The sequence below is a fragment of the Lissotriton helveticus genome, chromosome 8 (assembly GCF_964261635.1).
Source record: "Lissotriton helveticus chromosome 8, aLisHel1.1, whole genome shotgun sequence".
In the NCBI taxonomy this organism is placed as follows: domain Eukaryota; kingdom Metazoa; phylum Chordata; class Amphibia; order Caudata; family Salamandridae; genus Lissotriton; species Lissotriton helveticus.
Window position 1 is genome coordinate 1,185,078,847 of NC_136069.1, and position 576,716 is coordinate 1,185,655,562.

The 576,716-nt window shown below is 45.1% G+C and overlaps 1 protein-coding gene across 2 annotated transcripts; it reads left to right on the plus strand.

Moving 5' to 3' along the window:
- The first annotated feature begins 38,929 nt into the window (after window positions 1-38,929).
- Window positions 38,930-418,558, plus strand: SEPTIN10 (septin 10). 2 transcript variants are annotated; one of them, XM_078658118.1, is made up of 11 exons: window positions 38,930-39,227; window positions 104,063-104,131; window positions 151,619-151,736; window positions 192,670-192,865; window positions 215,798-215,984; window positions 262,557-262,718; window positions 265,821-265,917; window positions 314,332-314,500; window positions 358,235-358,367; window positions 398,938-399,122; window positions 417,617-418,558. In XM_078658118.1, exons 1-11 carry the CDS (start codon window positions 39,018-39,020, stop codon window positions 417,630-417,632), a joined length of 1,542 nt encoding a protein of 513 aa, XP_078514244.1. In that variant the 5' UTR covers window positions 38,930-39,017; the 3' UTR covers window positions 417,633-418,558. The 2 variants fall into 2 exon arrangements, with proteins under 2 accessions (XP_078514244.1, XP_078514245.1); XM_078658119.1 differs by lacking the exon at window positions 104,063-104,131 and having other exon boundaries at window positions 417,617-417,767.
- The last annotated feature ends 158,158 nt before the right edge of the window (window positions 418,559-576,716 follow it).

Consider the following 576,716-nt stretch of genomic DNA (forward strand, 5'->3'; position numbering starts at 1 on the left):
ACCTAAAGCAGGCCATGTGCACAGCACCTATCCTAAAGAGTCCAGACTACTCCAAGACCTTCATTGTCCAAACAGATGCTTCTGAGTTGGGTGTGGGAGCTGTTCTATCTCAGCTGAATTTTGATGGTAACGACCAGCCTATTGCTTTTATTAGCAGAAGGCTGACCCCCAGAGAGAAAAATTGGTCAGCTATTGAGAGGGAGGCCTTTGCTGTGGTGTGGGCCCTGAAAAAGTTGAGGTCATACTTGTTTGGCACTCACTTTAAGATTCAGACCGACCATAAGCCCCTCTTATGGCTAAATCAGATGAAGGGTGAAAACCCCAAACTACTTAGGTGGTCCATTTCCCTACAGGGGATGGATTTTACAGTGGAGCATAGACCTGGTACTGATCATGGCAATGCTGATGGGCTCTCCAGGTATTTCCACTTAGAGCAAGAAGACTCACCTGGTCAAGGTTAGCTTATTGTCCCATAGTTTGGGGGGGGGGTCATGTAGGAGAGTAGGGTCTGCAATCCTATGATCACCCAGATTTTAGCTTTTTGCTTCACTGGTTTACGACTTTCCCTGGCTGTGGGCCTGCTAATCAGACCCACAGCCTAGCTGTTCTCTCTACTCCAAATTGTACCCAGGTACTGAATTGGCACTGGGCCCTCTCTTGTGTCCCTGTAACCAGGGCAGAGGTGTACCCAGAAGTCTCCCAGGGGCTGCAGCATGTATTATGCCACCCCTGGGTTATCAGGCCAACTTCTCACACCAAACTCATCTGCTATTGATTGTGGATCGCATAGTTTTCCTCCACTCTCAGTGATAATTTCTGTTACAAGTCGATTCGCTTGACCAAGCTTGTCAAGCCATGCCAGTAGTTTCCCTACCTTGTCCCCAACCTCATATGTTCTATATATATATATATATATTGCCCTGTTTAATGCTTTTGCTGCATTCGTAACCAGATCCTTATATGCCTTCTTTTTTATCTCTAAGTGGTGCTTGACATCTTCGGCACTGTCACTCCTCATCTCTCCCTCCAATGGCAAGATTTTTTCCTCCAACTCAGCGATCTCTGCGTTTTTCTCTTTTTTGGCCCCTCTATTGCTGAGATAGCTTGGCCCCTTACCAATGTTTTAAAAGACTCCCAGAGCGTCTGAGCCGACCCTACAGAGCCTACGTTTTCTTGGAAGTAAAGTTCTACACTTTCTGGGACTTTATCCTTTACTAAAGGTATTTTGAGGCTCCACAAGCTAATCAGTGCCAATCTACCCGCCTGCTGCTCTCCCACTACAACCCTCGGCCCCACTGGGAGTGATATGATATGCCCCTTGCCAGATTTGGCACCTCTTTAATTTTTCCCACCTGATCAGCCGGAGTGAGCATATAATCTATCCTGGAGAGACTGTTGTGGGAACCCGAGTGGAACGTAAATTGCACCTCGCTAGTGTGGAGGGTACGCCACACGTACACCAAGTCTATTGCGCCCAGGAATTCCTGAAGATGCAACTTGGTGAGTCGCATGTCCCGAGGAAGGTGGCGGTCAAACCAACCCGAAACTACAGCTTTGAAGTCCCCTCTTATCAGGAGTTGCCCCTCCAATTAATTTAATAATGTTTCCCAGGTCTATAAACGTTAAAGTGTGAAGACCAGGGAGGGACATATATCGTCAATATGGGGAGCGCCCGTCCCTCCCAGCTCTCTGACAATGCAGAATACCTACCCTGCGTGTCCACCCAGGTGCCGTCAATCGACATGGAGAAGGCCTTTCTCATCAGGATGCCTACCCCTCTAGATCTGGAGGAGAATCCAGAATGTACTGCAAGTATGTATCCCCATCGATTCAGCACCTTACAGGTGTTGCCCATTAAATGTGTCTCTTGTAAGAGAACTACGTCAGGGAAGTGTTGCTTTATAAATTGGAGTACAACCCCTCTCTTAAGCCTGTTTCCCATGCCATTTACATTCCAGGATAATAGTCTATGTCCTTTATCTGCCAGTGTGGTCATCATGTCTAGTACTGGCCCTCCCCTGCCCTCCCTGCCCCCCACAGTTCTCATGTATCCCAGTTTGTGTGGTGACATCTCAAAAAAGGTTTAGGACATGTGGGAAATCCGCTATTACACACTGTGCTACTTCTCTTACCTAGTTTAACTATCAATTGTTTGTCATCTAAACCATAGTCTGAATGTATAAACAACCAACTGCCTCCTCTGACATCTCCCGAGAGCAAAATTGGTAAAATACACAAAGGGTAAAGAAGCAGAAAGAGAAGGATGGATAAAACATCCCAAAAGGAGTAACCAGAAACCTACAGGAGTGTGAGCTCGATGAATTCTGAGGATCGGAACGGTGCTCAGAATGGTCCACCTCTTGATAGCCCCAAATCTGAATGCTGTAATATCGCAGACTGTTGAAGTGATCAAGCGAGGGAAGGATAGGAAGGGATCAGCAGGGAAGGAGACCTAAAGACAAGAATATACAAAATCAGCACTTCTTTCATATATATTATTCTATACCTGTCATGTCTAATCTAGATATGTACCTGTAAAAAAACAAAATGTATTCCATCATCCAATATCTTGTGTGGATCACCAGAACATAAGAGGGTTAATTCCAAGATCCATACTTTGGTATGCTGGAATTAAAACATGAAAGAATGTTATTTTTTTTTTTAGGTCTTCGTCTTGCTATACTTACCACAAAGAATGGCAGATATATATGGTTCAACACCTACCCGTACAAATCACCCACCTTACGCCATGGGGGACGGGGGAACTCTTAAGTAAACCTCTGTTGATGTAGCAAAACAAAGCAAGCAGAGATTACAACTCCTTCCTTGACACCAACTCCAGACGGGCAGAGAGGGGTAGGTCTCACACGCGACATCCCGTCTGATCATTATCTGAACATATCCGTGATGTGGTCCTCTGCCACGATCCGTGGTGCTTTGAGATACACAATCAGAGGGTTGGATTTCATTCACTCATTTAGGGGCCACTGCACCAGTTACAGTTTATTAATGAATGTCCCATGAAATATTCATAAGAAAATTATTGTCAGAGTTTCTCCCCTCTCCTTTCTTCCATACGCAAATGAGCCATGGTGCTGGGTAGAAGGTAGTTCTACACACAACACTTTTGGTCCTGAAGAAACGTCCCAGATCCCTCCTGGACCAAAACATATGAAACATGTCGACCTTTTAAATCACATTCCACGTGTGGAAACTGTCACTATTCATCACACACCAGTGACACTTTTTCTCTTTTTTGTTTTTAACCTGAATAGGTCAGATCATTAAATAAACCTTGTTTTAAGACACTTTAGCTAGTTTAACCGCAGTTCCTTTCAGGTACACTCTTCTCTAGATTCACGCACCCATACGGCTTAGAGAGAAGATCTCCGCCAAAGAGCCCTCTAGCAGGGCACATAGGACATTGCAGTGCCAGCCTCACCAGGAGCTAAACCATATGATGAAGCATGATATCCATCTGGGTGTGTGAGGACTCTATCTTCCATGCCTCCTTTGTGTTTGCGCATATTTATGATCATAGCACAATGAAATGAGCGAGTAGATTATACCACATCACAAAGTCCCACAATATGTAAACACTTATAGGATCTTTGCATTCCTTTCTTCTAAGAAATTTAATTTGCAATATGAGTGCCTCAATTGTTACAACAGAAATCCAGTTTGAGCTGTTTGATTCACTGTACACAGTCTTCTTTAACTTTGCCAAGCAAATGCTTAAAATAAATATTCCTCACCATCTGTCAAATAGCACAGCGGCACAACGGGAATTCCCTCATAGTACAAATTACACCAGCAGTGCTTATGTTGTGTTTCTATCTAGGACCCTAATTCGATATTCCCGATGTATGCCCTTGTATGGCTATAATAAATAATATCCTTATAAGCGCATAAGAATCATATCCATATTTAGTAATAGCCCATGCAGTCCAAATACGGCATGGCTACTCCCCTAGACTCCTAGAAAGTACAACGCGTTCTTTAAACAAACCAAGCCTCCAGCAGCCCAGGAACTCCCCCTGCTCTTGTTTTGATTTGCACAAAAACTCCTAGAGACAGAGAGAACTGTTAGTTCTTGGTGACGTCTTATGTCCAACCTTACATCAAACCCGGCACCTTTCAGGTATAAATATACCAACGTTGCCTTAAGCAAACACACGGTGGTTTGGAGCAGAGCGGCTATCTACTTGCCCGAGAGCCAAGCTGATGCGAGAGCCCACGGACGCCGCCCCTCCCTTTTGACGCACTAAGAAAGACGCTGTCTTTTTCTCCAGCCGAGATAATCCAGCTCCGGTGTTTCCAGCCGCCCTTGTGGGTTGCTGGGATATCGAGTCCTGAGAGAGAGATACCAGACCTCCTACATTCTATTACCCAGGTACGGAGCCGACTAAACCCTTGAGAGAATTCTTGATTCAGATCCTTGGCAAAACCAACTTAACTTAAACTGCAACTTACTTACTCCTTCCCACGTATTAGGCTTAGGTCAGGTACACCGGGGTAGGCGTAGATTAGAAGCACCAGTTGAGGACGTTAGTCAATGTATTTATGTATATATATATTTTATCCATTTTAAAGTATCATATGGCTAAGAAACCATATCGATGCTTTTACAGTATTATTTTATAATACTCCTTTTACTGTACGCACTTTACTTTATACTAAGTATTGCAATTGTGGCACTTCATTTCTCTTGCATGAGAAAGAAGACTGCTCAATAAATAACACCTTTTATTGAAAACGCCCGTCTCTCTATTTCTCTGCACTCTGGTGAAACTAAGTACGCACGATTGACTGTGTGAAATAATTGTCTTTTGTTTTCACACGACTCTAGAGATACACTCTTTATTCTGAGGGAGCAAAGTTGTCATGTTTATGGTTGTCAGAAGCTAATCCCTTCTTGTCTATCCAGGGAAGTTAAACTCCTCCTTGTTTACTCGATAAAGTTTCTAGTGACCTCTGAGCTAGCTGGCAAAACAAATTAAGTCTAATATAGTCAGTAGAGACCTAGTCGACCTCAGTCCTACGTCTACACTGCTGTTTATATTATTCCAATGCGCAGAGCCTATTGGGAATATAGAAACTACACTACATGGCGCCCAACGTTTGGTAAGGCGATAATCTAACGCAAGACATTAGAGTAACTCAGTCGTGCTTTTTCCACACAGACCCTTTTTCCCGTAAAAACTCCAAAAGACGTCTGGAGTGGGTAAAAGGTTCAAATCCGCCGGAACTTAGTAGGAAGAGATTCCTATGTATTAGTTTTTGGTTTAGTCAACGTTGAAGGATACAGTGTTCCAAAATATTGTGCACCTAATCTTTGTTTCCCTTGAAACTTGATCTGCAACAAAAAACTTTCTGTCAGTAAAAATGGTAGAAAGTGAAGACGAAAGGGAGGCAGCTAGAATAGCAGCTCAACTCCAAGCAGATGACACAAGTCTCCAAGAAAATGACCCGAATGCTATAATCATTACGGTAAATGTAAGGAAAACTATAACTCTTAAACTTATAGAAAATGGACTAACACCAAGAGGTGGTATGGTCATATTCGTGGTAGAGGCCCATGAATATCGGCAGACAGAGGTATTCTATTCATGGATAAACTTTCCAGCAGCAAACGCTGTAACACACGAATTCCACTATTACAAAATAGAGGAACCTCCGGATGAATACGCTCCTTTCGAGGACGTTGAAATCCCACTAACTTACCAAGAGCACTTGCGCCCTAAAACATCAAAATCAGATCACCAGGCTCGGTCCACTAGGTAGACCAGGAGCCACGTGACCGGTCTAGCCAGCTACACACCACATCCAGACATTGAAAAAATTTCAGACCGAAAGCTCTTAGCTCAACTAAAACTGTTAATTAAAATACACAGACAATTGGTCCAATATGTCATGAGGACTTCAACAGTCCAACCGGCAATAAAAATTCCAGAGACCACCCCTCACCAGGGGAACACAAATAAAATCACACCACAAAATATACAATCAGCCATTGGCAAAGTACCTACAAAACGGGAACAAATTCCATTCTGGTTAGCTCAGAAAATCACTCAAATAGAGGCAGTATTTCCTGATACTACGCCTACTGAGAAACACAGAATTCTGACTATCTGTCTTCCAATGGGGATCGCACCACATGTGGAGGACTGTGACACTTGGGGCACAGTCTTTGCTTCGATTTACACAAAAACACATGGTGTTCCGTCCATGGCGGTTATACCAGACGTACTAGGACAGATTCAAAATGAATACGGTCCAGAACCTGCTTTAACTCTGGGTATGAAATTACTGAAAGACTTCAAACAGGTCTCGGCTATATTATTAGCCAACATAAAAGGGGAAGCAGCATCTGTGGCGATCCGCCAGAGATTGAAAGAAACAGATATAGCAGACCAACCATTTGAACATGCCAGAATCATAGAAAAATCCTATGAAGAACTAGGTAGAGATAGTTTGGGAGGGAAACCAGTAAAACCCCAACTACTTGAAAATCCTGGAAAAACATTTATTAAAAATAATCTAAATACTCCAAAAAAGAGTTGGGATGGAAATAAACAATCCACTCCCAAAGAAAAACGATTCCAGTCCAGAGGAAGGTCTCCTCAACGGAGAGATAGATCTCCAGAACGAGGTGGCAAGTCTCCCCAGAGGGAGCCCTCTGAGAAAAGATACAACCTTAGAGATAGGGATAAATTGAGAAAACCTGATAGATATCAAGATATTGATACACTTCCCTCTCGATCTTTTCAGACTTCCTCACAGTAATCGGAAAGAAGAGGGTCCGAACAAAAGGAAGAGCACGTCAAGTCCAAAGACAAGGAACCTGCTCATCAAAGTAAAAAATTACAATTTCCAAGAAAGAAGGTAACCAGTGTTAAGATAATAAAAAATGCCGAGGATACTGAGGACACAACTGAAAAACGGAGAATGGGCCCAGACAATGCTAGACAGCGCAGCAGAAGTGACAATAGCTCGTAAGATCTTGATGAATCTTCTGGAGACAGTGGACACGAATGAATACATTCAAGTGGAAACTGCAGACAGCAGAGTTAGCAAACCCCATAAATTATACGAAATAACATTACGTATAGAGGGGGACAAGACTAGGAAAGTAAGGTGTCTCTTTTGGGATAACCTTTCGAAAGGCTATGACATCCTGTTAGCTGAGAAAGACTGGCCACCAGAGTTTGTCAGGGAGTGCCCTCATGGCGAAGAAATGATTATGCCTGCCTTCTCAAATCATATTTCAACTCATAAAAAATCCATATATGCAAGAAAATGGGCAGTGGCCCAAGCTCCTGCATTATATAAAAATCATGTAGGATGGGATGAGGACTCTCCTCACCATAAAATCCAGTTAAAAAATCAACCGACTGCACAAAGGCAGTACCCAGTTAAACAAGAAGCTAAAAAGCAAGTCAGGGAGATCTTAGATCAACTTGAATATCAAGGGGTGATTGAAACATGCACCTCACAAATGAACAATCCTTTGTTTCCTGTCTCCAAGCCAGACGATTCATATCGTCTAGTTTTGGACTACAGACACCTTAACTCATGTTGCAAAACATTTGCAGTACAAAACTCACACAGTGCAGCACTAATGAATAACATCGTGCGCAAAAATTATAAAATGACTTTAGATATCTCTAATGGATTCTTTTGTCAAAACATTGCTCCTGAAAGCAGGTATTTGACCGCTTTCTCAATAATGGGGTCGTAAAAACACTTCTGTCGACTCCCACAGGGATTCAAGAATAGCCCAGGATTATTCTCAGCAAGAGTAACAGATTTACTACAAATATATGATGATGAGGCATTATCTTATGTCGATGACATCTATCTCACAGATGATGACCTGGAGACACACTTGAAAAGAGTGAACACCATAATACTTGGGTTTGCAGCTGAGGGTTATAAATTCAACTTTAAAAAGTCACGAATTGCCCATCTAACTGTCCTGTTTTTAGGATATGAATTATCAAGTGAAGGCAAAAGCCTAGCAGACAACTTCTTAGAGAGGTGTGCTGTACTCCAAGCACCTAAAACGCTGAAGAACTTACAATCAACACTAGGTTTCCTGAATTTCGGAAGAACATACATTCTAAATTATGTAGAGAGAGTTAAACCTCTCTATGAATTAATAAAACCTGATTTCAAACCAATAAATTGGACTCCGAAACACACAGAAATTTTAAGATCATTGCAAACAGACATGTTAGCTAAAACTAAATTGCAAACACGCGAAAACATACGCAACCTTGTAATCCGAGTCATCCCAGGAAGATGCGGATTCACGTACCTAACCTCTAATGAGGGAGAAACTGTACCAATAGCTTACAAATCACACTTGTACACACAAGCTGAAATTAAATTCAGTTCTACTGAAAAAATTCTAACTGCGGTTCAAACTGCTGTAGCAAAAGAAAGAGCCTTAGCACAAGGTAAACGAATAATAATCGTTACACCAGTACCTGCCCTAAAAGCAGTAACAAAAGCAAGCATTCCAAATGCTAAAGCACTACATCCGAGATGGATACAATGGGTTAATTCTCTTGCTGCAACAGACTTAATATACGAATTTGATCCTAATTTAAAAACACAAGAATTTCTCCAATACGAATATGAATGTCCTCTGCCGACCGAAATCCTTCCTCTGGAACATTACGGTTGTATAATATATACAGACGGATCAGCACAACCCGCAGTATAATATATACAGACGGATCAGCACAACCCGCAGTTGGGGGTAAACAAGCTTACAGTGCTGCGTGCGCGATTGTTAAAGGTCGTTGGCACGAAGGAAAATTTAGACCACTGGTCACTAAAACCCAATCTCTAGGAGATTGTACAGCTCAGCGAGCTGAACTACTAGCATTTAAGATGGCGCTTGAAAATACCGATCGCGAATTCCCCACACTAAAAGTGTGCGATTCATATTATTGCGTCCAGTTTTATAATGAATACTTGCAGAACTGGGTTCAAAACGGCTTCAAATATGCAAAAGGTGGCACAATCAAGCATAAAACGCTTTTGGAACAAGTAGTTCTTTTACAGAAAGAACTACAAAAGACTCACGTGATACATACACTGAGTCATCAAAGTGATGGCGTTCACGTTGCAGGGAATTCATTGGCTGATGAGGCCACGAAGGCAGCTGTGCAAACGGCTTCCGTAGGTGCTATCACATGGTCAAAAACAAAAATAGACAATGATGTAATGCAAGCTGTCAGTGCTCCAGTAAAAGATGATAGAAAATCACTCCCGAAAGGCTTTCCAGTACAGTACTCATACATAACTGATGTGAATAATGTTCCTTTTGCTCGAATCCCTGGAGTGGGGGATAGAGCAATTCCAAACATGGAACACAGGTTAGGACTAATTACAGCGGCACACGAAGGGCTGGCTTCTGCACACGCTGGTGTTTCTGCCACAATATCGTTATTAAAACAGAGATATTGGTGGCCGCGCATGAGAAAACTAACTAGGAACTATGTTCTAGAATGTGAAATATGCCAAAGAATGAAAGTATCAACAGTGAAACGACCAGCACAGACGCCCCTTCTAATCTCAGATAAACCATTAGCATGTGTTCACCTGGACCACTGTGGTCCCTTACAAAGGGATGGCAACTATAAATATATCATGGTCGCAGTGGATTCCTGCACGAGATTCATTTGGGTGTGGCCCCAGCGCTCGGCTGACGCCAGAACTGTTATAAAAGATTTGTGAGTCTTTATCGGCATATACGCAATTGGCATGCTACATTCTGACCAGGGTCCTGCGTTTAGCTCTCGAGCTTACAAAGAGGCCATGACCAGCATGGGCATTGCATTGCGGTACTCTTCTCCATTCCATCCTGAGGGAAATGCGGTAGTGGAAAGAAAAAACCGTGACATAAAGCAATCTATAAAGGCGAGTGTATTAGGTTCGGGTGATGGGTGGGTCAAACATTTAACAAGTGTCCAACGTAGTCTTAATAATCTGCCAAGAAATTCTCTAAAAGGTCTCACTCCATACGAACTATTGTTCGGTACTAGAATGTACATTCAGGATCTTGATAGTCACACTTCAGTGGTAGAAGAAAAATTATTTGATATCAAAGACCGTTTGGCTGTTTTACAGGAATTAAACGAAACAAGAAGAAACCTGAGTAACAAAGTTAAAACAACAACCAACAGCCACTGAAGAAAAACCACCTGTCCCAGCAAGACCTGTCTGGATTCCAAAGATTGGGGATCTGGTCAGAGAGAAGATCGCGGTTAAGAAGGAATTTGGGCCTTCTCACAGAAAAGCAGTACCTGTCTTAGCTGTCAGGGGAACAAGATCAGTTGTACTACCGCCCCTTGCTGGTAAAAAGGAGAACCGAGTTGTATCCATCGACCTGGTAAAACCACAGTCATGTGGCCAATAATAAGTAGTAGGCCCAGTGGACTCCCAAGAAATAGCAGAATACCAACATTTGCTACAATGGAAGAGGTTCAAACCGAGAGACTAATCACATTTGATAAACCTACAGTGAATAGAAAAGGACTATGCAACAAAGCCATGGAACTTGTGCCTCTTGAAACCCAAATTGCAACAGTTCGTCAAGGAACACCAGTCTACAACGATTTAGCCTCAGGCTATGCTAGTGAAACAAAGAAAAATCCAAAAGCAAATGAAAATCCGGAAGCAAATCCAACAATTGACAGAACTGCATCTGGCTACTTCATCAATTTCGATGACTTTTCCGAAGATCCAAGCGAGCATGAAGAAACGCCAGCAACAAAAACTTTCAAAGACAAAGTAACTGAACTCTTTCATCAACTCAAAGAAACCTATCTGATTTCTCCATGGACTGAATTTTGGATCGTGTTAGGTGTACTTTTCCTCCTGCTTTGGCTCATCATGGTTCTTTGTTTGGGAAAATTCATTGAAGGAAAATACAATACAATGGACACAGCAAGGCAGAACATCAACTTGGTCCTAAAGCCTCACAAGTCATCTCACATCGAGAAAAGAGAACTATCATCAGTGAACATCACAGCCAATCCAATACCCGGTGGGGTAGCATGGGACAAAACGGATTATGAAATATATGGCCCGGTTGAACTCTTAAAATATCCACACCAGTTCAAGGTTTCATTAAGTGACTTTGTAAAACCAAGTACTTTCTCTGATGATTGGGACTTTGAAAATATTAATAATATGATGTCAGATTTAGTAATGTCAGCAAAATATACAGAACATGATTATTTACAGGGTTCATCAAATTATGAAGAAATGTACTGCTACAATCACTTTGGTCATCACTATTTGCATAAATCTGCACAGCCTAGAAATGTTTTTAATTATAACCAATGGGAACATTGTGCAACACCGCCTAAAGGCAGCTCGAAAACATTTTATGAGAAATTCACATACTTCTCAGGGTTTAACACAAGTGATGCAGAAACGTTTTATTTTAAAATGTTAAATAAGACAGGAATGAAAACAATGTTGACAAATACTAAATTGATTTATTCTGAAACATTTTATGAAAAAATTACTACATTTGGTTTTGAATTCTGGAAAAACAACATTGAAACAAAAACCATCTGGGGTACAAAAGAATGGCAGGTCCAAGGCCTAGAAGCATTATTTAGAGCCTGCATGATCCCAGAACAAATAATATTCTTGAATGACACCATACAACAAACAACCTGTCTTGGCCTAGCCAAAATTAAAGACTTAAACAAACCGTCTATTCCGAAGCCCATACCTGATAATAATAGCACTACAGATGTGGAAATAGACGTATCCCATATTTTACACCAAAACAGAACAAATCCTGATTGGAAAAAATGGTTGATCTGGCCCACAGACACAAATAACTGTCAAGATAGATTCCTGAACAAAACACAGGGGTTTAAACAGACCAGGTCAGACCCTAGATACTCCCAGAGACAACATCCAGGGATAGTTACAACATACAGTGTAGGGAAACTCTGCCTTGAATGGCTACAGAAATCCACACTGGCTGAAATTAAGCAACACTTGACTTTACTTAAAGACGGTGCTGACTTGCGTGATTTCATACTGGGACCACGCAAACAGCGTCAAAAACGTTTCATAGCGGCCGGTATATACGCTGCATACGAGGCTTGGAAAGAAACACAAATTGAAACAGCAGAAAAAATACGAGAAATTGATCGTATAAATTTGGAAAAATCACTTTCTGTTGTGGACAATGGGTTAACGACTCTGTCCTCCAGAATATATTCACTGGACAGTATCGTATCATCTGCTATTGATATAATAGAGTAGGACCTACTAATGTTACAACATGGTCAGTCCCAATTACGTTCTATTGTACAGCTTGGCTGGACGTTGCAAAATCTGCGTTCGGGCTACGTGCCATGGCGTTTAATCAACATAACGTCATTATTCTCTATCTTTAACCTTACTGATAAACAAATCAGTTTGGCACAAGAAGGAGCAGACTATACGATTCTGAGCATTGAAAAACCTGAGAGATTACCATTGACAATGTCAGAAAGACCTGTCATTGAATGGATAATACACGGAATTATTACAATCCCGATAACAACTTTCCAGTTTAAATATTGCCAAGAGTATATACCAGCGGGCCAGTATGAAAGGTTGGGTAAAGGATACATCAAGTCCACATGGAAACTACCTTATACACACAAATGTTATAGTGAAAAGTAAAAAGAGGTATTCCTTAGTGGTAACAATTGTAAAAAATCACTAAGTGGTACACTCCTGTGTCAAGGTATTAACTTGCATGGAGCCTGCAAAGGGTCTTCAAATACCCTTTCATGTCACCTGCACGGCACTCCTACCAAACAGATAGAGCCATTTTTCAGACAGCTTTCCAACGGTAGTTACGTTCTAATAAGTGACCACAGTTGTTGTGGCATGGAGCCAGGAAAAGCCTATCTCGTGAGCGTTAGTTCCATGGTCACTTGCTGTATGCAAGTATTGTATCCAAACAGCAATCCAGACATGGAGGCGGCAATATGGCCTCGTTTGAATATCTCTTCTATTCGAATTGATACTTTAAGCAGAATGAAGTCTATTCTTTTACAGACAACTGTGCCTTTAACCTCGTCCAAAGAGACGTATGATCTGCAAGTTGCGAAGACAGCAGCAGATATACATTCCCTATTATCAACAAATTGCCCCGTACATTTTGTAGAAATGTTAAGCCAAATTTTAAACATGTCTGATACCAGTGGCATCGCACACGTATTTAAGACAATTTTTCGGGACTTTTAACACCCTTTAAAACAGTTCTGGGCATCTTTCCAAATTTTGTCCATTCTGTCTTCGGCGGTCTGCCTCTACTTTTGGGACTCGTAGCAGGAATTTTATTTTTGATCCTTATGCTCCGATATGGCAAGCCAAGCCACAGACAAAACTCCAGCAACGATGGGAGAAACGATCCTAGCTATACGCTACCGGGACCGCATCACTAAAGTCCTTGGATTAGCCCGGCTAAGAGATCTAAGCGCAACCTGGTTTCTTTCATTCAGACCTATCTGGCAAGATTGCATCTTACCTGTGCTTCGATGTCTGCTATGCGGAGAAGAATGCATGTTGGACATCTGTCTTACACTACCATCAGCAGTACCAATGGATATAGATACCTTGCTAGGTCCGGTAACGACTCATGCATCGTGTTGTCCCCAGCGGTTACCGATTCTGATGACGGCATTCGTTGAGACTTCACCACTATGAGTAGGTGGCGGTGAAGTACGAGAGGAAAGCAGCACTAAACAGGTACAACCTTCTGTGAGCATTGCTGATCCTGACATCGATGATAGCAATCATTCTCACATATGCACAATTTCAGCATTTTCGAACTTGGTCGAACTTTCACCTGATGTTGTAGACCAATTTTTTGCAAGCCTGTCTGAAATGATGTTCTCCCCTGAACAAATAGAATAACTTTTTAAAACAAAGAGCACACAGCATTCCCTGAACTCTGAATTCGGCCTTCAGTTTTGATAAACACAGCTACTGAAAACAATTGGAACTATTTTTTCCCTTGAGAGCGAAATTATTTTTTTTCCACTTCCAAAATATTTACCCTTTTCTGGCACAAAGTACTCTGCTTAAAGTAGAACTATTCTTAGAGAACAGAGCTTCTATTTTAGGAACTCTAGAGACAATATTTTACCTCAGCCTCTAGCACATGTACAGCATTTGTATAAATATGTGATGGAATGGTCTCGACCTTCTTTTCTGTATTCCGAGCCATTTCATGTGTAATTTTCGCAATTCATTCAGCTGAGATATATATGCATTTACCTGAATGATACCACTGCTTAAAAAGCGTACAGTACCAATACTCATTTTCGTGTATTTACCATATACCATTTCGAATGCGAAATTTTGTATTTTGGGGTGGGTTGTTAAACACACATGCATCGTTATGTTTAATATTGCTTAGTTTTTAGTAATGATGGACATTAATTCGTGGAGTGCGTTTTGTGTTTCTATCTAGGACCCTAATTCGATATTCCCGATTTATGCCCTTGTATGGCTATAATAAATAATATCCTTATAAGCGCATAAGAATCATATCCATATTTAGTAATAGCCCATGCAGTCCAAATACGGCATGGCTACTCCCCTAGACTCCTAGAAAGTACAACGCGTTCTTTAAACAGACCAAGCCTCCAGCAGCCCGGGAAATCCCCCTGCTCTTGTTTTGATTTGCACAAGAACTCCTAGAGACAGAAAGAACTGTTAGTTCTTGGTGACGTCTTATGTCCAACCTTACGTCAAACCCGGCACCTTCCAGGTATAAATATACCAACGTTGCCTTAAGCAAACACACGGTGGTTTGGAGCAGAGCGGCTATCTACTTGCCCGAGAGCCCAGCTGATGCGAGAGCCCACGGACGCCGCCCCTCCCTTTTGACGCACTGAGAAAGACGCTGTCTTTTTCTCCAGGCGAGAAAATCCAGCTCCGGTGTTTCCATCCGCCCTTTTGGGTTGCTGGGATATCGAGTCCTGAGAGAGAGATACCAGACCTCCTACATTCTATTACCCAGGTACGGAGCTGACTAAACCCTTGAGAGAATTCTTGATTCAGATCCTTGGCAAAACCAACTTAACTTAAACTGCAACTTACTTACTCCTTCCCACGTATTAGGCTTAGGTCAGGTACACCGGGGTAAGCGTAGATTAGAAGCACCAGTTGAGGACGTTAGTCAATGTATTTATGTATGTATATATTTTATCCATTTTAAAGTATCATATGGCTAAGAAACCATATCAATGCTTTTACAGTATTATTTTATAATACTCCTTTTACTGTACGCACTTTACTTTATACTCAGTATTGCAATTGTGGCAATTCATTTCTCTTGCATGAGAAAGAAGACTGCTCAATAAATAACATCTTTTATTGAAAACGCCAGTCTCTCTATTTCTCTGAACTCTGGTGAAACTAAGTACGAACGATTGACTGAGTGAAATAATTGTCTATTGTTTTCTCAAGACTCTAGAGATACACTCTTTATTCTGAGGGAGCAAAGTTGTCATGTTTATGGTTGTCAGAAGCTAATCCCTTCTTGTCTATCCAGGGAAGTTAAACTCCTCCTTGTTTACTCGAGAAAGTTTCTAGTGACCTCTGAGCTAGCTGGCAAAACTAATTAAGTCTAATATAGTCAGTAGAGACCTAGTCGACCTCAGTCCTACGTCTACACTGCTGTTTATATTATTCCAATGCGCAGAGCCTATTGGGAATATAGGAACTACACTACACTTAGAATTCCTTATTTCACTCTTCATTTATTCCGCATGAGTTCACAAGATGGTAGACTCCTTCAACAGAAGAAATACACATGGGGATGTATATAACACAAATGACTAAATACAAGTCTTGAGAGAAAGACTGTACACAGGAATCTGCAACCAAATGATTACTGCAGAAATGCAGCCAAAAACGAAATATCAGTGCATGGCACCCTTCCTCGACCGCACACAATGTCGGAACTTTACAAGACCGCTGCTCAAATGAATAATCAGCAGCCTATTGGAATACGTAAAAGCCATTATGGGCCAATTCAGCCCAGACACACATACGGTATACTCGCCAGTAACAGTGTGAGCTCATGGGACCTGTAGTTCTCTGTCCCATATCTCACACCACTTTGTTGGACTACGCGGATCGGAAATCCAAGGTACATGGCAGTGTTCATGGCCCCAAAGGAGGTCCTTTTTTGTGGGCTGTGACAAGGAGTGAGATAAAGGGAACAGGAGTGTCTGGTAGTTGGTTAAACGGGCACCAGGTGGATTCCAGACTACACAGCCTCACGCAATAAAAAGACCACGCTGGTGTCTTAAGCGTAAAAGGCCATTTATTAGGACCAGGCTGCACAACAATAAACAATAACCAAATAACATCAACATCAATAACCAAACCCCCACATCAACTCTTCACTCTCTTCAACTACTCCGAACTCACATCTTGTACCACTCCATGACCCATTCCGTTCCTCATCCATTGCCACAGATCTCCTAGCATCCTCCCCAGTATCACCTGGCATTCCACTCATGCCTCTAGCTCCCCACATCATTCACTCTCCCCCCCCCCCGAGGGCTAGGTGCGCCCGCTATTGACTTCCCCACCCCTCTAAAGTATCGCCAACCCTGCAGCCCGTCCTAAACAGGCACGCTTCACCAACCCTACCTCCAAGACCTAGTAACTGCATCCTTTTCAACTGAACCCTCCCAATGGTGCAGAGAGTGCAGGAAGTGGAAGTTGCCTTCCTCCCCTGCGCTCTCATACCCACCCCCTAACTCCACCCCTTGACCCTGCCTGGTCCTTCCCTGTGCGAAAGATCCCGGGGGAAGACTGGTCTGCGACTGTGTTTCCCCGGGGCCCAGCATCACGCAATAAACAGACCACGCTGGTGTCTTAAGCGTAAAAGGCCATTTATTAAGACCAGGCTGCACAACAATAAACAATAACCAAATAACATCAATAACCAAATGCTCACATCAACTCTTCATCCCTTCATGCTCTTCACCCACTCCGAACTCACATCTCGTACCACTCCATGACCCATTCCATTCCTCATCCATTTCCACAGATCTCCTAGCATCCTCCCCGGTATCACCTGGCATTCCACTCATGCCTCCAGCTCCCCATATCATTCACTCTCCCCGCCCCCCTGAGGGATGGGTGCATCCGCTATTGACTCCCCCACCCCTCCAAAGTATCGTCAACCAGGGAACCCCCTTTAAGGCGGTTACCTGCCCCCCCGGGGTACAGACAGTGCATCTTCCATCCCCCACCTATTCAAGCATTCCTGTGACACTAAATCGCCCCATTCCATAACTTGCTAACCACATCTCTCATCTCCATCATGTTGTAAGCATTCCCCAATCTCAAAAGATCCACTCCATCTTCCCTTAACAGTAGTGGTTCCAGTCGCAGTCCAGCGTGAGCAATGACCTGAATGTCCTTTTCCCCACAGAAAACTCGCATCGCTCTGTTGAGCTTCCGTCGTGCTTTTTCCACAGCCCCGTGTTTGATTGCACCCCTCCATACTTTCCTAGGAACAAATTCAGTCCAGGGAATGCAAGTCCCTGCCAGCCTATGTTTCAGAACCTCCAAGTCTCTCTACATCAGCTGTAAGAGCGAAAAACCCGACAGCCGAACCAAATCGTTCTCACCCAAATGTCTGATCAACAAATCAGGGCATCCTTTCTGGGGAACCATCTTCGCGAGCCAGGGCAATAGTGCCCCCATCACATGCCCCCTTTTCCCCACCAATGCACCTCATGATGTTGTCCTTTGAGTCCAGGTTACGGCCGTACACCTGTTGCTCTGCATACTTGGAGGCCCAATGCACGAATGAATGCCCCATGATCCAAGTGACCGTCTTGGCCCCCGGTCCCCCCACGCAACCTACGGGAGAAAAATAAGTTAGTAACACAGCTTAAAACCAGCCACCATTTCCCCCACGCCTAGCATTGTGCCCCGCACAGACTCTCACTTATGAACATACTGCTCACAGCACCGGGACTTCCACCTCCCAATCTGCCTAATTCTGTCCCAGGACCAACCCAGCCGAGCAGCCGCTGTCACCGCCCCAATACGGAAAGAGTGTGTTCCAAAATCTGCCTGCTCCATACCCATTTTCAAAAATGGGGTAACCCAAATAGTCAAGGACCTGGGTGTTGAATGAGATGAAGCAGCCCTCTAGTACAAGGTTGAAACGCTTTTTTAAAGAGAGACAGAAAGTGGAATTTTCGGGATATACTACCAGCGATGGCCATTAATTGCATCACTTGAATACGTGGGATTCGCTTCGAGATAAGAGACATTGCGGTGACCCAAGTTCACCCCCATTGGCACAGAAGTTTAGCTACGATTTGGAACTACTTTACATATCCACTAAGTACAATTGGATAGTACAAGGTAAAATTATAGACCTTTTTCCCGGTATAAGAGAGTCCACACATGGTTGAACAATCATCTCGCTCTTCGTTTGCGGGGATTACCAAGCTTTGGTGGTTTTGCCCTACTATTGTCCTGATGAAGACTCACACGGCCGAGGTGTAATCTACCCATTGAGCCATTAGACGAGTGCCCTTTTCTTGAGTTCACCTGGACCTTGATAGACCCCATAATTGACGTGCTTAATTTGGAATTGATGTCCGATTTTTTGCATTTTGAAATCTTATTTATGAAAAATACAATGGCCGGGTGACCTTTTGGACGGTGATTTCAAACCGATCCTTCTTTTGCTAAAATTGTTATTAATTGTTGGTCACAACTTTCTGATTTCTTTCGCTACTTTCTTCTGAACACTTACATCATCCCTGATCACCTCTATCTTCGCACGCTCCCTCTTGGGGCACAATCACCTTAAAAATCTTTTTGTTATATTGTGATCTATTGACAGTATTGAATCATTATCCATAATCTGCCTTTGTGAATAATAAGAAAAGAATTCTCTGCATGAGCAATGAAGTAAAATTACTTGGTAACAAATAAGTCTGTTGCGCTTTGTTTTTTGTGTTTTGTATGTACTTTGTTTCGTATTTATTACGTAGAGCTGTTGATTTATTACATGCTCAAAACTGCTTGCCTGAGTAACTAAGTTTTGACTATTGCATTTCTTCATTAATGTTTAGGACTACTGTTTTTCTTTGCTCCAAACCCAGGCGCCTCAAAGCCATACGCAGCACCACCAACAACTGCCCGCCGTCACCCTGGCCCCAGACAAGTGACAAAAAATGTCACCACTCGCAGCCAGCGTGGAAAGCAGAAACGACCCAGCCACCGGACACACACCCCCACAACCATTCTCACACAACCAAACCCACTTACCCCACCCCAACTGATCCGTTTTGGACTGACCCAACCAAATCTTCAATCGCCCCGCATCCAGCCTGATCTCCTCATACCGTCTGCCACACACTGACTGCGTACCAAGCTACTCAGAGACCCGAAAAGCCCCAAAGAACATCCATATCATGCACAAATGGAAAACTCGAACCTCAAAACTTTGATAACAACAAAGCGGCAAAACCTCAACCGACCTGACCAACAGTTCAAACCTGATCGCTTCCCGCAACACCCCTCCCCTCCTTCTTTCCCTGCCCCAACCTCTCAGTACCCTACTTATTGTCACATCTTTTGTAGGGTCAAAACCAAAGAACAAGCAACAATAGAATGACACTCCTGCCAATTTTCCTGATATAGTCGCAGACGTCAGCCCTTTGTCAATGCAATGCAATACAAAGTGCAACACTCCTTGCTCCACCGCTGAGCGATGTCCGAAAGCAGAATCCCCGCCCCATCCCATAAAGGATCCAAACTCTGCCCATGTCAGTCTGTAGGTTCGCCTTGTGGTCTCAGCAAAAGAGTTTTCAACCAGGCCTATTGCCCTCATTTCCCCAGGGCCCAGATGCCGTCCAGCAGCTCGGTCTTGTACAGATCCGCTCCCGGTGCCAATCGCCGGAACTGCTGCCACTGCGAACGAGACAGAGCATCCGCAATGTCGTTATTCGCTCCAGGGACATGCTTGGCTCTAAAAACCACATTAAATCTTAAACACTTCAGCATGAAACTTCTTAGCAGATGCAGCACTCTCAGGTCCCTCGCCCTCTGCTGGTTGACCAAATCGACCACAGTCATGTTGTCCACGTGGAACAGAACTGATCTGCTTCGAAACTCAGGTCCCCCCACCTCCAGTCCAACCAACAAGGGAAAAAATTCCAGAAACGCAATGCTCCTCACCTGCTTCACCCAGTGAGCCGGCCAGTCTTCAGCGCACCACCTGCCATCCCAGAAAATCCCAAAACCAGCTGCCCCGGCTGCATCAGAGTAGTCTTCAAAGTCCAGGGACACCCCATTGAAATCAGTCAAGAAAGTCAACCATGTCCTCAAATCCGCCCGTACCCCCATAGAGATCCGGACCCTGTGGTGCGGTAGAACTGCCCCCGACATGACCATGCCGAGCCGCCTGTAGAACGTCCGTCCAGCCCTCACCAGTCTGCACGCAAAGTTCAAGAAACCCAGCAGTTGTTGCACCGCCCTCAACGCGATCCTCTTATCCCCGATCTTCCACAAGAGGCACGCCTGTATCTCTGTCACTTTAGCAGCAGGGAGCCGAGCTATCCAATGAATGGAGTCCAGCTCAATGCCCAAGAATGTTAGATTGCAGCAAGGCCCAGCTATCTTTTCTGGAGCCAAGGGGACTCTGAAATTTTGTGACATCTCCTGGAACTGTGACAGGGCCCTGCCACAATCCCCAGAGTGTGCCTTCCCTAGAAAAAGGAAATCGTCCAGATAGTGAGTAACGTCCCAATGCCCGCTAATCTGTGTAAAAGCCCACTCCAAGAATGTGCTAAACAGTTTGAAAAGCATGCAGGAAATCGCGTATCCCATGGGCAAAACTTTGTCCACGTAGATGGCCCCTGCAAACTGCATCGCTAGCAGAGAGAAATCAGCGGGGTGTATAGGCAGCAGGCCGAAAGCAGACTTCACGTCACATTTCGCCAGTTCCACCCCCGGCCCACATACCCTCAATAGGCAGATCACATCATCAACCGACACGTAGAGCACCCTTGAGTCCGCCTCTGCGATGAAATCATTCACAGACTGCCCTACCGGCCACAAGAGGTGATGTATCATGTGAAATTCACCCTCCTCTTTCTTAGGCACCACCCCTAAAGGGAAGATGATCAAGTCATCAGCTGGCCAGTCGTGAAACAGGCCTGCTATCCTCCCTTCGTCCACCTCCTTCTGCAATTTGTCCGCTACCACTCCTGGCAATTTCCTGGCTGATTTCAGATTGTCCGGCCATCTCCTCACACTAGGACCTGGTAGCCTACCCGAAAGCCCTCCGTGAAACCCCACTGAATCCTCAAAGCCACCTCCCTGTCCAGGTAACATGAGAGCCACGGGGCCATTGCCTCCACCTTAACCGGTGTAGTCGCCCTTTTGTCCAGCCTGTCCCCTTCCTTTCGCCTTTCGCCACTACTCAGAGGGCGTGACCAGGGTAAGATATTGGATAAGGGCGTGCCTCCCCCCACATTTGGAGCATTCATGTTTGAATTTGCACAGGTGCCGTGAGCAGTAGCCCCTGTTATAGCTCCAACATGCCCCGGTGTTGTAACTACCTGGCTTAGCAGGCTAACCTGCGCTACCTGTACTGGCGGTATTCCCCCCGCCCCGCTTTGGGCGGGACGCGGCGGAAAAGACCGATAAGTGACCGGCAAACCACTGGCCATGTGAGTAGACGCATCCACAATTCTTGGTCCACCTCCCCCCAATGCTTGTCCTGGTTTGCACTAACCCTGGCCCTGAACTCCTCGTCGTAGCTCAGCCAGGCAAACCCACCGAATTGCATCTGGGCCGTCCTAATAATATCCCTATACTTTAGTAGCGCTATGGCCCTATCCAGGTGCTTCGCACAGTAAATACGAGCATAAATGAGAAACGCCGAAGTCCAGTTTTCCATGTTCACCGGAACCCTGGGCCGTCTAGTCAACTCCCATTCCTCCTACTTGGAACCCTCTTTTGCCTGCACCTCCCTGTGCAATAACTTAAACACGTCCACATACTCGTGTTTCCAGATTGTATTCTTAATCTTGTCCAACAGATGTGACCCCAGGAGCATGGTCAACCCCATGTAGGGCAACTTTGTCCTCTGACTTCTCCCCCGTGTCGTCCTTCCCATCCACCATATCAGTCTGAACCCCCGCCGTAGATACAGACCTACCTACCACTGGCTTGTCCACCAGTTTAGGCCCGTCCTTCATCAACCCTTTGACATCCCACACAGACCCCTCCCCCACACCCACTGACCGGCAAGCCTTCTTCCTACCCCCTTTTGGCCCACCGTCCCAAGCTGCCCACCATGCCCCCTCACCTGACAATGATGAGTGCGCCTCTCCGGACTGCCCTCTCGAGCTGGTGGCCTTGGTCGCCTCCACCTTCGCCTTGCCCCTCGTTGGTTTAAGATCCTGAAAAATACCAACTCCACTGTTGCTCCTTACTCCCCCGTCCTGTCATCTCACCATAATCCAACTCCAACTCATGCTCCACATCCACAGGAGCCCACAGCATCTCTCTCACAGCTCTCTTCACACCCTTACTCTTCGTGACACTCAACACACCCTCGCTCACCACACACTATGCCATTGCCCGCTCCCACGCCAGAAGGATGGCCGCCGCCGACCTCCCTGCTGCTTCAAGGCGGCATCCTGGTGCCATCTTGTGCCCCACCGTGCCTATCCGCACTCCACCGACCTCCGCCGGCTTAGATCCCCTCCTACCCCCCAGGTCGCTCCAACCTAAGTGGGCCTGTCACCATCGAGCCTCAAAGCAGTCCTGGCTGTCCATACCTTGGGCTGTGGCCCCTTACTGCTGCTCCCCCCCTTCCTGGCCCTGTCCACCTTCTCTCTCTCCTCCTGTTCAGCCCACCACTCCGCATTCAGCTCTGCCCGGCACGCCCCCACATGCTGCACCAACAGCCTCTGTTCCCTGACCCTGTCCTCCCATGCCATCACCCCCCACTGGGGGAGGAGGGGTGGGCAGTAGCCCAGAGCCCCCCTGTCCGGCTGCAACCCCCAAATCCCCAGTGCCACAAACTTACTGGGGCCCCCTAACCCTCCACCATGCCAGCTACCATCTGGGGCTCCCCCACCGCCTCCACAGGGGCTGGGGTCCCCATCTGAGACCCCCTAGACAGGTCAATGTGAGCATCCTCCCATTGCCCAGCGTGCACCTCTTCTGCAGTGCTGGCCCCCTTGATATGCACAGCCTCCAAACAGGGTCCCTGAGCCCCACCTCCCCCCAAACAGACCTTGCCCACTCCCTGTGCCCTCCGCCTTCCAACAGGCCTGACTGAGGTTCCTCAGACACGCCCCCACTCTGCAAACCCGCCGCGCTCCCTCCAGGCACAGTCAGCAGCTCCCCCACGGGCACTGGAACTAGCAGAGGCCCCCGCCCCCTGCGCTCAAAACTCGAGCTGGGGGAATTCAAGCCGCGGAGGCAGGCTCTTACGCCGACCTCCGCGCCTGGGCTCCTTCTTCCCAAGGCCCCTACTCCGCCCCAACGCGCCTCTCTCCAGTGGCAGTGGCTCATCGAGACAAGCCACCCCCGCTGCAGCAACGCCCGCGGAGCGCGAGACATGCCTACCCAGGCCTCCCCCAGCACACCAGGCCGGAGGAGGACCTCCCGGCCCGCGTGGCCCAGCAGCCACAAGGCGTCTCTCACCTCCTCATTAGTGACCGCCGCCATGCCGCAAATTCCTCCGCAACGCTCCCGGGCTACAAACACCCGTAACTACCGGCCAGTGGCTCCGCGATCCCTTCTCGTCGGATCCTGCACCGCCAGACAAGGTAGGCCTACACCTAACTCTTTTCTCCCTTTTCAACTGAACACTCCCAATGGTGCCGAGAGTGCAGGAAGAGGAAGTTGCCTTCCTCCCCTGCGCTCTTATACCGACCCCCTAACTCCACCCCTTGACCCTGCCTGGTCCTCCCCTGCGCGAAAGACCCAGAGGGAAGACTAGTCTGCGACTGTGCTTCCCCCGGGGCCCCGCATTGGACTTCGGCATGCCAACATGTAATTGTAAACTGCTACTACCTGCTGAGCAGAGCTATGGGCACTGGCACTCATACTATTACAAATTAAATAATGTGTGTGACCCTATATCAGCCCTGGCCATGCCTCCAACCCCATTCCTTTTCCGACATCAATCTCTGGTGTTTAGTAGGCATTCATCCCCACGTCCCCCCAAATCCTGGTCCCCACCTACTGGGACGAGAAAGAATGTCTGGTGCCCCGATGTGGAGATGCATAGCCTGATGCCTGAACGTGTAGGTCCCCCATCCCATTCAGGTTTTTACATTAATTCCTCGTGACTAGAGGGCCTTCAAACTCCTGTGGCAGGCCAATTGGAGGTAAACACCCAATCTGGCACCTCTGAGAACCGGGGCCAGAAAGGTTCTCCGGGCCTGCAGGTGAACGAGTGCAACCTGATCCCAGTACAGGCTAGCCCCTATCACATATATATTTTTGATTTACAATATATCGGGATGGTCTGTTGAGCTTTCTGCCCTCCTGGGGTGGGCAGATTGCGGGTAAACTATGGGGTGGGCAGATTGGAGGTGAACCCCAATCTGACTGCCGGGGGAGCAGAGAGAGAATGCAGACCCCAGGATGAGTACTAGCCCATGGCAGATGGAAGGAGCCCTCCCATGTAAAAATGTCCCTGGTGATCTAGATGAGAGGATTCCTGCTCAAGGATTGCCTTGCTTTGGAAACCCCAAAGCAGGAATCCTCTCAGAAAAGGTACCATTACAAAGGAAATAATCTCCCCTTTCCAAAGGTACCCATTAACGTTGGTGATGGGACAAACTGAGCTGTGCTGTTAAGCACAGATCACAGTGAAAGCAGCTAAAGTTTGAGTTTCACATTCAATGATGTCAATGTGTAAGGCATGCTAATTGTCATTTTTTTTTTAAACAAATCTTGTGTTGCAAGGGAAGCTCTTCTCTTGTAGTCTGAGGTAAGGCCTGACAGAGACCCATCAGGTATGTGGGCGTAATGACATGATATGGGGTCCTCTGCATTTCAGAGCTAGTGCAGAGGACATGGAAGTCAAGTTCTCGACACTAAAGGGGATAAGCACCTGTTTAAAAAATAATCATAGTTGAATGGATTGCAAAAAATGTATACTGGTGTTTGGTTTGAAACCCAGTAATGTACATTACATTTGCTCTTTGAATAAAGGTAATCTTTTGTAGGTATGCTGTTTTCACCTCACTCCTTGACAGATCATCAGGTTACAGAAGCACCTATGTCCACCAGAATAGAGCAGTAGATCTCAGCACCAAGTGCCAGACTCTAGCTCAGGAGGCTACTTGAATCTATTAGGTTTGATGCAGTCTTAAAGGCAATTGATCCCACGTTGACAAATCTGAAGACTATAGGAAAGTTTAATGTTAGACTCTGCACAATGATTGACATGCCAACCACTTTTTGTTGAAACCCTGCTCAGAGGACCCTGCTTACCCTACACAACAATCCATAAATAAATCCAGCATTTCCACACACAGCTTGCAAATAAAACTGGCAGATAACAGATGGGAGGACGCATAGCTGCAGAAACTGTCCCCTGGTAAACTGAGAAGAGATATTTTTGGATAGGGGAGGAAAGGTCCTAAGACCCAAGCCTGAGACGGATATCATGATAGAGTTCATTATAGACCACTGTGAGAAGCAGAACCTCAACGGAATGTGAGAGAAGACTCTACAGGACTCTGGAGAGGGATCTATGGGAGAGATCTCAGAAGAAAGCAATATATTCAGACTCTTAAAGCCCCTTAGTGCAGACTGCCCCTTAGGGTATCCCCTATGTTATGCCCAGGATTATCCCCAAAATCTTTTCAACCCACTATTTCTTGGGTCTCCTGTGTCCATTATCTCTGGGGTCATCACCACAGGAGGGTTAGACACAGCAGAAAAAGGAAATGCAGGCTGAGAAAGAAGAGAAGGCAGAGATTATTAAAAAGTGAAGCTGATATTACCTCACCAGGAAAAAGAGTGGAGGGATAGGCAGGAAGAGTAAACCCAGGATGAAAAAAAAAGAAGCAGAGAAAAAGAAAGCAAGAGATAGGGAACTGGAGAAGGAAAGGCTAGCTCTCAAAGGAAGACAGCTGCTGCACTAGAGAATCGGAAGCTCAGAAATGAAGCAGCTAGGGAATCTAATAAGGGTAAAAGTGACTCACCCTTCAAACCCAAGAAATCCACAACCAAGGTACACAAACAGAAGATATGTATGCGTGTGGAAAGTTCTAATATCATGGGTTAGTTAACTGGTATGAGATTGCGCGCATGGTTCAAGAGTTCAAAGGCAAGTCAAAGGTGACAACTTCATGGAGTCACCTCCCTTTTGAAGGGACTGAGGTCATTGGAAGAATGCCTGAAAGTGACAGCTTGGCTAACGAATAAATGAAGGAAACTCTGATTAGGTGATCTGGACAGATGCCAGCTCAGTACATTTAGAGATTCCACCAGAATAAAAAGGTGCATGTGGTTCCGTTTGAGAACTGGATCCAGCAGATCCTGCATTAGTGGAGTGAATGGGTGAGAGGGATAGAAGCTAAGGATTACAAGTCCCTTAACCAGTTGATGGTGGTGGAGGGTCCCAGACATGATTGCTACAGTATTTACAGGACCGTATTTGTTGGACTTAACAGAAAAGATCAAGAGACATGTGGGTCCTCACTATCAAGTTGTAAATATCATTACATCATTATTATTGCCGTAATATTAAGGTAAAAAATATTGACATGCAACACTTAAATTTTCTATATATAACTTCACATATATGTTCTGTGACAACATATATTATCTTCAAGGTACTTAGATGTGAATTGAAGAATAGTTAATCTGTACCTCCCTATATGGACTTAAATCTTTCGATAGTTTTGTTTTCGGAATTTTGGCCACAATATTAAGGTAAAATGATATTCCCTGCTCAATATTCCAGACTACAACCTGCTCTGCTAACAGACAAGCAATTTGTAAACCGGGTGAACAGGGCTTGAGTAAGAATGTTCCAAGCCTAAACGGAAGAATTCCACACAGAATACTCTCAATCTCGAATGGAAGGTCCGTAATGTTTCTCGAGGCTCTCGGCCAGGATGAAAGCCTATGGGGAACCGGGTTCCTAGTCAGAATAACAAGAAGAGTGAGGAAGTAGGCCCCCCCCCCCTTCACCCAAGGTGTAGATTCCACCCGGGGAAGGCCCTAACAAGACCATCCAGTTAGGTACCCAGCGCCAGCTGCACTCATGATAGGCAGCATAGCATGCTATCAGTGGGGGTGGGAGCGGGTGCCAGCGAGGACCAAGTAGCAGTCAATCTACATTGTAGTTATGGGCATCTGGGAGCGAGACACATATGCCCTCAAGTACATTCACCCAAACACCATGGGGTTTGTCAATAGGAGAAAGGTTCCTGTCCTGAGTGGTTCTATTGCCTATATGACTGGTTGAGAGCAAGTATCTCAAACCTGAGGAGATTCTCTCTGGTATTATTGGCAATGACGTGGTAGCCAGTAGAGAAGACACGGAGAGCAGAGGTTCCAGTGAATGGTAAGATGGCCATGCTCAAAGCAGGGGTGAGAGAGAAGCAGCACGCTGGGTTCCTGCAAGGCAATTGGCTGATTAATCACAAATCCCTCAAAGTGCTCCGATGGTGAATCGCTTTGCAAGGATTGAACCTCACAGTGGAGTAGAAGATGGGTTTAATGGAGAGAAATGAAGATGGACCTTCCCATCGGTTTTCCCAATCATGTGACTGAGCTACTTCAATGATGAAGTAAGTCACAGGCAGTCGGATCTGTGGGGGGAGGTGTCTGTTGGAGCAGAAATGTTCTCTTCTTGGCTCTGGAGAGTGTGCACATGTGCCTAAAATTTCCCATATAGAGTCTTCTGATATATTTTTTTTTTTGGCTCAAAGGTGTATGCTGAGGACCTGTATAACAATAAACTGACCCAAAGATGATCTCTGGGTTCTTGTCAGACACACCATGTGCACAACTCCTTTCATAGAATGACTACCATAAGCATACTGGGCTGTAGATGACGGACAGTGGTTGCAGAAGTACAAAATACCTTATCACCTATTGCCTGCATAGGCAGAGTTACCCACTGGGCTCTACTGCTTAAAGTGGTCTCACAATCCTTTGGAAAAGGATTCTTCACTTTGTCAGTGTAAGCCATGGATGTCACACTTATGTTTACACTATTATGGCCCTGAGTACGAGTCATGTGGTAAGCCATTACCTCATGAATCGTAATTTAACAAGGGTATCAGAAACTTCCCTTCAATTACAAGGCCCTTCAATGCGTAAATAAGTCATGATTTATTTACTGCAAGTGTTATTTACCGGATAGGGTAAATAACGAGTCATTTAGCGTATGTGTTATTTAGCACATGTGATAAATAACGTAAGTTATTTACCACCTTCTTTAAATAACGCATGCAAATAAATACAATCCAATTATGAGCTGCAACTGCACTGCTGAATACGTGGTATTTACCACGTAAAAATAACACCTGCAGAAAGTAGGTGATAAATGTGCGCATGGGTCATAGTAAGTAGTGAAGGTTTTGAAAAAAAGGTTTTGAATGTGTGTGTATGTGTAATGCGTAAATGTAAGAAAGGAAGAAAAAAATGAAAATTGGACATCATGAACACCTGCAAGAAAACGTACTTGCATAAATAAAGGCTATGGTGCGTGTCTTTCTTATTTGCAACTTTTGACACACTGCTGAAGGCTGCCCTGGATGCAGCTCTGCTTGGCCACTACATTCAACTACTCAAGATACCTGTTCTACTGCACCAAGCCGTGCAAGAACATGCATGTAATCAAGCTCAACTGCAAGTTAGGCAAAGGATAGACACAAGGTGCCAGAGAAGGGCAATAATTAGAAGAATCAGGTTAGATCCACTGAACATGAAAGCAAATCTTTAAAACATATAGATTAGACATGCATACTATTCAGGATATTCCGTAATCATTCAGTGATATGTCAGCCCAGTGTAGCCATATGTACTACCATACCACCTCTTCTCAAAATCCTAGCTGTGGTAGAATTTTTAGCAACTGGTTCAACTCAGCACACAGCGGGTATGGTTCATGGTAAGACACAACCAACATTCTGTAAAATATTAAACCAAGTAACTGATGATTTGATCAATATTCAGGAGAAACACATATATTTCCAAACAGACAATCAAACAACAAATTCAATCAAGCCCATTTGTATGCATTAGCGAGTTTCCCAAATGTGATATGTGCCACAGACTGCACACACTTATGCAGCTTTAGTTGCTGCCGGAGACAAGACTAAGTTACAGAAATCGGATGAGGCAGCATACAATAAATGTTCAGTTAGTGTGTGATGCAAATCTGTGTTTTACAGGACTCAATGATACTCCGGATAAGTAACATACCAAATAGGATGGAAACACATCATCCACAGAGAACATGTCTACTTGGTAAGTAGGAACAACCACTCCTAATTTTAAAAGATATGCTAAATATAAGTGTACTACTGGTCTGTATAATACATTGTGGGCATTGTAGTGAAAATTTATTTTTTGCATGGAGGTGACGCTTTCAACCCTTGGCTCATGCATGACTCCACTGTATAACCCTGGAACCTGCCAGGAGTATGCATACAATAGGGCCACACATTAGCACTGGTAACACCATCGAAAGGGCATTTGGACAACTGAAGGCCAAATTCAGATGTCTGCATTTTAGTGGTGGTGTCTTGGAATACCAACCTGACAAAGTGTGTTCTATTATTATTGTTTGTACCATTCTGCCCAACAAAGCAGTTAGACGAAGTGTACCAATGCCTGATGATGTGAAGAATGGAGAAGAAATGAAAGATGAGGATAATCCATTAGCACCAAACCAGGGAGTAGAACAAGATGTGAATGGTAGTGCCATTAGAAAGTGTATCGTGATAATAATTTTTGAAATATCTAAGTTTTGCTACAAATACATACCATTGTAAGACAATACGAATTAACAAAGACTTCTATTGCTTTCAATTTTATTGAAACCAAAAGTGAAAGACGCAGCACTATTTGTCTACATTAACTTCTGCTTATCTAATTACGGATTTAAGCAAAATTATATATTTTTCTTTCTTTAATCAGATTCTGATTGGAAATTAGCAGCTCTTGCTGATCTTCTAGTTAGTCTTTTAGGAGAGGACTGTGTATCTACAGATGGTGATGAAGTTAAAGGGATTGAAGAGGATGGTGTGCTGTCTCATAGTGTATAACGCACCGTCTAGGAAATGGTCATTTCTTGATGCTTCAGGATTTTCCCCAGGGTATCCAATGAATTATCAATTGCCCTTTGGCCTTCTGCATGTTGTCGGCTGACAGTCAGAATTGAGACAGCGAGCCTATTGAGAGCACACCTATGTGACTGTCGCTATCGTTTTTTTATCTTCATGTAGTGTATGAGCAGCATTTGTCTCCTTAATTCACTGCACCTGTAGTTGTATAATGTCCTTGATGGCAGAGAGAACGGTATTGCCTCTGCTGTTTCTGTGTATTTAGCTAGGGGAGGCTGCTGGCCTGCCTTCATGGTGGATATTCTCTATTTCAATGTTTTCAGTACATCAGAATTTTCACCCAACCTGTTTACATTAGGCTCAGAGGCAACATCGTTCATCATCATCAGTTAAATGTGGGGGGCTGCATTATCCTTCATCGGGTTCATGTCATGTCTCTCTGGGGTGCCAACTTCAAGAGAGTGTAAATAAATAGGGTAATCAATTATTGTGGCTCTATGTGAGATAGTAATTGTTCACAGGCATCCATTACTACCATGGATGGTGACTGAACTCCTACATTGGCCTCTGATGTACTTAATTGACCAGTGTCCTCAGAACGCGTTACTACATCATCAGCAGTAACACCTTGCTACATTGTTGAAACTGTATTACTCTCCACCACAGCTATTGGGGTGCCTACAGAGATGTGTCAGAAGCATGAGCATTTGTATGTCATGCACACACTGCATTGACATACTTGAAGTCGGCAGTGGTTCTTTTGACATTGTTGGTGTCTCTCTGCGTATATGACTTCCTTGTGGTATTGTCTTCTTAGTTTGTGCTGCAGTAATATTTGCAGTTATGGTGGTTGTAGTGGCCTTACTGGTTTTAGGAATATGGTCTTTATTAGCCAACATCGATGAACGCTTATTGAGAGGGCAGCAGATTATTCACCACATATGCTTCTTGGTGGCTTACTTAGCATGCATTCACGTTGTTAGGGCTCGGCTGAACGCGCGGAAGCGCGTCTCCGCCGAGAACTTATTGTGGCCGTGTCTCCTTTCCAGGAGACATTCCTGGCCGCGCGCATCGCCTTGGAGGCGATTTGAAACGATCACGCGCACGCGAACGCGCTCGTTTCACTCTGTCTCTGTATGCATTTAATGTTCATTTATTTACGCGCTCGTTTCACTCTGTCTCTGTATGCATTTAATATTCATTTATTTACGCGCTCGTTTCACTCTGTCTCTGTATGCATTTAATGTTCATTTATTTAACATTTCCGTTCGTTGAACTACTTGCGATGTGCTTCCTGTCTCTTCTCGTGCAGTGAAACTTCAGGTAATTTGTAGTGTGAAGTCTGTTTGTTATTTGCCTCTCGCCCATGTGTAGGGTTGACTCGCATACGGGTTTGGATTAGGCTGACAACCTATGGGCGGTTGTGCCAATTAGACGTTTTCTTATCTATCAAAGCCAGACCATGTGCAGCCTGGCACAGTAACAGCGTGTACTATGCAAAGGAGGTGAGCGCTTTTTGTTTGGGCAGCGCTTTGAAATAGAACTTTATGAGAGTCTCGCCTCAGGAAGAATGGATTGCTCTTTCCTTAAGACCGATGTGACGCAGCTGCGAAAGAAATCGGAGTGCGGAGGGGGGCCCCGGGCTCTGCATAAATCAACATTTTTCCGGGTGTCGGTAGAGATCTGTCTGAGAGCTGGCAGTGAGGCTGTGAATATTCCATGGTATTATTCAGCCGTGCCCTGTCTTAATTTCGGGGGTATCGAGCACCGTGCGCTGTTATACTGGGAACACCCCAACAAGGCTTTGATACTAGTATAGAGTCCAAGGGCATTTCATAATATTAGGAAGTGAGTGGTACAACGCCAGAGAGAAGATAAATGGCTGGTGGCAGTTCATTTTTTCCCACCTTGACTGGCCTTACAGTTTACTTAACTTAGTTATACTCGTAGTGTGGATAGCACAACAGTCTGTTTACTCGTGATGGGCAGAGCCAGCACTTCTCAGCAGAACTGCTTTAATAGAGGACAATACCATCATTTCTGCATAGGCTTTGCTCTGTGTGTTAGACAGTACTATAATGTCTATATTGCGCTGCAATGCATTTATTAGGGCTGTGCCAGTCCGAGTGTATAGGAAACGAGGTCTGATGACGCAGTGAACAGTGCACAGTGGGTGCAAGGCTCCGCACGTGCGATCATTTGGAAGAACATAGGGACATACGCTGGGTTATTATAGCAAGGGGACCCCTCAGAAATGCTTGTTTTTTTTTTTTTTTAACATTGTTGAAGGCATCATTACCTAAGTGTGGCTTACCTGCACAGCCCATTTAGCGCAGCTAGAACATTTCCCTGCACTTTAACCCTCATTACGAGGCGCTTTATCATTACGTTTGTGTGATAATTTATTAACATGGCAGCACATCTTTGTGTTGTCACAGGTGCAGTTTTCCAATCAAGTTTGGGTAATTTTAAATGTGCATCCGACGTTTAAAGGTGGTTTGATTCGTCATTTTCTGTCACAGTGCCATAAATCATGCTGGCAATGGTACTCGCTCTAGCATGTCGACCTTTAGGTGGCTCGCATTTTGGATTATCTTACTGGCCAATACTGCTGATTAGTGGGCACCTACGTGTACACTGAGCCTCTCTCCCCTTATACCATAGGTTACTTATCAACCGTTGTGCCTACCAAGCATTTCCAGCCACGAGAAGCACTATGCTTCAAAGTTTCCTAGTAGGTTTGTCACATCAAATGACCATGCCATTTATTTATGATTTAAAGAAATGTAATGAGCAATGCCAATAACTCTACCTTTAATGATGCCGAGCCCATTGCATTGTAAATGCTTGTTTTTTTTAGCTACAGATGCTGTTGACACTAACATTCTCTTCCCTTGTCTTGGTTTGCCATCCACAGGTGCTGGACGTTTAGGCATTTGTGACCCAAAAGTGGCGTCTCTTTCTTCTGTACATATGTGTGCAGCATAAGCCTTTGAGGCACTTGCTGCTACCTTTCCAGATGTACTTGGAGCATCCTCTTTGTCAGAGTGCTCAGGTAGTGTTACTGTTGAAATAAAAGAAAAATCATGATTAGTGTTATTTACATTAAAGCCCTAATACATAATACATTGTGTTGAGTTTCCAACCTATTAGTGAGATATACACATACGTCACGTATGAAGGGTAAATAACCTTTTCTCTACATACCCTTTTAATGTGCTCCCACAAATAAATGTTTATTTTAATTGTCAAAGTACATAGCTGTGACGTTAACACTGGACAAATCATGTGAAGTATAATACATACCTTGATGTATGCATGCTGGTGTTTTGATAGTTCCAGTAAAGCCAATTTTGTGAGACATATTGGAATCATAAACATTGTGATCCTTGCCACTGTAGGGGAGTACCTTGTATGTGAATGAGCTCCACATAAACAACCGTTTTGTCATCATGGACAATAACATTACAGAATGGGTGTACTAGCCTTACATAACGGCCCATGCTATGTCCTGTAGGTAGTGATTACACATCATTATACATGATATTGTTTAGGACATATGCATCAAGAAGTTTGTTTAATAAGCAATGTAAGGCATGACGTTGTATAGAAGGCTAGCTAGTACCTAATGGCAGGCATAATTTGTAAAAGATATGTAAGCGACAATGGGCCTGATTAATATTATCTTGGTGTATTTCGACCCATGTGTAAGCCATAATTTATGGACGGGTCAGAATTAAGAGTTTGGCCATGATCATGAGTTTAGATGTTATGTATTCCACCCCATAAATCACGTTACACTTTGTGTTGTGATTTATCTGGTGCTATATTGAACATCTATACTCTTTATAAGGGGCTAATTGGTTTATGTTGAGACATCGTACATCTTTTGCCATATTAGTGTGCATTTAATATTTAGGTGTATAGACACTTACAGGATTTCCCCTGGGCCCTCCCGCATTCCAATCCTCCAGATAGCCCCTTAATTACTGATAGGTCTAAGATTCCATATATATTCTCCTCCTATAGTTTCAAATACCATTGTGATGCAGGCCCACCCATAGTTGTTAGGGATTCTTTGTGATGCTTCACTATTAATTCGCACATCATCCACTTCAAATCATTATTATCTTTCCCAACATCCTCTACATCTCTGGGTACGCAGATACAGTGTTCACTTTCATTGTTATCTGCTCCCACGGTTGAATTCTGTTCTTGGGAGGTATTTTCATCATTAAATGTCCAATTAATCTATCATGGTGATTTACGACCTCCTCTGCTAACACCTCAAGTTCTGGGTCAGTAAACTTGTATTTCCTGAGTCTACTCGCAGCCGTTATACTATGCATGTCTTTGTTTGGCACAACACTGTCAGGAAGAGTAAGGAAGGCAGTGGATTCAATCCGATTCTAATCAGCACGAAATGCGCAAAATCAAAAATGGCTGCCTCCATAGGAATACCTAAGTTGACATCACTTCCTGTTTTGAGGGCCACTTCGGACATGGCAACATAGATGACCAATTTACTTATTATATTTAATATGATGTGTGGTGAAATTAAGTGAAATATTTCCAATGTAATTTTATGAAGGCACTTTTTCAGGGTGTCTCGTGTTTTCCGATCATTATTTATAACTCATGCACTAATTACTGCATTCTTTAAGCAATGCATGAGCTATATAACGTAAGTGCTATTTAATGCATACGTTACTTATTGACCTTCATTTTATAATGATTCTGCGGGAGTGTGATAAAAACTAGTTATTCGCTATTCACCCCATGCAATCGTTAAATAACTATGCTGAGTATGGTGCACTATTTAGCATCATCCTCAAAATCAGGGCCCATGTATGTGTAGCGATATTAGGAGAGAAGCATGTAGGCTGTGTTTAACTGTTACAGCCCATGAATACAGTTTGGATCGCCTGTGTTGATGGTGCACACTACATGATCGATTGGAGCTTGTAATGTAGAAATATGAATTGTAAACCTCCTCCAAAGCATTCCTGAGGTTCTTTCAAGGGACAAGACTCTAGAGTGCAGCCTATAAGACAAAGGACATCTCAAGTACTGGACAATCCTGACCCCATTCCTGCTCCTTTCCTCCAAAAGGTGTTATTCCCAATTGGTTGTGAGACAGCTGAGTGAGCCAGCCTCTCTCTCTTTTGTGTCTGACTGACAGGGAGCTACCAGCATCACCCCTATTTATTGCGGACAACTAGAGAACAAAGAAGTGCCAGGGCTCCCACAACAGTGGAGAAAGATTCAGGAAGTTGGTTCAGGGACCTGGAAGTTCTGCAAGCTGTTGGAAGGTGCACACTGACTACAGAGGAAAAGTGTGGGGGGTGCACCCAGACTTCAAGTAAAGGCTGCCTGGAACAGGAAGACTTTGAGGACTAGTGCAGAAAGAAATTAAGTTGATCATCTACAGCCTAGGAAAGGACCTACATTGATAAGCCACACAGTGAGGCCTTGTGTGTCTGGTCTCCCTGCGGTGCTCTCCAGTAAGAGGTAACTTGTTCCTGGAGGCAGTGTCTGCCTGTCGGCACAGTCATCTCCCCCTGATTGAAAGGTGACGAAAAAGACGAGGTGACCATAAACTACAGACTAGTAAAAGTAGTGCCTGTGACAGCCTGGTGCTAAAGAAAATTGAAACCAAATTGGTGCTTTTACCCGAACTGGAAGCACCTTGACAGCTTGGTGCTGAAAAACATTACAGTACCATTCAGCAGTTCTACGTCAAATCTTTGACCCAGATGTGTGCTATCTTCAGGGATAGGTGCTTCCTTTGTTTGCAAAGTGGGCTTAAGATCTGTGCCAAGTAAAATTTAATGAAGGTTTTTATCTCCAAGACAAGCATGTGTGAGTTTAACCATGCATCGTCTGAGATCGGAGGTGAAAGCCATCATCGATACCGGAGCCTCAGTCAACGTGATGGGGGTACAATAGTACAACCGCCTTCGGCCCAAACCCCAGCTGGTACGTCACATACCAAACTCTTCGCATACGGGAGCCACACCCCTTTGCCTCTCCGAGGACAGATGTCAGTACCCATACAATCTGATGACCAAGAAGTCACAACAACATGTTGATGGGCAGGCACGCAGCAGAAGACCTTGGCCTGGTGTCCTCTGCCAAGAGCGTACGAACGCACCAAATCGACGATCTGATAAGCCAAATTCCCTGACCTATTCCAAGGCCTGGGCTGTCTGAAATACCCCCATCCGCCGTGAGACTTCAAATCGACCTCTCAGTCACACCAGTGGTTCTCTGATACCGCTGCATCCCATTCCATCTTCGCTCGCTAGTGTAGAAGGAACTCAAGAGGCTTCAACAAGAAGGTGTAATAGAAAAAGTTTCAGGGCCAACCCCCTGGGGCTCACCGATGGTGATTGCAGAAAAACCCAACCTACCTGTGAAAATCCATCTATACATTGCCATGAGACTCCCCAACTGCGCCATCAAGCGTAAGCGGCACATCATACCAACCAAGGATAATATCATAGTGGACGTCGACGGCTCCCACTGGTTTTCGAACCTGGACATCAACGCCGGATTTTACCAGTTGCTACTAGCGGAGCCAAGCCGGTATATCACTGCCTTCAGCACCCGCCTGGAGTTGCGGTTTTCCCGGGCTAGAAGAAATGGCCGAAGACTTTGTACGAAAGTGCCCAGCATGCCAGTTAACGAGTACGTCAGAAAGGCTGGTGATTACTGAAGAGCCATGCACAGATCCATAGTCCAAACTAAGCCTGGATTTCGGAAGTTTCCCCGACAGAAGAACCTCTCTCATCCTGGTAGATGCCTACTCGAAGTATCCCGTTGCGGAAGTAATCAACTTTGCAGTCTTTGTCCATGAGGCTCCAGTCCTTGACAAGATGTTTGCAACCTTTGGCCTACCCGCTGAAGCACAAGAGACAACGGACCACCGATCCACGGTGCAGAAGATCTAAAACAAAGAGGAATATGCCACCGCTGCATCACCCCGCAGTAGCCAAAAGCTAACGGCGAGGTCAAAAGGTTCATGTGCACACTGAATAAAACACTTTGCATCTCCACGACCGAACAGAATGAACCCGAATGCCACCTGCAAACATTTCTGAAGAGAATATTTGGGCACACCTCAATGCACGACTGAACAAGCCCCGTGGCCCTTGATGTTCAGCAGACCCTGGATAGACTTTATCCCCACATGCCCAGGGTGGATGCCCCCACCACGTAACATCTGCAAGACCCAAGCATGCCGTGACTGGCGCAACATTCTAGCCAGTCAACGCCGAAGGGCAAAGACAAGATCACTTCTACGCGGTGATTCCATTGTTATCAAAGATCACGAACCCGGTGGAAGTTCAAAACACCATAAGAGCCCGGGATTTGGACCGTTGTCAAAAGTGATGGAACTATGGTGACAGCCAGGAAAGATCGACAAGTAGTAGCCAGAAACATCTCACGGTTCAAGAAGGTAGTAACCTCCGATTCAGGCAACAACAAAAATAATGCTGACCGGCCGGAGGGCGAAGAATGCGGCACAGCAGGGAGTGACCCTCCAAGTCAAGGTCCAGTGAGTGCTGGAGGAAACTGTCAAGATGACACGCCTGCTGACTCTCCTGCCTGTGATCTGCCCACTCGCAGTCAATCCCATCGGTACAGCCTCCGGCACAATCCTCAATCCAGCCAGCGACTCTAAGACATCGTATGTCAAGTAGCTACATGACATCCTCTGGCCAGGGGGTAAAATAAAAGGGAGGAAACCGCTGAGGGTCTCACTCAGATACTGAGACCTAGTGTGTGAGTGTCATTTGTGTCAGGTATCTAGGCAGGGGCATACCACGGTGTAGGCCCCACACAGGGGCTGCACCTTACCAGCAACAATATCCTCTTAAACCGGATGCCCAGTGTAATAAAGGTGACTTCATACAAATGTAGATTAGAAACAGGAGGTCTTTATTGAACAATCTAAGAACATCACACCCAGTGCCCTTGAAAATGCCAATATTGCACAAACTTCTAAATCATCAGGTGGATACTCTCAAAACAATGAGGCTTCGCCTTGAATTCCCAGGCAGATTATATCACTTCTCTGCAGCTTCAGATGTTGTTTTCAGTTTAGGCTTTTTGTTCCTCAATGTGTATATCATACCGCGTTAAATCAAACAAGTAAATAAACAAATGAAAATAATCCCATCCGTCACATAGAATGGATTTCTAAACAGGACCAAATTTGGTGAAGAATCCCAAAAGGTTAATTATGGAAAACGAGACCCGCTTTATTAAAAACACTGATGATTTAGACAACAGTGTAAAAGGGGAAAAATATCAGCTCCGTTAGGATTACTCTGTGAATTGGATGCTTGTAGCAAAAACATACAATAATTGTGATTACGAGTTCTAATCCAGACATAGCCACAAAATAGTTTCAAATTCGATAAATTGAGTATCATTAAATCGTATGGTTAAAAGCAGACCAATTAGGAATTCTGATTGGGCGCCATTACATTTTTTTCTAAATTCGAGTCTGCCGCTGGCCGGAGAGGTGCGTGGTCGAGGTCGGTTGGGTTCCGCACCCGCGGCTGATGTACGTTCCGAGACATTTGAAAATCCCCCCCGAGCGGCGACCTGGTTCGAAGGGAGGAAGGGGGCATGATGCATCAGGAGGAGGAGGGAGAGGAAAGGGGCGTTAGGGGCGGCATGTCAGACTCAGGGCTCGGCCGACCGGGAGAAGACAGCGAAGACGATTTACCCCATCCCTTCTACCATCTAGCCCTCCCGCCGTCGGCGCAGCTGAGCCCGCTGCCCCACCCGTTGGCCCAGAGCTCCCCCATGGCTTCCGCAAACATCGCCCGGCAGTTGGTGAGTTAACTGAACCGGGTGGGGGGGGTGTCAGACGTGAGGGTGGCTCCGACTACTGAGATTGGTCGCTGGGCACTTTTTTGTTCGGTTACTTGCGGACACTTTCTTTCGAGTTTTCGATACTCCGGGGACTTGGGCCCTTCCTCGAAGCTGGGAATTTTCGGTATCCCGTGGGAGTCCGGGGTGGGGCTGGGGTGCCGCCTCCGCAGTCAGCCGCAGACCGGGCTGCGCGCGCGTGCGTGACCCGTCCTCAGCTCTGTGGTCACCGCCACTTCATTCAGCCGAAAAGTAAAACTACTTCAGAAGGTGTGGCTCTTCTGAAAGGCGTTACTAGCTTGGAAAGCTTTACTTTTACAATATGTTGAGGGCGAAAAAACCCACAAACTTTGCCTCTCACTTTTTTTTTTTTAGGAATTGAAATAATCATAACAGTGATTCTAACTGATAGAAAATAATTAAAGACATATACGCTGGTAAAAACCATAGAGGAGAATGGCTACCACTCTAAATAAACAGGATGTTTCATTGGGAAGCTTGCATGTTGATGGAGTGTGCGTGCAGGACCTCCAAGCCAACCTTTGGGCAGCCCAAAATCAAACCCTTTTAAGACCCAGGAAACATTTATATTGTTTGCCAATTGACTGAGTGATATTTTGGGACAATAATAGTATTTTTACTCTGGGCACACATATTTAGGATTTACCCGTGTACATGCAAATACAATTGAAAGACTGTTAATCACGGAAAGGAAGTACAAAACGTTTTCTGTAATGACATTGGATATATCTTTCTATCTTTTTAACTATCTATCTCTAATGGACTTGTAATAATATTTACTTACACCAGATGAAGGCAGATTGTTAAATTATCATAATTCTGCAATGTATATATAATTCTGGAGCTGTCCACAGTTGTGGGTGCCTTTCTGCATGTCCTGGGTCATCTTATCATTGACCATAGTAACTGTGAAGATATGTTTTTGTTTTTATGGGATGCATAATGCTCATTCTGTTCAATTACATATTTAGCGATGATTCTTGAGGAACAGATACTTGTAAATCGCCCTGACAGTGGTGTTGGGATACGCAGTACTTGGGAAGTGGAGGTAAAAGCATGTATGTTTTGAGTTTATATAATTGTTGGATGTTATGATGTTGCCAGTTAAGTGACAATGGTACTGTATTGATTGTAAGAATGTAGAATACGCAAAAGTAAGTGTATACACCATGCATTGGAATGTTCACATATGCAAAGGTTCGTGAGGAATGCAGAAAGAGAATCCATCAGTACAACGTGTTTTGTTGGTCCTTTCTCAGGAGGTTCAGGGTGAGCTGTCTCTTTGCCACCTAGCCGGGTCTGGTGGCTTAGTGGACTAATGCATCCACTGCAGGGGCCTGTGTTCGACCTCATGGTTACATGTTCAAATCTCGGCGGGGGCACTCAGCCTTTTATCCATTTGAGGTCAATAAAGTGAGTACCGTTGGGTAACAATAAACATCTGTTATTCAGCGCCTTGAGACTCACGGGTGATAAGTGTGGTTTACAAACACGTGTTATGTTACTTAGCATTGCTACCCTGCTGTGCACAAGGTGGGTGCAGGCAGGTTGTCTGACATGTTTTATTATTGTGGGTGCTGGTACGTGTGTGGAATGTGTTGTACTATTGGATTTGGGTTGTACTAATCTGACAAACATATGGTTTGGTGTTGCTTTATGAGTGTACAGGAATGTCTGTTTTAATCATCTCAAATGAGATTGAGTTGTGCACGTGCAACCAGACTGATGCAGCATGCTCACGAGGTTCATTACATTAATAATAGGTGTATTACTTTACAATTAACAGCAACTAATTCTTGGAATGAAGCACAGAGATGGAAATCTGAAAAGTTGCAAAAAACGTTAACTGTGTCTATGGAGACACTTCTAAATTTGCAGAGCTTAGCAAAATATGAAGTTGAAATGTGACAAAGTTATACATTCCCTTGCAATCTGTATTTTTATCGAATTGCATTGCCACACGCCGTCCTGCAGCTGGTGGGAAGTCCTCCTGCGCGAGCTGGAGGAAAACAAACATAAGCATGCCTGCCAACTTTCAATCACCAGACATACAGCCAGCGTCATGCTCCCCATCCCCCTTTGGAATGCAAGCTCAGCAAATGTGGTCATTTCGTAAAAACATGGTCAGATATGCCTCCCAAATGACAATATTGGGATTCTCATCTTCTGTTGTGAAAGAAGTGTGGATACTTGTGTTTTTGTCCTCACGAGAGAGCGGAGGATCGTGTATTTCTATCAAAATTAAACATGTGGTGAAAATTATTTTATCTACCCAATGATAGCGTGTAGTCTATTGTGCTTTTGCCCAGATGAAGTGCGGGGCTGATTTTCTTTTACGTCCACACAAAATGAGTGAGGGCAGATGTTCCGCTGTTTTTTTTCCACATTTATAGATCGGGAAGCGACAGGATGTGCAACTCTCCCCTCTGGGCCTCGTCCGGCATCCGCAAGGGATGTGCATTGCGGGGTCAGATGTGACTGACCATTTGGCAAGCTACAGAGAGTTCAGCGCTGCTGGCAGCTCGTTCAAGCGACTCTTGTTGGCTCGTGATAAGTGACTTGCACAGTTAAAGCACAGCACTGGAAAGCAATGGACATCTTGTAAAGGATCACAAGAGCGTCTTCTCAGCCTAAACGAGGTTATCACTCTAGAAAGACTTAGCACTGACAACTTTGCCAACAACTTATCTTTGGGAATCTTGTAGTCAGTTAGTCAAAAATCTTTATTCGACCATATTCGGCATAAAAGCACATAAATAAATACAAAAATCAAATTACAGATAACACAACAGCTACACAGAAGATACTAAAATCACAATAAAAATCTTTTTCTTTACATACAATTTCCTGCGTTTCATAGCAGCAATGATCTAATTAGGAGTGAGTATCCCTACAGATTACTTGGCAGGCTAAAGATTCAATATAATATAAGCCCTCTTTATATAAGGTAGAGGTCTTTGCGCAATGGGCAAGCTGTAAAAAAACAAAAACGTTTCATGAGCGATACAAGATGCAAAATAGAAAATAGCATAAAGTGCACAGTTTGATAGGGTTGAGACAATGTCATACAAAATATGTTATTCATTAAAAATGCTAAAATCACAATAAAAATATTTTACATTGCATAAAGTTTCATAGCACCCATAATTTAATTAAATGTGGGCGTACAGATTTCTGGTGAGCTAAAGATTGAATATATTCTAGGCCCTCTTTACGTGAGGTAAAGTGCTTTTCAAAGGATAGGACTTAAAAATCGAACCCATAACAAATTATACAAGGTTCAAAATAGCATAAAGTGCACAGGTGATTGGGTTGAGACAGTTTCACCCGGACATTTCGAAAAGGAAGTGACCCAAGAGCCCTCCGACGGCAAAGCAACTAAATGGTGGATTACATTTAGTCTCAACCTTGACACATAAAACCTATGCTGTGGATTAACAATCCATGTAAAGTACGGTTCAATACTAGAAACATTTAAAATTTGCATATTATTAATAATGAGACAGGAGCCCAGAGACTTTTCAATGTTAGCCTCTTCACAAAGTGAGGCAAAACTCTTTTTCACCCTCTCCTTGGTCTGAGATCCTATATTTATGTGGGTTGAAAAGATCAATCAAACCTGGGGGGGGGCGAAGGCATTTTAAACATAAGCCAACCACGGAATGGCGTTCACGTTGTCGAGATTTAAACAATAAAAACTTCCCTAGATAGACTAGCTCTAGGGGTGCTCCTGAGTTTTACCCACAATAGCAAAGGAGCTAAATTAATAAAATCTTCCAGAACCCCAACCCCCGTTTCCAAATGCAGTTTTTTTTTTTTTTAAGCATCGTTTTTATCTTCGCTGAATTAGGGAGTTGTCTTAACTTCAGCCTCTTTTTAGAAATCTTCATTAATTCCACAACTGTCTTTCGAACTGAAGTACATAATGACAGTACGAGCGAGGGATTATCAATGGTTAATAATACAATTTCTATCTTTTTGCTAGACCAGAATCTCTTTTATTGACAAGTTTAAAGCATGTTAATCACATTTTCACATACATGATCAATCAATCAATCACGGCATTTGTATAGCGCGCTACTCACCCGGGAGGGTCTCAAGGCGCTGGGGGAGAGGGGTATGTTACTGCTCGAACAGCCAGGTCTTGAGCTGCTTCCTGAAGGAGAGATGGTCTTGGGTTCGCCGAAGATGGGTGGGGAGGGAGTTCCAAGTCTTGGCTGCCAGGTAGGAGAAGGATCTTCCTCCGGCGGTGGCTCTGCGGATGCGTAGTACGGTGGCGAGGGCGTGGCTGGTCGATCGTAGCTGGCGGGTGGGCGTGTAGAAGGTCATGCTGTCGTTGAGGTACTTGGGGCCCAGGTCGTGGAGAGCCTTGTGTGCGTGGGTGAGGAGTCTGAATGTGATTCTCTTGCTGACTGGGAGCCAGTGCAGGTTTCTCAGGTGTCCGGTGATGTGGCTGTGTCGCGGGATGTCCAGGATGAGTCGTGCGGAGGCGTTCTGGATGCGTTGGAGTCTTTTTTGAAGTTTGGCTGTGGTTCCGGCGTAGAGGGTGTTCCCGTAGTCCAGTCGGCTGGTGACGAGTGCCTGGGTGACGTTCTTCCTGGTTTCAGTGGGGATCCATCTGAAGATTTTGCGGAGCATGCGCAGGGTGTTGAAGCATGAAGATGAGACGGCGTTGACTTGTCTGGTCATCGACAGGGAGGATTCCAGGATGAAGCCCAGGTTGCGTGCGTGGTCCGTTGGTTTGGGAGTGGTGCCCAGGGCCGGGGGCCACCAGGTGTCGTCCCAGGCGGAGGGTGATGATCCCAGGATGAGGACTTCCGTCTTGTCTGAGTTTGGTTTAAGGCGGCTGTTCCTCATCCAGTCGGCGACGTCTTTCATCCCTTCGTGTAGGTTGGCTCTGGCGGTGGTGGGGTCGTTGGTGAGGGAGAGGATCAGCTGGGTGTCGTCGGCGTAGGAGATGATGTTGAGGTTGTGTTGGCGTGCGATGGCTGCGAGGGGGCTCATGTAGATGTTGAAGAGGGTTGGACTGAGTGAGGATCCTTGTGGTACTCCGCAGATGACTTCGGTGGCCTCGGATCTGAACGGAGGGAGGCGTACTCTCTGGGTTCTTCCGTCGAGGAACGAGATGATCCACTCCAGTGCTTTCTCTCGGATTCCGATGTTGCTGAGGCGCTTCACTAGGGTGCGGTGGCAGACAGTGTCGAACGCCGCAGAGAGGTCCTGGAGGATGAGGGCCGCTGTTTCCCCGTTGTCGATCAGGGTTCTGATGTCGTCGGTGGCTGCGATTAGGGCGGTCTCGGTGCTGTGGTTGGCCCGGAACCCGGACTGCGAGGGGTCGAGGGATCCGTTCGTCTCGAGGAAGGCGGCAAGCTGTCTGACGGTCTTCTCTATGACTTTGGCCGGGAAAGGAAGGAGCGAGTTGGGACTGTAGTTCTTGAGGTCAGTGGGGTCCGCCGTTGGTTTCTTCAGGAGGGCGGTCAGCTCTGCGTGCTTCCAGCTCTCCGGGAAGGTGGCGGTGTGGAAGGAGGAGTTGATGATGTCTCGGAGATGGGGTGCGATGATGGCGTCGGCTTTGTTGAAGATGTGGTGTGGGCATGGGTCGGTTGGTGATCTGGAGTGGATGGAGTTCATCGTGCGGGTGGTGTCTTCGGTGCTGATCGGGGTCCAGTTGCGGAGGGTGGTGGTGGTGGGCGTTGGTACGGTGGTAGGGTGCGTGGTCTGTGCGTCGAAGCTGTTGTGTATGTCGGCGATCTTCCGGTGGAAGAACGAGGCGAGTGAGTTGCAGAGGTCTTGCGAGGGAGTGATGTCGTTGTTTCCGGCGCTGGGGTTGGAGAACTCTTTGACGATGCTGAAGAGTTCCTTGCTGTCGTGGGCGTTGTTGTCCAGTCGTTCTTTGAGTGCCGTCTTCTTGGTGGCGCGGATCAGCTGATGGTGTTTGCGGGTGGCGTGCTTGAGGGCGGTCCTGTTGTCGGAGGTCTGGTCGAGCCGCCAGGCTTTCTCGAGGGTGCGGCAGTTCTTCTTGGATTCCTTGAGTTCGTCGGTGAACCAGGTTTTTTTTTTTTGCTGCCGGGTCTGCTGGGAGGGTTCTTTAGTGGTGCGAGGTCATCGGCGCAGGCGGTCAGCCACTTAGTGAGGTTGCTGGCTGCTTCGTTGGAGTCCGTTGTGCTTGTGGGAGTGTTCTGGTTGAGGGAGGCGGTGAGCTGCTCGGCGGTGATCTTGCTCCAGCTTCGGCGGGGAACCTGTTGCGGGTGGTGGTGGGTCGTAGTTCTTCTGAAGCTGATGAGCTTTAGGTTTATGATAACAAGTCCTAAATATGTTCTCAATACCATAGTGCCACTTTTAAAATATGTCCCAGTGTTCCAGAAGTCAAACCCATCTTGAGTGCCATCAGCGCTTTGATAAAAGAGCCCTACAGGCTGGTGCATAGCCACTTGCTTCAGTTAAAATTCGCCTTGTCTATCTTGTCAGAGTGGCTAGAATCATAAACGACAGGTGTAAAGCAGAAGTTGGTCTGAAAAATGGCAGTCTGTGCTTCATAACATTTGAGACATTTGTGCATGCACATTTGTGCATTACTAGGAAAACTGGAAAAAGTAGCACGGGTAGCTATTTTTTGAATCTAGTAACATAAAACAAGACCCCACCAAAAGAGAAAGCTCAATTATTCACATCAAGTCCTTTACATCTGATGTTTTTATGAAAGCGAAGCAGGCACAAGAGAATAGTCGTAGTTCTTCATTATTTGGCTACTGTAAATTGAAAACAAAAATTCAAAGAGATCTTTCAACTAAAAATACTTACCAGCCTGTCCCTTTTTTATCAAGATCTGATCAGCAGATATAGTTGTTGTATGTATTTACTATATGGTCATCTTTAACATCAGAATATAAAGACATCAAAAAAAATTCCCTACCGCCATTGGTAGGGCACAAACGGGATCTGTTTGTTTACTAAACACCAACTAAACTCGGATTGACAAGCTTCATTTTCAGTTTGGAGCCCAAGATTCTCTTATGATTGACAGATTCCAGCGAAAGCACATGGACATTGTAAGAATTCCTGAAATCTTAGAAAGGTGTCAATTGACAATGACCCTGATGTGCCAGCTTGTGGGGATTCCATGATGGTTCCAGCAGTAATCAAGAAACGAATTACATTTTTTGGGGAAGCTCCACGGACAACTTCGGAAGATGAAGGTTCCACACCTTGGACACAGCTTATACACTGACACCGACTGCTGCACTGCTTTGTACTTTGGCCCAACTCACATGGCCCACTTACACTATCCTATAGTGCTTTTCCTCAAACTTTCCTCATGCTCTTAGATCTAAGGGACTTGCTCACTGGAAACTATGTGACCGACTTCAACACCTTTTGAAATTAGCCCTCAAAAGCTTCTTTTTGCTTTTACTCAATATTTGTTGCCTGACGATGACTATGAAAGTGATTTGGTAGGGTTAACCTATCATGAACCTCAGCGACTTAAGGATGAAAGTTGTTGACTAAGAAATTCGTGTGATTCTGTTCCTTCACTATATACATGATTGTTCCTACAGTCTTTTTGTTGGATAATGCACCTTGTTAACTACATGAACTTAACTCTGTGATCCCTAGAGCACCCAGGATCTGCACTAATATGTATTGCATCTTACTGTATTATAATGCATTATTATCTAGTGCTTTACTCAGAATTACTCTTCTGGGCTTAGTTAGGAGTCCCTCCCATTGTTTTACTTTTTCTAAAATAAGTCTTTGAGACATTGCTTTTTGTATTTAGTGGCTTAGCTTCTGTTTGGGTTAATAGGGCTACTCCATGTGTTACATTTTAAGATTAATTCAAGCTTTCCTATAATCACATTGTTGTTTGTTGTATCTTTATCAGTATAGTACATAATAAAAATGTTGGTTCAGTTAATCTCGGCCTCAGGCAAGAGCAAACCGTTCTTGGCCCTGCTCTAGTAGAAATAGTCCAATGCAAACTGCCAGGTCAAGTCCCCTCCAGAGCGGAACACAAGCAAACCCAGACCTGTTTGTCTACACGGGCCTCCTCACTGAGGTGCAGCTGAATTTTGTTGCACAGTGAGAATGTGCTGTAGAAATAATAGTAAAGGTATTTCATTGATAACAGAACTACTAGTCTTGTAACAAATTCTGTAATCCTCCTGTATATTTTTGGGGGAATTGATTAGGTTTTGGCAGTTTCCTGAAAAACTCGGTGTGGACTAGAACATCATACCGCTGGGTTGTATAGCTAGGTTTAGTAAGGAGGATCTGTGTTATTGACAACTTGGCTATTTTAAGTATGCTACATCATTTGACACATCCATGCCATTTGCGATCTAGTAATGGCCACTGGATCCCGTATGTAGTATCTCCCTCACTAACACGAGAAGAAGTTTGGACTCTGTTAAAGACACATGGGTACATTTTAACACTGTATCCTGTCTACTGTATTCTCTAGCAGGAACATAAGAACAGTGTTACAAATAGGGTGTTTCTACACTCAACAATTGACTCACAAAGGGTGTGAAAAGTGGGATATAAAGACCAATACAACACAAAAATCCATTTAAATTGGAGGACAAAAAACCCCATAAAACATGTATATGATTTGCATTTCTATCCCTAATAGCCAGAATTTAATTTCAATGTGGACAGTTTTTGGCAGACCATTTAAAAGAAACGTGCATGCTGTAACTATGTTCTCCTTTGTGGTCGTTCCTTAAAGAGCGTCCAAATTAAGTATTTGAACAGCAGAAATTAAAAATGTGAGTCCAAAGGTAAAAAGAGCACTTCGAGATCTTAGGCACTTAAGACCTCCCAACCTAAAATCAGACTAAAAGAAAAAACATTAAGGGAGGTTTTTACAAGGAATTATATTTGCCTCCAGGTCTCAAATGGAATCTAAACCTCCACTTGAGCTGCACTTAATATTTTCTGTCAAGATCTTTTATGACCAGTTTAAGCTCTGTCAATCACATTTTGAAATACGAGGCATGTTTGTAATAGAATTTCCAGAGCGTGAAATCCCAAAACAAACTAATCTCAAGCACCAACAACCCCTGTGATGACATTGCAGCTCTAGTTGAAAGAGCCCCAAAAGCTGATGTCTGCGACCACTTTAGCCATAATCCATGTTTCTACAGTGGGAGAAGAAACTATAATAAAAGGTTTGTTGAAGAAAATGAAACCTGAATGTTGAGGTGGTCTGAAGGCAACACCCATTGCTTCATAACATGCTAAACAACAGTTTGTTTTTCCTTGTGACATAAACAAAACTCCCTCTGGAGCGAATGGTGAGAGGTTGTATTATCTAGGTCCTAAAGCTTTCACAACTGATAGACTTCTAAAAGAAATTAGGCATCACACATTAGTAGGTCAAGGATGGATCCTCCTCATCCAGCAATTTTTAAATCAAATTTAACACTACTCTGACATCCCACACTACTGAAAACTGAGCCTTAAGATTGTCTTCAGGCACATAGAACAGAAGGCCTTTTTAATCGAGAAACACTTCCCAACATGGACACCTTTAATCAAAATATGACATGAAGATATTGATCTCCATTAATTTATGATATATAACACTTTGCCATTGGCAAACGAGGGCACCTAAAATTTGATCTTCGCCAGTGAAGGAGCACAAATGGGATTAAGCTCCTGTTCTAATCATCAGCAAACCCAGATTTACCAGGTTTGCTAAGAATTTTCGAAGATTGATGTAGCCCAAGGCTTTTTGATGATTGACGGAGATTCATGAGAAAGTTCGAGGAACTATTTATGAACTGCGAAGCCAGCACATACAAATGGTACCAACTAGATTCAGAAGCAATTGAGCAGATAAAGGCAGTTACTTGCTAAAGACTGAAGACCATGGTAGTGGTTAAGAATACCGTTTGAGCCTTCTGAAAGATAGTTTACTAACAGTAACCATGCCTTGTCTATTCTAACATTCACTGTCACTTTCAGGGTCCTGGAGAATGGATATTATTGTATTACCTTGGAGTATGGGTGAAGGCAGGAGATAGGCTTGTGAGTCTCTGCCTCTAGATATGGCTTCAAACTGAAAATCCTTGGAAGTTTCCAATTGAGCTCTGAAGCAAATACATCTAACTGACAGATATCCCAGAGCCCATAGATATGTGAGAGCACTATGGCATCAAAGCATAGTCACTCATGACCCTAAAGAACATGAAAGCACGTGATTCTTTGGTTTGACCCAAAATGGTATTCAACCTTAATCCTAACTCTGTTGTCCATGCAAAAAAGCCAAACCATCTTTGGCCCGACCCGCTAGCCCTTTTAACCAGTCATGGCCTTATTTGCAAATGTTCCTGACTGCAGAAATGTTGTCCACGTGAAGGGCACACTTGGCTATCTCCTACAAGAAACTGCTAATTAGCCAGCAAGTGGCTCCTAGTAATTTATGTGCCACATTCCCTCCTGTAACACAGTCTCCTCACCTTGCCCAATCAAGATAGCTGATGGTCTGTCTCTAGCGTGATATTGGATTTTTGCCCAAAAATCGATCTTCCATTCCTGGCTTCCATGTGGAATGGCTTTATTCCAAACTGCTTCCTTGAATTTGGAGAAAGGGAAATTTAAAACCAAATAAGGATTTCCTTTCTTGGTATTGTGCAACATAAAGGTGCAAGAAAATTGCTTGGAAAGGCAATGATAGAAAGCCCACAATGTAGTCCAGTCTTGTCAAGGAAAGATGAAAGGAAGATCCAGTTTCAAACACAGCTCGAATCTCTTACTTTATCAATTTGATCTTTGAATTTGGAAGAAAATAGAGACACTTTCACTAATGACATTTGGAAACCCAGTCCTTGTGAAGGAATAAACCATCACTTTTGAAATTCTGGTTGTTGACTAAGAGTGTAAAGGACAGCATGTTCATTGGCCTATCTACATGCTGTGACGTATTCGCACTTCTACTTGGGGGGACGTCAGTCTTATAGATTGTGTGATGCCCATGTTGTGTCATACTACATCTTGTCTGCTAAACACAGTGCATAGCAATGAGCTAATTTATAGTGCTGTATTGGTACAGGTGTGACTTGTCTTTTGGTAATTATCTACTCCATTACACAAATGCAGAACGAAACAAGCATTTGCACTGCAATAGGTCTCGCAGTTGTTAAAGGTAGAGAGCTGTTGGCGTTAAAAATAACAATGTTTTTTACTTTTGTTTTTTTTCATCTGCAGTGGACTTATTATATTTGGATAGCACTATTGCCAATGGGATAAAAAAGGAAAAGTAAAAAAATTGTCATTTTCAACGCCAACAGCTGTAACTTTAACAACTGCGAGACCTATTGCATTGGAAATGCAATCGGTCTCACTTTTGTTGGAGTTGGGTATTGGCATTATAAATGCCAGCGCGCACGAGCTGCTTAAGAGGGGACCTTTTGGAATCAATCAGCTTTTTGGACAAAAACGTGCACGATTTGCATTGCTTTGTATAGCAAGGTGTGCATGTTTGGTGTTTCCCTTGCGGGAGTGAGCTTTGGCTGTTTGTAATTATCTTGCAAACAGATGGTGCCCCTGCTCGCTCCCGCAAGGGAAACGCAGTGTATCTCTACAGTCTGAGGGAAATTCGTGCTTGCTAGTGTCCATTCCTTATGTGTTCGCTGTGATTTGTGTAGACTTGCACCTCTGTTTCCAGTGCAGTGAGAGTGTATGTGTGTGGCCTATGCATTGACTTTCTGCCTTTGGTTTTGCGTGTCGGTATTCAAGCTTGCTACACTGCTGGCACTGTAGTGCGTGTGTGTCTGTTGCTGCGTCTTTGTGGGCGCGTGTGTGCCCGTACAATGGGACCGGGTCAGTCATTGTATCGCTAGTAAAACCTGACTGGGCCAGACTCTCACTGTCTGTGTCAGAACCAGGGTATTGCGGTTCGGCCTCCTAGTGTTTTACACACTCCTCAGTGTGTTATTAAACTGTTCTGACATGGACTAGAATTACGTATTTTATTCTTTTGCCAAACACCTGCAGCGTACCTCAACATCCAAGTTGATATCGAGGTAATATAGCGTATACACACTTCATGAGTGGCTGGCCAGTCCTAGTGAAGATCGATGTATAGATACTGTTTATGTTGTCGCTGCTTTATCTATTGATTTGTGCGAGGGACGCTTGCACTGAAATTCCATTCAGTACCTCTTCTGTGTATGTGGGACGCTTGTACGTCTGCTTGCCATACTCCATCTGTTCTGTGAGTTAGCGAAGTTTGTGTCCGCTCGCTGTGCTTTACCTGAGGGAAGCTTGCATTGCAGTTGGAAGTGCTCTGCTACTACCCAACCTGCACTTGCTATATTGCTATATATATAGTACAAATGGACTGTTGAGAGCGATAACTGTTCTGTACAGCTGTACATGTTTGTACTATATGTGCTGTACCGCCTTTTATGAGTCAAGCTTGCGTCACCCGTTGCTGTGTACATTGGAGCGTGGCCACAGCTCTCCGAGACGGGTGCTTTTTTAGTTTTAGCATATGAAGTCATCTTGCCCTGAGGGACAGGGGCTCTTAGGGCTTGGCTGAGCGCAGGGCGGGCAGACATTTGCCATGAGGTGTCTGTGGGGTGCTGGCGGCGAGCCTTCATGACGCTGTGTAATTACCCAAGGAAAAGACTACGGGGAGAGGGGTATAATGTCAGCTTCACCACGAGGGTGACATATTTACGTGCCACATAATTACACTCTACTCAATACAACATACATACAATACACATAATATCACTCAGTGCCACGTAATAACACACCACATAAATACACTCTACTCAATGCAATATAAATACACACCACATAACACTCAAAACCACATAATTACACCACGTAATTACACTCTACTAAATGCAACAAGCACTCCACATAATACCACTCGGTGCCACATCATTACACTCCACATAAATACTCTCCTCAATACTACACAAAAACACTCCGCATAATACAACTCAGTGCAACATAATTATATGCTACATAATTATACTGCACTCAATGCAACATACACTCCAAATAATACCAGTCACTGCCACATAATTACATGCCACATAATTACAATCTACTAAATGCAACATACACCCCACATAATACCACTCAGTGCCACGTAATAACACGCCACATAATTACACTATACTCCATGCAATATAAATACACTCCACATAACACTCAGTACCACATAATTACACACCACATAATTACACTATATGCAATGCACCATAAATACACTCCACATAATACCACTAAGTACCACATAATCACACATCACAATTACACTCTATTAAATGCAACATAAATACACTCCACATAATACCACCCAGTGCCACATAATTACACACCACATAATTATACTCTACTCAATGCAACATAAATACACTCCACATAATACCACTAAGTAACACATAATTACACACCACATAATTATACTCTATTCAATGCAACATAAATATACTACACATACCACTTAGGGCCACATAATTACACGCCACATAATTACACTCTACTCAATGCAATATAAATACACTCCACATAACACTCAGTACCACATAATTACACACCACATAATGACACTATTTGCAATGCACCATAAATACACTCCACATAATACCACTAAGTACCACATAATCACACATCACAATTACACTCTACTCAATGCAACATAAATACACGCAATATAATAACATTTAGTGCCACATAAGTACACGTCACATAATTAAATTTTATTCAATGCAACAAATCCACTCCACATATTACCACTGTACCACATAAGTACGAAAAAAAGAAAAACATTTTTTATGTTAAAATCTGTTTTTAATCAGGTTGTTCAGTTGTATATAATGTCATCTTGATTTTTATAAAAGTAACAAAAATGCTTAACACTTTTCAGTATAACTTTTCAACATAATGCACATCAGCCACAATGCTCTACAACATAGCCAAAATTTCAGGATAAACACATAAGGTCCCAAAAGTGAGACCTATTGGCTACGCCAATGCTTGTTTTACGTAGCCATGTTGCAGGGTGCAGTACTCTGTGGGCCCTCTTTTGGTCACATATGGTACTTCACCCTGCAGAAGAAATGGTAAATCCACCCTACCCATAATGCATTGCATGTAAGACAGTACCACGAGTACATTCAAATAGCTATGTCCATATATACAATTAGAAGCTTTGAAATGTGACAAAGGAATTAGTATATTAATTCTGGATTAGGTAGTGGTCTGTGTGCAGCTGATGAAGGGAAATTTATAGAAGGTCTCATATAAATGTGAGTTGTGCTAGTGAGTAAAGTAACCACTGTCAGCTTTGTTTAGAACCAAGCCTGTGTCCTACCTGAAGACCTTTAATAGTACTCTGATGCTGAGAATCAAACCTAGGGAGTAACGCATGTAACAGGTGGTGTCCTCATGGGAGGTTACAAGAAGAGACAAAGCTGTACTAAGGAGGGACTACTAAGCCTATTGACCAATCAAAAGCCAGCATTTAAAAAGGACAGGGACAGGAACCTATTAAAAAGGTGGGAGGAAAGTGGATGGAGCTTTATACCCCTATCCTGAATACAGCATCTAAGAGACAGCACAAGCACTGCCTATGCAAGACCTAAAAATGAGGATGAATCTCACTGAGCATTATCATTGGTCATCTATCGGTCATTAACAACATCATATCTTTGTCTTGCTTCTGTTTTATTTTTATTGATCTTTTCAAGAAAGTTATGGGGCACCATTCCCACTGCACACAACTTTCAATTGTGTGGGGAGGAGGGAGCATGGGTAAAACAGCAACAACTGTTAATTACCTAAGACATTCCCATTGGCGTTGCCTGCATATGGACACCATATGTATATTCTGCATTGTCGTACAGTTTACACCACTTCACTTGCGCCTCTTAGGTCTTTGAAGATCCTGGAGTTCATTTATTCCTTTATTTATCCAAACTTTGTTTATTGTTTTACTATTTAACAGTGACCAAGACGCATGTAAGAAATTTGTGTGATACTTGTGGTATTATTACAGTACAGTAGCAAACTTTACATAATGTGCACCTACAGGGCAGTGAGAAGGACTGTCCTAACATGAACACTTTTTTTTATCATACAAAGCATTCATCATCGACCCTTAACACACTAGGTATCAAATCTGTTTTCCATCTCTGTTGAAGCCTCTTAAAGGAGGAGTCTTCCTCTCTGGACATAATCTAAGCTGAAACTGGTTTCTGCCAATCCTTGTCCTAGCACATCCAGTAAGCATGATGTACCCTTCCAGATCATAGCGATTTTGCCAATGCCAGTAGTGGATGTAAACAGTGGAGATGGGCCTTTTTATTATTTTCTTTATCAGAAGAATTATGATTACAAAATCAGCCAGCCGAGCACTTTTGACAGAAAATGGATGTTTGCTACCCATCTCAATGAGAGCAACAATACATGCAGCAGCATACTTCGTGTTAGATCTCAGGAAATGTGACTACATTTCCCCTGCCTTGCTAACTCTCCAACGGTGTCCCATTGAGGTGCGGGCCCAATTCAAAACTGCTTGCATTACCCACAAGGTACTGCACTCCTCTTTACCCTCCTATCTAAACGAGAAACTGAACATCTCTGGAGCAAATAGGGGTTCCAGAAATGCTCAATCCCTGCTCCTGGAACACCTCCACTTTCAGCCGAGAATGCTACATGAGCCACTCATTCTCTAGTAGTGCTACAAGAATTTGGAACTCCCTGCATCACTCCCTCTGCCTAACCACCTGCCCAGTCACCTTCAAAAAGCTCCTTCTATTTGACCGACGCCTTGGTTAATCACCCTCAACCATTCTTAAGTACTCTCACCACCAGGATCAGATTTACCTTTGTAATGTGATCCCCCCCCCCATCTAAATGAATAGTTTAACTGTGTATGACCTTTGACCAACTGCTGTAATTCTCATGTGGTAACTCCTGCACCCATCTTCCGTTGTAAACGTCCTAGTTTAATTACTGTAACTGGAACCCGCTGTACCCATGTATCCTGCTACTGTTGTGAAGCGCTCTGAGACCTTCGGGCCATGTCTGCAAGAGATATACAATTGCAAAAATACAAAATCCAAATGTTACTCAAGTCCTCAGAAGGGTGACAGAGTGAGCGACTCTGAACATGTGGCCATTCAGTCAGACACCAATCCCTTAAGTGGATGCATTCGTCCTTTAGATTACCAACATTACTAGCTTGAAGTTACTCATTCACTGTGGGTTCTGTGGGAACACTGACTTTCCTGAAAGGCTTTTCACTACAGAGAAGTATTCATTTCTAGCAGAATTGACCCTCATGACCAAAGAAACATAAATCCCAGGTTAGACTTTCACATAGGAAAAACCCTGGTTTCTATATGTATTTCACATGCTTCATTATATTCATCTGGTAACTGATGCTCGCTACAGTTGTCTCTTTCACAGTTATGTAATTCTCTGATTCAGGTGCAGCATACTGATACCCCTTCATTGCATCCTCCAGTACATGTACAACACTACAACCACTGGTCTCTGACAACATGCCCCCTTGATGCAAAAATGTAACATTTATGTTTCCAACATGTATTTTCACCACCATGTGTATTAAATGAATAAAACTGCCCAATGCTCTCCTGTCACTAGGTCGGCCACCCTTGTAAACCAAAATACTCACCCAAAATGATATCTGTGGCACTTTCAAACTTTTAAGTACGCTCTTCAACCCAACCTTATTGATTGTGAACTTAGTTGTGCATTTTGTGTGGAGAATGCCATTTGGAATGTTTGTGAATACTCACAATGTCCATACAATATGTTTGTTGTCAACATGTCCTATAGCCACTCCAACCCACTCCTCTCCGAACACTCCATTTTCTCCACTTCTTTTTCAGACCTACGATTGCAAAAAAGTTGAATCTGCTGTCTCAGATATCAGCAGAGCTTGAATCTTTTATTCAAGATCTTCTAGTTCTGGTGTCAAATTACTTTCTTTGCACCTATATGAAACGTAAGTATTCATGTAGTTGGAAATCTGGCTTGGTGTGAGGCAGAGCTTGAATTTTATTGTACAGATACTGAGTGGGCATAAAAAATAAACCACTGCCAGGCTTGGGTGAGAGATTTTCCTGTTTGAGGAGCGGGCAGGCTATACAGTGGTCAAGTTTGAAAAGTGAATGTGGTTACTTGCGTTACTTTCTAGTAAAAACAAGCATTGGCATAGCCAATACGTCTCGCCTTTGGGACCTTATATGTATTTAGTTATGCGGCACAATATTCTTACTGCAACAACATTAACTGTAGCATGACTAAACACTTATAAGGTCCCAACGGCGAGACCTTTTGGCAATGCCAATGCTTGTTTTCTTTTTGTAACTTAACCATGCTGCTGCTCTACAACATGGCTGAAAGTCATTGGCAAAGCCAAGAGCGCTAACATAGACGAGACCTGTTGGCTTTGCCAGTGCTTTTCTTTTTAAACTTTATCCAATTTCAAAACACGGGCCTATGTGTTTTCTCCCCGTGGCCGCATTGCTCAATAAACACAACGTCAACAGCTCAGTGTCCCCCAAGCCTCTGCCGCTCTCATCTAATGGTCAACACAAGAATCTTACAACGAGGAAGAGTTTGTCTTCCCACCACCACAGTACCACGGAACTTACTGCGTGTACTGTCCAGCAGGCAGACACCTACTCTACCCGTGCGACCTCCAGACTGCTGACTGCGCTGCTCAGAAGTCCTAACATGCTATGATGCTATCAGTCTGTGGTGATCTGTTTCTCTGTTACGGCAGCAACATCTTCCTGTTCTCAGACTTGTCTACTTGCGAGACAAATGAGTTTGGATCTCCTGCCGCCTTGATCATCTCTTCAAATCTCAGGCGCTTTATCGTACACATCTGTAAGGTGCGACATCCAGTGTTACCTGTTTAAAATACATGTCAGCAGCGTGGTCGCTGTCTCTTTAAGGAGAGAGCTCTAGAAGGAAGCACAAAGGGGAGGGGAAGCAGGGATCAGGGAGGGAATGAAAACAATGCCATGCTGCCTGCTGCCCACTTGTGAGAAAGTGGCTCTATATATACTGGACTAGAAGGAAGTACAGTGTGTATAGTCCACCAACCCCAGAGGTTTAACAGAGGTTAAAGTCCGAACTGGCCTTACTCTCCAAAGTGGTAGCTTGGTCGAGTAGTAAGGCAGTACCAGAGGACAGTGTAAAGCACTTGTTGTACACACTCAGTCAGCAAAAGGTTTCACACACTCAAAGACTGAACTCCAGGCCAATTGTTTTTATATCCACAGATATAGTTGTTTTATTTTTAGAACCAACAGTTATCAAAAGATAATTTTCAAGGTACGAGTACTCTCATGTAAATACTTTGCAGAGGAGCAATACGTTTGTACACACAATAATTACAGGGTAGCTAATCAGCAATACAGTTCTGAAACACACTCTAGCATTGGGCTCAATGGGTTTTTCATAGGAAAGTACAGTTGATTACTTTATGGATTACTTTGGTAGTTGCAGGACTAGATCTTAGATTCAGTCCTGGGGTCTAAGCTGACCCCAGATTAGCAAAAATGTTTTCGTTACTGTGATGAATTTTCCTGAATATAAAGCTGTTTTAAAAGTTCACACTTAGAAACTTTTCAAGATGATTCTGACAATGTTATCCAATGGGAGGAAATTTAGGTTACAGGTAAAGTACGATCGTGTTACTTTTGAACCCATCACTGGTCTCCTTGGGCCAGCACTGGGGGCTTAACTCAAACAGGTAGGTAATTGCGTTTCAGTATTTCGTACGATTTTTAAATAATATTTGCAGTTTTCAAAAGTAGACACTTAGAAGAAATTTCATAGAAAAGCAGACAATTGATTCCTTTTTTTTTTAAACAAATATTTGAGATTTTTCACTTTTTTTTTTTTTACATCATGGTTACCCCCCCCCCCCCCCCCCCCTGTAACCCCTCCTCCCGGTACAGGTAACATTTTGAAATTTGAAAATTAGTAGTACAAGAATAGAAAATTATAAAGAAAAATAGGAAAATACAGGCTTCGAAGAATAAAGAGAATAAACAAATGGAAATGCATTGTTACATTCCTAAAGCACTCGATATATCTCAACCAAATTGAGCTATGCTGGGCTCAATAGCCATAATCTAACAGGGTCCCAAATTTTTAATCCCTTTATTTTTTTCTTGATACCTTTCCGGCTATAAATGGCAATTTCAAGATTATATGTAGCTAAGAAGCGCATCCGCCACTGTTGAAATGTGGGTGGATATTGATCCAGCCATGCGGAAGTTAAACAGATTCTTAAGACTGCCATAGCAATATATATGAGTCCCTGCATGGCAATAGGTCTAGTAACTTTATCTACCCCTAACATGATTTCTGCTGAGCTGATCTCTATATTGACTGAGTATTTCCGATAGGAAGTTAGAGACTTCTCGTTTAACATTATCTAAAGTATGACATGTAGCCAACATATGTATCAGATCGGCTTTAGGTCTATTGCATCTGGGGCAGAGAGTCCCCTTCCCCTCCCCCCATTTTGAAATCTTTTCGGGTGTATAATAAAGATCGAAAAGTTTTGTAGAACTGAGCTTGTAGCTTGGTGGACATTAGAATAGAGCTGGATAATTCGAGTGCTTTGTGTGCTAGGTCCTCTGTGATATTAATCCTATTTTGCCAAATATTTGCATGTTTATCAATATCGTCTGGTAGTACAGCGATTAGGTCTTTATAAATGTCTCCAATTTTTACCCTGGCCGAACTGACCACAGTGTTAATAGTGGGGATTTTCTTAAAGCAACCATTGGGTCCCCCCTTTTTGAGAATAAAATCTCTTGATTGTAAAAACTTAAAGAAATCATGCGAATTCATCCCATATTTATTTTTTAGCGATTCAAATGAACAAAAACCAGTTGAATCGTAAAATGAGCCGAGTTGTGAGATTCCTAAACTAACCCATCGCCGCATACAGGAATCCAAAAAAAAATCAGGCAGATTGGTATTGTTTCCTATCGCCAGATGTTTCCGAACCATGTTCCAAACTGTATAGATTCCCTTAAGTGTTTTAAATCTTTCTTTTTTTAGATGGCATTCCTAGGGTAGTTTCCAAAGGTGGTTATTGGCATTATTACCCAAAATTAGTTCCTGTGGAGTTGGAGTCGAACAAATGGACGTTGAGTCTTGTTTGGGGATTAACAGTAAACAACTGTATTTGATGGTTATAGCCCACCAATAGAATTTGAAATTAGGGAGGGCTAGGCCACCTCTATCCCTTGAGTGTGTGATATGTTTATAGGCTCTTCGTGTTTTTCCATAGCCCCAAACGAAGCGAGATAGCATATTGTCTATTTCCTTAAAGACTGATAGATCAAAGTTAAGACAGATTGCCCGGAAGAGGTACAAAAATTTGGGCAGAAAAACCATTTTAATGAGATTGCATCTTCCGATTATTGTTAAATGCAGGTTGTGAAGTCTCAATAAGGTTTTATTTGTCTGTTTCACTAAAGGGTCTAGGTTCAGGGCCACTAGTTTATTCAGATCGGAAGTGATATTAATGCCGAGATATAATGCATTATCAGTAACTGTTGCATCATCAACACTGATGTTGTTATTTATTACAATCTGGGTTTTAGTTTGATTTAATTTGTATCCCGAAATCTCCCCGAACTTTTTAGCTTCTTCCTCCATTATCCTTGCTGTTGTAATTGGATCAGATGTAACAATCACAATATCATCCGCGAAGGCTAGAGTTTTAGTTTCATCATTTAATGTCTTAATGGGTAGTATGGACGGATTCTTTTCTAGCCTTGCGATAAAGGGATCGATGTAGATGGCGAAGAGTAGGGGAGAACAAGGACACCCTTGTCTTGTACCTCTAGTCACTTTGATGCTGTCCGATGTGACCCCATTGATCATAACGACCGCTTCGGGGGCAATATACATTTTCTGTACTGCTTGAATAAAATGTTCCCCGATCGCACACTTTGCCATGACCGACCATAGATATTGCCAGGAGACCCTGTCAAATGCTTTTTCAGCATCTAATAAAATTAGCCCCATAGGGTCTCCTGCTACCTCGGCAATATCAAGGAGAGTTATCACCCTCTGGACGTGATCTGTGGTTGATCTTCCAGGGACGAACCCGTGTTTTCTGATAGATACATCTGCCGTGTGGATTCCTCACCTTGTGAATATCCCCCTTGCGCCAGCAACGTTCGGAAATTGTCTTCGTAGTACGCCGACGTGGGCGACGTCACAGGAGCACGGCATCGCGCGCGACTCAGTCTGACGTCACCGACCCCATATCAGGCCCACGCCGGCGTGATGACGTCAGTTCCCTTTTTTCCGCGTCTTCGACGCTAACGGTTTTCGGGATCTTCTGCGATACTTAGTATCTATATTTTATTTAATTGTCACTGTTTCTCTTTTACGACTTAATTCTTCACCGAAGATGTCGTTGAGGAAAACAGGCTTTAAGCAGTGTAGGTCTTTTGCCCGCATGATGTCTAACACTGACCTACATAAGGATTGTTTGTGGTGTCTTGGTTCGGATCACGACGTTAAAAACTGCAGTTCCTGTTTTAAAATGAACCCAAAGGCGCTTCGGGAGCGTGAAGCTAAACTACTTTTGGCGAAGGTAAAACAGGATACTGGGAGATATTCGAGATCGACGTCGAGACGATCGAAGTCGAAGCAAAGGTCTCGATCGAAGTCGAGATCGGCGTCGAGATCTGGAGAGGAGTCGAGATCTAAAGCGAAGTCAAGATCCAGAGAAAGATCTAGGTCTAGATCTAAGTCGGCTTCAGGTCATGCTTCGAGCTCCTCGAAGAGAAAGCATAAGAGGAGGAAGCACAGTTCAAGACATCATTCAGGGAAGGAATCCTCTGACTCGAAGAAAAAGTCTCACAAACACCGTAAGGACTTTGTCTCTCCTTCGCCTGTCTTGTCAATCGAAGGTTCTCCGACTCCGGAACCAGAACCGAATCCGGTATCCTCACATCCTTCGGAACATGAAGAGGAAGAGGAGGTGATTCCTCAGACTCCGGCTCCAATGGAGACTCCTGCAGACCCAGAAGGTCAGAGTGAGAATGTGTCGGAACGACCTCCGTTGGAACATCCGGTAGGTCCATACCCTCCATTTCCTGGTCCTGGTCAGGATCCCTCGCATTTTCTCAATGCAATGTTTGGAGTATATTCCAGGGCGATGTACCCCGCTGGAGCGCCTGTTGGTCCCATGGGTCCATTATCGTACAATCTGGGCATTCCTCAGTCGTACGCCCCAGCTCCATTTATGCCTTTTATGCCGGCGCCTCTTCCACCTTGGCTCGGTACGGCTCCACCGAGGTCTTCGACTCCGCATACGGCTTCGCCGACTCCGGATCGACCTCGTAGTCGAGATCGAGGTACCACGCCTGTCCATGATTCTCATCCTACTGCTCCGGCTCCTCGATCGACGTCGGAACCGGCTCCGTCGGAGTCGTTACCGAATCCGTCGACTTCGATTGGAGTGGTCGAGACGAAGAGCTCAGCGTCTTCTCGAACAAAGGGATGATGAAAGTTCTGATGTGGAGGAAGGCGAACTTCCTGATCATGATGATGATTTCGATGAACTTCGGGATGCTAGTGGTCTGGAACTCTCTCCCGAGTGGGGTCTACCTTCGGCTTCGGATGCTCTGTCTAGGGATGTGGCTCCCTATCACGTGGTTATTAGGAAGGCTGCTGATCTTCTCAACTTGAAGCTGCCCACAGTTGAGTACAAGCCCAACATCCTTACTGAAGTCTTGCACTCTCCCTCTTCAATTGTGGAACCTACACTGCCATTTACTGATGCCTTGACGGATCCAATTAAAGAGGTTTGGAAGAGGCCATTATCTGCTCCTGCAGTTTCGAGAGCTATTGCAGGACGCTATAGGGTGGCTCCTGATGACCCTGCATTCCTTTCTTCACATCCATCTCCAGAAAGTCTTGTGGTACAGGCGGCTTGCTCTAATAGGGCTGCAGGCTCTTTCCCTCAAGTGCCAGCTGACAAAGAATCAAAGAAATTAGATCAGTCTGCGAAGAAGACTTTCTCTTCTGGGAGTATGGCTCTTAAGTCAACAAATGCTACTTGCCTTTTAGGAAGGTATGTGCATGCACTAATGGACTCAGTGAAGCAATTGTCACCTAAACTTCCTGAGGAGGATAGGAAAAACTTTAATGAGGTGATCTCTGACACTCAAGCTGCTGCGCGCATGGTCATTCAGAGCGGCATGGACACTGTGGATTCTGTTGCCAGAATTATGGGTTCCTCTATTGCGACCAGGAGGGCCGCATGGTTAAAGTCCTCGGATTTCTCTGCGGATGTGCAGTCTACATTGCTGGACTTACCTTTTGAAGGAACTGGCCTTTTTGGTAAAAAGGCTGATGTAGCCTTGGAAAGGTTTAAGGACAGCCGTGCCACTGCAAGATCTTTGGGTCTCCAGATGAGAGGGTCGACGACTAGAAAATTCAGAGGATTTGGTAGATCTTCTTTTTGTCCCTTCAAGCAAGGTCAACAGCAGCAGCAGCAGAACCCTCTATATAAGTCCTATAGAGGTAGACAGAAGGGACGTGGACGTCAAGTCTCCTCTTCCTCCACTTCCTCCAATAATGCCCAACCCCCACCCGCATCAGCAAAGCAGCCCTAGATCCACCATTCTGGATCATGTAGGGCCAGTAGGGGGTCGGCTTACTCATTTTCTACGAGATTGGGAATCGGTTACATCAGATCTTTGGGTTCTCAATCTCGTAGAGAATGGGTATGCTCTTCCTTTTCAGGAGTTCCCTCCCAATTACCCTCCTTGCCAAGGTTATTGTTCGGAGGACCACCTGCTTCTCCTGCAGGAGGAAGTCCTGGCACTGTTTCGAAAGGGTGCAATAGAGGTGGTTCCAGAGCAGGAGAGGGGTCAAGGGTGCTACTCCCGGTATTTCTTGATTCCCAAGAAGGATGGCAGGCTTCGGCCGATCCTGGATCTCAGGATTTTGAACCTCTATCTCAAACAGGAGAAGTTCAAAATGCTCACCCTTGCTCAGGTTCTTCTTGCGCTGATGGAAGAAGACTGGATGGTGTCGATCGACTTGCAGGATGCGTATTTTCACATCCCAATCCTGAAGTCGCACAGGAAGTATCTCCGTTTTACGGTGGGATCGCAGCACTACCAGTTTGCGGTCCTTCCCTTTGGACTTACTACTGCGCCTCGAGTTTTCACCAAGGTGATGGCGGTGGTGGCTGCGCATCTCAGAAGGTCAGGGATTCCTGTGTTCCCTTATCTAGACGACTGGCTGATCAAAGCAGAGCCGCCGGAGAAGGTGCTCCATCATCTGCAAGAGACAACTCAGTTGTTGCACAGTTTGGGTTTTTCGATAAACATACCCAAATCTCACCTGGTGCCCTCCCAGCGCAACCTGTTCATAGGTGCGGTACTGGACACTACTGTATGTCGTGCATTCCCTCCACCTCAAAGGATTCACGACATTCAGGAGATGATTCCTTTATTCTACAATGGAGCGGTTGTTCCGGTCCTGAAGGTCCTTCGTCTGCTCGGTCTGATGGCTTCTTGCATTCTGTTGGTCAGTCATGCACGCTGGCATATGAGGGCACTCCAGTGGTGCCTCCGCAGGCAGTGGTATCAGCACAACGGAGATCTCAGGGAGTCAGTGAAGATCTCCAGAGAAGCTGCAGCGGATCTGTCTTGGTGGGGCGTGGAAGGCAATCTGTCGCAAGGAAAGCCCTTTCAACTGCCTCCATCAGTGGCCACAGTGATAACGGATGCATCCACTCTCGGGTGGGGTGCTCATCTGGGAGACCTGGAGGTCAAGGGTTTTTGGTCTCCGGAAGAGAGGTTGTTTCACATCAACCTTCTGGAATTGAGGGCGATACGTTTGGCGCTCAAGGCCTTCCTCCCTTCCCTTCGCGGTCGTTCGGTTCAAGTCCTGACGGACAACACGACTGCGATGTGGTACATCAACAAGCAGGGAGGAGTAGGGTCGCAGTGTCTCTGCAGAGAGGCTCTGCGTCTCTGGTCCTGGGTTCAGGACCATCAGATTGGTCTGGTGGCAAATCATCTGGCCGGAGTTCTGAACGTTCGTGCAGACAGTCTCAGTCGGCAGTTCTCTGCCGACCACGAGTGGAGGCTTCACCCGGAGGTTGTTCACGACATCTTTCAGATGTGGGGGACTCCTCGGGTGGATCTATTCGCCACTCGCGAGAATGCGCACTGCCTGTCTTTCTGCAGTCTCCAGTATCCGATGCAAGGAGCATTGGGAGACGCGTTTCAGTTGAGTTGGGGAGATCAACTCCTTTACGCGTTTCCTCCCATACCTTTGATTCCTCGGGTTCTGAGGAAGATTCGTCAAGACCGGGCCCAAGTCGTATTGGTCGCTCTGGATTGGCCAAGAAGGGTGTGGTATTCGGACCTACTCCACCTCTCCTCTCACCCGCCGCTCCGTCTCCCTCACAGGGCAGACCTCCTCTCTCAGATGGAGGGGCAGGTTCTACACCCCCACCTCCAGACATTACACCTTCATGCCTGGAGATTGAACGGGGCAACTTGAGTTCTTTTTCTCTCCCTCACGAGGTGGTGGATGTCATTCTCTCTGCCAGGCGTGACACCACTAAGTCCATTTACTCCTATAGGTGGTCAAAATTTGTTTCTTGGTGCAGGGAGAGAGATGTTGACCCTTTGAAGGCTCATTTATCTAATATTTTACAATTTGCTCTTTATCTGGCGCAGCAAGGTTTGGCTGTGGCCACGGTGAAGGGGTATCTTTCAGCCTTATCGGCGTTTCTATGTTTGCCGGATCAGCCATCTCTCTTTAAATCTCCGGTGGTTTTAAGGTTCTTGAGGGGTCTCATAAATATGTTCCCTCCTACTCCTTTTGTTGTTCCTCATTGAGATTTGAATCTTGTGCTGACCTTCTTAATGGGTTCTCCCTTCGAACCTTTGCACAAGTGTCCATTGAGGCTTCTCTCTTTTAAAACGATCTTCCTCGTTGCAATCACCTCGGCAAGGAGGGTAAGTGAGCTTCAAGCTCTAAGTTCCAAACCCCCATTCCTGACCATTCATGCTGAAAGGATGGTTCTTAGGACCAGGGCTGCTTTTCTGCCTAAGGTGGTGACTCCCTTCCATCTTGGGCAGTCCATTACCCTTCCTACCTTCTATCCTCCCCCACACCCTTCCAAGGAGGAAGAGAGACTGCATCGCCTGGACCCTAAGAGGGCAGCGTCTTTCTATCTGGACAGGACCAAAGACTTCCGGATGGACGACCAGCTGTTTGTTGGTTTTGCTGGCTGCAAGAAGGGCAGAGCGGTGCACAAGCGCACTCTTTCCAGGTGGATAATCCTGTGCATCAAGATCTGCTACTCCCTTGCGGGTAAGGACCCTCCTGAGGGTATTAGAGCACATTCAACTAGGGCAAAGTCTGCAACATCTGCTTTGTCTAGGGGTGTACCTGTTGAGGATATTTGCAGGGCCGCGACTTGGGCCTCCCTCCACACTTTCGCGAAGCATTACTGCTTGGATACCGAGGTGAGGAGGGATGGCCACTTCGCGCGCTCTGTCCTCCAAGATTTCCTGGTGTAGCAGAGTGGACACCCTCCTCCGGGAGTGGGGACTGCTGTGGGAATCTATTCACAAGGTGAGGAACCCACACGGCAGATGTATCTATCAGAAGAACAAGTTACTTACCTTCGGTAACGCTTTTTCTGGTAGATACTATATCTGCCTGTGGATTCCTCACTGACCCACCCGCCTCCCCGTTGTCCACTCTGCTATACCTGGTCTTTCTGTATATATAGTTTATACTATTGTATTGATTTTGTTTTATATGTACTGTGTACATTGTATATTTGCTATCGTTGGTCCGTCCGTGTGCCTCGAAGGCACGGAAAAAAGGGCGGAACTGACGTCATCACGCCGGCGTGGGCCTGATATGGGGTCGGTGACGTCAGACGGAGTCGCGCGCGATGCCGTGCTCCTGTGACGTCGCCCACGTCGGCGTACTACGAAGAAAATTTCCGAACGTTGCTGGCGCAAGGGGGATATTCACAAGGTGAGGAATCCACAGGCAGATATAGTATCTACCAGAAAAAGCGTTACCGAAGGTAAGTAACTTGTTCATCTAGCAGATACAGTTTTATGAATTAAAGGTGCCAATCTACTTGGTAACAGTTTGGAATATATTTTGGAATCGTTGTTTATTAGGGTAATAGGACGGTATGTGCCTAGTTCTGTCGGATCTTTATTTTTTTTGGGGAACACTATAATTTTTGCACATGCCCAAGAAGCAGGAGGATTTCCATTCATGAAGACCTGGGTAAACAATTGGGTTAGGATGTCTTTGAGTGAGCTACTAAATCTGACATAAAATTCCATGGGAATACCATCTAGACCTGATGCCTTGCCAGATGGAAGACTATGTATGGATAGTAAAATTTCTATCCAGTCTGGTGTGTCAGCTAGAATTCTCTCATCTGCTTTGGATAATCAGGGCCTTATATCCGAAATTAGATGCTCATCGATTTTATCTTGTTTAATATCTGTTTCAGAATATAGCTCTGCATAATACCTCCTAAATGCATCCCTAATGTCGTTTGTATCATGAGTTAGGCTGAGAACAGGGTCTCTTATGGCTTTAATCGTATTTTTAGAGTTTTGTTCTCTTACACTAATGGCTAATTGGTGCCCTACCTGTTGGCTCCATTCATAGATTTTTTCCCTATTCGCTGTAGCTTTGAGGATTGCTTTACGAGTGAATATTTCAGATATTAAGTTTTTTGCTATCGCTACATCTCTGATTGCCTCTTCAATGGTGCTCCCCCCTTGAAGTAATCTGATTAGATCTTCTTCTTCTTTCCTGGCCAAATTCTCCTCTAGATCTTAAGTTTTGTTTAGCTTTTTTGTTATTTTGGATCGAAAATCTGAGGGTTTCTCCCCTTATCCCTGCCTTTAAAGAGTCCCATACCACCTCTAGCGGGGCGCTACCCATGTTGAAACTTAAAAATTCTGGGATCCATTGATCCATATGGGTACAAAATTTATCGTTGGTTAGCGGGGCTCTTTCAAAGGTCCAATTACTACGATCAGATTTAATGATGTCAATATCAAAACTCAAAAGCAGAGGATTATGGTCGGCAGCCTATTTATAGAGCATTTGGATAGAATTACATTGGAGATGAACATATAATCCAATCTAGCCAGTTTGCGATGGGGGTGGGAAAAAAAAGTATATCCATGGTTTTGCGGTGTTTTCATCTCCCAACAATCTACCAGCCCATGAACAAGACAGAGTTCCACCAAGGCTTTGTATGTTCTTGGTTTCTGGCCTTGATATTTAAATGTTAGATCCGAAAGCCAAATTGGTGGGATATTGATGTTAATATCCCCACACATGATCATAGGAATAGGCCAGTGTACTAATTCGTTAGACAGGAACTGTAATAATGTTGTATCGTCTGTGACGTTGCCATAGATTGAAGAGACAGTACATTTTGTCCCACTTATACATTGACACTCTGTAATAGCCCATCTACCAGATGGGTCTGAAGCTGATCTTAAACTCAAACCCCCACCACGCGCTAAAATAGCTACCCCACGAGTTTTATTTGGTTGGGTGGTGGCGACAACAACTCTATATTCTATTCCTGAATATAAAGCTTTTTTAAAAGTTCACACTTAGAAACTTTTTAAGATGATTCTGACAATGTTATCCAATGGGAGGAAATTCAGGTTACAGGTAAAGTACGATTGTGTTACTTTTGTAACCCAGCACTGGTCTCCTTGGGCCAGCACTGGGGGCTTAACTCAAACAGGTAGGTAATTGCGTTTCAGTATTTCGTACGATTTTTAAAGAATATTTGCAGTTTTCAAAAGTAGACACTTAGAAGAAATTTCATAGAAAAGCAGACAATGGATTCCTATTGAGAAAATACAGGTTACTAATAAACCCGCTAGGGATTACTTTTGCGGTTCAGTACTGGGCTGAAAGGTACAGTACTGGCTTCTCTCCTGATCACATGTGAATATTTTCGAATTCGGACTTTGCCTGATATTATAGGAATATTTTTCGTTTTCAAAACTTCACACTTTGAAAATTTTCGAGTCAAAATGGGTCAATGTTATCCAATGGCAGGTAAGTGATTTACCGGTTTCCAGGTGAGTACTTGGTTGGTGAAGTTAGGGTTCTGGGGGTAGACTCAGGTGTTCCCCTGGGTAAGGTGAGTACAGTTAGTTCAGTCCCAGTGGCACAGGGGCGGCTGGGTGCAGAGGTAGGTAGGCCCAATGTTATCCAATGAGGGAAAGGGGGCCTTCAGTTGGTGGCTGCTGGCTAGCAGGCCACGCTGCTCTGGGAGCTGGGCTCCTGGTCACTTGCTCTGGGCAAGAGGGGGAAGTAGGATAGGGCAAAGAGGTCACAGCCAGCGGTACTCGGGCGGCTGGGTGCAGGGTGCTTTTGAGCCGTCGTGCGCTCAATGTTATCCAATGAGGATCTTGAAAGAGGAACAAAGGCTGCAGGCTCGGGGACGGTGACTCTCCGGGGCGACCAGCACTTCGAGAGGTAAGTTGGGATGATGGAGCACAGGTAGGTACCCCAAAGGGAGGCACAGGAGGCCGTGGGCGCCGGGTGCAGGGGTGTCTTTGGGGGTCGGAAAAGCTTACCCTCGGCTGGTCGCGGTTGGGGTGGCCCCTGGTTCTGAGTCTGCAGGCGTCGGCTGGTTCGTCGAGGAGGGTCTTTGGGCACTGGACTTCGGGTCCCAGTCGCCGGGGGGACGTCCTCATGGTCTTGGTTCGGGTTGTCCCTGCCCTGGCTCGACTGGTGCAGAGTGGGCTGGTCCTGAGCTTCCTGGTGAGCACCAGGTGGGGTGTTGCAGCAGAGCCTCTGCTGATGGGAGTCCCAATCTTCGAGAGGGTCAAGGCAGGCAGGTCCTCTGGGTGTCCCAAGGTTGCGTCCACGGAGGTCGCCGGGATTAGGCAGGAGCAGGTTCCAGGATCAACAGGCCGGTAGGGGTGGGGCCAAGTCAGTTGTTGTCCTGTTGTTAGCAGCTACACGGCGGGTCTTCTTCTTCTTGATCTTCTTTCTTCTTTTGATATCGGGATCTGATGAAGGAAGGTTCAGGGAGCCCCTAAATACTAAATTTAGTTGCGTTACAGGTAGGGCAAGGGCAGGGACCAATGGGTCCCTGTCCTGGGGTGAGGACACCCCCTAGCCTGCTCCTCTCCTGTGGGAGGGGGGCAGGTGCCTGGCTGGGATTGGGCAGGGCTCCCCATCTACAAGATGGCCGGAGCCCGGGGTCGCGCTTCACCTCGCCTTCTCCAGCTGAGGAGTGGAGTTGGCAAAGGTTGGCACACCCACCTTCCTGACGTAGTTTTTCCCGCCAGTCTTCCCGCCAGAGTGGGGGTAGAACGGGTGGGGGGCCAGTTGCTGAGTACAGCAAATGGTCTGGAGAAGCTCTCAGAGGCGGTATGCCTTTGAAGGTTCCCCCTGTCCATCCTGGGGGAGGAGACATATATCCTCGCCCAGGATGTGCATTGTTGCAGGCCCAGGAGAGCGGGGGGCTCTCCACCCAGGGGTCCAGCAACATGTCTGCTGTGTTGCAGCACTCTGCCCAGACGTGGATTGTCGGTTCGGGTTTTGGAGGGCATCTTGTACATTTTACATTAAATCCCACACTGGGCATCAGTGCAGGTTTAATGTGCTGAGAAGTTTGGTACCAAACTTGTCAGTCTTCAGTGTAGCCATTATGGTGATGTGGAGTTCGTAATGGCGAACTCCCAGCACCATATACTCTTAAATGGCATCACTGCACTTACAGTGCCCAGGAATGGCCCTGGGTACTGTAGGGGCACAGCGCTCATGCCCCTGTGCCCTCACCTCTGGCATAGGGCACCCAGCTAGAGGGGTGACTGAAGTATGCCAGGGCAGTGGGTTCTGTGGGCATGGCACACAGGGATGTGTGCCATGTCGACTCATTTTTTAGTTCTGTACTTAGGCACTCAGCCTGCAAAGGCAGTGTGTGGGTGCCAGGGTACAGGGCCCCTGAGGGTAGCACAATAAGTGCTGCAGCCCTCAGGGGTCTCCTCTGGTCACCATGCCCTGGGTACCTGGGGTACCATGTACTAGGGGCTGACGGGTGGCCAGAGGTGCCAATTGGGTATTTTGTTTCAGCATAGCTTCTCTCTTTAGGGAAGGAACACAGGCCTTGGGTACCTGATTGGCAGGGACCCAGGGCACACTCAGTCAAGCACATCAGCAGTTCAGAAAAAATGGGGGCATACCAAGGCAAGTCAGATGGCACTTTCTCACACCACTCCCCCGATCCTCCCACTGCTAAAAGCCTCGCCAGGGGTGGGCAAGGGGTGGCTCTTTGGGGACAAGCCCTCGAACACCGGGCGAGACAAGGGGAACACCCATTTGTTGGGTGGGGTTGAGGGTTTGCCCCTTTCTGAACCTGCCCTCACACGGACTGCCCCTTTGCCAGATCACCGTCTGCTGAGTGGTGATTGTAAATGCTGACACACAAAATGACCCAAATCCTCCCTCAGACTGGAGGACAGCCAGTGCCTGTGACGTCAGACATGTATTTCTCCCTCAGCACCAATATCCTTGTGTAATTAACTGATGCTCATATAAAGCGCTCCAATACCTTTGTGTTGACTATGCACTATTAAAACTTCAAAGAAAAGAAACACGCTGCAAACCTTGGCAGATGCGTGACAGTTATTGTAATAGCAAAGGTGTGCATGTAAACTTCGTAGTGTTTTGTGCTGCAGATCCTCCCCGAGTCCTTCCTGTAGCATTTATTGATGAATCAATTAGGACATTACTATTGCTCTTCAGCAAAGCAACATAAATATCATCTCCTTAATCCCCCCCTTAACTTCAGACTCCGCTTCGATTTTATAAGGTGCCCAGGTTAGTCGAAGGGACATTAAAAGCTCTTTGACCGTGATAACATCCTGGAGTGACTTAATGATATCAAGGAAAGTATATGTTTTTGCCGATTTATACAGCGCGAATTCGACCCAAAGGTATCGGAGTGCTTTACACGAGCACCATTTCCGATGGCACATTCATTTTTGGTAGGCGCGAAGAGATTAAGGGGTTTGCCCAGAATCACAGGATGTTGAGCCAAGACACAAACCCGGCTCATCAGCTCCAAAGTTAGTAGCTCTGGCCGTAAGGCTACATCCCCTCCTGTGTACTCTAACTGGAACGTGTTCTTTAACGCTGGCTTTATCGTGGAAGGTATTATTATTGTAAAGACTTCATGCAAGATTACGAAGCTGAAATCATGCCTTGCTGCCTCTATATCTATTAGGAAGCCCCCATTTCGTGCCAGGCCTCCAGTCGTGGCCATTCGAGGAGCCATGGCATTATTGCAGAGCTCATCCACTGCATACTTCTGTGCGTTCACCATCGGAAGAACAAGCTCATGTGCGCCAAGGAAGCCTCACATCCAAAGGCACAACATTCAAACCCAGGTATCGCTTTGAATGGGTAGGCACGGTGTCGGGAGTCAGGCGCCTCTTCACACGGCCATCACCATATGCCAAATGAAAACATCAAATGCCCTAACATTCTGTTCTGAAAAAGCGTTACTCCTATAAATTGGGGGTCAGGGTATGGGGACAAGAAGGGTTTAAAGTCTCGAGGGGTGGAGTCATGGAAAGTAGCCTGTCAGTCAACTTAAAAAAAAAACATGCGCTGAAACACAAACGCGGCCCTGAAAGTGAAGCAGTAAACAGTACTGGGCTAACAAGTGGGAGGGGTAGGGGGAGTGTGAGAAAACACACAGCGATTCCCTTGCGGGAGCGAGCAAACATATGTTCCAAAGCTTGCTCCCACAAGGAAATGGCCAGGGAATCACCAAAATTGCATGCATTGCCATTGAAAGCACTGCAATGCGGGCACGTTTTTGGCTGAAAAGCCAAAGCGATTTCTATAGGTCTTTTTCCTATGTAGCGCATGCGCGATGCATAGGCGAGACCTAAAAAAGGACCTCTTAATAGAATGCAGGGCTATTTTGGTCCTTAAAATAGCAAAGACGTGGGTGTAAGAAATAAAAATGGCATTAGATTTTTCCTGCAGTTACACCAGGCGAAATAAAGGTGTTCTGTAGATCTTTAGGATGCAGATTTCCATATAAATTGCCATGAAACTCAGACAATTGCTGAGATTTGTAGAAAACCATGATCACTTTCAGTTCAAGAACCTTCTGCTCTTTGGAGGCATTCTCCCTGTGCCTGAGCAGTAGTGGCATTATTCCAAAGTAGACAAATAATCTTTATTTACTCTTATGTAGGTGACTGGCTGCTAAAAACTAGCTACTTAAGTGGTTGTTTCAAACCTTTCAGTTGACAATGAAAATCTTATTCAACATGCTAATTACAAGTCTCCTCCATCTTAAATACTCTGGAACCAGTGTCTGGGGCATTGAAACAAACTTATTTATTTTTATTTTACTCATTTGTATGGCACAGCGAATCATCCCAGAGGGATCTCTTGGCACCTGAGAGAGGGACACCAAATGGGCAGTAGAGTCTAAAACAGCCAGGTTTTGAGTAGCTTCTTGAACAGTGTGAAAGTAGAGCAGGCACGACTCTCCTCCGGGAGCATATTCCTATGCTCTGGGACAAGATGAGAAAAAGCCTGGCCACCTATCCTGACCTTTCTGATTCTCTGAGTACAGAGTAGAGAGCGATTACTAGATCTTAACTGCCGCTTTGGTCAGTACAATTCAAGTTTTTTTCTTCAAGTAAGCAGGGCTGATCCCCTGTAGAGACTTAAAGACAGTACATAACAATTTAAAGATGGCCCGCTTCCTGATGGGGGAGCCAGTGCAGTTGATGTAGGAGAGGAGCAGAGGGCGTATGTGCTGGCTTATTCAGGGCTAAAGACCAGAAAAAGTTCTACTAAAACTGCTGGTGGGACCGGGTCCAGTGGGGAACCTGATTTTACGTGCATGATTAAATAACCCACTTTTTAGGTTTCGCCTGCGAACAGCTGCGCAAGCAGCGTTTCGCGCAGGCAAAAAACTTTTGTTTACAAATATGTGGCTTATTCCCGCCTCTGTCTTCCATTGGCTAGCTCCATAAATGGAGGCTAGCCATTGGAAGAGAGAGGCGTCTGTCATTCACCGAGGCGATTCGTGGGCGTTCCTGCGATGTTTTTCTCATCCAGCCCCTTTTAGGACGTCAGTGCGGCGGTGGGCGGGGTTTATTTTTTAGGTCGTCCATCTTTCTTTTGGTCATTCCGTGGCCGACCGCCGCCGGAGGAAGTCCAGGTCCAGGTGAGCACCCCCCTCCCGCTGTCCGTGCCTTTCCCGCCCCCCCCCCCCGGTGCCCAGTGGAGTCAACCTGCCTCCCCCCCCCGTCACTTACCTGCCCGGGCAGGCTGCAGCCAGAGCCCCCCCAGGAGCAGGGGGCACCCCAGGCCATGATGAGGGGGCAGCAGTGGCGTCACCGAGGGGGCAATAACCACAGCCTTAAGTGAGTCCGAGCTCCGGTGAGAACTTCAGAAGATCTGAGCCCAGCCCCCCCCCCCCCCCCCCCCCCCCCAGGGCTCGGAGAGAGAGGGGAACTCACCAATCAGAAGGCAGAGAGGAGCTAAAGATGAGGCAAGTGACAGTTAAAGTAAAGTCCGAAGTTTCGTTTTCTTCCCTTCATTTGAGTTCCTTTTTATAGTGCTTGGAAGCCCCCCTGCCTATCCTTCTTGCAGACCACAGTGAAGTCTGCACAGTGCTATAACCCCCCCCCCCACACACACACAAACTTTACCCTTCTGTTTTTTCCTCCCTCCAGTGTTGACCCCCCCTTCTCTCTCTCTGCATTTGTTTCGCTCCCTTTGTTTCTGTTGCTGTGATGGGCGCTGCCTGGGCTCAGACTCTATTAAAGTGCCTCGATGTCATCATTGGATGGGGAGGATGTGCCGTTGCGACCAGAGCTGCCGACTTTGGACCGAGGTCGGAGTCCCAGCGTCGGCTCCGCACTCTGTGACCCTGGGCAGATCACTCAATGTCCCGGTATGAATGTGACTGGTGCCAGCGTCAAGCGCCCTCGGGTCGGGTTGGCGCTATGACTGATGTGCCGCCTCTCTTTTATCACACCTGTAGACGAAGTGAAAGTGAAAGCAAAGAGGAGCCCGCAGTGTCGTTTCCTGTCCTGATCCACAGTCCACAGTGCTTCAAAGCCCTCGGTGCCCGTCCTGGTGCAGACCAGTGAAGCGTCTGTCCAGGGGTGTCACCCCCTCTTTATTTGTTTGTTTCGCTCCCTGTGTTTCTGTTGCTTTGATGGGCGCTGCCTCTAGTCTGACTTTAAAAGCGCTTAGAAGCCCTCGCTTTATTATTGGTTGAGGAGAGGATGTGTCGTTATGGCCAGAGCTGCCGACCTTGGAACTGGGGGCCAGGTTCGAGTCCCAGTGTCCGCTCCGCACCCTGTGATTCTGCGCAGATCACTTCACCTCCCCGTGTCCGATATATGCTTGTGTCCTCGTGGCTTGTGTAATGTGACCGGTGCTCGTGGAAAGCGCTTCCTGGGGTCGATTTTGCGCCCAATAAAACTGCAAACAAAACTGATTTTCCGCCTTCTCTTGTGGCAGCTCTGTTAGTGCGTAGAAGCCTCTGAGGTGACTGACTTAAGGATCTGGAAACCCCCTGCTGCTCTGGGAGGATGAATGCTTTGGCTTCCCCTGCAGTGCTCTAGCGCCTCCAGCGGACGGATAGCGCCTCGATGACAGGAGAGGAGCTGATTTCCCAGAAACGGAAGATTTGATGCAGAGCGGGGGGGGGGGAGGAGGAACCTCTGATGTGAACTGAACAAGTCTGAGCTCAGCCCATCCCCAGAACTTTAAGGCTGAGAGAAAACCCACCAATCAGAAGGTAGATCAGCAGCGCGTCATCACTCCGCAGGTACAGCCAGGCCTTTGAGTTCCCTTTTGATCCTTTTCTCAGCGCTTAGAAGCCCCCCTTAACTGTTTTTAGGTTTCGCCTTTTTTGTAGGTGGCTGTGTGTGTGGGTGGCTCTGTGTGTGGGTGGTTCTTTGTGTGTGTGTGGGTGGCTCTTTGTGTGTGTGTGTGTGTGTGTGTGCGTGTGGGTGCAAATGCAATAGGTCTCGCATTTGCGAGAGATTAAGCTATTGGCATTGTAAATGACCATGCCATTTATTTATCTGTTTTCAAAACCAACACATAAATAAAAAAATTGTCATTTACAATGCCAATAGCTCTAACTTTTACAAAGGCGAAACCGTTGCATTGTAAATGCTTGTTCACTCATTATGTCAGGAAAAGATCCTAGGCTAGGGGTAGGGGCTCCTGTGTAGGATCTACCTTGTCCTGTGTCTCTTCAGACTCAAAGGAACGATGAATTGAATCGATCTTGTTGGTGAGGTGGCTGGCTAAATCTTCACATAGTTCCTGGGTGGATGGCAGTGATAGGTTGTTGGCACTGGGGTTTGTAAATTCCTTCAGAATCTTAAAGAGCTCCCTCGAGGAGGTCTTAGCTTCCGTGATTCGAGAGCTCTGGTGTGCCCTTCTGGCTGTGTTGCAGCTAGTTAGGTAGGCTCTATGTGGCGTTCGATGCAGCACTTCGCCTGGCTCAGATTTCGATTTCATTCATTTCCTTTCTTTGGCCCTGCAAAGGGTCTTTTCTCTCTTCAGAGTATCTGTAAAGTGAATACTTTCGCAGAGACTCTTATTCTCATCCACAAGAAACTCTTTTTTTAAATTTTTTTTATTCAAAGCCCAATTTGCTGTCTCATCAAATTTTAATATCTCCTCAGTTGAATGGCTTCTTGCTTCTTCATTGTACCTCATGTGGTACATATCAAGCTTCTGCAAGAGGCGCTACTGAAGTCAGCATGGACAGGTTTCCAATCCTGTGCCATGTAAAGCAATTCTCTTTTTAGCCAGAGATGCAGTCTATGCTCATAGTTCAAGATGCTTCCAAATCAAACCAAGAAGTGCTGTTCAATCACCTACATATAGAAGGACTATTCCTCATAGGAAGCATAGCATTGTATCACATGGATATGTTGGAGATGAGAACTGCACACTTGACCTTTGCATCCACATCCCAAGGGTGGCTCTAATGATTTCGAATTTGAGTGAGGACTCGAAACGTTCAGTAACAGCTTTCCATATTTCCATCTTCAAGCAATGCAAAATGTTTAAGCTGATGTATTAAACCAGTCCTTTGCAGAAATTCTCAAGTATGGCAACTGCAACAAAGACCTTAGGCACATTTTCCAACAGTGGGAGAATAACTGTATATACCTGTGACTGCTTTATTGTTGGTATCTTGTTGACTTTGACTTTTCTAAAAATGTATTTTATTAATTGCTCACTTTATAGGCAGCAGTTTGTATCTGGTTGGGTATAAGAAGCAGCAATTGCCTCCGGTCTGGTTGCTCCTGTTTTCAAACAGCATTTTTGGCACCATTTTCCTGCCTCTGGTACTCTTACCAACTGTTTTGAAGCAGCATGTCTGCTCAAAGGTAACCCTGTCTATGTCTGCTTGTGACTGCCATGAACAGATACTCTGTTGGTAACAGGCAAACGTATACCAGGTATGGTTTGTAAGAACTCTGAGGTAACGGAACCTCTTTTCCATTTTTAGGTGAATCTCTGACTTTACTATTAATAAATAATCTTTCCCCTTTTGATGACCTGCAGTATCCTTTTGCTCTCTCAGATGATATCATTGCCGTTGTTGTGGCAAAACTGCAATAAAGAGAGACAAGACCTCCTTGGCAAGGCAAGAGTATGTTTAATCACAACAGCCGGGATATCAGTCAACTCATTAGAGCTGAAAAGCTGACCTCAAAATACTGCTTGCAGGCAGCCCTTTTATATAAATGCTGATTAGCTTAAAAGGAAATAACAAGTCATGAAAAATACGAGTTTATAATATACTTTCACTCAAACATCAATCACCTGTGTCCTTATCTTGTGTCCTCTCCTCTTAGTTCCCCTTATCGTAATCCTAACAGACCTTTGAAACATTAAACCTTCTTTTTCTTAGTGTGCAAGTTTTTATTTGTGTTCTCAAGACTTCTCATTTGACAAAATATACTTTTGACTAAAGATACCTTTTAAGTCACATCTCCGTTAACAACCAGAATGGAATACGTGCTTGTGTGCTGTGATTGTAAACTCTTCAGGGCTTTTTAAACATGTTTTCCCATTTAACTAAAACTTGCTGATCTTATGTTCTGCTGTTTGGTGTACTCTCACCTACTTAGCGTTTTTGTAAAGCTTAGGTTTGTACTGCTCTTTAACTACCTATAGTTCTGCACCGCTCTCTACTGATGTCTGTGGTGGTGAGATTTCTTTGCTGTTTATACTTTCCTTAACATTTCCCCCCTATAGTTGATATTCCACCTGCTTTCTATAACCCTGGATCCGTGTTTGGTATCAAATGATATGTATTACCTGGAGCATCTACTGCTTGTGTAGGTGGCCTGACTATGAACATACCTCCCACCTTTGCGCTCATCCTCGTACAACAAGCTGTAGCTAATTGAAAAACACAACATATCAAAAGCAATATCACAAAAAGATGTAAGCAAGCCTTAAACAGTCCCGACATGCAGGATGGTAGCCATTCGAACCAACCCATAAACCATTTATCTGGGGCGCCTCCTTTATCCACCATTTTCTTTTGTAAGTTGTGCAAAGTTTGTATGGCCTCTGATGATGATCCATTGTCCGCATTATATGCAGGGACATAAGTACAACAACCAGTCCCTATCTCAACACCTACTCCTCCTTCCTTGGCCGTCATAAGATCAAGTACATATTGGTGCTGCATTATCATCATTCTCATGGCACGCAGCTCTTCCTTTGTCATTGAATCCAGTTTTTTTGGCATTGATCGCATTAATTAGTTCCCATCTATTAATTTGCAACCATTGATAAATGGAAGGACACTTCCAGAAAACAGCTGGGCGTCATTGAACAACCTGTACTCTTGGGCAACATGTTTCCAGGTGGTTGTGCCATAATATGTTGCAGCTCTTCTCCTCTGGTGATGGTGCAACAAGGTAGTTGGACTTCTCATGGGGTGGTCATGTAATTTGGAAATGTGTATTCCCGGAATATCCAAACCTGGGGTGTGCAAAGTAACCAAAGAAAAGAGGCCGTTCCAGTTAGGTGACAACTGAGTGTATACCAGTTCTCCGCACTGCCAATAATAGTCTATGTGATTTGAGGTTCCCCGCTGCATGCCGGCGTTATCTATTGTGGTAGTACAGTTGATATTTTCCCCTACATTCATGGTACCATTCCCCATGAAATATAAAGAAACCAATAATAATCTCATGACTGTCCCGGGGCTTACTGCACCATCCAAGTGTATCACACAATATATTTTCCCATATATGTGTACACTGACCTATTACATCCTGGCTAATGTCAGTGTCATTCCATAGTGACCTAGTCCTACAGGAAAACTCAATATTGAAATGCCTTTGGACATGGGTAAAAACTGATCCAGTAACTTTGAGTCCTGACCTAAGGGCACAATCCAGGGACAAGGGGTTTATTAAGTAATTGTTGCACTCGTGGGGGTCGGGGGGAGGGGCTACTCCTAAAAAGTCCAAAGTATAGAACTGTTTCTGTCGATTCTGTAGTCTTGCGAGGACCTACTTTCTGCATTTGTGCTATTTCATCTTTATTATCCTGCATATCTGTGAGGATTTGTATAATAATCTGGCTCTTTATGTGCTATATCAATAATCTGCTATATCGTGTAAAGAGTCCAGTGGCTTCCCTTACTATTGGGAAGGGCTTGCTATGCAATCCCAAGGTGGTCTGTTAGGGGGTGGTGCAGTCCAGTACCCTTAGGCTTAACACAGAGAAGTGTAAGACATTTCCAAATACACACTATGATTAATAAATGACAACACTACTCCAGAAGGAGAGCATCGCCAATTTATACCAAGCATTTGCAATGCAATAGGTCTCGCATTAGGAAAGTGTGAGCTATTGGTATTGTAAATGACAATTTTGTGTAATATGTGTTGGCTTTGGAAATATATAAATTAATAGCATTGTTATTCACAAAGCCAATAGCTTACACTTTCCTAACGCTATGGCAATGCTTGTTAGTAGCAAGCAAGGACAGTGCTGTTGTGGTGCTGAGTGATGCTGTTGTGGTGCTGAGTGATGCTGTTGTGGTGCTGAGTGATGCTGTTGTGGTGCTGAGTGATGCTGTTGTGGGGCTGAGTGATGCTGTTGTGGGGCTGAGTGATGCTGTTGTGGGGCTGAGTGATGCTGTTGTGGGGCTGAGTGATGCTGTTGTGGTGCTGAGTGATGCTGTTGTGGGGCTGAGTGATGCTGTTGTGGGGCTGAGTGATGCTGTTGTGGGGCTGAGTGATGCTGTTGTGGGGCTGAGTGATGATGTGGTTGGGCTGAGTGATGATGTGGTTGGGCTGAGTGATGATGTGGTTGGGCTGAGTGATGATGTGGTTGGGCTGAGTGATGATGTGGTTGGGCTGAGTGATGATGTGGTTGGGCTGAGTGATGATGTGGTTGGGCTGAGTGATGATGTGGTTGGGCTGAGTGATGATGTGGTTGGGCTGAGTGATGATGTGGTTGGGCTGAGTGATGATGTGGTTGGGCTGAGTGATGATGTGGTTGGGCTGAGTGATGATGTGGTTGGGCTGAGTGATGATGTGGTTGGGCTGAGTGATGATGTGGTTGGGCTGAGTGATGATGTGGTTGGGCTGAGTGATGATGTGGTTGGGCTGAGTGATGATGTGGTGGTGTATTAGAGTGATGTGGTGGTGTATTAGAGTGATGTGGTGGTGTATTAGAGTGATGTGGTGGTGTATTAGAGTGATGTGGTGGTGTATTAGAGTGATGTGGTGGTGTATTAGAGTGATGTGGTGGTGTATTAGAGTGATGTGGCGGTGTATTAGAGTGATGTGGCGGTGTATTAGAGTGATGTGGCGGTGTATTAGAGTGATGTGGCGGTGTATTAGAGTGATGTGGCGGTGTATTAGAGTGATGTGGCGGTGTCCCAGAGAGATGTGGCGGTGTCCCAGAGAGATGTGGCGGTGTCCCAGAGAGATGTGGCGGTGTCCCAGAGAGATGTGGCGGTGTCCCAGAGAGATGTGGTGGTGTCCCAGAGAGATGTGGTGGTGTCCCAGAGAGATGTGGTGGTGTCCCAGAGAGATGTGGTGGTGTCCCAGAGAGATGTGGTGGTGTCCCAGAGAGATGTGGTGGTGTCCCAGAGTGATGTGGTGGTGTCCCAGAGTGATGTGGTGGTGTCTCAGAGTGATGTGGTGGTGTCTCAGAGTGATGTGGTGGTGTCTCAGAGTGATGTGGTGGTGTCTCAGAGTGATGTGGTGGCGTCTCAGAGTGATGTGGTGGCGTCCCTGAGTGATGTGGTGGCGTCCCTGAGTGATGTGGTGGCGTCCCTGAGTGATGTGGTGGCGTCCCTGAGTGATGTGGTGGTGTCCCTGAGTGATGTGGTGGTGTCCCCGAGAGATGTGGTGGTGTCCCCGAGAAATGTGGTGGTGTCCCCGAGAGATGTGGTGGTGTCCCCGAGAGATGTGGTGGTGTCCCAGAGAGATGTGGTGGTGTTGTGTGGCGTGCAGCAGTGTGTGGCGTGCAGCAGTGTGTGGCGTGCAGCAGTGTGTGGCGTGCAGCAGTGTGTGGCGTGCAGCAGTGTGGCGTGCAGCAGTGTGTAGCGTGCAGCAGTGTGAGTAATGCAGCAGCGTGCAGCAGTGTGAGGCGTGCAGCAGTGTGAGGCGTGCAGCAGTGTGAGGCGCGCAGCAGTGTGTGGCGCGCAGCAGTGTGTGGCGCGCAGCAGTGTGTGGCGCGCAGCAGTGTGTCGTGCAGCAGTGTGCAGCATGCAGGAGAGAGGTGTGCAGCAATGTGCAGCGTGCAGGAGAGTGAGGCGTGCAGCAGTGTGAGGCGTGCAGCAGTGTGAGGCATGCAGCAGTGTGTGGCGTGCAGGAAAAAAATGCACTGAGAGAGTAGGAGGAGCATGAGCCAACGAAAGAGTGGGGGAGGGGATACTCGAGCCGACAAAAGAGTGGGGGGGAAAAAGCTCAAGCCGACAAGAGTAGGGGAAAAAAGCACTAGCAGACGAAAGAGTGGGGAACGAAATGCACGATCCCACGAAAAAAGCATGAGTCAGAGAAGAAAGTAAAATGTGAGCCAGAGAAAGACAGGAAATAAGTAAGGAGCCATGTAGAAAAAAAAAAGCTCTCGGCATTGCTGTGGTGGGGCGGGGGAGTGCATTCCTTTCAAGTCTGATCCGGGGGAGCGGCAGCCTTTGAAGTCTGATGCCGAGGCACAGACAAATGGTGGTGTGTGATGTGGCTGGCGATGATGTGCACGCGCATAGCTCACATCAACTGTACGCGATCCGCAGCTAGGTAGACTTTTCTTTTCCGCTTACTATAATCTTGCCTATTTTATCCCTGCGGGATAGAATAGGCGAGACCTAAAAATAGCAAGTATCTTTAATTAAATTTGTTTAGGCATCAAAGAAAAATCGTCCAGGTCAGTGCGTTTTTTATATATAAATTCTTTTCACTTTCAAAAGTGGACCCAGTGCAATTTCCGAGTTCTGCAGTGTTTTCCTATAGAAGAAAGAACAAGTTCTGCAAACAGCTACAGTACATGGACTTACATGACCAATCTCCAGGAGTTAAGGTGAGTGGTGGGCTAGGTCCAAGGGAGCACCAACAGTACACTACGGGCGGCTGGGTGCAAATCAGCAGCAGTAGTAGGTAGCACAATGTGTTTCAATGGGCATTGGTCTCTGTAAAAACAGGCTGCAGGCTCTGGCTAGGAAGCCAGTCTGGCTGAACCAGCAAGTGGTCTCAGTCTTGCGATGCTCCGGGACGGTGGGGACACGTTTGGTCCTCTTCTCCAAGCCCCAGGGGCGACGGGTGCAAAGGTGTCTTTAGGCATCAGGTTTTTCCTTACCAAAGCAGTCGTGGTAGAGGGGGTGTGCGTGCAGAGGCTGCAGGCAATGTTGGGTAGTCCAGGAGGGGTGAAACCATGATGGACTCGAGCCCTGGAGGGCTGGCAAACATTGTTGGCACAGTTGCCATACTTCTACTTGGTCCAGAGACAATGGGTGTAGTGGCTGCTTCAGGTGTCGGGTTTTGTCAGTTCCAGAGGCCTCAGTCTTCATTTTGGAGTTCCTGCTGAACAGGTCTGCTGTTCACGGGAAGTCTTGAGTCTTTTTTACAGGCAGTCTTCCTAAGTTTCTGGAATCCGTGTTCTCTTCCTTTGCTGCTCTTTGGTGCTCTCGCTTTTCTTATGTCCTCAGGATCTCCTTTGGTGCCAGGGACTCCCCTAAATACTGAATTGAGAGGAGTGTAAGTTAGTAGTAAATGGGATACTGACCCTTGGAGTCACTACGTCCCTTATAAGACCACTTCCTGTGGGAAGTGGGCATAACCCTGTCCCAGAATTTCTAGGACTGCCATCACAAAGATGGCTACCTATGAAAATGTGTGTCCACGTTGAAGTTAGCCGATCCTTACGGGTGGTACTAGCCTGGGGTGGCATGCCTACCTGACTAGCTAATTTTCCCACCTGTCCAGGTGCCAAGTGGGCTCTAGATGGGGGGGGGGGTGGCTTCCTTTCCTGTGAGGGGAGCCAGATTTGCATTCCAAAGGTAGTGGCTTCTTTAAAGCTTGCAAGCCAAAGGAGGCTAATCAGCAGGTAATCCTGTGGGAGAGGGTTTTATACCCTCTTCCTGGACATGCTTTTGTTCCTGACCTTCTGAGAGCAAATGGCTCTCACTCTAGGAGGTCAAACTTTTTTTGTTTGCATGCTGGCAGAATTCAGTCAACAAGCATGCCAGAGGCTGGTAGGTTTTCAGGGGGGCGGGGTCATATTTTCCCCTCTTTTCCCTTTTATGTCACTGGGGTGCTTGGTGTAAGGCGATGTTCATCTGGACATCCGATAGATGGATCTGTGGCTTCCTGCCATCAACTCGTATTGCTGTAGAGTAGCTCATTGTTACTAAAATAGGGCTGTCGAACTTGGGATCCTTCCATCTCTGGGCAAAGTTTTTTATGAACACTCCATCTCCTATTTGCATGCCTGAGAGGTCGACCTCAGCAGTGGTGCACTTCTCCATTCCTCTGGTTGCCTGTTTGGAAATTAACTTTGTAGTCTTCGTTAAGTCAGAGAGAAAAACATGCATTTCATCATTCAGAATTTTAGCTGTGCCGTCTGCCTGCACCTTACATGTAGTGGCAGGTATTTGCGTGTTCATGAACCTTCTTGTCACTTTCTGATGGTGAATTAGGTGGTGATCGAAACTGGGCGTGTTCCTAAGAGAAAATAGTGAGAGTGGTAAACAATACAACCATTTTTGTGTGCAATGTGGCACATCATTTGCTTATCTTGTTCTTAGGCAAGCCAATAATGTGCTCAACTACACCTTACTCTGGGGGTGGTAAACCGAAGAACGTTTGTTTTATCTATCCTCCGCATTGCTGTGAGATGTGTGAAGTTAGAATTGACAAAGTGTGTGCCGTTATCATATTTTATCCCTTTTGGAATTCTCCAGTGGGGAATCTCCTCATGGATCAGTAAAGGAGCAGCTGACCAGGTTTGACAGTTGCCACAGGGTCCTGCTTCAACCCATCAGGTAAAAAGGACAAACCACAACTTGTGGGTGTGGTATGGTGGAGGTTTTTACCTTCAATATGGAGTTTGAGGAGAAATGTTAGCAAATTGTACAATTATGAATGTACATAGTAAGTATATCATGCAGATTCGGAACAAACAATCTTGTTGCATCCGCATAGACAAATGATCTCTCGAGATGTGATCCGGTAAGTGCAATTATTTAAGGGCTATCGTGAGTAAGGCCTGAGGCATCTCTGGTTTCTGTGGATATTTGTCTACAGTTCAAATTGTCCCCTGACTGAGAGCACCCTCTAGCCTCCCATAATTGTTTCTCATACAGTGGAACAGCTTCCTGTAGTTCTCGAAGATGTGCTGTCTCAGCGTAATGAGCTGTAATAATATCTATGGGTAGTGTTGACTGGGCCACAAAGAATAGAATATATTGTGAACCTGATGGTGTGGACAGGATGTGCGCCTGGCTGCGTCTTTAGCTACCCAATCTGCTAATGCATTCCCCGGTGACACAAAGTCCAGGCCTTTTGTGTATGCCACACACTTCACAACTGCCACAGCTTGTGGTAGGGAAAGTGCCTCTAAGAGATTCCTATGCAAGACAGAGCGGCAGTCTGGTTTAAAGAAGCCCCTTTTGCTAAATCTCATGATACTTGAATTCACTGTAGAAGTTACATAGGCCCGAATATGAATAGATCATGATAAATTTTCCTGTTCCTTTCTTGAGGGCTGCTATCAGGGCTATCAGCTCTGCTGCTTGTGCAGAATAATATGCTGGCAGTCTTAGCTGCTCAACTATGTGAAGTGCGTCTGAGGAATCATACTGCTGTGCTCTAACCACCGTTGCACCTGTTTGTGCTGCGTCCTGGTCGTTGGTGAAGGATACATCATTGAAATATACATTACTGCCGGGAATGGGATCATCTGTTGCTTGACTGGATTCTTTGGGGACATATGTGGCACAGTCGTGTGCATCATCCTCGGAGTCCAATACAGGATGGGCAAAAAACGTTGCAGTTCATCATATGGTACTTTACAACTTTCAAAGATGGGAGTGACCGTATTACCTTGTATACTGATACTCAGTGTGGTTAGGGTAGTTTTAGCTTTTTGAATGATGGCAAACTCGCATAGAGCGTTAGAGGTGCCCCATCACGATGGGTGTGCTTTTTTGGCTGCAGGGGCGAGAGCTTGTTCACGGGTAATGTCCCTTCATTACTGAGACCAACAGACCACTGAAGTACGCCATGGGTTTGTGTCCCACATGATATTTTTGTGTGAGGACAGCTGTCATCACTTGACCATTGCAGTGGCAGAAGAGGTAAAACCCTTTGGCGTAATCAGGGGTCCCCAAAACTGGGGCATTTGTTATCTTCATTTTCAGTCTTTGGAAGTCTTCCCTCATTTCTTATGTCCTTGTTATTTTGTCATTACTGTCATTTGCTTGATTAATAGAGGTCAGCAGGGGTGCCATTAAAGTGCTGTAGTGAAAGACCCACTGCCTCACAAAGTTGCAGAGCCCAAGAAACTTCTGCATTCCTATACCAGTCTCTGGTTCGGTCATTTGGCGTATAGATGCTGCTTTCTCAGAGAGTCACTCGCCGACTAGAAGCTGACAGTAGTTGCCCTAGATAGTGGCCCTCCTCCAGACAGTACTGAACTTTGTCTTTCTCCACTTTATATTCTCTCTTTGTGAGTGACGAAAAGGGACACAGTATCTTTCCCACACTGTTTTTCTTTTGAGCTGCAGACTAGTATATCAACAACATATTGCAACAGAGTACTGTCACACTGTAAGTTTGACTGATCATTTTTCACCACCCTGTTGAAAATACTAAGTGATTCACAATAACCTTGAGGCAAATGAGAATACATATACAGAGTCCCAACGTAGGAGAACGCTGTCAAATAATGATTGTCTCAATGAAGAGGGAATGCTAAAGAAGGCATTCTTAAGATCTATGACATTCTGAGGAGTGTTTGTTAAAATAATGGATGGGTCTGGAACAATTTGGATTCCGGGCACCACTACATCATTCAGGGGGCACAGGTCTTGAACCAACCATACGCCAAGATTTCTTAGCTATGTAAATCAGGGTATTTCAGGGGGACACTCTGGGGGCAAATCACTTCTTGCTCTAGAAACGCCTATATGGCAGTGGCGCTAAGGCGGAGGTGCGTCGCCCCACTGCCTTTAATCAGGAAAAGAAAGGCAAACATAAAATAACAATGTTAGTTTCAATGTATTTTATATTCTCCTTCTGCTGCGGCAGCTTGCGTGAGGGGTGGGATGGGGCTGAAGAGCAGGGGAGGAGGGTACAACCCTCCTAAGTGCGTAATGACAGTTTGTTTGGCGCTCTCGGGCCAGCCAAAACAGTCATGCACACTTTCCCTGTTCTCCCTGCAGGCTGCATTACAGCCTGCATGAAGAAGATGCCCACCCCTATAGCCACTGGCTGAGCGCTGTGTCATGACTCGCCCACTTGTATTGTCGAGCAAGATTTGGTGAGTTGAAAATCCTCTAACATCAGGGAAGACAAACTGACTTTTGACCTCTATCTCTCAAAGCAGATCAAGTGTGACTAGATAACACGATTTAAAGGCATCTTTATTGCTTACAAAGTAAAAGAGCAATAAAAATTCTATTAAGTCTTGTTATCTTGTCACAGTTGCTGGTTTTCAGAGACCGAGGTCAAAAGTCACTTGTATTACATTTATTTTTCTTTCTGTGACTTAAGTTTGAGGATTTTGTAAAGTGAACTGTGTGACAATTGAACTGTGGCTTGTTAAATGAAAGGCTGTAAGATGTCAGGATTTTTTCTATCACAGCACTGAAATAGCTAAGTGAACTGTTCAAACATTTCAAATATATTTCACTAGTTATAAAGACCCATTTTTGTAATTCCGTGGTGAGAACAATATTTCTATAGGATCAAAACAAATTAGAAAACACTTCACTTGGTGATGCGCAAATTTTAAATATATTTGCTGAAACTCAATTTTCAAAAATTGTTTATGCACAGTTATCAATAAAACTACGTTAGTGGGAACGTTTTGTAGCAATTTCAATGGAAAATATGCTGTCTGTAAATGACCATGCACTACCACATCATGCTTTGGAAATAATATATATATGAACACCGAGCTTTTAAACATGAACTGGGAATTATTACTGCTCCTGCCCAGATGATAATGCTATTAGTGAACTAAGAGGCAAGCCAGGAATCGTGTGTACCCTATATAAGGGCTCGATTTCTTGTTATGCATTGAGCAAACATGTAGTTTAGACAATAAAACGTTTTTTTGTACAGCAGAAATAATGAACTTGCATATTTGAAAGTGCTCTCTTATGTGATGATAAAAAAAAAAGGCAGCTCTATAAGAAAAAATATTTGCCGAGGACCACACAATTTGAGACTAGTTCACGGGTCAAGTACATTACAGTTCGGTCGAGTAGATTATTAAAGTTACAAGACCTGCAGACCTAGTCAAATTTTTATGATTTTTCGATCCCTGGACCAATCACAACTCTGCATTGCAGCATTGTGATTGGTCAGGCCAGGGAGCCTGGCTGCCTGCTTCCTGTTCTTGGAGACAAGAGCAGGAGCAGAGACACGCGGGCTTCAGGGGGGAAGGTAAGAGTTTTTTTCTTTTTTAATTGTGACTCACAACCCCCCCACCCCGAGCCGTGCCAGCTGCCACTGCTATATGGTGGGGGCAATGCCTTCATCCGCTTCTTTGGAAAGGGTATTCTGCCTTACCCTAGATAGGATAGCACCCTTCTTTAATGTTATTCTGAATGGGGACTGAGCTGTCTCTAACCCAAGCTGGTTGGAGACAGCCGGCAGAGGCTCCCAGTTTCAGGATTGGCGCTCAGGCCAATCCTGTAGCTGCTCTCGTGCATGAGAGCAGCTTCAGGATTGGCCAGAGGGGGGACTGGGAGCCTCTGCCTGCAGTGGAGTCATGAGACGAGCAGATGCGGCAGGTAAGTTCTTTTTTTTCCCCTTTTTTCTTTCTCTGCCACCCCAACCCCTGCTCATAACCCCAACCACTCTGCCCTAATGCCAGCTGCTACGGACTATTACAAGTCTAATAATAATAGTAGCTTGTGATGACTTTTATTGACCAGAAGTATGTCTAATAGGAGACCCCTGATTTAGGGTATTCAATGTGTAGGGGTAGTACACACTCCCTGTCCTGTAGCCCTAAGTTTAGCCTCATATACAGAGGTCAGTGATCACAGTCTCTGATCTTCAAGAGCTGGAAGTTCTCACTCCGGTCAAAATACCATAGTTGCATGAATATATAATCAATTGGTCCTTTCATAATAATTACCTAAGGGGAAAGTTTGGCTAAAGTTTGGCTAGCAGGACTATCTGACTTATACCATCAATTTAAACAAACAGTTCCGGCTTCCGCTGTTGCATCTCAGAAGCCGTTTTATGTGGGGCACATTTGGGGGGGAAATTGACAATAGGAATATTATAGACTTCCAACAAATATGCCTTATCACCATACATCTATATCCTGTTTAATCACATATTGAAATCTCCCATGATTAAAACAGGTGAATAATTATTATTTGCAGCACACACATCATATATGTCCTTGTGGAATCTTACTATCTGCTTCATGCTTTGTGGCCTATCCACAGAGTTACATATTCATTATCTAGAGTAATTGTTTCACAGTTGACATTTGGCAATAGATACACAAGTCTGAACCCATCACATTTTGTTTTCATTTGTATTTTATGTCTATCAGTTTTCGTTGAAACGAGCGTCAGTAAGCCCCCTGTCAGCAGCTCTACTACCGTGTGTTTAATGATCTTACAATTTTGTATGAAACCATTGAAGGTAGGTGAATCACCTGGTAGCCAAAATTCTTGTAGACAGATTATCACATTTTCAAAAATTATTTTCTGTAAACATTCATTATGTATAAACATCCTAAACCCATGAACATTCCAAGAAAGGATCCATAGGCTATCTGGTAAACATATTACCTAATCAATTTTTTCGTAAATTTGAAATCTCTTCAATCTGAATATTACCTTAACACAGAAAACTGTTGCTAATTCTTAAACCTAGACCTTGCCGTTTATTGCTTTTTTATGGGACAGTGACTGTTAGGCTTACTCTACAGAAAACTCACAAACCTCCTTTGTGCCTCCTTGGGTTCATCTGGCAATGATGGATTTAAGTGTCTGCCACACAGCCCTGTATGATTGTTTAAGACTACCTTATCTATACCTTGTATTATTTCCTCATTTTCCACTATTCTAAGACCCTGGAGGTTGAGTTCCCTATCTGATTCCTGTATCCGATTTGGGATCATATTTGAGTGGAAAATTACTTTAGAAACCTCCTTCCCTAACTTGGTATTGACAAACACTACCTTTTTTTAATCTTTGGCAGCTTTTGATCTTAGGGAGGCACAGTTTTTAAAAGCTTCAAGGAGGTGAGATCCATTCACAGGGTTCCCCTTCTTACTTTTCTTCCCCTTCCTAATGTTGTCAAAATACAAAAGCAGATCTATTTTACCCATATTGGTTTTCTGTTAGTACTCATTTATAGATGTGGATACAGCCTTCAAAGATACTGTCTGATCTTCACACTCAAAGTGATTGCACCCTCTTTTACCACCTACCATCAGTATCTTCACTTTGGAGGTAACTAGACGAATTACTGTGACACATTTTAATATTTTTATTGACATTTTATAAGTCCAATATTAAAGAAGCAGTACAGAAAGAAAAGTAGTAATCGTATAATGGGGTATGATTGATGGGAGAGGGTACCAACACAATTTGCTATAGAGTTATAGTGTCATGGTGCCATAGTGTTGTAACATGACATCAATGAATCATACTATCATAATGTCGTAGGTGCTAGAGTCAAATGAAGTGCTATGAGAGTATTGGCAGAATATTATGTGGTGGATTACTCCAGAGCAGTATCAAGATATGGCAGAGGAGAAAGAGAGATGAATACATAGAAAGAAGAGACAGAATAAGCAATGTAGGAAAGGGGGTGGAGGTTGAGGGGGAGAAGGTGTGGGGGAGGTGGTGGGAGGGAAGCTTGGGAGGGGTGGTTAGGGAGGGGATTAGGGGAGGGGATGGGTTGGCATCTAAGGTAATACGTAGATAGTGATGTATGAGTCTGGTTTTGACCAGATTTTTTGTTTTTTCTTCGATGGAGTTTTCAGATTAATGCGTAGTTATTCCTCCCCCCCCCCCCCCCCTCCGCACCCCCGGTAAACTGGACCCATTCCCACCAAGCATTAACTGATTTGGAGAGGTCTTTTCAGTCACACAGAATAGCTTTAAGACCGATTGAAACTTGTATGTCCCATAAAATATGTCCTTCACTGTCCAGATGATGGTATGTTTCTGGGGGGAGGGTACCTACTGCAACAGTAGCAAGATCAGGGTTACAGCGTAGCTGTAGGAGCTGCAAAATGGTAGTTCCAAGTTCAGACCAGATTTTCTCAGAAAAAGTGCATTTGAGGAGCATATGCTGTAAGTCTCCTGTCTCTTTACCTCAGCTCCAGCATTTGTCAGTCTCGGAAACCAAGTTTGGAGAGTATGGAAGAGATCCATGTGGGCCATGTATGCAGTTCGAAGTCTACATTGTGCTAAGGAGGGTGTGGTCTTATTAGTCTGGCTGTTCCTGGGGGGTTATGGCTGGCGATAATGGCTTAGATCCTTACAAAGTGACAAAAGTCTATTTCCTCAAACTATGTACGAGTATGAGAAGGATATAGGTTCTGTGAAAGAGCACAGATCCCTTACTAATAGGATGCCTTTCTGTGCTCATTTCTCCAGGAATAGTGTTTTGCCCTCTGATTTGATGTTATTGTTGGGCCATATCGAGGTTAGGGTAGAGTATCGTATTTTTTCTGATAGATACATCTGCCGTGTGGATTCCTCACCTTGTGAATATCCCCTTGCGTCAGCAACATTCGGAAATTCTTTTTTTCGTAGCCTCGCGCCGACGTGGAGTCCTGACGTCATAGAGACACGTCCTCGCTCGCGACTCCGCTGACGTCACCGACGCCTACAATAGGCCCACGCCGGCGTGATGACAACAGTTCCCTTTTTTCCGCGTCGTCGACACTAACGGTTTCGGGATACTCTGTAGCCTTAGTACATTGTTACTTTGTTTCTTCGATTCTCCATTCTCAAATAACTTTGTTCTATCGTCATGTCGACAAAGAAGACCGGTTTTAAACCTTGTAGAGAATGTGGGAAGATGATGTCCGTTACGGACCCTCACCAAGACTGTATCTGGTGTTTAAGTTCGGATCATGACGTTGATGGGTATTCTTCATGTCAGAAGATGAATCCGAAGGCTCTTCGTGAAAGAGAATCCAAGCTTCTTGTGGCCAAATTTAAAGCAAGTAAGGTTAAAAGATCCTCGAAGCATTCGAAGAAGTCTAAGTCGAGATCGAGGTCGAGGTCACGGGAGGCGTCGGTCTCGAAGTCTTCATCCGATCACGCTTCCGGTTCTCACAAGAAGCATAAGAAAAGGAGACATGGATCCCGTCATCGTTCTAGATCGAAGTCTCCCAAGAGGATGAGGTCAAAGGTGATTCCTCCTCAGGTGTCGGATCAGGAGGGTGTGGCTTCACCTTCGGACTCCGTCTCCGGCTCCATCTCCAGCTCCAGATGACAATGATGGAGTTCCTGTTGAGGAAGAGGTTTCGAATCCTGTTGAGGAAACAGATTCAAACGTACCTCGATCGGCCTGAGCATCCACCATTCCCGACTCCAGGTCAGGACCCCTCTGCGTTTTTAAACGCGATGTATTGGGTTTTCTCGAGGTCATGGTACCCCTCTGGAGCGCCTTCGGGCCCCATGGGTCCTATGTCTTTTAATTTGGGTGTTCCTCACTCATACGCTCCGGCACCCTTCATGCCGTTTATGCCAGCTCCGACTCCGTTGTGGCAATTCCAGGCTCCTCCGAGGTCGACACCGGTATCGACGCCGGCTCGACCGAAGTCGACGACTCCGGTTCCGGCGTCACCGGCTCCTTTGTATTCTATGGGACAGCCTGTCAAGCCCTCGGATTCGATTCCGAAGTCTGCTCCGTCGGATTCGACGTTGAATTCGGCTGCACTTCGAGTTAAGATGAGATCTCGTAGAGAAGCTCAACGTCTTCTGGATGAACAGAGGGTTGATGAATCTTCTTCTGAAGTAGAGGAAGGTGAGCTAGAAGGGAATTGTTTTGAAGACCTGGCGGACGCTAGTGGTCTCGAGTTTTCTCCGGAGTGGTCTTTGCCTTCAGGGTCTGATACTCCTTCCAGAGACATTCAACCTTATCACGTCGTCATGAAGAAGGCAGCTGGACTTTTGGGTTTAATTTTACCCTCTGTTGAATTCAAGTCGAATTTATTGACAGAGGTCCTCCATTCTCCGAGTTCATCTGTGGAACCTTTGCTACCTTTTAATGATGCTCTAAAGGACCCCATAATGGAGGTTTGGAAGAAGCCTTTTGCTGCCCCTGCGGTTTCAAAAAGTGTGGCTAGGAGGTATAGAGTGGCTCCTGAAGACCCTGCTTTCTTATCTTCTCATCCTTCCCCTGAGAGTTTGGTAATTCAAGCAGCTTGCTCTAAGAAGTCAGTTGGGGCTTTTCCACAGGTGCCTGGCGACAAAGAGGCCAAGAAACAAGATCAAGTCGCGAAGAAGGTATTTTCTTCGGCTAGTATGGCTTTGAAATCCTCTAACGCCACTTGCCTTATGGGGAGATATATTCATGCTCTCATGGATTCTATGCGATCATTGGTCCCTAAGGTTCCTGAGGATTGTAGAAAGGACTTTGAAGAGGCTTTATCTGACTCTCAGGCGGCGGCTCGTCAAGTCATCCAAAGTGGACTTGATACTACTGATTCTGTGGCAAGGATCATGGGTACGGCGGTGGCCACGAGACGTTCAGCCTGGTTGAAGTCTTCTGATTTTTCCGCTGACGTGCAGTCTGCCTTATTGGATTTGCCTTTCGATGGTGAGGGGCTTTTTGGAAAGAAAGCTGACACGGCCTTGGAGAGATTCAAGGACAGCAGGGCAACTGCTAGATCTCTTGGCCTTCAGATCAGAGGTTCTACGACCAGAAAATTCAGAGGATTTGGCTGCTCTTCCTTTCGATCATATAGACAAGGTCAGCAGCAGCAACAGCAGCAGCAGAATACCTTGTATAGGTCTTACAGAGGGAAACCGAGGGCACGTCCTCTAGGTCGTCAAGCCTCTTCCTCCTCCGCCTCCTCCAACCCCCCCAGCTACGGAAAAGCAGCCCTAGATCCGCCATTCAGGATCATGTAGGCCCAGTGGGGGGTCAGCTTACCCACTTTCTACGAGATTGGGAATCGGTTACATCAGATCTTTGGGTTCTCAATCTCGTAGAAAATGGGTATGCCCTTCCCTTTCGGGAATTCCCTCCCAATTACCCTCCTTGTCAGGGATATTGCTCAGAGGAACATCTGTTACTCCTCCAGGAGGAAGTCCAGACCCTATTGAGAAAAGGTGCGATAGAGGTGGTTCCAGAGCAGGAAAGGGGTCAGGGATGCTACTCCCGGTATTTCCTGATCCCCAAAAAAGATGGCAGGCTTCGGCCTATCCTGGATCTCAGGATCTTGAATTTTTATCTGAAGCAGGAGAAATTCAAGATGCTCACCCTTGCTCCGGTTCTTCAGGCTCTGCTGGAAGAAGACTGGATGGTGTCGCTCGACTTGCAGGATGCGTATTTTCATATCCCTATCCTGAAGTCGCACAGGAGGTATCTCCGTTTTACGGTGGGATCGCAGCACTACCAGTTTGCGGTTCTTCGGTTTGGACTTACTACTGCACCTCGGGTCTTCACCAAGGTGATGGCAGTGGTGGCGGCGCATCTCAGAAGATTAGGGATTCCTGTATTCCCGTATCTAGACGACTGGTTGATCAAAGCCGAATCGTCAGAGATTGTGCTTCATCATCTGCAAGAGACAACCCAGTTGTTGTACAGGTTGGGTTTTTCGATAAACGTACCCAAATCTCACCTGGTGCCCTCCCAGCGCAACCTGTTCATAGGTGCTGTTCTGGATACAACTGTATGTCGAGCATTCCCTCCCCCTCAAAGGATTCGCGACATACAGGAAATGATTCCTTTATTTTACAATGGAGCGGTCGTTCCAGTCCTGAAGGTTCTTCGCCTGCTCGGTCTGATGGCTTCTTGCATTCTGTTGGTCAACCATGCACGCTGGCACATGAGGGCACTCCAGTGGTGCCTCCGCAGGCAGTGGTATCAACACAACGGAGATCTCAGGGAGTCAGTGAGGATCTCCAGAGAAGCTGCGGCGGATCTGTCTTGGTGGGGCGTGGAAAGCAATCTGTCTCAAGGGAAGCCTTTTCAGTTGCCTCCTCCGGTGGCCACAGTGATAACGGATGCATCCACTCTCGGGTGGGGTGCTCATCTGGGGAATCTGGAGGTCAAGGGTCTTTGGTCTCCAGAGGAAAGGTTGCTTCATATCAACCTTCTAGAATTGCGGGCGATACGTTTGGCGCTCAAGGCCTTCCTCCCTTCCCTTCGCGGTCAGTCGGTTCAAGTCCTAACGGACAACACGACTGCGATGTGGTACGTCAACAAGCAGGGAGGAGTGGGGTCGCAGTGTCTCTGCAGAGAGGCTCTGCGTCTCTGGTCCTGGATTCAGGACCATCGGATTTGTCTGATGGCAAATCATCTGGCCGGAGTGTTGAACGTTCGTGCAGACAGTCTCAGTCGGCAGTTCTCTGCCGACCACGAGTGGAGGCTTCACCCGGAGGTGGTTCTCGACATCTTTCGGTTGTGGTGGACTCCTCAGGTGGACCTGTTCACCACTCACGAGAATGCTCACTGCCTGTCATTCTGCAGTCTCCAGTATCCGATGCAAGGAGCCTTGGGGGATGCGTTTCAGTTGAGTTGGAGAGGTAGACTCCTTTACGCATTTCCCCCCATACCCTTGATTCCTCGGGTTCTGAGGAAGATTCGTCAAGACCGGGCCCAAGTCATATTGGTCGCCCCGGACTGGCCGAGAAGGGTGTGGTATACAGATCTTCTCCACCTCTCCTCTCACCCGCCGCTCCGTCTCCCTCTCAGGGCAGACCTCCTCTCTCAGATGGAGGGGCAGGTTCTACACCCCCACCTCCAGACATTGCACCTTCATGCCTGGAGATTGAACGGGGCAACCTGATTTCCTTTTCCCTCCCGCCTGACGTTGTGGATGTCATCTTGTCAGCCAGGCGTGACTCCACTAAGTCCATCTATTCTTAAAGATGGGCAAAATTTGTCTCGTGGTGTGGGGAAAAGTCTATTGACCCTTTGAAAGCCCATCTGTCTGACGTTCTCCAGTTTGCCCTTTCTCTGGCGCAACAGGGGCTTGCTGTTGCCACGGTGAAAGGTTATCTTTCAGCGCTGTCGGCATTTCTCTGTTTGCCTGACCAGCCCTCTCTTTTTAAATCTCTTGTGGTTTTAAGGTTTTTGAAGGGCCTCACGAATAAGTTCCCTCCTACTCCTTTTATTGTGCCTCAGTGGGACTTGAATCTTGTTTTGACCTTTTTGATGGGTGCTCCCTTTGAGCCTCTCCACAAATGTCCCATGAGGCTTCTTACCCTTAAAACAGTCTTCCTCGTTGCAATAACCTCGGCAAGGAGGGTAAGTGAGCTTCAAGCTCTTAGTCACAAGCCCCCTTTCTTGACCATTCATGCTGATCGAAGGGTTCTTAGGACCAGGGCTGCTTTTCTGCCTAAGGTGGTAACTCCCTTCCATCTAGGACAGTCCATTACCCTACCTTCCTTTTATCCTCCCCCTCACCCTTCTAAGGAGGAAGAGAGACTGCACCGTCTGGACCCTAAGAGGGTGGTGTCCTTTTACTTGGACAGATCCAAGGACTTTCGTTTGGAAGACCAGCTCTTCATTGGGTTTGCTGGCTGCAAGAAAGGAAGAGCGGTCCATAAAAGAACCTTGTCGAGATGGATCGTCCTCTGCATAAAGATCTGCTACTCTTTGGCCGGTAAGGAACCACCAGAGGGTATAAGGGCTCATTCTACAAGGGCTAAGTCTTCTACCTCAGCATTGGCTAGAGGTGTTCCTGTTGAGGATATTTGTAGAGCGGCAACTTGGTCTTCCCTCCACACTTTCGCGAAGCATTACTGCTTGGATTCCGAAGTGAGGAGGGACGGTCACTTTCCACGCTCGGTCCTTCAGGATTTCCTGGTCTAGAAGAGTGGACACCCTCCTCCGGGAGTGGGGACTGCTGTGGGACTCTATTCACAAGGTGAGGAATCCACACGGCAGATGTATCTATCAGAAGAACAAGTTACTTACCTTCGGTAACGCTTTTTCTGGTAGATACAATATCTGCCTGTGGATTCCTCACTGACCCACCCGCCTCCGCGTTGTCCACTCTTCTATACCAGAGTTACTGTATTGTAATGTGTATATATATATTTTGTTGTCAGGGTAATGTTTCAATTGCTTTCCTGCATTTGCTTAACACTGTGTGTTTTGCCTTGACTATTGTGTACTGTGTATACTTTGTATATTTCTACTGTCATTGGTCCGTCCGTGTGCCTCGATGGCACGGAAAAAAGGGCGGAACTGTTGTCATCACGCCGGCATGGGCCTATTGTAGGCGTCGGTGACGTCAGCGGAGTCGCGAGCGAGGTCGTGTCTCTATGACGTCAGGACTCCACATCGGCGCGAGGCTACGAAAAAAAGAATTTCCGAATGTTGCTGATGCAAGGGGATATTCACAAAGTGAGGAATCCACAGGCAGATATTGTATCTACCAGAAAAAGCGTTTCCGAAGGTAAGTAACTTGTTCATTAGGAAGTTTGTCTGCGGTTTTCCGTAAGGCCTGTGCTGGCAAGAGTGATTGAGGAGTCTTCCATCCTTTTTTTGGTAGTAATGAAGGAAATGGGAGCATGGTAGGGCAAGATTGCTTTCATTCGTGAGCCAGATTGAAGGCGTGGTATTGGGCATGGCGAACCAGAAGAGTCCTTGTCTCGCTAGGTATACTGTACTGTCTTAGATCTTTTAGAGCAATTTTCAGTTTTTGGGATTGTCAAAGAAAATAGTTGAGTAGGAGATCTATCTTAGTAAAAAGGGTGCCCAACCGGTGGAGCGGTGACATGCAAATTAAGAAATTGATGAGAGATCATCATTTTGATGGTTTCAATGCACCACCACCATGTGTTGAATCTGGGTTACCATTTATCTGGTATATCTTTAATTATGGCAAGAGTTTTTTTTGTTGTGGTCAAAGGATTCTTAAAGGTTTTGGCTGAACCAAATGCCTAGGTCATTTATTTTGTCTGGAGCCCATTTGAGACAGTGACCCCCCAATAACTGAGCTATTGCAGTGGACATTCAAGGGCAGGACCTCCGTTTTGTCCTTATTACGAGAGTAACCTGAGGCTTCTGCATAATCTTTGATAGTTGACATGATGTTGGATATGGCAAAGTCAGCTTGTGTTGTGAAAAGAAGGATGTCGCTTGCATATGCTGAAACTTTTTGTGGGCCTGCAGAAAATTCGATACTGGTAATAGAGGCGTTCTCTCTAATTTTTATAATGAGTGGTTCTGTGGTGGGCAGTAAAAGTAGGAGGGAAAGGGGGCACCACGGTCTAGTGCCTTGTAGTTTGAAGCTGTTTGCCAAACGGTGACACATTTTCTAACCTACTTATTGCGACTGTCTTCTTTGAAGTTACCCAACATCTACCTGCCTCGGAATTGTGTGTTCTTTTTCTGTTTACCTCATTCTTCATTTTTACCCTTCCATTTTCTACCCTTCCAGTGCCTCCTCTACAACCCTTAATTTAATGTTTAGATACCCGCTTCCTATCCTTCTGAGCTTCAGGGACTCTACTACCATATAAAGTTCATCTGGTAAAACTTTGGATTACTCCTTTTCTTAACTAACATTGGTATTCTTGAGATGTACATCGAAGGTGGACTATGAATAGGTGCTACCGTTGCTTCCCCATCCTCCTCAGTGGGAGACATTGGTCTTACCAAAGCTGACGTACAAGCATTTATTGCACACACATCATTTGCTTTAGATTTTAAAAGCTCAGTCTAAGTTTTCATTACTTATTTATTATGTATAATTGTTTCAGGCATACCATGCAGAATTTTTTGCATTCGGAGCATTAGTTCTAACAGGGGTGAAAAGGAAACTTATGCAGGTTTGGTCATTTGTGACTGATGTTGGTTTTCTAAGCCTTTTGCGCCATACTCTAACAGTCTAGTCGTCTGGTCAGAAAATCTTCACTCTCTTTAGATTTGCATCCACAAGAGGAATATTATCCCACAGGTCAAACAAATCCACTTACAATAGCATTGTCTATCTGAGTTACAAATCCACTTACAATAGCATTGTCTATCTGAGTTATTAACTGCGACTGGTATAGTAAAGATAACAAATGGTGGTCTGGGTGAGAGTAATGCAGCAAACAAGGGAATGAGGATAAGCGCGGTTCTAGATACTACATAGGAAGACCTGGTGAAAGCACTAAATCACACAGCACTTCATTTGCAAATAAATCACCATGTTCTAATATTTCCCCCTGATTTTGGATACTGCAGGGAATTGGAGTATCCACATGCTTTCTATGTTTCAAGTGCATTCACACAAATACCTTTATTGAATTTGCCAGGCTTAATCTTGGTGAGCGATCTTGAGGAGCAACACAGCCACTTGCTGAACCATTCCTTATACCATCTCCTAGTTGGTTATTCAATTTGTCCTTTTACCCTTTCTTCTGTTACTTGATTTATCTTCTTCCCCACATTGCTTCTCTCTGAGCATGTTGCGCTCTGAAGATACGGCAGAGTATTTTAGTTCCCTTACCTAAGGGTGCAAAAAAAAATTGGAAAACCAGCGTTCCACTGACCCCTCCTTCCTGAAGATTCTGCTGCCAGCGCCTCCACCCTAAGCACATGACATATTCCACACCCTCTGATGAAGGTGGTGCAGCCAAATATTTATGTGTGCAATAAATTGAAGTATGTGACTCCAACTTACTTTGATCCAACAGGGACAAAAAACACTTACCCGAGGACTCACCAGCCTGTTTCCTCTAAGTCCACCACCATGTTGCACACCCACCCTGTCATCTCCCCACGTGAGGAGGTGAGTTGAGTATTGCAAGCCACGGAACCTCAAATGGGGCAAACATGCATAAGTTCCAGCGTTCAAGTCATCAAATGGCTGGAGGCTGGTACAAAAGTCCAGCTAAGCTATAGTATCATGCGTCATAAATGTACTCACGCAGGAACACCCCATGGCTGGAGTAAAAATTGCAAACCAAGCAAACGTTTTTTGAGAGGTGGTTGAGAAGTAGTTAAAGTTCAAACCTGAGGCTTCAAGCATCTTATAAGCTGATAGTGAAACTCTGAAGTGTTGCTCGGCAATGCAGCCGAAGGTACTATTATTTTCTTTTAAAAAGTAGTCTTCAATGCTTCATGTTTCAAAATAAAGAAGCAGACCAGAAAACCACTGGTGGCCGCCACAAACAAAGGGTGGTGGGGTGTGGGGAGGAAACCCGGGAGGGGAAGTGTGTGGTGGGGTGTTAGTAATAATATCTATAAAAAAAAGAACTTACCTGAAGCTGCCTGCCGCCTCCTGCGTCGTGTCTCCTGTCCTCTTCCTGGTCCCAACAGCCCCTAAGACAGACTCCCATCCAATCCCCTTGCTGCTCTCATGCTATGAGGGAAGCATGTGGATTGGCCCGTGAGGGCTGAAAATGCGCTCCGCTCAGGACAAGGAGTCTGTGTGGTTTCTCCCGCCTGGCTGATCAATGCAGCCGGGCTGGAGAAACCTAAGTGCGCATTTGTGTTTGGCCGGCCTGAGACTGCCGGCCAAGCACATATGTGCACTTAGGGAATACACATAGCGCTCCTCCTCCCATGCTCCGCCCACCCATCCCTGCACAAGCTGGCTTAGAGCCTGCACATGAAAAATAAAACGTTTCTAGAACATCGCTTTATTTGTCATTTGTTGGCTCTGAGCCAGGCAGTGGGGCGACGCTCCTCCGCCATTGAGGAGGAGCCACTGCTGCAAAATGGTGAGCACTGCTGCTTCTGGAACAAGCAGGCAGTGCGTGCACAGACACCAGAACAGCAGCAGTAGCAGATGATGGTCTTTAACCGAGGGAGGAGGTACAGCAGTGTCTGCAGTGAAAAGTATTTGAAAAACAGCACATGCCATTTATACAGATTGAGCATCTTGAATTTAGTGTTCAGTTTTGAGATACCGTAAGATGTGTTTGCTAATCCTTTACTAAATTGAAATATTTACAAACCAGCACTGGCAAAAAATCAATAGCTCTCCACTCACATTTTGAAAGCGAGACCTTTTGAATTTGCCACGGTTTGTTAGTAGTGGTGAAACAGACTGACAGCTGCTTAAGTGAGAGGCATGAATTAGAATCATCAGTAGGAGGTGACAGTGTGGCTGATATCTTGAATGGGTTCCAAGAAATTCGAGGAATGTTGCAGCTTGACAATAAAGGTGAGTAATTCTTCAGGCGTTGCTTCTCTTAATGATGACCAAGGAAACATTGATTCCCAAATTAAGTCAGTTTTGGCTTAAACTCCCTAAGTGAGCAGGAAGGACAGCTCAATCATTTGTACCTTTTTGTACAAAGCGGCTGTAGACTTCTTGGCCACTGTCGTTTTTTTTGTTGTTTTTTTTTAACATTCCTCACTACTGTGGGGAATGGGGATGTGAGCTAATTTGATGTTTTTACAATTTCAAATAAAGTTTTAGTGGTTCTGTGACCCATCTCCTCCTTTGAATTTCGATTTAGCTTTAAAAATATTTTTCTATTTGTGCCTTTTTATTCACAGTTGACCCATATTCTTGGAGGAGACATTTCGAAGACCTAATCACTCACTAGCTAGAAGAACTTTCCTTTCCCCTGTCATATAGATATTCACATTTACTTTCTGAGATTTGAAGTAATTTTCTCCCCCTTCATATTGTACCCCAGGCATGTTATGCACTTCAAAATCTTCATTTACATTTCTACAATAAAGCCTAATTAAATGATCGTTTCCACTCACTTTCACCCCTAAATTATATTATTTATGATTATGATCCTTTTTGTCTCAAAGCAATAGAAGAAAGGAGATGTCTCTTGATAGTTGAGCAACTAGCCTAGCCCTGCACTGCAGGCAGTGGCGGCTGGTAGGGAACGGCAGCAGGGGGATGTGTGGGGAGTAATGGGGTAGAGAATAAAAAAGTAACAAAAAATAATAAAACTTACCTGCTGCTCGCGCCGGCAGCCGCTGCCTCTCTGCAGCCTCTCCAGTCTCCTCGTCGCAGGGCAAGCACTCGGATTCCCAGGGTCCCTAAGCCAATCAAAGTGCTGTATTGCAGCATTCTGATTGGACTGAGCACCGTGGTTCTGCGCTCCGACAGGAACAGGGAGCATGTTCCCCACCAGGTTGCATTACACAGCCTGGTTGGGAACATGCAAAGTGCGCATGAATGTTTGGCCGGCCCAAGAGGGACGGTCAAATTCATGCGCACTTTGAGTGGGCAAAGCACTCCTCCGCTGGCCCCTGCTCTGGCCAGCCCCGCCAGCACCTAGGAAGGGAAAAAGAAAAGGATAATAACGAAACTCGTTATTATCATTTTCTTTTTCCTCTGCACTGCCTTATGGCAGTGAGGTGAGGCTCCTTCGCTAACCGCCCCTGACTACAGAGTTCATTCTACTTCTCAAAGTGACTGTGGACCCCTTTCAGATTTTCCCAATGCCCCCTGCACCTCTGCACCAGTCTAGACATGCCTCAGCCCCTAAAGCACACAGTGCTCCCTCTACCTCGGCGTGCATGCAGTGCTATCCCAGCGCTGCACACTGTGCTATCTCCAGCCCAAATCGAACTATAATGTTCTCTTTGCACCTCAGACAGCAAACCTTGGGGTGTCCCTTAAAGCTTTATTCTGGGTCTCCCGCACCACTCCCTCCACTCTCCTACAGCTCCTCCTTGGACTACACCCAGCCTGATCCCCATGCCCATTTTTAGGTATTGCCTGGCGTCGCAGCGCGTGCGCTGCTTGCTCTGCAAGATCTCTTGTCGTCGGGTTGCTTTCGGAAGTGGGGTGGAAGCTTCACCCATGCTTTTGATTAGCGCGCATCACGATTTATGCTGAACGCTTCCTTTTCATTGCAAGTGAGGCTTGTTTGTTCCCTTCATGTCTCCTTTTCGGCTCACCCACCTGGACTGGATATTTTGCTCGCGCACGGCATCTCTTCCACCTTGTTGTGTTTGTACTTCAGGGCAGCCGCCGCTGCCTCAGAGCCCCGCCAGTGCTGCAGAAGCATGGGCATAGTATGCCATGCCCACTAGGCCTGCCATACTGTTTGTTGTGTTTGTATGTGCTGCTCCTCCTCTACTTCTGGGTAAGCCGCCGCAACCTCAGAGCCCTGCCAGTACCGCAGCGGCGTGGGCACAGCGTGCCTTACACACTCGACCCGATTTGTTCAGGGTTCTCCTTCACAATCAGGGACAGACCCTGCTAACATGGTGCGCCATGACTTTGGGTGCATAAAAGCCTCTGCTGACCCTGTTAACGCGGCACACCGCAACTTCCTGTGCACTTCATGGGCCGCTAGCACATAGGTTCTATTTACATAGTTGCCGCACTTTGTTTTATCACGGCGCATGCTTGTTCTTTACTGCTTCCTAATTAATTAATACAGGCAGGGCGTCAATTCCGGGTTCTTCTCCTGCACATGGACCAAACACCGATTCATTGAGCTTCGTTAGTGTATCTCCTCTGCATACGCTGTGTTTCAGGTACTTTTTTTTGTTCAACCGTGTTCCTTCTTTCACCTCCCTCTCACCACTTCCCCGTGCTGCTGACACCCCTTTCCCCACCCTCCCAGTCATGTGCGCTTATTTACCGGGTAGGCAGCTTTCCTGGGCCATCGTTTTGCAGTGTTTACAGCGTCCATCTCCGTGTCAGGGAGCCAAATGCAAGTCCCTTCACTGTACACCTTCTGTAAGTGGACAGTACTTTTCAACCATAATTTTCCTTCTATGGCTGGCTCCTTCATGTTTCCGCTTGCTTATTTTGTTGGCTTGCCATTTATAAGCCTTGAAACCACGCCCCCCCCAGTATTTCTTATCACACTCCAAATTCATGTCTCAACTCCGTTCGAAAATAAACAATCTCACCCCCAAATACACATGAACCATCTCTTTTCCGTCACGATGAGCAATCTCTGCAGTTTTTTTGTTTTCCATAATACTGCAGACATCATGTTTTGTCAAAATAACGTGGTTTGTGAGCATCTACCCTAGGTTTTTATCTATCAGTGCGTTCTGTTTACTTTGGCCTTTTCGTCCCTTTCACTATTCCTATCCCACATCTCTTCCTCTACCTCTCCCTATATTCCTCTTCCACTCTCTCCCATAATCTTGCTCCCTCCCTTGCTCGCTATTAATCTGTCCACTTTTTAAGTAGGAAATTAACATTCCGGTTGAAAGGCAGCATTTGCAATGCAATAGGTCTCGCATTACTGAAAATTAGAGCTATTGGTGTTGCATTAGTGTTTGCAACGCCAAAAGCTCAAACTTTTACTAATGCGAGATCTATTGCATTGCAAATGCTTGTTCCTTTCAGTCTGTGAGAGTCAGTGGAGACAGAGACGAAGAGACACACAAAAACCCTTCTGTGTGCACTGTTCACTTCCCAAGGCAACCATGGAACAAGGATAATCTAGACGCCCATAACAGCAGAATACATTCACCACATGCATATGTGGACAGGCCTTTTGATCTTCATCAGTGCTTATCTATATTCAGTTGATTTTCTAGCTGCACAATTATTTTTGCACATCAGCAACCTACCATTTGCTATGTCACGTTACAGCTGATTCTAGAAAGCCTACATTAATTTTATGTATTAAAGTGATGCATCATTAAATTGGTTTTCAAACTCCAACACCGAAAGCAACAGATACTTGCTATGTGTGTCAATTTAGATAGGTCCTGCCATATGTAATGGGCAAATACACGTTGTTCAGTTCTTGTTATCAGTTTACTCCCAGACGTGGCGTTTTGTGTAACAGTGGCAACTTGCATCATGTAATATCACTTAATGAGTTGTTTTCTCTTTGTTTCCAGCACTATCAGTGTAGTTTGGGCTTAAGAACTCCGCAGAGCTTCCCTCCTGAAAATGGCCATGAAAGGGAGGTAAGTTCTGACGAGGAATTGTGTACAGTGCTGGGATGATTTATAGTATGAATACTAGTCAGTGGATTCAGTTCAATACAATTTAAGATTACTGAATGAGCGAGTGCAGCAACTGACCATAATCCCTTCAGCAAGTGGATGTGGAGGAAGGACTTCCCTTCTAAGACCTTTTTTGATAAACGTGGGACCATTTGCTTATGTATAAAAACCTAGTTCTAAATGTCAGGGCAAATGTGATCTGGTCAGTCATAATCAGCACATGGTTAATCAAAATGACCTATTAGCACATACATCACAAAGAAGTAGTTGATGTATATTTTCAAGTTTTATTTTGGACTGGAACGATTTTAATCCCTTTCCTAACTTAAGTGAGAATATTCGATGTAATCGTTATCTCCAGAAATAGTCTCTGCAGCTTTAAAACCCTTGGTGCTGGTGCGCTTTGAAAGCGGTGTAGCATAGTCACCAAACACCAAATATAATCCAGTGCTTAATTTGTGCCGGTGGTTTCCAGTGCTTAGCACCAGCACATTTTTTTTTCCTGTGCTCTGTACCTGCACTTAATTGTCAACACCATGCTAGGACAGTCTGCCACATGGTGGCACTGCTCATGTAATTTAGAGATGAGCAGAACAACCGTTGTGTATAAATACCATATACATAAAAAATTACTAATAACTGCCTCCGCAACCGTTCCTTTAACTTTGGGGACCTGGAATCATCTGAACTGTCGCACTTGCAAGTGAGAGAGATGGTTAGTAGTTGTTTTGGCAGCAATAACCGGAGCGATGGGTGGTGCAAGCTGGAGTGGCCCCCTAGTCAGGGCCCTAGCACTTATCATTTTACAAATTAAGCACGGATAGAATCTGGGACATTAACATGAGTGGCAGGCAAAGTGTGTGTGTGGGGGTGGGGGGTTCCCCTGGAGAAAATATCGGAGTGCATTTTATTAGTGAACACGTTTGGCCCCTAAACACCAGCTTGTCACTTTCACCAACAACGCATATGCCCTCATGTCTCAAATGGACAGTCGACCTTCAATGTCCATTTATCAGCATCTTTAAATACCATGGATCCCCTTGATATGGCAGATAGTTTTACCTTTGTTATGGGAGTTTGGCCAGCATTATGTTTAGAATGGCAAACAGTAGGAAAGGAATGGGTATCATTATCCTAAAGTAACCACTATGTAGTCGAGAGCCAAAAGTGTGTAAGTGACATCCACGGAAGTCCAGGCTGGGTACCATTATGCCATGGATAGTCAGGATGTGACCTAAAAATCCAGGTTACATCATGACTAACTCTGGGCGTAGTTTGCGTAGTAGCGCAACGCGAAGTGCACTACGCACGCTACGCGAACTGTAGTGAGGTAGGGAAATGCTGTTCGCACTGATTGCACAGTGCGGACAAGCATCCAGCACTGTGCAATCATTGCAAATTGCATCTTGCACAGTGCAAGCAGTAGTTTTCAGCTGCTCAAGTAGATTTGTACTTGAGCAGCAGCTTTCTCAATGCGGGACTAGTAGTTTCTCTTCGCGAGCGGTCGCGTTCCTACGCGACCACTCGCAATGAGAAACCTGACCTCCCCGTGTTGAGAATCTCACCGGGAGGTTTATTTTCCACGCTTGCGATCGACAACTTGATGTTGCTGATTGCGAATGAGGAAAAAGTCTTGCCGGGATGTTGATTTTGCTCGCTCGCGGTCGCCAACTTGACGTTGAGGACCGTGAGCAAGCAAAAAATGCCCGCTATGCGTTTTTGCACTGTTCTACGTGCAGTTCGTGTAGTGCATAGTAGCGCAAACAGCGAACGATCCGCGAGCATAGCGTAGTACTACACCCAGGGTTAGTCTTGACTAAAGAAAGCCAGATGTTGGCGAAAAATGCTTTGTTTTGCGTGTCCATCATTAATGTCAAGGCTGGTCAGAGTTTTATCAAAATTTCCCACATTAAGTCATGGCGTGGACAATATTATGACAGGGAAAGTGTCATAGGGCCATATGTATCAAGCCTTTTGTGATTCGTAAAGGCCGAAATTCGCAGAATTTCGGCCTTTGCGAATCGCAAACGGCCTTTTTGCATGTTTTGGGATGTATGAAACATTCCCAAAATAAGGAATTGCAAAGTTGTGCGATTCCTTATTTTGCCATAGCATTTAGGGTATCGCAATTTTGCGATTCCTTATATGCTATGTATGTAGCATTTTTGGCTAGCGAATTGTGGTTAAGAATTCGCAAATTACCACCAACTTGTAGTTGATGGTAACTTGCGAATTCTTCCAAAAATGCACAATGAGGCATTTTTAGGTTTCGCCCTGCAATCGATCGCGAAGCGATCGTCGCAGCGAAACCTATGGTGATCGTTTCTGCTTTCAAGGAGTCAAGGGAGACAGGAGACAAATGATGTGCACGCGCAACCTTCCGAACTGGGATCAGGTCGCGCACGCTTCCTGTCTCCCATGGCTCCTTGGAAGCAGGCACACACATGCACTCACATACAGACCCCCCCACCGCCGCGCATATACACAGTCACACACACACACACACACACATAGAGATCCACCCAACCCCCCCCGCCGCCGCGCATACACACATAGAGAACCGCCACCGCGCATACACACAGACACACACACACTCACTCATAGAGAACCCCCCGCAGCCCGCATGCACACACACATACATACAGAACCCCCCCCGGCCCTTCGGCGCTCACACACACACATCCCGTACCTCGGCTCGGCGTGTCTTCCGGCGTGTCTTCTCATCACAGCTAGCGCAGGGACAGCCAACGTGCACGAGCACGGCGACGGCGTCTCCTGCGCTACAACCGTGGTTTCGGTTTCGCGGCCGAACCTTGTTCTTCATTGCAGCTGGAGAAAAATCAAAAGGCAAATCAACTTCCACCTTATTTTAAACGCGACATGGAGCATTGCGGCAATTACCGCTCCTGCTGGATTTTTCTTACATTATTTTCGCCAGGTACATAAAACACGGCGGAATTTGCGTGGTGAAAGGCGCTGCTCATTTGAAATTTCCACAGAGGAACGTGGAAAATAGGGCGGTCTCCTGTGTAGTTGCTTCAAGGTGAATTACCAGGGGCATTCGACTCCAGGAAGCTCTGCGTGGTCTGGTATTTCTGGACCCGAAATTTCTGTTAGGCTTTTCTGGGTGTGGATTCGCACCGGTTAGGTTTTACTAGGTGTGGATTCGCTCCCGGTAACACCACGGGTGGGGTGGCGGGGCAGCAGAGGCACGGCCCAGCCAGCCCCGGTCTGCGTCCTCCAGCTCTAGGCAGGGAGCGGTCGTTGTTCTCCTCAGAGGGTCCACAGCCTCCTCACCCCCATCACTGGTTGTTGTTCTCCTGAGGCGGAAGCCGGGAGCGAGTTCTATTTTTAAAATATTTCTGTGTCACTCCTATTTGTGTTTTTAAAATACTCACTCTTCTGGGAACGAGGGTCCTAAGCAGCCGACTTTACGCTGTGGCAGACCGCTATTCTCAACACTTCTTGGCGCCACCTCTCCAAAGACCGGAGGCCACGCCCACTTTCGAGGCCACGCCCCCACCTGAGGCTGTATAAAATATGTGCATTTTCCGGAAGCGCAGCGGACGAGCGCAGCGTGCGCGACGTTTGCGGGCCGAAGGCGTGCCAGAGGTAAGCCCGTCTGCGCCCGTCCGCGACCGCACGAGGCCAGGGGCCACTCCCCCTGCCCAGCCACCGAGCCAGCCCATCACCTATAGCTCGCACTCCCTTCGGCAACTGAACCAACGCGAGCCACCCTGCCTCCATGCATGGGATCCTACAATAAAACATTCTGCATGCAGCAGTTGTGGCTTTCATCTCACCCCTCACCCCCCTATGAAACCCACAACGTACTCCATGCTTCTGCTCAATTGCCGTTCACTTCCCAAACACTCCACAGAATTACATCTATTATTAGAGGAAATTAACCCAGACATCCTCTTTGCCACAGAGACGTGGCTGCAGGAGCACTCAGGACCTGATCTGGTGCAAGCTCTTACGCCTGGATACCAAATACTCCGCCTCGACCGGAAAAAAGGAATTGGAGGTGGCCTTGCTGTAATTCATAAAGCAGACTATGATGTAACTAGTACCCCGGTGCATCTCCCAGACAGTGAATGTCTCCCCTTTTCTATAAAATGTAGCCCCACTCATACTTTTTCCGGTATGCCCATATACCGCCCACCAGGATCCCAAGGCCTATTTCTCTCAAATCTTGCGCCGACAGTCGCAAATCTGGCACTTAGCTCAGCCAACTATACAATTTTGGGCGACATTAACATCCACTTGGATGATCAGACCGACCCCTCCGCTAGAGAACTTATATCGGGCCTACAAGCCCTGGACTTACACCAACTTGTCCTCGGGCCCACACACCAAAAAGGACATCTCCTAGACCCCATTTTCAGTAACTGCCCCAACCTTCTCACCAAAAACCCCTCCCCACTGCCCTGGTCTGAGCATTTTCTTATCCCATTTACCTGGACCCTTCCCAATTACTCCTACCCGAAACCCCCGGCGACTCAGCAGTCACGGAACTGGCAAAAAATTCCCCTACCGGAATGGCAAACCTCCCTACAGTGCACAATACCTCCCAACTCATCCAACCCTATTCAGGGCAACGATAATTACAACAGATGGATCACCAATTCCTTGGACCTCGTACTCCCTCTGAGTAGCATCCATCCCAAGCGGGGCAATCCAACAGCCCCATGGTACACAAACGATCTTCGGGAGAAAAAACGTGCCTGCAAACGTTTGGAGAGAAAATGGCGCATGGAATACCGCCTAGCAGACAAAGTTAGTTACAGAGCAGCTATTAAAAATGACAAAGTAGATATCCAACGAGCTCAAGCCACATACTTTGAACTAAAGATAAGTAACGCAGCGTCTAAATCCAAAGAGATTTACCGCATAGCTAAATCTCTCCTGCAACTTCCGGAGACTCCCAAAGCTCACAATAACACTCAGACTCATTGTGAGGACATAGCGAAGTTTTTCCATCAAAAAATAGAATTCATTTACTCCTCCTTCCCCCCCCTGCCATCTCGTCCAGTGACCTCACCATCACAGACCCTACGACAGTCCCACTTAGTATCCTCAATAACTTTCCGGCTCTTGACAAAACTACTCTAAAAAAGCTAATGAGACTAGTCAAATCAGGATCACCTGTTGACCCAGCTCCCCCTAGGGCTCTCACTCAAATAATCAGCCAGATATCACCCACCATTCGAGACTTGCTCAATTCCTCCCTTGATACTGGCATTGTCCCGCCCATATGGAAGAGAGCTATGGTCAAAGCTCTATTAAAAAAAAACAACCTCGACCAGTCCAACCCTTCCAATTACCATCCCATCTCCCTCCTGCCTTGGCTCAGCAAACTTCTTGAGAAGCACGTCAACTCCGTTTTAACAGACTTCCTAGAAACTAGCAATATACTGGACCCTACCCAGACGGGCTTTAGGCCTCGCCATGGAACTGAGACTTTCTTGATTGCAGTGACGGAGGAGGCAAGAAGGATCCTGGACGGTGGCGGCTCCACGGCCATCATCCTACTTGACCTGAGTGCCGCCTTCGACACTATAAATCACAGCATCCTACTCCACCGGCTTGCTATGATAGGGGTGTCGGGGACAGCGCTTACCTGGATAGAATCATTCCTCACAGATAGATCCTTCCGGGTATTCGAAAAGGAGTTCACCTCCTCGAGTAAACCGCTTAATTGTGGAGTGCCTCAGGGCTCCTCCCTGAGTCCAACCCTTTTTAATGTTTACCTCTGTCCTCTAGCTGATGTCGTCCGCCCCTTCGGGGTGAAAATTGTCACCTACACGGACGACACCCAGCTGGTGGTGGCGCTGGACCCCCCTCTCAACTCTCACCACAGCCTACATAAATGCCTAAAAGCTGTCGCGACCTGGATGTCAGACTCCTGTCTAAAACTTAACGGGGATAAAACAGAGGTAATGCTCCTTGGAAATAACATCACGAAATCCATTGATACCATCTGGCCCCTCTGTCTAGGCAGCCCCCCACAACCCAAAGACCAAATTAAGAGCCTAGGCATCTGGCTCGACCAAAACCTCACCTTCAACCATCAAGCCACCAAACTTGCCGCCACCTGCTTTGGGCTGTTGAGATTACTTCGAAAGATTCTCCCCCTTCTCCCGTTTCATTCCAGACGGATCATGGTCCAAGGACTAATCTTGTCACGTCTCGACTGCGGTAACGCCCTATATCTTGGCGCCCCACAGTCCAACCTCACCAAACTACAAGTTGTTCAAAACTGCGCGGCAAGAGTCCTGCTGAACCTCCCCCGCCGCTCCTCAGTCAAAGCCAGATTGAAGGACCTTCATTGGCTCCCTGTGCGAGCTAGGATAGAATTCAAGAGCATGTGCGTTGCACACCGCTCTTACTGGGGAACGGGCCTACCATCCTTCTCGGCCCCTCAGATCCGCGACCTCTTACCTCACCTTTGTACCACACATAAGAAGAGCTAGATGCGGAGGCCGCTCGCTCTCCTACAACCTTGCTAAGATCTGAAACTCCCTCCCCCTTTCAATCAGATCAGAACCCAACTTGCTTACCTTTCGAAAACTGTTAAAAACTTGGCTCTTCAATAAAACTCCCACCTAATCCTTTCTGTTCCCTACGCTCCCCACACTCCCTCCTCCTCTGCTCAACTATCCAGTTTTCTATAGCGCTGGGACGCCCCTGGGTAGCCATCGCGCTCTACAAATTCTCATTCCATTCCATTCCATTCCCCCGGACCGTCCATTGGGAGCACCCTATAAACTCCACCCCCCGCCCCCCCTTCACACACACACACACACATATTAATCACCTGCTCAGAGTAGGTGGTAAATATTTATGTTAAACTCCTTAGAATTGGTGAAAACCTGTGCAAAGAAACCGGTAATCCTGGGCCCGGAAGGTTATTCCATATTGTGGGAAGTTTAACTCATGATTCTGTTAAATCATGTGAAGAGACGGGCCAGTGCTGTTTATTTCTACTGATGAGTTAACGGGGAGCTCATAATGGGAACCAGTTATTACTTGGTGAAACATGAATTCCGAGGTTCAGAACTCAGAATGGTGCGTTAGTCTGGGCCTGTCAGATTCCGTGCCCTGTTATCTGCATTTCTAGCAAAAAATTAAAAACCCCACTTTGAAAATTACCACTAATGTCATCGAGCGAGTGAGAAGACAGCAGAAGTAGAACACAGCTCAGCCTTCCATCAATCCATCCAAACATCCATCCAGCCTTTTACTGTTGTATCACTTAATTCTTTCATCCACCCTTTCTTTCGTCAGTTAATCCATCCATCTTTTTGCCCCGATTTTATAATTTCTTTTTCTCCGTGACATTTTCTGAACTTGACGCATTTGGCAGTCCTCTGCCTACAACCCATGAACTGTCACTAGGGCTGTTTATGAGCTTCTATTGTAGGACAAAAAGTCCAATAATAGGCGCACTACCAAACCCAACTGGAGCTGCTAAACTGAGGGACTTATAATGCAACTAGACATGTCCAAAGTCCATGGTGCCATTGGAATGGGCAGCTGTAGGTCAAATGGGTACCACTCCGTGTCATAAAATCCAGCTCCAGGTTCATAGAGGTGTATTGCACATACCAACCTGAACCACGGACCAAACACATCACCAATCTGTATTTATGTATACATGGGTTGTTTTAATTTAAACGTTGCCCCATGCGTCCACGCCCGAACCGCGCACCTCCATTTGCCATGTACAGCCTGGAGATGTTGCAACCAAATATGCTCCTTTTGAAGTGAACGGTATGACACGTAGTAGGGATATGTGAAATTGGAGGACTAAACATATGCAAACTTTGAAAGCATTTACACAAAATTTCAGAAGCTTCAGATTTCTGCCCCTGTAAAATACGAGGCAAATCAGGTATTTTGTGAGTAAAACAAGGAGTTAAATGGAAAAAACAAAGCAACGAAAGATTATGAAATATACAATTCTTTGTGCCTGGCGTTAGCCAGGGCCTTTTGTTTTTAATAAAGTTAAATCAATTATCTATACTACTATTATAAAGAGAGAACTTGCACCTTTTGGCCAGGTAAACTCGGGAACCACAGCGCCAATCTACACACCCGATACAGCTATGAAAATGTCAGGGTGTGTAGATGGACATAGGCTATATAAATAAAAAAAAAATAAGTAAATTAAAATAATTACGTTTGAAAACAAAGTAGTCCCCTGAAAGTAGCGCCGGCCGGGACCTAGCGATGGCCGCGCCGCGACGTGCGTGATGACTGCGACGCGACGTGCGTGATGACGAAGGAGGAGTGGCGGTGCAGTGACGAGCGGCTGTGCACTGAGGAGCGGCGGCACAGGTAAGGAAAGGGAAAGTTCAGTGCGAGACTGTGTGATGCAGGGGGAGGCAAGAAAGACCTTCGCAGCGCTATCAGCTGGAAGAGGCAGCAGTAAACAAAAATGTCGAAGCGCGAGTGAGTCCGGGCGGGAGTGAGTCCGGGAGGGGGGCGGGAGTGAGTCGGGGCGGGAGGAGGGGGGGGGCCTGTTCAGTGCGAGACTGTGTGATGCAGGGGGAGGCAAGAAGGACCTTCGCAGTGCTATCAGCTGGAAGAGGCAGCAGTAAAGGAAAATGTCGAAGCGCGAGTGAGTCGGGGCGGGAGGGGGGCGCGAGGGAGGGAGGGGGGGCGGGAGTGAGTGGGGGCGGGAGGAGGGGGGGCCTGTTCAGTGCGAGACTGTGTGATGCAGGGGGAGGCAAGAAGGACCTTCGCAGTGCTATCACCTGGAAGAGGCAGCAGTAAAGGAAAATGTCAAAGCGCGAGTGAGTCGGGGCGGGAGGGGGGAGGGAGTGAGTCGGGCGGGAGGGGGGCCTGGTCCGTGCATGGGCATGCACGGACAATGTCGGGGCGGGCGGGGGCCTGGGCGGGCAGTTGGTCCTGAAGCCTCATTGCCCCCAGGCAACGCTGGGGCGGGCTTCTAGTACATATCTAAATGGGGCTTTCAGTCAGCCCTCTTCATCCAGTGGTCTGCTGTTGTCATTCACATTTTGCTTCTGTCCCACTACATCATACAGTAAGCCTTACTGGGGTAAGGGGTAAAATGTCAGAGCGCTTCAGTCATTGCAACAAATTTGGCAGAAAGCTAGATCTTTCCCCAGAAAGCATACATCTGTTTAGTAGTTTTTTGAGATATGATGGTTCAAACTTTTTTTATATCTTGATGGTTGGATTCACAGGACTCTTGCGCGAGACCCACAAGACTGCAACTTTAAATAATAAAGCAATCTTATTTTCCCATTGGCTGTCTCACTCCCAGGGGAGTCTGAGGAGGTCGAGGGGGGGTCCCAGAGATATTCCCCCGAGACCATTTAAACAAAAAAGTAGTCAAACCGATACACCAGCGATGCTCCCGCGCGAGTCAAGCAGGATCGAAAAACCATTTAAAACAAGCATTGGCATAGCCAATAGGTCTCGCTTTTGGGACCTTATAAGTATTTAGTTATGCAGCACAATATCCTTGGTGCAACAACAACTGTTGCATGGCTAAACACTTATAAGGTCCCAAAGGCGAGACCTAGTGGCAATGCCAATGCTTGTTGACAGTGGCATGTGATGCACACACATGCCCATAGGGCATGTATGTGCGCCATATGCACACATGTGCATTTCAGGGGTGCAGCAGGGTGTCTTTGAGACACCCCTGCACCCTTGAAATAATTCTCAAATTGCGATTAGCAAATTGTGAATTCGCAATTTGAGAATTATTTTGCAATCATTCCTATGGGCCTCCTGGCCCATAGGAATGCATTGGAAATTATTCCTTAATTGCGAATTCGCAAAATGCAAATTCGCAAATAAGGAAGGGTAAGGAATCGCTAAAAAAAGCGATATTTATTTATTTTTTCCATACATACCATTTGGCAATTCCTAAATAGCGATTCCTTAAAAATCGCTATTTAGGAATCGCAAAATAGTTTCTTGATACATATGGCCCAAAGTCACCAAAAAGGTCCATATTATGTCATGAGGTGGCCGAACAAAGCCATAATGTTACCAAGGAAACTCGCGTTCTATGAAAGAGTGCCACTACAGATGTGTCCTTTTGTTCTTTCCTTCCTTCTTTCCTTCTTTCACTTCTTTCCTTCCTTCTTGGTCTCTCCACGCTTGATAGGACAGAGACCTTGTTTGGAAAACAACATTAGTCACCGAAGAAGGGTCTATATGTGAGATATTGCATTCCTGGATGAATGGACAACATGGGTATTGCCATATGCCATGATTAGGAAATTGTGTGCAGTTCTCCTCTGTCCTGTCATGAGGGGGCCGTGTTGAGAGGTGCCACATCCCCTGAATATGTGCATTCTCGGGTCGGTTGTGGGGGCCAGGGACTCCCTAGCAGTGCCTTGTGTCAAATTTCACCCAGAACCAGCAGCAGTGGCGTAGCAAAAGTACTTACTCCAGTATTGGAACTTTCATAGAATCACATGCTTGAATCATTCCCAGTTATCGAGATGGGAGAACCAGGTATATAAAAATAGCTATACTTCAGGTCTGTTCCTCTCACGTGACAGGGCAGGGGGACAAGAGAGGAATTAAATGCAAATATCCTTTTGTTTCAAGTCATTATTAATAACTTTAGGTGGTAGCCGAGCATCGCGTGGGAGAATATTCCTGTAAGGTACACAAATGGGTTTATCTGATTGTACTTAGACATAAAGTTATCAAACGGCCGACCACAGAGAAGGTTTGTGATTATATCTCAGCTCTGCACCTGGCTTACGGATGTCACTGGGAGGGCGTTAGACATTCTGAAAAGTAACCATTCAAGCCCATCAAAATAACGTTTCATGTTGTGTTAAGGTCCATTGTTTAAAGCAGTTTGTAAATTGAGCATGTCACAAAAACTGTGTCATCTGCATGTTATGTACTAATTCCAATGAGATAGCTCAGGAGGTTGAGTATCTGCTGCAATTGTATGCTTGCGACCTGCAGTCCACAGGTTTCAGTGCTCATTGGAGAGCTTGGTTCGTAATTGCATCCGTCGTACGTGTTTGTGTACGTATGTTTGTGGTTACTTCAATTAAATGCTACCTACATATTTTGTAAAGCAGTAACACAACTTCAAGGACTAGAAGGGTTTGTAGGAATTTCAGGCAAAACTCTCAGTTTTCCTAGTTTCATACAGAAGTACCTCATCTAGTCAGATTTGTTTGTTTGGATTTTGGTACTTTTTTTTAAATAACACATTTTATTAGGTTAGTTCGCAATATATAGGGGTCGCAGCCCACATTTGCCACAGCGATGTCGATTTAATTTGTATCTATAACCATATTTCTAGCATATAACACCCACCAAACACGCAGTCGTCATAAACAATAAACTTACTGACAGGTTACGGTCTCCAAACTCGTACAAGCGGTGCAATCATCATAGTGTGCTACAGTAATATACTACTTACATATATTTTAAATATAGAAAAAGCTCTCATTGGGGATATACCGATACAGAACAACATAGTGGGACAATTTTCAGGGGTCCGACTCAAGCAGGGGGGGGGAAGGTTAATACTGCGATAATTCGCCCATCTAGTCCATATTTTGCGTTGTTTAGCGGGACATCCACGGGCCTCAAACAGCAATCTCAGTTGGTACTTTTAATCCTGAATTTATAATGGGTTGTACTGAACAGCAGGTTACACAACACAAGTAGAAAACCTGGACCAAAAGAGATCTACATGCTTGGAACTGGGAAACCAAAGGGCTTTGCTTTATATCAGCAGGGCATCTCAGAAAAGTACTGTGCACTTTTTGGGTGGAATAAACTACCTTACAAAGAACAGGATATGATGAAGGCCTGGATTGCAAACCAATGTAAGTATGGCATTTTTAACTTCTAATGATGGAACTCCTCCACATGCAGAGCAGGATCCCATCTCCTATACAATGTACAGCCTCTGCGATCACACACCACAAAATGTCATCAGCATAGACGAGGGTAACCTCCATAGTAGACCAATTGCATCCACCTTCCTCTTAAACGGACTTTCAAATGTTTAACACACAGATTCACATACCCTAGTCTCAGTCATTGTATAGCAACCATAATATCCTTAGGCACAAACATAACATGCTGAGACATAGCCTCAACAACCACAATTCAGCCTCAAAAACCAAGGCAGAAAAGTGCAGGCAAAACCAGTAGATGCCCAGACATTACACGATATGCCTTTGCTGACACATAATAGCATAGTCCTTAATCTAAGACTAACCCTGGGTGGTACATATGGGCAAGTTCTTCTTACAGGATAGATCTACCTTTAAAATCTCACAAAGATGGTTCTAAACATGTGCCACCTTATTCACACTGAATCCAGGTCCTCACATATAGAGATAACGTTACCTACGACTAACCTCACTCATTTTAGCTCCCTCTGAATGTTCCATTAGGTGAAGTATGGGGTGCTATTTGTTCTATTAAAAACCTACTATTTCCATTTTTAGGTCGAGCCTAGACAGCACATATGCTGTCTCTTCAAAACATGCTGTATTTACTCTGTGGGCTTACAGCTCGCTTATTGTCTTTGTATTCGTCCTTTCGATTGTTGTTCGAAAATACTTCCTTGCTCACGGTTAATCCTTCCTCTTTGTCCCTCCTTTTTAGGTCTCGCTGAGCTAGCGCATGCGCTGCACTGAGACATTTAGTATCGGGGGTTCTAAAGTGCTGCCTGGTGGCCTAGCGCTTGAGTTCACGCGAGCGTGCACATGTGCAGCCGCCATCTACCTCTCTAGCCGACATCTGTCTTTTCTCTGTCGGGAAATTAATGTTTCCGCTGCGCGCTTGTTGTAAACTTAGTAAAAGGCTGCATTTTGTTCATGTTTTGTATTTTCACCTTCATGCGTCCGTTTTGCATGACCCTTCAGTCACCAGTACATTTTCTGAAACGAAACGGTCGAGGCTACACATCTTGGCGCTTTCACTTTCGTTCGCAGCCCTCACACTACCACGACCACAGCGCTTCAGTGAATGCCAGATCCAGCCATTACAAAATGCTTCCCCTCCTGCAGCGCATGGTGTGTGTTGAAACCTAAGCCTGCTGCTGCGGAGTGAGAGGTGGGAAACCATTGGCTTCATAAGGAAAGATTGCTGTGTTCCTTGGGCGATCGTAATGCGTGCAATTTAGACTGGAAACATTCCTAAACGGCCTCCGGACCTGCCACATCTAAAAGGTTTACTACATAAAACCCGATAACTTTGCCATGTTTCTTTTCTTTTTTTTAATTGCCGGGCCGTTTCGTTTTGCCTGCCTGCCTCTGCCCAGTGCTTGCACGCAGCCCCGCTGCAGCTTGTACCTACATTCAGAATGGTAACACGTATGCTGGCGGGGGGCTGTGCATACCAGCGCACCAACATATGGCACACATATCTAAAGGCACACAGATGAATGTGCGCGCCTTCTACCACTTTTTTTAACTGCTTTTCAATGCCCCTTTCAGGCACCCTATCCCCTCCCTTCTCCCCCTCCCTCTTCGTCAGCTTCAGTGTCACGGCCGTGCGGGATATTAGTTTCACTTTCACAGCCGCGCAGTCGTGTCAGTTTCACGGCTGCACGGCCAATGCTTGTTTAAACAGATGCTTAATCAGAGCGCCCCTCTGCTGTCAATATCACCCCCCAGGAGATGCGCTGAGGTAGGTTCCCTTCCTCCCTCACTCGCCCACCCCTCGGATGGGAGGTCTGCGTCTCCAGCTTCAGATCACTAGACTGGCTAGGGCTATACACAAGGGTCCGCGTTCACGTCCTCCTCAAAGCCGCCCCTCCTGTTGCAAACTCTTCCATTTCACGCTTCTAAGCACAGCCTGCTCTCCAGAGACCGTCGTCTAATGGCTTGGATGCAGTCACCAGTTTTCTCAGCTCACACAGCCCTCCCAAGCGTCCGACAGCAGAGCTGTCCCTCAGTTTACAAATCACCATCAGGCCTGCCACAGCAGAGGTATCTGTCAGTTCACACGAACAGCTGGGCTATCCCAAAGCTCACACAGACCCCACAAGTATGGGACTCCAGATTTGTTCTACAGCTCACACAGAGCTCATATGGTGAGCCTCAGAAAGCAAGATTGTGCCTCAGTTCAAGCATCCCTCTGAGGCCTGAGACAGCAGACCTGTCCCCTCACTCCCCCAAATCTTACAGACCAGAGACAGCAGAGCTATCTCTCAGCTCACTCTTAACAATAGAGCTATCTAGTAACTAACACCGACCTCTCATGCCCGAGACAGAAAATCTGTCCCTCAACTCACACACCACTCTCAGGCCTGAGCTATTTCCACCGCTCACACAGATCTCACAGACCAGAGACAGCAGAGCTATCTCCCACCTCACAGTTTACAGCACAGCTACCCATGACCTCACAAGCCAGAGATGTTTCATGGCTCATTCAGACCTCACACGCCTTACGAAAGCACAACCACCACCGTCAGGTTACACAGTACATGCGTAGACAGATGGCCTGTCCCCATCATCACATAAATTACCCAGACCACAGGTGGGATAGTCGTCCCTCAGGTTACATACACTGTACAGTCTCCGGAATCAGCAACCCACACTATCCCAACTGGCACAGATCCCGGGGTTTCAGGTATTGGACGGCAGAGCCCACATAACCCTCCCAGGCCTTAGAAAGCGGAGCCGCACTTCAGGTTATAAAGATTGCATGCTTTAGACAGTTGGTCAATTTGTATGAACCTCAATTCATCAAAATGCCAAGAGAAGCAGAAGTGACATCACATGCTTCTTTACTCCAGATGACATCACAAGGGTCAACCTGTGTTCCATCCTTAGCCGCTCAACAGCTGTTGCTGAGGGCCTTGTAAAGCCCTGTTCACTTTCTGTCCTATTGCTCTCTTCATGATCCCTAATGCCAGTGGTAGAATGAGCAGTAGCAGGGGCATTAAAGAGCAAGCCTGGGGTAGCAGCTGTACTTAAGAAAATAAGTGCAGGTGCCCAAGGTTTTCATCCAGGGCCGGCCACCCAATGCCAGGTTTGCAGTTACCTTGGCTATTTAGTCATCCCACTCCAGAACTCTTTTTGTTTCACTACCTTGCACTTCCTCTCTCTTTGCCTACCTCTAGCAGTTTCTTTCTCATCCCAGACGTCACTGCATTCTTATGTTTCTCTTCCTCCTTATTTCTCCCTTTTCTCAGTTTCTCGTTTGCTCAAAGTACAATAATACTACAAAATAAGTACTGGGACTGCCACTGTCAATGCCACATTGTTGTCTGTCCTCTGTGCTACACAGCACCTCCTGTGAAGTACAGCTAGTACTGGTCCACTACCAGAAACAACAGTATTTTTACGTCCTACCTTACCATACCCACTCAATATGGAAGCCTTTAGTATCCATGGACGTCCGCGTGCGTGCACCATAGATTCTGTGAAGGGAGATTGGGTGGCTATGTCTTGACAGAGCTTATGGCTACCAGCAAATTGCTGCAAAGTTTTGGAAAGCGGGGTGCTGTATTGTGGGGGTGGTGGTGGGGGGGGGGTTCCCAAATCTATGTGCGCCTAGCAGATCCAGTCGATTTTTTTCTTTACATTCTGGCACTTGTAATGCTGAATATATGGAAGAATAAACTTATTACAATTAGGAGAATGCAAAAAAAACGGAACTGGATGGATGAGTTACTCATACGTGGACCTTGGAAAGTATGGCGGTCTGGGGGGAAGCTGGTGTAGAGCTCAGTCTAATGCCTGCTACCAATTATCTAGTTGTCTTCAGGGCTCAATAACATAATGAACGAGCTTCCAATCACACAGACAGCTGAGCTTTTGTAATCATCAAATCGCAAAGCATTTCACTGTAACTGGAAAAGCAACATTGGCTGAACTGAAAAAGGAAAATGAAAATTGACTGAAAGGTAGACGTGGCTGAACATTCCTTTCTTTTGAAACACATAAACAATATTAAATTACAAATAAAACAAGCATTGGCATAGCCAATAGGTCTCGCCTTTGGGACCTTATAAATGGTTAGCCAAGCAACAGTTGATGTTGCACCTAGGCTATTGTGATGCATACCTAAATACTTATAAGGTCCCAAAAACTAGACCTATTGGCTATGCCAATGTTATGTTATATTATCAGGACTTGTATAGCGCACAGCTGCCCCAGCAAAGGGGTGTCCCGGCGCTTCCAGTATCAGAAAAGCAGGCCAAACACCATAACAGAACAACACAGAGAAAAAACCACGGAGACTAAGTTAAGGCAAAGAGAAAGGTTTTAATGGCTTTCCTAAAGCCCAACAGACACGCCATACTGCGAATCTGCACAGGCAGGGAGTTCCATAACTTAGATGCCAAACAGCTAAAGGAACTCCCCCCTGCCCGACAGCGTTTCACCCGGGCAACACTAACCAAGTGCTGCCCCGCGGAGCGCAACTGGCGGGGGGAACATAGGAGTTAAGTAAATTACCCAGCAGGCTAGGCAAGGCGAGCTTCAGAATCTTAAAAGAAAGAAACTACGTCTTAACCCCTTCGCTGCTAGGCATGCTTGTTGTGTTTGATTTCCTCCCACAGAACACCGCCCTATTACTGTTAACAATACGCTATGTTTGTGTTCACTTGGGGAACCATTTTTAGGTCGAGCCTGCGTAGGCAGCCCATGCGCAGTCTCGCTGACGAGATTTAATGATATTGAGGAGCTTTCACTAGCGGGCTTTAAGCCCCGTCCCTCTTTCCCATTGGCCGGCGTCACCGTTTATGCTAAATGGTGGCCAGCCATTGGGAAAGAGGTGTTGATTACGTATACTTTTCTCTTTTTCGGCCGTCCCACTTGGACAGCCTGGCCTGACTTCCTTCTGGCGTAAAAGGTTTCTTATCTTTATGGAGCCAAACATATGGCCCCATAAAACCTGTTACGCCAGAAGGAAAGCAGGCCGAGCCGTCCTAGTGGGACGGCAGAAAAAGAGAAAACTATACATCACGGCCAGCGCTTGTTGGGGAAGGTAGCGGGAATACCAAGGGCGGCAAGTTTTCATAACTTCCAGGGTACGATTAGTTAGCAGCCCTGATTAGAAAGCAGTTCAGTTGCTACAGAGATGCTGCCGAGTGAAAGTTGCGTGTCATTAACCGGTGCTAGCTTGTGTGTGCTTTTCCTGGTTATGAGCGCCGCCATCTGTTCCTCTGACTTCTGCTTTATTGTGGAACGGCCCTGATTTTCGTTCTAAAAATCTGTTTACGCCTAGAGGAGCGGGAAGGCGTGGGCGGTGTCGTTTAGCTGGGAGAGCTTATCTTCAAGTCCTGGCTAGAGGAGTCATTAAGGAGACGTAACGGCAGGTGTTGGGGACTGGAGGCAGACATCAGAGTTCTGCTTTCACAAACCTTGGTATGGGGTTCTTTTACCCGTGATTGTTGTTGCGCGCCATTGTCGTTGTGGAGGCAGAAGGGGGCTGGGAACCCAAGGGCCTATTACAGCACCTTATGCATGTGCTGAAGTATATCAGGGTGGTGATGTGCTTTCTGGAGCAGTGGCTGTTATAAACTGATGGGGTGTTCTCGGCTCCCTGGGTGATGTGCAGGGAAAATGACCCCACGCATAGCTGCTTTTCACTCTTACTTACAAGTGCCCAGGTTAGTATTTTACACAAGTAGGTGTCTGTGCATTGGTGAGAAGACCAAGTCAAAGTGAATTTTGGTTATCTGTCGCCCATCGCGACAGTGTTTCACACTGGGTACGTTGTACTGAGATTGATTGGTTACGTGCTGCCATCTTCTGGCCAGCTGTAGCCTAGCATTTTTTAATTTGATTTCGCCAAAGCCCGACGTCTTTTTAGGTTTTGCCTAGCGAAAGCTGCGCTCTGCGCAGCTTTTCGCGCAGGCGAAATCCTGTTGAGAACTGTAGGGTGCTTTGGGTCGGCCCTCGTCATTGATTGGCTGGCTCCGTAAACGGAGCCTTGCCATTGGACGAGGGGCCTGTCCGTCAATGCCGGACCAGACACGGGGGCGTTCCTGACATTCTTTGCCTTTTGCCGACGTCACGCGACGCCGGGAACGCCCCCGAGTCTGGTCCGGCATTGCCGGCACCTCCCTTGCTCTACTGTCATCACCACAACACTGCGCCCATTTTATCCCAAGCTAAACACTCGGAGAGGCGCAGTGACCGGGTCTTTGAAGGCCGCTCTCCCAATGAAAACAAGTTTTCTCTCCGAGTCAGCACGAGCAGGAAGACGAGCAGCGCGCCTCCCAGCTGGCCTCTCGCATCAGCATCCAGAGCTGCCCTGCGCGGTGTGTAGCTTCAGTGGAGCTTCAGAGTGCAGAGTGGAGCTTCAGAGTGGAGCTTCAGAGTGGAGCTTCAGAGTGGAGCTTCAGAGTGGAGCTTCAGAGTGGAGCTTCAGAGTGGAGCTTCAGAGTGCAGAGTGCAGATTCAGAGTGGAGCTTCAGAGTGCAGAGTGGAGCTTCAGAGTGCAGATTCAGAGTGGAGCTTCAGAGTGCAGAGTGGAGCTTCAGAGTGCAGATTCAGAGTGGAGCTTCAGAGTGCAGAGTGGAGCTTCAGAGTGGAGCTTCAGAGTGCAGATTCAGAGTGGAGCTTCAGAGTGCAGAGTGGAGCTTCAGAGTGCAGATTCAGAGTGGAGCTTCAGAGTGGAGCTTCAGAGTGGAGCTTCAGAGTGGAGCTTCAGAGTGGAGCTTCAGAGTGGAGCTTCAGAGTGGAGCTTCAGAGTGGAGCTTCAGAGTGGAGCTTCAGAGTGCAGCTTCAGAGTGGAGCTTCAGAGTGCAGCTTCAGAGTGCAGCTTCAGAGTGCAGCTTCAGAGTGCAGCTTCAGAGTGGAGCTTCAGAGTGGAGCTTCAGAGTGGAGCTTCAGAGTGCAGAGTGGAGCTTCAGAGTGCAGATTCAGAGTGGAGCTTCAGAGTGCAGAGTGGAGCTTCAGAGTGCAGATTCAGAGTGGAGCTTCAGAGTGCAGAGTGGAGCTTCAGAGTGGAGCTTCAGAGTGCAGAGTGGAGCTTCAGAGTGCAGAGTGGAGCTTCAGAGTGGAGCTTCAGAGTGCAGAGTGGAGCTTCAGAGTGGAGCTTCAGAGTGCAGAGTGGAGCTTCAGAGTGGAGCTTCAGAGTGGAGCTTCAGAGTGGAGCTTCAGAGTGGAGCTTCAGAGTGGAGCTTCAGAGTGCAGAGTGGAGCTTCAGAGTGGAGCTTGCGCAGCTTTTCGCGCAGGCGAAATCCTGTTGAGAACTGTAGGGTGCTTTGGGTCGGCCCTCGTCATTGATTGGCTGGCTCCGTAAACGGAGCCTTGCCATTGGACGAGGGGCCTGTCCGTCAATGCCGGACCAGACACGGGGGCGTTCCTGACATTCTTTGCCTTTTGCCGACGTCACGCGACGCCGGGAACGCCCCCGAGTCTGGTCCGGCATTGCCGGCACCTCCCTTGCTCTACTGTCATCACCACAACACTGCGCCCATTTTATCCCAAGCTAAACACTCGGAGAGGCGCAGTGACCGGGTCTTTGAAGGCCGCTCTCCCAATGAAAACAAGTTTTCTCTCCGAGTCAGCACGAGCAGGAAGACGAGCAGCGCGCCTCCCAGCTGGCCTCTCGCATCAGCATCCAGAGCTGCCCTGCGCGGTGTGTAGCTTCAGTGGAGCTTCAGAGTGCAGAGTGGAGCTTCAGAGTGGAGCTTCAGAGTGGAGCTTCAGAGTGGAGCTTCAGAGTGGAGCTTCAGAGTGGAGCTTCAGAGTGGAGCTTCAGAGTGCAGAGTGGAGCTTCAGAGTGGAGCTTCAGAGTGCAGAGTGGAGCTTCAGAGTGCAGATTCAGAGTGGAGCTTCAGAGTGCAGAGTGGAGCTTCAGAGTGCAGATTCAGAGTGGAGCTTCAGAGTGCAGAGTGGAGCTTCAGAGTGCAGATTCAGAGTGGAGCTTCAGAGTGCAGAGTGGAGCTTCAGAGTGGAGCTTCAGAGTGCAGATTCAGAGTGGAGCTTCAGAGTGCAGAGTGGAGCTTCAGAGTGCAGATTCAGAGTGGAGCTTCAGAGTGCAGAGTGGAGCTTCAGAGTGGAGCTTCAGAGTGGAGCTTCAGAGTGGAGCTTCAGAGTGGAGCTTCAGAGTGGAGCTTCAGAGTGGAGCTTCAGAGTGGAGCTTCAGAGTGGAGCTTCAGAGTGGAGCTTCAGAGTGGAGCTTCAGAGTGGAGCTTCAGAGTGGAGCTTCAGAGTGGAGCTTCAGAGTGGAGCTTCAGAGTGCAGCTTCAGAGTTGCGCTTCAGAGTGCAGAGTGGAGCTTCAGAGTGCAGATTCAGAGTGGAGCTTCAGAGTGCAGAGTGGAGCTTCAGAGTGCAGAGTGGAGCTTCAGAGTGGAGCTTCAGAGTGCAGAGTGGAGCTTCAGAGTGCAGAGTGGAGCTTCAGAGTGCAGAGTGGAGCTTCAGAGTGGAGCTTCAGAGTGCAGAGTGGAGCTTCAGAGTGGAGCTTCAGAGTGGAGCTTCAGAGTGGAGCTTCAGAGTGGAGCTTCAGAGTGGAGCTTCAGAGTGGAGCTTCAGAGTGGAGCTTCAGAGTGCAGAGTGGAGCTTCAGAGTGCAGAGTGGAGCTTCAGAGTGCAGAGTGGAGCTTCAGAGTGCAGAGTGGAGCTTCAGAGTGCAGAGTGGAGCTTCAGAGTGCAGAGTGGAGCTTCAGAGTGGAGCTTCAGAGTGGAGCTTCAGAGTGGAGCTTCAGAGTGGAGCTTCAGAGTGGAGCTTCAGAGTGGAGCTTCAGAGTGGAGCTTCAGAGTGGAGCTTCAGAGTGGAGCTTCAGAGTGGAGCTTCAGAGTGCAGATTCAGAGTGCAGAGTGGAGCTTCAGAGTGCAGATTCAGAGTGGAGCTTCAGAGTGCAGAGTGGAGCTTCAGAGTGCAGATTCAGAGTGGAGCTTCAGAGTGCAGAGTGGAGCTTCAGAGTGCAGATTCAGAGTGGAGCTTCAGAGTGCAGAGTGGAGCTTCAGAGTGGAGCTTCAGAGTGGAGCTTCAGAGTGGAGCTTCAGAGTGGAGCTTCAGAGTGGAGCTTCAGAGTGCAGAGTGGAGCTTCAGAGTGGAGCTTCAGAGTGGAGCTTCAGAGTGGAGCTTCAGAGTGGAGCTTCAGAGTGGAGCTTCAGAGTGGAGCTTCAGAGTGCAGAGTGGAGCTTCAGAGTGCAGAGTGGAGCTTCAGAGTGCAGAGTGGAGCTTCAGAGTGCAGAGTGGAGCTTCAGAGTGCAGAGTGGAGCTTCAGAGTGCAGAGTGGAGCTTCAGAGTGGAGCTTCAGAGTGGAGCTTCAGAGTGGAGCTTCAGAGTGGAGCTTCAGAGTGGAGCTTCAGAGTGGAGCTTCAGAGTGGAGCTTCAGAGTGGAGCTTCAGAGTGGAGCTTCAGAGTGGAGCTTCAGAGTGGAGCTTCAGAGTGGAGCTTCAGAGTGCAGCTTCAGAGTGGAGCTTCAGAGTGGAGCTTCAGAGTGGAGCTTCAGAGTGGAGCTTCAGAGTGGAGCTTCAGAGTGGAGCTTCAGAGTGGAGCTTCAGAGTGGAGCTTCAGAGTGGAGCTTCAGAGTGGAGCTTCAGAGTGGAGCTTCAGAGTGCAGAGTGGAGCTTCAGAGTGGAGCTTCAGAGTGCAGAGTGGAGCTTCAGAGTGGAGCTTCAGAGTGCAGAGTGGAGCTTCAGAGTGGAGCTTCAGAGTGCAGAGTGGAGCTTCAGAGTGGAGCTTCAGAGTGCAGAGTGGAGCTTCAGAGTGGAGCTTCAGAGTGCAGAGTGGAGCTTCAGAGTGCAGAGTGGAGCTTCAGAGTGCAGATTCAGAGTGGAGCTTCAGAGTGCAGAGTGGAGCTTCAGAGTGGAGCTTCAGAGTGCAGAGTGGAGCTTCAGAGTGGAGCTTCAGAGTGCAGAGTGGAGCTTCAGAGTGGAGCTTCAGAGTGCAGAGTGGAGCTTCAGAGTGGAGCTTCAGAGTGCAGAGTGGAGCTTCAGAGTGGAGCTTCAGAGTGCAGAGTGGAGCTTCAGAGTGCAGAGTGGAGCTTCAGAGTGCAGATTCAGAGTGGAGCTTCAGAGTGCAGAGTGGAGCTTCAGAGTGGAGCTTCAGAGTGCAGAGTGGAGCTTCAGAGTGGAGCTTCAGAGTGGAGCTTCAGAGTGGAGCTTCAGAGTGGAGCTTCAGAGTGGAGCTTCAGAGTGGAGCTTCAGAGTGGAGCTTCAGAGTGGAGCTTCAGAGTGGAGCTTCAGAGTGGAGCTTCAGAGTGGAGCTTCAGAGTGGAGCTTCAGAGTGGAGCTTCAGAGTGGAGCTTCAGAGTGCAGATTCAGAGTGGAGATTCAGAGTGCAGATTCAGAGTGGAGATTCAGAGTGGAGCTTCAGAGTGCAGAGTGGAGCTTCAGAGTGCAGAGTGGAGCTGCAGATTCAGAGTGGAGCTGCAGATTCAGAGTGGAGCTGCAGAGTGCAGATTCAGAGTGGAGAGTGGAGCTTCAGAGTGCAGATTCAGAGTGGAGCATCAGAGTGCAGATTCAGAGTGGAGCATCAGAGTGCAGATTCAGAGTGGAGCTTCAGAGTGCAGAGTGGAGCTTCAGAGTGGAGCTTCAGAGTGGAGCTTCAGAGTGGAGCTTCAGAGTGGAGCTTCAGAGTGGAGCTTCAGAGTGGAGCTTCAGAGTGGAGCTTCAGAGTGGAGCTTCAGAGTGGAGCTTCAGAGTGGAGCTTCAGAGTGCAGAGTGGAGCTTCAGAGTGCAGATTCAGAGTGGAGCTTCAGAGTGCAGAGTGGAGCTTCAGAGTGCAGATTCAGAGTGGAGCTTCAGAGTGCAGAGTGGAGCTTCAGAGTGGAGATTCAGAGTGCAGAGTGGAGCTTCAGAGTGGAGATTCAGAGTGCAGAGTGGAGCTTCAGAGTGGAGATTCAGAGTGCAGAGTGGAGCTTCAGAGTGCAGAGTGGAGCTTCAGAGTGGAGCTTCAGAGTGCAGAGTGGAGCTTCAGAGTGGAGCTTCAGAGTGGAGCTTCAGAGTGGAGCTTCAGAGTGCAGAGTGGAGCTTCAGAGTGGAGCTTCAGAGTGGAGCATCAGAGTGGAGCTTCAGAGTGGAGCTTCAGAGTGGAGCTTCAGAGTGGAGCTTCAGAGTGGAGCTTCAGAGTGGAGCTTCAGAGTGGAGCTTCAGAGTGGAGCTTCAGAGTGGAGCTTCAGAGTGGAGCTTCAGAGTGGAGCTTCAGAGTGGAGCTTCAGAGTGGAGCTTCAGAGTGGAGCTTCAGAGTGGAGCATCAGAGTGGAGCATCAGAGTGCAGAGTGGAGCTTCAGAGTGCAGATTCAGAGTGGAGCTTCAGAGTGCAGAGTGGAGCTTCAGAGTGCAGATTCAGAGTGGAGCTTCAGAGTGCAGAGTGGAGCTTCAGAGTGCAGAGTGGAGCTTCAGAGTGCAGATTCAGAGTGCAGAGTGGAGCTTCAGAGTGGAGCTTCAGAGTGGAGCTTCAGAGTGGAGCTTCAGAGTGGAGCTTCAGAGTGGAGCTTCAGAGTGGAGCTTCAGAGTGGAGCTTCAGAGTGGAGCTTCAGAGTGGAGCTTCAGAGTGGAGCTTCAGAGTGGAGCTTCAGAGTGGAGCTTCAGAGTGCAGAGTGGAGCTTCAGAGTGGAGCTTCAGAGTGGAGCTTCAGAGTGGAGCTTCAGAGTGGAGCTTCAGAGTGGAGCTTCAGAGTGCAGATTCAGAGTGCAGAGTGGAGCTTCAGAGTGCAGATTCAGAGTGCAGAGTGGAGCTTCAGAGTGCAGATTCAGAGTGGAGCATCAGAGTGCAGATTCAGAGTGGAGCTTCAGAGTGGAGCTTCAGAGTGGAGCATCAGAGTGGAGCTTCAGAGTGGAGCTTCAGAGTGCAGATTCAGAGTGGAGCTTCAGAGTGCAGAGTGGAGCTTCAGAGTGGAGCTTCAGAGTGGAGCTTCAGAGTGGAGCTTCAGAGTGGAGCTTCAGAGTGGAGCTTCAGAGTGCAGAGTGGAGCTTCAGAGTGCAGAGTGGAGCTTCAGAGTGCAGATTCAGAGTGGAGCTTCAGAGTGCAGAGTGGAGCTTCAGAGTGCAGATTCAGAGTGGAGCTTCAGAGTGCAGAGTGGAGCTTCAGAGTGGAGCTTCAGAGTGCAGAGTGGAGCTTCAGAGTGGAGCTTCAGAGTGCAGCTTCAGAGTGGAGCTTCAGAGTGCAGCTTCAGAGTGCAGATTCAGAGTGCAGATTCAGAGTGGAGCTTCAGAGTGCAGAGTGGAGCTTCAGAGTGGAGCTTCAGAGTGGAGCTTCAGAGTGGAGCTTCAGAGTGGAGCTTCAGAGTGGAGCTTCAGAGTGGAGCTTCAGAGTGCAGAGTGGAGCTTCAGAGTGCAGAGTGGAGCTTCAGAGTGCAGATTCAGAGTGCAGAGTGGAGCTTCAGAGTGCAGATTCAGAGTGGAGCTTCAGAGTGCAGAGTGGAGCTTCAGAGTGGAGCTTCAGAGTGCAGAGTGGAGCTTCAGAGTGGAGCTTCAGAGTGCAGATTCAGAGTGGAGCTTCAGAGTGCAGATTCAGAGTGCAGATTCAGAGTGGAGCTTCAGAGTGGAGCTTCAGAGTGCAGATTCAGAGTGCAGCTTCAGAGTGGAGCTTCAGAGTGGAGCTTCAGAGTGGAGCTTCAGAGTGGAGCTTCAGAGTGGAGCTTCAGAGTGGAGCTTCAGAGTGGAGCTTCAGAGTGGAGCTTCAGAGTGGAGCTTCAGAGTGGAGCTTCAGAGTGGAGCTTCAGAGTGGAGCTTCAGAGTGCAGATTCAGAGTGGAGCTTCAGAGTGCAGATTCAGAGTGGAGCATCAGAGTGCAGATTCAGAGTGGAGCTTCAGAGTGCAGAGTGGAGCTTCAGAGTGCAGATTCAGAGTGGAGCTTCAGAGTGCAGAGTGGAGCTTCAGAGTGCAGATTCAGAGTGGAGCTTCAGAGTGCAGAGTGGAGCTTCAGAGTGCAGAGTGGAGCTTCAGAGTGCAGATTCAGAGTGGAGCTTCAGAGTGCAGAGTGGAGCTTCAGAGTGCAGATTCAGAGTGGAGCTTCAGAGTGCAGAGTGGAGCTTCAGAGTGGAGCTTCAGAGTGCAGAGTGGAGCTTCAGAGTGGAGCTTCAGAGTGCAGATTCAGAGTGGAGCTTCAGAGTGGAGCTTCAGAGTGGAGCTTCAGAGTGGAGCTTCAGAGTGGAGCTTCAGAGTGGAGCTTCAGAGTGGAGCTTCAGAGTGGAGCTTCAGAGTGGAGCTTCAGAGTGGAGCTTCAGAGTGGAGCTTCAGAGTGGAGCTTCAGAGTGGAGCTTCAGAGTGGAGCTTCAGAGTGGAGCTTCAGAGTGCAGCTTCAGAGTGCAGATTCAGAGTGGAGCTTCAGAGTGGAGCTTCAGAGTGGAGCTTCAGAGTGGAGCTTCAGAGTGGAGCTTCAGAGTGCAGATTCAGAGTGGAGCTTCAGAGTGGAGCTTCAGAGTGGAGCTTCAGAGTGGAGCTTCAGAGTGGAGCTTCAGAGTGGAGCTTCAGAGTGGAGCTTCAGAGTGGAGCTTCAGAGTGCAGAGTGGAGCTTCAGAGTGCAGAGTGGAGCTTCAGAGTGCAGAGTGGAGCTTCAGAGTGCAGATTCAGAGTGGAGCTTCAGAGTGCAGAGTGGAGCTGCAGAGTGGAGCTTCAGAGTGCAGAGTGGAGCTTCAGAGTGCAGAGTGGAGCTTCAGAGTGCAGAGTGGAGCTTCAGAGTGCAGAGTGGAGCTTCAGAGTGGAGCTTCAGAGTGCAGAGTGGAGCTTCAGAGTGCAGAGTGGAGCTTCAGAGTGGAGCTTCAGAGTGCAGCTTCAGAGTGCAGCTTCAGAGTGGAGCTTCAGAGTGGAGCTTCAGAGTGGAGCTTCAGAGTGGAGCTTCAGAGTGGAGCTTCAGAGTGGAGCTTCAGAGTGGAGCTTCAGAGTGGAGCTTCAGAGTGCAGCTTCAGAGTGCAGAGTGGAGCTTCAGAGTGCAGAGTGGAGCTTCAGAGTGCAGAGTGGAGCTTCAGAGTGCAGAGTGGAGCTTCAGAGTGCAGAGTGGAGCTTCAGAGTGGAGCTTCAGAGTGTCAAGAGCAATGCCAATAGCTCTAACTTTAACAAAGGCAAAACCATTGCATTGTAAATGCTTGTTTCAGCTGTAGTCGAAGGTCACAGACAGTGGACTTTCACTGGAAGGACACAAGACTGTTCTTATTGTTGGATGCGGTGGTAAATGGTTGGTAGCGTGTCCGTCCCCATAAGCGGTATCTTTTGCTGCAGGTGTACGGTGCGACTTGGAGTACTTCTGTTATGGCAGCTGCCAGTGCTTTAAATGGAAACATAGAAGTGCAGGCACCCTGTACCAGAGTACCTGCTTGTTTCTCAGAAGTGCTGGTACTCTCAAATTAAAAGTATTATGTCACCCTTGAGAAATGCAGGTACTCCCCCTCGCAAAATAGTAAAGTGCCGGTACTCAGTACCGAACAGTACCGGCCCATTTAAAGCACTGGCAGCTGCTAATGTATGCTGGGCAGATAAAGACGCTTGTGTGCAGCATCATGATCCTCTTGAGCCTATGGACTTTCACATGGTTGTATGATACAGATGGTCCTGCTCCCAGATAGGAGGTATCCCACCTAGTGTTACTAATTACCAGAAGAATATGTCTCTCACCTCATGGAATTGTCTCATGATTTATCATTCCGCCGCCTGTAATGTATTGTAGGGTGGACAGTATTATCGCTTAAACATATCCTGAATCATCACACGTTACATTATTTAACTCGGAGATGCATTGTATACAGAAAAGAACCTTGTTTTGTTGTCTTTTTTCACAGCAGCAGACTGTTTTATCCTTTAGTTAGGGCTGAAAATACAAGCCAGATCTATTGGCTTTACCAATATTGGTTGGTGTCTTTGAATAAGTAGGATTGCAAACATTAAAGGTTTGTGAATTGTAACAATGTTTTTCGGATAAGAATATTTGCAACCCCTTATTTAACACAAATGGCACGTTCATGAACCTTGCTTCACCGCTTTATTATCTACATTATTGCTGTGTGCTTTTTCTCCTTCAGTGGTGTTCCTGAGTTTGCGATCGCTTGTTTGTGACCGTCATACGGCTGTGGCTGCATCACTGTCATGTACTGCACTACTTGCTTCATTGTGTTTTATTTGCTTTTTATCATGTGGACTCCTTTTCTACTGTAAATAATTTATGATATAAATGCAAAGTTTGTGGATTTATGAAAGTCACAACTCTGGTTCAGCCTTCACTTTATTTGAGTTGTGATAGTTGTGTGTTACTGCCCATATATTGAAGGTTACACCACCTCCTTTGAGCTAGGCCTTCCCTGCTCTTCAACCTCCATGCAGGGAACTAGGAATGCTTGGGAGGCCAGCTTTCTATTGCAGATCACTTAATGCCCTGGTTAATTGGAAACATCAGCTCTGTAACCTTTGATAGTGCTTTGTTGTCACTACGAAGACAAGGGTTGGGGGAAAAACCAGACCCCAACTTTACACTTTAACAGAGAAACAAAACAAGCATTAAAAATGCAATAGGTCCCACCTTTTATTAAGTTAAAGACATTTGCTTTGCTATACAATACCATTAGCAAAGCTAATAGCTTTAACTTAACCAAAGGCGAGACCTGTTGCATTTTCAATGCCTGTTTTCTTTGATTCCTGCTCGTGTCACTGTTTGTCCGACTTCAGTGGTTCAGCTTTTGCGTCCGTCACTTAATCTCCCCATCCTGTTCAAATACAGAGATGAAATTTCAGACACTGTTTTCTAAGGCACCTCTTTCATTTCTCTGATATCAAAGTGCGAGGAGTTCCCCCCCCCCAATCCCCTCCCGCATCGCTGCTTGTTGTTTAGGAGCCTCGGTCACCTAACCTTTAGTAGCCCAACCTTGCAGCACAGTTAATAGTAATGCTTGGGCAATTCTTGTCGCATTTTCTCTGATGCTTTTGTATATAATTTGAACTCGAGCTACTCGAAGGTGTTGGAGCACTTTACTTAAGCACTAGTTACATTACACGTCAGGTTCATTTTTTGAGCATTTTTATAGGCTGGGCCGGGGGCCTGCTGGTAAATGGATGGTGCAAGCAGGGTTTTGAATGGAAAACTCTAGAGAAGGGTGCCTGGCGAATAGAGGTCTGTGGGAGGAGGGATGTGACGTCTGTCATTGGAAAGTAATTCAATGCTTTTTAGGTCTCGCCTTGCGTTGCTGCACACATGCGTAGCTCGCTCGACGAGATTTATTGCTAATGAAGAGTTTCAATAGAGGGCTTAAAGCCCCGCCCCTCATTTCCATTGGCCGGTGTCACCGTTTATGCTAAACTGTGGCCTGTCATTGGAAATTGGGGTTCTTGGTTGCCGCCCTTTGGCCTGCGATCCGGACTGGGTTGCCTGCTTCACGGCTGTCGGGAAGAACTTTCTTATCTTTATCAACCCTGAGCGTGGTTCGCATAGTAGCGCTACGTGTAGCTACGCAAATTGCTCTTCGCACTACGCAAGCTACGCGAACTGCGTAGTGCACTGTGCAAAATGCTGTTTGCACTGATTGCACAGAGCCGGATGCTTGTCCGCACTGTGCAATCAGTGCAAACCGCATCTTGCACAGATCAAGCGGTCGTTTTATACTCGAGCGGCAGCTTTCTCAACGCGGACTGGTAGTTTCTCATCGCGAGCATACACGAACACTCGCAATGAGAAACATGACCTCCCCGCGTTGAGAATCTCGCCGGGAGGTTTATTTTCCACGCTCGCGATCGGCAACTTGATGTTGTTGATCGTGAATGAGGAAAAAGTCTCGCCAGGATGTTATTTTGCTCGCTCGCCAACTTGGCGTTGAGGACCGCGAGCAAGCAAAAAATGCCCGCTATGTGTTTTTGCACTGTGCTACATGCAATTTGTGTAGTTGCGCAAACTACGCGAGCATAGCGTAATCCTACGCCCAGGCCTAATCTTTATGGGGCCATGTGTTTAAACACCTGGCCCCATGAAGACAAGAGATCCCCAAGCTCCTGCTGCAGCGCGGTCCTGCCCTCCCTTTCACTTGTCAAGACTCCGAGAGGTAAGAGGGGGGTCATTATCCTGTGCGGCAGTCTAGGTGTACCCTCCGGCGTTCCTTTCACCCACGGGGGTTTCTTTTGGACGGAAGTATTTCAGCAGCGGGACTCAGTCAGTCCAGAGCTTCGTGTTCTTGCACTGGGCGTGTTTAGTTCCGAATCGATGTCTGCTTGCCAGGGTCTGCCCGATACCTGCTTTGCTTTCTCTCTGCATGTTATTCGTATTCTTTTACATTGTTGTTCCTCCTCCTGCCCCTGGTCGCCAGTGCCCCTTCTCCATGGTGCAAATGTCCTGCCCCTGCTCTCAAGCCCCCGTCCTCCCGTGCTGCTGCTCCGTGCTCCTGGTGATGCTCACTTTGCCCCTCTGGAATCAACCAGAGTAAAACAAGCTGTATTTCCCTTTTCCCGCCTGCTCTCCATGGCAGGCCTATTCTTCTTCTTGTGTTTACGAATTTGTTCTTAATGTGCCATCATCTAGCCAAGTCCTTTCCAAAGCGCAGTAGGTGGGGACGGGGGCATCATCTTGTGCAGTGGCGCGCGCGCGGGGGGGGGTTGTGTGAGGGTGAGGGGGGCGCGGGGGGGGGGTTTCATTTCTCTGTTTGCAAATATGCTTCATTATAGAAAATGACTGGAATTGATGTTGGTACATGGATGAGGGCAATTGACTCTGGATGGCAGAGCTTTGCCTAATATTTACTTTTTACAGTCGATAAAATCTGTTTTAAAAAAAAAAAAAATCCTACACCAAACCTAACGCAAACTGTGATAAAGCTGCCTCAGAATTTAATACAGTGTATTCCCTTAACATGTGGAGCTTTGACATTAATAGAGCACATTACGGCACTGCACCGAGAAGTAGGGTGACCAACTGGCATTGGTGCAAATTCAGGACGGTGAGTGTAAAAATTCAGGACGAAGGGTCAAAATTCAGGACACAAATTCAGGACAGGAGGTCAAAATTCAGGACAAAACTTCAGGACAATAGGTACGTTTTACAGACACATCAGAGGTTGCGCAATAGTATATAAGTAAGCCCAGCCATTTCCAAACATATTCAACCATTTGCAAACCTATCCATCATGTACCCTTCCATCTATCCTTTCACTCATCCATCTCTTCATCCATCCCCTCATCCAGCCTTCCTTTCATCCATCATCCATCCTTCCCCTCACCCATCCATCCATCCATCCCATCCATCCATCCTTCCCCTCCATCCATCCATCCTTCCCCTCATCCATCCTTCCTTTCATCCATCATCCATCCTTCCCCTCACCCATCCATCCCATCCATTTATCCTTCCCCTTATCCATCCATCCTTCTCCTCATCCATCATCCTTCCCCTCATCCATCTTTCCCCTCATCCATCATCCAGCGACCCTTCCACCCATACATCCAGCTATTTACATTTTCTCTCCATCCTTCCCCACTCTCATCAATCCTTCCATCCTCTCTCATTATCCATTTATTCAATCTTTCATTCATCCATTCACCCTTTCACTAATTCATCCAGCCATTCACCCATCCCTTCACTTACTTACTCACCCACCTTTCCATATTAATTTTGAGCTAAGCCTTTCTGAGAAGAGGCCCATCAAGAACTTCACCCTCGCTGCAGGGGCCGTTCCAGGACTGGGACAGAAGCCACCCAGGGCGGAGACAGGATCCACCACAGGGGGGGACAAGAGCCATCACAGGCAGGGGTGGACTGGAGCCCCAACATGGGGGGACAGGAGCCATCACAGGCGGGGGGTGGACTGGAGCCACCACATGGGGGGGGACAGGAGCATCACAGGAGAGGGAACAGGATCCACCAGGGTGGGCACAGGGGTGGGCATGCAGTATTATAGTATCATCTTGGGCTCCTCGCCCCCTCCTGCACAAGACAACGAGAAGACAGGCTCTCTGTCCAAAATGCCATCCCCCACTGTGATGTACAGTACTTACAGGAGACACTCTAAGAGAACTGATTGAACTGATTTTCCTCCATACTTTGTTAATCAGTGTGGGTGTGATTGTGCCATTTCTTTATTGTATTACATTATAGACTGCATGTTTGAAGAACCAAGGTTTGCTTACAATTTAGTGACAGTAATTAAGCTCGGTGAAGAGAAACACGTGCTGCCTCGGTGTAATCAGGGGTTTAATCTGGCCCAGTCTAGGATGTTTGGGGCCCTGGGTAGAAATGGAATGTGTGAGCCCCCCTCTAAATAGCAGAGACATGATGCATTCAGGGCTGTTTGCATGTGAATAGATGTCGCTGCTCCTGAACCTGCAGCCCCTCCCTCTGTCACCTTCGAAGCACCTCTTAACAGCTCATCAAGGGCTGGAGGTGTGAGGGTTACTATCCCGCTGTGCCTCTCCATTGCTGCGGAGTATCTGAGGAGCTTTGGTGCAGCATCAGAGTGAAGAGGTGGGTGCAAGCTGTGCCGGCTTTAGGGTGGGGCAACCGGTGCCCTGTTAAAATGACGGACAAATGGCGTCCGTTAAAGAATCCTTCACGGACAACGGACAGACGGCCGAAATTACGGACTGTCCGTGAAATTTACGGACGGTTGGTCACCCTACCGAGAAGGGCTTAGTGTACCTTTAGTGATTTGCCCAGAAACCCGGGATGTTGAGCCGACTCCGAGACTCAGATCGGCAGCTCTTTCTGTAACGCTGCGTCCTGGGTAGAGCGAGTGGGGCAGGCAGACGCCACGTGAAAGCGTGGCTCGTTATGGGTTCGAGGTTCCAACAGGAACTCGAGCTGAGCAACGCTTCAAACTCCAGCTTTCAGAGGCTCGCCTGCCTCTAATCCACTACGCCCAGCTCTCTGGTCTGTCTCGGTTTCTTTACCTCCCTGGACCCCTGGTGAAGTGAACTCTCCTATATCTGACTCACATATGTAGAGCTCCACGTGGGCACTTTCACCGTCCCTTGCCGAGTGCTGTAAGGTACCTTTGTCTCTCCCAGCGAGCCCTGCCTTTGGCCTGCTTCTGTCACGGCACTCATTTCTTTGGCCCGAACCCACTGCAGGGCGGATGTCACTCACCGGGACGGGCACAGACGGGCACCTCCAGTCTTCTTTCTTCCAGTGCAGCGCTCTTGCATCCCTCACTATTTCTCAGTCACTATCTCTCTCTTTCTTTCTCTCTGTCACTCTCTCTCTCTCTCTCTCTTGCCTTTCCGGTCTCTATTTTTCTCTTGTAGGTTTACTGTTAGGACGCCCGGCAGTCGTGGAGTTTACCCTCTGACCTCCGCATCTCTCCATCACCCTTTTCGTTGGTATAGATGGGGAGTAGAGTGCTTTAGTGATAGATACTTGGATAGCCGCGCCGCACCCCGCCCCAGCAGGCCTCCCCAAAAGAAGCAGTGTCCCATACAAGCAACCACACTCACTGTTCAATGTGTAGGATTCTCTTCAGAGCTCTAATCCTGGAGTGCACGTAATGATGTGTGGTAGGAAAGTATGCGTGGTAGAAAAGTATGCGTGGTGATGTGTAGTGCAAAACTGCACCCAATATGCAGTAGTAATATACACTGTGTCGAGTGTACACGGACCCATCAATGTGCAACACACACCGGTGTGCAATAGGAAACTGTCCCGTGCCAAAGGGCACACTGTGTTGTACATTAGGACACACACTCACCAGTATGCAACACGCACACACAGAAGGGCAGTAGGAAGGCGTGCCATGTCAAGAGTGCACACTGGCGTGTGCATTGGAACACAAATACTCCAATGTTCAACACGCACACCAAAGTGCGGTCGGAAGGTGCAGTGTCAAGAGTGCACACTGCTGTGCATTAGAACACGCACTCACCAGTGTGCAAAATGCATATACCAACGTGAAGTAGAAAGGTGCACCCTGGGAAGAGTGCACACTAATACGTGCATCAGAAAAGGCACACACCAGTATGCCCTCTGTAAAGAATGTGCACTAAGGCACAATTGAACAAGCATTTGCAATGCATTGGTTCTCGCATTTACGCGGTTTGAGCTATTGACATTGCAAATAACTATGCCTTTTATTTTTGTTTTTGTTTCGAAAACAAAGAAAAGGCATTGTCATTTATAATGCCAATAGCTTAAACTCGCGAGACCTATTACATTGCAAGTGCTTGTTTTCATATGCTGTTCGATACTCTAGTGATGCAGTTCCACACAGAATGTTATAGTGCTGCTGACTTGGATGGAGGCTTTTCTTCTCCAGTATTAGGGGTGTCTTTCATAGATTCACATGCCTGAATCATTCCCCGTCGTGGGAGTAGGAGTCCCACGGTATATAAAAAAGCAATAAAATGCCATAAAATATATAGCAAATATCAGAAATACCAAACCAGGAAGTAAGTAGCACCAGCTACAGCAGAAAAAACTTCCATACTCGTGACTATCCAAGTCATTATGTGTTAGCCCAAACTGCAGCCAATCAGGCGACAGCACCCACCAGAATGTTCTCCCCAGAGGCTCAGGCTCTCAAATTTTCTACCGCACGTCGTGTGAAGGGAGTCTCCCTGAGCTCTGCTCAGTTTTTTCTTCTACATCATTGTTTCTTCAAGTTTTTTCAGATGTCTACTTTAGCTTTACTAAATCCCTGTTCAGGGCCTGTGATTCTTGTGGGAAGCCAAGACTTTTCAAGGAAGATCCCCACAAGAAATGTCTATATTGCCTTTATCCTGACCATAAGGTCAAGGAGTGCAAGATCTGCCGGACCTTCCCCCCCCCCTAAAACCATCAAGGATAGAGAAGGACGACTGCTATTGTGGCTCAACAGACTCAAGGACAAGGATGACCCCGTGTCGGAGGTAGGAAGCTGTGCCTCTGGCTCTTCATTTCTTTCTACTAAGAGGAAGGCTGAAACTGAAGTTTCATCTCTAAGGGCTAAGGTGGCTAAGAAGTCTAAATCCTCTCAGGATGCTCCTGGGCCTAGTACTTCGAGTAAAACTCTCCCACCTACTAAAGGGGATTCAACGCCCTCTAAGAAGTCTGGGACAAAATCAGTTCCCAAGAAATCTTCAAAAACAACGCCTCCTCAGGTGCCACTATTGACAATTTCAACGTCAAAAAAGGACTGTGTTTCCTCTCAGGTGATCATGGTTCAAACGTTTATTTTCATCATTCAAATAATGGGTATGTTCAACTTATTATTCCATTGGATTCATTTCCCAATCTTCAAAATAACACCCAATGCATTTCGGGTCAAAGAAAAACAAGGACCCTTCTTCAGGGGTCTGTAACAAAAACATACAGGACCAGGTTAATGACCTACTCGTTATCATGGCAAAACATCATATTGTACATCGGCATCAAGTAACAATACGTGCTCTGAAAATTGAAAACCCAACATTGTAACGTGGCATTTACACATCAGACATTAGCTCAAAGTGACTTAGAGATAATCTATCATTAGCTCAACGGATCAAAACGCAAGCAGTCATATACATTGAATTACTTCCAACATCATCGTTTACGGCCGACATTAAACATTGCCTTGGTGGATTTCAGCGTAAACACTAAACTGGAGGTGAATTCAATTCTAACGCGCTCTCGCACTTACTTGAAGATGCGGGACAGAATGCCTCTGCAAACATTACAAACGCCGTCAGCGGGCAACTTCATTATCAGTTTGGGCCATGGCGGGAAGGAAATTAGTTATGTGGATATGGTCACGTGACGGAAGACTGTCCGCGTCACCAGACTCCTAAACCAATCGACTCCAAGGCCCTTTGCATGTGACGTAGTCACATGACGTGAGTGTCCTCGCTTCACGCTGCCATATTGGGTTCAATGTAAACATTGCGTCAAGTACATACGGACGTTTTCCAAAAAAGCCACATTGTTAAAGCATACAAAATAAACTGTGGAGAGAAGGTCACAATTATAAATATTTCACCGCATGATTCAAATGGTAATAACTGACATCGTAAAACAATTTATCAAAAAATATTAATAAATTCAGCAGATGGTTGGAACGGACACCAGGGGAAAAGGGCAGACACTGTCCCCAATGCTCGGGTAAATGTTATAAAAAGCACAAATGTTCAATCCTGTCATTCATCCCCACAGGATGTAGGGTATTTAGTTTTTTGATCCAAAAGAATTCTCTTTGCAGTCTCTGTTTGTTTATTGGGATCCATGTCAAGGCGTTGTTTTACCACCTCAAGAATCGTGCATCTTAATTGTGAGATTTGGTGCCGTGCTTGTGTCCAATGTTGAGCCACCGTAGATTTGGTGTTGGACAGTCTAATATTGCTTTTGTGTTCTGTAATGCGGACTTTTAGTTTGCGTTCTGTTTGGCCTACGTATACTTTGCCGCAAGGACACTTAATTGCGTAAATGATGTTCTTAGTGTCGCATGTAGATGAGTGCTGTAAAGCAATTTGATATCCTTTGGTTGGATGTGTAAATTGATTGCCAATCATCATGTTGCCACAATGAACACAGTTCTGACATCTGGACATTCCTTTGTGTGATATTCTGGGTTTGCTGGATTTATTTAGCATTTCTTTGAGATTGTTTGATCTTTGGTATGCAAATGTGATTCTGTCATTGTAAAGCTCACTCAAATCCGGTTCTCTCACAATCAATGACCAATGTTGGTTCAAGATCCGCTTAATGCGTGTTGCGTCTGTGGAATATTTCAGTACACATACCGTTTTACTCATACTGCGTAGAACATTGGTCTCAAGTAGAGACTCTCTAGATCTTGCTTTTACTCTGTTCAAAGATTCGTTTAGAACTGTTTCCGGATACCCTCTATTACGATATTTTTGAGTTTGAGTCTCCAGTGATGTTAGTAAATCTGTTTCATTGCTAGTTATACGCTTCAATCTTGTGTATTGAGACGTTGGCAAATGTTTTTTTAATGTCTCAGGGTGGAAGCTCTGAAATAGTAAACAGGAGTTCCGATCAGTTTGTTTTGTGTGTACCTTGGTGCTCAATTTATTGTTGTGTATTGAAACTTTGACATCAAGGAAAGCGATCAATGTGTCTTCCACAGTGTATGTGAATTTAATCCTTTCATTATGTGTATTCAACTGCTCTATGTTGTTTATCAGGTCCGCTTTTTCACCTTTCCAAATCACGAATATATCGTCAATATAGCGCTTGAATACTACTAAATCTTTGGTCCAACACGGATTTTCCAGAATATGATTTTGTTCATGTAGATATTGGCATATGAGGGAGCCCCCCCAAAGCCCATGGATGTTCCGTTGCACTGATTGAAGAACTTTCCTTGCCATTCAAAGTAACTATAGAACAAAGCAAATTGCATTAATTCCAAAATAAAGACTTGTTGTGATTCATCCAAATCGCTTTGTAACAAGCTCCATTCCAATGCTTCAATCCCCTCGCTGTGCGGGATCGAAGTACACAATAGATAAACTGAACCTTCTTGAAATTCAATTGACTGTAAAAGTTTCAAAAATGCCGTTGTATCCTTAATGTATGTGGCACATTTCTGCACAATGGGCTGTAAGAATTGGTCAACAAATCTCCCTATCGGTTCTGAGATGGAGCCGCAAGCCGAGACAATCGGTCTAAATGGAGGATTTGCAGGATCCTTATGTATTTTCGGCAACATGTATAGTCGCGGTCTTCTCGGATATTTGACTTCAAAGAATCTTTTAGTTTTATCACTAATCCAATTCATTTCTCTCGCATGCTCAATTATTTTCTGTAAAATAGTTTGATATTCTTGTGTGGGATCTTGATCAAGGGGTAAATAGATGTCTTGATTGGCAACGTGAGTATATTACACTGATATAAAAGTCGGTGTCCATCACGATAAGGGCACTTCCCTTGTCAGCTTTTTGGAATGTTAACTTCTTGTTGTTACTCAAATTTTTTAATGTGTTCCATTCTTTGGTCGTTAAATTGGTTTTGGCAGGTTTCGCAAAAGGGATTTTTTGTACATCCGCAAGCACAGACCTCGCAAAAGCCTCAATCGTTTTGTGAGATGTAGGAGCACAGAATGTGCTCTTGGGTTTGAAGTCCTTATCCCAGCTATCTTCAACCATTGTTCTTGGTGTATCTTTGAAAAAATATTTTCAATTTCAGGGAGCGAAAAAATCTAAATAAATCTATTTCCGTTTCAGCCAATGATGATCTATAGGTCGGAACGAATGTTGTACCCTTGTTTAGTAATTTTTCTTCTGATACAGTTAGTTGTTTCGATGATATATTAATGATTAGGTTGTTTTCGCCATTTGGCTCCTCGTTCTTTTTGCGACTTCTTCCTCTGTTTCCTTTTCCCCGTCTATTACATGAGGGGGAGCGTTTGCTGCTGGGCTTGTCTCTAAAAAAGAAACCTGTTTTGTGGCGCTCTGTTGTTGTTTTTGAACTTGTTGCGCCGGTCTTCTAGATTGTGACATCTCAGAATCTGAAACGATACTCTCCTGTGAGGATGTTGACGTGGTTTTCTGTGGTTGAGATGAGGGTTGCCATTTCTTTTGATTATAAATTTCGGCCCACGTGTAAACTTCCTCTAACTTGTAGTCTATGGTGTCACGGCGGTACTTGCGTACTTTTCGTTAGTTTTCTTCTTTTGCGTATCGATTAAGTTTTGCGTTGATGTCTTCAAGTGTTTTGTCTAAATCCGGAATTTTATTAATTTCTGATTTCAAGTTTTTGATCTCGTCTTCTAATTCAGTTAGGACCTTTGATAATTCTTCGACAATTAATAGGATCAAGTCTAATGAGCATTTATTAAGGATTTGGTACCATTTTTCGAAAAACCACGTCCACATCCTCACAGGAGAGTATCGTTTCAGATTCTCAGATGTCACAATCTAGAAGACCGGCGCAACAAGTTCAAAAACAACAACAGAGCGCCACAAAACAGGTTTCTTTTTTAGAGACAAGCCCAGCAGCAAACGCTCCCCCTCATGTAATAGACGGGGAAAAGGAAACAGAGGAAGAAGTCGCAAAAAGAACGAGGAGCCAAATGGCGAAAACAACCTAATCATTAATATATCATCGAAACAACTAACTGTATCAGAAGAAAAATTACTAAACAAGGGTACAACATTCGTTCCGACCTATAGATCATCATTGGCTGAAACGGAAATAGCTTTATTTAGATTTTTTCGCTCCCTGAAATTGAGATATTTTTTCAAAGATACACCAAGAACAATGGTTGAAGATAGCTGGGATAAGGACTTCAAACCCAAGAGCACATTCTGTGCTCCTACATCTCACAAAACGATTGAGGCTTTTGAGAGGTCTGTGCTTGCGGATGTACAAAAAATCCCTTTTGCGAAACCTGCCAAAACCAATTTAACGACCAAAGAAGGGAACACATTAAACAATTTGAGTAACAACAAGAAGTTAACATTCCAAAAAGCTGACAAGGGAGGTGCCCTTATCGTGATGGACACCGACTTTTATATCAACAGTGTAAATACTCACGTTGCCAATCAAGACATCTATTTACCCCTTGATCAAGATCCCACACAAGAATATCAAACTATTTTACAGAAAATAATTGAGCATGCGAGAGAAATGAATTGGATTAGTGATAAAACTAAAAGATTCTTTGAAGTCAAATATCCGAGAAGACCGCGACTATACATGTTGCCGAAAATACATAAGGATCCTGTAAATCCTCCATTTAGACCGATTGTCTCGGCTTGCGGCTCCATCTCAGAACCGATAGGGAGATTTGTTGACCAATTCTTACAGCCCATTGTGCAGAAATGTGCCACATACATTAAGGATACAACGGCATTTTTGAAACTTTTACAGTCAATTGAATTTCAAGAAGGTTCAGTTTATCTATTGTGTACTATAGATGTTGAATCTCTTTACACTTCGATCCCGCACAGCGAGGGGATTGAAGCATTGGAATGGAGCTTGTTACAAAGCGATTTGGATGAATCACAACAAGTCTTTATTTTGGAATTAATGCAATTTGCTTTGTTCTATAGTTACTTTGAATGGCAAGGAAAGTTCTTCAATCAGTGCAACGGAACATCCATGGGCTTTGGGGGGGCTCCCTCATATGCCAATATCTACATGAACAAATTTGAACAAGATCATATTCTGGAAAATCCGTGTTGGACCAAAGATTTAGTAGTATTCAAGCGCTATATTGACGATATATTCGTGATTTGGAAAGGTGAAAAAGCGGACCTGATAAACAACATAGAGCAGTTGAATACACATAATGAAAGGATTAAATTCACATACACTGTGGAAGACACATCGATCGCTTTCCTTGATGTCAAAGTTTCAATACACAACAATAAATTGAGCACCAAGGTACACACAAAACAAACTGATCGGAACTCCTGTTTACTATTTCAGAGCTTCCACCCTGAGACATTAAAAAAACATTTGCCAACGTCTCAATACACAAGATTGAAGCGTATAACTAGCAATGAAACAGATTTACTAACATCACTGGAGACTCAAACTCACAAATATCGTAATAGAGGGTATCCGGAAACAGTTCTAAACGAATCTTTGAACAGATTAAAAGCAAGATCTAGAGAGTCTCTACTTGAGACCAATGTTCTACGCAGTATGAGTAAAACGGTATGTGTACTGAAATATTCCACAGACGCAACACGCATTAAGCGGATCTTGAACCAACATTGGTCATTGATTGTGAGAGAACCGGATTTGAGTGAGCTTTACAATGACAGAATCACATTTGCATACCAAAGATCAAACAATCTCAAAGAAATGCTAAATAAATCCAGCAAACCCAGAATATCACACAAAGGAATGTCCAGATGTCAGAACTGTGTTCATTGTGGCAACATGATGATTGGCAATCAATTTACACAGCCAACCAAAGGATATCAAATTGCTTTACAGCACTCATCTACATGCGACACTAAGAACATCATTTACGCAATTAAGTGTCCTTGCGGCAAAGTATACGTAGGCCAAACAGAACGCAAACTAAAAGTCCGCATTACAGAACACAAAAGCAATATTAGACTGTCCAACACCACATCTACGGTGGCTCAACATTGGACACAAGCACGGCACCAAATCTCACAATTAAGATGCACGATTCTTGAGGTGGTAAAACAACGCCTTGACATGGATCCCAATAAACAAACAGAGACTGCAAAGAGAATTCTTTTGGATCAAAAAACTAAATACCCTACATCCTGTGGGGATGAATGACAGGATTGAACATTTGTGCTTTTTATAACATTTACCCGAGCATTGGGGACAGTGTCTGCCCTTTTCCCCTGGTGTCCGTTCCAACCATCTGCTGAATTTATTAATATTTTTTGATAAATTGTTTTACGATGTCAGTTATTACCATTTGAATCATGCGGTGAAATATTTATAATTGTGACCTTCTCTCCACAGTTTATTTTGTATGCTTTAACAATGTGGCTTTTTTGGAAAACGTCCGTATGTACTTGACGCAATGTTTACATTGAACCCAATATGGCAGCGTGAAGCGAGGACACTCACGTCATGTGACTACGTCACATGCAAAATGCCTTTGAGTCGATTGGTTTAGGAGTCTGGTGACGCGGACAGTCTTCCGTCACGTGACCATATCCACATAACTAATTTCCTTCCCGCCATGGCCCAAACTGATCATGAAGTCGCCCGCTGACGGCGTTTGTAATGTTTGCAGAGGCATTCTGTCCCGCATCTTCAAGTAAGTGCGAGAGCGCGTTAGAATTGAATTCACCTCCAGTTTAGTGTTTACGCTGAAATCCACCAAGGCAATGTTTAATGTCGGCCGTAAACGATGATGTTGGAAGTAATTCAATGTATATGACTGCTTGCGTTTTGATCCGTTGAGCTAATGATAGATTATCTCTAAGTCACTTTGAGCTAATGTCTGATGTGTAAATGCCACGTTACAATGTTGGGTTTTCAATTTTCAGAGCACGTATTGTTACTTGATGCCGATGTACAATATGATGTTTTGCCATGATAACGAGTAGGTCATTAACCTGGTCCTGTATGTTTTTGTTACAGACCCCTGAAGAAGGGTCCTTGTTTTTCTTTGACCCGAAATGCATTGGGTGTTATTTTGAAGATTGGGAAATGAATCCAATGGAATAATAAGTTGAACATACCCATTATTTGAATGATGAAAATAAACGTTTGAACCATGGACATAATGAAATGAGTCATGTGAATTTCAATTAGTTTTGAGATATTGAAAGGGAACAAACCGTTCCACATGCAATTGAGCGCACTTTCTTTGTGAGAAGGTCTATTCTCACTCCATTGTTTCGTTTTACCAAGGCACGGTTTTGACGACGTGCAACAGGAGTAGCGCTGACCAGAACGTGAAAATTTGCAATAAAAATTAAGTGACAAGTGTGCACAGGGATAACATAATTTGTTTCCTCTCAGGTGGCCACTTCGACTACCTGCACCATGACTTTCTCCTCGCCAAAGCCTACTCTTGTCATGTCTTCAGCTTCATCGCCTACACTGGTTCATGTCCAGATCAGGCCTATCTCGTCGTCGACAATTGTCCCGTCGACGACGGCCAAGATACCGTCGACGAGTTTCTCGTCGACGTCTATGATGTCGACGGTTGGATCCCCGTCGACGATGAAAATGGTACCGTCGACTAAGCCCTCGGCGTCGACGGCCCTCCCGTCGACGATCAAATCTCCGTCGACGGCGAAGTCCACGTCGACGAAGCCACCATCGACGACCTCGACGACGACCCCGTCGACGATGCTACCGTCGACGACCTCGTTGACGAAGAGATCCTCGTCCACGACGAAGCCACCGTCGACGAAGCTACCGTCGTCGACCCCGTCGACGACCCCGTCGACGACGATACCGTCGACGAGAAAACAGATTCAACTGCATACAGATGTCCCGTCGACGCCGCCTCTATCAAGCTGCACCACTTTACAAGTTTGGTCAGCGCATACAGCAGGGATTACATTACCATCACCTGCAACTACAGCTACGCTCTTAAAGAAGAGAGCTACTACGGAAACTATTTCTTCAACGCTTGTGGTACCAGACAAACTCTTGGATTCCGATGAGGAAGGGTCCTATGAGGATGAGAATTTCGGGGCAGCTAGAAGTCCATCTGACCTCCGGATTAAGGTACAGGAGGATGTAGAGGAGGAGATGGAGGACACTGAGCCCACTTCACATGCTGACAGGCCTGCTCCGGATAGGCAGTTGCCTGACGATTTGTTTCGTAATCTGCAGTACATGCTCAGTGACTACTACAGACGTTTCCCACCTTCAGAGTCTGGTGAATCTGCAGTATCTACACCAAGACCTCAGACAGTGCCTCCGCTTTCTAAGCGGACGCAACCATTGACTGCTGTGCCGTTGGTGGAGGGACGTCCAGCGTTACCTGCGTCGGAAGATTCAGCTCCTCAGCCACGGGAGGAAGAGTCCTCCGAACATGAAGAACAAGAGGAAGGAGAACTGGATAATGAGTCAGAATCGTCGGAGTATGAGGATTATAATGCAAACACGCCCTCTCCGGCAGAACCTACTACATCTGAGTCGCCACCTGTGGACATTGCCTCATTCCATAAGATCATGGATAGAGCAACAAGAAGGTTTATGATAACCATGGAGTCAAAGCAAGAAGATTGCTTCTTGTACGATTTCAAGACTACACCACAGAAACAAAGTTGGACCATTCCAATTATAGAATTTATCTGGAAGGAAGGACTAAGGATCATGTCCAAGCCAAATTCTTTACCGGCAGTGCTCCCAAGAGTAGATAAGAAGTATAGGGCGCCAAATACTTCTCCAGTGAGCCTGATCGAACTGAAGCAAAGAAAATCCTTCAAGAAGGAGAGTGTGTCTCCTCGGAAATGATTGACGCTGCAGTGGACGTTGCTGCCACTGGATTTCGACAGCTAGCGGGTGCAGCTGTTCTCAGGAGGCAAGGATGGCTAAAGGCAACATCCTTCCGACAGGAGGTCCAATCCAGAATTATGGACATGCCATTTGATGGAGAATTCTTATTTGGAAAGCATGTTGATGAGTCGCTGGAGGCCATCAAAAAAGATACCGAAACGGCACGTTCGCTGGGTACTCTGCAATACCGGAAGTCTTCCTTTCGTGGAGCAAAAGGAAGAGGGAATTTCTCTAATAGAGGAGGGGACAATCAACAGCACTCCTACTCTTCCGCCCAGGGAAACCAAAGATTCCAGCCATATCGGCAGCAAACTTATGGGCAGAGAAGAGGCAACTTCTCTCAACCTCGAGGAAAATCTAACTATCGAGGGAGAGACAATAAGAAATGAGGTACGCTTCCTGCCACCACTTTTTGCCAACCCGAACCAAATTGGAGGACGAATATCCCAAAATTACTTAAATTGGTCCAAAATTACTACAGACAAATGGGTCCTGGATGTAGTAGCCAGAGGTCACATTTTGGAATTTGTAAAACCTCCCCCAAATTGCCCCCCAAAAGGACCCCCACCAGCCCACCTCATGGAGCTATTCACCCAGATCAACACAATGATCAGGAAAGGAGCAATCGAAAGGGTACCTCCTCATCAGAAAGGAAAAGGCTTCTACTTTTTCCTTATTCGCAAGAAGTCTGGAGAATGGCGCCCCATCCTCGACCTGCGAGCCTTAAACAAATACCTAAAGAAACTTACATTCAGGATGCTCACACTTCAGGAAATCCTCCAATTTCTTTCGGCGGGAGAGTTTATGGCAACACTCGACCTTCAGGATGCATACTTCCACATACCGATTTTTCCACGACATCGAAAGTTTCTGAGGTTCAGAGTGGCTGGCAGGGACTTCCAGTTCAAAGTCCTTCCATTCGGACTGCGGTCAGCTCCCAGAGTGTTTACGAAGATGTTGGCTCCAGTAGCGGCCCATCTTCGGTTGCAATCGATTCAAATATATCCATACCTGGACGATTGCCTTATCAAGGCCAGTTCTTTCGGCATGGCACAAGATCACATTCAAAGAACTCTGTCGCTGATGCAGAACCTAGGTTTCTCAATAAACTTCGAAAAGTTTCACCTCACGCCAGCAGCAAGAAAGAATTTCTTGGGAGCGACACTAGACACCAACCTCGCCCAAGTATTCATCTCAGAGGACAGGCAGGACAAGATCCACCGACTCGCTGCGGCACTGTTACTAAAAAAGTGCGTTTCAGTACGCATGTTCAAGTCCTTCCTCGGGATGCTTTCTTCCTGCATTCTTCTCACCCCCAACTGTCGTCTTCGGATGAGGCCCTTACAAGAAGAGCTCAGTCGCCAGTGGATCCAAATATCAGGATCCTTCGAGGATATCATTCAGATTACCCCACGAATGCGACGAGCGATACAATGGTGGACCCACCGATCCAACTTACAAGTGGGATGCTCCTTCCTCGCGGAAGTGCCCAGGTTCATAGTAACGACCGATGCATCAATGACAGGCTGGGGTGCACACCTCCAAGGCATGACGGTCAGCGGGAAATGGAACCAGATCCAAATGAGATGGCACATAAACAGGCTAGTTACAGGCCATATTTCTAGCCCTGAGGTCCTTTCGAGCAACTCTACAAGGGGCCTCAGTCTTAATACGGACAGACAACACCACCTGCATGCATTATCTGAACAAGCAGGGCGGCACAAAATCAGCCCGGTTGTCGCAACAAGCACAAGAGATATGGAGTTGGGCCCTGACTCACAATATCCATCTGTCAGCGGTCCATGTTCCGGGAATCGCCAATGTGTTGGCGGACTCTCTCAGCAGGTCCGGGGGCTGCACTCACGAGTGGGAACTACATCTACCATCTCTACGTCGCATCTTTCAGAGGTGGGGGCATCCGGACTTGGACTTGTTTGCGACCTACCAGAACCGGAAATGCCCATACTTTGCAAGTTGGGTTCCCCACAAGGACTCGCGTGGGGATGCCCTTTCTCTGAATTGGAATCAAATATTCGCGTACGCCTTTCCACCGATACCTCTGATCCCGAAAGTAATCAGGAAGATGAAGAAGCAGCCATGCCGGTTGATCCTGATCGCTCCTCGATGGCCCAGGCAATACTGGTTCACCGAACTACTCCTGCTCTCGGAATGCAACCCAATCCAACTTCCACGCATCCCGAATCTTCTGTCCACCCAGCAGGGCAGGGTTTACCATCCGGACCCGAACTCGCTCAAATTGTCAGCTTGGCTCCTCAGCACATGGAGTTTGCACATCTAAATATTCCACAAGATTGCCAGGAGGTGCTGGCGAAAGCCAGGGCTCCATCCACAATCAAAACTTACCAACTTAAATGGAAACGTTTCTGTACATGGTGCCAATCTAATGATCTGCATCCCATTCATGCAAAACCAGAGCAAATCCTTCCTTTCTTTCTACATCTGGCCAGATTAGGTTTGGCACATTCTACGCTTAAAGTCTTCTTAGCAGCCATCTCTAGGTTTCGCCAAGATGGATCAAACTCTTTATTCTCTAAGGATCATACAACAATTTTTCAAGGGGTTATTTCGCATGTTTCCGCCGGTCCGGAAACCTCCTCCGGCATGGCATCTGAATATCGTACTATCTCAGCTAATGCGTCACCCTTTTGAACCAATCCATAAGGTGGACCTAAAATTTCTGACATGGAAAGTATCGTTGTTACTAGCCTTAACATCGGCTAGGAGGGTCAGCGATATTCAAGCTTTTACATCTAAAGCACCTTTCATTCAGTTCACCACGGACTCAGTGGTATTGAGAACTAATCCAACATACATGCCTAAAGTGCCTCTGGACTTTCATCTGAATGAACCGGTTGTCCTAAAAACATTCTTTCCAGACCCACAGTCTGCGGCTGAAAGGGCGCTACATTCTTTAGACATTAGAAGATGTCTTAAATTCTATCTCTCCAGAACTTCTGCCATCCGCAAGACAGACCAACTGTTCGTGGCTTATGGGCGGCAACGCCGGGGTTGTGCAGTTTCAAATCAGACCATTGCTAGATGGGTCTCCTCTACGATTGGACTTTGTGTCATCAACAGGCTGGTAGACCCTTACAAGCATTGCCAAGAGCACATTCAACTAGGGCAGTTAGCTCTTCCACTGCCCTTGTTGCTGGTGTGCCACTTCGACAGATCTGCAGAGCTGCCACGTGGTCTAGCAGGCACACCTTTACTAGACACTACTGTCTAGAGTCAGCAGACGATGCAGATGCTTCGGTTGGAAGAGCAGTGCTTCGCAATCTTTTCAAATAAGGTGAGCCTCTGTTTCCACCTCCTCATTTATGCTCTTTAGACGTTTGCTCAGAAATTGAGGATTACTGTTATGCATGTCTACTGTATATATTTATATACATATATGATATTCTGACGTCTACGAGCGTTATGATGTGAGTACTGCTTACTATTCTGATTCAGGCATGTGAATCTATGAAAGACACCCCTAATACTGGAGAAGAACAATAGTTACTTACCTGTAAACAGGTGGTTCTCCAGTATTGGTGTCTTTCATATATTCACATGCAACCCGCCCGCCTTCCCCCAGAGACTCTCTCGGATAGCATGGGACTTCACTCCTGTGCGATAAAATCTGAGAGCCTGAGCCTCTGGGGAGAACATTCTGGTGGGTGCTGTCGCCTGATTGGCTGCAGTTTGGACTAACACATAATGACTTGGATAGTCACGAGTATGGAAGTTTTTTCTGCTGTAGCTGGTGCTACTTACTTCCTGGTTTGGTATTTCTGATATTTGCTATATATTTTATGGCATTTTATTGCTTTTTTATATACCGTGGGACTCCTACTCCGACGACGGGGAATGATTCAGGCATGTGAATCTATGAAAGACACCAATACTGGAGAACCACCTGTTTACAGGTAAGTAACTATTGTTCTTTCTGTCTGTCCATAAATATTTCCTGAGGCAAGCATGTATTCCTTAATCAGACTGCATGACCCAGTGTGTAGTAATTGTATAGCTCTTCAATCCCTGGTGGCACAGCACCCAGGATAATGTGCTGCATGGCTAAACACTTTACTTATAAGGTCTCAAAGGCGAGACCTATTGGCTATGCCAATGCTTGTTATAATCTTGGCTTCAGTACTTGACTCCCTGTTCTGCGATTCTAGGTAATCCCATTTGTGTCCCTGTGCCTCGGCTTAATTTAACATATTAACATTTCTTATATGTACAGTTTAACTGTTTTCTGTAATGTGGTGTCAATGTATTGTCCCATTAGCTGCCAATCACCTCCCATATGTTACTATACATTGATTCTGCTAGAAATTAGGAAATACATACTAAATAAAGACCTATTTTAAAAACTAATCGTGCAGTTTTCTCTTTGTCGATATTAGTAGAAGCAATATGGATCTGTGTTCAGTCCACCAGTGTTTACCTCAGAAAGCAGCTACAACATACGGTTTTACTATTTATTTGTCCGATTTGATTGTTTTTTGCCATCTGATTTAATTCTCATTAAAAAAAACCTGAAAATTGCGGTACCTTATTCAAATACTACATGTAAGAGTAGTTGTACTTTTGGCTGTTAAACTATACAATGTTTAGCGGTGTAGTATCTTATTTGCTATCTTCTTGAAATAAACATTGTAGATAAGTATTCTTTTGCTAATAAAATGTTACTGATGTATTTTATTTTTTCCCGCAGCACGGTGACAATATTCGTACATTGCCTCTTGCTGGTCACGTTGGCTTTGACAGTTTGCCAGATCAGTTAGTGAACAAATCCATCAACCAAGGCTTCTGCTTTAATATTCTATGTATTGGTAAGTACTCAGGCATGTAGCACAAATCATTGATTGGATGTGTTATTTTCAATACAAAGACGTGGTAACAGCACACACACCAATTTATTTGTAATATGGAACCAAAAGTACATCACACAGCCTCTGGTATCTCTAAAATAAATCCAACCAAACAAGTTACTTAGTTTGTGTCCAGTTTATCTCCATTGATTTGGGACAATTGGAAGGCAGTATCAGTTGACTTTAAACTAGTTATTTGTTTAGTGCATGTTTTTGTTCCTTTATTTGTGAGACCTACATCTCATAAGTATTTTAGGAATTCTTGTCTGTCTTTTCTTCCCTGTGGAACAACGCGTCCATCTTTCATAAAGATACTTCTTTCAAAATGTACAGTTTTAAATGGACGGTTCTATCGTATGTTCATCGGCTAAACAGATGAGTGCAGACTGTAGGGCTTGGACAGCAACATTTATCAGCGAAATCAAGATCTGTCATCTGGCAATCAGTGTGGTCTCTTCAAGACCCAGTGTTCATATATAACTTGGAGGCAGTCATCTGTTGAAGGAACAGACGGGTTCATTTGTCACAAGACCAAGTCGGGCTGAGGCAGATGGACTTCTAATTCTGTGCCTCAAATCCACCTTTAAAAATGCAGAGGCTGGGTCTGTTGTCCCGTAGTGAGAGCAGGTGAAGATACTCTCAGGTTGCGAGCTACACCCCCCCCCCCTCCTCCCCCAACGCACACATACACCCAATAGGTATAACTGACTTTTAACTGGTTTCAGGGAGGTGGGACTTGCATGTCTAAAAAGTCAATACAAGTAGGCCATCATTTGGTGCAGCATGCTTATGTGGAATCAAGTAGACCCCAACACCCAGAAGTCCAAGTGCAAAACAAACGAACACACATACTGTCTATAGCTCTCCCTCGTCCTTCCCCGCTCAAACAAGCATACCGATTGGGGTAGTTTTCGGCTTGAAGAAGTTTCTGGTTTCACAAGCAACTCACCCACCTCCACCAGTAGATCTGTATTTCTGAGCTCAAATCAAGAGAATACTGCATCCAGAGGAAGAAAAAAGAATCTGAAAATGGCGGCGGTGTTGAGGGATTTCCAGGACATACGTCTGGCATCACACGAGGAGGGGTTTAAAACCAAATGGCTGACACCCATGAGAAGAAGAAAAAAAAAGACTTCAAGGAGACTTTTCCATACCCAACCACTAAAAGACTGAATAATGCACAGTGAATCCCGAAAATTCTTCATGCTGCAAACTATTCCTACTGGTAAGGAACCATTTTGTTTCACTTCCTGGTCGGCATATTACAATTGAGCTGTGAGTTATTACATAAAATAAGGGTAAGAGTTACTTGTTAGCAAGCTCCTGATTAGCTACGGGTGAAAGGTTGAAGGAGATATTGGCAATTCGTTACAGGGGAATCTGGCAGCAAATGTTAAGTTTTTTAGAAGTCCGTCTTGCACAGTTTGAAAGATTGTCTGCCTTGGCAAATCAAGTTCTAGTAGCAGAAAATGATTCCCAGAGGACAAAGTTCTAAGCAGACACCAACTAAACTAAGTATCGCTAAGCTCAATATCCCTTACAGCAGTTAGTACTCAAGTCGTAACTTCAGATCCAGAACTCGCCCAAAAGAATCCACTTTGAAGGGGTCCCCGTGGGAAGAAAAGAATACGCAAAAGGACAAAATTTTGCAGATGTACTTGCTCTGTAGCTTGTGAGGCTTCCTTATATGGAGCATTGCGTCTCAAAGTAGCTGGGGTGAATGTGTTGTTTGCTAATCGTCAACGGGACCATCGACTATTTTGGCATCGGAAAAGAGAATCACTATCTCTATGACTAGAATTACACCTGACATGACCTCTCCTAGGAGGGTAACCCCCTTGCCACCAGCTTTGCTATTGGATGAGGATGAGTCAGATGAGGATGATCAGGACTCCTATGGCTATGCGGACAGTCCCTCTCAACTTCTGGTCAAGTGTCAGGATACGGACTCTGAAGGAGGTTACGACCAAGAGGGTGGTTACTATCATCACGCTGCCCAACCACAGCAATATTCAAGTCAAGACATGGGTTCGGTACCATCTTCTTTCCTACAAGACCTGCATAAGATGCTGCAGGATTACAAATCTAAAGCTGCAGAGCCTGCTCCGGCTCCAGTTGTGCAAGCCAAGCCTGTCTCTGTGCCTGCCTCCACGGCTGTTCCTGTATTACCAGCTCAGGTGTCCCCTCAGCCACAGGCATCAATTCCACAAGAGCCTTCCAGACCAGCAGACACCCATGATTATTCCTCAGATGAGGATCATGATTCAGATAATGGAGCTGATCAAGCTTCTGAATGGGATGAATACATCATTACGGACCCTCCATCTCCATGTCCGGATCCGGTGGATTCCCCACCAGCGGATGTAGGGGGTTTTCATCAGCTGATGGAAAGAGCGACGGGCAGATTCAAGTTGGCAATGCCTGCGGTGGCCTCCGAATGTTTCTTGTATGATTTCAAGGAACCTTATAGGAAAAGGACAAGGTCCATACCAATAGTGCAACATCTGTGGGAGGAAGGCCTTAAGGCAATGAAGAATCCAGCGACGGTGGTCCCTGTACTACCGCGTCTAGATAAGAAGTACAAGGCGCCGAAGGATGATCCAGCTGCCTTGACTGGCCACCCAAGACCGGACTCGGTAATTTCTCAAGCGGCACAGAGAAAATCCCGCAACCCCTCTGCTCCTTTAACAACTCCTCCAGACAAGGAAGGAGGAAGATTGGACAATGACGGGAAGAGATTCTCTTCAATGGCGAGTCTTCTGGTGTGGGCAGCTAATGCCCTAGCAATATTGGGCTGATACGACCGCCAACTTTGGTGTGATGTCGCACCGTTCCTGGATCAGCTTCCTCCAGAATCGAAAGCAGAAGCAAAAAAGGTCTTGCAGGAAGGAGAGGCAACATCAATGGAGGTCAATGACTGCGCCATGGATATTGCCACGACGGCTTTTCGTTCGTTGGCTGGAGCTGCGGTCCTTCGTCGCCAGGGGTGGCTGAAGACAACCTGGTTTCGACCCGAGATTCAAAATAAGGTCCTAGATCTTCCTTTTGATGGAGAAGCTCTATTCGGGAAATTGATTGATGACACTCTCCAAGACATCAAAATAGACATTGAGACCGCCAGATCTTTGGGTACGCTTGAGTACCGCAAAACTCTTTTTAGAGGGTCCAGAGGCAAAAGTACAAGCTACAGAGGATCTTACCAACAACAGAGATACTCATCCTACGGTTCAAGTTCCCAACAATACCGCCAGCCTTATCAACAAAGGCAGGGCCAATCCTCCAATTACTCCAGGCCTAACAGGGGAAAGCAAGCTCGCCAGGGACGTGATACGTCCAAGCGACAATAGCGGCCTCCTGGCTCTTCCTACTATACCTTCCTCCAGGAAGTCATCAGTTGGAGGCAGGGTGTCCCAATACCTTCAAAATTGGTCCAAGATAACATCGGACCGTTGGGTGCTCAACATCATTCGAAAGGGCCATACCTTGGAATTCACTCAGATGCCGCCAACCAAGCCCCCTGCAGCCATTCCATCAAAACACCTGCGTCTTCTGAGGCTCGAAGTTCATCAAATGCTCCTGAAGGGGGCTATAGAGCCGGTTCCCTCCGATCAAAAAGGACATGGATTCTATTCCAGGTTCCTCCTGGTAAAGAAGACGCTAAAGAAATGGCGCCCCATTTTAGATCTCAGGGAGCTCATCACCTATCTCATCTCCCTGTCTTTCCGGATGGTCTCTCTTCAAGACATCCTGATCAATCCGGGGGATTTCATGGCCACACTCGATCTCGAGGATGCGTTCTGTAAGCCTTTCTCCCTCGCCTAGGAGGATCACAAGTTCTCATCATGACGGACAACATCACGGCCATGCATTAAGTGAACAAGGAAGGAGGAACCAGGTCTCTTCCGTTGTCACAGGAAGCTCAAGAGATCTGGGAATGGGCGATCCTTCACGGGATGTCGCTAAAAGCAGAACACTTGCCAGGAGTTCTAAACGAGAATGCCGACAGCCTGAGCAGGTTATCCTCAGTCAGTCACGAGTGGGACTTGAACCAGCGAGTTTTAGAAGAGGTCTTCCGCCTGTGGGGCAGTCCAGCAATAGATCTCTTTGCCACGCCAACCAAAAAAAATGCCGGTCTTATGCAAGCAGGCTTCACCACCGAGGATCATTGGGGAATGCGCTTTCGATAGCCTGGTCAAGGACATTTGTCTACGCCTTCCCCCTCCCATCCCACTGATCCCGAGGCTTATCAGGAAGATCAAAGTGGAACCATGCAGAATGATCTTAATAACCCCTGCTTGGCTGAGACAGTTCTGGTACACGGAGCTCCATCTGTTGTTGCTAGCTCCTCCTCTCCCCTTGAGGACTATTCCAGATCTCTTCACAATGCCCGAAGGACAGGTTTGGCATCCAGATCCACAGTCATTACACCTGACCGCATGGCTCCTGAGCAGCGAGAATTTATGAATCTCCCCATCTCAAACGAAATTAAGGAAGTCCTCTCCCAGGCGAGAGCTCCTTCCATGAACAGAACTTACCGCCTCAAATGGAAGAGGTTTTGCATTTGGTACAGGAGAGAGAAAGTTGACCCCTTTGTAGGAGAGTAGGGTCTGCAATCCTATGGTCACCCCAGATGTTTGCTTTTTGCTTCACTGGTTTACGACTTTCCCTGGCTGTGGCCCTGCTAATGAGACCCACAGCCTAGCTGTTCTCTCTCTAAATTGACATCCATGTACTTTAGGTGCATTTACCAATTGGTATTGGGACACCTTATCAGCCCCTGTACAGTGTACCTTAGGTACCCAGAGCATAGGTGAACCCAAGGCCTACCAGGGGCTGAAACATGTATTATGCCACCCCTGGCTGGCCATCTGAACAGACACAACTGGCTGGTAAGACAGCTGGGGCAAGGTGGTGTAATCACCCTTTGCTGTAGATATAGTATACCTATATCTAACCCCAAAACGGACACATGTATTCCTATCAGTCACTCCTATGGCAGGCCTTATCAATCCTGAAGGCAGAGTGCTTGGAATTATGTGAGATGGTGCTCTAGCACGAGCTGAGCCTGTCGGCAGCTTGCGGAACCAAGTACTTATAGCTGTTCCATGATAACTCTATACCATATACTCTTAAGTGCATTATAATCCTCGCGGTTATTGCTAACTTTGGTATAGCATTATCAAAACATGTCGAGTAAGGTGTCATACGAATTGGAATACTACCCCCTCGCCAGTTCTGGCGACGGGGGTAGCATTCCACCCTTTTAGAGGGACACGACATGTATGTAACTGTGAACCCCGGTTAAAGTTAAACGAAGCCTCAGCATCACAAAATGGATGCTGCAACCACAGACACAAGTCTGACCTCCTGCTGCTGGGAGTCCTTCCAGTGAGGGAGGCCTGAACAAAGGGTTTCCTGCCTTGGGAGGTGCTAGCACCACCCTAGACAGGATTTTGTGTATTGAGGTAGGGAGGGCTGAAAGGAATGAGACCTGCCTGGGGCACACAAGGTGTCCCCTGTGCATGCCCCGGTTCAAACCAGTTGCTGGGGCACTCCAGCCCCAGCTCTGGCGCGAAAACGGACAAAGGATAGCGGGTGTAACCACCCCCTTCCTGGTCCCACCCATGGGAGGGACCTAGTCACCAGAACAGCCCACTTTAGCAGGATAAAGGTAGGAGCTGGTCCCATTCCAAGTTAGATTATCCTGAACAACTCTACAAAGAAGAAACTCTGGACTTCGACGTTCTGCTCCCCAGAAGACTGAAGAATCTCCCTTGTGGGCAAGGAGTGTCCACCCTGCAACTGCAGGCACCATCAAGCGTCCTAGCGGTTCACTTTGTCGTCCTTCCTGCCGGAACCAGACTTCGGAGCCCGACGAGATCCGGACTTCCAGACCTCTCCGACCTCAACCTACATCTGCAGCACAGCTGAGATCCGTGGGTGCGACGAGACACGTGGGACCGGCCATCTTGAAGCAACTGCACTTCGCTTCCAGCACGACTTCAGAGGCATCCTCGAGTAAGTGCTTTGGGGACTGAGAAAGCCCCAGCCCTGAGCAGCTCCTGCACCGAAGACCAGCCCTCCAGCATCCACGAGATTTGCGTGGGGCCCTTTTGCTTGGTTGCTGCTCGACGCGTTGTCTGGTCACTGCCGGCTGGCTAGTGGCCTCCTAGATGACGATCCACAAAATCCCCACCGCTGGTCTGGTTGCTCCAGACTGGCCCTTGCTCCCTTCCAAAAGAGGAGCACCCCGGACCTTCCTGGTCCGCACCAGACGCCGTTTCCACTCACCGCGTGGGTTGCCTTTGCCAAGGCCTGTTGATTCCAAGTCCGGATCCGACACCGCCGACAGCAAGAGCCTGCGTGGGACAGCTCGTGCCTCCATCCTGGTCATCGAAGACACCTCCTGGTCCATGTGGCTGCAGAGACGAGCGTCCACTCTTCACGTGATCGCGACGACAGCATCTGGTTCCTTCCTGGTTCCACACCGGTCACTGGCTAGTGACTTTGAACACTGTCCCCTCTGCTTTCAGGTTCTCTTCTTCCTCGATCCACCCGTGGGTCGCACCGGACATCTTCCTCCTGGTCGCCTGCAGAATCTTTCTTCAAGGCTCCATAGACTTCGATGCAGAAACCCGACACACTTTGATACCTATGCACCCGCAGCCCGTGGGTGAGGTAACAAGAGCATTTCGGTGCTCAAGGGTAGATTGACTCTCCTAGTGTCCAGATATCCAGTCGTTTTAGTCCTAACTAGTCGGAACTGTCTGTTACTTACCTTTTCGTAATTTGTTCTGCCCACTGACTTTGTTCCGCATCTCACGTGTAAGTTCACACTCTGCACACGCGTCCCGTGGGCCTCCTGCTACTTACCTAAGGTTAGGGTAGTGTAGTCCCAGCGATCCTACAGCCTCTGGGCATCTTCGTTTCCTCTATCGATTTCCTTATACCATTTACTTGGTATATGGTTTGTCGTGCCCCTAGGGCACCATTGTAATTTGTGCGACTTATTGTATTTTTCTTAAAGAGTATTGTCATGTGCTTAGCCCTCTGATCTCATAAAGAATTCAGAGGTGTTTGTTAGTAATAAATATATTGTTTATTTTCATAACAACCTGTGTGGTGTCCTTTCATCTGGTATTCAAGGGGTTATATGTGGTAAAACAGCTGGCTTCACATGCCATAAGAGTTTAGCCTAAGACTGCTTTGTCCATGCTACCATTAGGATAGCTGGTCTATAAGGTTGACTTACAACCAATCACCATAAGGGTTGTTTGGACTGATACAAGGTGATCACTAGAACTAGTGAGCATCATATATCAGGCCAACTTCTCACATTGGTGTGCAGTGTTTGGGGTTTGAGCTTGCTGTTGTTTTTACCAAATATAATCTTGAGATATCATTTGAAAGATCACATAAGGTACCATAGGTACATATAACAAGCTTAGAAATACTCTGAGTTCTACTGAACCAGCTGTTGTAGTAGAAAGGGCCTAGCACACCCTGACTACAACTTCTAGCAAGGGATCAGTAGGAAAACCCATAGTGTAGGTAAGTGCACCACTTACACCTCACTAGAAAGCATGTCTATCACAGGAGAGGCCTCAGCGATTCCCCTTGTGGTTAGTGACCATCCACAGGTCCTTTCCAGATATGCAGCCCTCAGCTTCCAGGAGATGAGACAATTGTGTACCTCCAGGAAACTGAAACGGGGTTCTAACCCTACCACTCCTTTTCTGTTAGGTCTCTTAGAGACATATGATGCTAGAAGGGCTTCTAATCCAGGCCCCTCTGATCCAGCAGATGGGAGCATACCCCCCTTAGAAGGTGACCCTAACTCTAACCTCCCTGAAACAGAAGATGTAGATGGTGAGGAAGAGGAGGACTTATCTGAGGAAGAGGTAGACAATGGCCAGGCTGTAGTCCGCAGACTCACAAGGGCCAACTTAGGCATACATGGAGATGGAGCTGGGGGAGCCCCAGTCCCATCCACAAGCAGGCCTAACCTTGGGATTAGAAGAGATAGGTCTCTCTCCAGAGACTCAAATAGATCAGTTCACTCCCATGGCTCTCATGCATCTGCTCAGAGGAGGATGACTTCCCCTCAGAGGAGAGAGCATCAGGCGAAGATGAAGGAAGTTAATCTGAGGATCCAAAGGGAAGAACTTGCCCTTGCCAAGGAAAAACTTGCTTTTGCCAGGGAGCAACAATTGAGTGGGTTAGGACCCACTGGTGGCAGCATTATCCCTAGAGATAAAGACAGGAGTTTTGATAATAGACACCTGAGTAAAATAGTGCCCTCCTATAAGTCAGGAGATGACATCCACAAATGGATGACTGATCTGGAGAGGGCCTGCAAAGTAAGGCAGGTACCCCAGAGTCAGTGGGCAGCTATATTGTGGCTGTCCTTTGAAGGTAAAGTCAGAGATAAGCTCCTCACTGTTCGAGATGAGGATGCTAATGACTGCCAAGTCCTGAAAAATACACTGGTTGATGGGTTTGGCTTAACCACTGAACAGTACAGGTTGATGTTCAGAGACACCCAGAAAACTCAGGCTCAGGATTGGACTGACTTTGTTGATTGTGCCACTAAGGCTTTGGAAGGCTGGTTACTGGGAAGTAAAGTTACTGATTGCACAGGATTGTACAATCATATTATGAGAGAACAAATCTTAAATAATTGACAGAACCAGTTGTTGCATCAGCACCTGATTGACTCAGATCTGACCTCTCCCCAAGAATTGGGAAAGAAGGCAGACAGATGGGTCAGAACCAGCGTTAAGCAGCAGAACCAGAACCAGGGTGGTGGCCAAAAGAAAGCAGACCAAAAGGGTAGTAACCAGAATCAACAAAATGACCAGAAGTCTTCAACAGGGCCCCAACAACCTAAGGAAGGTGGGCCCCATAATTCCCAAAAGAAGAAGAATGATGGCCAAAAAAAACCATGGTGCCCGTACTGTAAGAGTAAGAACCACTGGTTTAGTGATTGCACCAAGAAAGGCTCAGCTCCTGCCACTACTGCCCCTAAGGCACCTGTACCCCCTAGTCCAGTTAGTAGTGGTAGTGTACCCCCCAAGGCTATAGTTGGGTTAACCCGGGGAACTGAGGTGGGTTCTGACTTAGTCAGAATGCCTACTCAGGCTGTTCTTGTTAGTAGGGATCATATCCATGTACCCACTGCAATCAGTCCCAGTACTCTGGGCAAATACAGGCAAACGCCTTTAATCAATGGAAAAATGGCTCAGGCCTACAGGGACACATGTGCCAGTGTCACTATGGTGACACCAGCCTTTGTGGACCCTGATCAGATTATACTAGGTTCAGACTACCTAGTGACCAATGCTAGCAACGTCACTACCAATCACAGTATGGCAGTTGTTAACTTCTCCTGGGGAGGGGAAATGGCCTCAAAAGGGTTGTAGTTAGTTCAGACCTCCAAGTGGAATGTCTTTTGGGCAATGATTTGTAATCTTCATTATGGTCAGATGTGGAGTACAGGACTCATGTAGAAATGTTAGGTCTCTCCTCACATGTCCTTGCTGTGACCAGGTCACAGGCCAAGAAATGCCCAGCTGAACAAGTGCTGGATCCTGGAAAAATGGACCAGACACTACCCAAGAGGAAGAGCAGTAGGGTAAAGGCAGTGCCTTCCCCCCCTGCCTCAGGTTCAAGATCAGCCCTCTCAGGAGGCTGACCCAGAGACCCCAGAGGGAATTGTCCTAGAAGAGCTTTAACCTGAACAGGTTGAGTTTCTTGGGACAGGGGGACCTTCCAGGGCAGACTTGAGGCAGGCACAGTTAGACTGTTCCTCCCTTGAAACCCTCAGACAGCAGGCTGCTGCTGAGGCTGCAGGGAATGCTACATGTGCCCATAAGGTATACTGGGAGGAAGGACTCCTACTCTGAGGCAAGAGACCCCAAGCCTCGTGCTACCAGGAGGCTGGTCATCCCCTTGTCTCTCAGAGGTTTCCTTCTCACCTTAGCCCATGAAATTCCCCTTGCAGGACACTTAGGCCAGAACAAGACTTGGGACAGGCTTGCCCCTCACTTTCACTGGCCTCATATGTCTGAAGACACCAAATAGTTTTGTCTCTCATGTGTCGCCTGTCAAGCCAGTGGCAAACCAGGTGGCACAACAAAGGCCCCCCCCCCCTGATACCACTACCTGTGGTAGGAGTGCCCTTTGAAAGAGTGGTGATAGACATTGTTGGACCAATGGACCCCCCCAACAGCATCTGGGCACAGATTTATACTGGTGGTAGTGGATCATGCCACCAGGTATCCAGAAGCTATTCCCCTTAGGACCACTACAGCTCCTGTTGTGGCCAGGGCCCTACTTGGAGTATTCTCCAGAGTGAGGTTTCCTAAGGAGGTTGTCTCTGACAGAGGTGCAAACTTCATGTCAGGATACATGACTGCAATGTGGAAGGAGTGTGGTGTAAATTACAAATTTACCACACCCTATCACCCACAGTGCAATGGGCTTGTGGAGAGATTCAACAAGACCCTAAAAGGGATGATAAAAGGGTTACCTGAAAAGCTTAGGCGAAGATGGGATATCCTTTTACCCTGCCTCCTGTTTGCTTACTGAGAGGTCCCACAGAAGGGGGTTGGCTACAGCCCTTTTGAGCTTCTGTTTGGGCATCCTATAAGAGGACCCCTATGTCTTGTGAAGGAAGGATGGGAGTTACCTCTCAAAAAGCCTAAACTTGACATAGTGGACTATGTACTTGGTATCCGCTCCTGGATGGCAGAGTACATGGAGAAGGCATCCAAAAACCTTGAGGCCAGCCAAGAACTTCAAAAAGCTTGGCATGACCAAAAGGCTGCCCTGACTGTTTATCACCCAGGACAGAAGGTGTGGGTGCTGGAGCCAGTGGCCCCAGCAGCTCTCCTAGACAAATGGTCTGGACCCCATACCATCATTGAGCAAAAGGGAGAGGTCACCTACCTGGTGGACCTTGGAACTCCCAGGAGCCCCCACAGGGTGCTTCATGTTAACAGGCTCAAGGCATTTGTCGACAGGGAGGACATGGGCTTGCTGATGGCCACAGATGAGGGACAGGAGGAAGAGAGTGACCCTCTCCCAGACCTGCTCACTCAGAACCCTGATGATGGGTCAGTAGATGGTGTGGTCTTTTTTGACAGCCTCTCTGAGCATCAACAAAAGGATTGCAAACAGGTTCTTCAATCCTTTAGACAAATGTTCTCACTGACACCCAGTCAGACAAACTAGTGCACCCATGAGGTGGACACTGGTGACAGTCTGCCTGTCAAGAGTAAAGTCTACAGGCAACCTGACCATGTCAGGGACTGCATAAAGAAAGAAGTACAGAAGATGTTGGAATTGGGAGACATTGAACCCTCAGAGAGCCCTTGGGCTAGTCATGTAGATCTAGTGCCAAACCCTCACACCCAGGATGGTAAGAGAGACGAGGTTTTGTGTAGACTACAGGGGTCTCAATGCTGTCACTAAGACCGATGCCCATCCAATACCTAGGGCAGATGAACTCATAGATAAATTGGCTTCTGCCACATTCTTGAGTACATTTGACCTAACAGCTGGTTATTGGCAAATCAGGTTAGCTGAGGATGCCAAGGCCAAAACAGCATTTTCTACCCCAGGAGGTCATTACCAATTAGTGGTAATGCCCTTTGGTTTGAAAAATGCACATGCCACTTTTCAAAGGTTGGTGAACCAAGTTCTCACTGGGTTGGATGACTTTTGTGCAGCATATCTAGATGGCCATTCAATTATGGACACTGCCCACTATTTGTTCTTTTGTACTCACTTCAAACCTATTAGGGAAAAATTTATTATTCCCCTGCTAAAAGGAAGAGGGTTTAGGCAGGTCAAACCAGCTTTATTGTACCTTCAGATGCTAAATGATATATGGGAAATCTATAATGTGGCCAAATTTTTAACAATCGCAGTCAGACTGGGTAAAAAGATCAATTGGGTGTAGAATATCCTACCAATAATTATGCTTACTGTAAAATTGAATCTAGTTTTTTAAACAAAATTCTGTAATGTTTTTATTTGATTGTTAATCGTAACTTTTTTTAATGATGTATCGTGATTCTTGGACCATCGTTTATGTGTGTCTTGTACTTTTATGGTTTTGAAAATTCGAACCGAATAAAGTATTTCTTGACTTGACTTGACTTGATATTGCTGTCTTCAGCTCCACCAGGGAGGATCACCTGATCAACCTGAGGAAAGTTTTGGAGGCCCTGCAGAAGGCAGGCCTCACTATCAAGGCCACCACGTGCCAGATAGGGCAGAGTCAGGTTGTTTACCTGGGCCACCTTGTAGGTGGAGGCCAGGTTCAACCATTGGAGAGCAAGATACAGGCCATAAAGGACTGGGCTCCTCCAACCACCCAGACACAGGTGAGAGCTTTCTTGGGCCTGTCTGGTTACTATAGGAAGTTTATCAAAAAGTATGGGTCCATTGTGACCCCACTTAATGACTTTACAACCAAGAAAATGCCAAAGAAAGTTGAGTGGACAGTTAGCTGTCAGAAGGCATTCGATGACCTGAAGCAGGCCATGTGTACAGCACCTATTCTCAAGAGTCCTGACTACTCCAAAACCTTCATTGTCCAAACAGATGCTTCTGAGTAGGGTGTGGGAGCTGTTCTATCTCAACTGAATATTGATGGTCATGACCAGCCCATTGCTTTTATAAGCAGAAGGCTGACCCCTAGAGAGAAACGTTGGTCAGCTATTGAGAGGGAGGCCTTTGCTGTGGTTTGGGCCCTGAAGAAGTTGAGGCCATACTTGTTTGAAACTCACTTCAACATTCAGACCGACCATAAGCACCTCTTATGGCTAAATCAAATGAAGGTTGAAAACCCCAAACTTCTTAGGTGTGTATTTCCCTACAGGGGATGGACTTTACAGTGGAGCACAGACCAGGGACTGACCATGGCAATGCAGATGGTCTCTCTAATAAAAGAGAGGGACCCAAAAACCAAAGGGAGTGGGTACCAAAAGACTAACGTCAAGAAATAAATTCCCCTTGGGCACATGAATCGGAGTAAAAATACTCACAACAAATTACAGAACAAACTTCACAGGGTATATGTGTAGCATTCACAGAGGGCAATGAAACAAGTAAATTATAGTCAATGTATATCACAATTTTATTCCAAAAGGCAGATTAAAAATGACCAATATGGTCCATACTCAAAACACATGTATCATAATAAATAAAATAACATACAAAACAATCATAAAAACACATTATGACGGGATGGAAATATAAGGGAAGTTTGGGTTCCTATTAGTAAGAAAGAAGAAAACACAGGAAAGTGATGAGCACAGTTCAGCTTTACATCAGAAACTGATGTCTCTCAAAATATCATGTGTCTTTCTTAATCGTCGACGCGTTTCGGTGAACCACACAGATAATGTCACCTTCTTCAGGAAAATATATTATCATCCCATTAAAATCTCCAATATGGTATCATGTTCCAAATTAGGCGTTCCAAAGATTAATGTCTCAATTCTATCGTGTAGTTACTTTAAAGACATCTCTATCTGCAAGCAGGAGCACATTTCTTTACGTCCGACCTTCAATTACCGCTTGTTTATACGGGGAACTCTTCTCCCGATGTTGCGATATAGATTCCGCCTGACCACGAAGAGCACTATTCACGAACCCTATCTTGTTAAGTCCAATTCTTTGAATGACATAGAGCCGTGTATGAGGTCGCAGTGGGCCAAAATGAATGCCTCAGCGTGCTGACTAATTTAAGTCGAAACCACAGCCGTTACTATAAAAACCAGCCGCAACATGGTCCAAGTGCCTCATTCGTATTTGGAACGCCTAATTTGGAACATGATACCATATTGGAGATTTTAATGGGATGATTATGTATTTTCTTGAAGAAGGTGACATTATCTGTGTGGTTCACCGAAACGCGTCGACGATTAAGAAAGACACATGATATTTTGAGACATCAGTTTCTGATGTAAAGCTGAACTGTGCTCATCACTTTCCTGTGTTTTTTTCTTTCTTACTAATAGGAACCCAAACTTTCCTTATATTTCCATCCCGTCATAATGTGTTTTTATGATTGTTTTGTATGTTATTTTATTTATTATGATACATGTGTTTTGAGTATGGACCATATTGGTCATTTTTTTAATCTGCCTTTTGGAATAAAATTGTGATATACATTGACTATAATTTACTTGTTTCATTGCCCTTTGTGAATGCTACACATATACCCTGTGAAGTTTGTTCTGTAATTTGTTGTGAGTATTTTTACTCAGATTCATGTGCCCAAGGGGAATTTATTTCTTGACATTCATGCAGATGGTCTCTCCAGGTATTTCCACTTAGAACAGGAAGACTCACCTGGTCACGGTTAGTTTAATGTCCCTAAATTGGGGGGGGGGGTTTATGTAGGAGAGTAGGATCTGCAATCCTATGGTCACCCCAGATTTTTGTTTTTTGCTTCACTGGTTTACGACTTTCCCTGGCTGTGGGCCTGCTAATCAGACCCACAGCCTAGCTGTTCTCTCTCTAAATTGACATCCATGTACTTTAGGTGCATTTACCAATTGGTATTGGGACACCGTATCAGCCCCTGTACAGTGTATCTTGGGTACCCAGGGCATAGGTGAACCCAAGGCCTACCAGGGGCTGAAACATGTATTATGCCACCCCTGGCTGGCCATCTAAACAGACACAACTGGCTGGTAAGACAGCTGGGGCAAAGTGGTGTAATCACCCTTTGCTGTAGATATAGTATACCTATACCTAACCCCAAAATGGAAACATATATTCCTATCAGTCACTCCTATGGCAGGCCTTATCAATCCTGAAGGCAGAGTTCTTGGAATTATGTGAGATGGTGCTCTAGCATGAGCTGAGCCTGTCTGCAGCTTGCGGAACCAAGTCCTTATATCTGTTCCATGATGACGCTATACCATATACTCTTAAGTGCATTATAATCCTCGCGGTTATTGCTAACTTTGGTATAGCATTATCAAAACATGTCGAGTAAGGTGTCATACGAATTGGAATACTACCCCCTTGCCAGTTCTGGCGACGGGGGTAGCATTCCACCCTTTTAGAGGGACACGACATGTATGTAACTGTGAACCCCGGTTAAAGTTAAACGAAGCCTCAGCATCACAAAATGGATGCTGCCACCACAGACACAAGTCTGACCTCCTGCTGCTGGGAGTCCTTCCAGCGAGGGAGGCCTGGACAAAGGGTTTCCTGCCTTGGGAGGTGCTAGCACCACCCCAGACAGGATTTTGTGTATTGAGGTAGGGAGGGCTGAAAGGAATGAGACATGCCTGGGGCACACAAGGTGTCCCTGTGCATACCCCGGTTCAAACCAGTTGCTGGGGCACTCCAGCCCCAGCTCTGGCGCGAAACCGGACAAAGGATAGGGGGTGTAACCACCCCCCTTCCTGGTCCCACCCATGGGAGGGACCTAGTCACCAGTACAGCCCCCTTCAGCAGGATAAAGGTAGGAGCTGGTCCCATTCCAAGTTAGATTATCCTGAAGAACTCTACAAAGAAGAAACTCTGGACTTCGACGTTCTGTACCCCAGAAGACTGAAGAATCTCCCTTGTGGGCAAGGAGTGTCCACCCTGCAACTGCAGGCATCATCAAGCGTCCTAGCGGTTCACTTTGTCGTCCTTCCTGCCGGAACCAGACTTCAGAGCCCGACGAGATCCGGACTTCCAGACCTCTCCTACCTCAACCTACATCTGCAGCACAGCTGAGATCCGTGGGTGCGATGAGACACGTGGGACCGGCCATCTTGAAGCAACTGCACTTCGCTTCCAGCACGACTTCAGAGGCATCCTTGAGTAAGAACTTTGGGGACTGAGAAGCCCCAGCCCCGAGCAGCTCCTGCACCGAAGACCAGCACTCCAGCATCCACGAGATCTGCGTGGGGCCCTTTTGCTTGGTTGCTGCTCGACGCGTTGTCTGGTCACTTGCCGACTGGCTAGTGGCCTCCTAGACGACGATCCACGAAATCCCCACCTCTGGTCTGGTTGCTCCAGACTGGCCCTTGCTCCCTTCCAAAAGATGAGCACCCTGGACCATCCTGGTCCGCACCAGAAGCCGTTTCCACTCACCGCGTGGGTTGACTTTGCCAAGACCTGTTGATTCCAAGTCTGGATCCGACACCGCCGACAGCGAGAGCCTGCGTGGGACAGCTCGTGCCTCCATCCTGGTCGTCGAAGACACCTCCTGGTCCACGTGGCTGCAGAGACAAGCGTCCACTCTTCACCTGATCGCGACAACAGCATCTGGTTCCTCCCTGGTTCCACACCGGTCACCGGCTAGTGACTTTGAACACTGTCCCCTCTGCTTTCAGGTCTTCTTCCTCGATCCACCCGTGGTTGGCACTGGACATCTTCCTCCTGGTCGCCTGCAGCATCTTTCTTCAAGGCTCCATAGACTTCGACGCAGAAACCCGACACACTTTGACACCTATGCACCCGCAGCCCGTGGGTGAAGTAACAAGAGCATTTCGGTGCTCAAGGGTGGATTGACTCTCCTAGTGTCCAGATATCCAGTCGTTTTAGTCCTAACTAGTCGGAACTGTCTGTTACTTACCTTTTCGTGATTTGTTCTGCCCATTGACTTTGTTCCGCATCTCGCGTGTGAGTTCACACTCTGCACACGCGTCCCGTGGGCCTCCTGCTACTTACCTAAGGTTAGGGTAGTGTAGTCCCAGCGATCCTACAGCCTCTGGGCATCTTCATTTCCTCTATCGATTTCCTTATACCATTTACTTAGTATATGGTTTGACGTGCCCCTAGGGCACCATTGTAATTTGTGCGACTTATTGTATTTTTCTTAAAGAGTATTGTTATGTGCTTAGCCCTCTGATCTCATAAAGAATTCAGAGGTGTTTGTTAGTAATAAATATATTTTTTATTTTCATAACAACCTGTGTGGTGTCTTTTCATCTGGTATTCAAGGGGTTATATGTGGTAAAACAGCTGGCTTCACATGCCATAAGAGTTTAGCCTAAGACTGCTTTGTCCATGCTACCATTAAGATAGCTGGTCTATAAGGTTGACTTACAACCAATCACCATAAGGGTTGTTTGGACTGATACAAGGTGATCACTAGAACTAGTGAGCATCATATATCAGGCCAACTTCTCACACCCTTTTCATCAGAACCTCATCAGCTTCTGCCTTATCTCTTATCCTTGGCTAAGTCGGGGCTGGCCCATTCATCTATAAAGGTTAATTTGGCAGCAATTTCAAGGTACAGAAGGTCTGAGTCTTGACCTTCGTTATGGTCTTCCAGGGTTGTTAAACAATTTCTAAAAGGCTTGTTACGGTTCTATCTACCAATGAGGCCTCCGCCTCCTACTTGGCACCTGAATCTAGTCCTCACTCAACTCATGAAAAGCCCGTTTGAACCAATTCATCGTTCAGACATGAAGTTCCTTTCATGGAAATTGGCTCTCCTTCTTGCCCTCTCATCGGCAAGATGTATTGGGGAATTGCAGGCTCTCACAATCCAGGAGCCTTATCTACAATTCAAAAGGAACACCGTTATCTTGAGAACTAACCCAAAGTTCATACCCAAGGTTCCCTCGGACGCCCACTTGACCGAGCCGGTGATTCTTAAAGCGTTCTTTCCTCACCCGGCTACACCAGCGGAGAGGTCACTACATTCTCTGGATGTACAACGATGTTTAAAATTCTATTTGGATCGCACCAAAGGATTTCGGAAATCCTCCCAATTGTTCGTTGCTTTTGGTGGTCCGAGCAAAGGTCTCCCGCTGTCAAAGCAGGGGATTGCAAGATGGATTACAAGTGCCATTCTACCTTGCCATACTGCAGCGGGTAAACCACTGACTGGCAGGGTTCGGGCACATTCCGCAAGATCAGTGGCTTCTTCAACAGCCCTCTTCGCGAGGGTGCAGATTAAGGACGTTTGCAGAGCTGCTACCTGGAGCATCGTCCACACCTTTACTAAGCATTACTGCTTGGAATCCTTATAACAAGATTCGGCAGTGGGCCAGGCTGTCCTGAGGAACCTCTTCCACTAATGGGTGAGCTTTCCTTTCTATCCCACCGTCCGTTATTTTGCACATTTTGTATCTTTATGTCATGTTGGCTATTTCAATGTATTTATGACGCAAAATGTGTTTTTTATGGCTAACTGCTTGCTACTCTGATACAAAAGCATGGGAATCTATGAAAGTTCCAATACTGGGGCAAGTTACTTACCTGTAACTGTAGTTCCCCAGTATTGGTAACTTTCATAGATTCCCATGCGCCCACCCACCTCCCCGGGGAAAGCTCAGCCTTCAGCAGATATGGTGACTGTAACACAACGGCTACGAAAATCTGAGGCTCCGAGGTTCCTTCAGGAGGGTTCTAAGGGGTGAGGCTCTTCTGATTGGCTGATGCCTAGTTTGGTCTCTTTTACACAAAGAGGGTGATATGCTACAAAAGGAAATGAGGCCTAGGCTTTTTTCTTTCTCTTTTGTACCTACTGCTATGTTATTTTTGTTACCGAGGCTCCCATTCCGACAACGGGGAATGATACAAAAGCATGGGAATCTATGAAAGTTACCAATACTGGGCAACTAAAGTTACAGGTAAGTAACTTGTTTTCTTACTTTCACTAAATATGTATTCTGGTTTTTTAAGCAATTATCAGGTGCTTCTCTGTACCTGTTTAACTCTCTTTACTGCCTAGAAATGAACATTGTGTCTCTTTTGTTGTGAATTCATTTCCCCACGGTGCAAATTTCACTAGTGTAAATGAATCTGCAAATTTTAAGACCGAGGAAAGAAAATAATTCAAACCCTTAGTCAGCTTATCACATTTATAGAAAATATCAAATATGATTAACGGAACATGGGGATTTCATGCTTGTGAGATTAATGGACAATATTTCCCACTTTTTTATCCCATTAAAGCCCCCTGAACCCATTTCAAATGCAAATAACTCAAAAACTACTCAATTGATTTAACCAAATCACAAAAAGAGCAGTTTGAAGTTCTACTTTCATGCCATGTTTGGTGTAATCCGCTTTTGTTGTCACATACAGCACAAATTTGATATGAAAGCTAAAATGGAAAATGCATCTATATGAAACTTGACATGCCGAAACTTAGCCAGTTATGATTAAGTGAGTTACACATTTCGTGCAGGTTTGTAAAATATTGGCTAGTCTGTAAGCAAGCCAAAAAATTTATTTTTAAAGGAAAGCTCAGCATATAGAATTACTACTGCAGCCTTTGCATTTCTTGTGTGTGTTTAATCTGTATGATGGGAGTGTATGATTTTAGGGGTTTATAATACAAAATAAAAAGTTTTTCTAAATGGTCTGTATTGTTTGTCTTAGTTTCTGTCTATATTTTCCATTATATTTTTTTTAAATACACTATGGGAAGTGGGGCTGTCTCTTTATAATGTACAGGTACGCAGAGCGACCCCCTTCTTTGTTGTGGTTATGTTTTGTTTCCCATTCTATACATAGCCACATTCTCAAAAGGATAGTTATGTCAGTAGGGTAGTCAAGATGGTTGCACACCCCAGATATGTGAATGTCTGTTAATGTGTGACACCAAATATTGTATGTTATGTCACCAATGTTAAAGTTTCTCATAGAGAATTTAAGGACTCATATAAACTATACCACCGTCTTTTCATAGCTGTTGATGTTCTACTGGATGAATACTGCATTACCATGGCATTTTTACACAAGCAAGATGAGGTTATGTGGTGATATTAGCCTGTATCCAGTACTGAACTTGCAGCAAAGGGCCCAGTTATTGAGAGCCAAGCATTTTATTCCCCATTCCGGGGCCAAAACTTGTAATTGTTCTTTGAATGGATGGGAAAACCAGCAGGAAATGGTCATTCGGACCCGGGTTTTCTACAACTTGTAATTAGGACATAACTGGTTAACTCTAAAACTTAAAGAGGGCTGTGATTACAAGGTGGTGTTCCTTTGCTTTCCATGAACAACCGCATTATTAATTCTGATAAAGAACATCTGCTTAGTGTAGTTTCCCTCTTGTGAAACCTCTGACATAAAGCACTAAACAACTGTGTATATTTGTATGTGCTAAAATGACAAATCACCCAATTAATATTAGCTAAAAGTTTCCAGCATTTGAGCTTTCATTGGTTAACGTGCATCAAGCTCTCTGTCAAAGGCTCGAAATCCCTGATACTTTTAAAATAGCTTTAAATGGTATTAACATTGCTATACGCCCAACAGCAGTGTTTGTTTAGTAGCACATCCACCTCATTTGAAGTAGCCCAAACTTCAACCAATGAGGTGGAAATGATGAGCTCTCTACTCCCACTAGATGCTATTTTAGCTTAGATTTCTCCTGCAAGTTCTGTGTGAGATGGTCCCTAAAAAAGCTCTGCTCTTTATGATTTCAAACCTTACTTTGACCAGATTTTGCATTTTTATTGGTCTTCACTGGACCTCAGCCAAACCTATATTCAGATCTAGCCAACCAAGAGTTCGTTTTAGGGCTTTTATTCTCCAATTGTGCGGATGGTCAGCACAATCAATGCATTTATTTGTATTTACCCTCTCCGTAAATATCTTGCCATGACATTTGCAAAACCGTTCCGGCAAGACCCTAAAGAATAGGGAGAGGAGGTTGGCCTTACTTGTTCCAGAAAAATTTAAAATGCTTACCTCTAAATGGGATAACCTTGTGTCTGGGGATAAATCCATGCAAAGAGTTTCTCCAGACTTCCAAGAAGTCATCTCAAAAACAAAAGCATGAGGTGCTCGCTCAGCTGGAGTTTGCCAGTGATGCGCATGCATCCACATCTAAAAAAGGTAAAACCAAACCTTCCCCAGACAAAGGCATTGAAAAAGTCTGAGGACCATCCTGGCTACAAAATAGCAGAGCAATTTAGCTCTGCTGACACACAGACAGTGCTCCTGCAGAGTCTTTGTCAACGAGGACCGTATCGCCCATGACGAAGAAGTAATCAGCAACCGGATATCATGAAGAGCTCCGGCATCTTTACAGAGAACCTTCGGTGATGTAGGTAGCTGCTACGTTTATGATTACTCTGCAACACATGATGGGAGGCTTTCCAAGACTGGATCCAGAGTTACTGCCAAGTAGCCTGCCTCCACAATCTATTCTGCACCAACTCAGTCAAAGTTTCCAGGACCTCAGGTACACCCTCAAAGACCCACTGACTCCACTGCTGTTGTCTCGACCAGTACTTGTGACACCAAGAGAGATGGGATAAGTAGTAGATTCACCAGATAGTGATTAGGATTCAGACTCCGATGAGGAGTAAGATTAGGTTGTGAATGAAGAGCAAGAAAAGAAGAGTGAAGGGATTTTATTTTACAGAAAGAAATTAGACACCTCCTCATCCAGACTTTTCACCAGATAACTTTCTAGCTTCCATGCATTGCTGGAGATAGTAGCTAAGACGCTTCACCTCCCAATATTGTCAGTGAAGCTGTACTTTTTCTATAACTTCAAGGAGCAACCCAGGAGGACGATAAAATCAATTTCTGATAGATACATCTGCCGTGTGGATTCCTCACCTTGTGAATATCCCCCTTGCGCCAGCAATATTTGGAAATTCTTTTCGTAGCTTCGCGCTGACGTGGACTTGGACGTCAGAGGCACCGCTCGCGACTCCGCTGACGTCACCGACGCCTATAATAGGCCCACGCCGGCGTGATGACATCAGTTCACTTTTTTCCGCGCCGTAGACGCTAACGGTTTTCTGGGATCGTATTGTAGCTTTCCAGTAACTTAGTTACTCTTGTTGTTTTATTACTGTTTCTATTTTCTTCGAGATGTCGTCGAAGAAGACTGGCTTTAAGGCTTGCGGTGAATGTGGCAAGACAATGTCTATTACTGACCCGCATGAATGCTGCGTCTGGTGCCTGAGTTCCGACCATGACGTCGAGGATTGCCCTTGTTGCAAGAAGATGACCCCAAAGGCCCTGCAGGAAAGGGAGACGAAACTCCTCGTGGCGAAACTGAAGAGTAAGAAAGTTAAAAAGACTTCGAAGTCTCGATCTTGACGTTCGAGGTCGAGATCGAAGTCGCGTTCGGAGTCGTCTTCAGCTCATGTTTCAAGATCCTCAAGGAAAAAACATAAGAAGAGGAGCTATGAGTCACGTCATCACTCAGGGAAGGACTCTGGTTCGAGACCGAAGTCGCAGGTCAAACTTCTTAATAAGGAAGTGGAGATTTCGGCGTCGGAGGATCAGGACTCTGTTGGTGAAGCTTCACACCCGAATTCGCCCGAGTCACCGAAGCAGGCCCCTTCTCCAGATCCATCCAATCCTTCTGGTCAGGAGGAGGAAGGTGAGGTGCAGGGGGCTGGGGAGGTCGAGGTTCCGGTACCTGCGGGTTCGTCGACCCCGGTTCCGGGACTCGATGAAGAGGTCGACGTTGTGTCGACTCCGCCTCCTCGGGAACAGCCCGGAGGACCGTATCCAGATTTCCCGGCTCCAGGTCAGGATCCATCCCATTTCCTGAACGCCATGTTTGGTGTTTATTCCAGGGCGATGTACCCGTCTGGTGCACCTGTTGGTCCCACGGGTCCTATGTCTTTTAACTTGGGTATTCCCCAAGCTTATGCTCCTGCGCCCTTCATGCCTTTTATGCCGGCTCTACCACCGCATTGGCATTTTCCGACACCGCCTGTGTCGTCGACGCCGAAGCGAACGACGCCGACTCAGTCGACGCCGGCTCCATCGACGCCGGTGCCTACGACTCCGAAGCAGGATTCTGTTCGACCTCGTGTGAAACTACCTCATCCGACTTCGGGTTCGACGCCGGCCCCGACCCCGTCGGAGTCGGTTCCGGATCCTTCGACTTCTATCGTGAAGGAAAGGTCACAGAGAGAAGCCCAGAGACTTCTGGAGGAAGAACAATATCGGTATGCAGATATGGAGGAAGGAGAGTTACAGGATTCTGAAGATCCTTTTGAGGACCTGGGTGAGGCCAGTGGGCTTGAACTGTCGCCTGAGTGGGATTTGTCTTCAGTGTCGAATGTGCCTTCAAAGGATGTGGTACCTTATCACACTGTTATCAAAAAGGCGGCAAGTTTGTTGAACATTACTCTGCCCACTGCTGATTATAAGCCAAATCTTCTGACTGAAGTTCTTCATTCACCCTCCTCTATTATTGAGCCAATGTTGCCCTTTAATGATGCGTTATCTGAACCCATCTATGAGGTTTGGAAGAAGCCTTTGTCTGCTCCTGCAGTTTCTAGGACAGTGGCGAGGAGGTACAGGGTTGCACCTGGTGACCCTGAATTTTTGTCAACACACCCCCTGCCTGAGAGTTTAGTTGTGCAGGCTGCCTGCTCGAAGAAGTCTGCTGGTGCTTTTCCGCAGGTTCCTGGGGATAAAGAATCCAGAAAACAGGATCAATCTGCCAAGAAGGTCTTCTCCTCAGCCAGTATGGCGCTAAAGTCAACCAACGCAACTTGTCTGATGGGAAGGTATGTCCATTCCTTGATGGATTCTGTCAAACAGTTGGTTCCGAAAATCCCTGAGGAGGATAGAAAGGATTTTCAGGAGGTAATATCAGACACTCAGGCGGCTGCGAGGCAGGTGATTCAGAGTGGACTGGACACTGCTGATTCAGTGGCGAGGGTCATGGGCTCTTCCGTGGCCACTAGGAGGGCTGCATGGCTTAAAACGTCGGAGTTCTCTACAGATGTTCAGTCTGTTTTGATGGACTTGCCTTTTGATGGCTCAGGATTGTTTGGCAAGAAGGCTGATGCTGCCTTGGAACGTTTTAAACACAGTAGGGCCACTGCGAAATCTTTGGGCCTTCAGTCCAGGGGTACTACTGGAAGGCGCTTCAGGGGATTTGGCAGATCTTCCTTTCGTTCTTACAGACCATCTCAGCAGCAGCCACAGCAACAGCAAAATACGCTGTACAAATCGTACAGGGGCAGGCAAAGAGCCCGTCCTAGAGGCCGTCAAGCCTCCTCCTCCTCCTCCTCCTCCTCCTCCTCCTCCTCCTCCTCTTCCTCCCCTTCCCAGCCCCCTGCCAACGCAGCAAAGCAGCCCTAGATCCGCCATTCCGGATCATGTGGTCCCAGTGGGGGGTCGGCTTACCCATTTTCTACAAGATTGGGAATTAATAACATCGGATCTTTGGGTTCTCAATCTTGTGGAGAATGGGTATGCTCTTCCTTTTCAGGAGTTTCCCCCAAATTACCCTCCTTGTCAGGGTTATTATTCGGAGGACCACCTGCTTCTCCTGCAGGAAGAAGTCCTGGCACTGTTCAGAATAGGTGCGATAGAGGTGGTTCCAGAGCAGGAAAGGGGTCGGGGTGCTACTCCCGGTATTTCCCGATCCTCAAGAAGGATGGCAGGTTACGTCCAATCCTGGACCTAAGGATTTTGAACCTCTATCTCAAACAGGAGAAGTTCAAAATGCTCACGCTTGCACAGGTTCTTCAGGCGCTGATGGAAGAAGACTGGATGGTGTCAATCGACTGGCAGGATGCGTATTTTCATATTCCCATCTTGAAGTCGCACAGAAAGTATCTCTGTTTTACGGTTGGGTCGCAACACTACCAGTTTGCGGTCCTTCCGTTTGGCCTTACTCCTGCGCCTTGAGTCTTCACCAAGGTGATGGCAGTGGTGGCAGCTCATCTCAGGAGGTCGGGGATACCTGTATTCCCGTATCTGGACGACTGGCTGATCAAAGCGGTGTCGCCGGAGAAGGTGCTCCATCATCTGCAAGAGACAACTCAGTTGTTGCACAGGTTAGGTTTTTCGATAAATGTACCCAAGTCTCACCTGGTGCCCTCACAGCGCAACCTGTTCTTAGGTGCGGTACTGGACACTACTGTGTGTCGTGCATTCCCTCCTCCTCAAAGGATTTGCGACATACAGGAAATTATTCCTTTGTTCTACAATGGAGCGGTCGTTCCAGTCCTGAAGGTTCTTCGACTGCTCGGTCTGATGGCTTCTTGCATCCTGTTGGTCAATCATGCACGCTGGCACATGAGGGCACTCCAGTGGTGCCTCCGCAGGCAGTGGTATCAGCACAACGGAGATCTCAGGGAGTCGGTGAAGATCTCCAGAGAAGCTGCAGCGGATCTGTCTTGGTGGAGCGTGGAAGGCAATCTGTCACAAGGAAAGCCTTTTCAACTTCCTCCATCGGTGGCCACAGTGATAACGGATGCATCCACTCTCGGGTGGGGTGATCATCTGGGAGACCTGGAGGTCAAGGGTCTTTGGTCTCCAGAGGAAAGGTTGCTTCACATCAACCTTCTAGAGTTAAGGGCGATGCGTCTGGCGCTCAAGGCCTTCCTCCCTTCTCTTCGCGGTGTATCAGTGCAGGTCCTGACGGACAACACGACCGCGATGTGGTACATCAACAAGCAGGGAGGAGTGGGGTCGCAGTGTCTCTGCAGAGAGGCTCTGCGCCTCTGGTCCTGGGTTCAGGACCATCAGATTTGTCTGATGGCAAATCATCTGGCCGGAGTTCAGAACGTTCGTGCAGACAGTCTCATTCGGCAGTTCTCTGCCGATCACGAGTGGAGGCTTCACCCGGAGGTGGTTCGCGACATCTTTCTGATGTGGGGGACTCCTCGGGTGGACCTGTTCGCCACTCGCGAGAATGCTCACTGCCTGTCATTCTGCAGTCTCCAGTATCCGATGCAAGGAGCCTTGGGGAACGCGTTTCAGTTGAGTTGGAACTCGCAACTCCTTTACGCGTTTCCTCCCATACCTTTGATTCCTCGGGTTCTGAGGAAGATTCGCCAAGACAGGGCCCAAGTTATATTGATCGCCCCGGATTGGCCAAGAAGGGTGTGGTACTCAGACCTTCTCCACCTCTCCTCTCACCCTCCGCTCCGTCTCCCTCACAGGGCAGATCTCCTCTTCCAGATGGAGGGGCAGGTTCTACACCCCCACCTCCAGACCTTACACCTTCATGCCTGGAGATTGAACGGGGCAACCTGAGTTCTTTTTCCTCTCCTGCCTGATGTAGTGGATGTCATTGTCAGCGAGGCGTGACTCCACTAAGTCCATCTATTCTTATAGGTGGTCAAAATTTGTTACTTGGTGCAGGGAGAAGTCTATAGACCCTTTGAGGGCCCATTTATCTGATGTTCTCCAGTTTGCCCTTTCTCTGGCACAGCAGGGCCTTGCTGTTGCCACGGTGAAGGGCTATCTTTCAGCGCTGTCGGCTTTTATCTGTTTGCCTGACCAGCCCTCTCTTTTTAAATCTCCTGTAGTTTAAGATTTTTGAAGGGCCTCACAAATAAGTTCCCTCCTTCTCCTTTTATTGTGCCTCAGTGGGACTTAAATCTTGTATTGACATTTTTGATGGGTGCTCCCTTTGAGCCTCTTCACAAATGTCCTATGAGGCTTCTGACTCTCAAAGCAGTCTTCCTCGTTGCTATAACCTCGGCAAGGAGGGTAAGTGAGCTTCAAGCTCTTAGTCACAAACCCCCTTTCTTGGCCATTCATGCTGATCGAATGGTTCTTAGGACCAGGGCTGCTTTTCTGCCTAAGTTGGCGACTCCTTCCCACCTTGGTCAATCCATTACCCTCCCTACCTTTTATCCTCCCCCACACCCTTCCAAGGAGGAGGAGAGATTACACCGTCTGGACCCCAATAGGGCGGTGTCTTTTTACCTGGACAGAACTAAGGACTGTCGATTGGATGACCAGCTCTTCATTGGCTTTGCTGGCTGCAAGAGAGGAAGAGCTGTCCATAAGAGGACTTTATCAAGATGGATCGTCCTCTGTATTAAAATCTGCTACTCTTTGGCCGGTATAAGGGCTCATTCTACTAGAGCGAAGTCTTCTACCTCAGCATTGGCTAGAGGTGTGCCTGTAGAGGATATATGTAGAGCGGCAACTTGGTCTTCCCTCCACACATTCGCGAAGCATTACTGCTTGGATACCGAGGTGAGGAGGGACGGCCACTTTGCGCGCTCTGTCCTTCAGGATTTCCTGGTCTAGAAGAGTGGACACCCTCCTCCGGGAGTGGGGACTGCTGTGGGACTCTATTCACAAGGTGAGGAATCCACACGGCAGATGTATCTATCAGAAGAACAAGTTACTTACCTTCGGTAACGCTTTTTCTGGTAGATACAATATCTGCCTGGATCATGTCTGTAAGGAGCGGTCAAAACTTATGACTACACCTGCCACAATTTAAGCAGGAATGCTCCTCCTAAAGCACCTTACTCCCTTCTAGCTACTTCACTGGCTATCCTAAACTGCACTCCTTCATAGTAGCAGTGCAAACGCGTTCAAAGAATACAAATAGCTCCGCTCCCTTTCAAAGAGGATGACCAGTGTAATGACAACTATGGAGTAGGGTCAACTTCATAGCGACAACTTCCATAAAGACAGCAAATGCACTGGCTATCTTCAGCCATTATAAAATCCAAATGTGGCACTACTTATCACCTTTGATGGACTTGATCCCCGAAGGTAGAAAAGAGCAGCATGGAGCCTTAGTCAACAAAGAGGCTAACACTGAGGCCGCCATACTGATGAAGTAATGGAAATCTTCAATATAGTATTTTGATAGCTAGCAGGTACTGCAGTCCTGGGAGCTCAAGTCCACTTGGTTCTGTCCAGGCATACCCTGTTCGGCAAAGATGTGCTGCAATGTATAAAAATAAACACCAATCTAGTTGGTTGTGGGTCTTACAATATAAAAATACTACTTCCATGTATTTTATAGCATCGGACATTCACAGGCCTATAAGCTTGCTTACAACAAATATGGTGGACAACGCAAAATAAACTGTTTAGGCAATCTTACTATGGGCAGGGTTTTCTTCTGACAGAAGCCAAGGCTGTCAATGTTACCACAAGTCCACAGAAAAGAAGAGGAATGCCATCTAAGCATGCTCCCAGGACACCACCTAGCGTACCTGACTTCTTCATGGGAGCCCCCGCACACCCTTTCAGCCCCAACTCAGTCCATAGTTTGGAGTCTTCTGCTATGCTCCCACATTAACATATATCTCTGATCACTTTCTACTCCAGATATTGCAGCAAAGGCACACACTGGGGTTCATGCTGAAACTACTAATCGCCCACCCAGGAAGGAACCCTGTATACATTTGTGGAATCCTCTGGTGTGAATATTCTCAAATGAGCAATCGAAAAGATACCAAAGTCTCTTAGTTCCTGATCATGAAGAAAAGTAGAGAATGGGAACCTATTCCGGACCTTCAAGAACTCAACAAGTTTCTAGAAAATTAGTCCTTTAGAATTATCATCTTGCAAGAGGTCTTTGTGTTGCTGCAGGAAGAATTACTTACCTGCCTGTATATTCAAGACACTTAGCTTAATATTGTCATACTCCCAGTCCACAGACAGGATAGATGAATCTGATCGAGACGTCTAGCCACAGATTTCTTGAGTTTTGAATTCTCTCCAGGTGCCGGACTTTTTTCAGCAGTACCTCTGCGTGCCGGAGGACGGCTTCATATGACATCGTATTGACGTTAGTTGTGACATCAGCGGAGTGCTATAAATCCCCTCCGGCATGCAGATGTCAAGTTTGTTCTTTTCCGTGCTGCAACACGAATTCGGAAAAGCTCGGCTCGTCACGCTGCACTGTGGCGCTGTGCTCATGACGAGCTGAGCTAGTCATGACCACGCCCGTTTACATGGAACGCTCAGCACAGCAGGGAAATTATCCCCGCGTGGGAGCGCTACGGCGGTCATGACTAGCTCAGCGCGTCATGAGCACAGCGCCACTGCCTCATGACGAGCTGAGCTAGTCATGAGCACCCAAGGTGTTAAAACATGAAGTGGAAATTCTTTGTGAGGTGGCAAAGGAATACCTTTCATTTCATTGCAATCTTACAAAGAGTTCATCTGGTTTCAATATTAACTTTGATGAGAACAGGGGATACCATCATCATTTTCCCTTTGAATAGTCAAGCAGTTTGGGAAGGCCTATTTTTCGGCTTTTTCTTCTGTTCGATATCGTCGGCAGCAGTGAGAGTGAAAAACGATTCTCAGCCAGCTGATCCTGCCACTGTTTAAGTGATCCATCATGAAACTCCTCTCATGGTAAATTATGTTGCTAATGGAGCGTAGGAGAATGCCAATTCTTCGTGATAAAGAATACTACGTTCATTTCACAAAGTATAAAGTCACAATATACACCAACCTTATTATATCCCCAAACTTCCTTTGGCCATCATGTGAACAAGCCAGCCACTCTTTGCTCTTTCTATTCAAACCCAACTTCATCAGTGGTAAGAGTTTTACATTCATTGGATGTACGCAGGTGCATCAACTTTTAGATGGACAAAACAAAGGACATAGGGCCAGATGGATCACAGAGTTTTACCCATTCTGTGTCTATGGGAAAATGTGTTCATACATTTGGACCATAATTTGTTTGATCAGTTTGGTTTTTCTGCCATCCTGGTAGGGTTTGCCCTCTTACGAAGCAGGGCATTGCCCACTGGCTGTTGGCATGCCTCACTTTCTACAAGAGTAAAGCTAGACACCTGCTTCAAAACAGTATGGGTGCAGTCCACAAGAGCATGTTGGAAACAGCTGCACTCCATGCAGGAGCACCACCCTATTAAACACTTTCACCAAACTCTACTGACTTGATTTGCATTTAGCAGCAGAGTCTTCAGTGGGGCAAGAGTCCGCCTTTTTTTTTTAAATTAAAGGCGATCCTGCTTCCTTTTTGCTATTCTGTTTCAAGCATGTGAAACTATGCAAGATCCAATGCTGAAGCAGCAATGAGCTCCTTACCAGTAACTTAATGTTCGAGGCATGTGGGCTGCTGAATTCATATCTATAGCATAGATCGCCGCCTAGTGTTGGGTCCGGATGATTGCACATTGTTGTCCTGGAAGAGTCTTCAAAGTATCACGAGGTAGGTGGCTCCTCCCCTGGACTACTGTGCGCATGGGCATCGACTCCATCCTCAGATTGTTTTTTTCCGCCATTGGGTTCGGATGTAATTTCGTTATCTCCAGTTCGGAATCGACAAACTTTTCGAGGCCCGAAGGCCTTTTTCATAGCGTCGGTATTGTTTGCGTTCGGTGCCCGGTTCTATTCCGACTCAGTTCCCGAGTTGGATATCCAGGGAGTCGCGTGACTCTTCGGTGATCGAGGCCCAGTCGACGCAGCAAGACCCTCGACGACACAACATGGAACGGAGCCCTTGCAAGAATTGTCCCGTGTGTGGATCCAAGTATCCCCACATCGACGTCCACCCGGTGTGCAACAAGTGCCTGTTGCCGGACCATGATGAAGCCAACTGTATGGCTTGTTCCAGGTTTCGTTCGAAGAAGACGATTCGGCTTCGGCGCGCATGGAGGCCCGGCAGTCGGCCCCGGCACTGGTGGACATCTTCGACAGCGAAGAAGCAGACGAACACGAAGTTCAGATGCAGATTTCACCTCCAGCGGAGGAAATCGACTATGAAGCGGATGTCGAAGGCCTAGACGTAGAAGAAGTCGTCGACGAGGTAGGAGACGACAATGAGGCCTATGGGGCCATGGAAGATAGCTCAGAGGAAGAGCTATGCCCCGTTCGAACACTTACAAAGGCTCAGGTCGAGGGATCGCCACACGGCCTTACCCAAGATCTTCTAACAGGATCCACGGCCCCGCCTCCAGGCCCGGCTACGGACACTTCGGCGGAGCCGCCATTGTCGAAACCGAAAGTGAAAGCTTCGGTGTCGACAAAACCGAAAATGGTTGAAACGCCATCGAAACCGAAGACGTCAGCTCCCCTGTCGGCACCCTCGTCTTACGAGGTGTCAGGGCAACGCAAGCCGAAGAAAGCTGTCGACCCGGTGAAGTCGGGCAAAGGCGTCGAGCCGAAGTTGGTCAAGGGCGTCGAGCCGAAGTCCAAGAAGGGCTTTGAGCCAGAGTCAAACAAGGGCGTCGAGCCGAAGTCCAAGAAGGGTGTCGAGCCGAAGTCCAGCAAGGGCATCGAGCCGAAGACTGGGGCCCCGAACCGGTTACTCAGGCCGCCGATCCGAAACAGTCGGCGTCGACGTCTGCTGTCATGGAAGGAGGGCGTAGCGCCCCTAAGAAGGATGCTCCTACGCCTCGGCTGGAAAAGATCAAGCCATCGACGCTCGAGTCTTCACACGCTGGTGGACCGAGGTCGTCTGTCGGGTCGACGAAACCGTCCGCTTCCTTTACGAAGCAGGTCTCGGACTCCCTCAAACGTATCAGGGACAAGGCTTCGACGGAAGAACCAAAGACACCTTCCGCCCCGAAGAAATCAGTCCCAACGTCGAAGTCTTCGACGCCAATCCTCTTCACGCTGCCGCCGAAGGTGGCACCGAAGGCCTTCACACCACGGTCGGTGCCCGAAGCGCACTTGCAGGGTTCTACGGGGGCGAAGCCTACTCACCCGGCTGGGGGCTTGAAGCATCGACCACCATTGGTAGAGGAGCAGTCGGAGCGTTTCATCGATACCGACACCGGGAAGCTTACGCTTTACAAGAGGAAGATTACGGCGACCCAGCCTTTGGAGTCGTACACTATTCCTCTAAAGCGCAAAAAGCCTGCTTCAGAGTCACCAGTCTTGGTCGAGCCACTGGTTCCTCGGACTCCAAGAATTGCCACACCCTCACCAACTTATTCAGATGTGGAGGATGCTGGGGATGAGGACAAGGAGTACAACTTTCCTGCCAACACGGATCCAGATGAACAACAGGACTCATGGGCAGAGCCAGGAGACCAGCGGGATCAGCAACCCGTCCATGACCCTCAGGTCTACAACGTCAAGACCTCTCCCACTGAGGATTCTGCGGCATTTAATGCCTTAATTGAGAGGGCAGCAAAGAACCACGACGTTGAGCTGCATGCTGACCCTGTTGAGGTGGACTTCCTCTTTGACACTTTTTCAACAGCTGAAAAGACTGTAAAGACTCTCCCAATGTTAAATGGGGTCCTGAAACATGCTGCGGACATTTTTAAGGAACCCACGCGGTCAAGGGTTGTCAACCCTAGAATTGAGAAAAAGTACAGACCGGCACCTGGCGACCCTACCTACATCAAGGGCCAGTTGCCATTGGACTCTTTGGTCGTTTCTAATGCCCGCAAAAAGGGCGAATTCGCAGACCACTGGTGAAGCTCCTCCCCCGGACAAAGAATCCAAAGTGCTGGAGGCATCAGGAAAGAGAGTAGCATCTCAGGCGGCCAATATCTGGCGTATCTCTAACACGCAGGCACTCTTGGCTAGATACGACAGGGCACACTACGACACACTAGAGACCCTGTTGCAGCATCCACCAGACCAATATAAAGAGGCAGCGGAGATGCTTATCCAGGAAGGGAAGCTCATCTCCAACGCTTCCATTAAGTGTGCACTAGACGTTGCGGGCACTGCAGCCAGGGCAATTAACACGAGTGTGATGTTGAAACGTCAGGCATGGCTCAGAATCTCCGGGTTTAAGCCGGAGATACAAACTACAATCCTCAACCAGCCGGTAAACTCTGACAGATTATTTGGTCCTGAGGTGGATACCACCCTGGAAAAAATAAAGAAGGATACCTCGACTGCTAAGTCCATGGGAGCTCTACAGTCCAAACAGTTTCGAGGGAGCACTTTTCGTCGCTCAGGCAATAGGGGTGTTACCAGAGGCCAGATGTCCCAGCAAACTCAATTCAATAAAGGTGGGGCGCAATCCTCTTACTCGAAGCAGAATAGAGGAGGTTACCGGGGCAACAGCACCAAGGGCAGAGGCAGGGGCAACAACAACTCCCGTTCCTCCGCCTCCAAAAAACAGTGACGCCCTGTCACTGCCCCCCGACCATTCCACGCCTGTCGGGGGGAGACTCCAGCAGTTCTTGCCAGTCTGGAAATCCATCACCACAGACAGGTGGGTCAGGAAACGTATCCAGTTCGGTTATTGTTTGGAGCTCACATCCACTCCACCCAACATACCACCAAAACACCGTCCTATGTCCACAGAGCATTTGCACTTATTGCAGCAGGAGGTTCTTGTCATGCTGCAAAAAGGCGCAATAGAGCTCGTGCCAGTGGAGGAAGAAGGCACAGGAGTGTACTCCCTGTACTTCTTAATCACAAAGAAGGACGGGTCCCTCAGACCTATTCTGGACCTCAGGCCCCTGAACCAGTATATTCTCTCCGAACACTTCCACATGCTAACGCTGCAGCAAGTTCTTCCGTTGCTCAATCAGGGAGACTTCCTCCCAACCTTGGACCTCAAGGATGCTTACTTCCACATTCCACTCCATCCATCACACAGGAAATACCTCAGATTCACCATTCAAAATCGGCATTATCAATTCAAGGTCCTTCCTATCGGAGTGACCACGGCACCCAGAGTGTTCATGAAGTGTCTGGCGACAGTGGCTGCGCACCTCAGAAGACAGAACGTACATGTCTACCCTTACCTGGACGACTGGCTGGTTCAAGCAAAGTCAGCCCAGCAGTGCGCCGCCGACATGTCCCACACCATTCACCTTCTTCATGGTCTGGGCTTCTCACTGAACTATCCGAAGTCGCACCTTCAGCCGGCCCATGTGCGGCAGTATCTGGGCGCGACGATAGATACTCTGGCGGCCACGGCTCAGCCAAATTCAGTGAGGATCGACAACATCCAGTCGCTAATCCAAAAGTTCAGACCGCAATACTCCCTTCCATGGAGAGTGTTCATGCAGTTGATAGGCATGATGGCCTCCTGCATCTTCATAGTCCCGCACGCGAGGTTACATATGCGTCCGCTCCAAGAATGCTTGGCGCATCAGTGGACTCAAGCTCAAGGACAGTTGAACGACCTAGTGTTGGTGACCGGTCGGGCATACAACTCTCTGCATTGGTGGAATCCACACAACCTTTGCAAGGGCCGACCGTTCCAGGAGCCTGTGCCACAGATTATCCTGACGACGGAAGCATCTCTCCAGGGATGGGAAACTCATGTACTCCACTACACGGTGCAGGGACTATGGACGACGCAGCAAAGAAAGATGCACATCAACTATCTAGAACTGATGGCAATCTTCATGGCGCTGAAGGCATTCAAAGTACATCTGTGCAACAAGGTCGTATTGATCCGGACGGACAACATGACAGCCATGTACTACATCCAAAAGCAGGGAGGTACACACTCTCCACAGTTGTCTCATCTGGCTCTGAGCATGTGGAAGTGGGCCATTCAGAGGAACATCTTCCTCATGGCGGAACACCTCCCGGGCAAGGACAATCAGATGGCGGACCTGCTCAGCAGGTACAGCCACCAAATGCACGAGTGGGAGATACATCCATCAGTACTCCGCCCGTACTTCCAGCAGTGGGGGTCATCCAGAGAAAGACCTGTTTGCCACAAGGGAAAACGCAAAATGCCAAAGCTTTGCCGCCAGGTTCCCTCACCCACAATCGCAGGGCAATGCGATATGGATGAACTGGTCAGGCAGATTTGCGTACGCTTTTCCCCCAGCACCTCTCATACCGCTGGTGGCAAGAAAGCTAAAGCAACACTCGGTGACACTCATCCTGGTTGCTCCAACGTGGGCACGCCAACCATGGTACACCACGTTTCTAGAGCTCTCCGTGGTACCGCATCAACGGCTGCACATCACACCCAGGCTTTTGACGCAGAACCATGCCGACCTTCAGCATCCAGATCCGCAACAGCTCAATCTGGCGATCTGGCTCCTGAGGTCTTAGAGTTTGGCTACCTTGACTTGCCTCCAGAATGCATAGATATCATTCGGGAGGCGAGAAAGCCCACCACTAGAGCCTGCTATGCAGCGAAATGGAAGCTGTTTGTCGTTTACTGTAATGAACACCACATCAACCCGCTAGATGCGTCCATTCCCAATATCATATGTTTTATGTTACATCTTTACAAATGCCATCTTGCATATGCTTCCATTCGGATACACTTATCCGCCATAGCGGCTTATCTCCAGAACAGGCAGCATCTCTCCGTTTTCAGAGTGCCTGCCATTAAAGCCTTCCTAGAAGGACTAAAGCGGGTCATCCCTCCAAGGACCCCGCCAGCTCCTGTATGGAACCTCAATGTGGTCCTCACTAGGTTGATGGGCCCACCTTTTGAGCCTCTTCATTCATGTGAGATTCAGTTCTTAACGTGGAAAGTGGCTTTTCTCATTGCCATTACGTCTCTACGACGTGTTAGTGAGCTGCAAGCGCTCACTGTACAAGAGCCATTCATTCAGATTCACTCTAACAGGGTGGTGCTGCGCACTAACCCTAAATTTCTTCCTAAAGTGGTTTCGCAGTTCCATGTCAATCAGACCATTGAACTGCCCACGTTCTTTCAAAACCCAGAGACAGTAGCCGAAAGAATGCTCCACACTCTGGATGTCAAACGAGCTTTGATGTACTACATCGATAGGACCAAAGCATTTAGGAAGACACAACAACTCTTTGTTGCCTTTTCAGCCCAGCACAAAGGCAACCCCATTTCCAAAGCAGGTATAGCCAGGTGGATCGTTAAGTGTATTCAGATTTGCTATCACAAGGCTAAGCGCACTTTAACGGTCCCTCCCAGAGCCCACTCCACCCGCAAGTTGGGGGCCTCTATGGCTTTCCTTGGTAATATCCCTTTGGAAGATATTTGTAGAGCAGCCACATGGTCTACACCACATACCTTTACTAAACATTACTGTGTAGATGTGCACTCCAAGCAGCAGGCAGCTGTATGGCAGGCTGTTCTTAAGACACTATTTCAGACTTCTGCAGCTGGCACAGGCGGCCGCCGTTAATGGAGGGACTGCTATGTATTCTATGCTATAGATATGAATTCAGCAGCCCACATGCCTCGAACTGAATATGCTACTTACCAGTATGCATCTCTTCTTGGCATGTAGGGCTGCTGACATTCATATCGCCCGCCCTCCTCCCCGGCGCCTGTAGCGGCTGCAGACTTTTTTACACTTACTATTAGCATGGCCATCGCTTACACTGTTACACCCCATCTTTGCCACAATGGCTAAAAACAATCTGAGGATGGAGTCGATGCCCATGCCCACTGTAGTCCAGGGGAGGAGCCACCTATCTCGTGATACTTCGAAGTCTCTTCCAGGACAACAATGTGCAATCATCCGGACCCAATACTAGGCGGCGATCTATGCTATAGATATGAATGTCAGCAGCCCTACATGCCAAGAACAGATGCATACTGGTAAGTAGCATATTCATTCTTGAGCTTTTTAAGCTTCATCGATTCACACACTACCGTCCCTTTTCCCTGGTCTGAGATCCACTAAATGCTCGCTATCTTCACATATGTGCTGTGAAGTTTGAGCTGTGGTGGAAGTAGGGAGCTCAGCACTTCCATCCCATTAACTGAACTTTGGGTTATTTCAAATGAGTTGATACTGCTTAGTGCAACTTTACAAGTGCCAGTGATTCCCAGTCGATGGGGAATAACTCAACCATTTAAATTTATGAAAGATACCAACGCTCATTTCATATGCTGCGTATTGGCCTATAATTGCATAATATGCTGCATAACCATCTAAACCTTGTCACATAAATTGGTTTGACATGGACCATAATTCCAAACACCTAGTTAATAACCAGCTCAGGATTTTAAGAACACATAAGACTTGGGCTGACACTTTAAAGCCACAAAGGTTGTTGCTATAGCACAGAGCACCTCCAAAATATTCCAAGTTATTAAGTCTATCAGATGCTTACTTACTTTTTCCTACTACCCCTCCTGAAGTACGGGGCACCAGAGGGAACTCTTAGCCAGCCTTGAGACCTCGGTGCCAGGTGCCTCTTTTCATTTTCTCGTAAGAGTTCCAGGTCAGGGCTTGCTTGGCAGTGTTTGATGTGGGCTTGCCGAGGGGGGAGACCTATCCAGCCCCAGCGTCTTCATGAGAAGCGAGTTGGAAAGTCAGCTGCCATAGGTTGTTGTTGCTGATGGTGTTTGGGCAGTGGTTTTGGAGGATTTTCCTCAGATGGGTGTTGATGAAGGTCTGGAATTTGTTGATGGTGGTCACTGTTGTCTCTCCAGGGTTCTCCTCCATACATGTTCATGTTAAAAAATCCTGATCTTGGTTTGCTGCATTAGGTCATTGGAGCTCCACATCTTCTTTAGCTGAATGAAGGCAACCATTGCTTTGCTGATTCTTGCCTTAACGTTGGCGTCTGTGCGTCCGTGCTCGTCTGTGACACTGCCCATGTAGCTGAAGGCCTCAACCTCTTCCAGCGTATCTCCTGCAAGAGTGACTGCAGTTATGCTGGCCATGTTAGCCTTTACGGTCTTGGTGTCTCCCCTGTGTACGTTAGGGCCATCTTGTGCTGATGTGGCTGCCACATTGTCAGTCTTATCTTGCATCTGCAGTCAGTATGGGAGAGTAGGGCCAGGTCTTCTGCACAGTCCAGGTCTTAGAGCTGCGTCAAAGCTGTCCACTGGATCCCATTTCTTCTTGCTATGGATGTCTTAATGATCCAGTCTATGGCAGGAAGAGAAAATGCAAGAACAAGCAACCCTGGTAGACTGCTCCTCACTTGGAAGTTAGAGGTCCTCCATGGACTCTCTTGCAGGTCATTCCCTTGTAAGAGTTCCTGAAGATTATTAATAGTTTAACTGGCATACCGTAGCGGCAGAGGTGTTTTCAAAGGGTCTCTCAATCCACGCTGTTGAATGCCTACCCTAGTCAATGAAGTGGACATAGAGAAAGGAATCCATTCCATCGACTCCTCAATGATGACGCTCAGTGTTGCAGTCTGGTCTGGTTTGGTTATACATCTAATAATATTTCTCTGTTAGTCCTGCCACAGTTGTTATGGTCAACTCTGGTTGAATTAACATTCATTGCATCCCACTGGACATGACAACTGCTCTTAGTAGCTGTACCATTTCTCCTTATACCCAAGTAATTCTGACATGTTGACTTTATTATGACAAATTTAGAATTAAGCTTACTGTTGGGCTTGGCCCTTTTGGCGGGTTAACACCTAAACGTTTTGCCTGTCTCCTAGCCTTTTCCCTGTATAGTGTTGGTGGTTTTAGGCCTCTAGGCACTTTATCACTGCTGTCCAGTGTAAGTTGCGTGCACTTTGGGTTACATGTAGTGAGATTGGCCTGCCCTCCCATAGGAATGCATGGGGGATTACCTGATGCATGTGGGTCAGTGGTAAATACTGATATGAGAGGCGCAGCGTTGTCAAGTCTAATATGTGTGAAATGGTATTAATAAATGCTGCGCAATGGTGTGCGCTGATTTATTGTGGTTATTTTAGAAATGCCAGTTGGCATTTCTGTGTGCTATGTGTCTGCCTGCCTGAAGTGAATTGTATGTCTGGCTTTTGAGTGACAGGGGCTGGTGAGGTGTGGGTGGCTTCAAGGGGGCCGGATGAGTCCGTGCTAGGCTAAATGAAACATCTACATTTTGAGTAGTGGGAGGAGAAGTCCCTGGCCCTTGAATAGGAGTGTGCCGGCCCTAGTGAATGCTGGCTCTGCCCCCTCCTGTGGTGTGTCTGATGATGAGCCCCCACCTCACAATAGGGAAGAGGAGCCTGGTAAACAGAGTGCTCCAAAACCAGTTGCATCTGGTTTCCCAAGCCCTGTGCTGTAACACAAAGGAGATTGTCCTATAAATGTAGGGGCTGTGACCCCATGTAAAGGTTGTGCTTGTTCTTACTATGGGAGGACACACTGCCAGGCGGAACCGCCGCGGGACCCAGCTGCTGTTTCCTGGGGGTCCCTGCCTGCTGGCCTGCCTGGCTAGGCTTTGCTGGGGTCCCCAGCACTAAGGACTCTTTTATTTCTGCCCCTTTTAAGGACTCTTTTACTTCTGCCCCTTTTAAGGACTTTAGAGATTCCTAGCGGCTATTGAGCTCTGTATGGTAATTGCCTGAGGAGAGAGGAGCTGGCCTTGCTGCAGCACGAGGCTGCGAGGGAATCCCGGCGTGTGGCATTCCCCCCTGAGCTCCTTATTGAAGCGGGAGCCCACCGCGTATTTGTGTGCGCCAAGTGGATGCCCCCCGCGTTTATGCTACATTTTGCCTCTTTCAATTCTGCATTTTCGTCACCTTTAGCGGGTGCCGCATCTTTGACTTTATGGTTTAAAATGCACATAGCGGGTGCCCACCCCGCAAGTGTCTTCACTTAAAATGGGAGCCTACCCCGTATAGTCCCGCAGACGAAGAAAAAGAAACCGCCGAGACTGCTGAGGGCCGCTGCGCTGCCCGCGGCGACACAGAAGCCAGGCACGAGCTGCCTGTTTGGGGGTGGAGCCTCACGCCCTGGGCAGAAGTTGCAGCGCGGTCGTAGAGGAAACCTGGGCTGAGGAAGGCGGGGGCCCTCGTGTTCCGGAGGGAGCCCCGTGTGCGGTCCCAAGCACCTGAGCCTGGCGGGCTCCACCCCGCGGCAGGAGAGAGAGAGCGGGCGAAGTAAGGAGACTCCGTGCTCCCCCAGCGAAGGAAGCAGAGTGGCGGGCAGTGTCCCGGCCACGAGGAGAGCGCCCCTTCCCAGGTGAGAGGCCATGGGAGAGGTGGGGGTTGCGCAGCTCTATTCTCCTGCAGTAGCAGCTGCCCCGGATGGTAGTGGGCAGCTGCCTTGAGTAATTCCACAGCACCGTGGTGCAGAGTTGGTGCCATTGCTTCAGCTGCCCTGCAGGATAGCAAACAGTTACAACAGGGGCATCTTCCTGTTGGCAGTTAAGAGTCCCAGAGTGGGGCTCCAAAGGTACGGTGGTGCGCGGGCTAATATCGCCACAGCTGCTCCGCGAGAGAGCGGGCATCTGCAACGTTTGGGGGCAAGTTTATTTTTGGAGTCCCAGAGTGGGACGGAGAGGCACATTGGTGCCTGTGTCTGTTAGTTAATGCTTCCAACTGCCCCACGAAGGAGGGGGCAGCTGCAACATCTTTGCCACATATGTTAGAAAGCCCCAGTGGAGGTCCAGAGGGTACCGAGGTGCCGCTGCCTCCAAGTTTTGTCCACAGCTGCCCAGCAAGTAGTGGGCAGCTGCTATGCTTAGGCTGGTGCGACTGAACACTGTTGATTGCTGCATTGGCAGCCAGAGGGCTAATGGGATAGCCCTGGAGAAGCCCTAACATTTCTAGACGTAGGGCATTGACGCCCCATGTGAAAAGCCCGGTGGTCAGTCCTGGCCTAATATGTTTATTCCTGGTGTGGTACCTGCCTAATGATGATGCCTAATATCATGCTGTGATGTTCTAGGTTCATGTCTGATTACTTTTTTAGGCCTCATGCTAAGGTGTTGCATGCCTAAGGTCATGGTATGATATGCTATGGCTATGCCGGCGCTAACATGTTAATGGTAATGGGATTTATGTTAAGGTGATGATATTCAGTTCATTTCTTCTACCAGTAGCGACTGGCTGTTATTACTAATTTACTGGTTATGTTTGTGATGGTTCTGGCAGCGACCCGATTGGCGCTGCCGGGTATATAGTCCCCTGTAAATTGTGACCTGGTGCCAGTTGGCATAGTGTATGTATGTCTGTGATTATATTCTAATGTGTTTTTATAATACAAAGGCTATTTTTTATATAACCTTGGGGGGGGGGGGGGTTCTTTTTGTGGTGTACCTAGTGTGTTGCTGCTGTGTGAGTGTGTTGCGCAAACGCTTTACACATTGCCTCCGGGATAAGCCTGACTGCTCGTGCCAAGCTACAAAGGGGGAGAGCAGGGGTTATCTTTGGCGTGTAACTCCCTTGCCCTGACTGGAGTGGTGGTTTCTGCCTTGCTTTGGTGCAAGTCTTAGCCTACCAGAAATCCTATTTCTAACAATTACTTTCCTGAAAGGTGCTGTAGAGTTGTGTTATTGAAAGGAGGTTTATGCTTGGCCACAAAAGAAAGGTACCCTTCATTCAGCAGCCTACTACAAGTTGAGTTCTTTTTTACAGTTTTTGTTTCATGTTCTATTTGTTTTTTAATTCATTCATTTGTTTGTAATTACAGGAGAGACGGGCATTGGAAAGTCAACGCTCATAGACACTTTATTTAATACAAACTTTGAGGATGACGAGTCATCTCATTGCGAACCTTCTGTAAAGCTTAAAGGGCAGACTTATGAGCTCCAGGAAAGTAGTGTGCGTTTGAAATTAACCATTGTGAGTACAGTAGGATTTGGCGACCAGATAAACAAGGAAGACAGGTTAGTACCTCTCTTGTTAAAGCCTGTGATACAAGTGGTATCAAAATGTTTGAAATAAAAATAATTACTTAAGATAGTATGCTTTTTTACTTGTGTGTTCATTGCTCAATTCCTGCAATTGTTTCCTGAATTAATTTTGCAGTAGTACCTCCCATTCACTATTGGGCATTTCTATAGTTTTATTTCTTAAATGGCATTATATGGAACCCATGAAGAATTGTATACCCGCTCCTATGCCCTATTCTTCGCAGATGATTTTTCATGTCTCTGTTTTGCATTACTTATTTCCAATAGCATGATTTGTCTTGGTGGTAGAATTGATATGAAGGCCAGATAATAGAAGCTAAGCAACTGGAACATATCAGTCACCCTCAGTCATCCCTCCCTGCCTCTTGAAGAAATTCTAAGCTCTCAGTGACTTTGGCACACTGTTTTACCATGGTGCAAAGTTCAGCGCTCTTATAGGTTTCTGGTTCATTAGTAATAGGTGTTATACTAGTATCAGGGCTAATGGTACGAACTGAGCATGTGACACTCATTTTGTTTGTGCATCTAAGTTGCATTATGCTGTAGAAATTAAATAGGTATTCAGGGACCTAATGAGGATGCTAAGTGCTCTGCTTCATAATGCCTCCCCGGCTCTCTTTTGATGTGCTCGGGTGGTAGGATGAGTTATTTGCGCTACATGGCAGGTGTTGAGTTTGGTGTGTGAGAATTGGAGATGTGGTCTAAATGTAGTGTGACAAACTGATAGTTCTGCATAAGAATTTTATTTTTCAGAAGAGTTTGAGATTAGATAGATACATTTCGTTATTTGCATGCTTAACCATAACATATATACAACTTGACATTCGTACAAAACCAATATATTAATCATAAAATCTTAATTAATTATATAAAAAACATAAAATCGTCCAACTGCCATTTTACAATAAATAATAAATAAAAAGCTTCATCTAACCACATACAAACTAGGGCATAGTTCTTAACAAGCATTTACAATGCAACGGTTTTGCCTTTGTAAAAGTTTGAGCTATTGGCATTGTAAATGACAAATTTTGTATTTGTGTTGGTTTTGAAAACAGATAAATAAATGGCATTGTCATTTACAATGCCAATAGCTTAATCTCTCACAAATGCGAGACCTATTGCATTTGCACACACACACAGAGCACAAACACACACACAGAGCCACACAGACAGAGCTACACACACAGAGCCACACAGACAGAGCTACACACAGACAGAGCAACACACACAGACAGACATTTTATGTGCCCAGACACCAACTGGTGGATAATATATTGTAAATAGAAGCTTTGTCGTTTCTCACAGTTTTTTCACGTGATCATCACACATTTCGAAAAATGGTGCAGTGTCAGTGTATGTTTGCGCACTGTGGGCGGCCTCAGATCCACGTTGTGTTTCCAATAAAGTGACACCCAAATTATTCCCCCCCCCTTCCATACAAAGTGAAGGAGCCCTCCGTGGACCCCTGGCTGTAAAACACAAAGACCCCCACTCGTAACCCCAGGCTGCAATCATCAGATCCCCTCAACTGTCCTCCTGCAGGGACCGACCCACTCTCGCACAGTGCCCGCCACGGAGGGCACCTCACGCACCACACACCCACCCCGCGGTCTTACCTTGTGCGGGGCTTTCAGCAGCCGGTGCACCCCTGCCACCTGGTTGACGAGCGCGATGTCCTCCCGGAAGGTGTAGAGCGGTGGCCGGGTGGGCTCGGGAAAGTTGGTGCTGTTGAAAGGATCGGTGTCATCTAAGAACTGGACCCGGCACACAAGCGTAGCCATGATTCATCCATGCAAGAAGGAGAAGGTGGGAAAACCAGCAGCACAAAAACCCCAGTCTCAAAAACAAAAGGCGAACAAAAGCGACGAGAACAGAACTTGGATGGGGCAGCAGAGACGATGACCGGCAACGATTAGCGAGAAAAAATCTACAAAACACAACCAGCTGCAGGGATTCCGGGCAGCTGCAGATGATGCGGAGCCTGCCCGGGCGCTCAAACAGGTCGTAGTTTTGATTTGGTAGTGAAAAGGCGTCACTCCAAGAGTCACACATTTGAAAGCAGAATGTCACTAATACGCCATCTGAAACTATAGAAATGACACGCAATCAATCTGAAAACTTGGCCGCTATGGTAATTATAGGATTGGGGCGCTCGGCACTTCTGCATGACATGCACGAATGTACTTTCCACAAACCATGAATGCTGACGCGTAAACGCCCCCTAGCTAGTACTAACGCATCCATTCTATGAACATTCTTTTATCCGCATGGCATAACGGTTAGAATTGCAGATATGCCCCTTTTTCCTGTCACAAGTTATCGCACAGGGCAGAGGAAGGGAACAAAACAACTGAAACGCAACACACTGCATTCGAAGTACGGAGCGGATGACTCATACGACTGTCAGGGCTCTAGAGGCCACTGAGGGCCTAAATCAGAGTAGAGACATACTGATTTGGCATTACTGATGAGCCTAACTACCACCACCATCAGTCTCGGAGTACCTGCTGGCCTGAGTGCAGAATCCCTCAGAAGGGCATGCTCGTGGGGCCCAGGCTGCCTTTCAGTACAAACAGGACAGCACGCAGAAAAAAAACTTAAAAACGTATCTTAAACATGCATGTCTCCCAACACCGCCCACTGACGGGAAATGTAGTGCACTGAACTACACTACAATGAGTCTGCTTAATGGGCCTCACAGCCAATAATCAACTGGCAAGAGCTCTCTCAACCAATCCAACGCGAGGACGTATTTTTTTGCATTCTCACCGCCAATTAACATCTGAGAGGATATTCCCAACAACCAATCCTATGATAAGAGGTGCGTCAATTTATGACGCGACATCAGACTTCCCAACCAGTGATCGTCACGGGACTAAACGACATCCGTAAACAGTAACAACGGACAACTAGTTTCAGGCTCTTCAATGAAGTACTCAGTAGACAATTACAGTAACCAGGAATGGAAGTAGGTCGGCATGTGACAGCTTATCGCTCCTGTTCTGGATAGCCACCGAGCCAGTGTGGAGTTCAGGGTGGGGCAGAGAAGAAAAATGTTTCTGAGCCCAGTGTCACTGCTGCTCTGGACCTTGTATGGTAGGAGACTGTTCACTAGTACACACACGAACAAGCTGTCATCACAGCTGCGTACCGTAACATGATAACCCCCACCTCGGTGCGCATTACGCAGAATAAGACAACACGGACAACAACGGGATGGCGAGAGGGAGGGTGTGGGGGGAGGGACTCATCGAACACAGACAGTGGGCGGGCGGGAGGGAGGAGGCACGGACAGTGGGCGGGCGGGAGGGAGAAGGCACGGACAACGGGACGGCGAGAGGGAGGGTGTGGGGGGGGCGGGACTTAAAAAAAGACACGGAAACGCCCCCGAATCGCGTTCGGACGGGGAAATATTGATTAACAGCGAATCTCTTCCAATGGCTAGCCTCCATTTATGGAGCTAGCCAATGGAAGACAGAGGCGGGACAAAGCCCCATACTGTAGGATCATAAGATTTCGCCTGGGCGGGGCACTGCTTCGCAGTGCTACGGCCAGGGCGAAACCTAAAAAGGGCCCTGTCTCATTGCCGAGCACCTCATATCTTTACCACACAGCTTAAGAAGTGCCCTATACAAACATGTGTAAATATCTTCCATAGCCCGCCTCACTTTGCGAAATTTACCCTTCTTCAGACTGGGGGTCGGGTATTTTTTTCCTCTGTACATTTTAATGACCACAAAACATGACAACATGAAGCATAGTCTGCTCAGAAGAGCCATCCCATCTGCACGGCCATAGACTGTCGACTGCAACCCAACCTTTAGGGAAACAAACCATTGGCAAAAATGCATTGATCTGGAGTCTGGAGAGCAGGTGATGATGATAGATGTTGTTCACCCAGATTAAATATGGAGCAATGGAACAGATTGTCTTTGTCCATAAATAGGCCCGCACTGATGTTTTGCAAGATTCTAGTTCCTCACAATTGACAGATAGCTGCATAAGGAAGTGATGTTTAACCCATTGATAATCTTGTTTGGTGTTACCTTTTGAGTGCTTGAACAAACTAGTGCGACCCAAAGAAATAAAAGCAGACTTTATATAATTCAGACAAGGAATTGTTTTATGATTATCAACATAAAGACAATCCTGAATAGTCAGCCTATTTAAAATAGGTTCTTTCTTAAGCCAATTGAAAAGCCAGCACAGTAGAGTTCTAAGTTTGAGCAGGTAAGAGATCTAGCAAATGCCCAGCTTCTCATGTACCGCAAATGTGGAAGAGCCTCTTGAGGAATTTGTTCTCCTCCTGCTGAAATGGGTCACAGTCCTGATCGGCTCAAAGGTCAATACCGTAACTAGCCGCTGACACACGCATGGTCTTTTAAACCTTAATCCAGGCTTTCACAGGTTTCTTACCTACTCGCGGATTGAAATCCATCACAGCCCCAGGCAACCTAGCCAGAGTTAACGTCTTTGAATTTACAGAGGGGGCCCAGTAGGATTTGTTATCAAATAAAACACCCACGTAATTAAAGGAACCCACCTGGGCAATTTTGGCTTTCTACCAAACATGACTCCTCACTTTAACAGGCTTGACCCCCAACCTCATCGTAAGTGATTTGGCACAATTAACCGACAAATCCAAACCCTCGATGGAGGGAGATACAAGCATGCAAAAGACATTGGAGGCTTAAAGCGATCCTCGACATGAGGACAGCATTATCTGCATATAAAAGTACTGGAATTGCCCTCAAACCCACCTTGGCAGGATCACCCTGGACCTCCATCAAAACCAATTCCAAGCCATTTATGTAAATGGTAAACGAAAATGGAGCTAAAATACAACTCTGCTATACACCACGTGAAATAAGAAAACTCTTCATGCAAGCGCCCTCACTCAAGTATCTAATGGAGCCTGACCTGTCCCTGTGAAGATCAGCCAAAAAAGAGACCGAAGCTGGCTCCACCTCATAACTAATAAGAGGGCCCACAGTTTTGATTGGTTCACCTGATCGAAACTGTTGAAAGATCCATAAAACCCTGTTACACTGTCCCCTTTTTGGCCACATTCTTGAATTCTTGGACTAATATGGATTGTGACCAAGATGAAAAAGACCATGGACAGCTGCCACATAAAAAAAATGACAATAAAGGAGCCCAAATAGTGATGTCTTCCTTGAATAGGTCTGCAGGAATACTGTCTGGCCTTATCCCTCGACCCTCTAAGCCCCAGATCCCGGATCGGGTTCAGAAAGTTAAAGATCTAAAAGCTCTTGTTAGTAGTCCCTCTGACTCTTTGTCTATGGCACTCTTTTAGATCCATCTTATGAAAAAAAAAGAGTAGTTTACATGCCAGCTTAGTGGGGGAACATGGTGTTGTGAATTGCCCGGGACAGTCAGGTGTGAACTTGGAGGGAAGACCAGTGGGAAACATTGGACCTGGTAAAGAGGGTGGGGGCGCACTTCGCTTGGCCCCATGCAATAAACACGGCCCCCAGTTATCGGCTCTCACGAGTAGGCCTGTAAATAAGGGAGCCGGCCCAAGACATCGCCCTAACTTTGACATCGTCATCTCACCCCTGATTGATCCCACTGTTCCTGCAGAAAAACCGCCCAATATCACACAAAGTACAGCTAGGATTCTCAATAATGGAAAGGTAATTTTCCTAACTGGTGTTCCCAAAACTCCCACCTAACACAACTAGCGAGAGTGAGACCTCTTTAATTAACAAGAGCATCCAATGGTTCCGACAAGTAAGAGGCCGTCAGTCATCAGGGACGATATCAAAGGGGCTAATAGGTGTCCTATAAGGGGGGCCTCTATGGATGCGATGGCACTTACATTTTATCGCCATGACATAGTTGAGAACTTGGTTTCATTTGACCTACGCACCCATCATCTAACTAAATCTAACATTCGCATAAAACACACGCTACCCGAGGCAACCCCATTGGTTAAACCCTCAGCCCCCCAACCTTCTGTTATTAGGTTATCACCGCTAAGGGAAATAGATTGACAGCTTCACTCTCCCTCTTACATTATAAAGCAGGCCTCATTACAGACAGACAACCACATTCTCCAGTCAGTTAGTGGAATTCTTGGTCCAGAGCAAATGCGCAATATTACAAGGTGGAGCCCTATTAGACCTTACACAGGGATCTCATACATCAGGGTTGGTACTCCACCAACAGTACATCGCTTACAACAACAAACATCCATATTGTCATGGAACAAGGCAGGGCTCAGGTCCAAGACTGCTTCTGATAACTTTAACACCTTCATAGAACAACATGACGTTTTTCTATTCCAGGAAACCTGGTCGACAGCTCCAGTCTTCTGTCCAGGTTACTTAAATGTTTATGCCCGGCCATCCCTGGAGGTAAGGGTCGTCTTTCAGGGGGTGCTGACTGCCTGGATTCACCACGGAATTGGCCTCACGGTTTCGGAGCTGCCGACGGGGAGCTCTGACATTATAGCCATTCAACTGATGAACACCCCACATGGCAATATTGACATTTACAACATATATGCAAGAGGGGTTAGAGGCGGGACGAAATCAGACACCGTAGCGGCTGTTGATAAGCTTTTGGACAAAAGGTCATGTGAATCCTTAGTTATATTAGCTGGTGATTTTAACGTAACCTTAGAGCCATTGGATAGTGAGGATTGTGACCTCACAGCGGAAGAGGATGCCGCCTGGAATATTCCCAAACTGTAGCTATATCCGATAAAACAATGGTCAGAAGCTGGAATACAATTGAAAGCACTTTGACTAGAAAGATGCATTAGGGCGGCGACAAATGGTAGAACCACTTCTGATAGAAAATGGGCTATCACTTTTAATAATGGCCACCACTCTAGTCGTATCGATTTACCTCTTTATTGATTTAATGCTATGGCACACCTTTATGGACATGGCTGTGATATAGCGAGTGGAGCGCGGCCATAACCACCTAACATCAAACATCTGCCTCCTGCACTTGGAAGACTCATCAAACCCCCCTTACATAAAATTAACTAGAGATATACTGGTTAGTAATGACACAAGGAGACTCAAATGGTCCAAAATAATTGATAATCCTGACACACTGTCCTCTATTAACAGGGACGTGGACGACGCGGTTGCCGCAGTTGAGGCTCTCGGTGCTAGTAATCTCCTAGTAGGTTTAACAACCACAATTCATGAATCTCTATTTGATAAAATGCGATTGTACTTTCAGAGAACATATAGCGGTAGAGGCAAGCATCCCCAAACCCAACAAAACTAGTTTAAAATAGAGTGTAGGCAAGGTTGTAAATTCCTTGGGGGAGCTATTGGAACAAAAAAAATCCTAATGCGATAAGGAATACCAGGAAGGCCTATACAATTGCCCAGGTTAAAGCAAAAAAAAGAGTGGGACGAAGGAAGGTGGCAGGAACTGAAATCTGCATGTACAGGGAGCAATCTGCAACATTTCTGGGCTCCTGTAAAATAGGGCAGGGGTGCACATCCCCCTCCCCCTGATAATTATGCTGCCCCAGGGTCATGGGTAGAACACTTCTCCCTCCAGTATCGTATTAACGCTAATGAGGAATGTGAACCCTTAGTATTGGTTCCTAGTTATTCAGCAGGCCTGGCTTTTGAGTTAGCAGATGTAACAGCGGCCCTCAATGCAATCCCTGCTGACGCCTTTTTATATGATAGGGAGAAGTGGAGCATGTACATTATGCTGTTGGCAAATGCCATTTCTCTGGGCGCACCGATTCCAGATTCATGTAAGGGGGCGGAGATTATACCGGTTTACAAGAAGGGGGATAGATCTCTGCCTGGGAACTATGGGCCCATCAGTATTATTGACTCTGTTCAAAAGGTGGCGGCACGCCTTGCCCTAGGAAAGCTACAAGAGTGGATAGATGACAATGATATTTTAACTCCCCTTCAGACAGGGTTTCGTGCACACATAAGCACTATTGACCAGGTTTTTAGATTTGTTCTGTTATATTGGGGAACATTGGTACTCGGCGTAGAATATGGAGTACCCCCAAGCTGACCACCTAAGCAAGCAGTCTTATGGACGCTATAGAGGCAGATCGCTTTTATAAACTTGGCTGGCTCAGGGATATCAAAGGGGCACTGTTGGCAATGGGTCTGTCCAATTTGTGAGACAAACCATCTGCTATGCAGTCTGTCTAAAGAAGCGGTTAAGGAAAGGTACTGGGACATGGTGGGGCAAAATATCATTAGATCAAGTGACAGCACTGCATTGACCAAGAGGTTCGTATCAGTAAAACACTGCCCCGTCTTGAACTTTACTGGAGCATTATATCTAAGCCTCTTGACCGCAAACTTTATTTTCAATTTAGAGTGGATACCTTGCCTCTAAAATCTTTTACCGCAAAATGGTCACTATCGGGTGACAATAAGTGCCCACCCTGTATTGATCATGAAGGAACTTATTCCCATATTCTCTTTGTTTTCCCTGCCTATGCAGTTCCTCGTAATATCTAGCTTGCTCCAACATGTAAGAATTTGGGCACTAGACAAAGTAGAGAAGCCCTGAGAATCTTGACGATGGATCCTTGTAGGAAGTTAGCTCTGTATATACTATACCAAAGTGAGGTATAGTGTGTACTGAGCCCAGTGGAACCCAAAAGGTAGGCAGAGGTAAAAGTAGATAGAACCTTACTCTCTATTTGGGGTAGTGTGGTCGAGCAGTAAGGCAGTAACAGAGGACAGTGTTAAGCATTTGTTATACACACTCAGCAAATGAATTCACACACTCAAAGAGTGAACTTCAGACTAATTATTTTTGTATAAAATATTCTTTTAGTTATTTTATTTCCTAGAAACAAGCAAGCCTGGCACAGGTAAGTGCTAAGTACTTTGCATTAAACATACAGTTGAAATCCAGTATGGGTTGTAATGGTGTATGCACTTACAGTATTGTTGCAGAGAAATGCAATGCTTTGTAAATACAGTACATCGACTTGAATGGGCTTTTCAGTAAAATACCAGGTAAGTTAATTTTTAGAGTACTTTTCTTACTCAGTGTAGTGTACCTGGATACTGCACTGGGACATTTCCTGTTAACAGGTAAGTAAAAGTGTTTTAGTTAAATAGTACAATTTTAAAGAATTTCTTTAGGTTTTCAAGAAAAACAGCCAATGTTATCCTATTGAGGAAAATAGTGTTATCGGTTTTAGGGTAAGTATTGGGTAGAGGGAGATGATGTTCAGGGGGTAGACTCAGGGGTCACCCAGGGTCACTAATGCACTCTTTTTTTTTTAAAACTTTTTATTAAGTATAAATTATAAAAACAAATACAAAAACAACAAAAAACAAGGCAGTACTGTACATCATGGTATTGCATCGTGCGGGGGGACGGGAGGTGTACTTCAATACAAAAGTGCAAGACCTATCTTAAGAATGGGGGGGGTAGAGGGACCAAAAGCAGCAAAATATCTAATTCTTCGTGGAGGAAACAGTGGGTTGGGGAGATAATAGTTCAGTGTCCAGTTCTGGGAGGGGGGGGGGGGAGTACATATCTCACCACGATATACATTCCATTGAGTCCATATCTTCCCCCATTTACGGGGCGTACCCCAGGAAACATACACTGGTTTTTCCCTGAACATACACCAATCCAAGTTCTGGGTCCATAACAGAACTGTCGGCGGTCTCTGGGCACCCCATAGTTGGGCAATATCTCTCTTGGCAATCATATTTCCTAAGGTCACCCAACAAAGCTGCGCCACACTATAATCATTCGGCTCCCAAACGTTCAGCAAACATCTTCTAGCCTCAGGCATCGACCGCACACCCGTGACCTCACTCATAACTTCATGCACACGAGACCAATATCGCATCACTACAGGACACTCCCAGATGATATGGAGAAACGTTCCCACAAGACCACAGCCACGCCTACACAGTCCATCCACAGAAAACCCGATGCGTACAAGACGAGGACCGGTCACATATATCCTGTGAAGAATTTTAAGCTGGACAAACCGGAGGCGCGCCGGGATCGCCACTTCCTTAGGGGAGGAGATCGCAGCCTGCCAGTCTTCATCATCAAGTTCCAGCCCATCACTAGTCCACACCTCTCGAAGGTGGCCCAATAGGTCAGTCCTGGAGTTGATCAATTTTTTGTATATGAGCGAGATCATGCTGTCTGGGACGTACCCGTCCAATAACCTATCTTCGAGCGGGGACGCATCCGGTATATCCGTGCCCAAGGGGAAGACAGACAGTACCGCGTGTCGAACTTGCGCATACCTGAAGAATTCTCTATCATTCAATTCACATTCAGTTCTCAGCTCATCGAACGTCTTGACTCTACCCTTAATCAACACATCATTCACCTTGCTGATACCGATCACATCCCACCTATCAAAACCCTTCGACCGCCAAAGGGATCCAAGTCTGTCCGATGCGTATAACGGAGTCGTACGGGTCAACCTATCCGCCCAGCCCAGAGCCACCGTAGCACGATGCCAAACCTGGACTGCCGTCCTAGTTGGGCCCGTGAGAGTCTTACTAGCAGATCTAGCATAGAGACCTATTGTAGTCCCCACCGGGCAGCAGCCACTTATCCATCTCAAAGGCTGGATTCGGCGAAGGACCGTACGTGCAGTGATTAATAGCCCCTAGCTGAGACGCCCAGTAGTAGCGGCGGATATCAGGGAGTGCGATACCACCGTCGTACCACGGTAGCGTCATCTTCGCAATAGCAATACGAGAGCGGCCCCCCCACACCAATTGCCTCTGTAAGCTTTCAATCTCTCGGAAATAACTAGCAGGTACAGCGTCAAGTGTGTTTTGCAACGTGTAGAGGAACCGGGGTAGCGACATCTTGAACAACGCCGCCCTACCCAGGGGAGAAAGAGGGAGCCTACCCCAAGCAAGGACATCAGTTCGGAGGCGCTGGAGAGGAGGCAACAAATTACGTTCATATCGAAGCCCTGGGTTCAGGGTAATAAAGATCCCCAGGTATTTAAATCCCTCCCGCACTACCGCAATAGGACAGCCACGGGGCAAAAGAGGAGCGTCTCCCGAAAGAACATAAACACAAGATTTCGACCAATTAATGACGAGGCCAGAATTCTTACGAAACGAGGTCAACACATCAAAAAGGACGATCAGCGATTTTCGCGGCGATGTAAGGTATAACAGGATATCATCCACATATAAGGATACGCGGTCCTCAAACTCCGGAGTCCATCTAATGCCCTTCAAGGACGGCTCCCACCTTAGCCAAGCCGCCAGTGGCTCCAAGGCGAGGGCAAACAAAAGAGGAGACCAAGGACAACCCTGGCGCGTACCCCTTCCAAGCACAAAGGAAGCAGAGACTCGACCATTCACAACCACTTGAGCCAGAGGGTCGGTGTAAAGCAGTTTCACCCAGTCAATGAAGACCGGACCAAAGCCAAATTTAGCAAGGACCGCCCATAGGTATGGCCACTCTAACGTATCAAACGCCATGGTGGCGTCCAAGGACGCCAAGATGGCCGGTTCACGCAACGTCGCCGCCCGCGCGAGGACGCCATGCAATCGCCGGAGGTTAAGCGCAGTATTGCGGTGTGGTATAAAACCAGATTGGTCCGGGTGAACCAGGTCGCCTATGACAGTGACCAAGCGATTGGCAAGCAATTTGGCCAGGATCTTCGGTTCAGCATTAATCAGTGATATAGGCCTAAAGGAGGCGCAGCGATCGCGAGGCTTACCTTCCTTAGGAATCACTTCTATGGAGGCCAGTCTTTGGTCAGGGGGGAGGGAACCCATCTCCAGCGATTCTAGGAACATCGATCGTAAATACGGGGCTATCTTGTCCGGACGGAGTTTATAGAGCTCAATAGGAAGCCCGTTGGGACCCGTAGCCTTCCCGGAACGAACCGAACGAATAGCAGTCGCAACCTCCTCCACCGTGGGCGGCGCGTCGAGGAGTTCCCTCTCGGGATCAGACAAACAGAGCAGCGCAATGTCACGCAAAAGCAAGCGGGAGTCCTACTCAGGTCTGTCAGACACAGGGGAATACACTTCCTGGACATAATCAGCAAAACATTCAACTATTTCAACAGGATCAGTATGACGCACTTCATTCCCATCCACAATCACAGGAACCACCCGACTCCCACTCTCCCTTTTATCCAGCCAGACAAGCAGCTTCCCTGCTTTATCACCCACATCATACAGGCGTCCCTGCTGTTCCCTGCTCATCACTTTCGCAGCATCCGTGACCAACGCTCTATATTCAAATTGCTTTAGACCCAACCAGTGTAACCCATCTGGGGTGACCCCGGACTCCAGTTCCCCCTCCAGGGCAGTAATATCGCCCTCAATACGGACAATTTCCTCTCGGTTACTCCTCTTAATGTTACTAATCAGGGAGAGGGCCTGGCCACGATTAACGGTTTTATACGCTTCCCACAACGAAACCGAGGAGGATACGGAGCCAACATTCTCAGTAAAATATTGGTCAAGCGTCTTGATCAACTCAACTCTAACTTTGGGGTCACGGAGGTACCAGGGGTTAATCGGGGCCACACGACCCTCCGTCCCCAGCTGCGCATCCACCACCAACCATAACGGGGAGTGATCCGATATACCTCTAGCAAGGTGCTTTACCTCCCGTATAACGGAGGCCTGAGAAGAGGGCATCAGAACATAGTCCAGTCTGGAGAGACTGCCGTGCGCCCCAGAATGAAAGGTATACTGCGATTTCCCCGGGTGTAGCAAGCGCCAACAATCGGTGAGCCCCAGAATCTCCAGGAATTCACCCAACCAGGACTGAGCCTTCGTAAGTTCCCGGGGCGGATAACGATCACACATCCCCGAAACTACGGAGTTAAAATCCCCGCCCACCACAAGCAGACCCTCCGGGACTCCCAGGATTACCCTTCCCAGATCAGCAGAGGTAGTAGTCTGGAGGCCAAGCGGTATGTAGACACAGAGCAGGGTTATAACCTTCCCCTCCCAGCGCCCAACAATGGCGGCATACCGTCCCCTGTCATCAAGGATGATCTCGTCAATAGCAAGAGGGAGGGAGTTCCGAACCAATATGCCCACCCACCTGGATCCAGAAGTGAAACCAGAGTGTGCCAGGAGACGATAGCCACGCCTATTCAACGCATGGCACGTATTGCCGAGCAAATGCGTCTCCTGGAGCAAAACAACATCAGGGGATAAACGTCGCAACAGCTGCAACACCACACCCCATTTAATCCTATCCCCCAACCCGTTGACGTTCCAACACAACAGTCGAAGTCCCCTACCCCCCATCCCAATAATCAACCCCGCCCCCACTCCACACCAGGTGCAACGTCATACAACAGAAGCTCGTCATTACTGTGCCTTGTAAAGAACCATGAAACCTAAACTTCAACCCCCCTTCCCCCCAAAAAACCCCACACATCTCACCCCCCTCCCCGCACCCCTGCGTGAGACTAAAAAGCCACCCCAACTTGCAGTGTGCCCGTCGCCCTAGTACCCAACTAATCTACGAAAAGAACCCCGGAGGAGGAAGAGTCACCCACCCCCAAAAAGGACCAAATGTCTGCAAGCAATAGTATCATAGCATCAAACCACAGCGGAGAGTCAATTCGATGGACAAGGGGCCGACCAAGATCCCTATTCTTGTTCCACCGGGCCGCCTTCCGCTCCTCCGGAATGTCCAAAGTTCTCAGAATGTTCCTGCCCCGTAGGCAGCGAGTCAAGCCAGTCACTTACGGCCCCAGGATGGTCGAAGAAAAATGCCCGTTCGTTGTAAACCACGCGTAGACGGGCCGGAAAAAGCATAGCATATTTCATGTCTCTGTCTCTCAGCCTCTTTTTCACTCCTTGGAATCCAAGTCGCTGTTTCTGGACCTGCTGGGTCAAGTCCGGGTAGAAACTGACTGTAGTATTCTCGAAGGCGGTCGGACCAGACTGGCGTGACGCCTGCAGAATCGCATCCCTGTCCCGAAAGTGGAAGATCCTAGCAATGATGGGACGCGGAGCGGCACCCGGTTTCGGCACGCCCCCAGGGATCCTGTGTGCACGTTCCACAGCAAAGAACTTACTAAGGCCCTTGGGTGCTACATGATTCAATACGAGATCCTCCACCAGTAAATCCACCGAAGAGGCCCCCGATGTTTCCGGGACACCAATCAGGCGGACGTTATTCCGCCGGGCCCGGCTCTCGAAATCTTCCAGGCGTCTAGAGAAGTAGTCCTGGGCGGTTCGTAGGTTACCGACCTCGGCCTGTAAGTCGGAGACATCGGTCACGAGGCTAGATGTCTTAGGATCAAGGGACTTGACCTTTTCATTGGTCTTCGCAAGATCTGCCCTGATCAAGTTAACATCTGTAGCAACAGTGTCTAGTTTGTGAGACAGGGCCTCATATTGTTGTCCCAAGGTGGTCTTCATTGCAAAAATTATTTACAACAAGGGGTGGTGATGGACAGAGTCTCTGAATTAAGCAGAGTACTCTCACCCAGTCAAGAGATCAGGGCTAGATCCAACACCGTTTTTTAGCTCATTGCACCATCCCAGTTTCAGAACCTGGCTGTATGCAAATTAGTCTGTCCCTGGCCCAGTGCATCATGGGAACAGGGCAGACCAGACTACAAAAGCCAATTCTTTCACTGGGAAGGAAACAAGCTTCCGGGGACCGGTTTCTGGCATTACAGCCGTCTTCGGCCCGGCTTGCTTGAATCCTGATGGTGCAATGAGCAAGGGACTCACATCTGAGTATACCCTTCCACGCTTAGGGTGGACAAAATTATTTACAACAAGGGGTGGTGATGGACAGAGTCTCTGAATTAAGCAGAGTACTCTCACCCAGTCAAGAGATCAGGGCTAGATCCAACACCGTTTTTTAGCTCATTGCACCATCCCAGTTTCAGAACCTGGCTGTATGCAAATTAGTCTGTCCCTGGCCCAGTGCATCATGGGAACAGGGCAGACCAGACTACAAAAGCCAATTCTTTCACTGGGAAGGAAACAAGCTTCCGGGGACCGGTTTCTGGCATTACAGCCGTCTTCGGCCCGGCTTGCTTGAATCCTGATGGTGCAATGAGCAAGGGACTCACATCTGAGTATACCCTTCCACGCTTAGGGTGGACAACATTATTTACAACAAGGGGTGGTGATGGACAGAGTCTCTGAATTAAGCAGAGTACTCTCACCCAGTCAAGAGATCAGGGCTAGATCCAACACCGTTTTTAGCTCATTGCACCATCCCAGTTTCAGAACCTGGCTGTATGCAAATTAGTCTGTCCCTGGCCCAGTGCATCATGGGAACAGGGCAGACCAGACTACAAAAGCCAATTCTTTCACTGGGAAGGAAACAAGCTTCCGGGGACCGGTTTCTGGCATTACATCCGTCTTCGGCCCGGCTTGCCAGGGACAGACTAATTTGCATATAGCCAGGTTCTGAGCTGAGATGGGGCAGTGAGATAAATAACGGTGATGGATCAAGCCCTGATCTTTGGACTGGGTAAGAGTGGTCTGCTTAATCCAGACACTCTGTTCATCACCACCCCCTTTTCTGAATCGTTTTTGGCCACTATAGGTGTGGCAGGGTATACTCAGACATGAGTCCGTTTCTCACTGCTCCATCAGGATTCAAGCAAGCCGGGCCGAAGAGGCTGAAATGCCAGAAACCGGTCCCCGGTAGCTTGTCTCCTTTCTGGTGAAGAATTGGCTTGGTAGTTTGGTCTGCCCTGTTCCCATGATGCACTGGGCCAGGGACAGACTAATTTGCATATAGCCAGGTTCTGAGCTGGGATGGGGCAGTGAGATAAATAACGGTGATGGATCAAGCCCTGATCTTTGGACTGGGTAAGAGTGGTCTGCTTAATTCAGACACACTGTTCATCACCACCCCCTTTTCTGAATCGTTCATTGCAAAAATGGCGCCCATGACGTCCCGTAGCGACAGGTCCTCACCAGTCGAGGAGTCTTCTGCAGCTGTAGTCGGGGACTTAGTCGATCCTCCCGGAGAGCCCTTAGTGAGGGTATATCTATCCATGACATTAGATTGCACGGGATTCCCTCGGACACCCGGCTTGGTCTTGCGTTTTTCACCCTCAGGCTTGGTGGCCATTTTAGATCTGGAGCCCCGGAGGGAAGCCTGGTACCGGGTATAAATGGCTACGACCAAGTCACCCGCATCAGTGAGAAGGATGAAATAAGGGCCTCTCGCAGGCAATGAACCAAAGTAATCCAAAGTCACTTTTCTGAGAAGTAGCAGGGTGGAAAGCAATCGGGACAGGCCACTCAGGCAGAGTCAACGAGGTCCCTGGGCGAGAAACGAAACCGGAAGTAGACAACCGAGCCGAGGTGACTCGGGTGGTCCGTTGTTGTTCAATTACTGTCCGGCTGGCAGGGCAAGGAAACAGAGCCCGGGGCAATGCCATGGAGCAGGCCTGAAAAATCAGAGATCTGTAACTTCGGCTCCCAAAGTCCAAATCAAAGTCTGTAAACTGATAATTTATCATCAGGGCTGTGCCAGTAACAACCCGTCGTCCAAATCAGGATAAAAGTCAGGATAGCCGGTGGAGGTGGCGAGGGTCCGGGAGCCCTGTGCTCACGCGACCATCTTGGTTGCGCGCGAAGCTCCTCCCCCCAGTAATGCACTCTTGTTACACCCTCACCAGCACTAGGGCGGCCGGGTGTAGAGTGCTGAGGCCCAATGTTATCCAATGGGGGATAGGGGACCAAGTGGCTGCTGACGAGCAGGCCACTTGGTTGGTGGAGCAAAGCTCCTGGACTTTAGCTCAGGGCAAATGGGGAAGAACAAAAAAAGTAGTGCCAAAGGTGCACCCTCAGCGGCACTAGGGCGGCCGGGTGCAGGGTGCTGTTTCAACGTTGGGCACCCTGTTGTTTGCAATGGGCAACCTCTGGTTTGCAAAGGCACTGCAGGCTTGGGGACAAAGTTCTTCTGGGTGCGACAACCACTTCGAGAGGTAAGTTAGGGGTTGGTTTGCCACTCAAGGCCGTGGGGCATCGGGTGCAGGGTGCCTTTGAGGGTCGGATCTTCTTACCAGCTACTGGTCGCGGGGGCCTTCTGGATTTAGGCTTCAGGCGTCGGCTGGAGGGTTGAGGCAGGTCAGGGATTAACGGATCTCAGGGTAGGATAACTGGGGAGACCTCCTTGTGTTTGCCTCCTCGAGCCCGGGCCGTGGACAACTGGTGCAAAGTGGGGCGGATTTGCAGTGTCCGGCCGGAGCCAGAGGTTGGAGATGAACAATTCCGGTGTTCACAGGAGACACCGTCTTTGTGGTTTAAGGCAGGCAGGTCCTTCGAGGTTTTTGACGCTGCTGGACACACCTGGATTTCGCAGGTTTGAGGTGGAGACAGGCCAGTAGGGCTGGGGCGAGGTCAAATGGCGTCTTCCTCTTATTAGCTTGGGCATGGCTTTTCGGTCTTTCTTCTTCTTTTCTTATAGTTTATTCTGGTTTGAGGAAGCTAGGTTCAGGGTTGCCCCTAAATACTAGATTAAGGGGTGTTACAGGTAGGTAAAAAGGTTGGGATTAATGGGTCCCTTCCCTGAGGTGGGTACACCCCATATTATGCCAGCCTCCCGTGGGAGGGGGTCATAAGCCTTTCTCTCATTGGCTGAGTCCCCCCATCTGCAAGATGGCAGGGACCGAGAGTTGTGCTTCACCTCACCTCCCCCACCTGAGGGGTGGAGTTGGCAGAGGTGGGCACACCGCTCTTCCTCACTGGTTTTTCCCGCCGGTTCTCCCTCCCAAAGTGGGGGTCAGAACCAGAGGGGACCAGTTGCAGAAAGCAGCAAGTGGCCTGGGGAAACTCAGAAAGGTGGCAAGCCTTTGAAACTTCCCCCTCGTGAACCCTGCCCATCCTGGGGGAGGGGCTTGGCATCTCGTCTCAGGATGTGCATTGTTTCAGGCCCCCAAGAGCAGCAGGCTCTCGACCCAGGGGTCTAGAAACCTGGCTGGTGGTGGTAGCTGAAAGCAGCCACTCAGCCTTGACACTAGTGGTAGGTTCGTTTTCAGGGGGTATCTCTAAGATGCCTTCTGTGTGCATTTTTCATTCAATCTCACACTGGCATCAGTGTGGGTTTAATGTGCTGAGATGTTTGATACCAAACTTCTCAGTTTTCTGTGTAGCCATTATGGTGCTGTAGAGTTCAAAATGACAAGCTCCCAGCACCATATACTCTTAATAGCTGCACTGCACCTACAATGTCTAAGAATGGACTTAGACACTGTAGTGGTACAGGGCTCATGCACCTGTACCCTCACCACTGGTATCGTGCACCCAGCTAGAGGGGAGACTGACCTATGCCAGGGCAGTGGGTTGTCGGTTTGGCACTCAGGGATGTATCATAGAATTGTGACACGCAGAGTTTTGTGTCATAGATGAGTTGCACAGCCTGTGTGCACATTTGTGATATATTTACACGTACTCATTAATGTTGTCAAGGTTCATCCAAATTTTATTCAGTTAATTTAGACAATTTTATCCGTCACGTCAAGGAAGTGAAATGAAGAACATCTGTTTCACTCATTTTAAATGACACTGGAATTGCCCATCCGGGCCTATTCACAGGCACGTAATCTGTCTCCATTCCTCCTACATATTTTTCACCCAATGCATTTCGGTCTGAATTAAGACCTTCTTCAGGGGTATCTACAAATATTAAAAGAAACACATCAGCCCCATACTTTTCAAAATCAAACACTTCAAAAAAATGAATATCAAACACAAACTTAGTTTTGCACTATGTGACACTGTTATAAATCAACCTTTCAAACAAAACGTGCCCGTCCATTAATGTGTACCCCCTAATTTGCCTGCCTTAAAAAAATGTTTTTACTCAATTCGTGCTAACCCAGTCCCCTCTGTGTGCATATTCAAATAACCATTGTTACAATCCCTACTACCTGCAGTTTTCGACCTCCTAATTGTACTTCCCATGTCACTTCTCAGCTTCCCAGTTTGTGCTTTACTTGATTATATTATTAATGCAGCCAGTATAACCGAAAATCTCAAACCCTGTTTAAAGCCTCGTGTGCTCACTAGTACCTGTTTCAACTTGCAGTTCCCATGTCGTATTCACATCTACACCAGACTTTCCTTACTCCACCCCTCACCAGTTCGTGAACACTTCCTTTTCATTTACAAAATACCGTGATTTTTAATCTAATCCCCACTGTTGCCAGCGTTCACCCCCTCAATTCTGCCACCAAACCTGCTCATACCCTGAAAACCCTGAGTGTACCTGCAATGTTTTCTCTGTCATTTCAATCGATCTGAACCTCCCAGCTAAACCGCCGTTTGTAAAGTCACATCTTCTCACTGGTTCCCGCTTTTTGATGTAACCTTTTCAGACCCACCTGTGCTCACTCATTGGACGTGGTTTTCCAACTCCACCCTTCGTGCAATCTGATTAAACCTCCCGTGTTACTCCAACCCAATAAACTAAACCAAAAACTGAATTCACTGCTATGTAATTCTTGTGTAAACATACTTCAATCCCTTGTAAGTAAAAAGCCCACTTTCATTAACAAAACGTCCATTACTCGTATGGTTTGAAATGTCTTTCTTTTAAATGTATTCTTTCAAGTTGACATTTGTTCGGAAGATTCCTTAACGTGACCTTGTATCTTCTTAAATTCTGTAAACCTCACGGGTGCTTTCAGGAGTGAAACGGCATTTAATATGATCCATTAGAAAGGGTCTGAAGCACACTGTCTGTGATGTCTTAAATAAATACGCTTTTGGAGCGGAGCGAATATGAGTGCATGCACGCCAAACGTGAACAAAAAGTGGATGAATAGCAATCAGAGGACAAAAAAGAGGTGTGCTTCAGACCCTTTCTGGGTCTGAAGCACACCTCATAGGGACAAACTCATAGGGTCAGTTCCAGGCTTTTTCAGGAGAGGGACCACGATGGCCTCTTTGAAGGCTGTTGGGACGCGACCTGAGGAAAAGGACTCATTCAGGAAGGCGAGGGCAGGGCCCGGGAATTTTGAGAGGGAGTCTTTTAGTTTGTGAGGTGGGAGGCAGTTAGGAGGGGATCCTGATTTGACCTTAGCCAGGAGGTCCTGAAAGGTCTCGGTGCTGATGGTTGGGAAACAGCTTAACATGCCGTTGTTGCTGCGTGTAACAGAGGAGGTCGAGTTGGGGGGGTGTTTAGGAATGCTAGCTTTAAAGGTAGAATTTTTTTCTATAAAGTAGTTGTTCAGTGAGTCGCACAGTACTTCGGTGGGGATAGCCTTAGGGAGGATTCTGTCTGAGTTGGACAGCTTGTTCATGATTAAAAATTTCTTTGGAACTTTTGTTAGAGTTAAGAATATGTGAGGAGAAGTGGGCAGCTTTGACCACGAGAATGGCCTTCATATATTCTTTCCATGCTGTAGTGTATAATGGTTTCTTGTCAGAGGAAGAATTCTGTCGCCACTGCCTCTCTAGTTGGCGCAGGGCCACTTTTTTGGATTTAAGTTCAAGAGTGAACCATCTCTGGGCGTCGGCGCGGCGGGCCAGGTTAACTTTTTGGAAGGGTGCGTGCATATCGCTAGCCGCGAGTAGCCAGCCTGACAGACTTGCTTCCGCAATGTTGATATCGGGTTCAGTTAGCGAGGCTGTGTTGACCAAAGTGTCAAGAAAATCCTTTTTGTTGATTGAGTTACATTTCCTGGCCAACCCGGGTTTCTCGGTGGTGATCTATTCTAACATGAATTTTAATAAATGGTGGTCAGACCATATGCAGGGGAGAATTGTGGGTGCCGATGTTAACCGGCAGTTCGTCCAGACTTGGCCCAGAATGTGCCCTTTGAGATGAGTGGGTGAGGAGACCTGTTGGGTAAAATTCAGGTTGGTGAGGAGATCGGTTTGCTCGGTGGACTGAGGTCTTTCGTGAGGGTCATTATACCAATAGTTGAAATCGCTTACGAGGAGGATTTTGGCATGATCGATGACAAGGTTAGCGATCTGTTCGCTTAGTCATAAGGGAAATAGGGGCATCTGGTGCGTGGGCCTATAAACTAGCACACAGACTAATGAGTCAGAGGCGGATTCCAATTTGATTACTATGTTCTCCTCCTCTGGAAGACAAAGCATCCCTTTAGCTAAGTTTCTAAGCTGGATGTGGTGCATAAGATCAAAAATGGCTGTAAATGAGAATAATCTTGCACCTGCATAGGTTGGCATTTTTCTTTCAGTGGGACATTATTTTGATTTTGTTATGGGGTGTTATCTAAACTCTATCACTCATGCTGAACACTTCTGCCATTCGCACTCATGTTACGATGATATTTTTAACTCTTGTTGGTGTTTAAACTCCATGTTTTGATTTTGATCCGTCGTCTTTTGATAATATTTTTCTTGCAAGGATTATGGTCTACCCTCTTTTTGAGTTGTGCCTCCAAATCTATTTGAATATATCTTATTGTTTTAACCTGTGACCTCGTTTTATTTCAGTGTTTTTATTAATGAATTTGACCTTGGTCTTTTACTCTTATTATTGATGAACTGACAATTTTAAATGTGGTCGATTCTGCCTGAAGAACACATTTTTTTAATGGGTATTTTATATCATATGCTGTAACGCTTTTATGACATTCTGTAGAAATAAAGCTTTTTGAATCGAGATATATAATACATATACAAATAAATTAATTTGTACGTACAGCAACACCTGGAAGTCTGAATTTTTAACTCTCTCTCTGTACTTGCACATATGGAGATGTATGCATTGCGATTTTATATAGCTGTATTAATTTCCTTTTAAATGTGTACTCTTCCTACGTATGTATGTATACATTTATTGCTTTACTCCTACCATAAAATGAAAAATAACTTTCAACTCCCTCTAATGTACTACTCTGTCTCATCTATACCTCTTAATATATCTTCTACCTCTTCTCTCCGACTCAACTCACTCCTCCCAAGCCTCATTCTACTTCTATGATCTCTCTAAGATCCCTTCTTGACTCTTCCGTTCTCTATCCCTCATTGCCTCACCACAAACCTCTTTCTACTACTGTGATATCACATATAATCCTTTCTAAACTCTTCCCTCCTCAATCCCCCTTGATTCGCCCCAAACCTCATTTTACTACTATGAGGCCCAAGTGAAGCGGGTTGAAACACAACAGTCTAATGATAACAGCTTTGATTCATAGAAACAAAGAATTAGGAGAATCCACTGTATAAAAAGAAAATACTATATTGGTCTTTAGAATACTTTCGGGAGGCTCTCAGGGTGCATCTTGGACATTCAATACAATTAGATACCGATTTTTGTATCGGGAATACAAGTATTGCTTAGTAGCATAAACACAATATGATTGTTCAGTGTGGTAGACTTTTGTAAATAAATCGACTAGATTAATTTCTCTTGGATCTTTCCCATGGACATGTGTTATGTACATGAATGCAAAGACAATACCTATGAAGATATATTAAATATGCAGACTGATCTGCAATATTGACTAATTCTACTTTTGCACTTTATTATAATATGGAGTGAATCTATCCCTAAAGGGGACCTTTTCTCCCAACACATGGCATATACCGACGGTCCAGTTGAGTTTTTGGGAGATTTCCATATGATTGCTTACTACTTAAGCAGATTTGGGTTAAAACATTGACCTTTCTTTGTGCCAATCTCTGAATTATGTTTAAACTCAGGCTTGCTGGTTCATAGGAATTGTAGTTTCTTTAAAATGTTACTACATTCATAGTCGCATCCTAAAGGAAAATAGACCCTTTAGTAAAAGTGTGCAACTAAGTTTCATTTGTCCAAAGCAATCTCATATGTATGTTTTGTTAATACTGTATATACGTTTAAGCATTCATGAACTAGCCATATTTTAGGTTTTCTGACATCCTAGTTTACTATTGGCAAAATAATGATGTATATCCCAAAATATTCTCTTGAACGTTTCTGTTTTCCATTTTATTTCAGCTACACGCCCATTATAGACTACATAGACAAACAATTTGAGTTCTACCTCCAAGAAGAATTGAAAATCCAACGTTCCTTACATAACTACCATGATACACGTGTACATGTCTGCCTTTACTTCCTTGCCCCTACTGGCCATTCCCTGAAAACCCTTGATTTATTGACGATGAAGAAGCTAGACAGCAAGGTAGGCCTAAAACAATAAGTTTCATAGGTTTATATAAACCTAAATGTATATATTGTCCTGTGTTTATTCATACTGTCTATCAGAATAGGATTGTTGTTGCCACGTTTGGCAGAAAGAATACTTTACATATAGTGTGCCGTGTGAGCTGATTGACTTTGAAGTGGCTGTATAGTGAATGTGAAAGGAAGTGGATTGCTGGCACTCTTGGTCATCCATGTGTGGCTCCTGTTTTATGCTTAGTACGTCTTAAGACTGCTCCCTTGACTTTCTTCAAGTGTTGCTACTACAATACTTTTTCTTACAGGCTGTGTGTTAGAGGCTACATTTTTGCTTTTATGTTTAAAAAATAAAAGATAACATGGTGGTTTCAGTCAAACGTACTGTAGGACTGATTTGGTTTATTGGCTATATTTAAAAAATAAAGATAGAAAATGTTGCCTTCTAGATGCATTTGTCCTCTGTTTTAATGCTTTTCATATGAAAAAATAGTTTCTAAAAAGTGTTCTGATGATCCTGCACGGAGATTGTCTATGGTTTATCAATTCAGAGAGAATAACCAAGGCGGGGAACTAGGATTAGAGGTAAGTAACATTTCTTTCTGCATTGTAGGATCTTTATTGATGGGTGTATAACAGTATAATAAATGTGTGTGTGTGTGTGTGTGTGTGTATACACACATTTGAAAACTTTACATTCATATTTATCCACATAATAGTATACACAGGTGCCAGTGTCCATCTGAAGTGAATCATCCTTCAGAAGCCTATCCAGAACAAAGTTTTATCCGAAATGTAGGCGGTAACGGTCTCAAAAATACTACCTTCAAAAGTACTTTGCAACATATGAAATGTGAAATCATGTAAAGGCTGTCTATCATGGAGGGAAAATGCAGTCTGGTAGACTTACATTGTAAAGCTGTAAAAAAAGACTGCTGTGCCTTTAAGAATCCTGGAGCTAAGGACGATGGACCTCTCTGGCTGTTGCATCCTTCAGTCAGTTCTTTTTCTGGATTGTGAGACATGCATCGTAGAAACCCCTGGAATTTTTCACAACTCTGTATTTTCTGATTTTTTTCTCAAAAAACAGGTTTTTTTCTCATTTACTCAGTCTTCACATAACATCTACTCAGGCAAACGATTTTTCTAAACATTTGAGTTATTTTTCTTTCAAAATGTCTTCACTCTTGGTTAAGTGCTCTCCTGTGGCAGTAGAAAAGGCAGCTTTAGACCGGCACGAAGTCTAAATAGTGTGTTTACAATCCTCCCATTCAACCAAGGAATGCAATATCTGCTTAAAAATGTCCAAAAGGACATTAAAAGACATACAAGGCATCCACTCCAAAGGGAAGCTTGAAGAAATTATGGCGATGGAACAGAGAAATATGCAAAGGGCTCCGAGGTCCTCCTTCCAGGCCCCTATACACCCCTACTCCTCAAATAGACTTCCCAAGAGGAAGGTTTAAAGAGAGAGGGAACAAAGATGTCAGAAAACACCACTGGTGCCGGAATAATTTTCAGAGTGGGGGTGCTGTCATCAGTGTTGCATCACTGAAGAAGGCATAGTGATTTTGAAAAATTCAGGTGTTGCACAAAAAATAAGTATCAAATGTGCCATGCCCATTCAGGAGGAGAAATGTAAAGGTGTGCTATGTAGCCGGTAGTGCATTGTTATGCGCTGGAGTCTTAGTTTATTGTCGTTTATAGATACTGCATTTTCCATTAAAATGGTAACTGAATTTCACAGACGTGCAGTTTTACTGATAAAACTGTATAGCACAGAAATGATCAATGTAGAAATTGGGTTTCAGCGTCTATTTATCATTAGCCGATTACCTAGTAAAGTTTCTAGATTTGTTTTGATCCTAATAAAATCTTTATTTCCATCACGCTCCAGAATTACAACATATGAGCTTCATTTGTGCTTTCGAGTTGCTGATATATTTTGAAATATTTGTGCAGTTCATTTAAAGATATTTAAATGTTTTTGTGTGTCAGAAACAAAAATGGGCGTCCTACAGCCTTTCCTTAAATTCCTGTACACCAAAAAGATGGTCACCTTGGTCACTTTTACAAAACCTTCTCACTTTGCAGCCAGAGAAAGAAAGGTAACCCCCCAGTTTCCTAGTTAAAATAAGAAGCAGTTTGGCAGAACACATAGCCTGACATATGTTCTTTGTCTTTGAACACATAGCAAATGTGATCACATAAACATAAAATTCAAAGGCATTTTATTGCTTATTCACTTTCTGAATTCCAGCATGGGTGCTTTTTGGTGGGTGCTGCAGCACTTCCTTTACCACTACTTCCATTACTATGGGAAACACCATCAACACCACAATTCTAGGCAACACTCCAGTTTGGTGTCCAAGATGTTGATGCCAGAAGTCTCAGCGCGAACATGTTCACCGTTGACTAGGCTTTACAGGTCAGTTACCCCATCAGCGTCAGGGCTCTTGAAACTAACAGACAAGGATTCAACGACAAAGTCACCACCTTTGAGATCGAAATTATAGAGGCACCGCTCGCCATCAGAACTTTGATCAACGATAAAGAAACACGGGTCGATGACTGGGCACCCCATGATTTTTTTCTGTCTCGCCTAAACCATTCAGACATTCAATTCAGACCTTGCATTCAATAAATCTGGCTTCTTCTTCATTTGCACACAGATTTTTACCATCTCCATTCTCAACCACTCCTTAAAAAAGCCTGACACTCTCTGAAGGGTGCGCATCAGATTTCCTAGGAGTCTCACATTACATGATTTCATTAGAGGTCTCTCTACAAACCCTGTTTGCTCCTCTTGACTTTCCCACTCCACATTCAGGCACAACAACATCGTCAGAATTGCCACCAATTTCGAAATGACCCTGAACATCCTGTGATTTTGGACAAATCACTTAATCTCCCCTTGCCAAACAAAAACTAATGTGTCCTCCTGTAACGCGCAACGGGTGCTATGTAAAGTGCTCTGCTACCCGATACCAGGTGCAGTTTGCGCTATACAAAACTCTGTTAAAAAAAAAACACAAGAGGATTGCAGAGCGCCACTGATTATCCCAGGCGGTGTAGCACAGTGACTATGAGAGCTACAGGATCCATCTTCATTGCTGGTTTGTCAAAATTCTGGGATAATTGTCGGAAAAGGAAAAAAAGGGTCTTCTTAGAGCCTGTGCTACCTGCTCGAAGAAATGGCTTTATACAGATGACCCTGATGAAGACTGTATTTATTGCCTATATCCCAACCATAAGGGAAAGGAATGCGAGGAGGCCAGTATTGGTTGATAGTAGTTGAGGTCTGAGAGGTATGCCATAGAGATTATTCAGGATAGATGTTACCTGTCACACTTTCCAACTCTTTTGGAATTCTCGATTCTTCCATATGTGATTTGTTTGAGCCAACATATCTCAAGCTTTGGAATGCTGCCTTTAACGAAGGAGATGAAATGTATTTAGGATGAAATCTAGACCATGTTTTTGGCTCTGGGTTTCTGGCACATTGCAGTCCATTTATCGGTGTGTAAGTTGTGGTAAATAAATAAATAATACCCTATTTTTGAATGTATAAATGAATAACAGATAGCTCAATAAATAAGAGTCAAGATTCGAGGTAGTAGGAGTTTCTTGCAGGTTTAATACAGCATAAGGACAGGAACAGGACAACCTGCACAGAAATAGAATGACAGGATTGGACTAGCGTGGCCCGGCAGCTGCCGGGGCTGGATCTAGGATGAGCGCGTGCTGCTCTTTAATAACAATACATGAGCATATATACATAACGCAACCACATAGCATTACATTGCAGTAGGCGTAACAGTGGGTGGAGCAATAGGTGTGACGCGTAGCAGTCGCGAAAGATAAGGGTGAAAGTGGGTGTAACAGGGCGTATACATAGACATGTGATGCAAACGTAACAGAATATGTCATGAATAGGGCGGAAACATTGGAGGGGGCTACCTAAGGAGCCGGGACCTCTAACCTGGTGGTGCGCGCAAACTGGCAATGACGTGTTACGAGGAGAAGCTGGGGGCTATGAACTCTGTGCTAGGAGCAGAGACTAAAGTCTGGAGAGTCAGAGCGACATGTACCTAAGCAGTATCTAGTATCTGATGTTTAGAGAACATGTTGATATGGACTAAGAGTCAGGAGGGGAGAGGCTAACGGACTCTAAGACTGAAGCATGCATTATTCTACATGTAGTGCGTGATGAAGAATACGAAATGACCATTAAATGCAGTATTTCTCTTACATGGAGACGTGAAGGCTAGACAATGACGGAAACTATTGATGCGGTTCAGTAGCTTAGGAATGCAGAGAAGGAGGACTGAACTGATAACTGTAACCAAAACATACTCTTGGCAGGCTCAGAGGCAGAGCCAGGCTGGACCGGGCACTGCGAGGCAGGAAGTAAGTGAAGGGTCGAGGATACAGGTGGGGGCTGGATGGCTCCTCAGCGAGGGTTCAGGAGACAGGAGCTGAATCTGATGTCCGGGCCCTTTTGAGGCCTAGAAACGGGGACTTTATAATGAAATAACGTGCACACTGGGAAACGTGGCAACGTAGCTTTACATAGGCCTGATATTCGTAGTATTCACGAAGACTGGAAACTGGCATACTAGAGGTGGACACAACTATAATTGCGTCTTTAATCAAACATAGGGAATACATATGCATATTAATCATGCACACATAACATATGATGGAGGAGGCGTAGGGACACAGAACATGGCAGAATTTTACTTTTCCACATTCCCTCCTTGTCACTACGTTTCCATCAGGAAACATCAATATTCATGATACCATCTATCATTTCATACAGTATCATTTGCTCATCTCGAATTGTCCTGGAACGGGATTTAGAACGGGGCTTGGGACTAGGAATACAAGAGGTAGCACAAATGCCGCAAATCGCAGGGCCACATTGTATACAGAGGCAGCAGCTGAATATGATCGCTACTGCAATACCTAGAAAGGACAATATTTTCCATCCCCATGCGGAAATTATATTCCAGAACCAACCGGACCATGTCCAGGTGCCTGGATCCTGGTGTAACAGATGGGCAATTTTATGAAGTCTGGTTATAGCTGAATAAACAGACGGCGCGTTATTTGGAATGAAAATGCAGCAACTAGATCCGATGACTCTACAGGCCCCGCCCCTATCGGCCAGTATGACGTCAAGGACGAGACGATTTTGCAAAACGACAAATCTCATAGCAGATTGCTCTTCGGTTAAGTTACCTAGAGCAGAGGCAGTCTCATTTACTACAGCTTCAAGGGTTCTTGTTAACCTACGGATCAGTTTACTATTCTGGATAGGTCCTATAAAGAAGAAGAAACCTCTATTGAAATCTGTATACTGTTCTAGAGCAGTTTCAGTATAATCGACAATTGGGGACTCCCTTCTATGTCTAATGTGTACTAGATGTGTGTTTCTGTGATAATCAGATGGGGCTAGGAAAACAGGTGGCAGTAGGAAGGCAATGTAACAGGTTCCCTCCCAATCGAGGGGCAGACGGACATATGCAGTTTGACCACAAATAAAATAAGAATGACGTGAAGCTTTGAAAATAGATTTCCCACTGTCACTATACTTGACAATAGTAGTACAATCACTATGTCCTACATGTACAGAACCATAATTTCGGACACATAATTCACCTTTAGCTGGTAATACTGAAATAGCAGGTAAGTCTGGAGTGGTATCAGACTGAACATTCAGGACCATGAAATTCGACGAATAGTTACCTAAATTATACACTTCATTTTCTAGATCTAAACCTGTTCTGTGGGGGAGACCTTGCTTGTCTGGGAAACATGTACTGTTAAGAAAAGACATATCTGTTGAGGATGACGTTAACGTGGACCATGCTCCACACGAACCATTATGTGAAAAAGGATAAGGAAAGAGTGGCAGAACTCCCTTCGACGTCTGGAAAGGGGGGAGTCGACCACACACCCAACAATTAGTGGCATTGCTGGTCTGGTGTGAGTAATGTAACATGCGGATGAAGGAATTATTTCGCATAGCGAGGCGGTAAGAGAGTTCATGAGGAGGCAGATCACTAAACGTGTGCTCTATAGTAGTATTAGAAGACATATTTACATGAGGAACTGGGAGATACAAGTAAAACGCATAACTGGTGCAGGAAATCATAATGCTGAGAAATAATATGAAACTTAGAAAAACGATACATCGGATTGAGTTTTGACTAACTCTCTCACTATGGGGGTCTATTTTATACATGTCAGAAACAGTCTAACCGTTTCACCTAGGGGAGGACTTAGACAATCAAACTGACTGACTTATTTTACTAGACCGGAGTTTCGACTTATACTCCTGTTGCGGAGTTTTCTCTAACAGGGGGGGTGTAGTAACATTGTCATTTGCGGGACAGTCCTTGAGAACAATACTTTGGCAATCCTTCAAATCCTGGGAAATGTTCTTTGAGACGGGTTTCAGTCCATCAAACTGTTTTACATGAGAAAGGTGCACCCAGCCTTTGCGACCTTCCAACTTCACGGCTGTACGGGTGGTGAGGAGGACTTGTCGGGGCTCCTTCCAGCGAGGCTCCAGCGGACTTGATCTGTCAAAATTCCTCACCATCACCATGGATCCTGGAACGATTTCATGCGGTGCCACCTCGGTATTGTCTGGAAATGCGGCGGCAACCTGTGAACGACATGAGTTGAGGGCAGACATCAAGGAAGCTAGGTAATCTGTCAGCATATTACTTGAAACATCGGTAATACTTCGGGGTCTAGGAGTACCCCACATATTTGGGGGGCGGCCGAAAACGACCTCGTACGGGGACAGACCTGATCTGGAATGTGCGACCATGCGCATATAAAACAAAGCAACTGGCAGAGCTACTAGCCAGTCCACACCTTTTTCTTTGCATACTTTGGCGATGCGGATTTTCAGAGTCTGATTATGTCTCTCTACGAGACCGGCTGCTTCAGGATGGCGTACACAATGAAACTTCCACTGGTACCCTAACAACAGGGAAACGTGCTTCATCAACTCAGATGGGAATGGCTGGCCGTTATCAGAATATACGACTCTAGGGAGTCCATAACGAGGGAAGAACTCACGAACCAACTGCTTGGCAGTGGTCGCGGCTGTGTAATCTGGGACTGGATATGCCTCTGTCCACCTGGACAAAGCGCATACAACTACAAGGACATACTTGAAACCTCGACATCGCTCCATCTGAATATAATCCATCTGGAGGACTTCAAAAGGGTGGTCAGGAGGCTGGAATCCACCTTGTTCCACCGGGACACTTTTACCTGGATTAAACTGACAACATATCATACAGGTACGGACTTTCTGCTTGGCTGCAGCTCGTAAATGCTTGTTGAACCATATGTTCTGGATACTGTCTAACATTGCTTTCTCACCTAAATGTGCAGGACTATGTGCGGTATTAATAATGACTTGAACCATAGAGTCGGGGAGAAACCATGTGGCTCTACCCTTCGTTAACCATCCTTGATCTGTCTGGACCCCTCCTTGTTCGGACCATTTCTTAATTTCTTCAGGAGTAGCATGTAACTGTATGTCTATGACGTCTTGTGTAGGGTCCTTAACTGTCATACATGTAGTCGGATCTGGAGTATGTGTCTGTGTCGGATTAACTTGAATGTCTGGAGTCTGTGCTGTAAGCTTGGCTGTGCGATCTGCTAAATCATTACCTTGGGAAATAATGTCAGTAACTTTCGTATGTGCTTTGCATTTCATGATAGCAATGGATGTCGGTAAATGTATTGCATCTAACAGAGCTTGAATAAGGAGACCATGCTGAATCTTGGTTCCATGAGAGGTCATGAAACCTCTCTCCTGCCAGAGCACTCCGAAGTCGTGGACGACTCCAAATGCGTAGCGTGAATCTGTGTAAACATTAACTTTCTGGTTCTTGGCGTATATGCAGGCTTGTGTCAGAGCAACTAGCTCTGCTGCTTGAGCGGACAGAGTGTCAATGCGGTGTGTCTCTATAACTTCAGTGTCAGTAGTCACTGCATACGCGGCGACTAGTTCTCCTGTACTAGTTCTCATGCATGAACCATCCACATAAAGTGTCAGGTCGGGATCTGGTAACGGAATATCTGTCAGATCTTGTCTTGGTTTAGTCGTAATGTTAACTACTTCCACACAGTCGTGTGCGGCAGAATTTGAATTAACTGATGGTAACAGTGTAGCAGGATTAAGGACGTTGCAGCGTCTGATTTCTATGTGTGGCTGGAATAGTGTCAGTTCATAACCTGTTAAACGTGCAATTGTCAAGTGCTGAGTTTGTGTTCGGTTTAAAAGAACTTCCACGGAGTGTGGAACCTGTACTGTCAAGGAATGTCCTAAGACTATGGAATCACTTTGTCTGATAGCTAGTGCTGTGGCTGCAACTGACTTGAGGCACGCAGGCAGAGCCTGGGCTACAGGATCTAATGTGCTCGAAAAATAAGCACATGGCTTGTATTGTCCTGCTTGATCTTGTGTGAGAACAGATAATGCTGTACCTTCGCGTTCAGTGACGAAAAGTGTAAAAGGCTTACTGTAGTTCGGTGTAGCTAGAACTGGAGCTTGACATAGAGCTTTCTTTAACTCATTGAAACTAAGTGTATGTTCAGATGTCCAAGGGAGAACAGTCAATACGGCTGCCTCCTGTGCCGTTAACTGTATCAGTGGTTTGGCTAGAAATGCATACTGAGGAATCCATTGTCTGCAATAAGAAGTAAGGCCAATAAAAGCACGTACCTCCTTCTGGGTCTTGGGCTGAGGAAGACTCGCTATTAACTGGATACGGTCAGGTGTCAACTGCCTACCCCTCTTGGACAGTAAGTGTCCTAAGTATACCACTTGCTGGACACAGAATTGAAGCTTAGAAGGGGACACCTTGTGCCCCATCTCGGCTAGGAAATACAAGACTGTAAGGGATGCTTGCTCGCAAGCACGTTCAGAACGGGCTGTGATCAGTAGGTCATCGACATACTGGAGCAGGGCAGTGTCAGTTGGCATATGAATGTTGTCTAGTTGTCTCTTAAGTGCTTGACTGTAAATACTAGGACTTTCTGTGAAACCTTGAGGAGCTCGTGTAAACATATAGCTTCTTCCGTTTAAACAGAATCCGAAAAGAAACTGGCTGTCTGGATGAATGGGAACACTAAAAAATGCATTCTTAAGGTCGATTACAGTAAAGAACCTGGCTTCGGAGTCAATGGCTGTTAATAGGGAAGAGATATCTGGGACAACTGGATACTGAGGAATAATACATTTATTAAGTTCTCGTAGGTCAATCACTAATCGATATACCGGGGGTGCATTTGGATCAGTACGTTTCATGACTGGAATGATCGGAGAATTGCATACATTGGAGTCAGTTTCTACAACTACTCCTTGAGCCATGAGCTCGTCAATGATTTTGGATAAGGCTGTTACAGCCTCAGGTGGCAATCTATACTGTCTGATTCGTGGTAAAACCACACCTGACTTGAGAGTCACACGATGGGGTGTGATTTGCATATAACCTACATCAGTTGGACCTTGTGCCCATAGATGCTGCGGAACATTAGACAATCTCGGATCAAAATCTCGTAATACATAGTGACCCTTGAAGTCACGTAGGAACAATCGTATTCCCTCTGGGGAACAGCATATAACTGCACCTAATTCTTTCAGTGTCTTAATGCCTAGTAGATTTTCTGGACAGGACTTAGTAAGTAACAGATCAGTAGTGCGGGACAATGGACCTACTTCTAGAGTAACTGGCTTTGAAATCTCATTTACGATAGGTTTTCCTGAAAATCCAAGGGAAACATTTCTTGAGCCTGAGAGCGGAGCCCCTGGAACTTCGGCGTGACTAATTGTGGTCCTACTTGCCCCTGTATCAATCAAAAACTTTCTGTCTTTCCCTAATACTTGACTATGAACATAGGGACCTTCTTGATCTACAGGTATCTCGATGAGAGGCAAGCCTACCTCCCTCTCTAGGCTGTTTCATGAATACTGCTGGTACTCTGGATACTCAGACTGTGCATACTGGTACATCTGCGATGTAACATGCTGTGTTGCAGCAATAGGCTGCGGTGCTGTAACTGTCTGTTGTGCATTCTGTGGCTGAGGAGTCTGTGAAACTTGTTCCTGTCTAGGCGGACGTGGTCTTTCTTTAGTCTTACCAGTAGCTATGTTATGTTTCAGAACTGCACACTCGTTTATAAAATGACCTGGTTGTTTACAATAATTGCAGTTCCCTTTAACGGGAGCTGCAGGATGACTGACTTGATTCGGACCCCTCTTCTGACTGTCTTGAGGAACAGATTGTGCAACTAGTACTTTCATTTTCGTGTCTTTCATACGTTTTCTTTCGTGTTCTTGCTCTTCTCTGATTCTGTTCTGGTGGTATTGGAGCATCTGCAACATCTGGGACGGGGTATTAGCTTGCCAGGTACTTTCGACTTTCAGAACTCGATTTTTAATTGGTGGACTTGAATTCTCGACTAATTTAGTAACAAAAAGGTGAGGGTATGACTCACTACTCGTCTTGAGGCCACTGTTAATGCTAAAACATTTCTCAAATCTTGAATAAAAATCACTAATATCCTCATCTTGTTTCTGTTTACAGGCTGAGATTGCATCCCAGTCTTCCTTTTTAGTTGTTAATAATCTGGGTAAAACTTGAATCAATAATTCAGGTAATTCTTTACATTTATCTCCGAGACCGGTACCTGGTACTCGTATCTTATCTTCAGCTTCTAGGACTGCCCAATCGATCTTTTTCTCTCCCACCTCCCAGTCTTTTTCCTTGAGCTTTTCATACACCCCTGCGGGCAACAGAACTTTTAACATTTTAATTATATCTGGATACGTGTATTCTCCCATACGGAGCATGTCTTTTAATTCTCTATGGAACCCTGCTGGATCTTTGTCATGACAGGGAATTAATTTCTTCATCTCTAGAAGTTCCATCTTTGTGATCGGAGTGTATACAAACACTCGCTGCATTTCGCCACCCGTTCCTCTAACTGGGTGGACTTCTCGTAACGGATTCTATCTGTCTATGTAAAATGGTTTACTTTCTGGGGGTGAGACATGAACAAAATGCGGGTTCAGAAATGTTCTATATTTGTGACGCTGTTCTAGAATGACACTAATTAAATCAGTACCTAGACCTCTCCATCTATACTGGAGTAACTCGTTCAGGATATCATGTAACGGACCTGGATCAGAATGTTGACCCTCATACAGAGTAATGAGGTGCTGAATCATATACATACCCACCAGTCGCTGCTCGGCTGGGGGCAATTTCAGAAACATCTGTGCCACTATTTCGTCTGGAAAAGTGGTAGAATCAGTAATCCATCGGACTGCTGATCGGGCTAGTTCTTGTTCATGCATAGTACTTAACTCACTATAACCGATTCGTGATTTCAGAATGTGATCGGTAGCTTGAAATACTTGTTCTAGAGAACCTTGATCTGGTACTGGATGGTGGAAAGTAGACTTGGGTTCTAGACGTAAATGGCGATCTGGAAATCTAGGTTTTCCTACATACACTATTCTGGCGGAATTCTCGTCGTCTATCTCTTCAGTATCAGAGTTACTTTCTTTCTCGTTTACTTGTGCTGCTTTACGTTGTTCGTGTATCTTTATTATTTCTTTACGGATTTTCTTGTACATACTCTCCATAGCACCGATAGTCTTATGCTTACCCTCGGCTATACTATTACTCCACTTCATCAGGGCTTTCATTTCGGCCTGATTTTTGGACGGGTAATCTTGTTCTCTTATTAGACAATTAATCAGAAACTTTAATATCATGAGCTGGGACTCAGCTTTCCTTTGGGACATGACATCACTAATACTTTCTGGATCTTCCCCTGTACGGATGAAACGATATATTCTGTCTAGATCTTCCTTCATATCTGGTAGGGTGACTAGATACTCGGCCACATTTCTTACGCGTAATGAATATAAAACCATATCATCTTCGCCTGGGACTGGGTCATAACAGCATTCGGCAAGGGATTTTCTTATTTCCGCAACAGACAGTCTGGGCGTACGTTGTGACGCTTGCATATGTAATGCGGCTGCATCTAAACGCTTATGTGGCGGCGGGGTTCGAGGAGGACCTCCTCCTGCGGCCCCTAGACTAGAATCATCAACTGATGCTTTTCGTCCTGGCAGGGTGGGAAATTGAAATGCGGGCTGGACTGGTATGGCGGACTGAACCGGGGGGACTGCAAAGGGTACCCCGGTGTCTGGAGGAGCAGGAATTACCTGATTTACAGGGACTGGCGGAGCAGGAACAGGATTTGCATATTCCGGGACTGTGTCGTCCAAATAGGACGAGATGAAAATATCAGCTGCGGTCTGTTTGTGACGTAACTTGATCGGAACTAATGGTGGCGGAAAGTTGCTGGATGTCTCCGGGGTCGCTTTTGGCAAGCCCTCGGCAAGAAGAGGATACATACCCTTAATGAGGGCATTCCTCTGTCTGTCTGATTGCTCAGTTCTAACTCGTTCACCTATCTCGATTAATTCTTTTTCTTGTGCTCGTTCTGAAGATTCTCTACTTAATTCTGACTTTCTGATTTCTTTTTCGGTTCTTTTATGAGCTTCTTTACGCCATAGCTCGATGGCATCTTTCTGTGATTGTCTGGCTTTCTTTTTCCATAATGCCTCTTCTACTCTCATGATGCACTCGGCATCCCACGTACCTGATACGGGCCATCTATACTTTTCTTCTAGCTCCTTGGTATACTCTACCCATAAATCTAGATATAATATGGCGCTTATGCCATGCTTCTGATACATAAAGTGACCTGGACTGTCCCTAGGCGGGACAGGAACTGCTGCTTCCAGCAGACCTTTTCTGGTTTTTAACTGACGTAATTTCGAAAAGAGCGGCATGACTGAACTATAATCTGGACACAATACAATACACAATAAACACGAGAATCACTTCTCACTCATACCACAACATCAAGATACATGAAGAACATTATAAATAACAGTTCGAACAGAATACCACCTGGAATACGGACTACAGGAAAACAGAATGCATGAATTTTTTCTCGAGAACTGAACTGACTAGAACAGAAACTAGATGCACTGCTGAAACAGTACGAAACTTTACCGGTCTCATAAAGAGACACGTCAGGACCCGTATCCACCGAAGTGGACACTTCGTTTGTGTGTCTGGGTACCACCAACCCACGGACCAGAGTCAATTAGATTGACCCTGTCTAGATACTACCCCAGTAATGGTACTCACCGGGCAGCAAGGACGGAAGGCCTCGGACTGGACTGGACTGCTTCGACGACGACGGACTTCGGACTTCAGTTACGGGTGGACCTCCGGATACCTCGGACCTTGGACTCTTGGCTTGGGCTCTGGTCGGGACTCGCCGCGTTCCTCCACCGCCTCGTCTGGATGCTGGACCGCCTCCTCCGTTTCCTCCGTGGGCCTGAGGGATACTTGAAGCAGAAATATCTGCATGTGCACGGTATGGTTCCGTCACGGCTGCAGAGGGTCAGGGGGCCGGCGTGGCTTCACCGGCGCGTGGGGAAAGGGCAAGTCCCTGTTCGGGCGCCATTATGTGGTAAATAAATAAATAATACCCTATTTTTGAATGTATAAATGAATAACCGATAGCTCAATAAATAAGAGTCAAGATTCGAGGTAGTAGGAGTTTCTTGCAGGTTTAATACAGCATAAGGACAGGAACAGGACAACCTGCACAGAAATAGAATGACAGGATTGGACTAGCGTGGCCCGGCAGCTGCCGGGGCTGGATCTAGGATGAGCGCGTGCTGCTCTTTAATAACAATACATGAGCATATATACATAACGCAAACACATAGCATTACATTGCAGTAGGCGTAACAGTGGGTGGAGCAATAGGTGTGACGCGTAGCAGTCGCGAAAGATAAGGGTGAAAGTGGGTGTAACAGGGCGTATACATAGACATGTGATGCAAACGTAACAGAATATGTCATGAATAGGGCGGAAACATTGGAGGGGGCTACCTAAGGAGCCGGGACCTCTAACCTGGTGGTGCGCGCAAACTGGCAATGACGTGTTACGAGGAGAAGCTGGGGGCTATGAACTCTGTGCTAGGAGCAGAGACTAAAGTCTGGAGAGTCAGAGCGACATGTACCTAAGCAGTATCTAGTATCTGATGTTTAGAGAACATGTTGATATGGACTAAGAGTCAGGAGGGGAGAGGCTAACGGACTCTAAGACTGAAGCATGCATTATTCTACATGTAGTGCGTGATGAAGAATACGAAATGACCATTAAATGCAGTATTTCTCTTACATGGAGACGTGAAGGCTAGACAATGACGGAAACTATTGATGCGGTTCAGTAGCTTAGGAATGCAGAGAAGGAGGACTGAACTGATAACTGTAACCAAAACATACTCTTGGCAGGCTCAGAGGCAGAGCCAGGCTGGACCGGGCACTGCGAGGCAGGAAGTAAGTGAAGGGTCGAGGATACAGGTGGGGGCTGGATGGCTCCTCAGCGAGGGTTCAGGAGACAGGAGCTGAATCTGATGTCCGGGCCCTTTTGAGGCCTAGAAACGGGGACTTTATAATGAAATAACGTGCACACTGGGAAACGTGGCAACGTAGCTTTACATAGGCCTGATATTCGTAGTATTCACGAAGACTGGAAACTGGCATACTAGAGGTGGACACAACTATAATTGCGTCTTTAATCAAACATAGGGAATACATATGCATATTAATCATGCACACATAACATATGATGGAGGAGGCGTAGGGACACAGAACATGGCAGAATTTTACTTTTCCACAAAGTCTTTGAGCAAACTGGAGTTAAATACCTAACAGTGGCAGTATTTTAGATTGGAGCCTTCTGATAAACCTTTCCTGATGTATCTTCTGTTGTGGTATTCCAATGTTTCTGGCATTTCAGACGCACTATTGCAACACTACTCCTCCTCATACTTTGGTACTGGAATCACCAGGGAAATACAGAGACAAGATGTGCAGAGTCTTCTCTGATATTCACAAAAGATTAAGTTCGAGGCATGTGGGCTGCTAAATTCATATCTATTGCAGATCGCCGCCTAGTGTTGGGTCCGGATGATTGCACATTGTTGTCCTGGAAGAGTCTTCGAAGTATCACGAGATAGGTGGCTCCTCCCCTGGACTACAGTGCGCATGGGCATCGACTCCATCCCCAGATTGTTTTTTTCCGCCATTGGGTTCGGATGTGATTTCCACGTCTCCTGTTCGGAATCGATAAAAACAACTTCTTTAAGGCCAAAAGGCCTTCGTTACCTCGTCGGTATTGTTAGCGTTCGGTCTCGTGTTTCTTCCAACTCTTCGAGTCGGATTCTGACGAGTCGAGTAACTCTTCGGACATCGAGGCCCTGTCGTCGCAGCAAGACCCCGACGATTCTACGATGGAACGGAGTCCGTTCAAATTCTGCCCCGTGTGCGGTTCTAAGTACCCACACATGGACGTGCATCCTGTATGCAACAAGTGCCTCTCGCCGGACCACAACGAGGACAACTGTATGGCCTGTTCAAAATTCAGGTCCAAGAAGACGCTCAAGCTTCGGCGCGCGGCGCGCCTCGAGGCCCGGCGAGCGGCTCCAGCTCCTGTCGACATCTTCGACGACCCCGAAGCAGAGGACAGAGAAACTCATCTGCAGATTTCACCACCATTGACAGAGGTCGAGGCCGATTACGGGGAACCCGTCGAGGGCCAGGACCTTGAAGAAAACGTCGAGGAGGTAGGGGACGACTAGGAAGTTTATGGGGCCGCGGAAGATAGCTCAGGGGAAGAGCTATACCCCGAACGTTCAATTACTCAGGCTCAGGTCACGGGATTGCCACACGGCCTTACCCACGACCCTACACCTCAATCCTCGGCCCCGCCTTCGGGCCCGGCCACGGACACACCAACGGAGCCTCCATTAAGCAAACCGAAACTGAAACCTTCGGAATCGAAAACAACAAAGATGGCCGACACGCCATCGAAACCGAAGACGTCTGCTACGCCATCGACGCCGTCGTCTTCGGAGGCTTCGAAGCCGAAAAAGGCTGTCGACCAGGCGAAGGTACCGAAGTTGGTCAAGGAGCCAAGCTCGAAGAAGGCCATCAAGCACGTGTCGAGCAAGGTGGCAGAATCTAAGTCGAGGAAGACTGTCGAACCGTCTTCGGGCAAGTCTACCGCGCCAACAGGCAAACGCCCAACCGAAGCGCAGTCGGCGAAGGCCCCCGAGCCGAAGTCTGGAGCCCCGATGCAGAAACAAACGCCTGCCAATCCAAAGACAGCGGCGTCGACGCCTAAGGCCGTGGCGGGGGCCCAGACCATAGCTGTCGAGGGTGCGTCTGCGACTCTGGCGCCCAAGGAAAAATAGTCGACGCTCGTATCTTCCCCTGGTGGCGGACCGAGGTCATCGGTCGGATCGACGAAGCCCTCCGCTTCTTTTACTAAGCAAGTCTCGGACTCCCTCAAGAGAATACGGGAGAAGGGTTTGACGTCGACGACTCAAACCCCCTCGGTTCAACAGTCAACAGCGCCATCGAAAAAGACTTCGACGCCGATCCTCTACACTCTGCCGCCGAACGTGGCGCCAAAGGCCTTTGCACCTCTGTCGGTGCCAAAGGACTCAGGAGGTTCGCAGCAGTCACTGCTCAGTGGACGTTTTGGTCGACAACATGCTTCGGAGGAGCAGTCAGAACAGTATATCGACGCCGACACAGGAAAATTAACTCTCTACAAGCGGAAAATTACTTCCCAGCCCTTGGAGTCGTTTGTGATACCTCTCAAGAAGAAGAGGCCGGCACCAGAAACTCCTGAACTCGTTGAACCTATTCCTCCACACCATAGGAGGAGTCCAACACCTTCACCCAATGACTCACATGGAGATGAAGGTGAACAGGATGCAGAGTACAACTTTCCTGATAACACTGACCCTGATGAGCAACAGGACTCATGGGTTGACTCTGGTGACCAGGGGGACCAACAGGTGGTACATGACCCACAGGTTTATGGTGTAAAGACGTCTCCAACTGAAGACTCTGCGGCATTTAATGCCTTAATTGAAAGAGCGGCTGCAAACCATAAGGTGGAAATGCATGCCGACCCTGTGGAAGAGGTCTTTTTGTTTGACACATTCTCTGCAGCAGAAAAGACTGTTAAAACACTTCCAATGCTTAAAGGGGTTCTAAAGCATGCCACAGACATGTTCAAGGAACCCACAAGAGCAAGGGTGGTGAACCCGAGAATAGAGAAGAAATACAGACCGGCACCTGGGGACCCAACTTATATACGGGGCCAGTTGCCTCTGGACTCTTTGGTGGTCTCCAATGCCCGCAAAAGGGCGAACTCGCAGACGACGGGTGAAGCTCCTCCCCCAGACAAAGAGTCAAAAGTGCTGGAGGCATCAGGGAAAAGAGTGGCAGCACAGGCAGCCAACATCTGGCGCATATCTAATACACAGGCCCTGCTGGCAAGATATGATAGGGCGCATCACGACACCCTAGAGCAGCTCCTACAACACCTTCCAGACCAGTTTAAGGAAGGGGCAGAGATGCTAATACAGGAGGGCAAGCTTATTTCCAACGCTGCAATCAAATGTGCGCTTGATGTTGCAGATACAGCGGCTAGAGCGATAAACACTAGTGTGATGCTGAGGCGTCAAGCATGGCTCCGCATCTCAGGGTTCAAGCCAGACATGCAGACAACCATCCTCAACCAGCCAGTTAATCCAGACACTGTTTGGCCCAGAGGTTGACACCACCCTCGAGAAGATCAAAAAAGATAATGAGACAGCTAAATCCATGGGGGCACTTCAGTCTCAGCAATTCAGAGGGAGCACTTTTCGTCGCTCGAGTACACGTGGTGTTAGCAGAGGACACTAGGCACAGCAGACGCAATTCAATAGAGGTGGCGCACAATCCTCGTACCCCAAACAGGGTAGAGGGGGTTACAGAGGAAACGGTGCCAAGGGCAGAGGCAGAGGCAACAACAGTTCCCGTTCCTCTGCTGCCAACAAACAGTGACTCTCTGTCACTGCCCCCCGACCATCCAACACCTGTAGGGGGGGAGACTCCAGCAGTTCCTGCCAGTCTGGACGTCCATCGCCACAGACAGGTGGGTAAGGAAACTTATCCAGTTCGGTTATTGTTTGGAGTTGACATCCACTCCACCCAACATACCCCCAAGACAACGTCCTATGTCAGCAGAGCACTTGCACTTATTGCAGCAAGAGGTTCTTGTGATGCTACAAAAAGGCGCAATAGAGCTCGTGCCGGTGGAGGAAGAAGGCACAGGGGTTTATTCCCTGTACTTCTTAATCCCGAAAAAGGACGGTTCACTCAGACCCATTCTGGACCTACGCCCCCTCAACATGTACATCCTCTCAGAACATTTTCATATGTTAACACTGCAGCAGGTTCTTCCATTGTTAAAACAGGGAGACTTCCTAACAACCTTGGACCTCAAGGATGCTTATTTTCACATACCACTCCACCCATCCCACAGAAAGTACCTCCGGTTCACCGTACAAAACGGGCATTACCAGTTCAAGGTCCTACCCTTCGGGGTGACCACTGCCCCCAGAGTGTTCACGAAGTGTCTGGCGACAGTGGCGGCGCACCTCAGGAGACAGAACATACATGTCTACCCTTACTTAGACGACTGGCTCGTTCAAGCAAAGTCGGAACAGCAGTGCGCCGCAGACATGTTCCACACCATTCACCTCCTTCACAGTCTGGGGTTCTCACTGAACTATCCAAAGTCGCACCTTCAGCCAGCCCATGTGCGGCAGTACCTGGACGCGACGGTAAATACGCTGACTGCTACAGCTCAGCCGAGCCCGGTGAGGATCGACAACATCCAGTCGCTCATCCAAAGGTTCAGACCGCAACACTCCCTACCAGCGAAAGTGTTCATGCAGTTGATAGGCATGATGGCCTCCTGCATCTTCATAGTCCCGCACGCAAAGTTGCATATGCGTCCGCTCCAAGAATGCTTGGCGCATCAGTGGACACAGGCTCAAGGACAACTGACAGACCTAGTGTTGGGGACTGGTCGGGCATACAACTCTCTGCATTGGTGGACTCCACACAACCTTTGCAAGGGCCGACCGTTCCAAGAGCCTGTGCCGCAGATCATCATGACGACGGATGCTTCTCTCCAGGGATGGGGAGCTCATGTGCTCCACTATGCGGTGCAGGGACTATGGACGACACAGCAAAAGAAGATGCACATCAACTACCTGGAGTTGATGGCAATCTTCATGGCACTCAAGTCCTTCAAGGTACATTTGTGCAACAAAGCCGTGTTGATCCGGACGGACAACATGACTGCCATGTACTACATCCAGAAACAGGGAGAGACGCACTCTCCACAGCGGTCTCATCTGGCTCAGAGCATGTGGAAGTGGGCCATTTGAAGGAACATTTCCTCATGGCGGAACACCTCCCGGGCAAGGACAATCAGATGGCGGATCTGCTCAGCAGGTACAGCCATCAAATGCACGAGTGGGAGATACATCCATCAGTACTCCGCCCGTACTTCCAGCAGTGGGGTCATCCAGAGATAGACCTGTTTGCCACAAGGGAAAACGCAAAATGCCAACACTTTGCCGCCAGGTTCCCTCACCCACAATCGCAGGGCAATGCGATATGGATGAACTGGTCAGGCAGATTTGCGTACGCTTTTCCCCCAGCACCTCTCATACCGCTGGTGGCAAGAAAGCTAAAGCAACACTCGTTGACGCTCATCCTGGTTGCTCCAACGTGGGCACGCCAACCATGGTACACCACGTTTCTAGAACTCTCCGTGGTACCACATCAAAGGCTGCATCTCACGCCCAGGCTCTTGACGCAGAACCATGGCGACATCCAGATCCGCAACAGCTCAACCTGGCGATCTGGCTCCTGAAGTCTTAGAGTTTGGCTACCTTAACCTGCCTCCAGAATGCATGGACATCATCAGGGAGGCAAGGAAGCCCACTACCAGAGCTTGCTATGCTGCGAAATGGAAGCGTTTTGTCATTTACTGTACAGACCATAACATAAACCCGCTAGATGCATCCATTCCTAACATTATCTGCTATTTGTTACACCTCTACAAATGCAATCTAGCGTACGCTTCCATTCGGATACACTTATCCGCCATAGCGGCTTATCTACAAAACAGGCAGCATCTCTCTGTTTTCAGGGTGCCTGCCATTAAAGCCTTCCTGGAGGGACTGAAACGAGTCATCCCTCCTAGAACCCCGCCAGCTCCTGTGTGGAACCTCAATGTGGTACTCACTAGACTGATGGGCCCACGCTTTGAGCCTCTACATTCATGTGAACTTCAGTTCTTAACATGGAAGGTGGCTTTTCTCATTGCCATTACGTCTCTCAGACGTGTTAGTGAGCTACAGGCGCTCACAATACAAGAGCCATTTATACAAATTCATTCAAACAGAGTAGTGCTCCGCACTAACCCCAAGTTCCTTCCAAAGGTGGTGTCACACTTTCATGTCAATCAAACAATTGAACTGCCTGCATTCTTTCCAAAACCGGAAACAGTAGCGGAAAGAATGCTCCATACGTTAGACGTCAAAAGGGCGTTAATGTACTACATTGACAGAACACAACAATTTCGAAAGACACAACAACTTTTTGTTGCCTTTTCAGCCCAGCACAAAGGCAAGCCAATTTCCAAAGCAGGAATAGCCAGGTGGATCGTTAAATGTATTCAGATATGCTATCAGAAAGCTAAACGCACTTTAATGGTCCCCCCCAGGGCACACTCCACACGCAAGTTGGGAGCCTCCATGGCTTTCCTGGGGAACATTCCTTTGGAAGACATTTGCAGAGCAGCCACGTGGTCTACACCACACACGTTTACCAAACATTACTGCGTAGATGTGCATTCCAAGCAGCAGGCAGCTGTAGGACAGGCTGTTCTCAAAACTTTTTTTCAGACTTCTGCAGCTGGCACGGGCGGCCGCCATTAATGGAGGGACTGCTATGTATTCTATGCAATAGATATGAATTTAGCAGCCCACATGCCTCGAACTGAATATGCTACTTACCAGTATGCATCTGTTCTTGGCATGTAGGGCTGCTAACATTCATATCGCCCGGCCTCCTCCCCGGTGCCCGTAGCGCCTGCAGATTATTTCTTGCATTCAATCATTAGCATGGACATCATTTACACTATTTCACTCCATCTCTGACACAATGGCTAAAAACAATCTGGGGATGGAGTCGATGCCCATGCGCACTGTAGTCCAGGGGAGGAGCCACCTATCTCGTGATACTTCGAAGACTCTTCCAGGACAACAATGTGCACTCATCCGGACCCAACACTAGGCGGCGATCAATGCGCAAGATATGAATGTTAGCAGCCCTACATGCCAAGAACAGATGCATACTGGTAAGTAGCATATTCAATATATCTGTACATGTGCATGGTCCCAGAACTCAATTTCTAAATAAGTTCACAGTTTCCATTCGAATCACCTAATTAGGAAACATGCTCTAGGCGGCAAAATGTATTGATTTCTTCCCTTTAAAAAAAAAATCAATAATCCAACATACAAGACAAACAGTACCTTTGGCTGAATCGCATTATAACATTTTATACAGTGTAAACTAAAAGCAGGAAATGGTATCCCAATATAAGACTAGACTATCAGTTCATGTCCAGCGAGGAGTCAGTCAGACATGTATTTTTTCTGTCCTGTGAGGAAGATCCTGAACACAATGCCCTTTATTTCAAGCTAATTTTGGATAATAACACAATCTTTGAGATGAGAGGGATTGCTTTCATTCAATGCCTTAGGATGCAAACTTTTTTTATTTTTATTTTTTGAACAGTTTGTGAGGGAAACGTGTGTATTTCCCTGATATTCTTTGGTGGTGTGTTACCTCCCTATTGCTTTTAGTGACTATGCTGAAGCTGTTTGAATAATGCCGAGCCTATGAGGCACACAATGTCCAGGAATGATCAACACCGTTATTTAGTAGATTGTATATTTTCTGTCGAACGCCTCACAGCTGGAGTGGTGTTAATGCAACCTGCAAAGAGCAGTTAACTAAATTGAAAGGTTTTGTATGTGTATGAATTCCTGTTTTCCAGATTCATATAAAACATCTTTGTGAAACACTAGGACATGCACGTAGGCATGTGTTACTGCCTTCGTAGGTCAGTAAATTCCTTTCTTGGGCTCCTGTGATTATTTTTTTTTAATCTTAAATGAGCGGTTTATATACTTAATTCTACATGTTGGATTATTGCAAAGATATGTTTCCTTGGTAATCGAGTAATTCCTTCCGTTGTTTGAAATTCAGGCACTGCCTACACTGCATTAACTCACTGAAAGCATATTTAGTGACCAACGTTTATTTTAGGACTGTGCAGTAAAATGAAGATGCTTTGTTCATGACTATGCATTAATTCCAGCTAAATGTATCGTGCCAGCATCATGCATTGTTGTGTTTGACTGTAGATTAATAATAATTGGATTGAAGGCTGCAAAATAATTCCGTCTTTGCACAAACTCTTTTGGCAACAATGTCCTCGGACTGTGCAGGATGTTGTGTCATCCTACCTTGATTGACATTTTCTGACTCACACTTTGCTTTCCCTGAGAGGATCTCCACGAGCCCACCTGAAGAATCTCCATGTGCTTAGACTTGCTCCCTGGCAAAGCACAAGGATCTGCTCTACTGATGTGCAATCAGAGTTTATCTCCACCCATTGTGTAGTGCCCCTTACCAGACGTTGGGTAGTTCGATGGTTAGTGGAAATTATTTGATTGTGCCTGGGGATACTCCTTTTTTACCTGTAACCCGAAGCATGATCTTTAAACCCCCTTTAAAAATATGCTGTCACACTTTTTTTTAAAAAATATTTTTATTCGACTTTTCATTGCATAACCAAGAAACAAGCAAGTCATCATTACTCCGGACATCCCATCCCGGAGCCCTCCCACCACCCTCCAACATCCTGGGACCCTTAACATACATATCCGACACTAGCAGTACTAGCACTGTATTCATTCTGCAGCCAAATAGGAGGAAGGAACAGCCAACAACCCACATCCCTTCCACCCTCAAAGCCCCAGCTACCACCTTCAAATCAAAGACCTCCATCCAGCCCATGATACCGGCGCCCTTTCCCCCACACTCTACCGAACTTTTTGGGGCACCCTCTTGCCTTGTATGTGACCCATGTGCGGTCACTCTTAACAAGGTTCTTTCACTTTCCTGTATGTGAATGCTGTATGACTGTACTCCCATGCAGTAGCCATGGAGACTACGTGCTGATTGAATGGTGTCCTTTGCAAACTAGGAAGATCTACAACTTAACTAACTTGGGATGAATCTGAAGCATATCTGAAACCTCTGCATCAGGAGAGAGACATGTATGTGCTGAAAACACCGCTGGAGATTGCCTCTTGGTGAGCCTGCACTGCCCCTTGACTTGCCCAATGGGCACCCACCTTTTCAGCATGTGGTGTGCATCTATATTTGTGACCAAGTGATGGACAGTTGTGCACCCTTAAAAAGATTGCGTCCCACTCCTGATTCTCAAAAAGCCTTTAATTGTCCTTCTCTAAGCCTGAGAAAATCATTAGGTGTGTCAGTGGCTGTGTTATGGTCAGTACCATTCCATCCAGCGTCCTTTAACTTAGTTTATATGAAAGTACGGCTGCACACTAACTGGAAACAAGGTTGCCATTTTGTCACTGGTAGGGGCTCATGACTGCAATCAGATGCTTTGAAGATACAGCCGGCAGAGCCTAAAAGCAAAGCTAAGGCAGGAACTCTTAGAAGCTTAGTGTGTCTCAACCAGACACCCAAAACAGAGCTTGACTCTCCTGAGCTGCCTTCCAGTCTCTGCCCCTCCTGTGCATCCCACATCATCTGGTCAGAGGGAGAATCTCCCTTTACACCCCCACTAGAGAATCCATAGCATCGGACTGCTTGTTCTGGGTGCTGCGGATTGCACATTCGAGATGCACACTTGAGTACAGAAAACATGAGTCATTCACCCAGCGAGGGCAAAATCTACACCTGCATTAGCTACAACAGGAAATTTCCCTCCTACTTTTAATGAGAGCAATATAGAAAGTCCTGAAACTCCATAGAAATCATGGATTCTATTCAAAATTCTTCTTAATAATAATAATTTAAAAAAAGACAACGTGACAATGGAGGCCTACTCTGGACCTCGGAGAATTGAACAAGTCCTAGAAGAAACCATCTTTTCAGTTGACCCTCCAGTAAGGCCACTCGATGCTCCAGAAAGAGGAATTCCTTACCTCCCTGGATCTTCAGCATGCAAATTTCCCCATCCACATTCACCAGAACCACATGAAATACCTCTGCTTTTCAGTGGTGTGTCAGAACTTCCAATTAAAGAGGCTCCCTTTCTAACTCCAAACAGCATCTTGCATTTTTACAAAGTGTCTAGCACTGGTTACTACCGTTTAGCAGCAACAAGTTCACCAGGTAAACCCATACCTGGATGATTAACCCATCAATGCTCCATCAAGGGAAGAGACAAATGCCTCTACAACTGCTCACATCAACCATTCAGCAACTGGAGTCTAATGCTAAAAATATGCCATTGACTCAGTCATTAGACTAGACACCCAAATGGGGCACTATAGAGGAAAAATAGAGGATTGTGCCCTCACGATTTGTCAGTAGTAGTCCGAAAATGAAATGCAAACGTTCTTTGAAAGTTTTACGTGCATAGTTTTTATTTCATGTTACATCTGTGGATAAAGGACAGCTGACACGTGTTTCGCCCTAGTGGCCTATAGGCCGTGAGCTTTTTCAAGGCAAGAGTCAGGTGTTGGTGCAGGTTGGAATCATGATTCTCTACAAAGTCTCTAAAAAGCCGGTATCTCGTCTCTGCGGTCCTGGAACAAGCCAAATGGGAAACACCTTTTCATCAGCAGAGAGAATAGTGTAATTACAGATGAATGCAACAGTATGCTCCAAACAAACCATTTCTGTCGGAATGGACAAGGCCCTTGTAGGCTTCGTGCCATCCTGCATAGGACTGATTCCCTTTTGTATACCCAGGATGAGGCCCTTACAGAAGGACCTGGGTCATCAAACGAGTCAAATGGATTGGCTCATGGGACAGTACAGTCCAAGTGACAAGAAGATACAAACAGATGCTGCTGTGGTGGAGGTTCCCATCAAACATCAATGCGCTCCACCCATTCCAACCATCTAAGAACAGAAATATGCATCAATGTAGGACTGAGGAGCCCACTGCAGGAACTTACCATCAGGGGCCTCTGGTCAGGCATGGACACGAAGCTCCCTATCAACATCCTGAAACTTTGAGCAAAATGGCTGTGCAGTGTTCATTACAACGGATAGCACAGCAAGGAAGAACCAGTTCAAGGCCCCGTTCTATAGAAGAAAAGGCACAGTTGCTCTGGAATTAGGCTAGCTCTAATAATATGGATATTACTTTGGAACATCTCCCAGGATGCTGGAAGGATTCGGAGATGCGCTCAGCTGCACTTTTCCCCCACTGCCTCAGATGGGAGATGCATTAAGTCTAACTTGGACTACATCATCCATTTGTGGGGTCACCCCTCCAATTGGTCATTTGCCAAAACAAGAAATGCCATTACAACACCAGGAGGTTCTGGCAGCCAAATCCAGGAGCAATGCCTTTTCAATGATGGTTGAATCGCTTTGCATATGCCTTTCCTCATTTCCCCTGGTCAATAAAGTGCTGTGGAAGATGAAGGCAAATAACTGATACCTGATCGTGTTTGCTAGGGCATGGCCCTACCAATACTGGTAAGTCATTCATCTGAGAATATCCTCACGTCCAGCAGTTGGCTGAAAAGACACATCTCATGCTCTTCTCCAGACCTAAAGAAGAAATTCGTCATTACGATCACCTAGAGTCTGGCCATTTAAATATTCTAACAGAGTTCACAAACATGCTGGTACATGCACACACACCAGCAACTACAAAGACCTATAATGCCAAATGGAAACAAATTGTGCAAAGGTACAGTTATTTATCCAATTTACATGCAGCCCCATCAAGCGCTTACCTACTTGCTGGAACTGGTCAAACATATACTGAAATATTCATCAGAGAGAGTCAATTTCACAGAAATCTCAAAATACAGGGGGAAAAGAAGATGCTACAAAATCTTTGTTTTCACAGAAGATCGTAGCGCGGTTCATGAAAGGGCTTTTTTAGGTTTTCTCCCCTGTATGATCCCCTCCAGTGCCATGGGAGCAGAGTACGATTCTGAGCTAGTTCATTCTGCTTTCCACTAAACCGAAGCCTCTGGAAATTTATTTCATGAACACAGCGCTATTTTTGCCCTCACTTTAGCAAAGAGAGTAGGTCAGCTGCTGACATTTACTATAAAAGAGCCCTTTCTACTGTTTACTAAGGACGGAGTCATCTTAGGGATGAAAAACAACATTAATGAAGAAATCTTTGCACCCTCTGGATGTCTGCAGGTGGTTCTGAATTTATACAGACAAGGCAAAAAAGAACTTGCACACATCAGACCAGGTGTTTGTGTCCTTTGGCTATCCAGGAGCACGCTGGCCCCTGTTCATACAGGGAATTACACATTGACTGTTATCCTGCATCTATGCCACAGTGATTTTGCAAGACATCGATTGTGCGACCACGGGGAAGAGAAGTCACACTTACACCAAGCACAACTGTTTGGCCCGGATGTGATTGCAGCAGCTGACTCAGCTGTAGAACAGACAGTCCTCTACAACCTGTTTCAGTATTGTATGTATTGCTTGCTATTCTGATTCAAGTATGCGAATATATGAAACATCCAATGTTGGAGAAGAACTTTTATGCTTACCAGTAGCTCTAGTTCTCCAGCTTTCATATACTCCGATGCGACCCTCCCTCCTTCCCGTCAGACATGTAATATCCTATGTACTTCTCATACTTGTGCTATGAAATCTGAAGTACAGTGACCTTTAGGAGCGTAGAAAAGCTCAGCATTTCCACCTTAGTGGCTGAAGTTTACATTGGTTCAGATGAGTACGATGTGTTGTCTTGGTATTCCTTTACCTCTCAAGTTCTCAGGGCCCCTAAATTCTATTGCGACTACCTGCGTAAGGACCTGTAGTTGGGCTGCTATATAGTAAAGTTCCAGGTCAGGAACCGCTAGCCCGCCCTCTGCTTTTGTTCTCTTCGCCTCCCAGATACCCAGAGGAATCCTAATATCATGGAATTCAGCAACTTAAACATGGTACTCGGTATCCATATGGGTAATGTTCTAAAAAAAAATACAGCAGCCTAGGTAGTGCCACCATCTTTAATAAGGTAGAAAAACCACTACTGGGTCTGGGCTCCCAACAGCACAGCTTGCCACAAGCTAATAATGAACAAAAAGGGATGCAAATGCTGCCACTTAGTTAACCTGAGATTATTTTCTCAAACATATGAGTGAAACGCTATGCTTTGTGTTTTATTTATTTTAGATTATTTTGTTTGATTCAATGTTACGCTGATGACACTCAACTGGTCGTCTCTCTATCCCAACTAGTCGACCACCCGGAGAAACTGGCGAACTGCCTTACCCAAATACACAGCTGGATGAGTGATTCATCACTAAAATTAAATGGGTCTAAGACCGAAGTGATGCTCCTGGGAAAACAATGGGCAACTATCCCCCCAACAGTCTGGCCCGACGTATTCGGAGAAATCCCCTCCCCGAAGCGTGAAATCAAAACCCTTGGAGTATGGCTCGAACCGGAGCTCACCATGAAGACGCAAGCGGCCAAAACTGCTGGCACCTGTTTTGGGCTCATGCGCACCACCCGTAAGATCCTCCCGTTACTACCACCTGCCTCTAGGAAACTTCTTATCCAGGGGCTAGTGTTGTCCCGTCTTGACTACAGCAATATGGTCTACCTGGGCGCTCCAGAGGCCACCCTGACTAGACTACAGCGGACACAGAACGCTGCGGCCCGTCTGCTCACGAACCTTCCTTCGAGAGTGTCAGCAAAACCAGCCCTCAAGGCCTTGCACTGGCTCCCTGTTCGCCAAAGGGTGGAATTCAAAGCCATGTGTACAACACACAAACTTATCAACGGATTTGGCCCTACTATCCTCAGCAGCCTGGTCACCCCCTACAAAGCATCCATATCCCTCCGTTCAGACAGTGAGCACCTGGCCAACGTCCCCAAATTCAAAAGGACCCGCACCGGAGGCCGACGATTCTCGGTGCAAGCGGCCGTGAGATGGAATTCCCTCCCAGGTACCCTCAGACTGGAAGCCAGCTACCTGACCTTTCGCAAAAAACTGAAAACGCACCTGTTCCCGAAATAATTGTTCCTCCTCCATCCCTCTCCTTACAGGATAAACAATCTCCTTACAGCGCGGGGATGCCCATGGGTCACCAGGCGCTATACAAATCGCTAAAATAAAAAATAAAAAATGTTTTATTCGATAATCTTCTATTCAGTATTGCAATTTTTAAACTTTGCTTTTTTAAGACCTTATGTACATAACAAAAGAAAACCACAATAATCCTATTTACAATAACAATGATGCATTACAAAATTCTTCATTCGAACAATGAATCATCCCTCTCTCATACAGTTTTACAAACCACAAATACAAAAAATATACTTTAAATGAGTGCTGGAATAAAATTCCTCACAACAAAACCCTACACAGTTATCAATCTCCAGAAAAATTGCCTGTTTGTTCCAATTTCTTTGACAATTCTCTATTTTGGGTTTATAAACAGTCTACGCGTTTCAAACTCTCCTTAATTAGGAGTTCTCATCAGGACCATAGTCTGTAATGAAAGAAAGAACTTTCTTAAGAACGTGAGTTGCTACTAAACAAAATGCTGCCAATGCCATTACTATAAGCCTCCTTATCTTACCTCACTTCTCTGTGTACCAAGGAAGGTAAAATCTCCCCGACGTTAACACAATTCTGGTTTGAAATAAAATCAAAAAGTCACATAACTCTTCATGCATAAACTCGAAAGTATCGTTACAACCGCCATACACCAACACTTACTTTGTTAACTGTGCCTGTGTCCGGCTTACTTTGTGACACTGCCTGGCTATCTCCCCACTAGATAAAAGGAGAGGAACTCATCAGTATTAGCTCGATTGGGGACATATGTAAACCATGCAGGAGCAACGGCTTCTAACCTCAGGTGAGGGCTCAGGCGTCCATATGTACAACTCTTCTACCACCGCCTGAAACGGTCAACAAACAAGTCAGAGAATTAATCCAATGTGTGTTCTCCAACACCCGGTTCGTTGCAAACTAGTTGTCCTAGTGTTCGCTAGAAGTCGCTTTTCGAGGGGGTCCCTACCTGAAGAGGTCGGGGTCCAGTGTAGTAGTAGGTCTCCTTGTTGCAAAGCCGCGGCGCGTCTGAGTCGCGCTGATTTCCGGGTCCGCATAGGATCACGGGAAATGGAGTCCTGTGGGCTAAACAGAGTCCCGTTTTCTTCGCGCAAATCTTCATGGCTATCAAATTTCATTTGTGGCTGCGGGAACACAATTGACCTTCCAATTAATTGCATAATTTTGTTGTATTTTGAAATATGTGCATCATAATGCATAAAATGCGAAAATTCTTGGTGTGCCAACATTGTGAAGTTTATGCGGAGGATATCGCCCAGTGGCCCAGGTGCAGTGTCTCCTTATTGCTGGAAGTGTGGTTCAGCAGAGTCGCGTGATATTTGCGCAAATCTTTCTGTGTAGGATCCATTAAGGCACATCAATTCCATATGTGGATTGTTCCTTAATGCTCCTTTTATCTAGTGGGGAGATAGCCAGGCAGTGTCACAAAGTAAGCCGGACACAGGCACAGTTAACAAAGTAAGTGTTGGTGTATGGCGGTTGTAACGATACTTTCGAGTTTAGGCATGAAGAGTTATGTGACTTTTTGATTTTATTTCAAACCAGAATTGTGTTAACGTCGGGGAGATTTTACCTTCCTTGGTACACAGAGAAGTGAGGTAAGATAAGGAGGCTTATAGTAATGGCATTGGCAGCATTTTGTTTAGTAGCAACTCACGTTCTTAAGAAAGTTCTTTCTTTCATTACAGACTATGGTCCTGATGAGAACTCCTAATTAAGGAGAGTTCGAAACGCGTAGACTGTTTATAAACCCAAATTAGAGAATTGTTAAAGAAATTGGAACAAACCGGCAATTTTTATGGAGATTGATAACTGTGTAGGGTTTTGTTGTGAGGAATTTTATTCCAGCACTCATTTAAAGTATATTTTTTGTATTTGTTGTTTGTAAAACTGTATGAGAGAGGGATGATTGATTGTTCGAATGAAGAATTTTGTAATGTATCATTGTTATTGTAAATAGGATTATTGTGGTTTTCTATTGTTATGTACATAAGGTCTTAAAAAAGCAAAGTTTAAAATTGCAATACTGAATAGAAGATTATCGAATAAAACATTGAAACAAACAAAATAATCTAAAATAAATAAAACGCAAAGCATAGCGTTTCACTCGTATGTTTTGGAGAAAATAATCTCAGGTTAACTAAGTAGCAGCATTTGCATCCCTTTTTGTTCATTACCATCTTTAATAAGGCAACCCTTCCCGCTACTGACAACGGAAGCTTACTCCAGAATGCCATGCTACCCTTCAGTGCTCGTACACATCTCCCAATGTTCCCTTCCAGAATAGCACTGGCCTCGTGGTAAATATGCACACCAAGGTATGTTGGACAAGCCGTCTCCCAGCGTATATTCCGTGGTGTCGTAGGTGCCGCTCCCCTGGGTTTCACTGGAAACAAGCATGTCTTAGCCCAATTTACCCTTAATCCTGAGATGTCGCCAAATTCTGAGAGCAATCCTGCCGCCCCCTCCAGTGCTCCTTCAGCATCCGCCAGAAACTTCAGTAAATCATCCGCATATAGCGAGATGTATTGCTGTTCCCCTCTTAACGTCAAACCCTCATATCTCTGTCCCAACCGATCTCGTGCTGCCAGAGGTTCTATTGCCAAAGCAAATAATAATGGGGAAAGTGTGAAGCCCTGTCTCGTCCCGCGGGTTACTTGATAGCGGAGGGAAATCATCACTCCCACCTTTACTCTAGCCACTGCAGAGGTATACAACACTTTCGTCCATCCTACGAATGCCTCTCCCAACCCAAAACATCCCATTGTTTTATACAGGTAGGGCCATTCTAGACTATCGAAGGCCTTCTCTATGTCCACTGAAAGTACCATGGCCATAGCCGAGTCAAGGTGGTCCTCCCCCAAAACCCTCATCAATCTCCGTATGTTTGTGGCTGTATTTCTAGTTGGGATAAACCCAGCCTGATCCCCTTGAACCAAACTATATGCTGTAGCAGGCGTGACACCAAGATCCGACTTAAGATCTTATAATCCGTCGACATCATTGACAATGGGCGACATGCTGCCGTGTCTGTACTCTCTCTCCCTGGCTTCAGCAATGGGATAATGAGTGCCTCTCACATAGTCATAGGGAGATGGCCAAGTTCTCGCGCTTCCCTATAGACCTCTAGCAGCCTCGGGGCCAACAAATCTATATACTGCGAGTAAAACTCTATCGGCAATCCGTCTACTCCCGGAGTCTTATTGCGAGCCATGTGTTTAATTGCACTCCTAATTTCTTCAATTGTTATATCTCAACCCAATTGCTTCACTTGCTCCTTCTCTAGCTGCGGGAGGGGCACGTTCTCTTAAAAGGAGGATGTCTACCTCCCCCGCCACCAGTGTGCTCTCATACACGACCTCATAATACTCCAAGAACCGAGTCATAATCTCTCTGAGTATATATTGGACTACCATCCCGCGCCTTCAGTGCCATGATTGGTGAGCCTCATGGAGAGGGGTTGGCCAACCACGCCAACAACGTCCCCGCTTTGTCTCCTTCCGCGTGAGCCTTCACAACATATTTCTTATAATCGAAGCACCGTAGTCTCTCTAATTATGTAGCTACTGCTGCCTTAGCCTCCACTACCTCTTTTTGTACTTCCGGGCGCTCAGGTCTCGCTCGTTCGGCCGATCGTAACCTGCGTTCTGCTCTTTCCACATCCTGCAGTAATACTTTCCGCACTCCTGCATACTTATTAATACATAACCCTCTTACCACCACCTTAAAGGCGTTCCACTCCATTGCCCTAGTGGAAGCCGTTCCTGCATTTTCATTAAAATAATGCACTATCCCTTCTCTGACTTCTCTTTGGAAAACCAGGTTGTCCAGCATTTTAGGGCGCAATCTCCAAGTAGGGATTTCGGACTTTTCCAGCATCCAATGCATAGTAATCAACAACTGGTTGTGGTCGGACAATGTCCTAGCAACATACTCAGAGTGGGTTATGGAAGGCACTATTGACGTTGAACATAATATTGCACCTAGTCGAACATGGAGTTCATGTAATGGCGAGAAATAGGAATAGTCCCGGTCTCGTGGGTGATGGGTTCTCCACACATCTACAAAATCCCATCTGGTTTGCCAATCTAGTCTATATTTTGATAATCTGTGGACTGGGGAATCAGATAAGGGGGGGTGCGACCTGTCTTGAGAGACATCCGTTATTGAATTAAAATCTCCTCCTTACACTATTGGGCCCGTAAAATAATGCGTCAATGTGCCAGTCATGCGGTCCAGGAATCTCGCCTGGTCTACATTTGGTGCATAAATACTACACAGCACTACGTCCGTGACATATAAACGCCCTTCCACCGCTACAAATCTCCCTTCAGAGTCTATGATTTGCTTAGTTACCTGAAAGGGGACCCCCGCTCTAATCCAAATCAATGCCCCCCTTGCGAATGCCAAGTATGATGTACTAAAAACCTGCCCCCTCCATCTGCGCTGCAATGCTGGACCCTCTACTCTAGTGAGGTGCGTTTCTTGGAGCAATGCTATATGAACCCCACTCCTGACCAAATACGCATGGACCTTATGGCGCCTTGTCATTGTGTGTAGTCCCCGTACATTCCAAGTGATACAACGTAAATCGGGTATTGTCCCCGTCGTAGTAAAGTAACTGTCTCGCCCCTCCCTGCACAAATATGAACACATCGGTGATCGCCATGTACCAACCATTCCCCCAACCCCCCTCCCCCCCCCCCCCCTCCCCCCACCCTCCCAAGAACAGGTCCTAGAACAAAACTGCTAGTCTCCATCCAGACTATTCTAACTGGTAACACACTCCTAAGCCCACCAGTAGTCACTGCGGGCGTGCCTTATGGGCAAGGGGGGGGGGCCAGCGCCAACGGGCGACCGCTTACGTACAATGAGTAACTCCGCTTCTATCCCCCAAGTATATACGGTTTCATTTGCCCACCCGTACTCCTTCACTTAGACTATCGATCTACTGCACGCTGTTCGAAATTCCCACCTCGGTGCGGCCCCCCAAAGGACCCCGTGGACTACCTTGTGCCAACATCCCTCAGCCTAAAAAGTGCATGTAGACAAGCCTTCTCCTCTCACACAACATTTCCTGTAACAGCCCTCTAAACTGCAAAACTTCACTCGTCCAATAGTCCGTCTGCTGTGGCCGGGGTGACCTGTGTCATCCATAGACTTCCCGCTTCTGACGCCTCAGTGTCTAATTGTGCTTTGTCTCTCTGAGTCCGTGCTCCCCGGTGACTGCAACACATGTTCACCGGACAACGCCGTCACCGCTTCCAACACCCCCTGCCTTTCTATCTCTCTGTGACTGAGATGGTTTCCGCATACCCTGTTGTCGACGCCTAATCCGCTGTGACTTGTGCTGATGAAGTTCCCTCGAGGACTCCTGGTGGTGCCGCTCCATTCGTTCTGGTCATGCCCTATAGGTTTCCAACCAGGCCCATGCGTCCTCTGGGGTATCGTGGAAATGAGTGCTACCATCTAACATTATTTTCAGTCTGGCTGGGAATAACAATGAATATTGAAGGCCTTCCGATCTCAGCTCTCTCTTAACTGCCAGGAAGGACGCACGGCGGCGCTGGATCTCCAAAGTATAATCCGGAAAGATAGACACTTTGCCGTTTTCAACTTGATACGGGCCATCTTTTCGCGCTTTTTGGAGTAATAAGTCTCTGTCCCTATAATGCAGAAGTCTGGCTACCACCGGAAGGGGAGGACACCCCAGTTGTGGTGGTTTCGCAGGTACTCTGTGTGCCCATTCTAAGGTGTAGAAGGGCGACAGCCCCTCAGCAGCCACCTCAGTTCTTCAGATATTGCACCATGCCTGTCCCCTCCACTTTTTCGGGCAGGCCCACCACGCGAATGTTATTTCGACTTTCCGCATACTCTGCTCGTTTCTCCAATGCCTGTATCCATTCCAAAGCGTCCGTCATTTTGTTCTCCAGTACAGTTTGGGCCAGCGCCACCCCTTGCAGCATTACCTCCACCTGCTTTACCCTATCCGCAAACTTAGACTGGTCCGCTCGCAGGAGGCCAAGCCCCGTTGCCACCTGTGCAATGTCTTGTTGCAGGGCCGTGCGTGAGTCAGCAATCGTCGCCAATATCCGATTGAACTGCTACTGCATCTTGGGGTATCTCCAATGTATCCAACTCGGCCTGGGCTGGCATTCCGCTGTCCGGTGGCTGATGTGCCCCACCTTGCTTCCCTTTCATTTTCCCCATGTTCTGGCCCTCCGGACCGTGTTTAGGTGTATGCGGACTTGCCACGGTGCCCAGACTTCAGAAGGACAACCAACGTCCGAGTCCACCTCAAATGAGCCCAGGAGTCCAGCCCGCTAGAGGTTCCCGGCTCTGTGGCTCAGGTGTCCCAGAAAACGGATCGCCACGCTCCCTCAATTGCGCAGACTCATGAGCACTAGATTTGGTCCCGTTGCCGCCAGTCCCCACTAAACAATGTTCCACTCCTTGCTCCCGTGGACCCGCGTCCGCCTCTGCAGCCAGGAGTCCCGGGCTAGGCCGAACCCCACTCACAGAGGCAGGATTGGTGGTGCCGCTGCTCCTCCATGCTCAACCAGGCGTCCTCGCTCCACCGCACCCTCTCCGGCTCATATGGCGCAGCCCCAGGGGATCTGAGCCTCAGGGTCCTGACATCCGGCCACATCTCCCCCCTTTTGGCAATCCGCTCCTGTACGAAGCGTCCGTGACACGGGACGCTACAGCTCGCGGCCGTCTCGTGCACGTCGGCGATCCGGTCCTCAGTGGGTCCCCTGGCGAGTCGCCACCCCGGCTCCAACTGTGTCTTGTCCCCCCAGCAGGTGGTTCTGCACGGCCTCCGTCCTAGGCTCAAGCGTTCGCCATTCGGAGCCGCCGCCATTTTGGGCTGCGCTGCTGCCAGCAACCTCAGGCTGAAAGTCTGCTCAAACCCCTGTTACGCGTCCGATTTGCTATCTGGTGAGTGCTAGGACAGGTCAGCACCCCTCCGACCGTGCTCGGTGCCGCCGGGCAGGCCAGAAAACTTTAATATGCCAGGATTACTGTGGGGATCTATGTGGAGCTCGGCGCTCACGCAGCCTGCTCCATCGGCTTCAAGCCACGCCTCCCCGAATCAAACTCATGATGCGAGAGAAACATTTCCCTCTTTTTCTGACTTTTGAAAATAATATGTTTCAAGTGTTTTCACCTGAAACATTTTCTATTTTAGAGTGCAGACGACAACACACTGATGTCCTTGCACTACAAGGGTAGTGCAGATGACATTAAATTCTCCGCATTAAAGTGGTTAAGAGAATGGGTTCATGTGAACGTACTCCTTGTTTAATGGCAAAATGCCTTCACTCTCACTGAAGTCCGTCAATGGCGAAAGAAGGCTTACCCATTGCCGTGCTCTATGCTGTACTGTGCTGGAGAAAAATATAAATGACACCACAACAGACCAGTTGAGAAAGAGAGCTGACTTTTAAGTATACTACGCATATAATTTTAGCAAAATCAAAGGTCTTGAAAAACGCCAGACCTACAAATATACTTTTAAAGCAGCGTTAAAAAAATTGTTTTAAATTCAACAGGCTGCTTTAAAAGAAAAATATATTTTTTTAAAAGTATAAGTGACAGTTGGCTGGGGGGCCCTGGACCATGCCTATTCCCCCTGAAACGTTCTCAGTTCACAAAGGGGAGCCCTTCCCTTTAGTAAATAAATAATTATCCTAACTTTGAAGTCTTTAACTTACCAATGGTTAGTGACCGAATTTCCTTTCACAAGACATTGATACATAGGGTAACAAATCACTATTTGGGAGGAAAGCCCACAACATGGCCCTTCCAAATAGCGATTTGTAAGCCACTTCTAAACCCATTTTAGGGGTCGTAAAACTCCGACAATGGGTTTAGTACACATGGAAAACCATTATTGGCCATTTCAAATGCACAAATTTTGTGAATCACAGGATATGCGACTGCTAAAAAGTAGATTTTTTTTTTTTGGGAGTTCAACAAAATCTTTATTGGCTTGACAGTTCGACACAATTTTAACCGCCAATGGCCTACAACCCGGAGGCCGGCCGCAAGTAGCAGTATCACAATAATCTGTAGCACACAGCCATTCAGCTGATAACCCAGGGGTCCAGCGGCGTCATGTTAATTTTTACTGCAAGACAAATCATTCTACCCTGGTACCCCTTTTTCTTGCTATGACATGAACTTTGGTTTTAAATGTTTTGCCCAGAGTCAGAGTGCTTGGGCATAACAGTTGTAAACAGTAAACTTAAAGAGCCTCGGTCAATTCCACACTCCGTCGCCACTTGTATGCATCATTACTTTTTGGTATAACAGCATAATCGCAACTGTTCTTGAATGTGCCGGATATCCCCATGCCACATGTTAGCACATGCCACTTCAGTACCTCTTGTATTTTTTTTTTAATTCTGATTCCCCGACACTTTCCTCCTTTAATAGATAATCCGACAAATAACACCAAAAGTCCTTCGGCCGTGATCTATTTGGCAGATCCTCTTCATAAGTGACTAACTTATCTCTACAGTACGTCATATCTTTTAGCCAAGTCTTGATATTAGGTACATTTCTTCCCTCCCAGCGTTTTGATATCTGCCTCTTAGCAATCAATAAAGCCACCGCACAGAACTTTCTCTTCCCCGCCCTAACACCTGATAGAAGGCCCAGCAAACATACCCTCATGCTGCAGTCTACCTCAGTGCCCACCATTTTGCCCAGCATACCCGTAACCCCCACCCAATACTCCTGGATCTTCTGGCAGTGCCATGCTAGGTGCACAAAATCCGCCTCATCATATCCACATCTTTTACATCTGGCATTTTCTCGCAACCCATACTTATACAATCTTTTTGGCGTGTGATATGTTTGATGTAGATACTTCAGATGCGTGATACGCAGATTCCCATTTGGAGTGAGTAGTTTAAGCAGCGTGCATGCAGTCAACCAATCATTCTCTTGTAACGCCTCTGGCAGAACATCATTGCATCTTTGCATCGCTTTCTCAGAAGTACGTGGGATTTCACTTTGGGCTATCTTGTACAATCTAGACACCAGGTGTGATGTGTTGGATGATGTTATAATGAATTGCAGCGATTGCAGAGTTGGCGGTTCCTGTGGGAAGTCTGGATATAGATCCTGTATGGCCCTCTGCAATCTATAGTGCGTGAATCGAAAGAGTAATGTTGGGTTGCTAATATATGTTAAATCTACTGTTTTGCAGAAAGTTCCCTCATGATATAGATCCCCGAATGTTTCTATCCCTATATTCCGCAATATGTCCATGCCTACTTTTTCATTTGTTACCGACACCTCTTGGTGGAAATGGAGTGGGAGTGCTGGTGCATAGAGAGGTAGCTTATGGGCCATTCTCCCTAGTGTCCGCCATGCACGTGCTGTAGTATCTATCGTGTTGATATCTCTAGAGTGTAGAGGAGGCCTCTTGTGTGTCACTATCGCTGTCAGTGGGATTGGCGAGGCGTCACCCTCCTCAACCGCAGTGTGCGTCAGATATGTCGTGGGGTGGTGCCAATGTGATGCATATTGTGCCTGTGCACATAAGTAGTAGAGTTTAAAGTCCGGCACACAAAACCCCCCTCTCTCGTAGGGTAGTGTGAGTGTATGCAGGTCAATGCGCGCTTGTTTACCTGCCCAGATTAGTTTTAATACTAGTGACGTTATGTTAGTGAAAACGGCTTTGGGTGGTGTTATGGGTATATTATTGAACAAGTATAGGAATTTGGGTAGGATATTCAACTTTACTATCGCGATTCGGTCTGCCAGTGACAGTGGTAGCTGTATCCATCTGGCTATGTGCCCCTCCACTTCTGCGAGTACCCTACCATAGTTTGTCCTAATAACCTCTTCTGGGTCTCGACTGTGCAAACTCCTAGATATCGAGTCGGTTCCGTCTGCCAGTCTAGCGGGAAATCTGGGACATATTCTGTTGAATCGGTAAGTGGGATGATTAATGATTTCTCCCAGTTAATTTGCAACCCGGAGTGCCGTCCAAATCATACATAGTCACGGAGTAATGGACTCAGGTTCTGTTCTGGGTCTCGTACATATAGCAGCATGTCATCCGCGTAAAGCGAAATATGCAGAGGTCTCCCAGGAAATATTAGGGCGGAATGTTTGTGGGTCTGCCTGACTATACATGCTAGCGGCTCTAATGCCAGAGCGAAAATCAGAGGCGATAGCGAGCATCCTTGCCTCGTTCCCCTCGCGATGTCGAAAGGTCTAGATATGTACCCGTTTACTCTTACTCTTGCCACAGGTTTTGTGTAGAGTAGTGCAATCCATGTTATAAATCGCGGAGGGAAGCCCATTCTCTGCAAAATCGTGCTAATGTAAGACCATTCTATAGAGTCAAATGCCTTTGCGGCGTCCAACATTACCGCAACAGCTTTAGTTTGAGGTGTGAGGTAGTGGGAGAGTGCAAACAACGTTCTTGTGTTGTGCGATGTGGATCTCGCAGGAATAAAGCCTGCCTGGTCAGGTAGTATCAGGTTTGTCATCAAAGGCTGCAACCGTTCCGCCAAGAGCTTAGCTAAAATTTTTGAATCCACATTCAGGAGTGACAATGGTCGATAAGAGTCACATAGCTCTGGGTCCTTTCCTGGTTTTAATAGGGTGATAATCACCGCCTCCCTCAGCGTCGGTGGTAGTATCATCTGGTCAAATGTGGTGCCGTACATTTCAACCAGATGTGGGGCAAGTAGGCCAGCAAATTTTTTATAGAATTCGCATGTGAATCCATCGGGTCCCGGTGCCTTTCCGTTGGGGAGTGCGTGTATAATCGCGGTAACCTCCTCTACTGTTATTGGTTGTGCCAGATATTCTCGTTGACTATCAGACAACCACGCTTTGGCTATGTCTTCTAAATATTTAAGTGTTTCTTGAGGTGGAGCTGGGTCTTGAGAAGTATATAGTTCTGCATAATTATCAACAAAACTGCGAAGTATCTCGTCATAGTGGGAGTGTAGCGTCCCATCCTTGTCCCTAATTTGAGTTACCACCTGAGGGCCTCTCCCTTTACATATTTTCCGCGCTAGCACCCTACCAGGTCTACCCCCTTCGCCAAATTGTCTTGTCAGTGGTCGCTTGGTGACATATTTCAGTTTGTCCTTTGTGAATTGTTGATGGTCAGTGATTTTGATCTTGAGTTCCCCCAATAGCTCCACATTTCCAGTGCGGACATATTCCTGCTCTAGGGATGACATGTCTCTCTCCAGTCTGGTAATCTGTGTCCTTATGTCTTTAAGTATCCCTGCAGTCGTGCTGATGCATACTCCTCTTAGTGTTGCTTTGAATGCCTCCCATACAATACAGGGATCGTCTACCGAATCAGTGTTTAATTGGAAGTAATCTTGAATGGCAGTGGTGATGGTTGTGAGATATAGCGGGTCCAGTAGTGTTTGTGCATTGAAACGCCAACTGAATGGTGGTGGTGTGTAATGGGGTATTTGTAGCGTAAGTGCCACGGGGCTGTGGTCAGACAGGGTGCGTGGTAGTGGCCTAACATTTGCAGTCCATAGGACCATGTTGCCAGTTCCCAACCAATAGTCTATTCTCGACCAACTCCCATGTGCCATATTTACGTGTGTTGCGCCAGGTGTTGTCGGATGTCGGATCCTCCAAATGTCTGACAGCGACATTTCCTCCATCACATCCCTGAGTTTTTCCCTGGCCTTCTTGTGTGGTTCTATCGAAGAAGTGGATCGATCTATGTCGTTACACAACCCTATATTAAAATCACCTCCCCATATCATAGTAGTGTCACAGAATTCCAACACATGATCCCACAATTCCTGGGCCCGTGTCGCTACGCAAATGCACAGTCAGTGTGTACCCCAGGCCAGCGACCGTGTTAATCGCGGCAATCACGCTATCGCCATCTGTCTAAGTGGGTGCCTTATCAGCATCTATAGCGTCCAGCAAAGATTAACGTCTGCCTGGGGCGCAGCGCAAGTAGTACAGCATCCCCACTTCAAACACCTCCCTGCCATCGCTGAGAGGGACCATCTGTGCCCATGTCCATAGTTCGTGCGCATAGGGAAGGTTCAATTTGTGGATTTCTAGCCTTCCACCAGATTTCGTACGTGAACATTGGCCGATCAGTCACCGCTGGACCACACTTTTTGTCGTTAGATCATACTAGGCATTCACGTGGTCAGAGTTACCACCCACATCATTGAACAGTCTTACCTTCATTCCGCTTCTTGCTGGTGGTCTCTACGATTAGATCTTTTACCTTTCCCAACCGTCGATTTGATGAAGTCCATGGCAGCTTTGGGTGTCTCCAGGAACACCGGCTTATCATCCCAGGTGATCCTCAACTTTGCCGGATACAACATGGCGTATGGCACTTGCAGGTCTCGCAGTTTGGCCTTAACAGCCGTAAATTCCTTACGTGCTTGCTGTACCGCTACCGTGAAGTCCGGGTAAAATTCCAGCTTATTACCTTGATGTTGGATCACCACTTTTTCTCTCGCCAGTCTTAACACAGTGTCTCTGTCACGATAATTGAGGACTCTCGTAATTATTGGTCTGGGAGGGGCCCCTGGTTTTGGTTGTGGAGCTAAGGAGCGGTGAGCACGCTCCACTATGAAAATGGCCAACAGGTTTTCGGCGCCAAACAATTCTTTGCAGAGGTTTTCCACGTATGGTTCCATGCGTCCCGTATTGGTGGATTCTGGCAGGCCCGCTATACGTATGTTGTTCCTTCTTGACCTCGCTTCCAACTCTTCCGACCTTGCCTTTATGACGTCCATGACTTTCTCCATCCCTGTACATTTGGCTGACGTGGCTCGCGATTCATCTTCGACCGTGGAGATCCTGTTTTCAGCTGTGTCTAGCCGCTCGCCATGTTTGTCTATCTTCGATGCTAGGCTATCCACCCTGCCCGTCAGAAGATCAAGTTTAGCATTAATTTCTTGTCTTGACTCCTGTATCGCCTTCAGAATGTTGTCCATAGCATTGGCCGCCGCGGAGTCCGTGTCCTGCTCCTCGTCGACTTGTTCAGTGAGGCCCTTAGGTGTTTTTTTGGCTTCAAACGTGAGTTTGGGTTGCTGCCTGTCCGGCTTCCCCATTGTGCAGCGCCGTGGATTTACAATGCAGTATCGGGTAGGAGCGCCCGCTTGACGCGCAGCATGTAGAGGATCTCCAGTGTGCGCCTTAACAGTTAGATGTAGTCAGTGGTGGTACAAGTATTAATGAATCATTGCATCGTCGCCATGATCTCAGTGGTAACAGACCTGGCCCAACCCTTGCTGAGTCAGTGCGTTATGTCCCTCACACCAGATCGCCAGAGTGCACTCACGTTATTAGGGGTCTTAGTGTTTTCCCTTTAGCACGATGGACGCGCCAATCCTGGTGTCAGGTCCTTGTGGAAGCGCGAGCTCCGATCTCGGGCCTCGCCACTGATCCCGCCGGCCTCGTTAGTTGGTGTCGCTAGTGCTCCATGGAAGTGTACCTCCGCTACGTGAGGTACCCTGCGCTCCCGCGCTCCGGACGTAGTTTCCCCGCCGTTCTGATGTTACATCCAGAATGGGATGGCGAGCACATCTAGCGTGGCCCGTTTTGCAAGTGCAGGCAAGAGTCCCCGATAGGATCTACTGAGGTCGCAGTTAATTGTCACGGACGTACTCCAACGCCGTGTGTTGCATGGATTTTTATTTCGTATTTGGGCGCCGCCATTTTAGTTTCTGTGTCCAATGCGGTATGCCAGCCCAATTCCACCGCTTAGCCCGAGATCTCACTATATGTGCTCCCCATGTGGTCTCCTATGTCGCCCTGGCGTGCAACATCCCCGTGATCACCGCTTGGCAGCCGATCCTGCAATTGTACCTATGCGCTGCAGCCCGTAGTGCTCAGGGCCACCCTGCCCCCACTCCGACAACGGCCGTCTTTGCTGCCTAGGAAAGGTCCGGCGCTATATGTGGCCATGCATTGCCAGCAAGTAAGGGGTCATGTCCCGCTGCCCTGCCGAGCATTCAGGTCCCAATGTCTTTGCCACCGCTAGCGCCGGTAGGCTCTGCCCAGCAGACTCACCGCTCTCGTTTTCTGCCGGACTCCGGTCGCCATCTTGCCCGTTTCCAATCACCGCAGAGCAAATGTCCACATCGACGTGCCTGCGCCGCTATTATTGCCCCCTTCACATCCACCAGGGCTCCGGTCATCCACCTACAGTCCGAGATGTTTTGCGCTCCTTTCCATTACGAAATTCCGCACATTTTCGGCGATTTTGTGATCCGCCCGGCGGAGCTGCACGTCTAGGCAGCCATTCCGCTGTGCGCCCCCTAGCGCCTCTCGACTGCTAAAAAGTTATTTACATCCGTCTCCAAGTAAGGTATTCTCACCATGAACTTCTTGGGTAAAGTTTAAGATGACATTTCTTTAAAAATCAAACTCAAATCAAATTACAAACAGTATTTATTAGAGGTGATTTAAATAGAGTGATAAGCTTACATTAGGTCTAACATGGAGATGTTTGTAAGAAGGGAAATATTTATTTATTTATTTATGAGATTTATTAAGCGCAAACAAATACCCAAGGGCGTCTCGGCGCTATAGACAGAAGCAGCTCAAGGAGAAAGTGGGGAGAATTATTGGTTGAATAACCAAGTTTTTATTTTTCTTCTGAAAGCTGTGAGCGTAGGGCAGGATCTGATGCCTATATCGAGCGAGTTCCACAGTTTTGCTGTGGCGACTGCGAAACGGCGGTCACCCCATGAGGCTGTTTTAGTCCGGGGCACGGTCATTAGTAAGGCATTCGAAGATCGTAGTGCTCTGTTGGGGGCATAGAATGCTAGGGATTTTTTGAGAAAGTGTGGGCCTAATTTGCGGGAGGCTTTATATGCTATGCAAAGTGCCTTGAATTTAATTTGATTCTTCACCGCTAGCCAGTGATAGTTTTTAATCGTTTGGGAAATGGGTTTGAATTTTGGAGTACCCGAAAGCATTCTCGCAGCTGCATTTTGTACAGATTGTAACTTGTGAATGACTTTCTGTTGGGCATTGATGAAAAGTCCGTTACAATAGTCAAGAGATGACCTGACAAATGCAGTGACCAGAGTTTTTCCTGAATCGGGGGGGGGGGGGAGAGAGAAACGGAAAGATTTTCTTAATGGACTTAAGCTTGTAAAATGCGGTAGACACAACGGAATTTGCATGTGTAGCAAATGTTAGTTTGTCATCCAGCAGTACTCCCAGATTTTTAACTTTGGTGACTGGTGTGGGTGGTGGGCCTAATTCAGTGGGCCACCAGGTGTCTGGCCAGTGAGGGGAGAGGTTTCCAAATATCATCACTTCCGTTTTGGTGGAGTTTAACTTAAGACAGTTGGTTGTCATCCAGTTGCTGATGGTTACCATAACATGGTGAAAATTTGCCGCAATTTCATCTCCGTTATTTTTTATTGCTAAAATCAACTGGGTATCGTCCGCGTAGGATGTTAGGCTCATCCCAAAGTCCTTGATGACCTTTGCTAAATCTGTTACATAGACATTAAATAGCGTAGGACTTGGGGATGAGCCTTGGGGGACGCCACAGGGAAGTGTCATCGGGGCGGAGCTAAAATTACCCAGTTGTACCGTTTGGGTGCGGTTGGAGAGAAAGGAGGAGAGAAGATCTTAGGCCTTGTCCTGGATACCTATGGCACTGACACGGTCGATCAAGATGTTGTGATCGACCGTGTCAAATGCAGCAGATAGGTCAAGCAGGACAAGAACTGCTGTCCCTCGTTGATCGAGAATAGTTCTTATCTCGTCTGTGGCTTTGATAAGTGCTGTAATAAAAATAATGAATCGGAGATTATAAAGTTTGTCCTACCAGGGTCTTGGACTCGTGTATTTCACTTTCCATGTCAAAGTTTAATAAATTCATAAGAATGCTTTACATCCAAAAGAGTTGGTGTGGACAAATGATTTGTTAGTGACCGTAAGGTGCAATGAATACTTTAAGCGGAGCAGTGATGTTAACTGGAGGCACTGCCTTAGTTAAAATTGAATGTATCATCCTGGGGAACATCTTAATTACACAAGGGTATATATGTATTGTGGCTTTTTGAAGGATTCAGGTTGACTTAGACACTAATACATTTCTTAGAGAGCGGGACCCCCTGCCCTGTTATTTACTACACAGTGCCACAGTGTAAGTGGTTCACTAGCACAATGTAGTTTAGTGTAGTTCCTATAGTCCCAATAGGCTCTGCGCGTTGGAATAATATCTTCAGTAGTGTAGACGTAGGACTGAGGTTATCTAGGTCTCTACTGACTATATTAGACTTAAGTTTTTTGCCAGCTAGCTCAGAGTTCACTAGAAACTTTCTCGACTAAGCAAGGAGGAGTTTAACCTCCCTGGATAGACAAGAAGGGATTAGTTTCTGACAACCATAAAACATGACAACTTTGCTCTCCCTGATTAAGAGTATATCTCTAGAGTCGTGTGAAAACAAAAGACAGCTATTTCACTCAGTTAAAGGTGCGTACTTAGTTTCACCAGATTGCAGAGAAAAAGAGAGACGGGCGTTTTCAATAAAAGGGTGTTATTTATTGAGCAGTCTCTTTCCTCATACAAGAGAAATGAATTGCTACAATTGCAATACTTTTAGTTAAGTAAAGTGCATACAGTAAAAGCAGGATTATAAAATAATACTGTAAAAGCATTGATATGGTTTCTTAGCCATATGATACTTTAAAATGGATAAAATAGATACATACATATATACATTGACTAATCGTACTCAACTGGTGCTTCTAACTACGCCTACCCCGGTGTACCTGACCTAAGCCTAATACGTGGGAAGGAGTAAGTAAGTAGCAGTTTAAGTTAAGTTTGCTTTGCCAAGAATCTGACTCAAGAATTCTCTGTAAGGGTTTAGTCAGTTCAGTACCTGGGTATTAGAAGGCAGGAGGGCTGGTATCTCTATATCAGGACTCGATATCCCAGTCACCCGCAAGGGTAAGCTGGAAGCGCCGGAGGCTGGATTTCTTGGCAGGAGAAAAGACAGCGTCTTTCTCAGCGCGTCAAGAGGGAGGGGTAGCGTCCGTGGGCTCTCGCATCAGCTGGGCTCTCGGGCAAGTAGTAGCTGCTCCAGATTCATCACCACCACCGTGTGTTTGCTTAAGGCAGCGTTGGTATATTTATACCCGAGAGGTGCTGGGTTTGACGTAAGGATGGACATAAGACGTCAATAAAGATGTCACTAAGAACTGGTCGTTCTTACAGTGCTTTACAGGAGTTCTCGGACGAAATCAAAACAAAAGGCAGCGGGGATTTCCCAGGTTGCTGGAGGCTTGGATTTGTTTAAGAACTCAGTGTGCTTTCTAGAGGGCTGGAGGAATAGTGCTTGCTTAATGTGACAGCATGCGCTATGAATTGTGAATAGGGTTTCTATGCCGTTGTAGGGATATTATTGATTTATAACCGGACAAGGGCAAAGAATAGAAATATCGATTCAGGTACCTAGATAAACACACTACAGTAGGTAGTGCTACTGTAGCACTAGAGTTAGTGATGCTGAGGGAAATGAAGGACAGGGTGCACTAGCATAATCAGCTTCTTATGTATTTGGCTGGCATAGAATATTTGAGGTCCCAATCGAATGCCAACTACGTCAGAACACATTTGCATTTGATTCTGCCTGATGCAAAGAGCCTCAACTGTAGACTGCAGTGTTTAAAACTGAGAACTTTCTTCTTGAAGTACCTGAAATGAGGTGTTTAGTACTATGTACAAGACTCATTTATTTTGCATTTACTTCCACTGCATCTATAGCTTTTTCATATTTTAAATAGTCAACATGTTTCAGATATATATAATACATTTAATAAGTAGAAATTCTCCTTTTCAATGAACTGCTAAAACCATTCACAAAATAGGTAAACACTTGAGGGGAGAACGCAATGACATTAAAGGGACAAAAGAAGAGAGAATGTAAAATAATGATACAATAAAATGTACTTCGTCAGCAGTAACATATCTGATAACTAAATAGAAGTAGAGAAGTGGACACTAGTCTTTCTTTGAACTCTAAAATCTATTAGGGTAACCTATTGTGAAACTGTTGCATACTCTGTGATATACACGGCAGCTACGCATGACTATTATTTTTTGTTTAACAGAAAAAAAAGATGCTTATCAAATAAATAACTGTTTGTTTCATGTGCAGGTCAATATAATTCCAGTCATATCTAAAGCTGACACAATTTCTAAAGCTGAGCTGAACAGATTTAAGGTTAAGCTCATGAGTGAGCTAGTGAGCAACGGAGTTCAAATATATCAGTTTCCAACAGACGACGAGACGATATCTAAGCTGAACTCAAGCATGAACGTAAGTAAAGGACTTGGCCTGCCATTATAGTACAGCCATAGCTTGTCAATTGCTTCTCCATATTTACTACTGGATTGACTAGATGTTCATAACAATTACTATCACAGTCAAAATCACTGATATTGTCTCTCAAATGTAAAACAACCATGTTCACTCTAATTGGTACTTTGGGCATTCAGCAGTCAGGTGCCCATCTCCCCTGCAATGGGTTTATCAGCACCAGACTGTGGCAAAAGAAGTATCAATTGAAATATTTCAGAAGGGAATTGGGGGACATGTTTTCTTTCAAATTCCTAATTGTCTATTTTGAGGGACTGTTTGCATGCCTTTTTCATGATACCCTCAATATATACTCTTTTCTGCTGGAGATTTTTATGTGTGTTCTTGTGGCTTGTGCCTTTGAGTTTGTTGCAAATTTCCCCAGACATCCACCGAAAGTGTAATGGAATCTTTTTTCAGAACCTATTATTAATGTGAACTGTTTGTAAAAAAGGTTTTCGTCTGCATTCAATATACTTTTGTTGTGGTAATCATTTCTCTATTTACCAGAAACTTTTGCTTCAGGTTTTTTGCTTCTCAAGTTTTTTTCCTCCTGGAAAACTTTACAAATGTATGTATATTTGCATACATAGGCGCAGGACTTTTCAGTACAAAAGTGTACCTAAATGATGAAAAAACTATCTTTACAGCAATCACAAAAGGCTAAAATGGCTACATTTCTTTTGTTTTAATTTAAAAAAAACACCCACTTAAACCAGTGTGTCGTAACATTAGCAAAAAGTGACTAGAAACATCTTTCACAAGCTATTTTTTTTTATGTAAAAGAAAGGAAATGAAGGGCAATGTTCGCTTGTAGCAAAGATTGCCAACTTTTTCTCTGGTGAGAGCTAATTTTCGTTCCTAAAAAGCATTCAGCGCGACTGTCTAAAATATGGGTATTAGATAAGGGTACATAAATCTCAAGGAACGTAAGCATCACACCTAGAGCATCCCAGTCCTGCTCCAGTGAGCATATAGCATTAATGCTGCATGAGATCTACAGCCAGGGCCACTGGAATTATGTGATTCTGCAGCCACAGCTATTTTGAAAAAAAAAAGATGAAAAACATAAATAAAGCAATGAAGACTGGAAGACAAAGAAGAGAAAGAAAGGAAGGAGCGCAAGAAATAAAAAGGAAGTAGAGAGAAAAAATTAAGAAAATATGATGAAAAAAGGAGGAAACAAAGGAAGCAATCGACAAAGAGAGAAAGAAAAATAAGGAGAGGAAGACCACAGAAGAAGGAAATGGAGGATGAGCAAAAAAGCCAGTGAAAAAAATAAAATGCTGGAAAAAGAGTAAAGCAGTCAGAAAGGGGAGTGAATAAGAGAAAGAAAGGGAGAAACAGAGAACGTTGGGGTGAGAGCATGAGAGAGGGGAAGAGAGACAAAAGAGTGAAAGAAAAAAGGAGAAAAAAAGAAGACATGAGAAACAAAAGCACTATTTGAAATAAGGGTGAAAGAAAAGAAGAACGAAAAATAAAGCAATGAAGAATGGAAGACAGAGGAAGGAGAGGAAGAAATTAAAAGGAAGTAGAGAGAGAAAGTAAAGGAAATGTGAGGAAGCAATTTACAATGAGAGAAAGGAAAATAAGTAGAGGAAGAACACAGAGGAAGAAGGACAAGCAAAAAAGCTAGTGAAAAAAGAAAATGCTGGAAAAAGAGTAAAGCAGTCAGAAAGAGGAGTGAATGAGAGAAAGGAAGGTAAAAAGAGAAAGTTGGGGTGAGAGCATGAGAGAGAACGATGAGCGAGTGAAAGATAAAAGGATAAAAAAGACATGAGAAACAAAAATGTGAGAATGAGAGAAAAAATGATATGAGAGAAGGCAGGATAACAGACCGAAGAAGAAAAAATACTAAAAGAAAGGAGGACATGATAAATAGAAACTCATCAAAGGAGAAAGAGGAAATGAAGGGGAAAAGGAGTACAAGAAAGATAATAGAAAGGAGAGGAGGATAAAAAGAGGTACAAAAAGATAACAATGAACAAGGAAGAGATAGGGTCTGATTTAGATCTTGGCGGGCAGGTAACTTTGTTGCAATTGTGACAGATAGCTCGTCAGCTGAAATATAAATCCCATAGGATATAATGGTATTTATATTTTGGCGGACAGGATATCTGTCACTGTTGTGACTGAGTAACCCATCCGCCATGACCTAAATCAGGCCCATAGTCAGAAAGAAAACAGAGTGAAAGAAAGACAAAAAGAGAGCAAGTACAGTACTAGTTGAGAAAGAAAGAGGTAGAAAAAAGAACAAAGAAAAAACAGTGAAGGAAAAATGCAAGGAACGTAAGGAAAGAAAGCCGGAAGGAGAGAGGGGAAGAAAAAATAAATGACAAAGAAAGAGAAAAGGGATGGAAATAGAAGAAAGGAGAAAAGGAAAGAAAATGTGAAAGAAAGGCAGTAAGAAATTTAAAACAAAAGACCGGAAGAAAAAAGAAAGACGAGAAGTTGAGAATGAAAAAATAAAGTAGGAGAAAGCAGCAAAAGTTTGGAGAAACGAGAACAAAAAAATGGAAAGCGAAAAGGAGCAAAAAAAAAAAAAGTTAACAACCAAAGCAGAAAAAAGGACCGAAGGAAAGGGAAAGAAAAAAACAAAATAGCAATCACTTAGCCTTAATCACTTATTTTATGACTAGTGGGCTGGAGGTTGAAGCAATTACCCAAATTTTGTTTACTGCATATAACTTGAAACTGTAGACTATTTTAAAGGACTTATAGCTTTAAACAGTGTTGGAGGGTAAGCAGTATATATGTTAATGATGTAGGGTGGATAATCATTAGCTATGTTCAGCATTTTGTTTTTTGTTGGGTCTAGAACTTCTGTTACTCCATAGTTTTATTACATCTTTTTTTGATCTTTTATATAAATATATTTTGCATTTATACCTTAATAACAGATGACCCAAAACCATTTAAAAAATATCTTCTTTGGCCCAGGAGCGGGAATAATCAAATCTTTTGAAATATGAATCTAAAACCAGAAATGTGTCTTTGCTGTGTGTCTGCTTTGCGCATTTCTTAATGCAAGAGGCTTGACTGATGAGATAAAATATTTTTTAGGCACAGCTCCCATTCGCTGTTGTGGGAAGTATGGATGAAGTCAAGGTTGGTAACAGAATGATGAAAGTTCGCCAATACCCCTGGGGAATTGTACAAGGTAATCACATATTTTGTGTAACACATGTGCACATATGTTGTCTTTCAAGTCATAATTGTAAATGGATAAATCCCAACATTGCTGCACTCTTCTGTTCGTATTCTTGCTGTCTGTTGATTAGCACCTCAATAGATGTGGGCTCCCTTGGACATGCCCTTGTATATGGCCCTACTAGTGCAGTTTGTGTATGCTCATACAAAAGCAAATACCACCAATTCAGCATGAAAAAGCAATACATGTGATTCCTGTACTCTACATGGAGTGTATCAACTAAGTTCTCCAATTTATTTAGTGCACTTGATATAACTAAAAGGTATCACATGAAAATCATTTTGGTCTATCCCTTTGTTGTTATCATTGAAGAGATCTCATTATACATCATTGATTTTGGAATATTGCAAATCATTTTTTTCTTCAAAATAGCAATTTTGGGGTTTGATAAAAGTAAACACATCTTATGTTGGGACCACCACTTCACCCTGAGGATATTTTATACATAGAATTATAGATGGGCAACTCCTAGCGGTTGTGAGTTGCATCACATGGACAAGCGCAAAGCTTGAGTTGACTGCGATGTCACTTAAAACTACGAGGTGAAAAACACCCCGTTATTCACTTTTTAGCAATCTTTAATTTTGTGCTACATATGACCCCTTCAAATCTTTTTATCCCTGCATTTGACTGCAACACAGGGGCAGAGGAGTAATGGGGGAGCCAGTAGAAACAATACTCCCCTTGTGGAAATCATTCAAAACATTCCTGTGTCTTTCAATCAACTAACCACTCACTTCTGTCAAGCCTCAATGATTTTATCATACACAGGAAGGTACCACATCTACATTACTTATGCTCTGAAACTTTTTATTATTATTATGTGTACAGAAAATGGCGCATCACAATTCATTTATAAACGTTTTCCATTATTAAAACCATGCATCATTAACAATTGAGTTTTTTTTTACTATTATAAGCAGAAATAGAACATAAATCAGTAACCCCTCAAGTCAGCGCAACAATTAATTTAAAATCATTTGTAACAAATGAAGAAAATAAGCAGGGAGAAAGATTCACAAGACAGTACATAGTGATCAGTTCCAGTGTTTCTGGCCAATTGTAAATTCAAAGATGTAATAGGTTATGGTTCTTTTTCCAAAACCTCTTACAATATTGCAATGTGTAATCGATCCGGCATAGCACCAGATCCCATCAACGCGCTTTGGTGGCACTTATGGTATAGTTCCACCTTCTTCAGGACAGGACAAAACTATAAATCTCCCAGAAACATTTACAATGAGACAAATTTAGACCTCCATAAGAGAGTAATCACAATGGCTCTACTATTTATTTTTTAACCATCAAAAAGTAACAGTGCATCCAATGTTACAATGGTACCTAAGAGTACCTGTAATAGTTCAGTCTGCAGACAATATTTCAATTTGAAGGTAGCAAGCATACCGTCTTTTATTGTCTGCTGCTGTGCCTTAAAAATCATGGTGTCCATAAATCTGACAGATTATCAGTTCACGTCCCTTACTCGACTCCACACTCTGGTTACTTTTCAGGATGTCCCATCTTTTTCCATGTGTAGAGCTGAGCAAGCCAGGCTCCACTTGCAATCACAAACATGCATTTTCTCCTTTTGGGAGGCTGCCTTGTCAGGGTGACTTTGACAAAGCGGGAACGGAGTCTCCTGCTAAAATTTATCTACATAGCACTCCAGCAAAGAAGTACGTCAAAGCCTGATTCCACTATGTAAAGCACTTTATTTGACAAAAGTGTACTTGGCAGTCTTCTGCAATAAAACCCAACGTGTTATTGCTCTTCCTGGAGCCCTGGTCATGGGTGAAATGGAAGTGTCCGCTTATGAAATGACCACATGTTTTAAAGACTTGTTGATTCATTTAAATAAGTGGTCTGCGGGGCTGATAACTGCTTGGGGGAGGCGCAGCCCCCTCATTTAACTGGGAAAAAAGTGCCCTGGGGGATGGGGTCTGCAGGGCCAGGCCCTAGGCCTACCCCCCTTGCATGAGATGTCATGAGGGATGTTATAAATTATGTCATAGCACATGTCATGAGTGACATCATATGTGAGGTCATAAGCAGTGCTTGGCTGGGGTGAATTTCTGTTTTGTTTAGTTCAAAATGTTAATGTTGTCACTAACAAATTCACCTAGTTAGAACGTTACTTTAACCTTTTGTTTTTTTCATTGAATTATCTAGGTTTTTTTAAAAAGGTCCTTTTATCATACCTAACTATAACGTTACCTTAACCTTTGTGTTTTTTCAGTGAATATATGTATAATATATGTATATGTGCATATCCATAGTATGAAAGGACATACACACATATATATATATATTTATTTTTTTATTTATTTAAATACGGTTTAAGAGACATGGGCTAGTTTCATTTTTGGTCCATTTAAAAAATTATTTCCCAATAGGGAATAAAAAACATATATGAAAAGAAATAAGAAATATCTGTCTCAAACCTCTCCTTTAAAATGAAAGAAACCAAAGGAAGCACAGGCCCATTGTAAAGCTTAGGCTATACAGCCAGAATTAAACTGACACTGTACTTTTAAGCGTTCATCTTTCCTCCAGTGTCCCATCATGCTCCAGGAGTGACTGTTAAGTCAGTTCATTTTTAATGGTCCTGTCAGCAAAATCCTGGTGCACTGAGCTCAGCCTTTTTTTTTTTTTGCTCTAATGGCACACATAATCTTTATGCACCACTTACATGGAGACAGACATTCACAACAAAAATAAGTAATTTGGTAAGCGAATAGTACCACTGCAAAGCTCAAAGCTGACTTCCAAAAGCTAGGGACAACCAGACCTTAGATCCCTTGACTTTAAACTTGTGACATGGTGTGTCACCATTAATAGAGAAAGCTTCATAATTAGGCACACAGAAAACATCCACAAAATGGCACATCATGCTGACCAAATACACAGAAATGGCTGCTCCGCCTTTCTGCAAGCTACAGATAACTTTGTAGTAAAGGGATCTGCTGTGTTCAACGTCTTGGGATCGAAGTTAGAGATGGCAACTCTACCCACTCTGGTATAGAAGTGAGACTCTAGTAATTCTGCCTTGGATGCAGATGAAGTGGGCCTCCTGATATTGGAGACTATTTTGCTAAGGAGTTAACCCTCATAGAGTGCTCAGTGATCGACATCTTTCTAACCCCCAAAACTATTTTCAGATCAGTACTGTTTGCCATTTATCGTCTACTCCTAGCAAATTGAGACAAACAAGGCCACTTTTTGCAAAAAATAAAAACAAACAATGGAAAGCTTCAAAAGATAGTTGGATCTTTAAGGAAGCACACTAGTGAATGTGCACAGAAAATGGGGAAAGTGGAACTAAACATGTTGCAAGTGAAGGATGCTTTCATAAATAATAACACAAAAGATCAAGAAGCGTGAATGTTAGTTTGTGGACGTCCATGATGCTCAGTGATGTAGAGAATGGCACCTGGTGGAACAAACTGTAGGTTCTTGGTCTGCCCTCCACAGGGCTTGGTCGCCCCACTCACTGCTGCCGCTCCTGCCTGCCTTTGCCGCCTCCTGCCTGCAGATTCCTTCCCTCGCTGCCCGCTACTCCTGGGAATTTCCCGCTGCTCCTGGGAATTTCCCGCTGCTTCTTGGAATTTTCCGCCGCTGCCTCCCTGCGGCCCCGCCCCCCTGTGATTCCATTCGCCGCCCCGCTCCCGCCACCCTGCTGCTCCTCCCTCCCGGCTCCTTACTTATGACGCCCCCCAGAGCGACCGCGCAGCGGACGCGCGCAGCGGGAGCACCGATTGAGCGCCGAAGGTGCGCCAAAGGTAAGCCCGTCTGCGCCTGGCCCGCGCCCAGCGCCAGGACCCCTGGCCCTCCCCCAGCGCCAGGACCCCTGGCCCTCCCCGCCGAGGCAAGACAACCCGACTGACCTACGACGACGCCACTCTCAACGCACTCAATGCCTACCGGACCCACGCCTGCTGCCGAGCCACCCCGAGATGCACCCACGGACCCTTCACCTGCTGCACCTGCAAGTTCACCTGCCTCCGAACCTGCCCCGCACCCGCCAAGACAAACACCAGCAGCAACCACCTCAAGTGCATCCTGATCAACACCCGCTCCGTCCACAGACACGCCGTGGAACTCTGGAACCTCCTCGACGCTACATCACCGGACGTCGCCTTCCTCACGGAAACCTGGATGAACGCCTCCTCTGCACCCGACATCGCCATCGCCATCCCGGACGGGTACAAGATCATCAGGAGGGACCGCATCAACCAGACCGGAGGTGGCATCGCCATCGTCCACAGGAACACCATCCGCATCATGACCGACGCCAACGACTCCTTCGCCGCAGCCGAACATCTCCACTTCCAGATTCACACCGACCCTGAGACGACCCTCAGAGGCACCCTCGTCTACAGACCCCCGGGACCACGCACACAATTCAGCGAAGACATCACAGACTTCATCAGCCCGCACGCCCTCCTCTCCACTGACTACATCCTCCTCGGGGACCTCAACTTCCACCTGGAGAACAACAAGGACCGCAACACCACCGCCCTGCTGGAAAACCTCGCCAACCTCGGACTCAAGCAACTGGTCAACACCCCCACCCACTACTCCGGCCACACGCTTGATCCCGTCTTCTCTTCCAGCAAGTACATCACCTTCAGCCACGCCACCGGACTCCACTGGACCGACCACAGCTGCGTCCACTTCAGCTTCAAAAGATCCACGACCCACCACCACCCGCAACAGGTACCTCACAGGAATTGGAGCAAGATCTCCGCAGACCAGCTCACCACCTCCCTCAGCCAGAAACCACCCGCCAACACAACGGACCCCAACGAAGCAGCCCGCAACTTCACACAGTGGCTGACCGCCTGCGCCGACGACCTCGCGCCACTAAAGAACCCTCCCAGCAGACCCAGAAGCAAGAAGGCATCCTGGTTCACCGACGACCTCAAGGACTCCAAGAAGACCTGCCGCACCCTCGAGAAAGCCTGGCTCCTCAACCGGACCACCGACAACATGACCGCCCTCAAACACGCTACCCGCAAGCACCACCAGCTCATCCGCACCACCAAGAATAAATCCCTGAAGGAACGACTGGACAACAACGCCCACGACAGCAAAGAGCTCTTCACTATCGTCGAGGAGTTCTCCAACCCCAGCACCGGCACCAACGACATCACTCCGTCACAAGACCTCTGCGACTCCCTCGCCTCGTTCTTCCACCGCAAGATCGCCGACATCCACAACAGCTTCGGCGCCCTACCCACGCACCCAACCGTCGAACCAACGCCCCCCAACGCCACCCTTCGCACCTGGACCACGGTGACCACCGAAGACACAGCCCGCACGATGAACACCATCCACTCCGGATCACCGACCGACCCCTGCCCACACCACGTCTTCAACAAAGCCGACTCCACCATCGCACCCCAACTCCGGAACATCATCAACGCCTCCTTCAACACCGCCACCTTCCCAGAGAGCTGGAAGCACGCCGAGATCAGCGCCCTCCTGAAGAAACCTACAGCGGACCCCACCGATCTCAAAAACTTCCGCCCCATCTCGCTCCTCCCTTTTCCTGCTAAAGTCATCGAGAAGATCGTCAACAGACAGCTGACCGCCTTCCTCGAGACGAACGGATCCCTCGACCCCTCGCAGTCCGGCTTCAGAGCCAACCACAGCACCGAGACCGCCCTCATCGCAGCCACCGACGACATCCGGACCCTGCTCGACAAGGGGGAAACAGTGGCCCTCATCCTCCTGGACCTCTCCGCTGCGTTCAACACGGTCTGCCACCGCACCCTAGTCCACCGCCTCAGCAACATCGGTATCCAAGAGAAGGCACTGGAGTGGATAACCTCGTTCCTCGCCGGAAGAACACAAAGAGTCCGCCTCCCCCCGTTTCGCTCCGAGGCCACTGAATTCATCTGCGGCGTCCCGCAAGGATCTTCACTCAGCCCCACCCTCTTCAACATTTACATGAAACCTCTCTCAGCCATCGCACGCCAGCACAACCTCAACATCATCTCTTACGCCGACGACACCCAGCTGATCCTCTCCCTCACCAGAGACCCCGACACCGCCAGAACCTGCCTACACGAAGGGATGAAAGACGTCGCCGAGTGGATGAAGGACAGCCGCCTGAAACTGAACTCGGACAAGACGGAAGTCCTCATCCTGGGATCTTCGCCCTCCGCCTGGGACGACTCCTGGTGGCCCCCAGCCCTGAGCACCGCACCCAAGCCAACCGACCACGCACGCAACCTGGGCTTCATCCTGGACCCCTCCCTCTCGATGACCAGACAAGTCAACGCCGTCTCCTCATCGTGCTTCAACACCCTGCGTATGCTTCGCAAGATCTTCCGCTGGATCCCGACCGAGACCAGGAAGACTGTCACCCAGGCACTCGTCACCAGCCTGTGGAAAAGTAAATTTTGCCATGTTCTGTGTCTCTACGTGTCATCCATCATATGTTATGTGTGCATGACCAATATGCGTATGTTATTCCCCATGTCCGATTCAAGACGCAATTACAGTTGTGTCCTCCTCCAGTATGCCAGTTTCCAGTCCTCGTGAATACTACGAATATCAGGCCTATGTAAAGCTACGTTGCCACGTTTCTCAGTGTGCACGTTATTTCATTATAAAGTCCCCGTTTCCAGGCCTCAACAGGGCCCGGACATCAGATTCAGCTCCTGTCTCCTGAACCCTCGCTGAGGAGCGATCCAGCCCCCACCTGTATCCTCGACCTTTCACTTACTTCCTGCCTCGCAGTGCCCGGTGCAGCTTGGCTCTGCCTCTGAGTCTGCCAAGACTATGTTATGATTCCAGTTATCAGTTTAGTCCTCCTTCTCTGCATTTCTAAGCTACTGAACTACATCAATAGTTTCCGTCATTGTCTAGCCTATGCGGCTCCATGTTAAGAGAAATACTGTATTTAATGGTCATTTAATATTCTTCATCACGCACTATATGTAGAATAATGCATGGTCCAGTCTCAGAGTCTGTTAGCTTTTCCCCTCATGACTTCTAGTTTATATCAACATGTTCCCTAAACATCAGATACTAGATAGGGTTTAGGTACATGTCGCTCCGACCCTCCAGACTTTAGTCTCTGCTCCTAGCACAGAGTTCATAGCCCCCAGCTTCTCCTCGTAACACGTCATTGCCAGTTTGCGCGCACCACCAGGTTAGAGGTCCCGGCTCCTTAGGTAGCCCCCTCCTATGTTTCCGCCCATTCATGACATATTCTGTTACGTTTGTATCACATGTCTGAGTTACACCTTCTTTTTACTCTTATCTTTCGCGACTGCTACGCGTCACGCCTTCTGCTCCACCCACTGCTACGCCTACTGCAATGTAATGCTATGTGTTTGCGTTATGTATATATGCTCATGTATTGTTATTAAAAGTCAGCGCGCTCATCCCAGACCCAGCCCCAGCAGCTGCTGGGCCCTGCCATCCTATTCCTATGCAGGTTGTCCTGTTCCTGTCCTTATGCTGTATTAAACCTGCAAAAACTCCTACTACCTCGAATCTTGACTCTTATTTATTGAGCTATCTGTTATGATATATGTCTAGTCAAAAATAGGGTATTATTTATTTATTTACCACATAATGGCGCCCGAATAGGGACTTGCCCTTTCCCCACGCGTCGGTGAAGCCACGCCGACCCCCTGACCCTCTGCAGTCATGACGGAACTCTTCTGCGCAGTGGCAGATATTTCTGCTTCAAGTATCCCTCAGGCCCACGGAGGAGACGGAGGAGGCGGTCCAGCATCCAGACGAGACGGTGGAGGAACGCGGCGAGTCCCGACCAGAGCCCAAGCCAAGAGTCCAAGGTCCGAGGTATCCGGAGGTCCACCCGTAACTGAAGTCCGAAGTTCGTCGTCGTAGCAGTCCAGTCCAGTCCGAGGCCTTCCGTTCTTGCTGCCCGGTGAGTACCGTTACTGGGGTGGTATCTAGACAGGGTCAATTTAATTGACTCTGGTCTGTGGGTTGGTGGTACACAGTCCCACAAACGAAGTGTCCACTTCGGTGGATGCGGGTCCTGACGTGTCTCTTTAAAGAGACCGGTAAGTTTTGTGCTGTTTCAGCAGTGCATCTAGTTTCTGTTCTAGTCAGTTCTGTTCTCGAGAAATTTCAAGTATTTCCAGGTAGTATTCTGTTCGAACTGTTGTTTTAAATGTTTTTTATGTATTCCAATGTCGTGGTATGAATGGGAAATAAGTATCGTGTTTATTGTGTATTGTATTGTGTCTAGATTACAGTTCAGTCATGCCCATATTTTCCAAGTTACGTCAGTTAAAAACTAGAAAGGGTCTGCTGGAAGCAGCAGTTCCCGTCCCGCCCAGGGACAGTCCAGGTCACTTTATGTATCAGAAGCATGGCATAAGCGCCATATTGTATCTAGATTTATGGGTAGAGTATACCAAACAGTTAGAAGAAAAGTATAGATGGCCCGTATCGGGTACATGGGATGCCGAATGCATCATGCGAGTAGAAGAAGCATTATGGAAAAAGAAAGCCAGACAGTCACAGAAAGATGCCATCGAGTTATGGCGCAAAGAAGCTCATAAAAGAACCGAAAAAGAAATCAGAAGGACAGAACTAAGTAGAGAATCCCAAGAACGAGCCCAAGAAAGAGAATTAATCGAGATAGGTGAACGAGTTAGAACTGAGCAATCAGACAGACAGAGGAATGCCCTCATTAAGGGTATGTATCCTCTTCTTGCTGAGGGCTTGCCAAAAGCGACCCCAGAGGCATCCAGTAATTTCCCGCCACCATTAGTTCCGACCAAGCTACGTCACAAACCGACCGCAGCTGATATTTTTATTTCGTCCTATCTGGACGACACAGTCCCCGAATATGCAAATCCTGTTCGCGCTCCGCCAGTCCCTGTAAATCAGGTAATTCCTGCTCCTCCAGACACCGGGGTGCCCTTAACAGCCCCCCCGGGTCAGCCCGCCATACAAGTCCAGCCCACGTTACAATTACCGACCCTGCCAGGACGAAAAGCATCAGTTGATGATTCTAGTTTAGGGGCCGCAGGAGGAGGTCTTCCTCAAACCCCGCCGCCATACAAGCGTTTATCAGCACTCGAATTACATGCTCAAGCATCACAGCGTACTCCTAAAAGTAATAAGTCTGTTGCAGAGATCAGGCAAACCCTTGGCGAATGTGTCTATGACCCAGTTCCAGGCGAGTTTAATATGGTTTTATATTCCGTACGCGTAAGGAGAGTGACCGAGTATCTAGTCACCCTGCCGAATATGAAAGAAGATCTAGACAGGATATATCGTTTCATCCGTACAGGGGATGACCCACAAAGTATTAGTGATGCCATGTCTCAAAGGAAAGCCGAGATTCAGCGCATGATATTAAAGTTCCTAATTAACTGTCTAATAAGAGAACAGGATTACCCGTCTAAAGACCCGGAAGAAATGAAAACTCTGACAAAGTGGAGTGATAATATAGCCGAAGGAAAGCACAATACCATTGGTGCCATGGAAAGTATGTACAAGAAAATCCTTAGAGAGATAATAAAGATACACGAACAGCGTAAAGCCGCACAAGTAAGCGAGAAAGAAAGTACCTCTGATCCTGAAGAGGAAGACGACGAGAATACTGCCAGAATAGCGTATGTAGGAAAACCTAGATTTCCAGATCGCCATTTACGCCTAGAACACAAGTCAATTTTCCATCAGTCAGCACCAGAACAAGGTTCCCTAGAACAAGTATTTCAAGCTACCGATCACATTCTGAAATCACGAATCGGTTATAGTGAGTTAAGTACTATGCATGAACAGGAACTAGTCCGATCAGCAGTCAGATGGATTACTGATTCTACCACTTTTCCAGACGAAATAGTGGCACAAATGTTTCTGAAAATGCCCCCAGCCGAGCAGCGACTGGTGGGTATGTATATGATTCAGCACCTCATTAGTCTGTATGAGGGTCAACATTCTGATCCAGGCCCGTTACATGATATCTTGAACGAGTTACTCCAGTACAAATGGAGAGGTCTAGGTACCGATTTAATTAGTGTCATTCTAGAACAACGCCACAAATATAGAACATTCTTAAACCCGCATTTTGTTCATGTCTCACCCCCAGAAAGTAAATCATTCTACATAGACAGACAGAATCCGTTACGAGAAGTCCACCCAGTCAGAGGAGCGGGTGGCGAAATGCAGCGAGTGTTTGTATACACTCCGATCACAAAGATGGAACTCCTCGAAATGAAGAAATTAATTCCCTGTCATGACAAAGATCCAGCAGGGTTCCATAGAGAATTAAAAGACATGCTCCGTATGGGAGAATACACTTACCCAGATATCATTAAAATGTTAAAGGTTCTGCTGCCCGCAGGGGTGTATGAAAAGCTAAAAGAAAAAGAATGGGAGGTGGGAGAGAAAAAGATAGATTGGGCAGTCCTAGAAGCAGAAGATAAGATACGTGTACCAGGTACTGGTCTTGGAGAGAAATGTAAAGAATTACTAGAATTATTAATTCAAGTTTTACCCAGATTATTAACAACGAGAAAAGAAGACTGGGATGCAATCTCAGCCTGTAAACAGAAACAAGATGAAGATATTAGTGATTTTTATTCTAGGTTTGAAAAGTGCTTTAGTATCAACAGTGGTCTCAAGACAAGTAGTGAGTCATACCCTCACCTTTTCGTTACCAAATTAGTCGAGAATTCAAGTCCACCAATTAAAAACCGAGTTCTGAAAGTCGAAAGTACCTGGCAAGCAAATACTCCGTCCCAGATGCTCCAGATGCTCCAGTACCACCAGAATAGAATCAGGGAAGAGCAAGAACATGAGAGAAAACGTATGAAAGACACGAAAATGAAAGTGCTAGTTGCACAATCTGTTCCTCAAGACAGTCAGAAGAGGGGTCCGAATCAAGTCAGTCATCCTGCAGCTCCCGTTAAAGGGAACTGCAATTATTGTAAACAGCCAGGTCATTTTATAAATGAGTGTGCAGTTCTGAAACATAACATAGCTACTGGTAAGACTAAAGAAAGACCACGTCCGCCTAGACAGGAACAAGTTTCACAGACTCTTCAGCCACAGAATGCACCACAGACAGTTACAGCACCGCAGCCTATTGCTGCAACACAGCATGTTACATCGCAGATGTACCAGTATGCACAGTCTGAGTATCCAGAGTACCAGCCATATTCATGAAACAGCCTAGAGAGGGAGGTAGGCTTGCCTCTCATCGAGATACCTGTAGATCAAGAAGGTCCCTATGTTCACAGTCAAGTATTAGGGAAAGACAGAAAGTTTTTGATTGATACAGGGGCAAGTAGGACCACAATTAGTCATGCCGAAGTTCCAGGGGCTCTGCTCTCAGGCTCAAGAAATGTTTCCCTTGGATTTTCAGGAAAGCCTATCGTTAATGAGATTTCAAAGCCAGTCACTCTAGAAGTAGGTCCATTGTCCCGCACTACTGATCTGTTACTTACTAAGTCATGTCCAGAAAATCTATTAGGCATTAAAACACTGAAAGAGTTAGGTGCAGTTATATGTTGTTCCCCAGAGGGAATACGATTGTTCCTACGTGACTTTAAGGGTCACTATGTATTACGAGATTTTGATTCCAGACTGTCTAAAGTTCCGCAGCATTTATGGGCGCAAGGTCCAACTGATGTAGGTTACATGCAAATCACACCCCATCGTGTGACTCTCAAACCAGGTGTAGTGTTACCACGAATCAGGCAGTATAGATTGCCACCTGAGGCTGTAGCAGCCTTATCCAAAATTATTGACGAGCTCATGGCTCAAGGAGTAGTTGTAGAAACTGACTCCAATGTATGTAACTCTCCGATCATTCCAGTCATGAAACGTACTGATCCAAATGCACCCCCAGTATATCGATTAGTGATTGATTTACGGGAACTTAACAAATGTATTATTCCGCAGTACCCAGTTGTCCCAGATATCTCTTCCCTGTTAACTGCTATTGATTCCGAAGCCACGTTCTTCACTGTCATAGACCTCAAGAACGCATTTTTTAGTGTTCCCATCCATCCAGACAGCCAGCTTCTTTTCGGATTTTGTTTAAATGGAAGGAGCTATATGTTTACACGAGCTCCTCAAGGTTTCACAGAAAGTCCTAGTATTTACAGTCAAGCACTTAAGAGACAACTAGACAATATTCACATGCCAACTGACACTGCCCTGCTCCAGTATGTCGATGATCTATTGATCACAGCCCGTTCTGAACGTGACTGCGAGCGAGCGTCACTGACGGTTCTGTATTTCCTAGCCGAGATGGGGCATAAGGTGTCCCCTTCGAAGCTTCAATTCTGTGTCCAGCAAGTGGTCTACTTAGGACACTTACTGTCCAAGAGGGGTAGGCAGTTGACACCAGACCGTATCCAGTTAATAGCGAGTCTTCCTCAGCCCAAGACCCAGAAGGAGGTACGTGCTTTTATCGGCCTTACTTCTTATTGCAGACAATGGATTCCTCAGTATGCATTTCTAGCCAAGCCACTGATACAGTTAACGACACAGGAGGCAGCCGTATCGACTGTTCTCCCTTGGACATCTGAACATACACTTAGTTTCAACGAGTTAAAGAAAGCCCTATGCCAAGCTCCAGTTCTAGCTACACCGAACTACAGTAAGCCTTTTACACTTTTCGTTACTGAACGTGAAGGTACAGCATTATCTGTTCTTACACAAGATCAAGCAGGACAATACAAGCCCTGTGCTTATTTTTCGAGCACACTAGATCCAGTCGCCCAGGCTCTGCCTGCGTGCCTCAAGTCAGTTGCAGCCACAGCACTAGCTATCAGACAAAGTGATTCCATAGTCTTAGGACATACCTTGACAGTACAAGTCCCACACTCCGTGGAAGTTCTTTTAAACCGAACACAAACACAGCACTTGACAATTGCACGTTTAACAGGTTATGAATTGACACTGTTTCAGCCACACATAGATATTAGACGCTGCAACATCCTGAATCCTGCTACACTGTTACCATCAGCTAGTTCAAATTCTGCCACACATGATTGTGTGGAAGTAGTTAACATTACGACAAAGCCAAGACAAGACCTGACAGACATTCCGTTACCAGATCCTGACCTGACACTTTATGTGGATGGTTCATGTATGAGAACTAGTACAGGAGAACTAGTCGCCGCGTATGCAGTGACTACTGACACCGAAGTTATTGAAACACACCGTATTGATACCCTGTCCGCTCAAGCAGCAGAGCTAGTTGCTCTGACACAAGCCTGTATACACGCCAAGAACCTGAAAGTTAATGTTTACACAGATTCACGTTACGCATTTGGAGTTGTACACGACTTTGGAGTGCTCTGGCAGGAGAGAGGTTTCATGACTTCTCATGGAACCAAGATTCAGCATGGTCTCCTTATTCAAGCTCTGTTAGATGCAATACATTTACCGACATCTATCGCTATCATGAAATGCAAAGCACATACGAAAGTCACTGATATTATTTCCCAAGGTAATGATCTAGCAGATCGCACAGCCAAGCTTACAGCACAGACTCTAGACAGTCCAGTTAACATGACACACACTCCAGATCTGACTACATGTATGACAGTTAAGGACCCTACTCAAGATGTCATAGATATCCAGTTACATGCTACTCCCGATGAAACCAAGAAATGGTCTGAACAAGGAGGGGTCCAGACAGATCAAGGATGGGTGACGAAGGGTAGGACCGCATGGTTTCTCCCCGACTCTATGGTTCAAGTCATCATTAATACCGCACATAGTCCAGCACATTTAGGAGAAAAAGCTATGTTAGACAGTATCCAGAACATTTGGTTCAACAAGCATTTACGAGCTGCAGCCAAGCAGAAAGTCCGTACCTGTATGATATGTTGTCAGTTTAATCCAGGTAAAAGTGTCCCGGTGGAACAAGGTGGTTTCCAGCCCCCTGACCACCCTTTTGAGGTCCTCCAGATGGATTATATTCAGATGGAGCGATGTCGAGGTTTCAAGTATGTCCTTGTAGTTGTATGCGCTTTGTCCAGATGGACAGAAGCATATCCAGTCCCAGATTACACAGCCGCGACCACTGCCAAGCAGTTGGTTCGTGAGTTTTTCCCTCGATATGGACTCCCTAGAGTCGTATATTCTGATAACGGTCAGCCATTCTCATCTGAGTTGATGAAGCACGTTTCCCTGTTGTTAGGGTACCAGTGGAAGTTTCATTGTGTACGCCATCCTGAAGCAGCCGGTCTAGTCGAGAGACATAATCAGACTCTGAAAATTCGAATTGCCAAAATATGTAAAGATAAGGGTGTGGACTGGCTAGTAGCTCTGCCAGTTGCTTTGTTTTATATGCGCATGGTCGCACATTCCAGATCAGGTCTGTCCCCGTATGAGGTTGTATTCGGCCGCCCCCCTAACATGTGGGGTACTCCTAGACCCCGAAGTATTACTGATGTTTCATGTAATATGCTGACAGATTACCTAGCTTCCTTGATGTCTGCCCTCAACTCATGTCGTTCACAGGTTGCCGCCACATTTCCAGACAATACCGAGGTGGCACCGCATGAAATCGTTCCAGGTTCGATGGTGCTCGTACGTAACTTCGACAGATCAAGTCCGCTGGAGCCACGTTGGAAGGAGCCCCGTCAGGTCCTCCTCACCACCCGTACAGCTGTGAAATTGGAAGGACGCCGCGGCTGGGTGCACCTTTCGCACGTCAAGAAATTCTACGGATTGAAACCGGTCTCCAAGAACATTTCCCAGGATATCAAGACTTGTCAAAACATTGTTCCTAAGGACTGTCCCGCAAATGACATTGACACAACCCCTCCCCTGTTAGAGAAAACTCCGCAACAGGAGTATAAACAGAAATTAAGGTCTAGTAAAATAAGTCAGCCAGTTTGATTGTCTAAGTCCTCCCCTAGGTGAAACGGTTAGACTGTTTCTGACATGTATAAAATAGACCCCCATAGTGAGAGAGTCAGTCAAAACTCAATCCGATGTATCGTTTTTCTAAGTTTCATATTATTTCTCAGCCTTTTGATTTCCTGCACTAGTTACGCATTTTTCCTGTGTTTTCCAGTTCCTCATGTAAATAAGCCTTCTAATGTTACAGTAGAGCACACGTTTAGTGATCTGCCTCCTCACGAATATTCATACCGCCTCGCTATGCGTAACAATACATTTATCCGCATGTTGCATTATTCACATCAAACCAGCAATGCCACTAATTGTTGGGTGTGTGGTCGACTCCCCCTTTCCAGACGTCAAAGGGAGTTCTGCCACTTTTTCCTTATCCTTTTTCACATAATGGTTCGTGTGGAGCATGGTCCACGTTAACGTCATCCTTAACAGATATGTCTTTTCTTAACAGCACATGTTTCCCAGACAAGCAAGGTTTCCCCCACAGAACAGGTTTAGATCTAGAAAATGAAGTGTATAATTTAGGTAACTATTCGTCGAATTTTATGGTCCTGAATGTTCAGTCTGATACTACTCCAGACTCACCTGCTATTTCAGTATTACCAGTCAAAGGCGAATTATGTGTCCGTAATTATGGTTCTGTACACGTAGGACATAGTGATTGTACTACTATTATCCAGTATAGTGACAGTGGGAAATCTATTTTTAAAGCTTCACGTCATTCTTATTTTGTTTGTGGTCAAACCGCATATGTTCGTCTGCCCCTCGATTGGGAGGGAACCTGTTACATTGCCTTCCTACTGCCACCTGTTTTCCTAGCCCCACCTGACTACCATAGGAATTCCTTCCTAGTACATACTAGACACAAGAGAAACCTCCCGATTGTCGATTATACTGAAACTGCTGCAGAGCAATTCATTGATATTGATAAAGGTGTGTTCCCTTATTTAGGTACAGTTGTAAACAGTAAGCTAATCCGTAGGTTAACAAGAACCCTTGAAGCTGTAGTAGATGAGACTACCTCCGCTCTAGGTAACTTAACCGAAGAGCAATCCTTTATGAGAATTGTTGTGCTCCAGAATCGTCTCGTCCTTGACGTCATACTGGCCGATAGGGGCGGGGCCTGTAGAGTCATCGGATCCAGTTGTTGCATTTTCATTCCAAATAACGCGCCGTCTGTTTATTCAGCTATAACCAGACTTCATAAAATTGCCCATCTGTTACACCAGGATCCAGGCACCTGGACATGGTCCGGTTGGTTCTGGAATATAATTTCCGCCTGGGGATGGAAAGTCCTGTCCTTTCTAGGTATCGCAGTAGCGATCATATTCAGCTGCTGCCTCTGTATACAATGTGGCCCTGCGATTTGCGGCATGTGTGCTACCTCTTGTATTCCTAGTCCCAAGCCCCGTTCTAAATCCCGTTCCAAGACAATTCGAGATGAACAAATGGTACTGTATGAAATGATAGATGGTATCATGAATATTGATGTTTCCTGATGGAAACGTAGTGACAAGGAGGGAATGTGGAAAAGTAAATTTTGCCATGTTCTGTGTCTCTACGTGTCATCCATCATATGTTATGTGTGCATGACCAATATGCGTATGTTATTCCCCATGTCCGATTCAAGACGCAATTACAGTTGTGTCCTCCTCCAGTATGCCAGTTTCCAGTCCTCGTGAATACTACGAATATCAGGCCTATGTAAAGCTACGTTGCCACGTTTCTCAGTGTGCACGTTATTTCATTATAAAGTCCCCGTTTCCAGGCCTCAACAGGGCCCGGACATCAGATTCAGCTCCTGTCTCCTGAACCCTCGCTGAGGAGCGATCCAGCCCCCACCTGTATCCTCGACCTTTCACTTACTTCCTGCCTCGCAGTGCCCGGTGCAGCTTGGCTCTGCCTCTGAGTCTGCCAAGACTATGTTATGATTCCAGTTATCAGTTTAGTCCTCCTTCTCTGCATTTCTAAGCTACTGAACTACATCAATAGTTTCCGTCATTGTCTAGCCTATGCGGCTCCATGTTAAGAGAAATACTGTATTTAATGGTCATTTAATATTCTTCATCACGCACTATATGTAGAATAATGCATGGTCCAGTCTCAGAGTCTGTTAGCTTTTCCCCTCATGACTTCTAGTTTATATCAACATGTTCCCTAAACATCAGATACTAGATAGGGTTTAGGTACATGTCGCTCCGACCCTCCAGACTTTAGTCTCTGCTCCTAGCACAGAGTTCATAGCCCCCAGCTTCTCCTCGTAACACGTCATTGCCAGTTTGCGCGCACCACCAGGTTAGAGGTCCCGGCTCCTTAGGTAGCCCCCTCCTATGTTTCCGCCCATTCATGACATATTCTGTTACGTTTGTATCACATGTCTGAGTTACACCTTCTTTTTACTCTTATCTTTCGCGACTGCTACGCGTCACGCCTTCTGCTCCACCCACTGCTACGCCTACTGCAATGTAATGCTATGTGTTTGCGTTATGTATATATGCTCATGTATTGTTATTAAAAGTCAGTGCGCTCATCCCAGACCCAGCCCCAGCAGCTGCTGGGCCCTGCCATCCTATTCCTATGCAGGTTGTCCTGTTCCTGTCCTTATGCTGTATTAAACCTGCAAAAACTCCTACTACCTCGAATCTTGACTCTTATTTATTGAGCTATCTGTTATGATATATGTCTAGTCAAAAATAGGGTATTATTTATTTATTTACCACAAGCCGACTGGACTACGGAAACGCCCTCTACGCCGGAACCACAGCCAAGCTGCAGAAAAGACCCCAGCGCATCCAGAACGCCTCCGCCCGACTCATCCTGGATGTCCCCCGACGCAGCCACATCTCCAGCCACCTGAGGAACCTGCACTGGCTCCCCGTCGACAAGAGGATCACGTTCCGGCTCCTCACCCACGCACACAAGTCTCTCCACGACCTGGGCCCCAAGTACCTCAACGACCGCCTGACCTTCTACACGCCCACCCGCCAGCTACGGTCAACCAGCCTCGCCCTCGCAGCCGTACCACGCATCCGAAGAGCCACCGCCAGAGGAAGATCCTTCTCTTACCTGGCTGCCAAGACTTGGAACTCCCTCCCCATCCACCTTCGGCTGACCCAGGACCAACTCGCCTTCAGGAAACAACTCAAGACCTGGCTGTTCGAGCAGTAGCATACCCCTCCCCCCAAGCGCCTTGAGACCCTCCCGGGTGAGTAGTGCGCTATACAAATGGCATGATTGATTGATTGATTGACTTTGGCGTAACTTTACAATGAGTACCTTCCCACGCATGGTGACACAAGTGAACTTAGTTCAGTGCACCAGAGATGAATGTGAAAGACAAGTTATTGTAGACTCGTAAAACACTATTCGATGTGTAATTGACATAAAAAGTATTGATTTTGGGTTACTAACAATCCCATGAAAGTATCAGGGGCATTGTGGAAACAGCAACAAACCTTATTTAATTTTTTGCGTCATCACATACACTGTACTACACTTTTACGTTAAAAGTATTTATTAATAAAGGCACAATCGGTTTCTTGGTCGTCTGAAACAACTATATGGAATATTATAAAAACAGCAATGAGACAACGTTATAAATAAAGAGAATACAATGAAAATATCTGGCGTTTTTAAAATGTCATTAAGAACATAAAACCCTAATGTCTACTTCTGTACGCTATAGTATGAGAGAATGAAAGGTAGAGCGACTTGCAGTTTAGAGTTTCTTAGGGAGAAGAGACGCACTGCATAACTTGTTGACAGAAAAGGTTGTCTTTATCAGCTGGGGCATGAAAACAGCATACGCTGCGAAGAGTAAACACCCACTGCAGTAGCAGTCAGTCGGTCTTCCTCTGGGACTTGGCTCTATCAGCTTCAGTTGTCAGGTGAGATGCATCAGTGTGATGTGCACTGGCAGAAGGTGCAACCGACTCTGGCAGAATTACAGGCGATGCTCTGGGCAAAGGACCTCTCTTGACAAAAGTGGCAGTCCTTCTATCCTAAATCTTATCCGAAATTAGAATTTCTGGCATATGTTTAGGAGTGTCTGACACAGATTATGTGCATCAAGGTATGGGTCCCAGACATTGCCTTATGAACATATAAGGCAAAAATGCATCAATTCGGACTACATGGTTATGTCTAGATGTGTTACATGGTGAGGAGGAGCCATTTGACACAGACTTATGTCGCATTGGATGTATCTGTCATTAGACGAAGAACTTCACGATGTCACAGTTCTCAGACAGATCTGGTTTGGCGACATATGCGTTAAAAGGCAGTGTCTATTGCCTAAGTTGAGGAAGATGGCAACCTCCATGGATTAAGATGGAGTTGGGCCTACATAGGATGGAGTTGGACCTTATGAACTTTACATCAAAGGAGGGGTTGAGTGCAAGAAGAAGTTAATAGAGGACTAATTACAGCTAGACTTTCCAAAATTTGAACATTTGTAACCTTTCTAAAACGTTTAAATGTGCACAAGTTCCATTTAAGCATGTGCAGAGAAATAAAGTACATCCCGGAAACTTGATCATTTTTGTATAGAACTTAGTTTTACAAGATCAGATCTGCCAGCTTTGCCCAGGTTCGAAACTTTGAAACAGCGCTAGTCCTCAACTGCAAACTTAGGCTATAGTAGCTGGCAAATAGTGTCAGATCTAGGTTCGTTTGGAGCTTCTGACTCAATTCTGTTGTATATTCAGAATTTCATTGTCAAATTTTCAACACTCTAAAGTGGCTTAGGTGGCAAGTAATGCTTTATAAAGTCCCTAAATAAATAAGCTCAAAATCTAATCATGTGTTAGTAGACTTCACATACTAGTTGAATCAAGTAATTAAACCAGTAACCGATTTAGAGTTCCGGGTGTATTTGCTAAGGTGTATTTACAACAGCTAGCTAACATGAATATATTTAAGTACTGTAAACCTTATGGGAACGTCTTACACAAGCTTTGAAAAAGGGGAGTTGCCCTCAAAATGAGCACCATATATAATAGTAAATGTGTTGGATGCTTTATCACGGTGGAATGGAATTGAGAAAATTATGCAGAATCATTTTTAGCCACTTGGTTAGCTGGTTTAGGTTGTGAGATGTGGCAGTCAACATTTTACATTTATAGCAAAGAATATATGTAGCAAAGTTACAGCATGGCATGCGTCGTTAGAAATTAAGTACTGGCTCTCTTTATCATAAGTATGGTGAAATTTCGTATTTGGTGGGTGTTGAAGAGACCTCAAATGCTTCTCCATGCTGTAAGTTAGAATAGTGATTTTTATTTTGTGCATTGGGTGAACTATAGGCAAGGTTGGGAAGGGAGTGAGGATTTAGGTCGTTTTCAAGTTTCAAGTTTAAATACTTTATTCGACAAGTTTGTCATAAAAGCATATATCCCTAAGCTAAACAGAATAAATACTACGCTAAATTTTTAAGAACAAATTAAAATGCATATTAAATTTTATACTTGTTGACGAATAACTCAGTAAAGTTGTACATTTGTAAAATCAAGTCACAGCACAAGATCTTAGGGGAATAGATTTTGTCATTGTAGATAATTAATTACAGTTTTTAAGTGCGCGTACGTATTATCCAAGCCCACCCCATATATTTGGCTACAGCGATTGCAAGATTGGGGGCACAATTTGATTTTAAAATCCTTAACGCCTCTATATATTTCCTTGTCCCCAAATTCCTGCAAGCCGGCTTTAACCATCTACTTCTTGTGGCAGCATATAATGGGCAAACAAACAGAAAATGTGGGATGTCCTCTACATGTGCTTTATAATAGAAGCAAGTATTTACATTACCGGAAGACCATTTGGCCGTAAAAGCATTAAGGGGTAAAGAGCCAATTCTAAACTGAAAATACAATTTCCTGTCTAGAGGCTTAGCAATCAAATCCCAGTACTGTTCAAATTTTGGAGTAGTTTTAAATTCCAGAAACTGGGATGTCAACACGGATGGTTGATTGGAAATCAATACAGTATTATTTATCATGTCCCAATACATTTTTTTCAATGAAATCTTAGATGGAAACACATGTGGGTCTACTGCAGTCCACAGATGCTCAAGGTGCAATTTTTGAAGTAATTTCCTTACTTCTTTGAGCCACGGTACTTTATGGAACCTGTCAGAATTAACAACATCCAAAAGGGCAGCTGCGTAGTGACTCAGTTCAGGAGTAGTTTTCACACGCCTCCAATAAAGGAGGGGACGCAGTCTGACCGTATCCTCGATCTTTTTCCTCCCGAGATCATATTGAAGCGGGGTCGAGGGGGTGCTCTGGGGGACACCAATTATTCGTCGAAGAAATTTATTTTCTGCAACTACTAATGAATTCAAGTTGGTGAAACCCCATAATTCTGATCCATAAAGACAGGCGCCCAACACTTTCATGCTATAAATCTCCATTATTGGCTGGATAGGTCTTGTAAATGAAGATTTGTGTTTTTGGGCTATTGCCCCTGCCAGCTGATTAAATTTTAGCACCACAGAGTCCATGTGGGATTTCCAGTTCATGTTGGCATTTAAGGAGATGCCTAGGTAGGTAAAAGCATTCACTTCCTCCAGTGATGACCCATTGTAAATCATTTTCCCCTTGAATTTCTTTGCGGGATTCAGGTTCATAAATTTAGTCTTTGATGTGTTTATTTCCAAGCCCCGAATCCGGCAGAAGTCACCAAAAGCGTTTATTCACTTTTGTAATCCGCTAGGGGTCCTCGAGACCAGCAAGGTGTCATCTGCAAACATTAATACTGGAACTCGCTCCCCATCTAATAATGGGGCATCTGTCGGAAATTGCTTCAAAAAGTCAACTATGCCATTAATATAGAGGGAGAATAAAGTGGGGGCCAGAACGCAACCCTGCCTCACTCCTCTGTCCACAGGGAAGGGTTCCGTGACATCTCCCTGTGCACCCCATCTAATCCGGGCATAGTTGTTCTCGTGCATCCTTACAAGCAAAGTCAATACTTCGGGGCTTATTCCGAGATCCCGCAAAACAACCCATAACTTTTGTCGGGGGACTAAATCAAACGCTGACTTCAGGTCAACGAAAACAGCAAATAGTGGACCATTTAGCAAGGTTATGTTTTTCCAGTACATAGCTAAAAAATGGAATACCTGGTCGACAGAGCTGGTTAAAGGGCGGAAACCAGCTTGATACGGGGAGAGGATATCCTTATCTATCCAGGCTTGTATTTTGTTTTGTACCATCCTGCCCATCAGTTTTTGTGCACAGTCGATAAGGCTGATGGGCCTATAGTTGCTTGGTAAAGCCTTGTCCCCTTTTTTGTAAACAGGTATTATTTCCGCTCCTTTCCATGTTGCTGGAATCTTTGCTCCTTGTGCGATGGCATTACCAAGCCATGCAAAGTATTTGCACCAATTAGCCCTGTCCGATAAAAACTCATCCGCCGGTATTCCATCAATTCCTGGCGCCCTTCCTCTGGTTACTCCATCCATTGCCTCATTCACGTCTTTCAGTGTAAATAGTTCATGGGTATAAAATACCCTTACTGGAAGGGATTCAATTTGTAATACCAAATTGTCTGCATATTGCGGTTTAAAAAGTCCACCCAAGCCTCCTTAGCTACATGATTTTTCGGACAATCAGCTACTCCCCCAGAGCCCCACTTTAGAATGGCTCAGAACTCTTTCTGATGTTTATCGGCACATGCTTTCTTCAGGTCTAACCATATATTCTCATCCCACAATTTTTTTGCCTTAATTTGTATTTTTCTGTATTCATCCCTGGCCTTTAAAACTCCTGTTTTAGATCTCAGCGCTACACTAAGATTTTGTCGCGCTAATCTGCAGGAATGGTCATACCATCCTCTTTTTATTGGTAGTCTAGCTCCATTCCTCTGCTTGGTTTTTTAAAAAAATAACTCCTGTATATTAGCAAAAAACTTTGGCTGTGACTCTTCAATCAATTGTTTAAAATGTATTTCATTAATAAGGGTCTGTAGTCTGGTTACCTCTTCAGTAACTATCCTCTCTAGGGCCTGCATATCCCCAGGTTTGTCTACCAAGGTTGCCCATTTGATGTGTCGGAGATTGTTAGATGTAACAACGTCTAATGACGTAAGATCCCTAGCCGGGTTTGTTGAGTTTACACCTTGTTCCAGGTTGAAGAGCAGGCACAAAGGATTGTGGTCGCTCTCCAATCTTGGAATCACCTGCATATCGACCACTTTATGCCAACCTCTGACATCTATAAGAATATAATCTATCCTACTACTTGATCTTAGATTGTCAAAGGTGTGCTTACCCTGTAAATCAGACGAGGTGCGGCCATTTACTGCCCTCAGTCCTCTGGATAGGCATACATTTTTAGCCTGTATTGCCACTTCTGTCCACTTTTTTACCAGCGGGAGGTCTAATTGGGGGATTCCCCATTTAGTGTCTTCCTCTTGTGCCAGGTCGTTATCCTCGCATCCAAGAGGTTCAAATGTTGTGTTCAGGTCTCCCCCCACCAAGATAGTATACTGCGTTGGTAGAGTCTCTAAGTCATTATCTAATGCTTCTATCACATCAGAAACTGTGCCCCCTTGGGTTCCCCTGGCATAGATGTTATATATTGCCAGGTTATAACAATCAGCCCAGGTGAGCACTATAGAGAGTAAGTCACTGTTAATAATATGACTCTGCTTGATGGTGCATTGCAGGGATTGGCGTATCCATATAATAAGACCCCCAGAAGGCCGCCCCTTAGTGTTCTTTTTCGCAGGTACATAAAAATTTAAAAAGCCCTGACGAAAAACTGGTGCCACTGACCATGTTTCCTGTAGCATGACAACATCATGCTGGTCAATGAACTCGCACCATTCGGGAGTCTCTAATTTATGATGGATACCCGCTATGTTCCATGAAATGAACTTGATACTACCTTTCAATTCAGTATTTCCCTCTTGTGAAAATATGCTCTGATTAAAGGGGAGCAAGGGGGATAGAGAAATAATTTCCTCGTTATTGGTAATGGTGTGAATAGCTGGTGGGCTGTACACTACCAAGCTAGGAGTATAATCTCTATGGTCAAGAATCTTACCCTCACAACAATCTGTTTCTAGCTTCATTAGAGTGTTATTGATTCTGTGGTTAACCTCAACAACCTTAAATTTTCCTATGCTCCACGATTCTTCCAGTCAATCACATTGGCTTAGCCCCGAAAGGGCCGAGAACCTATTATCGGTCAAAATACCCCAATTATTTCTATTTTCTGGGATTTTGGCTTTTCTAAGTACAGGGTTCCACTTCGTTTTCAGCATTGTTGGGTTTAAGATGTTACCTTTTTTTTATATAAAAGAAATCCAACGTTAGTGGCACTATTTCAGTGGATCTACGCTGAGGGGGGTATATATTAGCTAGAATATTTGGCAAAACTTCTGGGTCTGTGAAATGTAGCACCACACAATCCCCCTTAAATTTTTTGCTGCCACCCCCAATCCATTCGACTCTTCTAGCTTTAACTACTTCATGTGCCAGCTGGTCCCTGCCGCCCGGTTTAAAAGCCATGTTCCTTGATAACCAGTGAAGTGATTTATCAGAGAAGGAATGTTCTCTACTTGCCCTTGTTCCAGTTGAGGGACATTTGCTAGGACCAATATTAGTGGGGAGGCTTCCACGATTAGTTCAACGGGCCCCCTCTCTGAGTTATCATCTTCTTTAGTACCTCTAGAGCTCGGCCCTGCAAGGTCCCCATTATTAATATCTTGATCTGGGTCTCTCAAATCCCCCCCCTTGCACTGGTCTCCTCGTGATATTTCGGGGACTGTTTACAAGTAAATCAGACCCAGAAACAATTTAGGTACTTTTTGGATCAACTCTAGGTAATTGTAACAGAGGGGTTTTCGATGTTTCCTCTAATGTTTTTTGCAAAAGTACCCCCAATCTGTTAACCTCTTCTGTGAGCTGGTCTATTTTGCTTAAGAGCGGTTTGGTTATAGATTTGATCTTGTTATCCATGGCATTCAGCAACTTCTTAAATTGGTCTTCATCCAGGTGGATCTTTCCTCCTGCATTGCCCCTTATGTCATTTTCACTATTTCCCTGAGGGGAAGCATCGGGGCGCTTTTTACTTGATCGAAGGCCACCCCGTTTGGGTATGTTCTTTCCCCCCCCCCCCTTTGTTACTCTTGGGGCTGGGACCGGTATAGAGGGCTCCTCTTCTAGAGCAATAATGTCAATATCTTGCGCACTCTCGGGTGCTGGTTCAGAGATGGCTACTAGAAGCTGGGTCAGTGGATTGTTATCCGGGATCTGAAACACCTCATTACTGATATCAAGAGCAGGAGTAGATAAAGACGTGTTATCGATAAGCAAGTCTGGCGAATAACTCAATCACAGGGATGATCTCCTGTCAGAATTAATTTTGGCAACTTTCTGGACCATGTAATTGTCTATGGTGTTGATGGAAACTGTCGAAGATTTGGATTTAGACATTTTCCAAACAGCTTTACCAGGATACAACTATGCAGGTCGGTGGGGTGTTAAGTCAATATGGTATCACAGGTACATAAATAGGGTGTGGGAGAATGCAACTTACTTGGGTATTTTTGCACAGAGTTCTAGGCCCTGCCCCTGCCTCTTCGTGCCGATGAGGGCTGTAGAGGGCCCGCCCTTTGCCCGGGCTTAGCCCCGGGCGTCCCGCGAGGCGGGGGTGTCAGGGAATTTATTGCGCCTCCTGGCGCTTGCTCCCCGTGTCTGGCGTCAGAGACTACGCGCCGCCGCGAGGCCTGCCGGGTGTTGAAGTCCCCGGAGCGGCGGCGTGGTGTTTGTAGGCTTCGTGACTCTTGGCGGTGGCGGCTGGAGCCTCTGGCAGCTTCTCGTGACTCTCGGCGGTGGTGGCGGCAGTAGGAAACTGGGGTCAGGAGAGTTTGGTGGCGAGTATGTAATAAGATACTGCACAGTGGCTAGCAGTAAGAAATTGTTAAATTTAAAAAAAATACATTCTTGTTAGTGGGATGTGACATCAAGGGCCTAAACGTTTTTGAAGAGACAATCACTTTTTGAGAGCAAAGAAAAACATTATATGCTGATGTGTTTTAAATGCAAGACATGCAAATTAAGAGCCACTGTTAGAGCGAAAGCCTTTATTGGCACCATTTAGCAGTAGCTCATATTTAAAGTGGGAGCACTATTTGTTCCATCTGCTGCCCTGCAGTTGCTGATCCTGTGTTTCAGAAGTTGCTGTTAGAGCTCCTACTTTTGGTATCCAGTGATATTAAACTTAGTGAATCCCCACATTAACAAGAAAGAGAGGAAAAACATGGGGACAGTCCGGCAGATGGTTACCTAAAGGAGGAAATTGTTAAGTTCCAGGATATGTGGCATTATAAGTATGGATAGCTTTGCGCATACACCTTGTTTCTATCCCCCTGTTTGGCCCATATCTGTTTTAACAACTTGCAGCTGCAGATTGATGTAATAGAAATGCTCAGTCATATTTATATTGTGGCTGCCTCATGGGGAACAGTCATACTACTTCTGTAAAGATAAGAGATTTCAAGTGTGCCTCCGGGGTTTAGCATCGCCCATGATATTCAGGAAGGGGGGCGGTGTTAGAGGGGGGTGAATCTCAAATTTTCCAACTTTAAAATGTAGTGGGTTGCACGGTGGAGGGGTGAGATGACCAAGGTTCATGATGAACTGTGTCCATTGGACCTGGGTAAGTATTGATTTGCATTGGTGGGTCGCTGTCTAGAGTGGCACAGTGGGCAAAACACAATGGGTTGGAAAGCTACTCAGAGTGATTGCCACAGGTTAGACTATTTGCATACATTCATCCCATCACCTTTTAGGTGTTGGATTACCAGTAGTATGTGAAATGAGATCGGTGACCCAACACAGGACTCCCAGACCCAACATTCAAGCCAAGAATACATTTGGGAGGTGTCACACACCAGCCCCCCGTTCCTCCCTGAAATGAAATTACTGCCCATCCTACCTGGGCCTGGTAGTTCTCCCTGGGAACTGATGACTGTTGTTTGAGGGGTATCCCACCCCAAACAGCCCCCTCATTCTAGACCCCTGATTGTGCTCTAATTAATAATCTTCCATTTGGGGGAGAGGAGTTGGCCTAAAGACTAGGGCGGTCGCCCTCTAATCTAGGGAACCGGGTTCGAGTCTCGCCAATGACGCTGAACATCCTGTGATTCTGGGCGAATCACTTAATCTCCCCGTGCCTAACAAAAATTAATGTGTGTGCTCATGTAACGCAACTGGTGCTATGTAAAGCGCTCTGATACCCGATGCAGGGTCAAGTTTGCGCTATATAAAACTCTGTTATTAAACAAAATGGATCTAATGCTGACCTTGTAAGGGAGAATGACATGTCGGGTAAGTAAGATATTGAGCAAAGAGATAGTTTGAAGGGTTAAAATACTTATCTAGCTCTGAAGTCTTTCCACCCAACGTGTAAATACTTGTCTATCTTTATTCATTTGATAACTGTAGCTTGTGATACTTTATTAAATACCATTAAAGAAGATGATAAGCTTCCTATCCTAGCTAGCGCACCACTCCAGGGCGCAACTCAACTATGCCTTTTGATTTGCAACAATTCATTTTGTGTGGGAGGGAGAGATCCAGTGAATTTAAGCTTGCTTAGTAATGTTTATTTACGTTCATGTATTTGAGAGGTAAACATTTTAGTCTGTTCAAACATAGCTATGCTTAAATTTCCTTTAAGTTAATCTCATTCAACATTTTTAATATCCTGCAAGAGCATTATCTAGATTATACTCAAAGGGGCAGGGAGTAGCAACAGGACCAATAATTGCTGTAGGTCTTGCAATACATAATCTAGGAGTACTAATGCAGAGGGCAATAAATGCCTTATTTTCTCTCCTCCCCTTGATGCTTCCATCAAACATTACATCAATCTGTCAGTTTACAGTGTCATGTGACCATGATCTCCGTGATATGAGCTACTCGATGATGGATAGAGTTTTCTCGTGTGTAGGTATTTGTTCCCTCATTATACTCTACCAAATATTTATTGAAAGTAAACTGAAGATTCAGCAGCATGGATGCTATAGGACTGATATTGCACTTATGCAAAAATCCTCGAATGGGATGACTCAACCTTTTCTTAAATGCAACAGAGGTGTTGGGAGACTAGGGCACCATGCGTGGAGTTAGCGACCTGAGGGGGAGAAGAAATTACAGACATTCAGCTAATTTAAAGACATCAGCCTTAAAAAGTTAATTCATTGCGTTTGGCTAAAAACTGACTGATATTTTAGGGGAGGTTCTTATATTGAGAAAGTAGTTCTGGAATGGAAACATACGACTCTAAGGCATGTGTGTTTTCTTTTCATACTCATCTTGATTTTCTCTTGACAGATATGCTTTTCTATAATGACTACTGCGGGTTAATATGAAGTTTGAGTTCCCTTCTGCTTTGGTGTGTATTTCCTGTGGTAAATACCACCCGATTGTTGCAGCTACCATCCTGAAAGTCTCTCGTAGCGTACTTCTTTTTAACATTCTGGAATGTCTTCCCTGCTCTAGCCCTTGCCAGCACAACTTCCCTTGATAACACCCCACTTGCTTCTGCTTTCCACGTTGCCAACAAACCCTTGATGTCCCCTCCCATCCTTGACCTGTCCCGGACCTGGAAATGTACCTTTAATGTGCACGTCCATGTTTAAGACCCACATACAAAATGTCCTTGACACACTAAAAAGTTTTTTTCCCAGCACTTTGGGCATAATTTCAATGTTTTTGGTAAAACTGTGCTGTCCTACATAGAAGGCATACCAGTGGAAATGCCCCTTGACTAGCTGCCCTAGATTGTGTATGCCATTTCATTTTGTATCTTGGCAGCCAAATGGTATTAGTAATGGTAGAGTCTGCCTTCCGCTACCCTCAAATTAGAGAAGCTGAATGACAGGGAAGGTGTATAGGATATCTGCCAAAATGCAGATGCCCTGTGACCACTGTCCTTTAAATCTGTCACATAAAATTGTACATTAATTTGCTATGTTTGAGGGAAAGTAGCCCTGTTTGTTTACAGTGGGAGTTTTCTGTTCTCTTTTTACCGGTTCTCGCAAAGAATGGAAAGCATATTTTTTACATTGTTGAAATCTTATGATGAACGTACTGTTCTGCTGTATAGTCAGTAAATAAAAAAATAACTTTTCTGATCCCCAGCAGCTCACCTCAGTGCAAGCAAGCATCATAGAGCTTAATCTTACTTTCTCCAGTATTAGGGTATCTTTCATAGATTCACATGCTTGAATATTCCCCGTCGTCGGAGTGGGAGTCCTACGGTAAATAAAATAGCAATAACATACTAATAATATGTATATGTAAAACATAACCGATGAAATGCACATTAGAAAACAGGCAGTAAATGCCTAGACAGAATTCCTCATAGGAATACATGAATAGAGAAAAAACACTTGTAGCCTATTCCTGTCATTTTGTTGGTCCAAACTGTAGCCAATCAGGCGCCAGCAGCCCTCCAGAACCTTCTCCTCAAAGCTCAGCACCTCAGATTTTCTACCGCACGTCGTGTGTAAGGGAGTCTCCCTAAGCTCTGCTCAGTTTTCTCAGTTTCTTCAGGTTTTCCTGTGATTTTCAGAATGTCTACAAGTAAGAAATCTCTCTTCAGACCTTGCTCTTCTTGTGGAAAGCTGCGTCTTCAGAAGATCCACACAGTAAGTGTATTTACTGTCTTTACCCCGACCATGATGTGGGAAAGTGTAAGTTCTGTAGAACTTCCTCCACAAAAACTCTAAAGGACAGGGAAGGCCGTCTTCTGTTATGGCTTCAGAGACTCAAAGACAAGGATGGTGTACTTTCTGATGCCGAAAGTTCCCAAGCAGTATCAAAACGTGGTAGTGTGCAGGAGTTGCCCTCACCTTTCATCAAGAGGAAGAAGATGTCCCTCTCTTTGGCCCCTGCGGTGTCTTCACCACTACCTACTACGTCCACGCCCACAAGACCTGGCTCTCAGGCGTCTACTGCATCTTCTGCTCATGTTTTTGTGAAAAAACATGTTTCTGCGTCGACTGGAGCGTCGACAGACGTTCCGACGACGAAATCTGCCGTCTCAGTGTGGAAAAGTAAATTTTGCCATGTTCTGTGTCCCTACGTGTTCCCCATGTTATGTTATATGTGCACGATTAATATGCATATGTATTCCCCATGATCGATTAAAGACGCAATTACAGCTGTGTCCATCTCTAGTATGCCAGTTCCTAGTTTTCGTGAATACAACGAGCATCAGGCCTATGTAAAGTTATGTTGCCACGTTTTACAGTGTGCACGTTAAATTCATTGAAAAGTCTCCGTTTCTAGGCCTCAAAAGGGCCCGGACTCAGATTCAGCTCCTGTCTCCTGAACCCTCTCCGAGGAGCGATACAGCCCCCACCTGTATCCCTGACCCTTCACTTACTTCCTGCCTCACAGTGCCCGGCTCGGCCTGGCTCTGCCTGTCAGTCTGCCAAGAGTATGTTATGATTCTAGTTATCAGTCCAGCTCTCCTTCTCTGCATTCCTAAGCTACTGAATCGCATCAATAGTTTCAGTCATCGTCTAGCCTTTACGTCTCCATGTAAGAGAAATACTGTATTTATGGTCATTTAATATTCCTCAACACACACTACATGTAGAATAATGCATGCACCAGTCTTAGTGTCTGTTAGCCTTTACCCTGATAACTTTTGGATTCTATCAACATGTTCTCTAAACATCAGATACTAGATAGTGTTTAGGTACATGTCGCTCTGACTCTCCAGACTTTCGTCTCTTCTTCTAGCGCAGAAGTCATAGCCCCCAGCTTCTCCCTGGTAACACGTCATTGTCAGTTTGCGCGCACCACTAGGTTAGAGGTCCCGGCTCCTTAGGTAGCCCCCTCCATGTTTCCGCCCCATTTATGACATATTCCGTTACGTTTACATCACATGTCTATGTTCACGCCTCTTGTTACACCTACTTTCTGCCTTATCTTTCGCGACTGCTACAGGCCCTGCCCACTGCTACGCCTATTGTATTGAACATCATGTATTTTGTTTAACTATATATGCTTGTGCACGGTTATTAAAAGTGGCTAGCCATCCCAGATCTTGCCCGTGCAGGTTGTCCTGTTCCTGTCCTTTATGCTGTATTAAACCTGCAAACTCCTACTACCTCGAATCTTGACTCTTATTTATTGAGCTATCTGTTATTGTATATCCAGTCAAAAATAGAGGTATTATTTATTTATTTACCACATAATGGCGCCCGAATAGGGACTTGCCCTTTCCCCACGCGCCGGAGAAGCCACGCAAGCCCCCTGATCCTCTGCAGCCGTGACGGAACCATACCGTGCACGTGCAGATATTTCTGCTTCAAGTATCCCTCAGGCCCACGGAGGAGACGGAGGTTGCGGTCCAGCATCCAGACGAGGCGGTGGAGGAACACGGCGAGTCCCGACCAGAGCCCAAGCCGAGAGTCCAAGGTCCGAGGTATCCGGAGGCCCACCCGTAACAGAAGTTCGTCCGTCCGGCGTCGTAGCAGTCCAGTCCAGTCCGAGGCTTTCCGTTCTTGCTGCCCGGTGAGTACCATTGCTGGGGTAGTATCTAGACAGGGTCAATTGCATTGTCTCTGGTCCGTGGGTTTGGGTACGCAGATCCAACACGAAGTGTCCACTTAGGTGGATGCGGGTCCTGACGTGTCTCTTTATGAGACCGGTAAGTTTCGTACTGTTTTAGCAGTGCATCTAGTTTCTGTTCTAGTCCATTCTGTTCTCGAGAAATTCATGTATTCTGTTTTCAGTATTCCAGGTAGTGTTTTGTCCGAACTGTTATCCTAAATGTCATTCATGTATTTCAATGTCGTGGTATGAAAGTGGTGTTTCTTCAGTAATTATCGTGTTCATTGTGTATTGTATTGTGTCTAGACTCCAGCCCAGTCATGCCATTGTTTTCCAAGTTACGTCAGTTAAAAACTAGAAAAGGTCTGTTAGAAGAAGCAGTTCCTGTCCCGCCTAGGGACAGTCCAGGTCATTTTATGTATCAAAAGCATGGCATAAGTGCCATATTGTATCTAGATTTGTGGGTGGAGTACACCAAACAGTTAGAAGAAAAGTATAGATGGCCCGTATCGGGTACATGGGATGCCGAGTGCATCATGCGAGTAGAAGAAGCATTATGGAAAAAGAAAGCCAGACAGTCACAGAAAGATGCCATCGAGTTATGGCGCAAAGAATCTCATAAAAGAACCGAAAAAGAAATCAGAAAGTCAGAATTAAGTAGAGAATCCTTAGAAAAAGCCCAAGAAAAGGAACTAATCGAAATAGGTGAACGAGTTAAAACCGAACAGTCAGACAGGCAGAGAAATGCCCTTATTAAGGGTATGTACCCTCTTCTTGCCGAGGGCTTGCCAAAAGCAACCCCGGAAGCATCCAGTAATTTTCCGCCACCTTTAGTTCCGACCAAGCTACGTCACAAACCGACCGCAGCTGATATTTTTCTCTCGTCCTATTTGGACGACACAGTCCCAGAATATGCAAATCCTGTTCCGCCAGCTCCTGTAAATAATGTAAATCCTGCTCCTCCAGTCACCGGGGCACCTGTTGCAGTACCTGTTACGGTACCCCCGGTCCAGCCCGTAGTACAAATTCCCGCCACATCAGTCACTCTGCCAGCACGAAGAGTATCAGTCGACGATTCCAGTTTAGGGGTCGCGGGAGGAGGTCCTCCTGGTACCCCGCCGCCAAGTAGACGTCTAGGGGCAGTCGAGTTACATGAACGTGCGTTACAGCGTACGCCTAAATATAAGTCCATTGCAGAAATCAGGCGACTTCTTACTGAATGCTGTTATGATCCAGTCCCAGGCGAGGATAGTATGGTTATATATTCCGTACGTATAAGGCAGGTGTCCGAGTATTTGGTCACCCTACCGAATATGAAAGAAGATCTAGACAGAATGTATCGTTTCATTCGTACAGGACAAGATCCAGAAAGTATTGGTGAAGTCATGTCTCTCAGGAAATCTGAGATCCAGTTCATGTTATTAAAGTTTCTGATCAATTGTTTAATACGGGAACAAGATTCCCCGACTAAAGATCCGACCGAAATGAAAGTTCTGACAAGGTGGAGTGATAATATAGCCGAGGGTAAGCACAAGACCCTCAATAGTATAGAGAGTATGTACAAGAAAATACGTAAAGAAATAATAAGGTTACACGAACAACGCAAAGAAGCACAAGTAAGCGAGAAAGAAAATGACTCTTCTACTGAAGAGGTAGACGACGAGAATACCGCCAGAATAGCGTATGTAGGTAAATCTAGACTTCCAGACCGACATTTACGCCTAGAACACAAGAAAGTCTTTCATCTTCCAGCACCAGAACAAGGTTCTCTAGAACAAGTATTTCAAGCTACCGATCAAATTCTGAAATCACGAATCGGTTATAGTGAATTAAGTACTATGCATGAACAAGAACTAGCCCGATCAGCAGTCCGATGGATTACTGATTCTACCACTTTTCCAGACGAAATAGTGGCACAAATGTTTCTGAAACTGCCCCCAGCCGAGCAGCGACTGGTGGGTATGTATATGATCCAGCACCTCATTACATTGTATGAGGGTCAGCATTCTGATCCAGGTCCGTTACATGATGTCCTGAACGAGATACTCCAGTATAGATGGAAAGGTTTAGGTACCGATTTAATTAGTGTCATTCTAGAACAGCGCCACAAATATAGAACGTTTTTAAATCCGCATTTTGTTCATGTCTCACCTCCAGAAAGTAAACCGTTTTACATAGACAGGCAGCATCCGTTACGAGAAGTACACCCAGTTAGGACAGCGGGGGGTGAAATGCAACGAGTATTTGTTTACACCCCAGTTACAAAGATGGAACTCTTAGAAATGAAGAAGTTAATTCCCTGTCATGACAAAGATCCAGCAGGGTTCCACCGAGAATTAAAAGACATGCTCCGTATGGGAGAATACACGTATCCAGATATTATTAAAATGTTAAAAGTCCTGTTGCCCGCAGGGGTATACGAAAAACTCAAGGAAAAAGATTGGGAGGTGGGAGAGAAAAAGATCGATTGGACAGCTCTAGAAGCTGAAGATAAGATACGAGTACCAGGTACCGGTCTTGGAGACAAATGTAAAGAATTACCAGAATTATTAATACAAGTTTTACCTAGATTATTAGCCACTAAAAAGGAAGACTGGGATGCAATCTCAGCCTGTAAACAGAAACAAGACGAAGACACTAGTGATTTTTATTCTAGATTTGAGAAATGTTTTATAATAAACAGTGGTTTGAAGACGAGTAGTGAGTCATACCCTCATCTTTTTGTTACTAAACTAGTCGAGAATTCAAGTCCACAAGTTAAAAATAGAGTTTTGAAAGTCGAGAGTACCTGGCAAGCTAATACTCCGTCCCAAATGCTCCAGATGCTCCAGTATCACCAGAATAGAATCAGAGAAGAGCAAGAACACGAGAGAAGACGTATGAAAGACACGAAAATGAAAGTACTAGTTGCACAATCTGTTCCACAAGACAGTCAGAAGAGGGGTCCGAATCAAGCCAGTCATCCTGCAGCTCCCGTTAAAGGGACATGCAATTATTGTAAACAGCCAGGTCATTTTATAAACGAGTGTGCAGTTCTGAAACACAATATAGCCACTGGTAAAACTAAAGAAAGACCACGTCCGCCTAGACAAGAACAAGTTTCACAGACTTCTCAGCCACAGAATGCACAACAGACAGTTCCAGCACCGCAGCCTATCGCTGCAACTCAGCATGTTACACAGCAGATGTACCAGTATGCACAGACAGAGTATCCAGAGTATCAAGCGTATTCATGAAACAGCCTAGAGAGGGAGGTAGGCTTGCCTCTCATCGAGATTCCTGTAGATCAAGAAGGTCCTTATGTTCACAGTCAAGTATTAGGGAAAGACAGAAAGTTTTTGATTGATACAGGGGCAAGTAGGACGACTATTAGTCACGACGAGGTTCCAGGGGCTCCGCTCTCAGGCTCTAGAAATGTTTCCCTTGGATTTTCAGGAAAGCCAATTGTTAACGAGATTTCCAAACCAGTTACTCTAGAAGTAGGTCCATTGTCCCGAACTACTGATCTATTGCTTACGAAGTCCTGTCCAGAAAATTTGTTAGGTATTAAGACACTGAAAGAATTAGGTGCAGTTATTTGTTGTTCCCCAGAGGGAATACGTTTGTTTTTACGTGACTTCAAGGGTCACTATGTTTTACGAGATTTTGATCCGAGATTGTCTAATGTTCCGCAGCATCTATGGGCGCAAGGTCCAACTGATGTTGGTTTTATGCAAATCACACCCCATCGTGTGACTCTCAAGCAAGGTGTAGTGTTACCACGAATCAGACAGTACAGATTGCCACCTGAGGCTGTAGCAGCCTTATCCAAAATTATTGACGAGCTCATTGCTCAAGGAGTAGTTGTAGAAACTGACTCCAATGTATGTAATTCTCCTATCATTCCAGTCATGAAACGTACTGATCCAAATGCACCTCCAGTATATCGATTAGTGATTGACCTTCGAGAACTTAATAAATGTATCATTCCCCAGTATCCAGTAGTCCCAGATATCTCATCTCTATTGACAGCTATTGATTCTGAGGCAATATTTTTCACAGTCATAGACCTCAAAAACGCATTTTTCAGTGTTCCAATTCATCCAGACAGCCAGTACCTTTTCGGTTTTTGTTTAAATGGAAGGAGCTATAAATTCACACGAGCTCCTCAAGGTTTCACAGAAAGTCCTAGCATTTACAGTCAAGCACTTAAGAGACAACTAGACAATATTCACATGCCAACTGACACTGCCCTGCTCCAATATGTCGATGATCTACTGATCACAGCCCGTTCTGAACGTGCTTGCGAGCGAGCATCACTTACAGTCCTGTATTTCCTAGCCGAGATGGGGCACAAGGTGTCCCCTTCAAAGCTTCAATTCTGTGTCCAGCAAGTGATCTACTTAGGCCACTTGCTGTCCAAGTGGGGTAGGCAGTTGACACCTGACCGTATCCAGTTAATAGCGAGTCTTCCTCAGCCCAAGACCCAGAAGGAGGTACGTGCTTTTATCGGCCTTACTTCCTATTGCAGACAATGGATTCCTCAGTATGCATTTCTAGCTAAACCACTGATACAGTTAACGACACAGGAGGCAGCCGTATCGACTGTTCTCCCTTGTACATCTGAACATACACTTAGTTTTAATGAGTTAAAGAAAGCTTTATGCCAAGCACCTGTTCTAGCTACACCGAACTACAGTAAGCCTTTCACACTTTTTGTCACAGAACGTGATGGTACTGCATTATCTGTTCTCACACAAGATCAAGCCGGACAATACAAGCCCTGTGCTTATTTTTCGAGCACATTAGATCCAGTAGCCCAGGCTCTGCCTGCGTGCCTCAAGTCAGTTGCAGCCACAGCACTAGCTATCAGACAAAGTGATTCCATAGTATTAGGACATTCCTTGACAGTACAAGTTCCACACTCCGTGGAAGTTCTTTTAAATCGAACACAGACTCAGCACTTGACTATTGCACGATTGACAGGTTATGAACTGACACTGTTCCAGCCACACATAGAAATCAGACGCTGCAACGTTCTAAATCCTGCTACACTGTTACCGTCAGTTACTTCAAATCCTGCCACACATGACTGTGTGGAAGTTGTTAACACTATGACTAAGCCAAGACAAGATCTGACAGATATTCCATTACCAAATCCCGACCTGACACTTTATGTGGATGGTTCATGTATGAGAACAAGTACAGGAGAACTAGTAGCCGCGTATGCAGTGACTACTGATACTGAAGTTATAGAGACACACCGTATTGACACCCTGTCTGCTCAAGCAGCAGAGCTAGTCGCTCTGACACAAGCCTGCATACGTGCCAAGAACCTGAAAGTTAATATTTACACAGATTCACGCTACGCATTCGGAGTCGTACACGACTTCGGAGTGCTCTGGCAGGAGAGAGGTTTCATGACTTCTCATGGAACCAAGATTCAGCATGGTCTCCTTATTCAAGCTCTGTTAGATGCAATACATTTACCAACAGCTATCGCTATCATGAAATGCAAAGCACATACGAAAGTTACTGACATTATTTCCCAAGGTAATGATCTAGCAGATCGAACAGCCAAGCTTACAGCACAGACACCAGACATACCAGTTAACAAGACACCGACATCCACTCTAGAACCGACTACTTGTATGACAGTTAAGGACCCTACTCAAGATGTCATAGACATCCAGTCACATGCTACTCCTGAAGAAATTAAGAAATGGTCCGAACAAGGAGGGGTCCAGACAGATCAGGGATGGGTGACGAAGGGAAAAGCCATATGGTTTCTCCCCGACTCAATGGTTCAAGTCATTATTAATACCGCACATAGTCCAGCACACTTAGGAGAAAAAGCCATGTTAGACAGTATCCAGAACATTTGGTTTAACAAGCATTTACGAGCTGCAGCCAAGCAGAAAGTCCGTACTTGTATGATATGTTGTCAATTCAATCCAGGTAAAAGTGTCCCGGTGGAACAAGGTGGATTCCAGCCCCCTGACCACCCTTTTGAAGTCCTCCAGATGGATTATATTCAGATGGAGCGATGTCGAGGTTTCAAGTATGTCCTTGTAGTTGTATGCACTTTGTCCAGGTGGACAGAAGCATATCCAGTCCCAGATTACACAGCCGCGACCACTGCCAAGCAGCTGGTTCGTGAATTCTTCCCCCGTTATGGACTCCCTAGGGTCGTGTATTCTGATAACGGCCAGCCATTCTCATCTGAACTCATGAAGCATGTTTCCCTTTTGTTAGGGTACCAGTGGAAGTTCCATTGTGTACGCCATCCAGAAGCAGCCGGTCTCGTAGAGAGACATAATCAAACCTTGAAAATCCGTATTGCCAAAGTCTGTCAAGAAAAAGGTGTAGACTGGTTAGTTGCCTTGCCAGTCGCCCTATTTTATATGCGCATGGTCGCACACTCCAGATCAGGTCTGTCCCCTTATGAGGTCGTATTCGGCCGCCCCCCGAACGTGTGGGGTACACCTAGACCCCGAAGTATTAGATGTTTCCAGTAATATGCTGACAGATTACCTAGCTTCCTTGATGTCTGCCCTACACTCTTGTCGTTCACAGGTTGCCGCCGCATTTCCAGACAATACCGAGGTGAAACCGCATGAAATTGTTCCAGGAAGCTTGGTTCTCGTCCGGAATTTTGATCGTTCAAGTCCGCTGGAGCCTCGCTGGAAGGAGCCGAAGTTAGTCCTCCTAACCACCCGTACTGCCGTCAAGTTGGAAGGCAGGAAGGGGTGGGTGCATCTGTCGCATGTTAAGAAATTTCACGGACTGAGACCTAAACAGCTCAAAGACACTTCTACAGACACTTTTAAGTCCGAACATTTGCCTATTATCAAGGACTGTCCCGCAATTGACTTTGCCTCAAATCCTCCCCTGTTAGAGAAAACTCCGCAGCAGGAGTATAAACTGAAGCTTCGGTCTAGTAAAATAAGTCAGCCAGTTTAATTGTCTAAGTCCCCCTGGGTGAAACGGTTAGACAGGTATCTGACATGTATGAGATAGACCCCCATAGTGAGAGAGTTAGTCAAAACTCTATCCGATGTATCGTTTTTCTAAGTTTTATATTGTTTTTGAGTTTAATGCTTACCTGTACAAGTTATGCATTTCATTTATGTTTTCCAATTTCTCATGTAAATAAGTATTCTAATGCTACAGTAGAGCACACGTTTAGTGATCTGCCTCCTCACGAACTATCCTATCGTCTTGCTATGCGCAACAATACATTTATCCGTATGTTACATTATTCACACCAGACCAGCAATGCCACTAATTGTTGGGTGTGTGGTCGACTCCCCCCTTTCCAGACACCTAAGGGAGTTCTGCCACTCTTTCCTTATCCGTTTTCACATAATGGTTCGTGTGGAGCATGGTCCACGTTAACGTCATCCTCAACTGATATGTCCCTTCTGAACAGTACATGTTTTCCAGACAAGCAAGGTCTTCCCCACAGAACAGGGTTAGATCTAGAAAATGAAGTTTATAATTTGGGTAATTATTCTTCGAATTTCATGGTCCTGAATGTTCAGTCTGATCCTACTCCAGACTTACCTGCTATTTCAGTATTACCAGTCAAAGGCGAATTATGTGTCAGAAATAATGGTTCCGTACATGTAGGACATAGTGATTGTACTACTATTGTCAAGTATAGTGACAGTGGGAAATCTATTTTCAAAGCTTCACGTCATTCTTATTTTGTTTGTGGTCAGACCGCATATGTTCGTCTGCCCCTCGATTGGGAGGGAACCTGTTACATTGCCTTCCTACTGCCACCAGTTTTCCTAGCCCCGTCTGATTATCATAGAAACACACATCTAGTACACATTAGACATAGAAGGGAGATCGAGTCCCCGATTGTCGATCAAACTGAAACTGCTCTAGAACAGTATACAGATTTCAATAAAGGATTCTTTTTCTTTATAGGACCTATCCAGAATAGTAAGTTAATACGTAGATTAACCAGAACCCTTGAAGCAGTAGTGAATGAGACTGCCTCTGCTCTAGGTAACTTAACCGAAGAGCAATCTGCTATGAGATTTGTCGTGCTCCAAAATCGTCTCGTTCTTGACGTCATACTGGCCGATAGAGGAGGAGCATGTAGAGTCATCGGATCTAGTTGCTGCATTTTCATTCCTAATAACGCGCCGTCTGTTTATTCAGCTATAACCAGACTTCATAAAATTGCCCATCAGTTACACCAGAATCCAGGCACCTGGACATGGTCCGGTTGGTTTTGGAGTATAATTTCTGCCTGGGGATGGAAAGTATTGTCATTTCTAGGTATTGCAGTAGCGATCATATTCAGTTGCTGCCTCTGTATACAATGTGGCCCTGCGATTTGCGGCATTTGTGCTACATCCTGTATTCCAAGTCCTAGTCCTAAGTCCCGTTCCAAGACAATTCGAGACGAGCAAATGATACTGTATGAAATGGTAGATGGTATCATGAATATTGATGTTTCCTGATGGAAACGTAGTGACAAGGAGGGAATGTGGAAAAGTAAATTTTGCCATGTTCTGTGTCCCTACGTGTACCCCATGTTATGTTATATGTGCACGATTAATATGCATATGTATTCCCCATGATCGATTAAAGACGCAATTACAGCTGTGTCCATCTCTAGTATGCCAGTTCCTAGTTTTCGTGAATACAACGAGCATCAGGCCTATGTAAAGTTATGTTGCCACGTTTTACAGTGTGCACGTTAAATTCATTGAAAAGTCTCAGTTTCTAGGCCTCAAAAGGGCCCGGACTCAGATTAAGCTCCTGTCTCCTGAACCCTCTCCGAGGAGCGATACAGCCCCCACCTGTATCCCTGACCCTTCACTTACTTCCTGCCTCACAGTGCCCGGCTCTGCCTGGCTCTGCCTGTCAGTCTGCCAAGAGTATGTTATGATTCTAGTTATCAGTCCAGCTCTCCTTCTCTGCATTCCTAAGCTACTGAATCGCATCAATAGTTTCAGTCATCGTCTAGCCTTTACGTCTCCATGTAAGAGAAATACTGTATTTATGGTCATTTAATATTCCTCAACACACACTACATGTAGAATAATGCATGCACCAGTCTTAGTGTCTGTTAGCCTTTACCCTGATAACTTTTGGATTCTATCAACATGTTCTCTAAACATCAGATACTAGATAGTGTTTAGGTACATGTCGCTCTGACTCTCCAGACTTTCGTCTCTTCTTCTAGCGCAGAAGTCATAGCCCCCAGCTTCTCCCTGGTAACACGTCATTGTCAGTTTGCGCGCACCACTAGGTTAGAGGTCCCGGCTCCTTAGGTAGCCCCCTCCATGTTTCCGCCCCATTTATGACATATTCCGTTACGTTTACATCACATGTCTATGTTCACGCCTCTTGTTACACCTACTTTCTGCCTTATCTTTCGCGACTGCTACAGGCCCTGCCCACTGCTACGCCTATTGTATTGAACATCATGTATTTTGTTTAACTATATATGCTTGTGCACGGTTATTAAAAGTGGCTAGCCATCCCAGATCTTGCCCGTGCAGGTTGTCCTGTTCCTGTCCTTTATGCTGTATTAAACCTGCAAACTCCTACTACCCCGAATCTTGACTCTTATTTATTGAGCTATCTGTTATTGTATATCCAGTCAAAAATAGAGGTATTATTTATTTATTTACCACATCAGGATCATCGACGACGACTGTGAGGACGACGTTTGCTTCTGGATCGTCGACGACTGTCTCGTCGACGTCATCTTCGTCGAGGAAGGTAACACTTAGTTTCAAGACTGTACCATCTGTCATTCCGATTGCATCGTCGTCGACGAAGAAGCCTCCCCCGTCGACGACCAAGTCATCGTCGACGAAGGGTGTGAAGAAATCACACTCGTCGACAGCCTCGTCGACAGCCTCGTCGACGGCCCCGTCGACGACTGCACTGTCGACGACTGCACCGTCGACTACCTCCTCGTCGACGACCGCCCCGTCGACAACTGCTCCGTCGACGAAAAAGAAGTCATCTTTGTCGTCGACGAAGGCAACGTCGACGGCATTACCATCGACCATACCGGATTCTGCCAGTGTGGCTCCATCGGCGACTTTTTCTACGTTTGCCTCTCTGCCATTGTTGCCATTGTCGTCCACTGGATCTGCCGCTGTTGAATCTCTTCACCAACGCCGCAAGGTGCCTGTGGACCAGATTTCCATCACCAGTGATCCACAGCCTCCCTCGCCCTTGTTTGCCACAGACTCGGAGCAGGACTCAGAAGAAGATGTACACGAGTCTTTTAGAGCAGCACGTAGTCCATCTGATTTGGTCATCAAGTGCCAAGATTATAGTAACGATGATGAGGATCAATATTTCCAACAGGAAACTACGCCGGTTCAAGTTCCTACGGCGATGTTACCCTTGTCGCTCATCTCTAATCTCCAACATATGTTGGACGACTATAATAGACGTTTTCCGTCATCTCCACAAGTGCCTACAGCCCCTTCTATTCTGCTGCCGGTTACTGTGCCGGCTCCTCTGGCACCTCTACCTACTTCTGCTCCTCAAGTTCAACATCTGTTCGGATACACACGACTGTGTATGCCGACTAAGAGGATGAGGGTTCTCCAGACCGCGAAGATGGTGAGGTTCGAGATGAAGATGATGACGATATGGCGGAGTGGGATAACTACCAAGTTCAAACACCGTCACCATCTCCGGTCACACCAGGGGATTGTACTCCTGTAGATATTGCGAGTTTCCATCAGCTGATGGATAGGGCAGCCCAACGCTTCAAGTTGCCTAGAGTCCAGAGAGAGGAGGTTTGTTTTCTCTATGATTTTAAAAATCAGCCATTCAAACAAGTCCGTACTGTACCCATTATTGACTTTATCTGGGCTGAAGGAGTAAAATTGATGCAGACCCCAAATACACTTCAGGCTCAGATGCCCAAGTTGGAAAAGAAATACAAAGCACCTGTCGGTACTCCAGCGTGCCTCATTGGACAACCAAAACCCGATTCAGTGGTTACACAAGCAGCTCAGCGTCGTTCGCGGAATCCTGCGTCTGCTGTTACTGCCCCACCAGATCGCGAAGGTCGTCGCATGGATTCTATAGGCCGCAAGTTTTCCACGATGGCTTCCACCACAGTGAGAGCGGCCAATGCTTTGGCCATTTTGGGGAGTTACGACCGCCAGATGTGGGCAGACATGACAGCTTAAGTGGCCTTGATTCCAGATGCTTCAAAGGCGGAGGCTTTGCAACATCTCCAAGAAGGAGAGAGAACATCGGAGGAGATAATTGATTGTGCCGTTGACATCGCCTGTACTGGTTTCCGGCAACTCCCTGGAGCGGCTGTTCTACGCAGGCAGGGTTGGTTGCGTTCTACATCTTTCTGACAAGAGGTGCAGGCAAAGATCCTGGATATGCCATATGACGGCGAGTCTTTGGAGCTCATGTTGATGAAGCGTTACAGTCCATCAAAAAAGACACTGACACTGCTTGCTCTCTAGGAACTTTACAGGTTCGGAAACAGCCCTTTCGGAGTGCACGTGGACGCGGCACCTCGTCTACTTTTCGAGGAGGAAACCATCAATACCGTTCCTACAACCAAGGCAACCAACGCTATTCTAACACCCAGCAGCAGTCTTCCCGACGGCAGTCTCCTAAAACCTATAGAGGGAGATCTTCTTACAGAGGATCTGCTCCCAAGCGACAATGACTTGCCTTTACTCCAAAAAGTTGGAGGTCGAATCTCCCTGTTCTGTTCTCAATGGTCCTCCATCACCTCGGACCGTTGGGTTCTGGACATCGTAGAGAAAGGCCATGCTCTGGAGTTCATCAAACTTCCTCCGCCCACTCCACCTTCCGGCCCGCCACCAGCACACATCAGGGAACTATTACATCAAGTTCGCCTTATGATACGGAAGGGTGCTGTCGAAGTGGTACCCAAGTCTCAAAAGGGAAAGGGATTTTATTCCCGTTTTTTCCTTGTCGTAAAGAAGACGCTGGATTGGCGGCCGATATTGGATTTACGAGCACTCAACAAATATCTCAAGTGCCAATCCTTCCGCATGTTAACGCTGGTGGAGATCTTACGACTACTCTCAATGGGGGATTTCATGGCAACTATCGACCTACAGGACGCCTACTTCCATGTTCCTATTCTCCCGCGACATCGGAAGTATTTACGTTTCCGCGTGGGACGGAAGGATTTCCAGTTCAGAGTACTGCCTTTCAGTCTACGTTCAGCCCCTCGCGTCTTTACGAAGGTGTTGGCTCCTGTGGTAGCTTATCTACGTCTTCAGGGTGTACAGATTTTTCCTTACCTGGACGACTGTCTCCTAAAATCACAGTCTCGTACACAGCTGCTTCAGGACACTCTCCTTTGTCAGGAGGTGTTTCGCTCCCTCGGTCTATCCATCAACATGGCCAAGTCCCAATTGCATCCAGCAACCTGCAAGAACTTTTTAGGGGCCACGTTAAATACGACTCTTGCAAAAGCATTTGTGTCTCAGGAGCGACAACAAAAGATTCTTCAATTGGTGTCTCTTTTGCGGACAAGACAGTCCGTTTCAGTCCGACTATTAAAATCATTTCTAGGAATGGCGTCATCGTGCATTGCATTGATCCCAAATTGCAGACTACGGACACGTCCCATTCAAGAGGAACTGGATGGATGGACAGTGGCGTCAGGTCACCGGTTCCTTCAACGACATAGTCTGTGTCACCACCCGCATGAGAGCGGCCCTCAAATGGTGGGCGCGGCCATCCAATCTTTCGACAGGGTCGTGGTTCCTTTCCATCACTCCGGAACTTACTCTGACGACGGACGCCTCGTTGGAAGGATGGGGCGCTCATCTTCAAGGCCTGTCCATAAAGGGCAAGTGGACTTTGCCTCAGAGAGCCTGGCACATCAACAGGCTGGAGCTGATGGCCATTTTTCTGGCACTCAAGTCCGTGCTTATTCAGACGGACAACACAACCAGCATGCATTATATAAACAAGCAGGGTGGAACAAAGTCAATCTTGTCGCATCTGGCGCAGTCGATCTGGGACTGGGCTCTAAGTCACCAAGTCACTCTCACTGCAGTCCATCTACCAGGAGTTTCCAACATCCTAGCGGATTTCCTCAGCAGGTCCACGTCATCGACCCACGAGTGGGAGTTGCACCAACAATCACTCAAGCTGATTTTTCGGAGATGGGGGCATCCACCGCTGGATCTCTTTGCCACACCACAGAACCGGAAATGCCCATCTTATGCAAGCTGGCATCCCCACCGAGGGTCACAGGGCAATGCCCTTTTGATGAATTGGTGCAATCTGTTTGCTTACGATTTTCCTCAAATCCCTCTCGTGCCTCGGGTATTGTGGAAAATGCGGAGACAGCCTTGCCACATTCTTCTGATCGCCCCCAGATGGCCTCGTCCGGTGTGGTTTTCAGAGCTACTTCTTCTATCCCAGTACGAGCCCATCCGTCTTCATCCTCGCGTGGACCTTCTCACGATGGACAAGGGTCAGATTTGCCATCCAGACCCCTCCTCTCTGAATTTGTCAGCTTGGAACCTGAGCACCTTGAATTTGCTCACCTATCCATCCCGCCAGACTGTAGGGACATTCTCGCTCAGGCCAGAGCTCCATCAACTGTTAAAACCTATAAACTTAAATGGAAGAGATTCTGCCATTGGTGCGCAGCTGCTGGGGTCCATCCCATTCATTCCACGCCTGCGCAGCTCCTTCCATTCTTTTGCAACTTGCTCAGTCTGGACTCTCGCATTCAACTTTGAGAGTTTTTCTGGCGGCAATTTCCCGCTTCCTCCAGGATGGCGTCACTTCACTCTGTTCTTCCAGGATAATACGCCAATTTTTCAAAGGATTATTTTGCAAATTCCCACCGATTCGGCGCCCTCCTCCTACTTGGCACCTTAACATCGTGTTGTCACAACTTATGAAAGCACCTTTCGAACCTATACACAAGGCAGACTTGAAGTTGGAAGGTTGCTCTTCTCCTTGCGCTGACATCTTCTCGTCGCGTAAGTGATATCCATGCCTTCACTATAAATCCTCCATTTCTGCAGTTTCAACCTGACTGTGTAGTGCTTCGTACTAATCCCACCTTCCTGCCTAAGGTGCCTTAAGATTTCCACATCAACGAACCTCTTTTCTTGAAGACTTTCTTTGCTAATCCACAGTCTCCAGCGGAGCAGCGTTTGCACTCCTTGGACATTAAAAGATGCTTGAAGTTTTACATCAGCAGAACAGCCCCTTTTCGCAAAGCTGATCAACTGTTCATAGCTTATGGACGTTTCCACAAAGGGCGTCCAGTAACCAAACCTACAGTTGCTCGTTGGGTTTCCTCGGCCATCGCTTTCTGCCATCAACAGGCAGGCAAGCCTCTACAGTCTTCAGTGAGGGCCCATTCTACCAGGGCCATGTCGGCTTCAACTGCCCTGTTCGCCGGTGTGCCGCTGCATCAGATCTGCAGAGCAGCCACGTGGTCAAGCAGGCACACGTTTACAAAACACTACTGCCTGGGTGCCATCAACGAAGCAGACACTGCAGTGGGACAGGCTGTGCATCGCAATCTTTTTCAATAAGGTGAGCCTCTGTCTTCCCTCCTCCAATATGGTTTTCCTTATTACTGTATGTCTTGCATGACTATATACATATTTGGTCTTATAAGTCTGTGCATGTGTATCATGACTGGGAAGTTTTCTTCGGATATTACTGCTTTCTATTCTATATTCAAGCATGTGAATCGATGAAAGACACCCTAATACTGGAGAAGAACAATTGTTACTTACCTGTAAACAGGTGGTTCTCCAGTATTGGTGTCTTTCATAGATTCACATGCGACCCGCCCTCCTCCCCTCAGAGGCTCTCTTCTCCTCATAGACTCTGTGGTCACTCTTGTGCTACGAAAATCTGAGGTGCTGAGATCTCAGGAGAAGGTTCTGGAGGGCTGCTGGCGCCTGATTGGCTACAGTTTGGACCAACATAATGACAGGAATAGGCTACAAGTGTTTTTTCTCTATTCATGTATTCCTATGAGGAATTATGTCCAGGCATTTACTGCCTGTTTTCTAATGTGTATTTCATCTGTTATGTTTTACATATACATATTATTAGTATGTTATTGCTATTTTATTTACCGTGGGAGTCCCACTCCGACGACGGGGAATATTCAAGCATGTGAATCTATGAAAGACACCAATACTGGAGAACCACCTGTTTACAGGTAAGTAACAATTGTTCTTCCTTGTCTTCACAACCCTCTCTTGGGGTGTCATGTCTTAATATTCTTACCTGTAGACCACCAGCTCAAACATTATCAAATTTGTTCAGGGAACATATGTGCATGAGTGACTGTCCCCCTAGCCTCCACAGTTCTTACTATCAGCCTATCATCAGTACTTCTTTTTTACATCTAGTTAGAAAACAACTATCGGCTAAATGCTCTCTCTCACTGTAAAAATTAATATTTTAATGTGCTCATTTTTACAGAAATCAAACATTCTGTTTAGTTTAGGCAGAAATCTAAGACGGTAAATTAGATCTCAGTTGCTGTCTGCTAAGCCTCCTGGTCAACGGAGGTTGTTGCATATGCCTACCAGGTGAAGGACCTCCTGCCAAAATGAGAAATCCCAAGATGCCTGGTGAGGATTGTTTCGACAAAAGTGCTCCAAACTATATATTTGACATTAAAAGTAAGCAAACAAATAGAATTCAGTTTATATATTTCCTTATAAAGCATACTTCTCCATAAATCCTCTGGCTCTACAAAGCATTTCATGGGAAAGGGGAGATTGAAAGACCTAAATATATAAATAAAATATATCCCCAACCTGCCTAAATCTTCTCATCACTACTCCTCCAGGGGATTGTTTCCTTTCTAAAGGACAACTGCTACGGATTCCATTCTGTCGGCTCCCCTCACTGGGGTAAGTTTTCCATCCACATACAAACCTTGAGCAGTTGATCTCCTACTGACAATAATAACATTACCCTTTCTTTTTTCACACATACCGTGCCCGGCTGGGTCCCATGTGAGTAACCCGTCCATTTTATCACTCAGGTACAGGCCTTCTCCAGTGTAAGCTATATCTCCCATTAGTTGTTCTTACACTCACACTTACGCCATCCTTCTTTTTCTTCATTCATAGATGTCCCTACATCAATAGATCCTGAAGAGACCCCTTATTGTCACAGGGGTCGAAACGCCCTCTACAGCCTTTCAAAGCGAACCATTTTTACAGCCCCTATGATTGTATAAGGAGGCTGCTTACTTCACTTATCGATTCATGGTCGTCTTTACCTTATGTTGCAAACACTTCTTTTGTTTGTCACAATATGTCACTATTGCTGTAGTTTCCATTTTTTCACTGGGGACACTCTCTCACTGTGTACAAATTCTTTGTTTTTGTTACTGTTTGTAAATACCAAACATTTAGTAGTCTATGGTTACTTCTCCTTTGGATATCGACTTAACCACTTTCTATTGCAATTGCGCGCATAATTACCGATATTACCATGTTAGTCCACAGGAACCACTGTTTTTGTCTATCCACCGGATGCAGGGCAGCAGTCCGGGCCACAGCTCTGGTAAAGGTACTAATAGCCTAATTGCTGTTAACTGCAGGGCCAATAAACTTAATTGCTTATTGGTTTGGGCAATAACTCTTTTATTGACCCTCCACATCTTTGTTGTCTCCAATGGAGCTTCAAACATTCCGATTCTGCTTAATACTGTAGATTCAATTTTTGCTCCTGTGTTAAATATTTTTTGTATTAAATATCGTACAGATATTGTTGCACAGAATGCATTATATTTCTAGGACTTCTATCCAATTTTACACTGGACTATTTAAAACCTAATGCATTTCATTGATATACACGTAGATCATGTAATCCTTGAATTTGGTTATTTACATTATTATTTTTCTGAATAGTGGAAAATGAGAATCACTGTGATTTTGTAAAGCTTCGGGAGATGCTTATTAGTACTAATATGGAAGACCTGAGAGAACAGACCCACGTGAGGCATTATGAGCTATACAGGCGCTTCAAATTAGAAGAGATGGGATTTAGCGACATTGGTCCTGGAGACAAACCAGTCAGGTAAGGCTCTTGTATCACTTTTTTCATTATTGTTTTTGCACTTTAGTCAGTAAGGCCATCACAGAATTAAAGCAGAACTATCCTCCCCCCAGACCCCATCGGATGGAAGACCTTGTAGACCATGCAGCTACCGCTCCAGCTGCCACCACCCCTTGGCACCCTCCGCCCACACCCACTTCTCCTGAACTTCCCTTTTGCAGCCTCACTCGTGCCGTTCCCCTTCAATACTCCTCTCTACATGCAACCCCTCTATTTTCCCCATCTCCTCGTTTGACAAAGAAGATTTACGCACAGTACCAATGAATGGGTTAACTGGGACCAACACACTCTAACCCTCACTTGGCAAATTTCATGAGGTTGTAATATATGTATTCAGATGCTCACTCTAAGGTATTGTGCAACCTGAACTTCATGTCTCTATGAATATTTCCAATTTTACTTGAACCAATTGTCTTAATTGTTTATCCTCTCTTGTTCTTTAATAGTACAATGCAGTTGTTTGTTCTTCCCACACCTACAAAACCTCAATAAAAATTATTTTGCAAAAAAAGGAATTGAGGCAGAACTATATAAAATTGATTGTTCACTAAATACACTTTTTTTTTTATCCAGTACAGTCCATAACATTTCTATGGAGCCAAAATCGGGATCTGGGTGCTGCACATGAATTACCAAAAGTTGAACTAATGAAAAAGCCAGATTGTATTCTCTTTTTAAAGTAGGCAATGCCTTACTGACATCATCTCATAGACTGTATCATAATAATTAAGCCCATTGTGCTTATTACAGCAATCTTAGGGTTCTGCTTTAGACACAAGCAGCAAACCTAACTGTCTCATTTTCAAGATCCCCCCCCCCCTCTGCAGAATTCTAAAACATTACTAATGCCCACCACTTTCCACAGTAATTGCAGGCTTTTTAGTGTGAGACTGACTTGTTCACGGTAACCATCATTTTCTACTGCACTAGACACTTGATTCTGTATGCGTGGATAATTGTTGAAAAATTTCTTTGGGGCACTTGTAAACATGGCAGTAATTCAACTGCAAACCAATACATTTTCTTTCTATGGCAGCACTCTTTTTACTTTTAAGAACGGTCGCAGTTTATTTAAAATGTAAGAAAGTGGCCGCCTGTACTAGTCGTACAAGTCACCTACCCTTCCGATATCAACCTTTTTCATAGCACAATGCCTAGGGAGCTAACAGCCTTAGACACCGATGACATAGGTGATTCTGATTGGAACACTATTTAACCCTTACTTGGGGATCACTGAACTGGAGCCCACCAATATCCACTTGGTCTTGCCTGTCTTTTGTGGCATCCACCTCTTTGCATTCACCATTCTACAACCCTCAAGATCATATTAAAATCAGTGATGTCATCTTGAACATTTCCACTAAGTTGCTTTATGATGTCATCTGACAGACTGTTCATAAACCAGCCCCTTCTGCTTTCAGCATTTTACCATCTAATGTTCCTATGTGATAGCAGGGACCCACCAGCAATCCTAAATCTGCCAATCTTAGTGTTCTTCTTTAGACTCCCTTTAATGGGTGAATAGAGAGCACTAGGACGGCGTAATACCAAACAGGTGATTGGAGAATACTTAACCATATAAGGCATACCATACACAATGTGCGAAAAGGCGAACATAGTCAGACCTAGTTAATGACCAAATTGCTCTGAATTAATACTTTAGATAGTGATGCTTGGACAAGTACCATTAGCACAATTTGAATTGTACTCTGCCAAATTATATTTGGAAACTAGTTTGCCCTGAAGAAGTCATTAATTTATCAACCACATTTTGGCTAGTACTTTTTCTAGGTACTTGGATAGAAATGGGCCCAAGAAGAGTGTAGCTATAGTTTCTTTAAAAGCAGCTTGAGCCAAGCATATTTCAAACAAACTGGAAATTTCCATTAAGAAATGGAAGTATTTACAATCTTAGGAATGACATCTCGGACATTTTGCACATTCCTTCTGTAAGGAAAAGAGGCAAAGCTCACTTGGGCAGTGAGTGGGGATCACTGATGCTTTACCATTCCTGTACTGCTTACTCTATCTAAGCTGCATCCCCTGGTTTCCTGCCTTTAATATTTCTAATAATTTGAGGTAATTGCCTGTAGCTGCCACACATTCTCTATTTGCCTTCCAAACAGCCTACCAATATTCCTGTCTTATTATATTAACAGTTCTCCAGTATTAGGGGTGTCTTTCATAGATTCACATGCCTGAATCATTCCCCGTCGTCGGAGTGGGAGTCCCACAGTACATAAAAAAGCAATAATATGCTATAAATACATAGTAAATACCAATAAAAAACAAACCAGGAAGTAAAGTAGCCAAAGCTACAGTAGAAAAAACTTCCACACCTATGACTATCCTCGTCATTTTGTATAGTCCAAAATACAGCCAATCAGGCGCCAGCACCCACCAGAAGGTTCTCCCCAGAGGCTCAGGCTCTCAGATTTTCTACCGCACGTCGTGTGAAGGGAGTCTCCCTGAGCTCTGCTCAGTTTTCTTCCATTTCTTCCTTTTGGATCTTTTCTTCAAGGATGTCTACAAAGAAATCTCTGTTTAGAGCCTGTGATTCTTGTGGTAAGCTTCGGCTTTTTAAAGAGGACCCCCAAAAGAAATGTATTTATTGCCTGTACCCAGATCACCAAGTCAAGGACTGTAAGATCTGCAGGACTTTTCCTCAGAAAACTCTCAGACAGAGAGGGTCGGTTGCTTTTGTGGCTACAAAAGCTTAAGGATTCTGATAATCCTGTGTCTGAGGTTGGCAGTTTAGCCTCTGGTTCCACTTCAGCGTCTAGAAAGATGCCTGCGTCTGAGGTATGGCCATCTCCTGGAGCTAAGGTTGCTAAAAAAATCAACCTTCTAAGGGATTTGACAAGCCTTCCACCTCTAAGGTTAATCCCACAGGCAAGGATATGGAGGACTCTTTTGCACCTCAAAAACGGTCCACCACAAGATTGCCTCAGGCAGTTGGCAAAATTTCACCTCAGATTTTTTCTTTATCGTCGACGACGCCATCTTCTGTCTCATCGTCGACGAAGACCTCCGTCGACTTTACATCTACGTTGACGGTGATATTCTCATCTCACAAGCCTCAGATGATCATGTCGACGGCAGCTTCTTCACCAACTATGGTCTATGTATCCGTTAGACTTCTATCGTCGACGACTCCTCTGAAAGCTCTACCATCGACGAAGAAGATACCGTCAACGGGCTCGTCGGCGAGCTCCGCACCGTCGGCGAAGTTGCCACCGTCGACTAAGGCGTCGACGAAGCCGATACCGTCGATGACGATCCTACCGTCGACGAAGCCCAATCCGTCGACTGCCGTACAGTCGACGAAGCCTGTTCCGTCGACGAAGCCTGTTCCGTCGACGAAGCCTGTACTGTCGACGAAGTCCGTACCGTCGACGAAGTCCGTACCGTCGACGAAGTCCGTACCGTCGACGAAGTCCGTACCGTCGACGAAGTCCGTCCGTGCCGTCGACGAAGCCTGTTTCGTCGACGAAGCCTGTTTCGTCGACGACGGAACCAATAATGTCTGCCTCATCGGCAACGTGGACGCACCGTCGACGCCGCAATTGTCATCTTGCACTACGTTGCAAGTCTGGTCACCGTCTACGGTGTTCTTGACACCAAAACAGTTTTTAGTTCAAAGGCGTGAACCAGCTTTCCAGCTCTCACCCCTACATATTTCACCTCAAAGATCGTCGTCGCAGGTTCCGGACCAGATTTTAGACTCTTGACAGTGAGGATGAAGTGGTTCAAAGGACATTCGGTGCAGCCACTAGTCCTTCTGAGTTAAATATAAAATATCAAGAAGAAGAAGAACAGAAGTATATACAATCACCTGTACGTATGCGTCTCCTGTAGACAGAGTCCCTGTCTCGCAAGTGCCAGTTGCTTTACTTACCAACTTACAATATATGTTGGTTTGATTATTATAGAAGGTTTCCGCCATCTGAAGAGCCTTTGCCAGTTTCTCAACCAGCAAATCCTTCTTCACCTCCACCACACGATCAGCCTGTGGATGAAGATGATCAAAGAGAAGGAGAGGTACAGGATGAGTCGGAGTGGGATGAATACCAGGTGCAAACTCCTTCTCCTTCACCTCAAACTGTCTAAATTTCACCGCCGGTGGACGTGGGCAGTTTCCACCTTTTAGTGGAGCGTGCTACTAAACGCTTTCATATTAATATGGAACACATGGAACAAGACTGTTTTCTATATGATTTTAAAGACCACCCCAGAAAACAGATCAAGTCTATTCCCATCATCGACTTTATTTGGCAAGAAGGGATTAAGGTCATGGCAACCCCGGCGTCCATTCCTCCAGTCCTGCCACGGATGGAGAAAAAGTACAGGGCACCGGACAAATCACCTGCGTGCCTTATTGGACAGCCTAAGCTTGACTCTGTAATTGTCCAAGCAGCACAAAAGAGGGCTAGAAATCTTTCTTTTCCATTTACAGCTCCGCCGGACAGAGATGGCAAACGCCTAGATTCTATTGGGAAGCGGGTCTCCACCATGGCGGCTACGACTGTTCGAGCGACTAATTCATTGGCCATCTTGGGAAGATATGACCGACAGATGTGGTCCGACATCGCACCGTTCATTGACCTCCTTCCTGAGCCTTCCAAGGCTGAGGCGCTGAAGATCCTACAAGAAGGCCAAAGAATCTCAGAAGAGATTATTGATTTAGCAGTTGATGTCGCCTCAACTGGCTTTCGACAACTAGCGGGTGCTGCGGTCCTCCGTAGGCAGGGGTGGCTACGTTCCACTAACTTCAGACAAGAGGTCCAGAATAAGGTATTGGACATGCTATATGATGGTGAATATCTCTTTGGCCCCCAAGTGGAGGAATCCTTGCAGATGATTAAAAAGGATACGCAAACAGCGAAATCCTTAGGCAGCCTTCAATTCCGCAAGCCGCCCTTTCGAGGAGCGAGAGGACGGGGATCGTCCTCCAACAGAGGTGGATATAACCAGCAATCCTCCTACAGACCGGGCAATCAGCGCTTTCACACTCGGCGCTACCAATCTTATGGCCAGAGAAAGTCTACTTATACCCAAAACAGGGGAAAGACAAATTACCGTGGAAAGGATAAGCGTCAATGAGACATTTCCCCTGCCACCACCACAGCCCCACTCTCGAGAAAAAATTGGAGGACGAATATCAAAATTTTACTCAAATTGGCTGTCGATAACGTCAGACAAATGGGTCCTGGAGATCGTGGCCAGGGGCCATGCCCTAGAATTCGAGAAATTTCCTCCAAATGTCCCACCGAAAGGACCACCTCCAGCTCACCTGAAGGAGTTGTTTTCCCAAATCAAATTGATGATTCAAAAAGTAGCGATCGAGAGCGTACCTCAGAAAATGAGGGGCATGGGGTTTTACTCCAGATTTTTCAGAATAAAGAAGAAAACCGGAGAGTGGCGCCCGATCCTAGATCTTCGCGCTCTAAACAAGCATTTAAAGAAGTTAACGCTTCAGGAAATATTACATCTTTTGGCAGCGGGAGATTTCATGGTCACCTTAGATCTCCAAGATGCATATTTCCATATCCCCATTCTACCTCGCCACAGGAAATTCCTGTGCTTCAGGGTGGCTGGCAGGGATTACCAATTCAAGGTCCTACCTTTCGGACTACGGTCAGCGCCAAGAGTATTTACGAAAGTTTTGGCCCCGGTGGCGGCACACCTCCGGCTGGAGGGAATTCACATTTTCCCATATTTAGACGACTGCCTTATAAAGGCCAGTTCTCGAGAGGTTGCACATTATCATCTACAACAGTGTCTACACCTGTTTCAGTCTCTGGGTCTGTCCGTCAACCTCGACAAATCCCAAATGAAACCTTCTCAAAGACGAGCTTTCTTAGGAGCAACATTTTGACACCCAAAAGCTCCAAGTCTTTGTCTCGGAGGAAAGGCAAATGAAGATCAAACACATGGCGCAGAATCTGCTATCAAGAAGATTAGTTTCAAATCGACTGTACAAGTCTTTTCTGGGGATGATATCTTCTTGTATCCCATTATTACCTAACTGCCGCCTCAGGATGAGACCGCTTCAGGAGGAACTGAGCCTACAGTGGCTACAGGTCTCCGAAGATCTCATCAGGATTACACCGCTCATACGGAATTTTCTCCTCTGGTGGACACAAAAGCGACATCTCCAGAAGGGGTGCGCATTCCTTCAAGAAGCACTAAGCCTTACCATCACTACAGATGCGTCTCTAGAGGGCTGGGGAGAGCATCTTCAAGGCCTCACAATCAGTGGCAAGTAGACTGCTCAACAAGGGCGGTGGCACATCAACCGTCTGGAACTGAGAGCCATTTCTCTTGCACTCAAGGCATTTTGTGCAATCATTCAGGATGCCAATGTGTTGGTGAGAACAGACAACACAACAAGCATGCACTATGTCAAAAAGCAGGGAGGAACACGATCACTTCTCCTGTCCCAAGAAGCACAAGACCTATGGGCATGGGCTTTAAAGCACAACCTAAATCTTCAAGCAGTGCATGTTCCAGGAACAGAGAACGTCCTGGCAGACGCACTCGGCAGGACGACGGTTTCCACTCACAAGTGGGAACTGCATCAGCAGGCAGTGGAGCGCATCTTTCACCTGTGGGGTCGACCAAACCTAGACCTATTTGCAACAAAGACCAACAGCAAATGCCAATTCTTCGCAAGCTAAATACAAATGGGACACATTCATGCCCCAGCCAAATGCACAGCTTAGTGCCGTCCTTGCGACATTCAAAAGTCTGTCAGTTATCTCCAAATGTTTCATTTTCAAACTTTTTGATTTTCTCATCTTTTTCAAGTATCCTCAATCTCTTATTTCAGAATGCACGTGGGGTATGTGTGCCTATTTTCAATTTTCTTATATTTACTCTGTGCCCCTCCGGACCTCTGGCATTAAATACGATTAATGCCAGGCTCATCTCAGGCAGTGTTTAATCCATAAAACCCAATGCATTTCAGGCGGCGCGGCGCCCTTCTTCGGGGGTCACTAGAAATAATAGGACATGTGCCAATTAATCATCCATTGTCAAATGTGCATTTAAAAAAGGCAAATGAACAACTGCACGCAGGTTATTTTCAGAGTATTGATTATGTACCCAGCTGCCACCTCTACATAACGGTTCATGTCAATCCTATATCATTCTTATAGGTCATGGTTGATTAAATCCGTGAGTTTTCTTACCCCACAGTGTTCTACCCTCATTAATCAGCAGTTTGTATTCATGTCACTCCGTTACCCAATACTGTCCTCTCCCGCTTTTTTCTACAACCCTTATTCATGTCTAAACATTTAAATCACCGCTTCTATGTAAAGTCATGCAAACCCTCCAACCCGTGATTTTACAAAATATTTGTAAAACATCATCACAGTTTCTCACTAATGCTCAAACAATCTCAAACCTGCACGTTCTTGTGGTGCGCACTTTCGCTGCCTTTACTGCTGTTAACCTTCAAGCACTATCTCTCCTGTGCGCCCATATTCCCAGTCTAAACATTATTTCCGTGTCCTTTGCTAAATATCTCGTTTCCAAAAATTCTCTGAGTTCACATACCTGCCGTCTGAGTTGTAAAATCCTCTCTTAACGAACGGTTGCAACATAACACTAAACTGTTTCACCTGCCTGTTGAAAAATTTGGAGATAACTGACAGAGTTTTGAATGTCGCAACGACGGCACTAAGCTGTGCATTTGGCTGGGGCATGAATGTGTCCCATTAGTATTTACCATGGTCGTACCAGGTGGCATTTGGGCATGCCACATTACCAATCTGCACGCTAACACGAATTAAACAGAGAAAGTTGGATGAAATATTGAAAGAGTCAGGTGTGCATCCCTCATCTTTATGAATTCTTCGCAAGCTGGCATCCCCAACAGAACTCTCAGGGGAATGCGTTTTCGATAGATTGGTCTCTGACCTATGCGTACGCTTTTCCACCGATTTCACTAGTCCCCAAGGTCCTGCGGAAAATGAAGAGGGAACCATGCCGACTGATTCTAATTGCTCCCAGATGGCCACGCCAGTATTGGTTTACAGAGCTCCTTCTTCTATCGGAGTGCGAACCGATTCAGCTGAATCCAATCCCGAACTTACTCAGCATTCAGAACGGACAGGTGTACCATCCGGATCCAGAATCATTGAAATTAGCGGCCTGGCGCCTGAGTACCGTGAGTTCGCCCACCTAAACATCCCGGAAGACTGCAAAGAGGTTCTGGCCAAGGCAAGGGCGCCCGCTACCATAAAGACATAGTCTTAAATGGAAGCGTTTTTGCATCTGGTGTCGCTCAACCGGGGTTCACCCTTTTTCAGCAAAGCCGGAGGAGATTCTGCCTTTCTTCCTGCAATTAGCAAGATCAGGCCTATCTCACGCAACCTTGAAGGTCTTTCTGGCTGCGATCTCAAGGTATCGACAGGATGGGACCAATTCCCTTTATTCTGCGAGGATTATACAACAATTCTTTAAGGGCCTTTTTAGAATGTTCCCTCCAGTACGCCGTCCACCTCCGGCGTTGCATCTAAATGTGGTCCTGGCACCACTCATGCATCACCCATTCGAACCCATCCACAAGGCAGACCTGAAATATCTCTCGTGGAAGGTATCATTGCTGCTGGCTTTAACAACCTCCAGGAGAGTCAGTGATATTCAGGCGTTCACTGTTCACCATCCTTTCCTGCAGTTTACAAGTGACTCTGTAATGCTCCGCACTAATCCGAAGTATATCCCCAAGGTACCTTCGGATTTTCACCTCAACGAACCGATAATTCTAAAGTCATTCTTTCCTAACCCGCAAACACCGGCGGAAAGGTGTCTTAAATTTTATCTGCAGAGAACATCCGCTTTGCGCATTTCTGACCAACTATTCATCACCTATGGTTCAATTCGTAGGGGGCAGGCAGTTTCTAAACAGACTATTGCAAGATGGATATCTTCTGCCATTGCCTTTTGCCATGCACAAGCAGGACGACCGTTGCAAGCAGCTCCTAGAGCGCACTCTACAAGAGCAATGTTGTCATCTACGGCTTTATTTTCTGGAGTTCCCCTTCAGCAGATCTGTAGGGCGGCTACTTGGGCCAGTCGCTATACATTTACCAGACGTTATTGTCTGGAGGCAACCAGCGAAGCTGATACTTCTGTGGGTCGAGCAGTGCTACGGAATCTTTTCAACTAAGGTGAGCCTCTGTTTCCCACCTCCTTTTACTGCTGTCAGACGCTTCCGATGTTCTATTTATTACACATGATTGCACTCTGCTATGCTTAAAATGATATGTGTATTCTCAGTTTGCACTGTTGTATGCCTTATATGCTGACAAGCTTGACTACAATTGGCGTCTGTCTAGCACGGATGTACTGCTAACTACTCTGATTCAGGCATGTGAATCTATGAAAGACCCCCCTAATACTGGAGAAGAACAATAGTTACTTACCTGTAATCTATGGTTCTCCCGTATTGGTGTCTTTCATAGATTCACATGCAACCCGCCCACCTCCCCTCAGAGGCTTTTAGGCTATATTGGTTTACCTTCACTCCTTATGAGAAAAGCAGAGAGCCTGAGCCTCTGGGGAGAACCTTCTGGTGGGTGCTGGCGCCTGATTGGCTGTATTTTGGACTATACAAAATGACTAGGATAGTCATAGGTGTGGAAGTTTTTTCTACTGTAGCTTTGGCTACTTTACTTCCTGGTTTGTTTTTTATTGGTATTTACTATGTATTTATAGCATATTATTGCTTTTTTATGTACCGTGGGACTCCCACTCCGACGACGGGGAATGATTCACGCATGTGAATCTATGAAAGACACCAATACTGGAGAACCACAGATTACAGGTAAGTAACTTATCCTCTCCCCGGCCCTTTTAACTTGTGTCTTTTTGAAGTCTGTTTTAAGTCTTTGCTCACAGTTTGGCATTGGCCCTATGTCATTTGTGAGCTATTTTTCTGAGGGGCTGGGCATTCTTTTACCAGGGTTTCCTTAAGTGACTAGTTTGTCCACCAGAGTGCTCTAATGAAGAAAGAACACAACTCTCTGAAATTCTCTGCAAGTTTTCCCAGCTAAGGCCCCCAACCTTGCTAGTAAGTTCTTTCAGATCCTGTTTTAGAGATTTCGACCTATGTGAAAGAGATCTGTCTTGCTACTCTGAAATTCAATAAAACCGAACACCACTGTATTGGGTGACCAGCTCCCACAGACAAAGAACCTGCCTCTGTAACAAGCCCGATCACAGCACAAACAGGCATGCATGAAGACCCGACACAGATACGCAATTCTATGCAGGCACTGTCACTACTTCCTGGCATTCCCACAATTATTTATAAAATTGCAGCCTATTACATAGCTGGGTCCACAAAATACATAAATCAAGTTTTTTCACTGCTTGAGATGGCCGGATTTTAAATTTAAAATAATGAGTTGTTAAATTCGCTAAAGACGGTTGTAAATTATGTCACATGGAATCTGCGTTCTTGGAATTTACTACTGACTTGATGATTTACAAAACGTTCCGCTTAGCAAGGAATAACCTAAAAGTTGTGGTTTTCTGCATGCAAGAGCCTGGTATTCACATATATTTTGGAAATGCGGGTATATTCAGATGTGCAGATAAGTGTAACAAGTATTTGAGTACCCTCTGGTGTGACTCTGTACATATTAATTTCTCCAGCATCAAATCTTTCACAGATTCATATGCCTGAATCTTTCCCAATCATCAAGGTGGAAGTACCTATCATTGACCATCTGTACCTCATAGCCCTTGGTCAGTATTCCCCTATCCTTCCATGTGCAGCCATGAGCAGGCATTCAAGACACCTATAGGGCCATTCCCTCCTGCATCCCCTCTCCCTAGTTACCTTCAGCCCGCTTCTACCTCCTCTACCCTATATGTTCACATATTTAACTCGCTCCTGTTCTCCCTCGTTGTCTCACTTACTTTTTATTATTTTTTCTTTTGTCGTTTACACTTCTACAAAGCAGCTGCCATATTATTGCAGCTCCACTGACTTGTTACACATTTTAGGATTCATAGCTGTTGCACCTTTTGCAATTAACGTCTTACTGACTGAGTGCCATCATGTGTTCCACTTACGTGTATGCTTCTCACTGTTCGTTTTTTTCAGTGCAGTAACATGACTGTTGGTAAATATTTTTCATTATGTCTACAATGCTGTAATCAATACCTTTACCTACCAAAAAGAAGAAAAACTTTAAAAATTGTTTCTTCAGCACAGTGTGGAGAGGGAGTCTCAGCGCTCTGCTCTATCTTCTGACAACGATGTCAGTTTCTTGGTGGATACATTTAGTTTCTGCCCTGGTGGTAGGTGGTTTGTGCAGAGATTTTTCTGTACTACATCTGGAATGGGCAATTTAGAACTTTGGGATGGAAAAATAATCTTACAAGTGCCTGTTCAAGGCAAGCGGTTCTTGTGGGAAAATTAGGGTGTTTTCTGATATTTACATTACAAATACATTTATTCACCATGACCACGTGGCATGGGTCTGCAAGGTTTGCAGGTCGTTTTCAGCCAAGACCCTCACTGACAGCGAGGGAAGATTTTTGAGGTGGCTACAAAACACGAAAGCAACTGAAATCCCTTCCTCAGTAGATGAATCAGGCTCAAGTTCCAAGCCCTAAAAGAAGTAAAAGGTGTTAAAATGCCATATAGAAACAACTATGACTTGGGGGGAGGGGGAGGGGGGGGCTTAGTGCCTGAGGGAGTTCTATCTACCCTAAAAAGAGCTTGAAGAAAAAACATAATGAAAAAAGCTCTCAAAAGCCCTTATAAGGGTACAAAATGGTGCGGGGTTGCTTGTTTTCCGTTTCAGAGAGTATCTGGCTTGGCAGATCGGGTTGGACTATTCCTATTGGAGGAAGGTAAAGACCGATTCGCATATGGCTGTACCTGACATGGGGTGGGGGGGGAAATTTAGCACAGCTGGGGACGTTTGCGGAATTACTCCAGTATTGTAACTTTCATAGATTCCCATGCTTGAATCATTCCTCATCGTCGAGATGAGAGTCCCCGGTGTGTATATATATATAAAAAATAGCAATACAAACCATTACAAATAGAAACTAGGCCTAAGCCCATACTAGTTTTGTAACATATCCACCTCTTTTTGTAAAAGAGACCAAATAAAATCAACAACCAATCAGATCAGCCTCACCCTCTAGAACCCTCTTGAGAGAACCTCAGACCATCAGATTTTCTACTGCACGTTATGCTAGGGAGTCTCCACTGAGCTCTGCTCAGTTTTTTCCTTGTTACCCTACTCCTAGAGTTGTTCAACTGATTTCTTCAGCAACTTCTATAACAGCTTCTTCAGCTTCGTGTCAACATGTCTTAGAAGGAGAAGAAAGGCCTTTTTAGAGCCTGTTCCACCTGCTCGAAAAAAAGGCTTTACATAGATGACCCTCACAAGGACTGCATCTATTGCCTCTATCCAGATCACAAGGCTAAAGATTGCAAGGTTTGCCATACTTTTCCCACCAAAACCTTGAGAGACCGTGAGGGACGTCTTCTGACCTGGCTCCATAAGCTGAAATCCAGGAGAGATCCTTTATCGGGTGATGATAGTGATGAGGCCTCATCAGCTTCATCTTCCAAGAGATCTCTGAAGAGGTCGAGATCTGACCCCTTTTCTGAAGACTGTCCTGGTAAAGCCTCTAATAAGACCTCTCATAGGTCTGACAGGCAAAGTCCAAACAAGTCTCCTCACCGAGGTGTAAAGAGAGGCAAGGGCTTTCTACCGGAGAATCTACAGTGAGGAAGTAGAGTTCTGTTCCTCCATCTTCTCCTCCTGACAGAAAAAAGGACTTAAAAAATCCCTCTTCTCTACCTTCTGCTAAAAAGATACCACCTTCAACAACGCTGTAGACAACACCGTCGGTGAAGAAACGATCATCGTCAACGCGCAGCAAAAAGGTACAGTCTTCTCAGTCTTTTCCTACTCTGGTGACGGGATCGTCAACGAGAGTTTTCTTGCCTTCATCGGCTACGATGCAGTATTCATTGGCCACGCCAATCATGGCGGATAAGGGGTCAACGGTGACGGCGACATTGTTGTCGACGGTGTTGTCAATGACTTTGACAACGACAAGAATGACGACGGGCGTTGTGATGACGGCGACTACGTTGACGATGATGACGCCGGTATCGGTGACAGTACCGTCGATGACAATAATTACATCGTGGACGGGCCACATTTCTGAGCTAATCATCAGGAAAAAACGCACTACTCCGGAGCTCACTTCCCCCAGCAAAGTGACACCTCTGCTGCCTACTCACCTCCTAGAAGAGGAAGATTCGGAGGATTAAGGTCCATATGCGTACGCACATAGCCCTTCTGAACAGCACGTGAAGTGCCAGGACCTAGATTCGGAAGATGGATATGGGGAAGAGCAGGAATATGATCCTCCCCAGGACTATCATGGAGGTTACCAAGAGGAGATGGTTTGTATGCCATCCTCCTTGATTTCAGACTTACAGCTCATGCTCTCAGACTATAAAAGGAGATTTCCAACTACATCTCTGGCTCAAGAACAGGTTTCAACTCCTGCTTTTCCACCTGCAGGGCCTTCCACCCCTTTGGCTGCCACCACCACCACTGCAATTTATTGTGGATCCACCACAGATGACTCCAATTATCCAGGAGTATATTATCCCTACTCCTGCTTCACCTTCACCGGTGCCAGTGGATTCTCCACCTGGAGATGTAGGTGGTTTACCTAATTTGTTGGAGAGGACAGCAAAAAGATTTGAGTTTCCTATGCCATCAGTACAGTTTGAGTGCTTCCTATATGATTTCAAAGAACCCTTTAAGAAATCTGTGAGATCAATTCCTATCGTTGGTCATGTTTGGAAAGAGGGGCTCAAAGTTATGAAGAACCCAGCTACAGTAGTCCTGGTGCTTCCTTGATTAGAGAAAAAGAATAAAGACTTGGAGGATAGCCCAGCTTGCCTGGTGAGTCAGCCGAAACCGGACTCTGTGATATCGCAGGCAGCACAGAGGTAGTCTAAAAATCCAGCTGCTCCTCTAACAACACCTCCAGATAAAGAAGGCAGGCATCGGGACAATGCTGGCAAATGGTTTTCATCAATGTCAAGCCTTCTCGTAAAAGCGGCTAACGCTTTAGCCATCTTGGGGCACTACGACCGCCAAATAAGGTTTGACCTCTCTCCCTACCTTGACCAGTTGCCTCATGGCAGCAGGGCAGAAGCAAAAAAGATTCTCCAGGAAGGAGAGAGGGCCTTCTCAGAGGTGATTGATTGCGCAATAGACATTGCAACAACTACGTTCCGTTCCCTGGCTGGAGCGGCAGTCCTTCATCGCCAGGGATGGCTTTGAGCGACCTCATGTAGACCTGAGGTTCAGAACAAGATTTTGGACTTTCCTTTGATGGAGAGCCCCTATTTGGTAAGTGCATAGATGATGCCCTTCAGAAGTATTAAAAAAGATATGGACACAGCAAAATCATTAGGGCTGATCCAATAACGAAAGGTCCTTTTTTGTGGTGCAAAGGGCAGAGGTCTTCCCTCATACAGAGGAGGTTACCAGCAATATCGGTACTCCTCGTATACGCCTGCATCGCAATCTTCCTGTCCGCAGTTTAACCAGGGGCAGGATCAGTCCTTGTCATATTTGAGATCAACAAACCGAGGAAGAGGGGGATGCCAGGGGAAGGAGTCCTCTAGGTGTCAATAGCGGCCTGCTGGCTCGGTCTACTGTCCCTTCCCCTCATTTAACACCTGTGGAGGGCAGGATCTCACATTACTTCCAAGAATGGCAATGGATAACATCGGATCGTTGGCTTCTCTATATAATCCAATTTGGTCACACGTTGGAGTTTTTCCATCCTCCTCCAAACAAGCCCTCTTGCGCCAACATAACAAAACATCTACGTCTCCTGCGCTTAGAGGTCCAACAGATTCTGCAGAAGAGGGCGATAGAGCCGGTCCCTGTCTCGGAAAGAGGAGAGGGTTTCTACTCTTGGTTCTTTCTAGTTTGAAAGACTGTAGAAAAGTGTCGCTCTATTCTAGATCTGAGTGAGCTCAACACCTATCTCATCAAACAGTCGTTTCGAATGGTCTCCTTGCAGGACATACTTTTTGGACCTAGAGTAGGACCTTTTGGACCTAGAGGAGGCATATTTTCATGTTCCCATACATCCATCCCACCAGAAGTTTCTTCGCTACACAGTAGCCAAGAGCCACTTTCAATTCAGAGTTCTTCCCTTCGGCCTCAGATCGGCACCAAGGATCTTTACAAAGATACTGGCTCCAGTAGTGGCTTTTCTAAGGAAACAACAGCGCCAGGTTTTCCTTTATCTGGACGACTGGTTGCTAAAGGCTCCTACCAAGACTGCAGCCGAGAGGTCAGTGGCAGCTTGTACAAAGCTGTTCAAAAGTCTGGGTCGTACCCTCAACAGGGAAAAATCTAATTTGTGCTGTAGGAAGGTGGATATCTGACTATATGGTTACCCCAACTTTTTGCCTAGTGTTTAGCTGTTTTTTGACTTAGTTGGCCTGGGATCCTGCTAATCAGGCCCCCAGGCTATCCGCTCTCACTGTAAAATGGACTCTATGAACTTTAGGTACATCTCCAATTGGATATTGGGTCACCTTATGAGCCCCTGTATAGTGTACCATAGGTACCCAGGGCATAGGTGCATCCAAGGCCTACCAGGGGCTGCAGCATGTATTATGCCACTCCTGGCTGACCATCCACATTGACACAACTGGCTGATCACTCAGCTGGGGCGAGTTTGTGTAATCACCCCTTGCTTAGGTATAGTATCACTATACCTACCATTACATATAGACATATATATACACCTATAAGTCACTCCTATTGCATGCCTTGACAATCCTGAAGGCAGAGTGCTTGGTTTTATGTGAGCTGGTGCTCTAGCATGAGCTGAGCCTGTCTGCAGCTTTCGGAACCATGTCCTTATAGCTGTTCTATGATATAGCCATACCATATACTCTTAAGTGCATTATAATCCTCGCGGTTAATGCTTACTTTGGTTTGGCTTTATCAAAACATGTCGTGTAAGGTGTCAGAAGACATGAGGTTGTAGCTTTACCCGGTTAAAGTTAAACAGAGCCTCAGCATCACAAAATGGATGCTGCTGCCACAGACACATGTCTGACCTCCTGCAGCTGGGAGCCCTTCCAGCGAGAGAGGCCTGGACAATAGATTTCCTGCCTTGGGGGGTGCTTGCACCTCCCCAGACAGTCTATAGTGTATTGGGGCAGGGTGGGTTGAACGAAATGAGACACTGCCTGGGGCACACAAGGTGTTCCATGCATAGCCCGGTTCAAACCAGTTGCTGGGGCACTCCAGCCCCAGCTCTGGTGCGAATCTGGACAAAGGGAAAGGGGTGTAACCACCCCCTTCCCAGGTTCCACCCATAGGAGGGACCTAGCAGGTAATCCAGCCCCTTAGATTGGTATAAAGCTAGGAGCAGAGTCTAGAGACTTTAGATTATCCTGAACTGAAACTCTGAAACGAAACTCTGGACCTTCGACATTCTACTGCAACTAGAAGACAGAAGAATCTCCCTTGTGGTCAAGGAGTGACCAGCCTGTGCAAACAGGCACCATCAGTGACTTGCCGGTTTGCTTTGTCGACGCTCCCGCCGGAGCCCGAAGACTTAGCGACGCAGCCTCTGGACTTCCAGACTTCTCTAACCCTGACCCACATCCACAGCAAAGCTGAGACCCGTGGCGGACACGAGAGACGTGTGACCGGACTACCTGCAGTACCTGCTTTTTGCTAACTGTGCAGCTTCTCAGGGACCAATGCACAACTTCGAGGATGCCTCAGAAGTCCAAACCATGAGTCGTAAGTGCACCGAAGCTCAGCCCTCCACACTCCACGAGTGCCGCGTGGGCCTGCTCTTGCATTTCTCCTTGACGTGTCTTCACGGTTGTTAGCCCGCTGGCTAGTGGCCCTCCTGAAGACATCTTTACGAAACAACACCGCTTGCATGGTTGCTCCGGGCTTGCTCCTGCTTTCCTGTAAAGGGGAAGCTCCGCAGACCTTGCTGGTCTGAATTGAAGCCGATCTTCCCTTCCTGCGTGGGTTGCCTTTGCCAAGGCTTGTTGACTCCAATCCGGAAGCCGACACCGCCAACAGCGAGATCCTTCGTGGGATAGTCCGTATCCAGCTCCTGGTCGTCGTCGATGCCTCCTGGTACATGTGGCTGCAGAGACAAGCTTCACTTCTTCACCTGTTTGCAGTTCGACATCGCCTGGCTCCTTCCTGGTCACTGGCTAGTGACCTAGACTCTGTCCCCTCTGCTTTCAGGTTCTTCACTGCTTCGATCCACCCTTGGATCCAACCGGACATCTTCCTCCTGGTCGCCTGCAGCATCTTTGTGCAGTTCTCCATAGGATTCGACGACGAAACCCGACACGAAAGAACACCTATGCACCCGGCTTCCCTGGGTGAGGTAACTCGAATACTCTGGTGCTTCTGTGGGTAATAACTATCCAAGTGTTCTACTTGAACTGGGTTTTCCTGTAGTCCACCCGGAAGTGTCCGAAATCAACTACTTTGTTAACTTTATGTTCCCATTATAAGTCTATGAGAACCCGCGTGTGTGTTTAGACACTGCACACGCATCCTGTGAGACTCCTACTTCCTAACCTGTGGTTGTTCAGTGTAGTCCCAGCGATTCCCTAGGCCCTAGGCCTATTTATCTGTTCTGAAGTGGTTCTTATACCACTTACTTAGTATATGGTTCGTGAGGCCCCTAGGGCAGAATTGTATTTGTGCAACTTGTAGTATGCTTATTGAGTTACTTGTGCTGTATCTCGAACTCTGACCTCATATAGAGTGCAGAGGGGTTGTGTTAGTAATAAATATATATTTGATATATACCTTGTGTGGTGTCCTTTCATTTGATATTCAAGGGGTTATTATTGGTAAAACAATTGGATTCACATGCTCTCTGAAGTATTAGCCTAAGACTGCTTTGTCCATGCTACCACTAGGATAGCTGGTCTATAAGGTTGACTTTACAACCATCACCATAAGGGTTGTTTGGACTGATACAGGGTGCCCACTAGAATAGTGGACATCACATATCAGGCCAACTTCTCACATGTGCCCTTCCAAAAAACGCCAAATTCCTGGGCGCCATATTGGACACATCCCTGAACAAAGCTTTTCCATCAGTGGAAAGACCAGCCAGATTGATCTCGATGGCCCGTCTACTTCAAAAAAGATGGTCACTTTCAGTTCGCCTCTACAAGTCCCTTCTGGGATCCATTTTATCCTGCATTCCTCTAATTCCTCACTGCAGGTTACAAATGCACCCTCTTCAGGAACAACTGGACTTAGTGGCGCCAAGTAGAAGGGTCTTTCGAGGACATGATCACGATCACTGTGCCAATGAAAGATGCTGCTTCGTGGTGGACTCGCGAGGAGAACATTTCCCAAGGTCTCTCCTTCATGGTCACACCAGCTCCTCAGATTATTACAACAGATGTACCTCTGGAGGGCTGGGGAGCGGTCTTGCAGGACCTCCAGATAAGAGGTTGATGGCTACACCACCATAGTCTGTTGCACATTAATCTACTGGAACTCAGAGCAAAACGCCTAGCACTACAGGCTTTCCTCCCGAGAATAAAGGATTTGTCGGTTCTAATAAGAACAGACAATACTACGGTCATGCATTATATCAACAAGCAGGGCCGCACAAGATCTCGTCTGCTGTCGGCGGAAGCTCAAGCTGTTTGGGAATAGGCGAACCTGCATGGAATCTCACTTTAAGGCGGAGCATCTCCCAGGAAATCTCAACGAGACAGCAGACACACTGAGCAGACTAAAGTCAGTCAGCCACGAATGGGAGCTGGACCAGAGGACTCTGGAGGAGATTTTTCGACTGTGGGGCAGGCCAGCCATAGATCTCATTGCTACACCAGAAAACAAGAAATGCTGGTTCCACGCAAGCTGGCATCACCATCCGGGATCCTCGGGGAATGCGTTTTCGATGGCATGGTCAGGCGCCTTTACTTTTTTCCGCCCATTGCTCTGATCCCGAGATTGCTCAGAAAGCTAAAAACGGAAACCTGCAAGATGATCCTAATAGCACCGTCTTGGCCTCGCCAGTACTGGTTCACGGAGCTTCTTCTCCTATCCTTGGAGCATCTGGTTCCTTTGAAACCGATTCTTTCACTGCTGACAATGTCCCAGGGCCATGTATTGCATCCGGATCCCCGATCCCTCCGATTATCGGCGTGGCTCCTGAGCACAGAGTGTCTCCACTTAAAGCTCTCTGCAGAATTTAGAGACCTCCTGTCTCAGGCTCGTGCTCAAAGTACAAACAAAACCTACCGGATGAAATGAAAGAGGTTTTGTCACTGGTGCATAGAATCCGGGGTTCACCCTTTCTCTTCCTCGGCACATGAAATGCTTCCTTACATTCTTCCCGTGACAAAGGTGGGTCTGGCTCATTCATCTATTAAAGTTAATCTCGCAGCCATCTCTCGCTTCAGGAGGACATCCTCAGGCCCTTTGCAAGGATAATTAAACAGTTTATGAAAGGTCTTTTTCGAGTATTCCCTCCAGTGAAGCCTCCACCACTGTGGCACCTTAATCTGGCCTTGACCCAGCTCATGAAATCAATCAATCAATCATTTGTAAAGCACACTACATACCCGCGAGGGTCTCAAGGTGCTGGGGGGGGGAGGGGGGAGATGCTACTGATCGAACAGCCAGGTCTTGAGTATCCTTCTGAAGGTTAGCAGGTCTTGGGTGTTCCATGTCTTGGCGGCGAGGTGGGAGAAGGATCTCCCACTGGTGGTTGTTCTTCGGATGCGCGGGACGGTGGCGAGTAAGAGGTCGGCGTTTTGGATGCGTTGTAGTCATTTGATGAGCTTGGTCGGGGCTCCTGCGTAGAGGGAGTTTCCGTAGTCGAGTCTGCTGCTGACGAGAGCCTAGGTGACTGTCTTTCTTGTATCTGTCGGGATCCATCTGTAGATCTTGCGGAGCATGCAGAGGGTGTTGAAGCTGGAGGAGGAGACAGCGTTGACTTGCTTGGTAATTGAGAGCGTTGAGTCGAGGATGATTCCCCGGTTGCGCGCGTGGTCGGTGGGTGTCGGGGCTGCCCCCAGTGCCGTCGGCCACCAGGAGTCATCCCAAGCTGAAGGGTTGGTGCTGAGGAAGAGGACCTCTGTCTTGTCCGAGTTCAGCATCAGACGGCTGGTCTTCATCCAGTCGGCGACGGCCTTCATTCCTTTGTGGAGGTTGGCTTTGGTGGTGATGGTGTCCTTGGTGAGGGAGAGGATCAGCTGACTGTCGTTGGCGTAGGAGATTATGTTGAGTTCGCGCTGTCGGGCTACGTGTGCGAGCGGGGCCATGTAAATGTTTAACAGCGTCAGGCTGAGGGAGGATCCCTTGGGTACTCCTCAGATGATCTCTGAGGCTTTGGAACGGAATGGGGGTAGGTGGACACTCTGGGTTCTTCCAGAGAGTAAGGAGGTGGTCTAATCCAGAGCCTTGTCTCAGATTCCTGTGGCGTGGAGGCGTGTGCATAGTGTGCGCTGGCAGACGGTGTCGACGGCGGCAGAGAGGTCTAGGAGGATGAAAGCTGCGGTCTCGCTTTGTCGAGCAGGGTTCTGATGTCGTCAGTGGCGGCGATGAGGGCAGTCTCGTTGCTGTGGAACCCTGACTGGGAAGGGTCCAGGATTCTGTTTTCTTCGAGGTATCGGGTTAGCTGTCTGTTGACGGTTTTCTCGATGACCTTGGCCGGGAAGGGGAGCAGAGAGATGGGCCGGAAGTTCTTGAGGTCTCTTGTGTCTGCCTTAGATTTTTTGAGTAGGGCGTTGATCTCGGTGTGTTCCCAGATCTCTGGGAAGGTCGCAGTCTCGAGGGAGAGATTGATGACGTTGTGCAGGTGGGGTGCGATGGAGCCGCTTGCTCTGTTGAAGACGTGGTGCGGGAATGGGTCTGACGGAGAGCCGGAGTGGATTGTGCGCATGGTCCTGATGGTGTCATCAAAGCTCACGCTGGCCCAGGCTAGCAGGGGGTCGTGGTCGATGGTGTGCGGATGGTCTGTTGTGTTGCTGTGTGTTGGGGGCTGTCTGGGTGTTGAAGCTGTTGTGGATGTCTGCTATTTTACGGTGGAAGAAGGTGGCGAGGAAGTCGCACAGGGCTTGCGACTGCAGGATGTCGTTGGTGTTGGAGCTGGGGTTGGAGAGTTCCTTCACGATGTTGAAGAGCTCCTTGCTATTGTGTGCATTATTGTTGAGGCGGTCTTTGAAGGAGGTCCTCTTGGCCTCCCTGATGAGGTGGTGGTGGTTGCGGATGGTGTGCTGTGTGGCTGTCCGGAGTTGGTTCACTGTGCCATTTCTTCTCTAGTTTCCGGCAGGCTTGCTTGGAGGCTAGGAGTTCTGGGGTGAACAGCTGGCCCTCTTGCTGGTGTCTCTGTGGGGGGGGTTTCTTCAGCGGGGCGAGGGTGTTGGCGCAGTCCTCGATCCAGCGTCTGAGGCTGTGGGCAGCGTCGTCGGTGTTGGAGGGTTCGGTGGGTGGGCTGAGAGCGAGTTTTGCGTGTAGTTGGTCTTCGATGATTTTGCTCCAGCAGCGGCGGGGGATCTGTTGGGTGCGGTGGTGTGTTTCTGGAAGGTGAAGTGGATGCAGCGGTGGTTGGTCCAGAGGAGTTCGGTGGTGTGGCTGACGGAGACGTGCAGGCTTGAGGAGAAGGCGGGGTCGAGCGTGTGGCCGGCGGAGTGGGAGGTGTTGTGACGAGTTGCTTCAGCCCAAGATTGGCGAGGTTATCGATCACGGTTGGGGAGTTGTTGTCGTTGTTGTTCTCAAGATGAAAGTTCAGGTCTCCGAGGAGGATGTAGTCGGTGGAGGTCAGGGCGTGCTTGCTGATCAAGTCGGCGATGGAGTCGCTGAACTGGGGGCGGGGTCCAGGGGGTCGGTAGACGAGGGTGCCTCTGAGGGTGGAGTTAGGGTCTGTGTGGATCTGGAAATGCATGTGTTCGGCGGTGCTAAGCGCGTCCTCGGTGCTAGTTGAGACCCTGATGCTGTTCTTGTGGACAATGGCGATTTCTTTTCCGGCTCCGTTGGTGTGGTGTCTGCAGGTGATCTTGTAGCCGTCTGGGATGGCTATGGTGATGTCTGGTGCAGAGGAGTCTTAAACCAGGTCTCTGTCAGGAAGGTGACGTCCGGGGATGTTGTGTCGAGCAGGTTCCAGAGCTCAACGGCATGCTTGCGTGCGGAGCGGGTGTTCAGTAGTATGCATCGGAGGTGGTTGGGGTCTTTCTTGGTGGGTGGTTCGTCGGCTCTGAGGCTGGTGTAGCTGCAGTACAGGGGCCGTGTGTGCATTTCGGGGTGGCCTTGAAGCAGGTGTAGCTCCGTCCGGAGTTGAGAGCGTGCAGAGTGCTGGCGTCATAGTGGCAGCGGTCGTCGTGGCGGGTGCGGGGGGCCAGGGGTTCTGGCACTGGGTGCGGTCCAGGCGCAGACGGGCGCAGACGGGCTTGCCTTAGGCGGGCCTTTGGCGCGCGCATCTGCCGCCATATATGGGGAGGAGGGAGGAGCAGGCGGGAGGCGGAGCAGCGAATGGGCAGTGGGCAGTCAGGGCGGCGGGGATGCAGCGGCAGAAGGAAAAAGGGGCACCGAAACGAGGGGAAAACGAGTGGCACAGATGGGCAGAAGGGCACAAAAAAACGAGTGGCACAGAGGGCAGAAGGGCACATAAAACGAGGGAAAAATGAGTGGAACAGAGGGCAGAAGGGCACAAAAAACAAGTGAAACAAAAGGCCTTTGAGCCGATACATAAAGCAAACTTGAAATTTCTCTCCTGGAAGGTGGCCCTCCTTCTAGCCTTGACATCAGCTAGAAGAGTCAGCGAGTTGCAGGCACTCACCATTCAAGAGCCCTTTCTTCGATTTAAAAATGAAACCGTAGTACTCCTTACCAACCCAAAGTTCATCCTGAAGGTACCTACGGACTTTCATTTAAATGAACCTGTGATACTTAAAACTTTTTTCCCTCAACCTACAACTCCGGCTGAGAGGTCACTTCACTCATTGGACATTCAGCATTGAAGGCAGTTCTATCTTAAGAGAACTAAAGATTTTAGAAAGTCTCCTCAGCTCTTCGTGGCTTACAGCACCCCTCATAAAGGATGTCCCTTTTGGAAAGATTTCCCCCTTCCAAACGGGGGATTGCATGGTGGATTTTCAACTCTATCCAATATTGTCATCAAGCAGCTGATAAGCCTCTTGAAGGAAAAGTCTGTGCTCACTCCATGAGGGCGATCTCTTTTTCTACGGCCCTCTTTGCTGGGGTACCTATCCCGGACATCTGCAGAGCAGCGACCTGGAAGAGTGCCCATACCTTCACAAGACATTACTGCTTGGATTCTTCATCGCGCAGCGCTACTGCAGTGGGCCAAGCAGTCCTGAGGAACCTTTCCATAAGCGATGAGCTTTCCCTCTCATCCCTCCTTCCTTTTCCTTCATAACTTCTTCGAACTTTCTTTGATACAACTGATTGCTTCTTGTTATTTCTGTATGTATATCTGGGTATTTGATTCGCATTTCAATATTGGGTGATATCTTTTATTTCACTGCTTTAAAAAAAAAAGTCATTTCTAAACTGCGAAATATGCTATTTCTTTTTCTTTCTTTAATCATATTGATGCTTTATTGATCTCTGTTGAAAGTAGTACAGACAAAGAAATGTGCTCATGACTGCTAGCTACTCTGATTCAAGCATGGGAATCTATGAAAGTTCGAATACTGGAGTAAGAAAACAAGTTACTTACCTGTAACTTTAGTTCTTGGAAACTTTCATAGATTCACATGTGACCCACCCTCCTCCCCTGGGAAAGCTCAACCTTCTGCATCTTTATGGTTATCATGTGGCACTATGGCTACGACAAGCTGATTGTCTGAGGTTCTCTCAGGAGGGTTCTAGAGGGTGAGGCTGATCTGATTGGTTGTTGATTTTATTTGGTCTCTTTTACAAAAAGAGGTGGAAATGTTACAAAATTAGAATGGGCCTAGGCCTAGTTTTTATTTGTAAAGGTTTGTATTGCTATTTTTTATATATACCGGGGACTCCCATCTCGACGCTGGGGAATGATTCAAGCATGTGAATTTATGAAAGTTTCCAATACTGGAGAACTAAAGTTACAGGTAAGTAACTTGTTTTCTTTTGCCCTCTCCGCGTTTCGCGTGGAGCGCAGAGTTCCGGCAACACTCCACCAACTCCTTTGTTGCAGTTTTTTCTCACATGCAGCTCACGAACGTTAGGTTGGCAAGCGCGAGTTAGAATTTTCATACCCTAGTGTGATTTTTGGGCACTAGAACTCCTCCCGGCAAAATTTCTCAAAACTGGCGGCCATGGTAGGTTGCGACCATTTGCATTGAGAAAGCTTCAGCTCGAGTAGAAAATCTACTTGAGCGGCAGAAAGAAGCAGCTCTGTCTGGCACACCTCATGGTGCAGTTTGTGCTTATTTTTCAGCACGAAACAAGTTCTCATACCGAATTCCACCTGCTTGCAGAACTCTGCAAAGTCTTATGGAGTTTTATGTAACACTGCGGAGTTCTGCGAAGTGAAACTGCATGGGTTCTACCCACCACTAGGTCTATTCTGAAGTGGCATGGTGGGCAAAAGAACGCAGGGTTGGAATGCTACCCGAGCAAATGCCAGTGGTTAAAATTATTGCAAGCATCCTCCCAGTCACCCTTTGTGTGTTTCCCATCACAAAGCCCCCATCAATCCTATCAATGCCTGATCTTTGTATAGAACCTCGGTTAAGGAAGGCCTGGTTGAGGAGGCAGTCGACAGAACCATCGACAGACTCATTAACACTTTCATCATTGATGAGAGACTCCGCAAAGTAAAAGCTTCTGCTATTGGATATTGCTAGACCATACATCTCACAGCAAAATACCTCCATTACCACCATCAAAATTGCTAGAGGCAGAAGACGAAGAATCCTGATGATGCATATGGAGTAGCATACAGTCCAGGATAGGTTAAAATGAAATAGCAGAGGAAACACATTTCTGTCTCTTATCATCCCTGTTTCAGGTAGCGGAAGTAAGACTAAGTGGAGGAACAGGCATACTTTTATATCCTTTATGATCCTTGCAGGACAGAATATGGGGAATACTTTTAACGACCCATAATGCAAGTGTAAGTACACCTTATCAAGGACTTCAAGCATATAATGAAGGACTACCATACCATTTTCCAAAAGAACTAGTTAAGCAACCATCAACTGCTCCAAAACACCAGCCATCGGTACAGTTGGAATCGCAGGTATAAAAGACTCTGATGCTTCCACTCAAGCTGAGCCTATCATACCAGTTACCACAACACAAGCCCATCATGTTCAATATTTCACAAATATTCCACCAAATCCAGTAAAAGTAGATACTTCCAAAGAAGGTGCAATACTCGGAGATCGAAGTATGCAAACGGCAAGAGGTAATAAATGTGGCAACTATATTCTACAAACAGCTGAACCTCTTAAGTCCTCATACCTCCACCCCCAAGTGACTCAACACCAGGTGACATCCCACATCTTGGTGGAAAGAACATCAAAAAGATGTGACCTCTTAGTGGTAACCAAAGAAACGGATCACTTTTTATGACTTCAGAGAACCAACCAGAAATGTTGTTAAGGCATTTTTATAGTGGATCATATGTGGCAAGAAGGCGTAAAATTAATGCAGACACCAGCGACTGTGGCATCAGTGATACCACATCTAGACTGGATAAAGCACCAGACAAAACATCAGTTTGTCTATAAGTCCCACAAATGTAGTTCTAATTATCGTGCAAGCAGCCACAAGGAGATCCAGAAACCTTTGAGCACCTTGCACTGCACCTCCAGATCTAGAAGGTCGCAGAATAGTTACCTTTATGAAGATACCGTCGTCGTCTTTTAAAAACAAATGTTTTAATGTATTTATTGAATCGTATATATGAAGAGGCATGTCAACAACAACGTAACCGCAATTAAACCACATCATACAGAGGCACGACGAGGATGAAGCAAGGTGCAGGTACCTCCGTCATGAACACAACATAGTCAGGGGTATGAGAACATCAGCATATACATTGTATACATCTACATGAAAGAACATTACCATATTGCAGGCAAAGGAAGAGGGTGTCTTCAATATTGGTAGTATTGGTTAGAGGTGCTAACGAGCTAGCCATACTTGGAAGATAAAACTGCCAGGCGTGGTTAGTCATTGCACCACATCTAGAATTCTTTCACGACTACAAAAAACAGGAAGTGATATTCATACTACTTGAGAAAGAGAAATCATCTTCAGCGCTCATAGACTATGTGATGAATGTGACAAACTTAGAATGTTGTCAGCTGGCAAGAGCAGTAGTGCTAAGGAGGCAAGTGTTTCTAAAAGCAACTGACTTCATACCAGAAGTGAAATTTAAGATCCTAGACATGCCCTTTGATGGGACAGCATTGTTTGCCAAACAGGTCGTTGATGCTCTCCATGATCCCTAGGTGGACACTGATACAGCCAGATCTATAGGAGCAAGGCTAAACCTCAACCTCACCCCTTTTGAGGAGCCAGAGGCAGAACCCTGCATATTGAGGAGCTTACCAACCACATAGGTAGCCCAACTACCAAACACAGTCCCAGATTCACATGTACTATGCGCAACATCAGCTGCCAACATACCAACTACCACCTGTGCAGACTTATTTAAAAATGCCCTCTCAGAGTAGAGGAGGAGCCCATACCAAAACCTAGGACACAGGATGATGTTATTGATGGGCCCTTGGCACAGACTACCGCATCTCCCTTCTCCTCGCAGTTCAAACCCTGTCGGTGGAAAAATCTCTGACTTTTACAAGCAGCGGGAAAAATTCAAACAAATAGGTGGCTCCTTAGATTTGATTCCGTTCGGACACACGCTGCAAATGGAACCCATCTACAGGAATACGGTCAACAGGTATATCCATACCTACACAACAGGTTAATAACCGTTCTTTGGTGCACTCCACCATAAGATGAGTCAGTGCTTGTGCAAAATTTGTCAAAACCCTAGTCCTTACAATGAATCAAATACAAGTTGTGTATGCATCCAACAATGAAAGTCCAATTCCTGGGAGTCGAAATAAGAGACCTTCGGCACGAAATTCAACCATCTCAGGAAAGACGGCAAGCTCTCAAAGCACTAGCACACCAATTTCAGAAACATACCAAAGTAATAGAATTATGATGCTACCTGTATAAGACTATCTTAAGAAGCAATGGAAACAAATACGTAGATTGTTTAATGATCTGAGACTGATCCTAAAATTTATGAAAGCTCCTCTTCCGTTGTGAACTTCGGTAAAAGCTATTGGAGTAGGTCTGTCATTTCACCCATCTCAATCAGACTTTGTAGCTCCGAAAGATGCATCAATGGAAGGATGGGAAACCCACCTTCAGAACTCTCTGGAAAAAGGTTGGGACCAATGCAAGACAATATGTTACATTTCAATGTACTGGAGTCGGGCAGCCAAGAAAGCTCTTCCATCATTTCTACCAAGGATCCGCCTCTCATCAGTGTTTTTCAGAACAGACCACACCACAGTAATGTTTTATATCAATAAACTTGGTTAAACAAGATCCTGTATACTCTCAACAGAAGCACAGGAGCTCTGGACGTGGACCATGAGGCATTAAATCACAATAAAAGCACACCTGGGGTAAAGAACAATCAAGCAGATGACCTCAGCAGAACATCTCCGGCCAGCCACAAATGGGAACTGAGCGGAAAACAACTCAATAAAGTGTTCAGTGCATAGGGATATACAAAAATCGCTTTTGATTGCATGGTACAAAACATTTGCGTACGCTTTACTTCCTCTTCCCCTACCTCCCCGGGTTATTGCAAAGCTAAAAAAGAAACAATGCAGAATTTGTATCCCCCCAATATGTGTGGGCCAACAAAAGTAATACTAAAGGTTTAGTTTGGACTACACGAGTGTACCTTATCTTTCTTGACTTCCTAAACTATAGTTGCCTGGGATTATAAATATGGGTTGTCAGAATGAGCAACTGACTTGTAGCCAACTGGTGGTGCTCCTAAAACATTTATTTAGTGTGTTACTTATCTAATTCTCTTGCAACATTTATTTTTTACCAGGAGGCCCAATTGTTTTTGTTCTGTATTGTGTTTGTGGAAGATGATTGAGAGGTGGGTCTACGACGGTCTAAGACTGCTGCTGGCACCACTCAGAAGCAGTGCCTCTGGTGTCATACACTTCCCTGCATTTTTCTCTTGGTTTCTAGTTGGGATATTAATTTCAGTACTTTGCTTGGAACGGATGGATGATTAGGGATGTCTGCAATGTCCTTTGGGGGCCTACTCCTTTTAACCTATGCTGACACCTTCATCTTTAGATTCCATTCTGTAAGGAATCTCTCAGGTCTATGAACTTGCTGCCTTTCACAACTAATCCAACATAGTGGCAAGGAGATTTAACTTCACACAACTACACTTGAAGCTCACACTTTTGTCATCTTTGAAACTATCTAGATGAAACCACAGGCTTGTCCAATAATCATGCCTGTTCTCTTGGAGCATCTAATGGTCACATAGTAACTCCATTTTTGGTACAGCCTGTTGAGGTGTTTTAAGAAAAAATGTAGACTTGCTGAGAGGGACCCTAAATTCCTTAAGGTATTCTTATAGTTATGGCTGTCAAGAAGTAGCTTAATCCATGTGTTTCCTCTAATCCGCCGTAGAAGTAGGGCAGATTAAGGCATCCTTTGGGCAGAAAGGCCGGTCAAACATTGGATGGCATAAGAATAGCAGCAAAGTTTATCTGCAGTAAGGTCTACAACAGTCTTTGTAGAGTTGCATGACCCAATTTCTGGAATTTCTCCCAAGAGAGAAAAGGGAAGATTTCCAAGAGATCATCAAGAAGGGCATGCTCCCATCACACAGCATGATTGAGGCAGCCTGAGGCAGTGCTTACCTCGTCATTGCTGATATGTGCCTGCTTGCTGGTCCTCTTGGTTGCAACTTGCATTTGTCCCACCATGCTCTCAACAAAAGATGTTGGAGCTATTTTTCAGTGTTTCTACTCTCTTAGATTCTAATGCTGGTGAGAAGTTGCAAATGATTAACACAGAGGTTGTGACCCTAAAATCAGTAGGCCTTGAGAAATGGAAGTAATCCCTCAGAGTAAGTTCAGATGCTTCAGAAAGGGCAAGCAGTGTTTCAACATTTCTCATTGGGTTGGACAACTCCAGGCACGCCAGAGCATCATCATCTTTTTCAGAACCAAAATTCTTCAGTAGCAGAGGTAGTGGTTGGCAACCCTCACTACACCTTTCTCACCTGACTGAACAGCACCCTAGTAGGAGGGTGAATTCAGTGCGTAAGAAATTTTCAAAGCTCGCTAAATAATTTGCGGAATGGGTACATAATCAGGTTTTTCGACTCACCTTTTCAAATGTCTATGGAGCGACAAATGCTACTATGTTGGACCCACAGGTCAATGAGCAACAATCTGTGAAGGAAAAGAGTGCTAAAGAAGCTGTTCAAATTGATGTGTAAAAAGGTGTTTACCAGGTTATTTTCGTATCAAAAAGAAGGCTCCCAACAGGAGTTTTACCATATCTTATACCTCAAGAAAGTAAATAATTGGCCCAAAAAGAAACATTTCAGGAAGTTGGTGCTTCACCAAAATTGTTTCTCATCTTTAGCAGAATTGAATGTGTACTGTAGATCTCTAGGATGCCTATTTTGATGTGCTTATTTGTACCAGACTCAGGATTTCCCTCCGTTTCAAAGTCATTACATTAGTTCCAGTTTTTCTTCACCAAGAAAGGAGAATTAATTTATGCTTATTTAGATCACTGACAGATCAAGGATACAAATTTGTTAAAGGCTTCTTCAATATTCTTTTTGAGCAGGGTCCCCATCTGAATGGCAAGAAATCCAAACAGTAATCGGACCATTTCCTTATCTACTATTTGCGTAAATCCTACCTCTCTAGATGAAAGCTGATTGCATACTCTAAATGTTAATAGAGCTCTAGATTGCTATTGAGAGAGATGAAAGAAATTTTAAGGGGAACAGTTTTTGGAAAATTATGGAGATGTTCGTGCAGGTCTAGTTTCTTCACAAATAAACTATTGCCAGATGGATAGTCTCATGTAATGTAACTTGTTTTGAGAAAGATCATAGGCCTTTACCTTGGAATACGAGAGCCCATTGAACAAAGAGTCCCCTGCTATTTTGTTGAGAAATGTCCCTATTTCAGAAATTTGTAAGGCTGCTATATGGCAATCGGTCCATGCCTTTCCCAAGTATTGTTAGAACGTTGGAATGTTGGGAGCTTATTTGAGGAGAATGGAATGGCGCAGGAACTTAAATGACTGTTAAAGAACTTTAGCTCCAACTTTCCAATGGTTTTGTTTCCTTTTCTTCCTTTTTAATTTAGAACATTCTTCCCTTAGTGGAGGGAATGTTCTAATAACATTATAGCCCTCCTGCTTGGCTAACCAGGTTCTTACAGACCTTCTCCCTCGTTAGTGGACATCCTCTGCGGCTCAGGTTTGTAATTCAGGATCAAGGTCTTTAACAGCCCATATTCCCCTTGGCTTTGGGATATAATGCTTTATTAGTTCGAGTTGGACTGTACAACCGGAGGATTGGTGGCCAGGCTTCGTTAGGAGATTTGCTTGCTTAAGAGTTTGTTCAAGATGTGCCTCTAGTGAGAAACAACTGTTCTATAGCTGGAATTATACTTAATTTATTTTGAATTATTCAGCCAACTAGTAGTATTCAGACTGGGCTCAGAATTGTTGTTGATTCTAAGGCATATCAATAATCTAAACCTGTTCATAATATCAGCCATAGGGCAGTGGGCTTTGCAATGGATAGGAAATTGTGATACAAATATTAATACAAAAGCAGTACAGTACAATACTATATTTCCCCACAATTTTCATCAACTTCAGACTTTTGCGTTGCTGCAATTGTACTGGGGGGGGGGGGGGGCACTTAGATGTAGAATGTATTTTTTTATGAATTTAAAAACTATTTGGAAACTGTAGAGTTCAACTGTCGCTGGAAAGGCCCACTTTCAGTTTTACTTCAGGATACTGTAACACGTTTGTGGTAATGACCGGCACACAGGACCTCATTTAGAGTTTGGTGGATGTTGGTTATCCACCAAAGCCTGGTGGGTGGCCTGTCCACCTGCACCCAACAGACTAAAATGCTGCCCTTACTAGGCACCAAATGCATTCCTATTGGAAATGAGGTTCTCTGATGCACTTGTAGAAGATTCTCATTTCATAGACACCAGTGCTATATGTGAAAATGTTTATGCCAAAGGAGTCATGCAGAAACATCCCTTGCCAGCGTCCCTGAAGTTGCAAAATAAGAGCAAAAATCTGGCATATCAAATTATCAGAAAAATTAATTATACCCGTGTCCCATCCTAACAGTTCACATCGTTTAGTTTGCGTTACGCACTTCTCTTGTTAATTAAATAGTTATGGCAAAAAGAAAACTCCAGTACATTACTAATGAAAGTTAATGCATGAAAGAATTAACCGTTAGAAAAACTATTTACGGAATAGAGAGGAAACTAGGTGCAATGAGCTAGCTATTCATTCTTCTTCAAGAATGTTCAATTCTTGAGTAATATAATGTCTAAAACTAAATTAGTACCTAAACAACCTGTCATTTTCTAAAAGTTGAATACATAATTGTTTTAACTGTCTAACTGCTTGCAGCAAGAAAAAAAAATCACTTAGACCTCTTTCGACTGGAAAATGAAAACATATTAAACATATTAAATCACAGAGTCCCGCAAATGTTTAAACTCATCTCTGGTGTTTACGTTTTTTTGTAAGATCACGCTCACATAAGTGTTTTAAACATGTGACCAGTTAGGATGGTGCATGGATAGGATCGACACCTTCATTGCAGTGCTAATGCTCACATCTGCTTCCTTGCGTCCCCAGTCCAGCAACTGTACTCCTAATTAGGCCTGGGCGCCAAATTCCGTTCCGCTCGCGGAATTTGCAGAATTTCGGTAATTTCACGTTCTGCGGAGAACGCGAAATTGCCCAAAATTCTGCATTCCGCGACTTCGCGAAATGTTTTGCTTGTTCGCGTTCTCAAAATGCGTGTTCGCGAGATTTCCCCCCGAGCACGCAAACAGTGATTGCAAACAGGAAAAAAGCATTGCGAACAAGCAATTCCGCGTGTCCGCGGAGATTTTGTACTGTTTCGCGGAGATTTGCGTAACGCAATTACACAAATTACGCCCACCCCTACTCCTAATCTCCGAAACAGTGGCCTACCACCAAGCGTAAGGGTGTAATTTAGGTGACAGCCCTTTGTTGGTACCTGTTGGTAAGGCATGCCTTTCCAAATCAGCCTTCACCAATAGCAAGGCTCTAAACCAGCCTTGCAGTACTTTATTTCAACACATCCACATCATACACAATGCCTCTGTACACAGGCTTCACAGACCACAAGACTTTTTGCATACCTATTTACAGCTTCTGCTTTAGTTGCATTTTTGGCTTCGTGTGTATCTAATATAAATCTTCTAGACTCCCCGCCAAATGGTAAGCATTGTGAACCCTTTTTATCCAAATCAATTTCATGTGTATCATGTGGTGTGTCACACCATAGACCTAGATAGATGCGTTATTCTTACACTATAATTCGACTTCCTGCACGTTTGTGGGCTTCAGCATCTTCCTCGTGTATAACAAGAAACTAATAAAAATTAGTTTGTATTTTCATATTAACCCTACTTAATTATAAGCTGCTTCTTCTTTTTTCCGTATGCCTGTCTGGCCCCTTGCTATCGGCTCTGCTGCTGGTTTATGTGTTATCTCTGTGATAGTAAAATATTTTAAAAAAAATATTTATTAAGCGAATGCTAAAACAGTTTTCTTTGGTAAATGCCTGGGGTTTTTCATCTTTCTGCTGTGTCCCTTTTTCACCTGCATGACTAAACTCCGTGCTGTATATCAGTCAATAGGACCAGCCAGGTTCATGTGTTTGTGGCAAGGAATTCAACAAATAGTAGAAAGGGGCACAGTGTTGGAGAAAGTTTTCACTAGTTAGATGAATAATAGGTATTCAGGCGCAAATAAAAAAGTGAGGAACCAAAGGGAAAAACATTTTGGTACTTTGTCAAAAGAAGGACCTTCCTTTCAGTGTCTTTTACTGCCCTTTTAGCATCATATAACAGAAACTAGTAAGAATCTCTTTTAATTCCGGTAAATTAAGCTCTGACTTTCAGATATTATCCTGTTTAATAGAAATAATGCCTCTGTTAAGCAGCCTGGCATGGTATACAAACGCACCATTGTGTACAGCTGAATGACTTAATTTTTTTGTTTCTTTGAAGTAGATTATGTGCTGTGGGCATTTACAACGTGGCCATTATGTCCAGCCGCTTTGAGAAACTACGGCTTAGTACCTACCTGGCAAGATGTGATTTACATTTTTGAAATTCCAGTGCATAATCTGTTTTTGTTAAGGAGCAGGTTTGCAGTGGCTGAATATAATAATATTGCACACTAGCTTGAATAGCCTTGCATTCACAGAATGCTATTATTGTCTTCACTCTTATACATACCAGAGGTTCCAAAGTGCTTTCACCCTCTTAAGGATCATACGACCTCCAAAGAAAAACAGAGATAGCCGAGTGTTGGGCCAAGCGGTCTGTTGCCCAAGACAAATCTACCCATAAACTAGAGGATAGAGGACAAGTTTATGTGAGCATGGGTAAACCCGACGATTTGCCAGGACACTGAGAACCCCTTAAATATAAACTTATTTGAAAAATTCGATTTAGATTTACCACTGAGCAAATCATTTGAGTTAACTCATTCAGACTCTGAATAGGCCTCCCATATTGTATTATCCATGCAGACAAACCGCACCATTGTTTTGATTTGTCCTGAGAACACCTCAAACGCTTTTGAACAGACATTAGTTCTTTTCAGGTGGAATACTGAATTTGTTTCTGATTAGATCACAAACCTGAGCAATTCCCTAGAACCTTCTGTCAACTATGCTGTTGGTATTCGTTGTGAGAATTATCGGACCAGTGAGGGAAAACAAAGTCCTCTGTTATAGAGTTGAGAGAATCAACCACTGTGTCAGCTGATCTTGAATACATTGTGTGATTGGGATGGGAGTCTCGTAATCCTCTGAACTCTGCAACCACCGCTGAAGGGTGTGGGAAAACGCTTTACCCAGGTGAACCCTTGCCCAAGGAATAATGAAAAGTGTAGCTGCCCCTCCCCCGTCAGTCAGTCAGTCATTTCGGTTTTTGTTCAAACCATAAAAGTACATATACAGTAATGACACAATTAAAAATACATTTGTTATAAACACATATCTGATAAAGTGCAGAGTGCTGAAATGTACTGTCTTCATTACATAAGAATCAAGAAATTAGAAAATTAATTGCAAGAATCCACTACTGATCCAAACATTTTCTCAACTTAACACTTAATTTTAAAAATTCCGTAATTTGGAGAATACTATCACTGTGCAAAAGTTGTAAATACATTAAAGCCGGTCTGATCTGGGTAAAATTAAGTTTTTTTTAAAAGAATCACCAAATAGCGCTTGCGGGGGTATTCATAAAACCTACATAAGTATAAAAAATGCAGCATGTCCTGCGGAGACTTTCCGTCGCAGCCGCAGGGTACTGCATTCTTATTAAAATTAACAGTTTTTGGCCTAACCAGCAGATGATGAGAGATTCAACCTGAACCTTGTTAACAGGAACTTTTCATGAGAGGTCAGGGAGCCCAGTAAATATGGCTCGGTGGTTACACACGTTTTCAACATGACACATTTTCTCGCTTAGTTTCTGGAGCTCCACACCTTCCCTCTGGATCTTCCTATCCATAAGGAAGGCCCGTTTGATTACCTCCAGGTCCCCTTGACAATCTGGCTTGGATTTTCAAACAAATCAAGACGCCCAAGCCTAGCAAAGCTGGATTTCAGGTATTTTATCCATGGGATACCCAATGCCTTGTCCTGGGACAAACAGTCCCTCACAATCAAATGTGTCAATGGAATATCCGGATTCAGCCACAGTTTTATCCAGCAAGTCAACGGGCGTAAGAAAAAAATGTCACATAAATATTGCGTCCCCAATTCCTTGTGTACTGCAAGATTGGACGTGCCTGCGGAGACACACAGGAGATGCTTCATGAAAAAATGTTCAGCAATCTGCAGCTGCTCACCCCCGACATACCCCCATATCTCACTACAGTATGTAGCCGTTGCCACGGATTTAGCATTATAAAGTTTCAACATGGCACCGGTAGGTTTTTTCCCCAGTTTCGAGGCGAAATTAAAAATGGAGGCATTCCCCCATGACCAGTTCACCTTTCTTTTTAGCAAGATGCGGGCCCCAATTTAGTTTAGTATCAAAAAGAACCCCAAGATAGGAGAAAGTTTTTGATATCTGGATTACCGCTTCATCAATTTTAAATAAAAAGTTCCTACTTGGTTGTTGGCCAACTTGCATGACAAATGATTTCGAGTTATTAATCATAAGGTCTCTTTCTGTCATGAAGACTTAAAAGCATTTAATAAAACTTGGAGGCCCTTTCAGTTCTGGATATTAAAACTGCATCATCTGCATATAAAAGTACTGGAATTCCCCGCCTGCCGACTCTAGGGCAGTCTGCCGATACCTTCTGCAAAACACTATCTAAATCATTAATATAAAAGTTTAAAAAGGAAGGGGGCCAGAATACATCCTTGACGGACCCCCTTTCTAATGTCAAAATTGTTTGTTACGCTCAGATCTTGAGAGTATCTGACATTAGCTCTGGTATTGCTGTGAAGATCTATAAGGAAATCAACAATACCACTGTCCACCCCATTCGCCCTCATGAACTGCCACAACTTCCCCCTGTTCACACAGTCGAAAGCCGAGGACAGGTCCATGAAGGTGAGGTGGATGGTACCCCTATGAGCCACTGTGTACTTACTTAAAATTAAAAATAGGTTAAGGCATTGAGTTATTGTTGAGCGACCACTGCAGAATCCATACTGGGAGATGGACATGATGTTGTTTTCCACCACCCAGTCTGAGAGTCTCTGCAGTAGTATCCTTCCTATTATTTTAACCATAGAGTCTATTAATGAAATAGGTCTGTAACAGTGTGGGCTACACTTGTCACCCTTTTTGAAAACCGGGACAATCGTAGACACCCCCTAAGATTGTGTGCAACCACTTTTCACTGCAGCGTTAAAAACAGACTGTAGTATAGGAGCCCAGAAGGTTGGTTCAGACTTAAATTGATCTGGAGGGATCCCATCAGGACCGGGTGCTTTCCCAGCTGTTAATCCCATAATACCCTCAATAACTTCACCCCATCAATGCTAAGCTGCTCCCCCGTAGTGCAGGACGGTAGGGTAGAAGCTACATCCATCGGGCGGTACAAAAGGGGGTGGTGATGGACGGTCAAAAGATCTGGGTTTGATCCATCACCGTTCTTTAGCCCACTTTGATTTGCTCAAACGCTCCGTCCATCATCCCCTTTTGTATCGCTTTGTTCGCCCTAAGTGTGGCAGGGTATGCTCAGACGTGAGTCCCTTGCTCACTTGGCCACTGGATTCAAGATAGCCTGGCTGATGAGGATTATGAATTCGAAACCGTTCCCAGGATGCTTGTTTCCGGTCCATGGAAGACATGGCTTGGCAATTCGAGCTGGACTGTTCCCATGAGGCACGGGGTCAGACTGATTTGCATATAGCCATGTCTGAATTGGGGTGGCTGAGTGGGCTAAAGAATGGTGATGGATTAAACCCAGATCAGTTGACTGGGGGTGAGTGTTTGATTTGCTCAAACGCTCCGTCCATCATCCCCTTTTGTATTGCTTTGTTCGCCCTAAGTGTGGCAGGGTATGCTCAGACGCGAGTCCCTTGCTCACTTGGCCACTGGATTCAAGATAGCCTGGCTGATGAGGATTATGAATCCGAAACCGGTCCCAGGATGCTTGTTTCCGGTCCATGGAAGACCTGGCTTGGCAGTTCGGGCTGGACTGTTCCCATGAGGCACAGGGTCAGACTGATTTGCATATAGCCATGTCTGAAATGGGGTGGCTGAGTGGGCTAAAGAATGGTGATGGATTAAACCCAGATCAGTTGACTGGGTGTGAGTGTTTGATTTGCTCAAACGCTCCGTCCATCATCCCCTTTTGTATCACATCCATCGGGCAGCAGTATAATTGCTTGAAGTGTGCTTCCCACTCCCCCTTTGGTATGTAACATTCTAAGCCGTCACCGGGCTCATGAACCAAAAAAGTTTTTTTCATTACAGCCCAGAATCTGGAGCTGCACCTCAAAATGGTGGGATCGAGGATCTCATTCCAGGCCTCTTCCCTTAGGAGTTCCTTACGTTTGGCAATAGTAGATTTATATTCTTTCCGACAAAGTTGGACAGTCGCCTGTATTCTTGGTTTAGCTACTAGAGCCATCCTAAGATTACTTGCTGCTTTGGAACAGTCATGGTTAAACCACTTTGGTCCCACATTGACTACGTTTTTTACTGGCACCGACAGTAGCTGAGAGACCTTATCCGAGAGTCCGTGAAATGCACGAAGTACCTTACTCGGCTGTTCGCCATCTTGAGTGCAGGTGGTGATTTCATCTGCACAAATGACTTTGATGTCTTTATACAGCAGATCTGGGGTGATCTTAGACCATCTCAGTCGGCGTCTCCATCAGTTGTGCTCACCCTACCCTGAGGATGGTTCGGCCCTTCTTTGGCTATCTACGGTCCCATCAAGTGAACAGTAAGCGGATTATGGTCACTGAATTCACTGTCTTCAATGGTAAAAGAGTCCACAAAAGACTGCATTGATAAGGAAATTAATACGTAGTCAATGAAGGTTCCCCTCCCATGCCCCTTAAAGGTCGGGATCTCAAAACTCTTGGCAGGATCCATTAAGGCCATGGTCGGTATCACATCCAGGTCATTCAATAAGTCATTAAAAAGTTCCCCCTCAATCGTATGTTCTAAATGTAAACCATTAGATCGTGCACAGTTCAGATCCAGAATACACTTAAAAAGGGGGTCACCACAGGGGTGGACATTAAAGTCGCCCATAATCATAAGATTATGAAGACTCTGTTTCATTGACGTGCTAATAAAAACATTGAACGCAGATACTTGACTAGAATTTGAGCATGGATTGACAGAATTATAAAAGTTAACCAGGCCAGCTATACAGTTTTCTCCAATTAAAATTAAACCAATAATTCCATGGTTGGCAGATGGTACTCTACGTACTTTACAAGTCAATGCAACAGAGATGCACGTAACCATCCCCACCCTTAGGTCTTCCCCTGGTGGTTGCAATGGCGGGGACGTAGAATGCCTTATACCCTTCTAGAAAATGGTTGCATTCAATGGACCAGGTCTCCTGCAAACAAATTATATGATACTGTTTTATGTACCTAATCCAATTACAATCCTGCATTTTAGCACCCAATCCCGCAATGTTCCAGGAAATTACATTGTTATTACTCCTCTTTTCCCGTGTGGCTTCTGTGCCTCCCAAGTCAGCCGGTCTCTCCCTACCCTGTTCCCCAGAGTCCTCGCGTCAATCACACGCCTCTAGGCCTGAGAGTAAGTCAAATCTATTTTGCATCACAACATTGAACCCATTCCTACAGTGGTTATCAGGATTGTTAAGTTGTGTTACTTCTGGGGCAAGACGACGACGAATAGGAGTGAATGGTCTACTTCTACTAAGATCAGGAGGCGCTTTAATGAGATGAGTGTAGAAGTAGCCAAGTGGTCGCACACAGACACTATTAACATCATAGACTAAGGAGGCTGCTCTTAGCAAGGCTGTTGCAACATGTTGCGGGTGTTTGAAATTAACAATTACGCAATCCCCACTACATGTCTTTCTAGACGGGCCAATCCTTTTTACTCTTCTGGTGGACAATATTTGCTCAGAGTAGGTAATTGGAAAGCCACATCTCTTGTTCAGCCATGAAACTGTTTTGTTTTTAAGTGAATCATGGGATTCCTCATGGGGCTGAGCAGGATGATGATCAATAGGCGGGACATTGGTTAGGACGACCACATAGGGTGCACAGTCCGGGGGAAGATTAATAAAGCGGCTTTTCTTTACCTCTCTAAAACCCAATTTACCCTCTGATACTGCTATAGCCTGTTTATTCTGACAAATTATTGGTGTTGGATCAGGCAATGCAGTTTCAATTGCTGGTATTAGCTGGCTGGGTTGATGTGGAATGCTTTCACTAGTACCCTGCCCCTCTCCAGCAGGACCCTTAGTGACAACCTTATTTCTTTCAGCCGAGGCTAGATGTGTTGCTAGCAGACCTCCCAGTCTGTTGACTTCTAGAGCAACAGTATCCAATGTAAGCACTAGGGGTTTAATGATCTCTACCATCTTGGCCTCTATCTTGGCTTCTATGGCACAGACTAATAATTCAAATTGCTCAGGGTTTATATTTATACTGGCTGCGCTTTTTCTTTCCTGTAGGTCAGTTCCACCAGAGGGGCTGTTTTGGGGTAATTGGATTGTTTCTGCTCTTTTTTTGCTAAGATTCCCCCCACGTTTAGTTTGTGGTTTCCTACAAGCCCTCACTGCTCTGGGGACTGGGGGACACTGCTCTGTTGCCTCAATAGATGTATCCGGGATGTCCTGATAAAGCTCAGAGTGAACCTGCGCTTCAATCGTTATGGGTACCCGATTACCCAGATCAAAGCTATCATCCACTGGTAGATCCACCAGTGGGGTAGGAGTGACTGGGTGTAAAACAGGAAGACCCCCCCTCTTCCTAGCGAGGCTCTCCGGTCATTATTGATTTTGTTGACCACTTTCACTAAGTAATTGTCTATGGTGGCTAGCCCAGATGCAGTTTTGTCAGATTTAGTTTTAGACATGATCAAAGCTTTCTATAGGTACTTAGGTACTTAAATGTTTAAGAGAACAAAACAAACGTAAAAAACAAATTACACTAATACGAGGGTTACAAACATATATACTAAAATATTGACTGTAACAGGGCCCTGCCCAAAGTCAAAAGTTAAAAGTCTCACATGGGTAATATGAATCCGCAACTGCAAAACCATAATCCGTGGCCCAGCCCGGCCTCATCCGCCCCGGATGGCCACAGACGGCCCGCCCTTTGCCCGGCTCGTCCTGCGCACGTCCCGCGCAGCGGGGGATCTCCCGTGAATTTATGCGCCTCCTGGCGCGGGCGTAGGGCGTGAGCGGCTTCCCAGCCGCTAGGGACACTGGGGAATGTAGTTCAGCGAGGTCTCCCCCCCCCCCCCCCCCCCCCCCCCCACTGCGGCCGCGCTAGAGTTCAGCGGAGCTGCGGCGGCAGGTGGAGACCCAATGCGGCGGTTATTCAAGGAAGCGACCAGAACAACCCAAAGTGCAGCCTGGATACAGGTAAGAAGAGTCCCCCCAGGACTGGTTGCCTTCACTAAAATGCTCATGCTGCCAAGACTATATTGCTTTGCAAACCTACCTCTTCGGTTTCCCAAATGTATTTTCGCATACTAGATGGCATGATGAGGGACGTGATTTGGAACAGTGGGTGACAGAGTTGCTGTGTACAAAATGAAGCTCCGGACAGATTGCAGAGGCCTCAATGCCCCAGACTTTGAGCACTACTAATTATCGGTGCAGCTTCAATGACCCCCTCGTTGGTTGGTCGGTAGATTATTGCGTGAAGTGGAACTCCCAGTGCAACACAGTGTACTACATCTAGTTTGTGAGCTCCTCCTGTCAAAAACTGCACTGCCTAAACAAAATACTATGCATAGCCCATGATAGTTTCCGTAAGCCTTAACGTTTTGGCCCCCAGCCATACACTGTGCTGCTGGAATCCCCTTATGTGGGTTCCTTTGTTTCAAAGCAAGTGTTACACCCAACTCTGTGGCGGCCTGGGAAATCTCGGGGCTCCACTGTGTCACAGACCTATTCCAGGAAGGATCCCTCTTTCCCTTAGACTTACTGGTAGAGCAATCTGTCCTCCCTGCAGGGCAGCTTCTGACACCACAGACTCCTTACAGCTAGTCTAGGAGCTATCTGGGATAATTTACACGGAGCCACCCATTTACCATTTATTGCAAACACTTTGCACAATAGGTGCTGGTACACGATTGATTTCCTTGCTTTTCCGATCCATCAATAACTGGACTAACCCCCCAATAATGTAGTAAAATGGGAAGCTTATTAAGGGTCGTGCATTTACACAAAAAGAATCGGATGCAGTCCTCTCCTACCCTCACAAGATTTCACTTAATGCCAGATTCCAAAACATTCAATTTAATATATTGTGCCATGAATATTTAGCCCCAGCACACCTTGTGAAATGTATACTACTACAAGGTCCAGCTGCTCTTGCTGTCATTCCCACAATGCCGACATCAAGCCCATGTTCTGGGACTGTCTCGCAACCACAACAGGGTGATCACAGCAGTCCTCACAACTATCACTGGTAGACAAGAACTGTATGAACCAGAAGGTTACATACTAGGATTTCACACCTGCCTGAAAACCAGCAAAGTTGGTTGTAGATTTCTGGACCTTGCCTTTCTTCTGCCGCTTAATCTCAATGCATTGGAAAGCCTCCTCTCTTCCCAGGACTCTTCACTGTCATGCCACAGTACTATGATGGGCGAAAGTAAAACCTGTCTATTTGTGAAGGGAGGAAGCTAGAGGATTACTCCTTCACCCAATTGCCCGTGGGTGGGATGACCTACCTATTATTTGCCTTTTGAGAAAACCTCAGAGAATACACCAGACCTCCATAGAATGGCTTCCCTTAAACACCATTACTTGCGGCTCCCCTTGCCATTTCTGCCCCTGGACCACCCATCTGCATTACTAATGTATAGATGGATAGACATTTTATATACAGCCAGAGTTAGTCTATCATTAACTTCCCCCATAATTATAATAGACTCCTATATTACGAGGATTCAGTGTCCCATCATAAGATGCATCCTGCTCGCTCTCATTCTTGGAAACACATTTGTGTTTTTAGCTTTTAGACCAGGCAAGCTTTGATTATGCTAGGGTTTTTGTATATCAGCACTGCTTTTTCTACTCAGTGTGCTGTCACTTGTGCAGACTTCTTAACTGATATGACATCACTGAAACACTCTTTAATATGTACTATATACTAGTGGGCTCTACTCAGATCTGCAAAACATAAAAACAAATTCCCCTCTTTCACAGATGTATATTTGTTGATGAGAAGGTCCAAATTAACACACTGCTCCAGCGTTCCTAAACCCTTTCTGAACCCGTATTGTGCTTGGGATAAAATATCGATTTCTAAAACCCAAGTTTCCACCCTTTTTAGTAAAATCCTGCTCATGATTTTAATAGACGAGTCCAACAGGGACTACACACCTGTCAATATGACTCTTTGATGGATGAACATTATTTACGATTTAAATAAAAAGAAAGAAAATACTTACTCGTCTCCAAACAGGTAAACATTGCTGTTTTACAAGAGACCCATCTGCCACAGAGTGAGTGTGAAAAACCTAAATCCGACTGGGTGGGAACAGTTCTCTTCAGTTGCAGGAGCACCTAGTTATATGTTGATAATGGTGCCTCTCAAACCTGCTCTAGGAAATGTGTAGTCTTTAATCCTGGTAAAAAATCCCTTTTGTGCACAGTACTGCAGTCCTAGGCAGACGAAGAAGATACATTTTTGCTAAATTCCGGATTGCTGAGAGAGTAACAAGTGTGAGTTCAATACATGCCCTGGCTGTGAACAAATTAGCCTTTTTTTCCACTAATTTAACAAAATTAACTAGTGACCATACAGAAACTACTTTGGGGCGATTGGAACTTTTACAATGGTTGCAGTTATTGATATAACAGGACTGATAGACAAGACTTCTAACCATGACATTGCAGTATTGAAAGATATTGAGGATTATTATGGTTTCCTTGACATCTGACATGTCCTGCAACCGCAGACAAGGAGAATTTTTATTATTTGAGCTTGAATGGCACCCCATCAAGGTTAGATTACTACTTGATCTCCCAATCATGACGTCTTAATATTTTTGGGGCCATGTAAATGTGTTTGGCTCTGCCTTCCATGGAAATCGTGTATTAAATAAGAGATTTCTTTTGAGTATTTTATATATAGTCACAATAATTTTTCTGCAAAGTTTGTTTAGTATGAAGAAAGGTTATACATTGTCATTGTTTGCATGGTGTCACCAGAATATGTCAGACTTCGTTCCACAAACTGCTTCAGCTATGGGATTTGCTTCAGTTTTGCTTAATAGGACTTTGGCTTTTTGTTTCCATGTGCACGATACAGGAATTTGTTGGTTTTATGCAGAAGGAATTTATGTCGAAAGAATGGCTGTGCCTGGAAAATGGAAAATGGGTGTAATTAAAAAAAATCTTCATTGATTAAAATCTGTATGTGTCTATACTTGTGTTTGTTTTATTTGCATAGCTATTTGCTGCATAACGTATATGCTTCCAGATGCTCTTAAGACATGAAATATATTTGTCAAAGCAACTGTCTGCTTTTAGATGTTATGTATCTAATATTTCTACTGCAAAGTTCTTCTGAAAAGCTAAACTTGAGTAGGGCATATGATACATTTCAAGCAATGGACATTGATTCCTTTGACTTTAGTGTACAGGAGACATATGAAGCAAAACGAAATGAGTTTTTCAGTGAACTGCAGAGGAAAGAAGGAGAAATGAGACAGATGTTTGTGCAGAGAGTCCGAGAGAAAGAAGCAGTAATGAAAGAAGCTGAGCGAGAGGTAAACAACCTGAGGTTTCCTTTTTCTGTGGTAACATTTTTATTTGTTGTTTAACTATGCATAACAAGTACTGTAGCTACTCTTTTTAGAACTTCCCCATCCTATGTAGAATGTACATGAACGTTTAGTCAGACTGGAATTTGCTGTCTATATACTATACAGTACAGGGGTTGATGACAAGTCATTTTTTCCTTAACACCGTACACATTCTAAAGTTTGACTTATATTACTAAACACATTCAGAAAGTATCAAAATGCCACAGGCATGCACCCTGAATCAACCTAGCACCTTTCATTTATGCGATACAGGTGTCTCTGTGAATTCAAACCCGTTTTCCTCATTCAGTCTGTGCAGCACTTTAGTAGTGAAGGTGATATGGTGGGGCTGCACACAATGGAGAGAACTAGAGACACAGAGAGGAGAGAAAGGGGAAGATGAAAACTGCCACAGTGCACAGAGAGAATGTGGAGAGATGGATCAGAGGTGAATAACAGAAAGATGATTGTAAGATGAGCACCTATTTTGCTTTACCATGGAATCTACGCCATTCCTTATCCACATATGTTCTCATACAGTGTACCTTGACACTAAATGCAGTGGAATATCATAGATTTCTGGAATCAGTAAATACTAATTGAAATACCATAATCCTGTATTAAAAATAAATCACCTTTTCGGGGGGACATGCAGACTGTCAATCCGCTTATGGGACACCCATGACTAAAAGACATTCACATTGACAGGGCCAATAGTTCTGGCATTGCTGAGACCTGTTGACTTTGCCAATGATTGATGGTTTCTGTCATGTTGTTTCTTAAGTGGTAAGTGATTGACGTTGTCTTATAGCCTTGAGTCCTTTTTATTTAATTGCACATCCTAAAATATTTCAGAACTGCCATGCTACTCACACTCCATCCTGGTACTTAAAATCTTTATGATCAGCTAAACGGCTCTGAAAAACAGTAGGGCAGTCCTGGTGCTTAAATTAACGCTCCTACCAATATTTCTAAATTATCAACATGGTGTGAGTGATTATAAAATGTTAGTTAGACATGACAAGGCCAAATATTTGTCAAATTTTCCACAGCTAGTAATTAATCTAAAGATTGCTAAAATCAAGGAAGGAACCTACCAGCAGGAGCCATGCTTTTGTTACTTCTCTGAGCTTCCATAATTCTCTAATAAGTTCTGCGCAACACTCTGTCAAGGGATTATTTTGACATTACCTGAAAACATCTGAATGCCTTTTCATAGAATGACTGCAGCAGGCAGGCTTTACCTCAAACTGTCTGCTATTCTGGTACAAAAACTAAAATATACAATCTCCTCTATTATTAAAGTTCTCCCTATTTGTACTAGTTTGAGTTTAAAGCATTTATAAAGCGCACGTTCACCTGGCGGTTTCATGGCGCTGTACTTGGACTACACACTTGGACCTCAATACTACAGCATCTGTTCTCACATGCTTCCATAATTCTTCCATACTCTCTTGGTCAATCAATGATTGTCAAGGACAATCATAAAAGATGCATACAAATATTTATGCAGTTTAAAATCCTATAAAACACAGAAAACAGCAAATAGTTTTAAAATATGTCTCCACCTAAAAATCCAGACTTTTACGATAAGACGCAACTGCTTTAAGAAAGATACCCAGTCTAAAACATACGTCGTTACTGGGTAGCATTTGTAAAAAATGAAGGGCAACTCTAAATTGTTTAACCCCTTTACTGCGTTCGTCGGCTAACAGCCGTCGCGAGAACTACCTCCGTAGTGCTGCGCACGTTGTTGGCCGACACAGGCCCGCCCGCTCCGCTGAACGGCCGCACTGCTGCGGAATTGCTGCTGCGGTTAAGCTGTTAAAATTATACATCAGAAAATGAGGTAATACAATATGAGTTCTAGGGTTTTATAAAATTTACAGAATAAGGTCAAATCCAGTAGAGACTGGGGTGAGGTATTGTAACAAATACATTTTTCCCTTCCAAATCACCCAAATATTCCGGAGGAAAACATATCGTATAACAAATGGTACCTGCCCAGAATCTTAGCAACAAAGCTCTCTCCCAATATTACACACATTACACATTAGACAAGTATGCCTCTAAACCAATGATACCTTTAGTTAGGAATTATGTTGCCCTAAAAACTTTCCTAATTCCAAAGCCCAAGGGTTGTTCCACTCTGAAAGCTGTAATAAAAGAGGCCCTAGCATGATAACATCCTCAAGATAAGGCAAGGACAATTCCTCATGGCAAAAATAATGGGAGGTTGATTGAAGGAGCAAGAGGAGACGCCTACAAAAGCGATTCTCCTCCACTTGCAGTACCTGCCAATCTGCAAAGCCCCATACACTATTGCCATAACTAGGAGTAGGCACGCATTGTTTGACGTATATTTCTATCGCATCGTTTGGATTAACTGGTGGAGACGCTGATCAAGGACCTTGGGAGCTGGAGGGGAGGAACAGCTGTGACGGGGAGAGGCGCTGCGCTGCAGGGACTCGCTCTCCCAGGAGTCCCTGCACGGCCATAACCACCTGGTCTGCGCCCCCTGTCAGCCCCGCCCCAAGCCGGTAAACTGTTTTAAAAGCGCCAGACTCTTTCACGGCAGTGGGACCCTTTGAGGAAACTGCAACTGACCTTTGGCCGCCTGTCCAGCATGGCACCTGCTGCCTCTTGCTTAGAACCGACTCCTCGCAGCACCCGCTTCGTGGGGGCAGCATCGTTTGGATTAACTGGTGGAGACGCTGATCAAGGACCTTGGGAGCTGGAGGGGAGGAACAGCTGTGACAGGGGAGAGGCTCTGCGCTGCAGGGACTCGCTCTCACAGGAGTCCCTGCACGGCCATAACCACCTGGTCTGTGCCCCCTGTCAGCCCCGCCCCAAGCCGTCACTCCGCCTACATAATTGGCCTTGTGTCCCGCAGCGCGGGAGGAGCCGGGCAAAGGGCGGGCCGTCTGTGGCCGTCCGAGGCAGGAGGAGGCCAGGCAGGGCCACCCCCCTAATCATTGACTCCTGCTGTCAGGTACCTTAAGTGACTCTTTGTTGTAGGTTTAAGGTTAGCGCCAAGGGTATTGTATTTTCATCTGGGTTGGTCCTGTTATAACAATGGCAACTCGCTCAGGCAAAAGCCCGAGGAGAGAAGAGGGGAGCATGATTGGCACCATGGACCGGTTCATCACCCGTGTGACCACTGTTATTGACAAGGAATTTGCTATGGCGGAGCGGCGCCTCTCTCAAGATCACTTTGGTGACAGGCGGTCATCGCTGGGCTCGATAGCTTTGGTGCCCTCCCCAGTGCGACTGCCTGATCCATTGGCCTCCGACCATTCGCCCTTGGACCACCCCCTGTGGAAAAGTCAGCCCATAACGCACCTGATGCCCAGGCTGCTGGCGCAGGACGCCGCTTAGTTCCCATCTTGAACAATTACCAAATAAAGAGACGGGCGCTGGAAGCAGGAAAACAAGAACAGAGTTTTATTTCTCATGAGGAGAGCCTGTCATTTCGGACACTCGCATAGTGTCTTCAGGAGGTGCTCTCTCCTTCCTACCCACACACAGTGTCTCTGAGGCTTCGTCTTTTATACACATGTTTATGATGCACAAACATTCCTTATTACAATAAAGACGCTTTGAAGTAGGAAAAGGCAGGCTTGGAATCCCAGCTTCAGGCCTATTCCCATACCAGTCGCTCAGATGTCATCCTCCCCTCCTGAATGTAACAAGAGATTGTGATCTCTCAGCCGGACATTCCTACAGGACACGAGGGCAGGAGGGGATGATCAGATCAAAGGTTGGGCAGGCGATAAGATCGGGCACTTCGGCTGGTGTATCACGGTTTTGTTATGCTGGGCAGGAAAAAAGGGGGGGGGTGTACATCCACGAGGCTTGGTCTTAGGACTTGGGACCGGGTCGAAAGGCCAAGTGCAGCTGGGGGGGGGGGGGGGTCGTCAGCTGAGGGGAAGGGTGTTCTTGGGAGGAAATGGGGGGGGGGTGTGGGTCAAGCAGGAGTGTTACTTCTAGAGCAGGGTCACGCAGAGGGAGAGAGGGAGAGGGTCTTATGGCCGATGCATGAGCAGTGCGCGCGGGGAGGGGTGCCGGGGGTTTAACAAACGGGCAGAGAGGCCATGGTGCCTAAAATGGCTGTCGTGCACGTGTGTGCATGGGTCTATGCTGGCGGGATAACAGTCAGTGTTTACCGATATCCGTTCTGCTTACAACAAGGGGTACAGTGAACACAAATGAACGCCGCTTATGTGCATATACATTGCCATTTTCAACACCCCGGGTGGCCGCTCTGAGAGCTAGCATGGATGGGTTGGAGATTTTGACGGCCACTGTACTCCATGCTGAAAACAACGCTGCCCCAGACTTAAGTGTTAGCGAGACAGCCACCCCTATTCTACCCTTGGCTAATTCTGACATTCACCCGGTGCTGACCCCTCTATTGCCCCTTATGGTGCAAGCGGAAATTCACCCAGCTCCCACCAAAAGGAAAAGATTATCTAGCCCACAGAAAGGCAGATTGGCTAAAGCTCACAAGGTACCCCGGAGGTTTGGCACTAGGAAGGGTGGCCCCCACAAGGCAGGGGGGTGGGATACTAGTTCGTTACAGGGAGAGAAGGGGGAGGACCCACCTGGTAGGCCAGTGGATAATGTCTGTAAAGAACAGACTGGCCATCCTGCAGGGCCTCAACCCCCAGACTCTCTCTTAGTTGTGAACATGGAGAAAATGATGAAATCTTTGCTGCTCCCGGTGCTAGATAGAATTCAAGTGTTATCAGATCGGGTGGATAAACTGGAACAGACAACTTTAGATTTTTTTTTTTCTCCCTAAAATCATTTATTAAACTACAGTTAAGAATTAGGAAGGATGGGCTGGGGGGGGGGGAAATCAGCTAGTAGGGAGATCCCTATAGTCCCACAAGGCTTAACTACGATAACAAGCCCCACACCAGCTGTGCCGGTGGTGAATGATCTGACATTGCTCCCTGTTGTTACTCTTACAGGGGTAGTCAGGAAACCTGGGACATCACCAACCAAGGCCACAGAGAAACAAAAGATTCCTGAGGCTAACAATAATATTTCAGATAAAAAGACGGCACGACCTAGAGTTGCTGGCACTCCTGGTCGTGCAAAGCCTAATACTTCAGCCGCCACTCCAGTACCCCTCATTGCACCCGAGAATGTAACTCCAAAAATTGATAAACCCGCAAAGGCCCATGCAGTGCAGTCAGGTGAGGGTCACAAGGCCAGAAGGACCCCTAATGCTAACCTACCCCCTGACTGCCAGCCTTTTGTGGCAGTATTGACCGGGGTGCCTGTACTTAGTCCAGGTAAGCACGAGACATTTGTTGAATTGTATAATAAGACCCTATTCTGGCTTAAAGAAAACAGACCCTTGCCGAATTCCTGGGAGGGACGGGTCATTCACGTAAGGAGAGTTGGCTCGATAGGCACTAGGCAAAAAAACATAAGCGGGGATTGCATTATAGTAAATTTTGAGGACCCAAGAGTTGCGAGTTATGTGTGCTGTTTTCCTGCTAGGAACACAGTCTATTAGGTAGTGGGGGAACAATTGGCATTCATGATCTTAGCTATTTTAACCCCCCAAATTTACCAGTGAGTTCAGTTGGAACCCCTGTGTGGGAGGGCCGGGGTGGCAGGCAAACTCGCGGAAGTCTCTCCCAATTTAGCTTTCTCTGCAATACCCCATGCCAGCCGCATGGTCGGTTTTGGCATGGTTATTGACATGCTATCTGCCCAATACGGGAGAAGCATGAAGAGACACATGGGGACATCCTAAGTAGCAGTTTAACGCTTAGAGAGGAGCAGGTGAGACCGCCTACTAGCATCCTTTCCTTACCAACCATCTCCAGGGGGCACACACCCGCAGCCTGCTCTGAAGACCTTGCGTCGGCTCTGACCACTATGGAGGCGCCTGAGGGGGAGATTCCATCATCGGTCTCTGTGGCGCTGTCCCCCACAGAGGTGGCTCTTGCGAATGCCCCCCTTGTAAGTGAAGTAGCGGTAGGGCGGGGAGGGACCGGTGGTGTGCCCCTGAAGGTGGTGAGTTGGAATATAGCGGGCCTCGCACGGAACATAGGCATACCAGATTGGAATTCATTTATTGAATCATTCGGGATCTGCTTGTTCCAGGAAACCTGGTGCCTGGAACCACGCCATAAGGTGGGTTACTCCACCTACTTTGTCCCTGCCGTACAATCTCCTGAAGGGAAGGGACGCCCTTCGGGCGGTCTACTAATCTGGGCATCCATTTCCCTGGGGTACTCTATTAAATGTACAGTCACCAAGTCACCTGACCTGCAGAGGCTAATTGTGAGAGGGCCATCTCCAGGGAGAGCGCTCGAAATTCTTAATATCTATGTCAGGGGCGCAAGGGGCGGTATGTCCACACTGTTGATGAGGAACTCAGAACTGTCAGTGCTGATTCCTTTGTCATACTAGCTGGGGATTTCAACTCTACATTTGAACCTCTCGCTGTGGAGGATGTGTTAGGCACATATGATGATGATGAAAGGAGAGGTATCCCACCCCTATCAATCACTCCAATTAGAAGGTGGACCCAAAGTGTTATTGATCTTAATGCCCTCTGCGTGGAATATGGCCTTAGAGCAACAAATGGCAGATCAAACTCAGACCAATTGGGGACCCATACGTTCAACAGAGTAGGTCATTCCTCACGGATTGATTATATTCTGCTGAACTATCAATTGTGGTCCACTGACAGCGACCACAATCCTTTGTCCCTGTCTTTGTCCCCCTTGTGGATGGGAAGTTCACAATCCTCAATCCCTCACGTGTGGAAAGTAACACACGAAGTATGCCCCTCAAATTGTGGTAGGCGACTGAAATGGAAGAACATTATTGGCAATGAGGGTAAGATCCTGGAAGTAAAATCTATAATGGCTAATATTATGCCCCACTTAGACTCCCCTTCTATCAGTGCGCACGAAGTAGCCGCATTGTTTGCCCAAACTACGAGCGCCCTGGGTGAATTGTTTCTAGTTCGCAGTGCAGGAAAAAGGGGTAACATGAGAGGTGGCACTAAGGGCAATGTTGGCTGGTTTTCACCAGCATGTCGAGATGCCAAAAGGGAATTAATAAAGGCCGTGGAAGCCAAGGATGGAGGCTTGATTAGTACTGCAAGGGGTAATTACAGGAAGGCGATAACTAAGGCAAAGGCTGAATGGGAGAACCAGTTTTGGTGTGACCTGAAGGTGGCAAGCCAAAAGGACGCGAAGGGTTTTTGGGACCTAATAAGAGTCAGGGATAAACCAGCGGATTCCATGATAACATGTAATATACCGGAGGGTGCGTGGTTCGAACATTTTTCCCAGCTCTATACACTGGTCCCGGGCAATGGGGCTATCCCGCATGAACGGAATCCCTTAGACTGTATTGAGCTTAATGATGAGCTCTTGTTTACAGCTAAGGAAGTTGTGGGGGCGATCAAGTGTCTTGTCCCCAATAAGGCAGCGGGCCTGGATGGCCTCCCAGGGGACCTGCTACGTATCAACCCGGAGGAGTGGGGGAAACTAATTGCTTCCTTGCTGAATGCTAGTTTTGTGGGGGCATCTATCCCGGACTCATGGAAGGGAGCGGAGGTCGTCCCTATCTTTAAGAAAGGGAGTCGGGACGACCCAGCCAACTATCGCCCCATAAGCCTCCTAGATTCCTCGCAGAAGGTGGCAGGAAAGGTCGTCTTAGACAGGGTCTTGCAGTGGGTTGAGGAAAAGGGTATTCTTTCTGATTTTCAGGCCGGTTTTAGATCAGGTGTGGGGACAATAGAGCAATCTTTCCGGCTCATGATGCTCTATTGGAAAGTGGTTGTACTGGGCAAAGGCAGTCTGTATTTGGCATTTATAGATCTACGGACTGCCTTTGACCTGGTCCCACGTAGCCAACTTTGGAGTGTGCTCGACGAGCTCGGAATCCCGCCTTATCTATTAACTATGCTGATTAAATTGCATGCTGATAATTTTGCGCAGATCAGGTGGGGTAACCAGGGGCAAAAAACATCGCGAATACCTGTAAATAGGGGTGTCCGCCAGGGATGTGTTTTAGCCCCCACTCTGTTTTCATTGTATGTCAACGGAGTGGTGGAGCACCTGCTACAACATCCTACAGATGCACCATCCCTGGCTGGCAGAAGAATACCTACCCTCCTATTTGCAGATGACACCCTCCTGATCTCGAAAACCCCGGTAGGCCTGCAGAGTCTTCTAACTAGTTTTAAGTCCTTTTGTGATGCAAGGGGCTTAGTTATTAATACAGAGAAGATGAAATACCTGGTCCTAAACCCCCCGAAGAAGACAGTTAAACCACCAATTTTAGACTCAGTCCCCCTCGAGAGGGTCACGGAGTTCGATTACCTCGGTATTCGCCTCTGTGACTCCATGAGTTGGAAATGTCACAACCAAAAGATGCTGCTGACCCATAAGAGAGTGGTGGGGGCCCTTCTTAAGGAACAATGTGCCTCATCCCTCAAACCTGTTGCACCTGTATTAGACATCGACAGGCCAAGGTGTGTTAGTGCAGCGCTCTATGGGGCTGAACTCTGGGGGGTACAAAATGTGGATCAGCTATCCCGCTCAGAAACAAATTTCATAAGGACCTAATGGGGCTCCCCTACAGTACCCCAACTCTCCCACTGCTCCTAGATATGGGTACTAGGCCAATTAGTGACCAGGCTAGGTTCCGCTCCCTTCTTTTGTGGGCGCGAATCTGGAGAGTTCCAGAAATGTCTAGCTATGCGGAGGGCCTAAGAGAGGTGCTGGGGTTGCCTGGTTGGACTAAGATCTGTTGGTTGAGAGAAGTCAATCGTCTTCTTGTTAATCTTGGCCTTGGCGACGCTTGGTTTAGCAGAACAGCCCCCCCAAAGTCAGTCCTGAAGAAGTTATACTGGAACTGGGTAGCGGATGGCAGAAACAGTAATGCCAATTTGTGCAGGACCACCATGGACTTCCTCTTGGTAAAGGATGTGTTTTTCTGTGAGCCATATTTGGACGTTATCTCAAATCAAAAGGACAGGGCTCTATATTTTAAATTTAGGATAGGTCTACTTCCCGTTGGTGAACTGACCTCTAGGTGGAAGGTCCCGGCACAGACAACTTCTTCCTGTCCATTCTGTGAGAATAGGATAGAGTCAGTCCCTCATTTGTTGTTTGAATGTGTGGACTATGTAGCTCCCCGCCGCAGATGGTTAAAGCCACTGTGTAGAGAACTAGGGACCAGACATAAGGAGGCCTTGCGAATTTTGAAAATCGACCCACGGCCCCTGTTTGCATGTGGCTTAGCAAAGTTTTTAGGCTGGGCCTGGCGCATTAGATCAACTAGGCTTTTGTATCTTGTTTAATTTGCATTTTTAAACTGTTCTTATCTAATTTATTGGCGCCACTAGTAGTATGAAATGTATGATTATTTTTCTATGTATTGGCTCCTTTTATTGTTCTTAAGTGTATTCACTGCTTTTTAAGATATGTATTATATCGAAATTAAGCCAACTTGAACTTGAAAAAGGGAAGAAATTGTCTTGCTCCCAATCGCCTATCTCTTGGTCAATGCATACCAGATGTAAACATGCAATCGTTGTCCCCTTACTAAAAAAACATCTGCTGATTTTTCTCTAATAGGTTACTTCCAACTAATATCACTTTGACCTTTCTCTGTCAAGATCTGGGAAAATGATATTAATCAACAACTTTTAACATGCCAAGCCTTTGCCTTCCTAGATGGTCTCAGATTCTTCACTTATTCATTTGAAGCTGCCAGACACTTGAATTTCCTTCCCCTCATCTTTTCCTTCAGTTTAACTATCTGAAGTTTTGTAAAGCACTAAAAACATGGCTTTTGCATCTATCCTCAAATAATTTATCCTTGGTCTACTCCTTCAGCTCAGGAATCTTTTTACGATTTTGCACTATATAGAACAATCTTATACAGACAGCTGCAAATTCCTTACCTTTGAATTTCCCAGGTGGCAGACTGGATCTGGAAGATGTTTCTTCGAGCAAAGCCCCTGCGTCGCATCGGTCTGCTCTGCGCGACGTTGTTGGTGCTGTCTCACCAGAAGTGATGTAAATGTCACCTATATAGACGCTACCTCGGCGCACTTGCTTCCGTTCTTTTCTTTCCGTGCCAATCTTGCACTGATCCATTAAGAGAGCTACCCTCTGTCACTTTTTGACAGGATTTTTTGACTTTTTGTTGACCCCTTTTTTCTCTGTATGTAGGAGTCATGTCTAGGAAGACTTCAGGATTCAAGCCGGGTGGTGCCTGTCACTGCGCCATGTCGGTGACTGACCCGCATTTAGTTGTTTGTGGTGTCTGGAGTGCAACCACGACTCCAAGTCGGGCTCCGACTTCTGGACGATGGCTCCGAAAGCTTTGAGGGAGCAATCCCTAAAGCTGTTTGCAGCCCTGCAGGTTTTGGTCCCGATTGATAGGAAGGTCCTGGGCCCACTCCAGGAGTCCCAAGTCCTTTTCGTCCCACTCATAATCTTCAGGACACTCTGGTAAGAGGCACAAGAAGTCAAAGCATACTTTGACTTATCCCCGTCCATCGGCCGATGTGACTGGGGAGCCTCGGCATTCAAGGCCTCATTCTCATGAACCTGTGCCTGGGTCAGCTCCCTGCCTCCCCACTTTTCCGGGAGCTGGTGCAACCCATGCTCAATCCAAAGAATTTTATGAGGTCATGCGCCTAATTTTTGAGCAGCCTGACTTCTCCGGTGCGCTTTTAGGGTACGTGGGGTCAGATGGGGCTCCATCGGATTCTGCACCAGTCGCTCCAGTGCCCCCCACTGGGTCCGGACCGTCGCTGGTCATGCCATTGCGACCTTCCCCGATGCCGGTCCAGACACTGATGTTCTTGGCGGTGCCCACCCTATTCTCATCCCTGACGACCCAGAGCCGATACCACGTTGACCAATGCCGAATCCGGTGTCAACAGGACCAACAGGTCATCGGTCGCTTCCTGCGCCTTATTCTAGAGAGTGCTAGGATTGGGGGGAGAATGGAAGGAGTCTCTGGACCCTCTAGAAGACCAGCCTTATGAATAGGACATGGAGTGGTATGAGTTTAGTTTAGTTTAGTTTATGACATTTGTTAAGCGCTTGGTTGCACAGAGAACAGTGCGTCCCCGCGCTGACGACCCTACCTACATCTCTTCAGCTTGGCTCGCAGAGGGTGAACACAGGGACACGAGTGAACTATACTGAATTTAACGTGGGGAAAAGATGGGTTTTCAGCCTCTGTCTGAACCTGGTTTCAGACGGCTCCATCCTCAGTTCGATGGGTAGATTATTCCAGTCGTTGCTGGCATGGTGTCTGAATGAGCGTCCTCCCATTCTTGCTCTATGTATCCGAGGCACCACTAATTGCATGCTACCCATTGACCTCAACGGACGTGCAGGACGATAGACTGGGAGCAAGTCCTGAAGATATGGAGGTGCTTTTTTGTGAGCTATACGGTGGGTGATGCACATAGTTTTAAATTTGATTCTTTCCTTCATTGGGAGCCAATGAAGGGAGTGCAACACATGTTTATCAGAGGCTCTCCTAGGGAGGTTAAGGACCAGCCTCGCAGCTGCGTTCTGGACGCGTTGGAGCTGTGTTAGGCCCTTTTTACTAAGTCCACATAGGAGGGAGTTCCCATAATCCAACTGGGAGGTGACCAAGGCGTGTACCATAGTTTTTCTGGAACTCGGGGGCAATAGGTCCAGGATTTTCCTTAGGACCTTCAGGAGTCCATAGCATTTTCCCGCAACCTTACCCACATGATTGGTATAGGAATTGGGTGAAGCCAGTGGAGTGGCTACCTCTCCAGATACTGGCATGCTTTCTCCCCCCACCGTGGCTACGGAGGAGGGTGCATCTTACGCAATGGTTGTATGTAGGGTGGCTAAGGTCCTTAACCTCCAGCTACCCTCAGTGGCGGTCAAGACTAACATCTTGACAGAGGTACTACAGCTGGGAGCTTTTTCTTCTGAACCCTTTCTCCCTTTTAATGAAACCCTCAAGGACGTCCTTCTGGGAACATGGACCAAACCCAGCACAGGGGTTCCTGTGAACAGAACACTCGCCCACCGCCACCACCCTGCCCCGGGTGACTCAAACTTCCTCACTACCCACCCCAGAGCACTTGGTGGTCCAAGCCTCTACCTCCCAGGGTGCATTCCCTGTTGCTCCACCCGGACAGGTAATCCAAGGGGCTGGACAGGTGGGGCATGAATGTTTTGTTTGAGGCATATGAGCTGCAGATCGTACACTGTGCATAGATTGCCATCTGATGTTGGGCTCGGATGCTTGCACCTTGTTGTTGTCTTGGAAGAGTCTTTTGTAGTCACGAGATAGGTGACTCCTCCCTTGGAAGATAGTGCGCATGGGCATGGACTCCATCCTCAAATTGTTTTTTCCCGCCATCGGGTTCGGATGTAACTTCTGCGCTCCGGTTTGGCACCATATTCTCCAAACCTTTTCGACGCGCAAACTATCTTAAACTCAACGGTATTGTTTTCGATCGTGTGATCTTGTACGCGCTCCTCAAATGCTCGATTCTGGTCGTCGACGCAGGCCGCTGGGCCTATCTACGCCGTTCTGGCCTACGGCTCATGAAAAGGACTCCATTAAAAAAATTCCCCCAGTGTGGAGCTAAATTCCCACACAGTAACCACCACAAGGTCTGTAACCTGTGTCTCTCGCCTGAGCACGAGGAGAATAATTGCCAGGTCTGCGCCTCTTTTCGATCCAAAAAGACAATCCGTGATCGCCGGGCCCGACGACACATCATTGCGCAGCGAGCAGCTCCAGTACCGGTGGACATCTTCGATGAAGGCCTCGATGTCCCGGAGTAGGAGTCTGAAGATCTGAATATCGTGTCCGAAGCAGACGACTCAGACTCAGACCACCACATCACTCCAGGTCAACGAGTGAGTACAGTTGCCCCTACCCCAACTCAACCTCAAAGAAAAAAGGCCCTGGTCAAGACTTCGCCAGCTGGCCTCACTCGCGACCGAAATCAAGCTTCAGAAGCCCAGCCCCCTTCTCCGAAGATAAAGGACAAGCCTTCCGGTGACTCAAGACTGAGCAAGCCGCATGTACGTGTTCCACAGGCACCATCGGCACTGAAGCTTACTCTCTAAAAGACGTTGACACCAAACACCTCGGCGCCAAAACAAAATGCCTCGGATCTGAAACCAAAACATTTGGAACCGAAAGATTCCTGCCACCACATCGAAGCCGAAGGACCAAAAACCACCTTCCAAGGCTCCGGAACACAAATCCAAACCTCGCTCGGACCCGGAGAAATCGGCGCCGAAACGTTTACCGAAGGCGAATAACTTTTTCTACCGGATCCTATTGATCCTAAGTTAAAAAAACTCTCCACATAGACCCCTTAACAGGACATGTGGCTACTGTTCCAAAGAAGAGGAAATTTGACACCCCAGGCATTCCTGCAGTGCCTGTAAAGAGAAAAGACTGTTCTACTTTACCCATACGACCCTCTTCTCCTGTTCTTCCTCCTAAGCCTGTCTCTCCTCCACATTCTCCTATACTTCCACCAAAGTCACCACTACCACAGGTTGAGGATGATTTAGGGGATGGGGGAGGCAACAATGACCCTTTTACCTATCCTGATAACGACACAGACGTACCACAGGATGATTGGGACGATTATGATGACCCAGTAGATCCTCCAGACCTCCCTGATCCTCATGCATACCCAACAACGCCGTCTCTCACAGATGACAATATTGGTTTTAGTCAACTTGTAAATAGGGCTGCTCTGTATCATGGTGTTCAGATGCATTCCGACCCCACAGAGGAGGATTTTCTAGTGGACACGTTTGAACAGTCACTAAAGACTGTACAAACCCTGCCAATGTTAAAAGGTGTCATTAAACATGCCCCCGACATATTCAAGGTCCCTGTTGGGACGAGGGTTCTCATTCCCAGAATTGAGAAAAAATGTGAACGCACTCCCAATGATCCCATCTACATGAAAGGGCAACTACCCTTAGATTCCCTAGTGGTAACTAATGCTGGAAAACACGCAAACTCTCAGACCTAGGGTGATGTGCCGCCTCCGGACAAAGCGTCTAAATTGTTAGATGCTTCCGGCAAGCGAGTTGCTGCCCAAGCAGCTAATCACTGGTGAATAGCCAACACACTTTCTAGGTATGATAGGGCTCACTATGACCAACAAGAAACCCTATTGCAACACTTACCTGATCAATATAAGGCCAAGGCCAATGATTTGATTCAAGAGGGTAAATTAATCAAGTGTGCCCTCGATGCAGCAGACACCGCCTCTAAGTCCATTAACACTAGTGTGTTACTCAGACGACATGTCTGGTTACGCATCGCTGGCTTCATACAGGAGGTACAAACAACTATCCTCAATCAGCCGTTCAAATAAAAACAACTTTTTGGCCCGGCTGTAGACACCACTCTAGAAAAGATGAAAAAAGACACGGAGACTGCTAAATCCATTGAGCATTACAGTCTCCATCCACGCATGTTCGACATTCCTTCTATAGAGAAGCATCCAAAAAATCAGAGCAGATACTTCTTCCTCTTCCTATAGAAACACCACACAAACATTCCCCAACATGGGATATTTTAGAGGAGGATATCAGGGAAATAACTACAAAGGGAGAGGCCGAGATAACAACAACACTTGCACCTCCCCCGCTAATAAGCAGTGACTTCCCTCCTGACCATTCCACTCCGGTCGGAGGGAGACTATCACAGTTCCTACCTGTCTGGAATTCCATCACTAGAGACAAGTGGGTAAGACAAATTATCCAGTATGATTACTGCCTGGAACTTACAGCAACACCACCCACCATAGCACCCAAACAGCGTCCAATGTCCCCAGAACATCTCACGCTCTTAAAACAAGAAATTCTCTCACTGCTTCAAAAGCATGCTCAAGGAACTGGGGTTTACTCGCTGCGTTTTATAATCCCCAAAAAGGACGGCACCCTAAGGCCAATACTCGACCTCAGACCTCTCAATCTCATTATACAGTCAGATCATTTTCACATGATCACTCTTCAACAGGTCCTCTCACTACTTCAACAGAATGACTTCCTTGCCACACTAGATCTCAAGGACGCCTACTTCCACATTCCCATACACCCTGCTCACAGGAAATATCTAAGATTCATGTTGGACGGACAACACTATCAGTTCAAAGACCTTCCATTCGGGGTGACCACCGCACCCAGGGTGTTCACAAAGTGCCTTGCGATAGTAGCAGCACACTTGAGAAGACAACAAATCCATGTCCTCCCATACCTCGACGACTGGATGATAAAAGCCAAGTCACAAAACCAGTGTGCTCAAACAATCCAGCTACTACACAACTAGGGATTCACAGTACACTACACCAAGTCACATCTTCAGCCCTCCCACATACATCAGTATCTAGGGGCCACATTACATATCTCCAAAGCTCTGGCATATCCCAATCCAGCCAGGATAGCCTGTATACAAACCCTAATCACCAAACTTCAGCCACAGCATTCCCACCATTGCGGGCGTTCATGCAACTCATAGGAATGATGACCTCTTGCATTTTCATCGTACCTTGTGCAAGATTCCAGATGCGCCCCTTACAAGAATGCCTAGCACGTCATTGGAACCAGGCTCAGGGACAACTTAAAGATCTGGTGTTGGTGGACAGCCGCACACATCACTCTCTGCAGTGGTGGAACCCACAAAACCTTTCCAGAGGGCGGCCGTTTCTAGAGCCTGTTCCACAGATAGTTCTAACAGCAGACTCATCACTCACCGGCTAGGGAGCCCATCTCCTAAACCACACAATTGAAGACAAGTAAACCACTAAAAATAAAAGTGCTCCACGTCAATCACCTAGAATTACTGGCAATATTTCTAGCACTAAAATCATTCCAAGCACATCTACACCACAAAACTGTCCTAGTCCGGACGGACAATATGACAGCCATGTATTACATACAAAAACAAGGAGGCACACATTCTTTGCAGCTGTCTCAGCTGGCTCAAAGCATATGATGATGGGCTATTCCACAAAACATATACCTGCTGGTAGAACACCTTCCAGGAGTTCACAATCAGATTGCCGATCTGCTAGGTCGACAGACACAGCAGATACACGAATGGCAACTTCATCCTCAAGTTCTTCAACCATTTTTCCAAATGTGGGGTCAACCAGACCTAGATCTGTTCGCCACACACGCAAACACAAAATGCCCAACCTTCGCCGCCAGGTTTCCACGCCCATTGTTCAAAGGCAATGCGACATGGATGAACTGGTCAGGCAGATGTGCGTATGCTTTTCTGCCACTCCCACTAATTCCCCTAGTGGTGCGCAAACTCAGACAACAGTCTCTCAGGATGATCCTGGTGGCTCCCACATGGGCACAGCAACCGTGGTTCACAACACTCCTGGAACTCTCAGTAGTTCCACACCAAAAACTGCGCCTCTCCCCAACGTTTCTAACGCAGAACCATGGAGAAATAAGTCACCCCGATCCAAGGCAACTGAATCTAGCAATCTGACTCCTAAAGTCATAGAGTTCGGTTACCTTAACCTTCCACCGGACTGTATGAACATCATTACAGAAGCCAGATGCCCTACTACTAGAGCTTGTTATGCAGCAAAATGGAAAAGATTTGTCATCTACTGCAATATCAATAAAATCGATCCACTGGATGCTTCAATCCAGGACATCATTAGCTATTTGTTACACTTACAAAGGTGTAATCTAGCATATTCATCCATAAGATTTCATCTAGCTGCACTTGCTGCTAATTTACAAAACAGACAACACTTGTCACTATTTAGAGTACGTACAATTAAAGCCTTTATGGAGGGCGTTAAACGGATAATTCTTCCCAGACTGCCACCCTCTCCAGTGTGGAATTTAAACAGTGTCCTTACCAGGCTCATGGGTCCCCTATTTGAACCTCTACACAAGTGTGAACTGCAGTTCCTCACAAGGAAAGTAGCTTTCCTTGTTGCAATCACCTCTCTCAGGAGGGTAGGTGAGATCCAGGCTTTAGCCATACAAGAACCATTCTTACAAATACATTGTAACAAGGTGGTTCTTAGAACAAATCCGAAATTCCTTCCCAAAGTAGTCTCTGCTTTTCATCTCAACCAATCAGTTGAGTTATCAGTGTTTTTCCATAACCCCGACTCAGTAGCAGAGAGAGCTCTTCACACTCTGGACGTCAAAAGAGCCCTACTTTATTACATTGAGAGGACTAAGCCCTTTAGAAAGACAAAACAACTGTTTGTAGCCTTCTTACCACCTCATAAAGGAAACCCCATCTCCAAAGCTGGGATTGCTAGGTGGATAGTCAAATGCATTAAAATATGCTACTAAAAGGCTAAACGCACATTAACAATTCTCCCTAGGGCACACTCAACACACAAACTAGGGGCTTCCATGGCATTCTTGGGGAACATTCCCTTAGATGACATATGTAAAGCAGCAGCATGGTCTACACCACACACCTTCACCAAACACTATTGTGTTGACGTGCAGGCTAAACAACAGGCTTCTGTCGGCCAGGCTGTTTTTGAGACACTTTTTCAAACCACTGCAACAGATACAGGTGACCACCGCTAGGGAAGACACTGCTGTACAGTCTATGCACAGTGTATGATCTGCAGCTCATATGCCTCAAACAGAAAATGCTACTTACCATTATGCATCTGTTCTTGGCATGTAGAGCTGCAGAGTCGTAAACGCCCTCCCGCCTCCCCGGAACCTGTATCTGTTCCAGTATCATCTTAATTAGATACATTCACATGGACATCTCTTTTACTTCTTACTAACTCCACCATTTCCCATCATGGCGAAAAACAATCTGAGGATTGAGTCGATGCCCATGCGCACTATCGTCCAAGGGAGGAGTCACCTATCTCGTAACTACAAAAGACTCTTCTAAGACAACATCAAGGTGCAAGCATCCGATTCCAACACCAGATGGCGATCTATGCACAGTGTACGACTCTGCAGATCTACATGCCAAGAACAGATGCATACTGGTAAGTAGCATTTTCCTTTTTCAGCCAGTCTTGCATTGCCGTCGGTGAACTCCTCCCTTCCCCCTCCAAGGCAGCTTCCACCTCCAAATCCTCCTAATCTTGCACTTCAAGAACATGGGCATCCAGTTGGTTGCAGGATCCGCCATCACCTCCAGCACTGGCACACTATTACCATGGGCAGGTGGGATGGTCTTGGAGGGGAGACCGTTCTTCCCTGCATTCCTCCATCCTTCAACCAGCTGATAGAGCATCATCTACTTTAGCTCCAGGAGGAAGTCATGGCTCTCTTGGCCAAGGCAGCAATAGAGGATTCCGGCGCCAGAAGTAGACTGTTGTTGTTATTCCCACTACTTTTTGGTCCCATAGAAGACAAGACCCTTTGTCCTATCCTAGACCTATGGGCCCTCCACTACTTCCTAAAAAAGGAGAAATTAAAGATGCTCACATTGGCTCAGGTATTGTATGCCCTGGACCCAAGAGACTGGATGATAGCGTTGGACTTGCAGGTCACATATTTTCACATCCCCTTCCTACCTGCGAGTCACGGTGGGCCATGAGCACTTTGTTTGCGGTGCTCTCTTTGGGCCTTACCAGCGCCTCTCGGTGTTTACCAAGGTGATGGCGGTGGACGCAGCTCATCTGCGGAGATCAGGGGCATCGGTATACCCCCTATCTCGACGAATGGCTGTTGAAGGTGGTCTCGCCCCAGGCTGTCGTCTCCCACCTCCAAACTACGGCAGACCTCCTGCATTCACTGGGGTTCGCTATCAACATGCTGAAGTCACACCTGACTCCCTCTCAGACTTTCCCTTTCATCTGAGTTGTTCTGGACACAGTGCAGTTTCGGACCTATCCTCCCGAACAGTGAGTACAGGATATTCAGGCAATGATACTGATGTTTAAGCCTCTATCCTGGATTTCAATGAGAATGGCTGAGTCTGCTGGGCCTCAGGGACTCCTGTATCCTGCTAGTTACACATGACAGAAGGCATACGAGTACTCTGCAGTTGGACCTTAAATTCCAGTGAGCGCAGCATGAGGGAAATCTCCCTGGCATGGTACAGATCTTGAAGGGATTTGCACGAGACCTGCAGTGGTGGCTAATTAACCACAATTGGATCAGAGGCAGACTCCTCTCCCTTCGCCAACCAGATCGCACAGTAGTGATGGATGCGTCACTTCTGGGATGGGGCGGCAAACTGGGGAAGGTGGAGATCAGAAGACTCTGATTTCCAATGAATACCAGACTCCACACCAACATGCTTGAGCTCCGAGCGATCCGACTGCCATTGAAAGCCTTTCTACCCTCCATCAAAGACAGCTAGTTCAAGTGTTCACAGACAACACCACCGCCATGTGGTACTGCAACAAATAGGGCGGAGTGGGGTCGTGGACTGTTAGTCAAGTGGCCCTGATTTTTTGTCCCTGGTGGTTAACACCTGACAGGTTCCCTGAATTGCAGAGCGGATGAACTCCGCCGTCAATGCCACGGGTGATGTCTCCATCCGGAGGTGGCGCAAGTTCTCTTTCAGCAGTGGGGAGAGCCTTGGTTAGATCTGTTCGCCTGCGCAGAGAATATGAAGTTTCAGCAGTTTTGCGCATTGGAGTTTCCAAGGCGGCTCTTGCTCAGAGACGCATTTCTTCTCGAGTGGAACTCGGGCCTCCTGTATGCCTTTCTGCCCATACTACTCCTGCACCGAGTTCTCAAGAAGATCAGAAACCACTGGGCCCGAGTCATCCTTGTAACTCCGAGGAGGGTGTCAGGGCAAGTTGAAGTAATCGTTTTATTTCAGGAAAAATTCCAATAAGCTGGATTGATTCTGAAAATAGTTTTTATATGCGTTGTCACTCATTAAAGGAAAACTGAGACGGTGTGCAAGGAAGAAACAGACAGCCGACATGTGTTTCGCACTATTACATGGCCATCCAGCCTGGGGCTTCCTCATGGCATGATAAGGTATCAGAGAGAATTATATTGTCTTGAACAAAGTAGGTCCTTGGTCAATCTTGAAAATCTCAGCGTAATGCCTGCTGGCCAGAATAATTCAGAGAAGAAGCCCCAGGCTGGATGGCCATGTAATGGGGAGAAACACGTGTTGGCTGTCTGTTACTTCCTTGCACACCCACTCAGATTTCCTTTAATGAGTGACAACACCTACAAAAACAATTTTCACAATGAATCCAGCTTATTGGAATTTTTCCTGAAATAAAACGATTACTTCAACTTACCCGGACATCCACCTTGGAACTTGCTAATGTTTAGGGGGTTAGGGGTATCCCCCTGTCCAGGACAAGTATCACAACAATAAATATTTTCTCAATATTCAACGGATAGTAAGGGATCTGGACCCATCGCCCCGTTACTTACAAAAGAATCCTTGTAACTCTGGACTGGGCACGGAGGGTCTGGTATTCAGAGTTTCTGCAAATGAGCATCGATCCTCCGATCAGGCTGGCAGTCCGGGAGGATCTTATGTTGCAGCAGCAGGGAAGGGTCCTCCACCCGAACCAGTCAACTCTACACCTTCTTGCAGGATATTGAGCTGCGGCAGTTGATAGCTTTCGACCTTTCTCCCGAAGTTTGCAATGTTATTCTGTCAGCCAGGCTTCACTAAGACTGCATACACCTACCGGTGGTAGACATTTATCATATATTGTACAGAGAATTCTATTGACCCTCTTTCTACTTCCCATTCTGATGTTTTACAGGGTATTTGTCTGCCTTGTTTACTGACCTGAGGCTGCCAGACTAACCATCTTTGTTTAAGTCACCCATGGTACATATATTCCTAAAGGACCTTGACATATGTTTCCACTTTCTCCCTTCATTATGCCTTTGGTGGGACCTTAACTTTGTTCTCACCTTCCTCATGTGTGCCTCTGCATAATTGCCCTACCGGCTACGCACAATACAAACCGCCTTTTTAGTGGCAATTACATCTGCCAGGAGGGTGAGCGAGCTGCAGGCTCTATCGTCCAAGCCTCCCCTTTTGGCAATATTCCGACAAGTTGATACTTTGCACTAGAGCCTCTTTCCTTCTGAAAGTGGTAACACCTTACCATGTTGGACAATCTGTCACCCTGCCCCCTTTCTACACGTCTCCACATCCTTCTAAGGAAAAGGAGCGACTCCAACGTCTGAACCCAAAAAGTGCGCTGTTGTTCTACCTTGGCCACACAAAAGAGTTCCAGGTGGACGATCAACTGTTTGTGGGGTATGTACTTACGAAGAAAGGTCGGGCGGTACAGAAAAAGGCCTTCTCATGATTGGTCATACTCTGCATCAAGATCTGTTCCGCTTTGGGAAAGAAGCAGCCTCCTGAAGGCTTAAGAGCTTATTCCACCAGAGCTAAAGCTGCTACTACTGCGCTAGCACATGGAGTCTCAGTCCTGGAAATCTCAGGCAGAAAAGTGGGCATCCCTGCACACGTTTACCAAGCACTACTGCCTGGACATTCAGGTCCGCAGGGACAGCCATTTACCTGTTCTGTCCTGCAGGACTTTCTAGTATGAAGCATGTCCGAAGTCCCTCCTCTGGGGATGGTATTGCTTGGATATCCATTCAAAGGTGAGGAATCTGTGGCTAGATGTCTCTATCAGACTGACAAGTTTCTTACCTTCGGTACGCCTTATCTGGTAGAAACCGTATCGAGCCGCAGATTCCTTACCAACTCACCTATCCTCCCCACACTGCAGACTAGTTTCTGGGGTCAAGGTTGTTCCCTTTCAGGGTCCTCGTTTTTAAACACACCAATGCTAGTACTCTTCATGGCTCCACGCTTCTGGCATAAAATGTCGTGAAAAGTAAGTGACGCTAGCACAAATGGATATTTCCCTGGAGTGAGTGCTTGTTGCCCCTGCTCCATACAGACAAGTGCAGATCTGCCTAAATTGGTGTTGTCCTGCCCTTCTAGTATTATTATTTGTTCAACAATGGTGACACGATTGAAGCAGGTCACAGACCTCAGCTCATTGCATACTTGGGAGGTCTATGCCCTGGAATCCTTTATGCTGTCATAAATGAGTAAACCAAACAGCTAGATTCCTTGATCTTGCTTATTGCTTGCAAAATGCACTATAACACTTCATAGGAAGGCCACATTGCCCCCGTGGGTGGCTCTTTGCAGTCAGAGAAGTGGAAAGCATAGCTTTACTCATGGAGGAAATACGGAGTCATCTGAAAAATCCTCTCACGCAACACTGGTATGAGCACTTAATCAGTCTTCGATCTCTGCCACCCTAAACACTGTCCTAGTAACAAGAAGGCCACCTTGGCAACTGTGATAAAGCTCAACGTCCAGTACATGACCATACCCCAACTTGGTAATATCCTCTTCCCTTTTGCTATGTCCTATTGATGCAGTATTGTTAGCCCTGAATGATATAAACAGTTACATGTCTTTCTATAACGTATCATATGTTTGTTGTAATTCTGCCATACTGCAAACTGCTTCTACAATTCTTCAGTCGCACAAGGTGTCTCTCGGAACTTGCTGTCTAATAAACATGCATTGTTGATTGTCTGTTAAGTTCACATTTTTCCAAACGTTTCATGTTTATTATGAATGCTCTTAATGTATCCTGGCAAAATTGTCATGTAATAAGCAGGACAATGTTGAATTAATCCTGGTTAACACTATTTGAACATGCATGAAGTCCATGTATAAATGTGTGCCGTTAAGAACAAAAAATTCTGAAATAAAGACTTTTTTTTAAAAGTCAGCACTCTCACAAAGGCTGAGTCTGTACTGCTACAGAAAAATAACATTTGAAAGGAAAATGCCTCAAATAGACCCTGGGACCTTATGCAGTGTATCCACATTGACCTCTCTTGAAAATATGTATAAAAGAGGGAGTCTTATTACCCCTCTTTTTCAGTTCCAGTTATTCTTGACCATAAAGGGGGTGCTCAACATAAAGAGTTGCTGTGCAACCACGACTGGTGTCTTCATGGCGGCTACTCTCCCAGAAGGATGGGGCATCCTCTGAAGACTGCAGCTTGCTGGGGAAGCTGTGGTCCTCTTAGAAGTCTAACTGCTTGCTCAGAAAGGGAAGGCAGGGGCTTAACCCTGTAGGAGGAGAGACAGTACAGGAGGTGAAGACCAGCTGTGTCCCCTGGTATATGAAATCTTAAGAAGAAGCTGGCTATCCATCAGGAGCGACATCGGGATCAACCTGTGCTGTAAGAGGTCCTCCATTCTCCCACAACCCAGTTCTAGAGAACCGGGGTGTTGGGAAAATCGAGTCCCGCGACAGAGATACCAGACCTCCTTCATTCTAAACTAAGGAATGGAGCTGATTAGAACCTAAGAGAAATCTTGGATAGATTCTTGGCAAAAACAACTAAACCTATGCTACACAATACTTACTTCTTCCCGCGTACTAGACTTAGGTTAGGTACATTGGGGTAGGCATATTTTAGAAGCACCAGATAAGTATTTTTAGTCAATGTTATTTATGTATGTATTTTTATATGGCTTAGAAACCATACCATGCTTTTACAGTATTATTTTATAATATTGTTCTCGCTGTACGCATTATACTTTGCAGTCTGTTTAACGATTGTAGCAGTTCACTTCTCTTACATGAGAAAGAAGACTGTTCAATAAAACCTTTTATTGAAAATGCCTGTCTCTCTATTTCTCTACAAACTCTGTTGAAACGAAGCATGCACGATTGACTGAGTGAAATAATTGTCTATTGTTTCCGCAACTCTAGAGATATATTTCTTATTCTTGGGAAACAAAGTTGTCATGTTTATGCGGTTGTCAGAAACTAATTCCTTCTTGTGAATTCGAGAAAGTTTCTAGTGACCTCTGAGCTAGCTGGCACTCACAATTAAGTTAAATATATTCGATAGAGACCTAGTCGACCTCAGTCCTACGTCTAATCTATAGGATATATTATTCCAATGCGCAGAGCCTATTGGGAATATAGGAACTACACTACATGGCGCCCAACGTTTGGTAAGGCACTAATTTAACGCTAGATACTAAAGTAACTCAGTTGTTGTATTCTCAGAGACCCCTTTTTCCCGTAAAATACTCCATTAGATGTCTGGAGTGGGTAAAAGGATAAAATATCCGCCATAACTGAGTAGGACGAGAATCCTATGTTGTAGTTTTTGGTTTGTTCAACATTGAAGAATACAGTGTGCCGAAATATTGTGCACCTTATCTTTGTGTCCTTGAAACTTGCTCTGCAAACTTTCAGTCAAACAAAATGCCGGATGGCAACACCGGGAACGGTGGAGCTATAGGCAATAATGCCGTAGCAGGCTTTGACGTTACAGGTTTCCAAGAGACCGATGCGGATGCTATAATCATCCCGGAAGATTTAAGGAAAACCATCACTATAAAACTTACACCAAATGGCATATCATCAAGAGGTGGTAGGGTAACTTTTGTAATTGAGGCACATGAATATCGTCAGACAGAGGTATTCTATTCGTGGATTATCTTCCCTGAAGCAAATCCAGTAACACATGTGTTTCAATTCGTCAAAGAAGAGGAACATCCAACGGAATACATTCCTTTCGAGAATATTGAAATTCCATTAACTTACCAAGAGCATGCGCTCTGGTTTAAAGGCGCCCTACAACATCAAAATCACATTACCAGGCTCGGTCCACTAGGTAGACCAGGAGCAACATGGCCGGTATTAGCCAGCTATACACCACATCCTGCCATTGAAGAAATGACAGGTGCGGAACTATTAGTTCAACTAAAACAACTAATCAAAATCCATAGACAATTGGCTCAATATGTCATGCGGCCTCTAACAGTCCAACCTCCTAAAAGGATTCCACAACACACCCTTTACCAGGGGAACACAAATAAAATTACACCACAGACCATACAATCAGTCATTGGTAAATTACCTGCAAAAAGGGAACAAATTCCATTCTGGATAGCTCATAAATGTACTCAAATCGAGGCAGTATTTCCTGATACTACCCCTCATGAGAAACACAGGATTCTAACAATCTGTTTACCAATGGGGATCGCACCGCACCTGGAGGACTGCGACACGTGGGGTACAGTCTTTGCTGCAATCTACACTAAAACACATGGTGTTCCTGCTATGGCGGTAATACCAGATGTCCTGAAACAGATTCAAAATGAATACAGGGCAGAGCCTGCTTTAAATCTAGGTATGAAATTACTGAAAGATTTCAAACAGGTCTCAACAATAATATTAGCTAATATTAAAGGTGAAGCAGCATCCGTGGCGATCCGCCAAAAGTTAAGAGAATTTGATGTAACTGAGCAACCACAAGAACTAGCCAGAATAATCGAAAAATCCTATGAAGAACTAGGTAGAGACAGTGTGGGTGGTAAACCAGTGAAGACCCAACTGACTGAAAGTCCTGAAAAGGTCTTTATTAAAAATACTCTCACTCTTCCTAAAATGAAGTGGGAGAACACTAAACAAACTACTAAAGAGAAGCGTTCTCAATCCAGAGGTAGGTCTCCTCAGAAGGAGCCCTCTGAAAGGAGGTATAACCTCAGGAATAGGGATAATTTGAGAAAACCTGATAGATATCAAGATACTGATACACATTCCTCTTGTACCTTTCAGACTTCCTCGCAGAAATCGGAAAGAAGAGGACGTCAGAACAAAAGGAAGGACGCGTGAAGTCCAAAGACGATCAACACGTTCCAAAAAATAAGAAAACCCAATTCACCAAAAAGAAGGTAGCAGGTCTAAAAATCAGACATGCCGAGGATCTTGAGGACACAACTCAACAACGGGGAGTGGGCTCAGACAATGTTGGACAGTGCAGCAGAAGTAACCGTAGCTCGGAAGATCTTGAAGGATCATCTGGAGACAGTGGACTTGAATGAGTCCATCCAAGTTGAAACTGCTGATACCAGGGTTAGTGTCCCACACAAGTTATATGAAATAACACTCCGGATGGAGGGGGGGTATAACAAGAAAAATAAGAGCACTCTTTTGGGAGAAGCTTTCTAAGGGTTATGACATTCTTCTAGCTGAACAAGACTGGCCACCTGAATTTGTCAGGGAGTGCTCACATGGCGAAGACATCATTATGCCAGCCTTCTCCAATCATATTCCAATTCATTTAAAATACACCTATGCCAGGAAATGGGCAGTAGCCCAGGCTCCAGCGTTATACAAAAATCGTGTAGGATGGGATGAGGATACTCCTCACCATGAAATCCAATTGAAAACTCAACCAACTGCGCAAAGGCAGTCTCGAGTTAAGCAAGAAGCTAAAAAACAAGTCAGGGAGATATTAGATTAACTTGAATACCAAGGGGTGATTGAAACATGCACCTAGTCAATGAACAATCCTTTGTTTCCTGTCTCCAAACCAGACAATACATATTGTCTAGTTTTGGATTACAGACATTTAAACTCCTGTTGCAAAACTTTTGCAGTACAAAATGCACACAGTGCAGCACTAATGAATAACATTGTGCATACAATGGGTTAATTCTCTTGCTGCAACTGACGTTGAATACATTTTTGACCCCTATTTAAAAACACAAGAATTTCTACAATACGAACAAGAATGTCCTCTGCCTACTGAGATTCTGCCTCTAGAACAGTACGAATGTATAATTTATACAGACGGGTCAGCACAACCCGCTATTGGGGGTAAACAAGCTTATAGTGATGCGTGCGCAATCGTTTAAAGTCGCTGGCGCGATAGTAAATTCCGACCTATGGTCACAAAAACGCAATCTCTCGGAGATTGTACAGCTCAGAGATCTGAACTAAAAACATTCAAGATGGCGCTTGAAAGTACTGATCGCGAATTCCCCACACTCATAGTGTGCGATTCCTAATATTGCGTTCAATCTTACAATGAATACTTGCAGAACTGGATTGAAAACTGCTTCAAAGATGCAGTATCATTATTAAAACAGGGATACTGGTGGCCGCGCATGAGGAAACCGACCTGAAACTATGTTTTGGAATGTGAAATCTGCCAAAAGATGAAAGTCTCTACAGTGAAACGTCCTGTGCAGATGCCCCTGTTAATTTCAGATAAACCGTTAGCTTGCGTTTACCTGGACCACTGCGCTCCCTTACAGAGGGATGGTAACTATAAATATATCATGATCGCAGTGGATTCGTGCTCAAGTTTCATTTGGATATGGCCTCCGCGCTCGGTTGACGCTCAAACTGTTATAAAAGATTTGCGAGTCTTTATCTGCCCATACTCAGTCCGCACGCAACATTCTGACAAGGGTCCTGCATTTAGCTCAAAAGCTTACAAGGAGGCCATTGCCAATTTGGGCGTTGCATTGCGGTATTCTAGTCCATTCCACCCTGAGGGAAATACGGTTGTGGAGAGAAAAAAACGGAACATAAAGCAATCTATAACAGCTAGGCTCTTAGGCTCGGGTGACGGGTGGGTCAAACATCTAATAAGTGTCTAACATAGTCTCAACAATCTGCGAAGGGGGAATCACTCCATATGAAATCCTTTTTGGAACTAGAATGATTGTCCAGGACCTTGATCATCACACTTCAGTGGTAGAACAAAAACCTTTTGATATCCAAGACCGTTTGACTGTTTTGCAGGACTTAAATGAAACAAGGAAAAGTCAAAGCAGCACATTGCAGAAGCCAACGACCACTAAAGGGAAACCACCCGTCCCAGCAAGGCCTGCCTGGATTCAAAAGATTGGGGATCTAGTCAGAGAAAAGATTGCAGACAAGAAGGAATTTGGGCCTTCTTACAGACAACCAGTACCTGTGCTAGCAATCCACGGTTCAAGAACAGTGTTACTGCCGCCCCTTGCTGGAAGAAAGGAGAACAGGTTTGTTTCCATATACCTGGTAATACCACATCATGTGGCCAATAATAAGTAGTAGGCCAAGTGGACTCCAAAGATGTAGCAGACGCCCTAATCTAGCTACGATCCAAGAGGTTCAAACTGAGACACTCATCACCTTTGAAGAATCTGCAGTGCGAAAAGAAGAACTATGCAACAAAGCCATGGAACTTGTACCTCTTGAGACCCAAATAACAGTTCGTCAAGAAACGCCGGTCTACAATGACATAGCATCTGAGTATACGAACATGACAAGTGATCAAGTGGAACCAGCGATTTCATCAAATCCCGGTGCAATCCCTACAATTGACAGAACTGCCTCTGGCTATTTCATTACCCTTGATACGTTTTCCGAGGATCCCAGGGAACCTGAAACTACCCCAGTAAAAAGAACTTTCAAAGAACAAGCAACAGAACTTTTTCATCAACTGGAAAAGACTTATCTGGTTTCACCATGGATGGAACTTTGGATTGAGTTGGGTGTATTTTTTCTTCTCCTTTGGTTGACTCTTGTATTTACCTTGAGAATGCTGATAAATGGAAGATATACTAAAAAGGACACACAGCAAGTAAGAACATCAACTTACTCCTCAAGCCACACAAATCATCTCATCGTGAAAAAAGAGACTTGTCATCAGTGAATATCACAGCTGTTCCTATACCTGGTGGTATAGCCTTGGACAGAACTGATTATGAAATCTTTGGTCCTGCAGAGCTGTTGAAGATTCCACACCAATTCAAGGTTTCCTTGAGTGAGTTTGTTTCATCTAGTACCTTTTCTGATGATTGGGACTTTGAGACTGTTAACTATATGATGTCAGACTTAGAAATGTCTGCAAAATTTACAAATCATGAATACTTAGCTGGTCCATCAGATTATGAACAAATATACTGTTATAATCACTATGGTCATCATTTCCTGCATAAATCTGCAAACCCTAGAAATGTATTAAAATATAACCAATGGGAACATTGTCCTTCGCCACCAAAGGGTAGCTCAAAAACATTTTATGACAAATTTCCATACTTTTCAGGTTTTAATGTTTCAAATCCAGAAACATTTTACTTTAGAAATGTTAATAAGACAGGAATGAAAAGTATGTTGACTACGCAAATTTATTCTGCAGCCTTTTATGCTCAGCTGTCAACATTAGGTTTTGACTTTTGGAAGGACAACATTGAGACAAAAACTGTCTGGGGCACAAAAGACTGGCAAGTGCAGGGATTAGAAGCTTTATTTAGAGCCTGCATCATCCCACAACAAATAATGTTTTTAAATGACACTGTTCAACAGACATCTTGTCTTGGGTTAGCCAAGATAAAATATTTAAACAAACCGTCCATACCTACACCTACACCCGATAGTAAAAATACTTCAGAGGGGGTGGTCGACGTAAATACTATTTTATTTAACAACAGAACAGATCCTGATTGGAAAAAAATTGTTAATCTGGCCCACAGACACAACTAACTGTCAAGATAGATACCTGAATAAGACATAAGGGTTCACATTCACTAGGCCAGATCCAAGACCTATCCAAAGACAACATCCAGGGATAGTAACATCATACAGTGTGGGAAAACTGTGCCTTCAGTGGCTACAAAAATCTTCACTAAAAGAAGTAAAAAAAACACTTATCTTTACTTAAAGATGGCGTTGATTTGAGGAACTTCTTACTAGGACCTACTAAACCACGTCGTAAAGGTTTTATATACGCCAGTATTTATGCCATTTATAATTAAGCATGCAAAACAACGCAAGCAGAGACTGCAGAACGAATACGAGAAATTGATCGTATTAATTTAGAGAAATCTCTCTGTAGTTGACAATGGGTTAACGACTCTGTCATCCAGAATATATTCTTTGCACAGAATAGTATCCTCTACCATAGACATAAAGGAACAGGACTTGGTCATGTTACAACATGGTCAGTCATAATTGCGTTCTATTATGCTATTGGGCTGGACGTTACAAAACCTTCGTTCTGGCTATGTGCCTTGGCGTCTAATCAACACCACGTCATTGTTTTCTGAATTTAACCTTACAGATAAACAAATCACTTTGGCACAAAGGGGAGCAGACTATACGGTGCTGAGCATTGAAAAACTGGAAAGATTACCACTAACTGTTTCTGAGAAACCAGCAACAGAATGGATAATACACGGTACAATCACTCTGCCAGTTACAATTTTCCATTTTCAGTATTGCTTAAAACATATACCAGCAGGCGTATATGAAAGGTTGGGTAAAGAATACATCAAGACATCCTGGAATTTACCTTATACACACAGATGTTGGAGTGGGGGGAAAGAAGTGTTTCTTAGTGGTACAAATTGCGAAAATGCACTAAGCGGTTCTCTCCTATGTCAGGGTATTAATTTACATGGGGCCTGCGATGGTTCTTCGAACAACTTATCCTGCCACCTGCAAGGTTCTCCAGCTGCAGTGATTTATCCAATTTTTAGGCAGCTTTCTAATGGAAGTTACGTTATGTTGAATGATCATAGCTGCTGTGGCATGTTGCCAGGAACCCCCTATCTCGTAACTGTGTCAATCAATCAATCAATCATTTCATTTGTAAAGGGCGCTACATACATGCGAGGGTCTCAAGACGCTGGGGGGGGGGCTGCTACTGATCGAAAAGCCAGGTCTTGAGAAGTCTTCTGAAGGCCAGCAGGTCCTGGATCTGTCGTAGGCCGGTAGGGAGAGTGTTCCAGGTCTTAGCGGCGAGGTAGGAGAAGGATCTGCCGCCGGTGGTGGTTTTCCGGATGCGTGGAACTGTGGCGAGGGCGAGGTTGGCAGAGCGGAGGCTGCGGGTGGTGGTGTAGAAGCTGAGTGGGTCGTTGAAGTATGCTGGTCCGGCGTTGTGTAGGGCTTTGTGTGTGTGGATGAGGAGTTTGAAGGTGATCCTGTTGTTGACGGGGAGCCTCTCAGGTGGGGTGTGATATGGCTGCGTCGGGGGACGTCGAGGATCAGTCGTGCCAAGGCGTTCTGGAAGCGCTGCAGCCGTCTCAGGAGCTTGGTTGTTGTTCCTGCGTAGAGGGCGTTCCCGTAGTCCAGTCCACTGGTGACGAGGGCCTGGGTGACGGTTTTTCTCGTTTCGGAGAGGATCCATTTGAAGATCCTGCGGAGCCTTCGGAGGGTGTTGAAGCAGGAAGCGGAGACGGCGTTGACCTGCTTGGTCATGGAGAGGGCGGAGTCGAGGATGACCCCCAGGTAGCGTGCGTGGTTGGTGGGTTCTGGGGCTGTTCCTAGTGATGTTGGCCACTAGGAGTCGCCCCAGGCTGAGGATGAGGACCTCCGTCTTGTCTGAGTTCAGCTTCATCCTGCTGTCTTTCATCCATTCGGTGACTGCCTTCATTTCTCTGGGAGGTTGGCTTTGGCGGTGTGGGGGTCTTCCGTGAGGGATATGATCAGCTGGGTGTCGTCGGCTTAGGAGATGATGTTTAGGCTATGTTGTCGTGCGAAGTGGGCGAGTGGTGCCATGTAGATATTAAACAGCGTAGGGCTGAGGGAATATCCCTGTGGAACGCCGCAGATGATCTTGGTGGTCTTGGCACGGAAGGGTGGGAGGCGGACGCTCTGGGTTCTGCCGGAGAGGAAGGATGTGGTCCAGGCCAGGGCCTTCTCTTGGATTCCGGCATCGTGGAGGGGTGCTGTTAGGGTGCGGTGGCAGACCGTGTCGAAGGCTGCTGATAGGTCCAGAAGGATGAGGGCAGCTGTTTCTCCTTTGTCCATAAGGATCCTGATGTCGTCGGTGGCGGCGATGAGGGCAGTCTCGGTGCTGTGGTTGCTGCGAAAGCCGGACTGGGATGGATCCAGGATGTTGTTGTCTTCGAGGTAGCGGGTCAGCTGTCTGTTGACGATCTTCTCCATGACTTTCACCGGGAAAGGGAGCAGGGAGATGGGCCGGAAGTTCTTGGGTTTCTTCAGTAGGGCGTTGATCTCGGCATGCTTCCAGCTCTCTGGGAAGGTTGCTGTCTCGAAGGAGGTGTTGATTGTTTTCCGGAGATGGGGTGCGATGGTTGTGCTGGCTTTGTTGAAAACGTGGTGAAGGCATGGGTCGGATGGGGATCCAGAGTGGATGGAGTTCATGGTCTTGATTGTGTCTTCGTCGCAGACATTGGACCAGGTGGCCAGGCGCCTGGTGCGGGTGGTGGTCGCAGGGGTGGTGGTCTCGGCGGTGGATGTGGGGGTGGCGGTGTTGAAGCTGTCGTGGATTACTGTGATCTTGCGGTGAAAGAAGGTGACCAGTGAGTTGCACAGGTCTTGTGATGGTGGGATGTCGTTGGTGTTGGAGAGTTCTTTCACGATAATGAAGAGTTGTTGTGTGCGTTGCTGTCTAGGCGTTCCTTGAAGGCGGTCCTCTTGGCGGTCCTGACGAGTTGGTGGTGTCTGCGGGTGGCGTTCTTGTGGGCTGAGTAGCTGTCTGGTGTTCGGTCGCGGAGCCAGCTCTTCTTTAGCTTCCGACAGGTGCGCTTGCAGGTCCGGAGGTCTTCGGTGTGTCAGCCAGGGTCACTTGCTGTATGCAAGTATTGTTTCCTAAAACTAAGACAGACGGGGAGTCGCCATTATGGCCTTCAATGAACATCTCTTCTATACGAATTGATACTTTAAGCAGAATGAAAGCCATTCTTTTACAAAAAACTGTGCCACTGACCTCGGCCAAAGAGACGTATGATCTGCAAGTTGCAAGGACTTCTGAACAGATACATGCCCTTTTATCAACAAACTGCCCTATACATTTCTCAGAAATGTTAGGTCGTATCTTAAACATGTCTGATACGAGTGGTATTGTACATATATTTAAGACCGTTTTTTCGGGACTGTTAGCACCTTTTCAAGCAGTCCTAGGCATATTTCCAAGCTTCGTGCACTCTGTGTTTGGCAGACTGCCTCTCATTTTGGGACTCGGAGCAGGGATACTATTTTTGCTACTTCTGCTCCGATATGGCGAGCCAAGTCATCATCGACACCCAGATCACCTTGGAGAACACCCTCCTGGCAATGAAATGTCGTGAGTGCTTGATACAAATACTGGGATTGATTAGTTTGAGATTTGAATACCACGTGGTTTCTATCATTTCGTCCAATCTGGGAAGATTGCATCTTACCTGTTCTACGATGCCTGCTATGTGGGGAAGAATGCGTGCTAGACATCTATCTGACACTCCCATCAGTCCGGCCAACGGAAGTTGATACTTTGCTTGGACCAGTAACGGCTCATGCACTGTGTTGTCCCCAGCAGCTACCAATCCTGATGACGGCATTCGTTGAGATCTCACAGACGCAAAATGCAGACGGTGAGATACGTGGAGCGACAGGTTCACAGGTACCATCTACTTCGAACATTGCTAATGCGACTGGCACTGACGGCGATGCTTCTCATCTATGTGCAGTTGATCTGCTTAACAAGGTAGTCCAACTTTCACCTACAGTAGTAGACAAATTCTTTACCAGCTTAGAAGATTTGATTTTTTTCTCCAAACAATGAGACTGACTTTTAAAGTTAGCACACAGTGTTCTCTGAATTCGACCTTCACTTTTCAAAACAAACTTCTAACTTTGGAACTTTTTTCTCTATGATCAGACTTTTCTCCAAATTTGTATTTTTCTTATTTTGGCACAAAGTAATCTGCTTAAAGTAGAATTATTCCTAGAGAACAAGAAATCTTTTAATACTTCCAAGTGACAATATTTGACCTTGTCCACATTCAAACAGTTTATATATTCTGCTATGGAATGGTCTCGACTTTTTTTCTTCAGTAATTAAGAGCGATTTCATAAATGTATTATGATTCATTCGGATAGCTGTTTTTCAAATGTCATCTATATGCTTTGAATGAAACCTTGCTTTTAAATGCGTACAGCACAAATACTCTTTTTTGTGTACAACCAATACCAATGCATTTCTATTTATTTTGCGTGGGGTTTTTAAAACATCATGTTTAGATATGTTTTAATGTGTTTAGAACTTATTAATGTCGTACATAATAAAGTGGAGTGGGTGTTGTGTTACATTTTAGGCTCCGAGTGAATTTTCCCTGATTCATGCCCTTATATAGGCATCGAAATCAAGCCCTTATTTAGACATAGCCCATGCAGACCAAATACAGGCATGGCTACTTACACCCGTACCAAACGTCACAACGATTTCTTGGAAAATCGGCTTAAGCAGTTAGGGAACTTCCCCTTGCTTGAATATTGATGTGTCCAAGAACCCATGTACTTTGCAAAGAACGACTATTCCCTAGAGGTTTTTTCCTGACGTTATTATGCCCGACTTAACGTCAAACTATGGCATTCCTGGACACCTTCAAGGTATAAATATACCTTCACTTGCTCTAGCAAGACGCGGTGGTTCGGAGCAGTTTGACTATCTACTTGCCCGACGCAGCTCGCTACAGCAAGTGCCGAAGGAAGCCGACCCTCCAGCTGACGCACTGATCGAGAGGCTGAGTTTCTCCTGCCGAGAATCCAGCTCCAGTGTTTTCAAGCTTCCCTTGCGGGGTGTTGGGAAATCGAGTCCCGCGACAGAGATACCAGACCGCCTTCATTCTAAACTAAGGTATGGAGCTGATTAGAACCTAAGAGAAATCTTGGATAGATTCTTGGCAAAAACGACTAAACCTATGCTACCCAATACTTACTTCTTCCCGCGTACTAGACTTAGGTTAGGTACATTGGGGTAGGCGTATTTTAGAAGCATCAGTTAAGTATTTTTAGTCCGTGTTATTTATGTATGTATTTTTATATGGCTCAGAAACCATACCAGGCTTTTACAGTATTATTTTATAATATTGTTGTCGCTGTACGCATTATACTTCGCAGTCTGCTTAACAATTGTAGCAGTTCACTTCTCGCATGAGAAAGAAGACTGTTCAATAAAACCTTTTATTGAAAACGCCCGTCTCTCGATTTCTCTACAAACTCTGTTGAAACGAAGCATGCGCGATTGACTGAGTGAAATATTTATCTATTGTTTCCGTGACTAGAGATATATTTCTTATTCTTGGGAAACAAAGTTGTCATGTTTATGCGGTTGTCAGAAACTAATCCCTTCTTGTGACTTCGAGAAAGTTTCTAGTGACCTCTGAGCTAGCTGGCACTCACAATTAAGTTTAATATATTCGATAGAGACCTAGTCGACCTTAGTCCTACGTCTAATCTAAAGGATATATTATTCCAATGCGCAGAGCCTATTGGGAATATAGGAACTACACTAATTAATTAATTAATTAATTAATTGTGGGTTTATATAGCGCTAGGAATCGACTCCCGGAGGAGTATCTCCACGCTTCGACCGCTGGGGAACCCGTCCTGGCTCACCCTGAGAGATGGTACCTGATGGGTATCTCTAAGGTGCGACCAAGCATCCCCGGCGGTCTGGAGGGCCGTTGTGAGGATGAGGCAAGCTGATGCCCAGAGTTGCCGAGTGTGGTTTCTGACTAGAGTAGGCACCGAGGCGAGAATTATCGAGTCCGCTGACCCTGGTCCACGACCCTGCCGCATCGGGAATCGAACCCTGGTCCCGGGCCGTTGTCTGCTTACGGGTCTGCCGCCTCTAACCAGTGAGCCACACTTCTCCACCTCCAGCAGGTGAATGGGATTGGAGGTACTAATAGCCCAGGGATTAAATATTTTAAATCCAATATAATCTAATTGTGTATATTTTCTACCTCTGTGATATTACAATTACTAACTAGAGAATAGTATGGGGTTTAGAGAACTTATGTGGGCCCTTTAGAAGAGATCAGCCCTTAGTTTCCAAACTTTTTCATTTGGAGACTGATCTTTGAAGCAGGGGCACTATAGCAATTCCTTCTAGGTTTGAGCGAAGGGGTCAGTTATACCTTCCCTCTATTCTCAGCTATGCCAGCACTTCTGAATCATACTAGCAAAAAAGCAAATATCATCATTTGTGATAATAGGTCATTGGTAGATTCCAATTATTTTCAGAACTTTCCTGGAATTTTCCAGTTTTTCTCCATCGGGATGAATACATACTAATGAATCCTCTGAGTCAAAAAAAATATGTATTTTAGCTTCTGCTTCATCTGTCAGTGGGGAGGATTTTAGACAGTCCAGCCCAAGAGTCTTTGGCACCACTTACTAATAATAGTTGGAGATCTGAAGGGGATAGTTTTAAAAAAATATATCTTTTTTATTGAGTTTACATTTTAATTTCGACTGATAGACATGTGCGTTTCGTCAGGCCTGTTGTCATCAACAATCTTTAAGTATTCATCTTGTAAAAAAGAAAAATATCATTCTATCCATGTGTTTTGGTTCGTTACTGATATTCAAGGCTCAACACAAGTCTGTCAAAGATGAGGGTTTGTTCGTCATGGCAATTGCTATATATCAGAATCTAATAACCGATCATGTATAAAACATTTACTCATAAAACTTAATAACAAGAGCGACCAGTAGAGCCAGGCAGGCTATGCGTGTAATGGTCTAATTATTCTGATGACAGGCAGGTCATACATACATTCAGCGTAAGTTAATAGTTTCGTAGGGGCTAGGTAGGGATCACAGGAAGGAGTTGTGGGTTTTCGTCCCTAGCTAGGTCTCAGATGGAGGTTGCTTTTATTCATGGCAGTGTTGTGGCTTGTAGGGTTTCAGGAGATCTGAAGGGGATAATTGGGCTAATTGGTGTATGAAACAGTATTTTATAGTTCAATTGCAGTGGATCTGGTATATGTCCTAAATATTATTTGCAACTGTCAGGTGAAGGAAAATCCAGCAGAACCATCATTATGATGATATTGGCAATCTCAAAGGTCCCATTTGCTGAAAGGCTACTAGTTGGAGAACAAGTTCAGGGCTGATTAGTGATTCTTACGTTAAGCCTAGTTTTTAGTTGATACAAGCCTGTGTACTGCAGAGCCTAAAGTCAAGAAAGAAAGTGTACATGGCCCTTCAGTCTTGTGTGAAGTATTCAAAGTTGTTGATTTTCACCAAGGAAATCTTTTTTTATGGTGTTTTACTTTGGCATGATGTATCAGATGGATAATGCGGCAGTCTGGAATACACACTGTTAGTGAGAAAAACACTTGGGCTCGTGGACAGTGGTGATGACTTCAGTGCTAGCAAGATTGAAGGTAATTATCAAGGCCACAAATTTGTCTCCAAATTTTGATGGCTACTTTTACATGCAGTTTCCACTTCTTAAAAATCCTCCTGGGCATCAGACTGGATATGTAATTTTTTCAGCAGCTCCTCTTCGTAGCTAGGTGGTTTTGTGTGACTCCAGGCTCAGCTCGAGACCCTCTTCTGGATATGCACTCACTGAGAAATATAAGACCCTATCCAGCTTGCTGATGTCACTTCCTGTCCTTTTAGCACACCAGAGGCAGAAATGAAACTAGCACAATAGACTGAATAATGGCGTTATACCCCAACAGATCTTCCATTTGACCTTATCAGCAAAATCTTCAAGAATATTATTCAAAATATGGAAGTAGGCAGTGAGGACTCTGACAGTATCCATCTTAAAGTTCACTACCGTAGGCAGGTACCCTCTTCTGATGAAATCTTTTACCTGCAAATTTTTATTTGGTATCAAAGCAGTAGCTCCATGGATGGACTGAGGAGTTGATCATACCAAAAAGTCTTGCAGAATGCACCTGACAAAATGACCGTTCATGCAGACTTAAGAGTTGAGGCAATATTGCCTGGTAAAAGTGTGCACCAAAAACCACATCATAGCCTGACAGATGTTCCGAACAAGAAACACGCTTGGCCATGGTGGAATGCACTCTGCTGCCTGCACTGGGCATTTTATTAGCAATGGAATAGCACAACATGATGCGTAGGACAATTTATTCGTCCTCTGAACCACATTACCATTTCTGGCACCTGCAAAATCGAGAAACATCTGGTCATTCACATGATGGTTCCAAGTTCTGTAAGGGTAAAAGCCAACTGCCCGATGAGGCTCTGACTGATGCAATCTTTTTTCCTTCTTCATAAAGTTTGGCGGAAGAAAGAACAGTGGCAGTGCAATCAACTGTCCCGTATGAAACACAGAAACCATCAAGGGTATGGAGTAAGCCCTCATCCGAGGTAGAAATGAGTCCACAAAGATCATATAAAGTATTAATGCAAAACAGATGAGCCAAGACACAAACAAGCATCAGAATGAGGCTTGAAGCAGAAATGTGTGATTTAAGTTGCTATGAAAGAAGTCCACTAAATGTGGGCGCAAAGAATGAGAGCTTATGTGAAGCAACCGTGATACTTATATTCAGCCTTGAAATAATGATTGTGCCAACACGTCGCATGGTTAAAGAAATGTGAAACTAGAAAATGTCCCTTGGGTTGTGGGAATGTAGGGCTAGGTATACTCATAACTTGAACAGGACATTATTTCACAATTCTTGCCAGTCCCTGTGCCCCAACTGATCTGGAGCACGGGTTCCTGTGGCTCCATTATTCAACTGCCAGCATTGCCGTCCTGCACTTCAACTGAAGACACCAAGTTCCCGCAAAGTCTGCAGCACCGGTTCCCCCATGATAAGCTTGAATTGGTCACGCTGCCCGAATGCCGATTCACACAGCAGATGGCAGATATTCTAAACCACAATAAGGCTTCCTGAAATATTGATCTCATAAGTTTTCGCTTGTCTTCCTATACCCTATGATTGGCCATTCCCTCAGGATTACGGTAACTGGAACCAGGCTCCCTAGGACTTGAGAGCTGCTGCTGCGGTCCTCTCCTCATGCCGGCTGGCAATTGAAGAACATTTTGCAATTAAGTGATCATACTCAATAGCACTCACCGAGAGGAGGACAATTTGTTTTTGTCCACAATGACACTAATTGACATCCCTTGCGCGTTCCTGCTAAGTCTTGAAGGATCGCCTTCCCCTCATACCAGATACTGGGCGCTCTTATGATGACCGTCTGTTAAACAAAGTTGAAACACCATCGACAACAGACCTACATAGACCCCTCACATATTGCTGTAAAATTTTTGTAGAAAAAAAGTTGTATGTCTTTTTTAATTGTGATGCACTTTGTTTTTATCTCTTCACTCCTCGCTGCACCTTTCTTCACCGCAAGCATGAGCACTGGATCTTTTCTACAAAAACAAGCGTATATTTAATTTGAAATTTGTAATGAATTAATTAATTGCAAAAAACCCTGCCTTTACTGTATACCTTGGTATTGTATAAGTATATATACCCTCTGTCTTGTACTACGAGAAGCAAGTTCTTCTCTTTTTTTCTCAGCACGGAGATAAAAATCCTAGTAAATCATTGTTTACCTAACACATTGATGCCTGCAGGGGGCATATTCTTAGCAATTAAATAGCACAACATGATGCATAGGACAATTCCTTCTTTCCCAGAGCCACCTTACCCTTTCTGGCATCTCCAAAATCAACAAACATCTGCACATTAACATTATGGTCCCAAGTTCTGTAAGGGTAAAAGCAGAGAGCCCGATGAGGCTTGAAGTAATGCAATCTCTCTTCCTTCTTCATAAAATGTGGAGGAAGACAGAACACTGGCAGAGCAATCGAATGTCCTGTATGAAACACAGAAACCATCTATGGTTGGAGGAAGCCCTCATCTGAGGTAGAGAATTGTCCATAGAGATAATATCAGGTATTACTGCAAAACAGATGAGCCAAGACACAAACAAAAATCGGAATGAGGCTTGAGGTAGAAATGTGTGATTTTAATTTGCTATGAAAGAAATTTGCTAAATGTGGGCTCAGAGAATGAGAGCTTCTGGGAAGAAACTTTTAGACTTATATTGGGCTTTAAAATAGTGATCGTGGCAAGAGGTCACATGGTTAAAGAAATGTGAAACTGGAAAACGTCCCTGGAGTTGTGGGAATTTAGAGCCAGGTATAAAACTCTAATTGCAATTTGCGACCCATGCTTTTTGCAAGAAGTAAGGAATTTTACAAACTGAACTGTTTACCAATAGGTTATTTCTTAAAATTCTGTTTCAGAGTGGTTTGCACTCTGACCTACTGTATCAGTGTGAATCAGGTCGGCCACAAAGTGTGATATCACACGGATGTGGCTTGCTAAAGTCAGCCACCCTACACTAGACCGATACCCACTCCCAAACAAACTTTTTTTATAGATTCATAAAAAGAAAGAGGTACTAAGTGGGTGCCTGTCTTTAGCAAATGCATTACGACCCTAACTCTGGAGCCAAAGAGGTCAGATTACGGTCACAATGCATTAATACACGCTATACTGATTTGGTATCTGGATGTGACCTCCACACCACATCCATTCCAAATCCCAAAGCGGTATGGGGTTGCAGTCCTATTTCAGCAGTTGGTAAAAGTTACTGACTTCTACAATGGGATTGTTACATTAAAAAAAAATATTTTAACGGTCCCAAATACCAAATAGGAGTGTTTGAAACTATTAAAATGATTTGTATATATGGCCGTTAATGTTTTTGATAAGACTGGTGTCAGTAGTAAAGATTTATAGAAAGCATAATCCTTGAGAATCTTAAATTCCCCTTTAGAATAGCTTGAAAAAGGATCATTAATGTTACTTCACTTTCCTTTAACTGTAACATGGGCTTAAAACATAATGTGTAATTTAATTCTGGTCAAACCATTTTTGTATGTATTCTTTATTTTGCAAAGAGAATGATGCTGCAGTGACTCATCCAAACTGCACCTTATCATTGTTTTAACAGTTGCAGTGCAAATTTGAACACCTCAAGACACTTCATCAAAATGAAAGACTCAAGTTGGAAGAAAAAAGGAAGCAGTTGGAAGATGAGATGATTTTATTCAATAAAAAGAAGATGGCAAATGAATTACTACAGTCCCCAAGTTCTGGAGGGTCCTTCAATACTAGCTTAAAAAAGGATCGTAAAAAGTAAGTCCACAATAGAGTGGTATTCCTATTTCGCTTTTAATGCCCACAAGCCATCTAATCTTAGTCACATATTTGTCTGTTCAGAATCTGGCCTTTGTATCTTTCTGCCCCCTCCACTTCCCTTCTTCCCACCTAGTCCTTACCTTATGCACATTCAAGGGCTTCCTTGTTGCACAACAAGCATGGCTAAGGTAGAAGTAATAAAGAAGTGAAATGTAAGTTGAGTTGGAAACATTTCATTCATTCAAGCCCTTTCTATACAGCAGTAGTATTGTCATTAGTAAACATAACATGTTTGTAAAAAGCAATTGTTAAGAATCTTTCGCACTGTCTTAGTACTGAAAATTGTTAGATGTTCTCTAAAAATAATGCCAGTGGTACAACAGCAAACAATAGACGTACTTACCATTGCACGCACCGTCCTGGCATATGTGGGCATGGAGAACACTCTAAGTTAATATGGCGATTGTCACTACAGCTATGAATGTCAGAAGTTCTTATATAGCGCAGCTTATCACTGCGAGGTCTGAAGGCGCTTGCAGCATAAGAAAAATGAAGAGTTTCTGATGGATACATCTGCCAGTGGATTCCTCACCTTGTGAATATTCCCCTACGTCAGCAACATTCGGAAATTATTTTGTAGCTCATCACGCCAACGTGGACGACGTCACAGAAGCACGGCATCGCGTGCGGCTCCGCTGACGTGACTGACTCCATAATAGGACTACGTCGGCGTGATGACATCAGTTCCCTTATTTCCGCGTCGTTGACGCTAACAGTTTTTCTAGGGATCTTCAGTAGCTCGTTTGTTACTCTGTTATTGTTGGTTGTTTCCAGTGATTTCTTGTTTCCTGTCGAAATGTCTTCGAAGAAATCTGGGTTCAAGCCCTGTGGGGAGTGCGGAAAGGTAATGTCCATAATGGATCCACACGAGGACTGTGTATGGTGCCTTTCTTCTGGCCATGACATCCAAGGGTGTCCCTGTTGTAAGAAGATGAACCCCTAAACGCTGTGAGAAAGAGAGGCAAATCTTCTTATAGCGAAGATAAAAGGCAAGAAAAATAGGAAGAGTTTGAAGTCCCACTCGAGGCGGTCGAAGTCGCGTTCAAGGTCGGCTTTGAGGTCGTCTTCAGGGCATGCTTCTCGATCCAAGAAGAAGCATAAGAAGAGGAAGCATGGATCTCGGCATCATTCTGAGAGAGAGTCGGATTCGAAGTCGAAGTCTCCCTGTCAACATCGGAAGGATTGTGTCTCCTTCACCTGTTGTACTGGGTCCTGAAGGTGAGCCCTCTCCTGTAGAGTCTCCGGAGCAGGCTCCGGCTTCGAATCCCTCCCTGACGCCACCACACTCTCCACCTCGAGAGGAGGAAGAGGCGCCGTTGCCTGAAGGGTCTGTGACTCCGGTGCATCATCCTGCGGATCCTGTTGACCCGATTCCTGTACCTCGACAGGATCAGCCTATGGGTCCCTACCCTCCATTTTCAGACACGGGACAAAACCCGACGCATTATTTAAATGCAATGTATGGGGTCTTTTCAAGAGCCATGTAGCCCTCTGGAGCACCGGCTGGTCCTATGGGTCCGATGGCCTTTAATCTGGGCGTCCCTCAGACATCTGCACCGGCGCCAACTCCGTCTTGGCATTTCTCGGCGCCGAGGTCATCAACGCCGATTCCATCTTCACCAACTCCGGTCTCGACTCGACCTCGTAAGCTCAAGTCTGATCGTCCGGCTCCGAGCACGACTCCGGCTCCGTCGGAGTCGGTTGTGGCTCCATTTACTCCGATCCTGAAGATGAGGTCTAGGCGGGAGGCTCAAAGGCTGCTGGAGGAGCGAAGGTATCGAGCAGAGGAGATGGAGGAGGGAGAACTGCAAGAGTCTGATGATTTGTTTGACCTTAAAGAAGCTAGTGGTTTGGAGTTATCTCTGGAGTGGGAGCTTTCCTCGGCTCCTGATGTCCCTTCAAAGGATGTAGCACCATATCACATGGTCATTAGAAAGGCAGCTGAACTCTTAGATTTGAATCTGCCCACTGCAGAGTTTAAATCAAACATTTTAACGGAGGTACTCCACTCTCCCTCTTCAGTGGTGGAGCCGATGTTACCTTTTAATGAGGCAATTACTGCACCTGTTTTAGAATTGTGGCGTAAGCCCTTTTCGTCACCTGCAGTATCAAGGGCTGTTGCAAGGAGATATAGAGTAGCTCCTGGAGATCCGGACTTCTTGTCTTCGCATCTGTCTCCTGAGAGTTTGGTAGTTCAGGCAGCCTGCTCCAAAAAATCAACAGGTTATTTTCCTCAGGTGCCTAGAGACAAAGAGTCTAAGAGTCTAGACCAATCGGCGAAGAAGGTTTTCTCTTCGGCTAGCATGGCCCTCAAATCTACAAATGCCACGTGCCTTTTAGGACGTTATATTAAGGCCCTGGATTCTGCGAAGCAGCTAGTTCCAAAGATACCTGAAGAGGACAGACAGAAGTTCAATTAGGTTCTTGCGGATACACAAGCTGCTGCTCGTCAGGTGATCCAGAGCGGTTTGGATACGGCTGACTCTGTGGCAAGGGTCATGGGATCGTCTGTTGCCACCAGAAGGGCTGTTTGGTTGAAACCATCAGAATTTTCTCCTGATGTGCAGGCTACTTTGATTGATCTTCCATTTGATGGTTCGGGCCTATTTGGGATGAAGGCGGATGCTGCCTTGGAAAGGTTCAAGGACAGTAAGGCGACGGCTAGGTCTTTAGGCCTTCAGACCAGAGGTTCGTCAAGTAAGAGATACAGAGGGTTCGGAAGATCTTCCTTTCGCTTGTACAAGCAACCACAGCAGCAGCAGCAGAATTTTCTGTACAAATCGTGCAGGGGTAGAAACAGGGGCCGTCCTCGAGGTCGTCAAGCCTCCTCCTCTTCCTCTTCCTCTTCCTCTTCCCAAATCCCTCCTACCACAGCAAAGCAGCCCTAGATCCGTCGTTCTGGATCATGCTGGTCCTGTGGGGGGTCGGCGTACACATTTTTTACAAGATTGGGAATCGGTCACATCAGACCTTTGGGTTCTCAATCTTGTAGAGAATGGGTATGCTCTTCCTTTTCGGGAATTTCCCCCAAATTACCCTCCTTGTCAAGGGTTTTGCATGGAGGACCACCTGCTTCTCCTACAGGAGGAAGTCCTGGCTTTACTGAGAAAAGGTGCGATAGAGGTGGTTCCGGAGCAGGAAAGGGGTCAGGGGTGCTACTCCCGGTATTTCCTGATACCCAAGAACGATGGCAGGCTTCGTCCAATCCTGGACCTCAGGATCTTGAACCTCTTTCTGAAACAGAAGTTCAATATGCTCACCCTTGCACAGGTTTTTCAAGCGCTGCTGGAAGAGGACTGGATGGTGTCGATCGACTTGCAGGATGCGTATTTTCACATTCCCATCCTGAAGTCGCACAGGAAGTATCTCCGTTTCACGGTGGGATCGCAACATTACCAGTTTGCGGTCCTTCCGTTTGGTCTTACTACTGCACCTCGAGTCTTCACCAAGGTGATGGCTGTGGTGGCAGCACATCTCAGAAGGTCGGGGATACCAGTATTCCCTTATCTGGACGATTCGCTGATCAAAGCTGAGTCGCCAGAGAAGGTGCTCCATCATCTGCAAGTCACAACTCAGTTGTTGTATAGATTGGGCTTTTCGATAAATGTACCCAAATGTCACCTGGTGCCCTCCCAGCGCAACCTGTTCATAGGTGCTGTACTGGATACCACTGTGTGTCGGGCATTCCCTCCTCCACAAACAATTCTCGACAAACAGGAAATGATTCCTTTATTTTACGATGGAGCGTTCCTTCCAGTCCTGAAGGTCCTTTGTCTGCTCGGTCTAATGGCTTCCTGCATTCTGTTGGCCAACTATGCACGCAGGCACATGAGGGCATTCCAGTGGTGCCTCCACAGGCCGTGGTATCAACACAACGGAGCTCTCAGGGAGTCAGTCAGGATCTCCGGGGAAGCTGCGGCAGATCTGTCTTGGTGGAGTGTGGAGGGCAATCTGTCTCAAGGAAAGCCCTTTCAACTGCCTCCATCGGTGGCCATGGTGATAACGGATGCATCCACCCTAGGGTGGGGTGCTTATCTGGGGAATCTGGAGATCAAGGTTCTTAGGTCTCCAGAGGAAAGGTTGCTTCACATCAACCTTCTAGAGTTACAGGCGATACGTTTGGCACTCAAGGCATTCCTCCCTTCCCTTCACGGTCCGTCGGTTCACGTCCTAACGGACAACACGACCGCGATGTGGTATGTCAACAAACAGGGAGGTGTGGGGTCGCAATGTCTTTGCAGAGAGGCACTGCGTCTCTGGTCCTGGGTTCAGGACCATCAGATTTGTCTGATGGCAAATCATCTAGCCGGAGTTCTGGCCATAGTTTGGGGGATGCGTTTCAGTTGAGTTGGGACTTACTCCTTTAATCGTTTCCTCCCATACCGTTGATTCCTCGGGTTCTGAGGAAGATATGCCAAGACTGGGCCCATGTTATATTGATTGCCCCGGATTTGCCAAGAAGGGTGTGGTACACAGATCTTCTCCACCTATCCTCGTGCCCTCTGCTCCGTCTCCCTCTCAGAGCAGACCTCCTCTCGCAGTCGCAGGGGCAGGTTCTACACCCCCACCTCCAGACCTTACACCTTCATGCCTGGAGATTGAACGGGGCAACCTGAATTCTCTTTCTCTCCCATCTGACGTGGTGGATGTCATTTTATCAGCCAGGCGACATTCCACCAAGTCTTTCTATTCTTATAGGTGGTCCAAGTTTGTTTCATGGTGTGGAGAGAAGTCAATTGACCCTTTGAAGGCTCGCTTATCCGACATTCTTCTGTTTGCACTCTCTTTGGCTCAGCAAGGTTTTGCTGTAGCGACAGTGAAAGGTTATCTTTTGGCATTGTCGGCATTCCTTTGTCTGCCAGACCAGCCGTCCTTATTTAAGTCACCTATTGTTTTAATGTTTTTAAAGGGTTTTACAAATAAATATCCTCCTACCCCTTTTATTGTACCTCAATGGGACTTGAATCTTGTGCTTACTTTCTTAATGGGTTCACCTTTTGAGCCTATGCACAGATGTCCCTTGAGGCGTTTATCTTTTAAAACGGTCTTTCTGATTGTGATTACCTCGGCAAGGAGGGTAAGTGAGTTTCAAGCTCTGAGTTCGAAACCCCCATTCTTGACCATTCATGCTGAAAGAATGGTTCTCAGGACCAGGGTTGCTTTTCTGCCTAACGTGGTAACTCCCTTTCATCTGGGGCAGTCCATTACCCTCCCTACCTTCTATCCTCCCCCTCACACTTCTAAGGAGGAGGAGAGGCTTCACCGTTTGGACCCTAAGAGGGCGGTGAGCTTCTACCTTGACAGAACCAGGGAGTTCAGAATTGATGACCAACTCTTCGTGGGTTTTGTTGGCTCAAGGAGAGGCAAGGCGGTGCACAAGCTCACGCTGTCAAGATTGTCTTGTGTATCAAGATATGCTACTCTCTGGACGGTAAGGAACCTCCAGATGGTTTGAGAGCTCATTCTACTAGGGCAAAGTCATCTACGTCTGCTTTGTTTAGGGGTGTTTCTGTGGAGAACATTTGCAGGGGGGCAACTTGGGCCTCCCTTCACACTTTCGCAAAGCATTATTGTTTAGATGCAGAGGTGAGGAGGGACGGACATTTTGCTAGTTCCGTCCTTCAAGACTTCTTGGTATAGAAGGGTGGACACCCTCCTCCGGGAGTGGGACTGCTGTGGGAATCTATTCACAAGGTGAGGAATTCACTGGCAGATGTATCCATCAGAAGAACAAGTTACTTACCTTCGGTAACGCTTTATCTGGTGGATACAGTATCTGCCTGTGGATTCTTCACTGGCCCACCCGCCTCCCCGTTGTCCACCCTTGTATACCTTCAATAGTGACAATGTTTTAATGCATATATATATATATATATATATATATATATATATCTGTCAAAGGAAGTGTATTATAATTGCTTTCTAGCATTGTCTGCACACTGTGTGTGTTACCTTGAATATTTTGTACTGTGTACACTGTGTAAATATCTACTGTTGTCGGTCCATCCGTGTGCCTCGAAGGCAAGGAAAAAAGGGCAGAACTGATGTCATCACAACAATGGAGTCCTATTATGGAGTCAGTGACGTCGGCGGAGCCGCGCGCAATGCCGTGCTTCTGTGACGTTTTCCACGTCGGCGTGATGAGCTACAAAAGAGTTTCCAAATGTTGCTGACGCAGGGGAATATTCACAAGGTGAGGAATCCACAGGCTGATACTGTATCCACCAGAAAGATCTATAACATAGAGGCAAAGACAGAGACTCTACCTGATTAATATAGGAAGGTACTATAGATAGTAGAAACTTAAGATAGCTGCTGCATCATCATATGCATGAGCAAGACTAATGGAGATGTAATGCTCATGCGTTATGACAGAGCTCAGTTGGGTGATATGTTGACCTGCTCAATACCTACATCACTAACCTAATAAAAGGGCAGAAGGAATTGTCAAATATGGACAAAATGCAGCAAATAATATAGGTGTCTGACTCAAGAGACCACTAACATATAGATCTGAATGTTGCTCAGGGAACAACATGGAGCTCACTAGTCTTCTTCCCTGCCGACATTGCTGAACACATCAAAGACTGCGTTGGGTGCTGACAGTGAAGAGTGGGGAAGGGGTGTTTGGATAAGAGTAAGCAGACTCATGCTGATCATCTCGTCAGATGTAGGTTCTCTCTGATTTTCTTCAGTCTCTCACGAATGATGTTTTTTTTATACTAAACAGAACACAACATTAATGTTACTATTTGAAATTGTATTACCTTATATTTGCATTCAGTTCTTTCATTTACAGGGATTTCAATTGAATGGTAACATTCTACAGGAAATTAGACATACAGGTTTACTCTTGTAACTAATGACTATGGTGAACAGTCAACATATCCATGGCACAGTAGTAAACGTCAGCACATGAATGGCACTGTACCTTTATTTTGTTAGAGCCAAAAGAATCCTCATGAAACTGTTCTTGACCCATTGAAGATGTTAATGCTCCAAAATTTGCAACAACGATAAAAAAAAAAGGTTCTCGCAGGATGGCACAAGGCACAGTTGTTACAACACAACTTTAGGCTGTGGCAGAATCCCAGGGGCAGGAGTCAGTATAGGGGTAACAGAACTCCTAAAATACAAACAAGTAATATCAAAGTCTCCTTTCAGTTATCATTAACCTAAGGTGTCTGTAGAACGCAGTAGAAGAGGTTGAATAATTCTAAGGGTGAAAGGAAAATCTTTTAGGAGATGCCGCAGGATTCATTTCAGGACATGCTGCAAATAAAAAAACTTGTGGGAGGTGTTCTTAATGTCTGATGTGTAGATCATCTCGACTGGAGAACTAGTACTCTGGGGAAGAGCTTAGCTCAAGCAGAGGAATACAGGAGAAGTGAAAAGAGGCTTTTTGATGTAATAGAGGTCCATTCCTCTGTTTGGCTCAGATGCGCTAACATTCTTATGAGAGCATCGGTGATTTGCTTATTCAGGAGGTGCTCCTAGCCGGTTATCTTCTAGAAGTGCAGGCCTTGGCCGTCTACAGAATCTGCCTGTTCGTACCACTAAATATGTTTGAGGCAGAATGAAAGAGGAGGCTTAGAGGAAATATGAAAATCCTACCCCATCTAATCCCAACATCCTGACTTTAGCATCTGTCCCATTAAACACAAGCATACGTTAGCCCACCTACCTTTTGCTGCTCATCAGGCAGTCTGCAAATATATATACCTGCTTGTTTCTCATTTCCACCACCAGTTCCTCATCAGTTATGTACATATGAAAGTTCAGATCATTCATCCTTGAAAACTAAGCCAATTGCTCCATATTAAATAGGGACTGGGGCAGGACAGAGACTTCCGGTCACCCAAATGAACAGTTTAGGGAGCTGAAAAATAGGGGCTAGTCCAAAATGTCTGTTTCTGGTCCAAAATATTTTTCCTATTTTCTTTAAATGAGCCCAACCATATATTTCGCACACCAAGTCTAGCAACCTCCTGCACACACTTAGTAAGAGAGATTGGTCAATGTTGTTAAAAGTGTCCTAAAGGACTCCACATAATCAACACTGCTGAGGGCTTCTTCACATCTTGAATGGCTTGCATCATCAGAAATAAGTGGTACACCTTGTTCACCTACTTTTCTACTCAGACACCTCATCCTGACTGTCAACTTTTCTACAGATCCTCGCCCAAACCCCATCTCCACTGGAATTCGTAGAGGACTTTTGGGGTGTCTCTAAGGGAAGTGACTGTCTTTCCCCATCCACAATTCCTGTGCTTTAGGTACTTGTGTGTGGACTTTTTCTTGACTGATCTCTCACTGCTCAGTGTTTACTTCGAGTTCAAAAAACATTATTCAAATACCAAATGAATCCATAAAAGTGCAAAAATGCACACATTAAAGATGCATATTAAAATACATAATAAAAACAGTTCATAAAAATGATCAACTGAATTTCAGTGTCCCATCAAATAACAGACGAGCAATACATCGGGCATTATTGCTAGTCTACTCAGTATTTATAGAACCACGAGATTGTACTGCTGCTCTCAGAAATGTGCCTAGAGTGAATTTCACTTCATCATCCATAAGTTGAATGAGTACAATCTGATAGACTTCTAGCTGCAGATTTCTTACCTTTGAATTCCCCAGGCTAGATCCGGAAACGTTTCCGTGAGCAGTACCCCTTGTGCGCGCCGTCCGGTTCCTCCATTCGGCTCTGCGTGACATTGTCGCCATCATTATTATCCAGTATGACGTTGCGGTCACCAATATAGGCGACACCCAGGCGCACGGATGTCCTTTCTTTCCTCTCCGTGCCAGCTAAGCACTAATCCGGGACCGCAGGGACGAGATCTGATGCTTTTTAGACTGTGGTATGTAATACATGGACAAATTATCGCCTTGAGAAAGCCCTCGGCCAAGTAGGTGCCACAGGCGAAACACATGTCAGCTGTTTTGCTTTTTTTCCTGTCTGTAAACCTAATAACCTGCACTAAATAAAAGGATTACTAATCAAAAACATGCTTTCTTGATGCCATCATTTTTAACACTACGAATAGGAGTGCATCTTTCCTCCTCAAAAGAACCCCAGCAAACATGTTGAACCAGGAGCTCCTTGAGTAGTAAGTGCCAAACACATATTCGGTCCTGCCTCTGATGCGGCCGCCGTTCGAACAGGATCCACCCATTTGCTTACAACCAACTGATCCGGGAAGAGCCACACCTCTATCGATCGCTTTTGAGCAGGTTATTTCGAATTTTTTGTGTGTCGAGGAATGTCTCCTAGGAAGACAGGGTTTAAAACGTGTGGTGCCTGTCATGCCATGTCAGTAATGGCCCCCATCTCGTATGTCTTTGGTGTTGCATGTGCAACCATGACTGGAAGTTGTGCTCGGACTGTCGGACCATGGCTCCGAAGGCCTTGCGGTAGCATGCTATGAAGCTCTTTGCATCCAGACAGTCCTCAGCGGCCAGCGAGATTCAGAGGATATCCCGATCAAAGAAGAGGAGGTTGATGGACTGCTCTTGGAGACCCAAGTCCTCTTCCTCCCACGCAAGGTCTTCGGGACACTCGGGGAAGAGACACAAGAAAAAGAAGTCTAAGCGGACTTCATCTTTGTCTCGATTGTCATCCATCAATGAATGAGGAAAGCCACGCGAGGCTCTAGGAACGGTTCTGTGGAGCTGGAGTCTGGGCCGTCGTCCATTTCCAGGAGCTGGAGCGACTCCCACTCAAAATTATTTTAGAAGGCTATGCGCCACATGTTTGAGTGTGCCCTGTGGGGTCAGAAGTGGCCCCTTTGGATACTACATCATCTGCTCCTGCCACATTGCTCGGGGGGGGGGGCTGCTCTTGGGTCCGACTCTTGATCCGGCACAATGCTGTTCCCAGTGTCGGACCCAAAGTCGGTGCCTTCGGTGCCAGCCCCATCCTTAGCCCAGATGAGTCAGATCTGCGTTACTCAACACCGACTCCGGCACCGGTAGAACCCAGGGTTTAATTTTTGTCGCCTGGTCATTTTCAGGACTTTTCAGGCACGGGATAGGACTGGGAGTGGCCTATGGACCCGTTAGAGCACCAGGCTTTGTCTGTGGATCAGCTGGACTGGTGTGAGGAACTTGGGGAGGCCAGTGGACTGGATTCATCCCCAGATACTGGCATGCTCTCTTCGCCAACTGTGGCTACATAGAAGGGGGCTTCTTATGCCATGGTGGTAAGGAGGGCAGCTGAGGTCCTTGGACTGGAGTTGCCCTTTGTGCAGGTGAGGACTAATCTTCTGAACATAGTGATCCAGCCTGGGGCTTCCACCTCAAACCCTTTTGCACTTAAATGAGGCTCTTACTGCTGTCCACCTAGCTACGTGGTCCAAGCCTAGTACAGGGGCTCATGTGAACAGGACAATTGCACACCACCATCGCCCCGGGCAACCCAAGGTTCCTTAGCTAACGCCCCACCCCTGAGAGCTTGGTGGTGCAGGCTTCGACTTCCCATCGCACATTCCCTCCCGTATACTCCCCTCCTCCCGCCCCAGGAAGGGAATCTGAAAGGATGGAAACTCTTGGATTTTCTCCTGCAAGCCTGGCATTGTGGTCGGTGAATACTGCATGCTTATTGGGAAGTTTCTCCCACTCTCTTTGGGAGACGGTTGCACAAGTGCTGCCACAGGCCCTGGCTGTACTCTTCCAGGTGGTGAAGGACTGAAGATATGCAGCAAAATTCACTATTAGGTATGGCCTTGACACGACTGACTCGCTAGGCAGAGTAGTTTTATCGACAGTTGCCTTACAGCGTCATGTCTGGCTAAGAACATCTGGCTTCTCAGGCGATGTCCAGACTAATTCGATGGGCATGCCCTTTGATGGATCTCATCTCTTTGGAGAGAAGGTGGGATCTGCCTTGGAGCGCTTAAAGGACTCTCGTGCTACGGTCAGAGCTTTCGGCCCTTTCAAGGTAATGGAAGGGGATTAGAGCCTCGACAACTGTATCACACCACCTCGGAATGGAAGCCAGAAGTAGTCTGCCACCCAGCCCTCTGCAGCCGCAGCTTCCAAGCACTTGTAGTCTGACTCTACAAGAACATGCTACTCCAGTTGGAGGGAGAATCCATTATCATCTCCTCCACTGGAGGTCCATAATACCAGACAAGTGGGTCATGCAGATCATTAAGGGGGCTATTCTCTGCCTTTCCTTTCTTTTCCTCCTTCTGTTCCGCCACTTCAAGAATAGCTGGTGGAGGATCATCTAACTTTACTCCAAGAGGAAGTCACAAATCTCCTGGTCAAGACGGCTATAGAGTGGGTCCCAGTTTCAGTAGTAGACAGTGGTTGCTATCCTGCTACTTTCTGATTCCGAAGAAGAACAAAGAGTTATGGCTCATTTTAGATCTTCAGACTGTCAATCTCTTCCTCAAAAATTATAAATTTAAGATGCTCACGTTGACTCAGGTCTTGTCTGCCTTGGACTTGCAGGATGCTTATTTTCACATCCCCTCCTGCCAGCCCACAGGCGTTACCTGCGGTTCAAGGTACGCCACAAGCACTTTCAGTTTACCGTGCTAACTTTTGGCCTTACCAGCGCCCAACAAGGTGATTGCGGTGGTTGCAGCTCATCTGCGCAGGTTAGGGATTTCAGTCTTCTCCCTACCCCGACGACTGGCTGTTGAAGGCGTCCTCACCACAGGCTGTCATCTCCCTCCTTCAGACTACGGCGAACCCCCTGCATTTGCTGGGGTTCTCTATAAACATGCTGAAGTCACACCTGACTCCTTCCCAGATGCTCCCTTTCATCAAAGCTGTTCTGGACATAGCGCAGTTTCAGGCTTATCCTCCCGAACAGCGAGTCCAGGATATTCAGGTGATGATACTGATGTTTCAGCCTCTATCCTGGATTTCAGTGAGATTGACTCTGAGGCTGCTGGGCCTTATGGCCTCCTGCATCCGGTTGGTAAAACACGCCAGATGGCGTATGCGTGCTCTACAGTGGGACTTGAAATTCCAGTGGGTGCAGCATAAGGGGAATATCTCATACATGGGCCAGATCTCGGTGGGAAAGGCAAAAGGCCTGCAGTGGTGGCTAATGAACCGTGATTGGGTCAGAGGTAGACTTCTCTCCATTCCTTAACCATATCACACAGTAGTTAGATGCGTTGCTCCTGGGATGGGGCGGCCATCTGGGAGAGGTGGTCAGGGGACACTGGTCTCTGGTGGAGTGTGGGCTCCACATCAATTTGTTGGAGCTTTGGGCGATTTGGTTGTCATTGAAAGCATTACTTCTCTCTATTAAGGGGAAGTTTGTGCAGCTGTTCATGGACAACACCACCGCCATGTGGTACTGCAAACAGGGCAAAGTGAGGTCGTGGACCCTTTGTCAAGAGGTCCTGCATTTATGGACCTAGCTGGAACAGCAGGGCATAAACCTGGTGGTTTAACAACTGGCAGGTTCTCTGAAAGCCAGGGCAGACAAACTCAGCCGTCGACGCCTAACGGATCATTAATGGCGTCTCCAGTCGGAGATGGCGCAAGGTCTCTTTCAGCAGTGGGAAGAGCCTTGGTTAGATCTGTTTACCTCCTATGACAGTAATGCCAGCAGTTTTGCGTGCTGGAGTTTCCAAGGCGGCTATCGCTCGGCAACTCTTTTCGTCATGAGTTGAGCTCATGCCTACTTGGCGCCTTTCCGTCCTTACCACTTCTGCCCATGGTTCTCAAGAAGACCAAGAACGACTGGGCCCAAGTCATTCTTGTGGCTCTAGACTGGGCAAGAAGATTCTGGTATCCAGAGCTTTGGAAAATGAGCATCGATCCACCGATCAGGCTGCCTCTTCGGGAGGATCTTCTGACTCAGCAGCAGGGGAGAGTTCTCAACCTGAACCCGTCAACTCTCCGCCTCCATGCGTGGAGATTGAGCAGCGATAGTTGGCAGCTTTATACCTTCCTCCTGAAGTATGTGAGGTCATTTTGTCTGCCAGGCAGCCCTCCAGTAAGACGGTATACACCTGCCTTTGGCAAACGTTTGTAAAATATTGTACAGAAGCTCTATTGATCCTCTTTCTGCTTCTTTAACTACTATCCTTCTTTCCATTCGTACCCTCGCCTAGCAAGGTTCTGTGTTAGGTACTCTCAAGGGTTATCTTTCTGCTCTGTCTGCTTTCTTGCGGCTGCCAGACCAACCCTCTTTGTTTACATTTCCTAATGTAAATCAATTTTTAAAAGGGCTTGTACATATGTTTTCACCTATGCCCTTTGCATTGCCTCAGTGAAACCTTAATTTGGTTCTGCTTACCATCAAAACAGCCTTTTGGGTGGCAATATCATCAACCCGGAGGGTGAGTGAGTTACAGGCATTGTCATCCAAGCTTCCCTATAGGATGATCTTTGCAGATAAAGTGGTGCTTCACACCCAGGCTTCATTCTTGTCAAAGGTGTTAACCCCATTCAATCTGGGTCAATCAATCACACAGCCCACTTTTTTTGCTTCACGGCTTCCTTCCAAGAAAAGGAGCGTCTCCATCATCTGGACCCAAAAAGAGCAGTGCCATTCTACCTTAACTGCACAAAATAGTTTGTGATGGACAACCAACACTTTGTGGAGTATGTGGTAGCTAAAAAAAGTTGGGCAGTGCAGAAATGGACCATTTCTCATAAGTCGTTCTCAAAAGACTCACATTTGATGGACGGAATGCAGAACAAATCAAAATATTCACCCCAGTCAAGAGATCTAGGTTAAATCCATCATTCTTTTGCTCACCATGCCACCCCAATTTAGACCTGGCCATATGCAAATCAGTCTTGACCCTGTGCCTCATGGGAACAGTCCAGCCCGAACTGCCAAGTCAGGTCCTCCCTGGACTGGAAACAAGCATCAATAAGTTGTTCTCTGCATTACAATCTGCAACGCCCTGGCTAAGAAGTAGCCCCCTGAGAGCTTACGAACCCGTTGCGCCAGAGAGAAAGCTGCGATTACAGCGTTGACTCTGGCGTCCTAGTCCTGGATGTCTGCCTTGCAGCAACGTGGGCTTCTTTGCACACGTTTGCCATGGTCTACTGCCTGGACAGTCTGGTCTACAGGGACAGGTATTTTGCCCATTCGGTCCTGCAGGACTTTTTAGCATTAGAAATCTGTCTGCAGGCCACCGCCATGATGGTATGGCTTGGATATCTATTAAAAGGCAAGGAACCTTCTGTTAGAAGTCTCTATCAGATGAACAAATATGTTGGCATCGTCTATCAATTCCTCTGTGAACCACATATTCAATACCTCGCTGGCAACAGGGGAGGTTCCTTCTACGTGGAAAAAGGCCAAAGTTTTACAGTTGCTAAAAAAAAAAAACCTGCAGCAGACCCCAAGCAAGCGGTAAACTATGGGGTTATCTTCCTTCTCCCCGCTTTCTCTAAAATTCTGGAGAAAGAAGTCAACCACCAACTCTCCAGTTATCTGGAAAACAACGGAATACTCTGCCCTACTCAATCAGGCGTCCATCCCCAATTTAGCACAGAGACCTTACTCCTCGAAGTAGTAGAGCATGTCCCAAGCACCCTTTACAGGGGATGAAAAGCCATGCTGATACTGCTCGACCTCATGGCGGCGTTTGACACCGGGACCCACCTTAAGCTGCTCGAGCACCTTCATGAGATAGGGATGAGACACCTGGCCTTCAACTGATTAGCATCATTCCTGGACAGACGGACTCAGGAAGTCTGGCTGCCACCTTATACATCACAAGCCAGACCCTTGTCTGTGGGTGTTCTGCAGGGCTTGGCCCTCAGTCCCACCCTGTTCAATGTATATCTGACACCCCTTGCTATTCTCGTTGAGTCTCTGGGCATACAAGTAATCTCGTAAGAAGATGACACGCAGCTTCTGTTTACATGCCAGAAAGGCATGGACTTCGACGGGAAGTTGATTTCCTGCTGTCTAACCAAGGTGTTTCAGTGGCTGCAGTTGCACCATCTGAGATGTAACCCAGATAAAACAGAGATCATTGAACTTTTGGAGATGTCCCCCACAAGTCTGTGCAATTTCTTCAGCTACTATCTGAATCTGCTGGCAAAAAGGTAGTGCAGGCCCTGATTATCTAGATGAGACTATGGGAATGCTCTGTACCTCGGCCTCCCTGACTATCTCCTTAACAGGCTACTGGTGGTTCCGAACTCTGCAGCAAGACTGCTGCTCAGACTTCCTCCCAGGTCCCACATGACCCTTCACGTAAGGGCCCTGCACTGGCTCCCGGTGGAAAAGAGGGTGGCTTTTAAAGACATGGTCCTCATGCATAAGGCCTTGCACGGGACGGGGGCATCATATCTCAAGAAGAGAATCAGTACTTATACCCCCGCTCGCACCCTCCAATCTTCCTCGGCGTTCCTGGCAAAGGTGCCCACCATTGATCACCTCAGAATGGGTGGGAGATCCTTTTCCTATCTAGGACCTCTCTCTGGAATAGACTCCCACTAGATCTTCGGCTCATATACAGCCTTGATATGTTCAAGAGGAAGCTCAAAACCTGTCTTTTTAACAGATAAACCCACGGCCAGTCCGACTTCTCCTATGCCAGCGCCGGGACACTCTGCCGAGTAGCCTTCTTCTAGCTCCTTCCTTCTCTCCCATTTTTTACCCCCTCTTTCTCAAAATCTTCCCTCATTTTCCATTTGTTCCTTTTCTCTAATGGTGAGGTGAGTTAAGTTTATTATGTTGAGCTGTGATGCAGTTTAAACTTTTTTTAATGAACGTCTTGGCACCGACGGGGAGGACTGTCTTTGCAGTGGAGGGCCTCTTTGTCTACAAATTGTATGCTTCTGGAGTTTGGGGTATACACGACTTGCGTTTTCAATTCAATAAAAATGATTTCAACTTAAACTCGCATCCCGCTTCATTTATGGAGGTGATGCTGTTATTTTTTTGTCCTTACAAAAGTTGCTATGAGAAGATTCCATGGCTTTTCCCACTGGTACTTTGCCTTGTCTTCTTTGTATGTGTCTTTGACCCATGAAGTCTGTTTTGTATGTCAGCGACTCATAAGTGAAAAATAAATTGTATGAAAGATTTGATCTGTGTTATAACTGTATGAATCTGAAAATATGTTCAAATAAGATGAACGCTGAAATGCTTAAATAAACCTTTCTGGACCAGATACCTGGTGGGATAATTAAGGTTGTCACAATGTTGTAATATTTATATCTGATGAAAGTGCATATTAGCTTGTATTCTTAACACCTAGATTCAGCTGTAAAAGGAAAAAGGCAAAATTGTGAACCATCGCCCTGGCAGACACCAGCTAATCTGTGCTCTTATTATACTCAGAACTATGTTAAAAGCCAGTGCAACTCTGCAGACACACATTTTGCCCTCCACACAGTTCGAAGTTCTTAGACCCACAGAAAATTATTTTTACCCCAATCCTTTTCTCTCGAGGCAATCCTGATCCATACATATAAGCAAGAGCTCACCTTACCCAGTCTTGGAGCAAAATTCCTACTAAATTGTCATATTTGTAGCTAACATTTCATGATACGGAAACTAACCCTAGCAAGAGGTCTTTCTTAGATATGTTCTAAAGACAATATAAACACACCAATACATGGTTGTTTCATGTATAAAAGTACTTTGTGAGGCTGTGACCGAGGAGTATTGGCTCAGTGCACTTGTGGGGATGGGAACCCAACAATTATGATACCCCAAAATTTGCCTCAATCAGAACGCCCACAATTCTATGAATCAGAGACTGTGTTAACCCTCAATTAATTTTATACGGTAAGGCACCTCCCAACACATCAGAAGAAACATTCAGTTAAGTAAAAAGAGTTCTGGGTCAGTATAGTAGTTAAAGGGCTATATTACAAAATCCAAAAGTATGTCAATACAGAGTAAAAGCCATGAAGGCTTTCAGTAAATAAGGCAATACAGAGCAGTGCAAAATTAAAAAAATTATTTGAAGTCGCAAGTGGGCGGAAAAATCAAGAGAGAAACAAACAGCCTCCCTAGCGGGATTCAAATCTCCAGGAATGTCTGCTGGCTCGCCCTCAAAATTGAGGGGTTTTATACATTATTTTCACATATTAAATTAACAGAACTGCAGAATCACTGTGGTGTGAACAAATGTATCAATTACAACTACATGAATAACTATTCTGACCCCTCTATGCTAATGCCATCCGGAGATGGTGAACAAACTAGATACATGAACAACAGCAAACTATTATAAATTAATTTGGTACAGTGATCTAGCAGAAGGATCTTGAAAGCAGATACCGTTTTGTTAAGATTCATCGACAACAGTATGAACAATAACAATGGAAATATACCAAAGCAAATCTACTTGACTGTGTACTGCATAAATAACGAGCAGTGTTTCTGCAGGGGGGAGGACTGGGGAGGCATCCATTATGAAAAATATGGCTCTAGGCCCCAATTGAGGCTTAGTTAACAAAGGTCAGGAAAATACACTGCTATACATCTTTAGAAATGTGTTTACATGACAATAGCACCATATCAGTGTATACATGTGTAGTAGTGTGTAAAACTGGATTTTATACAGTGTTAATATTGCAACAAAACAAACAAATGCACAAAAATCCTTAACACTCTGTAGAGAAATAATTCGGCATGAGCAACTTATTAGGATTTACGACTGACCAGGACATTGTATGTAGAAGCTAAAATATATCTGTGTGCTAAGTACATGAAGTCTTCGACATTAAGCCCTAGCTAAGCAATAATGATAGGCAAAAGCATATCTTGCCATCGAAATTGAGGGTTCTCTAACGACAAGTTAACAGAAAGTTAGTAAAATGTTTGGCTTTTGTTTCAATATGTGCTAAAAATTGTGGTTTTTATAAATTATGATGCCAGGAAATATAATGTATGTCTAAAATGAAAGATAAAATGTAGGCATAAATCCGGTACATTCAGCCGTTTTAACTCTCTAAAATGTACCACTAGGAGTGGAAGGTAATGCCTGTTGGTGCCTGATTCACAGAAAATGGAATAGGCTATTGAACAAAATATGTAGGCTAAAAGGCAAATGTAGGAAGCCAGTAACATTTTATTTAATGCCTGGGTGGGGATGGCTAGCATGTACAACAGAGGTTAGGTTAGGATCTTGTACTTAATGTGCTTTGGGATTGCACCAAGTACGTTGATTAAGTTTGTGTATTTATTTTGGCATAACTTAGATTTGGCCTTGCTCTATATGTTATGGAGATACTTGCGTGTGAATACATTAAACATTCCAGGAAAATCAATATGCAAATAGAGGTTACTTGAAAATTTGTCTTTGGACCATAAAGTAGTCAATTTGTTTACAGTACACTTATAGTTTTTTGTTGTATCTTTCTATAAAGGAGGTATTATATTGATAGCTTATGATTACATTTCAAAGTATTTTTAATCTTTCAGTACTTGAATGCTTACGTTAATTAAATTCTTGTTTTGTTTCTTCCAGCTCTGGTTTCATGTAGTACTGAAGACTGATCTTCGATTTATAACTTCTGCATCCGTAATACTATTTTATTTCCATTATTCTTCATTATGCTTAATAGTAAAGACTATGGGTATTGCCAATTGAAAATCCCAAAAGGAAACTGACAAATGTACACATCATTGTTATCAGTATTTTTATCTTTGGAAACATTTTTGCTCAGCTTCTATTTTACATAGCACTTTGATGTTAGTATTTGCCTAGTATAGATCCCGCAATGCGTTTTGTACCATGGCTGCTGCCTACTTTGCTTACAGAGTTTTACTTGAGCCGGGAAAAGGTATTGCGAAGTGCAAAGAAAGTTGAATTAATGTTTTTCTATAAAGTGCCATTTTTATGTAATCCGTTTTTATAATATCTAAAACGGTTTCTGTAACTAGTGTATAGTCTGAAACATTCCAATGTGTAGTGCTCTCGATATTGTTAACCATTTTGGGACAATTTAACCAATCTTTATCTTGAAGAGGCCAGTCTCCACACCACTTTAATAACATTGCAGAGTTTATTGGTATTTTTGATGTTAAACAAAGCATAAAACAGCTGTGAATTATCCTACTAGAAAAAAAGGCCGTCCGTGCGCTAGATTTTAAAGTGCATGTTAAACATTGTTTTGAAAAAATGCAGCTACTTGTGAAATGAGAAAAATGTTTGTCTTCATATGTATGTTTTTCTTCATAAAACGTTAAAAACTTTTCGTAGGCATCTGCATCTATAATGCCTGCTGTATCACTTTAAGACTGCAACATGTGTGTGAAGCTGTGGACAATTGTTTACCAAATAATATGCTGCAATGACTAGCTTGTAAACACTGTGCCTTAACGAAAATTGTGTACAGTTCTACTTGTATAATTTATAATCAATCTATACCCTTTGTCAAATATTAAAAATAAATTATAGTTATTCAAATGTGTCTTGGAAAGTTTGCATTTCAAATAATGGATTTACTATTTTCGAAGTAGTCTGCAATATGCTATTCTGTATCGTGATCTTTAGTTTAGTACCTGACAACCGGATTATTTATTACTTTACACCAACGTAAGTCTTTTGCAGTTGTTGGTTCTTTCAGAAAGCTGGTAAGTGTTTATCTAGAGTCGGAGTGTAAAGAATACTCAAGGGTAAAAGTCAGTCATACTCATCCTTCTAGGAATATAGCAACTTTTAAATCCTCCTTCTTATCTATTACAGTCGGGAATATATCATGGCAAAGAATGTTAGGAGATAAATAATCCTACTCGATGAATGGTCAATTTAGTTGAGATAAAAATTGACCAAAAACGTATGGTTTAGATTAGGGTAAGAGTTAGGTTAACAAAACGAATTATGATACTGACCAGGGTATTGTAAAGGTTAGGTTTAGGTTAATGGGCTCTGTGAGGATTAAGGTAGTGGTTTGATTTAGGGTTGAAAAATATGTTGTTGTGAGGTCAACCCTTTTAGGGTAATTGTTACCATAATACCACACGTTAATTAAAATCATTATAGTGGTTTTCCGATTATGGGTCTTCTGATACGGGAATTTTTGTCAAGAATGTGTTTCACGATATAGATTTGTTACAGGTAGCACAGACTCCATTTTGGAAGGTTGCCACTGACCTCCACAAACGGCATTTTCCAATAAGTGCTCTATTGCTCAGTAGTATAATAAGGTGAGCTACATATAGGAGAAATTGTTACCATAACGACATTTAATTACTTTGATTAACCTATACAAATATTTTAAATTGTAAATATTCATCTCTTATTTGCTTGCATCTGTTTCCCAACTTTGCACAACTCTTCATAGCCATTCTGAATCTGGAAACTATAGTCAGGAGCTACATCATAGAATCCTTTTGATTGATCTAAGTGCACAACCTTGCTGTACCTTCTGGAGCCTCTAATGTGAACATTAGACCATTTTCAGTGTGACCAGCTTTTCTGCAGTTTTTCTGCTTTTGGCTTGTGAGGCTGTAAAACATACTCAATCGAATTGGAGATCTGTTTTTACTTCATCTGCTTATGGCCATTTGTACCTGCTATCAGTTTAGTGGAGGTTGTTAGTTTTTTTCTTTGAGTAAATTATTTTTGAATTCTCTTTTAACAAAGTTTACGTTTTGTGCATAATTTAAAGCGCAATTAGAAGATCGACTTCACAAATGTGATACTTCGGTGCCCACAATCTTAAATCATTCCTGGTCATCCGGAATTTGAATCAAAAGGTGACCTCAGTAAGAAAACATCTCTTCCACAGTAAAGAACAGATGAGAAGATTTCATCCATGTCACACTTCTGTATAGGAGCCCACCCCTGTTCAGCTGTGGCCATTGTCAACATTTTGCTTCTGTCCGAATAGGACAAAGATAAAACAATGAGAAATGTTCTGTTTTAAACTTGCTTTTTTTCTTTTTGCAACAGTCTGACTTTTCGAAAACTGCACTTGAAAGACTCTGACATTGCTCCGGAGGACAAGGTATCCTCTGTCACTACACACCAATACTGACAAAGCTGACCGGGTATTCTGTGTTCCTATCCTCCCCCCACAATCTGAACAATCGAACAGAGACAACCAAGTACACAATAAAGATTTGCATGGTTTCAATAGAAGGTCGCAAAGCCCCCCATCCTTAATACAACACATCGGTGATGCTAATCCAAACCCTATAAACCACCCATTCAAATAAATGCGGTTCAGTATTGAAAAATTTGCTAACGGATAGCTGGCGCCGAATGAATTCCAACCTCAGACCTATGCATGACTGCATAAAACACTAATAGGCCGACTAATTGGTAAGTGTTGCACTATACAAATACCCATACTAATTTGCTTACTTTTACTCCTAAATATTGAATACAGTCTTGCCCATTGCGCTTCATGGCATGACTTTGTTACTTTGTTTTATTCACGTTTACTGGTGATTTCAAAACCACACAGCATCATCCAGATATTTAACCTCTTCACTGCTACAGCATTTTTCAAAATATGGAGATAATGAATATCTTGACTTAAACTGCGCATTTTCTGCTGATGTACTCCCAATACATTTGGTGTATGTATTTGTTTGTGTTCTATGTTATCATTTATAAACATGCTTTGCTATTAGTGTTGGTTGCTCGTCTATACAATATCTGATTTGCTTTATTATCATTTGATTGTTTAGCAAAATTCATAAATGTATTCACATAATTTATAACACTTACAGATTTAAGTGAAGGTGCACCAAGATTAGTATGTTAATTCTTGCATTTCACATCATTCGATGGGAAACCTGTCCTTTTTAAAAAAAAAAAAAAATTGAAAAGAGTATTTAATTTGATTTCGGACAATTAGGAGGCGGGGAAAAATTTGTCAACTTACTAGGAGACAACATCAAGCAAACGGAAGCTATAAGCACCCTTTCAAAGGCCACAGCATGGCATCAGGAAGCCAGTCTGGCCTTATCAGCTTTGATGAAATGCTATAGCAACAGAGCAGAGAGACAGCAACGTTCTTCACACTAAACACTTCTGTTTATTAATTATTATATATACAGGTGAAAGGCCACCTTAGAAACTTGCATAGGCTCTTTTGGTGCTAAACGACTTAGCAAGAGGCACTATGGGAGGGGTCGAAAGATGGTGATATACTCCATCTTTTCAAGCAAGAGATTTCTGAATTCTGAGCTACCATTACAGTGTTTCAATTCTTATACATATTTTATTTATTTTCATTGCTGTTCTATTCATATTTACAGTTACAACTATGCACATTTTATGCACTAGGATAGGATATCGATTTTAATAACATTATAAAATAGCTTTTTTTTAATTCATGGGTGTCTCTATTCATGTGGAAGAGATATTTGGACCCTACAAACACCAAATAATCCTGTGAAGTCTCACGGACTGGTCATTACCCAGAACAGATAATCATTTAAAAATAAATTATTGCTTTTTAAACATTTTAAACATTACAACCCACGGTGTATTTTTATAATGTTAACAGGCCGCACACTAAAAGTAAGTTTATTGTTCATAACCTGGTAGTCTATAACATAGGAATTATCATGTAAATATACTGTTCAGTCAGCATTGCCAGAGTTCACTATCCTCATTTAATGCTTAGCGGATTGTGGACTACAGTCCACCAGGTTTCCGAGCTCTAGTTGGTAAGTTTGCACTTCTGCCAGAGGGTTTTGAAAACTTAATACAGGACAATATATGTTGTGTAGAATTACAAAAAAGTATTAGTGTCGCGCAATGTGATGCAGATCTTTGAGTGATCCTGAATAAGGCTTTACCAATATTACCAAAATGTCTGTTGTAATATTGGTTTCCTCCGTCAGTTCAAGCAGGAGGTCTTCTCTACTGTGGGTTTGTCAAGTGCTTGCTTAGTAAATGATGTTCCCCATTTCAGTTTTGATTTCAATGTTTTACCGTGCCTGCAGTACCTGTTATGATGAGAACAAACTTTAGGGCACCATTCATACATCTTACAGCAACAGGTTTCCCAGGCACCAGGGCTGAAATACGCTGTGTGTGTGTGTGTCACACTTCCTATGGTACCACCCATTGAGAGGTGTACTATATGGCAAACAGTCTTTAAGAATATTTATACTACTATGCTTGGCAAAGTGGTGTTAAAACAAATACAGAACTAACACTGAGCTGCCCCGGCGGTTGTGGAATTGAAAGGTCATTTTCAAATGGTCTCGGTGATTGTTCTTAGTAACGTTCGAGGAGAAGCAGCGATTCTGGTAGTACACCACCATCCGGCTGACGTTCCTACTTATATTTTAGCAGTATACACCTCCTGGGGCCAAAATACTTTAGGGTCTCAAGCTACAAACTACATTTCAAAACAAACCATGAGTCTCAGGGTTTCAGTAAAGAAAAGGCTGCACGGTAAAAGCAGAAAGCTTACACCGGCAGATTTGGATCGTAACCACAATTTGAGGGACCATGATACATTTAAAAAAGGCAGATTGGTATCAGTATTCTTATAGATGGTATTCCTGTTCTTTGCAGGATTCTCAGGAGAGTAAAAAGAAGGACCAGACAAACTATCGTAAAGATTAGAAATACGTCAGACCGAAAAGTGAAAGAGATATTAGGCTTAACCGAGACTCATTTAGCCTATACGGACAGATCTCTGTTGAAACAATTGAGTTTCGATATTTTAACATGTACTTCACAGGCTGTCTCCATATGAGGGGGTCACTATATTGAAATCTAGAAATTTAACAGCTACTGTCCTGCGCACACTAGCTGATCTGAAGGGAAGATGGCGATAGCTCAGTTGTTGACATCGGGGCGTAAAAGTACGATCTGCGTTGTGTATGGCCCCAATTGTGATCGCCCGACGTTTTTCACTATCTAAGCTCTGAACTGCTGGGGTGGGTTGGAGATTTGAATGTTGTGGGGGACTTCAACTGCATTATGGACAATAAAATAGATACAACTAATAGTAAAACACTGGCCAGAATGGTTAGGACCCGGGCAGCTATGTTTGAATTATTACGAATTCATCAGCTAGATGACGCATGGAGGGCACTGCTCCCAAAGCTGCCAGGGTATACATTCTACGCATCCCCACACAAATGGTACTCTTGCATTGTTATGATCTTTATTAAGAGATCACTACTGGAAAACGTACGTTGAGAGGTCTGCCCTAAAATCACATCCGACCACAACCCAATATGCTAACACTACAGAAACAGTTGAGGTCCAGAGAGGCTCATCGAGCCTTTTCATTTCCTCAACACTTACTCAGCAATTCAGAGTATCAGGTGCATATCAGAGTAGTATTGGGGGAGTATTTAAGAAACAACATGGGCACTGCCTCTATCTCAGTGGTATGGGACTGTATGAAAGCAGTTTGCCCTCATACAACACCACAACACAAAGGTAGTGCCCCTGCCTCTTTGAGTGTGACTAATATAGTGGTATTCCCCAAGAAAGGAAAACCCCTCCAGGACAGAGGTTTGTATCGCCCAATATCTTTGATCAACTCTGACGCCAAAACTTTTTCTAAAATTTTGGCTTCACGTCTGGCCCCCCTTATCCATCAGCTAGTCTCTGGCCAACAGCATGGGTTCGTTCCTGGTAGAGATACTGCGTCCCATATTAATACAGCTATTGCAGCCCTTGACGTAGCTGGCAAATCAAACAAACACATAGGGATGTTCTTGCTCAACACTGAAAAGGCTTTTGACAGAGTATCCTGGGAAGCACTTTGGCTCACTATGTCTACATTTGGTCTCAGTTCCTGTTTCATCTCCTTGGTACAGAAACATTATAAAAACCCGTTAACAACAGTCAAGCCGATTTTTCCTGCCAACCCTGTCGCCGATATAACCCGCATTACTCGAGAGGCTGAAATCTTTGGCTTTTTTTCAGGCTACAAGTTCAATTTAGCCAAGACTTAAACAATCCTAAATCTCCACACTGAAACTCTGCCTATATCTCTAGGGGTTACAAAAACGGCTACATATCTAGGTGTCTGTTTTAACAGTCAAGTAGAGGATGTTGTCACCTTGAATTATGAGCCGCTTCTTAAAACTATTTTGGCTTAATTGCACAGTTGGCATCGGCTTCCCCTCAGCATATTTGGAATTAATATACTGCCTAAATTTCTATATCTATACCCTTGCGGTTTTCATGGTATTTCATTAAGCGTTTAGACAGCATCATAGGCAGTTTCATGTGGGGGTATAGACATGCTAGGAGGACCCTAAGGTTCATCAAATGTCTTATAAACAAGGGGGCTTTAAGGTCCCAGACTTCAAGCTTTGATACTGCCTTTATCGGGCAGATCTGGAGCTTGCTTAACGTGCTCGATGCTGGTCCGACTTCACTGTCTTACCAGCTAGCTTGTGGACCGCCCATCAGGTTCACACTATACAAGACCTCCGACCCTAACTACTACAAGCGTGTGAGATTCAAGGTAGTCAAGGATATCACTAGGATTTGCAAGATATCTGTAACGAATATTCTTTGCCCTTGTTGCATCAGTTCATGGTGTTATGGGGCAATCCAAAACTTCCTGAGATATTTCAGGATCATGTGGGGAGAGTCTGGCAGCGTAAGGGCATTAACCAATTTGGACAATTGTATGATGGGCGCGGGTTTTGATCTTTTGCAGCATTAAAAAATGAGTTTGGGCTCTCGCATAGTACCTTTTTTAAAAAATATTTACAAGTAAGGGACTATTTCTTACTGGTACAGAGGCTATCAGATATGCCATGCCTTTTGGAAATACTGTCAGAAATATATGCGCGCTCCGACAGAGGCGCTCTCACCGCAGCTTACCAGAAATTTCTCGCAGTAGCTCACGATGATAGCCTGCAGATTTCCGTAAAATTAAGTTGGCTTCTCAAAACTGATGTAACAGCAGAGGAAAAACAGGAGGCAATGGGCACATTAGACGGACTAGTAGCCTCTGTCAATCTGAAATTACAACAGCACTTGACAATCTTCATGTTGTACTACACACCAGAGCTTATCTCTAAGTGGGCAACATCCCAACTCGTTGCCAAATCGTATTGCCCAAAATGTCAGCTCTTCGCCGCAGACTTAAGACCTATGTTTATTGACTGCCCAAGGCGAAATATATTTTGGAACGATGTTTCCTCTATCCTTACACTACACCTCGGCTGTGACTTCCAGTTTACCGAAAAGGAAATCATTCTTGGGATTAAGCACGATGTAGCTAGTCATGAGAGCTCATTAGCCAATATTATCATTGTATTTGCCCGTTTATGCATTGCAAAAGCCTGAATAAATACTATCAGCCCAAATGCAAATGAGGTCTGGTCATTACTTGGACAGGTGTATGAGTCCAAATCAACTCTAGCCAAGGTCAGAGGTCCCCACTCTTGGTTAAAATTTAGAAGGATTTGGTCTAGCCTTCAATGGGATTGACGTTTCTCTCCACTGCCTAGCTGTTTTTTTCTTTTCTTCCTCTTTCTCCGCCTCCTCCCTACACTTCTTAATTATTCTCTTTATTTGTTTTTTTCCTCTGGCCGTAATTGTGTAAATCCCTGATTTAGAATCATGTGATTATCTTAAACGTGTGTGAATCTTATTCTTCTTTGTCCATTCAGTACTTTATAGTTTTGTACTTTTGTTGTTCCCCTTAGCTGTACCCTATGCACCGACCAGAGCCCTTCGCTCTAGCTCACTGCTTCTCGCAACCACAACCATAGTCAATAAAGCCCGATGGGGCGGCCGCTCCTTCTCCCATACTTCCGCGAGGCTCTGGAATTCTCTCCCCCTCTTCCTTAGAGAGAATAGCAACCGGATGGCAGTCAGGAAAGCCCTGAAAACCCACCTGTTCGCAAAAGCGTACTGATTCACCTCACTGCTATAGTAATCAGTCAAAGCGCTGCGAGGCCTCCGGGTAGTCTATGCGCTATATAAGTGCAATTTTTCATTTCATTTCATACCAATCACTATTAAAAAAAGAAAAATGATTTAAAAAAAATGAAGAATAGAAAAGTGAAAGAGAGCTGGAACACAAATATTACGTTTGCATAAAGAAGAAAGGTTCTGACTCTAAGCTGATTTTAAGAAAAAAGAAGTAGCAGGGTCTGACAAAAAAAATGCCTCAGAAACTGCGTTCTCCCATCTTCAGAAGTAGCGCTTCTGCATAGTGCAGCAGAACTAAATAAAGTTTGCCAGAAACGCGATGAGCATCTCGTCATGACACCAAAATAAAGAGTACATGCAGGTTAAAACACCGATGGACAAGAAAACTCTCTTGATAGGGGTTACGATTGAATATTGTGCAGAATTATAGTAGTCTTCTGGTCACATTTATCAGGTGCCGACAACTTCAACCTTGCAGATAAGGATTGGTTTCCTATCAATTTTAAGGGCATCACCTCGAGGTGAGGGGGTAATAGTGCAAGCATATTTCTGGTTAGCTGCGGAAGTAAAAATATGCATGCAAGTGGGCATTACAACAAGCTCCAGCATTGTATAGAAACCAAACGGGAGGGACAGAGGATCAGTTCCACATGTAATTCCCTTAAAAACCGAGGCTCGTTATTCAATTAAGCCAGATGCTAAGTGTGATATAAGAGTTAGTTTAGAGCAATTACAGTATCAAGGCGTAACAGTTCCTTGTCATTCGACCATAAACATTCACCTTTTTGCAGCGTTGAAGCCAGATAATTCATATAAAATAGTTTTAGATTACAGAAATCAAAGTGCACACACCCGGACACATGCAGTGGAAAATGCTCACCTGAACGAATGACAAATTAAAAAAAAGACAAAACAACATTAGATATCTCGAACTGGTTCTTCAGTCATAATATAGTGCCTAAATCACAATATCTAAGAGCCTTCTCATACGGCAGGATTAGTATGTGTTAGACCTGGCACCATTGGCGTCGGTCTCCCTTCCATTTTTGCTGTTGCTTCATGTATTTTTGCTGGTGTTGTATGCTTTGGGCACTGTGCCACTGCTATCCATTGCCACGGTGCAAATGCTTCCTATTGTAAATTGATGTATGAATTAATGATTCCATGTTTGGCTATTTTGATTTACTTGTTAGACCCTAGTCTAGTGCACTAAGTGTGCCAGGGCGTGTAATCCAAATGCTGCTGGTGGGCCTACAGCACTGGTTGTGTCACCCACACAAAGCAGCCTTGTAAAATGTGTCTAAGGTCTGCCATTGCGGAGCCTGCGTGCAGTCTGGTACTGTCATGCTGACTGGGCAAGTGCACCCACTTCCCAGTCCCTAAACCTTCCCTTTTCTTCATATCAGTCACCCCTATGGTAGGCCCAAGGGCAGGGTGCATTGTAAGTATGAGGTAGGACAAGCCCTGATGTGTGTGGCATGTCCTTATAGTGAATTACAGCCATTTTTGTTTTTCACTATTGCAAGGCTACCTGTTCTCCATAGGTCAGAATGGGCTGTTAGAGTTATTACATTTTATAATCCTAACTGTCTCAGAGAACATGGTGGAAATTCGAGTTTAGTATGCCTGAACTCAGAATAATAAAATACATCTTTTAGTAAAGTTTATTTTAATATTCTGTGTTTGTAAATACCACTTTTAGAAAGTAGGTATTTGCCTGTCTAACCATTCATACCTACCTCTGCTAGTTTGTGTATTCCTATGTCTGGTTTTGTGAGTGACAGGGCTGGGGAATTCCAGGAGGAGACAGGCTGAGTCAACCAGTGGTGAATAGAGAGATCTGCATCTAGATAGGAGGGAGGAGTTGCACCTGAACCTTGAATAGGGCTGTGCCTGCATTCCACAATGCTGGCTCCACCCCCTGGGGAGTGGCTGATGTCTCTTCCCTGCACACTGAAAGAAGAGAAGGAGTCCTGTAAACAAAGTCCTCCAGGACTGTACTTGCCTTCCACAATGCTGGCTCCACCTCCTGAGGGGCGTCTGATGTGCATGCCCTGCACTGTGAAAGGAAAGGAGAAGTCTGGTAAACAGAGTGCTTCAGAACTGGTTTGGACTGTGCAAAGGCCCCTCTCCCCTCAGAGAACAAAGGATTTGGGAGTATAAATATTGGGACCCTGATCCCATGAGATTAGATCACTTTGGACTACAAGAAGAAACCTTTACTGAGGAGAGGAACCTAAAGAAACTGAGGAGAGACTATTCCCAGGCTGAAGTGCTGCTTGGGGGATTGGCCTGCAGTGGTTGCCTTACTGCCAAAGGAAGGAGAAAGAAACTTTGTGTACTTTGCTTTCAACTTGGGAAGGATCTCCTAGGGCTTGGAAAAGAGCTTGCCTCCTGCTGAAGTCTCAGGGACAACAGACTTCACCCCACAGTTCCCCAGAGTTCTTTTGATAGTGCCTGCTGCTGTTTTAGGCCTTCTGAGGAACTGTGTTGCAAGGAGCTGGAAGCGCGACTCAACGAGAAGAAGAGTGTCGCCATCGCTGTGCCTGCCGTCGCAACTCCGAAGGAGGGTGTCACCGCTGGAACTGTCGCACTGCACCACATCGGAGAGAAGCGTGCCGCAACAAAGAGGAAGAGTGTCGCCGCTGGAGCTGTCGCACTGCACCACATCAAGAGAAGAATCTCGCAGCGAGGTCTGAGTGTGTCGCCGTCGCTGTACCTGCCGTCGCAACTCCGAAGCAGGAGGGTGTCGCCGCTGGAACTGTCGCATTGCACCGCATCGACCAAGAGCACCTCGCATCCCCAAGAAGCGCGCCGCCATTGAAGCTGCTGCTGTCGCATCTTGGATGTCGGCGCTGTAGTTGTCGCATCGAGCAGAAGCTTCACGCATCGTGGGAGAAGAGCGTCGCCGCTGGAGCTGTTGCCGTCGCATCGTAAGGATGTCACCGCTGCAGTCCATGCATTGAACTGAGGACTTCTCGCATCCCTGAGAAGCGTGCCGCATCTGGAAGATCTTCACATCTTTATTTCTTTGCACCTGACTTTTCCGCATTTCCCATCACTGCTACATTGCTTGCCGTGGAAGCGCAATGCAACTTAAGGTACATTGACGCAGAGTGTAGCATGTTATGTTATGTTATGTTGTCACTTACTTATAAAGCGCACGGTCACCCCAGGGTTTCATGGCACTACTCCTGCTTAAGTTGTTACATCAGACCCGATTAGTAGGCATACCAAACAGCCAAGTTTTAAGTGCCTTTCGAAAGCCAAGAAGGTTGTCGCAGCTTCTCATTGTTACCGGAAGGGAATTCCAGAAAGTAGGTGCCAGATAGGAAAATCTGCAGCCTCCAACCCGTTTGAGTTTTATAGTTGGAACAGATAGAAGATGCAGATAGGATGAACGCAAATTGCGCCGGGAGACGTGTTTTTCGATCATGGCCGTGATGAATTTTGGACTGTTGCCTTGCAGTGCTTTGAAGGTAAGGCACCCAGTCTTGAATGCCGCATGTTGCTCCACGGGAAGCCAGTGGAGCTTGATCAACAAGGATCTGGCAGAGTGCCATTTTGGCTGTCTGTGTATTAGTCTGGCCATCTGGTTCTGAACCATTTGCAGCTGCTTCAATAGGTACTGAGGCAAGCCGATATAGAGGGAGTATCTTATTTCAGCACTGTAATAATTCAATAGTCACATGTAGACATAATCAATCCAAACAACATAAACTCTTCAATGCAGGCTTGCTTCTTCTTTCTTTTGTTTATTTTCACAATTCAAGTGATTTCTTCAGTGATGTTTCAAAGTATGTCCATACAGTTCAAATGATAGTAAAAATATAGCCACAGTTCAAATGATGGTCAAAATACAGCCAGTTCAAATGATGATCAAAACACAGCCTACGCGTTTCGTCCCACATGGGACATCATCAGGGCTGTAGAAAGAAAAAGAAAAGGACAAATAACTAACAATTCATAGATGATGAATACATTCAACAATGGCACGTCTTGCCCTGCCTATATAACAATCTGAAGCAATTCCTGCCTATGCAAAATCTTAACAACCAATATCGTCATATTGAGAACCCAAAACAGAACATCTCAACATGGGCGGGATTATTTAAAGTTGATTCCATTATTATCATGGTATCAAAATGTTAAACCATACACGAGTTCATGTCACCCCTCGAGATCACATTTGTATTTTGAAAGACTAGCATCACCATGATGTCCTCACCTTTATGAAAAGTCACGGCTAATTTATCTTCTTGGTTCGAGCAGTCCTTGTTTATCTTGCCACTTCACTTCTATAAACTTATAGAGATGTATCTAGATTTATAATGAAAATAATAAATTTAGTGTCTCAGATATTTGTCCCTGAACTAAGTAACCAATCTCTATCACCCTTTCCCTGTGAATGATTTGTTAACTAATGCTCGCTTACCTAGTTATCAAATGTAATTCAAATCAAAAGAATTTCCTAGATGCGGTTGAAGGATCTCCCAATTAGTGATGATGATCACTATATGAGTAATTCAATCTAGAATTGAAAACGAAATATGTATAAACACTAAGGTCGGCCGAGAAAACGATATGTCCTTAGTGTCTCAAATTCCTATGTTTCCAAACTCTTAGAAATGTTACTCTTAAATTGTAAAATTCTAACTATTTAAAAAAAGCACTGGCATATGTTATTGCTAAACTATCGAAATCCTGACCAAACACGGGTCAAATTAGGGCGAAAGGCAAAAATATCATGATTCTTAGTCCAAATTGCTAAATTATATGTTACAAACAATCGGATTCCCAATTCCTACCTCTTTGATTTCGCCAATATTACTATCTCGGTCAGCTTGCCACTTCTTTGCTAGGTGAAATACCCACGCTTTCCTCTGCAGAATATTCTTAAGTACAATATTCCTTAAAAGTAAAAAAAACACAAAAAACAGAGATATTTTAAATTACTTGTCCCCTTAGAATGGCCGTATGCCAACAACTCTAAAACTATTTGTCAGCTCGGCAAATACAATTCTACTATTACCCACTTTCGTCAAAATATGGTCTGATTCTACCTCATCTCTCCTTCGGACGACCCGCTCGATAAACCGTCGACAAATCTCTGTTGATATGTGTGCCTCTATTTCAAGTCGTCATTGACCAATCGAAATGTAGTAATCTACGCGCCAAGTCCGACCACCTGGACTGGTTAGAGTTCCCTGTTCGGTCCGCAGTCCCTGTTAACCGGAAATACTATACTACATACGGTCCTTCAAAGTGCAAGCACCTGCTAGGTTACGGTGTTCAGAACCGGAAATATTTTGAAATATATCCGGTTACACAATTTTTAAACACCCGCCTGCTCACTAAATGTTCCCTACTCAGTCCGCAGCCCCTATTTGTTGAAGATAATGTAGTGCATCCGGTCCTTTTTATATACAAAAGCTAATTGGTTCCTATATGTAAACACCGGAAATTAATTAAGTATATCCGGTTTTCTGAAAACTTCCCGTCACAACAAGTTTACGTAAATTACGTGAGGTGCCCCAGTCACTAATTTCTGACTCATATCAAAGCACACTCACCCGCATCACAAAGGTAAAATCATCTAAAATGTATCTAAACTCATCAAAGTAAATCCGGTCACTGGACGCGCCCTGATAATGATTACACAACAATTTTTCGATATGTGCCTACTATCATTCTTGGACAGGTTCTCTCACTGATCGGCTGATCTAATCGCTCTGGAGGAATCCTTCAAGGATCCTCTTTCAAATATATAGAGGCATCAAATCATAGGATATCAGCGAGCACTAACAAAATTAATCCAGTACTCAATTCTGAAGACCGCAACTATTCTATTAAGAATAAGTCGGAAATATTAATTATTTATTATCGACTCGCGCTGGCCCCATATATTTCTACCCGCTAAAATAGTTTATATGTATTACGTAAGACAGTCCACTGTCATGAAACAGAAGTGTCCCAAATGTTCAACGTCAACTATTCTGTCCCAACCTGGCAGAACAGTAGTCAATCCAGATCCTTCAAATATTACATGATATATCTTCCAGCAATAAGTACACTGCCTAATAATTAATGTTGTACCAGTATAAACATTCCTATATGGCTACATTATGTGTGCATAGTTATTCACAAATCCACCGCTCATAATCTGAGCCGTATACAGACAGATTAGTGATGATACAAAAATCGCTACCTCCCTTACCACCACCTGTCTTACTGCGATAATTTGCTCCCCACCAATTTTATTATACTGAAAAATAGGAGTCATACTGCACTGGTTCCATTCCTAATTATAAAAAATGATGCATTTCTGAATCGCTATTTAAACCACCTTTAACAGCTCTACAGCGACTTATCCATCTAGCTTCCTCCTTCCTGATATGTAGTTCCCAATCACCACCTCTTACATTGGGTTCTATTCTCTGAAGACCATGAAATTTAAATTCCTGTTCTCTCTCATGGAATTTTTTTATATGTACAAAAATCGGTGATTTAAGATCTTGATTGATAATCGCTCTTCTATGTTCTTGCATGCGAATTTTGAGCACTCTCTTAGTGCTCCCAATGTAAACTTTGTTACATGCACAGATCAATGCGTAGACCACCCCTGTGCTATTGCAATTAATGAACTGATTAATTTGATAAGTGCGTGAGCTGTTGTACCGAAAGTTTCTGATCTTGTTCAGACCCCAAGGACACATATTGCACCCTCCATATGTGAAAAACCCATTCGGCATTATGGGCATCCAATCTTGTCTTACTCGTTGAATTGGTGGAATGTAATTTCTGGTGATCATATTACTGATAGTGGGGCTTCGCCTGTATATAATTTTCGGGATTTCTCCAATTTGTCCCTGAAGACCTGGTACACCCATCAGTAAATGCCAATTCTTTTTAAGAATCCTATAGATTTTGTCTTTGTCAGTACTATTGATAGAGATCGCGGGTCACCCGACCAATAATTTCGCCACTTCTAGCTTCGGGCCCATATACTTTACTTTATCATATACATTGATCAGATGACCACGCAATCTACTACCAATAATTGTGGGTCCCTTTCGATGACTTCCAGTGTACCCAACTTACCATCCACCGTTATGGGTACCTATGACCACGATGGGTCAGGGAGCTAGCTGTAAAAGGAAAGGCAGCAAAATACAAAACCCAACATTAAAACCTTTACCTTTTCATAAAATGACTACGGACAACTGAGAAGTTTTAAAAGTTTATCTTAGATTTCAGATTCTGCAATCATACAGTTTATAGTAATGAGGCAATCTATAATCAGAATAACGAAGAGCACATAACCATATAGGAAGAGTATACAGGCAACCATCTAACCCTATAATGAGGGAATTCAGAAATAACGGAAATGGAATTCAAGGGGTTGTACTTAATGCTAAGATTTTTATGCACGTATTAGGAATTTTATCAGTGGGTCATATTTCGAGAGAAAAGACACCAGGGAAACCTATACATCTATGGAAGGGTAGAAAAATGCAACACGCTATAATTCTAACGTTATTACTTCAATTCAGTATTTAAGAGAAAATTGTAAACATATTTAATTCATAAACAGTATGGAAAGATTTATACTAAAAGGCAGGGGAACATAGGAACACTCTATGAAAGTAAATGCAAATAACTTTATGATATGCAATGGTTGCGAAAAAGCATGGAAAATTTATCATATGCGAAGTATGTCTTTATTGAAGCAAAGACAGAAAATAGAAAGGTGCAGTTTAGAGTTTTCGGCAAGATATTTACCTAGACTGGTGTGAAAACCAACCCTGGCCACGGGTCAGTTAAGGACAGGAAATACCCCAAGGAATAGCAGTCATCAATGGGACAGCAGGTGCAGAATGGACACCCCAGGACAGGACAGGAAACCCAGATTAGGATCAGGACAGGACCACCAGGATACGACCAGCACCCGCAGTTCGCAAGCAACGCCTGCGCTCCACCCTCTCTGCAGCTATCAGTCAGAACCCCGATTGGGTTAGCGAACTCCCCAGCAAAAGTGCTCCGCCAGCACTTTAAGGTTTAATAAAACCTTAGTCTATGGTCAAATTCGGACAGAGTGCTCCGCAGCTCTCTGTAAATTCAGTCACCTATTGAGTGCGTTGGGTCAGTGACAGGTCAGCTATTCGGACAAGTCGGACAAATTCCCTAGGTGAACCTAGGCTAGATATACTGTTTTGGGACAGTGTACCACCCCCCAGATGTTGCAAAGTGTCAGAATCCCCAATTTCGATTGATCCTAAGGTAGGATTTGGTTAACACACCAATCAGAACAGACTTTTCTAAGCCCCTATTTACATGCTTGGGCACCGCCTAACAAGATTGGGGTTCTCACGAGAAGTCACACAGAATACAATGAAGAAGAATACAATGTAATAAATGTAGCATTTTTATTCCTCTGGCTGGGTGAAGGTGCATCTTCCCATGCATGACTTTGGCAGCAACCTTCTGTTGGCTCGGTTTCAATGCCACCTCGCCTCGGCTGCTTCTGCGCAGTACTGCCCTCCAAGATGGACTCCCAAGCCCCCATCACCCCTCCGTGCCGAGGATACATGAAAAGTAAGCGAAAACAAATTAGCACATAGAAATAAAGGAATGTATTACATGTCATGATTTCACACTTCAGGTTTATCATAAAAAAAATATATACTATGCAATTACGGGTAAGTGCTACACATAACGACACGATGAGCAATAGCACGAGCTTCACTTCATTATCACATTAAGCTGCCATTTTATGGTGATTACGCATGCGCACCCTTTCCCTCCAACACTATCTCTACGTGAAGTCACGTGAGTGTGACTGACGCATGCGCAGAAGAGGAAAGTCAAGCAGCGGCCATTTTAGGAACAAGGATTAATCGTATTAGTAAAACACATAGGCAAGCATCTCTATGATACCCACGCACATTCAAAATACATAAAATTAGTAAAACGAACAATTTAAGTTACGAGATTATAATAGATTTTTCGAGGTTCTTGACTCGAGCAAGTCGCGATGCGAAATCTTGCTCTATCAATCCCCTCTGATAATATTTACAATCATCACAAAATAATGGAACCAGATGCCAACTTTCTTTCACACTTTGTACATTTCTATCTCTTCTAACAGGCGATTCAGTTTCTCTTTCTCATTTTTGGTAGGGTGAGAATTTTTCACCTTTTTATAAATCTGATTATTCATTTCTTCCAATTCAAGCTCATCCGCACTCCGTTTCACTCCTCTCGCATTCACTTGGTAATTCTTTGTGTGTTTGCGACATTTGCAACAGACGAATATGAGAAATAAGATAAGACCTATCACTCCAATTGGCATCAGTACCTTTAACAATAAGCTTTTACCTAAACTAGCAAACCAATGACCTACATTGGAGAGACCATCAACCAGTCTCTTCCAGGCACTGTCAACCTCGAGTGGTTTGAGTTCCTTTTCCAAATTAGTAATGTTTTTCACATATCTTTTGAGCTGTACGCTTTTGTCCGGAATGTAAGTGCAACAATGTTGCGCCTTCAACATCCGGCAGACTCCGCCCTCTTTTGCTAATAAGGTGTCAAGAGCAAGTCTGTTCTGCAAAACCATTGATCTGATCGCAACCATTTCAGTATTGACCAGCAGAAATCCATGAGCCGTGTCAGTAGACAACACATCCACTATTGTGGATAATTTGCAAATTCTGTGAGTGTTTAGAACCACTCCCACTCCAGGTATCAGTGCACTAAAAATACTACCCATTATTTCACCTACGCTTTCTCTTTTACTACGCACTAAGCCATTAGTGTTTTCGTTGCTTCCAGCAATTTCATTCACGTGGTATATTTTCGGGAAAACAATGCCAAAGTAGCAGCTTCCATACCAGTGATACGGCAATTTGAAATAAGCCTTGTTTCCACATACATAATAAATTCCGGGAAACACAGGTTCTGACCCATTTTTGAAACCCCAACCTCCAATTACCTTGTAATTGTGTTCACATTGACTGGAACCAATGAAAATATTATTATAATAACTAGTCTTCTCGCGATGAAGACAGAGTTTCCCTTTCTTTTCGAAATCCAGCAACAAAGCAGGCCCTGCCCCGCCATTTGAGGTGCTTTCCATGTCCTCAGCCCATTTTGGTGTTTTCTGTCTTTTGTCATTTGCCTTTCTTTGGAAACTCTCCCTTCTCTTCTCTGCCATGTTCAAAAATATCTTTTCTTGTTCATGTAATGAACAGGTCAAGTTGTCTCTGTGTGCTTCATTTAAGTCTATTGTACCTATAGTCAGAAAGTATTCTCCCATATAACGTGTAACGTCACTTTTGGTATGTACAGGATTCAGATTTCCATGTATAGGAAGTTCAGAAAAGATCACGTCATTGTTAGAGTAATAGTACTGTAACGGTCCTCTTTTGTAAAATAAGCTTGCTAAAATACTACAGGAGATTCCATAGGTCAGAGGTAGGTGATATGTCACGCCTTCAGCCACAGAAGTAGGTAGCTTCATGCAGACATAGCAATCTTCTATTTCCATAGTTTCTACATAATGCACTAACAGGTTTGCGAAAACATTTAATTGTGTCTGGTTTCTAACTCCGTGGTAATGTAGTCCTTCCTCATCTGATGCTTCTAAGTCTCGTTTTGTCTGTCTGAGTGCTTTTTCACGTCTTTCTACACTTCGTGTTGTCAGTTCTTCAGTGTCGGTAATCTGAGTAGGGTCAATATTAGTATTTTTGCTTACCATAAAGGGAATGAAAACTGTTAGTCCTATCCAAACTAATATTACTATAACTATACTACATATACATACCTTGCAGCATGTTTTGCAACAACTGCGGCTAGGTCTACCACTCACGCTTGAATCAGACATTTTGGCTCAGAAGAAGTTTTCAACCCCTCTTTGTGGACTTGCACCGGTACCTTTATGCTGAGCAATTTCACGGCGGTTCGTCCTCTTCCTCTGCAGAGTAATCTGTAATCTGTTCCCTGTCGCTTTCGTCTGTAATTTCAAGATCCTCTAAATTTTCCAGAATCAGATATGTCCACTCAGGATCCTGGTATTTCTCATTCAGTCTTTTTATTCGATCACTCCTTCTGTTGGAGCTTTCTCCAGCTTGCTCTGCTATTCGTATGCTTTTTCTTCTGTCAGCAAGTTTCTCTTCTACTGTTTTTATTCTCAGTCTTAGTCTCTTAATGTATCTTGGTTCGATATTTTTCTTTTTCTTGAGTCTTTTGGTTGGCACTGTTATTTGACTTTCTTCTAATGCTCTTTTGTTTTCATTCGTTTGTGGCACTTCCTCTGTCTCTTCCCTTCCTGTCTTACTAGTCCCAGGTCTTGTATCTAATTCTTCCGCCTGGTTACTAAACTGGCCTCGTTCAGGTGAAATTGGGTTCTGGCTTTTAAATGTCTCTGTTTCTATGTCCTGAACACGTTCTTCTAGTTCTGTCTGATCCTGTTCAAGCACTTCGATCTCTTGATTTTCTTCTGCTCGAACCTTTGCACTTGTTCTAGTCTGTCCCTTTTCAATATCAGGAGTCAGTGGAGGAGTATCGATCACTTGTTCTGTCCCTGTCTGACCTCCCTCTTCGTCCTCAGATTTGATGTGAATCTCAATGATCTGAGGGTCTTCGCCTGTCTCGACCTCTCTAATCCACTCTCTATCCTCGTAGATTCGCTCTCTTGTTCTGATTGGGTCTTCAATTAAATCGATTATAGGTATCCAATCATCTTGGCTGGTGCTCGGTTGCTCGTCATCAGCTACTTCCGGACCAACGTTTACAGGACCCTCAGCTGGACTGGTGCTTGGTTGTTCGTCTTCAGCTACTTCAGGACCGACATCCGCAGATCCCTCAGCTGGACAACCTTCAGCTCCAGGCTCCTTGTCTGGAATTACCTTTTGAGTATGGCTGGCATGGATCCACCTGGGAACGCCTGCACACTTCACTGCTGTCGTGGTCACCAGTATTACTTGGCGTTTTTCTCCCCACCTCGGTGCAAGGCAACTCGAACGAGTATGCTTCTTTATTCTAACCCAGTCGCCTGGAACCAATTTGTGAACTGGAGTTGTCGGGTTGGCGACGGCGTCTTCCCCAATCTGGCGAGAGATAGAACGCACTTGGTCACCCAGTTTCCTGCAATACTCAAGTACCAAATCATCAGAAATGCTTAACAGTTTGTTTCCTGGTACCCATGCTTGTCTCATCACTCTTCCCATCAATATTTCATGGGGGCTCAGGCCTGTTCTCCGATCAGGAATACTTCGGAGTCCCATCAGCACAAGAGGCAAAGCAGTAATCCAATTCATTCCAGTTGAGTCACACATTTTGGCCAACCTTGATTTAATAGTGCCATTTATCTGCTCTACCACTCCAGAAGCCTCTGGACGATGTGCACAGTGCAATTTTTGTGTGATTCCAAACGCTTTACAGAGTTGGTCCAACACCTCATTCTGAAAATGTCCGCCTCTATCTGATTCAATAGTGACTGGCACCCCGAACCTAGGTATCAATTCTCGTAGTAACAATTTGGCTACTGTTAAGGCATCACTCTGTGGGACAGGGTAAGCTTCCACCCATTTTGAAAATAGGCAGACCACTACAAGGACATATCTTTTTCCCTCGCAGCGTGGCATGGTGATGAAGTCAATTTGTATTCTTACAAAGGGACCCCCTGATTTTCCAATTTTCCCTAGTTCAACTACTGTTCTTTTGCCAGTGTTGAACTGTTGACACGTCATGCACCTCTGGCAAAGGGATTCTGCTACTTTCCTGAACTTCGGGTTATACCATGTTTGTTGAAATACCAGAACCATGGCATCCCTACCAATGTGTGATCCTTCATGTATCAGTCTGGCCATAGGGGCGAGCAGGTTCCTAGGTAACACAGGCATACCATCTGGGCCCACCATGACACCATCCTCACGTCTTGGTCGACAACCAAGTCCTTTCCACTTCTCTTTCTCTTCCCAAGGCACAGCATGCTGCCATTCTCTCACTTCATCCCAGGTAGGCACTTCTACAAACACCATAAGTTGGCAGCTGTTTCCAGTCCCACCCCGTCTGATGTTCATTGACATGCGATCCATAGCACATTGTTTTGCTACCCGATCTGCAAAATCATTTCCCAATGACACAGGGTCAAGGCCCTTTTTATGAGCAACACATTTGACCACTGCCAATTCCTTTGGTAATTGGATTGCCTCTAGAAGGTCTTGGATAACTTTTCCATTTCGAATGGGGGTACCTGATGAAGTCAGGAATTCTCTTTGTAGCCATAATTGGCCAAAGTCATGCACAACCCCATAACAGTACTGGCTGTCAGTATACACTGTTATTCTTTGGTCTTTTCCCAATTTGCAAGCTCTTATCAAGGCAATTAGTTTGGCTACTTGTGCAGACTTTATTCCAAATAAACAGGATGCTTCTTTGACTTTGTCTAACGCAACCACAGCGTAGGCAGCACTTAGGCCTACAAGTTCGTGTCTCATGCATGAACCATCCACAAACCATTCTTCATCATGTACAGGCAAGGGTGTTTCTTTAATGTCTGGGCGGGGTTTAGTACTAAATTCTGTCAGGTCAATGCAATCATGCTCGTTCTCCCCCTGGTCTTCTAAAACCATCGAGTCAGGGAGTAGAGTGGCTGGGTTCAGTATATTACACCGAGTGATGGCCACATTTGCAGCACCCACGAGAATCCTCTCGTATTTAGTCAGCCGACTAGGGGTGAGATACTGGGTCTTGGTTCTGGTTAGTAAAATCACAACTGCGTGTGGAACATACACAGTTACAGGATGTCCCATGACAATAGATTCACTCTGTTCTAAACTTGTGCATGTTGCCGCCACTGCTTTCAAACATCCAGGTAATCCAGCAGCCACTGGATCTAAAGTGGCAGAAAAATATGCCACGGCCGTCTAGTTAAGCCGTGTTCCTGTGTTAGGACCGACAATGCACAATTGTCTCGTGTGTCACAGAATAAAGCAAACTCCTTGGAATAATCTGGCATTCCCAAAGCAGGAGCAGTACACAGACAATCTCGTAATTTTGTAAATGCCGTTAAGCTTCCATCATCCCATTCCACAGGGTCCGGTGCTCCTTTCTTTGTCATTTTTATTAAAGGCTTTGCATGGACTGCGAATCCCACAATCCATTGCCTGCAGTAACCTACAACTCCAAGGAACATTCTGATTTCTTTCTGAGTACGCGGTAACTGCATCTTTTGAATTATTCTGACTCTCTCTGAGGTGAATTTTCTGATTCCCTTTTCTATCTGGTGCCCCAGATATTTCACTGTTTTTGAACAGAACTGTAATTTTTCAGGGGCCACTTTATGTCCCTTTTCACTTAGGTGATTTAGTAGGGCAATGGTGTCAATCACGCAATCCCTATGACTTTTGGACGCCACCAAGAGGTCGTCAATGTATTGCACCAAAACAGACTTTCTAGGTAAGACAAGTTTCCAGGCATTTTTTCAAGATCTGATTAAAGATAGAGGGGCTTTCTGTGTACCCCTGGGGGACCCTGTTCCAGACGTACACGTGACTGTTGAAAGCAAATGAGAAAAGAAATTTGCTATCTGGATGCAATGGGATTGAAAAGAATGCATGACATAGGTCAATCACAGTGAACCATTCAGCATCCCAGGGAATCTGATACAGAATCACAGCTGGGTTTGGGACAATAGGACAGCAAGGAACCACAATTTTGTTTACCTTTCTCAGGTCCTGCACTACTCTGTACTTGCCACTAGGTTTCTTGATTCCAATTATTGGGGAATTACACGGGCTACTCATCACTTCTTGTATGATGTTTGCTTCTAGCAATTTCTGTATTTCAATGGCAACTCCTGCTCTCACTTCGGCACTCATTCTGTAAGGCTTAGTATTGGGGTAGGCTGCATTTTCCTTTATGGCTATTTGTATTGGATCTACATTGGCCATTAATCCTACATCCTTTCCAGTAAAGTCCCATACTTCTGGCTTTACTGTCTGTTGGAGTTCTTCAGGTAAGTCTTGTATAGTCATTCGCTTAATTTCTGAGTCCGGTCTGACTAACATTAACTTGTAAATACCATCTTCGTCTGGGGTTTGAATCTCAACGCCCTTTGGTGTGCAAAAGATAGTGCAGTTCATTTTGCACAGCAAATCACGTCCCAGTAAGTTCACTGGACTGGTATCACAGACGACAAATCTGTGCATTTCTTTGAAGTTCCCTATTGATATCTCCATGGGCTCGGTAACGGGGGTACTAATCAATTGATTAGATACACCCACTACTTGGATTGCTTCTCCCGAGAGGGGTAGGTTTGGAACGTCTGCCGTTCTTACAGTAGAACGGGTAGCACCAGTGTCCAATAGAAAGGTGACATCATTTCCATCAACCTTTCCTTCAATGTATGGCCCTGACTGGTCTACCGGCAAAGAGGCGCCAAGTACGCACTCCTTGTCCTCCCCTCTCAGGCCCCGTCAGTACTCGTCGTCACAGAAAAAAGTGTCATTTAACAAATATTGCGAAGTTGCTGCATTTCTGTTCTCATTGCCCCCCCAAATCTCTATATCATCTCCCTGCGGTGATTTTCCCTTAAAAGTTGGCTTTGGCGCTCGGGGTATTTGAATCGTTTTTACCTGCTGCTGGGTCTTTCTTGGCTTTTCATTCTGCGTCTGTGGAATTAAATCAGGGGTTTGGGTATTATCGGACTGTAAATACGGACACTCGTCTCTCCAATGTCCAATTTCCCCGCACTGGTGGCAGGGAAATTTCTTTTTGGCTTCCTCTCTGCTCATTTTTGCTCGGGGCTTTCCTCCACCCCCACCCCCAGGGCTTTGGTTCTGAGTAGTTTTATTTAGCTTATTCAATTGTTTTTCCTGCTGTTCTGCAAGTTTTACTTGAGCCCACATCACCTTTTCCTTCAGGGCCTTTTTCTTTTCTGCCATTTCGTCCTCACAGTACTTTGCGTACCGTAGGACCTCGTCCATTTTCTTGGACTGCCAACAGATTTTGTTATCTTTTATCCACTGACAAATTTCTGGTCTTAAACCGTTTACTAACCTGTAAATGAAATGCGTCATGTCCTTCATTTCGATGTTATCTATACCACTGTATGTTTTGAACACCTGCAACAGCCTTTCATAAAAGGAATGCACAGTCTCGTCCCTTTCCTGCGTGGTTCTATCTATCTTGGTCCAATCGGTTTCCTTTGCGGGCACTTTTAGCTTCAGATGCTGAATTACTTGTTCATATTTCCTCATTACCTCAATAGAGGGTTCACCTGTTTTGGAGTCCCTCGGGTATTCCTCACTAGGCCAAGCTATGGCTATTTTACACTCAGTCCACAGATCTACAGGGACCACTATGTCGAAGAATCCATCCAGGTCCTTCCACAAGCATTTCTGCACTTTTACAAATCTTTCTACCTGCCGGTACCAATCGACTGGCTTTTCTCGTAATTTCGGGAAGTCATTGGTAAAGGACACAATATCCTGTCGGGACCATGGAACATGTACATATTTTCCTCCTGGCACTTCGCGCATAGGGCATAACTGTTCTGGTTTGTCAACTTCCTTTAGGACGAATTCGGGAGTTACCTACTTAGATCTGGCCTCATCTTTTTTCCTAGCCCATCTGGCTTTCCATCTTTCTACGTCTCCCCATTTCTGTAACACTGTCAATAGTTCTTTGACCTGTGCCTTTTTCCCTGATATATTCAGGTTTTCCAAATCTTTGTCTGAAAATTCTGCTCTGTATGGTTTCTGCAAGGGTTCCGATTTTGAAATATCTATTCCCATGCTAGCAGCAGTATCTGTCAATTTTTCATGAAGTACTCGGGCATTGCGGGTAAGACTTTTGCAAATAAACAACAGCTCTTCTTCAGAGTAGGTATTTAATCGGTCTAATCCTACATTTCCTGCCATAAGTTCTTCTATTTCTACTCTCAATTTGTAGAGATCTAATGGTTTCGTCTGCGAAGTTTGTTTCTCTAATTCTTGGCTCCATCTTTCGATTTCCTCAGGTGTAACCAAAGTGACACTTCTAGTACCCGAAGTCGATTCCATTTGAATCTCCCTCGCATTAAAAGGATTATGTCTTTTCTGCATTCTTTTCCCTGTATTTCTTTTAGGCAGATCCATTAGCGAGACTTCAGACTCGCCCTCGCTTGTCTGTTCATCTACAATTAAGGGTTCTGGTCTTGGCTGGGTTATTACTGGGGAAATGACTGGAGGGTTTGGACTTTCATGCCGATCCCCGTACAATGGAACCACGGGTCCGATTGTTACTGGGATTGTCAATGCCTCAGGACTGGTATTTAACTGGGACATTTTCTAAATTATCTCAGCTTTCTGCCTTGCTAGAATTTCTCGCTCCTTTTCTTCCAATAATCTTTCTACGGATTTGTCATGTAACACTTGTGGGGTCAGAGTGGGAGCATAACTCGAGGCAGTGGGATGAGTCTCACTAGGTCCTTCACCATAATTTGGTCTTGGGAACAAACTTCCTGTACCTAGGGACCTTGGTTCTCTTTCATACAAAGGCTGTAAAAATGGCATTCCTGAACCTGAGGGTCTTGGCTCACCCTCGTAGGGAGGTCTCGGGGAAAAATCGCTTTCACAGGAGTGTCTGGCATCCCCACCAGCTGATATTCTTGGATAGATATCTCTTGTATCTACAGGACCTAAGCTCTCGGTATAAGGAGGTATGGGCCAACCCCCTCCTGCACTGGCTGATCGGGCCTCATCCTGAAGATGAAGTCTTCGGGAATTATCCCCCTCACTGGAAGGTCTATTTCTTTCATTATAAGGAGTCGGACTTCTCATACACAGGTCATCTAATAATTCATCATCCGACTCTCCAATAGGTACCCAATGTTTGCACTTTTCTGTTTTCTTCTCCCCCCCAGGAGGACCACATGCTGGCAACATGGGAAACAGTCCTTCTACAATCATATTCTGTCTCCACTGTTTCATCTTTTTGGCTCGGGCTTCCTGCTTCAACTTTGGGTAAAATTTAGTTAACCCTTTATCCATTCGGGGCTTATCCCTTTCAAAAGCCTCGATTTCCCATTCCTCTAGTGCTTCATACTGCGTTAACCTAGGTCTGGGATGTAAGTCATTCATTCGGGTTCTAAGATTGAATAGAATCCTACTGTTAAAGGTACCCTCTAACGGAAAAGCCAATACTCCCTCATCTTTCGTGTATTCCACCCAATTCTCCAACCATACACATGTGTTGTACCCTTTATCGAACATCATGAAAGATGCGGGAGTGTTGGGTTGCGGTATGACAACACCTTCTCTAGTTTTAATCGGCTTGTCCTTTTTGAAATAATTCTTCACTTTGTTTACAAGAGATACTTTTCTCTTAGTTCCGTACATAATGTCGTTTTTAACGCCTTTCCACTGATCGTCCTCAAATCCCATATGCCGTGGATCAGGTCTGGTATGCGGTCTATACGAATGCCACATACGATTTTTACGAGTGACTTTGTTTACAAAATCACTTCCAATCCGAGTGCGTCTATTATTTTCGTGCGACCAATGAAATGCACGAGTTCAAATAATCTCGACCAATGGGTGTGCGGCCCTTTCGCGAGACAGTTCCCACGCTCCGGCGCTCACCCCTCCTTTACAATTTTCAGCTCTGCTACCAGCTCGCTACGCCTACCAATCCCAGCGCGGCACGGAGTGACGTCAGAGCAGCTTCGCGACTGACTCCCTCCTTCACAAGGTAACGGAAACTTTCTTTCTTTCTAAAGTGCTTAGTGCTTTGTTATTTAACAACGAATACACATTCGCCACTGTGCTCAAGTGTCTAGACAGTAAAGAGTTTGGTTTCACTGCAAGTAAACTACTTCCATTTACTTTTCACACTCTACGAGTAGATCTCTTCTGCCTACCCTTCACACTAGCATTGGGGCACCTGCTACTTCCCTAGACTCATCCACCTTTTCGGGATATATCCAAGTCTAAAGTTTCACCTGCGAGCCCTTTTGCTTTCACTCAAGCTCCGATGATCCTGCTACTCTTCCGGTGTGACCCTCATTAGGTTATGCCACAGTAGGAATTTTGCCAATGAACCTCGTTACTAACATTTATTCAATCACACATTCAGAAAAAAACCCTAGTTAGTGCTTCCAGTTCTGCCTAACCTGCACCAACTTTCCTTGAAAGCCAGTGACCTCAAAGCAAGTGGATTCTATTCACCACTCGCTATTCAATTCCCCGGGGATTCCTAACAACATAAAAGACGTTTTACGTACGAATGGATTAATACATATAACAGTATAATAACAAGAATAACAATTTTAAAACATTTCATAATTTTTCAAAGTAAACAATTTTCAAGTGAGTGATCAATTCCCTTGAAGCGCCTACTCTTATAGCAGCATCCGACTTAGCTAGACTAACTAGTCCTACCTATCCTTTAACTATTCCCTAACCATCCTGTGCTACCAGAAAATTACTGATAGAGATCGCGGGTCACCCGACCAATAATTTCGCCACTTCTGGCTTCGGGCCCATCTACTTTACTTTACCATATACATTGATCAGATGACCACGCAATCTACTACCAACAATTGTGGGTCCCTTTCGATGACTTCCAGTGTACCCAACTTACCATCCACCGTTATGGGTACCTATGACCACGATGGGTCAGGGAGCTAGCTGTAAAAGGAAAGGCAGCAAAATACAAAACCCAACATTAAAACCTTTACCTTTTCATAAAATGACTACGGACAACTGAGAAGTTTTAAAAGTTTATCTTAGATTTCAGATTCTGCAATCATACAGTTTATAGTAATGAGGCAATCTATAATCAGAATAACGAAGAGCACATAACCATATAGGAAGAGTATACAGGCAACCATCTAACCCTATAATGAGGGAATTCAGAAATAACGGAAATGGAATTCAAGGGGTTGTACTTAATGCTAAGATTTTTATGCACGTATTAGGAATTTTATCAATGGGTCATATTTCGAGAGAAAAGACACCAGGGAAACCTATTTATCTATGGAAGGGTAGAAAAATGCAACACGCTATAATTCTAACGTTATTACTTCAATTCAGTATTTAAGAGAAAATTGTAAACATATTTAATTCATAAACAGTATGGAAAGATTTATACTAAAAGGCAGGGGAACATAGGAACACGCTATGAAAGTAAATGCAAATAACTTTATGATATGCAATGGTTGCTAAAAAGCATGGAAAATTTATCATATGCGAAGTATGTCTTTATTGAAGCAAAGACAGAAAATAGAAAGGTGCAGTTTAGAGTTTTCGGCAAGATATTTACCTAGACTGGTGTGAAAACCAACCCTGGCCACGGGTCAGTTAAGGACAGGAAATACCCCAAGGAATAGCAGTCATCAATGGGACAGCAGGTGCAGAATGGACACCCCAGGACAGGACAGGAAACCCAGATTAGGATCAGGACAGGACCACCAGGATACGACCAGCACCCGCAGTTCGGAAGCAACGCCTGCGCTCCACCCTCTCTGCAGCTATCAGTCAGAACCCCGATTGGGTTAGCGAACTCCCCAGCAAAAGTGCTCCGCCAGCACTTTAAGGTTTAATAAAACCTTAGTCTATGGTCAAATTCGGACAGAGTGCTCCGCAGCTCTCTGTAAATTCAGTCACCTATTAAGTGCGTTGGGTCAGTGACAGGTCAGCTATTCGGACAAGTCGGACAAATTCCCTAGGTGAACCTAGGCTAGATATACTGTTTTGGGACAGTGTACCACCCCCCAGATGTTGCAAAGTGTCAGAATCCCCAATTTCGATTGGTCCTAAGGTAGGATTTGGTTAACACACCAATCAGAACAGACTTTTCTAAGCCCCTATTTACATGCTTGGGCACCGCCTAACAAGATTGGGGTTCTCACGAGAAGTCACACAGAATACAATGGAGAAGAATACAATGTAATAAATGTAGCATTTTTATTCCTCTGGCTGGGTGAAGGTGCATCTTCCCATGCATGACTTTGGCAGCAACCTTCTGTTGGCTCGGTTTCAATGCCACCTCACCTCGGCTGCTTCTGCGCAGTACTGCCCTCCAAGATGGACTCCCAAGCCCCCATCACCCCTCCGTGCCGAGGATACATGAAAAGTAAGCGAAAACAAATTAGCACATAGAAATAAAGGAATGTATTACATGTCATGATTTCACACTTCAGGTTTATCATAAAAAAAATATATACTATGCAATTACGGGTAAGTGCTACACATAACGACACGATGAGCAATAGCACGAGCTTCACTTCATTATCACATTAAGCTGCCATTTTATGGCGATTACGCATGCGCACCCTTTCCCTCCAAAACTATCTCTACGTGAAGTCACGTGAGTGTGACTGACGCATGCGCAGAAGAGGAAAGTCAAGCAGCGGCCATTTTAGGAACAAGGATTAATCGTATTAGTAAAACACATAGGCAAGCATCTCTATGATACCCACGCACATTCAAAATACATAAAATTAGTAAAACGAACAATTTAAGTTACGAGATTATAATAGATTTTTCGAGGTTCTTGACTCGAGCAAGTCGCGATGCGAAATCTTGCTCTATCAATCCCCTCTTTGATGATATTTACAATCATCACAAAATAATGGAACCAGATGCCAACTTTCTTTCACACTTTCTATATTTCTATCTCTTCTAACAGGCGATTCAGTTTCTCTTTCTCATTTTTGGTAGGGTGAGAATTTTTCACCTTTTTATAAATCTGATTATTCATTTCTTCCAATTCAAGCTCATCCGCACTCCGTTTCACTCCTATCGCATTCACTTGGTAATTCTTTGTGTGTTTGCGACATTTGCAACAGACGAATATGAGAAATAAGATAAGACCTATCACTCCAATTGGCATCAGTACCTTTAACAATAAGCTTTTACCTAAACTAGCAAACCAATGACCTACATTGGAGAGACCATCAACCAGTCTCTTCCAGGCACTGTCAACCTCGAGTGGTTTGAGTTCCTTTTCCAAATTAGTAATGTTTTTCACATATCTTTTGAGCTGTACGCTTTTGTCCGGAATGTAAGTGCAACAATGTTGCGCCTTCAACATCCGGCAGACTCCGCCCTCTTTTGCTAATAAGGTGTCAAGAGCAAGTCTGTTCTGCAAAACCATTGATCTGATCGCAACCATTTCAGTATTGACCAGCAGAAATCCATGGGCCGTGTCCGTAGACAACACATCCACTATTGTGGATAATTTGCAAATTCTGTGAGTGTTTAGAACCACTCCCACTCCAGGTATCAGTGCACTAAAAATACTACCCATTATTTCACCTACGCTTTCTCTTTTACTACGCACTAAGCCATTAGTGTTTTCGTTGCTTCCAGCAATTTCATTCACGTGGTATATTTTCGGGAAAACAATGCCAAAGTAGCAGCTTCCATACCAGTGATCCGGCAATTTGAAATAAGCCTTGTTTCCACATACATAATAAATTCCGGGAAACACAGGTTCTGACCCATTTTTGAAACCCCAACCTCCAATTACCTTGTAATTGTGTTCACATTGACTGGAACCAATGAAAATATTATTATAATAACTAGTCTTCTCGCGATGAAGACAGAGTTTCCCTTTCTTTTCGAAATCCAGCAACAAAGCAGGCCCTGCCCCGCCATTTGAGGTGCTTTCCATGTCCTCAGCCCATTTTGGTGTTTTCTGTCTTTTGTCATTTGCCTTTCTTTGGAAACTCTCCCCTGCCATGTTCAAAAATATCTTTTCTTGTTCATGTAATGAACAGGTCAAGTTGTCTCTGTGTGCTTCATTTAAGTCTATTGTACCTATAGTCATAAAGTATTCTCCCATATAACGTGTAACGTCACTTTTGGTATGTACAGGATTCAGATTTCCACGTATAGGAAGTTCAGAAAAGATCACGTCATTGTTAGAGTAATAGTACTGTAACGGTCCTCTTTTGTAAAATAAGCTTGCTAAAATACTACAGGAGATTCCATAGGTCAGAGGTAGGTGATGATATGTCACGCCTTCAGCCACAGAAGTAGGTAGCTTCATGCAGACATAGCAATCTTCTATTTCCATAGTTTCTACATAATGCACTAACAGGTTTGCGAAAACATTTAAGTGTGTCTGGTTTCTAACTCCGTGGTAATGTAGTCCTTCCTCATCTGATGCTTCTAAGTCTCGTTTTGTCTGTCTGAGTGCTTTTTCACGTCTTTCTACACTTCGTGTTGTCAGTTCTTCAGTGTCGGTAATCTGAGTAGGGTCAATATTAGTATTTTTGCTTACCATAAAGGGAATGAAAACTGTTAGTCCTATCCAAACTAATATTACTATAACTATACTACATATACATACCTTGCAGCATGTTTTGCAACAACTGCGGCTAGGTCTACCACTCACGCTTGAATCAGACATTTTGGCTCAGAAGAAGTTTTCAACCCCTCTTTGTGGACTTGCACCGGTACCTTTATGCTGAGCAATTTCACGGCGGTTCGTCCTCTTCCTCTGCAGAGTAATCTGTAATCTGTTCCCTGTCGCTTTCGTCCGTAATTTCAAGATCCTCTAAATTTTCCAGAATCAGATATGTCCACTCAGGATCCTGGTATTTCTCATTCAGTCTTTTTATTCGATCACTCCTTCTGTTGGAGCTTTCTCCAGCTTGCTCTGCTATTCGTATGCTTTTTCTTCTGTCAGCAAGTTTCTCTTCTACTGTTTTTATTCTCAGTCTTAGTCTCTTAATGTATCTTGGTTCGATATTTTTCTTTTTCTTGAGTCTTTTGGTTGGCACTGTTATTTGACTTTCTTCTAATGCTCTTTTGTTTTCATTCGTTTGTGGCACTTCCTCTGTCTCTTCCCTTCCTGTCTTACTAGTCCCAGGTCTTGTATCTAATTCTTCCGCCTGGTTACTAAACTGGCCTCGTTCAGGTGAAATTGGGTTCTGGCTTTTAAATGTCTCTGTTTCTATGTCCTGAACACGTTCTTCTAGTTCTGTCTGATCCTGTTCAAGCACTTCGATCTCTTGATTTTCTTCTGCTCGAACCTTTGCACTTGTTCTAGTCTGTCCCTTTTCAATATCAGGAGTCAGTGGAGGAGTATCGATCACTTGTTCTGTCCCTGTCTGACCTCCCTCTTCGTCCTCAGATTTGATGTGAATCTCAATGATCTGAGGGTCTTCGTCTGTGCCTGTCTCGACCTCTCTAATCCACTCTCTATCCTCGTAGATTCGCTCTCTTGTTCTGATTGGGTCTTCAATGAAATCGATTATAGGTATCCAATCATCTTGGCTGGTGCTCGGTTGCTCGTCATCAGCTACTTCCGGACCAACGTTTACAGGACCCTCAGCTGGACTGGTGCTTGGTTGTTCGTCTTCAGCTACTTCAGGACCGACATCCGCAGATCCCTCAGCTGGACAACCTTCAGCTCCAGGCTCCTTGTCTGGAATTACCTTTTGAGTATGGCTGGCATGGATCCACCTGGGAACGCCTGCACACTTCACTGCTGTCGTGGTCACCAGTATTACTTGCCGTTTTTCTCCCCACCTCGGTGCAAGGCAACTCGAACGAGTATGCTTCTTTATTCTAACCCAGTCGCCTGGAACCAATTTGTGAACTGGAGTTGTCGGGTTGGCGACGGCGTCTTCCCCAATCTGGCGAGAGATAGAACGCACTTGGTCACCCAGTTTCCTGCAATACTCAGGTACCAAATCATCAGAAATGCTTAACAGTTTGTTTCCTGGTACCCATGCTTGTCTCATCACTCTTCCCATCAATATTTCATGGGGGCTCAGGCCTGTTCTCCGATCAGGAATACTTCGGAGTCCCATCAGCACAAGAGGCAAAGCAGTAATCCAATTCATTCCAGTTGAGTCACACATTTTGGCCAACCTTGATTTAATAGTGCCATTTATCTGCTCTACCACTCCAGAAGCCTCTGGACGATGTGCACAGTGCAATTTTTGTGTGATTCCAAACGCTTTACAGAGTTGGTCCAACACCTCATTCTGAAAATGTCCGCCTCTATCTGATTCAATAGTGACTAGCACCCCGAACCTAGGTATCAATTCTCGTAGTAACAATTTGGCTACTGTTAAGGCATGACTCTGTGGGACAGGGTAAGCTTCCACCCATTTTGAAAATAGGCAGACCACTACAAGGACATATCTTTTTCCCTCGCAGCGTGGCATGGTGATGAAGTCAATTTGTATTCTTACAAAGGGACCCCCTGATTTCCCAATTTTCCCTAGTTCAACTACTGTTCTTTTGCCAGCGTTGAACTGTTGACACGTCATGCACCTCTGGCAAAGGGATTCTGCTACTTTCCTGAACTTCGGGTTATACCATGTTTGTTGAAATACCAGAACCATGGCATCCCTACCAATGTGTGATCCTTCATGTATCAGTCTGGCCATAGGGGCGAGCAGGTTCCTAGGTAACACAGGCATACCATCTGGGCCCACCATGACACCATCCCCACGTCTTGGTCGACAACCAAGTCCCTTCCACTTCTCTTTCTCTTCCCAAGGCACAGCATGCTGCCATTCTCTCACTTCATCCCAGGTAGGCACTTCTTCAAACACCATAAGTTGGCAGCTGTTTCCAGTCCCACCCCGTCTGATGTTCATTGACATGCGATCCATAGCACATTGTTTTGCTACCCGATCAGCAAAATCATTTCCCAATGACACAGGGTCAAGGCCCTTTTTATGAGCAACACATTTGACCACTGCCAATTCCTTTGGTAATTGGATTGCCTCTAGAAGGTCTTGGATAACTTTTCCATTTCGAATGGGGGTACCTGATGAAGTCAGGAATTCTCTTTGTAGCCATAATTGGCCAAAGTCATGCACAACCCCATAACAGTACTGGCTGTCAGTATACACTGTTATTCTTTGGTCTTTTCCCAATTTGCAAGCTCTTATCAAGGCAATTAATTTGGCTACTTGTGCAGACTTTATTCCAAATAAACAGGATGCTTCTTTGACTTTGTCTAACGCAACCACAGCGTAGGCAGCACTTAGGCCTACAAGTTCGTGTCTCATGCATGAACCATCCACAAACCATTCTTCATCATGTACAGGCAAGGGTGTTTCTTTAATGTCTGGGCGGGGTTTAGTACTAAATTCTGTCAGGTCAATGCAATCATGCTCGATCTCCCATTGGTCTTCTAAAACCATCGAGTCAGGCAGTAGAGTGGCTGGGTTCAGTATATTACACCGAGTGATGGCCACATTTGCAGCACCCACGAGAATCCTCTCGTATTTAGTCAGCCGACTAGGGGTGAGATACTGGGTCTTGGTTCTGGTTAGTAAAATCACAACTGCGTGTGGAACATACACAGTTACAGGATGTCCCATGACAATAGATTCACTCTGTTCTAAACTTGTGCATGTTGCCGCCACTGCTTTCAAACATCCAGGTAATCCAGCAGCCACTGGATCTAAAGTGGCAGAAAAATATGCCACGGCCGTCTAGTTAAGCCGTGTTCCTGTGTTAGGACCGACAATGCACAATTGTCTCGTGTGTCACAGAATAAAGCAAACTCCTTGGAATAATCTGGCATTCCCAAAGCAGGAGCAGTACACAGACAATCTCGTAATTTTGTAAATGCCGTTAAGCTTCCATCATCCCATTCCACAGGGTCCGGTGCTCCTTTCTTTGTCATTTTTATTAAAGGCTTTGCATGGACTGCGAATCCCACAATCCATTGCCTGCAGTAACCTACAACTCCAAGGAACATTCTGATTTCTTTCTGAGTACGCGGTAACTGCATCTTTTGAATTATTCTGACTCTCTCTGAGGTGAATTTTCTGATTCCCTTTTCTATCTGGTGCCCCAGATATTTCACTGTTTTTGAACAGAACTGTAATTTTTCAGGGGCCACTTTATGTCCCTTTTCACTTAGGTGATTTAGTAGGGCAATGGTGTCAATCACGCAATCCCTATGACTTTTGGACGCCACCAAGAGGTCGTCAATGTATTGCACCAAAACAGACTTTCTAGGTAAGACTAAAGTTTCCAGGTATTTTTTCAAGATCTGATTAAAGATAGAGGGGCTTTCTGTGTACCCCTGGGGGACCCTGTTCCAGACGTACACGTGACTGTTGAAAGCAAATGAGAAAAGAAATTTGCTATCTGGATGCAATGGGATTGAAAAGAATGCATGACATAGGTCAATCACAGTGAACCATTCAGCATCCCAGGGAATCTGATACAGAATCACAGCTGGGTTTGGGACAATAGGACAGCAAGGAACCACAATTTTGTTTACCTTTCTCAGGTCCTGCACTACTCTGTACTTGCCACTAGGTTTCTTGATTCCAATTATTGGGGAATTACACGGGCTACTCATCACTTCTTGTATGATGTTTGCTTCTAGCAATTTCTGTATTTCAATGGCAACTCCTGCTCTCACTTCGGCACTCATTCTGTAAGGCTTAGTGTTGGGGTAGGCTGCATTTTCCTTTATGGCTATTTGTATTGGATCTACATTGGCCATTAATCCTACATCCTTTCCAGTAAAGTCCCATACTTCTGGCTTTACTGTCTGTTGGAGTTCTTCAGGTAAGTCTTGTATAGTCATTCGCTTAATTTCTGAGTCCGGTCTGACTAACATTAACTTGTAAATACCATCTTCGTCTGGGGTTTGAATCTCAACACCCTTTGGTGTGCAAAAGATAGTGCAGTTCATTTTGCACAGCAAATCACGTCCCAGTAAGTTCACTGGACTGGTATCACAGACGACAAATCTGTGCATTTCTTTGAAGTTCCCTATTGATATCTCCATGGGCTCGGTAACGGGGGTACTAATCAATTGATTAGATACACCCACTACTTGGATTGCTTCTCCCGAGAGGGGTAGGTTTGGAACGTCTGCTGTTCTTACAGTAGAACGGGTAGCACCAGTGTCCAATAGAAAGGTGACATCATTTCCATCAACCTTTCCTTCAATGTATGGCCCTGACTGGTCTACCGGCAAAGAGGCGCCAAGTACGCACTCCTTGTCCTCCCCTCTCAGGCCCCGTCAGTACTCGTCGTCACAGAAAAAAGTGTCATTTAACAAATATTGCGAAGTTGCTGCATTTCTGTTCTCATTGCCCCCCCAAATCTCTATATCATCTCCCTGCGGTGATTTTCCCTTAAAAGTTGGCTTTGGCGCTCGGGGTATTTGAATCGTTTTTACCTGCTGCTGGGTCTTTCTTGGCTTTTCATTCTGCGTCTGTGGAATTAAATCAGGGGTTTGGGTATTATCGGACTGTAAATACGGACACTCGTCTCTCCAATGTCCAATTTCCCCGCACTGGTGGCAGGGAAATTTCTTTTTGGCTTCCTCTCTGCTCATTTTTGCTCGGGGCTTTCCTCCACCCCCACCCCCAGGGCTTTGGTTCTGAGTAGTTTTATTTAGCTTATTCAATTGTTTTTCCTGCTGTTCTGCAAGTTTTACTTGAGCCCACATCACCTTTTCCTTCAGGGCCTTTTTCTTTTCTGCCATTTCGTCCTCACAGTACTTTGCGTACCGTAGGACCTCGTCCATTTTCTTGGACTGCCAACATATTTTGTTATCTTTTATCCACTGACAAATTTCTGGTCTTAAACCGTTTACAAACCTGTAAATGAAATGCGTCATGTCCTTCATTTCGATGTTATCTATACCACTGTATGTTTTGAACACCTGCAACAGCCTTTCATAAAAGGAATGCACAGTCTCGTCCCTTTCCTGCGTGGTTCTATCTATCTTGGTCCAATCGGTTTCCTTTGCGGGCACTTTTAGCTTCAGATGCTGAATTACTTGTTCATATTTCCTCATTACCTCAATAGAGGGTTCACCTGTTTTGGAGTCCCTCGGGTATTCCTCACTAGGCCAAGCTATGGCTATTTTACACTCAGTCCACAGATCTACAGGGACCACTATGTCGAAGAATCCATCCAGGTCCTTCCACAAGCATTTCTGCACTTTTACAAATCTTTCTACCTGCCGGTACCAATCGACTGGCTTTTCTCGTAATTTCGGGAAGTCATTGGTAAAGGACACAATATCCTGTCGGGACCATGGAACATGTACATATTTTCCTACTGGCACTTCGCGCATAGGGCATAACTGTTCTGGTTTGTCAACTTCCTTTAGGACGAATTCGGGACTTGCCTGCTTAGATCTGGCCTCATCTTTTTTCCTAGCCCATCTGGCTTTCCATCTTTCTACGTCTCCCCATTTCTGTAACACTGTCAATAGTTCTTTGACCTGTGCCTTTTTCCCTGATATATTCAGGTTTTCCAAATCTTTGTCTGAAAATTCTGCTCTGTATGGTTTCTGCAAGGGTTTCGATTTTGAAATATCTATTCCCATGCTAGCAGCAGTATCTGTCAATTTTTCATGAAGTACTCGGGCATTGCGGGTAAGACTTTTGCAAATAAACAACAGCTCTTCTTCAGAGTAGGTATTTAATCGGTCTAATCCTACATTTCCTGCCATAAGTTCTTCTATTTCTACTCTCAATTTGTAGAGATCTAATGGTTTCGTCTGCGAAGTTTGTTTCTCTAATTCTTGGCTCCATCTTTCGATTTCCTCAGGTGTAACCAAAGTGACACTTCTAGTACCCGAAGTCGATTCCATTTGAATCTCCCTCGCATTAAAAGGATTATGTCTTTTCTGCATTCTTTTCCCTGTATTTCTTTTAGGCAGATCCATTAGCGAGACTTCAGACTCGCCCTCGCTTGTCTGTTCATCTCCAATTAAGGGTTCTGGTCTTGGCTGGGTTATTACTGGGGAAATGACTGGAGGGTTTGGACTTTCATGCCGATCCCCGTACAATGGAACCACGGGTCCGATTGTTACTGGGATTGTCAATGCCTCAGGACTGGTATTTAACTGGGACATTTTCTGAATTATCTCAGCTCTCTGCCTTGCTAGAATTTCTCGCTCCTTTTCTTCCAATAATCTTTCTACGGATTTGTCATGTAACACTTGTGGGGTCAGAGTGGGAGCATAACTCGAGGCAGTGGGATGAGTCTCACTAGGTCCTTCACCATAATTTGGTCTTGGGAACAAACTTCCTGTACCTAGGGACCTTGGTTCTCTTTCATACAAAGGCTGTAAAAATGGCATTCCTGAACCTGAGGGTCTTGGCTCACCCTCGTAGGGAGGTCTCGGGGAAAAATCGCTTTCACAGGAGTGTCTGGCATCCCCACCAGCTGATATTCTTGGATAGATATCTCTTGTATCTACAGGACCTAAGCTCTCGGTATAAGGAGGTATGGGCCAACCCCCTCCTGCACTGGCTGATCGGGCCTCATCCTGAAGATGAAGTCTTCGGGAATTATCCCCCTCACTGGAAGGTCTATTTCTTTCATTATAAGGAGGTGGACTTCTCATACACAGGTCATCTAATAATTCATCATCCGACTCTCCAATAGGTACCCAATGTTTGCACTTTTCTGTTTTCTTCTCCCCCCCCCCAGGAGGACCACATGCTGGCAACATGGGAAACAGTCCTTCTACAATCATATTCTGTCTCCACTGTTTCATCTTTTTGGCTCGGGCTTCCTGCTTCAACTTTGGGTAAAATTTAGTTAACCCTTTATCCATTCGGGGCTTATCCCTTTCAAAAGCCTCGATTTCCCATTCCTCTAGTGCTTCATACTGCGTTAACCTAGGTCTGCGATGTAAGTCATTCATTCGGGTTCTAAGATTGAATAGAATCCTACTGTTAAAGGTACCCTCTAACGGAAAAGCCAATACTCCGTCATCTTTCGTGTATTCCACCCAATTCTCCAACCATACACATGTGTTGTACCCTTTATCGAACATCATGAAAGATGCGGGAGTGTTGGGTTGCGGTATGACAACACCTTCTCTAGTTTTAATCGGCTTGTCCTTTTTGAAATAATTCTTCACTTTGTTTACAAGAGATACTTTTCTCTTAGTTCCGTACATAATGTCGTTTTTAACGCCTTTCCACTGATCGTCCTCAAATCCCATATGCCGTGGATCAGGTCTGGTATGCGGTCTATACGAATGCCACATACGATTTTTACGAGTGACTTTGTTTACAAAATCACTTCCAATCCGAGTGCGTCTATTATTTTCGTGCGACCAATGAAATGCACGAGTTCAAATAATCTCGACCAATGGGTGTGCAGCCCTTTCGCGAGACAGTTCCCACGCTCCGGCGCTCACCCCTCCTTTACAATTTTCAGCTCTGCTACCAGCTCGCTACGCCTACCAATCCCAGCGCGGCACGGAGTGACGTCAGAGCAGCTTCGCGACTGACTCCCTCCTTCACAAGGTAACGGAAACTTTCTTTCTAAAGTGCTTAGTGCTTTGTTATTTAACAACGAATACACATTCGCCACTGTGCTCAAGTGTCTAGACAGTAAAGAGTTTGGTTTCACTGCAAGTAAACTACTTCCATTTACTTTTCACACTCTACGAGTAGATCTCTTCTGCCTACCCTTCACACTAGCATTGGGGCACCTGCTACTTCCCTAGACTCATCCACCTTTTCGGGATATATCCAAGTCTAAAGTTTCACCTGCGAGCCCTTTTGCTTTCACTCAAGCTCCGATGATCCTGCTACTCTTCCGGTGTGACCCTCATTAGGTTATGCCACAGTAGGAATTTTGCCAATGAACCTCGTTACTAACATTTATTCAATCACACATTCAGAAAAAAACCCTAGTTAGTGCTTCCAGTTCTGCCTAACCTGCACCAACTTTCCTTGAAAGCCAGAGACCTCAAAGCAAGTGGATTCTATTCACCACTCGCTATTCAATTCCCCGGGGATTCCTAACAACATAAAAGACGTTTTACGTACGAATGGATTAATACATATAACAGTATAATAACAAGAATAACAATTTTAAAACATTTCATAATTTTTCAAAGTAAACAATTTTCAAGTGAGTGATCAATTCCCTTGAAGCGCCTACTCTTATAGCAGCATCCGACTTAGCTAGACTAACTAGTCCTACCTATCCTTTAACTATTCCCTAACCATCCTGTGCTACCAGAAAATTACTGATAGAGATCGCGGGTCACCCGACCAATAATTTCGCCGCTTCGGGCCCATATACTTTACTTTATCATATACATTGATCAGATGACCACGCAATCTACTACCAACAATTGTGGGTCCCTTTCGATGACTTCCAGTGTACCCAACTTACCATCCACCGTTATGGGTACCTATGACCACGATGGGTCAGGGAGCTAGCTGTAAAAGGAAAGGCAGCAAAATACAAAACCCAACATTAAAACCTTTACCTTTTCATAAAATGACTACGGACAACTGAGAAGTTTTAAAAGTTTATCTTAGATTTCAGATTCTGCAATCATACAGTTTATAGTAATGAGGCAATCTATAACCAGAATAACGAAGAGCACATAACCATATAGGAAGAGTATACAGGCAACCATCTAACCCTATAATGAGGGAATTCAGAAATAACGGAAATGGAATTCAAGGGATTGTACTTAATGCTAAGATTTTTATGCACGTATTAGGAATGTTATCAATGGGTCATATTTCGAGAGAAAAGACACCAGGGAAACCTATACATCTATGGAAGGGTAGAAAAATGCAACACGCTATAATTCTAACGTTATTACTTCAATTCAGTATTTAAGAGAAAATTGTAAACATATTTAATTCATAAACAGTATGGAAAGATTTATACTAAAAGGCAGGGGAACATAGGAACACGCTATGAAAGTAAATGCAAATAACTTTATGATATGCAATGGTTGCGAAAAAGCATGGAAAATTTATCATATGCGAAGTATGTCTTTATTGAAGCAAAGACAGAAAATAGAAAGGTGCAGTTTAGAGTTTTCGGCAAGATATTTACCTAGACTGGTGTGAAAACCAACCCTGGCCACGGGTCAGTTAAGGACAGGAAATACCCCAAGGAATAGCAGTCATCAATGGGACAGTAGGTGCAGAATGGACACCCCAGGACAGGACAGGAAACCCAGATTAGGATCAGGACAGGACCACCAGGATACGACCAGCACCCGCAGTTCGGAAGCAACGCCTGCGCTCCACCCTCTCTGCAGCTATCAGTCAGAACCCCGATTGGGTTAGCGAACTCCCCAGCAGAAGTGCTCCGCCAGCACTTTAAGGTTTAATAAAACCTTAGTCTATGGTCAAATTCGGACAGAGTGCTCCGCAGCTCTCTGTAAATTCAGTCACCTATTGAGTGCGTTGGGTCAGTGACAGGTCAGCTATTCGGACAAGTCGGACAAATTCCCTAGGTGAACCTAGGCTAGATATACTGTTTTGGGACAGTGTACCACCCCCCAGATGTTGCAAAGTGTCAGAATCCCCAATTTCGATTGGTCCTAAGGTAGGATTTGGTTAACACACCAATCAGAACAGACTTTTTTAAGCCCCTATTTACATGCTTGGGCACCGCCTAACAAGATTGGGGTTCTCACGAGAAGTCACACAGAATACAATGGAGAAGAATACAATGTAATAAATGTAGCATTTTTATTCCTCTGGCTGGGTGAAGGTGCATCTTCCCATGCATGACTTTGGCAGCAACCTTCTGTTGGCTCGGTTTCAATGCCACCTCGCCTCGGCTGCTTCTGCGCAGTACTGCCCTCCAAGATGGACTCCCAAGCCCCCATCACCCCTCCGTGCCGAGGATACATGAAAAGTAAGCGAAAACAAATTAGCACATAGAAATAAAGGAATGTATTACATGTCATGATTTCGCACTTCAGGTTTATCATAAAAAAAATATACTATGCAATTACGGGTAAGTGCTACACATAACGACACGATGAGCAATAGCACGAGCTTCACTTCATTATCACATTAAGCTGCCATTTTATGGCGATTACGCATGCGCACCCTTTCCCTCCAAAACTATCTCTACGTGAAGTCACGTGAGTGTGACTGACGCATGCGCAGAAGAGGAAAGTCAAGCAGCGGCCATTTTAGGAACAAGGATTAATCGTATTAGTAAAACACATAGGCAAGCATCTCTATGATACCCACGCACATTCAAAATACATAAAATTAGTAAAACTAACAATTTAAGTTACGAGATTATAATAGATTTTTCGAGGTTCTTGACTCGAGCAAGTCGCGATGCGAAATCTTGCTCTATCACTATACGTTGTCAAAAATGGCAGAGGTTTGTTAGATTCTTGTTTGTCCTTGGATTTAGGAGTCAGTGTAGTCTGTCTTGCTATCTGGCTAACTTTTTTACGCGCAGACTCCAACAAGTTTTTAGAGTATCCCCGTTTTTCCAATCTGTGACAAAGCTTGTTAATCTCATTTTTAAAATCTCCTTCATTGCTACAATTTCTTCTAATTCTAACCATTTCGCCAAATGGTATACCCTTGATGACTGATGCTGGGTGCGAGCCCTCTGCCCTCAAAATAAAATTAGTTGTAGTCTCCTTTCTAAATAGCTTGCTTTTAATACAATCTTCCACTACAAAGAGTTCCACGTCCAGATGTTCAATCTTTTCATGTTCATCGTTAATGTTACGTTGAACGAATTATCGTTCAAAAACAGTAAATACTCTTCTATCTGTTTCTTAGTCCCTCTCCAGAGGATTAAAATGGCGTCTATAAAACGACCACAGAAGAGTATACAGTCTGTCCAAATCGCGGCTCTACGGCTCCAGGCATGCTCCCTCTCGTACCAACCCATAAAAGGATTGGCATAAGAGGGGGCAAACCTGGAGCCCATCGCCGTTCCCCTGATCTGATGATACCACTCATTTTGGAAGAGAAAAAAGTTATTATTTAATATGAGTGAGCTCATGTCTACAAGCATGTCTGAATGTTCTACAAGACTAGCACTTCTCTGTCCCAAAACTTTTTTGAGGGCTGCTTCCCCTTTGTCATTGTTAATACACGTATAGAGTCCCACTACATATATGGCACACTCCTGCTGCCTCCTTGTGCTGGTGCACGGTGTGTTGCATAGCGCCAACGCAGGCACGCTTGCACCATTGTGCAAGGGTGCTTGCGTTACAGGCACACTTCCACCATGGTGCAAGGGTGCCTGCTTGACAGGCAGGATTGTTTTTGTGAAGGAAGGGACACGTTCCGGCACAAAAACAATCCATAAAGGTATTTTTCTTTTTCTATGTGTGATGTGGACTGCATTACACAGAAAAAGGAAGTAACGAGGAAAAATAAAGATATTGGGGCACATGCATCAAGGTAAATTGCATTCGCAAACGGTGCGAATCGCAAAATTCGGCCGTTTGCGAATGCAATTTCCTTTTTTGGGATGCATCATGCCCTTGGGGCATGTGTGTGTGAAAAATGTTCTTAAAGTTAAATTTCAGGGGTGCAGGGGGTCCTTTGGACCCCGCCCTGCACCCTTGAAACAGCATTCTCATTTTGCGATTCCTTAATTGCGAATCGCAAAATGAGAATGGCTTCCCATTGATTCCTATGGGCCTCTAGGCCCATAGGAATCAATGGGAAGGGAGTCCTTAATTGCGATTCGCACATTGTGAATCGCAATTAAGGAAATTTAGGAAATTGCAAAAAAATTGCGATTTCTTGATGCATAGCCGTTTGCGATTTCTTAATTGCGATTCCTTGGTTTTTGCAATTAAGAAATCGCAAACGGCAACAATGATGCATGTGGCCGATTGCTCCTCGCTACACCTGGGTCTAGGAAGCGTACCATTTTAATGCATTCCCAGGTTTACAACTCTTTGCAAATCTGGGGATGCACCAAAGTCCTTGGGTGAGTGCGTAGGAGCACCCATACTCACTCATAAAGCGTCTTCATCGTACGCGAAGCAGCGATATGCGCTGTCCTGAAATACTTTGAAATTACTAAAGCATAGAGAGCCATGCAAGGTGGCTTTGCCAGGCTTAATAAATCCCATGAAAGCACTAGCTTTTCCCTGTGACAACTTTTGTCACTAAAAGGCAACGCATTCCGTTAGTAAATCTTGCCCAAGATTCAGAGGAAGGTTGGAGTGCTGTTGCCACGATGTTTACACCTGGTTGCTATGGAAGCGCACGTGGTGCCTGCCACTGTGCCATCATCAGAGAACCCTGTCAGAGCCATTGTTACATCACATTCCTGAGCTCTAGAATGTACCAACTCTGGGCATTTCTTGGCTTGAAAGCTAGAGAGGCACCAGCCGAGCAGGAGTTGGGTCTATCTATCACAAATCTCTGTGTTACAGTACCCGTGAAACAGATATTTGCCTATAAAGTCAGTGTTTTACAGACACTGTTAAAGTCTTCTTGTCATAGACGACCCGCTTCCCCCGTCCGTTGGTGAAGGAGTGTTAGGCGACTGCCTGTGTTTCCTGATGGTGACAGCACACTTTCTGCTTTCCTTTATCCACCAGATGGAGAAAAATATGGTAGGAGAACCACTTAAACGTTTTCTAAAACCGTGAGAGGGGAGAGGGTACAGTGCTACGGTCAGAGGTGCTGACTATGGAACTGGGGAACCAGATTCGAGTCTCGGCCTTGGATCACCCTGTGAACTCGGGGAAATCACTTGATCTCCCTTTTGCGAAAAAACTGTATGGGATCCTGTTTGATGCTAGTGGTAATTACGCAAAGCGCTCTGATACTTCCGGGTCGAGTTTGCGCTAGGAAACTACAAAAACAAGAAAAGCTAACAGCCTTTGGTTTTCAGGTGAGTGCCAACCCATTTTTCACGTTCTACTGCTTAAATCACATTTTGAGCTCAGATCAATAGCTCCGTCTTTTTAATATTACATTGACATTTTACTAAGATATCACTGGCATTTTATTTTATATTTCCAAGTTTTTTAATAATTAAAAAAATTGTGGCATACTTCACTCCTCAGTATTCTCGATTAGCAGCATATACATTCAACAGGAAGCTGGACTTCTGAGGAGTGGTAGCTTTAGATCAGTGATACTCAAAGTACGGCCCGGGGGCTGCATGCGGCCCTCCTGACCTTTACATGCGGCCCCCTGGGCAGCAGCAGCACTGAGCTGCTGTTTACTTGACTCAGTACCAACATGGAAAAAAAATGTTAAACATACAACAATCACTTATTTAAAGGTTAATTGCAGTTAGGGAAAGGAAGTAAGTAGGCCCTCAACTTTAGGAACACCTTCGTTTTTAAAGACGGCCACTAGATGCACATGCTTTGCTTCCCCTACACCCACTTTACACCCCCAGATGGCATCAGTGCAGCCCTCGATCACACCATAAACCAAACTTAGCGCCCCCGGGGAAAATGTTTGTGAGTGCCCATGCTTTAGATTCACTGGGCCTGATTACAATTTGGTCTGTGTTTTCCTAGCCATGCCTAAACCCCTGTTTATAAATGGTTTGGAATTATGAGTTGGTATGTATTTAACTTTTCCGATACTTATCAGTTGCATTAAATACCTCAACCTTTGTTGAATTTCGGCAGGTTAAACCTGCTAAAATGTAACCGGGAGAAGTACCGTATGTATCCTATCAAGCAGACTTTGGTACTCTAAATCCAAAATCTGCATGTTGTTCCCCACAAACTTGTGATAGGAATTATTTATCGCATTGGATAAATAAGGTACCCATTGGTATTATTTATCAGGTACGAAAAATAGAAACCAATCTGATAAACAAGGCCACTGTATTGAAAAGAGGTCAACTGGTAGAGAAATTAGGCCCTGGAACCAAAGTAACAAGCATTGGCATAGCCAATAGGTCTCACATTTGGGACCTTATAAGTATTTAGCCATGCAACAGTTGGTGTTGTTGCACCAAGGATATTCTGCTGCATAACTCGCATGATAAGTGCAAGTCAGGGACTAGAGGACTCGCACAGGTTCCCAGAAATTAATAAATGTGTGAAGTCCTACAAACACAAAGACCAACCGGGGCTTCCAGTGAGACCCGGCATCAGTGTGAAGGAAGCCAGATGTGTGCAGTGAGCAGCTGGGATCTATATGCACTGGCGACGAGAATAACAAGGAATAAAGTCATGAAGCCGGGAGTGATGAAGCACAACCTGAATGGAGGAGCGGGGTGGGGGAGATGTGGTGCTACAGAGAGGCCGACTTTGGAACTGGGGGACAAGGTTCGACTCTGAAGTCAACATCCTGTAATTCTAGGCAAATCACTATCTCCCCTAACAAAAAAAAAAAGAATGTTGTTAACTTCTGTAATGTAAAGCACCCCAATATATTCCAGTCGGGACCGTCTACTTGAAAATGCAAAAAACAAAATTGTACCTAAAATCACAGCAGGCGCAGTGGACGTACACAACTAAAATTAAATCAACCTGTACTTGGGCCAAGCTCCACACAAAGACCATGAAGTAAGGTGTGGCACGTGCTGCCGCATTTATACATTTTTTTAAGATACAACAGATCGTCATCAAGCACAATGCATGCATAATGCATGCAGGCTGCCTGCTGGCGAGACCTAAAAATTGACTCCCACAAGAAGAGACACTCTCAGAAGTAGTACCAACATCCCTACCCAGATCAGACCTTCTTGTGCCTGCCCTGCAGAACAAGTAGCTGCCGACAGGAGTCAGGCATCCTAAAATTAAACAGGAAATAGAAACGCACCATGCCAGTGTTAGACCACAAAGCAAGTGTGGTCACTGCAGAGACAGGCGGGTGCTACTCAGAGGATTGACTTGCAGTAAACTGACACTCCACTATTTCCGACTTTGAGGGGGGTTAAAATGCAGATAGGTGGAGGGAGATGGGGGGCAGGGGAGACAGAACCAGGGGCAAGGGAATGAAAGGTCACACGCAAAATAGCACACAGCAAGTGGACAATGAAAAGCAATTTGCTCACTAAAATGGCTTCCAAATTGAGGTGCAGATATGTAGTAGTTAAGGCTTTAACTCGGTTTGTTATACGCACCAATGCGCATCATTAGTCAGTGTGCGCACCACCACATCCCGGGGACACCAGCGGACTTCAGCCACCCAGCATCTGTCTGGTGTGGAGAGAAAAAACACTTTTTGCTGCACAAAGGTTATGTTCAAATGCGGGACAATTCACATGCATCACACCCTGCCCCCCCTTTCTAATGATTGAACAGGCACCGCTATACCTCAAGCAGGACCGTAAGCATTTTGAAGAAGCGGCAGTCAGTGTCTTATCTCCCTTCACAAGCTTCACAAAGACTCAAGCTCCCCTCACCCAGAATCGTTTACAGGTGAGGTATTTTGGTGCAATATTATAACTGTGGGATAGGAAAGTCTACAAAACCACACATCGACCTGTTTTGTTGGAAAAATGGTGGCTACCGCCAAAAGGAGCATGAGGGGAACAGAAAGTCACAATAAAGCCACGCAGATAAACTTTACACTTATCTGCGCGTCTGTCTGAATAGCACCAGCTTTAAAGCCAGACCCTAGGGGCAGTTTCCAGACATTAAAAAGACGGGGGCACCCACGGACGAGTAAAAAAAAAGAACGAAATAAATAAATGCTTAAACAGAAGGTGTGAGACTGGAGGGGAGAGGGCGCAAGAGACAGAGGTCGAATCGGGTGCAGTTTCAAGTGTAAAGGATGTCTCAAAGCATAGGAACCAGCCAGAGCCGCCAGGTTTCACAAGCGAATCATAAACCACACACAGGAAGCTGTACGTTTTGCCACTAATTTGGAGAAGATACCTACAACTTTACACAATCAGGGCGTTTTGACAAAACAGAAAAAACAAACCCCCACGGCTGCGAGACATGCTCTGTGGTGGGGGAGGGACGTTAAAGCAGAGAGAAGGAGCATCAAGACACGTGGCTGCGAGACGCGCTCTGTGGTTGGGGAGGGGCGTTAAAGCCTGAGCAAGACACAGAGGCGGAGCGAGGCGCACGTGCTGGGAGAGTGAGAGGAAAACCAGATGGCACCTCTGCTCGTGCCTGCGCGCGTAACCGCACGCTCCATGCCAGCAAAAGCTTGTGGTACCACTTTGAAAACCCACTTACTAAATGTCTCGCAGAGCAGCGCATGCGCTGGCTCAGGCGAGACCTAAAAATGGCCCCCATAAGCCAACTGGATAGCTAAAAAAAATGTCCCACGTTTGCAAAGGAGGGCAGTTTTGAACTTGAACAGAGATGCTGTATACATGTTTTGCAGGACTGACGGCGTCTTGTGAGCTCCGACTTACCCCGCTCTAACTCACCACAGAGGTTTTCCATCCTGCGGTGTTACCTAAACAGCACAGACCACGATCGACGGTGGTCAGGGTGCTACAATATTACCAACAGCGTCATTTGGGTGATGACTCTTTAATTTCTGACACGTTATGGCGGATTAATTTTCCTGTGACGCCTCATTTCATCACGAAGTGGCTCCGGACCTACAGGTTGCCTGCCCCCCACCCATCCCCTGACTGTCCTGAAGAAGACCCCACAGCAAGGGCACCACTTATCCCTGCACAGTATTGAGGGTCGAAACGTCGACAACTACTTTGTTTTGGGACAACTTCATGCCATTATTGTTACATGTATTGTACTATCTTGAAGTATGTTCGTTTAATGAAATATTAGAACCCTTGGTCTTTTTGGTTTGCAGTTAAATTTGCCAAGAAAATATTGCTAATTAACTGATTGTATTGTCACCAACTTTCTTTATTTTCACATCCTCACTCAACTTTCACTCCCTTTCCTGCTCCACTGGGCACTTAGCAACTATGATGTTTTGCGAATTTGTCGTGTATATTGAATATACTGTTTCCCATTGATAATTAAACAATGTGGACACATTGATTGCTCTGTGAGTGCTTGTTTGCGATAACTGTGTAATAACTACTAATCACACTGGGACACCTTCCTCCTAGTATACATGTTTTGCAAGGCATGGGACACCATATGCATGTGTGATAGCTGCAGACAAAGTTTGTTTTCATTTCATGGACATCAACAGTAAAACAATAATACAGGCCCACAAATATCCCAAACCAAAGATTACACAATTACTCCTGCTCATGTAATTAAAGACTAATTTGGGTTTGAGAAAATGCCATTTCAGGAGCACTGAACTTAGCCAGCATGAGCGGCTGCTGGCTGTTGCTCTTCATGTTTTGTTGCATTTGGGGCGACATTCTTAGAGCAAAATGCACCTTCGGTGCAATTTGGATGCAAGGCTGCAGTTTGGGCTAAGAAAATAGTGCTGAATACTCTGTTGAGCTCCTTGCGTAATTCCATATATATGACGGCTGCCATACTTGACAATGTTCGTATCTATTATACTACTGGTCATCCAGGCTCCAATGCCTCCACATCCATTTCACCTAGATAGGTAAGTACACAATATAATCCATAGTAACAGCTTGCCGTGATATCTCAAGTGCAATATTTTGTTCCTGCCACACTCTGGCTAAATGCTGCACGTTGCATCCCCCTCGCCTGCCACTGGATATTACGCTAAAATGAAAAATGCAGGAGTCGGTCTGATTACCATGAATTTATATAATTCACGTGTTTGTTAGACAACGGTATACTCTTTCACTGGCGGTTCTGCTAGCACATTTAAATTCAGCTCAACTTCCACCAAAAAGCTACTGAACTCCGTCAGCGTGATAGCAGAATTCAAGCATATAAATTAAGGCTTCAAAGAGTATACGGGCACTCACATCTTTGTTCTCCCGTGCTTCGTTTTAATGAGCCCCCGAGTGGGCCAGGTCCCGGGGGCAATATGCCAAATATATGTGGGGGCCGCGCAGGCCCCCCGCAGCCTCAGGGACTGCCACCTCCCCAAAGCTGTGTTAATTATGTGCGGGTGTACGCTCCTCCTCTGCAGCCCCAGGGACCGCCACCTCCCCGACTTTTAATAAAATGAGTGGGGGGGGCTCCTGCCCCACCATGCTGCCCCAGTGTCCACCACCTCCCTGGGGCTTCAATTATTTATAGTAAGTGTGGGGGTGCTCCTGGCCCCCCCCCCCCGCCCCGGGGACCACCTCCTCTCCAGGGCACACTTTATTTAAATATGGGGTCCGTTGCAGGCTCCGGGGACCACCACCTCACTGGGGCTGTAAATATGTTGGGAGGGAGCCCTAGATGGCCCTGGGGACTGCCATCCCCCAGTGCCGGCTCCAGCAATGTCCCGGGGTGCCTACCCCCGGGACATTGCAGTTTGTAATGACAGGGCGATAGCACTGTGCCCGCCTTGTCATTGCAAACACTGCTTCGCTTCATGGAAGCGAGAGCAGCTCGCTTCAATGAAGCGAAGCAGAATTGATTTTGTACAAGGGGTGCTGCATGTCGGCAGCTCCCCTTGTCCAAAAGAAATGCCATCTCACGCAGGAGACGGGGACACGGCTGTAACCGTGGGGGTATAGGTTCTACCTCGTGGTCCCCAACATGCGGCCAAGCCCCGGGGATGGGGTCCCCGGGGCCAAAAGTGGCAAAGGGAAGGGGGGGCACGGGGTCCCCCTCCCGTAATATATATTTTTTTTAAAAGAGGCAATGCCCCAGGTGATGGGGGTCCCCAGGGCCAATAATGGCCTCAGGAGGGGTGCCGTGCAGCCCCCCTCCTTTAAATTTCGTTTTTCTTTTAGTTTTTCTTTTTAAGTAGCCATGCCCAGGGGGATGGGGTCCCCAGGGCTGAAACCTACCTCGGGAGGGGGCCCCGCGGCCCCTTTCCCGTTTTTGTGTTTTTTAAGTAAAAAAAATGACTCTGGCCCTGGGGGATGGTGTCCCCATGGCCCAAAAAATACTAGGAGGAGGAGGGCCACACAACCCCCCTTCTAAAAGTATAAAAAGAAAAGCCAGCATCTCGCCGGAGGCCCCGCCCCATCCCTGCACAACTCTGCAAATGGGCCTTCTGCCGCGTTCTGGGTTGTGGGATTAAGTCCCCTTGAATGCTAAGGGTCCTTAGAGGCCAACTAGCCCACCAGGTATTTTTATTTTTTATTTTGCAGAGTTTTATGTAGTTTGAACTTGAACCGAATCAGGTATCAGGGAGATTTACATAGCACCAGTTGCATTACATGAGAACACATTCATTATCGTTCGGCACAGGGAGATGAAGTGATTTGCCCAGAATCACCGGATGTTCAGCGTCATTGCCAAGACTCGAACCCAGTTCCTCAGATTCGAGATCGAACACTCTAGCCGTTAGGGCAACTCCGGTACCTCCAGTAAGCCCCACACTGTGGGATTGCTGAGAGGTGGTCGAGGCCACGCCCCTTTATACAACACACTACAAATGCGCCTCTTGACGCATTGCTGGTGGGGCAAAGAGGTCCTCTTGTGTCCTGAGGACCTCAGGACTAAAGTGGACTTCATCCCCCAAGCAGGAGTGCGTTAGGAGGCGCGTTTGCAGAGTGGTGTAAGAAGGGGGCGTGGGCTTGGAACACTCAGCAATTCAGCTGTGTGGGGCTTACTGGAGGTACCTGGTGGGCTAGTTGGCCCCAGGGACCCTCATGATTCAAGGGGACTTGATCCCCAACCAAGAAGACACCAGGAGGCACGTTTGCAGAGTGGTGGAGAAAGGGGGAGCTGCCTGTGTCCACCTGTCAGCAATCCCACTATCTGGGTCATACTGGAGGCATCAGGTAGGTTAGTTGGCCCCTAATGTCCTCCAGCAGCAAAGGGGATCCCTATCCACGAGCATACCAGGGAGTGCGTTTGCAGAGTGGTGGGGCAAGAGGGCGTGGCCTGCTATGAGAACTAAGAGGGCGTGGGCTGCTATGAGAACTTAGCAATCCTGCTGTGTGGGACTTACTGGAGGTAAAGGAGGGGTAGTTGGCTCCCAAGGTCGACATTAGGGGCCAACTACTTCTCTTGTTACCTCCAGTAAGTCTCACAAAGTGGAATTGCTAAGAGGTCTTCGGATTCCATGCTCACTTTTATCGACCACTCTGCAAATGCGCCTACTGGCACAGTACTGGTTGAGGGATGAAGTCCACTTTACTCCTGAGAGACTTTGGCGGCCAAGTAGCCCTCCTAGTACCTCCTGTAAGTCCTACGCAGTGGAATTCCTGAGTGCTGGTCAGAGCCCAGGTCCCTTTCTGCACACCTCTGCAAACGTGACTACTACAATATAGTTAAAAATTCGCATTTAAAAAACCTTAGAAATTCACTGAAAAAAACATGGGTTTCAGTGACATTTTAGTCAGAGATTAGCATTTAAAAAATCTTAGGAATTCACTGAAAAAAACATAGGTTTCAGGGATGTTATAGTTAGAAATTAGCATTTAAGAAACCTTGGAAATTCACTGGAAAAAACACAGGTTTCAGGAATGTTATTGTTAGTTGGACATTTCACTTGTTCAAAACCATAGAAATTCAGCTGTTATAGTAAGTTGAGCTAACTATAACTCGTGCTTCCGCAATGCACTGCTCATGGCGTTACAGATTACATCACTCATGACATGATCAGTGACATCACTGATGACATCACTGATAAGATCTCAAATGACATCACTGATGACATCATCCACTTAATAACTGATGCACCTCCTGACACCCTAATATAACCTTTCATAGACTTATCCTAAAATACAAACTACCATTCTCAAAACCATAGACACACCAATTCCAGATAGTACATGCCCAGTCACTGATTCATAGGTCTACACACACATCCACTCACCCATACAATCACTCATACACGCAGTCACTCATCAGTATAGCTACTGATATATGCACTCATAAACTTAAACAGATACTCACACACCGCCACTCACCCATAGTTACTCACACACCTAATGAGTCACAGAAAAAAATCAATCATACTGCCATTTACTCATTAACCCCTCCCTTGCTGATGACGGACCGCTCCGTCATCAGCCGCGGTCGCGCTGTGCTGATGACGGAGCGGTTCCGTCATGGCCCGCTCGGCACGCCTGCGCGGCGCGGTTTCCGCACCTGCGCTGAGCGTTCTATTGAGCGGGACGGGCCATGACGGAACCGCTCCGTCATAAGCACAGCGCAACCGACGCTGGTGACAGAGCGGTTCCGTCACCAGCATGCGCCCGCCGCTCTTCCGCCCCGCCCCCTTAGCACTGCGGCAGAATAGCCGTCGCAGTGAAGGGGTTAAATAGTTGTACACACTACCAATCATTAACCCATATAGACACTCATGTAGCTACTCACCAACCCATGCTGCCACTTACACACCAACTAACAGACTAATATAGACATTCACACAGATTAGTCACTTACCCATGCATTCAGTGAGACACGTTTAATCACTCACTTATACAGTCAGTCACGCACCTACTAAATCAGCCATTCAGTCACTCATACACCCACGCATTCTTCAATACACCAGTACACGCGTTGCTGTGGCTCAGTCTGGTTAAATGGAAGAGAAAGAAAAGAGTAAGCGCACGTTTCTAATATGTATAATTTCACAATGCGTGTGGGTATACAATTTGTTTTTGTCCATCCTAATATATGTAGACTATTGTCTATATGCGTCCCTTGTATTTGTTGCGCAGCAACCAAATCGATAGGGTCTGTTCAGGTTGCAAAGTGAACCAACTCCTCCCCCCTCCCTCCACCCACTTTCCTGTCTGCCATCCTGACACCAACTGTCCATCCTAATATATGTAGACTATTGTCTATATGCGTCCCTTGTATTTGTTGTGCAGCAACCAAATCGATAGGGTCTGTTCGGTCTTTCGATTAAAAACATGCGCGTATTGGACACGCGGGTATTCGAATCCAACGTTGTGTATATATATAAACACTCGCTAATGTTGCAAAGTGAACCAACCCCCCCCTTCCTCCACCCACTTCCCGGTCTGCCATCCTGACGCCAACTGTCCATCCTAATATATGTAGACTATTGTCTCTATGCGTCCTTTCTTAATGTTGCCAAGTGAACCAACTCCTCCACCCACTTCCCGGTCTGACGCGCTAATGTTGCAAAGTGAACCAACTCCTCCCCCCTCCCTCCACCCACTTCCCGGTCTGCCATCCTGACACCAACTGCCCATCTAATCTATTTAGACTATTGTCTCTATGCGTCCTTTCTTAATGTTGCAAAGTGAACCAACTCCTCCCCCCTCCCTCCACCCACTTCCTGGTCTGCCATCCTGACACCAACTGTCCATCCTAATATATGTAGACTGTTGTCTATATGCGTCCCTTGTGTTTGTTGCGCAGCAACCAAATCAATAGGGTCTGTTCGGGTTTCAAAGTAAACCAACTCCTCCCCACCTCCCTCCACCCACTTCCCGGTCTGCCATCCTGACACCAACTGTCCATCCTAATATATGTAGACTGTTGTCTATATGCGTCCCTTGTATTTGTTGTGCAGCAACCAAATCGATAGGGTCTGTTCTGCCTTTTGATTAAAAACATGCACGTTTTGGACACGCATGTATTCGAAACCAAAGTTTTGTATATATAAACACGCGCTAATGTTGCAAAGTGAACCAACTCCTCCCCCTCCCTCCAACCACTTCCCGGTTGCCATCCTGACACCAACTGTCCATCCTAATATATGTAGACTGTTGTTTCTATGCGTCCTTTCTTAATGTTGCCAAGTGACCTAACTCCTCCCCCTCCCTCCACCCACTTCCCGGTCTGCCATCCTGACACCAACTGTCCATCCTAATATATGTAGACTATTGTCTCTATGCGGCTATTGTAGTTGTTGCGCAGCAACCCAATCGATAGGGTCTGTTCGTCCTTTAGATTAAAAACACGCGCGTATTTGAATCCAACGTTGTGTATACATAAACACGCGCTTATTCGAATTCAACGTTGTGTCAAAATTTCAAATCAATTGGTGAAGAACTTTCGTTGATTTAAGATTTTTATCAAACGCACATTGACATTTTTATGTGTCTGTTTGTGCTTTCAAATAAAAACACGCACGTATTTGACACACGAGTATTCAAATCCAACATTGTGTATACAAAAACACGCGTGTATTCGAATGCAACGTTGTGTCAAAATTTCAAAGCAATCGGTGAAGAACTTTCGGAGATTTGAGATTTTGAACAAATAAAGTTACATTTTTATTTATATAGATATATATCGTACTTAAATTTTTTAGAAACACACACTAACTGGATGATGTCATCAGTGATGTCATTTAAGATGTCAGTGATGTCCATCCGTGATGTCTCTGACCATGTCATTAGTGATGTAATATGTGATGTCATTAGCAGTGCATTGCGGGGCCGTGAGTTATAGTTAGCTCAACTAACTATAACGGCCGAATTTCTCTGGTTTTGTATGAGTGAAATGTCCAACTAACTATAACGTCCCTGAAACCTGTGGCTTGTGTCAGTGAAGTCAAGTCAGTCAAGTGGGGGCCGAGATAAAAGGGGGGTCCCAAAACGTGTTTTCCCCATGTTAATTTCCATAGGGCGGTTGGACTCACTTTTAGCCCGAACGGTTTTCCACCAAACTTGGCAAAATTGTAGGGACTGGTAGCCCGATGTGCCTTTGCTATGTCTCAAGATATGTGCTCCAGTGGATTTTGAGGAATTTAGGTTAAAAAAAAATATATATATAGCAGCTTACCCGTGAGCTTACCCGTACGCTTACGGTACGCGCACCTACGCGTACCTCTAGTGCGCGAGCTGCAATCTGATTGGCTGCCAATGTCTGTCAACACTCCAAAACAGAAACTGTTGGCAGCCATCTTGTGCCTCGGTAGACTGAGGCACAGGAAAGCAGAAAAACAAACGTATAGAACTAAAAAAGGGGGCAGGGTAGAAGCATCCTGACCCCCTAGGCCTGCTCATGGGGTCCCACAAGGACCCCCAAGGCCCAAAAAAAAAAAAAAAAAAATCGGAAAGTCGCGGTGTCCGCTTACGGTGCGCGTACCCGTATGCGTACGGTGCGTGTACCTCATTTTTTTGAAAGAAAAAAAAAAGATTTGGGGGCCGTGTAGAAACACCCTGACCCCCCTAGGGCTGTTCAGGTGGTCCCACAAGGATATTAACATATATAAACGTTATCCGCTAATACAATTAGCATTTAAAAAACCTTGCGAGTTCACTGAAAAAACCAAAGGTTTCAGGCCTTATATAGTTAGGAATTAGCATTTAAAAAACCTTTGAAATTCACTGAAAAAAACATAGGTTTCACACCAGTTATAGTTAGGAATTAGCATTTAAAAAACCTATTAAATTCACTGAAAAAAACATAGGTTTCACACCAGTTATAGTTAGGAATTAGCATTTAAAAAACCTATTAAATTCACTGAAAAAAACATAGGTTTGACACCAGTTGTAGTTAGCTGAACATTTTACTCATACACACACACACCCCACCCCCACACACCCCCACACACACACCCCACACCCCCCACACACCCCCCCACACATACCTCACACCTCCACCCACACCCAAACACCCCACACACCCACACACACACCTTACACACCCACACCCCCACTTACACCCACACACCCCCACCCACACACACCTCCACCCACACACACCTCACTCCCCCCCACACACACACACCTCACAGACTCACCCCACACATCACCCACACACACCCCCCCACACACACACACCTCTGACACACACCCACACACCACACACACACCTCACACACACACACCCACACCCACACACACACTCCTCACACACACACACCCACACACACCCCCACACACACCCACACACACACCCCCCACACACACACACACATCCTACACACACACCCCACACACATACCCCCCCACACACACACCCCACCCCCGCCCTCCCCACACACACACACCACACACACACACACCACACAGACTCATTATTATTATTTTTTTGAGGGGGTGCGCGCCCTGGTACACATATCGGTACACGTACCGGTACGCATACCCTGGAGAAAAAAAGAAAGACAGAGTTTTTTAAGAATGTAGCATTTTTATATAAATTGGAGGTACCCGGCGACTTTTTTTTTTTTTAAAGTATTTTTTTTTTGCCTTGGGGGTCCTTGTGGGACCCCGTGAGCAGGCCTAGGGGGTCAGGGTGCTTCTACTCTGGCCCCTTTGCGAGTTTCACACCTTTGTTTCACTGCTTTCTTGTGCCTTGGTTCTAACAAGGCACAAGGTGGCTGCCAACACTTCCTGGTTTTGAGTGTTGACAGACAGTGGCAGCCAATCAGCATGCCTTCCCGAGAAAGCTGCATGGTCATTGGCTGTCAACACTTCTAACCAGGAGGTGTTGGCATCCATCTTGTGCTAGTGTTGACAGACAGTGACAGCCAATCAGCATGCCTTCCCGAGAAAGCTGCATGCTCATTGGCTGTCAACACTTCTAACCAGGAAGTGTTGGCATCCATCTTGGGTCTTAGTAGACTGAGGCACAAGAAAGCAGAAAAACAAACGTGTAGAACACAAAAAGGGGACAGGGTAGAAACACCCTGACCCCGTAGGGCTGCTCAGGTGGTCCCACTAGGATATTAATATATTTAAACGTTATCCGCTAATAGAATTAGCATTAAAAAAAACTTTGAAATTCACTGAAAAAACCATAGGTTTCAGGCCTTATATAGTTAGGAATTAGCATTTAAAAAAACCTTTGAAATTCACTGAAAAAACCATAGGTTTCAGGCCTTCTATAGTTAGGAATTAGCATTTAAAAAACCTTGCGAATTCACTGAAAAAACCATAGGTTTCAGGCCTTATATAGTTAGGAATTAGCATTTAAAAAACCTTTGAAATTCACTGAAAAAACCATAGGTTTCAGGCCTTATATAGTTAGGAATTAGCATTTAAAAAAACCTTGCAAATTCACTGAAAAAACCATAGGTTTCAGGCCTTATATAGTTAGGAATTGGCATTTAAAAAACCTTGCAAATTCACTGAAAAAACCATAGGTTTCAGGCCTTATATAGTTAGGAATTAGCATTTAAAAAACCTTTGAAATTCACTGAAAAAACCATAGGTTTCAGGAGTTATATAGTTAGAAATTAGCTTTTACAAAACCTTTGAAATTCACTCAAAAAACTCTAAGTTTTAGTGGTGTTATAGTTAGCTGGACATTTTACTCATACAAAACCATTAAAATTGCTCCTATATAGTTAGTTGTACTAACTATATTTCGCGCACCCGCAATCCACTGCTGATGATGTCACATATTAGATCATTCATGACATGGTCAGTGACATCACTGATGACATCTCAAATTACATCACTGATGACATCATCCACGTGACAATCGCATACACCTTTTCATACACTATTACAATTTTTCATCACTCTTAAAATACAGAGTATCATATTTAAATCCATTGTCACAGCAATACAAGTATCTAAAAATCCACTCAGTGATTCATAGATGTATACACACATCTAATCACTTACCTATGGATTCACTCATACATGCTGTCAATTAACAATAGAACACTATCAAAAATACTTATTTATATACAACAACTGACACATACACTGCCTTTTATTTTTCTAGTTTGTTGGACCTGTACCTTTGAGAAATATATTTGCTCATCACCACACCCATAAAGAGATTCCCTCACCCAAACTGTTAGAACATGTAGTTTTAACTTCATATATCTACTGAATCAACTATTCACACATCTGTGGACAGTCACACACCCCCCACCGAACCACACACACTTTCACACTCCCATACAAATACTCAGTTAACTAATCAATAACTAATATAGACTTTCACATAGCTAGTAACCAACTGTAGAATCAGTTTACACAACAACTGACAAAGTGATACAGATATTCACACAGTTTAGTCACTATCCACTATATTTAGTGAGACATTATAAATTGGTCAACTAAACAGTCAATTACACTGCTACTAAATCCTCCATCCAAATATTTATTTATATATATCCACTCATTCTTCAATGCAAATTGCTATATATATAATGCATATTTAAATAACGAAGCAAACCACATTCACTGGATGATGTCATCAGTGATGTCATCAGTGATGTCATTTGAGATGTCATCAGTGATGTCACTGACCATGTCATGAATGATCTAATATGTGACATCATCAGCAGTGGATTGCGGGTGCGCAAAATATAGTTAGTACAACTAACTATATAGGAGCAATTTCAATGGTTTTGTATGAGTAAAATGTCCAGCTAACTATAACACCACTAAAACTTATAGTTTTTTGAGTGAATTTCAAAGGTTTTGTAAAAGCTAATTCCTAACTATATAACTCCTGAAACCTATGGTTTTTTCAGTGAATTTCAAAGGTTTTTTAAATGCTAATTCCTAACTATATAAGGCCTGAAACCTATGGTTTTTTATATATATAGATAAGAACGAAATGCATGGGGTGGTGGATCCGTCCACATCTGGTATTGCTTCTCTTTCCCCTTGAATGAAGACATTTTCTGATTATATGTATATCCACCTGAAAATAAGCTGGCCGTTCCTTTAGTTTTTGAATGTTCTCCTTTCATAGTTGAATAGTGCTGTCAATTGGAAATTGATGGCATCCCTTAGGGCACACTGTTGTTGGGGTAATTATCCTCCATATAATGAAATACTTTACTCTTGTTGAATTCGAAAAAGATTTATTTGTTTGTTTGTTTCCATTGATTTATGTTATTTCACATGATCAATAAAGTTTTTTTTGTATGTTTCACTTTTATAATCTCCAGCTCCGATGCATTTCGGGTTAATACCCTTCTTCTGGGAGCATCTACAAGAAACGACATAAATAGCTTATGTTTGATGTCTGTGTAAAGTGCACTGAAGCATCATGCTTATTAATGGTGTACTTAAAGTGTTTGTTGGTGAGTGCTATTAAAAAAGAACGTGAATGAAGTTAACTGGGCAGTGAGGGCGTGTGGTTCAGTAAGTGACTCACTTTAAAAACGTGGTGTACGAATTAATAGACGAGGTCGATAATGAGTGGTACGTTAATCATGCAGGTAAAACATGCACGGTCCTATGTTTTTACGAGTTTAAGTTGCATAGGTATATTAACGACGACGGGTTGCTGATAATGTTAAGAATCGCGTTTAAACCAGTGTTTATAAATGACGGTTTAAACGATAATAGCTCAGTTTCTAAAACAATATATTAAGGGCGCCTGACGGCTTGCATTTGTGTGCTATGGTCTAATGATTCGCCATCGTAAATAATATTATTCAGTGGGGTTAAAACTTACGTGAGAAGCCGTCGCGTGTTAAACGCTTCTACTTGAAGGGTCGATTGGCGTCTGTGTTTGCTCGGTGATCGGGTTTGTGTGTGTGAGTATGGCGGTTTGAATAAAGTATACCGTTGGGGCCGATCACGTGACCGCGAAGCGGTGAACAATAGAAATGGGACTATGAAAAGGCCATAAGAGCCCAGAGTGGGATATATTAGGTCAGTGTGTGTGCACCTAAAAATAAACGCAGAATAAAGCGTGCTGTCATGTATTTAAAAATAAAACATAAACATCATAAGTAAAACATAAACATTAGTTACAGTAAGGAAACCGTCCAGAAGTATGTACCCATCTGTATGGGTTGAAGAATGATAATTACATGTTATGGTTACAGATAACACGAATATTCAATTCGTTCATTAAGTCCAAAAGGTTTCATGGAATTGAGTTTATAAATCCAATAATTCTCTCTTTGAAGTAAATGTTTGTTATTGTCTCTTCCCTCAACTTTTTTGATGATTTCAAGTATCATGAATTTAAGTTGAGAAACGTTATGGTTCATTTCATCGAAGTGGTTAGCTACCGATGATTTCAAATTCTTGGTTCTGATGTTTGACTTGTGTTCGTTCAAACGTACTTTGATTTTGCGTTCTGTTTTACCGATGTAGGTTTTTCCACACGGACATTTTAACATGTAAATCACATTATTGGTGTCGCAGGTGGCTGTGACATTTATCGCTATTTTATGTCCTTTCACAGGGTGTGTTACCTTGTTACCCAAAATTATATTATTGCAATTGTTGCAATTATTACAAGTACTGGTTCCACGTGATACTGTCTGGATGTTTCCTGGTTGTTTAAGGATTTCTCCCATATTTTTTCCTCTGGTATATGCGAACAGTGGTTGTGCTTTAAACATATCTTTAAAGTCCGTTTCCATTCGTAACATAGGCCAATGTTTCAGTACTGTTTTACGAAACATGGTGCTCACATTTGAAAATTTTGAAACGATGACCATCCTGTCACTCTCAGTTTTTGCTGGTGTTTTTTGCAATAAATCTTGACGGTTTAATTCTTTCACCTGGTTTTTGGCTGTCTCTAAAATGTGATTGGGATATCCTCTTTCTTGAAATCTGTTCTTCATTTCTTCAATTCGAATTTCTGCCAGGTTAGGGTCAGAGGTAATACGTTTAACCCTTATCATTTGGGGTTTAGGTAAATGTTTTTTGAGTGAAGCCTGAAGAAAACTCGTATAATGTAAAACATTATTGAGGTCTGTTGGTTTACGATGTATGTCTGTGATGATGGTGTTGTTCTTTAATGTGATTTTGACATCCAAGAAAGTTATGGTTTCTGCATCTATTGTCCAAGTAAATTTAATACGTTGATCAATGGTATTTAGTGTGATTAGGGCTTGTTCCAAATTCTCTGGTATCCTTCCATAGAAAAAATAGGTTGTCAATGAATGACAACCTATTTTTTGATTCTACCTTTTCAAGAAAGAGACCAGCACCTATGTTTAGTTTTCTTCTCGCAAGGATATGCCCGCTGTGTTTAGTCAGAAGCATGGAGGTTTTTTCTACATGTGGTCTTTCATTTTACCTTACATATGTTGGTGATTTTGTGTGTGTTTTATTGTGGCTGTATCAGATGGTTAATGCATGAAGTGAGTTAATGAATGGATGCATGAGTGCAAATATGAGTGACAGAGTGCCCTTATTGAGTGCCTAAACCAACCAATGACACAAAATGCTCTTTCAGTCATAAGCCAGAACTATTGGCATTGTCAATGCTTGTTCATTGTGTACTAAACATGTATCATTTTATTATGAAAAAGAGAAATGCCAAAATATTGGGTACTGAGATTATTTCATTATCTTTCTGGTATCCATTTGGAAGTTTGTCAAATCAAGGAAAGATAAGTCACTGCTAGCAGTGCTGTTCAGTGCAAGAGACCATGGCACTTATTCTCCATGCAAATCATGTCTGGGTAATAAGGAAAAGTTCTGCTACCAGTTATGCCAAAATCTTTGCTTTCAATTTTTTAACCACTCGTTTCGACAAAAAATGTGTAATGTCAATGTTTTCTATAATCACCATTTGCTTAATTTACTTCTTTGACTAAGACACAAATTACCAGTTACCAAAACAACCATTGTTGTGCTAATCTCTAAATAAGATGAGTAGCGCCACCATGCGGCCGACTGTCATAAGTGAGGTGTTGACAATTATGGGTCGGTGCCAAGCACCGGAAACCAATTAAGCGTCGGTTGTAAGCACTGGAAACCACTGGCACAAATTAAGCACTGTTCAGGTTCAGGACTCTGAAGGATGCATTAATATACCACCTGGCAAATCTTACACCTGTGTTAGTGGTTTTTACTAGGCACATTAATGATGCACCAAATTCCAACCAGTATTCAAGGCGCCCCTAAGTGTTCTGAACAGGAGACCCCAAATTATTCCTGTGCATCAGTCCCTAAAAAAACAATGCAATTTATGTGTGTGTTTGTGCATCCTCATATGAGTGTGTGTGTGTGTGTGGTGGAAAGGGGGACATGCCCAACCAACTGTGTGAGGACTGATCTCTTTGTGAGAAGTGATGCGTTATGAGGACTGGTCCCCACAGTCTGTTTAGATACTTTCGAGCAAGTGTATCAAAAAACTAAAAGTGCAGTTATATTTGCCTCGGTCTGCTTTATAACCTTCCCCAGCATCAAAGCGCATGTGGAGTTAGAATAGGTGTGTAGAGGGGGGGGGGAGCTTGTGTTAGCATCACCACGAGACTTGATTATTATAGAGATGTTTTCAAATGTTAGCATTGTGTGGAATCGAGTGCACTGTCGGGACCAATTCACAAAGATTTTGCAGCATTTCCCTTCTTGAAAATGTATGTTTTTTCCAAAGCCTTATGCATGTGCACTGACTTTGCTCTAATTTGCACTAATTTTAAAACCTTCCGCTTATCAAAGTGCTTTTTCAGTCAGAATAGTAAATTAGACTTAAGTGTGAATATGTTTTCTTGCTCAGTGATGACTGTTTTGAAGCATGGAATGTATGTTGAGGTAATGCTCCAATACTGCACGTGTTCCGCAGGAGAAAGCGCGGAGTATTAGAAGGGGATGGGATGAGCATGTAAGACCTGCCTGCACCTACAGGGGTATCACCAGTTAGAAGACACGTGGGATTTGGGATTATATGGTCCACAATTTTGAAAAAGGTTTAGCCACCTTTCTAGTTATGTGTCTCTCTGCTGCTTTGCACATGGTCAACTACAGATTTGCCCTGCCGAAATGTAATGAAATTGAAGTATTTAACAGACCCGATCATTATTGGATATGTTAAATACCTACCAACTCTTAATTCCGACCCCTGCGTAAACAGGGCTTTACGTATGTGTCAGAATATACCGACCAACTTGTAATCAGGGCCTTAGAGGCCAACTTATAATAGGCGGTTCTCCCCAGGCCACTCTTAATGATGGCCTTCGAGCAGTTGGCTGTTGACATTCATAGATGTGACTGACTGCTACCTCCATCCTAACAGCTTCAAAAGAGAAAACATTATTTGTGTCCGGAAATTGTGCCCCTCATTACATTACAGCTCGCAGGTAAATTTAAAAAGCTTGTATACCTGTTACAGGCTGAGGCTGCCATCTTGTTGCAGGCTAATTCAGTAGTAAAGAATTTCTACTATCAGCTAACCAAACTATAAAAAACCCTCCTGCTTCCCTCTGGAAAGAACAGACATTAGTGGTAAGAGCAGCAATAATTTCCCGCCTGTAGTACTTTTATGCCCTTTCTTACGGGTTACCAACTTTTCGGGTTCAAAGATCACCAAATTCAGCCATCAGGGATGTATTAGGCAGCCAGGCAAGAAACCATACTGTGACAGGACGTAGGGCACTGCAGTGATTGCTGATAATAGTTCGCATTTGCCTTAAGATCACCTGTCTCGTTTAGGGCCAAATGTATCAAACAATTTCACATTTGCAAACAGTGCGAATCAGTCATTTTGCTCGTTTGCGAATGCAAAATAGCCTTGGAAGATGAATGAAAGGCTTTGTTGTCGCAATTTTAGGTAATCTTAAAAATTGCAACGACAAATAGTGAATCGCAATTTGCGATTCCTTTAGCACATGTACCAAGCATTTTCTAAATGCAAACTGTGCCTTTAGGAAATGATATATTATTAACTTCAAGTCAATGGTAACCATGTACATATTTTGAAAAATGCACAAAAAAGCATTTCTGAATGTGACATTTAGCGCACACATGCCCATAGGACATGTATGCGCTTTACATGTGCACATTTTTTTTGGGGGGGGGGGGGTGCTTCAGGGGGCCTTAGGCCCCCGGGAACCCTTGCTGTTGCATTACCTAAATTTGCCATTATCAATGAGGTAATCGCAAATTACGTAATGCAAAGCCAATCGCAGAATGTAGTAGTATTACCTAATAGTGATGACCTAATTGCGATTGCATATATTTAGGAATCGCTATTAGGTAATCCCTATTTTCTTACATACCATTTTGCATTCCTTAAAGAGTGATTACTTAAATTCACTATTTCAGGAATGCAAAATGGATTTTTTATATATGTGACCCATAGTTATGTATCCTTAAGAATACTTTACAGACTGACATACTTTATACTTATCTATCCTTAAGAATACTTTCCAGATTGCCATACTTTATAGTTATCTATCCTTAAGAATTATTTCCAGATTACAATACGTTAGTTTTCTTACCTTAAGAATACTTTCCAGATTACCGTACTATTACCTATGTTTCAAGAATAAACTTCTTCTGATTGTGACATATGTCTCCTCAGCATCCGATGTGGACAATCTTTTTCACTGCTGGCATCTACTATCTAGAACTCTCTCTGATTGGACATCAGGACCCCCCACAATTTTTTCTGTAGAAAAAAGCAGAAGGTTTGTCTGTTTTGCATTTAAGACCAGCGCCAAGAGATCTATTGGGATAGCATGCTCTCAGCCAGGCATCATGTAACAATGAAGCAGTTAAATAAAAATTGGTACCTGTAAGGCCTGAACATAGGTTACTACAATTCTTGTTTAGACATGGCATTTTTTTCTGCTTAAATGCCCAAATGACGAAAGAAGAGGATTGAGCTAAACTGGTTATCTGTCATTACTCTGGTACTGGACAAGCTGTGATAAAATAAGATAATTTTCAGTGGCTAGTCAGTAGATAATAAGTTACACTTAGACCCTCATTACAGGTTGACAAATAAGATGGTTATTTATCACAAACGAGAAATACAATTTACCCCTGGGTGAAGAATCTACAAGATATGGAAAATACCTTTTTTTCAGAATTTTTAACACAAAAATAAAGCATAGCATGCACCACCTGTTTTTGTGGATATATTGTGTATTGGAAATGACCATATCGTTGCAGTCCAGTCCAAGGGTGTAGTCGCTGCTCACTTTATAAATCAAATCATCATGTAGAACCTCTATCAATAAAACAGTACACCTTACATATCGATAATGGCGTTCTTTTCAGTCTTTCCCCTGCGCAACCACAACTTCGGAAGGGAGACTCCACTCAACAGATCTCGCTATGCTATGTGCCACACGAGACGTTCGCTATCTAGCATGAGAGGGATCACTGACATAATATTGATTACACAAATTTAGAACTACCAAAATATCGAGGAAAAAATATAGAATGCAAAAATATCGAATTCCTATCTCCAAATAGGTAATTGCAAAAATATAGAATCAAAAATATCGTTGTAAAAAATATAGTTAGTCAAAATATTGATTTTTTTTTATGTCTTAAAAGTAATTCAAAATTAATGAAATAATAAATATACTTAAACATACTTAAAAAACTTAAATAACCATAAAATTAATAAATAATTAATGTACGTAAAAAAAAGAATAAACATACAATTTGATTTTTTAATACATATATATGTACGTAATATTAATAAAAAATATACAATATTTTTACCGTAGGATAGCGGGAGGGTAACATTTACTATTACCACTCCAGTGAGTGCAACAGTAGGGAAAGCGTTGGATAGCGCAAGGGTAAAAATTACTATTCCCACTCCAGAGAGTGCAACAGTAGGGAAAAAGCGTTGGATAGCGTAGGGGTAAAAATTACTATTCCCACTCCAGTGAGTGCAACAGTAGGGAAAGCATTGGATCGCGTAGGGGTAAAAATTACTATTCCCACTCCAGTGAGTGCAACAGTAGGGAAAGCTTGGATAGCGTAGGGGTAAAAATTACTATTCCCACTCCAGTGAGTGCAACAGTAGGGAAAGCGTTGGATAGCGGGAGGGTAAAAATTACTATTCCCACTCCAGAGAGTACAACAGTATGGAAAGCGTTGGATAGCGTAGGGGTAAAAATTACTATTCTCACTCCAGTGAGTGCAACAATAGGGAAAGCGTTGGATAGCGGAAGGGTAAAAATTACTATTCCCACTCCAGAGAGTGCAACAGTAGGGAAATCGTTGGATAGCGTAGGGGTAAAAATTACTATTCCCACTCCAGTAAGTGCACCAGTAGGGAAAGCATTGGATAGCGTAGGGGTAAAAATTACTATTCCCACTCCAGTGAATGCAACAGTAGGGAAAGCGTTGGGTAGCGCAGGGGTAAAAATTACTATTCCCACTCCAGTGAGTGCAACAGTAGGGAAAGCGTTGGATAGCGGGAGGGTAAAAATTATTATTCCCACTCCAGTGAGTGCAACAGTAGGGAAAGCATTGGTTAGCGTAGGGGTAAAAATTACTATTCCCACTCCAGTGAGTCCAACAGTAGGGAAAGCGTTGGATAGCGTAGGGGAAAAAATTACTATTCCCACTCCAGTGAATGCAACAGTAGGGAAAGCGTTGGATAGCGTAGGGGTTAAAAATTACTATTCCCACTCCAGTGAGTGCAACAGTAGAGCAAGCGTTGGATAGCGGGAGGGTAAAAATTACTATTCCGACTCCAGAGAGTGCAACAGTAGGGAAAGTGTTGGATAGTGTAGGGGTGAAAATTACTATTCCCACTCCAGTGAGTTTAACAGTAGGGAAAGTAATGATTTAATATATTACTAAAACAAAATAAATATCAATACCAATAAAACATTAATTAAAATTAATTATGAATTTAATATTATGTAATAATTATTTAATTAGAAATACACATACATATAAGTTATTAAAAATCAATTACCTATTCATAATTAATTAACAACTAATTAATTTTCAATAACAAAAACGAATTATTAATAAAAATGTATACCAATTAATAATTAATTAACAGTAAATTAATTATCAATACACAAAAAGTATTTTTAATATGTAATTAATTACAATTACACTTCCCAGCCTATTCCCCTATAAACCCACAACCTGCTACGGACAATAAATTAGTAAAATTAACATAATTAACAATTAATCAATTAATAAGATGTAATTACCAATTAATTAAAATTAATTACCAATTAAAAATGTATTAACAATACATTAAAAATCAATAGCAATAAATAATTAAGAAATATTTACTTAATTACAAGTAAATTACTTCCCACCCTATTCCCCTATAAACCCACAACGGAAAATAAATTAATAAAATCAACATAATTATCAATTAATCAATTAATAAAAATGAATTGCCATTAATAAAAATTAATTACCAAGTAAAAATGATTTAACAATAATTCAAAATGAATACCAATAAATAAATAAAAATATTTAATTAATTACAATTAAATTACTTCCCACCCTATTCCCCTATAAACCCACAACCCGCTACAGAACTAAAAAGCAAAATTAAATTAGAAATAATTAATAATTGCTAAACATTAATATTTAATTTAATATAATTAAATTACTTCCCACCCTACTCCCCTATAAACCAACAACCCGCTCCAGAATTAAATTACGCTAAAATTAAATAACATAAAATTCATTACTTAAAAAAAATTAAACATACATTACAAAAATAATATACACTTTTCACACTTACACTAACATATAAAACACTTAAAAAAATTCGATATTATTAAAAATTCAATATATTTTAATGCCTATATTATATACTTTGATATGTTGACTTCGATATTTTGACAATCGATATTACTTACCTTCAATTCGATATTTTTAACCACTATATTGGGTCCATTCGATATTTTGTCCATTCTATATTTTTAATTCGATATTATGTCTTAATACCTGTGCCGAACCCTCCATAGAACAGCTTCCTTGCATCTTCCATCCACCAACTACCATTCATCCATCAAATCTGCCATCTATTCATCCAGTCTGCCATCCATCCATTCTACCATCCATCCATTCTGACTTTCATCCATCAACCTACCCACTCTGCCATCCATCCATTCATACACTCTGCCATCCATCAATCCACTCTGCCATACATCAATCCACTCTGCCATGCATCTATCCATCCATTCACTCTGCCCTCCATCCACTCTGCCATCCATGCATCCATCTTTCATTCATTCACTCTGCCACTAGTGGAGTGGTGTGGCTCACTGGTTAGAGGCGGCAGACCCGGAAGCAGAAGTCGGACCAGGGTTCGATTCCCGACGCGGCAGGGTCGTGGACCAGGGTCAGCGGACTCGATAATTCTCGCCTCGGTGCCTACTCTTACCAGGGGTCCCACTCGGCAACTCTGGGCATTAGCTTGCCTAATCTCCACAATGGCCCCATCAACGCCGGGGATGCCTGGCTCCACCTTGGGGATTCCCAGCAGGGACCATCCCACAGGGAAAGCCAGGACGGGTTCCCCAGCGGTATACAGCGCCAGGACGCCGACTGGCAACAGTGCGCTTTACAAGTATACACATTACATTACATTACATTAACTCTTCCACCCATCCATCTATCCATTATCCATCCATCATCCGTCCACTATGTCATACATTAATCATCTCATCCATCCATCCATTCACTCTGCCATTCACCAATCCATCCACTCTGCTATCCAATCATCCATCCATTCACTCTGCCAGTCACCCACTCACTACTTTGCCATCCATCCATTCACTCTCCATTCACGCTGCCATTGATCCATTCACTCTGCCATTCATCCATCCACTCTGCTCCCAGACATCCATCCACTCCACAACTCATTCTGCCATCCATTTATCACCCATCCACTTTGCCATCCATTCACTGATCTTTTCACTCACCCATCCAGCCCTTTACACGGCCATCCTTTCACCTGTCCACCCACCTACATTCACTTATCCTTTCATCCATCCACACACTCATTCGTCCATAATTCCTTCTGATACTCCTTCTTTCCTTCTCTGCTCTTTTCACCAGACATTGCTGTCCTCGCTCCTGCTGCTCTTCTGTGACGCAGCGTTAATTACGAGCCTTTGTCTGCCGAGCTGCAGTTAGAAGACGCCCATCATGAACCCCGCCCCCGCTGTAGCTGCTAAAGCGTGTAGGCTCACCATGCTCTTGCTACCTAGCACTGTAGCTAAGCTCACTATGGCTAAAACCTCAGTCAAGCAAACACGGGGCCCTGCAGCGGGGGTGCGGTGCCATGGGTGGCCGTCTGCGGGTTAGAAAGCTAAGTACAGGCCTTCAGTTTGCTTCTAAGAAAAGATGGGCACTGTCTGTGTGGCTAATTAACCGTGCCTTCCTCAACGACAGACCAGAAGCTGTGGCGCCACTGAGTGAGGGGTGGTGGGGGGTGGGAAAGTCCATCCGTTTCCAGTTATAAGCAGTAGCCAGTTTGGCAGCCCTCGAACATGCGGCGTCATTGCTTCGAGTCGGTAGGTTTTAGGTCTAGCAGCATCACCACAGGTAGAGGGGACGAGAAACCCTAGCCTAGCTTTAAGTGCCTTTTCCACCTCCTCCCAGAATGGGAGAATATTTGAGTACGTCCACCAAATATGCAATACTTCTCCCAGAGTCCACACCAGCACCCTAGGAGGCACTTCTATACGATGTAGTCCCTCCCATACCACACTTTATAATGAATTTCCCCCTGCCCAGAATCTATGTTGTCGATGAGTGGATATCTCTCCCCAGTCCTTCCCACTGTTTCAGTGTAAATTAGTTTCCTAAAGGATGCTCCCACGCTGTATAATGTTTCCCTGTCGTGGGCGCCACTTGTGACAATAAGATTCAGTAGAGATTAGAAATAGTGCCTCTAACGCCCACAAGTTTAGGAAAAAGGTTTCAGATGGAGTTTTGTCCCTGGTGCCCACAGGCATACTGTTATTTGAAAGGGACAAGGGCACCCAAGGCGCAATAAGCTAAGGACCATGGGTAGGTACTGTATTATAAAGAACAAGGGTCCTTAGAGCAAAAAACAATGAAAAGAAGAAATAAATATAGACCAAATGGAAATATATTGTTAGGGGAAATGTCCAGCCGGACAATATATTTCCCTGATACAAAGGTAATTCTAAAACAATAGAACACTGAGTGTGATAAAAGCGGGACACCGGCCGGTGTCCGACTAACACACTGAGAAGACATACAACATACAAAATAGCAGGCAATAGCAGGACATCTGATTAGGATAAATCATAAACCAGACAATCTAAAGTATACACATATGCAAGAAAAAAGTATAAAACAATTTATGCATTTAGTGTAATGTGTCGACGACGTTTCGAACCATAATTAATAAAGGTTCATCCTCAGGACAGAGGGTAATTGCCTTGAAATTACACATTTGCAAATATATCACTAGTAGGAATGTACATATGCCATACCATGAGAAAAGAAAGGAGACATAAAAGGATAAAGACATGTCATTAGAACATTGTCAAGACTGCGTGCATAGATTGCATGACTCATACCATGCCATGGTGCAGCCGGCAACGGGGTGTAGTCCATGCTAAGTACAAGCAGTGGAAACAACGGGAGGAGCAAGACTTGTGGCGCCGCGTATCTATAGTGCATGGAAGTGACTATGGCTAGTGCATGCCAAAGTGCAATGAATAAACACGTGTGGAGTGAAACGGCAACGAACAAGCGTGCCAGTAAATGCAGTGAAATGTGACATTGTGTGACATTGTGGGGAAGTGGAGTGGCTTACCAATTGTGTAGCACTCAATTAAAGAAGATTTCTTGTACTTGTTATTTTAATTTGCATAAGAGCAAAGAAACATAATAGATCTAATGGGGAGAAAAAGATTCAGTGAAGTGGCGCAAATTACTTCCCAAAAATGCAGGTCTATAAGGAAAAAATCCTACCTTTGAGAGTGCCCTCGGTAAGGGGGTCTGTGAAAGGAGGGGACGAAATTGTAATTTAAGTTAAGGGGTAGCGTGGATAATACGAGTTGCAAGTGGCTGGCTTACCCGAAATGCGATGGTCTCGGTATCCGGGTCTGGGGAAAATAAACGGGCGGCGTGAGTGCCATTGGTCTCATTAGCCGAATAGAAGTAAAGTATACAGAATGACCGGGACGGATCTCACCTGGTAATACAGCTTGCAAGGCCACAATGGGGGTTCTTGCTGGCACCGGGAATCTGCGCGGCGCACCTTTGCAAAGCAAGACGCGATGTAGTGGGCAGGGGAGTCACGTGGGGGGTGAGAGCCAATTGGTTTGCGCCAAAGGCTGTCGGACATTTTGGAATGGGAAAGGAACACCCATTTACAAGGCACGACGCGATGTAGTAAGCAGGGGAGTCACGTGGGGAATAAGAACCAACCAGTGTGCACCAAAAAGGTTGTCGGCCATTTTGAAGTGGGAACAAGACCCATAGGAAGGTAGTGATATAAAAAAATTCTCCGAGTAAAGGACGGGGAAGTACATGCCAGTGGATACAGCTCACTCTAGACATACAGTAACACCATCCAATCATAATTAATGAATTTATAACACATTTTTTACATTTTCCATTTTTTACAAGTGCACCCTGAGGAGGAAAAAACAGTTGTATTTAAAGGCTTCAGTTAAAATCCGTAAAAAGAAGGAAACAGTTTGTAATTATAAAGTCAAATTGTTAAATCAGAGAGGTCCAATCCTCAGTCCGATTGAGCCCAGTGTGAAGACTTTTAGTCTTCAGAATCACTTCAAAATGGCCGACAACCTTTTTGGTGCACACTGGTTGGTTCTTATTCCCCACGTGACTCCCCTGCTTACTACATCGCGTCGTGCCTTGTAAATGGGTGTTCCTTTCTCATTCCAAAATGGCCGACAGCCTTTGGCGCAAACCGATTGGCTCTCACCCCCCACGTGACTCCCCTGCCCACTACATCGCATCTTGCTTTGCAAAGGTGCGCCGTGCAGATTCCCGGTGCCAGCAAGAACCCCCATTGTGGCCTTGCAAGCTGTATTACCAGGTGAGATCCGTCCCGGTCATTCTGTATACCTGTCATCTATTCGGCTAATGAGACCACTGGCACTCACGCCGCCCGTTTATTTTCCCCAGACCCGGATACCGAGACCATCACATTTCGGGTAAGCCAGCCACTTGCAACTCATATTATCCACGCTACCCCTTAACTTAAATTACAATTTCGTCCCCTCCTTTCACAGACCCCCTTACCGAGGGCACTCTCAAAGGTAGGATTTTTTCCTTATAGACCTGCATTTTTGGGAAGTAATTTGCGCCACTTCACTGAATCTTTTTCTCCCCATTAGATCTATTATGTTTCTTTGCTCTTATGCAAATTAAAATAACAAGTACAAGAAATCTTCTTTAATTGAGTGCTACACAATTGGTAAGCCACTCCACTTCCCCACAATGTCACACAATGTCACATTTCACTGCATTTACTGGCACGCTTGTTCGTTGCCGTTTCACTCCACACGTGTTTATTCATTGCACTTTGGCATGCACTAGCCATAGTCACTTCCATGCACTATAGATACGCGGCGCCACAAGTCTTGCTCCTCCCGTTGTTTCCACTGCTTGTACTTAGCATGGACTACACCCCGTTGCCGGCTGCACCATGGCATGGTATGAGTCATGCAATCTATGCACGCAGTTTTGACAATGTTCTAATGACAAGTCTTTATCCTTTTATGTCTCCTTTCTTTTCTCATGGTATGGCATATGTACATTCCTACTAGTGATATATTTGCAAATGTGTAATTTCAAGGCAATTACCCTCTGTCCTGAGGATGAACCTTTATTAATTATGGTTCGAAACGTCGTCGACACATTACACTAAATGCATAAATTGTTTTATACTTTTTTCTTGCATATGTGTATACTTTAGATTGTCTGGTTTATGATTTATCCTAATCAGATGTCCTGCTATTGCCTGCTATTTTGTATGTTGTATGTCTTCTCAGTGTGTTAGTCGGACACCGGCCGGTGTCCCGCTTTTATCACACTCAGTGTTCTATTGTTTTAGAATTACCTTTGTATCAGGGAAATAAATTGTCCGGCTGGACATTTCCCCTAACAATATATTTCCATTTGGTCTATATTTATTTCTTCTTTTCATTGTTTTTTGCTCTAAGGACCCTTGTTCTTTATAATACACAGGCATACTGTTGGCATTCTCTTTCAGGCAGGTAAAAATCTGCTCTACACTGCAAGTAGGTTAAAGGTCACCATGCGAACATGTCCGAAATCATCTTTCAACCTCGCTCCAGAGTTTCAAAGTTCGTTCTTCAATGGGAAGGCTGAAAGCACTGTTGTAGCGTATTGGTGTATATGGCGACGGGTATGTCACCTCCCCCTTTGGGTGACACAGTAATCTCATGTTTTCAACATTGTGCTGACAGGAGTACTAAGAAAAACCAAAGGTGGTGTTGGACGGAGCGTTGACAATACAAACACTCACCCCCAGTCAACTGATCTGGGTTTAATCCATCACCGTTCTTTAGCTCACTCCGCCACCCCAGTTCAGACATGGCCATATGCAAATCAGTCTGACCCTGTGCCTCATGGGAACAGTCCAGCCCGAACTGCCAAGCCATGTCTTACCTGGACCGGAATCAAGCTTCCCAGGACCGGTTTCTGGCATTACAGCCGTCTTCAGCCGGACTTGCTTGACTCCAGTGGCAAAGTGAGCAAGGGACTCACGTATGAGCATACCCTGCCAACTTAGGGCGAACAAAGAAAAACCAAAGGTGGTGATGGACGGAGCGTTGACAATACAAACACTCACCCCCAGTCAACTGATCTGGGTTTAATCCATCACCGTTCTTTAGCTCATTCCGCCACCCCAGTTCAGACATGGCCATATGCAAATCAGTCTGACCCTGTGCCTCATGGGAACAGTCCAGCCCGAACTGCCAAGCCATGTCTTCCCTGGACCGGAATCAAGCTTCCCAGGACCGGTTTCTGGCATTACAGCCGTCTTCAGCCGGGCTTGCTTGACTCCAGTGGCAAAGTGAGCAAGGGACTCACGTCTGAGCATACCCTGCCAACTTAGGGCGAACAAAGAAAAACCAAAGGTGGTGATGGACGGAGCGTTGACAATACAAACACTCACCCCCAGTCAACTGATCTGGGTTTAATCCATCACCGTTCTTTAGCTCACTCCGCTACCCCAGTTCAGACATGGCCATATGCAAATCAGTCTGACCCTGTGCATCATGGGAACAGTCCAGCCCGAACTGCCAAGCCATGTCTTCCCTGGACCAGAATCAAGCTTCCCAGGTCCGGTTTCTGGCATTACAGCCGTCTTCAGCCGGGCTTGCTTGACTCCAGTGGCAAAGTGAGCAAGGGACTCACGTCTGAGCATACCCTGCCAACTTAGGGCGAACAAAGAAAAACCAAAGGTGGTGATGGACGGAGCGTTGACAATACAAACACCCACCCCCAGTCAACTGATCTGGGTTTAATCCATCACCGTTCTTTAGCTCACTCCGCCACCCCAGTTCAGACACGAGTGGGACGGGTATGCTCAGACGTGAGTCCCGTGCTCTCCACACCACTGGAGTCAAGCTATCCTGGCTGAAGACGGCTGATAACCAGAAACTGGTCCTAGTATGCTTGATTCCGGTCCAGGGAAGATATGGCTTGGCAGTTCGGGCTGGACTGTTCCCATGAGGCACAGGGTCAAGGCTGATTTGCATATGGCCATGTCTGAACTGGGGTGGTGTGGAGTGCAAAAAAACGATGGATTTAGGCCCAGATCTCTGTACTGGGGTGAATGTATGACACTGTTCTGCATTCTGTCCATCAATTGTTGTTTTTGCATTTGTCACCCCGAGTGGGACGGGAATGCTCAGACATGAGTCCCGTGCTCTCCACACCACTGGAGTCAAGCTATCCTGGCTGAAGACGGCTGATAGCCAGAAACCGGTCCTAGGATGCTTGATTCCGGTCCAGGGAAGACATGGCTTGGCAGTTCGGGCTGGACTTTTCCCATGAGGCACAGGGTCAAGGCTGATTTGCATATGGCCATGTCTGAACTGGGGGTGGTGTGGAGTGCAAAACAACGATGGATTTAGGCCCAGATCTCTGTACTGGGGTGAATGTATGACACTGTTCTGCATTCTGTCCATCAATTGTTGTTTTTGCATTTGTCACCCCGAGTGGGACGGGTATGCTCAGACGTGAGTCCCGTGCTCTCCACACCACTGGAGTCAAGCTATCCTGGCTGAAGACGGCTGATAGCCAGAAACCGTTCCTAGGATGCTTGTTTCCGGTCCAGGGAAGACATGGCTTGGCAGTTCGGGCTGGACTTTTCCCATGAGGCAAAGGGTTAAGGCTGATTTGCATATGGCCATGTCTGAACTGGGGTGGTGTGGACTGCAAAAAAACGATGGATTTAGGCCCAGATCTCTGTACTGGGGTGAATGTGTGACACTGTTCTGCATTCTGTTCATCAATTGTTGTTTTTGCATTTGACAGGAGTACTAAGGTATAGTTTTTAGGGCAAACGAGGCAACCCAGTAACCCAGGAACCAGGGCTGAACAATAATTATGTAAAAAGTGGTTCCCACGGGGGAAGTGTGGCCATTGACTTCCACAGCAATAGCAGAATCGAGATAGAAAACCCCCTCAAATGAGTAGGTTTACAATTATGCATTCAGTGCATTTATTTTCGTATATCCTCAGTCATGGATATATACAATGACACCTAACAATTATTATGCATTACTCATATCTTAAAGATAATGTGCTCCTAGAAAGTGACAGCGCAGGGAGAGTGATTATTGGTGAAAAAAGTGCATACGTGCTATGTACAGAGATATATACATGTGACTGATAGCGATAGTAGAGTGTTTGTAGTCAATATTCGGCAAGAAAGTATTGATATCCACCATCAAATTAAAAGACACAGTCTACATATGTTGTTTCATCGACGTTTCGACACCTACGTTTTAAATGGTTAGGGTCCTCATCAGGACGTAAAATGTACAGGAGGCACCTGAAAAGTTATGGCAGGGGTAACACAGCTAAATCGAATTCCAAAATCTAACAGGGGTAGTAACTTCAAATCGGGTGATAATTCCCCAAAAACTGTACAGTGCTGTATGTCTGTGGCATATGAAAATGAGCTCCTTCTTTGAATATGTGGAGTGCACTCCAATAAGCAGTGAGTCGAAATACAATACAGGTGTAAATCTTGGATGGCGAGTCATCCGAAAATACGTGTCTTGACTAATTTGATCACGTATCCATGCCAGTTAATATTGTTTAGTAAAGCTGCCCCAGTCCAGTTCTCCTGTAAGGAATTTTAACTCCCAGGTATTTAATGAACGTCCTGGCTTGTCTAAAGGGGAGCGAAGTTCTTAAAATTGCCACCTCCTCATCTTCCAGATATTTAGCACCTCTGATGTTGTAATTCATTTTATAGAAAAGGGTAGTTTGTGAGCGCACTACTTTTTGTGATGGGAAGTTGATTTAGTTGTAAGAAGCTCCAGGGAGTCACTCTCTTAAAGGAAGTGATACGTATAAATCAAATGGGAAGCATTCCCTCATACATGGGGGTATGTCCCCCGGGCTCCCTTGTGGCCCTTCACCCAGAAGGTTTCACTGTTCCTTTGTATATGAATAAGAACGTTTGTTGTGTTTTCATCAATATTTATTTCCAATAAGCAATTCCTGTTGTATTCACAAGATATATGCGTTTGAATGTATTCCAACAATTAATCCATATTTAAGCTTTCCCAATGCATTTCGGCATTCATGATGCCTTCTTCGGGGGAAATTTCTAGAAAAATGATAATATAACAGCACTTTAGAAAAAAGCTCGACAATCGTGTTAATTGGTTAGTCGAGTGATACGATGCAGTTTGCAAAAGTTTACCATGTGAGGTTTTAGGTGTGGCCGTTGAAATAAATACGAAAGTTTAAACCGTGCTCAAGGGTTGAAGAAAGCCAAGTGTATTAATCGTGTGTAGAACACGAGGATTATCCGCTACAGAAAACGGGCTGTTAATTATCTTGCTTCGAAGTGAGTGAAATAATAAATAGAAGAATAAAAGAATGAACAGGTGATCACCCCATTGTTAGTTTAACGATTACGCCGAAGACGCGCTTACCGCTGTGTTCTAAAGTTACATCTCTTCGTGCATGAACCGGAATCGTTCAGCAAGTGAACCGGAAGTGAAACTGAATTGCGCGTAGTGTTGTTTATATCGGCTTGTGGGCGTGTAAACATGTTACAGCCAATGACGTTGTAGTGTACAGTGTCAAAATAAACGGGTGCGAATAAAGCTAAAACCGGGTGAAAAAAGCGTGTGTAAGAAAAGAAAAGAAATGTCCAGATGTGGTGAGAGAAAATAGTCAATAATACATAATGAGAAGACATGACATTAACATATGACATTTCGTGAGTTACTTAGACAAGGTAAACAAATGGGTGTAATCAACAAGCTCAAAAGTTTGTATTGTACTGAACGAACGAAGGGAACAAGTTCTCATAAATAACAAAGGTACTCCATACGGTCATTAAGACCGTGTGGTTTCGTGCTAGACAAAAGTGAAATCCAATAATTTTCTCTTTGTAAAAGAGCTTTATGGTTGTCCTTTCCTTCTCTTTTGTCGATGGTTTCCAGAACACAAAACCGAATTTGGCTGACATTGTGGCCAGCTTCAATGAAATGTGAGTCACTGTATATTTGATTTGTTTAGTTCTAATATTCGATTTGTGCTCATTAAGTCTGGTCTTGATTTTTCTTTCGGTTTGTCCGACGTAACTTTTGCCACACGGGCATTTGAGCATATAAATTAAATTTGCTGTGTCACAGGTGGCTGTTGCTCGAATTTTAATTTTATGTCCCTTCATAGGGTGATTGATGGTTGTCCCTTTAATAATGCTGTAGCAATGATTGCAATTCCAGCATGGGAGTGTTCCTTTAAATTGTGTGGTGGTTTGTTCCGAATGTTTAATGAGTTCTCCAATATTTTTGCTTCTTGTGTATGCAAAGATCGGTTCGATGTCGAAAATGTGATTGAAATCCTGTTCCAATTTAAGAATTTGCCAATGCTTTCTTATGATGTTTTTATATGCTCTGCTCATAGTAGAAAATTTTGAAACTACTGTGGTTGTTTGTTTGTTGTCTTTCTGGTGTGTGGTTAGTAACTCCGTTCGGGTTTTTTGTGCACATCGATTTTGAGCCTGCTCGAGTGTATGACTGGGGTAACCACATTGCTTGAATCTCTGAATAGTGTTTTGTTGCTGGAGTAGTGATGTTTCTGGATCCGATACAATGCGTTTTGCTCTGATAAGTTAGCTATATGGTAAATGTTCTTTGAGTGATTGCGGATGAAAACTGGAAAAATGTAGTGTATTGTTACGGTCTGTTTCTTTCCTGAATAGGTCAGTTTGAAATCCTGTTGGTGTTTTGATTATTCTTACATCCAAAAGGATATTGATTCCTTCTGTGTGTCGTGGGTGAATTGAATGCGGGTGTCGATATGATTGAGTTTGGTTAGTTCCTGTATTAGAGTTGTCTCGGGACCATGCCAGAGGATGAAAATGTCGTCTATGAACCTTATAAAGCATTTTAAGTGGTTTATCCATGGTTCTGTAGACAATATGTGGCAATTCATTTTATACCCAGAAACCAGCTCAAAAGACTTAAGAAGTTCCAATACTTGCTGGGAATGATGTGCATGGAGAACCGAACGACATAAGCACATCCTTTGCATAAAGTGAAATCCTATATTCCCGGGCCACAAATGTTATTCCTGTCATCAACTCCATTTGACGGATCAGACACTCCATTGGTTCAATATAGAGGGCAAACAGTAGCAGGGAGAGTGGACGCCCCTGTCTGGTGCCTCTGCGGAATGAAATAGACTAAGAGGTATCATCATTGAGTATGACCCTTGCTGTTGTCCTGGAATAATTGGAGAAGACCATTTTCATAAAATTAGGGCCTATGCCTTCTGCAGTGTGAGATGCAAGAAGGACCAATTCACCCAGTTGAAAGCCTTCTCCGTACCCAAAGAGAATAGACTCGCAGGAGGTTTCTTCAAAGAGACTTTCTTGACCAGATGATGGTGGCACAGATGTTGTCATGTGTCTGGCGCCCCTAAATGAACCAGTTCTGGTACGGATGAACTAGAGATGGCAGTACCTCAGTGAGTCTAGAGGCCAAGATTTTGGAATAGAATTTTCCATCCAGATTAAGCAAAGCTATAGGGCTGTAGGATGCACGTAGTCTTAGGTCTTTACCTGCTTTGGAAGAATTGTATTAATTGCTTCTCCTATAGAGGGAGTGAGGGACCCAGTGGTCTCTGTGATGATGTAAATTTGGGAGCCAACTTTTATTCAAATGTTTTAGAAAATTGAGCAGTGAACCCATGGGGCCCAGTCCCTTATTGGGTTTCAGAGATTTAATGGCTTGTATTGACATAGTTCATTTAAATAGGTTGCTCCCGGGTGCCCCTCTGTAGCTCCTCTACCTTTGGAAGCCCAATCCATCCCAGAAAACATTCCCGGTTCTCTACAGGGCAGGCAGGATTTTCCTGCATAGAGGCTAGACTAAAAACAGCTAAATTGGTTAGTGTTATCAGTATCATCTGTAAGTCGTACTTCAGAACTGGTGTGGACTTCTTGTACATACTCTTTTTCACTCTTACCCTATCAAATTTGCCTAGATGGCCTTGTCCCCCATCTTCACCCCCAATAAAGGACCGTTTGTTAAGGTGCAGGAGGGCCAGCTCTGCTTTACTGGTGTAGTGCATACAGAGTTCTCTCCTGTCAGCGATATGGTTGTGGATGATCTGACGGGAGGATGTTAGTCTCCGTTTATGTTCTAGGTCTGGCATTTCCTGTTCCAAGTTTTGCACTTCTAATTTACTAAGGCAAGGCCATTCAGCTGTAACTGCTGTAAAGTGGCCCCTAATTACCGCCTTAAAGGCATCCCATATGCCACCCATGGACACCTCCCCACCTGATTAATTTGAAACAATATTTGTTCTATTTGTTGGTGTATTGTGTCACGCAAGCCCAGATACCGCAGTAGTGCATGGTGAAGGTGCCAGCCATAGGAGAGTTTTAATGTGCTCAAATCCAGCCGGGCCACTATTTGGGCATGATCAGAAACAGCAATTGGAACAATGTCCACAGAGCGGACCTTGGCCAGTAAGACTTTGCTCATCAAGATGTAGTCTTTGTGGGAGGACGTCTGGTGAATGTGGGAGTAGAACGTTTACCCCTTGTCCTGAGCATGAAGTGTGCTCCAGGCATCACAAAAGACCTAGGGCTAGATGTAGGTAAATGATATTTACCGATTCATAAATACTGCATTTTACCGATTCAGTATTTATGAATTGGTAAATATGAAGGGGGGAGATGTAGGTATTTCCAGATGTGGAAATACCGAATCGTTAAAATTCGGTATTTACCGATTCGGTAAATACCGAATCGGTATTCCCTATTGATTCCTATGGGCTGTGAAGCCCATAGGAATCAATGGGAAATACCGATTCGGTAATTACCGAATCGGTAAATACCGAATTCTGCAAGGGTGCAGGGGGTGTCACTTTGACACCCTCTGGCACCCCACAAATAGGCATGTGCGCCATGTGGCACACAGACATGCCCTAAAGCCATGTCTGTCTGTCACATGGCTAGGTGTGCATGCACACATGTGCATGCACACCTGAATTCGGTATTTTAACACCCAATTGGATTGGGTGGTAAAATACCGAATTTGTAGGGCCTTTGGGACTCAGAAGAGTCCCACCTACATCTGAGATTTACCGAATCGGTAAAAATACCGATTCGGTATTTTACAGAATCGGTAAATTTACCGAATCGGTAAATTTACCGATTCTGTAAAAATATGCCCCTACATGCCAATACTTAAATACCGGTCGGTAACGGCCGAAATCGGCCGTTACCGACCGGTATTTTGGCTCCTACATCTGGCCCCTAGATTCCCCAAAGATTTTTATAGCCTCTTAGAGAAAGCACCTGTGTGAGTTGCTCCACCACTTTCCCTGTCCCTATAAGGGTCCTATGTAGTGTTGAAATACCCTGTTAGAATAACATATTATCAAGCAACTGCTGCTAACTACTACAGAAATTGAATGATGAAGGTGTCCTTCACTATGTTGGGGGCATATACAGTAAGTATGGTAGTGAGGTGTCCATGCAGTGTTCCTCCCAAGATCAAATATATATCATCCTTAGTGTGAGAAACAGAAAAATTAACATTGTGTTTGAAATAAACTACAAACCCGCATTATTTAATGGGGCAGAGGAGTGGAACAGCGTGCAGTACACACAGTGTCAACTCAAGAATTATTTTATTCAGTCTACATGAGACTATAAAAGTACATAAAAACATGATACATACATTGAGTGAATTGCCATAACAATAATCAGGCTATAATATAAAACCTTGTAAAAGCTTAAAAAACATAAATACAAATATATTTACCAATTTAAAAACAATATGATCTAAAATTATTCCTACGATGTCAACCACACAGAATAATTATACAGACCGTAATTTATAATAAAGGATAATAAAGGAAACCACCTGATTTGAGCCCACCAAATGTGATCTCAGATGAGCATAATACACTTGATTTTATTTTATTGTTTTTATTGGCATTTTTTTTTTTTTTTTAAAACCTTTATTGCGCAGTACCATAAAACAAATACGGGCCTACAACCATCCGGCCGGCCTAGACATCTTGATGAGCATTGTAGCAAGCTATACCGCAACTCAGTAGCACAGAGTACAAAAGAATAATCAACCAGAGTTACATTAGATATGCAGGTACTACCGAGAATACAGGAGAATTTAAGGTTCATTTTTAAAAGTTTTTGTAATTAAATTTATAGGAAAGCATACTAAACGAGAAGGATCAGAGTACATACAGTCCACCGAAGACATAAATGGGCAGCGTTTACCAGAAGAATTCCGAGCAAGCAGTAGGACATAATCAAAATGGCGGCATAAGAACAGAACAAAAGGATAAACAGGCACAAAACACGTTGCACGCCAATCGCTACCCACCTAATCCCAACCGATCCCACTGACCCAGGAAAAGGGAAGAGAGAAAAAGATAAGCACGTAAAGAGAAATAAGGCCCATAGAAACAAAAACGGACAAAATAAAGCCCTTCCCCTACCCCCCACCCTACACACATGCAGAGGCTATGGCCTACCCCCCCCCCCTAACAGTGTGTCTGTCGCCCCAAAAAGAATACCCGAAATATAGAAGAAAAATAAAGAAAGAAGAAAAAGAGGAATGATATTGAACCGGATGAGGGCCAAACGCATATATTCAGAGCAATCAACATGTGCAATCACGGCCGCCATCCCCGGACCCCCAAACCGACATAGAATCAACGTGTAGCTACCCCGTGTGTACATCATAGTCCCAGCAATGCGAGCGTCAGCAATCAAAAGGAGAAAACTTCTTCAACCTTGCCCCTTACGGTCCGATGTGTCAACAAAGTCCAGCCGGATAGTGGCCATCATGAACGGAGCGGGCAGACAGGATGACCACAGCAGAGTAGGAGACCGTCCACCAAAGTTTGTACAACTCGAAACCAAGTGTGCTACGTTAACACAAAAGGAAACAACACATAGTAACAATCCTCCGAGATAGGCCGGCCAAAGCAGTAATAGCAGTCCCAGGAGAAGATAGTGAGTCACGCCAACAGACCACAAAGGAGCTGCCGGACATGATGTCCGGAGACGATTCCCCAGCCAACGCAGAAGTCCACGAACATCAGGGCTCTCCCCAACCACCACAGTTAATTCCGCGGCAGAATCAGGATCCTGAACCTTCAGTGCCTCCGTGTACATCTGGGTATGCAATCCACGGCAGTCGATTACAGGGTGTGGCACAGCGCCCCGCACTCGAAAGCAGACGTGGCCAGTCGAGGGCATAGTGGACAGAAGGGCATCCAATCGGTTCCCCAGCTCTCGGGTATTATCACGTAAGACAGCTCGCAATTCACCTAAAGCCCCCAAAACATCGCCAATCCGCAATGGTACCTCGGGAAAAGGGGATGCAGCAGCTCCCTGCATGCCAGGCACACAGACATGGAGGAAACCTCGAGACTGGCCGCCGACATCCCCTGCGGACAGCCGATCAACTCGCCGCCACTCCGTACAGTAGAGCCGGGCCGGGGGCACAGGGGCAGCACACTCCATTCCAACACCCACACGAGTCCAGTGTAGCGACGGGGCCCGCTCGTATACTCGGGAACAGCCCGGGGTCGCCAATTTCAAATGTCGAGTGTTCGATACAAAATGGCACCCACCACAGCGCTGGGCATCGAGAAAGCTGGGAAAATCTCCTACGAGCTGGGGAAAGGATACTGTGTATCACTCACAGCCGCATTGACCTCGGAGCGTGAAGAATTGCGGAGCAGACGGGATAACCGCGGCGGAAAGCACAGCGCAGCAGCTACTATCCACCGGTCCGCTCCGACCCATTTGCAATGGCCGCTGGTGTTGTAATCAGGATCGACCGTCTCCTAGGAAGAGAGACCCGGTCGCCGCCATTGAACACAAAAGAGGAAGCAAGGGCGCCGCTTCGCTTCCCCCGCTGGGAGCACACCGGGAAGCACAGCGTTGAAATCGGAGTCACCTCCCGGATCCGAAAAATCGATTGAGGAGCAGGATGGCTTGCAGGATGAGTAGCGACACGGGAGGAAAGCGAGAGGGTCGGCGGAGCCGAGGGTTCAGGCGGCCATCATGGTTGCGGGCTAGGCTCCTCCCCCCTTGGCATTTTCTTGATTGTTGTACAGATGCAGTGGAGACTTCCAAAAAGCGAGATTATGTTGAGTATTACATTGACATTGGTGTTCAACTGCAGTACTATATACGACAATAACAAATAATCTTTCAGAGATGGTAACTCAGTTCCCCTGTCACTCAGACCCCTCCCTCCCACCCCCACCCCCCACACCCCGAGCGGTCACACCACGGCCGTAGGAGCTAATTGCGAGTCCGCAATCAGAGGACCATAATGTTTTATCCATGTTTTTCATATTTTCTGGAACTGTTTGGAACATCCACAAGCTTTATATGTCGTTTTCTCCCCTGACATATACATATCCATTCCCTTCCTCCACTCATCCATTGAGGGGCTTTGTGCTGTTCCCCATTTGCATGTCAGGTCTCGTTTGGCCACCACTAGTCCCAAATTCAACTTCTGTATGTATACCCAGCAATATGAACTTGGGGTTCAGGGGAATCTTATCTTCTATTTTGTCTTCTAATTCCGTCAGTAGGGTTGCCCAGTATTTCTGTATATGTTGACATTCCCATATCGTATGGAAATAAGTACCATTGGTCTTGTTGCATCTAAAGCAGTTAGGTGTGTCAGCCCTCCCTAAGCGATGTAGTTGAACTCTATCATAGTATATCCTATGCAAATATTTAAACTGAATCAGTCTAAGATGGGACTTGATAGCTAGCTGATGTGCTTCAGCGCAATTTCCCAATCCAGGTAATCAATCTCGCCTAATTCGACCTCCATTTCACTCTCAACTTCACAAGAGAGTCTGGTTTGTTATTTATTATGATTTGGTATGTCCAGGCCTTTTCTTTGATCTCGCCCATTAAGAGTCATCCCTCTAAAGGGGCGTATTCAGGGAGATTGTCTACATCTATATTCTGTGCCCTCCAAGCGTGCTCTAACCGCAGGTATTTGTAGTACTGTGTCTGGTGCATATCGTATTCTGTCTGGAGGAAGGAAAAGGCCACAAGCTTGGTACGGTCCAATATGTCTTTGATTTGTGAGATCCCTAACTGGTCCCATTTCCCAAATCCAGTCAGTTTTGTAAATTCTTTAAGTCTCCCTCCCAACCAAAGAGGGGTTTCCTTTGTGACTTGATTATCCCACTTCATTTGTCTTTCCACTTTCTTCCATGCAGCCACCACCACTCGTGTGGCCATAAAAAGTTGTGCAGTTCCCTTCCCACCGTAGAGGTAGTGTATGTGTGGGCGCTTTTCAAATTGCGTGTGTTTGCGTGCGTATGTGGGGTGGTGTTAGAAATGGGATTTCTGGTAGGCAGGGCAACGGCCGAAGCCAGGCAAAAATCCCCACTCTAGTCAGGATAAGGGAGTTACACTCCTAAAATAACCCCTACTCACCCCCCTGGTAGCTTGGCACGAGCAGTCAGGCTTATCCTAGAGGCAGTGTGGAAAGCATTTGCACATGCGCTGCACGTTGGAAGGGTGTTCGTGATGAAACGTGCAGCGCTTCATTATGTATGCAATAACACGCGCTGCACAGCAAAGGGTGTTCGTTCAGAAACGTGCAGCGCTTCATTAATTATGCAACCAAGGATTCTCTGAACACCCAAAAACCATAGAAATAATGTGCTAAGCAAACCACCAGTAATCACCTGAAAAGGAATAAACAAACCCTGGAAAAACCAATGCATATCATTTGAAAATGAAAGCAAATACACAGAAAATATCATGCTTTCTTCGTGCTTCAATCATAATGCATAATTCAAGAGAGGGGATTAACAGTGCATACAAATATCAGGCACAACTAATGCAAGGAGAGAGGGCAAGCTCTTTGTATTGAACAAACCCTAACAGTTGCCCCCTCAAAGCCACCCTAACTTGGCGCGGTTTTCCTGGATTTTTTATGTAAAACAATCTCAGTAATCGTGGGGCATGCACAAATGAAGCTGGCTCCCACGAATTTTCTGTGTCATCATAACCCTTCCAGGCTACTAAATAGAACAAATGCCCATGAATTCGTTTAGCATCTAAAACACTACGAAGTTCGTATTCAAGATGCCCGTTAATTGGGATGGGTGGAGGCGGGGGCTCAGATCGAGTATGAGGGTTATAAGGTTTAAGCAAGGATACATGAAATGTGGGATGTACTGGATACTCATCAGGGAGGTCTAATTGTACAGTTACTGGATTTAATACTGCTATAATACAAAAAGGTCCTATGAACCGTGGTTGTAATTTTCTTGGTCCTTCTATGTTGAGATTCTTTGTGGAGAGCCAAACCTTATCTCCAATGCGATAGAGTGATGTTTTCTTGAATTTCAAGCAACTGTGTTAACCTTTCAGTTACAGTTGGGAGAAGGGATTCATCCACAGCGACAGGCAAAGCCTTTGGATGATATCCCTGCATAAAATAAAAGGGGGTACAGTGAGTTGCTGAATGTTCTGAATTATTATACACAAATTCTGCAAATGGTAAAGCCTCTACCCAGTTACTAGTATATTCTGCTAATAAACATCGTAATGTCTGAAGCAATGTCTGGTTTAAGCGTTCAGTTTGTACATCTGTTTCCGGATGGAAAGCAGAGGACAACGCTACCTCTACTTTCAATATTTTGACAAAGTGTTTTCCAAAATCGGGAGTTGAACTGACTACCTCGGTCTGAAATAATTTTGCTTGGTAATCCATGTAACCGTACCACTTCTTTCAGAAAGATACTTGCAAATTCTCCTGCTGTGGGTAGTTTTGTTAAAGGTATAAAATGTGCCATCTTGGCCAAATAGTCTACTATTACAAGGACTGTGGTAAATTTCTGTACAGATGGTAAATTCACTATGAAATCCACACTAATTGTGCGCCATGGACTAGTGGGAGTTGTCATAGAGACCAGTAGTCCAGCAGGTCCCTGGTGTGATGTTTTTTGACGGGCACATATGGGACAGGCTTCAACATACTGTTTAACATCACTACTCACTGTAAACCACCAGAAATGTTTTCAGACGTTCTCTAATGTTTTTACCCAGCCAGGGTGTCCTGCTAAAGGTGATGGTGATGCCATGCTAAAATTTGTGTTTGCAAATCTATGGTGGGTACTTTATAGCAGGGAATTGTGATATAATAATCCTTGACGAATAGTGTTTAATGAATCTTTCAACCACTCTTGTGGACTAACCTGTAGATGTGCTGCATACATTTATTTCATAAAATCCTTATGTTGTACAGGTGCTTTAATTTTCTGTGGTGCTATGATTGGTTGTCCTTTCTTTTCTTGTTTTGAGTCTTCAATATGCCCATACCTAGACAACACGTCTGATTGAATTTGTTGTGTACCTGGTCTATATGTTATGACAAAATCAAAGGTGCTAAAAAAAATTAACCACCGCATTTGGCGTGGTGTCAATGCTCTGATAGAACTAAAGAACTGCAGATTTTTGTGTTCACTGAAAATGGTGACAGGGAACTTCGCCCCCATTAAGTGATTTTGCCATTCCGAAAAAGATACCTTTATGGCCAATAACTCTCTCCCAGCCATGGTGTAATTTTGTTCTGCTGGGAGTAACTTTTTGGAATAATAAGCTATGGGATGTAACTGACCATCCTCTGGGTTTCGCTGTGAAAGAACTCCTCCAAGTGCCACTTGTGAAGCATCAGCTTCCACATAAAATGGGAGATCAGGATCTGGGTGTTGCAGCACTGGCGCTGAAGTGAAGGTTTGTTTTAGGAGCTGAAAGGCTTGGGAAGTGTGAGAATCCCACATAAAGCGTTGGCCTTTCTGTAAGAGTTTAGTGATAGGAGCCACTATGTCTGCAAAATGAGAAATAAACCTCCTTTAAAAATTAGTAAAACCTAAGAATTTCTGTACTTCCTTTAAGGAAGTGGGTTCTGGCCAATCATTGATTGCACTACCTTTTTTGTGTCCATGGTGATACAATATCCTAAAAAATCTACAGAGGTGGCATTGAAAATACACTTTTCCAATTTAGAAAAGAGATGGTGTTCTTGTAATTTGGCGAAGACGGCTCTAACATGCTGTGTATGTTCTTCTGGTTCTTTTGAATAAATAAGGATATCGTCGATATACACTATGACACAGACATCTAAGAATTCGTGCAAAACCTCATTAATAAAAATTGGAACGCCGCAGGGGCGTTACACAACCCAAAGGGCATCACAGTGTATTCCAACAAGCCAAATTTAGTTTTAAACGCAGTCTTCCACTCGTCATTTTCCTTTACTCTTACAAAATGGTATGCACCTCGTAGGTCTAATTTTGTATAGATGGTGGAATGGCGCAATTGGTCGAGGAGGACTGGTATTAAAGGGAGTGGGTACTTGTTTTTTATTGTTGCTTTATTGAGCCCCCTATAATCGATGCAAGCGCGAACGGAACCATCCGGTTTCAGTATAAAAAAGAGTGGAGACGACACTGGAGACGTAGAATGTCGAATGAAACCGGATTGTAATAAGTCATCCAGATAGGTTCTCAGATATTTAGTCTCTTCTTCTGTTAGGGCATACACTCTACTATTTGGCAAAGGAGCTCCAGGGATCAGGTCTTCGCGGCAGTCATATGACCGGTGTGGGGGCAAAACACTTGCTTTTACTGGGTCAAAGACGTCTTTGAAGTCTAAATATTCAGGCGGGATGCTATTCTCTTCTTTTGTGGTATTAGCACAATGTATAACCGATAAATGATCATGTCCTGCTTCTGGATAACAACTGGATCTACAAAAAGAAGAATCCAGAGTTACAGTGCGAGATACCCAGTCAATCTTTGGGTTATGAGTAGTGAGCCAGGGCACACCCAAAATCAAACCAAAGTTTGGAGTATCTATTAAATCAAAGCTAAGGTCTTCTGTATGTCCATTTTGACATACCATAGTGATGGGTCCGGTTTGTCTCGTGATTAGACCCGAAGTCAATTCAGAACCATCCACAGCACACACTGCCTCAGGATAAGTTTTCTGAAGGATGGGTAAACCTAATTTTGTGGCCAAAGCGTTATCTACAACATTTCCTGTAGCTCCTGAATCCAGAAGCACAGGTAGAGTATGTCTCAATTGTGTACTCACAATTAAAATCACATGAATCAAAAAATGCTTAGGAATATGTGGCACAGTATATGCTGCTGAGTGAGAGGTCTGAGGGAAAAGTTTCTCGAACAAGTGACCTCTGCCCTTGTCGAGCCTAATCGTTTCCCGGCTCCACATGTTGAGCGGCTAATACATTTACTTTCCATGGGGTCTTAGGCTTAATGGGACATTCTCTAGCGAAATTACCCACCTTTCCACAATACAAACATAATTGCAGCTTTCTTCTTCTCTCTTTTTCTTCTGCGGACAATGGACCTTTAAGTGTCCCTATTTGCATAGGTTCAGGTTCTGGGAATTTCATATCCAAGTCTTTCTTTTCCTGTCTCGCAAAAGATAATCTGGTTTCCAACCTAGTTTTATCACCTTTCCTTTCACCTAAACGGTGATCTAACTTTACCACCAGGTCCACAAAATCAGAATATTCCTCTGGTAAATCCACTATATGTGCTAGGGCTTCTTTTAGGTCATCTCTCAATTCTTTATAAACGAGAGAGACACGCTTTTCTTCTGGCCACTGTGTTTCAGTCAGTAAACGGTTGAAATTAGTAAGGTAAGTTAACAAATATTTATTTCCTTGTTTGAGGTTTAATAGTTCGTTATCACTTGCCTGCATATAGGTGTGTTTAGAAAATAAAGGAGTCATTGTTCTCTTAAAAAGATTCCAGTTATGGAGCATCGGGTCATCTCTATCCACATAGGGGATAGACCAAATTGCCGCGGTACCACCTAAATAAGAAAGTACAAAAGCCACCTTAGTAGCATCCAAGGGAAACTGTTGTGGCTTACAAACAAAATGTAATTGACACTGGTTTAGGAAAACATGAAATTTATTACTATCTCCATGGAACCGTTCAGGAGCAGCTAAAGGCGCCACGTTAGGGACATTAACAGTTAGCTCCACAGGGGAGGGGTTTGTAGGGGTTGTTCTAAATCTAGCACCTGTTTCAGATGAATCCTTAAACAAAGGGGAAAAGGGTGTTCCCCATAAGTTTTCCAGAGGCTTGTATCGTACTAAATCCTGTTTTAAGGATGCATTTTCCAACTTTAATTTCTCCATTTCAGTTTGCATTTGCTGTAAGAGTGATGTCATCGATTTATTGTCTAACAAATCCTCATTTAAAGCCTGTGCCAAATCAGTAGTGTCTATTGCGTCCATTTTGTCCCCAGTATTCATCTTTCCAACAGAACCTGGGATGAGGAGGCTTGTGCTTCTGTCAAGATCCAACTCACCTGAATATCCAGATGGTTCTGTTGGGAAGCTGAAGATGGTTCGTACCCACCCTCAAGCCCCTGATCTTGCTGCACTGAACTGAGAAACAGTGCGCAAGGAAAAGAAGCTCAAGGGAAGGGGGAAGTGGATAAAATAACAAAAGAGAGATAAACACAGCTCCTTATATGGCGTCTACTGGAGGTGCGCGGAATGAACTGGATGTTGTACCTAGCAAAACATAAATACAAACATTACTTTACTGTTCTTTTCTATTGTGTAATTATTATCTCTCCTAAACTAGGAATGGTTTCTAACTAAACATGTATCATCAAGTACCTCTCTGACTCTGGTGTTTCTGTTCACCAGATTTAACTGCCTTCTGATGAAAGCGATTTATTTTTGCCTTAAAAGAAAAAAAAAAGAAAACAACTGCACTTAGCATCTGTCACAGCATAGGATTCACGACAAGTATATCAGCAGAGAAACCTGTATTCCCACTCACTTTCTGATTCTTTCTTAAAATAGTCCAATGGCTTTTAAACACGTTTATCTGTTATATTCACAGAATGTAAAATTAAGAAAAATATAAGCTACTAGTCTTTGCCTAGTTACGTGAAGGGAATGTTCCCTAAAACACAATATCTCAAAGTTAGGTAGAATTCCAAGGAATTGGTGGTCGGAACAACAGTCTTTTATGTTCCAGGAATTTCAAGCAAATAGTTTGTGCCTTAAGAATTGCTGCAGGAATCCTTTCCCAAAGTCTTAAACACTTACTTGTATTGGTGTTGCTGTGTTAGCGCGCTAACCTGACTCTTTGTTTTCTTTTTTCTTTGCAGGTTGATCTGCTTTGCAGGGAAACCGGAAGTCTGGAGTGCCGGAAATGAGTGGGACGGAGTTGGCGCTGGACCGAGAGCCAAAGCAGGAAGAAGCCTTGCAGTCGATGAAGGAACGAGGACGCGGAAGAAAACGCTGGGGCTGGATCTTCAGGTAAGCCGGTATTCTTCTGACGAGCACAAGCAACTGTGAGCGCTCCGGGGAAGCTTTTATAGCTGAAGGCGGGTGGGGCTCACATGCGCTGCATGTTGGAAGGGTGTTCGTTCTGAAACGTGCAGTGCTTCATTATGTATGCAATCACACGCGCTGCACAGCAGAGGGTGTTCGTTCAGAAACGTGCAGCGCTTCATTAAGTATGCAACCAAGGATTCTCTGAACGCCCAAAACCATAGAAATAATGTGCTAAGCAAACCACCAGTAATCACCTGAAAAGGAATAAACAAACCCTGGCAAAACCAATGCATATCATTTGAAAATGAAAGCAAATACACAGAAAATATCATGCTTTCTTCGTGCTTCAATCATAATGCATAATTCAAGAGAGGGGATTAACAGTGCATACGAATACCAGGCACAACTAATGCAAGGAGAGAGGCAAGCTCTTTGTATTGAACAAACCCTAACTCTACCTTAGGGGTGCCTGACATGTAAGAAAAGTGAAGGTTAGGGACTGGCAAGTGTGTGCACTGGCCAAGTCGACATGGCAGTTACAAACTGCCTGCGGACTCTTCAATTGCAGGTCTGAGGTACCCTTTCAGGGCTACTCACATGGGTGGCACAAGCAGTGCTGCAGGCCCATGAGTACCATTTGATCCACAGGCCCTGGCACACTCAGTGCACTTTACTAGGGACTAACAAGTAAATCAGATATCCAATAGTGGAAACACCAATCCATAACACAATTGATACAGAAAGCACCTGCACCTTACCACTGATCAGCAGTGTGAAAAGTGTGCATAAACGTTAGGCCAGCAAAAACAGAGTCAAAACCGGGAGGTCAGAAAGCAAAAACTCAGGTTAAACACGCCAAAAGATGCCAAGTCTAACAGGTGGTCTCCCGGCATATGTTCCCCGTCATTTACCACAATCAAGTGAGCTGCCCAGTAATATGCTTTAACGTCTGGTAGGGATATGCCTCCATTATATTGATTGCATTGTAGTGTTGAAAGTGCTACTCTGGGGGGCCTCCCGTCCCATTGGAACGTCCTCGATTTGTCATCAATTTTTAATGAATGCCTCGTCTGGTACCGGTTGATATGTGTTTTGAAGGATATATAGGAATTTTGGGAGTACTATAATTTTATAGAGCGCTGCCCTGCCCAGCAGTGTTAATGGCAAAGATTTCCATCTTTCTACATCCGTGTTAAAGTCTTTGAGTACTCTATAGAGGTTATGATTTAGAGCTTCTGCTTTATCTGTGGTGGCATAAATTCCCAGATAGTTTATTCCGTTGGACGCGATCTGAAGTTGACTAATGTGTCCATATGACCCTCCCCTCTGACCCTCTGGATATGGGCAAGATTTCTCCCACTTAATTTTATACCCTGCATGTGTCCCGTATCCTTCCAAACTATCCATAATGTTCGGGAGCGTTTCTTCTGGGTTTGTGACACACAGAAGGATGCCGTCAGCATATAAGGATATGCGCTCATCCAAGGACACATTTCCCCCCTCCCCCGGAAATCTGTTATATTTGGATGTGTCCAGATGACACATGCAAGAGGCTCCTACACCAAGGAGAAGAGGAGGGGGGACAGAGGGCATCCCTGACGAGTCCCTCGTTCTATTGAAAATTCCTGTGAAACTACCCCATTGCCCCGTGTCCTGGCCATGGGTCCTTCATAGAGAAGGGCTATCCATTGCCTGAATGTAGGGCCAAATCCAAACTCCTCCAGAGCGCACATGAGAAAGGGCCAGTTGACGGTGTCGAATGATTTCTCGGCATCAAGTGACAGGATTATGTGGGGTCTACTCTGGTATTCGCTACCTCCAGGCAGCTATTTAATCTCTGAAGGTTGAGTGTCAGGACCGCTGGACCCTCAACACATGTGGCAGGTTCAGTTTGTGCCTTGTTAAACTCATGCTGGCCGAAACGTCATGAAGAATCACTCTTGGGGCGTGTTGCGGCAAAAAAGGAATTTCAAGATGGCCACCGCGGGACAAACACAGTAGCGGTCTAGTTGTTTTTCCACACCGGTGTGGAACCCTTGTTAAAGCGCACTTTCCCTAACGAATGCGCACTTCACTGAAGCGTTTCTCGAGTTCATACATGCTTTTCCCTCGCTCTTTGACACATGGAATCTTTCCCCTTATGAAGTTTCCCAGTGCTATTTCCTTGATATCCGAGCTTGTAGGAAACTGCTTGTTTCCTTATTTTCTCACCTGAAGAAGTTCCCGGTGCCTGGAGGATTAAAGACGTCATCTGGTGACTCCTTCTTCTGTGACTCCTCTCGCCTCAGTCTTCTCGACCGCAGTTAACCCCTGGAGTACAAGGAAAAAAGATACGAACGTGCATCTCAGCTAAGTGACAGACTCTCATTAGAATTAAGAAAGAAAAGACTAGTTGTATATAAGTTATGTTATAAGAAATATCTTCACTTACCTTATTAAATGAAAAAGCCTCAGTTATGACCTGTATGTAAATAATAAAAAGGAGACAAGAAGAGCAATATAATTAGTTATCTTCTGCAGCCACTAAAGCAAGTGTTTAAAAAAAATTATTATCCAACTAACTTTATTTTGAAAGACCAAAGAAAACAAAAGAAAACTTCTAGAAAATCCTCAGTGAAAAAATAAATAAGAAAAGACTTCTATTGTAAATTGGTAGGTGAATTCACAAACAAATAATAACTAGGCTAATGCCTCATAGAAAAGTCATTAAAAGATGTTATTGTATTTTACAGATTTAAAGACTACATATAAGAAAGATATATATTAGAGACAACTTAAAGACAACGTAACTCAACAAATTAAGAAGAGAGGCTAGTTCTAAATGGACTAGGGGGCTGTAAAATTAAGTTCACACATAAAAGATAAATAGGCAGATGTAGAGTAGATTAGGGTGCTAAGTAATTCTGCTGTGTTAGTTTCCTTAGGTTTCTTCAGAGGGCTATCTGTTGACCGAATTGACAAGAAGAGCCAGACAGGAAGATCCGAAGGTCCAGAACCAGTCTCTTCTGTTATTTATTATTTTATCCACTCCCCCTTCCCCCTTTGGGGTTAAATGGAGACGTGATTGTAATCGGTCTCCGAGGAATCCTGGAGAGGAAGTTGAGAACTAGCTTCTTCTGTTCCTGTGCAAGTAACTGGTAAGGGTCCTGACAGAGTGAAGTGCCCAAGTTTTAAAACTTGCACCTGAACAGAATGGCTGAAGGAATACATTTTCAGACCTTAGGAGCAGTTTTAAAAGCCATACAAGAAGAAGGGCCAGCTTCCATATGACCAACGAGTGGCTAATATAGTGGTCATACATAAAGTGGGCAAGCCCAAGACGCGATGTTCTTCTTATAGGCCTATTTCGCTCCTCAACGCGGAGCCCAAAATGTTTGCGAAACTACTCGCCACTCGGCTGGTCAAGGTGATTACGACTCTGATTCACCCGGATCAATCCGGCTTTATGCCACGTCATAATACGGTGCTGAATCTGCGGAGGCTGCACGGTATCCTTGGGGGCGCTTCGAAGATACATGAACCGGCAGTATTAGTGTCTCTGGACGCCACTATGGCGTTTGATAGGGTGGAATGGCAGTATCTCTTCGCGGTATTGGCAAAGCTAGGCTTCGGAAATTAGTTTATTGGCTGGGTGAGACTGCTATATGCAGAACCCCTATCTAGGGTCGTTGTCAATAATTGTAAGTCCAATGATTTTCCTCTGGAGAAGGGCACAAGGCAGGGATGCCCGTTGTCCCCATTGCTCTTTGTGCTCGCAATGGAGCCTTTGGCTTCTTGGGTCCGATGGGATAGATCGATACTGGGCCTACGGTGGACGCCTGACTGGGAAGATAAGATCTCATTATATGCAGATGACGTTTTGCTTTATCTTACAAATCCCAAGAATTCCTTGAGGAACTTCTTAGATGTACTGTATATTTTTGGTAGGTACTCTGGATTGGCTATAAATTGGGCAAAGTCAGTGCTCTTTGTCCATGTGGGCGATCCACCGGTGATCCCGAGATTGTGTCCAATCCATATTGAAACTGTAGGCTTTACGTACTTAGGTATATGTATTATGCTCGATCCGCAGTTGCGATTCGCCAATAATTTAGCCTCCCATTGGACAGATGCAAGAAAGATGTGGAGCGCTGGAAAGCTCTCCCGCTGTCCATGCTTGGAAGAGCCGCCCTCTTCAAGATGATGGCTTTGCCCCGGTTCCTGTATGCCCTGCAGAACTCGATGGACCCTGTACCGGCCTCCTATTTCAGGGGGATAGAGGCTCTCCAGAGGCAGCTCCTGTGGGACGGCAAGTCCCGAATAGCGTTCGTTAAATTAACTCTCCCATGGTACGATGGCGGGATCGGATTCCCAGACCTATGGAAATATTACTGGGCTTAGCAACTGGCTGCTGTGAACCATATTGTTTACGCCCCCCCGGGCGACCCAGGATATGCTATGGACCGAGGTCAGGCACCGGGAGGGATGATAGATAGAGCTTTGTACTCCAAGCCGGGGAAGTTTGAGTTAACTGGCCCAACCACGCACACGGTGCAGGTGTGGCATGCGGCTAATAGATACCTAGGTTGGGAAGGCAGGCTAACATTGGCCATGCCCCTATTGAATTCAGAGAAGCTGGGTAGCCTGTGGAAAACTAAGGGGTTCGACAAACGGGACCTAATCGGCATCACTCAGCTAAAGGATGTTTGGGGAAAGAACGCAGTGCACACATTCGAGTCTGTCCAAAAAATGTATAGTCTGCACAATAATGAGCACTACGAATATCTGCAGGTGAGACATGCTCTTGCCACTCATGTGCCTAAAGGCACGGTTCTCCCAGGGGAAACGGCCTCTACAACGAAGCCGTTTCCACGAAATCCTTAACCACGCGTGCAGTACCACGCGTGCGTGGTTAACACGAAAGCCTTTACCACGCATACCTTTACTACAAGGTTTGTAGTAAAGGCATATGTGGTAAAGGTAAAAAGTAAAAAAAGGGCGGCTTGGGGGGGCAGACCCATCATGACTCATGGAGCCTGGCACCCCAGCCAGCTCCAGCCAATCACGTGCCAGCACCTTTACAGCACACGCACAGCCATGTCTAGAAGTGGCACTTCCCCACTAGACACATACACGCCGCATGCATCATTGCGCAGCATTCAATCACACGAGTCCGCACATACCAGACTCGAGCCTGCACACCCCACGCATCAGGAACTACCAGGGACACATACATTCCCCATGCATTCCTATGGGAGGGCAGGCCAACCTTACTCTACGCACTCAGAGTGCGCACGCACTTTCCACTGGGACACAGTGAAAGTGCGCAGAAACCAAAAATCACCATCACCAGGTCACCATTAAAAGCAAAAAGTTTAGGTGTGAACCTGCCAGAAGGGCCAAGTCCAACAGTCACGCTGGCTTACATGGTGGCCAAGCGAAATATAGCTCAGCTTTGGGGAGCCAGTCAGCCGCCCGAGTCACTAAGTGGGCGGAAGATCTTGACTGGTGTATGTTCAGGGAGAAATCAGTGTTTATTGCCAGAGGATGCCCGAAGAAGTGGCGGAAGGTATGGGAGGCTTGGAATGCCTACCGTGGAGAGATCTGTGAACCACCGCAGCCAAGTTTGGACACGGAAGCGCAGGCATCCCCATGATCCTAGTATTGAATATTATTGCATGTGATTCTGTACCTGACCAAAGTGACTCATGTGTTGAAGATCGTGTGAGATCACCTGATGTTTTAGTTACTGTTTTTCTTTTTGTATTGTCCTTTGATTTTCTTCAATAAAAAGAGTTTAAAAAAAAGCCATACAAAAGGAATTGGTAGCAGTTAGAGAAGATAATCAAAGTCTAAGACAAGAAGTAATAAATTCAACAAAAGAAACAGCAGAACTGGCACAGAGGGTTAGACAACCTTTTAGCGCAGGAAGAGAAAATGTAAATCCACCCACAAGGGATCCAAGTAAATTAACTACACAAGTAATACATTCCTTGTCCCCTGTTATTCCATTAGCTCCTCCAGAGAGATTTAGTGTGGATCCTCAAAAGGCACAAGTTTTCTTTACTCAGTTTTCTCTACATTTCATGTGCCGCCCTTCCATTTTCCCTGACGCACAATCCAAAGTGGCCTTTGTTTTATCATATTTGAGCGGAGACGCTGCGTCATGGTCTACGCCCTTGGTTTCACAAGATGACACACTTTTACAGAACTATGAAGAGTTTAAACAAGAATTCCTTCGAATATTTGATAGATGAAGAATCTCTCAGGCAGTAGATAATGAGTTGCTCGAACTACGAAAGGGAAACAGAGACCTCGTGGCTTACTTGGCTCAGTTTGACAAGTTAGTAAGGGAAACAGACTGGCCAGAGAGTAAAAGAGCAGCAATTTTTTATCGCAGCCTAAAGGATGAATTGAAAGACGTATTGGCGTAGATTCCAAATCGACCCACGGAAGTCTCTGCCCTTATAGATCTGGTTTTAGAACTAGATTTTCGTCAAGGAGAAAGAAAAGGTGAAAGAAGACGAGATTTCAAACCAATAGTTCCCCGATTCGACAGAACTAAACCGGAAGCTGGAAAACCTGCTGAAGGACCAGTAGGTCCTGAACCAATGCAAATAGGAACTATAAGGGGTCCACTCTCTAAGGAAAAAAAAGATAAAAGAAGAGCCAGCAACTTATGTATGTATTGTGGGTCAAGTGGACACTTTGTAAGAAACTGTCAGAAGAAACCAAAGAATTCCTTTAAGCCGAAGGAAAACTCGCAGCACCACCTGTAGGGGGAGTTGGACCAGTGAATGCTAATCAAGAGTCAACTCCGAAGGAACATCAGGTCGCAAATACCTTGCAATCGTCCTCACGACACCTGATATTATCCATGACGATAAAATGTTGTCAAGTTACCTTGACTGGAGTAGCTGTATTGGTAGATTCTGGGGCTACTGGACATTTTTGTGATTTAAAATTTGCAGCTAAGGTTGGATTAAGAGCCATCCCAAAAATCAAGAGTGAAGCAGTCATAGCGGTTGACGAAACGAACCTCTCGTCTGGGCCCATTGTGAGCCATACCGAATCGATGCAGATGATATCAGAAGATGGACACCGCGAAGAAATTCAATTTAATCTAATTGATGCACCTCAGTTTCAACTAATATTAGGACTACCCTGGCTTACCGAAAACAATCCAGCCATCAATTGGAGCACCAGAACAATCAAAATGAATTCGAAATATTGCAAAGGAAATTGTTTTGGAAATTGAGAGAAGAATAAATGAAGATAACACCGCACACTCTCTATGCATGGCAGAAGTTTCGGTGTGCGTAATAAACTCACAGGAAATAACTCTGGAATATCAGGATTTTGAAGACGTGTTCAATGAACAAGAAGCTGATCATTTACCACCACATCGTGTTTACGATTGTAAGATAGATTTTGAACCTGGCTCAAATATGCCTTGTAGTCGGGTCTATGCCCTGACAGAAAAAGAACATCAACACTTGAAGGACTATATCGATAAATATCTGGGAAATGGGTTTATCAGACCTTCCTAATCGCCGGTATCCTCGCCTCTATTTTTTGTGCCAAAAAAGAAGGAGATTGAGACATTGTATTGATTATCGTGCAATCAACAAGATCACAAAGAAGAATAGATATCCTCTTCCTCTCATCTCAGTCCTGTTGGATCAGGTCGAAGGAGCACAAATCTATACGAAATTAGAGTTGAGAGGAGCCTATCATCTAATCAGAATGCTTGAGGGCAATGAATGGAAGACGGCTTTCAGAACAAGGTTTGGATTATTTGAATACCATGCAATGCTCCAGCTGCCTTTCAGCACTTTATCAACGAGGTTCTTAGCGAATTCATTGATCAATGTGCAATTTTATACATTGACGATATCTTGATCTATTCAGCGGACAAGAGTCAACATCAAGAACAAGTGAGGAAGGTGTTACAAAAACTCAGAGAGAACAGACTGTTCGTGAAACTGGAGAAGTGTGCATTTAATGTCTCACAAGTGGAGTTTTTGGGCTTTGTGATTTCATCAACTGGAAGAAACATGGATAAACACAAAATTCAAGCTGTCATCGATTGGAAATCCCCAACAAGTGTCAAAGAGGTTCAGGGATTTAGAGGATTTGCAAATTTCAAAGATTCATCAGTACGTTTTCACGAAAAATACTCTCGCTCACACACCTACTCAAGAAAGGAATATGCTTTGATTGGACCGATGAAGCTGAGGAAACCGTTACATCCTTGAAAGAAAACTTCACTTCAGCACCAATTCTCCTGCACGGAGATCCTACCGAACCATTTTATGTAGTGACAGATGCCTCAGACTTCGCTGTTGGAGGTGTGTTATCCCAGAGACATAAGGAGACAGGCCAATTGCACCCAGTCGCCTACAGGTCTAGGAAGTTAACATCTGCTGAAATAAATGATACCATAACAGAGAAAGAGTTGCTGGCAATCAAAGATGCCTTCAAGGAGTGGAGACATTACCTTATGGGGGCCAATCACGTGATAACTACGATCTCCACTCCTCAACATGCTGCATGCCCAATATCCTTGGAGGTTAACTTATCTCCAAACTCCCCTGTCTCTCCCCCTCCCTCTTCGTCCTCTAGTCCCCCCTTCCTGCAGTCTACTATGCCAGTTCTCTTGGGAACGAGCAGACTCCCCCTTTGCCCGACATCACCTAGACCCCCTCAACAACTAACATCTATCCTCCCTGACCCCTCCACCCAATACCTTGATCCTTCACCACTCTACTGCATGTTGATTAACTTCCGATCCGCACCTTGCCATGCGACGGATATTGCGGAAACCATTCTCATTGAAAACATCGACATTGCATTCCTAACTGAAACCTGGCTCAACCCCCACTCCACTCCTATCCTTGACTTGCTCATTCCTCCTGGATATTCCATCATTAGGAAAGACAGAATCGAGCAAATAGGAGGTAGCCGTGCCCTAATGTTTAAAGATGAACTTAATCTCACGCTAGTCCATCTACAGGACCCTTCCACCTTTGAATACCTTTGTGCTGATCTTACTATTCCTGGCTCCCCCACCTTTCGTTTACATACTATCCACCACCTCTCTGCAATTCTATCCCCTTTACCGAGGAGCTGTCTCACTCCAAGAATCTCTTTCTTGGTGACTATAACATCCATTGGAATAAAAATTATGACCCTGCTGTCATCCTCTTTAAAGACACCATGGACATTACTGACATGACTCAACTCTGCCAATCCCCGACTCACTCCAAAGGCGCCACCCTTGATGATATTATGATTAGCAAGGATCTGGCCTCTCTCTCAGCGATCCTTCCCGTAGACTGGTCTGATCACCACCTTATCCTCTTCACTTTGAACTGCTCCATTACTCGCCCCACCTCTATAGGCACTTTACCCATGAAACATACTCGTAATCTTCACCTTATTCCCCCTGGCGATCCTCAATCAAAACCCACTTACTTCCCCCCCCCTCTCACAGCACCAATGACCTAACTGAACATTACAATAATTCTATCCTTCAAGCCCTTAACCTAATTGCCCCAATCAAAAGTAAACAACAACAAAAAGTACCTCCCAAAAACTTGTTTAATTCTGACCTCAATAATGAAAGACGGGCCCTCAGGCAATCTGAACGTTCTCGGGGGAATCATCCCTCCTCCGATAACCTGATATTCCTTAGAAACGCCAGAGCCAAATACAAGAAGCACATCTTCAATCAAAAAGCCTCCTTCCTCCGTTCGCAACTTGACCAGGCTAGAAACCGTCCCAGAGAACTTTTTGACATTGTTAAAAAACAAACTTTCTCTGGTCCCCCTAAAATACCAGCCACTGATGAAAGATGCGAAGAAATCGCCAGCTACTTTTCGAATAAATTCAACTCGATTGAACTATCCTTCTCTTCCCCCTTCCCTTTCCCATTCCAATCTACCCTCAGCCAACACCACCTCCCTAACATTCCTACAACACCTTTTTCTCCTTCCCCTTCGTGGGTAGTGCCTTCCTCACTTCCGGAACTGCTTCCCAGGTCTCCGTATTTCTGCGTCTGTTGCCTTAAAAAAGTACCTATAGTCTAAGCTGCCTGTTAACTGTGCTTTAACCTCACACCCCCACACTCCCCATCACCAAACCGACCATCCCTTGAGTCACCGTGACCAAATGTGTCGTGTTCGGATTGGAGAGGTCTGTCGCCCACGCTCCCAAACTCCCCTTCTCAAGTGTATCCCTACTTTCCCAGTTCATTCGTCTTTGTTCTATGGGACTATATTAGGCACCTCGGGGGGCCAGTATCACTGGCTACCTGTGTCGACAACTGTCTGGGATGTAAGGGAGACACTCAAATGAAACAAACAACACAATAAGTCCAACCTAAAATGTAGAACTGAAACAGATAGAGGCGGGGGGAGGAGGAGGGAGGGAAATTCAAACACACCAGGAAAAGAAAATCACTTGGGAGGGGGGAGTGAAGCTCTGTCGTCAGCTTACTGTCCTTGTGGCTCTCCGGGCCTAGTGTCGCTCTTTATTCTTCTGTGTCTGCTTGCCGAGTCTGAGTGTTTGTGGGAGTCTCAGGATCATCAGTTACAGGATTTTCGAGGAGATTAATGTACTGCATCAAGGGGTGGTCTTCCTCCGAGTCAGTCGTGATGTCTTGGTCTGTACAATCTGCGGAGTGTTGCTTCCTGGGCTCTCCAACCCGCAACTCCTTATTTAACCTGTCTCGTAGGTGCATGCTTTCTGAGTCTGAGGCATGGGGTGTCGCCTTAGCTGTATTCCTGCTTCGGTATGGCGTTACCCTGATTTGGTCGCACAAAATAGCGGTGTTATTTCTCCATTTTAAGCATTGCGTTCTACTTCCGTGTGGGCTTTTTTGGGAGGTACTACTGGGCCTCCTGATGTCCACACACACAACCATAACCACACATACAACCACAACCACACCCAACTACACAACCACACACACAACCACATAACCACACACACCACACACACAACCACATGCACCACACACACAACCACATGCACAACCAAAACCACACACACAACCACACACACACAACCACACAACCACAACCACACACACAACTACAATCACACACACATAAACCCACACACCACCCACACAACCACACACACACACACCCACACAACCACACACACACAACCACACACACAACTACAATCACACACACATAAACCCACACAACCACACACACAACCACACACAACTACACACACATAACAACACACACACAACCAGAAAATATATAGCTCAGTGCATTCACTTAGGGTTACCCCACCGGTGGCAGCCAGATTGAAATGGGATCAGGAACTAGGGGTGCCTCTTACGGATACACAATGGGAATTCTGTCTTCAACAAACGGAGCGCATTTCCTCTAGCAGTAGATTTCGGATTATTCACTACAAATATGTACATATCTGATATTACTCCCTCCCCGATTCTGGCTCTTTTAGGCTACGTAGAGCCCATACAGGCTGTACACCGCAAGTTCGCCGCCCTTGCTTTATTGATGGCTAAACGCAGAGTGGCATGCAGGTGGGGCAGGGGCAGAGCCCCAAAATTTAAGGAGTGGTTGCAGGACCTCACTTACTGCCAGGATCAAATACACACATACTCCGAACTATTGCCAATTGCCTCACGGCCATCGGACATTTGGGCTCCGTTGCACTGTTACCTACTTGAGAGGACGGATAATATTGACGGTGTGATGGCTTCCTAGGCAAGTGTTTGTCCTTACGCTGTGAGTTGCTCCTGGTCGATTATAGACAAATGCTGCACTGAAGCGACAGATACTGCATATTACAATGAGTATTGAGGGATGGCTGCTGGCTGAGAATGATGCAGGGTTACTGGGAGGAGGTGCAGTGGGTGTGCCGCCCTTGTTGGCCTCTATGGGCTCAGCACAAGGAATTAGCTGTGCCCTCTTCTTGCATGACGTGCTAAGCGACGTCTGTTTGCATCTATGTGGAGGGGCTTCAGGAATTTCGGAGGTGTTTGTTTGCTGGGTATGGGCCGGGGCCAAGCTTGATTGCTTTCTCTATAGTGCTGATATGATGAATCTTCCTATGTTACACTTCTTTAATTACATGCGTGCATTGTGAATTGTGGACTATAATGTGTACAACAAACGCACCCCTATTGCTGTGTTATTGCTGAAATTTTTACGACGTATATTGCACACAGATCCCGAATCCAAACACCATGTAAATAACTTTGAAGACCTTGGACTTATTGGTACCAGTCAGGGCTGAGAGTCTGTACTCTCCGCAATATTACGCCGCCGGACCTCCGGGTTGTCGGCAAAAGGGCTGTGTCTGATTATTGATGTTGGAATAGAGAGTACATGGAACGCAGCCGGCCCATGAGGTTTTAGGCGCCATGCTGTGTTAACTGTGTTGGTATAATAAAAGTCGTTGAAACAAAAAAAAAAACAACAAAAAACACACACACAACCACACACACAACCACACACACACAACCACACCCACAACCACACATACACACAACCACACTCAACCACATAAACAAACACACAACCACAACACACACATAACCACACACACAACCACACACACAACCACAGCCACACACAAACAACCACAGCCACATACACAACCACAACCACACACACAACCACACACACACAACACACACTACCACACACACAAACACACACAACCACACACACAACACACACAACCATACACACACAACCACTCACATAAACACTAACCCTGGGCGTAGTAGGCGTAGTGGGGCCACGCGAAGCTACGCGAAGTGGGCAAGAAACTACGTCCACCTACGCACTTCGTGTAGCCCACTACGCGCCACCCGCCTCCCTCCCGCCCTCCCTAAATACTACTCGCCTCCCTCCTGCCCTCCCTAAATACTTAAATAACGTTTTTAAAAAGAATAAAAACCACTTACCTTGTCATCTGAGTCTCCGGGGCTCCCTCTCGTAATCGTGCCGCCATCTTGGATACTAATGCGTATGCGCGGCCGCCCGCGCATGCGCATTTCTTGTGAGAAAAACGTTATTTTGGGAGGGCAGGAGGGGGGCCAGTAGTATTTAGGGAAGGCGGGAGGGAGGCGGGTGGCGCGTAGTGGGGCTACACGAAGTGCGTAGGTGGACGTAGTTTCTTACCCACTTCGCGTAGCTTCGCGTAGCCCCACTACGCCTTCTACGCCCAGGGCTGGCGGGAGAGAGGCGGGTGGGGGGCAACTTCACCACGGAGTGGGCGTAGTGTTGCCTGCTACGCCTAATTTGCAAATGGCGAAGTAGGCAACACTACGCCCACTCCGTGGGCGTAGCGAAGTACTACGCCCAGGGTTAATAAACACACACAACCACACCCAACCACACACACAAACACACCCACAAAACCACGCACACAACCACACACATGATAGAGCGCGCAGGTCACCCGACTAATTATTTTACCATACACGTATCGGGCCAATAAAATTCAATTTACCATATTCATTAATCAGGCGACCTTACACTCTACTACCAGTATCCCAGTTCCTTCCTATTTTATTTCCAGTGTACCCGACTTACCAATCCACCGTCACGGGTACCTATTGATCACAATGGATCAGGGAGCTAGCTGTAAAGAAAGGCAGACACCAAAAATACCTTTTCTATATTTTGCACTCATAAAATAATCACAGACTCAGGTAGTTTTAAAACCTTCATCTAAACTTCATCGGATTCTGATAGCATAAGATTTACAATAAGTAAGCAATCAATAACCAAGGTTACAAATAGCACGTATCCATAAAGGAAATAAATGAGACCAACCATTTATAAGTCTAAAGGAAAGTAAGAACAGGGAACATGCCAATATAGGTTTCAGAATTTAGACTCAATATTTGTCTAAAGGACGGGGAAAAATAAGGAACATACTAGAATTTCACAGTGAAATATTTCCCCATAAAGAGGAACTATAAGTAGGGTACGAATGGACCATACCAATAGACCGGTGCAATTACTTGAATCGACAAAAGGATGGGTAAAGAAAAGGAACATCTATATATCATGAACTGAAAAAGAATGTACTTAAAGGATGGGTAAGAAATGGAACATGCTAGAATAACAACAAATAATGTATGACTGGTTCATTTAGTGGTGCGAAAAGCATGGGAAAATCAAATATGCAAGAGTATGACTTTATTGAAGCAAAGAAAGGAAAAATATAGAAGATGCAGAGTAGATTTTCAGCACTATATTTACCTAGTATGGTGTGAAGACCAACCCTGGCCACGGGTCAGTTAAGGACGGGAAGAACCCCAATGAAAGACAGTCGCCAGTAGGCCTGCAGGTGCAGAATGGACACCCCAGGATAGGACAGGGAAACCAAGTTAGGATCAGGTTGGGACCACCAAGGTAAGACCAGCACCCGCAGTTCGGAAGCAACGCCTGCGCTCCACCCTCTCTGCAGCTATCAGTCAAAACCCCAATTGGGTTATCGAATTCCCCAGCAAAGTGCTCGGCCAGCACTTAAGATTTCCAAAACCCCACTTGAGTCTATGGAAATTACAGACAGAGTGCTCCGCAGCAGTCTGTATCAGTCACCTATTGAGTGCGTTGGGTCAGTGACAGGTCAGCTATTCGGACAAGTCGGACAATTTCTCTAGCTAAACCTAGGCTAGTTATACTGTTTTCGGGTCAGTGTACCACCCCCCAAATGTTGCAAGTGTAAGAAATCCCCAATTTCGATTGGTCCTCAAGTAGGATAGGTTAACACACCAACCACATTTCATTTCTGCAAGACCTAATTTACATACTCTGGGACCGCCTATTGAATTTGGGGTTCCCATGACTTAAGCCTCAATATTACAATAGCGCATCTATGAATTATGATACATTTAGAACAGCTCAGCTTCTTCTGCTAGGCGAAGGTGCATCTTCCCAGGCACATCTTGGCTGGGACTTCGGGTTGGCACGGATTCAATGTCACTGGCAGAAGACTATCATGCGCCGAAGGGCTGTTCAATATGGAATCGCGAGTGTTCCTCAGGCCCCAAAGAATACGATACATGAAAAGTAAGCGAAAACAATTTAGAAATACCGAAAAAATGAATACACTGTATACCATGAATAGCTACTCTAAACCCCTTACTTTATAATAACTTTGCAAAAGCAGCTTTGCAAGCACGGAGCATATGAGAAAACAAAGCGGCCATATTAGCAGTATTGAGCATGAGCAAACTTTTCCCACCAGAACTGCAAGTGCGTCACATCACATGACTATGACCGACGCATGAGCAGACTAATTTCCAGCCAAGCAGCGGCCATTTTAATAGCAAGCGTTATTACTGTTTAGTACACATAGGCAAGCGTCTCTGGGACACACCCGTGTAGTGTAAAAGTGCAAGATTAGTAAGACAAACATTTTGATTAGATTTATTAACACTATTCGAGGTTCATGAGTACAAGCAAGTCGCGTAACATGCGATCCTTGCTCCATCAATCTCCTCTTTGATGATATTTACTATCATCACAAAACAATAGAACCAGATGCCAACTTACATTTTTCCCAATTCAATCTCTTCCAACATTCGATTCAACTTCTCTTTGGTCTCTTTGTTAGGGTGAGAATTTTTCACCCTTTTATAAATCTGATTATTCAGTTCCTCTAATTCAAGTTCATCCACATTCCGTTTCACGCCTCTCTTGTTCACAGTATATTTCTTTTGGGGTTTGTGACATTTGCAACAGACAAATATGAGAAATATGACAAACCCTATTCCTGCAATTGGCATCAGTACCTTAAACAACAAACCTTTACCTAAATTGGAAAACCAATGACCTACAGCGGAGAGACCATCAGTAAGTCTCTTCCAGGCACTATCAACCTCCAGTGGTTTGAGTTCCTTTTCCAAATTTGTAATGTTCCTTACATACCTTTTGAGTTCAACACTTTTGTCAGGTATGTAAGTGCAACAATGTTGCGCTTTCAACATTCTACAGACTCCGCCCTCTTTTGCTAATAAGGTGTCAAGAGCAAGTCTGTTCTGCAAAACCATAGATCTGATCGCAACCATTTCGGTATTGATCATCAGAAATCCACTAGCAGTGTCAGTAGATAACCGATCCACTACTGTTGACAATTTGCAAATTCTGTGTGTGTTCAGAACCACTCCCACTGCAGGTATCAATGCACTAAATACACTACCCACTATTTCCCCTATACTTTCTCTTCTACTACGTACTAAACCGTTAGTGCTTTCACTGCTTCCAGCAATTTCATTCACATGGTATATTTTCGGGAAGACAATTCCGAAATAGCAGCTTCCATACCAGTGATCCGGCAATTTAAAATAGGCCTTGTTTCCACATATATAATAAATTCTGGGAAACACAGGTTCTGACCCATTTTTGAAACCCCAACCTCCAATTACCTTGTAATTGTGTTCGCATTGACTGGAACCAATGAAAATGTTATTATAATAACTAGTCTTTTCTCGGTGAAGACAAAGTTTCCCCTTTCTTTCGAAATCCAGAAACAAAGCAGGATTAGCCCCACCATTTGAGGTGCTTCCCATGTTTTCAGCCCACTTAGGAGTTTTCTGCCTTTTATCATTCGCCTTTCTTTGGAAACTTTCTCTTCTTTTCTCTGTCATGTTTAGAAACATTTTCTCTTGTTCATGTAATGAACAGGTCAAGTTATCTCTATGTGCTTCACCTAAATCTATGGTACTTATAGTCAGAAAATATTCTCCCATATAACGTGTGACATCGCTTTTCGTATGTACAGGGTTCAGATTTCCACGTATAGGAAGTTCAGAAAATATCACGTCTGAGTTAGAGTAATAGTACTGTAATGGTCCTCTTTTATAGAATAAGCTAGCTAAAATACTACAAGAAATTCCATATGTTAATGGCAAGTGATGGTATGTCACTCCCTCAGCTACAGAAGTAGGTAGCTTCATGCAAACATAACAGTCTTCTATTTCCATAGCTTCTACATAATGCACTAAAAGGTTTGCGAATACGTTTTAATGAGTCCTGTTCTTGATTCCGTGATAATGTAGTCCTTCCTCATCTGGTGCTTCTAAGTCCATTTTAGTTTGTCTAATGCTAAGTGCTTTCTCATGTCCATCTACACTCTGCAGTGTCTGTTCGTCAGTGTCTTTTGTCACAGTCTTTGTAGAGTTAATATCAGTACCTTTACTCATCATATAAGGAATAGTAATTGTTAGTCCTATCCATAATATTAATACTAAAGCTACACTACATACACATACCTTGCAGCATGTTTTACAACAATTACGTCTAGGTCTTCCATTCACATTGGAATCAGACATTTTGCTCAAAAGAAGCTTTGCAACCCTTCTTTGTAACTTTGCACATATTGCTTACACAGGGCAACTTCAGGTTGGTTCTTCTTCTTCGGTAGACTGGTTAGCAGTCAATTCTTCCTCACTTTCGTCACTTATATCAAGATCCTCAAATTCCTCCAACACCAGGTAAGTCCATTCAGGATCCTGATACTTTTCGTTCAGTCTTTTTATTCGGGCACTTCTTCGCTTAATGCTTTCTCCAGGTGACTCTGTTTTACTGGAAGCTTGTTTCCTTTGCTCAAGCTTCTGTTCTACTGTTTTCAGTCTCAGTCTCAGGCTTTTGATGTACCTTGGTTCTCTATTTTTCTTTTTGAGCCTTTTAACTGGTACTGTTGTTGGGCTTTCATCCAATGCTCTTTTATTTTCGTTCTGTTGTGGCACTTCTGCTTCTGTTTCCTCCCTTTCTATCTGACTAGTTCCAGGTCTTATTTCGGTTTCTTCTGCCTGGTTGCTAAGCTGGCCTTGTTCAGGTGTAGACTGGATTTGACTTTTGGACGTTTCACTTTCTGTCTCCTGAACACATTCGTCTATTTCTATCTGATCCTGTTCAAGCACTTCGAACCTTTGATTTTCTTCCGCTTGAACTTTCGCCCTAATTTCTATCTGTCCCTTTTCAATCTCAGGAGTTCTTGGTGGTGTGTCAATAACCTGTTCTGTCCCTATCTGACCTTCCTCCTCATCAGATTTGACATGGATTTCGATGATCTGATTATCTTCTCCTATTCCTGTCTCCTCCTCACTATCCCACTCTCTATCTGGGTATGTCTGGCTTCTGGTTCGTATGGGATCAACGGTCAGGTCGATTACTGGGATCCATTCATCTTGACTGGTGCTCGGTTGTTCGCCATCAGCTACTTCAGGACCAACATCTGGAGACCCCTCAGCTGGACAACCTTCAGCGTCAGTTTCTTCGTCTTCGGTTACCTTCTTTGTATGACTGGCATGGATCCACTTTGGTACTCCTGCACACTTCACCGCTGTCGTGGTCACCAGAATTACTTGTCTTGGCCTTCCCCACTTCGGTGCAAGGCAACTCGATCGGGTGTGCTTCTTAAGTACCACCCAGTCACCTGGATTCAGTTTATGGACTGGAGTTACTGGCCTGGCGACGGCGTCTTCCCCAATCTGGTGAGAGATAGAACGCACTTGGTCACCCAGTTGCTTGCAGTACTCTAGTACCAAATCATCAGACATGCTTATCAGTTTGTGTCCTGGTACCCATGCTTGTCTCATTACTCTTCCCATCAGGATCTCATGGGGACTCAGGCCTGTTTTTCAGTCTGGAATACGTCTGATTCCCATCATTACAAGAGGTAAAGCCTCTATCCAGTTCATGCCAGTAGATTCACACATCTTTCCTAGTGTCAACTTGATAGTGCCATTCAGCTGTTCCACCACTCTAGAAGTCTCTGGACAATATGCACAGTGCAGTTCTTGGGTAATTTTGAATGCTCCACAGATCTGATCAATTATTTCATTCTGAAAATGCCCACCTCTGTCTGATTCAATTGTGACTGGAACCCCGTACCTAGGTATTAGTTCTCTTAACAACAATTTAGCTACAGTGATGGCATCATTCTTCTTGGCCGGGTAAGCCTCTACCCATTTTGAAAACTGGCAAACAATAACAAGGACATACCTCATTCCTCTACAAGGGGGTAACTGAATGAAATCAATTTGTAATCTTATAAAAGGCCCTTCTGCTTTCCCAATTTTTCCCAGTAAACTACTGTTTTCTTCCCGGCATTGTACTGCTGACATGTCAAGCACCTCTGGCAGAGCCTCTGCGCTACCTTCCTGAATTTCGAACTGAACCATGTCTGTTTGAAAACACGAACCATGGCATCCCTACCAAGGTGTGTATTTCCATGTATTAGCCGGGCCATAGGAGTAAGCAAGCTGTCAGGCAATACAGGCATACCATCAGAGCAAACCATGACACCATCCTCACTTCTCTGTTGACAACCAAACTTTCTCCATCTTCTCTTTTCCTTTGGTCCTGCTGCATTCTGTAAATATCTCAGTTCCTCCCATGTTGGCACATTCTCAAACACCATAAGTTGGCAGCTGTTTCCATTTCCCCCCAATTTGATATTGACTGACATTTGATGTCTTGCACAATGTTGGGCCAGTTGGTCAGCATATCGGTTACCTACTGTCACATTGTCATCGCCAGATTTGTGAGCAGCACACTTGACCACTGCCAATTCTTTTGGTAACTGGATTGCTTCCAGTAATTCCTGTACCACTTTTCCATTTCTAATAGGAGTACCTGAAGAAGTCAGGAACTCTCTTTGCAGCCATAACTGGCCGAAGTCATGCACAACCCCATAACCATATTGGCTGTCAGTATATATGGTTACTCTTTTATTCTTCCCAACTTTACAGGCTCTTGCCAATGCAATCAATTTGTCTACTTGTGCAGACTTTACTCCAAATAGATAGGATGCTTCTACAGCACGTGATACTGTGACTACAGCATAGGCAGCACTTAAACCTCCATTCTCATGTCTCAGACATGAGCCAACCTACAAACAACTCGTAATCTTCTACAGGTAGTGGCATTTCCTTGATATCTGGGCGTGGTTTGGTACTAAACTCAGTCAGGTCAATGCAGTCATGCTCGACCTCTCCCTTTGCTTCTGCAATCAGTGAATCTGGTAATAGGGTTGCTGGATTCAATATGTTGCAACGAGTAATTGTTACATTTGCAGCACCCACAAGAATCCTCTCATATTTAGTCAGCCGACTAGGTGTGAGATACTGGGTTTTAGTTCTGGTTAGTAAGATTACAACTGCATGTGGAACATACACAGTTACAGGATGTCCCATAATGATGGATTCACTCTGTTCAAGACTCGTGCAAGTTGCAGCTACTGCTTTCAGACATCCAGGTAATCCAGCAGCCACTGGATCTAAAGTAGCAGAGAAGTATGCTACTGGACGTCTAGTCAAACCATGCTCTTGAGTTAGGACTGACAGTGCACAATTGTCTCGTGTATCACAAAATAGTGCAAATTCTTTTGAATAATCAGGCATTCCTAATGCAGGGGCTGTACATAGACATTCTCGTAATTTAGTAAATGCTGTCATGCTTTCTTCATCCCATTCAACTGGGTCCTTTGCTCCTTTCCTTGTCATTTTTATCAATGGTTTTGCTAGGACTGCAAATCCCACAATCCATTGTCTGCAGTATCCTACAACTCCAAGGAACATTCTGATCTCTTTCTGAGTGTTTGGTAACTGCATATTTCGAATTATCCTAATTCTTTCTGAAGTAACTTTCCTGATACCCTTCTCTATCTGGTGCCCCAGATATTTTACTGAAGAGGTACAGAACTGTAGTTTGTCAGGTGATACTTTATGTCCTCCTTCACCTAAGTGGTTCAGCAAGGCAATGGTGTCAACAACACAGTCTTTCCGACTTTTAGACGCCACCAAGAGGTCGTCTATATATTGCACCAAAGCTGAGTCTCCAGGTAAGACTAAGGATTCAAGGCACTTTTTCAGAATCTGATTAAAGATTGAGGGGCTTTCTGTATACCCCTGAGGGACGCGATTCCAAACAAACACGTGACTGTCAAATTCAAATGAGAAAAGAAATTTGCTGTCTGGATGCAATGGAATTGAAAAGAATGCGTGACATAAATCAATGACGGTAAACCATTCAGCATCCCATGGAATCTGATATAAAATCACTGCTGGGTTCGGAACAATAGGACCGCAAAGAACAACAATTTTGTTTACTTTCGCAGGTCCTGCACTACTCTGTACTTACCACTAGGTTTCTTGATGCCAATTATCGGGGAGTTACAAGGACTACTCAACACTTCTTGTATGATGTTTGCTTCTAGCAATCTTTTTATTTCAATGGCAACTCCTGCTTTCACGTCTGCACTCATTTTGTATGGTTTAGTATTTGGGTAAACTGCATCTTCCTTTATGGCTATTTTAATTGGGTCAACATTTGCCATTAGTCCTACATCTTTTCCAGTAAAATCCCATACCTCTGGTTTCACTGTCTGTTGGAGTTCTTCAGGTAAGTCTTGTATCGTCAGTCTTTTAATTTCTGAGTCAGGTCTTATTAGCATTAATTTGTATATTCCATCTTCGTCTGGGGTTTGAATTTCGATGCCTTTTGGTGTGCAAAAGATGGTACAGTTCATTTTACACAACAAATCACGTCCCAATAGGTTTACAGGACTGGAATCACAGACAACAAATCTATGCATTTCTTTGAAATTCCCTATTGTAATCTCCATGGGCTCGGTAATTGGTGTACTAATCAATTGATTAGATACGCCCACTACTTGGATCGCTTCTCCCGAGAGGGGTAGGTTTGGAACGTCTGTTGTTCTTACAGTAGAACGGGTGGCCCCAGTGTCCAACAGAAAGGTGACGTCACTTCCTTCAACCTTTCCTTCAATGTATGGCCCTGACTGGTCCACCGGCAAGGAGGCGCCAAGCACGCACTCCTTGTCCTCCTCCCTCAGGCACCGTCAGTAAGGTTCATCACAGAGGAAGGTATCATTCAACAAAAATTGTGAAGTTGCTGCATTTCTATCCTCTTTTCCTCCCCATACCTCGATGTCTTCACCCTGCTGTGCTTTGCCCTTTAAATTTGGTCTAGGTGCACGGGACAACTGATTCGGTTTTATCTGTTGCTGGGTCTTTCTTGGTTTTTCATTCTGCGTCTGTGGATTTAAATCATTAATTTGGGGGTTACTATTTTGTGCGTATGGACACTCGTCTCTCCAGTGCCCTATCTGTCCGCACCCGTGAGAGGGGAACTTCTTTTTGGCCTCCTCTCGGCTCATTTTTACTTTGGGCTTCCCTCCACCCCCAGAACCTTGGTTTTGGGTAGTACTATTCATTTTACCTAACTGCTTTTCTTGTTGTTAAGCTAATTTTACTTGTGCCCACGTGACCTTTTCCTTTAAGGCCTTTCGTTTGTCAGCCATCTCATCTTCACAGTACTTGGCGTACCTTAAAACCTCATCTATTTTCTTAGACTGCCAACAGATTTTATTGTCTTTGATCCATTGGCAAATTTCAGGTCTTAAACCGTTTACAAACCTGTAAATGAAATGGGTCATGTCCTTCATCTCAATGTTATCTATACCGCTGTACGTTTTGAACACCTGCAACAGTCTTTCATAATAGGAATGCACAGTTTCGTCCCTATCCTGGGTAGTTCTATCTATTCGGGTCCAATCAGTTTCTTTTGCAGGCACTTTCCCCTTCAAATGTAACATTACTTGCTGGTATTTTTTCATTACCTCGTCAGAAGGAGCCCCTGTAATAGGGTCCCTCGGTAATTCCTCACTAGGCCAACCAATGGCAATTTTACATTCTGTCCACAAGTCTACGGGAACTACGATATCGAAAAACCCATCCAGATCTTTCCACAGGCATTTTTGCACCTTCACAAATCTTTCTACCTGTCTGTACCAATCTACAGGCTTTTCTCGTAATTTTGGAAAGTCATTGGTAAAGGACACAATATCCTGTCGGGACCATGGAACATGTACATACTTTCCACCTGGCACTTCTCGCATAGGATATAATTTTTCTGCTTTGTCTGCCTCTTTTAAGACATACTCAGAAGTCATCTGTTTTGATCTAATCTCCTCCTTTTTCTTTGCCCACCTGGCTTTCCACTTTTCTAGTTCTCCCCATTTTTGCAACAGATTTACTAATTCTTTGATCTGTACCTTCTTCCCTGACACATTCATATTTTCCAGATCTTTGTCTGAGAAGTCTGCTCTGTAGGGTTTTTGCAATGATTTAGATTTCCCAATATCAATTCCCATACTAGCCGCGGTGTCCACTAACTTCTCATGGAACACCCTAGCATTACGGGTGATGCTCTTACAGATAAACAGCAGTTCTTCTTCAGAAAAGGTATTTAGTCTGTCTAACCCTACATTCCCAGCCATCAGTTCTTCTAATTCTATTCTTAATTTGTAAATATCTAGTGGTTTCGACGGGGAATTTGGTTTCTCTAATTCTCGACTCCATCTCTCGATCTCTTCAGGAGTTACTACAGTGGCACGTTTAGTACCAGAAGCTGACTCAATCTGCACTTCTCCTGAACTGAAAGGAGTGTTCCTTCTCTGTGAACCCCTTTCCAGCTCCCGTACTGGCAAATCCATCAAGGAAATTACAGATTCGCATTCGCTTGCCTGATCCTCTACAATTAAGGGCTCTTTTCTTGGCTGTACTATAGCCGGGGTAATAATCGGTGTCTTGGGACACCCCTGTTTATCCCCATACAAAGGAACGACTGGTCCAATAGTTACTGGGATGGTCAGGGCTTCAGGACTTGTATTTAGCTGGGAGATTTTCTGAATTAATTCTGTTCTCTGTTTAATTAATGCCTCTTGCTCTCTCTCCTGTAGTATTCTTTCCAGGCTTATTTCAGGTACTATTTGCGGAGTCAGGGTTGGGGCAGTTGGATGCGTCATACTTGGTCCCTCACCATAATTAGGTTTCATGAATGGATTTCCTGTGCTTAAAGGTCTCAGCATCTCCTGATAAGGAGGTATTTGACAGCCGTCTCTTACATTTACAGGTCTAGGCCCCTCCTAGTAAGGAGGTCTCAGGCAAGCATCCCCTACACTAGAGGATCGGGGTCCTTCATTATAAGGTGGTGGATTTTTCATGAACAAGTCATCCAACAAATTGTCATCTGAATCCCCACTGGTCACCCAATGTTTGGTTTTTTCTGTCTTTTTCCCTCCCACCGGGTCTCCTAGTGCCATCATAGGGTACAATCCTTCTACTATCATATTTTGCCTCCACTCTTTCATTCTTTTCTCTCGGGTTTCAGGTTTCACTTTAGGATACCATTTGGTTAACCCTTTATCCATTCGGGGTTTGTCCCTCTCAAAAGCCTCTATCTCCCATTCCTCTAGGGCTTCGTACTGCGTTAATCTGGGTCTGGGATGTAAATCGTTCATTCGGGTTCTCAAGTTAAACAGAATCCTGCCATTAAATGTACCCTCTAACGGAAATGCCAAAACTCCGTCATTTTTTGTGTATTCCACCCAATTCTCCAACCACACACAAGAGTGGTACCCTTAATCAAACATCATGAATGATGCGGGAGTGTTAGGTGGTGGAATGACAACTCCTTCTCTAGTTTTGATCGGCTTTTCCTTTTTGAAATAATTTCTCACTTTGTTTACTAATGTCATCTTCCTCTTGTTTCCGTACATAATGTCGTATCTATGACATTTCCACTTCTCTTTTCCAAACCCTAAATATTTTGGATCAGGTCTAGTCTCCGGGTTAGTTATATGCCACATATACTTTTCCGCAAGCGACTTTGTTTACAAGTCACTTCCAATCCAATTGCGTCTTTTAATTTTTCTAAAGCCAATCAACACGGCGGTTGCAAAATTTTCTGACCAATGGGTGTGCGGCCTTTTCGCGAGACAAGTTCCCACGCTTCGGCGCTCACCCCTCCTTTACAGTACCAGCTCCGCTACACACCCGCTGTCTCTACCAATACCAGTGCGGCACAGAGTGACGTCAGAGCAGCTCCGCAACTGACTCCCTCCTTCACAAGGTAACGGAAACCTGTTTTCTTTCTTAAAGTGCAAGTGCTTTATTTAATTTACAACGTAGAAACATTCGCCACTGTACTCGAGTGTCTAGACAGGAAAGATTTGTTTTACTGCAAGTAAACCTCTTTTGTCTACTTTTCATACACTACGGATAGATCTCTTCTGCCTACCCTTCACTCAAGCATTGGAGAACCTGCTACTTCTTCGACTCATCCACTTCTTTCCGGGATATATACTAAGTCTAAAGTTTCTCTTTTGCTATCACTCAAGCTCCGATGAACCTACTACTCCTTTCTCGTGTGACCCTTACTAGGTTATATCACAACTGAAGTTTCATTAGCGAACTCGTTGCTATCATTTATTCAATTATTCATACAGAAACCCTAATTAGCGCTTCCAGTTCTGCCTAACCATGCACTAATTTTCCTCGAGCCACTGACCTCAGAGCGAAGTGGATTCTCCTCACCACTCGCTATTCAATTCCCCGGGGATTCCAGACAAACATATAACAATCACTAACGAGTAATATTAGTACATTTATCAATATAACAGCAAGAAAAACAATTTAAAACATTTCATAATTTTCAAAGCAATAAAACATTGTAATTCGTTCGAACGTTTTGACAGTAATATTTTCACAGTTAGCAGCAAATAACCTACCTACCTATCTTAACTAGTCCCTAACCATCCTCTGGCTACCAGAAAAATACTGATAGAGCGCGCAGGTCACCCGACTAATTATTTTACCATACACGTATCGGGCCCATAAAATTCAATTTACCATATTCATTAATCAGGCGACCTTACACTCTACTACCAGTATCCCAGTTCCTTCCTATTTTATTTCCAGTGTACCCAACTTACCAATCCACCGTCACCGGTACCTATTGACCACAATGGATCAGGGAGCTAGCTGTAAAGAAAGGCAGACACCAAAAATACCTTTTCTATATTTTGCACTCATAAAATAATCACAGACTCAGGAAGTTTTAAAACCTTTATCTAAACTTCATCGGATTCTGATAGCATAAGATTTACAATAAGTAAGCAATCAATAACCAAGGTTACATATAGCACGTATCCATAAAGGAAATAAATGAGACCACCATTTATAAGTCTAAAGGAAAGTAAGAACAGGGAACATGCCAATATAGGTTTCAGAATTTAGACTCAGTATTTGTCTAAAGGACGGGGAAAAATAAGGAACATACTAGAATTTCACAGTGAAATATTTCCCCATAAAGAGGAACTATAAGTAGGGTACGAATGGACCATACCAATAGACCGGTGCAATTACTTGAATCGACAAAAGGATAGGTAAAGAAAAGGAACATCTATATATCATGAACTGAAAAAGAATGTACTTAAAGGATGGGTAAGAAATGGAACATGCTAGAATAACAACAAATAATGTATGACTGGTTCATTTAGTGGTGCGAAAAGCATGGAAAAATCAAATATGCAAGAGTATGACTTTATTGAAGCAAAGAAAGGAAAAATATAGAAGATGCAGAGTAGATTTTCAGCACTGTATTTACCTAGTATGGTGTGAAGACAACCCTGGCCACGGGTCAGTTAAGGACGGGAAGAACCCCAATGAAAGACAGTCGCCAGTAGGCCAGCAGCTGCAGAATGGACACCCCAGGATAGGACAGGGAAACCAAGTTAGAATCAGGACGGGACCACCAAGGTAAGACCAGCACCCGCAGTTCGGAAGCAACGCCTGCGCTCCACCCTCTCTGCAGCTATCAGTCAAAACCCCGATTGGGTTATCGAATTCCCCAGCAAAGTGCTCCGCCAGCACTTAAGGTTTCCAAAACCCCGCTTGAGTCTATGGAAATTACGGACAGAGTGCTCTGCAGCAGTCTGTATCAGTCACCTATTGAGTGCGTTGGGTCAGTGACAGGTCAGCTATTCGGACAAGTCGGACAATTTCTCTAGCTAAACCTAGGCTAGTTATACTGTTTTCGGTCAAGAGTACCACCCCCCAAATGTTGCAAGTGTAAGAAATCCCCAATTTCGATTGGTCCTCAAGTAGGATAGGTTAACACACCAACCACATTTAATTTCTGCAAGACCTAATTTACATACTCTGGGACCGCCTATTGAATTTTGGGTTCCCATGACTTAAGCCTCAATATTACAATAGCGCATCTATGAATTATGATACATTTAGAACAGCTCAGCTTCTTCTGCTAGGCGAAGGTGCATCTTCCCAGGCACATCTTGGCTGGGACTTCGGGTTGGCATGGATTCAATGTCACTGGCAGAAGACTATCATGCGCAGAAGGGCTGTTCAATATGGAATCGCGAGTGTTCCTCAGGCCCCAAAGAATACGATACATGAAAAGCAAGCGAAAACAATTTAGAAATACAGAAAAAATGAATACACTGTATACCATGAATAGCTACTCTAAACCCCTTACTTTATAATAACTATAGCATTAGGATAAATGCAGAACAAACAGCTTTGCAAAAGCAGCTTTGCAAGCACGGAGCATATGAGAAAACAAAGCGGCCATATTAGCAGTATTGTGCATGAGCAAACTTTTCCCACTAGAACTGCAAGTGCGTCACATCATATGACTATGACCGACGCATGCGCAGACTAATTTCCCGTGTGTGCAAAAATTCCTAGGCAGTCAAAGGCTTTCAAATAAAATAAACAAGTGAGCGACCCAAGACAAGGACAATTGAATAGCTGAAAAAGCTGATCTAAAATCATCAAATTTTTATAAAAATGAACATATAATTAATACAAAAACAAGACACCTGCGGTGAATCAATAATAATTGAAACTAAATAACACAATAATAAAAATTACAAACAATTAATACATTTAAAAACATGGTACAGTATAAAATTATGACAGGAACACCAATCATGGGGGTGTCCGACAGAGTTAACAATGCAATACTCGACGCACGTTTTCGGCGAATTAACGCCTTCTTCAGGAGCCACAAAACAATCTGAAATTATACAAAACATAACATAAGATACAATACACTTTACATTTCTGAATGTGGCAATAATAAGACTACGAATGAGCACCCAATTTCGCATATTTTGATTGTCCAAAAAAAAATTCGTTTAAGGACCATTACATCATAACAGCTAGTACAGTGGCCTTGGAGCGGTGGGTCTATAGTCGAACAACTTTGTTTATTTTATGTTCATTGATAGACACATATAGGCTAATAATCCAAGAGTACAACTCACGCATTGTCCATTGGGCAGACTATTGATATCACGTATCACATGTCACATGTTTGATAAAATGTACAGTCATATAACCAAATTCACTGATGATACATTCTCTACTTACTTCGTACAAACCAGGGATTAGCTCGGGCAATGCTCATAAGTAAAATTTGATGTACCAAATTGGATCTAGATAGAGAAAAATGCATAACATCATTCCAATGTTCCCATTAGTTTGAATAAAAGTGAATCAATTGAGCACAAGTGATGCCATCGATGCAGGCAAACAAGAACAGTTGTCGGGTTTAAAACACAAATATATGATTGCCAAGGATCGTCATACATATGAAATGGCTAATCGGTTCTCCACATGTTTAGGGGAGAAAAAGCAGAAGGAGGATGATGTACACTACATGTTAGTACCTGATGTAAATACACGTAGACTGCGATCCTAAATAGGGTATGCTGTCTGTTGGAGGTTCATATTAAGAGCCCGAATAGGGATGAGTCTGTAAGAAGGTAGAAAAGGATCCATTTTATTCTATATACTATGGTCGTGCCGAGATTAATTGGGCACACAAAATGATGGCACAATAATTCAATTTACCTATAGAGCGATGTTCCTAAAAACTGGACATTTCTTCTATGGTGGTGCCGAAAACGATGATCCCGACGTTTAGACCATAAAGACTTAAAACACCTAAAGGCAAATATCAACACATTACTGGATGTATATCGCAGTTTGATCATAAAATAGCAGAAATTCAATGCATATGATAATGTGAAATTATAAAGAGAATGATAAAAAGCGGACTAAGGCACGCGAGAGTTTAACCTATAAAAATAGGTAGCAATAGTCCACATAGTTAAAGCGTGCACAATGTCTCTCTGTTGTTAAGCTATTTAGGTAAACGATATTTCTAAAAGCTGACAATGGTCGTTACCTCTCAATGGAGTAATAGTATTCGAGTTCAGTTTAATCGAGTTAAAATTGATCCAAACAATGTAGAAAATAGTGTGTCAGGATCCGTAGCGGCGGATGGGACCTGCAAAATATAAGTAAAACTGTCGGTATGGAAACCATCCAACAATAGCGTCTAATACGCAACGTGGTCTTAGCTAATGAATGACCGCTAGAGGACTTAGCAGTATCTGTCGAGCGCGGGGGGCGGAAAAGGAGAGAATTCTCACCTGGCTGATGCGGGATACAAAAAGTGGATGCGTCTTCCGTAGCGCGAGTGATGCAGCTTACCGGGTGTCGGGTAGTGATCAACTGACACCCGGATGGCGGTTTATTTATATATCTTCCCTCACCTGAAGTGCTACCTAATAGGCGGGGCTTGCTACACTCGGAGCAAAATGGTAAACATAGATGAAAGACTCCGTCATCCGTAATGGTACAGTCTATACTAGAAATTCGTGCAGTATATAATTCCCATTTCAAGGATAAAACCTATGCGGGTTGACATCAATAGAAATTGATGGAAAAACAAAAATCCTGTGAAATTCGATCCACTAATCACACGGATAGCGGTTTGTGTGTATGGGGTCCCTAGTGGAAAGGGCCACTTAGTGGGAGGGGCTAGCTTCACTATGGGCAAGCTAGAAGATATGGACGAAAAACTCAGTTATAACACTGCTATAGTGAAATAATAACTGAGGTGAAAGGTTTGCTCATGTAGTTAAATGTACAGAGTCAATAATTGATACTTATTTTGAAAAGAGCCCCCTAGAGTTAACGCCACAGAATCCATGTGACACGAGACTAAAAAAAATAATAAAAATAATAATTGTAAAAATAAATATACAGATCAGCAACTCAATAGATGCAATAACCCAATACTTACAATGAAATCTGTCTAGGAAGAGTCTAAATAGGAAATTGCCACGATCGAAGACCGATTCTACAAGGTAGTAATGTGGACAATATTTACAAAGGGAAAGGTCATACAAAAGGACTAGAATTGAATCATGGTGATGTCATGATATAAGTGAGTCAGGTGATGGCGTTTTCCCAAGGGATTTCAGAGTTTAATCCCTTTTTGAAAGTGCCAAGTGAGAAAATCCAAAAGACTTCACGTTTCTTACGGGCTTTGCTGCCACCTGAGTTTTCTGGAAGTCTGATTTTTTCAATAATGCACCATTTGAAATCATCAGGAGTGTGATTTTTGTCCTGGAAATGTTTGACCAGGGGTGCTGTAGTTTTATACGTACGAATCGCCGAACGATGTTCGGTCAGTCTTACCTGAATGGGTCTTGACGTTTCACCAACGTAACCGAGTTGGCAAGGGCATATGATGAAATAAATGCAATTAGCTGTCTTGCAATTCCACATGTCGCCAGCCTCGACATGACATCCATTGTGCTCAAAAGACTCACCCTGCAGAATGCTAGAGCAGGATTTGCAGGAAGAGCATTTGACCGTGCCTCTAACTGGAAAATTGTTTCTAATGGACCTTTGAACAAATTCAGAGGTGGAACCATTGGGTGTAAACCGTGAATGTACAATCAGATCTTTCAGGTTTTTGTTGCGTTTATAGGCAAACAATGGTTTTTCAAATTTGACCTGTGAAGTAGGGTTAGAGTTCAAAATGTGCCAATTTGTGTTCACAATATGTTTGACAGTATTGTCTAAAGTGGAATGTTTGGTCACACAGACTAATTGATTCTTTGGTTTGGGGACCTTTTTTCTGAGCAGAGCGTCACGATCGTAAAATCTGGCTCGTTTGAAAGAATCTCTCACTAGCCTATGGGGGTATCCTCTGTTTAAGAACTTTTGGCGCATAATGTTGGCTTGAATATCAAAATCGGCGAGATTGGTGCAGTTCCTTCTCACTCGAAGGAACTGTGAAAAAGGATGCCATCACGTTGACTCCGGGGATGAAAACTCTTGAAATGCAGAAGAGTGTTTCTAGCCGTAGGCTTAGTAAATAGGTCAACTATCAATTTATTGTTTTGATGTTTGATTATCAAGTCTAAGAATTCAACCTGATGTCTATCAGACTGAGCTGTAAATCTTAAGTTGACATCGGTGAGGTTGATCCACTGTAAAAATTCTCCTAGAGTTTCTTCCCCATTGGTCCAGATAAAAAAGATGTCATCAATGTATCTGGACCAATGGGAAATGGACTCAAAGAACGGGGCTAGGCTACTTCATTGTATATAAATTTGGATTCAAATTCAGCCATGTAAATGTTGGCAATAGATGGCGCTACCGAAGCGCCCATGCTAACACCCCTGATTTGTTTGTACAAGGTGGTGCCAAATTCGAAAATATTCTCTGTGAGGACAATGTGTAAAAGGTCCAATACAAGTTGTTTGGGGCATTCAACGTTAAACTGGTCTATGAACCAACTAGTCGGACAATTTCTCTAGCTAAACCTAGGCTAGTTATACTGTTTTCGGTCAAGAGTACCACCCCCCAAATGTTGCAAGTGTAAGAAATCCCCAATTTCGATTGGTCCTCAAGTAGGATAGGTTAACACACCAACCACATTTAATTTCTGCAAGACCTAATTTACATACTCTGGGACCGCCTATTGAATTTTGGGTTCCCATGACTTAAGCCTCAATATTACAATAGCGCATCTATGAATTATGATACATTTAGAACAGCTCAGCTTCTTCTGCTAGGCGAAGGTGCATCTTCCCAGGCACATCTTGGCTGGGACTTCGGGTTGGCACGGATTCAATGTCACTGGCAGAAGACTATCATGCGCAGAGGGGCTGTTCAATATGGAATCGCGAGTGTTCCTCAGGCCCCAAGAATACGATACATGAAAAGTAAGCGAAAACAATTTAGAAATACAGAAAAAATGAATACACTGTATACCATGAATAGCTACTCTAAACCCCTTACTTTATAATAACTATAGCATTAGGATAAATGCAGAACAAACAACTTTGCAAAAGCAGCTTTGCAAGCACGGAGCATATGAGAAAACAAAGCGGCCATATTAGCAGTATTGTGCATGAGCAAACTTTTCCCACTAGAACTGCAAGTGCGTCACATCACATGACTATGACCGACGCATGCGCAGACTAATTTCCCGCCATGCAGCGGCCATTTTAATAGCAAGCGTTATTACGGTTTAGTACACATAGGCAAGCGTCTCTGGGACACCCCCATGTAGTGTAAAAGTACAATATTAGTAAGACAAACATTTTGATTAGATTTATTAACACTATTCGAGGTTCATGAGTACAAGCAAGTCGCGTAACGTGCGAATCCTTGCTCCATCACAAACACAACCACACACACAACCACACACACAAGCACACACACAAGCACACATACACAACCACAACTACACACACAACCACACGCACAACCACCCAACCACACACACACACACAACCACAATTACACAAACACACATATAACCACAACCACACACACACACACAACCACACCCAACCACACACACAACCACTGCCACACACACAACTAAAGCCACAACCACACGCACAACCACAACCACACACACACAACCACACATACAACCACACACACAAGCACACACACAAACACACACAACCACACACAAAACCACACACAACCACACACACAACCACACACACATAAACACTCACAACCACACCCAACCACACACAACCACACACACATAAACACACACACCCACACCCAGCCACACACACAAACACACAACCACACACAACACACACAACCACACTCAACCACACACACATAAACACACACACAACCACATCCAACCACACACACAAACACACACACAGCCACGCACACAACCACACACACACAACCACACACATGACACACACAACACACACAACCACACACACAACCACACACACAAGCATACACACACAACCACACATACAACCACACAACCACACACACACATACAACCACAATCACACAAACACACACAACCACAAACACAACCACACCCACAACCACACACACACACAACTACAACCACACACAACCACACACTCAACCACAGCCATACACACAACCACAGCCACACACACAACCACAACCACACACACAACCACAACCACACACACATAAACACACACAAGCACACACACACAAGCACACACACACACACCACACACACACACACACCACACACACAACCACACACACAACCACACACACATAAACACACCCAACCACACACACAAACACACACAATCACACACACAACCACATACACAACCACACACACAACCACACAACCACACACACAGCCACACCCACAACCACACACACCACACACACAACCACACACACAACCACACACACAATCACACACACAATCACACACAACCACACACAACCACACACACAATCACACACATAACCACACAAACAACCACAACCACACACACAACTACACACACAACCACATACAACCACACACAACCACACCACAACCACACACACAACCACACACACAACCACACACACACAACCACACAAACACCCAACCACACAACCACAACCACACACACAACCACACTCACAACCACAACCACACACAATCAACCACACACAATCAAACACACAACCACACACACACACACACAACACACACACACACAAACAACCACACACCCACAACCACAAGCACACACACAACCCCACACGCAGCCAAACAACCACACACAACCACACAACCGCACACACAACCACAGGCACAGCACACACAACCACAGCCATGCACACAACTACAACCACACACACAACCACAACCACACACACAACCACAACCACACACACAACCACACACACAAACACACACAACCACACACACAACCACACACACAACCACACAACCACAACCACACACACAACTACATGCACACACAACCACACAACCACAACCACACACACAACTACACACACAACACACACAACCACACACACACAACCACACACACATAAACACACACAACCACATCCAAACACACACACAACCACACACACACAGCCACACACACAACCACACACACAACCACACACACGACACACACAACCACACATACAACCACACACACAAGCACACACACAACCACAAACACACACACAACCACACCCACACCCACACACACACAAAACCACAACCACACCCAACCACACACACAACCACAGCCACACACACAACCACAGCCACACACAACCACACACACACACAACCACACACACATAAACACACGCAACCACACACACAAGTACACACACAAACACACACAACCACACACATACAACCACACACACAGCCACACACAACCACATACACAACCACACACACATAAACACACCCAACCACAACCAATCACACACACAAACACACACAATCACACACACAACCACATACACAACCACATGCACAGCCACACAACCACACACACAACTACACACAACTACACACAACCACACCCACAACCACACACAAACACACACACAACCACACACAACCACACACAGAGCCACACAACCGCACGCACAACCACACACACAATCACACACACAATCACACACACAATCACACACACAACCACACACGCAACCACAACCACACACACAACCACACACACAACCACATACAACCACACACAACAACACACACAACCACACACACACACAACTGGACACACAACCACACATACACAACCAGACAAACAACCACACACACACAACATCACAAACAAACACACAACCACACACACAACCACACACACAACTACAATCACACACACAACCACACACACACACACACAACCCCACATACACACAAACAACCACACACACACCCACACACACAACCACACCCACAACCACACACACACACAACTACAACCACACACACAACCACACACACAAACACACACAACCACACACACAACCACACACACAACCACACAACCACAACCACACACACAACTACATGCACACACAACCACACAACCACAACCACACACACAACTACACACACAACACACACAACCACACACACACAACCACACACACATAAACACACACAACCACATCCAAACACACACACAACCACACACACACAGCCACACACACAACCACACACACAACCACACACACGACACACACAACCACACATACAACCACACACACAAGCACACACACAACCACAAACACACACACAACCACACCCACACCCACACACACACACAACCACAACCACACCCAACCACACACACAACCACAGCCACACACACAACCACAGCCACACACAACCACACACACACACAACCACACACACATAAACACACGCAACCACACACACAAGTACACACACAAACACACACAACCACACACATACAACCACACACACAGCCACACACAACCACATACACAACCACACACACATAAACACACCCAACCACAACCAATCACACACACAAACACACACAATCACACACACAACCACATACACAACCACATGCACAGCCACACAACCACACACACAACTACACACAACTACACACAACCACACCCACAACCACACACAAACACACACACAACCACACACAACCACACACAGAGCCACACAACCGCACGCACAACCACACACACAATCACACACACAATCACACACACAATCACACACACAACCACACACGCAACCACAACCACACACACAACCACACACACAACCACATACAACCACACACAACAACACACACAACCACACACACACACAACTGGACACACAACCACACATACACAACCAGACAAACAACCACACACACACAACATCACAAACAAACACACAACCACACACACAACCACACACACAACTACAATCACACACACAACCACACACACACACACACAACCCCACATACACACAAACAACCACACACACACCCACACACACAACCACACCCACAACCACACACACACACAACTACAACCACACACTCAACCACAGCCATACACACAACCACAGCCACACACACAACCAGAACCACACACACATAAACACACACAAGCACACACACACAAGCACACACACACAAACACAGACAACCACACACACACACAACCACACACACAACCACACACACATAAACACACCCAACCACACACACAAACACACACAATCACACACACAACCACATACACAACCACACGCACAACCACACAACCACACACACAGCCACACCCACAACCACACACACCACACGCACCATACACACAACCACACACACACAACCACACACACAACCACACACACAATCACACACACAATCACACAACCACACACACAATCACACACATAACCACACAAACAACCACAACCACACACACAACCACACATCCAACTACACACACAACCACATACAACCACACACAACACACAACCACACCACAACCACACACACAACCAGACACACAACCACACACACACAACCACACAAACACCCAACCACACAACCACAACCACACACACAACCACACACACACCCACAACCACACACAATCAAACACACAACCACACACACAACCACACACACACACACACACACACACAACACACACACACACAAACAACCACACACCCACAACCACAAGCACACACACAACCCCACACACAACCCCACACGCAGCCAAACAACCACACACAACCACACAACCGCACACACAACCACAGGCACAGCACACACAACCACAGCCACACACACAACTACAACCACACACACAACCACAACCACACACACAACCACAACCACACACACAAGCACACACACAGACAACCACACACACAACTACACACACAACCACATGCACACACAACCACACACACACAACCACAACCACACACACAACACACACAACCACACACACACAACCACACACACATAAACACACACAACCACATCCAAACACACACACAACCACACACACACACAGCCACGCACACAACCACACACACACAACCACACACACAACACACAAGCACACATACAACCACACACAAGCACACACACAACCGCAAACACACACACAACCACACCCACAACCACACACACACACAACCACAACCACACCCACAACCACAGCCACACACACAACCACACACAACCACACACACACACAACCACACACAAATAAACACACACAACCACACACACAAGTACACACACAAACACACACAACCACACACATACAACCACACACACAACCACACACAACTACATACACAACCACACACACATAAACCCACCCAACCACAACCAATCACACACACAAACACACACAATCACATGCACAACCACACACACAACCACATGCACAGCCACACAACCACACACACTACACACAACCACACCCACAACCACACACAACCACACACACAACCACACACAACCACACACAGAGCCACACAACCACACACACAACCGCACGCACAACCACACACACAATCACACACACAATCACACACACAATCACACACACAATCACACACACAACCACACACACAACCACAACCACACACACAACCACACACACAACCACATACAACCACACACAACAGCATACATAACCACACACACACACAACTGGACACACAACCACACACACACAACCAGACACACAACCACACACACACAACATCACAAACAAACACACAACCACACACACAACTACAATCACACACACAACCACATACACAACCACACACACACACACACACACAACCCCACATACACACAAACAACCACACACACAACCACACACACGACCACACACAACCACACACACAACCACACACACAACCACACAACCACACACAACCACACACAACTACACACACACAACCACACCCACACACAACCACACACACGGCACACACAACCACACACATACAACCACACACACAACACACACAACCACCCCACAACAACAACAACACACAACCACACGCACAACCACACACGCAACCACACACACACAACCACACACAACCACACACAGCCACACACACAATCACACACACAATCACACACACAACCACACACACAACCACCCAACCACACACACAACCACTGCCACACACACAACTAAAGCCACAACCACACGCACAACCACAACCACACACACACAACCACTCATACAACCACACACACAAGCACACACACAAACACACACAACCACACACACACACATAACCACACCCACACCCACAACCACACACAACCACAACTAAACCCAACCACACACACAACCACACGCACAACCACAACCACACACACAACCACACACACACAGACAACCACACACACAACCACACACACATACACATGCAACCACACACAAACCCCCACAACCACACACATACAACCACGCACACAAACACACACACAGACACAACCACACACACAATCACACACACACAACCACACACACAACCACACATACACACAACCACAACCATACCCAACCACACAACCACACACACATAAACACTCACAACCACACACACAACCACACACACACAATCACACACACACACACACACACACAAGCACACACACAACTACAAGCACACACACGACCACACACAACCACACAACCACACACAACACACACAACCACAACCACACACAACCACACACACACAACCATTTGTCATTTTAGATGTCATCAGTGATGTCACTGACCATGTCATGAATGATGTCATATGTGACATCATCAGCAGTGGATTGCGGGTGCGCGAAATATAGTTAGTACAACTAACTATATAGGAGCAATTTCAATGGTTTTGTATGAGTGAAATGTCCAGCTAACTATAACACCCCTAAAACTAGTAGTTTTTTGAGTGATTTTAAAGGTTTTTTAAATGCTAATTCCTAACTATATAAGGCCTGAAACCTATGGGTTTTTCAGTGAATTTCAAAGGTTTTTTAAATGCTGATTCCTAACTATATAAGGCCTGAAACCTATGGTTTTTTCAGTGAATTTGCAAGGTTTTTAAATGCTAATTCCTAACTATATAAGGCCTGAAACCTATGTTTTTTTCAGTGAATTTGCAAGGTTTTTTAATGCTAATTCCTAACTATATAAGACCTGAAAGCCCACCAGGAATCTCCAGTATGCGCCAGGGGACTGCATTGCAGAGAGGTGTAATGAAGCCACGCCCCTTTTTACACCTCTCTGCAACGCAGCCCCTGTGCATGTTTGAAGGGGGGGAACTAATTCCCCTTGCATACTGGGGGTCCCTGGGGGCCAACTAGCCCACCAGGAGCCTCCAGTATGCGCCAGGGGGCTGCATTGCAGAGAGGTGTAATGAGGCCACACCTTTTTTACACCTCTCTGCAACGCAGCCCCCGTGCATGTTTGAATAGGGGGAACTAATTCTCCTTGCATACTGGGAGTCCCTGGGGGCCAACTAGCCCACCTGGAACCTCCAGTATGCGCCAGGGGGCTGCATTGCACAGAGGTGTAATGAGGCTATGCCCCTTTTTACACCTCTCTGCAACGCAGGCCACTAGCGCGTTTGCAGAGGGGGGGACTAATTCTCCTTGCATACTGGGGGTCCCTGGGTCATATCTGCCCAAACGCCGATATTCCGAACAATTGAAAATGACTTTTCTTGAGAAACATTTGGATTTGGATTATCATGTCCTATACTTTGGAATTTTTGAAAGACTGACTTTGAGGATGCTATAAATTACTCAAGTCTGCCCGAATTGTGTGGGTAAAATTGATACCTAGTCACTTTGAATAAGAATGTACTTACGTCTCGTCTAACATTTGGAAGAAATATCTAGTTATATGACAACAGTATACCGACATAACTTGAAGGAAATAAGAACGCCCTGAAGAAGTTCTGTTGTACAGAACGAAACGCGTCGGCTGGCTGTGGTATATAAACTTAAGGAAAATAAAAGCATTTGAATATACACCAAGATTCAGCGCTTCAATAAGGACTCTAAGTGATATGATTTGATTGGACTTATTGTGCAAGTGGTGCTGTGCCAAACTTTGGAATATTCTCCACTACTCTCTACTACTTACTCTCTACTACTCCACTACTCTCTAATACTCATTCTCTACTACTCTACTACTCTCTACTACTCTCTCTCTACTACTCACTCCCTACTACTCACTTTCTACTACTCTCTACTAATCACTCTCTACTACTCTCTACTACTCACTCTCTACTACTCTCTCTCTACTACTCACTCTTTACTACTCACTCTCTACTACTCTCTCTCTACTACTCTCTACTACTCACCCTACTACTCACTCTCTACTACTCTCTACTATTCTCTCTCTCTGCTACTCACTCTCTACTACTCTCTACTACTCACTCTCTACAACTCTCTCTCTACTACTCTCTACTACTCACCCTACTACTCACTCTCTACTACTCTCTACTTCTCACTCTCTACTACTCTCTCTCTACTACTCTCTACTACTCACCCTACTACTCACTCTCTACTACTCTCTACTATTCTCTCTCTCTGCTACTCACTCTCTACTACTCTCTACTACTCACTCTCTACTACTCTCTACTACTCACTCTCTACTACTCTCTACTACTCACTCTCTACTACTCTCTACTACTCACTCTCTACTACTCACACTCTACTACTCTCTACTACTCACTCTTTACTACCCTCTACTACTCAATCTACTGCTCTCTACTACTCACTCTACTACTTACTCTCTACTACTCACTCTCTACTACTCACTCTCTACTACTCACTCTACTATTCACTCTACTACTCTACTACTCACTCTCTGCTACTCTCTCTACTGCTCTCTACTACTCACTCACTACTCTCTACCTCTCTACCTCTCTCTACTTCTCTCTCTAATAGTCTCTACCTCTCTACCTCTACCTCTCTACCTCTACGCCTCTACCTCTCTCTACACGCACACATATACACATATATATATATGCATTTATATATATGTATGTGTATATATATATATATACATACATATATAAACATATATAATCTGCATATCTATATAAATACAAATATAAATGCATGCATACATATACATATATGCATACATATGCATGTTATTTACATGACATTTTTAAAAACACTAATAAAAGCAAAGCTAAAAAGCCACCTCATTACAAACAGAATGGCTTTAACTTAAACGAGGGCGAGATCTATTGCATTTTCAATGCTTGTTTACTTTGGTTCCATCATGAAGGCATTCAGATGTGTCACACATTTGCCATAAATTCTGAATGTTAGCACTCTAGTTACTCATTAAATCACTGTAGTAAAGCTACTGCTCACCAGGGTAGTCTGCTGCTGGTGTTCAAAGTGCATGTTTCAGTCTGCATGTCAGAATTTTTTTAATGAAATAGAAGAGGATTTGAGAAGTCACTCAAAATGTGCCCTAATTTTTCGTTCTGAAGCACTAATCATACTTTCTATGGCAAAATGAGCCCCCTCATGTTGTTCCTTTTTAAATTAAATGTTTTCAGACTTACCACTTCATTCCAATCTAGATGGCTTCTGGTGTGCCATACTTTTGTCATAAGTAAGACTGTTAGAGCTCTAGTTGTTCTTTAGAACACTCTGGGACATTCTGTCATTTGGCTGTACTTTGGCTACATCTGGGTGATATTTGGGCTACATTTGGGCTCTTTTGTCTCTGGTGGCCATCTTGGGTGACTGCATGTCAGAATTTTTTTATGAAATCGAAGAGGATTTGAGAAGTCACTCAAAATGTGCCCTAATTTTTCTTTCTGCAGCACTAATCATACTTTCTATGGCAAAATGAACCCCCTCATTTTGTCCCTTTTTAAATTAAATGTTTTCAGACTTACCACTTCATTCCAATCAAGATTTATTCTGGTGTGCCATACTTTTGTCATAAGTAAGACTGTTAGCGCTCTAGTTGTTCTTTAGAACACTCTGGGACATTATGTAATTGGGCTATACTTGGGCTACATCTGGGTGATATTTGGGCTACATTTGGGCTCTTTTGTCTCTGGTGGCCATCTTGGGAGACTGCATGTCAGAATTTTTTTATGAAATAGAAGAGGATTTGAGAAGTCACTCAAAATGTGCCCTAATTTTTCTTCAAAACGGATGGTGGAGAACACGACACCAGGAGAAGGTGGGTAACAAAACAAGGGAACCCAAGGTCTTGGGGAACACAACTCGTCTCCTCTGGCTTCTCGGCAGCTGACAGCTTGACACAGACGAGACCGCTAAAATGAAAGAAGGAGACAAGATTAAACACACCCCTACTACTATTACCAGTGCCAAGTACACACACGAACCACCGACCTCCCTGCTTACCCCAGATAACAAACGGGAGTGGCTTTATATGAAACAGGAATTCTTCCACTGCAATCATATTGGTTGTTTCTTGCGTAACCCCAGACCAACCACGCCCCCTCGGGAAACACAGAGAATGACAAAGGGGGTGGAATTCACAATTCTTAGGACAAAAAAGGACAGGGGAAAAAATGGTATCAAAGGGAATACGAAAGACACCCAAAAAAACCCTGGAATCTAAAAAAGAACACGAAGGTAGCACAAAAACGGCCGTTATTCAGCTCCTTCGTGAAACCACCCAAACACTGCGTATAACAAGATGGTTTGGATACAAAAAGGGATAATAACGGGACGTTAAAACTCAAAGGAAACGCAGCCGCGAATCCCAGAACGTCACCGAAGATCAAAAACAGGTCCCCAATAAAGGGTTCAGAAATGCCCAAGGGAATAGGAAAACAAGCGAGCAGGGGAAAAAAGGGGATCAAAACCCAGCACTAGAAAAGACCGCTGGAACGGAGCTCGTGGGAAGGGAAACAAGGTAGAACCACAGGAACAGGAATCACACGGCAAGGGACCAATAAAGAAACCAAGCACCTGTTTCCTGTTGACAGCCCCCTTTTAAAGCGAGCCCTAGGGAGCGTCCATAAATTCGCATATGCACTTGGCACTTTTAAGAAAAACCGCTAACGGGGAACTAGACAGAAGGAACCAGGCCCCCTTGAACCCCAACAGTACCCCCTCCCGAAAGCCTCCCTACGGGCCTTGGCTTCCCAGGGTGCAGGCGATGAAACAGATGAACTAACCGGGCAGCATGAACCCTACTTGCCGGAACCCAAGAACGGTCCTCTGGGGGATAACCCTTCCAGTCAATTAGGTAATACAGCCGTCCCCTCATCCGCTTGGAATTCATAACAGTTTTAACTTCATACTCCACGTTATCATCTATTAAAACGGGAGGAGGAGGTGGCAACTCTTGAGAAGTGGTGACGTATGGCTTCCACAAAGAGGTGTGAAATACAGGATGAATACCATACTCAGCCGGTAAAGCCAACCTGATCGCAACTGGATTCACCACCTTCTGGACAGGAAAGGGACCTACAAACCGAGGCTGTAATTTTCTTGGTCCTGGCAACTTCAGATTCTTCGTTGATAGCCAAACCCTACCCCCAACTGCATACAGAGGAGCTGGCCGTCTATGCCTATCTGCCTGTACTTTCATGGCTTTCTTGGACTCAAATAAATGCTGTTGGGCTTTCTTCCAGATTTCAATCGAACCCCTACTCAGGGAATCCACTGCTAGTACCCTCTCAGATGGCTGAATAGGAATGGTCTTGGGATGGAACCCCATTGAACAATAAAACGGTGACATGCCTAAAGCTGAGTGCATGCTGTTATTATATGCAAACTCAGCCACAGGAAGGGCTTGTACCCAACTGCCCGTCAGTGACGTTAGCAAACAGCGCAAATACTGCTCCATGGTTTGATTGGTACGTTCTGTTTGCCCATCGCTTTGTGGATGGTAAGCTGTTGACAAACGTACTTCCATCTTTATTGATCGACACAGGGCAGTCCAAAAATGTGAAACAAACTGTGCCCCTCTATCTGAAACGATGGCAGTAGGAACCCCATGCAGTCGGATCACTTGGGCCATAAACACATCAGCCAATTCTCTAGATGTAGGTAACCCTGGCAAGGGAACGAAGTGAGCCATTTTTGTGAATAAATCCACAACAACTAAAATGGCCGTAAACCCTGAATCAAGCGGCAAATCGGTCACAAAGTCCATACTGACCGTATGCCAGGGGGAAGCAGGCACTGGCAATGGGTGCAACAACCCAGACGGAGACATGTGCGAGGACTTACTAACAGTACACACCGGGCATGAGGCCACAAATACCTGTACATCATGGGCCAGAAACTTCCACCAAAACCAACGCATACACAGCTCTTTGGTCTTATTGACCCCAGGATGCCCAACCAAGGACGATGAATGACAATATGTAAGAACCAGTGTACGCAATTCGGGGGGCACAAACAACTTCTTTGCCTGATACAATAACCCATCCTTTAACGTGATTCCAGGTTCCAACAGCCACGGAGCCAGATCTAACTGCTTCATTTCATCCTGCACTTTAACCATGAAATCGTCCATGGAAGCACAACCAACTATCTTATCACCAGGAATCATTAAACAGGACTCCTCCGTCTTGTTTCCTTGTGACGGATCCGCATAAATCCGAGATAATGCGTCAGATTTCCCCTGTTGAGCTGCTAGCCTATACGTGATGGTAAAATCATATTCATTGAAGAATAGCACCCATCTCATCTGTCTGGGAGTTAAAGCCCTAGCGGACCGGAAAAACTCCAAGTTCTTATGATCCGTATAGATGGTAATGGGGTGACGAGCCCCCCAAAGGTAATGGCGCCATTCCTCAAAAGACAGCTTTATGGCCAATAGTTCCCTTTCGGCAATTGTATAATTCTGCTCAGCAGGTAGTAATTTCTTTGAAAAGTACGCAATTGGATGCATCAACCCAGATTCATTGTCACGCTGAGACAACACGCCCCCAACGGCTAGCTGGGACGCATCCGCCTCTACATAAAACGGAAGAGCAGGATCAGGATGCATCAACACAGGAGCAGATGTAAAAAGCCCAATCAATCTTTCCAAAGCCAACTGTGCCGCAGGCGTCCACTCAAACACCACTCCCTTCTTCAACAATGAAGTCATAGGCGAAACAATGTCAGAGAAATGACTGATAAAACGCCTGTAGAAGTTGGCGAAACCAAGTAGCACCTGTATATCCTTAACACATGCGGGTATGGGCCAGTTAACTATAGCGTCGATCTTCCGGGGATCCATCTTTATACCATCCGCAGATATCAGGAATCCCAAAAACTCAACATGTGTCGCACCGAAAGTGCATTTATCCAGCTTGACAAATAAACGGTGTTCCAACAACTTAGACAAAACTCACGCAAAACCTCATTTATAAAAAACTGAAAAGCGGCAGGGGCGTTACACAAACCAAAAGGCATAACACAATATTCAAACAAACCAAACTTAGTACGGAACGCCGTTTTCCATTCATCGCCCTCGCGGACGCGAACGAGATGGTAAGCGCCTCTTAAATCAAGCTTTGTGAACACCTTGGCATGTCGCAGCTGGTCTAACAACACCGGTATAAGAGGTAATGGGTACTTGTTCTTTATTGTGACCTTATTCAACGCTCTGTAGTCCACGCAAGCGCGAAGATCACCCTCCTTCTTCGGTATAAAAAATATGGAGGAGGACACAGGCGAAGAAGAAGGCCGAATAAACCCATTCTTTAACATCTCATCCAAATACTGCCGTAGATGTTTCTCCTCCGGCTCCGACAACGCATGCCCCCGGAACCAAATCAATACGGCAATCAAAAGCCCTGTGTGGTGGCAATACACACGCCTGATCCTTATCAAACACCTCCTTATATGCCACAAACGAAGGAGGCAAACCGTTCTGATCGCAACCACTCGCTGCACAAGACAACGGAGACACCCTATCAGTCGCCTCACAATAACAGTGAAGAAGACAATACTCCGAATCAAGCGTAACCAGCCTCCGCGCCCAATCGATTCTGGGATTATGGGCCTGTAACCAGGGTACCCCGAGTACCACCCCAAATGCTGGTGCGGCAATCAGATCGAAACAGACCGTCTCAGAATGCCCATTATCAAATGTCATCAACAAAGGTTCGGTTTGTCGTACAATCGACCCAGAGGTTAGCTCCGTGCCGTCAATAGCCCTCACGGGTTCAGGTTGTTTCTTCATCACACAGGGAACCATCAACGACTCAGCCAACCCAATGTCCATAAAGTTCCCTGTGGCCCCACAATCCAATAATACCGACAAGGAAGCTCTACCACAAGATGAGTAAGCAAAGCAAGCCGATACCGTGAAATGATGCGGGACTCTTTGAACCGCCCCTTGTACGTCATATGGGTTACAAAAACCTCTTTCATGGACTAAAGGACTCTCACAATCCCTTCCCACGAAAGCCACAGCCTTATTCTCCGGGATCCGGGACGGTTTCACTGGACACTCTCGAGCAAAGTGTCCACCCCTCCCACAATACAAACACAACTGCAACAATCGCCTTCGCTCCTTTTCCTCCTTGGATAAGGGACCCCGCACCCCACCCAAAGGCATAGGTTCAGGATCTGTTTTCACGCCCCCATTCTCAGATGTTTCTCTCTTGGTTACAGTTGTCCTTGGGGGTTGAAACCTGATCTTTTCCCCTTTTCTTTCACTCATACGATGGTTGAGTTTGACAACCAAATCAATGAACTCAACACAATCTTCAGGGGGGTCTACAACCTGAGAGACTATATCTTTTAAGTCCTCGCACAAGCCCTGATAAAACAAAGAGGTTCTTTTTGCCATGGGCCATTGTGTCTCTGCTACTAGGCGATTGAAAGTAGCCACATAACCCAAAAGATCCTGCTTACCCTGCCGTAGCTTTAACAATTCAACATCGCTTGCCTGCATAAAAGCATGCTTAGCAAACAGACTATGCATCTGGTTCTTAAAGGCCGGGAAACTATTCAACACAGCGTCATTGTTTTCCACTAAGGGGACCGCCCAACTAGCTGCAGTACCCGAAAGATATGAGATCACAAACGCTACTTTAATAGTGTCGTCAGGAAAAGCGGTTGGTCGACACACGAAGTGCAAATGGCACTGGTTCATAAATATAGCATATCTGCTACTATCCCCGGAAAACCTCTCTGGAGCTGCTAGAGGCATCGGCACGGGAGTGTTCACTGTAACGGACAAAGGAGAAGGAGACCCACTCTGCCCCCCACTCCTCTCATATTTAAATGTGGCTGGTTGAATCAATGGGGGCTTAGCCTTAACTGAGGGATCCCTCCCTCTTCTCTTAGTGCTTTCCTTCACCTCACTCAGTGTCCCCCGTAACTCCTGATTCTCCTGACGCAGGGATTGGACTTCACCCTGTATGTGCGCTAAAGCCTGCATGATTTCCTGCATCGAAGAAGCCCTCCCTGCTGCCTCCTCAACCATTCTTCACTCGGGCGGTGTGTTAATTCGTGGGCTTGGTTTTCTGTTCCAATGCCGACCGGCCCAACACCGCAGGAGTGAAGAACGTCCCAATCCTCTACCCTCACCGTGATCCCCAACACCCGCAATCAAAACGGATGGTGGAGAACACGAAACCGGGAGAAGGTGGGTAACAAAACAAGGGAACCCAAGGTCTTGGGGAACACAACTCGTCTCCTCTGGCTTCTCGGCAGCTGACAGCTTGACACAGACGAGACCGCTAAAATGAAAGAAGGAGACAAGATTAAACACACCCCTACTACTATTACCAGTGCCAAGTACACACACGAACCACCGACCTCCCTGCTTACCCCAGATAACAAACGGGAGTGGCTTGATACGAAACAGGAATTCTTCCACTGCAATCGTATAGGTTGTTTCTTGCGTAACCCCAGACCAACCACGCCCCCTCGGGAAACACCGAGAATGACAAAGGGGGTGGAATTCACATTTCTTAGGACAAAAAAGGACAGGGGAAAAAATGGTATCAAAGGGAATACGAAAGACACCCAAAAAACCCCTGGAATCTAAAAAAGAACACGAAGGTAGCGCAAAAACGGCCGTTATTCAGCTCCTTCGTGAAACCACCCAAACACTGCGTATAACAAGATGGTTTGGATACAAAAAGGGATAATAACAGGACGTTAAAACTCAAAGGAAACGCAGCCGCGAATCCCAGAACGTCACCGAAGATCAAAAACAGGTCCCCAATAAAGGGTTCAGAAATGCCCAAGGGAATAGGAAAACAAGGGAGCAGGGGAAAAAGGGGATCAAAACCCAGCACTAGAAAAGACCGCTGGAACGGAGCTCGTGGGAAGGGAAACAAGGTAGAACCACAGGAACAGGAATCACACGGCAAGGGACCAATAAAGAAACCAAGCACCTGTTTCCTGTTGACAGCCCCCTTTTAAAGCGAGCCCTAGGGAGCGTCCATAAATTCGCATATGCACTTGGCACTTTTAAGAAAAATCGCTAACGGGGAACTAGACAAAAGGAACCAGGCCCCCTTGAACCCCAACAACACCACAATTCCTAAAATGAGTATGGTACCATCAACAAATGATTTATAATGTAACTATTAACTACAATGCTTTTTAATGAGGTGCTATCATGTATATTGGTCCCAAGATGGCTGCCAACACTTCTTGGATGAAGTGCTGACAAGCCAATCAGATCTCACGATGAGATGTGTGGTTAGGCTCCGCCCAGATATATATGTGTTTTTGAAGTTAATTTTCATAAAAACCACTGGAGCAATTTTCACCAAATATAGAAAAGGCACTTTTGCGTACCAGTCCCTACAATTTTGCAGTTTGGTGTAATTCCATTCAGCGGTTCGGGCTGTAGCCTTGTCTATTCGTCCTATGGAAATTAACATGGGGAAAACACGTTTTGGGACCCCCCTTCTTTCTCTGCCCCCGCATGACGAATCCCCACTAAGCTTCCAGGGAAGAAGCGGAGCGGAGCTGGCCTAAATTTTGGAAAATTACACGCAAATTCCTCAACCGGCGCCAAAGTTATTCTCAATAGAATGTTGCGGATTTCCTATGGTAGCTAGGTCCTAGCTATATATACCTACTGGCTATAGCCAGTAGGTAATATATATATATATATATATATATTCCAATTGAAAGTGCTCTGCAATTGAAGACACCCAGGCAGCATTAGTATTATCCTTTTATTGCAGGGCAGCAGCAACGGACATGAATTTTCCTTCAAACAAAGTCCACCATTGTCCTACGCGTTCCAGAAGCAATCTTCCTTAGTCATGGCATGATGTTCATTAGTGGGAAGAAAGCAGCAGGGTCTTTTGAGGTGTTGCAGGTGATAATTAGTACCGTCCCATTGGGCGTGTCACCAGTGAAGCATTCTGATTAATGTAGTACCAGGCATAATGTACTCCATAGTGGATGCCGCTTTCAAATCCCCTAAAAACTGCGGATACACCCAGGTCCGCTGCTAATTCATGCTGATTTCTGCAAGGTATGTTGCTCAGTTCAGCGTGTTTACACGGAAACACACGTACCCGCCTCCCAGCGGTGGGGTAATCTTCGTGACCCGAGCCGGTCACAATATACTCTAATTGATAGCGCTCTGCTCTGCTATACACACATACACACACAACACCCATTTATGTCCACTAAAAAAGACAAAGGCTTAAGGGACGTGATAGGTGAAAGTGACAGTTAAAACATACTGTTTTAAAAGAACAAATCAACTGAAGTTCATCAGTTATAGTTAACTCAATTGTTATCTCAAGTAACTACAACTATTCAACTATTGCCCCAAAGTAACTATTACTCACGCCAGAGGGAATCCTCAGAGGTATCATGTTCAGCTCCGCAATGGATCCTCAAAAGAATATATAATAATTTTGCTCCTCCCTATATGGCCCAGAGGGTCACGGTGCCTCATATTATTTTGTGTTATTTTGCAGGGCTTGGGAACTGAGTCCCTGAGTCCTAAAATGGAAGCCATAACTTTTCCTTCAGGTTGCAGCCAGCCAGGTTAAGCTTGCAGATTTGTGGATCAACTGCAGATCCACTGTGGATCCTCAGAGGTGTGAAATATGCAAATATGTTTTGCACTATAATTTCTCGAAAGGTACTGAACGAATTTACAGCAAATTACAAAAAGAACACTTTTTGAACCAATGTCTTGCTTTCTGCCAAATTTGATGTGATCCCGTTCTGCCATTTTGGCTGCAGCTGTGTATAATTTTCACATGGAAAAATTAATGATGAAAATGTGTTTTGGGAACCCCCATCTTTCTAAGCCCCCGCTTGAAGGATCACCTCAAATTTTTCCATCAGTGATTTCATTTGCGATGTCATCAGTAATGTAAACAGTGATGCCACTGATCATGTAATGAGTGAGGTAACATGTGAGGTTGTAAGCAGTGCACTGCGGGGGTTAGTTATAGCTAACTATAACTGCTGAATTGTACGAGTGAAATGTCAGGCTAACTATAACGTCCATATAGCCTTTTTTCCAGTGAATTTCTAAGGTTTTTTACAATTATATTTCCTAACTATAACGGCCCAGTAACCTTTGATTTTTTAAGCAGCAATGGTGTTTGCAGAGTGGTGGGGCAAGGGGACGGGCTACTGACCAGCTCTCACAAATCCCGCTATGTAGGACTTACAGAAAGTACCAGGAGGGCTTCTTGGTCCCCGAGAACCCTTAGCATCCAAGAAAACTTAATTCCCCAACCGGTAGTGTGCCAGGAGATGCGTTTGCAGAGTGGTGGAGAAAGGGGGCATGGCTTCCGAAGACATCTTAGCAAACTCACTGTGTGAGACTTGCTGGAGGTAACAGGAGGGGTAGTTGGCCCCCAACGACCCTCAGTAGCCAAAGGGACTTCATCCCCAACTGGTAGTGTCCCAGGAGGCACACTTGCAGAGCAGTGGAGAAAGGACGTCCTTGATGATTGTGCAGGTAGTGCCTCTGTGATTCTATAAGTCCAATTGCCAAAGATACACACTGCGAATATCGGGTGTTTTTGACAAAGTGTAAAACACATATATAGACATATTTTATATAAAGTTTCAGAGTAGCTATTTAGTAAGATACTAATTTAACTTTCCCCTTTGTATTCATTTGTCGAAATAACTACTTCAAAAATTTATTTTTCTTATTCACAGGACAACCAGACATTGCAATGACATCAGTAGTCACGAATAAAAATGACAAAGTGTAAAACAGATATATAGACATATTTTACACAAAGTTTGAGTCTAGCTGTTTAGTAACATATTGGTTTAACTTTATTTTAACAACATATTTCTAAAAAACAAGTTTCAAAACATGACTTTCAACATCTGAACTCATGGACACAACATACATTTCTCAGAGCACATTTTTCGAATTCCTCCTATCCCAGTTGCCATTTTTGTTACCATGAAAAAAAACTTGCCAAAAGCACTAAGATAAATTAAAAAACAAAACAGAAAATCATGTTACTGAGAAATAAAGGAATATCATTAGATAATACACTTTTTAACTAAAAAAATAAGAACACGCCCATTTATCTATCTTGAACATTCTTTAAGAGGAGTTCATAGTGAGCAGATTTGCGAAATGCACAATAAGTTAAAAGACATTGTCATGGGGTACAAAAAAAAATATTCTTGCGGGACTAAGTACATGCTTTGCCATCTAAAAACGCACATTAGCAATAGTGTAAAAACAGCGAAAAGGTAAAGCAAGGCTAAAGGACCCTTAACTTCAATAACAACTGCAACAATACCAGGGCAGAGACTTCCTTCAGAAGTCCACTCTCAGCTTGAAGATTTGGCTCCACAGTTTTTCCATATGGCATTATACTGCATGGATTGTGGAATTGTAGTGAGTCTATAACAGCCCTTCGCAAAGCTGCAAAGAATCATAAATGTTGATCTTTTTTATGTTTGGCCCTTCATAGTTGTTCTACATTAGCAGGAATTTTAATATGTTACAAAATGGATATCTTATATCTATGATGTCTTCATTTTATTATCTTCTAATTTATTGTAACACTACTTACATATAACATGCTGTATGGACAAGTCAGTGCATTCCTCTACAAATAAATACACAGCTAACTTTTGGCAGTTATCATTATTTACTGTTTAACTTTTTTTAAATACAAGTAAACAATCTGTGTTTGAATCTTCTAGTGAGTGTGTCGACAACATATACATACATACTCTGGTTTTTGAGACCCCACTGTGTTAAATTTTGTAATCTCTTTTTCAAAACTACTATCAACTGTAATATTTGTTTCCTGTTCTGCAGCTCCTCCTCTTAACAACTCTTCATTTTCCCTAGAATACTGCTCAGTACCAATTAAACGAAATTGTCCATGATCACAAACCTTTTTACGTCTGCCACAGTACCATGCAAAAGTATATTTTTAGGAAATGACTTTGTCCTCTAACCAATAGCTCTTTTTTGTTCACCACTTTTTCTTCATTTTGCCCCTTTTGAGTCTCAGTTGCTTCTGTTCCTTTTTCTTCAGAGTTTTTGTAAGTATTCTGCCTTAAATTATGCAGCTATTGTTCTGTAAAAATATATATATATATCAATTTTCTTTCTAGCCAATGAACCAACTACTTTACTACTGGCTTACACAGAATACAAAAACAGTTTGTATGTTATGTTGCAGTCTTAAATATACAAATTAACCTACCTATATAACTAAAAACACTTACTTCAATGTACCAAACCCAAACCAAAACACAGAACTTAATTTATTAGTTACCTTTTAATATTATAGCACCCTCTCCTACAACACACCTACATCGTATCTCAGGTCTCACTTATTCACGCTTCAAGACCACTTTATCCCTTATGTACTCAATTTTAAAATAAACATCAACCAAAGTTTAAAAGTACATACAGTGTCTAAATAGTGTAAATCCAAAACTCAACATAAGAGCTATTTATGTTCTTCTCTACCACTGTCACTGGTACATTTAGTGTTTCAATACTTTACTACTTAGATGTGTTAGATTTAAATTTTGAGAAACCCTGCATATAAAAATCTACACATTAATCTGTATCTAAGCACATTGCTCACTAATTCTTCAGAGTCCATGCAAACAGTGTGTGATAGGTGACATATATATTTCACCAGATGGTTCTAAAGGAGTACATATTCCTCTCTAAGGGGCACATGCATCAAAGGTTTTTGCAAGCGCAAATGGTGTGATTCGCAAAAATCGCCCGTTTGGGATGCATTAAAGTGTTAGGCACTCGCAATTTAAGAAATCACAATTTATTGCGGTTTCTTAAATTGCGATTGTATTTAAGGAATCGTAATTTGCAATTCCTTAAATGCAATGCTGGAAGCACATGGAAATACCGAATTCGCTATGTGGGGCCTCAAAATACAGAGAAATTACTCTGGTCTGTATTGTGCAAAAACTTTGAAAAATGCACTAAAATGCATTTTTCAAGGTTTCAGGTTACACACACAAGTCCTTGGGGCATGTGTGTGCACATCACAATTTCAGGGGTGCAACAGGGTGTCATTTTGACACCTTTGCACTCTTGAAATTGCATGCGCAATGTGCAAGTACCTATTGGTACTCACAAATTGCGCATGCAATTTCCCATTCATTCCTATGGGCCTGTAGGCCCTAAGGAATGAATGGGAAGCCATTTGTTAATTACGACTCGCAATTTGCGAGTCGCAATTAAGGAATGTTTAGGAATCGCTATTTTAATATCGATTCCTACAAGCATAGGCTTTTCAGAATCCTTAATTGCGATTCCTTAATAATCGCAATTAAGGACTCGCAAAAGCTTTTCTTGATGCATGTGCCTGTAAAACTTGTAAAATACGTATTTCTGGTTGAGTACAATAATACTCCTGGGATGATTGGATAGATAGTGCCTAGGTGATTCTCTCAGAATATCGGTAGTGCCTGCATGATTCCCTGAGTATGAAGGAACTACATGGGTGGTTACAAATCTGCATAGTTAGTGCCTGTGTATTCACATGACCATATTGCTGCTTTCTGGGTGATTGGATGAACACATGGGTGTTGCCTGTGTAGTTCAATGAGTGCATAATTAGTGCCTGAATGATTGGAAGAGTGCTTGTATAGTACCTGGGTGATTGAATAAGTCTAGATATCACACTTGATATATAATTGCATACGTGGCTCTCTAAGAGCATACGTTGTTCTGTTACTCAGCGTGCACATGCATCAGTAAGTTCCAAAAACTGAAAACAACAATTTAGTATTTAGGGGAGACCCTGGACAATGCCTCTTAGATTCCTGCCACCTACAAAGAAGGAGGACAGAAGAAGTTTCACAGGAGAGGACACTGCGGAGAAGAACTGACTTGGCCCCAACCCTACCAGCCCGTCTGCAGTTTCCGGAGATACTGCGCCAAAAGTCGACTTGTCTTGCAGCCAGTGACCCCCAGACTCCCTGTGAGGACTGACTGCTTTGAACAAAGTTTGGCTTTCCTGCGAAATGCAGCTCTGTTCCAAAGAAACTCCAAAGAAAGACTCTAAGCCTGCTGAGGACGAAGAAACACGATGCCTGGAACCGCCATTGCACCCGTTGCCTACGGCCCGAGTCCAAGTGTACCACTGGTCCCAGCGAGATCCCCCAGTACTCCAGAGTCCAAGTCCACCGTGGGTTGACCCCTCCAGGACTCCCCGACAACGCCTGCATCCTCTGCCTGGAGACCCCCCCCATCTGCGAGTGGCCCGGTAAGGTGAAATCTGACCTCAAAAGGCACCCCTGCATCTGAACGATGTGCGTCCTGGAGAAGAGGACCTGAGGTGCACCTACATCACCGAGCCCTACAACTTACCCGCCCAGCTGTTGGTTCATCCCGGAAGACTTCCTGGACGAGCCTGCAGCCAAAATCCCAAACCGGCAACCACCATAGGGTCCCAACATCTCCTAAGCACCCTGCACCCAGCTGTGCCTACGCCGTGTGAACTTGATGCTTACCTGGGACCCCCTTTGCCCTGACCTTACTGCTAGGAGTTTAGCTCCCAAGACTGAGTGGCGTGCCGGTGAGGGGCCCCCAACCGAGGTGCCCCCCAAGCCCATTGGCTAACATTGGGCCCCTGCAATCTGCACCCGGCCGCCGCCCTAGTGACGCTGGTGCTGCGAATTGAGAGCCTAACTGGACCTTCGGGAACCTTGGTCCTAACCCCCAAAAACAATTCTTGGAGGACATTTACTTACCTGCAAACCGATTATCTTCTTTTTCCCCGTAGGAACCAAGGTGATTTGTTGTTCCTAAAAAAATTCTGTTGAGCAGAACTTTTTGCATTGAAAACAAAGAAACTTTGCTTTAAACCCAAAATTGTAGTACTTACCTGTCAGTGGTAGAATGTAGTGTGTGATATCCCGGAATATCACCTCCAATACTCAAAGTAACTGAAAAGTAATCTAAATGTACTCAAGGTAATTTATATGTATTCTAAACCTGTAACGATTTCAATTTCACCCAGAAATGCATTTGCTTGTGAAGTTTTGCATTTGAAAGCATATTCCACTTACCTGTACCAAGTCCTGCTTGGCTCTAGAAATAAACCATAAGTATACCTTTTTATACTTACCTAATTGGTCTGGATTCTGTCTCTGAGTGTGTGTAATCAGGCCTTGGTTGATTAAATACAATAAATGCTTAACACACCCTCCTGATAAGCCTAACTGCTCGACCAAACTAGCACAAAGAGAGCTGTTAGTGATTATCTAATTTAGCCTCTGCTATACATCTGGGGAACCCCTAGACTCTGTGCACACCATACCTTATTTTGGTATAGTATATACAGAGCCAGCCTCCTACACCGGGCCTGCCACAGGAGCCGCTACCCTTGGTGGCGGCCTCCTGTCGTCCTGAGGACCCAGCGCAGCGTTTTGGGGCTGCAGGGCACCAGCAGGATGACTTGACCAGTGGGCTGGCGACGGCAAAGCTCCAGGCTGTGTGTGTCCACCTCCACTGCTGCCATTTCCATGCACTGAGTTTTATTTCTTCATCAGATTTTGTCAATTTCTCCATCATTTGTTTCTTAAATCATTCACTGCCTGTTGGTCACCCTCCCTCACAAGTTCCCTATTAAGCTAATTCATTTATTTACAAATTTTTGCCAAGTCCTCCTGAGGCTTGAGCCGGGAGAGACCAATGGTTTGATAATATTGCTGAATCTTTCTGTTTTAAATACTAATCTGATTTTAAAAAATTGCACATACCTTTTAATATTGTTGGCACTTGCACTTTAGCATGGCTTTCAATCCCGGGGTCCGCTCCTAGATCGCCGGACTGCCATTTTGGGAGTAGTTTGTTTAGCGGGATAGTCTTTACGGCCCGGGGGAGATAAAAGTGAGGCTGGCACGAGCAGGCTTTCTGTAGTCCTCCTGAGGCTTGAGCCGGGAGAGACCAACAGTTTGATAATCTTGCTGAATCTTGCTGTTTTAAATACTATCTAATTTTTAATATTTGCACATACCTTTTAATATTGTTGGCACTTGCACTCGTGGCTTTCACTCCCAGGGTCCGCTCCTAGAACGCAGGACCGCCATTTTGGCAGTAGTTTGTTTAGCGGGCTAGTTTTTACAGCCCGGGGGAGATAAAAATGAGGCTGGCACAAGCGGGCTTTCTGTAGTCCTCCTGAGGCTTGAGCCGCGAGAGACCAATGGTTTGATAATCTTGCTGAATCTTGCTGTTTTAAATACTAATCTTATTTTTAAAATTTGCACATACCTTTTAATATTGTTGGCACTTGCACTTTAGCATGGCTTTCACTTCGGGGTCAGCTCCTAGAACGCGGGACCGCCATTTTGGGACAAGTTTGTTTAGCGGGCTAGTTTTTACGGCCCGGGGGAGATAAAAGTGAGGATGGCACAAACACGTAGCGGATGCGCGCAGCGGGCGTTCCGAAGTCAAGCCTGTCTGCGCCCGTCCCGCCTGTCCCGTGCCTAGCGCCACAACCCCTGTGCATTTCTCCACAGCACAGAGTCTCATAACATATTTTCGAGATGAACTGCTAATGTTGAATCAAAAGATTAAAACCTCTTGTAGTACGTCACTCGATCTTAAGAATGAGCCAAAGAGGTGCGAACATTGTAAGCTGCACTTCAGTTATAAGACCGTGAAGAAATTGATCATTCAGGAAAAATCAATACGTATGGTTAATTCTAAAGTGCTTAAAGCGGTGTTAATCAATTGAGGCTCACTAATAAAACATAATACAGAACTAGCAGAATTGATAGAAAGTCACAAGTTAGATATGGTCTTTATAACCGAGACCTGGGCAGATGCAGCATCAGATCCAGAGCTGACATTCGCACTCCCCGCAGGTTACTCTATGACTAGAGCTGATAGAGAACACAAGCGGGGGGCTTGCCATCATCTCCAGAGAAGGATTAGGAGTGATTGGATGTGCGAAAGGCAGCTCACCGGACAGTGAAATATTATCCTTCCAGATAACACTCAATGACAACTATACGCTAAAAGGACTTCCTATATATCGCCCACCGAAAGCACGAACCCCGCTGATGGAAAATATTAGCCCCTTTTTGGAGTCCAGTATAAACTGTTCAGACTTTACAGTATTAGGAGATTTTAATTATCATCTAGAAAGGGAAGATGATAACAATACCGCCGCGTTCATTGATGCAATGGCAAGTTTCTCTCTGGGGCAGATAGTCAGGCAGGAGACGCATATTGCAGGGCATACCCTGGATGGAATTTTCACTTCTAATCCCAGGGTAGAGGTGTCGGAAGTTATACCAGTCTTATGGTCAGATCACAAAGCCATAATGTTCACCGTACAGGATAATTGGCAATAAACAATACCAACCGACACCCAGGCCACAGTCATCTATCAAGATTGGGCAAAAATAAACATCCCAAATCTACAGGCTCTACCAGGGGCATCAAAACCAAATTTAGAGCCAGACTCTAACGCTATGGTTAATAGAGTTAACTCCTGGGTTAAAGCAGCTGTATGTACAGTAGCCCCCAAATAGAGCTCTCTATCCAAAAGGAAAAAACCCTCCAAACCTTGGTTCTCAGAAAAACTTAGAGAACAGAAAAAAGTATGTAGAAGGTCCGAAAGAAACTGGAGAGCTATGTTGAAGCGAGGTTAGTAGAATATGCACACACCTTGTCAGACTATAAAAAAATGATTATTGAGGAAAAAAGCAAATACCTTACACAGAAAATTTTGGAAGCCAAGAGCTGCAGCAGAAAGTTGTTTGACACAGTGAAAACACTTGCTAACCTTCCAGGGAATTCCCAGAAGATGAATAACCCAGAGTTTTGCAATACTCTAGGACAATGTTTTACTAACAAAGTGAAGACAGTATGCAAAACCTTTAGAGATAGTAATAATTCGTCTTTTGATAGAACTAAGCCAGGGCCACATACACTAGCATCCAACATTCGTTTTTCCTTCCTCCCGCCCACAGAGGAACAGATTACCCAAGTGGTAATGACTACTAAGTTTGGAGCCCCATCCGACCCTTGCCCTCCTAAAGTCTTTCATATGTTCACAGAAATTAGTGAGCAACTTAGAACAGTATTTTGGGAAATAATACTGTCAGGTCTGTTTCCAGAGTCTTGGAAAACAGCCTCAGTTCGGCCTCTACTAAAAAAAAACAACCTCAACCCTACTGAACCGGGTAGTTATCGGCCGATTTCCAGGATCCCCTTCTACTCCAAGGTGTTGAAGAAACTACTTAATAAAAAAAATCAAAAGGTAGAATGGACACTTGTAATCGCGTTACCTTGGTTTCTTAAAAACCCTCATAAACGCGGTGAAATGATCGGATTAAGCGGTGTATCTTTTTCTCCGCCCCTTACTCGCGTTATGGCATAGTCATTGGGTTTCTTAAGGGTGCTGTATGCCTGCCTCAAGCCTGAGGTAACCTCTGGTCCAGCGCGATAGTGTCCAGAGATAAATCAGTGCCCTCAAAAAAGGATAAAAAGCAAGCTCACATCAGGGTCGAATCTTTAATATGAATAAGATGTTGCTTGTTAGTTAAAAGAGTTTGGGTATACTGGTGGATCGTGTAACTAAATCTTATTATACCACTTGTCAACGTAAGTCAACATGTTTCTGCCCCTCTTTGCCCAGCCGGGTCTATGGAGCATTCGTCAGGACTCAATAAAAATGATTGTTACTCACACCATTTGTGTAGTAATTGAAAGTGGATATTATGCCAATTGGAGAGCCTGGATGTGATGTATTTCCTATGGGAACTGTATCGATATTCCTGTTTCTGACCCTTGTCTGGTTAATAAATCACTAGTGGCCATACAACGGCACAGAAACCCGTTTTCTGATTAGGTCATAGCGCATGCTACCATTAGGCAAGCACTATTCCTCTAGCCCCCATAGAAAGCATACCGAGTTCTCAAAACAAATCAAACCTCCAGCAACCTGGGAAATCCCCCGCAGCTATTGTTTTGATTTAGCCAAGAACTCCAGTAAAGAATGTAGGAACGACCAGTTCTTATGACATCCTTATTGACGTATTTATGTCCATCCTTACGTCAATCTCGGCACCTTTCAGGTATAAATAATACCGACATTGCCCTAAGCAAACACACGGTGGTGACGAGTTGGAGCAGCGCTACTTCCCGAGGAGCCCAGCTGATGCAGAAAAAGCCCACGGACGCTGCCCCTCCTTTTTGACGCGCTGAGAGAGAGACGCTGCCTTTCTCCTGCCGAGAAATCCAGCTCCGGCGTTCCCAGCCACCCTCGCGGGTAACTGGGATATCGAGTCCTGAGATAGAGATACCAGCCCTCCAGCCTTCTAAATCCCAGGTACTGAACTGAATAACCCCTTACAGAGAATTCTTGAATCAGATCCTTGGCAAAGCAAACTTAACTTAAACTGCTATTTATCTACTCCCGCCCAAGTATTAGGCTTAGGTCAGGTACACTGGGGTAGGCGTAGTTAGAAGCACCAGTTGAGTACGATTAGTCAATGTATATATGTATGTATCTATTTTATCCATTTTAAAGTATCATATGGTTAAGAAACCATATCTATGCTTTTACAGTATTATTTTATAATTCTGCTTTTACTGTATGCACTTTACTTAACTATAAGTATTGCAATAATAGCGATTCATTTCTCTTGTATGAGAAAAGAGACTGATCAATAAATAACACCTTTTTATTGAACACGCCCGTCTCTTCCTTTTCTCTACAATCTGGTGAAACTAAGAATGCACGTACTGACTGAGTGAAATAGTTGTCTTTTGTTTTCACACGACTCTAGAGATATACTCTTGATTAGGGAGAGCAAAGTTGTCATGTTCTATGGTTGTCAGAAACTAAATCCCTTCTTGTCTATCCAGGGAGGTTAAACTCCTCCTTGCCTATTCGAGAAAGTTTCTAGTGAACTCTGAGCTAGCTGGCACACATAACTTTAAGTCTAATATCGTCAGTAGAAGACCTAGTTAACCACAGTCCTACGTCTATACTATTGAAGATATTATTCCAATGCGCAGAGCCTATTGGGAAAATAGGAACTACACTACATGGCGCCCAACGGTTTGGATAGGCGATAAATCTAACGTAAGACATTAGAATAACTCAGTCGTGCTTTTTCACACAGACCCCTTTTTCCCATAATACTCCAAAGACGTCTGGAGTGGGTGAAAGGTTAAATCCGCCAAACTTCGTAGGAAGAGACTCCTATGTATGGTTCTTGGTTTATTCAACATTGAAGGATACACTTTGTTTCCATAGAAACCTGATCTGCAAACAGACAGAAAAACCTTCCTGTAAGTAAAATGTCAGAAACTGAAGAAGAAAGGGAGGCAGCTAGAATAGCAGCTCAACTCATAGCAGATGACACAAGTCTCGTACAGGAAGACCCGGAGGCAATACTAATCCCGGTCAACATAAGAAAAACTATAGCTTTAAAACTTATAGAAAATGGACTGACACCGAGAGGTGGTACAGTCATATTCGTAATTGAGGCACACGAATATCGGCAGACAGAGGTATTCTATTCATGGATAAACAATCCAGCAGCAAACGCTGTAACAAAGGAGTTCCACTATTATAAAATAGAGGAACCACCGGATATCTACACCCCTTTCGAGGAGGTGGAGATACCACTCAAATACCAAGAGCACCTGCTCTGGTTTAATGGCGCCCTAAAACATAATAATCACATCACCAGGCTCGGTCCACTAGGTAGACCAGGAGCAACGTGGCCGGTCCTAGCCGGATACACACCACATCCAGACATTGAAGAAATGTCTGCACCAGAACTTTTAGCACAGCTAAAACAACTAATTAGAATACACAGACAATTAGTCCAATATGTAATGCGGACTTCAATAGTCCAACCAGCTATTAAAATTCCACAGCTGACCCCTCATCAGGGGAACACAAATAAAATTACACCACAGAACATACAGTCCTGTCTAGGTAAAGTACCCGCAAAACGGGAACAAATTCCATTCTGGTTAGCACAAAAAATCACTCAAATAGAGGCGGTATTTCCAGATACCACCCCTGTTGAGAAACACAGGATTCTGACTATCTGTCTTCCAATGGGAATCGCACCACATGTGGAGGACTGTGACACTTGGGGTACAGTCTTTGCTTCAGTTTACACAAAAACACATGGTGTTCCATCCATGTCAGTAATACCAGATGTGCTAAAACAAATTCAAGATGAATACGGTCCAGAACCTGCTTTAACTCTTGGTATGAAATTACTAAAAGACTTCAAGCAGGTCTCGGCAATATTACTAGCCAATATAAAGGGAGAAGCAGCAAATGTGGCGATCCGCCATAGGTTGAAAGAGACAAATATAGCAGACCAACCATTTGAAATTGCCAGAATCATAGAAAAATCCTATGAAGAACTAGGAAGAGATAGTTTGGGGGGAATACCGGTGAAACCTCAACTAATTGAAAATCCTGAAAAGGTATTTATTAAAAATAATCTAAACAATTCAAAAAAGAGCTGGGATGGAAATAAACAATCCACTCCCAAAGAAAAAAGATTCCAGTCCAGAGGAAGGTCTCCTCGGCGGAGAGAAAGATCTCCGGACCAAGGACGCAAGTCTTCCCAAAGGGAGCCCTCTGTAAAAAAATACAACCTTAGAAATAGGGATAATATAAAGAAACCTGATAGATATCAAGATATTGATACACGTCCCTCTCAATCTTTTCAGACTTCCTCGCAGAAATCGGAAAGAAGAGGACGATCAGAACACAGGGAAGAGCACGTCAAGTCCAAAGACAAGGAACCTGCTCATCAAAATAAAAAATTACAATTTCCAAAAAAGAAGGTAGCCAGTATTAAAGTAATCAACCATGCCGAGAATACTGAGGACACAGCTGAAAAACGGAGAGTGGGCTCAGACAATGCTAGACAGCGCAGCAGAAGTGAGCATAGCTCGCAAGATCCTGATGAATCATCTGGAGACAGTGGACACGAATGAATACATTCAAGTGGAAACTGCAGATACCAGAGTTAGCAAACCTCATAAAATATATGAAATAACATTACGTTTAGAGGGGGATAAGACTAGGAAAATAAGGGGTCTATTTTGGGATAATCTCTCCAAGGGCTATGACATCCTTCTAGCTGAAAAAGGCTGGCCACCAGAGTTTGTCAGGGAGTGCCCTCATGGCGAAGAAATAATTATGCCTGCCTTCTCTAATAATATTCCAATTCATAAAAAATATACACTTGCAAGAAAGTGGGCAGTAGCCCAAGCTCCTGCATTATATAAAAATCATGTGGGATGGGATGAGGACTCTCCTCCTCACAAAATCCAGTTACAAACTCAACCAACTGCACAGAGGCAGTACCCAATTAAGCAAGAAGCTAAAAAACAGGTAAAAGAGATCCTAGATCAACTTGAATACCAGGGGGTGATTGAAACTTGCACCTCACAAATGAACAATCCCTTGTTTCCTGTCTCCAAACCAGATGACTCATATCGTCTAGTTTTGGACTACAGACACCTTAACTCATGTTGCAAAACCTTTGCAGTACAAAATTCACACAGGGCAGCACTAATGAATAACATAGTGCGCAAAAGATACAAAACAACATTAGACATCTCTAATGGATTCTTTTGTCAAAATATAGCACCAGAAAGCAGATATTTGACCGCGTTCTCAATAAATGGCTCGCAGAAAAATTTCTGTCGTTTACCCCAGGGGTTCAAGAACAGCCCAGGATTATTCTCAGCAAGGGTAACAGAGTTACTACAAACATATGATGACGAGGCATTATCTTATGTCGATGACATCTATCTAACAGATGATTACTTGGATACTCACTTGAAAAGAGTGAACACCATAATACTTGGGTTCGCAGCAGAGGGTTACAAATTCAACTTTAAAAAGTCAAGAATTGCCCATCTAACTGTCCTGTTTTTAGGATATGAATTATCAAGTGAAGGCAAAAGCATGGCTGACAATTTCCTAGAGAAATGTGCTGTAATCCAAGCACCTAGAACACTGAAGAACTTGCAATCAATTCTAGGTTTTCTGAATTTCGGAAGAACATATATTATAAATTATGCAGAGAGGGTCAAACCCCTCTATGATCTAATAAAACCAGATTTTAAAAGAATCAACTGGACTCAAAAACACACAGAAATTTTGAGATCCTTACAAACAGACATGTTAGTTAAAACAAAACTGCAAACACGCGACAACACACGCAACCTTGTGATTCGAGTCATCCCAGGAAGATGCGGATTCACATACCTGACCTCTAATGAAGGAGAAAAGGTACCAATAGCATTCAAATCACATTTGTACACAGAAGCTGAAAAAACGTTCAGCATTAAAGAGAACATTGTTCAAGCGGTTCAAACAGCTGTAGCAAGAGAAAGGGACCAAGCTGACGGCAGACGTATTACAGTCAGAACAGCAGAATCAGCTTTTGAGGCATTAACAAGCCCATGTAATTTACCTACTATGGCATTAAATCCAAAATGGATACAATGGGAAAATTCTCTTGCTACGGACAAAGTAAAATACTATTTTTACCCGGAAATGACGAAATTAAAATATCTAGAATATGAAAGAGAATATCCTCTGCCAATCGACATTCTGCCCATACGACAGTACGCCTGTGTAATACATACAGACGGACAGGCTCAACCCTCAGTTTGGGGAGAGCAAGCTTACAACGCCACATGCGAGATTGTAAAAAATGTGTGGCGTGAAGGTAAGTTAAAACCTCTGTTAACAAAAACTCACTCAGTGGAAAATAATTCAGAACAACAGACTGAAATAATTGCGTAAAAAAATGGCGCTAGATAATGCCGATCGTGAATTCCCGACACTAATAGTGTGCGATTCGTATTACTGCGTCAAAACATACAATAATGATTTACAGAAATGGATTAAAAATGGTTACAAAGATGACACAGGTGCCACAATAAAGCAAAAATCGCTTTGGGAACAAGTAGTTCTTTTACAGAAAGAACTACCAAAGACTCACGTGATACACTCACTGAGTCATCAGGGTGATGGCGTTTACGTTGCAGGGAATTCATTGGCTGAGACAGCCACAGCGGTAGCAACTAAATCGGCTTCCGTAGCTACAAAAAAGCATACAGAAAAACACATTGACGGGGAAACAATGCTGGCGGTAAAGACGTCATCAATGGGCGACTGTTCAGCGCTACCCATCATGTATCCACTCAATTATACATACATATTCGATGCAAACTCCGTTCCTTTTGCTCGAATCCCTGGAGTGGGGGATAGAGTGATTCCAAACATGAACAGGAGAGTCTTGTTAATAGTAGACGCACATATTGGCGAGGGTCTTAGACATCGCACAATTAAGGATTCTCTAGCAGAATTACAATCAACATACTGGTGGCCAGGAATGAGTCTGGACCAACACCTATTCGCGAGAAACTGTCCAAACTGCAACAGAGATCGCAATGGTGACCGAGAAGGTGTACTGCCATGGCGTTTTCCCCAATAAGGATTAGGCTAACAACATAAACTCACCCAGTATGAATGATGCGTCGTATTAACATGTAGAGACTATTTTCACTTATAATGTAGACCCCAACTTTCGGCTGACGTCTGAACTGTTATAAAAGATTTGCGAGTCTATAATGGCATATACGCTAGAAGCATGTTACGTTCTGACCAAAATCTTTCCTTTAGCTCTAAAAAGCTTATGGGGGGTGCCTGACCAGAATGAACATTGCATTGCGGGACTCTTCTCACTTCCTTCCTGAGGGAAACGGGATGGTGTAAAGAAAAAACCAAGGCATAGAGCAATCGGTAACAGCAAAGGTATTAGGTTCAGGAGCTGGGTGGGTCAAACATTTAATAAGTGTCCAACGTAGTCTAAATAATCTGCCAAGAAATTCTCTGAAAGGTCTCAGTCCGTACGAACTATTGTTTGGGACTAGAATGTTAGTCCAGGACTTAGATAGTCAGACTTCAGTGGTTAAAGAAAAATGCTTTGATATCAAAGATCGTTTGGCTATTTTACAGGACTTAAATGAAACAAGAAAAGACCTGAGCAACATAAAATTGAAACAACAGCCAACAGCCACTGAAGAGAAACCACCTGTCCCAGCAAGGCCTGTCTGGATTCCAAAAATCGGGGATCTGGTCAGAGAGAAGATCGCGGTAAAGAAGGAATTTGGGCCTTCTTACAGAAAAGCAGTTCCTGTCTTGTCTGTCAACGGGACAAGATCAGTAGTACTACCGCCCCTTGCTGGTAAAAAGGAGAACCGAGTTGTATCCATCGACCTGGTTAAACCACAATCATGTGGCCGATAACAAGTAGTAGGCCAAGTGGACTCCCAAGAAGTAGCAGAACACCAAAGTTTGCTACAACCACAGAGGTTCAAACTGAAAGACTAATCACATTTGATAAACCTACAGTGAAACAACAAGGACTATGCAACAAAGCAATGGAACTTAAACCTCTTGAAACCCAAATCAAAGCTTTACATCAAGAAACTGCATTCTACAGTGATGTAACCACAGACTATGCTAATGAAACAAAACAAATTCCAAAAGCAAAAAGTAATCCAGAAGCAATTGACACGATTGACAGAACAGCATCCGGTTACTTCATCAACTTCGATGATTTTTCTGAGGATCTGAGTGAACCTGATGATCAGCAAACAAAAAAAACTTTTAAAGACAAAGCAAAGGAACTTTTTCATCAACTAAAAGAAACCTATCTGATTTCTCCATGGATTGAAATTTGGGTGGCACTTGGTGCATTTGTCCTCATACTTTGGCTCATCATGGTACTATGTTTGGGACATTTCGTTGAGGGAAAATATGCTAAAATGGACACAGCAAGCCAGAATATCAACTTGGTCCTTAAACCACACACATCTTCACACGTCGAGAAAAGAGAACTTTCTTCAGTAAATTTCACAGCCAAACCTATACCCGGCGGGGTAGCATGGGACAAAACTGAATATGAAATATATGGTCCGGTTGAACTCCTGAAGTATCTACACCAATTCAAGATTTTATTGAGTGACTTTGTAAAACCAAGCACATTTGCTGATGATTGGGACTTTGAAAGTATTAATGATATGATGTCTGATCTAGTGATGTCAGCTAAATTTACAGAACATGATTATTTGCAAGGTTCATCTAATTATGATGAGATGTTTTGCTACAACCACTATGGTAACCATTATCTGCATAAATCTTCTCAGCCTAGAAATGTTTTAAATTATAACCAATGGGAACATTGTGCAACTCCGCCAAAAGGCAGTTCAAAAACATTTTATGATAAATATTCATACTTTTCAGGGTTTAACACAAGTAATGCAGAAACATTCTATTTCAAATTGTTAAATAAGACAGGAGTGAAAACCATGCTTACAAACACAAAATTGATATATTCAGACTCATTTTTTGAAAAAATTAACACATTGGGTTTTGATTTCTGGAACAATAACATTGAAACAAAAACGATCTGGGGCACAAAAGATTGGCAAGTGCAAGGTATAGAATCATTATTTAGAGCCTGCATGATCCCAGAGCAAATTATATTTTTGAATGACACTATTCAACAGACTACCTGTCTTGGCCTAGCCAAAATCAAAGAATTAAACAAACCGTCTATTCCAAAGCCAACAACAAACAGTAATAGCACTACGGATGTTGAGATAGACGTATACCATATTTTAAACCAAAACCGAACACATCCTGATTGGAAACAATGGTTGATCTGGCCCACAGACACAAATAACTGTCAAGACAGATTCCTGAATAAATTACAGGGGTTCACATTGACCAGGCCAGACCCAAGATACTCCCAGAGACAACATCCAGGGATAATAACTACTTACAGTGTGGGAAAGCTCTGCCTTCAATGGCTACATACATCCACACTGGCAGAAATTAAGCAACACTTAACTTTACTTGAAGA

What these genes read in the sequence shown, in the direction of transcription:
- SEPTIN10 (XM_078658118.1), top strand. Translation starts at nt 39,018, where the DNA reads ATGATGCATCAGGAGGAGGAGGGAGAGGAAAGGGGCGTTAGGGGCGGC. An exon ending in CTTTAATATTCTATGTATTG is followed by an intron (nt 151,737 to 192,669) that starts GTAAGTACTCAG and finishes TTGTAATTACAG; the next exon opens with GAGAGACGGGCATTGGAAAG. An exon ending in TGAAAGAAGCTGAGCGAGAG is followed by an intron (nt 358,368 to 398,937) that starts GTAAACAACCTG and finishes TTGTTTTAACAG; the next exon opens with TTGCAGTGCAAATTTGAACA.